The sequence below is a fragment of the Dicentrarchus labrax genome, unplaced genomic scaffold, assembly GCF_905237075.1.
Source record: "Dicentrarchus labrax unplaced genomic scaffold, dlabrax2021, whole genome shotgun sequence".
Classification (NCBI taxonomy): Eukaryota; Metazoa; Chordata; class Actinopteri; family Moronidae; genus Dicentrarchus; species Dicentrarchus labrax.
Window position 1 is genome coordinate 13,312,346 of NW_026136706.1, and position 445,000 is coordinate 13,757,345.

General features: G+C 40.5%; 22 protein-coding genes and 4 long non-coding RNA genes across 48 annotated transcripts in view; 13 read left to right on the plus strand and 13 right to left on the minus strand.

Annotated features, from left to right (window-relative positions):
* Positions 1-5,528: 5,528 nt before the first annotated feature.
* On the minus strand, positions 5,529-18,439 carry sona (SON DNA and RNA binding protein a). Its single transcript, XM_051402724.1, has 10 exons — positions 18,280-18,439; positions 15,572-15,659; positions 14,315-14,522; positions 13,765-13,844; positions 11,793-13,673; positions 11,045-11,444; positions 9,673-10,190; positions 9,035-9,522; positions 8,808-8,900; positions 5,529-7,652 (listed from the first exon to the last, which is right to left on the minus strand). The coding sequence occupies exons 2-9, from the start codon at positions 15,597-15,599 to the stop codon at positions 8,826-8,828; spliced, it is 3,678 nt and encodes a 1,225-aa protein (XP_051258684.1). The 5' UTR covers positions 15,600-15,659; positions 18,280-18,439; the 3' UTR covers positions 5,529-7,652; positions 8,808-8,825.
* A 1,645-nt stretch (positions 18,440-20,084) lies between these two features.
* On the plus strand, positions 20,085-23,994 carry ercc1 (excision repair cross-complementation group 1). Its single transcript, XM_051402727.1, has 9 exons — positions 20,085-20,251; positions 20,464-20,907; positions 21,183-21,286; positions 21,469-21,568; positions 22,497-22,573; positions 22,890-22,989; positions 23,258-23,329; positions 23,508-23,576; positions 23,667-23,994. The coding sequence occupies exons 1-9, from the start codon at positions 20,192-20,194 to the stop codon at positions 23,727-23,729; spliced, it is 1,089 nt and encodes a 362-aa protein (XP_051258687.1). The 5' UTR covers positions 20,085-20,191; the 3' UTR covers positions 23,730-23,994.
* A 797-nt stretch (positions 23,995-24,791) lies between these two features.
* On the plus strand, positions 24,792-31,304 carry prmt2 (protein arginine methyltransferase 2). The gene is made up of 9 exons (XM_051404177.1): positions 24,792-25,079; positions 25,172-25,369; positions 26,672-26,833; positions 27,822-27,986; positions 28,125-28,300; positions 29,722-29,851; positions 29,941-30,077; positions 30,296-30,470; positions 30,631-31,304. Exons 1-9 carry the CDS (start codon positions 24,930-24,932, stop codon positions 30,661-30,663), a joined length of 1,326 nt encoding a protein of 441 aa, XP_051260137.1. The 5' UTR covers positions 24,792-24,929; the 3' UTR covers positions 30,664-31,304.
* Positions 30,926-33,277, minus strand: LOC127365751 (oocyte zinc finger protein XlCOF6.1). The gene is made up of 2 exons (XM_051404178.1): positions 32,917-33,277; positions 30,926-32,569 (listed from the first exon to the last, which is right to left on the minus strand). The coding sequence occupies exon 2, from the start codon at positions 32,520-32,522 to the stop codon at positions 31,491-31,493; it is 1,032 nt and encodes a 343-aa protein (XP_051260138.1). The 5' UTR covers positions 32,523-32,569; positions 32,917-33,277; the 3' UTR covers positions 30,926-31,490.
* Positions 33,278-33,596: 319 nt separating this feature from the next.
* Positions 33,597-47,578, plus strand: si:dkeyp-118h9.7 (sacsin). The gene is made up of 8 exons (XM_051404151.1): positions 33,597-33,668; positions 35,217-35,262; positions 35,694-35,781; positions 38,539-38,650; positions 39,354-39,500; positions 39,616-41,047; positions 41,755-41,843; positions 41,936-47,578. Exons 2-8 carry the CDS (start codon positions 35,234-35,236, stop codon positions 47,437-47,439), a joined length of 7,401 nt encoding a protein of 2,466 aa, XP_051260111.1. The 5' UTR covers positions 33,597-33,668; positions 35,217-35,233; the 3' UTR covers positions 47,440-47,578.
* Positions 47,579-55,845: 8,267 nt separating this feature from the next.
* dip2a (disco-interacting protein 2 homolog A) lies at positions 55,846-135,360 on the minus strand. Of its 8 annotated transcripts, none has more exons than XM_051404161.1 (40): positions 135,140-135,354; positions 134,756-134,911; positions 90,318-90,389; positions 85,354-85,473; positions 85,144-85,263; positions 81,253-81,522; positions 78,698-78,835; positions 75,299-75,418; positions 74,019-74,216; positions 73,696-73,787; positions 73,147-73,257; positions 72,034-72,157; positions 71,839-71,948; positions 71,557-71,659; positions 70,890-70,954; positions 70,291-70,384; positions 69,640-69,759; positions 69,392-69,506; positions 68,802-68,941; positions 68,283-68,419; positions 67,752-67,832; positions 67,069-67,196; positions 66,826-66,940; positions 65,722-65,923; positions 65,442-65,551; positions 64,972-65,052; positions 64,444-64,561; positions 64,152-64,273; positions 63,888-63,999; positions 63,624-63,733; positions 63,115-63,245; positions 62,791-62,959; positions 62,210-62,380; positions 61,437-61,466; positions 59,812-59,873; positions 59,573-59,630; positions 59,382-59,456; positions 58,409-58,583; positions 58,159-58,282; positions 55,846-57,975 (listed from the first exon to the last, which is right to left on the minus strand). In XM_051404161.1, exons 1-40 carry the CDS (start codon positions 135,279-135,281, stop codon positions 57,723-57,725), a joined length of 4,974 nt encoding a protein of 1,657 aa, XP_051260121.1. In that variant the 5' UTR covers positions 135,282-135,354; the 3' UTR covers positions 55,846-57,722. The 8 variants fall into 8 exon arrangements, with proteins under 8 accessions (XP_051260121.1, XP_051260114.1, XP_051260113.1 ...); XM_051404154.1 differs by lacking the exon at positions 61,437-61,466 and adding an exon at positions 77,723-77,764 and having other exon boundaries at positions 65,451-65,551; XM_051404153.1 differs by lacking the exon at positions 61,437-61,466 and adding an exon at positions 77,723-77,764.
* A 1,228-nt stretch (positions 135,361-136,588) lies between these two features.
* LOC127365748 (CASP8 and FADD-like apoptosis regulator) lies at positions 136,589-143,254 on the minus strand. 2 transcript variants are annotated; one of them, XM_051404172.1, is made up of 10 exons: positions 142,471-143,254; positions 142,029-142,368; positions 141,810-141,915; positions 141,490-141,625; positions 140,681-140,730; positions 140,517-140,586; positions 140,275-140,318; positions 140,081-140,159; positions 138,361-138,865; positions 136,589-138,270 (listed from the first exon to the last, which is right to left on the minus strand). In XM_051404172.1, the coding sequence occupies exons 2-10, from the start codon at positions 142,322-142,324 to the stop codon at positions 138,141-138,143; spliced, it is 1,416 nt and encodes a 471-aa protein (XP_051260132.1). In that variant the 5' UTR covers positions 142,325-142,368; positions 142,471-143,254; the 3' UTR covers positions 136,589-138,140. The 2 variants fall into 2 exon arrangements, with proteins under 2 accessions (XP_051260132.1, XP_051260131.1); XM_051404171.1 differs by having other exon boundaries at positions 142,029-142,377.
* Positions 143,255-143,310: 56 nt separating this feature from the next.
* Positions 143,311-182,982, plus strand: LOC127365747 (protein FAM126B). 4 transcript variants are annotated; one of them, XM_051404167.1, is made up of 13 exons: positions 143,311-143,666; positions 157,900-157,984; positions 163,026-163,103; positions 166,052-166,153; positions 167,719-167,898; positions 169,791-169,871; positions 171,690-171,805; positions 173,365-173,460; positions 174,265-174,381; positions 177,431-177,518; positions 177,739-177,895; positions 178,645-178,827; positions 181,957-182,982. In XM_051404167.1, the coding sequence occupies exons 3-13, from the start codon at positions 163,053-163,055 to the stop codon at positions 182,664-182,666; spliced, it is 1,881 nt and encodes a 626-aa protein (XP_051260127.1). In that variant the 5' UTR covers positions 143,311-143,666; positions 157,900-157,984; positions 163,026-163,052; the 3' UTR covers positions 182,667-182,982. The 4 variants fall into 4 exon arrangements, with proteins under 4 accessions (XP_051260127.1, XP_051260130.1, XP_051260129.1 ...); XM_051404169.1 differs by lacking the exon at positions 143,311-143,666 and adding an exon at positions 143,676-144,030; XM_051404168.1 differs by lacking the exon at positions 143,311-143,666 and adding an exon at positions 150,188-151,849.
* Positions 182,983-188,624: 5,642 nt separating this feature from the next.
* trpm2 (transient receptor potential cation channel, subfamily M, member 2) lies at positions 188,625-208,685 on the plus strand. The gene is made up of 34 exons (XM_051404162.1): positions 188,625-188,762; positions 189,469-189,572; positions 190,181-190,254; positions 190,556-190,724; positions 190,816-190,996; positions 192,155-192,318; positions 192,436-192,616; positions 192,736-192,797; positions 192,879-193,079; positions 194,011-194,113; positions 195,083-195,204; positions 195,752-196,120; positions 196,224-196,361; positions 196,475-196,604; positions 196,775-196,920; positions 197,175-197,287; positions 198,622-198,720; positions 199,534-199,759; positions 201,388-201,506; positions 201,595-201,727; positions 202,185-202,356; positions 202,488-202,668; positions 202,774-202,955; positions 203,272-203,404; positions 203,593-203,680; positions 203,909-203,993; positions 204,111-204,256; positions 205,007-205,071; positions 205,330-205,359; positions 205,458-205,544; positions 205,643-205,721; positions 205,822-205,923; positions 207,140-207,256; positions 207,378-208,685. The coding sequence occupies exons 1-34, from the start codon at positions 188,708-188,710 to the stop codon at positions 207,492-207,494; spliced, it is 4,473 nt and encodes a 1,490-aa protein (XP_051260122.1). The 5' UTR covers positions 188,625-188,707; the 3' UTR covers positions 207,495-208,685.
* LOC127365752 (uncharacterized) lies at positions 198,713-209,282 on the minus strand. 4 transcript variants are annotated; one of them, XR_007885254.1, is made up of 4 exons: positions 209,199-209,248; positions 203,284-203,929; positions 202,137-202,341; positions 198,713-199,735 (listed from the first exon to the last, which is right to left on the minus strand). It is a non-coding gene; the product is annotated as an uncharacterized LOC127365752 (long non-coding RNA). The 4 variants fall into 4 exon arrangements; XR_007885252.1 differs by lacking the exon at positions 209,199-209,248 and adding an exon at positions 205,717-205,827; XR_007885251.1 differs by lacking the exon at positions 209,199-209,248 and adding an exon at positions 204,069-204,157.
* Positions 209,283-210,839: 1,557 nt separating this feature from the next.
* si:ch211-45c16.2 (mitogen-activated protein kinase kinase kinase 13) lies at positions 210,840-243,810 on the plus strand. The gene is made up of 15 exons (XM_051404164.1): positions 210,840-210,895; positions 223,071-223,150; positions 233,032-233,741; positions 234,798-234,981; positions 235,145-235,336; positions 236,317-236,475; positions 236,608-236,766; positions 236,883-236,991; positions 237,134-237,243; positions 237,856-237,972; positions 238,188-238,343; positions 238,568-239,318; positions 239,424-239,494; positions 239,704-239,995; positions 240,208-243,810. The coding sequence occupies exons 3-15, from the start codon at positions 233,528-233,530 to the stop codon at positions 240,307-240,309; spliced, it is 2,616 nt and encodes an 871-aa protein (XP_051260124.1). The 5' UTR covers positions 210,840-210,895; positions 223,071-223,150; positions 233,032-233,527; the 3' UTR covers positions 240,310-243,810.
* LOC127365753 (uncharacterized) lies at positions 240,081-244,652 on the minus strand. The gene is made up of 2 exons (XR_007885255.1): positions 244,515-244,652; positions 240,081-240,367 (listed from the first exon to the last, which is right to left on the minus strand). It is a non-coding gene; the product is annotated as an uncharacterized LOC127365753 (long non-coding RNA).
* A 178-nt stretch (positions 244,653-244,830) lies between these two features.
* pfkla (phosphofructokinase, liver a) lies at positions 244,831-254,753 on the plus strand. Of its 2 annotated transcripts, none has more exons than XM_051404165.1 (22): positions 244,831-245,066; positions 245,951-246,024; positions 246,116-246,193; positions 247,125-247,314; positions 247,527-247,692; positions 248,592-248,636; positions 248,716-248,872; positions 249,007-249,102; positions 249,360-249,452; positions 250,048-250,173; positions 250,268-250,332; positions 250,542-250,605; positions 250,756-250,902; positions 251,007-251,077; positions 251,676-251,763; positions 251,887-252,039; positions 252,393-252,557; positions 252,643-252,704; positions 253,212-253,323; positions 253,427-253,526; positions 253,628-253,733; positions 253,828-254,753. In XM_051404165.1, the coding sequence occupies exons 1-22, from the start codon at positions 244,982-244,984 to the stop codon at positions 253,973-253,975; spliced, it is 2,391 nt and encodes a 796-aa protein (XP_051260125.1). In that variant the 5' UTR covers positions 244,831-244,981; the 3' UTR covers positions 253,976-254,753. The 2 variants fall into 2 exon arrangements, with proteins under 2 accessions (XP_051260125.1, XP_051260126.1); XM_051404166.1 differs by having other exon boundaries at positions 248,716-248,824.
* On the minus strand, positions 254,595-258,653 carry LOC127365749 (protein SIX6OS1). Of its 3 annotated transcripts, none has more exons than XM_051404175.1 (14): positions 258,547-258,639; positions 258,201-258,257; positions 257,945-258,071; positions 257,731-257,820; positions 257,461-257,648; positions 257,329-257,371; positions 257,132-257,243; positions 256,886-257,018; positions 256,704-256,768; positions 255,747-255,937; positions 255,512-255,647; positions 255,385-255,426; positions 255,277-255,304; positions 254,595-255,201 (listed from the first exon to the last, which is right to left on the minus strand). In XM_051404175.1, the coding sequence occupies exons 1-14, from the start codon at positions 258,614-258,616 to the stop codon at positions 255,077-255,079; spliced, it is 1,407 nt and encodes a 468-aa protein (XP_051260135.1). In that variant the 5' UTR covers positions 258,617-258,639; the 3' UTR covers positions 254,595-255,076. The 3 variants fall into 3 exon arrangements, with proteins under 3 accessions (XP_051260135.1, XP_051260134.1, XP_051260136.1); XM_051404174.1 differs by having other exon boundaries at positions 256,886-257,027; XM_051404176.1 differs by lacking the exons at positions 257,731-257,820; positions 257,945-258,071 and having other exon boundaries at positions 256,886-257,027; positions 257,461-257,545; positions 258,547-258,653.
* Positions 258,654-259,280: 627 nt separating this feature from the next.
* On the plus strand, positions 259,281-263,322 carry tmem169b (transmembrane protein 169b). The gene is made up of 3 exons (XM_051404710.1): positions 259,281-259,438; positions 260,037-260,427; positions 261,112-263,322. Exons 2-3 carry the CDS (start codon positions 260,154-260,156, stop codon positions 261,744-261,746), a joined length of 909 nt encoding a protein of 302 aa, XP_051260670.1. The 5' UTR covers positions 259,281-259,438; positions 260,037-260,153; the 3' UTR covers positions 261,747-263,322.
* A 1,054-nt stretch (positions 263,323-264,376) lies between these two features.
* On the plus strand, positions 264,377-273,110 carry xrcc5 (X-ray repair complementing defective repair in Chinese hamster cells 5). The gene is made up of 21 exons (XM_051404090.1): positions 264,377-264,470; positions 265,102-265,215; positions 265,322-265,505; positions 266,260-266,308; positions 266,429-266,551; positions 267,010-267,189; positions 267,364-267,478; positions 268,478-268,616; positions 268,711-268,823; positions 268,922-268,984; positions 269,070-269,207; positions 269,307-269,397; positions 270,165-270,298; positions 270,449-270,645; positions 270,997-271,084; positions 271,235-271,304; positions 271,443-271,552; positions 271,830-271,926; positions 272,121-272,188; positions 272,272-272,346; positions 272,523-273,110. The coding sequence occupies exons 1-21, from the start codon at positions 264,456-264,458 to the stop codon at positions 272,535-272,537; spliced, it is 2,178 nt and encodes a 725-aa protein (XP_051260050.1). The 5' UTR covers positions 264,377-264,455; the 3' UTR covers positions 272,538-273,110.
* LOC127365708 (collagen alpha-2(VI) chain) lies at positions 272,920-285,402 on the minus strand. Its single transcript, XM_051404089.1, has 28 exons — positions 285,241-285,402; positions 284,004-284,156; positions 282,863-283,473; positions 282,740-282,760; positions 282,526-282,591; positions 282,364-282,417; positions 282,230-282,274; positions 282,100-282,126; positions 281,985-282,011; positions 281,826-281,870; positions 281,676-281,729; positions 281,035-281,097; positions 279,409-279,471; positions 279,245-279,298; positions 279,117-279,152; positions 278,963-279,025; positions 278,057-278,119; positions 277,679-277,741; positions 277,503-277,565; positions 277,371-277,421; positions 277,195-277,293; positions 276,184-276,246; positions 276,049-276,084; positions 275,903-275,948; positions 275,667-275,819; positions 273,974-274,423; positions 273,853-273,891; positions 272,920-273,766 (listed from the first exon to the last, which is right to left on the minus strand). The coding sequence occupies exons 2-28, from the start codon at positions 284,149-284,151 to the stop codon at positions 273,165-273,167; spliced, it is 3,105 nt and encodes a 1,034-aa protein (XP_051260049.1). The 5' UTR covers positions 284,152-284,156; positions 285,241-285,402; the 3' UTR covers positions 272,920-273,164.
* A 9,465-nt stretch (positions 285,403-294,867) lies between these two features.
* Positions 294,868-309,873, minus strand: marchf4b (membrane associated ring-CH-type finger 4b). 2 transcript variants are annotated; one of them, XM_051403062.1, is made up of 5 exons: positions 309,682-309,873; positions 305,781-306,506; positions 298,307-298,462; positions 297,336-297,528; positions 294,868-295,470 (listed from the first exon to the last, which is right to left on the minus strand). In XM_051403062.1, exons 2-5 carry the CDS (start codon positions 306,264-306,266, stop codon positions 295,049-295,051), a joined length of 1,257 nt encoding a protein of 418 aa, XP_051259022.1. In that variant the 5' UTR covers positions 306,267-306,506; positions 309,682-309,873; the 3' UTR covers positions 294,868-295,048. The 2 variants fall into 2 exon arrangements, with proteins under 2 accessions (XP_051259022.1, XP_051259021.1); XM_051403061.1 differs by lacking the exon at positions 309,682-309,873 and adding an exon at positions 306,894-307,605.
* Positions 309,874-309,887: 14 nt separating this feature from the next.
* Positions 309,888-320,850, plus strand: smarcal1 (SWI/SNF related, matrix associated, actin dependent regulator of chromatin, subfamily a-like 1). The gene is made up of 17 exons (XM_051403057.1): positions 309,888-310,597; positions 310,692-311,043; positions 311,629-311,679; positions 311,788-312,048; positions 312,161-312,211; positions 312,315-312,498; positions 312,752-312,902; positions 314,323-314,484; positions 314,681-314,746; positions 315,608-315,748; positions 316,523-316,741; positions 317,421-317,491; positions 317,639-317,741; positions 318,119-318,301; positions 319,312-319,412; positions 319,601-319,697; positions 319,783-320,850. Exons 1-17 carry the CDS (start codon positions 310,199-310,201, stop codon positions 319,975-319,977), a joined length of 2,787 nt encoding a protein of 928 aa, XP_051259017.1. The 5' UTR covers positions 309,888-310,198; the 3' UTR covers positions 319,978-320,850.
* nme9 (NME/NM23 family member 9) lies at positions 320,438-329,999 on the minus strand. Of its 2 annotated transcripts, XM_051403059.1 has the most exons (17): positions 329,794-329,999; positions 329,638-329,695; positions 329,247-329,350; positions 329,011-329,082; positions 328,487-328,603; positions 327,278-327,359; positions 327,031-327,113; positions 326,837-326,929; positions 326,126-326,280; positions 325,611-325,807; positions 324,937-325,081; positions 324,748-324,855; positions 324,099-324,250; positions 323,847-323,991; positions 322,088-322,350; positions 321,805-321,891; positions 320,438-320,833 (listed from the first exon to the last, which is right to left on the minus strand). In XM_051403059.1, exons 1-17 carry the CDS (start codon positions 329,824-329,826, stop codon positions 320,763-320,765), a joined length of 1,965 nt encoding a protein of 654 aa, XP_051259019.1. In that variant the 5' UTR covers positions 329,827-329,999; the 3' UTR covers positions 320,438-320,762. The 2 variants fall into 2 exon arrangements, with proteins under 2 accessions (XP_051259019.1, XP_051259020.1); XM_051403060.1 differs by lacking the exons at positions 329,638-329,695; positions 329,794-329,999 and having other exon boundaries at positions 329,273-329,352.
* Positions 330,000-350,478: 20,479 nt separating this feature from the next.
* On the plus strand, positions 350,479-356,211 carry LOC127365203 (uncharacterized). The gene is made up of 3 exons (XR_007885153.1): positions 350,479-350,608; positions 354,454-354,535; positions 354,673-356,211. It is a non-coding gene; the product is annotated as an uncharacterized LOC127365203 (long non-coding RNA).
* Positions 356,212-369,545: 13,334 nt separating this feature from the next.
* zgc:162707 (UPF0524 protein C3orf70 homolog B) lies at positions 369,546-382,608 on the minus strand. The gene is made up of 2 exons (XM_051403063.1): positions 382,076-382,608; positions 369,546-372,089 (listed from the first exon to the last, which is right to left on the minus strand). The coding sequence occupies exons 1-2, from the start codon at positions 382,257-382,259 to the stop codon at positions 371,392-371,394; spliced, it is 882 nt and encodes a 293-aa protein (XP_051259023.1). The 5' UTR covers positions 382,260-382,608; the 3' UTR covers positions 369,546-371,391.
* Positions 382,609-383,296: 688 nt separating this feature from the next.
* ehhadh (enoyl-CoA, hydratase/3-hydroxyacyl CoA dehydrogenase) lies at positions 383,297-392,325 on the minus strand. The gene is made up of 7 exons (XM_051403058.1): positions 392,087-392,325; positions 390,868-390,971; positions 390,202-390,371; positions 389,771-389,882; positions 389,208-389,312; positions 385,779-386,120; positions 383,297-385,382 (listed from the first exon to the last, which is right to left on the minus strand). Exons 1-7 carry the CDS (start codon positions 392,158-392,160, stop codon positions 384,130-384,132), a joined length of 2,160 nt encoding a protein of 719 aa, XP_051259018.1. The 5' UTR covers positions 392,161-392,325; the 3' UTR covers positions 383,297-384,129.
* A 2,300-nt stretch (positions 392,326-394,625) lies between these two features.
* tmem41aa (transmembrane protein 41aa) lies at positions 394,626-399,342 on the plus strand. Its single transcript, XM_051402633.1, has 5 exons — positions 394,626-394,917; positions 395,837-395,987; positions 396,604-396,765; positions 397,456-397,594; positions 398,020-399,342. Exons 1-5 carry the CDS (start codon positions 394,745-394,747, stop codon positions 398,238-398,240), a joined length of 846 nt encoding a protein of 281 aa, XP_051258593.1. The 5' UTR covers positions 394,626-394,744; the 3' UTR covers positions 398,241-399,342.
* Positions 399,341-445,000, minus strand: part of igf2bp2a (insulin-like growth factor 2 mRNA binding protein 2a) — a 50,181-nt gene continuing 4,521 nt past the window's right edge. For 2 of the 3 annotated variants that reach the window (XM_051402625.1, XM_051402627.1), the window contains exons 3-16: positions 421,675-421,723; positions 420,710-420,761; positions 417,787-417,850; positions 416,700-416,990; positions 416,146-416,280; positions 412,985-413,107; positions 411,122-411,257; positions 409,032-409,169; positions 408,405-408,473; positions 407,554-407,676; positions 406,945-407,019; positions 406,601-406,732; positions 406,008-406,121; positions 399,341-404,249 (exon numbers count right to left, since the gene is read on the minus strand). In XM_051402625.1, the coding sequence (XP_051258585.1) occupies positions 404,151-404,249; positions 406,008-406,121; positions 406,601-406,732; positions 406,945-407,019; positions 407,554-407,676; positions 408,405-408,473; positions 409,032-409,169; positions 411,122-411,257; positions 412,985-413,107; positions 416,146-416,280; positions 416,700-416,990; positions 417,787-417,850; positions 420,710-420,761; positions 421,675-421,723 (1,600 nt within the window). In that variant the 3' untranslated portion in view covers positions 399,341-404,150. The remainder of the gene's footprint in view (positions 404,250-406,007; positions 406,122-406,600; positions 406,733-406,944; positions 407,020-407,553; positions 407,677-408,404; positions 408,474-409,031; positions 409,170-411,121; positions 411,258-412,984; positions 413,108-416,145; positions 416,281-416,699; positions 416,991-417,786; positions 417,851-420,709; positions 420,762-421,674; positions 421,724-445,000) is intronic. The other variant, XM_051402626.1, reaches the window with a different exon arrangement.
* Positions 409,142-428,921, plus strand: LOC127365002 (uncharacterized). Of its 2 annotated transcripts, XR_007885073.1 has the most exons (4): positions 409,142-409,454; positions 413,371-413,505; positions 424,192-424,322; positions 424,503-428,921. It is a non-coding gene; the product is annotated as an uncharacterized LOC127365002 (long non-coding RNA). The 2 variants fall into 2 exon arrangements; XR_007885074.1 differs by lacking the exon at positions 413,371-413,505.

Consider the following 445,000-nt stretch of genomic DNA (forward strand, 5'->3'; position numbering starts at 1 on the left):
TCATCTCTTGATCTCAGATTCTATCTTCCTTTTCACCCCTGTCTCCCATTAGGTACTAACCCCTGGTTACCTCTCACCGCCCTATCACCTGTCCTCTTGACCCTATGCCCCCTGACCTTTTGCAGTCTATTGCTCCTGACCTCCTTCCTTAACTCGTCCACCTCATCAACACCTCCTACAATCAACCCACCATTTATTTTGGATAAGATAATATAAGATGTTCCTTTACTGATCCCCCTTAGGAGAAATTCAAGATTGACACAGCAGCATAGGACAATGTAGTGCAAAAGAGAGTACAAGAGTGGAGGTACAACAAGATATCACAAAATAAAATATTACAAAATATAATAGAAAATAGACTATAAATGAAAGTATATACACTATGCATATTCAAGTAGGAATGGTGTGCAACTATTTGAGCAGCTTGACCAAAAGTAAATTGTACATGTGGAAATTAAATATAAATAGTGCAAATAGTTTGTGCGTTGTAGGTTGGAGTTTAAACCAGTCTTAGTCTGCAGGGGTTGGAGGTACTGGGTGCTGTAGTGTTGTGGAGTCTGATGGCTGATCGAACGAGCCTCTGAACAGCTTTGAGGCTCAGGGCTGGGTCAGTCTGTGGCTGAAGGTGCTCCTGAGCTGCCTCAGCTCAGTGTAGAGAGGATGAGAGGGGTTGTCCATGATGGCTTTCAGCTTCTCTCTCATCCTTTTCTCAGTCACATAAAAGCTTCAGCTAAATAAATGTAATGTAATGTAATGCAGGTCAGTAAACTAACATATATACTAGGGTCTGCTGCTAAGAGGTTATTTTTTATAATTTTCTCAGAGAAATCTTGTTTATAATAAAGGTCAGACAGGTAACCTTTCCAGCATCTCAGATCAAGATGGCAGCAGCCGTCCTAAATGATCAATGCACTAGTTGAAAATGTAATTCAAGTCTATCTGAAAAATACAAACAGGTTTACTGAAAGGCAGTTATATAGAAACATGCAGTTAATCTGATGAACACATAGGTGTGCAATAGGATAATCATTTTTAAATGTACAAATTGATGTAGTGTGTCTTACTATTGCAACTGTTCAAATACTAAATGCCATCTGAATATTAGCCATAAATTAAGAGATGAGTTTAAAGAATTTCTTTCTAACATTTTAATATTCTTAGCAAATGTGCAAACTTATACATATTTAAATTTTCAATCTGGGATGGAAAATGAAAAGAATATTTTGAAACTGTATTTTTTTATTTCCAGTTTGTATGAATATTTTAAATGGGCTAACTTCACTCATCCATAAATTAAGATCCATAGTTGCTCCTTCCCAGTGCCCTCATGAAATATTCATGAGTGCATGCAACATGTGTGTCTTCAATCAAGTAGACGTACATGACACATACTGGTGTTGTAGACTCTCTAGCTTTCATACAATTTTGGTTTGGTATGATTCTGTCATGTCAAGGACACTGACACACACACTTGAACTGAAATGTGCACACACACACACACACACACACACACACACACACACACACACACACACACACACACACACACACAGAGTTTTGACAGTACAATGAACCGACAAGTACATTCAAAGTCACAACCTTTATTGTACTCTTCTGACCAGTGCAGTTACAGACACAGCTCACTTGGTTCTGTAGGCAGTGCTCCAAATCCTCTCAGTAAAATTAGGCATCTTATTTTCTCTTTTGTTCTCAGTTCTCCCTCTCTTTTGTCTTCGCTCTCGTCAGCTTTTATCTCGTACAGCCTCTCATTTCTCTCAAATCCTCTTTTCTCCTTTTCTCTTCCCTGTCTCTGTTGTCTTCGTTAGTCTGTCTCACATTGTAGTGAAACAAGTTCCACTCTGATCCAGAACTCCACCACGGGCTGAATTCATCGGCTTATCCAGTGTGTATGTGTGTGTGTGTGTGTGTGTGTGTGTGTGTGTGTGTGTGTGTGTGTGTGTGTGTGTGTGTGTGTGTGCATGTGTGTATGAGCGGAGAGAAGCAAATTTGTGAGAGAAAAGTGTGTTGCAAAAATGGAAAGCAGAGGAGGAGTGAGAGGAAATTTGTGTACGTGACCTCCTTTCCTGGCTGCCTGACAGAGTGGGTAGAGTGCTTGGATTGGGTGGTCGTTGCAAAGCACTCAGCCATCCATCGACCGACAGCCATTGATCTGCAAAGTCCAATGACTCACTAGCTTCTCAAAATGCAACCCACACAGGAATACATGCAAACGTGACTGCTGTGTGTAAACAAGTGCACATGCACATACTGACAGGAAGGCCTGTAGCTGTAATTACTGATTAATGTAATTACAGTCTACATATCAAATGAGTATAATTGGTTCAGAATTTTTAAACAGGGTTACTCTTTCAGAGATTACAGTTAATGCTGAATACTAACCCTAACACACACATAATAATTAAGAAAGAAATATTGGAAACTAAAAGAGGAATCAAAATACTGGCTCTGCATTACTGAAGACATTTCTGTTCTCAGGGACTGTATGCACATTAATAGAGGGGAGGAGGGGTCAGAAAAAGTTTATGTGAGGGTTATGCCTGTACTTGTTTTGCTGAAGGGAGGGTAGGCTAACTTATTTAGGGTAGAGAGTAGAAGAAGGTTGTTTGAATCTTTCTCATCCCGGATTTATATCTTATTTCAGCTGTCCCTTGTGAGATTTAATTATATGGAAAAAATCTAATTCTGGTAATATGCAACACAGGTAAGGTGCTCTTTGGCCATATGTATTAGGGCTTTATTTTTCCTGTCCCAATCAGCAGCCTGTTCCCTGTTCTCTCTGGCTGTGATAACTGTTTATTTAGCAGCTCTTTACGGCTCCATTCACCATTTAGTTATGCCAAGGCCAATGCAGTGGTCCAATATTTCTGCACTCAAGCTTCAACTCCTATCACCACCACAATAATGTTCGTACAATGCCTTATTTCTTTCTACAGTATAATACTATATTACACAAGATTTTATTTTAAGATAGTGAACCATCATTCATCATGAATGAAAACGTGCATTCACCTACTAATCTTAAATAATATTAACAAATAAACATGTTGCATGAACAGTTCTTGCCTTACATTTCAACAACAAATATTAAGAATAAAAACAATGTATGTGGTCTCCAAACGTGTTAAATCTTGAACACAAAAGGCACTAAATTGAATCTTATCCAGGTTTCAACAGCATAATAAGCTCAAAATTTGTCAAAACAAGCCAACAAAATAAGGAGTCACTTCCCTCATTAACACACAAACAGGGTTATGGTATTGTTTTTCCTCTTCTTTCCTCTTTCCATAGCACTGTTCAGTCCAAAGCCCTTAATCCAAGACTATGGTAATGACTGTATTTTTCATCTGAGTGTATGCCATGGTGATTTGTATTTTAAACCCCATGATAAAGACTAAAGCGGAAACTCTCACTCTGGGGTTTTTAACCTTTTTATCCAATTCAACGAGCAAATCCACAGATTACAGCCTTTTAAGCTTTCTTCATGAAGACTGCACTGGGTTGCTCCTCTTCGCTCGACATCTGAGTAAATCTGAAAATCTGTCAACTGAAAATAAAGTGTGTAACATGTCAGAGCCCTTATACTTTACTTACTTTACCAATGTTACTAGACAATTTACATTACAGTATTTTAAGGCCCTTTTTGTTGCTGTAGTAGATCCAAAATTGCTCGGTTCAAGGCTCTGACCTCCACAATAAAAGTACAGTGGAAGCAAAGAGAAAGTGCACCACTTGTAGGAGGGTTTCATAACTACAGTTGTTTTCCTAAAACATGTTTTAAAAAGGATATTTTATTCACCCAAGCACCCAGGAAATTACATGGTGGCATCCGTCCACTTAAAACACTCATATAAAAACAAATATTTCACAGCTACCTGCAATATATCGCATAAAACACACAAACTGCCCACACACAAGCGACCAGTCTTGCAAATCAATAAATTGTACAGTCAGGGGGTGCTGAAGGCTTTCATTATAGATCTGAAAGCTGGTAGTTGCTGAGCATTGCACAACTGGGCCAATGGCACTTCACTTAACATTTATTCTGTGACCCCATTCACACCTGGCAGTGCAGTCTAATTTTAAACAAAGGAAACACATGCTCTGTGTCACACAGTACAAAAGCTACTTTACAATCTCATGTGGGTTCCTTGCTAACTTTAATTGTTTACCCCGTTGATAATTAAATGGGATGTGTCAAGGTGATAGTTGAGAGCAGGGAATTAGTGTGTTGTCAGTTTAGCGCTACTAATGTCAAATATAATTTGGTAGTAAAGTAATCAGTGCAGATCAGATAAGGATTATGATATGAAAGCATCAATGGGAGCAAAAAAGTCATCAATAACTGTGGGAATCAGGTATCATAAACCACATTACAAAAAATCTATATATATGCTTTCATATGTATGTTTTCCTGGATTGGTCATTTGAAAAGATCTCCCAGAGTTAGATACACATATCAGTTCAATATGCTAACATATGATTTAAAGCAATAAACCAGCTTATCTGTCATACGTTATAAATAAACTGACTGCTCTAAAATACAATTTATCTGACTCCAGTGGCATTTATGAAACAGCACTCATACACACAAGCTGCCCTCCCCAGAATAATTTCCCACCATCAAATTTACTAACTGTTAAGCTAATCTTAAACTACCAGGTGAAACCAGAAGAAGTTTGATTGAGTATTGAATCATCATTCATTTCTTACTCATTGTTTGGAATATTAAATTAATTAAATGTAATTACCTCATCTCAAAACATTAAAACTCAGCCGTCTCTACAAAAAACAACGTAATCGACATTTTGTTTCCATATAAAATCAGAAAACAGATTACAAGCAGTGCGCAGCGGCTCTTTCTCTACGTTTAAGATTGATCGTGTTATGGAAAGAATGTCACAAGATTAATAAAGCCACTTTAATTACACAAAAGGTGGCCTATATATATGTATCAGCTTAAAATCACTTCGATCAACTGAGTGCTCATAAACACATTAAAGTGCTTTAAAAAAGTCAGAACTTGTTAATAAGGTCAGAGAATAAACATTTTGAGTACCACCTAAACTTGCCTATTTCTAGGAGGTATTTAATATATCTTTGAGTCGTAAATATACAGTAACAGTGAGCCTGACAAAAGTTAATATAACACAGAAGCAAGGTTATTATATTTTAATAAAACTAAACAATAAAAAAAAAAAAAAAATTGTTTTAGTAATTAAAAAACAAAACTAGACTTTGGAACAAAAATCAAAACCAACTGAAACTATATTGTAGTTACAAAACCATCTAAAACAAAATAAAAATACAGGAATGTCTTTAGTTTTCTTTGTCAAATACCTCTATATTATAATAAACAAAAAATTAATACTGAAACTAATAAAAACTAAACTAAGACCACATACCCTCTCTGGAAACTAACTGAAACTGAACTGGAAACCAAAGTTAAAAACTAAAAATTAATAAAGATACAAAACTATAATAACTTTGCACACACGGACAGGAGTATATACAGATCATTGAGGTTTTTAATAATCATCAACACATTTATGTACAAAGCAAGCGATGTCATACTCAAATGACCAAAAAAAAAAAAAAAAAAAAAAAAGGAATCCTAAAATGCATTTTCTTCTTTTTTTTTCTTCTGTCATTAAAATAGCTAAAGATTATCTGAGGGAATCAATTAAACAGTTCAACACTTTTGGTACAGAGTCAGTATAATTACAGTTTGACAAAACCTTCACGGATTACCTTCCACAGTTAAACAGGCCTGGGCATGGGAGGTTGACGATGGATCCAAAATTATTTCCCTCTCCAATGACAATAAATGAGTTATGAGTGCAAGATTCCTTAAAAACCTCATCCCTGCCAGTTTTCCCAAAAGCACCAATTTTGTTTTTGTTCTTCAGTTATCCAATGGAACAAAAGCATTCTGGGAAATACAAATTACCCAGACGCAGCTCACACAGAAGACCTTCAATGGGCCAGGGAAATGTATCAGTGGATTAATTGAAAAGGGTTTGTTGGGTTTCTTGTTATGTTTGCAATTTACTACACAATCTGCTATCCATAACTATTCTTTCCTATTTGCCATCGCTGTGAGATGTGTAAATTTAATGTCGTTTTAGTTCTTTCTTCAAAAAAGCATCTTGAAACAAAGAACCTGATTGTCTAATGCACACAACTTTTAACGATGTCACAGTTTGGGATTTAGTATAAACTTTCTTCATTCACCCCCAGCTCATTAAGTGAATTAGTGAAGCGTTCTCCATGTGTGCCTCTAAAAAGAAAGCCAGCGACAAAAATGACGTTTTAGTAGTATAAACAGCAACAGAAGGGCAAAAGTGTATTTTTTTTTAAATGCCAATTGTTTATCATGTATTCAGTCACACAGTGAAATAGAAATGTAATAATTACTTCTACTTATAGTGTGAAGTTTAAGGGAAGTGGCATGTTCATCCCTCATGTTTTATGAGAAGAACAAAAAAATTATGCATTGATGTTAATTAAGCTTTGTGGTTCAAGGTCCAATTAATTAGATCAGCATTTATCTCAATCTGGGATTATGGTAGGTTCTGTTCTGTTGGCAAGGTCCAATATCTGGGATCTCTAAGACAGCGATCAACCCAATTCGCAAATCCCAGGACGTACTAATGGTACAGTTTTTGTGCATTTTAAATTATATCATATATAAACACACTTTAGGATATTGGTGTTAAAACTGTGGCAGATGAAATGTCCATTTAAATCTACAGCAAAGTGGTTTCCAAGTTGAACAACCCAACAAAGCCCAATGAAAGATTAGTTTGGTGCCATTTAAAATGGAGGGGGGGAAATCACACCCAGGGCAGTTCTAATTGAATTTCACTGTGTTTTGTGAATATAGGTGATAATATTTGTCATAGTCAAAATTCAAACCTTATTTTTGCAGCCATTATATTTAGTTATTCCCTTCCTTCAAAATAATCCAATCTTGCACCCTGTTCCAGGATTCACAACATGTGGTCACTCTGTGAAAGAATCACGTGAGGATCTACCAAAACTTCGTCTGCATTATTAGTTTATAAAACCAGGGACTAGGAATAACTGAGGGAAATACAGCAGAACAAGGAAGCAGTTTCCACTTAACATCCTTTAAGAAAGCATAAAAGTAAAACAAATTTAGAGAAACTAATCTTTTACAAAAACACTTGCGCCACTAGTTAGTTTGGTTTCTTTTCCTCTTCAGTCTTTACAACAGTGACTGCTTAAATGAGCAGCAACACTGAGGAGTTGTTGGTGAAAGTCACTATATACACATACACACACAATTCACACTCACTATACAGTCATACAACTGTGCACACATGTCAGTGTGCCCAGTTTTCTCAGTGGTATCACAGGTGACAGTCTGCCAGTCTCTCTATCTCTCACACAAACAGAAACAAACTGGTGAGCTGAGTTGGGCCGGTGCGCCTATATTGTAACTGTGACAACTAGGGTGGTCTTCTTGGTGGTTTATGAGGCTCAGTCAGGTCATCTGGCTGCCAAAGGGAACTGTGGGAAAGGTAGGTCCTCCTATAAAGCTTTTTTTTTTTCTTTCTTTTTTTCTTTTTTTTTTCTTTACATTTTCCTTAAGTCCTTCCAGGGAGTGGCTGTGTGTAGACAAAGAGAGAGACAAAAGGTCAGCTTCGATCGAACATTTTGTCTCATTTGTTTGTATTTATCAGAGACAAACTCATCAGTTAATGCTTACAGAAAACAACATTAGGCTGCATAACTATGACATAATATGTAGAGGAACAATTCAGTCAGAGCACAATTGAAGCAAGAGCAAATTGAGTGAATCACCATTGATCACCTGTCTCACTAGTAGAGGTCTGTCTGGTTAACATGCTAATACTTTGGAATGCTACGTTTTCAGAAATAGTGAGAGTAATTACCATAAAAATAAAAACGACAAGTTGCAGCCATTGTAATGCTAGTTAAACATGCAGAACTACCATTACATTACATCATCTTCCTCTCAGGTATCAGGTAAATTGGTCAACAGGTCAAAGAGTTGGTGTTGGTCCTTAAAGGACCAGTGTGTAGGATTTAGTGGCATGTAGCATCATCGGTAAAGTTTCAGATTGCAACTAACTGAACACCACTCAGTGTCAGGATTTGACAACCTTGGATTGAGAAGCGCTATGAAGTGTGTAAGGAGAAACTACAGTGGTTGCAAAACTTGAGAAAAACACAAAAGACCCAATCCGCAGGCAATGTTTGGTTGGTCCATTCAAGGCTACTGTAGAAACATGGCGCACTTCATGAAAAGCTACTCACGGCGTCTATAGATTAAAAACAGCTCATTCCAAGGTTACTAAAACACAATTCCTATATTCAGATGATTATAAATTAATCAAAACATACCTCTGAATATTATTCTATTTCTGCCAATAGATGTTACACACTTGACCTTTAAAATAGTGAAAATGTATGTGAAAACTGAACGGGGTAAAGAGAAACCCGTCTCAAACAATGAACTGGTTGATTGTATTTTAATCGGTCACAGATAAATGACTTAATTAATCAAATATAAATGAAGAATGTAGGGAGAGGAATAGATAACTGAAAAGGCGATAACAGTGGGAGTGCTAAGCCAAAGTGAAAGGCTATGACTGAAAGAGAATATTTCAAATCAATAATTAAAATACCCAATGCCCACAATGGAATTAAGTTAAATTAATATAAATGACATAACACTTATATAAGGACAAGGACGCAGACTGACAAAGAAATGGAAGAATAAAGATTGAAAATCTTACCATGAGGGCTTGTTGGTTTTAGCTTTCATCATCTGAGACATGAGGTTTAGCAATGGCCATCTCCTCCTTGCTATTTGCAATCATCTTACACTTCTACAAAAACACACAAAAAACCAAATCAGTTACTATGAGTTGGCACAGTTGCAAAAACAACTACTCACTCTGCGACATTTATCAGGCAAACACGTACACATACTGTACAATCACTCCTCCAACCCCCAATTTACCTCAGTAAGCTCCTTGATGGTGTGTATGTTAGCTTGCTGAGTGACCTTCCGCTTTGCTTCCTCGATGTGGTCCAAGTTAAGGGTTGGCGTTGGTGGGGCGAGGCACGGGGGAGGCTTGTTTGTGATGGTAGGAAGTGGAGCAAGAGGAGGCATGGCAGCCAGAGCACCCATATTGGTCAAGGCAGCTGTCATAGTAGCTGCTGTCATACTGGCCATAGCGGCACTCATGGTGATGTTTGACATGCTGGGCATTCCTGGAATATTGGATAGCCCCATTGGACCCATGTTGGGCATATTCGGCATGTTTGGCATCCCCATGCCCATTGGGAGAGGTAAAGGTAGGGGTAAGGAGAGGGGGGCAGGAGATGGAGTTGGGAGAGGGAGCTGGAGGATGGCTTTTGGCCGAAGACTCTCAGGAATGGGCACCCCCGCCTTAGCACACATGGCAGCAGCATTAGCTTTGGCTATCTCCAGTAACTGGTCCTTATCTGAGGAAAGAGGACAGAGGAGAGACAGAGGGCAGAGAGGGTGTAAAACAAAGAATGAATTTAAGAAAAATCGAAAAACAAAATCATACAAAATGAAACCGTGAGCTGTGTTAAGTATGACTGTTTTTAGTTCCTATCGAAATGTTTTACCCAGTTCAGTGAGCCGTGGAGGAGTCTTGCTGGTGCTGCGTCGTGTTCGGGACCCTGAGCGGCGCTGTTTGCGAAGAATGAGAACTGGAGAGTGGCTAGGTTCCCTTTTCCACCTGTCACGTCTATCGAACGAACGACTGCGAAATGCTGGGCGCCTGCCTCGACCCCTTGACCTAGACCTGCGTCTGCGGTCAGAGGAACGTGACCTCGAGCGCCTGCTTCTGTCTCCTGACCTGGACCTTTTCCTCCGGCCTGTGGAGCGGCTCTTGGATCGCTTGCTTCTGTCTGTGGACTTGGACCTCCTCCTCCCACGGGTGTTAGGTGAACGGGATCGCCTCTTGCGGGTTGGAGAGCGGGACTTGGACCTGCGGACCCTGGTCCGTGACTTGGAGCGTGAACGCTTACGTCGTGCAGCAGAGCGTGACCTCCTCCGCCGGGCAAGACTCCGAGATTTAGACCGCCGCTTCTTCCTTTCTATTGGTGAGACAGATTCTCTTTTCCTCACTGGAGACTTAGACCTGAGGGAAGGTGAATGATAACAAATATATGCACAATGAGGGTGGAGACAATTCCCTGAGTAACTTGATTACAAAAAATTATTTAATCCATATATAATTATACACAGCGCACCAAGTTTTGCCTGGATGAAGACAGAAAATAACAGAGAAAACGATAGAAAGTGTCCAAGTTTGGGATCATTCCAAGTTGAAATAATAAAGAAAAACTCTGTAAGTGTGTTTATTGTAAGACCGAACTAGCCTACTAGAATAGCCCATTGTCAATGCTTCACTGTGAAAACAAGTCATTGTTTTTCCATGGGGAAAAAAAGAAAACGTGATTGCTCTCTTGATCACATGAGGCATCCAGGTCCAAAACAAACCACCTAGACCTTCCTTAAAGGGGACGGCGGCTCAGCCAGTAAGACAAAGGTTCAGTTAGGAATCAGATCCTGTACTCAAAAGTTCTAATACGCTACTTTGAAAATACTCCACTAAGTAGTACAGTAGGAGAAAAACAGAAGCCTGTCCCCCGTTGTTGAAAAAACATCGAAACCTCTACAAAATCTCTTTTGTATATTTGATATTGCTCTTTAATAAAGCAAACATATTTCTTACCCAGTTACTCGATAAATGAATTTAATAATTGATAGAATACTTCTTCTACTAAAATAATCAATAGCTGTAGCCCTATGCACAATACTGCCTTTTACATTACAACTATTAGTGCAGCATAATGTGAGAATTAGGTCTTTAATATTTAATATTTTTCGAGATCTTAATAAACTTTAAAGTATTTAACTCCCACAGAACTCCCCCCCCACACACACACACACACACACACACACACACACAGGAACATACACACAACAAACCTAGACTGCTTCTTTCTGGATGCAGACTTTGACGTGGATCGTCGAGGCGAAGAAGTTGAGCGTGAAAGTTTCCTGCGATCCGGTCCAGGTGAGCGTGACTTGGACAGCTGCTTCTTCTGCTCTCCCGGAGATGCTGGACCTGTAGAGCTGAGGAGCCTGAGAAGGGTTTTAACGGGAGATTCCTCTTCTTCATCTGAGCCTTCTGAACAATCTGACTTTTCTGGGCTTGTGCCAGGCTCTCTGGAACCAGACCTGGAGACATCTTGTTCATTGGATGAGCTGGCACTCTCTCTCTGTTGCTTGTCATTGTTGGGAGCAAGCGTCTGGGGCGGCAACTTATCGGAGGAGCTTGCAGCAGGGGGGCTGGAGGCAACTGCTGAGGTCATGGGTTTCCACACACCTGCATGGTACATATTAAATGATAAAGCATAAAGACACATTAGGCCCTTTCAAGGCAACATTATCACAACTTACTGAAGACTGAATATTATATTTTTGTAGCCCGTACTTTAAGATCTGTATACACTACAATTGAATGACTGAGGGTTAAGGGGTTACTGAAGTGTCATTGCCAATTGACTCGAGTTTTAATATTGCACTTTTACACTTAAAATTGATTTACAATAACATCGACTAGTTTGTGAAGAACAGAAAGTTGAGTTTCACTTTTGTTTTTGTAATGGAATGCTCTTGTTAACAATCTTATCGTAGCTGATGCTTCAAAACATAGCCATGGAAAAGGTCTGACCTGTTGTAGCTGGAACATCTCCACTTTCGCTTGTTGCCTTCCCACCAGCTGTCTGCTCTACCTTAGGAGAGGATGGCTTCTTTTCTTTAACAGGAGAGGAAGATGTGGATCTGGCTGGGGAGGAGCTCTCAGACTCCCCATCACTTGACTCAGACCTGGAACTGGACTTAGATTTATTCAAAACTGCAGAGTCAGATTTAGACTTTGACCTTCTGCCACCCTTCCTAGGAGATTTGGACCTCCTCTTGCCAGGTGGTGGTGAGCGTGACTTTGACCAATGCCTCCGAGACAAGGAGCGGGATTTGGAGCGTTTGCTAGATCTTGGTGGAGAGCGATTTCTCCTGGCAGGGGATCGAGAGCGCTTTCTGATAGGTGATCGGGATGTAGACTTTCGTCGGGAAGGAGGGGTCCTGGATTTGGTCCTTTTGCGGGGACTCTTAGATCTGGAGCGACGGTTGCGCTTAAGGACTACAACGGAACGTGATCGAGTTCGCCTGCTCCTGCGGACAGACCGGGATCGTGAGCGGCGGGATCTTGGGGGTGGTGACCTCCTACGTCTAGACACAGATCGACTCCTGGAGCGCCTGCCTCCTGTGCGCCTTCCCAGTGACCGCGACCTGGAGCGATGAACAGGGCGTCTTGATCTAGAGTGGGAGCGACGGGTTCTATTAATGGAACGTGATCGTGAACGCCTGCCAACTGCACCACCTCGTCTAGGTGAGCGGGTCCTGGAACGCCTATTGCCTCCACGGGGCCGTGACTCTGACCTTCGACTTCTCCTTGGAGACCGAGATAGAGAGGGGGACCTGCGCCCACCACGTTTAGGGGATCGTGACACCTTTCTTTTAGGTGAGTGGGAGCTTCTGCGTCGCTTTGGGGAAACAGACAATGAAGTCCTCCGACGTTTAGGAGACTTGGACTTCTTTGACGCCTTTGGCGCCTTCTTCTTGGGGGTTGGGGAGCGAGAGGTGGACCGGGACCGACAGCTAGCTCTTTTGGGTGACTTTGACTTTGGGGACGGGGAGAGTGACTTCCTCCTAGATTTAGGGGACTGAGAGCCGGACAGAGAGCGGGACAGCTGCCGGCTCTTTAGAGGAGTTTTAGAACGTTCTCCCTTTGAGACTGACCTGGAGAGGCTTCTTGACCGTTCTTTCACTGCTGTTGCAGTTTGACCATCAGACTGCTGCCTACTAGGACTAGGTGAAGGTGACGGACTATGTCTTGACCCAGACCTCTTAATGTCTTGGCCCCTGGAAGGGGAGGGAGACCTAGACCTGGAAGAATCATGTTCCTTGGCCTTTGGCCGCTGAACTGAATTGGCCTGATCTTTAAGGCCTGGGTCATCTCTTGGGGTAGCACCTTCCTGTTTAGGGATAATGTCAGGGAGTTCATGGGCATGACTGAATGTACTACCAGCATGACTACCCTCTGTCTTAACCTTAACTGTTGCTGTCTGTGTTATCTCATCCTGGCCTGCAGAGGGTGACCTAGTGTCCTTTTCTGAGCCATTTGTGTTATTGCCCTTCCCTCCAGATGGGGACACAGCCATATCTGATATTTCTTCTTTCTTCACTCCAAGCACATCAGAATTCTGTGTAAGGATAGGAACCCCCTTCTCCTCCCCTCGTTTGCTTTTTGGAACCAGTTTGGACACTGGTTCTTGCAGGTCAGATGCTGCAGCTGGAGAGTATTTGCCATCACCAGCCCCTTTACCTCCTTCACCTTCAGACTCAGAACCTGAAGCCGAGCTGCTTTCAGATGGGGAGCGAGATGGGGATTTCTTTTCCTGCTTTTCATCCTTCTTCTTCTTCTTTTTCTTCTTCTTAGCAGCATGTCTTTTGTGTTTTTTGGATTTTGCATCACCTTCCGTTTCCGCACGATCTGAGAGGAGAAGTGAGGATTTTTTTCAATAAAATGAATCAATTTCTTTTAAAGAAAATATGAATTGTGTTTGTGTGTAAGAGTCTCCTACCTGTAATTACATCCCTTTTGCCCTCTTCCTTCAGCCCAGCATTGTCTTCAGCCCCTGTAGCTGCTGCAGCCAGTCTGGCACTACAAACACAAAACAAATATAACACAAAGAAAAGTGTTCACAGAAATTGTAGTTTTTCCTTGTTAATGTGTAGTCTCCAATACAAACAAAAAAGTAGGTCACAGTTTGGGTAAGGTACAAAATCTTGTTTAGGCAAGCCTAAAAAGTATTATGATGGGAATGGTGGCTTTTCTCAGACAAATCTGCAGAGATAATACAGGAAATTTGGATAGTGTGTTAAACTCTGGATTGATGTCTATTGCCTTTTACACCTCCAATTCCACATAACAGTAACTTGAAGAAATATAGAAATTTTGACAAAAAAATATAGTACACAGCTTTAATTTTTTTTTAGTATCCAGCTTGAATTTTATAAAAATTTATGTTCACGAGGTTGAAAGAATAAATCTATTAAGTCTCAGACAACAATCAATTTATTTTACACATTTTCACAAAATGTAATTTTAAATAACATTTTAGTTCTACTGACCTGGCTCTGGTTGTCCTGACAGGTCTCGGTGGAGGTGGTGGCTCCACATCCGAATCAGCACCAGACTCTGAACTGCTCTCCTTTTCCCCCTTCCTCCTCTTTTTCTTCTTCTTGCTCTTGTGTTTTCTGTGTTTCTTGTTTTTCTTGTGAGGTGGCTCATTTCCTTCCTTGGCATTTATGTCATCTTTCTCAGGTGCCTCATCCTCACCTGCACAGGGCAGCCAGTATTTTAGATTATGCAAATATATGGCAAATCCATAACATGACAATACAATTTGGATGTGCAGTCATTATCCAATAGGTAAAAGTTTCTCCCTATACACAATCAAACAGCGGTGCAGCACTGTTGCTACATACCACAAATTCTTCCAAAATGTGATCACCGTAAATCCCTGTACAATTAGCTTGTAAGTCAAACTATATATTTTCAATTTTCAAATTGGTTTGGTAAACTGGTTGATAAGGAAAACAAAGAGTGATGATGGTCATGATGAAACTACGGTTGGTTGGATAAAACTAAGGAGGAGGGGACGCGGGTATTTTGCCTCCTGTGTGTAAGATGTTAAGATGCCTTACAGAGTTATTTGACTCTGGAAGCAGCTGGAAATTATTTATTCCGTGTTTAGAACAATACTTAATATATTAAACAAATAAACTCCTTGCTTGTTGCTCTGACACATTCAGAATCAGAAGTGCTTTTTCCTTTATCCTTGAACAGGCGGCTGTTAAAACATATATATTTAAATAATTAAATGAAGATCATAAATGTGCTAGAAATAGTTGACTATATGAAAATCTTTAGTCAGGGGCAGCCATAGGAAACACTGTACCCACTTATCGTTTATCCTGTTCAATTCAGTGTGCACTCTTCACAGGAATCCTGTGTAAACTGTTCGTCATACACAAAGAATAAAGTGATTTATGGATAAGAGGACGTTTGGCAGGCACTAGTTAGCCTTTCACCTTGACAATTCTGTATTCGGTATAATGCAGTTTTTTCAGGACCGATGGAAAAGCCGTAACAAGCCATACCATGAGCGACCATGCTGTTACATTTTTTCTTTATAATTTTGAACATTGCCAGTTCAGCTTTCGTGTGTTTTAAATAGTTTCTGGACAACTATGGACTTTTATGACAAAAAGGGCATTAAACCTCTCAGGCATAAAAAAAATCTGCAGGAAAACAGCAGTAAAAGAAACTAAATCAAAATGGCAAAAAATTGAATGAAACATATTTCTTTGTGTCCAGTCACTCACCTGAGGGAATTTCCACTGCACATTCCATTGACCCTGGTTTTGTAAAGGCCCTCTTAATGCCTCTGGTGTGCTGCTCCCTCACTCAACACTGGTAAGAGAAACAAAGTTATTCTCAGTTCAGCAAAAAAGAACGCATCATTAACACAAAGTAGAGATTTCATAGACATTATATAGCAAAATGTAAGTAACCCTAACCCACAGCCGGCTAGCGAATTGACTCAAGTGCTGTATCATTACAGTCACCGGATTGGTTTAAGAATGTGTCATCATATACAATTGATGAGAGAGAGAGGCATTTAAACCTCGTCTCCTCAATACATCCATTATTTAAGGAGTCACAACATCAATGTGTCATTACAACAAAACTGATACAAAGAACAAAAAGCACCAAGAGCTCAATGATGAACACAGTTCACATGCCGTTGCTGAGCGGCTAAAAACCCCCCTTAGGCGATCAAGGTAAGAAACGCCTTTTACCACACCACCACAGTGTAATGGAAAAACAAGCCAAGTTGTGCCAGTGCAGCTCGCCTGCTTATGGGTCTTTACAGCATATGGTGACTACACTCTCAACGGAAAAACATTATCCTAATGATATGTAAGGATGAGTACAGAGGAACTTTCTAAAATGGATACCCCTCTAGTCAGGAGCCAAATAACTGGGCAGTCATGCTGCTATCAGTATTTATAAATGTGGTGGACAAAATAGACACCTCTCAGTATAACCAAGAGTACCACAAACTATTACATACAAAATTACCATGAAGATGACCCAATACGCACTTCTCTAAAACAGTTTGAACAAAAACTAATTTTAACCTTCATGAAGGTAAGACTTATTGCAAGTCTGTTCTAATGGACTACTATTGTATATAACCCCTCTGTTATTAAACAGTCAAGTCTAGAAAGGTCCCAAGAAGCTCTACAGGTTCAGGACTGGAGCTGAACATTTTCCAATTATATATATGTGTGTAATAAAAAATAAATGTTGAAATAAAATGTTTCCCATGTGTGCCCTAACCAAACCAGGTCTCATTCCCACTCTTTCCCTAAAGGGTATTGTGATAAATATTGATAAAGAACACCTTCTGGCCATGGTCCTATTTAACTTTTTCCACCACATACTATAGCCCAGTCACAAGAACAACTTGAGTATTTAACTGGCAAATTAAGACAGCCTGTCTCTGAACACACAATAACCGCAATGCTTAGATAAACCTACAGTGTGTGTCAGCAAAAGGACCAAAATCTGACTAGATTACTGTGTAACTTTGCTTTTGATTTTACAGTCTGTAAACACTCTTTTTGAAAGATTAAAATAAGTAAAACAAGAGACGCACATGAACATGAGCATGCATCTGCTTACAGATTAGCTATCTTTATTTAAGGAATAAATAGACCGCAAGCATCCTGCCTTAACACCAGTCACTGAGATACGTAACAAACATGGTCTACCAGTACTTAAATATAGGACCACTGATATAATAACTCAGTGGTATAACCCTTCTAACACAACAAAGCTGTTGTGTCTCCCAGACTACAGTGAGGCTGAATAGCTAATGCAAAAGTTCAGAAACATATACTTGTAGATGGTGGTAGCCGTACAATTTAAAATTAACTAAGATCTCGGAAAAACATCTTATTGGCATCTTATTTATGCATTCATCCATTAAAGTTGTCTGATTTCAGCCGATTACCACCGTCTTCTTTGTATACTATATTTGTTTGTATGCAAGAGTTACTGGATACCTACATTTCCTGAGTAGTATCTATCTATCTATCTATCTATCTATCGTAAAGGCATGTTTCATTGTCGACCATGAGCTTATCGTGTAAAGGCAACATTAGCCCTGCCACCATACATACACGAGAAGCACTCCTGCTAACAAACACTGGCAAAGAGCCACGAGTCACAATCTCACAGTTGGCGCAAAACACACACACACACACACACACACACACAGGATTTATTTGCAGAAACAATTAACCAACACTAAACAATAGCTACGTATCCGAAAACAATAACACTTAAATCGTGAAACACCAAGAATCGAGGTTATGTAGCAAACACATGAAACGCCAGGGTTGCTAACGTTATCTAACATTACCGCTTCAATTACTGCTACAGCTAACCATCCAAAGGTATGGTGGCCAACATGTTATTTCAGGACTCAAATAACCGCAGCTAACATTAAGTAAGCCCCATTGTGTGTCCGACGCACTGGTACGCGGTGCTTTGTTACACGAAATGCAATTATTTACACGTCGGTTTGGACAAAGATGTGCGGATAATAGAGGCAAACAAAAGAGAGGAGGAGGAGGAAAGTTGTAAGCAGCAACAGACAGTTCATTCACATGTTAGATAATCAGTGCTGGGCCTGCACTGCCCTCGGTAGCCTTAACATTCATTCACAGAGGACTACGGCTACCTAACATTAGCTTAACTCAATACAACGACCATAATAATAATAATAATAATAATGTTTTTTTATTAAACTGCATATTCATTAAAATGTGCATTATTCTGCACGCCTACCAGTTGGAAAAGCTGACACATGCTGCCTGCACGCCGCGGCCTAAGAGCCAGCCACTCGCTAGCTAACGTTAGCATTGCCGTAGCTAGCGAGCTAGGCGTTTAGCAGCCGCTTGTTTCACCAAAGTGAGTTCATCCGCTCATCGCAGCTGTCGATTCTGTCGCACATACTCACCCAGCTTCTGTTCGGTGGCTGCAGTTCCCGTGGAGAAAACGCCAACTGGCCGCAGTCCTGAGATGTGTGAAGCCGAACAATCGTTGAATATGCTAACCGTTCACGTTAGCCGACTACCTGATCCGCCATGATGGAGAAAGGTTACCCAACATGCCATGCTTCGCGGTTTGAATGGCGGCGTCACTGTTTCCTAGGCAACTCCGTGCTCCATGGTAGCAGCAAACTCACCGTGGTTCAATTATCTCCAACGTTACTTCTTGTTTTTGTCTTTTGTACGTATTATCCTATGTATAATATTATAAATAATGTATGATTTTAAAAAAGAAAAGAAAAGAAAAGAAAAGGCCCCGTTACAATTTATGAGTGTGTATAACTTTATGTAATGATTGGATGTAGTTTGTGTCTCTTTACTCTGCCTTGTTAATTTTGTTGCACTCAATATATTTTTTAATATCTTTACGGTTTCTTGGTTTTTATACCCTGGATCTCAGAGAAACATTACTTCATTCGGGCTATATTTTTCCTTGTTGAAATAGAAACGAAAATAAACAAACACTTGAAGCTGTACAGTGTGACACCCATCTAGATAAGGTAGGAAAAAGCACACCTGAGTGTCTTCATCGTATTACATGTGGTCACTTAATTAAAAATGCTTTTCCCTTTTCAGTGCTCAAACTTCACTACACATTTCCCATGCACGAAAGAAAGAAAACTAAATGATGTGTTCATGGACAATGCATGAGACTTTCTCATATACAAAATGGTTTGAAAGTTGCTGCTTAAAAACCAGACATATAACAACAAAGTGATGCACAATTGCAAGCCTTTCTCTCTCTCTCTCTCTCTCTCTCTTTCTCTCTCTCTGTTTTTACCTTCTTTTTGTCCTTCACAGTTGAAAAGAGTGAATGTCACATTTGGTAATAATGATCACCTCCTAGGGCATGTAGACGATATTGTTTGCTGTTAATATATGTGGCTTTAACATCTGTTTTCAGCAGTAAATGCATTTGTTGTTGTTTTTAAGCAGAGACATGGACCATTTAATGATTTTTAGTATTTTGTGCCAAACCTGATTCGATTATCTGGATAATCTGGATTATAATAGTAATTTTATCTGTCATGTAAAACACATGCAAGTGTTGACTATTGAGTCGTGTGTGTCTGTGTTGAATATGAAGTAGCTTTTATGTGTAAGCAGTATTTAGTGCTTTTATTTAGAAACATCAGGGCAGAAAGTATTACTAGTTTTAACTTTAACTAAGAAATGTGTGCAGGCAGCAACTATAGTTTTAAAGTACTGTAAATGTTGTCTTCAACTGCCAAGGTCCCCTTCAGACACATTTTAAAACATATAAAAATACCCTTCTTTGTATATTAAATTGTGTCTAATACGATTTTTCCATAAAGTACTCCTCCTTCTCCCTCCTTGAAAAATCCAGAATTGGTGAAAAGGTAAAAAGTATTTTAACTAAACACAAGATGTCTCTCTTGTGGTGTCACAAATAATGCTCAGAGCCCAGAGAAAATATGCATTTTCAGCAGATGAATGTGAAAACAGTATTGGTCAACTATTGCACATTCATCCTTCTCCACAGAAGGAAGGGAGGTCAACCATTAAAGTGAAGTAATAATAAGCACATTTTTGAGTGCAAGAGGACTAAAGTCTCAAAATGTTACTCCTTACACAGCAACAGATTGAATGCCAACATCAGAATAAAGTAAAACACCAGAGAGATATATTACTTGTGCCGACTTTTAAGTTTTGTCAGGTAAAAAAAAAAATATATATTTGTGGAGACTGTGCTTTTATTTTGAAGGATTCGGGTCGGAAGTCGTAATGTTGTCGCTGTAGCGGAGGCATTGTTGTCAGTGGCATGTGTTTACTTCTAAAAGTCTTCATCAGTTAAAGAAAATGAAGAAGAGGTTTAACATCAACCTAGACGATTCTGCGTTTACCAAAGAAAGAACACCGGTTTGTTTTTGTTTTTACCAGAATTACGTTAATATCTTTATTTCTACGGCGGCTCGGAAGTAGCTAGCTAGCAAGCTGTCAAGCTGGTGGCTACATTTTGTAAACAGCTTTACCAACCTCGCATCACAGAACTGTAAACGTGAGTGATTGTTCTGCATGATTCATTTCACAATTCTCAACTCTCAGATGTCCATTGTGTGATTATATTCCAGCCAAAGCCGCAGTTTCAGTCATCGTCCAAAGTTGGACAAAACCCCTCATCTTCATCTTCAGCAAAGCCCGCTGCAGAGCCCGAGGACCAGCCCGAGGACCAGCCCTTGTCCTATGCACAGTTCATCGTCCAGAGTAAAAACAATGTGGCTGCTCCTCCTCAGAGAGAGGGTCCCTGCAAACTGCTCAGGACTGAAGGGACTGGGGTTACCAACATGGAGCAAAGTGAGTCACCTTCAGTGTCGTCTGTCCCAGGAGGATGTGAAACAGGTCAGGACTGTGTTAAAGGGTCTGAAGGTGGATCTGAAGGGGTCAAGAACAGTGAGGAGACACCGGTGACTGGCACGGACCAAAAGGAGGGGAATTGGCAAAGGTCAGATCCAAGCCTCAGTCTGGGTCCAAAACCAGCGGGTTCTGGGAGCAGCATTATTGTCAGTCCTCGGCAGGTATGTTAAAATGTACAACATGTATGTGACTTTTGACTCAGGCATCAGGTCTGTGCAGGAAATCCCCAATGCTCTCTATCCAAACATCCTTTCTCTGCAGATGTTTACTCCCACTCAGAGTCACATTACACGGTACATTAGTTTGCTGATGGAGACATCAGGCTTGTTCCAAGTTGTTTCTTTATTAGCTTGGATAAGTTTAACTGTCTTCTGGCTTGTAATTCAGCAGGTGTAACAGGAGGTATGTGTTGTTTTGTTTTTTTTTCCCAATTCAGAGGGGAAATCCCATTCTGAAGTTTGTGAGGAGTGTCCCGTGGGAGTTTGGAGAGGTTGTACCAGACTATGTCTTAGGCCAGACAACTTGTGCTCTCTTTCTCAGGTGGGTTTTGCAGCAAGGACACAGCCTCTGCACGTGGGGTGCCAGCTCCACCAGGCGAGCCACCAGGGCTTTTGTTTTTGATGAGCAATGTTTTTTTGCTATGCACTTCTTTCATGCAAATTTTTTTGTCTCTTTTGTGTGTCGTGTTTTCCTCTGTTGTTGGTTTTGGGCCTGGCTAAAAGTCTGAGGTATCACAATCTCAATCCAAACTATATACATGACCGTCTGAAGCTGCTTGGACAGACTTTCACCCTGCGAGTGTTACTGGTACAAGTCGATGTGGTAAGTAAAGAAAACATTGACCCTGACGTTGGCAAGTTATATTCATTCAGTCAACATTCGCTGAGTCACACGGCTGAAAGTGCAATGTTTTGCAAACCGTTGTGTCTCATAGTTAACTTCAGCAAGGTAATATTCTGGTTGTTTGTACTGTATTTATCAAACTTGGCAGGAAAGGAAATTCAGACCCCGTCTTGGAAACAATTATTATATCCAAAGAAAACATATTTTAATTGATTGATATCTGTGTATCAAATTGTTATTTCTTTGATGTGATTGTGTTTGTGTGTATTTAAGTCTCTGTGCTCCAACTTTGTCAGCTGTTCTAAGGTATCATAAACATACTGTGTTAAAACATAGTATGAATTTCAAGTATACAGAACGTTTTAAAATTAATTAATACATTCTTGCATTTAAAAAAAGCTAATAAATAATTAAACTAATTAAGTAGTATTTAACTAATAAGTTAATACTAACAAATTTAATTTAATAAATAAATTAATTAATAAAGCAAATTGATACAATACAACAAAGAGTCACAAAATGCCTCTACATATCTGTAGGCTAGCTGATTAACTGTAACAGCTGGATTTCATTGTCACTTTCTATTACAGTGTGTTGACAAGGATTAAAACAGTCATCAATGTTGTGTTTAACAAAATGGAACCGCATATAGAAAACACTAAACCGTTAACGGAGAGCTGTAATGTAAGCTATCCATGCAGAACGCTGTATTTGTCAAGTATATCTTGCCGCAATTGAATTTGTTTCTATAACAGTGGTATAATTGAACTGTGAAGTGTGCAGCTGGAGGCAATTTTGGAGAAAAATATAAATGCCACAATTGACAGATACTATATACAATATGAAACAGACTCCATTTATGAATTAAGAATTCATGCATTTCTCACTGACATTGGTTTTTAATCAGAAAGATCCTCATCATGCGTTGAAGGAGCTGGCTCGCATCTGCATCATGGCTGACTGCACTCTCATCTTGGCTTGGAGGTAAGACCTGCAACAGATTGCTAATCAAACTGAACAGGACAACGAGGTTTACTTGGAATCAGTTTTAAATGATTGCTTCTCCATGTTGTGCATATGGTTCCAGCCTTTGCACCTAAAAAGTGAAGTGATAAAATCTGATTTTTCTGTTTTTTCAATGTGATTCATATTTGAGTTTGTAATGGTTAGTTTCATTTAATTGTAATATTAATATGTTGTCTTATTCTGGCCCTGTTGGTCAGGGAACAGTGAGCCTGATAATTAAGTAATGAAATAAATCAATAAAAATACCTAATACCTCTTCATGTGGATTTGACAGTCCAGAGGAGGCAGGCCGTTACCTGGAAACGTACAAGTCATATGAAAAGAAACCAGCAGACGTATTGAAGGAGCAAGTTGAAAAGGACTATCTGTCAAAGGTGTGTGGATGGAGTCACCCTTTTCTATGTAAAGATTATATAGTACATAAAGATTGAGAGGCCCATTCATATTTTTAGTTTTGATAATGTTGACAATTTGAAAAATATGGAACATATATATATGGACATTTTCATGTGATTGACTGAATATGATCCAGTCACAGACAATGTCCAGGACACTTATTTGCAATCAGAGTATTCACAAGTGTCTGGCAGTGTTTTTTAATCTTTGAACAATGCAGTGCTGATCAGATTGGTTTGTTTTAAGGTTACAGATTGCCTGACCACAGTGAAGTCTATAAACAAGACCGATGCCATTACCTTGCTGTCTACTTTCTCAGTGAGTACTTCCACAGGGGAAATTCATCCTCAGATTGATGCTGTACTTTAAGCAGTTTATATGCACAGACAGACAGATTTGAATTGTTTCATTCTACTTAATTTAATTTAGTGGTGTTCTCGGAGGGAGTCATATGGTCAGTGTACTGATATGATGAATTTTGTGTTTTTCTTTACAGTCTGTAGAAGGAATTATCAGTGCCTCTAAGGAAGACTTAGTCCTCTGTCCAGGCCTTGGGCCACAAAAAGTAAGTAAAAATACATGTGCGCCACATGAATATAAAGACAGTTAGAAGGAACATTTATTAAATAACCATGTTGGCATTTTTTGCTTGCAGGCAAGGCGACTTTACGATGTGCTGCATAAGCCCTTCCTCAAGTCAAACACAAAAGACAGCTGAAACCTCTTACCAAGGAGGTGTGACATGCTTCTGAAAAGAACTCCGTAAAGCTGCTCATCATGTTCAACAGCGTGCAAACACACTTCAGAGGGCTGAATTAAATACTTCAAACACTCTTGATTTACTTCGGTCAAGAAAGAATTGTGTATTGTTTACGGTCGGAGCTGCTCACTGATTCTGTGCTTTATTCAGTTATGGTGTTATATAATTTGTCTATTGTTGAATTTCTTTTTTATGAAAATAAATATTTTGTAATATTTTTAAACTGTTGAGTGTGCATTAATTATTTCTTAGTTACTTTGTTCTCAGAAATAAACTAAAATAAATGCGTATTCACAAAAACCTAGAGATAATTAAGAATATATATATTATTGAAGTATACTGTATGAAATTTAAACATAGAAATTAAGCTTTTTTTGATGACAGAAAGGGGGATGATACCGTACTAAACTGCTGAATATGTCGTAAACTACTGTAACTAAAGAAAACATTTGTATTTGAATGACTAATGATGTACCAATTTAAATATGAAGGAAAAAGAGCAGTAAGGTTCCTCTCAGAAAGGAGTAACCCTTCTCTTTTAACTGCCATATATACATTTGTTTGAAAAAGAGGAGACTACCAGAAGTTTTAAAATGAAGTAGTTTCTAATCCCATCTGCTCCACAGCGCGGTGCTGCCTTTAAGTGCTCCTCCGAGATTCCCCTTTTTCTATATTCGGAAATCACAATTTCACTTGAAGTGCTTTTAAATAAGCTCTATATTAGGCTGTACTAACAGAGAGTGGAAACACAGTTGCCTATGTAGAAATGTAGAAAGAAAATATGTGATATGCACGAATTTGGTTTAATAATTAAAACTAAACAAACATGACGAATTTGAATAAAATACAATTACAAAGTTTAGTTAGAAATATTTAATATGAGTTTTTTGGCACCCATACATGATTGCGAACAGAAGCAACAAACACTCATGTTTTTTGTACAGTTGTTTTACGCTGTATATTATATATTTATAATAAGAATATATATTTATGATATTTCCGACGGCCCGTGAAGGCATGGTAACTTAATCTGACGTCAAAACAGGAAGTGTTCGCGATATCCACGGCAGTTTCTGTGTTGTGTTGTTGTTTTTGGCGCTCATTTCACAGCACTACACAGTTTGTTTACTTCTAGAGACACTGTGTTATATTGTGAACATGTTTAACTTGATTTTTCCAGGAAACCAAACAGCAGACGAGTCGAAACGACTGTCGCCCGACACGCAGGCTGAGGAAGAGGAAGAGGACGATGGGTCTCCTGAAGAGTATGTGGCTCGGTCTGGTTTCACTGGAAGTGGCAGCGACCAGGTTAGAGACCCTCACACACTTTCAGCGGGAACTTGAAGGGCGGCTGTCTGGAGCTAACTGAGCTGTTTGGGTTTTTTTTTATTGTCCCACAGATTAGTTTCAGCAGCGGGGACAGACTGCTGGTGCACGCCAAGCCTTCCTCACAGTGGTGGTGGGCAGAGCTGCGTGGGGTCATAGGTTATGTCCCTGCCGGATACCTGCGCAAGGATGCTGCTGAGGGGGAGGAGGAGGAGGAGGAGGAGGAGGACCCATGGCAAGATGATGAATACTTTGGCAGTTATGGGACACTGGTTAGAAACTTTGTAGGAGGATTTCGTTTTGCGTGTCACAGCTGAATTTTCTACATAAATAATTAAATAATTAGAAGATCAGGACAGCTGTTAATACTAGCAAAAATGTAATTTAATTAAAATAAAAAAAAACTGTTATTAGTTTATAAATAGTATTTATTTCAAATAAACAGAACTTTTTTAAAATTAATACATTCTTGAATTTAAAGAAGCTTTTATAAATAAATGATTAAGAAAATTAAGGTCAGGTCAGCTGTTATTAAAAAACCCTAAAATTCAATTTAATTTAATAAAAAGCAATTAAAAGCAAATTGTAAACAGAAATAGAGTCACAAAATGCCTCTGTAACAGCTGGAGTTCAATGTCACTCTCTATTACAGTGTGATGACAAGGATTAAAACGTTCAGCGATGATGTGTTTAACAAAATGGAACAAACACTAAACCGTTAAATGAGAGCTGTAATGTAAGCTTGTTGTCTTTAATTGTCTTTAAATTGTCAGCGTGTGCAACTTATGCTTACAGTTTTTATAACAACCATGCATTACAGCATGGTAGCTATAAATACCAAGGTAAGAGGTTGCTATAAGGCACTGTTCTTTGGTGGTGTGTTTAAGGACAAATTCAGAGAGCCTGGAGAGATGCCTTACATTCACAAGAAATGTTAAAAGAAAACCCAAACCACAATAGATATTTAAATGAAATGTAAAAGGCTGCTGTTCAGCTACTGACTTTCCTTGGATGCACTACCCAGGAAGGCTCTAAACAAGCAGTGCTGTAACAATTGTCAATTGTTATTTGAATTTGAATTTGAATGACTTGAACCACCCTTCCTGGGGCAAGTTTTCAACTCTCTGCATAGTGATTGTCATCCTGTGCTGTAATACATTTAAAACAACGGCTGCCTGGAAGGGAGGTAATTAAACAAAACCTTTAAGGCATGCTTTGAAAAACAATTGTCATTGTTAAGTGTTCAGAATTTTGAGACCACCACCCAAAGTGTTCAATATTTAATAAATATGACATTATTAAATAAATACCCATATAAATAAAAGCAGAAAAATATATAATACAACCATGAAATGTGTTTGTACGTCACACAGTCTGTCAATCAGGAATGAGAGGACAGCCTGTTGCAGTTGAGTATTGGATTATTTCAAAATGTATTTGTAATCTTTATTTCATAATGTAATTTTAATTAATATGTAACACCATTGGTCTCTATAAAAGAACATGACCACCGGATGTGTCATGACTTGTCACATGTTGCACTGACATACTACTCTTTTATTTTTTTGATGCAGAGGCTTCATTTGGAGATGTTGTCAGATAAGAGCCGCACTGAGGCATACCGGCAGGTTATTCTCAGCAACTGTGCTTCTCTGAGGAATAAAGTGGTGATGGACCTCGGCTGTGGGACTGGCATCATCAGCCTGTTCTGCGCTCAGCTGGCACAACCCTCAGTGGTAATGTCAACAAGATGGCCGGTGGGGAAGTTACACAAACACTGAGGCTCTTTTACACAAATACACAGGTTGCTGTTTATGCAGTCTGCAGTGTATGGACTAGTTGAGGGGCTGACACCTCGTAGGACCACGGCTCAGATCCAATCCCATTTGAGGGATTTCTATTTATAAAGAGAAATGAAGCTGCCTACCATTCCTCCAAGTTAATTTTAAGCAAGTCATCTGTCGACCTATTGACGTTTGTTCATTTTAAGGCATATATTAAATAGCAAATAAATTGGAGCAGGGATTTTTTCACCTAACACGTGCATATGCATGTTCACAAATATAAAGGTGTTTGTTGTTGTGAGTTTTATTGTAAGCTTGGAATTGTTCTGTTCTGTCAGGGTATTTAAAGGTCAGTTTAACACTGCACTCCTGTAACATTGTGTTACAAGTATAGTAAAGTGCATCAGGGCATCAGAACCAGGGATATCTTTTTTTATTCCACACCTTTTTCCTTATCAAAATCTGGTGCCTACATTACCCAAAATGCACAATGGTCACTGACAGTTCTGTCTGAAATTTAGGTGTAGTGGCTGATGGATTGGTGGAGTTTTCCTTTGAATATCAACAATTTGTCACCCCACCTGGCAAAAAAAGTAATGTTCAACTTGTTTAACCCCAAAATGTGTTTTTAATTAGACCACATTTGCACAAAGTAACACTCAAATACCATGAAAATATCTGAATTGTTACCCAGAAATGTAAGATACAGTTCAAAGCTCTCAAGTGATAACAAAATTCCCAGGAAAAATAGCCGAGAAATCCAAACAAAATATGGCAGGTCAGATCAACATAATCTCTCTATAATATACTAAACAGTTTACTCATTTGTGTATATCAAACATTTGTTGAGTTATACTCCCATCTGCTGGACAAAGAGTGTTGCTACATGGTATAAACAACATGGTGTACACAGTATGTAAGTTTGTCTGTGGGGTCGTAGGTGTATGCAGTGGAGGCGAGCTCCATGGCAGAGTACACCAGACAGCTGGTGAAGCAGAACGGCTGTGAGGAGGTGGTCACGGTGCTCCAGGGACGAGCGGAGGAGATCGAGTTACCTGAGCAGGTGGACGTCCTGGTGTCTGAGTGGATGGGTAACTGCCTGCTGGTAATAATGACACTACCAAATCTGTTCCTAAGAATATAAGTTATTACGTGGATATTTGCTCTACTTTAGATGCTTCATCTCAGTATTATTACAGCTTCATTGAATCCCATCATGCTCTTCTACTTTCCTCTTTTCTAGTTTGAGTTCATGGTGGAGTCAGTTCTGCTGGCCAGGGACCGCTGGCTTAAGGAAGGCGGCGTGATATGGCCCTCATCTGCGGCCCTCACCCTGGTGCCGTGTCAGGCTGACAGCTATTATGCAGAGAAAATGGCCTTCTGGGAGCGGCCCTATGGCCTGGACTTCACTCCTCTACAGTAAGGGCCATTAGCCAGCTGTTCTCAGTGAATATTGTATTCATACTTTCATACTTACTCATATTTTAACTAACAAGGTCACTAATTAAGCATCATTTTAAAGATCTCAGATGTGAAGTTTCATTATTTAGTATAAAATGTGGGGTCAGGTCGATGGCAGATGCTGACGCAAGTCTTTGTGTGTTATTGACGACAGGCATGGCCGGGCTGCCACATTTAATTTGAAAGTACAATAACACTCAGCTCGTGCATGTGTCATATTGACTGTGAGCATCAAATTCACACAAATCAGTCACACAAGTACTTTTGTATGTAATAACCCTCCATGCCACAATACTTTAATGTATGTATGTACATGGTGATGTGTTGACTCGTTACTGTAAGTACAATTTCTTTTCACACCATGTACATTGCTATAAATACACATACCCACTTCTGTATGTTTAACATTAATCCCTCATTATGCACATAAGTAACTGTGTTTTCAAAATAGATCCAGTGTGACTCATCAACCACATCAGGCAGCAACTAACTGCCGTCTTTGTATTTCTGTAAGTTGCCTTATATTGCCCTGAAACAACTGAAGTTGACCTATACTGCTCGTTGTATTCTGTACCGACTGAGTTACCTCAGCAGTTGAGCGTGAACTGCCTGTCTGAACTGTATTTACCACTCTGTGGAATTTAACCTCTTTACCTGTTCACCGATAATGGAAAACAAGTTCCAAAAAAATTTGGATCTGTATTACTTTGTTTCACTGTGTTAATCATCGTCATCACCATCATTGTTTTTGTTTAGTTGGCTTACAACGATGTAGTTTGGGTTGATGATACACCTGCACACATGACAGAGAATGAAGAGGAACCTGGTTAATGTGTTTATGTGCCACAACATCCTCATTCCTATCAAAGCACTCAAGCTAACATATCCAGGTTCCTCAAAACAGGGAATGTGGTGTTTACATTCCCATCACATATGTGGAATACTGATTATAACCAGGTTACTCACACACAAACACACTCAGTTGTGAAGTTGTTGATGTAAAACATAATAAGACTTAATATTATGATGCATATACCAAATATAGGAAAACTGCTTTAGTGAGGGGCAACAGAGGTCATAAGATATTTGCTACAGCACTACAAACAGTGGCAATTATTATTAAGTAGTCGACTCTGACAGTCTCAGATAACATGAGACCATTTGAGGCTGCTGTTCTGTAAGGTGTTGCAGTTATTTTATCCACTTCTAACACATATTACTTATTTATGAATCCATATTTAGGTAGCCAGTTGTGACGAACTGCATAAACACATTCATAATGTATACTGTTTACCAATATCTCAATAGATAGATATATATAGAATCTATAGTAGCAACTTAATTTCCTCATGGTGTTGAATAACATTTCATCTCTGCAGGCCTTTGGCACAGCAGGAGTTCTTCACCAAGCCCAAGTTCAGCCACCTCATTGAGCCCAATGACTGTCTCACCGCTCCCTGTGATGTCCTAAACCTGGACATGTACACTCTGCAAGTCCAAGACCTGGAGGTACTGCGTGTGTTTGTGTGTTAGAAATTGCTCCGTCATCTACAAGTTAGACATTGTAACTGATAGAAGTGCTCTGTTTCATTTCCCAGGAAATAAAGGGTCAGTTTCATTTTTGTGTGGAAAAGTCTGGTGTTCTCCATGGATTCACCGCCTGGTTCACTGTTCATTTCGAGAGCCTGGAGACAGGAGGCGCAGCAGTGGAGCTAAACACCGGACCTAACTCTGAGTAAAACACTTGTTAGAAGTTAGACACTTTATTCAGCAGTGCTCCTGAGCCCTTACAGCCAATTCATATAATTCAAATAATCCAAATTAGTGCTAAAAAGACAAATACTTTATAATCAATGTCTGAGTACATCTGCGTGTTACAGGCTTATTTTTAGTGTCACAAAAAGGCCAAAACTGGAATGCATGACAATATTAAGTAGACCCTTTTCTCTCCAGGCCAACACACTGGAAGCAGACTCTGTTCATGCTAGACAGGCCGGTTAGTGTATACGCCGGAGACTCCATCAGCGGGACCATTGTCCTGCGCAGGAACCCCATCTGGAGACGCCACATGACCGTTACCCTGCACTGGAACATTAACAGCTGCACAGAGGACACAGACAATTGCCAGGCAAACATCTAACCTTCACCTTATACTTTCCTTATCTGAATGATTTGTTTATAACAGTATAAATTGCATCTGGGACTCACATTAGCCTCCAACGAGTCCTAACTTAACCTTTAACTTGTAAATGTATTATTGTTCACTTGTTTTTTCTCTCCGTCCACAGGTTGGGACAAAGAGTTTCCCCATGTGGAGGTGACACAGCCACAGAAAAACCTGTTGAATTCTGTTGAGTGAGATTACACCTGCAAGCTGCTGCAGACCTGATGAATGAAGTGCGACTGTCATAGCGTACGTGACGGTCAAAGGAGGCTCCTCTGGAAGGACATGCAGTCCTATAGTGATAACAACACACCATAAACCAAGTCATAAGAGCAGATTAACAGAAGTGTCATGATAAGGATGAACTGTGGATCTTTATAGACAAAGAGATGTTGTATTGACAATGATTGACACTATGCTTTATGTTTATTTTATGTTTATTTTGACTCTATGTGCGTATTGTTTTACAATAGGCTTTCCATTTACATTGTTTGTACTTGGTACAAGGGCTACACGCCAGTAGTAGGATTTAATGGATTTAATAAAACAACAGCTTAACCATGAATGATAATGGTTAGTGATATTATACTTTTTTTCCTATTTTCAAATATTAAAGTGAATAATGTACGCCACTGAAATGTTAGCTACAAATATTAATTAGCTTTGTTAGCTAAAATATGCCCCAAAAACAACATTGTAGAACATACAAAGATGATTGTTCACAATAAAATAAAATAACTGTACAATAAGTAAACTCATGTTGATATAAACGACATAACGGAGTCATTCATCTACAAATTTGCTTTTTGTCCCTTATTCTGATTTTTTGTAAACATGTAACTTTTCATTTATTCTGTTGATAGCCGGGGGGGATTTATTTTGCTTTTACTACTGTCCTCCCTTAGTTATTATGTGCTGTGGCAGAACTACTACGACACATCTCTTAGTTAAAGACCATTTTTGTGTGAGTGGACACTCTCTTGGTCATGGCTCTGTTTTAGTCTTTGCTTTTGCTCTGGAGCGCGTGTTGACCTCTGAGGATAAAGTCTGAGTGGACTCAGGAGAAGGAGGCCTGGAGAGCGGGACAAACAAGGGAGGCTTAACAACTTTGTCTTCAACCTGCTTGCTTTTATCCTTTTTCTGCCTCAAGTGTTTATCGCAGTGGTTCACAAACGTATCCAGCTTGACAAAGGTCTTGTTGCACACTTTGCAGTGATAGGGCCGCTGTCCTTTGTTGAGGCGTATGTGCAGCCTGATGTATGATGATCGTACAAAGGTGCGGCAGCAGACGCCACACTTGAGATCCTCTGAGCTACTTTGTGTCGTCTGGGGCTGGTTGGGTGCTGGTGCTGGTGCCGGCGCTGGTTTGGCCTGCCCAGACTCTTGAGCTTTGTGAGAGAGCAGGAGGGACAAAGAGCGAAAACCCTCTCCGCAGTGCTCACACTTGTATGGCCGCTCCCCTGTGTGTAGGCGAACATGTGCCAGGAGACCGGCCTTCTGGGTGAAGGACTTGTCGCAGTAGGTGCACTTGAAGGGCTTCTCGCCTGTGTGGAGCCTACGGTGGGTCTTCAGGTGCGATGCACGGCCGAAGGTCTTGCCACACTCTGGGCATTTAAAAGGCCTGTCCCCGCTGTGGATTATCTTGTGTGCCATCAGGTGGGACGACTGATGGAAGTACTTGCCGCAGGTGCTACATCTGAACTTCCTCTCCTTGTTGTGAGAGGCCAGGTGAAGGGTCAGGTGGGCGGAGGAGATGAAGGTTTTGGTGCACAGACTGCAGCTGTGAGGGTCCAGGCGGATGCGCCGGTGTGGACGTCGGCCATTGGGGAGGCTGCTGCCTGCCTGGCAGGATGGACACTTGGAAGGGCTGTCCGCTTTGTGCACACGCTGCTGTTTAGGGGAGGCTGAAGTGTTGGCAGAATCACGGTCAGAGTCAGGCTGTGGCAGGGTGAGAGTGCATCCACAGTCTGAGCAACGCCCAGTCTGTTGGCCTTTGTCACTGGTTTTATCCAGCATGTCTACAACCAGAGTGGGAGGGGAGGCCGTTTCATACTTTGACACATCTGAAAGTGACACACACATAATGTTTATTATGCTTCATAGTGGTGTGGCTGAGAATTGGCACCACACAAAGCAAGTTCATGTCATCAGCGTTATTACTATAATGTTTTTATTACTCCTAACTAGCCGATTATTACTGTATGTCAGCGCACGATAATAAGTAATTAAAGCTCATCTGATTACGAGCTTTTAATGAATTGGCCAAACACACAACTGACATTCAAATCTGAAAGAACCAGAAATGCAGAACTAGCTTAGCAACCAATGCACTGTACTGTACTGTAGGCCTGGCTTCGAGTTCAACCATGATGGATGCTGTTAACACCACGCAGACAAAGACTTTACGTACCGTTTTCATTCTGCCTGAGAAAAGGCGCACGTACTGACAGTAATTACTCTGCCAGCGCGGTTAAACCCCGCAATAACAGCTGGGGACGGATTGTTGGATCGCATTTCATCTCCTGCCTGCGTTTTCCTGCAAGATGCTGCCCGGCTTTGTCCGATGAAACTGTGCTGCAGCATCATCTAGCGTGTGGCGGAATAACTGTCTCATATTGGATCACGATTGAGAGGAAAAACGAGCAAAACCCGAGGAGGAAAACACATGTGAAGCTGATTATGCCACAATAACACTGCAGATTGAACACAGTGTGTCATAACCACATACAAGTCCCTATTAAATAAGATTTATATCTTGGGAACACCCGCAATTATCTGCAACTAGATGCACCTTCTGCTGTTAAGATTCAGATGAGAGTAATGATTGTGTGTTTTAATGGTTGGGACTTTTTTTGTTTTGATTTGTGGGCCTCTGAGATAGAGATGTGCTCATCCGCTTTGAAAAGTTTCGATTCATTGCGGATGGCTGAAGAAACGCTCTTTAATTGGCTTTACTGTTGCTGCCTCTTAAAGTTTCGTTTCAAACAAAACAGCACTGGAGTTTGGTGTAAAACGAAAGTAACGAGTGTGACTGGTTACGCCGTCCGGTGTAGGGGTTGGACCACTGCCTTTATAAAATGAGGAACCGGTGTTACTTCTCCATTTCTGCGGCGCACCTGGCAGCAGAAGACCTGATGGGACTCCTCAACAAATATGACTGAGGTACATGTGATTTACTATTGTGTAATTATTAGTTTTTATCATTATCAGCGTCTATGAGTTCAACATATTTTATGTTAAGTATATATTATAACATTAAGCATGTGTTTTAATGCCAGAGATGTTTGGAAATTAATCCATGAAATACAAAAAAGTGCATTTGTTCCTTAATTTAATTCCTCAAGAGTTTGTTCTTTGTTGTATTTCTGATACTTTATCTGCATTTCTGTATTGATTCATTGATTCTTTTGCATATGCTCAGATATTTTTTTATTTCCTATTTGTTCATTACCTTCTTTGGTGGTTGGCATGGCCCAATCCTGATGCCAAAATTAGATCTAGAGTGACACATCACATTGCAATAAAAAAAAAACACACATATGAAAATGGACCAAATCAGAATGGAAAGATCAGATTCCATGTTGTTTGTGCTGTTCACACTGTTAAAAATAAAATCAGATCTGAATAACATGTGAGCAAACCAAAACAAAACTCACTTTGGCCTGCAGTTTAAACATGACCTTATACTGCAATCTGAAAGAACTTGTGTCAAACTAGCATAAATGAAGAAAAGGGTACAGTAAATTAGAGTTCTGACTATATTACTTGTGCACCTGAATGCCAGCCTACTAAAATAATTATGCTACTTCCATGAACTAGGTGATTCATAAAACTGGGCAACCCTGCGTACATTAGAACAGCTTTTAGCCTCAGAAATTCCCTATAAGCCGAAGCACTATTAATGCTACTTTTGAAGAGTTCATGCAGGCAGACTCAACAAAATGATCTGGTTACTTTGCTGAATGAAACTAGAAAAACCTGTTAGGTCTTGAACAGCGTTGATGTACAAAGAGATGAATTAGGTTTTCCCAAAAGCTCTATAAAGTTTTGTGAAACAAGCATCAGTTTTACCCGTGTTGACAAATCTTATTCTCCTCTAGTGTCGGTCTGTATAATTAAATACTATGGATCAGTTTTTATTCATGCATCAGTAGTCTGAGGCTGACAATAAATGTCTGAACCATGCTTTTAGTTCTCATATGGTCAAACTCACACAGAGAGAAGTAAATGCAAATTAAAGTAAATAATAAATACTTACGTATATATACAGATCAATACAGGACACAAATTCTGCATTTTTTCCCATTTCTGTTTCAATTTACTCATTTATTTTTTATATATTTTAATTTAATTTAATATAATGTCATACCTATGGCAATGCCAACACAGCATTCGACTTTTTGCTCATGTTTAGAAAATCATTTTAATTTACAGTTACAGTTAGAACAATTTGTATTGTCCAGGACTGCTTAAAATAGTCAGAACTTCATACAGTAGGCAATAATGTCAAAATATGTAGGTTTTTAAACGTTAAAGAACGGAACAAATACTCAGCTCTACTAAGGTATTTATGCAGAGTTACACTAACACCACAGCACTCAAGATTACCTAACCACTTTGACATGCTCAGGCCTTACAGCTTCGTTTTAAGACACAAAGTTTGATGTTCTGCAATGCCTCTTACTTACAACAGTCTTGACTCTCTTACAGTATCCAGATGAGGAAGGATGAGTCAGAGGACAAAGAAAAAGACGCGGTGAGTTGTTTTTCTTTATTTTGGGGGAAATTAAGGAACGTGGTATTTTGACAGTTGTGCCCTGAAGCAATATTTGAGATACTGACACTGATTACTTAACATATGAAATAAGGTCATCCCAGCTAGTGCCTTATAAAAAAAAATCTGATAAAATTCACAACTATCTCTGTAAAAGCTGTTGAATCATAATATTGACAAACATATGCTTGTTATTCATATCATCATCAAATCATCAGATGAAGTTCAGCATGGTGAGAGTAATTGTAAATGACATAAGCATTACTGTTCTTCTGCTCATGTGGAGTGAGCACAAATTCTGTATGTTAGTGTAGAAATATTTGGTAGTTAATGCTTGATTAATGCATTATTTGACTTCATGGGCTCTTGCTTCAGGGGGATTTAATTTTAACTCTAGTTTCTGCTTTGTTTAGGACGTCCTTCGGGGCAACAGCACCGCCCTTCATTGACTACCTGAAAGATATTCTACGTCGATATCCAGATGGTGGACAAATTCTGAAGGTTGGTACAACTCAATAAAGTCAAATACTTATAATAATTACTTTGTGTATCTAATTTTTTTACATAACCCATTAATTGCATTATTCTTATAATCTGTCACAGTACATGCCTGGATTTTGGAAGTCTATTTCTTTTGAACATAATAACTAAATATGTTAATTCTTTTTATTGTTAATCCTTAAAACAGGTGATTTTATTTTATCTACAGACATTTGAATGAACGTATGAAAAACAATATTTATATTGTACGATTTCTTTCTGTGTTGCCAGTAAAACCCATTTATCGCATTATCTTTTGGGATTTTTAATTGGGATTTTTGCAGGAATATACAACATTTATAACAGTGAGAAATACAATTCCCTTTTATGATGTGCCATAGAAGAATAAAAATGTGTATTTTATATAAAAAAAAAACTGATTGTATAAAAACCTTGATGGGTCACCACCATGAGACAGCAGAGAAGAGAATGAGCTTTTGGCAAGATCTGGTTCAACCAATGTATTGTGCATAGTTCCTGCAGAACGAAACAAATTAATAATTTGTTTGCTTATATTGGTTGCATTATATATTACATATTATTTGGGTTGGGTTAATAACTACATCTAACATTTTCATCACATTGTTGTAGGAACCTGTTTAAGACTAGTTGCATGGCTTCATTAGTAAAATGAAATGGCATATGATTAAAATATTTGATCCATATATATCAAGTCTCCTGCTTCAATCGTGAAATCTATGTTTTAATGGCATCTCAGTAGTGAACATCTTGGGATTGTTATATTATTAAATAAAATCAAAACTAAGCGTGTATTATAACCCTTGTTGAATGATAAACTAAATAAACTAATTCTGTGTATGACAGGACAGGAGGCAATCTTGTATGCCAGTAGAGGAAGTGTTATTTTGGTAATTCCCTGTAGTTGATTGTGTTTTTATTTGTATGCTGTTGTTAAATGAACAGCTGACACTGCACACATACTGAGCCAGGATCTCTGGGACAGATGTCTGTCTGCTCTGCTGTATGAAAGGGCAAAACTAATCAAAGTATTCCTGTTGGCTAAAAGCTTTTTGTGTCATGAGTCATTTCCAAAGTCATGAGTCAACCGTGTGCAGCATGGGACAAACTTAATTAACAAAGCAATACACATAATGAATTACTTTACTGTAGTTGTCCAATTTTGTTCTACAGTCCTCTCAAAATGTGAGACTTGACTTGAGGTGCTGAGGTTGAACTTTCTATAGACGCATCAGACACATGGCAGCATTGGATTTCACACTCTCACATGTATTTGTACTTTTTACATCATTCATGCAAACACGTGCAAATACTGCACACTTACCTGACAGAGTGGCATTATCTTGTACATATCAGGCAGGTAGCGCCATGTGTTTTCCATCTGGGTGATATCTGACTCAAGATCTTGTCATCAGTGCGGCCATAGTTGGCACTCTTGATCAGGATGGTACAAAGAAGTTTGATATAATGATAATTGTCCTCCTGGAATACTAGCCTTATTTGTGGTGCTGGCTTTAAAACATGTGCACTGGAGGCCTAAATTGTACGTGCACAGATTGTGTTCAGCTAAAGCTGCATTTGTACCCTTGTCATATAGACTAATTATCCACACTATACAAAAACAATGGCATCACAGAAGATTTTTCATAAGGGTGTGCCCACTGTTGCAAGTGAACCAACTTGGTAATTACTGTTTTGCAGTTTGTGGTTTTAGACATCATTCTAGATAGAGAGTAATTACCTTGCAATTTCAATAGTAATTTAATGCTGCAGCTATTATTCAAAGATGGCAATGCCTAATTGTTCTCAGGAGTTGCAAATTTGATGCATACATCCACTCTCTTAACGTATAGAAGAAAGAAACATGTTGTTAATTCCAATGAGATTGAAAGTACTGAACCCAGATCTTTCTTACTGCTGCAACTTTACTTCCTACTTCCTTGTTGGGTTAATGAATAGAACTGATGAAACCTCTTGGTTGTGGAAGGATCTGCAAAACAGATCAAGTTGCCATTGACTTATAAGTCTTTATGTCCTATAAGCTGAATTTATGACAATTTTCATAAAAATTAACTTAATGTATTGCAGACAGCCATGGGATATGATGGTGCATAAGCTCTTTGTAGTCCCATCAAATTCCAAGGCAACACACTAGAATGAAAAAAAAGTGCTTCAAAAGAATATGTAATTTTTTATCATTTAAACTTTTACTTTTCCTGCTATGACAAGTCAAAATGTCTGATGTGAAAAAGGTCAGGACTATAATGTGACATCGGTCAGCCTGGCTTTTGTTTTACTGTATATAAGTTATGTATGACTATGTAAACGTTTTTGTTGTAATTGGTACTCTTATTTCTTTATTATAATGTTTTCCTAAAACCTTTATCTAATGATATTTTCACTAATTGTATACTATTATGATTTAATTTAATGAACAAATTACAAGAAAGTTTTTTAAAAAGTTTTGCCAGTAGACCTTTCCTAACTGTGGACATTTGATTTGTCAAACATGGGAGTATCACATTTATTGTGTCTGTGTCATTTAGTACATTTACAGTATTTCGCTGAATGAATGAGATTAGCTGGTTAGAGATTAAATGTCATCAAGCTCAACTAACTAGTCTGTGTAGCTTAGATTGGAGCTTGGCACAGTGGAAGTATAAAGGAACATGTGAATCCTTGAGTGTTATCTTTGGTCTGCTATTCTCAATTATGGTTATTGTTTTTATTTGTCAACAGGAGCTAATTCAAAATGCAGATGATGCTCAAGCCACTGAAGTGGTTTTCATCCATGATGAGAGAAGCTATGGGACTGAGAGCCTGTGGACTGATGAACTAGGAGAATACCAAGGTATGCAGGATATCAAGAGAATAGCAGTGTTCTAGGGTGATTATCAACATGAGTTGTAATGTGTTCTTCAAAAAAATATATCATAAAACTTAAAAGCAGGTTCCCAGTTAGAGGCAGGTCACCTTTACTAGCCTGGTGGTTTTACACATTTTGACAAATACACTCAGGTCTCAAGTAGACACATGGTCTGGATTTTTGGATGTATAAAACCTCTTAAAGCCCACAGGGTCGCCTGCTTGTATGAATTTTAAGCTGCTTAGATTTTTCCCATCCTTGCTGAGCAAGAGTTTTGTGCAAAAGGAATTAAATGTCCATCCAATGTGTTGGATGCAGGTTGAGTTCAGTGATTGGAGTCTAATAATAAAAGCCTGGGCTATTAATTAAGTTTACGATATATATTAAAAAAATGATATAGAAATAGAAAAAGGTGGTAGCCCGATGACACAGTTAGCTTATCTCCCTACTTTTTGATGCTCTTCTTTCACGTGGGTTTCCTCCCATAGTCCACTGTGGTTGGCCAAAGAGAACATGTGTAATGTTTTTTCTCATTACCACAAAATTATTATCTTGGTTCTGATCACTTGATAAGATGGCATTAGATTCTTAAATGCTAATTATGTGTATTCAGCAGATGTTATTCATTCTCTGCAATACAGTATATGTCGCTGGTTCTTTGGTATTTATTTTTTTGTTTTTTGCAAAGGTCCTGCTCTCTACGCCTACAACAATGCAGCGTTCACTGATGACGACTGGAAAGGAATTCAGATGGCAGGGAGGAGTGTCAAGCGCGATGATCCAAACAGAGTCGGGAGGTTTGGAATCGGCTTCAACTCTGTTTACCACATAACAGGTAAAACTATGTACATTTACCGCACATATACCCAATAGTCTCAGTTTAAGTTTCAGTCTTTAGAGAACATGCATGGTAAATTAACGGGGCAATGTCTGTTTCTCTATATTCACAGATGTGCCATCCATATTCAGTTCAAGTCATCTTGGCTTCATGGATCCCCAAGAAAAAATATTTGGGGAAAGAGAGGGAGGGTTTTGGTGGTCTTTGAAAGATCCAGAAGACCAAGAAGCTCTGACGACTGTGCATGATCAGTTCCAACCCTTTCGAGATATAGTTTCACTTGTAAGCAGACAAGAATGGTCAAAAGTTGTCATGGAGGATGAGCACTTTGACGGAACAATTTTCAGATTCCCCTTGCGCAACAAGGCTTCAGATATTTCAGATAATCTATATGACTCTGACAAGGTGGTTGATCTTTTTGATAGCTTCATTGCAGATGCAGAGTTGAGCCTCCTGTTCTTGAAAAATGTGACGTCTGTGTCCTTGGTACATATCAATGTACATGGTAGTGTCAACACCAGACTTGAAGTGAAATCCTCAGTCAACACAGATGTCATTTTGGAGTCAGAAGATGAGTCAATCATTAAGGGTTCAACAAAGTACAAATTGATAACCCTCAGCTCAGAAGACCAAAAAGAAACAAAGTGGCTTGTGACAACATGTACCATGAAAGAAGGCAATGTAGATTGTCTTGATTTACTCGCAAAAAAGTTATGCTTTTTCCCACAAGTCGACTTGGCATTCCCTTGTGGTGAGAAGAGAGACTGTAGTCAAAGTAGACTGAGCTGCTTTCTCCCCCTCCCAAACAATGAATCCAACAAGACAGGACTCCCAGTTTATGTCAACGCGTGCTTTGGCCTCACAGACAACAGAAGACACATCAAGTGGCAAGAGGAAGACCAGAAACATGATGAACATGCTGTCTGGAATGAATTACTGATGAAAGAAGTGCTCCCACAGGCATACTTATTGATTATTCAAGATGCTATCAAACTTGCCCAAGAAGTTTCTCTGCCCGTCTCTTCCGTGTACGATCTGTGGCCAGATATTGCCCAGATAAGGCACAAAGACAAATGGCTTGCTTTTGCTCTGGATGTTCTTCAACACTTATTCAGACAGAATGTGGCTGTCCTCTCTCTCGCCAGGGACGAAAGAATGTTTATCACTCCATCAGAAGCTGTGTTCCCCTGTAATGGCCCAACAAGCCCTGACATACTGGCCGCCATCAAAAGGACTTTGGTGTCCTGTGGAGAAAATCTTGTCACTTTACCAAGTAGTGTTGCAAGAGCTATAGAAGAAGCCTATCCACACGTCAACACCCTAAAACATGTGACGCCAGCTTTCTTAAGGGACATTCTTCGCACGTCTGGTGTGGACTTCATCTCTGAAGACGACAAACTCTGTCTTTTGGAGTACATTTTGAGTGATGGAAAATACAGAGAACTCGAGGGTCTTCAACTGCTTCCACTCAGTGATGGCTCTTTCAGATCTTTCACAGACAGACAGGAGGACACTGCTCTAATTGACAGCAACAAATTTCCAAGGTAGGGTTTCTATTTTTGAATCCTACTATTGATAAAAACGTTACTGCTAATGTGTCTACTGTTGGAAAAATTGGCATTTGCTTATATATATTTTTTTTATGATCATTTCGGCCTTACATCCTCACTAATTCCAATTACCATCACTATTATTACACTATTAGTATCATTTACTTTGTTCACATTAACCATAGTAATTTAATCAATTGTTATTATAAAATATAGATGGGTGCAACTTTAACTATGATGCTATAAGAAGGTAAATACGGTAGGTGTGGGCCTACAGTATTTACCTTACAGTCTCATATGCTCTGATTATATAATAATGGCAGTGCATTCATACAGGAACCATAAAAAATTGTTCCAGACCTTAGAAAACACCAAATATGTTGCTCAAATTTTCTTCATGATATGATCAACAGCAATGTTGTACTTTTTACTTTTTGCTCTTAAAAGACTATATTAAATCGATAAACACATGTTATAGTGTTAGAATAATTTACTGTAACTTAAAACAATTATATCATACTAGGTTTGGATGTTTGCAAACACAGCTCAACACAGGTGATCAGCTCACACTTACTTGCTTCAGTACATTATTGCCATTGCCATTATTTTATCTCTCTTGGATTACATTTTAAAATAATGTCTATTTTTATATTAAAATGATTTTGTTACATTCACAGTAAATAAACTTATCCTTTATACAGAGTCTTGCTACCATGCTGCCACCACCTCTTCATCCCAGATGATCTCAGTCCAGCCTGCAATACCCACCTGAAAGAACTGGCCGGAAAAAGTAGGACTGCCATTTTATAGAATACTGTGATGTAAAAGTTATTTGCATATTTTCACGCTATATATATATATTAATCAAAATCTACTTTTCAGATTTATTCAAGGTCATCAACATTGATGCTGACCAGGTGGCTGAATATACAAGGAGGTATTTGCCACAGGACTGGAAGCAGGTGAGGGAAGGGCTTGTAACCTGGAACATCGGCAAAGGTCAACATCCACCTTTGGACTGGCTCCAAGAATTCTGGAAATTTCTCAACACTCACTTCAGAGAGTTAAGTGATTTTATTGGAATGCCATTGATACCAGTCAGTCCCTTGTCTGACAGTCAGTCTGTATCACTAGCAAGACTACAGCAGAACACAACACTAATTTTTCAGAAAAGCAAGCAGATTAACTTGCCAGAACAAATAGCTCAGTTGGTGAACAAAGTTGGTGGCACAGTGGTGAGAGGAAACGAGTGGCTCAAGCATGAAGACCTACACTCTTATGTACTGTGCCCATCTCCTGAAAGTGTCATGAAAGTCTTGGGGAATTTAGATTCTCAAAATCTCATCAGAAAACTTGAGACTGCCTCTCCCAGACAACGAGAAGAACTCAAAGATTATCTCTCTCGTCTGGATTCTGTCTCAGTCAATGAGAAAGATTTACTCTTAAAGTTGCCTCTGTTCCAAACCATGAAAGGATCCTGTGTTCCAGCTCAATCAAAACAGGCTGTGCTCCTAATTTCTGGTCTAACAGTACCAACAGAGTTCCCTATGCCTGATTCAGTTGTGCAGTGTGCAACTGAGGCTGATCGCAGACTGTTACAGCTGCTCAAAGTTAAACTCTTGGACACAGCTGAAGCAGCCAATCTTCTCATTGGCTGTATTGAGAGGGGGGCTTGCAAAAAAGATGACACTGAGAAAATCATGACTTGGATTTTAGAGCATGGTACTATCCTTTTCTCTCAAAATCCGACCTTGAAAAGCAAATGTAAGGACCTGAGATTCATTGAAGTTAATGGAGAGTTGAAAAAGACCTCAAGCTTTTTTGATCCAACAATTAAAACTTTTAAAGTCATTTTTGAGTCAGATTTCTTCCCCCCACCTTTATACACTCAAACATCGCAAATGCTTGAAAGTCTCAGAGATCTTGGATTGCTAAATAAAGAAGTAGATGTATCACCTCAGCACTTGTTGCATGCTGCCACACTGATTGACCAACTGAATGTCGACTCCCAAACTGACGCTGGTAAAAGAGCTCAGGTGCTCTTGAAAATGTTGGATACTAATGATCTACTGTCAAAGTTTTCTCAGGACCAGCTTCGTTCCCTTAAAATGCTGAAATGGGTCCCATGTGCTAAATGGGGTGATGACAAAAAACCCTGCAATGACAAATCTCAGGAAAGTTGTGTCTTCTGTCCAGATGAAATAAGACATTCTATATATGAGGACATTGTTGGGCATGTAATGCCTCTAGTGGGAAAATTCAGTGACAGTGTTACCAACAAACTTGGTCTTAGAAGCCTACCCCCACCTGAAAAAGTGGTAGAGAATTTGTCAGTCTTGGCATCAAAAGCACAAACAATGACTGATCCTGACACTAATGTGGATTTCAAAAGGAAGTTGCGTAGCATTTATGAACACATGCAAAACCACATCTCTGAATTTACAACATTGATGAACAAAGACACACGATGGTTGTGGAACCATAACCAGTTTGTATCACCACAGGATCTGGTTCTAGACTACCCACGCAATCTAGATCTGAGCTCTTACATTGGGAAGGTGCCAAATGAATTTCTGCCATACAAGAGATTGCTCCAGGAGTTTGGTCTGAGAACATCACTTTCAGATGAAGAAATTGTTGGCATTCTTCATTCTATCCAGCAAACCATTGAAGAAAGGCAACAGCCATTGGCAAGTTCCTCTGAGATAAAAGTGTCAATAGAAATTCTTAACTGGCTATGGAGAGAAAAGAAGACAGTTCAGAATGACATCCCAGTGCCAGTCCTCATAGAGGGTGAACAATATACTCTCAAACCACTGTCAACAGCAGTCTTCTGTGATGTAAGCAAAAATGGTTTAAATGAGCTTAATGACAGCCAGGAGGAAATTCATGTCGTACATGAGGAAATCCCTAAAGCAACCGCTGAATGGTTGAACATCCGATTCCTCAGTACATACATCCTTGATCCAGAGTTAGTGGGAATAGAACAGTGTGGGCAATCTGAACCAATAACAATGAGGATTAAAAACATTCTTAAAGAGTATGATGAAGAAAGTGACATCTTCAAAGAGCTCATTCAAAATGCTGAGGATGCTGGGGCAGACGCCTGTAAATTCTTGATGGATTTCAGAGTGCACAAAGATGCTCCTGAAAGTCTCATTGATCCTGACATGGCCCTTTGTCAGGGACCTTGTCTTTGGGCATTTAATAATAAGCTGTTCACAGATGAGGATTGGAAAAATATTGTCAGAGTTGGCTCTGCCTCAAAGGAAAACATGGTGGAGAAAATTGGAAAATTTGGACTTGGATTCAATACGGTGTATCATGTGACGGATGTTCCTTCTATCCTCAGTGGCAACAGTCTACTCATACTTGATCCAAATGTAACTCACCTTAAGAAGCACATCAAACATGGAACAAATCCTGGAATCAAGTTGAATCTCTCTGTACAACGACATTTTCGTTGTTTTCCTGGTCAGTTTGGACCATATGAACGCATATTTGATTGTAATTTCACCAAACAAAGTCCCCCTAAACCCTATCCAGGCACTCTGATCAAACTACCTTTCCGAACCAAAGAAGAAGCTCTCAAGTCAGAAATAAGCACAAAAGTGTATCACAAAGACAATATCATCAACTTTCAACAGCACTTAACTGAGAATTCACAAACTCACCTGCTGTTTCTGAAGAACATCAATACATTATCTCTACAAAGTATCTCAAAAGATGGATCAGTTCCGCCAAGAGATGATGAAATAGAAACTGTCCTTACAGTCTCCAAAACCACTGTGAGTACAATGAGGATTCCTGATGAATCCAATGTGTCAAAGCAACTTCAAGCTGAGAAATCATTGATGAAACTTGATGGAAAATGCAAAGAGGTCATTGACTGCTGCAAAGTCAACATTGTCCAAATAACCAGTCAGCAATCTGGTGTTAATGAAGTCCAGTCCTGGCTCCTATACAACTGCTTTGGGACACATCAGTCTATGAAAATCTCCCTTCAAGAAAACAAGCAAGCCAAATTCTCTTTGCCCATAGGGGGGGTTGCTGTGCCTTTGCAAAATAATCCAGAAACTGGGAAAATGGCCTCATTACAAACAGATCTTGTTGGACAGGCATTTTGCTTCCTCCCCCTTTCCATTCACACAGGTCTTCCAGTCAATGTAAATGGAACATTTGCTGTGACAAGCAACCGAAAAGGTCTGTGGGAGAGTGGAGTGAAACATGACTGGAACAAAGCCCTTCTTCAGGATCCTGTAGTGACGGCATATGTTACTGCACTCTTGGCACTAAAGAAAATGTCTGAAAACGAGCAACTGGAAACTTACAGTTATCACACCTTTTGGCCTGATAGAGAGAAAGTGAGTGAAACATTCAAGCCTTTGGTGGATGCATTTTACTCCATAATTGCCCAGCACTCCACTGGTCCAGAGCTCTTTAGTGATGGAGAACATTGGTGCTCAATGAACAGTGCCATATTTCTACACGAGAGCATTGAAGAGGATGAAGACATCAGTGCACTTGTAGCGCAGGTGTGCAAGAAACATGCAAAAGCACCCAACCAGGTTGTTCCTCTTCCACTGTGGTTAAGAAACAGCTTCAAACAGGCTGGCCTGGAAAAGGTTTTACAGAACAGAACATGGAACTGGAAGAAGTTTTACCAAGAAGCAGTGTTCAACAACCTTACTACCTTGGACCCTCAGAGTAGAGATAATCTTGTGCTGCATGCTATTGACCTTAACATCAAAGAAATTGACAATCTACTGATCTGCTATCCATGCATCCCTACAAAAGGTGGACAACTCCAGTATATCAAAAAACTTGTGAATCCGTCAGGGAAAGTGGCCTGTCTCTTTGAACCAGAAGAGGGACGCTTGCTTGGCGGTACCAAAAATGACTTTTGCTCCCCAAAAAGGATTCAGCGCTTGTTGGAACTTGGAATGGCAAATGACCATCTCCCATTGGAAGATATCACAGACAAAGCAGGCACAATCACCAAAACCTGGAGCACTGACAAAAAGAAAGCATATGGGCATATGAAATGCCTTCTTGAACTTATGAAGAACCACATGAATGACAAAGACTCTCCCCACTGGGAAACACTGAGGATGACTGAATTTCTCCCAGCATATCGCCCCGGTGATACAAGAATGGAAAGAAATGCAACACTTGGAAGGCCCACTGATATTTTTTGTGACAAATGCTCCCTACTTGTTAACATGACAAAACCTGTGCTGGATCACAACAATCTGAAAATACACAACACCGATCCAGTCTTACAGATTTTGGGAGTTCGTGACATTCCAAGCCCTGAGACTGTGCTTCAGCAACTGCAAGTAGCATGTAAGCAATCTCAATCTATTGACAGCACCGTGATTCACAGCATAGCATATGAATGCTATAAGTTTCTGGATGAGTGGCTCATTGATTCTGAGAATTCCAGTTTCATTTCACAGAGGGCAAATTCATTCCCATTTATTCTTGTTGGCAGTGCATTTGTAAATGTGAACCGTGTGGCAGAGAATGAGCAATTTGAAGCAAAACCCTATCTCTATGTACTTCCACCTGCCTTCACTAGTTTCAAGAGGCTCTGGGAAAGTGTAGGTGTTGGAAAATGTTTTACTACCAGTCAGTTTCAAACTGTGCTCCAGGAATTGCACTCTCAACATGGCAACAACCCCCTGCCAAAGAGTGATCTATCAATCTGCCTCACAATTTTGAACATAGGCATATATAGGGCCAAAGAGAAAACAACAGGGGATTGTCTCATACCCAACGAACATGGAGTTTTACAACCTGCAAGTGAGATGTTTTACAATGACAGTGCATGGATACCAGTTTCATCAGGTGTCACATTATGCCACGAGAATATCCCACGTGTTATGGCTCGCCACTTTGGAATTAAAACTACCAGGCATCATACTCTGCAAAATCACATTGTTGAGAACATTTCACCATTTGCTTTTCAGTTTGAACAACAGGAACAACTCCCTGTTCGAATTAAAAACATAATTTCAGCCTATCCATCAAAGAAGGATATCCTAAAAGAGCTTTTACAAAATGCTGATGATGCAGAAGCAACAGAAATCCACTTTGTTTGGGACAAACGACAGCATGGCAAAGAAAAAACATTTGGGAAGAAATGGAACCAACTGCAGGGTCCAGCACTGTGTGTGTTTAACAACAAAGTGTTTTCTGATGCTGACCTGCATGGGATTCAACAACTGGGAGAGGGGGAAAACACAACACAGCAGGGAAGACAGGGAAATACGGAGTGGGATTCAACTCTGTTTATCATCTCACTGACTGCCCCTCAATTCTCACTGGAGATCAATTACTCTGCATTTCTGATCCCAATCAGAAGTACATTGAAAGTCATTTAGACAAACCACCAGTTGGCATTGGCTATACACTAGCCGACACTTTCAAGAACATGTACATAGATGTCTACAATTCCTTTCTTCCTGACAAATTTTCTCTTAAAGAGGGTACCATGTTCAGATTACCTCTAAGGATGGGTAGCATGGCAGACAGCTCTAAAATATCAAAGCAGGAAGTCACTGCCCATGACATAAACGAACTATGTTCTTTCCTCTCTGAGGATCCTGAAGGACTAATTCTGTTTCTGAAAAACATCTGCAAAATAAAAGTACATGAAATCAATGAACAATCAGGGGAACTCAAAACCATCTTTGTGGTTGAAAAAAGTCTACCACAGACAAGCAAAGAAGAAAAAGATGCTTTTGTCAAACTTCAACAAAATGCACTACAATCTGACAAACCAATAACACCACAGCAGGCCATTTATGGAACCATAATTTCAACCTCAGATAAAAGACAAAGTAAATGGATCATTGCAGAACAGTTTGGCTCATCCAAAGACAGTGGTGGAAGAGAAACAACACTATCAGACAAACTACCCCAAGCAGCAATAGCGGGCCTTGTAGGCAGAAAGATGTGCAAGAGTTTAGCACCATCCAGTCAAATGGATTTCATGGGAGAAGCCTTTTGTTCACTTCCTTTGCCAGGGAAAACTGGACTACCAGTGCATGTCAATGCAAACTTTGAGGTGGATTCTGCCAGGAGAGGTCTTTGGAAAGAAGATGGGCAAAGTCAAAAATCTAACTGGAATGAATCTTTGAAACAGAATGTCATTGCTCCACTGTATGCCAATCTCCTTTATTACATCAGCCATAACACTGCAAATAAGAAAGGCCCTTTTGCCCAAATTGAGTCATACTTAAGTAGCTCATACTTACGTTTTTGGCCAGCTGTGTCTGAAAATGTTGGTCAGGATTGGCATGAAATGATACATGAGGTATACAGATCAATCCAAGAAAGAGGCCTCAATGTGATCCCAGTGCTGAGGAGTTCAACACGTCTAATTGCAAGCCGAGAAATTAAAGAGTACTCTTTTGACTGGTGTGATGTCAGAGAAACTGGATCAACTAAGGCACCTTACCTGGCACTATCAGGAGACAGAGAGATTAATTCCATTTTGGAAGATCTTGGAATGACATTGGTTCCTTTTTCCATGGAAATGCAAAAAGTTTGGAATAGTTTCAGAGTTGCTGGTGTCAAAGTGAAAGATGTGAATCCTTCAACTGTGCAGACCTTCCTGAGAGAAAAACCCCTCAATGACCCAGCCCAAACAGACAAGGATTTACCCCTGCCCATAACTGCCACTCTGATCAGAGATGAAAACAGATGTTCAAAACTCTTGAGTTTCTGCTTGTACGAGTTTGAGAGAGTCAAGAAAAAGGTCACAGAAGACTGTTCCACTTTACTCGATGGGCTTCCACTTCTTCTCACAAGAGATAAAGTTTTGAGAGTTTTTAACTCTAAATCTCCCAAGCTGATGTCAGGATATGAAAGTCTGTTCTTTGGCTACGAGGAACAATTTGCAGATTACAGAACCAACCAACACCACTTTCAGGTTCTACAAACTTTCAATCTTGTAAAACATTTAACAGTTCCCTGTGCAGCAAAATATCTTAAGCCAGTAATTCAGCTTCTTCTTCAGAACTGTAAAGTTGACCCACACACTGGTCTTCATGTCCCAGACGAGACAACACTAAAGTGGCTGAAATTATTTTGGATGTTCTTAACAAGTCAAATTCAACCTGCAACATCTAATGGTGATAAACCAGGTCTGACACTAAGTGATGTTAGACAGCTCTTCAATGAGTGCTGCATTTTACCTGTTGTGTGTCCAAGGTTAAACAACACGCACTTCCTGCAAACAATGAAAGACATGCCAAGTGTGATTCAATTCGCTTCAGAAAGGGACATATCAGGCATCCTCTTTAAACTTGGTTTTATGAAGCTTGATTATGTATTCTTCTCGGAGGTACACAGAGACCGACATGTGCCTTCACCTCTACACTCTGAACTTATGGATGTAAATGATAAAATCTATGTGTTGGACCAGGTCTACAAGATTAACCACTCAGAGTTTTCCCAGCTTTCTGTTGATGAGATGAAAGAGCTTCAGCGTTTCCTGCAGGAAGGAGTATCCAAGTCAAAAGACAAACAAGAGTACCAGAGAAAGCTCAAATCCTTACCATTATTTGAAACAATACATGGTAAACGAATAAGGATTGATGGACCTAAAGAGGTATTTATCCTCAGTAGCACACTTGCAGGGACATTTCCAGATTTGTTCATCCTGCCTGACAGCAACAGCATTTTTCTTCAGAACAATCGAGAGAATGGCAGTCTGTCAGAAATATTAAACATCAAAATCCTGACTGATTTGGAGTATTTCATGAAGTTCGTTCTGCCTGTTATACATACATTCACAGAGAGCCAGCTGCTTCAATGCCTCAAACTGTTACTACATCATAATTTCAATTATTTTCAGTATAAAGACAAAATCCTCTCCTCATTGAAGGAAGTGAAACTGATTCGTAATTCTCAAGGCAGATTAGAGACAGTGTCATACTACTTTGATGATAGCGTTGAACTATACAAGAAAATGCTGCCCCAAGAGAGATTTGTGCCGAAGAGATTTTGGTCTGAGTTGTGTGAAGAAAATGTACATACAACCCAACAACTAAAAGGGTTACTCAGAGAACTTGGAATGAAGCATGTTGTATCAAAAGATGACATAATAAAGTTTGCACACCAGTTAGAATCAGAAGCAAAAGGAAACTGTAAATTTGAAGAGCTGGAACAGAAATCATCATTGATTTTCAAAGCAGCCTTGAAAAAAGTGAGTGATGACAAAGAAGAGGAAAGGTTGCTGGAGAACATAGCTGACATCAAGTTCATTTTTCCTGTGAAAATTCGAAAAGAACTGTGCAACTATCACCAACCATTTGCTACTGAGAGAACTGCTGTTAAAATCAGAGGGTCTTTGATTGAAGGTGATTCTAAGCATCAAGAACTGATTTGGTCTTCAATGCCAATTATACATGTACCAGTGTATAAGTCACAGAAGCTGCTGAAAATGCTGAAAAATGCCGGCGCTCATGAACAACCACCTCCACACTGTGTAACCAGCAACATGAGCAACATCTGTCAGTCAGCTTGTAAAACTGACAATTTGAAAAGCCGTGCTAATGTGTTTAGAAGTTCGTATGCCTACCTGCAAGCAAACAAGTTTGAAGGCCAATCACTGGCTGATACTCCTGTTGTGTTGGTTGAAAGAGACACAGAACTCGTGAGGGCTGATGATGCATGTCTTTCACTCCCCCATAAAAGTGAGTTCAGACCATATTTGTACAACATTTCTCCGGAGGATGTCATATATGCAGAGTTCTTCAAGAAAATTGGTGTAAAGGACGAACCTACTGCAGTTCAGTATTGTAATGTTCTGGCAGCAGTTTATGCTGATTCCTGTGATAAACCACAACTAAACCCAAACCAACAGAAAACAGTGAAACGTGCTGTTGAGCAGTTTTTTAAGTTAATCAAAACTAAAGGAAACCAGTTAATTGTTGACGCTCTAAAGACTTTGTATCTTCCTGCTGTAGATGGTAAATTATACCCATCAAGCGAACTCTACTACAATGACACCGTGTTTGAGATCAAAAGATTGGAAAATGCACTGGAGAATAAGTTCCTGTTGCTTGAGAAACTAAGTGAATGTCATTTGGACCTTGACATCTATGAGCATCATCGGTTGCTGCAATTGCTGCCTCCGAAATTTCAGCCTAAAATGCTGTCTGATTTCACTGAGGAGAAAGTAGTGGAATCACACATGGAGCTTTGTGAGCTTGACACTGACTGTCAGTTTAGTCAATGGTTTGACAAACACCTATCCTCAGCAGAGTTCAGACATGGACTAATTTGCCTTATCAGAGAACAGTCTATGGGAGAAATAACACAAGAGGACGCTACTGACATGTGCAAGAAGATTTTTGGCAGTATTCAGATTGTCTGCTGCAGAAACCTTAAAACTGAGCTTTGGGTGGATAAACAGCCACTACACAGAACTGCCACTAAAACTGATGTTTTTGTCAAACGAGGGAAACAAGGTTGCATCTTTTACTTAAAACACAACGATACCATGCATCTCAAGGTGATAAATGACATCAATATGACATTGACAAAGGAGATTAATGCTCTTTTAAGTAACCGAATCGCCGCAATTCACCTCCCAGTCCTCGGACAACTTCTCACATGTAACAGCCTGCAAGACGTTCAGGAAATTCTGGCTAAGAATGGGATCCGTGACAGTGCTGAAATCGAAAGCCTCTTCTTCAATCCACCAGCCCCTGGAACAGATATTCCAGAGGAATGGCATGATTCCTTAGACATGAATGTCCTCAATAACTTTGAAGAGGGGGAATATGTTGGCTACAACACTAGCAACAAGTACATTTATGCAGTTATTGCTGAAGAACTGCCTGGGCACTCTGGACCATATTCACGGCGATACAAAATAGAAATTGGAGAAGATGAGCCAATTGAAGTCAGTTGTCTTGACCTGTATCAGTTTAAACGACAAAAGAAACCAGAAGCCAAAGGGAAGACATGCACATCTGCTGAAGCTTCCAGCATGGAGCTGGAGCTGCTAGCAGGAGCTGTGCCACATTCGTCCCAATCATCATCTACAAGATCCTCACCAGCCTCTCTTGACGAAGCCAAAAGGGAAATTGACAAATGTTTGGAAGAGATCTGGACTCTTCCTGAAGAGGAGCGGCATAAAGCCATCAAACGACTGTACCTGAGATGGCATCCTGACAAAAACCCTGAATGCCAACTTCTCGCCACTGAAGCATTCAAATACTTAAACAATCGAATTGATGAGCTCGTCAAGGGTAAAGGCAAAGGCAAAACTACAGGCCCGTCCTATTCGAGGGGAAACTCCAACTTCAGAAACTTCTATGAGCAATGGAATCAGGAGGCCAGGCAACACAGAGATGGTCGAGAGAGATTCTCTAGAGGCCACCAGTCCTACAACTTTTGGGCCCATAATGAAAATGTCCCAAGGCCGAACAGAGAGGAGGCCCAGCGTTGGTGTAGACAGGCTCGCTGTGATCTCAATGCAGCTTACAAAGACGCTGGTGGGGGGAGCACAGAATGGTGTCTCTTCAAAGTTCATCAAGCAGTGGAAAAGTCTCTTATAGCTGCAGAGTATAAAAGACGTGGGCAATATCAAACCAACAGCTCCATTTCAGCCAGAGCTGCACAAGTTTCCCTGTACAACATCCAACTGAGAGTTCTGCCTCAAATTGTGGAAAATCTAATGACACTGGGAGTGGATGCCAAAAAGACTCAGTATCCTAAATACCATCAATTTCCCCATATTCCAAATGGACAGTTCAAATCAGAGAATGAAATATTAGCAGTGGACACGGCATCTGAGCTTCTCAGTAAAGTAGAGGCATATGTAAATTAGGGATTCAAGACAGACAAGTCATGTTGGCAGTCAGTTTAAGATTTTGACATGTTAACATAACACAACATAGCATGACTTCAAACAAAAGACTGCATAAAGTAAGAATGATATGACTTATGAATATTTTTTTTAGGATTCTTCACTTTAGAATAATCTATACATGACTACATGAATTTGTTATGTAAATGTGAATATCAAAGCATTTTGTGTATTGTTGTAGACATTCATGACTACTTACTGAGGACCAATATAATCAGTGTAGAACTTTTTCATGGAATGAAATTGAAGTTTTTGTTTTTTGTTTATTTTTTTTTTTCAATGTTGTAAAGAATTCAAAATTACTCACTGAGGTCTAGTGACTTTATGAAAATGCCAATAGCAAAGTCTTTTATTTTTTTATGTTGTTAACATTTATATCTTCTCACTGAGGACCAGTATGGTCATTGTACAACTTTGTTATGTAATGAAATTGAAGTTTTTATTTTTTGTTTAGTTTTTTTGCAGTGTTGTAAACAATTAAAAACTACTCACTGAGGACCAGTGACTTTATGATAATGCAAATAGCAAAGAATTAGTTATTCAACGTTGTAAACATTTATATCTACGCACTGAGGACCAATATAATGAGTGTACAACTTTGTTATGGAATGAAATGGAAGTTTTATGTTTAGTTTTTTTTCAATGATGTAAACGATTATATCTACTCACTGAAGACCAATATAATCAGTGTAGAACTTTTTTATGGAATGAAATTGAAGTTATTGTGTTTCGTTTAGTTTTTTGCAATGTTGTAAACAATTAAAACTTACTTAGTGAGGACCAGTGACTTTATGAAGATGCAAATAGCAAATCATTTTTTTTATGTTGTAAACATTTATATCTACTCACTGAGGACCAATATAATCAGTGTAGAACGATGTTATGTAATGAAATTGAAGTTTTTGTATTTTGTTTAGTTTTTTTGCAATGTTGTAAACAATTAAAACCTACTTAGTGAGGACTAGTGACTTTATGAAGATGCAAACAGCAAAGTTTATTTTTAATGTTGTAAACATTTATAACTACTCACTGAGGACCAATATAATCAGTGTAGTTCTTGTTATGGAATGAAATGTCAATGTGTTTTTTGTTTTTTTTCAATGTTATAAACAATTAAAAAAAAAAACTTAGTGAGGACCAGTGACTTTATGAAGATGCAAATAGCAAAGTTTTTTTTCCAATGCTGTAAACATTTATGACTTCTTACTGAAGACCGATATAATCAATGTATAACTTTGTTATGTAATGAAATTGAAGTTGTTTTTTTTTTGGTTTAGTTTTTTTGCAATGTTGTCAACAATTACAACTACTTACTAAATACCTATATAATCAATGTATAACTTTGTTATGGAAATGCAGATGTCAAATAATTTGGAGGAATTTTGTCATCCTAATTCATTTTTGTTTTATTACCATTTACCTTCTGAAATAAAAAATAAATTTTATCAAGAATGAAACTGCAAGTCATGTTTCACATTTTGTGAATAAAACTGGCCTGGGGTGGACACAGTATTACTATAATTAGTGAATTGGGAATGATTACTTCCTCTCCTTTTCCTGATGATAGTATGTATTAAATCCTAAAAGGTAATTTTTTAGAGGAATACTTGATCAGTGAGGCATTTGATAGTGTTGTGTATGAAGTGTCTCTGAAAAAGCATATTTAATTTGGTTTCAAACCACCTGTTGTTTGAGGGAAATTTCCACAATATTAAGAACTGCCAATAATAAAAACATTATATTGAATCTGTAGGCTAGAGTGATGGGACTTTTTGGTATCTGTAAAAGTTGCTTCACTGTACCATAAATCACAAAAACTCAGTCTGAGTATGTTTTCAAATTTAACTTTAAAGCACTCATGCTGACCTGACAAAGGTCTAGCGTGTAGGATTTAGTGGCATCTAGCAGTGAAGTTTCATATTGCAAGTAATTGAACACCTCTTTCTGTATTTGACGACCTGGGAATGAGAACAGGCTGTGAAGTGTCTAAGAGGAACTATGGCAGCCATGTAACTGGAAAAAAACCCAAAGCTCCCCATCTTCAGCCAGTATGTGGTTTGTCCAGTCTGGGCTACTGTAGAAACATGGTGGACTCCATGGAAGGTGACCCATGGTGTCTGTATGTATGTATGCCGTGTACGGCTGTGAAAACATGATAACTATACAATATTCAGGTGACTATACACTAATAAAAACATACCTATGGATATTATATTCCATTTCTGCCAACAGAGCCTCCTAAATGTTACACACATTAAACTATTGAATTTTTATTTAGCAGCTCATTTGAAGAGCATCCATTATTTTAAAAGTTCTCTTTCTCCCTCCATCCATTACATGATTTGGATATATAGCTATGTATATTAATGTGTGTGGTTCTCACTGTGCGGTTATTATATTATCTGTTTATTATTATAGCTAATAACCCAAGCTTCAAGCACTTTCGTAAAGCTTCACTGTTCTTACTGATTCAAAACTGGCGTCTTAATGTAAAACTAAACAAACCAAACAAACGTCATAGGGTCACCTGCCAGCCAATAAGAATCGCAAATTTTCAGTGTCGTCACGTCCAGGCTAGCCTCTGTTCCATTAGCTTCTCATGTAGCATTTCTTTATGAAAAAAGGATGTTCTTGAGATTTACTTCCCATATTCTAAGACAGGACAGCATCCAATACAATCATAACTGAAAGATATTGAAACCTTGGTTTAAACAAAGTAAACATTTACTATGTGAGCACAGACAAATCTACAGCTCAGTGTGGGTGTCCATGGTTTTTACCATAACCTTTAACTGAAACTGAAAGTGTGTGCCCCAGAAAAAAAAAATAACACACTGACCTAACTTAAAATATTCTTATTGGACAGGACACCTGGATGTTCAGTTGCCAGTGAAGACAAACATTTCAAGTTAAAAGCACTTTTTTATTCATTAAGAAATCATGTTATGAAAATAATGACAACTAACCATATATCAGACAAATGTATCTTTCCATATGTTAACAACAAAAGTTTGCTCTGGAGGATGTGACATCTCAGCAGTTACCAGAGCATAACTGTCTCTTCCTTGTGCTCGGAGTGTGCTTCGTCTCACCCTGGAAGTGGCCAGTTCCCACTGTACTTTCATACTATAAAAATGTTCACAAGGCTTTTCATGTCTCATCCCAATGTCCACACATGAGAATACATTTCAAATAATTTTTGTTTGTGGGGGAGAAACTTCACATATATACCAGATTCAGTCTTTGTGTAATGCTTCCTGTCGTCTCCTCAATCTATTAATAATTTACACAAAAACCTGTACATACTTACAACAGGCTGGAGCCTGTTTCTGAAGGGATGTGCACATAGAAAAAAAGAAGCAACATACAGGGAAGTGAATCTTTACAAAGTAATAATAAGGTGGGAGGTTATGGTGTTACGAGCATATTAGACACTTGCCTCATACGGTACATGCAACTAACAACATTTTTCAACTCTCATTCAACCTTATGGCTCTCATAATGAGGCTATAACTTTCTGCATCAAACCCATATCAACTACGATTTATTCCAGTCTTTTGCTATAAAACACATTCAACACAGCTGACAATAGGGACAAACATTATTAAAAATATTTATGGAGAATGTGTGTGTGTTTGTAATGGCTGATGTTAGGATCAAGTATATTCATCTTAGATCAAGACTTTGGGTGCAATAAAAGCAGGATTTACCATACCTAACCTCCCTCTGCATATTCCCTCCCTATCCAACAGCTGATAAACTTCACAAAATTAAGTTAAACAGGAGCTGGGATAGGAACAGGCATCTAAAAAATAACACTTAAGGCTTAATTCATATCATTTGGCACGTTGCTAATAGTAAGCAACGATTACACTCCCCACCATCTCATGACTTCGAATGATCGGCACTTACTGTCTGCTGTCATTCAAAGCAACATCTTTCACATCACTCATATTGCATTTTGTTCAGATAAAACAACAACTATATTACACATTTTAGATAGAGAAAAGAATGAGATTGAGTCAAACCACAACATTATTTCTAAGGTTTCTGTTATTGACACCAAAAACTAAAGCACTACTGCTGGAATGAGCAACAAATAACACCAACTGCCCCCTCGACCAACACTGCTGTGTGCTTCTTTGTTGACACAATAACATGGCTGCAACCATAATTTGAAGAGCTGATGTACGTGGGATAGACTTTTTCTATGAAAAGCATACAACCTGCAATGGCACAGGAGGCTCTGTGAACATGAAACATAGGGTTATGGTACTGCCATCTGTCCCGTTCTATGGCACAAGTGCGTGGCAAACAACATTTCTGGAGACTGACAAAGTAAATTATGTTAATGGCACAGTGTAGTATTATACTATAACCACCTGCTGGGCTGCTATCGGGTGTCCTGGGTTTAGAGAGTCAGACGTTATAAATACAAAACTCACGTCAACAAAACCAGAATGCCCATTGAAACATTATTTGTTGAGGCAAGAAATCACAGGGAGAAACAGACATGAAGTTTCTGTCACTCATTTCTCTTGGAATTTCACTCCATTTTAGATAAGTCAAAAAATGTTTACGTATGTAGTTTTGCATCCACGTTTTCTTTCATATTTCCACTCCGAGAGCTGAAAGAGGAGGTCAGCTTGCTTTCTTTCAACAGAAGCCATACTGACATCGGGCTTGCATCAATTATAAGCCCCATATTTACTGTCCTGCTTTCTCCTGTTGTGTGATAAGCTACATGGAGGTGTAAGCACCCTGCCCGCAGCAGGGCCCTCACATGTTGTAAGCCACATATATTGGGTCCAGCTGATCGGCCAGGAATCCGTCTCTGAGGTGCATGCGTTGTTTCTCCCCTCGGGAGTTGATGGGGATGACGCCGGGGTCGACCACCACCACCACCCCTACGATGAGGTAATGCTCTTCCAGGACAACGTTGGTGACCAGGGCCACCAAGTCCAGGGCCTCTTGCTCTGATCCCTCCAGCTCCACAACCACCACAAGGAGGTTGGTCCATGTGAACACAGCACTGTGGGGAGGATGAGGTTGTCGATGCACGAAGGGAAACAAAAAAGGAAGGGGATGGGGCAGTTAGATGACAGGAGGAGAAAAGGAGGTGAGTGTAAGGTAGGTGGATAAACATCTGACTACATGATGAATAATTCAAACTGAACAGTAATAAAGCATTGATCTATAATTGCTAATTTCTCACCATTCAGCTATGCTCTTGTGAGAACGGATAACAGAGGTCTCGATGTCAATTGGGTGATACCTCATGCCCCTCAGCTCCAGAGTCTCATCAAGAGAGCCCACCACGTAGAGGGCGTCATGGCGCTCTGAGACAAAGACACACACATACAGTCGCAGATTTGTCAGTTTATATCCCAAATTTAAGTATCAGTCCAGCTACACAAAGAGCAGTTCACTGGCTCTAAGTTCGAGCAAGTGCTGATGATTCTCACCTCCACTGGCATCAGTCAGCTCAGTGCGCCGCAGGAAGCCGAGGTAGCCCGTCCTCGCCCAGACAGTCTGAGTGTCGCCGAAGCTGAGCTTGGTGTTGAAGTGGTCAGCATGCAGCGCCTCCTCACCATAAACTGTGTAGTAGCCTGTGGCATTGTGAGGACTGCTCACCCAGACCTATTACACACACACACACACACACACACACACACACACACACACACACACACACACACACACACACACACACACACACACACACACACACACACACACACACACACACACACACACACGATTGGTAACTGTTACACAGATAATCGTACACATCTTTCGCTCTTTTGATCGAAGTTATGGAGTCTAGTGTCATTCAACATTTAAATAAAAAGAGAATATATAAATTGACTTCACTTAAATTATACATTTTAAATAAAGTGTCCATCACCTGTTTGTGGGTTACTGATCAGAAATGAGCCCAATAAATAGAATAATATTACTCAGTAAGTGCTGCTGCATGGCTCCATTTCTCAGACATTATGTTTATAGGCACAAAAGAAACCAGGTTACACTTGCAGCACGTCAGTAATAAACTCTGAAGTGTCTGAATTTTACATATCAAATCAAATGTTCTGTGGTAGACTTTGTGTATGTTTTAATTTTAGCCAGACTTTTAATTAAATAATTTCAATGAAGGTTCTTTCTTTCCTTTAATCCAGTTGCCCTTTGATATTTAAAATCTGATTAGAGACCTGGTTATGTGTACACATAGAAAATAAATCTCTCCAGGAGAAATCTAACTGGGGAAATCAGGTTGTTCTGATCTCTTACCCTGATTGCAGAAATTTGGGGTCTCCTTTATGTGACATTTAAGTGTCAGTTTATTACAGAAAGCAAAATGTAACCTGTAACTTAAGTGCATGTAAACACACTGATTGTGGCTAACCACCAGTTGAAACAAATCTCAGATATCGTTACCTCTCCTAGATGGGAGTCTCCCAATGGTCCTTTAGTCTCTGTGTTGGCAATGATCACCTTCACTCCTGGAAGGATCTACAACAGCAGACAGCCATATCTCAAATAAAGACAGCTTGAGAAAAGAGCAACCCTCTTGCAGCATAATGTCACAGTTGTTTGTAGTATTTTGGTGCATGAGTGTGATGCCGTACCTTCCCAGACTCCATCAGTGGCAAGCTGTGCGGAGACCCTCTCTCTACAAGGCGAACCCTGAAGACAACACAATTAAAAAGGACAAAATGATGAATTTCAAATCTCATTTTCTATTATATCAGCATATGTAGAAAAGAAGTAAGAAAAACTAATCTAAGAAAAATTAAGAGAAAAAAAAGTGAAAAAGAATAATTAAGGCATTCATTAATTCATTCTGCTATATAAGCAATATAATTACCTATCATGTCGAAGAGCTCTCATGTCTACATAAACAGTAGTGGGGTCCGGTCCAGCTGTGCCCTGGAGAAAAATCAGCAGAGTGGAGTCAAAAATGTAACTCTCACAAGCCCTGAAATGAATGCTGAATGTTGCCTGAGTGGACGGGAGGTGGAAGCTGCTTATGATACAACTGTTGACAAAGCAGGAGGCGCAGCCAGAAGCCAACCAGCCAGGCTACGATAGTTAGGACTGAGGCAAAACTCAACCGTGTAGCCACAGACACTAAGTACCGGCAGAGTTAAAAATCACCTCAGTGCTGCCGGTTTGTTTTCACACAAGTGTAAGAAGGCTGAGACAAGCGACAGTGCCAGTTATTAGCAGCCTACAATAAATTATAAATCAACTGCAGTTTATTTCCTTCAAATGTTTATCTTCTGTGACAAAAAAAAGCACACAAATGTCTGAAAAACTCTCACTGGGGACCATTTGTTTTGATTAAACGTCTAAAGCTCTGCCAACTGGATTCTAATTGAACCATTTCTCAAGTACTGATTCTGGTTGTCAGATATTGATTCCTTCAGCTTTGGGGTTTGTCATCATTATCGCTGTAAGACTAGTCACAACACATTATGTTTTCCATCACTCCTTTGCCAGTTTATAGCCAGAGCACAAGCTAGCAATGAGTTGCTGTATGGTCGTCTGTGAGGTCAAAGCCAAACACAGAAGAGAGAGCGGGCTGATTCAGTTAAATGAGCCGGCGCGTCGAGCCAAGCTTTAAGCCGAGGCTTTAGCAACAGAGCGGGAGCATGGAGCATTTCAGACCCAATCCGGAGATTAGTCTTTGCAATAAAACCGAAGCCAGCGGTCTGATTAGCCTAATTAGGAGTTGCTTAAGTACTGTCAAACCTTTGCTTTTATGAACCTGATCCACAGGCTGGTTCATCCAGTACAACCAAAGAGTCAAAACTGTGTGTAGTATTTGTTAATGAGGAGCTTAATTCAGCAATTTGAAGACAAATTTAAGGACAAAATAATTTCTCTCATTAAATGACTGCTGGTGTAAAAGAAAAAGCTATGAATAGAATATTCATTATATAAATAACTAAATAATTCATTATTATGTCGAATACAACAAATGCAAAAACTAAGTGTGGTAAATTGTTGTAAATGAAAGTTATAATATTGGATTTAATCAAAATAAATTGCCCTTTCACTGGTAAAAACACCTAAAAACATACGTAAACGACTCTTCTTCAAATGTTCGTATCACATTGTAGAATAAAGATCATAGGGTAATGGCATGGCCCTCTTGAAATTAGAAGCCCTCCCAAATCAACTGAATCACGGTCATGCTGCTAGCTCATGGTATAATGTAGTAGCACATCACATATAATTCACATATATCTTAAAACAAAGGTTGAGAGCCAGTCGTAAGACTCTGCTAAAATGAACAGCGGTAAAATGAGGCCGAAGCTGGTCAGAGAATAAGAAAACCAAAGAGAAAAAACTGTGAATTAAGGTTAAGCGTCTTAAAAAATCATGCAAGATAAACTACAAACACAGACAGACACACACACACACACACACACAAAAAGTTCCAGCAGCAGCCCATTGAGCAAACAGCAACTCTTATCCTACAGTTACCTGCTCAGCCAGTTTGCCTAACCTGTTGGGCTGACGGGACAGGGCAGGACAGATAAATAAAGATATATATATGTATATATATTTAAATACATAGACACACATGCATGCACACACACACACACGAAAAAATTCACCAGGGATAGGGAGAAACAAATAAACCAGAACATCAAAGGGCCAAAGGAGAAAAGAAAAGATGATGAACAGTCAGACTGAGAAGCAACTCAGAGGATTTTATATTCAGTGCATCATTTAAAAACCTTATTGTGCATCTATGATATATAAAGCTTTATATGTTTATTACTGGCACATTTTTGCCATGACTTCTGTTAGTGGATGTGTACAGTGCCACACTAGCAGAAAAGTAGAGAGCTGAAAAATAAAATGATTCAAATAAATAAAGTTTTCATTTATTTTATCAACTCATTAGAGATAAAAGGGAAAAAAAATGATTTCTTCCTTTTCCTGTAACTGACCGGTATCTTTTCATTTCTACTGTGCACTTCTCTTTTTTTTCACTTCTTCTTTTCAGTGAACTACTTCATACACTAGCTGTCTGAGCTGTATAAAGCAGGAAAATAAGCCACTTGTCATCACCAGCATTCACTCTTTTAAAGTCGTGCCAACAGTATGTTTTTCAAGGATTTCTTGGATGTTGATCCTGAATGTTACACAGATTCATCGCCAGTTTTGCCACTAAAACATTGAACGTCATGACCTCTCCAACCCTCCTCCTCCTTTTATTTCCTCCTCTTTGTCCTTCACCAGCTGCTTACCTGCAAACAGATTGCCACATTCACCCTGCAGCCAAAGGTGGTGCTGACGGCTCGTGGCGAAAGCCCCAAGTCCTTGAAGATCTTTGAGAAGGACTGCGTGAGTGCTATCCGGGGCCTTTCCTCTGCTACCACCATGCATGTACGCACGCAAGACAGGTTCACATTTCGCAACTGGTGGTGGGAAGAGGAAGAGATGGATCAGAAAAATTGCATATTGTGTAAAAACACACTTGAGTTACAGTAATAATGTAATATTCTCTCTCAATTTGCAAAGATGTTTCATATTAACTAGGTGCTGATGAGAGAAATGCAATATTCATATTTTATATTTTCATATTCATAGAACTTTTTATCATATATTTTATTTATACTTATTAAACCACAGATGTGAATGGTAAAAAATCCCAATCTCAAGTGCTGCAGACACACAGATACAGAGCTGAGAAGTGTTTCACCCCTGAGTACCCTGATTGTCTCAATAATGACAGCTCTATGGCAGCAAAGGAAAAAGGAGTAATTGAAGAAAACTCTTTTTGTTGCTTCCCCATAACAACACTCAACACCTAAAGGGACAAACTGACCCGCAGTGCTTCTGTCTGTGAACCCAGGCCCTTGGTGCACATCTCCATGACTGAATACGAGCAGAAGGTGACGCGCACTTTGTACTGGCTGACTGCCGCGAGCCACAGAGACGCATTGCTCTCCAGCTCCAGAGGGGGAACCAGGATCGACTGGTGGCCTGAGTACACACTGAAACCAGAAACACAAGTGCAAACAGAGAGGTTGAGTGGCCTCCACCAGAAGATAACACAATGTTTGTTCCAGTCACTAGAACAGGTTCTTTAACACTGATAATTTGATTTCTTACTTTACTGCCAGTCATTTGTGTTTGTGTGCTGTTTTACCTGCACAGGCACCAGAGAGCGAACCCCAGGCCGCAGTAGGGGTCCAGACAGATGGCGATCTGTCGGGATGGGTAGAGCTCACACTGCAGTTTGATGGAGCGACACAAGGCACTGGTGGCAGCATGAGACATCTGGAGGAGATGATATGATATACAGAGACACAAATTATGAATCAAATCTGGATTCTGGAATAAAATACAATATTTTAGGGATCCATTATTTAACTTTTTTCCCCCCACGTCTGTTGCCTAGTAAAAAACACTCCATAGATAACCTCCGGCCAGAGGCAGTGGACTTTAATATTCTGCCCGTTCTACCCATTTTGTTTTGTTATATTGTGCTGACAGTAACCATATCATTGTTTTATTCATGATCTCTCTCTGCTGACAGCAGACTGTAAAATATTAGCATTTATACAACTTCTGCTAATGAGAACAAAACAACATAACAGTTACACGACAATAACTACTCAGATGACTCGTGTGTGTGTCCTTCAACATTCAACATACTTTGACCCCTGCTAAGATGCCTGTTGTGGACACACTGAAATCCAGGTAAGCTAACATCTCTGGGGTCGGGGGCTTGTACATCTGGGGACTCTTCTTCCTGGGGAGGTCATCTGGAGGATGAACAAAGGCAGAGGAAGAGAGTTTTTAAAGCAGGCATGGAAATCACAGACCATATCCTCTCTTTACTTAAATATTACTCTTTGGTGGCATGATGAGAACATAAATTGAAGACCTCAGTGTGTTGACTGTGCGTAAATAATTCACCTGTGTCCAGCACCATGGGCCAGCTCTTGATGTCCACAGCAGCAGCAGCCTCTTTGGATTTCAGCAGCTTCATTATTGCTTGAGTGGTCAGGATACACACTGACTTACTGACCTTTAACAAAGAGATACTACAGCATTACTACATATATATTACATTTGTGTAATAAAAAAGATTTAGCTATCTTATTTTTATAGGTTTAATAATTGTAAGAACTGTGCAGAGAGGGATTCAATTAGCATTCTGATGCAGGTCTGTGGACTTACCTCAACAATCATCTTGACGGTGGGCAGGGTGGTCGCCAAGTTTTGGGGGTGCGGGGGTCTGACAGTGACTGGCACACAGCCAGCATACAGGCAGCCATAGAAGGTGGCAATCAGGTCGATTCCTGCACATAAATGTTTAAGTTAAATCAGCTTTACAAATATTTTAAGAACTTTACTGAGAGCTTTTGTCTCTTCTGGTGTGTGATTATGATTAATGGATAGATTTAAAGACAAGCGAAGACAGCTGTCAGACACTAAATATAAGTAGCACAGTAGCAGTAGCGCCTCTTACCTGGCGGGTAGACAAGTGCTACATGGTCTCCAGTGTTGAGGCGTCCCATCAGTGCTGCAGCAACTCGCTCTGCCCGCTTGTGCAGCTGCAGACAGGAAGCTGTACTAGCCACCGTGCCCTGAGGAGCAACAGATAGGAAGTTATATTAATCTGCACTGCTCTTTTTATTTAACAGATATAAAAGTTATCAGTTCAACAATAATCTTCATCATCCTTAGAATTTTTCAAGCTGTAGAGATTTCTATCAAGGTAGCTTTCACTTTAATATGTCCTGCTGTATTGGACACTTGCAGGCAATGTTGCAAACCAACAAGCAAGACAGCCGTTTTCAAAAGTTGGATTTTTGCACCAATGTAATGAAGTATGTAGATTTATCAGGTATTTAATTAGCTGAATTAGCCTAAAGTAGTCAATTATTTTACCTATAAACAGTTTCTCCGTCAAGTTTCTGGGTAATTAACTATATCACATTATAAATGTTAGCCATATAAAAACACATTTTTATATACCACGACAAAAAGGCAGTACCTTAGCATTAAGAACAAGGAACAGAGGATGGTCTGGAGTGGCCTGAGCTCTCCATTGCAGCACATCTTGTATGTACAGGAACTATATGGGAGAGAGGCAGTTTAACTACAGAGAAATGAAAGTAAACACAGAGCTCAGTCGGACACAAACTGAGACAAAGCTGAGTCGTTACACAGCACAACAGTGTAGAATGAATGAAGTATGGTAGCACAAGGTGGATTTTTGTAATGAAGGAATGACAGATTTGATGGGGTTCAGTATATGTGAAACTGAGAAGAGTAATGGGTGTAATAACAAGCGGAATCCAAATTACACAACTCCTGTGTTTGTTCGCAGGAAGTCGAAACCATGTCCTCTCAATCAGCTGTACGTTTTTCAGACTCCACTCCCTCCACTATGAGTCCTTTGTCCTTTCGTCTGCAGTATGTGTGTGGAGGTGATGAGTGGGTGAAATGAGGATGACTTTCTACCTTACGTGCCTGGTCATTGTCCTCTAGCTGGGCCACGTCTCTCCCACAGGCCTGTGCTATCCTCTTGCCTGCCACCAGGTTGCCCACTATCATAGAAGCAGGACCGACCTCTGTCCAGCACAACCACATTCATCATCAACGTCATCACACATGTAACAAGTGAATTGAGGGTCAACATTTATATCAACATAAAAAGAATCACAGCAATAAAACAAATGAAGGACTTAAGTAAACGAGTATTCATGCTACATTTGTTTCTAAACCTGATGTGGTGGTCTACCTGGCTGTTTTTGTCTTGGCTTGGGCAGGTTGGTGACACATGTGTGAGGGCACATGAGGACGTTGCAGGGGTGCAAGGCGCCCTCCAGGAAGCGCTGTTTGGTCTCAGATATATGGATGCCGCCCAGGGGAGCCTTAGGTAGCGTGTTGGCAGGCACCAGAGCCAGGCAGTACACACCGACCTGGTGGATGCTGTCTATGGCCTAGAAACAGACGGGTTATACATGCAAGAACAGATGAGAACTGGAGATCAGCAAAACTGTCTGTAAATTAGAGGAGTTTGTTTTAATTTTACAATGTGTAAAAAACAAAACATGCACTTTTTTTGCTGTCCATTGTTTTATCATAATTATTATTCTAATTAAACTACTATTTAAGCAGGTAAATCCCATTGAGATTTAATAAATCTATTTTCTAAGGAAACATTAAAAACACATAAAACAGACATACAACATCAACAGTGCAATCCAAACAACATACACACAAACTCTAAAATGTGTAAAACACACAGTATCAGCTCAAATGCCATAGAAAACAGTTTAGCTTTAATAAGCACCCTAGGGGATCATTTCACACCGAATTATTCTTATTTTCATATGAATCACTTTTACATGCATATGTAGATTAGAAAATAAACCAAATCAAGACAAAAATATTGCTATTTTTTCAGCCTTAAGTGGGACTCAAAGCTGCACCATAACAGTGTATTTTTCTCCCACATTAACTACAAACCATGAATACTTCTAGCATGAAATAAAACTTGACTGATTTTGTATCCTCAAGCAATATCATCGTTGAGCACTTTTCCTAATGCATTCAAGGATGCTCCAATATCCCAGATTTGAGAGTTATTCTCTGTAATAAATTATCTCAAGGAAGTTTGAAGGTTCTGCAAGTTGCTTTTTATATTTAACTGGCATGTCCTGAAACCAACAATGGAAGTAGAAAATCTATCTAAAACCTTGTGACATGCTGTACATACTGTGTAAGGAGTAATATTAACTAAGTTTACCTGATTTGCACTAAAAAATGCAAATCCACAGGTACACTCATTTAATTACATGTGATGTGATGAGCTGCAAAATGTGAAAAAGACAGTAAGCACCTGAAGGACGCGGCTCATCCACTGGAAGCTGTCTTCCTCAGATGCGTCTGGCCTCTGCTCTGCCACAACAACGATCCTCTCATCATGCAGCACGGACACAGAAAACACTGCTATCCTGGGACACACAACATTAAAAAAAAAACACTGTTACAGCTGGAGTGTACTCATTGTTACTGATGTCCTCTAACACTGTCAGTATAGTCTGAAAACTGTGAATGTTTTTCAGGCTGCTTCCTCCTTTACCTCCCCCTGTACACAAACTTCATGGGCTCCACTGCCAGCGCTGTGGCAACAACGTCATCAGCATTGTGTCTCCGCCCACTGACCACCATCAGCCCATCCATCTTCCCCACAACAAACACAAGGCTGTCCTGGTGGGAAACACAAAGCACATACTGTTAGATGGGTACTGTAGATCTTGACATTTATCCAATCTTAAGTAGAGTGTCCATCAGTACAAGTAACACATCGGAAATTGTGGTCTGTGAATTATCCTGAGTAACTGTAATATTGTTTCTGGAAAGACACACCTGCTTTGAACTATCATGGCTTTTTGTGATTTTAGTGAACTGATGCTTTACCTGGGACAGGGGCAAAAGATATGACACTGTATATCACAGATTGATCATTTATGACAAATTAATATTATCTGAAGTAGAGTAGATAGATATGTCTTTACCATGTGCTGTAAAAACTACAACATATCCCAACTGGGAGGTCTCAGAATGCATATGTTTAAAACCGGGCTCTCTTAATGCCATAAGATAGAAATCTAAGTGAAGTATGGTTTAAAGACAAAGTATTTTGTTTATTTGTATAGGGACAAGTATGTAGCATAAATAAATGCCACATACCAAATGTAAAGCCTAAACTAATCTGCAAAGCCCATCCCTCGATGTGCCTTTGATTAATGAAGTGGAACTTACTGGTCCCACAAAGCCCAGCAGTGAGGTCCTGGTAAAGGGTCTGTCACTGATGGGAACCCCAGATGATATTATGGGGATGGTCTGCAACAAGAAACACAGGGTTTAAAACAAACATTCATAGATGAAGTACAAAAACAGTTTGTTGCCTTTACTCAAAACAACTAAAATAAGACATAATATCATCATTCTGAGTATGCTGTGTGAGCTTAAAGATGATAAGATGAGTTGCACTAACGCATTTAAGAGATATTTTAATGTAAACCATTAATTAAATTCACCCCCAATAAAGGTTTAAATTTGCATGTGTTTCTTTGGATTGAAACCTTTCTTTAGTCTTTATAATGTCAAAAAAGCAATATCACCACGCTAAAAATAACTTTTGTTAAGCAGCAGTTAAAATAATAATAAATAATAAACAGGGGTGTGGATGATATACAAAGTTTACTGATATTACACATTTATAAACACAATATTTAAAGAAATCAGCAAGAGAAATCACATGTGAACAGTTCCAGTAATGTAAACACTAACCTCAAAGACGTTCTTGGTCATACCCGGGAGGCCGTAGTAAGCTACACCTGTGCTTCCTGAGCTCACACAGATCTCCCCAACCTCGTCTGTCTGACAGACATATGGTGTCCCCTCCACTCGCACCACACAAACCAGAGCTGGAGAGACACAGTGATGACAGGAGGTTGGGACATGAAATATCATTTAAAGTTAATGTCTAAATTGGAATAAAATATTAAAGCATTATTGCTAAGTATTTGTCAACGTATACATGTTGGCAAGTGTAAAAACAGTTCAATTTACTTTTTATTTTCAGCTATATCCTACAAAATCTGATCTGATCACCTCTGTTCTCGGCTGTATAAAAATAGGTAATTCTAAGATAATGAAAACAAAAATTTCTATATTCAACTGATTATACACTAATAAAAACATAACAGTGAGTATTACATTCCATTTCTGCCAACAGATCCTCTTAAATGTTACACACCGGACCTTAAATAGCAGCAAAAACTTAATAAAAAGCGCAGTGTACTGTACCTCCGGGCATGACCTGTCCCACATCCTGCACTGTAAGGACAGAGAGTTTCTCCTCTGTGTCCACACGGATCACACTGTGGCTCAGCCCACCCATAGACAGCACTGCCTTTCCTGGAGGAGGAACACCCATTTCTGGAGGTCTGCAGGACGTAGACATTATTACTATTACACTCATATGACTGAACACAATGACACACATGTAAATATTTGCATTTAAAGACATTGACAGTTTTCAGAAACCAAAACTATCACTTATTCCTATTCATTTTCTTTGCCTTTCATGGAAAAAACATACAAATGTGCAACTCAGATGTGGTTTTGGTAGAATATACAATCGTGTGAATCTGTGAGATACAGAGTCTGAATCCATTAAATACTTCTCATTGTCCTATCCTGTTTGAAGGATGTGTTTGTGTCTGTCTGTCATCCTAATCCTTCTACATGGCTGATCAGCAGAAAGCTATACAATCCTACAGTTCCTCTTTGTGTTAAAAAAGCTCAAATCTCTCTCCTCTCCCTGCAAGATCACAGTAATACAAAGCAGTGGCAGGCTGCTTTTGCTCCAATAAGGTGCAGTAACAGCAGCTCACCTGCGGATGGCGACAGTCATGGCTTCTGAAGAGCTGGCACATGGACAGATCACCTCAGGTCGCAGCCCACGTGCCTGAAACACGTTGAGGAAGGCATCACAGGAGGATATCGACCCTGTGGTAACACACACACACAAACAAACACACAAACATACACACACAAACAAAACAAATCAATGATAATCTCTTGTGGCTTCAGGGTGTTTATAAGGTTATGTTATTAAATGAGAACCTGCAGGTAGACTCACATGGGTTAGCTCCGTCGGCTACGATGAGCATGCGCAGGGAGCTCAGGCTGATGTCTCTCTGGTCTCTCTGGGCCAGCAGAGACCAGTGCATGTCCCTCGACTTCACCACTGCAACCCGAGCTGTGCAGAGGCACAAAAAGACAAAGAGACAAGCTCAAAATACAATCACCCAATAAACATATCTATCATCCAGCTTGACAGCCAATCACAGCTCACAAAATCTGACATCAAATAGCAACATGGTCTGACTCGGTTGCCAACAGGTGACTCAGCAAAGCTCAGACCAGAGAGGAGATTAATTTTATTCAGTGCAGCAGGACTCCTGTCCTCAACCTCAACCGGACTAATACAATTGAACCAGAAATCAATGAGTCCAACAAACTATTACGATAATCCATCCACCACTGTCAAATGTGTTGTCAAGGGAAACATAATCTTTCTGGAAGCCCAATTTGGTCTTATACATGCTTACAGACACTAAAAACAATAACAAAATGTTGGGTAAACACCAACAAGCGAGCTATTAAAGAATTTTTCTCAAGGTACTTCCTTGTGAAAAACCTATATTGTCCTGAATGTGTGCTTCTTTGTAAGTATGTTACACACTGTAATAATTATTGGAATTTACCATATGAAATGGCAATGTGTCACCTTTGTATGTGTGGACCTTCTGTATCCAGGAGAGGGGGTTGACTTTCATCAGGGAGTAAGGAATGCTGATCACATGCATTCGATTCATGACACTCTGCCATTAGAAGAGACATAAAGCATCACATCAGCACCAAAATATGTCAGAAGTTTATTTTAACTGCACGATGTCACTGTAAACAAGCTGCGAGTCATGACGAGATTTCACTTACTGTTAAGAGCATAAATAAAAGCATGTTTGTGCTACTGCTGTGTGATTTTAAGAAATTTAAACATGCAACAGCAGGTCATAGATTAGCTGTATGTAAATCACACAGGATGACAGGATGTCTGGTACCAGTTAATCAAAGCTGATTTGAGTATATGTTGGAAGAAACAGAATATTTTTAAAGGTTTCAAACTCTTGAGTTAAGAGATGAAATGTTTCTGTCCATCAGGACTTCATTAGTTTGAATGTATTTACATATTGATAGAAAAGGCCCTCATAGGGAAGAAGTCAGTCAGATGAATCAGACTTTTTATCAGCAAACTGAGCATGGATCTCTTCTGATTATATAACTTATATATAGTCTTTTAGCTTCAGAGGGTTGAAGACCACTTACAGTAAGAACACCATGCCATAATCCTGCTTCTCTCTTGAAGTCCAGGACGTTGGTTATGGTCTCAGCTGCAAATCAAAAAGGAGATTTTGCAAAGGTTAGGGGAGAAAAGGGGTTTGAGACCATCATCAGAATCAGAAATACTTAAATCATATTCTTTACAAAAGCAATCACACATCATCCTATTAGAAACAAGTTCTGTAATGATTGTAAATCCTGATTGTTACAGTTTTGGATTGAGTGAAGCACCAAACTAAGTCTTAGACCAGGAACGTCTCTAGGGGCTGCTGGTGCAGATAAAAGTTATTTAGAGGAAAACTGGGACACTGGAGGAGAGGAGGTGCCTCATGTTCGCTTTCTTTTTAAGCAGACCTGATCCAGGTCTGACGGGAAGAAACACAACCAGCTGAGCAGCTGCATTAATCAAACTGTACTGTAATTACACTGATAAGATCTGTGAGCAACATGAAGGGGAAATTCTATAATATCATAGATTATAAAATAGGTCTATATGATGATGATATGCTCATCTTTAACTAACCTACAGTACAAAACAGAAAAGAGCAACACAATTTCATAAAGTCACATTTCTTTTACATATTCTTTCATGTTATCATCTATTTTACTCTATATCACATACTAGAACTAACTGAATGCTTGTCCACCTCACCTTCGGTGTAGCCGCAGGCCTGTGTAAGGGCATGACAGTGAGCCAGCATGGCTGAATGGGACACTGTGATCCCCATAGTGCTTCCTTCCTTGCTGGTTTTATACTGCACGTAAGAAACAAGGAAAAAACATCTGAACAGTCTCATTCAGAAAAATTAGACATGGATTATATGAAAAAGAAGAGTACATAATTATTAAAAAACTTATTAAAAATACATAAAATATGAGTGAAAATATGTTAAATCTATCTTTGTTTTATTTGTAACAATGAAACTGCACCTACCTCTATGTAGGCTATATCATTACTGGCTTCCCGTAGTTGAGGATGCCAGTCTTTCGGAGGCTTCACAACATGTTTTCCATCTGTCACGAACCACAGCAACCGGGGCCAGCCTGCAGAGACAGAAACATGAAGTCAGTTCAAACCAAATTAAACTATACAGACGGGTAGTCAAAATCAAAATAAAACCAGCTGTACCTTTAAAAGTGGCTACCTCCCCCGTTTGTGCTTTAGGCAAGCCTTTCTGACAGGCGTCAGTGGTCAGTGCCAACGTGACGCCACAGCTGCCCAACAGAAAGCCAATCTGTTGACTTCCTGCATCCTGGGGGACCAAAGAGGATGAAAAACAGAAGTTCATGTTGTCAAAAACTTTGGCAAACAGTGCCTGTCACACAACAATCAACTATTAAGAAGAATAAAATTCAGCTTTGAGAAAGTATGCTGAGGGAATGTGGGAATAGTAACAGGGAGAGAAAGAAGGGCAATGACTGAAGAAGAAGACACCTCAGAGCATCGTACATCAAAGCAGCAGCAGGTAAGAAAGCAAAGTGACGGCAAATCACTATTAAAAACTCTACTGCTGAGCATCAAAGCCCAATCGTAGCAGGAACGAAGCCCAAGATCTGACAAACGCTCACTCATATTTGATTGGCTGTGCAAATTAGATTACAGCTGGACTCGTGCTGAGCAAACCATACTGTGCAGGAAAGGAAAAAAAAGGTGGGAGGAAAAAAGATAGAGAGAAAGAAAAAGGGGTTAGAAAAAGAAAGAGGCACAGATAAAGAGACGGAGGAAAAATGTGAGTTGGCAGAGTGAGCGAATGAGTTTCTGACTCCAGAGAACAGTTGGCCTGTGATCTAATATTTTGACTGAAATTACACATCATTTCACCTCACTCAAATCTCATTAATTACAACACAGCGTCTGCAAACAGCATGCTTATAAAAGGCAATCAAGAACAGACATTAATATTCAGCCTGGGTAACTAATGTGGAGGAATTTGGTTCAGTTTGAGCTGATTGATGTGCAGGAAAACTGCACTGCATTATAACACTCTGCAATTAGAACATTTGCCAAAGTTTATTACAAAGATAACGTTGCTGCTGCTGTAATCATGTGACGCGTAACCAAGAAGTTAGAGGTTCTTTGGTAAATATCTACATTAAAACAACAACTGTGCACATCTTGTCCCTCCTTCAATCATTTAGGAATCAAATGTCCAGCAGGGGTCACTATAGCTCTTCAATGATTCTGTAGATATCAGAAATGTCTATACATTCCCAGGAGATTTTAGGTTGCAATTGCCTTTACCTTTCTGGTCAGCGGCACTTCGATAGGCACGGGTACCAGCTCTGCCAGGAGGCAGCCATAGAAGGCTACCATGAACATCACTGGATCGTTGTTGGGGAAAACAAGTGCAACCTGCGGGTGTATCACAGATAATACAATACGTCATGGTAAGATATGTCCATAAAAGTATGGAAGGAAAGGGACAGCAAGTATCATGTTTAAGATCTGAATCCAAACATTGGCTTCCCTTCACAAGTATTGAGTGATATTTTATTTGTGATGACAAAACAAAAACATGAAAAAATATAATACAGATTTGAAGTAGGCTGATTTAATAATAAAATGTTCTTTGTTTAACCATTTAATTTTAAACGACTTCATGTACAGTCTTGGCACTATAGCTCCAGATTTTGCATCTTTAACTGTTGATCATTGCTAATAAGAGTGGTTGAGTAAAATTGAGCTTATTTGTTGCACTTGCTGAATATCCTTTGAGGAGCATGAACCAAGTGCATTAAATACAAAAAGGAATGTAACCACCATTTAAAACATTTTAATATCATGACTTACTCTGTCTCCAGGCATGAGCAAAGGCTCATTTCTGGTGCTCAGCTTGTTAAGAAGAGTGTAGGCCAGTTTCTGACTGCGAGTCCATAGTTTACCTAAGGAGGTGAACACACAGTGTCAAATATTTCACTTGATTTAACAACCCCAGTCATACAAATCAACATTCACACATACAAAATGACTGAGAATAACAGCCGATAATAAGGTATCTAGGGACAGGCACAGACAAAACATTGTCCATTATTTGAACCCCACAAAGAATGGATGACATTGTTTTCCATCTCCACTGTAAATTCTGGGCCAATCATCTACAGGTTGATACCTACCATAGGTGAGTGTGTAGACAGGTTTGCCAACATTGTCGAGTGCTGTCAGACAGGGGCTCTTGGGCTGAGTGGTGCCCCAACGTTGTAAGGCTGCTGGCAAGGATGGTGGCCACTTGTTGACCATCCCCAGATGATCTCCTTCCAGGGGACTCATCTGTTGGCCTTCTGGCTTTGGCTGGTTGGGATCTGGCTCCTGGACTAAATACGTGAGGAAGAGTACAGGGCATCGGCATGAGTCTGGTTCAGTGGGTATTTTGAGCAACAAAGCAGAACTAGCTCCTAGCGTACTGTTGTCACCTGAGCTCCGAACTGTCTTAAAAAAAGGCAGGGCAACAAACGGTGTGTGGGGATTGAAAGACAATGAGATGGGTGAAGCTGGAGGATTAAAGGCGAGCTGTGTTCTGTCCTCATCAGTCTTAGCTGCCTCAGACACAAATTCCTGAGAAACTTGGAGCAACGGATTATTCTTCATCCTTCAACCTACACGCCCTACTCCCTCTTTGATTTGACGTCCATCTCTTCATCATTATTCTCCCCTCACATTCTCCTGAACTCTCTGATAATTCACAGCTGTTTAACTGAGCTGGCAAGATGTCCCTGCCAAATAAAACACCTCTATCAGGAACAGATAGTGTCCGACCTGCTGCCATTTCAGCTCTGTGTGTTTTTCTGCTCACACCAAGCAGACCACAGAGGTTTGCCACGCCACAGTTTCTGTGCCAAAGTCAGGGAGGCTTTACAATTACCTGCTGATGTATTACTATTCCTGCCGCTTATTCATTTTCACATTGTTTATTCAGCCTGGCAGAGTACCACCCAAAACCCACGATGGGCTGGTTGGAATGGAGGAAATGGTCGGACAGGGCTGGTCCTCTGTGTGTTTGAGTGTGTTCCTGCACCCAGTATTCCCTAACCACTTCCTTAGTACACCTGGTGGTCTCAGCTTTATCCGGAGACAAAATAATAACCACTGATCTAAAAGTGTACCTTGACTGTTTATTTGTGAGGCGTAGGGAGGTCAATGTGACATTTTTATCTTGGCAGCAACAATATTTGATAAATAACCAATACTGAAGCTGGAAAACTCCACTGAAAGCTATAAAATAAAAGCTGATGTGGCTGTCACACACTCAAAAGAGCAGGAGTGTTTATAAGAAATACATGCTTTAACTGCTGAAGTCTCGGATCAGTATGCTGATCACACCACAGAAAGAGAGATGCTTTTTTTCATGATTTATTGATTTAACAGAAGCAGTGTAATTACTTTCAGGCCAGCTTACCATCTAAAAGCTCCTCAAAGTCGTCGACAAAGAACTCTCGCAACGGTGGTCGCTTTGGTCTCTTCAGAGTGTTGAGCAGCTGCTGGATTTTGGAGGAGACGCGACTGTTGACTGGAACACCTACACAATGAAATTGGAGGGAATGAAAAGGAAAAGGCAGGGGGGTGTGGAGAGAAATAGAGACATGGAAAGGAATAATATCAGGGTGGAAATGTATGTTATGGAGCAGGTGGGAGGGGGTACAAAGGAGAAGGGGATGGATAAGAGGAGGACAGAAAAGAAGAGAGAGACGGTGGTCAGTGTAGTGCTGTAACGAGACATAGACAACCAGCTGTCACTCACATTGTAGCCAGACAACAAAACAGTGGACCTCGAGGTCCTCTACAGTCACCTGGAGGTCAGAGGTTACAGTCTTTCAGTCACTCCAGAACCACTGACTAAACTCACAGGCTAAATAAATCAGGAAATGAGGAGCCTCCTCGCCTGCTGCCTAGCAACAAAGATGTTCTCGCTGCAATAAGTGATTCACGAGGTGTCTCAAAAGGTGTCTGCTTCACATACGCTCTGCAAAATTCACAATTGTGGGAGGCTTAAACCAACTATACCACAATCAAGCCAAAATAGTCTTTTGACAATTGAGTTAAAATTAATGAACCAGAAGATAAATACGATACATAATCATAATCGCAGAGATGTGAACCTTTGAAAAGACAAAAGAACATAAATAAAGAAGCAGGAGAGAAAGGTAGAAACAATAGTCTAAGAATGAAAGAAGAGGGGAAGTGTCCAGTTTCCCTCACATTTTGGACATGGGTATGTGCCGACTGTAATCATCACTGGACATCTTTTCCTCCACATGAATTCATACTTAGTTTGGGAAGGGTTGTCTGTGTCAGACATTCCCGACAGCCACAGGAGATGAAGGCCACAGCTGCACGCAGCTTGCCTGATCTCTCTTACTATAATAAGCCCGACTCAGACAGACTTTGCCTCCTCGTGTAGGGACAGATGTACTGGGAGTAGACGAGTGGGGGTCAGCACTGCACCTGATGGGCCAATTAGAAAGCCCCTGACACACAGGACAACATCTGAGGGCCCGGAAACCCACCCACTCAAGGGTCTTGATCATTAATATCACAACCAACCAGGAATTGTTTGTGATCAAGACTATAATTAACATATTCATTTCATAAGTCATCCATCCACATCATTCAATTACTGTAGCAATCACTGGCTCTAGTTTCGAAAAAAAACAAACATCACATCTTTGTAGTAATATGTACACAGAATTGCATTTACCAATAACGAAGACGACAACAAAGACAGAGATAAAGAACAAGGCTGTGCTTATTGTATATTTTTCTTATTGTTTACAAATCCCATGGGAAGTTAAAGACCAACAATGCGTCAGTCTGTCTCTTAATATTTTAGACTTCCCTGCCCTTGGCTCTCAGCCCCAAGTTACTGAAGGCACAATTCTCTAGAAACGATTCACAATATATGGTTTCATTTTGAGCAAGTAATTTCCTTAAAAAAAACCAATTACAATTGTAGTTTTTACAGCACCAGGGCAGTACATATGGGATCAGCCCAAAATGAACTAAAGAACCCAAGTTCATCATTATGAAGGTGTCACCCATTGCAACAGCCTTGCATTGTTGTGTTTTTAATAGTTTTTGGAGAACAATGACAACGGTAATGGCACAGAGGATTAAGCTATATCAGGCTTTGCATGCACACTCAATACTTGTTACTCTGATTAATTCATAGTCGGTTTTGGTCTTTTCACGCGATTTGTTGACAAAATGCACCAAAATGTGCGTGCTCTATAAAGTAACCAACACATACAGTGTCAGTATCCAGATGGAAGTCAAGTTCCTGTGTGACAACTATGTGTCGTTATTAAAATGGCAACAGTGCTAGACGGCTGCCATCAAAGAACCCACTGTGTGGCTGCAGGCTCACAGGCTTGTGTTGAAGCAGAATGTAGTGAGAAACATAAACTGACAAGCCTTAGTGTCTCAGTGTGAACGCAGAAACCAGTATGTCAACATGCAAATTATTCACAACCCCCGGATGAATAGTTACACCTGTCACGGAAATGGCCTTTTAGCACAATCTGCTTACGCATGATCAATTTGAAGAGCATTTAGGTTAGACATTGCTTGAAGATGCTATAAATGCCAAAGCCTTTGCAACACACTCAGTTATACAAACACACACACACACACACGCAGAGGAATCTAATGACTGGATTCACCATAGCTTTGCATATATTTTTGGAAAACACACACGGTTTGACAAGTGCTAGACCTGACAGTGGAGGCGAAGGCAGAAACACAAACACACACAAACACAAATGCACACGCAGCAGAGTGCACATATAGCCGACTGCCATAGAGTTGGAGGAACAGTTATAAATACCATCCATTAAACTGAGGGATCCTTCACCTCTCCACTCACAGCCTGGAGGAGAGACATATCAGGATGTCAGTGAAACAGTCCTGTTAACTTTGTGTTTGTGTGTGTGAATGTGTGAGAAATCTACCAGCAGCCAGAAGTAGGTGAGAACCGGATTAAAAACAGACTAATTGTACCATTACAACAAAGATAGGATTTTCTACTGTTTTTGTTATTTTAGGCATATTTTTAATGACCAATGTGGGAAAACTTGCACAGGAAGTGTGGGTTTCAAACATCTTGAACACCAAACAGCAACAGATAATACTGTTTACATATTTTAAAAAATCCATAGATTTCACAAACAAATCCCTTCCCCCTTTATGTGTAAGCCAGGTGGGCTGGTTTAGCATTTAGTAGCAGTGAAAACCAAAACAACGCACACATTAATGACAGAGCCTGGATGGCAGGAAGGTAATACCGATACATTGGACATTTATTCAAAGCAGCATTTCAGCTCGGATGTTGAATGAATGAAGATGGAAGGATGACAGGAACACTCTTGTAATGCTGTTATATGACTGTTAAAATGACTGGTTCATATACTCTAAAATACTGCATATACTGTAAAAATATCTATCTTAAAGCATCTGTTATTTTTCCAAAGGTAGATCCCTGGTAATCTCACGTGATTTTCTTATCCCATTTAGGACTCAAGTGAATCAGTGTTCCCATGTTCAATTGTGTGTTGTGTATGTTATTAGTGTCAATGACATATTATGCATTTAAGAAAACATAATGTTTTTTGATGGAGTTGGAGAGGTACAGTGTTACCATGGCAACACAAGAGGGTCAGTCAGCAGCTTGTGCCAGTCTGACAGGCAGACTGACTACTAAGGAGAGGACAGAGGGACAGACAGCAGGGGAGAAAGGGAAAAGGAGGTGACTGCGTTTCTGTGTGTGTGTGCTTGTGTGTGTGTGTGTGAGCAAGAAACTCACCATCTGCAGTCTCCATGACGCTGGTGTGGTGGTTGTAGCCCCGGGAAACGCTTCGCACCGAGGCCACCTGGGGCCGCTCCGCGTGAAGCGAGGAGCGCTCCGACAGCCCCGTCACATCGGGGGGCGCTGAGTGGTTATCTGTGATGGGTGGGGTGTCGGGGGGTTAAAAGGTCAAACGCGAGGTCTTACTTTGGGCTGTTGTTTACTAAATGAAAGTATACTTTATGTGCTTGCAAACAAACTGATGTGACAGCTTAGGAATTTGATGGAGAGGCAAAAAACCTTTTTGTCATCTGCAAGTGGAGGGTCTTTATGTGCAGAAGAGTATGTTTCAACAAGGATATCACATTTTACCTCCATTTTAACTACTTGCCATGATAATGAGTCAGTGTTTCTATTCAGCAGATACATTCTCCTCAGCATGTAACGTATCCACTGAGAACAAGATGTCTGTGTACTATGATTAACAGGCAAGTCTGAGGACATTGTGACAGCCTCCATTTGTCTGCTGTTTTAGTGCTTTAAAGGATGAAGTTTTTACAGAATGACACAAAGCCAAGCAATCTAGTGTTTGTGTAGATCTGCTACTACATTTTACATTTACAAAGATTACAATGTTCAGTTTTTGTTGACACTGTCAGAGAGGTGTTAATTCAACTATGTAATATTTTCATAATTAATGGTGATGTTGGACTTGACTGTCCAGTTCAACACCACTGCGAACTACAACCTTTTATTTGTTTATTTACAGCTTAGATAATACGTCTCTGACAATGTCAGTCAAAACTAAACTTTATTATCTTTTTAAAAGGGAGAGTTTATGGCTGCGCTGGTTTTCTTTGGATCACATTACATTTTTCAGGTGTAACGAGTATAGGTGCTTTGTGTGGTGGCATGGTGGAAACTGGGTTTAAAATGGGTTTAAAATGTAAACTTCAATGAATCATCATCAATCACTAAAGTGCTATTGTAACGAAGTGTACCGAAACAACCATGGTGAAATCGTAGTGGCTACACCGTGAGAGCTGAAGCTCACATCCAAAGCACGTTATAACTTAAATATAGTATTGTATTAACTACATATAACGTGTATATCAAAATCAAAAATGACCCTAAAATGTTCATGCTCATGCACAATGGCCTACTAATCATCTATTGCTGAATTGAATAACAGACAGAATCAGACTTCAAGTGACCAAGGAAGAGGATAATACGGGTGATTTATTTACAGCTCCTTCAGTCACTGCTGCTATTTTATGACAGCAACCTTGAAGAGAGACAAGCTGGTCAGAAATCAGACAGCTCCATCCTAATAAGATATCGCTCTGCCAGCAACATGTACAGACACACATGAAGACACACACAAATACGTGCAAGACACCATCTCACTTTGCTGCTGCGGAGAGACGGATGGAGATAAATCCCTTGAATCTCATTAACTAGCTTGTGACACTGGCATGGTAACACGGAAAGAGGAGCTTTGACGGGGAAGTGGCTGTGAACCCGTTCACATGACTGAATGATAGTGAGATGACAGACGGAGATGACTAATTAGAGAGACTTGAATTAAAACTCTGTCGCCGGTTCCCTTTGTCTTGCCTCATCAAGTGCTTTTGTGTATCTGGAGGGAGATACGGCCTCGGCTGTAGCAGATGTGTAAGACACCACTGTCTGTCTGCGATTGAGCTACAGTTGTAGAAAAACTGTCTGAGCAAGTGAAGACGTCATATTTGATAAGGAAAAAAATTCTGATGGCTGGCAAAAATAGAAAGCATCAAAATTCTGCTGATATCAGCAAATGGAAGACAATGGAAGAAGTAAAATAGAAAACCATACGGCTTAGTAGGGGGTTTTGCTTATTAGAGGACTGTATGTGATTGCAGTTTTACTCCAATGAAACTTGATTCTTCCACCAGCAAATATATACAGTGATAATACTACATGCAGTTAATAATTTTAAACATCTAATACTGCTTGCTGTCATTCTAGGTCTATAATACCTTCCTACTTCAGCTCACAATCACACTACACACTTTTTTTTAAAATTTCTCCGAATAGGGTGAGGATGACTGATGTTGAGCAAAACTGATTCACCTTTCGACCGACTGGATGAAGTTATTGTTCAACCTCTTGGTCACAAACAATATCTACAATAACCAAGTCTCTTATAATGATTCAACTTTTGTGCAGGAGGTTGATAAGATCGCATCACTGCCATGTTCTAAAGATGTTAACTTTTGAGTCTTAAACTCATCTATAAATGCCTGCATAACCAGGCCCCCAGGTAGTTTTAGTAAAACTGAAACAGTCTTATGTTTCAGTCATATTTTAAAGGCCCATCTAGGGACAGACATTGCAAATTAGCCTAGGCAATAAATGCTGTGCTGGTCTTGCTGTGGCACTGGTTTATGCTACATACTTATCCTTATACATTTCTAAAATTAAATAAATGAATAAATAAATGAGAGCGCTGCATCAATTAAAGATGGGACAAGAACATACAGATCGTCCAGCCGAAATGTGATGGCATGTGATTCTGCGTGTGTGTCACTGACCTAGCTGGGTGTGTGCCATGAGATCGGCCAGTGCGGTAGCTGCGGCGTTGGCGTTGAGGGCTGCGTGGGCAGTGGTGTTGGTGGTGGTTACAGATCTCCCTCCCGGGTGGGATGAGGTGGATGACGCGGAGGATGAGGTGGACGAACCCTGGATGACACGGTTAAACCAGTGCTCAACGGCTGGGTGGCCGTGGCCCTGGTAGGGCGTGGAGGTGGCCAGACGTCCCTGCCGGCGCAGCGAACCCTCGTCTTCCGACGCTGAGGAGGTGTCTGTGTTTGACAGGTCAAGACAGGGCAGCGTCACAACAGTGGACAAAAACCAAGATGGTAAAACTGGCAATGGATTTAGATGATATGCTGATGATACTTTACCCTACTTATACATACTGGATAGAGTACATATAAGCTGGTGGGATGGCCAAATGATTTCAATGCGATGTTGTTAGGCAGAGGGAGGCTTGTTTTTTAAATGTATTATGGCTTTGCTGCTTTTGATATATATATGTATTTGATATTTGATTGCCTATAAAAGTAGCCACACAAACACACATAAGCATAAAGACAACCAATAATAATAATAATAATAATAAATAATCAATAATAAATCTCATGTATGTTGAATTACAGTCCTCACAACAACAAAAATGTTTTTAGTATGTCAGCGCATTTACATATTACCTAACCTGTACTGGTATTCCTACTCACAGGCGTTGCTTAAAAAAAACCAAACAAGTAAAATACATACATACTGTGCTATGAATACAATGCATACAGAAACTGAAATAGCCTAATTAAATTCCCCATCTAATATTGGCATAACAAAATAAAGCTTTGCTAAATGGAGTGTATGCTTAAGTTATTATGGCTTGGACTCAAACCCAGTCACTGATGATTTTACTGCCTCTCCCTTGAGGCAACTGTGAGCAGTTGGTCTCAGTAAAAATATCCAAAACAGGAACAACTTCAAAGCAAGGTAAAGATCATTCAAAATGAACACATTCCACTTCATCTGCCAAGCTCCCAGAAATGCATGTTCTTTTGACAGGATCACTGAAGTTACACAAGAGCAGGCCAATCTGAGAATTGCATTCTACAGAGAACTGAGTGCAACCAAAGGGCTAAACTGGCTTAGGCATCATCCACTTGAGAAAATGAAAATGCTCAAGTTATAAACAATTGTTTTTCCAAATACCAAGAAAGGTCACACATTCCCCCATTATTCATCATTGATGAAGTAAACAGCAGTGCCTGCTCTTCAGGCCCTGTATAAAGTGTTAAACTCATTCACACGTCTCAGAATATTACACTGAAGCATATTTTACAAAATAAACCCTTAATAATATGGAAAACCTATCCCAAGTCCACTGAGAGGATGAGAGCGAGACAGAAAACAGAGATTAAGCCTGTGTGTGTGATCAGCACGTGCCTGATTATGTTATCTAAACTAATGAGCCTTCATTTGATTAATCTGCCTTCTAATCACTCACAGTAAGAAGTTACGAGTAAATTCCATCAATTGAGAAACTATTAAAATTACTGTTACTTTCCTTAAGCTTTTCTCATGGCCTTGCAGAGGCTGTCAGAGGAAGGCTGGAGGAGGTTTGATTATAACAAGCTAAAATGTAACATCTCTACATCCAGCAGACTCATGGGGGTTATCTCGCATTTATGATTCTGTTTGTTATTCCTCTGCCTCTCTCCAATCTCTCTCCCTATCTCAGTAACCTTGACACAGTTACACAGAGGGAGAGGCAAAGAGTGGGTCAGAGGAAAAAAGGCAAAGAAGAAATAGAGAGGTAGAACGAATGGGAAGGAAACTTAAACAGCAAAGGAGGGATTAGTCACAGATAAACAGACAAAAACAAGAATAGATAGTTGAGCGTGAGTCAGAGAAAGACAGACAGTGATGGAGGGTTTGGACGTAAGGAGAGATATAAAAGAGATAAAACCTCAGCAGAGACACTAACAGATCTCAGTTATTCTTGTGTAGCAGTTGAATATTCTGTTCAAGCAAACCAAGACATTTACATTAAAGCTTCAGCCCAGCAATCAAAAGCTTTAGCTGGTTTTCACTGACCTCTTTTGATTGAAAATCGATGCAATGATACTGGCTGAAGCAACAATGGTTGGTGCCTATAGTGGCAATTACTACACTGACAAGGGTTCAATCTATCCTTAATCTATGTTTTATAAATGGTAAATCACGTTTAAGTACTATACTAGGACTGAAACAAGACAAAGAGGCTATACAGCGGAGCTTTGAGCTAAATGCCAATGTCAGCAACATGCTCACAATGACAATGTTAACATGCTTACATTTAGCAGTATAATATTGACCATTAACATGTTCATGCTGACATTTGCACACTAAACACAAAGTAAAGCTGAGGCTGATGGGAATGTCTCTAATTTTGCAGGTATTTAGTTCTAAACCAAAGTGCTGGACATTTAATCATGAACCTGATGATGTAGAGGACAAGTCAGGGTATCACCAACGTGATTATAAGTCATGCTAAGAGGAACATGAACGTCTGAACCAAATGTCATGATAATCAATCAATGTGAAACTCGTCCTCCTATGGGGGTCAAGAATATCTGTATCATATTTCATGGCAGTCCATCTGGTAAGTCCGGTATCAATGTGGATTTTGCATGTTATCTGTGAATGAGTTCTAATATTGTGTGTATATCTTCATAGATTGTTGGTCTGTATATTGGCATTAACTATATATTATTTGTAAAAGGCTTATTCCATTCCATCAGGTCACATTGTACTGAATGACGGGTCCGGCAGTATGAAAATAATTTTGCTCACATCACTACTGGTTCTTCACAATCAGTCAGTAGTCAGACACGTAGTGTGACCAGATGTAAACCAGCCACTGCAGATTAGCAAGATAAGAGATGGAAAAGGAGAAAGTTAATCAGTATAAAACGTGCGCTAAATACAGACTCCAACAATACTGGGACCTCAAAATATTACTCTACAGCTGCATTATCTCCACTAATGGCCTTAGTCCTTTCTGTCCCCAGACCTTCGCTAATGTAATCTCATGAATTCTGCCATTCAAAATCAAATCACAGACAACATGTTGAAATACGTAACACGACCACGCCACTGTGTGCACACCTGCCTATGTACCTTGTCCCAGTAGATTACAGTAGATCACTCAGAGTGACTGAAAACAACCATGAAGTGGCCCCCTCCTTCTCCTGTTCAAACCCCAATGTCTGAGCTCTTAATCCGGTTACTCGCTCCACCGCTGTGTCCTCTCTCTTTACCCAACACATGAGGCTCTAAGGCCCCCCACCAATTAACTCTTATACACCAATGATAAAGCCACTGCAGGGTTTGAGATACTGGCAGGTTTTCTGCCATCAAATCTTACACAGATATCTTACTGACTGACCTGAAGATGAAAGCTATTTGGGTAAAACTAACAACACAAAAAGAGCTTTTTGGGCCGTGAAAATCTCATCATTAAAGAAGCTTCAGAATGCAGTAAAATGACAAATATTCAAATGAAGTGGCCCACACAATACAAACAGTTATAAAAGCAGGCGAAAGGTCAACATTTTGAGACTATGTTAAAAATCTGATTATGCACCCATTATGCAACTCATGTGGGAAGGTCTGCCTGGGAACAAAACGGTGAGAACTGAGTCCTTTATAGTCACAAAGAATGGACACATTCATCAAACTGCACATTTCTTTCCAGTAGCAAATGCGTGGCAACATAATCTTGGATTACTGGACGCAACAGAGTGTCATCTTCCTACACCCCGATGCTCATGGGAACACATGTAAACAACTCAGCGTGAGCATAAACCAAGGCTGTGTGCACAGGATAAACCTCGCCTTTGGCCAACAGTGGGTTTAAAAGGTCTCACCTGGCGGGGTGCATGCCTCAACAGAAGACTGAACTAACACAGATCGTCTCTTGGAGGGCATTGGCATCTTCCTCTCTTTGTACTTTGCCAAAGCTGCTTGGACGGCTTCTGTGTGCAAATCTAAGAGAACACATCAACACAGTTTACCATCAGCATAAAAGATAAGCACAAGGCATTTAAAACTCTCAGGCAGCATAGACACATGATTACCAGATCTGAAGCGTTCATCCCGGGTATTGGCGGCCCGGGACTTGTTGTGTTTGGAACCGGGGAGAACAGCTTGGGAGGATGCCTGGATCCTGTTGTCAATTTGCAGAGAAGGATCTACACCTGCAGAGAGACAACACCAAAGCAGGGAGAGGACAGTTCATTATAGGATACAAACAAAAGTTATATTTTCCTCTAATGCTCAAATGCAGAAATATCAATATCAGAAATATGAGCACATTGTTGCGTTGCAGAATGTGCCCTGGACATAGAGAAACGTTGCTGAATATTGCTTGACCAGATCAAGTATCCGCAAGCTTAATGGTAATCCCCTACTTAGACTGCTTTCTTCTAATACAGTAGCTTGGAGTTGAGAAAGTATTCACTTTAATTAATCCTGTCTCTCTTGCAGCTTTCCAGCTGCCTCCCAGCTTTCCAAGGGAAGCAAATGCAAATTACACACATAACAGAAAGGAGGTGATTAAGCACCATGAATGTCAAAAAAGACAACATCTTTTAACTAGAGCGTTCTAAAATTATCAAACTCTCAAACCTGTCAACCGCTCAGCGCTGTGGATGACGCAGCCAGTGAGTCATCCTTTAGCTTATGCTTAGCTAATTCTGATTTGAGCTTCATTAAGAAACTAGTGGTTAGTATAAGAGGGGGAAACCCAAGACTGCTGCCTAAAATAAAGTCACGTTCAAGCTTAATTAGTAGTCTTCCACTACTGGCTTCACTTCTTCTCGTGCACTCATACTGATGTATTTGAAATATGTATGAAGGATAAATGTAAAGGAGAAACTGATGAGCTTTTATACCAATAACATAAAATGTGACTAAATGAGATGAATATAATTTTATTGTACATCAAATTAATTACATTAAAGAAATGCACATTAGAGAATCTCCCATTACTTGCTTGTATTTCCATGTTGAGTAATGAAAGGCCTTAGCAGTTATTTTAGGCAAAGTTGAAGGACAACTGAAAGACAGCATCCGTACTATAACTCAGAAATACAGCCGACCGTTTTATAAGGTATATTTTCCTGGGACGAAGAGGAGAACAAAGTTTAGAAGGATGCTTCTGTAGTTCTGTGGCTCAGTAAACAATAGCAACTAGAGTCTACAATACCAACACAGCCTCCTGCCAGTTTCCACCTGCACTTGAAAGATTTGTTCCAACTACTGTCTAGTTTCTTATCCATGAACACTGAATGGTGTGTACTTACAGAAATACACTAGAGCACAACAAAACAAAATACATTGCATGTTTGTGTTGTAGCCCCAAAGCCTCTGTAGAGGAGACAATGAGGGATGAGAACTAACTCGAAACACCATAGGCTCAGGTGATGCTATACAGGGAACTAAATTAAACAGAAAATTATTTTAATTTACATAAAAATATATTTTGTATTCCATTTAATTCAATGAAACTAAACTTGCTAACTGGATGCATATGCTCAAATATGCATTAACGGAGACATTAACCCCTGCAAAGTGCCACAAATCTGTGACGGTAGGCAAGAACCTCCACTGCCCATGTTCCCTGCATGAGTATGATGAGATGCTTTTATGCAGTTTTTCTTTTGTTGGATGCCTACCACTTTTGGACGCTTCCTTCCCCAAGAGAAGCGTTTTGAACAGCTACAAAGATGAGTCATTTATACAAAAAAAGTACAACTTAAGAGTCTCAGCTGTGATTTTCCAAAACATTCAACCTAATGACACAGAATGACTGAGTGCGAGGGACAGTCCGGTTGTATTCATGCACTTCAGCCAAACGTTTAGGAGGTCAAAGCTGCTCTTCTATCATTGGCTACCAATAGAGACTAGGGCTGCACGATATGGTAAAAAAAGAAGCATATTGAAATTATTTTGACAGATGTTGTGATTGCTGACTGATGATTCACAATTAGTGGGAATGATAATTTTTGCAATCACAGTTTTAATTTTCAACAACAAACTGTTAAGATTGTGATGATGTGACATTTGCGGGGGTTTGTACCAAACAAACATGTTTTCTTACATCTGGGGAACAAGATTTGTAGGCCAGGAAATCTCTGCAGCACTACAGTACTTCATTATAATGTTGTTTTGTCACAAATTTACCTTCATCAAACAATTGCAGCTTCATTGATATTGTAGAGACTTGATTAAAATAAAATAAAAAAAATAGCACCCTTTGCATTGGTCAAATGTAACTGGATTTACAGTCACACACAACAGAGGGTTTATAAATCCACAAGTGGGTGCCAAAATTAACAATGTAGCTAAAAAGCCTCTATGACCAGACTGTGGACAGCTTTGAGGTTGCTGTCATGTTGCAACTTTTACTGACCTGTGACCAAATTAAGCACACAGAGTGGCTGCCTTTTGCAAATATACACATTAGAAAACAGCTTTTTCTACCACGCCACATTCAGCCAGCCAGCTAGATCCAACAGCTAGCTGGCTGGCCGGTCAGACACCCAGCCAGCCATCAGCTCGTCCGGCTTTTCAGCGGCAGCTTATTGGGGATCAGTGAGCTCCACACAGTCAGCAACTCTCAGACAGCAACAGCACACACACACTGAAATGCTGAGCAACATTCACACACCCTTCAACTAAATCTACTCAATAACAAGTTTCAAATATTACACAAGCTTCAATAAGGCCTGAGGACATTTAGGGACATAATGTATTGGAGTCACGCACGCACGCATGCACGTGCACGCGCACACGCACACACACACACACACACACACACACACACACACACACACACACCACACAACACACACACACACACACACACACACACACACACACACACACACACAGCATCCTGTGAGCATAGGCCCATCAATATATGCTGGTCCCTTATATCGCTCAGACAGCCCAGTCACACAACAGCCTTTCCCCAGCTCCCAGAGGAGACAGGTCTATAAAACAAGCCAGGACACCAGACCCGGTTGCTGGGCAGAACACTCATCAGAGACACACCATGCTGAGCCAATCAGAGGTGGGCTCCGTCACAGCAGATGTTGTTATTGGTTCATGGCAAACCCAGATGAATTTTTAGCACCTGTCTGATGCCAACATTTACCCGTGTGGCGGCTGATGACACGTGTGCCGTGTCTCACTTCCTACAGAGCAAATACGCTTCACTAATGACTTAAATCAAGTTCGTTTAGAAACTGCATCCATAGTCAGAACCATCATTCAAGATCAGATTGGGTACACCTGTAAGGTACAGAAATCCCTCTACAGAGGCTCTGATAAACAGTTTGGCTTTGATAAACTTACATTCATATGCCAACTCTTCCTAAAAGTTTGACCTCTCAGCATGATCAACAACTCAAGCAATTATTTACTCTCCAAGCTCACAGTGAAACCCAAACTCAATATAAACAAAGGAAATGAATCCACACTCTCAAGATCTTAACTTGGCTTTGTGCAACTACTTTATTGCACTTGGCACATTTACAGTCCTATGACAATAATGAAATATAAGGCAGTAAAAAAGCATATGAAATTATGTATGCAGTTCAGAAGAATACAGTCTCTCGGTTTACTATTTTAACCCTGCAGCTGTTAAACCCTAACCCACTGATTCATTGTGCTGGATGGATGTGTCATTAATTCCCAGCACAGCCATGTGTTGTATATGAAGCATCTGACCCACTCCAAAGCCCATCCATTTGTGCCCTATAGCTATCATTTCCCTTCTTTAGTTGAACTGAACGGAACTAACAATGAACGACAGATAACAAGGAGGGAGAGGGAGCAAGAGAAAGGCAGAGAATGAAGGAGATGATCCGCCCAAGTTAAATAACAGGCCTGCTAACTTCAGTGGAAAGCCTTGAACGAGCGGCCCACACCAGACTGGTTTCCACTGAGGCTTGGTGCTCTGATAGCAGGCCAAACCAAAGACTGCCATAGTCCCTGGATAGAGGACGGAGAGACATGAAGCATACAGACAGCAACTCCTCTCTGGGATTTACCACAAACCACCTCAACCTTATAGTCTGCCCGAGGCTGCCGGGACTGACTGACTGCACGACTGAGCTTAAAATATCTTGAAATGATAGATAAATGCATGTAGCCCCCCTACAGATAGATAATAAGTAGTAACAAACAGCTGGGAAACCTTACACTCACAGCCTAACACAGAATAGCAGACTCAAATACACACAAACTAGCAATTCAAAAAGAAAAACATGCATCTGAATAATCAGCCTTCTGTAAGACAAGGTTACCTACCTAAAAAGTATAATCACATCGTATCAAGAGCTTAGCATTGAGAGTATGAGAGCAGCACAAAAACATATAATAAAGACTGAATCAACAAGACATCATATTTACAGTTCCATTACAGTACGTCTTCCTTGCCTTGGTTGGTGAGCACCTATTTTCATTTGGCCCCTACATATACTGTGTGACATATGGCTGACGCACAGATATGGCATTAATAACAGACCCAGGGGTCACAGGACAACAGTTGAAGTCCTGACCTGGAGAACCAAGGACACACCAGCAGAGACATATCTTACCACATGAGTAAAGTATGGACGTGTCAAAAGCCTCCACAGTATCCTTCATGATCATGTGATGTTCCATCTGCTATCTCTGATATCAAGAATTTACTCCATTTAAAATATGCAACTTCTGCAGGCAACCTCTGAATTGGTTTTGGCTTTGCTTTTATACTTTTTTTATGTTTTGGGATTTTATTTTTTGGATTTCTCGTTTCTCACCCTTTTGTCTCTGCAGGCTATAAAGAAGGTTTGTTTTTATCTAAAAGAATAAAATGTGTATACAAAGCTACTCCCATAATCATCCTTATTCACATCATAAGATTTTTTTCTTTTTCTTATTCTGTTTGTTCTTGCAAGGACACTATGCCAACCTCTATGCTAACAAGCAGCCAGAGTATAGATAAAACCTGTTCTGGACAGTACATTTCCTGCAGGCCTGTGTGTCTTACCTTGTATCTGTGGGATGTACGGTGCCAACAGCTTGCCTCTTTTCTTCTCATAGCCCTTCTGAGTGATGTCTCCTGTACAGACAGAGACAGAGAAATACAGAGGAACAGACAGACAGAGAGAGAAGAGAGGGGGGCAGAGAGATGAGTCATTAGCTCAGCCGTGCCCTGGTGGTGTGTGTGTGTGTGTGTGTGTGTGTGTGTGCGCACAAGTGCCTCAGGATCACACTGTCGGGCTGGTTACACTGGCACCAAGGGGCACCAAAAGAGGGTTGTGGTAGCAGATGACCAGCTCTCACCCACTGGATGTCTATCTCTTACACACACACACACACACACACACACACACACACACACACACACACACACACACACACACACACACACACACACACACACACACACACACACACACACACACACACACACACACACACACACACACAGGAAGTGACCTATAGTAGTCGTTAGATATGTTACGTCGATAGATACGGGAGCGAGCTGAAGTTCATTCTGAATACCTGAATGATAACATCGACAAGGCAAGGAGCATTTAAAAGATCATTTGTCTGGTGCGCCTGGAACATTTTCTCTCCAAGCATTTTTACCAGAAGTAAAAAATACTGCTGATGTCAGCATGAACTGAATTCGCCACAGTTGTCTACCCACACATAATTAAAAGGCGGTCTGTTAAATAAGATCTAGCTGCATGTTATTTTAATAGCCCTATTTGTAAGGAAGTACAAGCTTTTCCAAGCCTGGAATTTATCTACAATAAATGAAGAAAGATGAAAATTAGGGCAGAGGGAGATACATGTTATCTTAGTAGTACTTTCGCTCTGTGGAAGCAGCAAGGTCTATAAGCTTAACTCTGCTAATTGTCACTAGATTTCACATTAAATACACTTTACTTGATTGATTTATACGATGAGTTGAAATAAAAAGTTGGATTGGTCCATTCCCAGCCACAGGGTGGATTGCTTCAGTAACTGCACAGAGTATATAAATGGCTTTTTATTGCCTTTTTCCAAGAAGAAAGAAACCAGCAAAATACAGTATCTTTGCAATGTGGCATAAAAGCTTATAAGAACTGAGCTCATCACTAAATGACAGCACCACCAAAATACCAAAAACGTTAAAACACATCCTTATCCACATGGGACCTGCTCAAAAGACAGAGAAGTAGGTCACTGACTAGACTGTTTTGGCTGCTTGTGGTTGATCTGGGGATGTAAAATATCGCTGTGTTTTTGCATATCAGCTGTGGGCTGAGGCTGATGGGGTGAAGGCTCGCTCTTTGCAGACAAAAGATGTATTGATTAAATCAGAAGTTCTGTCAGTCAGCTCTCTCTAACACAAAAAACGAGTATGTACATAACTATGCTCCCATGTGACCTTTAAACATGGACGTAAAGAGAAGTACCGGCAACAAAGCTATGAAAGACAAAAAGAAATGTGGGAAATATGCCAGTCAAACAGCCAGGGCTGCAACGAGTGTCATAGTCAAACAGCCACTTGACATGACATATATATTGTTTAGGCCCGGAAGCTAGAAGTCCAATGAATAGAGATCACACTGTGTCCTTTACATTAATCTCTACAAGCTCTCAGTGGGGGTCATCAGGGATGAGGTCAAGTGAAAAAGCAATAAGTTCAATAGGGCTACAGAACAAATGGATTAAAATCCTCCCCATGTGACCCCATTTCTTCATCTCACCATGGGGAATACTTATTTTGTTTGCTCCTTATAGATGTGTTTAACCTATATTATTTCATAAAAAGCAATATTGTGTAAACACCGTCGTACAGTTCATCGTGATATTGATACATCTTTTATTTAGTTGTGTTTTTTTATGTATTTTTCCAAAATTTATAACAGAATATTCTTGATTTATTTTTGGTCCTGAGCCTCTTGAAAACAACAGTGTTGTAGTGTGAAGGCAGGTGTTGTTGGTCACACTGGTTGCCATGCTGCCCGCTGGTCCTGAGTCACCAGTAACAGCTGAATGCCCGCACTGTTAAATGTCCAGGAGAGCTGGAGGCTAACAACAATACAGCGCTGTCCACAGGCCGAGCCGGCTGACCTGACACTGAGTCTTTCTGGTGATAAGTGCCTCTGTTTATATGTGTGCACAACAGTATATGTCTGCGTGCATGCCAGCGTGTCTGAGTGTGCGCACCACAGCAGCCAACCAGCCTGACAACCACACAATAGAGGGTTATTCTCCGTGGCAGCTCTGAATTCTGGCTAGCAGCCTCGGTGGCCAAGCGGGCCCTAGCCCACACTGATCCATCACGTTATGTCTCAGTGAAGCTAATCTTTTGATCTGAGAACAAACAGCTTCGTCATTAAATATGGAGGAATGAACTCAAGCATTCAATGGTAAACAATGACCCTTACCAAAACCAAAAAATGTGAGGCACCGAAGGATCGGAATATCTCCCTGTGTGTATAAACAAATGTGTTTGCATATGCTTGCACATACATTTGTCTGTGCATGTTTGTAGTTTTTTTTATTCACAGACAGATACTCCATTCCCCCTCTCTGTTTGAGCTTTGAGTGCCTCCATAAAGGAAAAATGGGAGGATCCAAAGGTCAATATCTGGCCTGCCGCCTGGGGAATAACACAGGGGTTAGTGGTATGCAGGGAAAGAGAGTAATGGAAGGATGTATGCCAAATTGCACAGTCACATGGGACAAGCTGTAGCTTATAGTATATTTACAGCTGAGTGCGAAACACTTCATATGCCCCCCCAGCGCTGACTACAGGCTTTACCATGTAATTGAGCTGTAAAGAAAAGGGAAAGGGGTATATCTCCAAACAAGCACCTGAGGGAAGAGGGTGCGATGGGGTGGAGTAAATAAAAACTGAGAACGAATGTGTCAAAGAGGGAGATGAACCAAAGCAGAAGAGGGAGGGGTGAATCAAAGAAGAGGCATTTCTCATCTCATGATGGTTAAAACATCATCAGGGGCTCAGCTGGAGGACTTTTTCTTCCCTTAGCCAGCATTCACCTTCATCAAAACCCACCGCCTTTGTTGCTTCCCATCCCTCCACTCTAACCTCTTCACCTTCGTCTCAACCCTCACATGGCTCTGTCCACACATGCTAAACATTCTGGTCATCTCTTGACCTCTCTTTTTAATTACCTGCAGCAGTTCTTGCTGAAGGGAAAAACACAGAAAGAATGATATCATGTCTAATGACCACACTTTTAGGGGTACGCTGGTCTTGTGACACTAGTCTCCTTCCATCTGAAGTGACACGATTTCATTTCCCAGAGACCAGAAGCATTTTTATCTGGCACAACATCCAATGTTGTTACCGTAAACATTCCTCTCACCCGGCACCAAATCCAATTTTCGAAAGAGAGACGGTCAATCTCGTGACACTCTGAGGAGTGACAGCAAGAGAGCCTGCTATCCTCTGCTTTGTCTTATTGACTTTAACTGACTGATGGCTATTGAATATAATTGACTGATGGCAATTGAGTGGAGCTGTTCCTCCAATGAGGCCCATTAGAGAATTACCTAGCATATGCCCAGACGGAGCTCTTCAATCAGGAGGGAAATACTGAAACACAGCACATTCCTCTACAAGCTAGCACAAACACATTAAGGATAGATAATGAAGCTCTGAGTGAGGATGCTGACATTAGCTTTACTTAGGGTGTGAGGCTTACTTTAATAAGACTAGTAAAAAATTCACATTTATACATATACACCGTCACACACACACACACACACACAATTTCTCAAGCAGAAAGCCAGACAGGGTTGTCAAGTCTTGCTCTCAACTATCTCTCTGGGTATCATGCGTACACACACACACACACACACACACACACACACACACACACACACACACACACACACACACACACACACACACACACACACACACACACACACACACACACACACAAACACAGACACAGACACACAGGCACAGACACACACTCCCACACACAGTAGTAGCAGAAACAACAGCAGCGAGGGCTTGACAATCACACAGTGATAGTTTCAGTGTCTAGAGCCCTGCATCAGTGTGTGTTTTCCTCTCCTGCTGGCTGCCTATTAAAAAACAGAACCCACAGGCAGAGTCTGTGTGTGTGTGTGTGTGTGTGTGTGTGTGTGTGTGTGTGTGTGTGTGTGTGTGTGTGTGTGTATGTAGCTCTGAGGGCAGACCGTCTATGTGCCTGCATGGTTATGAGTCTCCCACAGTAAGCAGCACTAAGGATAGGTGAAAATTTAATATTATAATATATCATCCCTATATCATTAGATAGTTTCAAATTATATTAACGATATTGAGACATCATGTTATTTTCATTATTGGTTAATCTGACAGTTACACTCTCCATTAATGGATTAATTGTTTTTTTATATATAAAACGTAAAAAAAAAAAAAAAAAAAGTAAATAACTCATAATCTCCTACAGCCCAAAGTGAAGAATTCAAATTGCTTGTTATGTACGACGAAAACTCAGAGATATTTAACTTATTATCATAGAGGAAAACCAGCAAATCTGCACACCTGGGAAGGTGGAAACAAATAATTTGGGGCATTTATGTTTAAAAAATTACTTCAAGAATTAATTGACTGTCAAAATACACTGATTTACATACATACATCAATAAACATGAATATTGAGAGAATACTGCGATGATTAGTGAAATGTTAATCCTGTCCACATTGGCCACAGCTAATAAAAAAAAAATCTTCTTTACCCTGAAATAAAACCCCTCATGTCTTTGCCACATGGCCATCCTCTCCTCTTAAGTGACAAACAGCCAGAGAGGTAGGCCCCACCCACCCTTAATGTCAGTTCCTGTGCCAGACTGACCCACAACGTGCCAACACTGCTACCAAGCCAGCAACCAAGCCGTCTGCCCTTCAGCCACAGCTAAATATTTAGGCAGGGCAGCATTTTCTCTCTTGGCTTGTGTGCTGAATCCAACAAAAGCAGATGTAGCCAGCTGTCACTTAGCATTAGCTCTCCGGCATACAACTGCTGGTTTTACACATTTGAATTAAGCTGAAATCTTTTCCAGTGCAAATTTGCAGAGAGCTATTTCAGGTGTGCAAGGTCAGCTGCGTGCATTATTTCACTCATTCTTACAGAGGAAAAGGACATATACCTGTACTACTCACAGCTTTTCCTCACTTGTTTTCTGACAGATGCAGGAAATAAAAAAGGAGCAGATGTATGAATTAAGGGCAGAGAGAGGGATAGATGGAGAAAAAGCAGATCCACACCACAGAGTCAACCACATGTCTAGCTTATTAGTCAGTCTACATGACAAAAAACACACTAACCAAGCTGCAGTAAAAAGTATGAAAGTATAGTGTGCAATGACCACAGCTGACCCCTATTAAACTGCTTTAACAAACACAGACAGAATAACTCACATGCAGGAGCAAGCAGAGCTGCGATGAGACGTCTTCAGCAGGGTGAGAGATGCACAGGCGGATGGAGGGGGGAAGCAGGGGCCGGTGGCAGAATATAGGCAGTCAGGTCAGCAGAGGCTAACCAGCTAACAGGCTAACAGGCAAACTCTAAGAAGTCCTGCTGTCATAAGTCAGGGCTGTCCGCATCCTTTGTTTCCATTCCTAGTGAGAGCAGGAGAATGAACAAACCCCATCTCCCTCATTCTCCCTTCCCATCACTCCCCTCCCTCTCGCCTTCTCTAAAAACCCCACGCTCTAGAACCCCCCACCCCCACCCCCCTTCAATCGACTGCCCCTGACACCCCCCTCCTTCTCCCGCTCCCCTCTCTCTCTCTCTCTCTATCACTCGTTCCATCCCTCTCTCCTCCCAGCTAAGGTCTCCACACAAAGCCAAACTAGGCTGCAGGATTAGGGTGTCAAAGCAGACCCCTGCCCCCCACCTTCCCACATACCAATCTCACCCACACTCACACACTGTACAAGAACTATGGAAGAGGCTTTGTTAGCCTGTTACAACACGTTTATACAGGTCAAGTTACAAAGCAAGCAAACCCTTCGTTTCACTGTCGAGAAGAAGCCTCCATACCGATGCGGGCAAACACGGCATTAGAGTTAATGCTTGCTACAACATTACAACAGAAAATACAGAAGCAGAGAAACACTGCTGGATGGTGGACGTAACCACACAACCACCTGGACAGCCAGATCAAACCTGTCTGACAATATGCTGGTACACCCTCTCTAACCTCTAATGGCTGTAATTCTACTGTAATTTCCACCTTCGACATCGCTGTGAAAAAATATGACTCTCTCTGAGAGTGGAGGAGAAGCTACACTGCGGTAAGATAGGCTTATTGTGATGAGGAGCCCTTTGATGTGGGAGGAAAACACTGCCCTGTGTTTAAACTGGTTGGAGATGGAGTACTACAGCAGTCCCAGCAGGCTTATCATCCGCGCGCATTACTATTTCATTTTAGAAATTAGAGACCTATTCACCCTATGGCAATAAGTTTCAATGAGCAGCTGCGTATAATTAGGCTCAATTACGCCTTGCTAGCACACACACACTAATAGACCTGCACAATTACTCCAGTAAACGCCCACACGCGATAGATCGTCTCCTCTGTTGTTAAAGACGGAGATTTCACCTTGAACAAGTAGGTTAGACACTTTCTGTATTTTGGCTAAAGCTCCCATGATCAGAGGCTATTCACATGTTAAACATCATAAACATGTACAATGTAATGAAGTCCAATAGAAAAGCCTTGTAAAAGGTACTACCTTTGTAAAATGTATAACTTACAATGTAACGATTGGTTGGACAACATACAAACAACAAATATTTGGCAACTAGTTTGATAATGTATTGTTTGTTTGCTGTTTTTCTTTGTTATATGGTCGTAACCATTAAACCATTCATCAATTAATCAAGAAAATCAGCAGCAGATCACTCAATTTATTAAAATAATTGTTACATCTCTACCTATTCTTTTTCTTTTGTTAAATAGCATTTTGATCTTAACCTCAAACATCAGGGATAGATCGACAGGTACAGTTCATTACACTGGGAGTATGTAATAAATCAACTGAGATCAGCTGAGACTGAGATGGTGTTGGACTGCAATACTTAGTTTTATTTATTCGCATCACACTGCTCACAGGTCTCTAGTTTTCTAGTCTTATCAGAGTACAGTATGCATTCACACAGCCATTAATGTAGTAAAGAGCAGACAGCATGGCAGCGGTCCTGGACCAGTTTCTGTCAGTTTGTTTAGTCACATACTGAATGTAGCTCTCTGCCCAGCAGTACAGGACCTTTCAATAAGGCCAAGAGATGTCATGTCACCTAAAGGCTGTAACAAATATAAGACAACAGATTTATTATCATTTTGTAGAGCTCAGGTCATAGTGAATGACATGAATGCACTGTGTAGGATCATTTATGTGACACACATCCTGCTGGAAGGTTAAAGGCAGTCAGGGACGGGAGGAAAAAGGGTAAGTGTTGCAGAAAAGAGGGGTTGATTGAAGATGACAAGGAGCTTGACACTGAGAGCCAGCTGGAGAAATGGAGGGGGGCAGGGCCAACTGGAGGAGGCTTTAGGGAGAATTTAGAGACAGAAGGGGGGGGGAAGAAAAGAGAGAGGAGGAAAAAAGGATAAAGAATAAAGGAGGATATGATTAAAAGGTAATGACTTCCTCTTCCTTTCACTAGACCCACAGACACATGCTGATACACACACACACATTGATATCCCTGATCCTAAAGCGCCTGGGCGTCTCTGAGTCTCCATCCATCAACTCCTCCAATCACTCTGTGGCATCGCTTTTAATTAAGTAGTGCCAACGAATTAGGAGACTGAACGAACCCTCCATTATCACTTTGCTAATACATAACCCCCTCATCATATATGTGTGCGAGCACACACACACACACAGCCAGCCCAAAATCCCCCATCCATCCCCCAGGCTCTGTATGGCTGGTGAGCAGACAGACAGCGTGAATAATAAGACATTAGATGCAGCGCTGCCTAACTCAGGGGGCCCTGCAGCTGTGCACTGATTTGGGGAGCAGACAAGAGGGGGGCCATAATTAACAGTCACAAACAAACATTGATACTGTACGCACACACATCAAAGGAACACACACACACACACACACACACACACACACACACACACACACACACACACACACACACACACACACACACACACACACACACACACACACACACACACACACACACACACACACACACACACACACACACACACACACACAATGCTTGTACCAGTTCTCACAAAGAGACAGATGCAGATCAACTCAAGCAGAGGGATCAGATGAGGGATCATATCAATGTGTCAAATGTGAAAGCATGGCACCCTATGCAAGAGCGAAACTGGTCGCCTGTGTGTGTGTGCACGGTCTTGTATGTCTTTATTTGTGAAGACTAATTTGAGGCTGGAGTGATAACAGTTTGGAAAAGTGGGGGACATTTTGGCTCAGTTCATCTTTTAAGGTAACATAGTAGACATGTTCATTATGATGGTTAAGGTTAGGATAACAGGCCAGAGAATGCACTGTGTCAATGAGTGTCCTCACAAATATCTAATAATGTGTGTGTGTGTGTGTGTGTGTGTGTGTGTGTGTGTGTGTGTGTGTGTGTGTGTGTGTGTGTGTGTGTGTGTGTGTGTGTGTGTGGCTGGCTCCAGTCCAAACATATTCATCTCAGCTCCATTCATACCCAGGCTGGACTGAGCTTCACAGTAACTGAGCGATGTGCTGCTATTCTGGCTCTCAGCCAGTTTCATGATGTCTAAACATGTGTCTCACCAACATGGACAGCAGCAGCAGAGACTATCCTAGCCCAACATCACACGGTATATGGCTCAATGTAACTGCCCTGACCAATGACAATGAAGAACGCTAGCGCAGGAAACAATAAGCCTAATCGGCAATACTCTTGACCTCATCAGATATACAGCCCCACTATGTGAGTGTAATGTCTTTTTACTATTTAAACCTGTGTGAGAGTTGAGTGACAAAGAGAGCCTCTCTCATTGTTAAAGTCCTTTCATGTTGCTTATGTGTCAGTGTGTGTGTCTCCACAGTGCATGTGTGTGTGTGTGTGATTTGTGGAGCAAGACATCTGTGTGACAGGCGTGACCAGTGTGGGAGCCGCAGAATAACATGAAACACAAGAATCTGTTCACAGCCAACAAGCACAACTCTGCCCTCCAGCTACACTGGGATGAACTAGCTACTGTATTTTTACATGTTTAGCCTACGAGTGCCAACCTTCCTCTACTACTGTACTGGTTCAGTTATGCGATGGTATGCGAATAAATCCGATTTGCTGGTGGTGACAGCTTCCACCTCTCTCTTGAGCAGCAGAACACCATGTGTGCTAGTGTCGTTTGGCCAACACATCTGCGCTAATGGTGAAGTTACACAGTGAATAGAGTGGCAGTGGTCAGCATAAAAAAGTAAGACTAGTGCCTAACTAGCTGCTCAGTCTAAAACTGGAGCTCCATCCAACTTTTCCTCATTCAAAAACTGCCTCTGCCTCTCTCACTGAAACTAAATGAAATATCCAGCAATCATCACCGGAGCTAAAAGCAGCCTTCACACACCGATTGACTCACTGTTATGTGAAACGATGAGGGGCTGACACCAGACTGTGCAGGGTTGTAATGATCCTTATTGTGAGCAGTTTTGAGAAGTAAGAAATCAAGTTAAGCAAAAAAAGTCAAACTAAAGTTTCACTAATGCCCTCCATTCAGGGCATCACGGCTCTATTCTCAAACTCAACAATCTAATTTGTCTCAATTCAAAAATAGCGTAAAACACAGAATGGCCTACCCTGATGGGAAATCTTGTGCTATTGTACAAATGCTATTCAACGTGCTCAGTCACACGTGCTGCATGCAGTCCGACTGTTTTTCATTCCTCAGGGGACCTGTTAAATAACCGGAGCAGGCAACTAAGCTCTGATTGATACAGGACTGAAAATTACAGTTGTTTGCTAAATGTAGCCTTTTTTGTTATAAAATGCAGCGTGATTAGACAAATATGAACCAATAACCTGCAAAATCATCATCACTTCCATACACCATACAGCCACAATGACAACACATGAAAACAAACTGCCATAATGAAGAGCTAATGCTACTGACTATAGCTACCACCTACTTGGCAGAGGCAGCTTACAGCATCTACAGCATGCACCTTTGTGGAGAGATACCCTGCGTCCCTGGTGTGTGAGATACGAGTGGGACAGTGCCAGTCCTGAAGCTCCCAGCACTGTGGGATCTGCTCACTTCTCTGTACAGACTCAGAGGATGTGGAAAGATTTATTGTCTTCTTCTTTGCCTGGTTATTACCATATGAATGACCGTATTTTCACCGGCCTGACACAGGCTTAGCCATTAAGCCTCTTGCATATACACACACACACATAAACACCTTTGCTATAGTGAGGGGTGGTGGGGTGGGAGCGAGCCGGGTGTCTTTGCATGAACACACAAAACAGCTAAACGTATACACATGGACACCGTGGCAATCCAATTAAAGAGCGCACACACAGATACTCTTACTGGGCCCCAACTGAGCGCATGTGTGTGTGAGTGTGTTTGTGTATATATATCTATATGTCAGGGGCCAGGGCTAACTAGCTCTGCTCCAAGTCTAACAAGCCATACGGCAAAGTCTTTTGTTCCTCGCCTGTGATTCATGACCGGGTTTTGGAGGGGAGCCCAGCATCAGTGTGTGATTACATGAAAGCATGCGTGTGTGTGTTCCTGTGTTTACCCTTTTCAACACAAACCGTACCATAGGCCTATTATTTCTTGTCATCACTGCTAATGTGAAATTCTGTGTTTTTACAAACACACACAGCTACATAGAAGAAAGCAGGACTATCCAGGTGAGAGAGGATCAACAGAGCAGGCAGGTGGACACACAATGCAGAACAAATATGCTCAAACACAACTATACTATAACTACATCTGCAGTAGAGTCTGAGAATGATGATAGCAGTGTTGGAAAACAGCAGTCACTTTTTCTTGAAAGGAAGGCTTGTGTTGATTCATCTTATCTACTTACAAAAATGTAATTTGAAAGGGTTTTATCAACTATACTGCATAATATTTTCAGCACATTGGGGACCTGATTGTTCTTAAGATCCACATTGCACATGATAGCTGTACCGAGTGATTTTCATTACCAAATAATATCTTTATTATTGTTTGATTACACTATTAAACGTTTAGTTTATAAAATGTCTGAAAATAATGAACAATTACCGTCACAACTGCTTATCTTGTCTGACTAGCAGTACAAATCTCAAATGTATTAAATTTAGTGACATAAAACATCAAGGAAAGCAGCAAGTTCTCACATTTAACAAGCTTGAACCAGCAATTGTTTTAATTGATGAATGACTTTAATGATTAATAAACTAAGGTACAACATTTTTACTCAATGATATCGCTTATATTTAGACAGCGAGTTTGCTGTGTCTTACTGTCTTTTGGTCACACATTGGTCCCACTTGCAATAACTCACTGGCCCACTACGATTCTCTCTCTCTTTCTAACATACAGTGAACATGCCAAGCTCACCAGGCTCTGGACAGGATGATCACAAGTCTCACCTCCTCTCAAACACCATCTGTTCTTCTCTTTCGATCTCCCTGCCTCTCTGCATCACAAACCCACCGTTCCAACACCCAGAAATACCCAGTCAAGTAAGCAACCATGTAAGCACAAGTCTCCATAGATTAATAGTAAATCAAACCAGAGCATTAACCTAGTTCCTGGTTTCCTACAAACATGGAATTTTACAAATTTTTCAAAAATGTGCGCCTATACAAACATATCTACAGTGTAAACATCCCATCATTTTACAGCAAAACACTGTCTTAATAAACCTTTGTTTTCCTTGCCCTTTCCTCCTCTTCCTTACATGTCTCACTTTCCTTCAGCCCTTGTCCTTCCCCTCTAGCCCTGTTTTTACATTCACCATCAACGCAATAGTGACCCTCCTCCATATATCACACACTAATGTAGAAAGTTTCCAAGAGGAAGTAGAGACATAAGGTTGGAGTGCTAAATGTCAAACTTACAAGGGAATTTTAAATTGAAATAGCTGCCACTATCCTTGAGAACCAAGCTAAAGTGCCCTTAAAAAAGGCCTCTGTCAACCACATATGCAAATACTTACACACTTTCTATCTTATGTGTGCATGTGATTGTTCATCTATAATTCAGTAGTGTGGCACTTTAACTTTCTCCGCCACACAACCGACTGAACTGTGCTCCTCTGGTTGCACCTGAGCAATTAAGTGCAGCAGTGATAGCGCTCTCAAGGCCGGACATAAGCCTTTAAAATTTTAACACCACAGCTCAACACTGCCCCAGTTCTTGTTAACAAGACCAGGGCTAGCTGGAACATCTGGTTGCCCTTGGACAAGATATTTATTACTGGAGGAGAGGAACAAAAATTGCTGTATACTGTCAGACAGCAGAGTTAAAACAGTAGATGGGCACGGTTTTTGCGTCTTTTTTCCCCCCAACAATTTGACATTGTAATGCTTTGTTCAGACATTGTTTTTCTAATTTATTTGGATTATCACTTGGGGTACCTTTGTAAGGAAGGGAAGTGTGTGTGTCTGTGTGTGTGTGTGTGTGTGTGTGTGTGTGTGTGTGTGTGCACATGTGAGAGAGAGAGAGAAAGAGAGAGAAAGAGAGAGCTCATTAAAGTCAGTCTCATCTGAGATCAACCCCCTCACACATTACTATAGTAGTAACCCTGCTGTGATAAACCCACTAAAACGGCACAAACACACACACAGAGTATAAATGCCACACACGTACATCAATGGCAAAACTTGTACATATATACAGACACATGCCCACTCACCTAAACTCACAATTACACACACACACACACACACACACACACACACACACACACACACACACACACACACACACACACACACACACACACACACACACACACACACACACACACACACACACACACACACACACACACACAGTGAGCAGTACATTAACAAGAGCAGAGGTAGAATGAGGAGACAGTCCAGCTGGAGCACATGTGCAGAGCTCCTGTTCTAATGAGTCCATTAGTCAGTGGCACAGCAACCACAACTGCTACCACATACACACACACACACACACACACACAGAAACACACACACACACAGACACAAACACACACATATACACGTGTAAAAATGCACACAAAGCACACACTTTTAAACATATTCATGTTTTACACATTCACAAAATAAGGTGTCCTCTGACCCTGAGCTACAATCAGGCCCACATCAACATGACACATTCGTTTTGCTGTGATAAATTGATACTCACACAACTGGATAACAGTGGGAAAAGCGCTCCTGTCAAACAGGCTTATCGTGTTACACGATAGCATCTCGCCCAACCCCAGCGGAGTGCATGCTGACAGTGAAATAGTGGTGGGCTTTTGTCCAATCTGTCCAATAGAGGGTGCTAGAGCAATGTGCAGCTTGGAGGCTCCCACACCAACACTTCTCTGGTGTCCTCTTCTCACCCATCATCTCATCTAGTTTTGTCTCTTCTGTCCTGGTCCTCCTCTTCTTCCTCCTATCAGTCTTGCATACAGTTACACCAGCAGCACAGGACTGTTATAGATATAGCTATAGATCCATCTGAGTTTCTTTATGTTAATGTCTGTGTAAATGTCTCAATGTTGTCATCCTGAGCTACCCAGTTGCAAAATGTGAAGCCTGTCCAGTCACTTGCATGAAAAAATAAGAATCATTTTTCAATTACTGGAGTATAACCATGACAACTCTCATGGATAACACCCCATTACACCAGTATATCAGACTATTAACAGTATAATTCCACTATGGCCTGGGGCGGCTCGGGGCTCTGTAACGAGTGTTTGAGACATACTGTATCTGAGCACCAGCAGCTTGCAGACAGAGCCCACAGAAACTGTGTCATATACAGACTGACAGACTGAGCTACAGCATGGAGGTAAACCCTGGCTTCAAAATGTATGCGTTGTGCAGGACTGGCAGCACTTAGCCTGTGCTCATCTATCACAGTGGTGTGGTGTGTGTGTGTGTGTGTGTGTGTGTGTGTGTGTGTGTGTGTGTGTGTGTGTGTGTGTGTGCTAATAAGCATGCTCTTAATGAGTCTGAGCTCTGTGTGATCAACTCTCTTCAACAAAAGGCCAAGCTATAAAAAAGAAATCACTTTTTCTTAGCAGCACAAGCAAAGAGCTGCTCTTACACAAAGTATCAAGCTCTTGACCCGTTCGGGGAAGTAACACCTATCATCTTTCCATATGGCGCTTTGTTTACACCAGTATGTTTACAGCTGGGCTGCACTATGAGTAATGATATGATGATTATTATTTTAATAGATATCAAACAGATCAATTTGTTACTGTAGATACTGTAGATTTTTTCATTCAAATTACTGTAGTAGTAAAAACTATGGTAATTAGTTATTATTAAAAAAAATAACTACTAATGCAATGAGGAGAAATCACTACTCCTGGATCTGCACCTGCATAACAAACTAATCAAACTAATTGTTTATTGGATTATGGCCAAATATGCCAATATTCTATGATTGTTATAGCAATTGTGCGCTGTTTATTTAGATCACTGACTCAATATATGCTCCATATAGTTTTTGCTTTGATTGACAGTGACAGAATGAGCCCAGCATTGATTTTAACACTAATACGAAACACCTTTGAACACAGGAGCAGCTACTGATCTCAGAAGCAGTTAAGCACCTTACTAGAAATGAGCCATGTCCCTTTATGCGTGATGAGAGTGCTGAGAATGCAGATGTGGGCCATTGCAGACAGACGAGAGAGAGAGAGAGAGGGAGGGAGGAGGCTGGGAGAATGAGGTAGAGAGGGATGCAAAGGGTGAATGACAGATGTCTGCTCTTTACTGTACCTATGAGAGAGCGATGCCAGCCTGTGACCTACCCTCAGAGGGATTTGCAATGCTAATGCAAGTGCGCAGCTCCTTTCAGGCTGAACTAATCCGTGCACACTGGACATTTACCTTCTCCCCACTGATTGAAGGTCAACACCGACTGAACAGAAACAAGAGCATAGGTCTTACGTCTGTTAATGTGCATGTGTTGGTATGGCTCCGCATATTTGTGTGTTTGCTATGTGTGTGTGTCTTTTGGTCGTGTAGCATTGCCTCTGTTGACTGTATTGTCTTAGTGAAGCAGAGTAAAGAGCTCTGACCTGATAGGAGCAAAGGGGCCCATCACTGTTGAGTCATCAACAAGCCGACTACGGAACACGGGATAAAAAAAAAAAAAGGTACTAACTTCAATGTATCGGTATACAACTATTTTTAAAAAGTACAGCTATCAGATGAGCTAGTTTACGTGCTGCTCTCTATTTTAAGCTTTACTTTGAAGGAATTTAATTCAAAAGAGCACATCTGTAAAAGCATTGTCCCTTTCTTACACTCATGCAGAGTAGCAGTATTCAATCCCAACTGAAGGGAGATGTTATGTGGTACAAAGTTCAGCAGCTATTAAAATAGATGCTGCCTGTCTTGTATATATTTTGTGCTTTGACAACTGGCTTCATGGCGTTTCCTGGAAAAATAGGAAGCGCCTCTAAAAATAGTTGTATGTAAGAAGGAAAACTAAAAAAACAAAAAAAGAAATGTTAGTCATTCTAGATTATAGCCTTGTTGTTTGTTCTCAGACGGAGCTTTCTTCATCCCTTGCACAGCCTAACAATGCCTAGTATACATTTCACCACCATTTGTCTATACATTCCACCAAGTATGACATAATTCCTTATAAGGGATTTTACTTTTTCCACACTCTCTTTGTCAGATAAGGTGCAGTGTGTTTCCACGCTGTTTTGGATCCTCCCCTGAGGGTACCTGGCCTTGGCATGAAACCCACCTGCCTGAGTAAATGACTGCTACAGTACAAGAGGGGGGGTTGCCTTTGATGTCTTTGGGCTGGTGGGATTCACTCGAAGAGAGATGGAGGGTGAGAAAAAAAAAAAGAAGGGAATGAGCAGGAAAGGGAAGAGGTGCCCGAGAGACAGGAGGACGACAGAGAGAGATAAAAAGCAGAAAAGGGGAAAGATATTGATTGAACAATGGAGAGAAGAGAGAATACAAATAAAGGAAGAGAGGGATTGAGTAGGTAGACAGGAAAAAGAGGAGGGGGCATGGACTTTGAAGTTACGAGCCGAGCAAAGACCTGCCTCCCTAGAGTAACGCCAGGGGAGGGTTGGAGCCTGCAATCGTAAAGAGTGGACGGTTGGAGGAAAGGGAAAGGTGATGAATCATGATGAGCTGCATAAGAGCTATAGTGGACTTCTTTCAGTCGCCATTTTTCTGTTTGTCCCTGTGTTACGTGTTTTATCTGTCACACAAAACAGGGGAGAAGAGCAGAGCTTGAAGCACTGTTGCAAAAGCTTCAACAACTTTCTACTTTGATGTCTTTACTACCATTCAGTTGCTTGACTTGTCTGCATAAAGGCTGGTTTCCCCTTTTCTTTTCCAGACCTTGGCAGCATGTGAGTCTCTCTGTTTGATTCAGCCAGGCCAGCAGTGGTGATTTAAAGCAAGGCTTTCAGCATCTGCAGCACTAGTCCAGAGTCCCCTGCTGTCCAAGATTGTCCATCCCAAGCAAAGGTCACCATGGTGACAGCAGGGAGTGAATGTGCTGAAAAAGATTGATTGTTGGACGTTCACTGACAAGAATAACCAGATTAACAGGAACTAGACCACACAAACGTGGTTTCTCCTTCGCACACTGTAAATTTACTCCACCGTACAACTCCAAAACAAACAAATATATCCCAAAAAGGAAAGGAAAGCAGCCTGTTAAAAACATGAAAAATCGGACTGTAGGAGAAATAGGATGTGCTTTATCCTTTTAGAAAAGGACACAAAGAGAAAATAAGCAGACGCAGGTCGAGCCCTGACAGATAGGATGATGGAAAATGACAGACATGAGAGGGGGAGCAGGGAAAGAAAGAGCAGTTTATAGGATGGAGAAAGCACTTTATCTTTCCTTCACACTACGTGGCCTCCTCTTACAGTTGCCAGGCACTTCCTGTTCCATTGTGCAGAATGCTGGCTGTACGTACAGGAAGTGGGCTCTTTGTTTCCTTTCTCCTTCCTGTTGGTGTCGAGCGCAGCGAAGAGAGGAATGTGTGTGGATCTGGGAGGGAGGGACAACACACGCTGTTGTTTGCAAGTAACCAGGAAGGAACCCCTGGAGACCTTTGCACTTGGACACACACACACACACACACACACACACACACACACACACACACACACACACACACACACACACACACACACACACACACACACACACACACACACACACACACACACACACACACACACACACACACACACACACACACACACACACACACACAGAGTAGGGTATGTGGCTGTACTTCAAACATAAAGAGACCACAGATGGGGCGATACCAAATACTTAATATACAGACATTTAACACAGCCACACGCCGCACATTAAAGCTCAGCTGATTAGACACCTGATCCTTGCTGATTAATTGATCAGTTTCATGACGCATCAGGGACTGGAATAAATCATCAATGGCAGGCTCTCAGCAACAACATATGTCACGTCAGCCAGCTCTATTTACCACTCTTTATTGATTCACGCCTCCACAATAGCCTCTGGAAATGTGGAGCTCTTTTTGGCCTGAAATATCCCATCCATCCTCCACTTAATCTACCCTGCATGGCTGATAGCCAAAAAAAGAGGGAATTTATCACGACGCTCCATCAAAAAGATTAAAAGCTAAGTATATGGCCCCAAATCTTTCACCATGTTATTGCAGACACGGTAACAACACGCTGCGATGCTCAGCTCAAAGAAGAGCCCTAAGTTTTTCTTCACTGAGGGTAAATGAGGTTAAAAGTAGATCATGTTAATAAGCCACAGACATCACTCAGTAATCTGTCAAATATCAGTAACAGGATTTCAAATTTCCTTCTCACATCACATTTAAAGGATGTTTTAAATGGAAAAGCTCAGAGTCTGGAATCTACTGTGTGGTTTTTAAAGAACCAGTTCGATTTCAGTGCAATTTAACACATTTTTGTTGGTAAATCTGTCAACAATCAGCAAACTGGTAACTTGCCAACAAGCTGGAAGGCAAATATATCATACCTGTATTGACAATATGCTCTATTTGCTGTGTTCTGCTCATTAACTGCAGCTGTGCTATTTGTTGTGTTCTTCTACATACTGTTCTTCACCACTGCAATGACCCACTTTCATTTTAATTCTTTAAAATATGATTTTCACAGAGAGTGCACCTCAGAGATCTGTTGCAGTTTCAGTTTTGCAAGTCAAATTTGAATTTGCATCACGTTTTTTATGACATAATCACTACAGTCCCTTTTGAAAAATGAAAGGAAGTAGAGAGAAAGGTCAACATGCTGCCACCCACACCCAGAGAAACTAGTTCCACTGGACAGACAGGTCAGAGGAGAAGGAAACAAGAGAGATGAGGACAGAGGAGGGAAAGGAGCAAGGAGGCAGGCGCAAGAGCAGCTGTCGGAAAGATTGATTTAAGGAGAGCAGAGTAATGACAGCCCAGCATCATCCAATCAGACCCTTGTTTCACAAGGCTGGCAGAGCGGGGCAAGAGTGTGTGTTTGTCGGGATGGTAAAATCTCTGAGGAAAGAACCCAAAGAGAAAGGAGGAGCTAAGAGACAGTGAGAGGAAACCTGCGGTGTTGTGTTGTGCTGTCAGATGTCATTGTGAGTTTGAGGATCCATCACATCTCCAAGTAGCAATAAGAATAATGGAAGATGCAGAGGGAAAAGCAAGAAGTTTTAAATTCTAGGAAGTTTTAGACCAGAGGGGAGTTCTCTGTCAGTTTCCTCTGTCTTTCTGTTTCCTCAAGCACAATGGGCCTAAAGCTGTAGTCCTGGGAAACAATGGTTTAGTTCTGATGCGATTTAATTCAGTCCAGAATTTATATATGTGAAATAAGAAATATATTGCAGATTTCATTCTCACTAATATAATCTCCCACTGTACTGTTAAGTGAGTCACTTCACATTAGCAGTTCTATGAAGCTTTACTTTAGCACACTGGTGCTTTGACCTTAATGCTACAGTAACATGCTGATGTGTACAAGGTATTCAGCTTCTTTTTTTAGCATGTTAGCATGATAACCCTTTTTAATTACCGTAAAAACACAAAAGGATGATGGGAATGTCATAACCAAAGTTATGCAAATTATCCTGAGGGGAACATGTATTTCAAGGTTTGTTGCAAGTCACCTAATAATTGTCAAAATATTTCACCCTGAACCACACATTTAAAATTTCCCCCGAGAAAAAAAAGGTGTGTACAAAAAAGGCCCCTCATGGTGGCACGGTGATACAACAAATTTTTTAATAGCTTGGCCAATAAAAACATTACGATATTCAGCAACTAAAAGCCATGTCTTATTTTTTTCTCACATTAAATGACACACGCCAGCCTATTTGTCTCCCCTGACGCAAGAGGGGGGGTAATAACAGTTGAGCTGACCACCACCCATCAGCCCTCCACCCCGAAACCTGATGGTGTGACACACATCCAGTACGGTTATGTCCTCCCTTAAAGCAAATAGTTTGAGAAAGAAAAACAAATAAGATGAACCCCCCCACCCACTGACAGGATTTAGCTCAATGCTGTAGTTACTTCAAGCCCTCTTATCCCCATTGTGTCCACTTGAGCGATAATGTGTGTACTCACGTCTACATGGGTGTGTGTGTGTGTGTGTGTGTGTGTGTGTGTGTGTGTGTGTGTGTGTGTGTGTGTGTGTGTGTGTGTGTGTGTGTTACTATCCAGATCAAACACTGATCTGGAGGCGGGATGACCCTGTGCTTGTCTGTCTATACGTATGTGTGTGTGTGCGTGTGTGCCTGTATCGTGACCTGAGGCACTCACTAGGATGATGAGGATCTGTAGATTAGACTACAGAGGAGACAGCTGGGCTCTTGACTTCTGGCCGTCTCAGCCGTTCATGGAAGTTTAATGGAGTGTGATAATAACGGCAACTAATCTGAGGGAGGTGATGGGAGGTCAAGAGACCCTGATTGACTCGAGGTCAACGCAAGAAGAGAAGAAAGGGAAAGAGCGTGTGTGTGTGTGTGTGTGTGTGTGTGTGTGTGTGTGTGTGTGTGTGTGTGCGGGGGGGGCGCGACCTGAAAAACATCAAACATAAAAGAAAGATAAATAGTCTAATGGCAAGCTTTTTGGACAAACAATAGAACACTAGGAGATGAAATTGATCTGCAACTGAATCCGATCAAATTAGCAACTGACTTGGTAACTCCTGCAGCAGCAGTCACACAATTAGTGGCCAAGAAAGAGGGAGATAATGGAGGTGGAGATACAACACGATAGAGACAGAGTGGCAGTTGTACAGTATCTGTCAGCTCTTTGATGATAGGGAGTCTTTTCCCACAGGGGCAATCCCTTCCGACGGGACTGACGTGGAAAACAAACAACTGCTTTGCCTCGCCTCCCTCCTCCCGGGAGCTTATTTTAACCCTCCATTACCCCTTTTCCTTCTCTCTTTCATTGTCTGTCTCTCTCCCTTCCTCTTCTTGCCACATGACCTCAGTGTCTAAAATGGTGAGCAACAACAAGGATATCTTAAACACAATTTTAAATTATCGTCTGAAATTAAATAAAATTAAAAAATTAAAAGAAAATTAAATATTTGATTAAAAGAAGATTCATATTTCTACACAAACTTGAACATCTGGTGACTTGTAATGGGTACTGGTCATTATTCTTTAGATTTTACAATGACAGTTTGATTATCTGAAAAAATAATCAATAGATTAATCAATAGTGAAAATATAAGCTAGAGATCTGAGCTCAAAGCTTTACAAAGACATTATTATCACCTCCAGCAGTCATTCTTAATGTAAACCTTCCTAACTAACCAATATATTTTACTATTATTGATAACTGTAGAAACTAAAATCAAAGCACACACTGTTCAGCCCTGGTTGGAAATCTACAGTCTCTATGAATGGACGGTGCAGGGAGTGGGAGTTAATCAGCCGTTGCTTAAAAGAGGAAATCCTCCAATTTCCCAGCTGCCACCTGTCAGTCCAACTGACACCTGCCCCACTGGCTATGTCTCACACACACACATACACACACACACACAGACAGACAGACAGACAGACAGCAGAGAATCCTTGTCATATGTCTACATGTATGCTTGCACACTTAACACATGGTGGGAAACGTAAACCAACCGGTTAATACACGCGTACACACCGGTAACCCCACATGCCTGTTTGCACATGCTGTTTACTAGGCGACACCTTAATATAACAGGCAGACAAAGAAGACTGGAAAGGAGCCTTGGCACTGATAGGTTTAGGGACTGCAGGACCACACACACGGTGCACAGACACACAAACAACAGTAATTATACACATCCATGTACTGAATCATTCCCTCCAAAATAAACCTTATTGTTACTGAAACACAGCTTTTGTTGTGAAGTACTCCACAAAAGAGTGATGCGTTCATCATACAGAAGCAACATTTTAATTCACTACAGATGAGAGCTAATGCTTACAGATGAGGAATTAAAGGACACAATTAGGACAAATATAGCAGAATTTTGTTCATTCTTAGAGAACATAATTTGTAATGCTTCATAAATAGCTCATGTCTCAGCTCGTAGCTCAGAAGGTAAACCAATAATTTTTTTTAACTTTGATCCCTAAAAAGATACCAATGCACATCATCAACTCTTTCAACTAAGAGGACAATCCCCTTTCACCCCCTGGCCACATCTGCACAGAACTCCACACTAATGGCAGACTGCATTAACACATGCACTCTCTCACTAACACACACACACACACACACACACACACACACACACACACACACACACACACACACACACACACACACACACACACACACACACACACACACACACACACACACACACACACACACACACACGAGGCCCTAATCCTTTGTTTCATGCTTGGATTCCCTTCCAAAACACATCCTGAACTGATCCTAATGTAGACCTATGACTTACAAACCATTTCCCCCTTTTCTATTAGCAGTCATACATCTGTGTGTCCGTGTTTTTGTGTTTGTGTATGTAGTGCTTGAATGCTGCGTGCTGTTTCTATAAACCCCCACCTTATAGCCATCCATTGACTCCAGGTATCAATTTGGGTTGTGTTTGTTTTTGTGAACTTGTGAACCCAGCTGTGTGTTTGTCCTGACGACCAGGTAAGTGAGTTCACAGCAAACTGCTGTTGAATCAGTTCTCACTTCATTACGTGGCCTTCACAAGGCGTTCCAACATCATTAATTTATGCGCCGGTGGGCAAAAATCTACACATACATGCAAACATGCTTTGCTCTCACACGCTTTGCAACAGATCTATATAGTCACACGCAGATACATGTGTGCACTGATGTGCCAAAACATGAGCACGCACAGATTCATTGTGTCTGCTCCAACAACACATGTGCACAATAAATACCATAACACAGACCTGAGTGCATACACCCACAATATAAAAGACAAGTTTGACATACAATAGCTTAATCCTTGCTCCTAATCCACCCAGATTCTCATGATATGCAGCCATAACCTAAATAGCGTGCAGCTTACCTCGCAGATCCCTATTAAAACCTAGGTTGTTGCCACTCAGCTGGTATTATCTCCTCTCCAGCACACTGTCCAGGTCTAATGAGTGACATGGATAACACTGATCCATTGTGCTGGAAGGATTACTAATGTAAACATGTGCTCTCTGACTCAGGACACGGTCTAGCAGCTTCACTGACAGACTTGATTATTTCATCTGTCTATCCCGAACTCCAACTGTCCGGGTTGGTTAATAAGGTGTGTTATTATAGAAAAAAGAAAGGGGACCTACATTTCCCACAAAGAAACCAATTGTTTGATAAGTACTTAATGGTAAATCTGGAGCCCAGATCTCTCGCACAACTCCAGAGCAGTCTGTAAACACAAATGCTGACTCAGTTCATAGAGACGTGCTCTATGCTAGTCAAATGAAATCCCAGAAATAAGACAGAGGAGGAGGCTTTACAATAAATCGTCAGCCTGATTTCTTTGGATCATTTCCTTAGGAGGACCAATGGACTGGTAATGCAGCCATACACTAGGTCTGCTGTAGGTAAAGAAAAACTGCACTGCCTTTCATCGAGTACAAAAGGAAGTTTGACTTGAATGGGACTGGAAAAAGAAAGCAGGGAGGACAGGAGGCAGGAAGAATGGGGGGAGATGTAAGAGGGCGGAAGGAAAAGAGACAGTAAGTGTAACACACAAAATGAACTATGAAAAGAAGGGAAAACATAAGGTTGACAGAAAGATGATGGAAAATGGAAGATGAGAGAAAAGAGGAATGACAAAGGATGAGAGCGCAGCTACAAGATAAACACACACTGACAGGAGACACAACAAAGGCGAGTGAAGTAAGAGTTTGCGTGCATGTGTGTGTTTGTAGGCCTCCAACAGGAAACAACGAACACAAGTCCAGTCTACCACTATCTGCTCAGACAACACGCACTAAAAGCCGGCCCACCCACATTAAAAACAGACACAGAGACAAAGGACAGACACTTGACTGCACGTGCATACCAGACACACACAAAACAAAGTAACTGCCACTGACGACACTCTTGTTTACACCACAAAACACAAGCGGTGCTGTGCCATGTTCTCCACCAGACATTTGAATTTCAGAGTAAAGGCACCTGCATGATCATAAAAGTAAGTGGAGCAGAAACACACACAACCGTTTATTCACCTCTCGTGCATGAGTATCGAGCTGTTCAAAGTTCATCCCTGACCTTGAATACAGCAATTAAGGAAACATTCTTACCAAAATAAGGTCAATTTTGTCACCGTTGGGGAGTATTTGATCATAACATGTTATCTTAATCAGCAGATGGGTTTTTTTTGTATTGCTGGAACCAAATAAACTTTGAAACACATATTTTAAATGTGGACAAGAAGTCATAAAAGTGCTCTACTACAATTCCATAATTAGTGGATAAACTCCATCTGGAGATCACGCGAAAGCTCCAAAACGGCAACTAAATCTACCTTGTAATTTCTCAAATGAGCACTGTGGTTAGTCTGGCCGTCACAAGGCCAGCTGCAACCCACTAAATCCTTTGATTCATTAGATCTCTATCAAAACACGTTTGTTGGATCCGTGCGAGTTGCCTATCCAAAAATATGCAACTATTGAGCTTAATGCAACGCTGTATGTGGTCAACTTCTTTTCTTTTTAAGGTCGAGTTGCTAATCAACTATGTGCTGTGTGGTGGTAAAGTTGTTCATCTGTGTAAGCATATAACATTGTCTGCTGTTTTACACTGGCCTTGTAAACTGAATTTTCCTCAGGATGAACAACTGAATAATATTTTCTGAGCTCAGATGGTCTGACACGAACCAGAAGATTTTTTTTGTTCCTTCCTTCCTTCATTATCTGTAGGCAAGAAATAATTCACTTGTATGACCATGTATGGTGAGAAAGGTTGCACACACAAAAAAAGCACTACATCATTGGATAGTTTTGTAAATCAGTCATCTGGTTGCCATACCATTTGGTGCTACGCTGCTAGGCAAGATGCTAGCTGAGGTCAGAGATATGTTAGATGACATCAGGGTAAAAGCAGGCTGGAGATCTGCCACGTATAACTTCACACAATAGAGGAGGAACGCTGAGCTTTATTTCTTGTCTTTCTCCCTCTTTCCCTGTGTCTCAGCCTGTCTTCTTGTATTTCTTTGTCTTTCCATCTGTCTTCGTGTCAATCCTTTCTTTTTCAGATGAGCGCTAAAAAACGAGGGTCTGTGTTCATGTTGTCCTGAAGGGAGTTTCATAGCTTTGTCTCATCTTTCAGAAGTCCAACCTCCATCCCAACGTCCTCAAGCTAGAAGTGAGCAAATGGAAACTGTCTTTTGTTTGGTCTACGCTAAATGACTCATGAAAAAACTATGGGAAAGATATAAGGGAAGGGACTTTAGGAGGCTATAATACAACCACTGTAGTCCTCTCTCGCTCTCTCAAGTAGTAATACAATGCTATGCTCTCGATCCAAATGAAACCACTGTTCCATTAATCTCTCCCACCAGAATTCAATAACATTAATCCTGAGCAGCTTCTCTCCCTCTCTCTGTTTCAGCCTCATGCACACACTGATACACCACGCACAACACAACTGATGTCATGAAGCCAGGCTGCCTGCCAGGTGTGACCTCATTGACCTTTGGTTAATTTGGTGGCGCTGCAAAGCTGCAACAGCTCATCTGTGGCCTTTAGTTTAGCGGCTACGAGGGAACTAATGCAGCTTCCAGCTTGGAGGTATAATCGTGTAGGGGAGACATAAAAAGGTCAACCTCCGGCCACAGCCTCTTTTGAAGCTGATGGCCCCTGACTGAGGCTAAAAAGGCCCGCAGCTCTGAATGTGTCACGTATGACCTTGGCATGTGGCCAGAGCCAGTGAGTATTTGAATCCAACCTTGCCAGCTAACTTAAAAGTTTACAAGGTAAAGAAACAAGTGGCTGCAAGTACATAGGTGTAAATGATCAACAAAACTTAATTTCAGTTTGATTTGATGCATTTCTTTGGCATCAGGATTCAATATTTTTGTTTATTAAAACACAAGGAGAGCACCACTAAAATGCCTCTTACTGTAAATGCCACACACAATAGATTTTCAAGATAAATTCAAAACCAAAAATAAAGAAAAACAACAACTTGTAAAGTAGACTGTAGCAGAAGCTTTCTCAGTTCTTTTCTCAGCCCTGCACTAGAGGCAATTCAATTATTTAAGGGTGTGTGTAGAAACACACATGCTCATCAGCGCGTGACCTCTTTAATATTCGACTTTCACAAACAGGGTCCAGTATCCAGTAATCGGAAATACCAGCGTGACGGAGAGCTGAGGTTTGATCGCTCAGCTGATGACGGACACTTCCTCCTGCAGTCCGCCTGATAACACTGTTTACACTGGTTACCTCACAGCAAACTCCTCAACCAAAAAGACTTTACCGCACGACCAACCAACAGGCAAAAAAACCCCCAATACTTCCTATGACAGATTCAGTCGCAGCACAGCCTGGGTTCATTTCAGTGCAATACCTCAAAGGTGAGTAGCACTGAATTGCAGTGGGTTTAACACTGTTTTATTTACATGCCCAAAGACAACAAGCATTTCAAAGAGATTGAATTTCATTTGGGAATGAAACTTGTGTTTTGTTTAGGCCTCAGGACTGTTCCTTTGGTTGACTGAACACTATATGACAACCAGCAGATAATTTTTCAGCCCAGAGTCCTGTGCTGTAGCAGATGATTACTCCTGAAGCACTGTGAAGGAGGTGAATGTCTTCCAATACCATAATACTGATTTTTATTGGTGTAGAAGTGCCAGGTAAGTCCACAAACCTAGACTCCATTGTTACAGTATTTATGGTATTAGATATTTTATGAAAGATTCATCTATGAGTTGTTTCAGCAAACTTACAAAAGGTCTGTACGTTAACTCCTGTGTGAATTTCTCACCCTGCCATCAGCCTTAAGACCAGCCACTGTGCAAATAAGTATCTTTTTTGATAATAATAATGTACATCTGTTCAGTACATCTGTCATTTATGCCTCAGTTGTAACGATATACCCAACATGGATTCTTACATTAAAACTTAAAGAAGTAGGCTTGAGGGATACAGAAAGATTCTTGAGTGAGAGTCAACGGAAAATATTCTTTAAAGCCTCAACCTTTGCTTGACACTTCAGTGACAACAACGAAAGAACACCATCATTATAAAGGAGATCCATGCACTGACTCATCAGTTAATCAGAAGGAGCTTGCTACATGCTGAAGGACAATGAGGACAGGAGAGCAGGGATTCTTTGGAGGATGGTGTTAACCTCACCACTCCCCCTCAGCAGGCAAGCTGCCCAGTTCCTGGAGAGAGAGAGAGAGGGAGGGAGGGAGGAAGTGTGTGACTGACTGAGGCACTTGCTGACCCGTGACTGAGCTTTGCTTGCAGACGCTAACGCAACACACATTCCAATCTGCAATCACAGGACACACATCATCCACTTTCACATTCGCCTGAGCAGGCACATATAAATATGTTCACACACACATGTATAAACTCCAAATAGCTCACTAGCAGCAGTAAGCTGGTTGAGGTAAGCAGGGGAAGAAGAATGGCTTCTTACAAGAAAAATGCTTATCCCAGCTAGGGATGCTTGGCTGCTCAGTCACACATCCTAGCGCTGGGATAAAGCCACTTCTGAAGGTCTTATCTGGAAACAGGAAGCACACAAATGGCATGAATGGCCGGAGAATCAGAGTGAAAGTGGAGAGTTTTAGAGGTCCCCTGTGACTCCGAGGCTCATTATGTTTAGTGGTCAACAAGTGCTGTGGGACTAAAACTGCTGCAATGGGAAACTTTCTTTATTTTACTGTAACTAGAGTGTTAACTAGAAGGTGAATCCACTTTTCTCTGGTGCACTGACCATACATCCATCTATTATTATTAAATCTATTAAATCATCTATTATCTAAACCCACTTATCCAGGGGAGGGTCGTGGGGGGCTGGAACCTATCCAGGCACGCTTGAGTGAAAAGCCAAAAGTTGGAAAGTCTGAAAATTGGTTAGTGGAGCTAGCAAGCGCTCCCCCTCACCCCCCGCTGGTCACAGCCATTGATGACCAGCTGGTCCATACGAATTGATTCCCCTCAATGCAGAGTCTGTAGGGATAAAACATGTTCCAACTGGTGATTATAAAACTGACTTCAGCCTGGTGTCTAACCTGTTTTTTTCCCCTCACACATCAGCACCTGATTGTGACAGATTGCTTTGTAAAAGCTCAGAAGTCTGTATTTTTTTCCCCTGACATTGCAATGTGCTGCTCAGATTAATTACCGTGAAAGGAACATACGATGTGATCGATCAATTAATCCCCTGCTGAGCTGAAGACAGATCCGGGCACATCCCATCTTATAATTGCTGTAGTTACTAGATGATGATTTAAACAACACATTCACTTATTAAATATGTGGCCGTTTCTGTGTGATGTAGCACTGCTACTCTTTTTCCCTGAAGCTTAATAGGGATAATAATATATTTCATTAAAATGTAAGAGTGAAATCCACCATAAAATGCTGCAGGAAACCTCATGACTGACTGAATTCAAGCTAACCACAGAAACGTTAATACAACACTGAGACTCAAAAGGACAGTTTAGCATCTTAGTCTTCTAATGATGTCAGCCTGTTGGATTGTCTCATCTGTGCAAACTAACACTATCACAAACACCTGCTGGCTGAGGTAATTTAACCATCCAGCAGAGACGTTTTACAGCCAGATCATGTTACAGTGAGGTGATTTTGTGATTCTCAGCATTGCTTCGAGACCATCTTTCTCATCTTCTTTCATTAGGACAAACTGTACCTGAGCTGAAAGTGAGACATTTACAGCCCTATCCTATAGCTAACATAGCCCAAAGGCTTGGACTGTGACACATAAACCTGTACGTTGATACACAATGTATGTACAGTAATTGATGAGTCTTCCAGTCACGTGAGACACCGGTTCTGTAGGATATTAGTGCTGCCTATAGAAACCTTTTTCCGTGTCATTTGCTTCATTTTCATTTTAGATAACGATCAAAATAGGCACTTTCTTTCGGTTAGTTCTGGCGCGTGTGAATGAATCAATCCCATTCAAATGCTTCTGCTAAAAACACAAACACACAGTAAGCGATTCAGAGGTAAGTTGCTGTTTGTTTTGTTTTTATCTGTTGACAGTCACAGCATATGAAAATATGAATGACGGTTCCCAACCAGGAAGACATTATAACCCTTAAGTCACACTTTTGCTAAAGTAATTTTCAATGATAACATAGCTACCACTTTGGGACGCTTTGAAAACGGCAATCATAATCTCTATTTTCCGTCCCGCAGGAGGCAAAAATTGTAATTTGAGGGGAATTTTTTCTATTCAACTTATTGACACATAAAAGCTGAGCCTACAAGTTACAGTTGTGACAGTGTTGTCAGTGCTAAAGCGATATATTGTGTATCTAAAATGTTTGCTTAATTCAGCAAATTGAATACTGTACCTGGCAATTCAAGGTACTTCATCACATTGATACAACAATTGTATAAAAATACAATATTGCCATGAAATAGTATTGGTTATTAATTAGCAATTTCGGCCCCAATGGTCTAAACAACCAGTATGCCAAACAGTATGGCAAAATCTCAGAAGAAAGACACATTTATATTGTCTCGTGGTAGAAATATTGACCTCCTGCAGCATGTCGGGTTTTTGTTTTACCATGTTGAAGATATATTCTCTTGTACTTTAACTCTCAGTCATTCAGTAGCTCTTGTTATCTTCCTTCTATCCTTTTCTTTCACACATCTATGCTTCATGCTCCTTGCCATTACTACCTTTTTTACCGTCTCCCTCATTGGGTCTCTTGCTTCTCTTCTCCATCCTCCAACTCCTCAATCAATATCCACCCCACTGAAACCTCAAGTGTTATTGTCAGTGGTCAAACTCCCAAGTGAGCCTCTCAGCGAGGGATCTGACTGGCAGACAGAAAGAAATGAAACCAGAAAACGATAGAGTAGATTCCAGCCTAAGGTGAGCTGAGGTTAGCCTCGTGCTCTTTAAACTGTGTGTGAGGGAGAGAAGAAACAAAGGGATCGACAGCAGACAGCTCCAGAACATCTTGTCCTGCAATAAAATGCGGTAATGTGCCCCAGAGAAACGCAACATGTCCTGAAGCTAAACTGTATTTAAACCTTTATTCTGACGAAGACATGATACAAAGCCTCTGGGGTATACCTTCAGAGAACTAACTCATTTACATCTGGTAAACAATCCCATAGATGTACGGTAGATTATGTGTGCTAGATCATGCAAATAAACAAACTGAATAGCAGCAACCACACGGGCTTGTTTGCTCATGTCTGTCAAACAGACAACAGCCTGAGGTCCATTTCACCAACTTCCTGAGGTATTTTGCCAGCTCTCACTGCGTCCCCATACATGGGGAAAACAACCGAATAACATGCTCGTTCTAAAATTTCTCAAAGCCATCCCGGGCCTTTTTCCAGCCCCACATTCCACATACGCCCACAATTCAAAGTCAGGCAGCCTTCGGACCAGGCAGCGGCAGGGCTGTTCACTGTTCTTCCAGGACATGTGGAAGATAAGGCAGAGAGAGAGTCAGCTGTGGTGATATTGTTTCGCAGGGCTCTTGTACAGTAACACTAGCCAGCTGATACTGTCTGCCAACTCCACTGCAGGCTAATCGGCCTCTATTAGCAAATGTGGTGAAGCTTCTGCCTCGCTAGGGAAATTAAAGAGTTTCGAGTTTGTCCCTTGGGAATTCATTATGTGAAGTTGAATGCAAACAGAGCTGAGTCAAATATTTGCAAATAATTCTTAGCATTGGTTTCAACCTGCTTGGAGCAAGAGATAGTTGAAAATTACTTAATGAGTGCCAAAAATGGCTATATAAGTAACACTTTAGGATGGTTGACACTGTGTGTGCTGCAGCAAACAACATGCAAGTGGTGAACTATTAGGTTAGATTCAAACCTCAGGAATTATTGGCCATTCTTGAGGATATAGCCGAGGGTTTCTAGAACTCACCGCAGGAATGCATGAACTTCTGTAACGTATTGTTTTAAAATAAACATCTCCAAAAATGCAATTAATAAATACCAGTCCATTACACCAGACAAAATATCCCTTATTTATGGAACCAGTGTTAGATTGCTGAGGGTGTGGTTGAACTTGTTAGCTGATACTTCAAAAACAAGTGGAGCTGATCCCAAGACAAAAACAACTCTTGTCCTGACTAAGTCTTGTAATAGCATTTTTCGCTGAGCAAGGCATTCAGTGCTTCAGACCCTCCACCACTCCCTCCAGAAAAAGAACAAGAATAAATGGTCAGTTCCAGAGAGAGACAGACGGGGCGGCCAGCACCAGGTCTGCTTTTGCACTTATCCTCACACACACACGTAAGCCAGGGGCCAAGCCCGCAGCCTAACTCAACAAACAGGCAGCGACACGAGGGAACGAGAGTATCCGTGTGTGTGTGTGTGTGTGTGTGTGTGTGTGTGTGTATTTACGTGCACACACATACATGTGCAAAGCCTGCCGACAGTGAAAAAAAAAAAAAAACACGGAGCAGAGTCAGGGGTCTCAGATGATCGTCTAGGCAGACAGAGGCAGTAGCACATGGTCTCCAGCCAGAGGCCAATTCCTTTTGCCCTGAAGAGAAAGTGCAGATTGATGGCAGCACTGCTGAAGCTCTGCATTAGCATATCATTCGTCTTCTGTGACCTGAAGGGGATACAGCTACTCATCCTGATGCAGCATCAGTAACAGTGGGTCAGAGGTCAAGGCCTTGAGGACGACCCCGCTGAGGCCTGTATACGGTTCATCTCCGCAGCTCTTCAAAAAGACACGAAGCTAGTGATGTGACACCTAATGCGTGAAATACATGCAGATGTCATTGTTAATGATTTTTATTTGCACAGCTCTTTGAAAATCTCTTCAGGAGTTCAATAATAAATCTAATCAACACACTTTTTTTTTTTTTTTTGTGCTGTATGAACCGCCACAAAAAGGCTGAACATTGCGAGTGCTTTTGATAAAACATAATATTCCCAGTAGTCTGACTGAGGGAATAAGGTGTGTCAACTCTATTGTTGCTGTAACGACCCAGAAAGAATGTATTTTTACTACTCTGCAGGGCTAGATCAATATGCATCTACAGAAAGCACAGTGATTGCAAACTCATTTTCCAAAAAAAAATGTTACATAGGCTGCACACACACACACACACACACACACACACACACACACACACACACACACACACACACACACACACACACACACACACACACACACATATTTTACTGCAGACGCTGTGACTGTTTCACCCAAGTGAACACACCATATAAGGATCCAGTGTTCATGAATACATAGCCTTAATTCTTAGCATTTGTTTCAACATGGTATTTACTGCATCAGTATAACTATAATCAGAGGGAAGTCATCCCTAAAAATATAGACTTGAAATAGTTTCCTGTGATTGTTTCTAGTATTCCCTGTGTTATTCTATGTGGCACAGCACATAAATCTGGTACAAACACGTTGAAAATCTAGCAATATGAAAAGTTTGCAAATGTTGATTTCCCTGGGGTCTGACCTACTCCAGCTGTTTCGGTGTAAGGGAAAATTTAAATCCAGGCCTCATTATTCCTCCCACTCCTCCTTCCTTCCTCCCCCCTTTTCTTCTGCTTCAGCTGACCCTCTGGACAGACATGTAAATACAACTCTCTTTATAGATTTGACTTGGAAGGACTGACTTTAACCTCAAAAAACCAAACCAAATTGCAAGACTGAAGTGGACTTGAAAGGCATGCCATCTTTAAATAGAAACAGACTAGTTACCCCCACTGATTTGTTTTCATTTTTCATCACATTTTCAACAGCTCCTGCTTATGCTCTCACAAATGGGAGTTAACTACTCGTTTTAAAAGTACTCAAAAGGCAGAATACAGAAAAATGAGAACGAGCAGGAATTTCAAGATTCAGCTCTAATATAGGTGACGTGTTCTCTGCTTTGACAGCAAGACTTTGCTATGAAAATTCTTCCCATTTTAGTCTTATGGATCTTCTCCAGACGTGGCATTTTTGCAAGAACTCATCCTCCACTTATTATTCACCTCTCCCCACAATAAGTTAAGTCCCTCGGTCATCATCGGAGTACTATGATTTAATGTCTCAATGGCTAAATATAGGCCAGGTCTGACCTCGACAACAGTAAAATTAAATTCAGTTTGTCTCATCAAATTAGATAACAAGGAAGGGACAAGCAAGCAGCAACTCTGTCATGGGTTAGCTTTCTGATTTTCAGGTCATATGGCTTACTCACTCACACACACACACACACACACACACAATTGCCAATTACACGAAGAATTGGAGGCTGCGGTAGTAAGCCTCAGGAGAAAGTTGCACTCAAGTGTGTGTGTGTCATCAGGGGCATGACACAGAAGGAGAGGCTGCCAGCAGCTATCCGCCACTTGTTGGCATTTCAGACGTGACTGTTTCTCCCTCCTAATGACAGACAGGGTGGAGACAGCATGTACAGTATATTTGGGTTAACTGCAATTATTAGAGGAATGGAAAACAGACTGCTGAGATTCAACAACTGAGCTCCAACTGTCATCGTGAGGCCAGTCGCACACACATTATGGGCCCACAGCAATGAGCATCAACCACAGGCTGCGGAGGCCTGTGACCTCTATGTCAAGAATGTTGTGAGTAAGAGCACTAAGACGTGACGTGTGCATGTGTGTGTGTTATATTAGATTACGGGTCAGCTTAAAGTTGTGTCCGTGTCATTGTTCCTTCCCAAGCGCCTGGGATTCCACAAGTGACACTGTGTGAAAAGGTTATTCAAAATCTCCAGGGTGTGTTTAATGCAGTGACAATACGATGCATTTCATCAAAGTGTTCAGATGCCACATATTGTACACAGATACGTATGGACTGTCAAGAATTACTGGTGGGTCATCTTCGCATCACCCATGCCTTAACATGGACAATGAGTATAAGAACTGGTTCCTCTCATCTGTACGCTAATTTTACAGTTAAATAAAAATAAGTTTACAGTAAGAAGTTTGGTCCGTCAGCTACAGAGGTAAAAGCACTACGCTCCTCTCTGAACTCCTTATCAGTAAACACATCTGGTGTGTTCGTGGTAGTGCCAGAAAAAACATCACAGTGATTACTTTAGACTTTGAACATACATAGTATGAGAGGTCATGTTCATACATCATTACTCAGGAATGGAGATTGGATGCAATCTCCTTAGATAGTAAGTCCAATCTGCCTATAAAAAGGCCACTGAAAGCATGTCAAATTTACAGAATAGGGATATGTTTTAGCTTTTTCTTTTCATAGGTAGAGAAGAATACAAAGAATATAAGGGAAGGAAGCCTCGTGGAATAACATTTAACTTGCACAGTAAATCCTTTAACTGTGCTTTGATCAAGAAACCGTTTCAAATCTTCAGAACGGAGACAAAATGGCCACATTCTTTATACGTTTTCCTGGCAGTATTTTTATTGTGTTGTTATTTCATGGCTGAAGTGCTTTTTGAGTTCAGCAATGGCGACCGATAATCAAGAATGTTTAATCACAATTTATTGAACATGCACTTATACAGTTCAGTGACAACTCTTTCTCTATCTCTCGGTCTCTTTCAGATGTGTAGGTTATCAGCAGATGGTTGTGTTTTACAATTGAAAAAGCACCATCACTTATTACACTTGGTTATTACACCATCATTTCAACTGGCCACAGCGACACATGCACAGTCAGACAATCAGACGAGTTGTGAACAAATTTGAGGCGGATACTTAGTGTATACTTATTTGGAGGTAAAATGTGAGTAATAGTCCCTTACTGCATAGGGAAACTGTGCACAGGCACAACCACAGCAAGTGTGGTCAATGTCTTAGACTTTGTTGGCAGTTTGGGTAATAATGTTAGGGTTTGCCCCTTTATTCTCTGCGAGTTTCTTTAAACCTCTATTACAGTCTGATTGCTTATGTTTCTTGCCTCATCTGTCTTCATTTTAGTGATTTCATCGTGTTGTCAGGTCTCAGAAATTGGCAGGTAAGAAGTTAATATTAGAATCAGAAATGATGGCCACAGTTGCAAAATAATTATAATAAACCAAAAGGCATACTTTGACTGTTTTAATGGCATCATCAGCAAGCTTGTTTTTTCATATTTAAATATTAATAACTAGTCACTTCAGTCTTCATATCCTACATGTTTGCTACTGACTCTGCCTGTTTGGAAAGAGTATCACTTCTTTCACCCAGGGTGCTAAAAATGTGAATTTGCTAGCTCTTAAATGCAGCACTACTAGGTACTGACTTAAAAGAAACAGTCTCATAACAAAATAACTTGGATGTTTTATCCAGATGATTTACAACATCGTCTTACAGACATTCAGTAAGTAATTGTTAAATACTGAAAGAGGCAGTTCATCAGTTATGCCTTAGGATATTTAAATGCAGTCGTGACTTGCCCGCGCTATCTGTCCCTCTTTTTTTCTGGCTTTACGGGTTCACATTGAATAACACACTGGGGGAAATCTCTGGGGATAAACAGCAGCAGAGCTCACCTAAAACTGTCTGCTTTGTTAGAGCAAACAAGCTGAAAACACGTTTTTCTGGTATGAGTTAAGTTTTATGTCTAAAAAAAGCCTGGCTTCAGCCCCATAATAAAAAACTCACTCAGATGTATTTTATTCCTTTCCTCCCATATTCTACTGGGACACCAAAGGGAGTGAGGTAAAGCTTGGGGGGGGGCAACTCGGCCTTGTTCTCTTGAAAGGCTGGGACAACCTGCTATGCTATGTGCCTGTTGTGTGTAGTCTTGCCCTCCAGCAGTGGTGGGGATTTGGAAAACCCTCTCCTCATGGTGAAGTTGATAGGTCACGGCACATTCCAGACATTTTCTGTCTGTTTGTTTTCCACCAGGAAGGCTCACAATGCAGCCTGCTGCTGCTACAAAGCGCCCTGTTTGTCTTTGATCTGCGCATCACACCTGAGTAGGCCTAGACATTGATTGAACCGACAAAAAAAAATTCAACTTAAAAAAGAAAATAAATAAATAAAAAGGCCATACTTTTTCTACAGATGTTACGCTATAGTTAGAACAATGAGACTCGGCATCACTCTTGGTATCAAAGAGAAGCATCAAAACTGCTTTTTCAGCACTGTTAACTATCTGGGTTTCTCAAAAACTTGCCCCTTAGTGCTTCTTCCATATTTTCACTGAGCACTGCTTTTTGGCCAGCTGCTGACAGAGCTGAGTTCATAGACTCCACATGGTCCTGTCATGCTGTGCAGACTGACCTCTGGTAGCTCCTGCCCAGAGAAGGTCAAGAAAGGCTAATAGGTGCTGATGGCACTGACCAGTGCATCATTACACCACCTCTCTGGAATGAATAATCATCTTATCATTTACTCATTTCAGTTTAAAACTGCCAACTCCAGTCATTGGCAGCTTATTTAACTGGGATTTCAAATAGCAATATAATCAGCACTCTGACAAGATACAGCAGATGATTGGGTAGATAATCAGATGCTTCTGTGAAGCCTCTTGAGGTTTTTTTGTCATATTTGCAGCCTTTATTATCAACAGGACAGGTTTTAACCATTAAGGGCTCACTTGCAAATAGGGAGCCAACACAGATAAAAGAAGAAACAGAGCAGACACAATGTTTTTCATTAATGGTACAGAATGAATGTGAGAAAGGGCATATTGGTATCTTGTATGTATGGCTCGACTGTCGATGTAATATCTATGTAGGTTTCAGATAAAAGCAGTTAGTTTAAGATCGAATAATTATGACAGCAAAGCGAGATATTTGCCATGAAGAACTATTCATGATTTTTTTTTACCTTGGGCTCTATATAAAGGATCCCTGCACAGCTCTGTGACCTCAGCCCTGCACCCCCCTTTTATCTTCTGCAAGCTATTCAGTCAGTACACAGCAGTACAAATGTTATGAACATACTGTACTTATGCAGGAAAAATGACTAATAGAAAATATACTCTTAGAGCCAATTCTTTATCTTTCGGAGGCAACTTGGCTATCTGAGGAGGACTCTGTATGTTTTACTGCGAGTGTGATTGGCCCAGAGAGAGGCCAGATTGAGCTGTGGTGTTGCGGTGGGGTGATGGTCCTTAGCTGCCATCCAACTGTCATGCTAAGCCTGTCTCCACCAGATGGGCACATAGAGGGTGAGGGATCAAAGATACAGACATCACACACACACACACACACACACACACACACACACACACACACACACACACGCACACACACAACACACACACACACACACACACACACACACACACACACACACACACACACACACACACACACACACACACACACACACACACACACACACACACACACACACACACACACACACACACACACACACACACACACACACACACACACACGTAGGTGAATGGAGAGCAAAGAATTCACACCAGAAAGCTGATAGTGGCAGAACAAAAGACTTGCTGGCCAGAAGAATGCGGTGCACAGAGCAGAGTGAATTTTACAATGTGTCCTTGAAGTGGGGCATGCGGCTTGTTTGGTCAGCAGATCTCCCTGGCGCCAGTGCCCGCTGTTCTGCCCTGCTCTCCACTGTACATGCCATCTCTCTCGCAGCAAGGACACATACAGTGCCATCACTAGCGCTAAAGGCAGAGTACCTGGCACCCAGTGCAACAAAGAAAATGTTCAGAATCTGAGGAAATATTTTAAGTTGTGCAAAATGGTGCGCACACCTTTATTCATTTAAAAAATGTCCCTGGTTGAGTGATACCAAACGCTCCTTCTGGCCAACCACAGAGCTCACTGGTCTCAGGATGGACAGGATGGTGGCCCAGCTAGAGGCTGGCACCATCTTTCTATGGTTGTCTTAGCAAAGAGCCAAGTCTCTGGTGGGCTTGAAAAAGATACATATACAGTAATTCAAATGGTTAAAGGAACTCAACTGCAGGAGACTTCAGAAAAATGCATGACACATACAGTTCATACAGTAGGAGCCAGTTTAGCTGCCAGTAGCTCTCAATATAAGGATAAACAGTCCACAGCCCTTGTTTATGATTTTAATTCGCCTCAGTTATAGCAAACTATGTTACCTTATACACAATAAATGAAGTGTACGGCTAGCTGTCTTAGTTAATAAGAGTCCATGTCTGACCAGAGTAATGAAATGCACAACTGTCAATCAAGCTCCACCGATACGAAGTGTAAGATACTCATTCACTGGCACATTTAGCTTTTGTTCTTACTTGCACAGTATATTGGAAAAGGCTGCTGTCTGTCACAAGCTGTGACTGTAGGAGTGTGGCGGTGTAATCAAATTGTGCAGCGATTTGTGCCATCAGTTGAAACCATAGCAATAAAGCACTATATGCGATAAAACCCTGCTGAAGTAGCAGCAGTAAGTCAGTGAAACTTTGTGGTTCAATCAGTTAAGACAGAATGAAATGTCATTTTTTTGGCATTCATGCAGAGTGTATCTCAAGTTTAGGGAAAAAAAATATTTCCACAGGGACATAAGAAGTAGCTGGGAAACAATATTTGCTGAAACAACAAAAATGTTACTAGAGCAAAAATGATAGGTTGATGGAGCATTAAGTGGATTGAAAACAACTTAATTAATTACTATTTTGCTAACCAACTAATCCTTAAAGTCACCTGTCACATACAAATATGTTAACACATATTTACTGCTTCTAAAATTAGATGCATTATTTTCTCCATTTCACATAACTGTTGCATGAATACCTTCGGGTAGACCACATTGTTAATTAGTTAATGGGTTAAAATAATAGATCAGTTGATAATGATAATGATAACCAACACTGGAGACCTAAGCGGGCAGTTCCAACACAGGAAACCACAGGGACACCAAACTCACTGTGCTGTGGAGAAATCTTGCTCTGTAGACTCAAACAAAGAAAATACATATTTCTACATATTATATTCCCATGGTGCCCTCCATTAAATATTCATGGCCCCTATAAAGACAGAGACAGGATGTTGAAGAGTACTGTAAAGAAAACAAACAGGCAGGATCTACAGTAGTGGATTATTGTTGGGCTACAATGACACACAGCTCTGTTGTTTACACTTAATAAATGGAAAGGAGCACCTTGATAATCCACCCAGAGACACAAGCAAAAAGTAAATGGACCAAACATGTGCACAGTCTTGCATATACAGGCAGAAGCATATGAGAGCAGCACAAGAATCTGAAGCTCTACTCTGCTCTGAGGCACACCCTTGAAATATTTATGACCCACCACGTTCTATCCTCCACTATGGCAGGGGCACAGCAAAGCTGCCTCTTTATCTCCGAGCTGGACTTTACAGAAGCTACAGCAGCCAGCCAGCTCGCTCCAAGGCTCAACATTCTTCTCTTTTGGATCCTATTACAGAGCAAACCAGCAGCCATGTACAAAGGTCCTTCAGTAATCACCCTAAATCCTACATGTTCTCAAAGCTCTTACTGTAGAATGTGATTTGACATTCGTCAAATGTTTGGTTTGGTTTTGCTTAACAATAGACTGAACTCAGTGGGCGAGCCCAGTGGACGTTATTTCTTCGTGAGTTGGTGGTGGGAGTAAGTGACCACAGAGAGGAGTGAGTCAGGACCAGTACGTGGTCATTCCCTGCACGGAGTGGTCTATCCTTCACAAAGTCTGTAGGCCAACTCACTGGGGTTTTCCTGTACACTCATTCTTTCCAAAAAGAGGTTTTATGAAACTTCTGACCTCAAAAGCTATCCACTAACCCCACCTAGTATGCAGGCCTATGACCTTGATTGTATAATAGGCCTATATAACGCGTTATTGTAGGGTTCTTCGGTTGGATTAAAATAATAGCTTGCAAAAGATATTTTAAGGCTTTTTATGCATCTGGGGAAAATATGTCATTAATAGCCACATATTTTAAAGACTGGGTTATAAAATTATTGTTATGACAGTAGATGTTATATGGATATTAAAATGTGTTTTATACATTGTGGGATTGTAGCCAGATAAGTCTAGGACAGCTGCTAACTTGCAAAAATGTTCAGCAGCAAACTGGGTGAAGCTTGTAGCCTCAGGTTATAACTGTGGATGTAAACCAATGAGAAACTCAAACTAGCTTGTATGGAAAAATCCAAACTACTGCTTTAAGGTATGGCTGCAGTAGTGGATATAATAAGACAAATTTCTTGCTCAGAACTAAAGTAGGATATTTCCTTTTTATTGTGATGCACTGCAGAGGGGCAGTGATATGGATGTCTTTGTGGTCACACTTCAGATATTTCCTCATGCACTTGATAGCTTCATTTTATAGCTATTTCTTTATTTGAGGCTGTTCTCTCTCACACATTAACTTTATTTTTGTTTCTATCCTGTCTGCCTACTTTATCACATTGTGTAATACAGTCTTTCCATTACAGTTGAGGGAGAAATTAAGAGCGCTTGTTCCGATGTGAGGGATCTCCCGGCTAATCAAAGCCCAAAGGTTTAAGGCCCTTGTGAACTTTCAAACGAGGTGAAAAAAGGATTTACTGCGGTCCATAAAATACACACCACTGATCATTACACCATCAAGCCTCTATCTATCAGTACCACAGGTTGACAAGCATGTGTAAGTTTAATCATCACCATCTCATTACAGCTACTTGACAGCACTGGTTGCCTACCTATAGGTCTATGGTGAATAAAGTCTCACCTTATCTATGTGATTAGATAAGGGGAGACTTTAATGATCTCCAGGGGGAAATTGGGTCATTGCAGCAGCAGGCACAAGGAAATAGGTAAGAGTAAGAACAAATCAAAACAGCATCTATCATTACAAAGACTGGATAATCTGTTATGCAATTATCATGAACATTTTCATTATGCATTTGCAGAACATCTGCAAAGCATTTATGTCACATTTATGCAGTTGGATCTTCTTCCAAACATCTAAAACCTGGTACAAACCTACAACCACTTTCAAATTACCATAAACAAGACAGGGACCACTTAAACCCAAACTTACAATTCTCCTCTGTAAACGTTTGCTGAATATGGGGGGGAGGCTGGGGCAGGCAAAACAAGCGCAATGACCAACCAGGGGTTTGGCAGTTTACCAGCAAACACCAGCAATGGACTAAAAATGACTTCGTAATCAGAGGGTTTACAGAGCAAACAAAGGAGGAGGGAAGAAAAGCAGGGAATGATAGAGTGAGCCTATGAATTACTCAGCAGACACGTCTCCCCCTCTTTTCTCCCTGCAGGAGATAATGGGGATCATTCATCTTCTTGCCCTCCTTTACGCCCCATCTTCTGGCCACTCATCTGCATCCAGGTCAGCTGAGAAATACCACAGGTCCTTTCCAATAACTATGATGTGTAGAATTCTGTGGGCAGCGATTTCTGTCTGCAAGCATTGTTGGGAAAAGCCACAGAGACCTGTCTCACAAAGCAGAATTACCAATTTAACTGGACTGCGCTGATAAAAAAGGCCCTACAAACACTCCCTGCCAGCTTCTTACTACGAGAGGCAGAGTCCTATATTAAAAGGACCAGGATTTAGGACTTGTAGGTACCATTTAGTGGCATCTAGCAGTGTAGAGTCCGCCATGTTTCTACAGACCAGAATGGAAAAAAAATTTTTTACGACCACCATAGTTTCCTGTACACACTTGGAACTGGAGGGTGAGGTGAGGACGTTGCAATCATGAACTACACAACTAGATGCCACTAAATCCTACACACTGGTCCTTTAAAAAGGAACAAAGGTAACAAAATTCAACTAACAGCACCTCTAAAGCACACCAATTAATTACAATTTTGTTTGTTTAAACTAAAATGTAAACAAAATGTCAAATAATAAAAATAAAAATTGCCTAAAGATGTGTTTCTTAATCTGATTGTTGCTTATTTAGTTATATATTTTTTTTGTTATGCAGGAATTATAAAGGTTTAAAAACAAAGGTTCATGGGCTGTAACCTAAAAAATCTCTTTTACTTACTTTCCTTTTTCCCCACATTTAAAGCGATTCTAGGTTTACCTCAGTGAAGGTATCCAGATTATTTAGTAATCCTGCTTTACAAGCTTTCCAATTATTTAAGTACATAGACATAGAGCAGCATTGTGACAAGTTATAAACAAAAAGAACAAAGGCACATTCAGAGTAATGTAGAAAGAATACAGTGACCTACTTGTAGCCTACAGGTTATCAAAATGACTGAGTGGTTGGGCTACAAGTTCTCATTAACGACAGAAAAAACGTATCTGAGAACAGTAGAGTGAAGCAACGGAAACATTTTAGGATACATACTTCCTAAGAAATTAAAACAGAGCAAGATAAATTGAAAATGAATGCATCTCTAGAGGAAACCCTATTTATTATAACCACAATAAGAGGGCACAGATTGTTTATTTCACACATCAGCAGGCCAAAGCTGCTGACGCTTGGATATTATCTAGCTGAGCTGCTGGGTTGTCTCAAACTAATGTTATTCCAATGGCTGCTGCTACTATACTGCTTAAGAAAACATACATGACACGATATCTATTCAACTTCATGAATAATACAGCGTTCCTGCACACTCACACACACATGCATACTAAAAACCGACATGCGTCTCCCAATGGAACATGCCTGACTTTAAATCCCTATAAGAAGAGCGCATTGAGAAGGATCGAGAAAAAACCCGCAGGATTCTCAGGCTCTCATCTCCTTCCAATAAAACAAGTCGTCTATTCTATCCTGAGACAGGATGCAACGCGGAGGCAACCGAAGGGCATCACCGTGAGGTGAAGAGTTCACAGCAGCATACAGGAATAGTATTTGAGAGTGGAAAAAGAGGGTGACTTCTCTTTACCCAAAGGAGAACAACATTCTCTTCTTTGATCGGGGAGAAAATAGAGGAAAAAGAGAAAGGGAGGCAGAAGGCAGATAGATAGAGTTCAGGGAGATACTGCTATCAGAGCTCCAACATGGCAGGATGTGACATGTGGAGAGCAGGAAGAGGAAACTGGACAGATATAGATTAATTTGGTAGCCGCTCCTGAAAACATGTCTATCCCATTAGGGGGCCTCAGTGGCAGTTAATGTGCTTATCAAAGCGTACACCTTTGGTCTATTCCTGACCCTAGTATGGTGCTACCACACGCAGCTAACATGGAGAAATAAAAGACTATTAATTCAAAAACAGGTTAGTGGGTTTTCTATTATTTCAAGTTCTGGGACTACACTTAAGAGCTTCTAGAGTTTCTCCAGAGTTGGAAAGAAATAGGGTCACACCCCGGGGTCAAATCCCTAATCTAATCAGACTTAATGTAGGTCATTAATTAGTATGACTTTACCACAACTCAATTAATTACCACGTGAGAACCACTCAAATAAATGGAGCACACTTAAAACAATGAGTCTCATTGAACTAACAAAAAAAACAAAAGAAAAGCTTTTGGGAAAAACATGCACCTTCTTATTTAAGGATTTCAAGTCAACAGGGGGATGAGTCCAGCTTTATTTACTCTGTACAGTGCTGAGGGAGTACAGTTAAATGTTAAGTCCTTCTAGCACCAAATATGAAGAAAACAAGAGTCATTTTTAGGACGCATCATGTGAGCAATTATGAGAAATTTCATATTTAGTTGTGACTCTCTGTTGAGATGGTTTTAGTGCAATCAGCTACATAAACTGTGTCACCAGTATAATAAACCCTATCAGTAAACAGTGCTTACTCATCGTACAAGACTTTGCACAGGTACGTGATGTCGTCGTATTTCCGTCTGTCTTGTTTTATTCTTATGACAAAAGGAAAACTAAATAAAATCAGATGAAACTTTAAAGAATTAGGTGACTTCACTTGGACCAATGATGTTTAAATGAAAGGAAATTGAAATGTTTTAATACTTTTTATAGATCTGAAGATGCAACATCTCCATGTTCAAAGGCCTCTCTTTGCTCTTTTGCACCAACGTTCATCAAACTAAGAGGTAAAAGAGAGGATCTAACGAAGCAAGGAGCACACACACTTACACACATGCACTAATATCAAACTAAAACTTTCATAAGGATCCTGATATTTGCTAACATTGCCTTTGTTTCAACTTCTCTGATGATCTTCTAATTTCATGGTTCACAGTCAGAAACCATTACAGAGCTGGCTTCTGGTCAGAGATTGGTATTGGTTCTCAGCTCTGAACTTTCCTTTTACATAAACTTCAACAGGGACCTCTGGTTGTGTGAAACACTGAGCCAGAAAACAGCAGCATGGGTGTGTCAGCTCAGCTGTTAACATTGAGGCAGATAGCCATCTGATCAAATATGGTATCTGGAGAGTGGTGATATCGGAAATTTCAAAGAACAGCTTGTCTTTAACAGAAATAAAACCCAATCAATGCAACCCATTAACCTTGTGTGGTTGAGTTTACCAACTGCCTGTGTTGCAGTAATTGTCCTTCAGGATGAGAAAACTACAGCAGAAGTTCAGTTTTGGGAATGATTTCAGTGATGCTGGTATGTTTTTTAAACATGTTCCACAAAGGCGAGATAAAGGGCGGTGGTTTCTGATAGCTGTCATGTCCATGAACAATGTTTTAAGCACCTCTCCGTGGGGAGGAGAAAACAAACAAACAAACAAACAAACAAACAGCATGCTTTGGCCTCACTGTGCGGTAGTTCGGGTAGGCTGCATGTTGTCAACTTACCTTCGGAGAGCTCCAGCTCCAGCTCCGCCAGCTTCTCCCGGACCTCCGCCGGCAGGGTCATAGCGACAGCCGGCGTGGGCTCCAACATCATCGTTAGCAACCCGGTGGAGGTTCTCTCAGCCATAGCGGTCCAGTACCGAGCACGAATAAGGTCCACTGGGTCGCAGGTGAGGAGGACAATTGCAAGCAGAAATTACCACCAAAAAAAAAAAAAAAAAAAAAGAATTAAAAACAACAACAACAACCCCTCCTCACTTGGTTTCGGCTAGGGAGGGCAAATAGGGTGTTGGTGCTTCTCCAGTCTCGCTGCAACGTCGTACAGATGTGTGAGAAATGTCTCCAAAGCGTCATGACACGGCTATCTGAGAGGCTAGCAAGACACACCTGGCTGTGTGTGCTTCCATGTAGTGTGTGGGAGAAAAAGACAACGGTCCCGCCGGTGTCTCCGTGTCTGTTTCCCCACCTCCTCTTCACCTTCCTGACTGTCGGCGGCTGCTTTCACTTCAGCTGTGTGGGGAGAACTCATTCAACTCCTCACTCGCTTCCCACGGCGCAGTCGCCATTGCATCATAGCAACAGCAGCCCTGACCGTGCGCGTTCACGAGGCCCTGCTCCTGGTTGTCTGTGTGCGTGCCCGTGTGCTGCACGCTTGTGTCCTTTCCTGATGTTCCTCATAAAACTTGCCTGCCTCCTGCTGTCTCAATCGCGGTGCTGCGTGGCAGTGATGTAGGCTGAAGGTTTTAGGTGTTTGGTAATTGTTTTGGATGTCACACAAAAAAAAAAAAAAAAAAAACTTTTCTTGATTTCCTGGCTGATAAAAAAAATGTGTGATTTGTATAGTGAGGATATTTTGAATTACCACAAAATATCTGTGGCTGGATAGTATACCAGATTTAATTCAAAACTTTCTATAAAAAAAATTATATTTACGACTAGAAATTTCTAAAAAAAAAAAAAAAAAAAAGACTGAAAGACGTAGAGGTAGACATAAAAAACATGTTACTGTGGTTAATGTGCAATAAATACATTAACGTGCAATCCCCTCGTCAATGTGCAATACAATGTGCAACACACTGATTTATTCTGTCATTCTTTGTAATAATCTTTAACTTATGCAGCACCACAATCTTAAAAACTCATTACTATTTAATTTCTGTCAGCACATATTGTGGAATACATTTACATTTATTTTCTATATATTAGCATATATTGTGTATATATTTTACTACTATAAGGTACATAGGCTCTTATTATATTTCTATTTCTATTTCCATTTTTATTTTTACTTATATGTATATATACCTATATATACATTTCTACTCTATATATTGTATTAGATATTGCAATATAAGTTTAATTTCTATTCTTTAACATTGTAGAACAACTGTAACAAACAAATTTCCCCCCGGGGATCAATAAAGTATTTCTGATTCTGAAAGGAGAAGTGGTGAAAGGAGTTGTTGAAGTTTAAGTATAAGCACTGGGCAATGGTGGAAGTGAAGTCATTGATGTTTTGTATGAAGAAATCTCCATTTTTAAATGAACTCATGCTGTCAAATAAATGTAGTGAAAAAAGTACAATATTTCCCTCTGAAATGTTGTGGAGAAGAAGTAGCTTACAAAGTGTCATGAGAAGAAAAAGTACCTGAAATGTCTACTAAGGTACATTCCACCAGCAGCGCTGGGTGAAGCTGAGGTATCAGGGGGAATTAAATTGCAGAAAAGAGTTGAAATGTCAAAAAATTGTGTAGCCTAAGTGATGCATTGAACAATAAGTGTGGAAGTCCTGAAAGAAATTAGTGCAAGCTCAAGTGCAATGACTGAAAGACACTGTAAACTGAAGGCGAGTTTATTGCACAAGTCACACAAGTGCTTTACACATACTTTCACTTTTAAAGGAATTCATATTTCTATAGTGACAGTGTCAAAGCGCTTGGCATGAAAGGGGATTGACTTTACTCATCCATATTGGGGAAATGCTTTTTTCACTGTAATCTTTACACACATAGTCCCAAAATACAAACACATGCACAATACCTATGGACATAGAAATGTGGAGAGTGATAACCTGCCTTGTAGCAGTACCACAGGAGCAGTTGGGTTCAGTGGCTTGCTCCAGGGCACCTCAGCAGTGCCCAGAAAGTGAACTGGCTCCAGTCAACATCTGATACCATGTTCAAGCTAGACTAAAACCACCCACCCTCTGGTTTACAAGACAAGTCCCTACTGACTGACTGACTATAGTGTAATATGTAAAGTCACCACTCAATCTATAAACTACTTAATGTAATAATAAGGCTCTCTTATTTAAAAAATAATAATTCAATTCAGGTTTCTGGTAGGAGAGCAGGACAGATAAAGGTCAGCAGTAGTTTGGTTGGTTAGGGACTGGGCTGACACCCAACCTGAAAGTAATTAGGATTTATTAAGAGAAACAAAGTGGAACAAACATTTATTGTAACGTAGGAAACATAAATATTATTACAATAAACAAATGATTTAAAGGAAAGAAAAAAGTAAAATCATAAATTAACAATTGTGTTGAATAAGATGAAGTAAGTGAAGTCTTATTGTAAAAACATATTGAGTGTATTAAGCATTCAAGCATTCATACAAATTTCTTTACAACTATAAAATAGCTTATCTGTATTTAAATTAGACTTCATGAAATTATGCCAGTAGCCTACAAAGTTACATGCACTATTTGTTAGTGCCTAGAATGTCTTCAGAGATACATGTTAATATTAAATAACATATATATTTATATGGCACTAAAACAAGTTACAGAATACCTTATTGTCATTATACAAGCTGCACAACTCAGAACAAATAAACAAAATTAAATTAAACATTTAAATGCAATAATGTATTGATGTATATATATATTTATATTTATATAGGTATATTTAGCTGCACTGTATTAGGCAAGAAGGAGGCTATTCACATTTATGTTTTAAAAAACAAAAGTTATGTATGATGTACATGAACAGTAAGTCTTGAGTTTGTTGTGCTTTATATGACTCTAAAATGTTTTTTTTCTCTCTTGCATGACTTGACATGTTGCTATTGTGAAGCTCTTACTGGGTGTGTGTTTTATGTAAACCCTACATCTGAATGTCTGTTGTGTAAAAAAACAAAAACAAAAACATACTGAGTGAAGATTAAATAAATACATATTAAAATACAAAAACTTTTGATTAATCTGTAAAAAAATAAGAGTGTTTTGAGTTACTATAAGCAGTAGGTGTCACCCTACTCACACTAACAACAACAACAAAAAAAGATTCCTACATGGCAGTGAATATATAACATTAATATGTGGATATGTTGGATTTAAACAGTAATGAGGGATTTCATGAGCGATGATGACAAATCCTCTAGAGGACTACTGCAGGTAAAGCTCTTTCCGTAGTGTGTGTTTCAGGTCGATCTGGTACGTTGCTCCAGGATTCCTTTTGTTATATTCAAAGATGGCTCCATTTACTTCTGTATGAACATCTACAAGATGTGTTTTTCTGTCAAAACAAAAACAACAGTTTAGTCTATAGCTTCTCCTGTCTATCATATGGAAACTGTCTGATACTGAACAGAAGTTTTGTCTGTACCTCCTTTGGCCTTTGTGTAAGGCATCTGTCAGAGCCTTCAGGTAAATGGAGCGATGGTTTCCCTGCTCCAGTTGATGTTCATCTGTCCAGGAGTGACTCCAGAACACATCTGCGTCTATAGGGATCAAATCACATCTGGGCAACCTATCGCACCCATCTGTCTCCAGATCTTCATCCCGGTGGTGCATCCTGGCGTACGGCTGAAACTCTGGGACGCTGTACCTTTGGATGAAGAAGGCTTTGGGCTTGCCAGCCAGCTTGGGGCAGGAGTCGGCAGTGAAAAGACGTCTGATGTTGTCCAAGTGCAGACCTACGTTGTACGAGTCTGTACCCAGGATGTGATTTGTCGTACCACGGCTAATGATACAACAGACCAAGCCATCACCTTCAAGGTTTTCTCTCTGACTGATTATACCTCTGAGAGTTGAAAGAATGTGTTCCACACTCAGCCACTTGTGGAGGATTACCTTGAAGTGAAGGGCCTTAAATGTTTGTTCCAACATGTCTGAGTGAGTTAGGAAAGATGAAACCAGAATTTAAGTTTAAGTTCTAAAACACAAATATATTCAGTTTACAACGACATGAGACAAAGAACAGCAACAGAATTTCCCTTTATAAACAACTTAAACAATTAATTGACTATCAAAGTAGTTGCAGACTAATTTTCTGTTAGTTGACCAGTAATAGTCCAGTGGTTCCCAACCTTTTTCCTCAAGGGAGCCCTTTTCTATCATTGACTAAACTGCTGGATATTTCACATTATAGCAATACAGAACAACTGATAAACTGTAAGCAGTGAATGCAAAGTTTGTGTAAAGGCCTTGCGACCCTGCATTAAGCTTTGGCGACCCCTAGTGGGGGTCCCGACCCCCAGGTTGAGAACCATTGGACTAGTCGATTAATTGACTAATTGTTGCAGCGCTAATTCAAATCAAACATTATTTTCCAGTAGTACATGTAACTAAGTACATGTACTCAAATGCTGTACAATGTTGACTCATTTGTACATTTTCTGCTACATTTTACTCCACTACATCTGTGTGGCAGCTATAGTTACAAGTTACTTTTCAGATTAATATTTTACCTAAAAATATAAGATAAACTTAAAAAATACATTGTTAAAAATGAATTCAATGGTTCCCAACATTGTTGGCTTGTGACCCTTACAAAAAAAAATACATTTCCCATCTAAACTTCTCACATGGTTTCATTCAACTGTTCAAAAAAAGGTCAAAGTATTGATTATTTCACAAAAAAGCAAAGATAAGAGAAAAGTAACAGCAATGAAAACAAATTTGTGGAGCAGGACTTTGTTTTCTGTCGTTCCTCATTTATTATCTCACAACTCCTCAGCTTTATCTTGTGACCCTTTGAACTCCGACCCTGAGGCTGGAAACCAATGAATTAAACTAGCTATCTGTGAGTTAAAGCTAGCCCCGTCTTGACCAGATACAACAGTAAAATTCTGCTTACATATTGATGTATCAGTATTAACCATCCACTTTGTAATATATAATAATAATATACCAGTCAAGGAAAATTTTTCTGCTTTCTTCCTTAAGTGATAATACTGTATGTCTGTACTTACACTTAAATGTGATTTTAAATGCAGAACTGTAACTTCTAATGGAGTACTTTACACTGGTACTGGTATTTAAGTAAAATAACTGAATACTTCTTCCACCACTGGACTGTAGATACAAAGAGTTTTGTGCCTCACCTCCGTCATTACCCACGCAGTCTATGATAACACAAACTCCTCTGGGATTACTGTTAAATTTGTACAACTCTAGTTGACTCTGTAATACAAAAGAACAAGTAAAGCAGTTTCATAAATGCACTTTATTAATTAAACACAACTTAATTAATTAAATATTGACATAAAATTGCAACAATAGTGAGTGAAGATCTTACCTGACAGCTCTGCGCTCTGTATACAGACACTGGTATGTTTTCTGCTGTAATGACAAAGAGTAATACGGCAACATGAATATCAAAGTGAAAGACAATGAGGGACCTGGGGCTTTCCAGCTGATATTACCAGGTAGCTGGGTGGTGTAACATTTGCTTATTCTTGTTCCATATATCACTTACAGTATCTAGCAAACACAAATTGACTTTGAAGTTGGTATTTGCTAATATGAAGCCTGTCTTACCAGTGTGACAGGACTGTTCTTGTCTTGTTTGCTGTAGAAGATGAGAACTATTCGGAGCCAGAAATGGGCGCTGAGGAGAAGATGTATTAGTTATTAGTAGAGGTATTAGTTTCATGAGCGAGTGAATTAATACAGTCAGTGTTAACCTCTGTGCTCATACTTACAGGAACTCTGCACCATTGCTGTTGAGGTGAATGTTGTTCAGACGTCACAACTGGGAAAGGTGAACACAGACAGACGTAAATTAAAGTAATAAAGGATCATTAAGTTACTTGGTCAGGATTTAATTCCATATGTTTTTGTGCGCTAAATACATCTATAGACGTTAGTATCTCCACATTACACTCAATTCCTCATGTGGTATATGTGGTCCTTGCACACTTGGTACGGTATATTGGTTTGATTAAGGTTTGTTTTGTTTTATTTGTTTAAAGTAAAATGGAATAATGACAACAATATAACATATTGTTGAATAAATATAGAGTTTAGTATAGTATTAATATCTGCATGCAACTGAGGTATGGTATCTTAGCACTACATTTGTACTGGATGCTGGTATCAATGAACATTGAACAGTTAAATTAAACCAGAATGAAATACATTTTGTTTTATACCATGATTTATTTCATAATCTGGGAAATAAAGAACAATTACTTTTTTGTTTGAACACAATAAAATGAATTTTTGCTTCATATTAAAGTACTTGAACAATGCATGGCTTTTTCATATGAGGGGTCTATTCTTATGTTTCACTTTCTTTTATGTGGTTGAAGAACAATGTACAACATGTGGTGTGCTCTGTGTTGTACTAGCATGTATAGTGTATATAGGGAATTCATTTTCAGTTCCCATTTCTTAATAAACCAGTCTAAAGAATATGTAATAATTTCATACGTCACTTCTGCTTCTGTCACATTTTTTCCACAATCTGAGCCATTTATTATTAAATGGTAAAAAGCAAATAGAGTCTCACCTGACACCTTGTACGTGGCCACTTTTTTGGCTAGATCAACCCTGTCGACGTTCATTAAACATTCCTGTACAAAGTCGACTCTTTCAGGGGAAACTTTATCCAACTTCTCAAGTTCAATTATCACATCCAGGAAACTCTGTCATGGAAGAGAGAGAGACAGAAGGCAAGTTGAGAAAGTACATTGTTGACATTTTTGCCTCCAGTGAGACCAAAACTCCCCACCCACACACACACACACACCCACACACTCACACACACGCACGCACACCCACAAAGAATTCAGTAAGTGAAAATAAAACCAACTTCTCACTGTATTTCACCTTAGCTTTTTCCATTTTCTCACGAGGTAAAGTGCTGCTTAACAAGAACTTTATACTGTTGAGATCTTCATTGCCCAAATCTTCACTTATATTAGCCATCAATACTCTGCAGTAAGGGGGGAAAAAAACACAATTACTTCAAGAGCCACAAGTATGTTTTTAACTTGGACTGTTTAAAATATGTATGACCGATTTGACTTCTTTAAAAACAGATCTTACCTGAATCTTGGCAGGACCTGGCTGTATGTCATAGCCCTCTCCACCTCATCCCTGCTGGTCTTACACACCTTCCTGAGGATGTCAAAACGTCTGAGGTGCAACAGCAGCTCCCTCAGATAAAGATCTCCCGTCTCATTGCGCATCACTTTACCTTGCAACATCTCCTTCATACAAGCCACACTGCTGTCCGTGTCCAGGCTCCCACACAGGTAGAGGAGCCTCCTGCGCTCATTGCCGTTCAGAGACTCTAGTATCTGGTTAATCGCCTGCAGCTGATGTTGGTTTACGAGAGCCATGGAGTTTGGTAGACGAGGAGTGAACGGTGGTGGTAGCTGACAAACTAGTATGGCTACAAACGAAACGAGATGAAATCCTAATTAACTATCGTGAGAGCATAACAAGGAATGCATTAGTTATTGAGAGGATTAGTCAAAAAACCCACCTTGCTGCGCCGAAGTCACAAGATGAAGGGGAATTAAATACCACGCTGGAAAGATGACGCACCACTAAGGGGTGTCTCGGAAAGTACCACATAAACCTCTAGCGTGTTTAAAAAACCGCAAAAGGCCTTAAACCTTTAGTTCCCTTTCCTTAAGAGAGAGATGTGCTAATTCCGTTTTGTTTGCGTGGTAATGAACAAATTAGTGTGAGTTTTAGACAAAAACTACGCAGAGGCTCTGATAGCTAAAGTGAAAGTGAAAGCATAAGGGCGGCAACGCTTTGATAACAAAAAACTTAAAGGCACATATGTGGCAGCAGATGATCTGAACTAAAATCCATTTATTTACAATTTATTAGCGCTTAAAACTGCAGACTTGGTGGATTTAAAGACTTTATTAATGAGCCTTAACATTTGTAACTCCAGATGTGATGGCTTAATGGAAACCCATCAGCGTGCATTGATTAATTGTATAGTAAAAAGTTCCTAAAAATATCAGGAAAACTCGTCTCTGATGCTCTGAACAGGAAACAATCTGCTCGAAATTCATCCAAAATCACTTGTTTTACACAAACGTCCTGCAGTTATTGTTTCGATTTTTTTGGTTCATTGTATAGTTGTTCTGTTATCGTTATGCACTGAATGTAGTATGAAATAACCATAAATTATATAACATTTTTGGGGTTCATTATACAGTTTATCCGGTTGCTCTGTAGTTATTATTGTGCATTAAATATGCTATAATAAAACAATTATCAATGAATTAAATCCACTTAACCACGGGTCGTCAGTGCACTCAGTGGTATAAAAACGAGCCTCTTGAGGAGCCACTGGGTTAACGCTGAAGGTTGGTGGTGAGTTTTCCCACAGCCGTGAAGGCACCAGTGCTGCTCCCCCTGCAGGCCGCCGGAGTGTTTCTCTTCCCAAAGAGCTCCGAGTTCCGCTCAGGCTGACCAATCGTGTCCCGCTGTGGTTCAGCACCATTGCAGTGTGGAGAGATCGTACGGAGGTGCTGTGCTCACACAGGCACACTCAGAGAGAGAGAGAGAGAGAGAGAGAGGGATCGTTTGGAGGAAAAGATACTCGACCTGGGTGACCGTTCCGGGGCAAAAAAACCCAAAAACCCACCACCTACCCCCCTACACTTCCCCCCTGTTACAGTCCCCGCTTGACATTGCCGTCACCAGCTTCAGTCGGGGGTGAGTACTTCAATGTTAGCTGGCAAAACATTCAGAATTTTTTGTAGGTAGTCGCAGTCAAGGGCTGCTGGTGGTGACTTGGAAACCTCCTCAGCACTGTGGATGTAAACCGAGGAGGCTTTCAGCGGTAGCGAAGGGATTGAAGGAGGAGGAGGAGGAGGAGGGAGAGAGAGAGAGAGAGCTGGCCAGTGTCTTTAGCTTTTTGGGGGTGACCAACACAGCAGATGCTTCGGCTTCGGCGTCGGAGCCAGGCATTTCGTTTCGGCCTGGTCACGACTGGTGGGGGGGAAACAACAAGGATGAGGATGCCCGCCGGCTGCTGGCTGTAACGGGGCACGCTAGCGGCATTGTACGCGGAGCTAAGGTGGCTAACGTTGACGGTACAGGTTCAAGCTGTCGTGGCAGCGGCGGCGGTGTTAGCTGGTTAGCTTAGTTAACTTAACTGGTTAACATAATCAGCTGCGTAGAAACGTGTAGGTTACACGTTAGATAGCTTAATGTGGCTGTCACTTAATGTATGGATATTTACTCTATATTCATTTGAAGTTGAACTCGCTATTAAAACGCTGCAGCTTGTTTGTTCAAGCGTTTTATTTTGAAAGTTGTAAGCGGAAGTGTCCGTTTTGCACCCTTTGTAGGCTTTGTGTTTAACTTTATTTAATGCTAAAAGCAGCACTAACACATGAGGGTTGGGTCTGTTCAGTAAAGCTTGCCTCAGAGGAGCTGCTGTGGAGTTAAAAGCACTGTAATGTAAAGGGAGTTCACTCTCTGAATAGCCTCTGCTGTATGGTGAGTTATGTATAGCCAGTTAGTGACTTCTTATTTCTCTCTGGTGTGTAGTTGTAGTCATCCTACCATCATGTCTGAGTTTGCATCATCACATATGTGTCCATGTTTCAGTTGTGTTGGATTTGGTAAAAATAACAGGAGAGGTTTTAATTCACAGTCGTGTCGGTAAACAGAGGTGAGAGTGCAGACAGTGTTTGGCGATGAAGCTTTTCACCCAGAAACTTTTCATCTTGGTAGCTGTTTTCAACCACAGTGCAGAATTCGGCTGAGACAAGATCTGTATTTTATGTCAGACCAGTCAAGTGCTCAAAGTTACCAGCAACCAACACTTGTCACGACACCAACATCACTAATTCATTCCTCTCTGCTCTGCCAAGCCAAGCTTATTTCTGCCAAGTTGCTTTCTAGTTGATGTTTCAATGTTGACGCGCCGCTGTTTATCTGTACGTTAAATGAAATGCTGCTTGGAGTGATATTGGACATGCTAAGTCAACTACCCCTCAAATAATGGCGCTGTGGGCAAAGATGTAGAGCTGAAGATCCAGATAATTCCATGCCATCTGCTACTTATCCTCACATCATCATCATCATCCTCCTCTTCTTGCCTCCTTTCCGTGCTCTATCTCTGCCACCATGTGTTTTGGGACTAGGCTATCATCAGAGCTGCGGCCTATTTTTGACCGAAACTCCATTTACCCACTTAATCTGTGTCTCTGTCTGCTGGAGTCGAGTTTCTTCTATTGCTCAGTGTTACAAATGGCAGCTTGTGCAGTCTCCGTGTCTTTGATGAGCAGAAGGCAGTAAAAAAAGTATCAGATCATATTGTGCAGTTGGTGAATTCACTTATCAAAGAGTATACTGTAGTTGCGGGGCATTTGCAGCAGATGTGAGCTTATTGAAGACAGATCTAAACCAAAACAAATCTAACCGTAACTGTATCTAGCCCCAGAGTGTGTTGCCTCCCTCCCACCTATGGTGATGCACATGCCTAGGGGATCAAAGCTGTAATTAGCCTGCCATGGATTAACAGTGGGGACTATTTTCCACTGTACTCGCTCCCACAGAGCCTGAGGATCACACAGGCAGCCAGCCCCCCCTTGCCCTTCCTCTTCTTCCAGTTCCAAACATCCAGCATTTCTTAAATTGATTATAGTATTTTCCTTTGTTTGTTGTCATTCGGCATCCAAATCGGTTGTTGATGTGCATACAAGTCGGCAGTGGAGTCAGTCTTGGGAGTCAGCTGGATATGTAGTTGGCATGCAGAGAGTGGTGCTGCTGACTCACCGCACTGCCAGGTATGAGGTCTGTCTGTGTGCTGGTTGTCTCCATGATGTACAGTACGTCTTCCACCCCCCCGCGCGCTCAGAGCCTTGTCTCTCTGTCAGCCAAACATGAGTTCATACTGTTCCTCTGGGGGCTCTAAAGAGGTGGAGCAGCATAATGTGTGTACTCTCTTATTTGTAAACGAATCAGTGCTTTCAAAATGGATTGCAACAATGTTTAGGATTCACAAGATGTATTGCCTAAGCTATTACCGTACAGGCAATTTGGCAAAATGCAATGCACATCAGGAGGGTGACTGATGTTTGTTGACAAACAATAAACTATATGATTAATCAACAATTCACTACAGTTGTAGTTGTGTTACTGAAGTTGTAGGATTTAGCCGCTGTATTCTGAGTCAGTCTTACAGAAAGTGTGTAACAAACTGTAGAATTCACATTTTAAAACAGATACATGCACGTGTGTGCTATCCTATCGGAACATTCAAAAGTAACCAAAAGTAGCCATAACTTGATAAAAAGCCAGAAGCAAAACATTTTCAGGATTACTGTGTGGAAAAGGATGGATGCACCACTGCCACAACTTACTGTATTTAAGATCGTCTCAATATTGGCTACTGAAGTTTTAGTTAAAATTAGCGAATTACAATGGGGAATCCAATCCTTTTAGAAACCACCCCTGTTTGTTGCCAGTGTATTAATAACTTCTCTAAGGAGAACACATTGTGGTAGATTGTACGAAGTCTTTGTCAAACGATTTTAAAACAATCTCAGATTATGTTTGGAAAGTGGCTTATGCTGCTGAACTCTCCGGCCGTTATCAGAGCGCTGGTTCGCTGGACGTGTGTGAATGTTTTGATTGGGTTAGATTAACTGTATTATCCCTACGGGGAAAATTGCTGGTTCCCATAGAAGTGTTGAAAGGCTTTGTCATTTTTCTGCTGTGCAGTGTGACCGGTTGATTTCAAGCGTGCCACAGACTTTCACCTCCTTCAGTTCATTTCAGCAAGTGCAATGTTTGCAATCCTCTATTATTAATACAGTGCTGTGTTGGCAGATCAGGTGGTTAACCTTATGCACCATTCTGCTTTGGACACGGTGAATAGCTAACTTGCAGCATGTATTTTAGCCTGGTTTAAATCTGATACACTGTTGATAATAAACAGAGAAAAGCAATTATTGCTATTGATACATACATCAAGCTACAATTGTTCAATTTTGAATATGATGATATTGATATTGTATGGTAAATTACAGATGTTAATATATCAGGATGTACAGTGAGGGCAGTTTTGAAATGGAGGGTAGGGCTGAAACTAATCATCATTTTATCCATCCATCATCATGGTTTCTGTAAATTATTTCCCCAATTCTTTGATTAGTTGTTTAGACTATAAATTGTCAGACAATTGTGAAAAATGTCTATCAGAATTATGGCCAAAAAAAGAAAATCTTGGAGGCTAAAATATGTTATGAAACATAGAGCTTAATGTGCAAGATGGTTGAGCAATAATGATTTTTTAAAAACATCCCCACTTGCAAGGCTGTCATGATTTAAAAATACCAATCTCACAGTCTTTGGCTATCATTATTAGCTTCAATTATTTACAGAGCAGAAATGTCTAGTTTCATAATCGGTTTCCAAAAATAGAGAGCAAAACTGAGACTCAGACAGCTAGCTTGCTAGCATTAGCTACCCGACAGGGACAGACTGAATCCAACAAACACAACGTTAAATTCACGATGAGACAACCAGCGCCAGCCAACCACCTGGAGTCACGACAGTACCGTAAACTGCAACAGCCAGGTGTACAAATGGTACAAATAGTGTGTAGTGACTATAAGTAAGTTTGTGCATTATGTAACAACTAATTTCACTCAACAGTTTACACATAGTGCAAAAGCAAAAATTCTCTGACCAGCCCTTTTTCTGACCAGGAGTATGAACCCCCAAAGTATTCAGTAATAGAAAAGCAGCAGATTCTCACTTGAGAAGCTGGAGCCTGTGAATGTGTGACTGCTGCTGTGTAGTAGTGACCCAGAGGTCAAATAGAGAGATAGTTGCACACTGGGACCAAACTCAACTGAAAGACTGTGTGGAAGAAATAGATTTAAGAGCCTCTTGACATTTTTAAAACAATTTTAGAAAGAAATTACCACATAAAGTACGTTGAAAAAGTCTAACACCATTCATGTTCTTCTTTAAGACCGTTCCCCACCAAAAGCCACACCTGCATCGAGCAGTTTGACCACAAAGCTCATTCAACATGCGAATGGCAGCTCTTTAACAAAACATGATATATCCTGCCGTTGACCTGAGCATAATTTGCATGAGACTGAACTGCACCTGAACTCTCCCACTGTTGCACTGGGTGTCAAAGTGTAATGCGTGTTTGAAGGGGGAAAAGCTCTGTATCATTAATAGTGGCAGTATGCACGGTTTATTTAAGCCAAGATAATAGGTCATCATCCTCTCAGAGCCACTGTTCTCTGCTGGGCTTTACCTCCCCGTAGATCAGCTCTCTGCTCAGCTTGCTGGTCACGACTCAGCGCCTGTCTGAAGTTGAACCGATGCCAAAGCCTGGTTGATTCCAGGAGCCTTTGAATTATTGCCAGTTATTTGTTGTTGCAATATGATAGAAAAGACTTGGAAGGAAAGTGGGGGCTTTTTGCTGAAGCAAGCTGTGAGAGATGTTTACTGGAGGATAAGGCACCTGTTAACAAACGTGTTCCCTTACAGTTAGTGAGCCCGAGTTAACTAATGCTGCCAGTGTACGTAGCATTGTTTGGGAGTAACAGGATGAAGGATTTCTGATATTATGCAATCCAATTGATCAAATATAGACAGTCAAAATCCTTCAAGGAACAGTTTGTATTGCAATTAAATTTTTTTAGGTGTCTAGGTCCTGAAAATACTTAAAGGGACTGAATGTTTCATTGGCAAGCCAAAGTCTGGCCATGGTTCAAAGGATAATTCTTATTAACTTGGCTACAGTTGCTAGCAGAGCTCAGTCATTTCTTTGCATCTGCTGCAGTGGGAAAGATGGGGCCAAAATGTAGCCCACAATATTGTTGTTTTTCATACTGTATGAAACAATTCGATTTAACAACTATTATGAGTCTCTGGGGTGGGAGGAAGTTGAGAGGCCAGTAGATTTTCTTGGTATTCAGCACTTCAGCAGGTCCCCTAGCTTCTGAGATGATAGTGTAGTGATGCGCCCACTCTCCTCTGTTTTCCCCCTTGTTTATCCTTTGGTCATGCAGGCTGTGATCTTAGGCCTGTGGGCTGTGCGGTGCTCTTGGCATGTCACGAAAGCTCAAGGTGGCCTATTGTTTGAGGACTACTGAGCAGCTTATGTGGCGGTGCAGCATTTTCCTCAGTTTCTCTGGAGTAAAGTTAAATGCTTTAGCTGCTCCGCCACACACCATGCTCACAATGCCAGCAGCTGTGCTAAATACTGTGGAATTAGTGGTCATGTGTCTGTAGCTTGAACTGTCAGTGAACTTGCGACTGCCCAAGCTGTCATAAAAAACAGTCCCCTCCGCCTCAAGGCTCTTGTTTTACATGCTTTATTTGGTACACCTGTACAATCTAATCCGGTACCGTACAGTTACCCTGCTGTACATTGGTGGAGCTTGGTAACAGACGAGTATGACGAGAACAGAAGTGTTGCTTAAAGGACCAGCGTGTAGCGGTGTAGTTGCAGCAACCCCCTCGCTTCACCCTCACCTTCCAAGTGCGAAGGCTGCGAAATGCAACACCTGGTGGACTTCATGGAGGCGACCCGTGGCTCGTTGGTAACAAAAACACAACAATTCTTATTTTCAGATAAGATATGTATTATTTTTCCATTTCTACCAATAGATCCTCCTAAATGTTACACACTGGACCTTTAACTCCTGTGTTATTCTTTGAGGGTGTTGCTACTGATGGTGTTACATTGGACAGAATAAAGGTGTTTGTAATGTTGGTTTTACCATTTGGTATATACACAAGGGGAACAGAATAATAGACAATACCTTTCAGTATAATGCAAAAATGCACGAAAACACTCGACCTGCTACTTTGGAAATGGGACCACAGTAGATAGATAGTGTTATTTTTCCTTTTGTAAGTAAAACCAAGGCTTGTCAGGACACTACAACCATCCCACTTGCAGTCTATAGAAGAACTGGCTTATTATGATACTGTTGTTTGAAAATGATAAGTCATTCTTCTCAAACTAAATGCTTGAAGTGTAGCAAATGCCTTCGGCTTTTAGTCAAGTTGTTCCTCCTCGATCTCAGTGCTGCTAATATGTGTAGGTGAGGTTAATGTGGGACACTCTGGAGGGCCTCGTGTGTGTGTGTGTGTGTGTGTGTGTGTGTGTGTGTGTGTGTGTGTGTGTGTGTGTGTGTGTGTGTGTGTGTGTGTGTGTGTGTGTGTGTGTCCTATATGTAGTGAACATTTGCATCGAAAGCATTTGTATGCCACAGTTTGTGGAACAGAGAGGGAGGAGGCAGGATGCTGTTGGCATTCACCTGTGCTGTTGTGTGTTGTGGCTCACCCTGTCTAATTGGTGGAACTGTGTGTGTGTGTGTGTGTGTGTGTGTGTGTGTGTGTGTGTGTGTGTGTGTGTGTACTTAGTTGCAACACGGGCCCATCCCAACACGTCTGGCCCTGCAGCTGCAGCAGAGCTAATTTTAGCCCAGGATGTGCGTACGCCTCAGTTCCCCTAGCCTGGCCTATGAGAGCTGAGGAGAGGATGGGGGAGAAAGAATAGCCAATCTTTCACTCTCTCTTTTCTCTCCTCTCCTCTGTGCACCCATCTTTCTTTCCTTTTTTTTCTTCTTTCTGTATTATTGCCTGTAGTATGTATTTTTACCCAAATAAGTTTTTTGTGTGTCCTCGGGGCAGCACTATTGATTTACACAGGAACATATTGACCGTAGTCACTGTTGCCTGGCTGTTTGTGACCTTTACTCACCAAAAGTCCTTGTCTCTGCCAATTGGCGTCTCACTGAGGTGTGTACCCGTTTGCCTCCCTATCTTCAAAACTATAAATAGACATCATGTTGTATAAAAAGCCAGAACAATACGGGGTAATTTTCCAGTGCTGTATTTGCTATTAATAAACCCTATTCTATTCTGGTGCAGACAGCCTACTCCACTGGTGAGTGGCTGGTTCTTGTTACGATTGAGAGAGGCACGGGATGAAGATTACAGCCGACTGGTTCACTGTGGTCAGGTATTAGAGTTAATCCCTCTACCTAGGGAAAGTGTCTGGATAAAGAGCGTGCGTGTGTGTGTCTAGTGCATGTGTGTGTATGTTTAATGAAGAATGGCCACCTGCAAACATAGATGCACTCAAGAGGATGAGCAAAATTCCCTCGTGACTGTTAAATCAAATGTGCTAGAGGAATATTTTGGCAGAGAGGAGACAAAATTAGTGCATGCACATGTGTGCTTTTGTGCTCATTGGGATTATTCAATGTGTTTTTGTGCAAATCAGCAGACTGAAACAAAACATGGCCATGAACCTGCCCCAAATTCTTGTAAACCTGATTTTTAAGCTTCTGTAGACTCACCTTAGTTCAATCATTAACTTATATTTTCTGATTAAATTGACCTAATTTAGACAGTAAAATGTCAGATCTCACAATATTTGCATGTGCTGTATGAGAACCATATTACAGTATTAAAAAAGCAAGAAAAATCTTTTAAGTCTTGTAATGGCATGCATCATCCACCCTGCTTAAGTGTCTTTACCTTCTGGCCAGTATGTGACCCTGTGACCTTCCTGTTGAAGAGGTTAAACACAAAGAAAATTTCCCAACAGGAATTGGGCCTGAATACATTGTCACGCCGTCATTGTTGGATATTTAGTTTGTCATGTGTCACAGTGAGCAAACTTGAGGGAAGAAGGACCACGTCAGAAGTGGCACAAACAGAACAGAGCTTGCTCAAGCTCAATAATTCATGGCTGACTGAGCTAAGCTGACCTTGAAAAATCCCCTGTGTTGGACTGTTGAAACCTGGCACTGCTCATTTAGGACAGAGAGGAGAAGTTGAGACAGACAGATACAAACCAACATAAGCAGTACATTTGCACATTTGCTGTCTCCCTTTTGGTAAGGTGTTTTTTTTTTTTCTTCACTTCATTTGTTTATCTGCCAACATTGGCATTTTTCATTATTGCTGTACTTCACAGGTACTCTTTATTTGACTTTGGTTATATTTTGAACCTTTTACCAGGTTTGAGGTCACATGTGAGAGAGAGACACATGTACCGCTACTGTGACTTGCTGTTTCACAGTAAGAAAAGGGAAGCAGCCTGATTTTATTGTGAAAAAAAACTTCCCAGACATAATTGACGAAACTATGGAAAAAAACCCTAACACATTCCCACCTACTATCTTCTGTCTTGTGCTGTTTTATGGCTATAAAGAAGTGGATCTTGACTAACCAACACTGTTATAGCCTGGACTGATTTTCATTCAGCTTTACATTTATTGTTAGTTGGTATGTCAGAAAATGTGAATAACGGCAACAAGCACAGGCCTGGCTGAAGTGACAGTGGCTGATATCAGATTAGTTTTGACTTCTCTCATTTCATCTTATCTCATGCGTGACACTTTGTCAAAATTCAGTCTGATCATTTAAATAATGGTGTGTGTATATCAGTTTTGATTACAAAGTGTTGTGGAGTTGGCGGTTGCAGTTGAACCTTAGAAACCAAAATCTAAAAACACGAAACCTTTCAGCTGTAGTGCAGATTAGATGAACTGTAGACGCGATCATACGACCATCTTTTGCATAAGTGTTAAGGACATTTCTTTACCTTACATGCTGAGAAGTGTTGCATCCAGTAATCACACCCTGGCTAATGCTGCTGCAGCATTTGCATTTGTTACAACAATGCCACACCATAGTTATTTGTCTTACAAATACGTTTTGCCCTGCTTTGATGGATGTTGTCGACACACACTGGCAGACTCGACGCATGTGGGTAAAGTTGTTAAGTTTCCCATACACTTGTAAGTGACTTTGCAGGGAAATAAAATGACTGTTTCCTTTACATCACGTAGCAGCTGCAGCAGTATTCACTAGAAAACCCCTTTGTAATGTGATACCCAAATGAGTGTTGACTAATACAAGCTCAGTGTTGATTGATTCGTCTTCGATGACACAAGTAAGGGTAGTTTCCATTGTAGCTCATAACTAGGACAGACCAGCAACGTAAATGTCTCCTCTTGTCTGGCTTGTGGTTCCCTTTACTTTTGCAGGGCTGTAACCTTGTGTTTGTTTACACTGGTTTAATGAGTCACTTAGTCACGGATACTCGTATGATTCATCTGTCTGCAATGACTGATGGGTATCGTTAGGCGCTTGAGGGAGGACACCATTTAGTACTCACTTGAAATAAGACTCCAGCTACTAAGAGGATATGGTTTTATGTCGTGTATTGTTGCCAATGTGTCACCTGTTTGAAAAATGTTCTTTTATTGGCTTAATCATCGTCATACTTGAGCCTGCCACCTAATTTATTGTTCAGTCAGGCCCCCCAACTAAAGAGGTTTGTTTATGCTCGACGGTAAGGTAAACACATAGAGCACACACACAGAACAGCAGTGTGGGATTAGCATACAAGCTGTCTGTCAAAGAACTGACTTGATTAGCATGCTTGTAGTGTTTGTTTATAAAATTGCACAGCATGCCGATTAGCATGCTGCAGCTGTGGTTAGTCCTATATGTCCTGGGAGCCGGCAGAGGACTGGCTAGGTTGAAAGTGGAGTCGTGGCAAACAGACACACACGGTCTTGCCCCCAACACTCAAGATGTTAATCTTCTGTTGTTGTTGTTTTGGATTTTAGCACTGACTTGACCAATTGTGTGAAGGGGTTTTCATTTACCAGCTTAGCTAACAAACACTGTACTTGTTGAGTCATGAGACCGTAGAGGTTCCAGGCTCTAATATGAAAACAGTCTCAGTCAGAGTGTGAATAGTGAGCAGTTCCTTCCCCTCCGTCATAAGTGCAGTTAGAACAACACGTAGCACTCCATATCCGCCTGACTGCGCTGCTCAATGGGCCCCTTTCCAGTTATGTATTAAGCAATGGCAGTGTGAAATGTTCCACCAGTTTAGCCCCACAAGATACGAATAAACCTATGTTGTGTAGAGACCGAGAGAGGAAAACTTGTGCGCTGTGATGGATTCAATATCTGTTGTGAATCTTTTGTTTAATTTTGTGCCCTGTTTATTAAAAAAATTCAAACCCCGTCCTTGCTGCAGAAAGACATTCATGGTCCTCAGACGGTGACTCCTACTGAGTTTGGTAATCCCCTGACTTATCCTCTAGCTCGACCATGAGGTTGACATGTTTGGGTTTTAGTGAGATATTTTAACATTTAGATGGATTTTCAATTAAATTTGATGGGTAGGCTGATAGGCTGGATCATCTGCTGGCAGGCTGGTCAGTGTGGCTGCTGTGGAACAATGTTAGCGTTCCTCCTTGTGAGATTTGAGGTCAAAAAGTATCATGCTTAACCGTAAACCTACATTTCCTCAGTCACCATTATCTTTTCTTAATGTTAACACACATTTTTTTCCATCCTGAATGACAGCTAATCTAATCTAAAACCGTTGCTGGTTGGTGTTAAACATATATTAAGTTATAATGTATAGAATAATGCAGTTAAATGACCTCTCTTCTGACATGCTGTACCCTTCATCACATTCTGAAATCTGCAACATAACCCAAAGTATTTTCTGTTTTATTTATTCATCGAAAGTTCTTCTAAAACATGATACTGTCTCAGATAACTAAGTATATTAGATTGTCATGTGCCTGGAATAATGGAAATATATCTTTCTTTTGTTTTGATATCAGCGTTATATATCGGCCGCCCTGCTCTCTAAATATTGGCATCGGCATGTTAAAAAAAAACCATATTGCTTGACCACTAACAAATACACTCAGTTGCCAGTTTATTAGGTCCACCTAGCTGAAACAAATGCAGTCTTAATACAGCAGCAATACATCTTACATTCATGAAGGGTTTTGTTGAAATTGTTTTAAGGGGGTGATGATTCTGCGGTTTGCTGTGTTTTACTGAGTGAAGTTTAAGGATTACTTCTAGCTTTAGATTCTATTTTTCACAGAAGAACATATTGCGTGTCAACTGCTCTGTCTTGAAACTAAACTTGTTGGCTTTGTGTTAACCTTGTGCAGCACTGAGCGGTGTGTTTAGCAATGTCATTGTGATTTGGGGTTTGAAGTGCCGTAAACAGGATGGGTTGGCACTCTCCTATTCCCTTGTGAGCTCCGCCACAGGACAATGAGCAGGTCCTGCATAGAGGAAGAGCGCTTGAAGGAAAGTTTGCTTGTTGTGATTTGCCAGGCCTCGTTAGGTGTATGACATATTTAGCTAACAGTGACGGCTGGCTGGAGAGCACTGTGGTTACGAGACATGCAAACACTGGGATGAGAAGGTTGAAGTGGGGAGGAATTGCCCCGTTGTCCCAATGTACAGTTCCAGTTAATTATGCATCGTTGTAACCACAAGGGAGAACTGAATTGTCATTTTTTGTTATTCCTTTTCTTATTACTGTTATCCAGCCTTAGCCTTAAAGTATTTATTCTCATTTGTTCAGTAGTTTTATATTGATACTGTGGCTTCTGGGTTTAATCTGTATGATTGGGATTACTCTACCTAATATCCCAGGTTTAAGGCAGAAACCCTGTTGGTCGGACTGAAATGGTTGGATTGAGGAAAATGAATGTTCTTTTGTTACAGTGCAATTATTTTATCTCTGTGCCATATAATTTGAGGCACCGACAATTCAGACCAATCCAGAGCAATTCAAATGATGTTGGTCTCGTTCACTTGCCTGGTATTTTCTGAAATGTCCTCAGACAGACTTCATTTCTCTTTCTCTGTTATTTCTGGTAACAGTCCTGTGTTTTTGAAAGAGTCATGAACAATGGGGACAGACTTTTAAAGATATCAAATTTATTGTAAAGGGTATGTGAAATAAAGAAAATTTAACAAATAATTACCAGTGACTGAGATCTGTTTTTCTGAATTAACGAGATACCTCCAGCAAGCTCTCCATGCTCAGGGCCAGCTCTCAGACCCCCCTGAGCATAACTCAAATCCAAAAAACCTCCAGCATGTTCCAGTGGGCCCTCTAAGTCTGTCCCAAAGCTCCTCACACTGGGGCACTAGCCCTGACACAGCCTTCAGCAGGCCCATGTAGGGCCCTGTATCCTCTAGCCTTCACCCACTGGTACTCCACTGGAGAACCAGAGGGAGAGAGATAGGTCGGTGTGGTCCGTGCACACAGCTCAGTGCCTGTTCTCAGCCTTTGTTAACTCAGTAAAAAGGGAGCAGATTTCCATGAGAACTTATGTCAGAACTATGAGGTAATATGTAATTATTTCAGAAATGCGAATGCACTGCTGTAGGCTATAGTATCTATAGTAATTGGCATTATGGATTTAATACTCTATCCAGTATATGTAATTATATATTGCAACACTGATATATATATATATATATATATATATATATATATATATATATATATATATATATATGTCATGATATAATACATTTCCTGGCAAATCAGTTGAAGAATTGTGAATGAAATAGTCAAATGGGGAATATCTGTTTTGAGCCAGTTGAATGCCTGACAAATGAAAGTACTGCATTACACTGATGCAAAAATCATATGAGAATCCAATACAGCCATCAGGAAATAGCCCAGCTCATTGATCTACAGCATTGCTCCCAATGGCTTTATACAGCCAGAGATATTAAGGGAATAGATACCTCAATAAAAACAGTATGTATGAGCTCATTGCTAGCTTGCTATTGCTAAACCAAGCTACTATTTGATAAAGTTATGAGATCTAATTTCCACCATATAAAAGGAGTGAGATAAATACCTCAAATTAGGTTGATCACATTTAATGGGTACTCGTGGTTTTCCCATCAAACCTTTAACTTAAGCATGATTCTGTCATCCAATATCTAATGTGCAGATTTTGTGTTTGTGTCGTATTATTCATTCCTTGTCCCACCCTTTTGCTGTATTCGCTCACAGCCTGGAGCCACTGTTACCCTGGGCTTTGATGAGTCATACAGAACGAGTACGCTTTATCTGGCAAAGGAAAATAAATGCCTCCTTTACAGCCTTCAATAGATAGAGAGGCTATACACATCATTCTAGACAGATGAGACTTGTGCATGGTAATTTTCTTGACTCTTTGTGATAAATTGCTAATTTAAGAGTCCTTCAGATAAACACAAGCCTGTGCTGGAAATGCTTGACATGAGATGAAGTGCTCAGTGATGTGGCACTGTCTGCTTCTCAGGGACATGCAGCAGTGCAGAGCGGGCTCTCCACGGCGTCTTCTTGTGTGTCACTGAAGCCTCGATTCATTCTGCCAAATACAGTAAATACTATGGGTGTGGATCCTCAAGATGCAATTTTAGCAGGCGAGGACAACAAGTTGGCCAGCTGACTGTTGCTATGCAACAATAGGAAACTTGCCATGCCTCAAAATAACCTTCAAAATGTAGTGTTTCTTGAGCAAATGTATAGTATTTATTATGAAACAAAAATGCATATCATTGGTTTGTACTGAATGCATGTAGGAAGGCTTCTCTACCTTAAATGTTAAAAGTGTGCATCTTTTAGAGGAGACAGTTCTGTTGTAGTAACCATCTGTTGGTTTACGTGTCTCCATGTTGTCAACTACTTTGTACACTGTCTTGACTGATTATTTGTCAGGTATGTTGTCAACAGAATTTTCCTTTGCAACATAATAAGATTCAGCAATTCAAAGCCGTTCTTTGAGACACTGTTAAAAGTTTATTTGTAATTCCTTTCAAAGTCATCTTCTATCTTTTTAATCCAGTCTGGAAAGAAACACATTTAGTGGGAACTCACTAAATGATACAGAATATTTGAGATGCTACTAATGATTCTTTTCATTGTCTGTTAATCTGCTGATGATCTTCTTGATTAATTGTTTCTAGAAAACCGTCAACAATGGCCATCACAATTCCCTAGAGCCCTAGAAGATGTCATCAAATGCTTTGTGTTGTCCGACCAAAAGTTCTTCCTGTGATGATCTAATCTGATTGATCTTTTTCTTTCTTGTTGTTGCAGGTGACCCTCAGTGATTGACAGATGTGTGACACTGTGGGGAAACATTTGCCTCTCCCAGTGGAGGTCTGAGTTCTCGGACACTGAGGTAAGCACAAGAGTTTGCCTCTCAAACTGCCTCATATTTAGTATTTTATTGATATTCATGATCACCTGAATTAGGATTCTTTTGAAACCATCAGTTTCATATTTACAGTGCTATGCATATATTCTTCCTACCTTCTGTCATCCCTTTCCTTATTTAACCTGTTTTCAGCAACACTGATTCTCCAGGAAAGTTATAATAATACTGTTTGTCCAGTTTAATACAGATTTTAATCAGTATTGGACAGTTTTACATGTCAAAGACTATCACTACTATCACTAATAAAACTATTGAGGCAAACACCACCGATGGCAGATTATTTTACCTGCAAACATTAATGATGCAGACTTATTCCTCTTTATATGCACACGTTATTTCAGCTGTTAAAAATTCTTCCCCTGATGATCTGATTGATCATCATTTGTTCCTTGATGTTGCAGATTTTTTTTCTTATCAAGGTTAAGCAACGTGTTGTTTTTCTTCTGGTTTTATGTTTTTCACTTTTATGTGTCTTCTTTTTGCAATTAAATCAAAAATCAGCTCTCAGTCTAAGCGTTATGACTGACATATGGAGCATAACAACAACAACAACAACATATTTTGACATCTTTTCATGTTTCACATCTTACATTTTAATTGTGGTCAGTTCATCCCTTACCTACCACTTGTTTTGCATACATTGTAAAGGGAAATACGATTGAAGTTGTTTTTACAAAACGGACAATTCTTTTCGGTGAATATTTGCCATTGCCTGAAAGTCACTCGACTACAGTTCCCATGGTAACTGATAAGCCTGCCCTGCCGATGGAGAATTGCACTTCACTGAATCTTTGACAGTTTGACAAGCTGGAGTAAATGAATGAGTCAGCCTTTTATGAAGAGCTGAACAAGCTTACTAAGTGGAGCTTTTTCAATTCACACACACTCAGATGTAAGGAGTGCGCTCACACAAAAAGATTTGACTCGTTCAGATCGTCATCTGCTCTGAGCAGCGAACATGAGCTCCGTCTCCGTCCGCCCCACAGCAAACCAGATATCTTGCTCCTCTAAGCCTGTTTTGTAACATTTTCAGGCTCATCTGCACTATTCAGGGATTTGTATAAGACGGTAACCTTTATACTGCTGTGAAATACTATATTCCCTTTAAACTTTTACAGTAGGTAGTCCAAAATCTTTCCCTCTGAATCAAGCTGACATGTTGAATTTACAGTCAGTCTTACCTTGATTTAAGGGCCCATCAAGCTGTCAATTAAGCATTAAAGTAAGTAAAACTCTAAGGCTGTTTAAGGTCCTGTATGTAGGATTTAGTGGCATCTAGCAGTGAATTTGCAGATTGCAGCCATTTGAATACAGCTCAGCCTTCCAACCCTGTAGAAGAAACTATGGTGGCCATAAAACTGCATTATCTAGAGCCAGTGTTTGGTTTGTTTGTTTCTGGGCTACTGTAAGAAACATGGCGGTTCAACATGGTGGACTCCATGAAAGAGGACCCACTCGCTCTGTAGATAAAAACAGGTCATTCTAAGGTAATGAACACAAAACAGTTTCTATATTAAGTGGTTATACACTAATGAGAACATACCTATGGATATCATATTCCATTTATACTAGTAGATGCTTCTAAATGATACACACTGGACCTTTTCAACTTAGGTGAAAATATAGATTTGTATAGAAAGTAGGGTGAGAAGTTACACTATATCAAACCAATTTAAAAAACAGAAGTCAGATAACTTGTTTTACTTTTATAGCAATAGTAAGAAAGTTTACATTTCTTGTCTTTGGAATATAAAAACTGTGTGAACGATAAAGAAATCCAGAGAGGCATTAGAGCTTGTGCAAATTTCTGTGCCTGTAATGATTTGGGTGTACCAAATGAGATTAACCAAGGGTGTGTCAACCTTATGGCTTACTGTAGGAGTGAGCATTAAGACTGTGCACATCCACACAGTTTTACATTGTTTGGGACTTACAAAAAGGGACACTGTGTGAACATCTTATAAGCAAGGGTTGCTAAATCTGGCAAATTCTCTGTATGCATATGCACAATTTTGTGCCTACGCAGCTTTTTACTCTTGAATCTAAACAGTTTCATACGTCCTAACTCTTAACTATCTGAGCTGTCTGCATAATCCCTGTGGCCTGAGTTTATTCAGTTCTGTTAACTTGCACGTGTCAGAAAGTTAACCAAGGACACTGACCCAGATACAGCTGCAATGGGTTTATTTACAACACTCTTCTGTCACATGTTGCTTGCTGTGGGAGCAAATTTTTGTGCCAAAGGGGGAGTGCAGGGCAGGGAGAGAAGTGAACTGGTCAGATCTTAGGTTGTGACATAAATGTGATCTCTGTTTATAGTTGCAGTGTGAAGGCATATAACATCTGATGACATAGCTCATTGTATTGAGTGTCTAGTTATCTTTTATCCAGACTGTGGCATCTGTGCAATAACTACAAATAACATAACCCATAATCATACATATATTCTTGTAGAGATGCTACTTTCTATTTGATACAATTCACAGTATGATTTTCATTTTAACAAGATAGAAGACAAATTATGACTGAAAAATATCCTTTTTTATTCTGAGTTAGGCTATTAAATGTGCGAAACAATGCATATTTCCTTCTCTTTGTAAAAGTTAACCTGATTTATATTATACATATGTGTATCATATCTTAACTGATTCATGATATATTGTTACATGTCTATATTTTAGTTAATATTGTCGATTGAACGCCGCCAACACATCCGCAGAATTTATTAAAAGGCAAAGACTGAAGGAATTGTGTGCAGATAACAAAGTCGATGTGCTGACTGCAGAATAACACCTTACTATCAGGCTGCAGAGGCTGTCGCCTGAAATGTTAAGTGGGATCTTCCCACTTTGAAATGAGAATATATTGAGTTAGTCCTAATCCCTAATCCCATCAACTCAAAACCACAACAAGTTTTTGAGCCACACAGTCTTTTTCTAAGGGCAAAAGCTCTTGGGCCGTCACAGCTGAACGTAAGTGACAGAAGCAAGAAATCAAACTTGTGTCTAAAAACGGTCTTTAACAGGGTTTTTACGGCAGCCTTTAAATGGCAAGGTCAATGACAATGACACAAACAGTAATAAACTGTAGGCTTCTGTTGTCAGAAAGGCTGCAGTGTGACTCTGTCAGCACATTTTGGTTTTTGTTATTGAGGTTAGAGTCAGGAAAAGTCTGAAAAGGATTTAGAGCTGTAATATTTTACCAGCTGTGTGTAATTGCTGTTGCTGCAGTTTTATTGCAAAAAAGCAGGTTGTTTTTGAGCTTACATTGTGTGTCGTTGGCTCTCTTAAAGGCCAAAAATAATGGCTCAATAATGACAGTCTGAAGTAGAGGCTGTCAAACGAATTTTGATATTTCTGGTAAGCTATAACTCTAAAATTAGTTGAGCATTATTGTCATTTTGGTATTTTGGTACAGTGTGTCAGTCCGGCAACATCCCCTACAGTCTGTATTCAGACTGTCACTGCTGTGTGTGGCTGTTCAACCTCTCACTTGGCGGCTGTGGCCCAGGAAGTAGAGCGGGTCGTCCATTAACCGCATGGTTGGTGGTTTCGACGCCCTCCTGTCTCCTGTCCATGTGTCGAAGTGTTCTTAAGCACTGAAACACTGAACCCCAAGGTGCGCCTAACGGGCAGGCCAGTGCTTTGCATGGCCGCTCTCTATGTATGTGTGTGTTAGAATGGCAGAAATTAGATCCAAAATTGTAAAGCACTTTGTCTGTTAAGGTAGAACAGTGCTACATAGATGCTGTCCATTTACCATGCAGTCCATCCACTCGACTCACGCACACACGCCTCCTTCATAGCTAGCCTTTTTATGAGATGATTAATATTTTCCATGGTATGATGTCTGAAGGAGAAATGGCTTTTTATTTTGGGCAGTTTGCTGAAGTTAATTTTAGCTTCTGGATACAGAGAGAGCGACCAGGGATAACAGTGTGACTTTAGCCCAAGATCAGATTATATTTGAAGAAGTGAGAGACTAACTGTCTTTTGTTATCTCAAATCTCATCTCTCTTAATGTATTGTGAATAAAACGTTCATTAACATGTAGGAAATTCCGATGTTGAGCTTTCTGTCATGAGTTGATTTTTGGATTAATATATAATTAGGTTGCTGGGGTTTTGGAAGTTTTTAACATCATCACATCACGTTAGATGAGTGTTTAGCTGCCCTGTGAGGTTTTGCACCAGAAAAGACTTGAGCTTGGCCGCATAAGATTTGCATTGTCTACGGAAAGCCCATATGGTTGTCTATTGTGGTTCATGTTCATGTCATCTCTTATCCATGGTGACAGGTGAGGTCACTGAGGTGAGGCTCCTTGTGTAATAGCATGGCCAGCATCATAGCTTTCACCCTCGGAGGCATTAAAGGACCGTGCTGGTGTTTTGCTAAAATGTATGTACAATGAACATTACCATTGACCACTTTCTAATTACTATTACTACATGCAGGAAAGATCCATCTCAGTGAAAATAAACATTTAGTTTCCTTTATTTTCAAAAATGGCTCCCAATTTAGCACAGAGAATGCATTAAAACCATTTTTTAAATGTATTCTGATGACAGTGGTTGGCAGTAATGTGAAGTATAAGACACTGGTGTTTCCCTTCATCATGTCATTGTTAACACACATGGTTTGAATAAGTATTCACCAGGGTGCCCCGTAGCTCACCTGGTAGAGTTTGCACCCCTTGTACCATGGCTGAGTCCTTGCTGCAGTGGCCATAGGTTCAAATCTGACCATTGGCCCTTTGCTCCATTTCATCCCCTCTCTCTCCCCCTTTCCAGTCTATCTTCAGCTGTCCTATCCAATAAAGGCAAAAAGCCCACAGAAATACATAAACAAAAAACAAAAAAAAACAAAAAAGAAAAAGAACTCACTGTTCTCTCGTTTTCTACTCGTTCTCTTCCTCTGACTAACTGTTTGCTTTGCTTTTCCTCAACTCTGCCCCCTCCCCTCCATCTCCCCCCTCCCTCTGCTCTCTGTGTTTCTCTGTCCACTAGGCAGCCGAGGGGGGGTCTCTGGAGAAGATGCTGGGTTCAGAGCGCGGTGTTGTCGAAGAATGGCTCTCAGAATTCAAGGTAAAGGCCCTCCTCTGTTCTCCATCATGACTAATGGCAATGAAATGTACTCCTGGAGGTCATCTTTGGAGGCATATTTTCCAGTAGGAAACACACATGCTCACACACAGGCACATGCTGTGGGTGTAACAACTGTGATGAAAGAGTGTTGAGTGTGCAAGTTTGTGCATGTCACTTCTTCAACATTTGAGTTCTTTTTAAATGCTTATAAAATTTTATAGATTCAAGCAAACTGTGGCCATTTAAGGAAAATTAATACACTCAGCTCTGCTTTTACCACTGTGTTTTGTACTTTGTCCGGTTTAAGCTCAACACATAAACTGTACCTGAAGCATTTTCTTGCTCTTCCATCTCACAGAACAGACAAGTTGATTTAATCTGTCTGATGTGTCTTACATTCATCAGTATTATCATACTTTCACTGAAACTTGTTTGTGCTTGCATGCATGTAAAGTATGAACAGGCTTTACACAAACACGTAGTCATTCAGATCGCTATAATCAGTTATTTTCTCTACTCTGTGAACTTGCTTAAACAGTCTTGCTATAACTGCTGTGTAACGTTCTCTAAGTGCCAAAATCTGATTAAAGTGACTCAAAAGCAGTAAATAGAGTCAGTGTCACTTACCCATGCCTAAAACTCAAACATGGTGAAAATATAAGTTTTCCTGCTGTTGTTTAAGATAGTTTGTTAATTCTAGTATAGATTAAAGGTCTGCCACAGTCAAGCTCAGCTGTACTTTCATCTTACTGCAATTAGTGGCAGCATGTAGATATAAGCATTACCAGTCTACTGATATGTTCCTTTGATTGGGATGCACATTTTCATAACTCAAAGCCTTCAGTGAGTGAGCTGAGCTTTGTCTAAAGACATGTGAAACAGTCACGTTTAAAGAATGATTGCTGCAGCAGTTAATATATAACTTGTGCTCAGTTTTGTTCTTAAAACTATAGGATGTGCAAATATTTACAGTTCGTCTAAAAAGAATAGCTTATTTAAGGTGACTCCCAGGTGTAATTTAAGAACACAATCTGCTCACTGGGCATATTTTTGATGGACTACCTTGTGTCTCTGAAGCACATTCCCTTGTGAATGTATATAAATGCTGATATTACTTGTAAACTGACACAGAAGTTAAAATGTTATGACATGTTTCATTGCTTATTGACTTTGTCTTAAGTCACGTAACTATTTGTTTTCTTGTTTGTTTGCTCGTGTCACGTTTACTGTGAAATAGGAGAAGGAATGCTGTTGTTTTCCTTCGAGGCAGCGTGCTGCATACATGAAATAAAGCGACTAAAGTATAGCAGCAAAGTATCTGTTACCTTACCAATCATAAATCAGCTGCAAATGCAATATTATGGATGTTTTTAAAACGAAAAGCTGGAGCTGGAGAAGCTCTGTTTCTGAAACATGGTGATAGGACGCAGCTGTATCCAGTGGACATCAGGTTAATCATGACAACATACAAGTCAGACTAGCGAAAGCTAATCTTGTCCTGTTGAGTCAGAGATGTCCTAAAATGACCACTGTACATTAAGTATTTAAAATGATCTGTGTGAGATCTCGGGACTGCAAAGAGAAGACGAGCCAAAAATAAGGAATTAGTGGGTAGTGCATTAAGAGGGATGGCAGAGGATAGCAAGAAATTGTGAAAGAGAGAAAAGAGGGAGTCTGATGAACTAGTGAGGGAAATAGATTGGTATGACTCATTGGGTGAGTTGTGCAGACCAGGCACATTGTGTTCTGTCCTGAAAATGACCATACTTAGTCTGTGCTGAGAGGATATCTCTGCCTTCTGTCATCTGCAGCAAACACACAGTTTTGACCATTTAAAGAATTCCACCTCAGGATATTCTGAGCCTGTCAGATATCATCACCCTGTGATGTTCAGAGTTACGTAGTGGATCCTTTTCATGAGTGTATCCACTTTCACGTGCCTCATTAATGTGCCTTTTTCATCAGGACAGTTTGATGTCACAGTAGGAAAAGCAAAGATGTGAATATTACAAATAATGATGACTGAATTCCCTTTACCTGGGTCCTGGTTTTATGCATGCTGGCTCCCTGTCATGTCTTACTGGGGCACTTGAATAGAACAGAGCCATCATGAATCTTCGCAGGAAGTATCACCTGTGATTTTCCTGCTGTGAAAAATGCATATGGATGTGAATTTAAGCCATTCAGGTGTGGGTCATACATCTAGGTGGATGTAGCGATAGTAACAACACAGCTTGAGGTTTCTAATAAACGTCCACTAGACCAGAAAAATTGTCGATTTGAGAAGCTACTGGTGGAAAATAGGTGTGTCTGCCTCTTGTATGTTGGATTTCTTTCCAAATTATTGTTGATTGCACACCTGCTCAGGAGTTTTCTTTCAATCACTCTGGCTGTTTAGACCTTTTGTCAGGTTGAAACTGGGTTGCCAGTGTCTGAAATCACTTCCTGTTTAATATATAGTGCACTATTACATTCATGGGGCCCTTCACCCGTCAGCGTTGACGCACAATGATGATGATTAATAGGTAAGTAAATCTCAATTTACGGCTTACTGAATGTAAATCCAGTGTTTCTTATACAGGGAGAGGTGAATGTGTGAAGTGATTTCAGACACAGGTAATCATAACGGTGTATAACAGGTGCAATAACAGGAACAAAGTTATCAGAGAGATGTCAGTTTGTACACGCCCACACAGTCCTGAGAAGTGTCGTCCACACGCATAGTAAAAGGTCATGACATTGTTGTCTACTGACATAAAACCCTAGTAGCTTTTTGTACTTCTAAAAGTTTGTTTTTTTTTGTTTTGAAAATGCTTTTTCCAATGCATATATTACTGCTGACTATTTGGAAGGGAAAATGATGCATAGCATTATGTGTCATACCTCCATTCTTGTGAAGAAATGTGAAAATTGTGCTCAATTACTTAACAATCTTTTCCTCTTTCCAGTCCTTACCAGAAACCCACATCCCCAGCTACGCCGGCAGCCTTCATCTAAAGAAGTCCCTGGTGCCAGCACTCTACAGAGTCATCCAAGACCCCAACAATGAGGTTATATACAGAGGACACGCAGACATACAGAGTCCCAATAAGGGCTGTTTTTAGCTCAGGGAAATGTGTTGTTTGTGGGTCACATGAAGTAGTCTCAGTTGACAGTGAGCAAGAAACTGACGCACAACTGTGTCTGCAGGCTACACACACTAAACACTAAACACTAAACACTAAAACATAAGCACACTGTACTCTGTATTGTGAGAGTGTGAGATGGACGGGCACAGTGGCAGTGCCAGCCACACTACCTGTGAGATGGCACACAGTGATCCCTGTACACACACACACACACACACACACACACACACAACACAACTCTCTGGAACATCTGCTGCCCACACTGGAAAAGCTACATGCATATTCAAAGATGCAAATGCAGATGCTGTATATACTTAGACTAGGTTTATTGTTAGGTGTGCTGCAGCACCTCACTGTTTTTAATGCACAGGTGTTTCCTGTATCAGCACGTCTGAAACCAGCATTTTCTCTTTAAAGGACCTAATGACACAATTTCTGAGCAAAGGCCTGAGGCACTCAATGACACGGGACTTTAATTTTACTCTAATTATACAGCCAGTGCCTCTAATTCTCTTCCCCCTCCCCCAACTCTTTGATGGTCAAACTCGGGTGTCAAGCAACCACGGATGGATCTAAATTCCATTAGTGTTGTCAATTTGGCGGCACAGTCTCATTAATGATCGGACAAGCGATCCAGGAGAGCGACAGAGAGAGTGTGTGTGTGTGTGTGTGTGTGTGTGTGTGTGTGTGTGTGTGTGTGTGTGTGTGTGTGTGTGTGTGTGTGTGTGTGTGTGTGTGTCTGTGTCTGTGTCTGTGTCTGTGTCTGTGTCTGTGTCTGTGTCTGTGTCTGTGTGTGTGTGTGGCTGATGACATGAAGGGCCAAATGCCTTGCCAAGTTCATTAAGGAGTTGCTTCTTATTTCAGGGTCAGCCACAGACCACCACACACATGCATACTTACACAGTAATGCTGTGTGGGCACTCACTTCACTGACCCCTGGACAGTATAAACACATTGGCTCAGCTGGCCCCCTTGAGACTACATCTGACCAGACTTCCATTGTAATGATTTACCCCATCTGCTCTTACACACCTCCCACTATTGACCGGCCAGAGAACTTTCCCTCCATGTGTCTGTCCCTCCGTGTTATAGTCAGGATGACATTCATTCATGTTGCTGAGATGGAGAGTCATACCTCCTCCTCCTCCACCTCCACCTCATCCTATACTTCTATCACCACAGACCATGTTAATCTGATGAATTTGAAATAAGGCAGACCATTTCATTTAACATGACCTTACAAATTTCTTTATGACATTATATCATTATATTGATGTTTTTACTTGTTCAAAAATAATGATAATCACAGCTTGAAGAAGGTGGTAATTATTTTTCTGGACTGTCAGTCTAATAATGGCAGAGATGCCTTTTTCTTTTTTCCATATCCAGTTTTCATTATAAGCCTGTCAGTCATATTGTCATATTTCCACTGGGGTCTCAGACTTGTACTTATTAGCATTTATTAATGCCCCCACTCTCCATTACAGTTACTGGAGCCTGTGTGCCACCAACTGTTCGAGCTGTACCGGAGCTCTGAAGACCGTCTGCGCCGCTTCACCCTGCAGTTCTTGCCTGAGCTGGTGTGGGTATATCTGCGCGTCACGGCCAGCAGGGATCGCCAGAGCAATGGGTGCATCGAGGCCCTCCTCCTGGGCATCTATAACCTGGTAGGTGTTGGTCCTCGTGGGTATAGCGGGTTGTGAAGGGGTAAAGGCAAACCTTATACACGATAGACATTTGGGTCAAAAAACATTCTAGCTGTGAATATATATATATATATATATATAATTTGTGTGCCATTTTGCATCTTCAGTATCGTTCCTTAGAGAGATGCAAAATAGCTACCCCAAAGTGGCTGCAGAAGAGAAGCTGTGACGTAAAACAGAGGAAAGGATTAGAGTGCAAATGTGTGCCAGGGTGACTCAAGAAACAGTGGCTGCAAACATCAACTAGGCGAAGTATCTTTTAGAGAATCCCTACAGCTTGAGGGATGTTGCCCTGTCACTGACCCTGACATTGTTATCATCATCACCATCATCATGGTCATAAATGGCCAGCAGGGATGGGAAATTCTTGCAGTTGAACTTAACTCTTCAAACCCATAATGTGATAATTGGCGCTGTAGTTGACAAAGAAAGGCCTTGTTTTGTCTCCAACTCTTAACTCTCTCTACAGTTCATTCTACTTATAAGTGATTCATAGCCTCAGTATCATACTTAAACGTGTTACTGGTCAACATGGATGAATATAGGTAGATAAAAACAGTGTGACGATCGCTATGAATGGCTCTTTGTTTCAAACTGTTAATGTGTAAAGACGTTGATATGCAAATAATTGGTTATCTTTTAGGTATAATACAGATGGTACGTTAGTGAGGCTGTAAGTCTGTTGACATTAAAGATCTGCAGGGAAAACCCCAGTTAATGGATAGACCCTGGATAGATTGCATCACCAGGAAACACCCTTGGGGAAATGGACTAAGAGCTAGAGACATCAATAGAAAGAGCTCCATGTCAGCCCTGCACGGCTGAAGGTATAGCCATGCATAATTTAATCCTCTTGCTATACCACTACATACACCAGCACACGTACTGTACATGCTCATAGACCTCACGCCTATGGTCCCTGACGACTGAGCTCTGATTAACAGCTTTGCTCTCAGCAGTCCCATCAGATATTCAGAGATATACTGCTAGCCAGTAAAGGGCAGGACGAGGCCTGAACCCACAGTACACTCGGGCAGAACGAGAGATAAAAGGGATAAAAGCCCTTTTGGTACCACATTCCAAAATTTAGATTATAGATGCTTGGATGATTGTTTGTTTGGTTTTGCATTGGTTGACTTGCAGTGGCTCCACACAACCAGAAAATCTGACCACTTTGATCTGCACATGTGGGGGAACAATCAATTGCAAAGCACATTCGTCTATATTATATGATTTGAAAAAAGTTCTTCCACATCAGCCATAAAGTATACCGAGGAACACAGAGGAATGCTATGCACTCGATGAAAACACATCTCCCAATCAATTAACAATGCCTGCTATGCTCACATGTAGTAAAAACAATTGCTTTGATAACTCTTACACACCACTTGAATCCTCCTCAGCTGCACATAATTGGTTTATAGAGTAAAGTAAGAATAACAAGTGCTTTCTGCCAAATGAAGAAATGCTCAGCTCTCCGTCTGTGTGCGAGTACTTCATTATCATTTCGACTGCGATTCTGACTAGTGCAGATAATCAGGCATTACTTTTAAAGATGGCATCATTTTCAGGGACGCATTAATCTTTGTGTTATGTATCACAGTGTGAAATTGGAATTGAGTGGTGAGGTTGCTGGCAGCGACATTTAATCTGTCAGAGTCAATAACATGTACCAGTAGAATGGTCTTACACCAGCTCAACAGCGTGAGGGACAGTTGTTAACCGTACACTGCTAAATGCTTTCCCCCAGTCAGCAGAGAAAAGGCTCAACTGGGTTAAGTTCTGCAGGTAAAAGTATGATTTCTAATCAGTTTAATGACATAGCTTTTTCTGTCTCTTCTTTGGTTTTGCAGGAGATCGTGGACAAAGACGGCAACAGCAAGCTCCTCTCCTTCACAATCCCCTCTCTGTCCAAACCATCAATATATCATGAGGTGGGGCTCCTGTCTGTTCTGTTAATCAGTGTTTCTCATTCTCATTGTATGCTACCTTTCCCCTATTTTTTTTTTAATCTCTTTTACTGCTTCTGTCTCCTCCTCTTTGTCTTTGCCTCTTAGTTATTTAAGTGGCTATTTGGAAGATGACACCTCCTCAGTGTCCATTTTCATTTATGTCACCTCCAGGGCTTATCAATCTATATGTGTTAGGGTCGCCGCATGCTTCTGAAGTCAGAACTGGGGGCTTTTCACACAGTTACTTCTGTCACTATGTCAAAAGCTTCACTATGAACGAGGAAAGATTTTCTGATGTATTGCGCCCTTCTCTATGAAGGTCGGCTTTTCACTGTGCCTGCAAGTGTTGCCATTTTGTTTTGAGCATACTAACACCTTAATTCCCTCTCTGCAATAGCCACCTCTCTTATTCTGTGTTTTCTACAAGTCAAAATTTTATAACATTTGAAAAGTTTGGGTGAGAGGAAGACAATTTGCACCTGTCTGTTGGTGTTTTGTTCTTTTTAAAAGAGATAACTTAACTTTGGTTTTCAATCCTTTTACTTACTACTTTACTCATTCTCTCTGTCTTGTTGTGTTTGTGCAACCCCTCAACGTCTGACCTGCTAAAACAGCACAGTATTGACTATTGTGTTGAGCTGGAATTCATTAGAAAGGTGTTTAACAGGACATGCTGACCCAGGACCATTTAAGGAGGGCATAAAAAAATGCTGCTGGCCAGTTCTTTTAGACTTTATATCTGCTACCAAAAGCAGAGCGAAAGCAAGTGCCGTATATTTTCATACAATATGATGGCCCTCAGTGAGTGCTAGTGTGTGTGTCAGTGAATGTTGATGAGACTACAGTGTGTGGCGTGTGCTGAGGGCGATTTATCGCTGTAATTACAAGCTTGAGAGGCTCTTTCCTTCATGCTGTGCGAATGAAGAAAGCATGGAGGCGGGGTGGAGGGGGGTTGTGTGTGTGAGTGTGTGAATGTGTGCGTGAATCACAACAAGCTTCGTAGGCTATAGTACTGCTCTGCACATCACATGGCCTTATCCCCAGGCCTCCAGCATTAGCATACACTCCAGTCTCTCTTTTTGAATTAATCTGTCCTCTCCTCTGCTTCTACTCAGAATCGCCTAAGATACTTAGGACAGAATATCAATTCAATTTAGGGGTGACTTTTGCTCTGCACACCATCATGATGAAGTGGCCTTGTGATATATTCTCACTTACATATATTTTAATTCCACTCAGTCATTGGTTCTCTTTTCTAGTCATCACCTGTGCCACTTAATCTATGTCTATTTTACTCATGAAATAAAGAGATGTAAGATTAATTTGCTTGTTGTTAAGAAAATGTCTGTTCTGGATTGACTGTCCTTCAGAGAGACATACAGACCTTTCTTACAGTGAGTGGGTCGCTTACATACAGTTGTTGGGATGTCTGCAGGTTTCCCCAGGAAATTCTTTAGCAGAGGAAGTAAGCCCCTGAGATCTTGACAAATCTCGTTTCACGATCGGTTTATCATTTTCTCATTAAAGGTATGTCATTTAATGTGTGAAATAACACCTTGACTTACAGTTAACTGAGAGTTTGGCAGAGGTCCAGTTGAAATATCATTCCGCTCTAATAAAATATGAACACTAATCACAGCAGTTTTCCATCAGAGCACAGCAAATGCCTCAGTTTGTCAATCAACAATTTGAAGGGCATTGCAGCTTGTTGGTAATATCCTCACTGCCAGTTTACTCGCATGTAGCAAAAGCCAACATGGGGTGGGTGTTTAATTGACCGTTTTTCTTTTGTGTGTGCAGCCTTCTAGCCTGGGATCCATGGCATTGACAGAGGGGGCTCTTTGTCAGCATGACCTGATCAGAGTGGTGTACAGTGGCCTCCATCCTCAGAGAGAGACCTTCACAGCTCAGAACAGGTACAGCCTTGACTCCACCAGCTGTCGACAAAGAGGGAATAATTCGAGACGCGGCAATCACAAAAGAGATTCAATTGCAGCAGTTTAGAGACATTGTGCTAAGGGTCTAGCGTACTGAATGAGTTATCAGAGGGGTGAAACATTTTTGTCGCTCAGTGAAATGGCAGCGCTGGAGGCCGTTCAACTTCAGTAAACACAGGTGGCATCACCCTATGGATGTCATGCTCTCTTATTTATTTATCTTTTCTTTTCTTTCTTCTTCTTTTTTTTTACGACAAAACAATTTCTTCTACCTCCCGTCTCGCCTTTCACCATAAGATGAAAAAGACCTTTTAAGATGATCAGAGCGTAACCCCTTGTCTCTCATTCAGCCTCCTCTGGACAGACTCAGCAGGCCTGAAAGCTTTTTTGGCTCTCACATTTTCTCTGCTGCTGTGGATGAATGATAATTTTAGCATAGTAATGAAGCGTGCTGGAATCCTGCCAGAAAATGGTCCCTAGCCGCACTGAAATGAGCAGAGTTGCGCTTTGTGCGTGTGTTTGTCTGCAGTGACACATGCACAGAGATGGACACACATCTGAGGTATCAGAACTGATAATGTAAGGGCATGCAGAGATAACACTGGTCAACCTGCGTGTTGTGTCCCGAGTAGCGTGGGCTATGATGAACACAGCGTCATAAATACACTCAATGGATTTCAGCAGGGCCAGGCCTCGTAGCTTATCTGGAAATCCATTTGCGTGGCCGGGCCTGAGATAGTGTTTATGAGAAGAAAGCCCAAAGCTCCTGAGAGGTGCCAGCTCACTCTGACTGATGATATACAGCAAGGCCATTTACCTCCCCCTGCGCACAGAGTCAATTATGGCCTTTACACCCGAGGTCCTCCTCCTGGTTGTCTTCCATCAACACACACTCCAAAACACAAATGCAGCAAATAGGGATGCACAATATTGAGATTTTTACTGATATCTAAAAAAAATCATTTCAAAAGGATAGTTCTTCTTTCATTTAAATACCGCTGTTTATCCTTTCATCAGACTGTAACTGTAATGTGCAAATGGAACATTAAAATAAAATTCACTGTTCTCAAGCCTCTGCAATCTGTCAAAGAGATGATTACAAATCACTTCAACTCAAATGTAATATGTTCTTTTGCCTTTTAAACATTTGTTCTTGTTTCAGTTCAGTTTTTCTGCTGCAAGTGGATTATTGATGACTCTATACAATCTGTTGACTGTTACACTGCTGTGTTAAGTGAAAATTAGATATGGGCCAGTAATTCACATCACATTCAAACAGAAATTGCCTCTCATGGATTTAAAAAAAGGCACATTGTTGCACTACATTTCAGTGTTAATAAATTGCTTGAGCAAATCGGCATAATTGTCTACAGTGAAAGTGTCACAGAAAAATAGACAAAGTGGGATTTAGCTGAAATCAGATTAAAACTGATATTTATTAAGAGTTTTTATATTGTATCATTCTTGGTGTATTGACTGAGTTAATAGGGCCTTAATAAGAGTCTGTATTACAGTACTTGACTGTTTTGTGGTTGCAGGTTTGAAGTGCTGTGTTTCCTCATGCTCTGCTACAACTCTGCTGTGGTCTACATGCCCCTGTCGTCCTATCAGTCAGTCTGCAGGATGAGCTCACGGTGAGGAAAACATGTGTAAAGCATGTGTGTTGTCAGTTCTGTCCTGTCTGTGTCCAATTAGTGATCTCCCCTTTCCTCTTCTACCTCCATTTCTTGCATTAAATCACCTCTTCTGCCCTGTAGCCATACGCTGACCCCGATACTGACTGTCCTCGTTGCAGGAGGATTTGATAAGTACAATTTCATTAGGGCTCAGTTGTCAATGATTGGCCAAATGAAAGCATCACTGATGATTACCTTTCTGAGTCCGTCTGTCTTGGAAACACTTAGATGCCCCGGAGTTAGGACAAAGGATCAATGTGGAATTCACAGTATGAAGCTCTGTAGTGGAGCCGCCGCCCAGTGATTGTTCCACCACAGTGTGCAGACGATTCAGGATATTAAGACTTCCCTACTGTGAGTGAGCAGACAGACCAACGCCCGAAGCAAACTCAGTCTAGACAGACGGTAAACTGTGACTGTGAAGATTCCAGAACCCGAGGGCGATGCTCACTGTGTAGACCCCAAACAACCCGTCCTCTAACCTTGCCTGACCCCTACAGGTGTAAAATCATTAAAGTTTCTTCTCTCTTTGCTCACCGTTTGATGTGTTTCCTCTTTGAGTAGTTTACTTAGTAAGCGACTGAAGTTCCCTTATAGTTGTTCTCATCTGATCTATGCTACTTCCTGCAGCAGTTAGAGGAAACTTCTCATTTAAAAATCTTGGTGTTCCTTCCTAAACTACCTCTCTTTGTTGTTGCATGATGCAGTATGACTTAAGTCACCTTACTTATGGGACTGTGTATGCGTGTTTTCCCTCCTCAGGTTGTGCGTATGTGGCTTCCCCCGGCAGCAGCAGAAGCTTTGGAGGGAACCTTGCAACCGTGTGCTGCTGGATCCCGAGTTCATGGTGCAGATGCTGACTGCTGTTTATCACGCCATGTATGTATCTTTAAAGCAGTTTGTGGCCACCTGGCAAATATAAGTCCAATATTCACACTCTGGGTTTTATCTCTATCAATCTTTATCAGGGAAATATCTGTCTCTTTAGCTGCTAAATGCTACACTGTGTTCACCAGCTATTTGCTAACTGTGTCTGCCTGTTTTTTTTTTTTTTAAAGCTGAGCAGGTAGTGTACAGGGGGTTTTTAGAGCTTTTACTCAGAAAACAGCTGCCTGCTGCGGCCAAAAATAAAGCTATTAGAATGAACCAAAGCAGTAACGTTGCTAAACAATGTGCTGAAACTCTCTATAAAGCTGAGTGGAGCTGCAGATTCTGGTGATGATTTGACTGTAACGCATTGTAATTTTATACATTGTTATAAAACAGGGTTCATATGTGTCCTACAAAATCTGGAAATTTAGAGACTTGTTTTCCAATTGATTAAAGGTCCAGTGAGTAACATTTAGAAGGATCTGTTGGCATATAATATTCACAGGTATGTTTTCATTAGTGTATAATCACCTGAATATAGGAAGTATTGTGTTTTTATTACCTTAGAATGAGCCGTTTCTATCTACAAGCGCTGTTGGTCGCTTTCTATAAAGTCAACACCAGGTTGAACTGCCATGTTTCTACAGTAGCACAGAATGGACAAACCAAACACTGGCTGTAGATAAGGACTTTTGCGAGTTTCACAGCCACCGTAGTTTCTCCTACACACTTCACAGCCTGTTCTCATTCTCAGTTGTATTTTAGCCGCTCACTCAGATCATATGCAGAAAGCAGAATGGACTTTCAGCGATCTTTTCAGTGTTGAGTCTATTTTTTTTCCGGATCTGTGAGCATACTGTCAGTCATATTTACATCTGACAGCCTATTAATGATCAAATTTAGATTTGTTGTTGTGGTTGATAAATACATTCACTGGAAAAGTCCTGGAAAGGGACTTCCTAAAAAAAAAAAAAAGAGTACAAACCCTGATTATTGATAATAGCAGCTTTAAGTGGCTTTTCCTCCAGGCTACTTCACATCACCACTCTTTATTGGAAGATCATTGAGGAAATTTGAGTAATAGATATCAGGTAATTGGGAGGAAGATAATCTAATGCTTGTTCCTCAACTTAACTGATATCATCATGTACAGAGTTCTTTTTATGAGCCACATAACTCAATGTTTCTCATTTTTGTTGTCGTGCCTCTGCGGGACATCGCTAATGAGGGCAGTCTCTCTTCTAGTTCGCTGTGAGCTACTGCAGAAAATCTCAGAACGGCATATGCTCACACTCCACCAAGGACAGAAGCTCCCAACTGTACAGACTGATTACATCGGCAGTGCATTGTGGGAGCAGGTGATTTCATCCCCTACGAGCACAGTCGTTGCAAAGCTGATTACGTCTCCTCGATGATAGCTCCTCCTCAGAGATGGATCCCCTGATATGGTAGTGACTGAAAAAATCACCGCTGTTGTGGAGGCTGTGTGGCGAGGAGAGAACGAGTATGCATTCTACCTCATCACCCCACGAGGGTGCACAGCAGCAAGTCAGACGTTTGGAGCAGTCGGTGCCGCTGGGAAAAAACCCAGACTGTTAGTCATCCCTACCATAGGTCACGTCTATACCAGCCTGAGCACTCACATTCACCCTTGGCCCGAGCGAGCGCACGTGAAGGGCAGATAAACATGAATACACAGCTCCACGCATGCAGAGAGACCTTGGCACTCGCATGAGGGCACTCTGGGATTTAGGTTAATATGTCTGCTAATGCTACAGCACTGTAATACCACATGAAGAGAGAGAGAGAGAGAGAGAGAGGGGGGGAGAGACATACAGAGATATCAGAGCAAATAGACACATGCCTGTCTTTGTCTCAAATGTATTCTGGACTGATTTTCCAGCCTTCAAAACATCAGAGGGTCTGTTTTTACCTGCCCATTCAATCCATTCTTTTCATCTCAAGTCTAAAGGGAACCCCACAAATTTGTCCCTGGCTGTTGTTGCATGTGTGCGACCGGATCAAAGAGAGTTCAGCTGTACACCTCTTCTTCTTCATCTTCTTTGTTTTTTAATGTATTTATGTATTGCTGCTGTTCCTTTAATCCCTCTTGATTGAATACGGGGGTTGTGGCATTACCTTATGCAGAGATAAAGGCAGTCCCTCATCTTTAGTAAAGGGCCAGGTGATTAACCCAAAAATGTTTCCTATACCAGCACTTACATTCCTCCTGTTTGTGTGTTCAGTGGTTGCTCATCTTCTCCAGGTGCTTTTGGAAGCAGTCCCATAAATCACTACACCAGTGGTCTCCCAGTGTTCACTTCAGCCCTGTCTCACTTTTGTTCTACATCTAACTCACTAATGAAGCAGCATGCTGCGTGTTGAGTGCTAATGCTTTATAATTTTAGCTTTTAAGACTTAATCTTACAATGCAGACTTGTCAGAGAGCTCCAATAGTAGTTAAAAATTATATTTTAACTTTTTAAATCTTTTTATCAGTACTTGAAATTATTGTGTATTATTTTGTGGTCATATCACCCAGACCTTTTCTTATCATGTGTTGACTATATCGGTTAACTGTCATTTTTTTTTTTTTTTTTTTTATTTTTCTTTTTTTTTATTTTTTTATAATATTTTTTTTTTGGGGGTGATGACTTATTGTAGGCCCATTTGCATATAATGTTAACAGTTTCATTATTACCAGAATACATGAAGGATGTGACAAAGTTTTTTCTAATGTATTTTTAAACTGTTATTTTTGTGATTTCACTTCACAGAATTCCCAAATGTATGTGTTCACTTTTTTTGTAGTTTCAAGAAAAAAGGTTAATCAAAAGGTCAATCAGACAATAGTGTGATAGTGAGGTATAATCACTCTGTATTTCTCCTCCCCTCCCTCGCTGTAGCTGCAGGCATTACTAAATAACTAATAATAGTTCAGGAGGATGTGACTCAGACATCAAGGCATACCAAGGTCAGACACTCCTATTTACTCAAATAGGTTCACAACATGACTCTGTTAAATGCTGGTGTTTGTGTTTTGTGTTGTGATGTGTAGATACAATGGAGAGTGGGAGATGGGGCGGGAAGCTCTGGAAGACATTCTGTACAGAGCCCAGCTGGAGCTTTACTCCCAGCCTCTCCTGGTAAGACCAACGGCACTGTGTGCAAGGCATAAATCATATACAGTTCAACTGAAGTCAAATAAAAAACACTGTATTCAAATAATGCTCTTAATATGCCATGATTCACAGAAATCACCACAAGCTTTAAAAGCATCAATGATTGCCAAATCGGGCTTATAATAATTTTTTTTTTATCATTTAACTGCTTATTGATCTGCATCTGTGTATGTGTCATCTCCAGCTGGGGAACGCTATGAAGAACTCTCTGCCAGATAGCGCTCCCGATGAGCCGCGGGGGCGCAAGGTGCTCCAGGTGGAGGTGACACCCACAATTAGCCGCATCTCCATCTCAGCCATCACCACTGCTTCCATACGACGCCACCGCTGGAAGAGAGAGGGTAAGACTGCAGTCGGAAGACAGGAAACAGGAAAACATGCCATCAAGGCTTCAACACACAGAGAAGTGAATCAGGCCTCAGTACAGGAGAGATCTCAGTAGATCCATTACAATACTGTTTGTTGTTTTTTTTTTTTTTAAATCATCCTTGTTATTAACTTAGCACCCTAGCATAGGTTGGACAAGGGGCCGTCTTCACATGATTTAAACTTATGAGATGTTACTTTCTTTTTCGATCAGTGAAAGGCCACAAGAAGGAACTCTTTGGTGAGAGAATAACTTTTCTGGAAGGAAATCCGTTTCTGTGTAACCAGTCACACCATTAGCATCATCCAAATGGTGTTTCCTGTCAGTTATTGTATGTAACTTTGGTCATATAGTCTCTGTGTTTCAGTTCTTGTGCCACTCGCTGCTCCTTATCGCTCTTTTTTTTTTGCTCGTCTTGTCTGTTTGTGTAAGTGTGTGCCGTGCTTTGTATCACCAGTCAGATTTAAGGTTTGTAAGAAAAACTCACGACAAAATGGTGCCTGTAGATTCTACTGACTCCATTTTACCCAGTAGATGGGCGATTAACGGGGTAGTTCATTTTTAAAATATTGCATTTCCTTTTTGTTCAATATTTTGTAATCTACGAATGACTGAACAGACAGCTGTTAGGCCTGCTGTGCCCATGATGGATGAGGCCCGGATCGATTGGGGCTTGTTGCCACTAAAGAAACACGTTTCCCCGTCTGTGTTGTTGACTCCCAGATTGTTTTGACTACTCAACTGATGCAGAGTTGAGCCTCATCGTCAATCCTCCTAGCCTCGCCCAGCACCACCAACACAACCACATTCCCTGGGACCCCACAGCCAATGAGGAGAGAGGAAGGCGGCCTCACAGCCACCACAGCAGCAGCAGCAGCAGCATCATTCCCCCCATCACATTTGAGGGTAGGGGACAGGGGCGGACACTCAGAGCAGAGAGGGTCTCAGGAGGAGGTGCCTCTTCGATCTGTACCTTCCCAACCCTCCTCCTCCTCCTCTTCCTCCTCCTCCTCCTCCTACCCATCCTCAGCTTGAGGGGGGTAACTCTGCCGTTCCCATTTTGGCTGCCTCTTCACTTCCCCAGAGTATACTAACTCATCCAATCTATAAGACTCTCAGCCAACAAACCCCTCTACTACCAGACCACTGCTATTTTTCGTTTCATTCAAGAGTGGAAGAGTCGCCTATTCTGGGTTTGAAGGAAGTGCGGCTAGTGGCCATTTTGCATGGGCCATGTCATCATGTCATATCCTCTCTTTTTTTCCTCATCATGCCTCCAACGTACGTTAGACTGCCGCCCTTGTCACTCACTGAGCATGTTCAGTGCCCAGCCTGCAGCTTGACCTTTTACTCTGGGCTTTCTCAACTCTCCATGTCTGATAATTGGTTTCATTTTTTCTGTAGTTTTAACAGGAAACAGACATCAGTTTTAACAAAACTGGCACAGGAGTACCCGACATCTTGTTTCTCTACTGCCACTCGCAGTGTTTGACAGCTCCACAAGTTTAGGGTCACTCAGGCCAGCAGCACCCATCTGCTGCCGCCATTCTGCAGGAAGAAGCCTTCCATTTTGTTTTTTCAGTCCAGCAGCTTTATTGTATGCTAATGTTGTGTTCTGCCCTGTTGCGTTTCTTTTCCTGAGCTCAGTGAGTGGGAACGAGCCCTTCATCATGCATGCGCACGCTACGGCAAGCTTCTGCTAAAACATGAAACCCTGGAACACTTAACATTTCAAATGACAAGGCCAAGTGAGCAGACCGAATGTTGTCAAGGTTAACAAATCCAACACTTTGAACAGCAAAGGCTATTCTACTGCCAGGACCTATCATACGGCCCATTTTGTCTTGTTGAATGTGTGTCCATTTCCATGTGTGGTTGCTACCATACTGTCAATGGTTGCTACATGTTTTGAAATCTTGAAACATCACTCAGAGCTTTTGACTTGACTGAACGGTCAGTGTTTGTGCCATCCCGTCTTCTTCCCATGATCGTTCATTAAACTCGGTGCAGCTGTGGCGAAAGAAATCCTTAAAGTTGCTAATTATTTACAAGATTGATCGCTCGAGGTCTCTGTGCAATTACTGGACATTCTGTCCTTTTATTTTGGAGCTGCATTGCAGTGATATTGGAAATTACCATACTGGTGGTTTTTGCATTTTTAAGCCGGTTAACTACAAATTGCATTTACTTTCGACACAAGCGTTTTCCACAGTATGCCACACATTTTTGATTTCCCTCATTTCACTTAAATAAACGTAACGCAAACCTTGCTTGAGCTAGCTACTCTTTCATAGCTTATTTCATAGCTTAATTTTTTTGTTCTGCCATTACGAATAGAGACAGTTTGAGCAACTCGCTGTTGCTGTGTTTAAGGATGCTTGGATCTTTTGATTTGGTTAATTCGGCTTCCAGTGTTAATGCCAGTGAATGGCTGAGGCCAACGCACACTCTTAAAAGTTTCTTGTTTGTAATAATGTAGCCACAATAACAGACATTTTAACTCTTGATACTGCCAGATCCAAGTAGCACTTCCTCCCTTGGTTTCTTATTACAATACTCACATTATCCTTTCACATGGACCATATATGTTCATATGTTCAATGTTTAATTTCTTAGAAACACACCTTACATGTGCAATAATTTTTCACAGTCAGCTCTAAACATTTGCATGTCACAGTGTCCTTGAATGCACCATCAAGGAAGAGTTTGTTGTTTTTTTTTTTTAATGGTCCACAGCTGAAATGGCATACTGAAAGGACTGGAAACTGATATATTAGAAAGCACATAAATGTATTGCACAAACAAACATAAGCAAATTGTACTCAAAAGGCTGAAACATGTAAGAACACTGGTATGATCCGTTAATTGCATCCATGTTTGAAGAGTTTTAGCTCTTCATTTGGGATTGGGTTGGCTGCAATGGCTTGCAGACTTGCCCATTTAGACTTGAGGGCTATCAGCTCTAACTGGAGTGCTATTGATCTGATGAGGTGTATGGACTCGCCTCAGTGCTCTACACAGATTGGCGGGCTCGTCTAGGCCAGCCAACTATGTGACCGGTGGGCCGGCACTGCGGGAGAAACGAGGGATGGGGCAGGAGAGCATGTGTCTTCTCCTCATGTTATGTGCATGTCAGTCCAGACCTTTTGTCTTCTCTGTTTCTCCATTTCTTTTCTGGTGCTGCCTGTGGTTCCCTGTCGTCCAATTTTGCTTGTCCCAACGATGCATGACAGAGACAGATGGCTGATCCTCTGTCTCTTCTCTAACAGGCTTTACCCTGCATATTGTATTTCAATAACATGCTTTTTTTCTAACTTAATTTATCATATTTTTCCCTTTCAGCTGTCCAACAAAGAGGTCATAGATGGATTATTAAATGTTTAATTGTTTAGTTTTATTCATGTCATTGTTGTGTTAGAATTCTACCAATTTACTCACCAGGTATTAATTGTTAACATTCAGTTATATTTTTGATTATTATATTCTGAATATGACTTATTTTGCAATACAAGCTCTGCTCCCTTATCAGGCAGGTTATTGAACTCGCACTTTTCCTAAACAAACTAGCTAGTCAGATTTTAGTCGATCTGAATTACATCAGATGATCAAAGCTCAAGGTCATTGTGTACTGTATTGGATTGTCCCTCTGGTTTGGGTTTAATGAGTGAGCTAATGAAGCAGCATGAGTGCGAGTGTTGCTGCTGGCCTGTTTGAAGGCTACTAATTTAGGCTTCTAATTTATTCTGCACAACACTCGAAACATTTAAAATCTCATTGCTCGGATTTATCACTATCAACAATCAATCAGATTCATAATTTTGGTACTTTACTATGAATAGTGATTGGCTTTTTAGTATTTTGGAAGTTGTTTACAGCTTCTGCATGTCAAAATTTTCTCCAACAGACATTCGGGATAAAAGTTTTGTTCAGTCAGATTTTACTTTAACAGATCCTCAGTCAATGTCTGACCTCGCTCACTTTTCTGTTTGTCTATTATGCTTCTTTCTGTGTATGTTCGTGCATGTTTATGTTCAGACGCTGATGGTATGAGCGGCGGGGAAGATTCCTTCAACATCAACGACCCTGACGAGGGTTTCTCTTCCGGGGCATCTAACAGCAGCCAGCCCAGCGGCACCAAGGCGGGTGGCGGCGTTGGGCCGAGGGGCGGCAGCCTTAACAGCAGCAGCAGCAGCATCAAGAAAGCCATCACAGCCAGGCTGTCTCGGGACAAGGAGAGAGACCGGGAGAAGGAGCGAGAGAAGGAACGGGAGAAGGAGAAGGAACGGGAGAGGGAACGGGAGCGAGAGAGGGAGAGGGAGGTGGAAAAACAGGCAGAATTGTCGGCAGATCACCAGGCTGCAATGAGGAGGCATCACCAGAGGCAGCAGTCGCCTCCTGCCAGCATCAACTTGGATGCCATCCAGCTGAGCCCCATAAAGAAGCACCTGAGCTTCCCTGCAGGGCCCACGCTGGTGCGGACTGGCAGCACCTCCTCCAGCAAGTCCTTTGACTGCATGAATTTCAACCTGAACGGAGGCGACGAGGAGCGAGAGGAGGCAGCGGGGGGTTCAGACAAGGAAGGAGGGCTTCCAGCAGGTGGCTCCCACCGCCACTCCACCATTAGCCTGAAGGAGGAGCACCTCATCAGGCCAGAGGACAGCCAGGACCTCCTGTCTCCTGGAGCTCCTCTCACCAAGCAGTCCCGCTCCCCCAGCTTCAACATGCAGATCATATCACAGGTCTAATGTGCAGTGCAGGGCATGGTAGACAAACACACACACTCTCTCTCTCACACACACACACACACACACAAAATACCTGGTCATAACACACATCCTCATGCAGTTTTTCTCTGCAGGTCTTTACAGCCCTAATATGACTTCTGTCTACCTATCTCTGTGTGTGTGTGTGTGTGTGTGTGTGTGTGTGTGTGTGTGTGTGTGTGTGTGTGTGTGTGTGTGTGTGTGTGTGTGTGTGTGTGTGTGTGTGTGTGTGTGTGTGTGTGTGTGTGTGTGTGTGTGTGTGTGTGTCAGCAGACCTCAAGAGTTGTGTCTTCACCCTTTTAACATCTATTAAACTAACAATCGTGACCTGCAGTCATGTACGAAAACAACAAAGAAAAAGTAAAATGCCCCCTCAGTGCAAAAGACATTTCACTGCATCCTCCCTATGACCGAGGTGACATTCCACACAGAAACTCCTCAAAAGGAGGAACGTCGACAGACCACGCTAGTTGTTTGGGGAGGGGGGGAACATATGACATTTCAGATTTTTTTTTGTTTTAGTTCTTGACTGAATCAGTCAAAAATGAATCAGCAATAACACTTACCGTCGCTCATGTGGAGAAGAGTGGGTTCTCTTCATTCCTTCCCTTTCATTCCCCGGGCTCACGTGCAATCGTTCTTGCTGATTATCTTCCTTGTTAATTGCTGTTTTTAATTAGGCATAAATGGGTTTTTTTGAATAAAATTTCTTTAAATGTGTTTTTTTTTTTTTAAATCACAATCCAAAGAAGGTAGCATTTGTTTTTGTTCACTTTTCTGACAATGATTTTCCAGAAATCTGTCATAGCCAAGTGATTCTCTAGGTTTTCAGCCCATGACCTTCATTTTATTCTCTAATTAGAATATTTTCATTTGATCTGTAAAATCAGACTTTTTAAGATTGTTGTAAAAACCAAACTGGAATGTGGTAAGGGTTTTTGTCTTGCCCCGAACTTTCAACTGGACAAATCTGAAGAAAAAAAAAATCACTAATGTGCAGCTACAAGAAGAATGAATTCATCATGTGACGTGATATAAAATTTGAATCTTGTGGCAGAACTGGATTAAAACATTGTACAGTGCAGGTTTGGGTCTGAAGCTAAGAGGCAATGACTGTATTTTATATTGGATTGTTATTATGATTCAAACCATCTAATGGTCCTTCCATTTGAAAGCACTTGTCAGTGTTTGTTTGGCCTGTGTGTGTGGTGTGGTGTGGTGTCATGTCTGAGCCAGTGAATTACTGCCCTCTGGTGGCGTGTACTAGTCACTGCGCATCAGCTGTCATCATGACGATTGTCTCTGTGTTTTGTGCTCTGATTGGATGCTCATGAAACATTTTGTTCTACCTCATTGTGTCGTCACCTGCCACTCAGACACCTGTCTCCCAATCAGACGCAGCATTTAAGAACCCCCCTTTAGGTTTGAAACTGAAGCGCTTGACCAGTTCAAGGGGGGGGTTAAATAGTGCGGACCAAAATGGTTTCACAATGTAACTGTAATGACACAGTAAAATCTGTGTGTGTGTGTGTGTGTGTTCATGTGAGGAGTTATGACTGAATATCTCGGCCTTGCATTTCAGTTCAATCGCATCATGCACAAAACCTAGCTGCAAAACAAGAACACGACTCTGTCTTCAGGTTTTCGTATTTTCTGTTGTATATCAAACAACCACATTGGGATTAACCTGATTATTTGAATTCCCTAAAAATGTCCTGCTTATCTTTTTTTTTTTTTTATGTAATGATTTTTATGAAGTGCAATTCTTTTTTTTTTTTTTTTTTTTTTATCCGTATGTGCATGGAGTTGGATCTTCTCTGCTGTTAAATGCCTGCATCTGCGCACAGTGCTAGCTAGCCTTCTGTAGTGCTACCTGCCCAGGCTGACTGATTTGAACATGGCGTGCTTGTTTGCATGTTTAGTGCCCCACAAAGTACTGCTGTTTCAGATGCGTGAAACAGCCAGCGAGCCAAACCCAAGTCTCATCCTTGTCCTTGCCAGATGTGCCAATACACATCCTCTCCTTAAGGAATTTGTTTTGTTTTGTTTTGTTTTTGCTTGGGTGTCTTAAGTTAAAATGCCTATTTTTTCTGTTTACTGGTCTTATTTTAAAGTTAAAGGACAAAAAAAAGGGATGTTTGGACGTATGGCTCAACGTGCCCTTAGATGCAGCTTCACCTTTTTTGCCATGAGTTTTCTTTTCACTCATCACAGGTGTGTGCGACACACCGAACTTTCACACTCATTACTTAGCTTTGTTGTTCACGTGTAAAAGCAGTATATTATGCGTCTGTGTACTATAGATGTCAGCTGTTGTATCGCATTCTCCATGTCTTGCTCACGTGCTTGTTTAAAACAAGGATGAATGATAAATGTATATAAACGTCAGTTCAGTCTGCAGTGAAAATCCCCACACACTCATGCTCCCGCTGTGCTGGATACCTCCACAGCTGCTGCTCCTGGTCCCAGAGTGAGTCCTGTGTGCGCTTTAGCCTTAAAGATTTCAGGCCAAAAAAGCCTCAATCGTCGGCTCTTTGGCCTCACATGCTCCTCCTCCTCCTCCTTTTCCTGCTGGACTGGACTGTAGAAGAAGAGGAGAGGAGTGCAGCTACAGTTCACACTCTCACCTGGTCTGTCTGCTGTCCTCCCTGTGCTGTGTGGCTCACAACGGGCCAGGTTCCCATTTGCTGTATTTTGCTGTGAGTTGAGTGGCACCTTTTTTTGCTGTTTTTAAAAACTGGTGACGTGTTCATGTCATTAATATGAGTGCCCCTGACCAAGGTTACCGGCAGCCATGTTGGTACTGTATGTTGACTTAGAGTAACCAATAGACAAGTATCCCTCAGTGTCTGGTGTTATTTGCATGTGATCAGGGCGGGAAATGAACACCAGCCAGTGAGTGTTGATAAAAACTTGACTGTGGCTGGAATTTGTCTCTGCCATCCAAGGTCCAATTACATTTCAAAAAATAAGTCTCATTTAAGTGGTAAGAAACGTCTGTGTTCAGTTTATACTTAGTCAACCACTGTTGCTGGTGGACATTCATTTCCTGTCCTGCATGTGATAACTGTGGGCTTTGTTTTCATACAGTATAATGCACTTTAAATCCATCCACCTCTCTCCTCAAGATAGTTATTGAAATGATATATAATAGATGTGCAAATGTGTATACACTCAATGCAGGGTTTTAGTCTCTTTAAAGTAGTACTTCTATGTGATGTCACATTCAACACAATGCTATTTTTGTTAAAGTCTAAGGGTACAGCTATTTATTATATTTTATTTTCAAAACCAAAAAATAAATAAAAAGTTATGGGGTCTGGAAGGTCTCAGGAGTTTATCAAAAAGCCACATTTTAAAAATGGCAGCACCAAAATTTCTGTTCTTGAAGTCAGAATTGATTCTATGCAACATTTTTTCCCCTTTTTTGTTTTTCTTTTTCGTTGTTGGTGTACCGGCTTTCATTGATCCTTGTCGGGTGGGACGGGGCAGATACAGTTAAGCAGATTCTTAAGGTGCAAGCCCTCAACAGTGTCCCCATTAAGTGATTCTCTTTATACACCCTGTTGTGGTGCTGCAGAGCGAAGGACCTCTCTCTTGTGGGTGAAACAAGAGGACCATCCATTTTGTCATCCGCCTGCCCTCACAGAGAGAAAAGCCACACCTGGACATTTTGGTGCATGTTGAGCCCTTCTGTCAGTTTGCTGCTCTGTGGCTCAAAGACAGTCAGTTGGTGTATGAAATGTAAACAGATTATCAATTGATGAATCTCATCTAGATGCTTCGAGAGAAGCTGCTGGACCATGTGATAACACTGTACTATTGATGTTATATAAATGGAGAGAAAGACTTATTTTAAATCTTGTAAATACAAAATGTACAAAGGTGAAAGCAAGATAAATATAAAAAACTGAAAATCAGTCTGAGATGTAGAGAGAAATTAATCTGTATATTGTTGAATAAATATTGTGCCGTAAGGGATACGAGTGTCTGTCTGCTTTGTATGAAGAAATGGTTCAATATGGTTCTATATCACCATAGAAGTCTTACTACTACTACATATTTAACTAGGTGACTGATCCATGGTGGAATATTGGTTCAAAGAAGACAAAAGATCAATAATTGCATAACTGCAGAGCCAAAGTTTTCTCAATGTTCGTATGTTGGATTCAACAAATGTTAATTGACATATGATACAGTTATTGAACTCTTCTTGGTATGATTTTATTAGGAGTGTGTATTTGATTTTATTTCTTTTATGGTATAATTTGAGCAAAATGCAGAATATTTTCTGCTTCTAGCTTCTCAAATGTGAGGATTTGCTTCTTTGTCTACTGAGATAATAAACTGAATATCTTTTTTACTGTTGATCTGAAAACACAATTGGCAGCGTGTTATGATTGGTATTTTTCCATAGACATCACCGACCAATAAATCAGAAGAATAACTGATTAATTCATAATAAAATAGTTGCAACCCCGGAAATAGTATTGGCATTTGTGATAAATAACAGAATCAGTTAAATGTGTACGTTAGGGTTACGTAAACTTAGTAGTAACAACTAAGTCAAAGTCCGAACTTGTTGCAGTAAGATATAAAATCTGAGGAAAGTATATTTAAATACCTGATTGCAGGAACAGCTCTAATCAGTTGTGATATGCTGACATCTAGTGGTGGTAATTCAGAACAGTCAATACTCAGCAGGCCAATCAATTAAACCTGAAAATGACATAAAGATTCCTAGTAACATAAATAACTAATATCCCATATACAGTGATTCATTACTTTATCCACAATCTCATTTAACTGTGGTCTACTGAATGTTAGTTTCTTCTATCAACATTTATTTGAATAACTTCATGATTACAGAAACTGAGATTTAAATTTCCTTTCCATCCTGTCTGTTGATTGTTGTTTTTCCAGATTAATTAGAGCTGAAAAACCTGTAAGCTGAACTTTGCCTCAAACATCCCATAAACAAACTCACTCACTTACTGCTCACCTCTGACCCCCACAGCACCTTTGTGGGGCCCACACCCTTTAACTAGTCAGCTTATACAGCAGGGAGTTAACTTAATGGAGTCAAACATTACAATTATTAAAATCAATGAGCTACAGAATTGGTTTTACAGAGGACATTATTTTGTCATTATTATATCATATAGCCGAGAAATTAGATTTTTGTTTTTACTTTTAAAGCCAACTCATGAACTCTGCATATGCAGATTTCTCTGTAATTACATCTTCAGAATAGCTAACAAAATGGTATTTGGTAGCTGTTTTTGAGCTTTGAGCAGACGGAATTGCCCAAAAAATTGCCATGAAATTGTAGAATTTAATTTTCAGGAGCCCTTTAAGAGCTTTTTCACTCACATTGGCTTAAACAATTAGATTGAAACTGAGATTGAACACTAGAATGAACTCTCAGTCTCAGCTTCTCAGCCAACAAAGACAAGAAGTCCTAAAAGTGCTCAGAAAAATGGAAATTTTAACATTTAAAATTCCATGACAACTTGCCCTACGCCTAATCTGTAGTAACCCCTTTACCACCATTCCCCATCACCTGAACTTTCACCTGTTCCTACTTCCCCTCATCAGCCCTGCAGTATATATAGTATACCAGACCATTTCCACTCATTCCCTGCTAGCTTACTGATTTCCAGCCTTTTGTTCAAGCCCTGGTTGGACGTTTTTCCTGTTTCTGGCCAAATTAGGTGAACTTTTACCCAAGCTGCTCATCTCCAAGTCTGCATCTAAACCTGGTCAAACCTGGTTACCTGCTGAGCCATTACACTTTGTGCTAAATAAAGACAACTATTATGTGAATGAATGAACTATAAACACAAGTATGTAATATCTGAGAGCCAACCAGAGCTCAATCCAGTAACACGATCCCTATAGTTAAATACTCTGGAGGTATCACCTGGCAACCAAGTGCTGTAACGCTGGGCGAAGGACATGAAACATTGCACTTACACGCAACTGAAAGTGTGTTTTTCAAGCCAGATGCCAGAAAAGACTTCATGTTGTTGCTGTCGTTCAACCAAGTGAAAGGAGGATCTGAAAGCAACAAGATGGGTAACGTGAACTACAACAGATCATACCTTAAATGTTGATTTCTTAATGTTTGCCAAATGACTGAGCTTTCTTGTCTTCCACCTGTGGTCTGAAAACACTCAGTGAAAATGAACTACGTGTATGAAACCCTCTCAGTTTAAGGAATTAAACTCATGAGATCGCTCCTCAAGCTCACATTTTTAAACATATATCACAATGCTTTGGTTTGGTGAAATGTGAGACCCTGACTGGACGGCAGATTATCTTTTATGGCAGTAGCAATGAATGTGTTGGAGTGTTTAGGGGAGGAGTTTAATATGGTTTTGAGAAGGTGGAAGTATTTAACAGTGCAACATAACTAGGGCTGTTACGACCTTTCGGTCCAGTTGAGATCATGAAGGATTAATTGCCATGACTGAATCAACGGGTTAGTGTGGACTTGAAATATGTGGTAATGTGGGCAGGGTCTTAATTGATTGGAGTTGCAGGTTTCCTAAATGGATGAAGTTAGAGATAATGCAGGTCACATGACAGCAAGATAAAGGCATATGTCAGAATATGTCCATGGCTCTGAAGGCTTTATAGATTAGGAACCTGTAACTGACAAGATAGACAGTCAGCCTCGTCTCCTCAGACTTAGTCTACTTAAGAAGCTCCAGTTACTTCTTCCAAGCAATGGTTTTTAGCTGATATTCCTCTTTTTTCTTTTCTTTTTTTGTCCCCTCAGAAATGCTGCCTAAAATTCCGAATAAGGTTCAACCGCAGAACATTATGGAGCAGCTGGAGAAACATACATTTCAATTAAATCAACTGATTTCTAGTTGTAAAAAGGTGAGTCACTTCACTGATGTGCTGCATGTTGGAAAAAAGATTTTACCTGCATTTAATTTCAACATTTTTACTTAATTAAAAGTACTGTAGGTATTACTGAGAATGCCCCCTATCAGTGTTATGTTATTATATAAATATATCATCATTATTTGTTTTGCCCCATGTTTTGTATGTAAAATACAAAATAAAAATCTGAATATCTTTGCCTAGGAGTACAATATGGATCAATCATTTACAAACCCTATCAGTCATTTTGTTTATGATGCTTTGCTCATATTCCAGTGTATTTACTCTCCACGCAGCGTAATCTTTTGATCCAGACATGCTACCGGGTTTCTTTCTGTCACGTAGTGTATTCGGGTTTCAGGATCTGCTCAGCTCTGACATCACTGATGCAGTGCTGAGTGTGCACACAGCACCGACTGCAGAGGCTCCTCTCGCCTAGCACGCTGTCAGCTCTCAGCCTGAGGCAGATCTGTGCACCGTAATCGCCCCCCCATGTAGCCTCCAGGATGGGGGAAGCTGATGTGGAGTCACGTCTGGTTCATTCTCTGGCAATCAGCACAGCCAAACCCTCTCAGCACTTTCCTCTCTCCCTTTCTTTCCAGCGCAGTGCCTTTGCCTCATGGATCAAGGAGAACATCAACAAGAGGGAGTGTTGCTTCTTTGAAAAAGGTGTCAGGTAGGATAAACTGCTCTGTGCTGTGTTGATTTGGTGTTGAAAGTATGAACTGACCTTGTAGTTGGTGCTGCTGCTCAGTAATACAGAGGTACTGTAGCATCATCCCGCTGTTGTATTGATGCGAGAGGAGGCGTTGCCGTATCATTTGCTATGGGGGAAGTTATACATGTTAACTGAATCTGTTAGTTGTTTCCGGGGAGTTCTCACTTTCCTCAAACTGGCTATTTTCTCTTGATGTCTCTGTGCCTCTTTGGTATATGGAAACATTACAAGTATTAGCTTTTTTTTGTTTCCACACTAGAGAGGATGTATGTAAGTGTGGCTATGCAAAGACCGATCATGTGGATGAAGCCATCAAGCCAGAAGACTTCACAGGCGAGTCGTGGGACAGACACAGACATATCCACAAAGTGCCCACTGATGCTTTTGGAGAAATCAGCTTTGGTGGTTTGGGACAGAAGACTGGCAAGGTGAACCATCCTTTCTCTCCACTGTAATAATATTACTTGAGTGCATGTAAATGTGTGTCTGCATGTCTTCAACCTCGTTTTCCATTCTCAGTATGCACGAGTGTCCACAGACACCAGCCCTGAAACCCTGTACGAGTTATTGACCGAACAGTGGAAACTTTCTCCTCCCAACCTGCTAATCTCAGTGACCGGAGGAGCTAAGAACTTCTATCTGAAGGCTCGTCTCAAGAATATGTTCCACAGAGGTCTTATCAAAGTGGCCCAGACAACAGGTCAGCCTGCGAGAAAGAAAGAGAGAGAGAGAGTGTGTGTGTGTGTCATCAATGATTAGCCAGAGAGGCTGTGGATGTTTGTGTTTTATGAGTATCGATGTAGTTACGGAGTGTGTTGCTCCACCTCTATTCAGATTGCAGTCAAATATTTTGAGGTTAAATACACTACTGCATGCCTCAAAGGTCTCTGCCTTCTGAGCTTGTGCTATTTAAAGTGCAGTGTGCCTCATTTATTGTTTACAAATCTCACTGTGTCCCATTTTATACTACTTTTGGAATGCCATCCCTTGAAGAGTGGGGGCTGTTATAGCAGCATATGAAAGGTTATATATATATAATAGTTTGATATTTTGGAACTTTTTTGGTTTCCTGCTGAAGATTCATACTTCTCTCACATCTGTTAAATACAACCAGAAGCCAGTTAGCTTAGCTTAGCATAAAGAGTGGAAACAGGGGGAAACCACTAGCCTGATGACACCTCTAAAGCTCACTGATTATTAACATGTTATATATCATTTGTGTAATTTGTACAAAAAACAAAAGTGTAAGATAGACAAGATAAGGTTTAATGTGGGGTTGTGTGTGGAAATATATATTGGCCAGGAGACGTGACTTCTTGTAGTCCTCACTGTCAGATTGACAGAATTAAGAAAATCAGAAAATATATTTTAATGACATACTTAAGATTTAGTGTCACATGGTGGTGCTGTTGCTCATTGCAACACTCTTGCCTCACCCTCTCTGTTCCAAAGTGTCAGAGAAACTGTGGTTGGAAAAATGGGAAAGGGCCTGTCTAGAGCCAGTGTTTGGTTTGTCATTTCAGGGCTACTGGAGAAATGGTTCAACATGGCTTCAACTATGAATTTTATATTACATTTCCGCCAATAGATCCTCCTTAATGTTACACACTGGACCTTAAACCTTAAAGTGCTTGCTCATGGTGGTACTGTTGGGTCTCTGTAAAAAATGTTATAAGGAGTTCGGTCTAGACCTGCTCTATTTGAAAAGTGTCCTGATATGACTTCTGTTATGAATTGGCGCTAGACAAATAAAATTGAATTGAATTGAACTGAATTAAACAATCATATGTGTGGGTGTCCATATATTTTTGGCCCTCTGTACAGTATTGAATTGGGACATGTGCCATGATGTACACAGGTGCGTGGATCCTCACTGGTGGTACACATGCTGGTGTGATGAAGCATGTCGGTCAGGCTGTGAGGGACTATGCCCTGAGCAGCTCCATGCAGGGCCAGATCGTAGCTATTGGAGTAGCAACTTGGGGAGTAATTCACAACAGGGATGCTCTGGTGAACTCAGAGGTAAACACATTTACACACGTGGCCTGTCTCTTTCTTGTGGATTAAGATTAATCACCTGCATACCATACAGTCGTCATCTGCCTTCCTTCCTCTCCTCCTCCTCCTCTTTGTCTGCAGGGTTGTTTCTCAGCCCATTATTTGATGGACATCAAGAGCCAGGGCCGACTCTCCTGCCTCGATAACAACCACACCCACTTCCTGCTGGTGGACGATGGGACCCAAGGACGCTATGGTGTGGAGATTGAACTGCGTAGCCGTCTGGAGAAATACATCTCTGGAAAGCATCTTGGAAACAAAGGTTAAAAATAGCCGATGCAGCATCCACAAAAGCAGCATTCCATTACAGATAACATCTTAAATCTGATTCTTCCTGTCTTTCCTGCTTTTAATATTGATTTGTTGCTGTGTAACCTCTAGATAGTGGCTTGACCATCCCAGTGGTGTGTGTGGTTTTGGATGGAGGACCAGGCACTCTAAATGTGAGTCATCAGCGTTGTGTCTGTCTCTCTCTCTCTGTGCCTCTGTCTTACTGTCTGATTGTCCTGTGTTTCTTCCCTCAGACCATCTATAATGCCATGCTGAATGGTACACCATGTGTGATCTTGGAGGGCTCTGGGAGAATAGCAGACGTGATCGCCCAGGTGGCAGAACTGCCAGTGAGCCGGGTCACTATCGTCCTCATCCACCAGTTATTGAAAAAGTTCTTTGGCCAAGAGTATGAAATGTTCCCCGACCTCAAGATCATAAAATGGACCAAGATGGTATGTGGACAGACTGATGAGCCATGCTAGCATCCTCACAACCACAATACTAACTAACTGGTGTTTAGCAGCTATATTTACCACCTTCACCATCTTATTTAGCATATTAGCATGTTAACATTTGCTAATTAGCATTAACACACAGCTGTGACCGATGGGAACATCATTAGTGTTGCAGGTATTTAATCATAAACCCAAAGTATTGGATAAATCCAAAGTTTGACCTGATGATGGCACTAAATGAAAGCTCAAGTGATCAGAGGTCATTACAGGTCATCATCTGGGGACCAAAGATGTCAACCTCATTGTGGTAAAAGTCAGGAGATCACCAAAGTCAGTGGGCCTTATCCTCTGGGAATCAGCATTATAGTAATACCAATCAATCAGTATTTAGATCACATCATAGCACAGAAACTGACTTTTTGAGAGTTATTAACAATCTGCTGGTTGTGCGTTGATGACTCCATTCTGGTATTTCTGGATTGTAGGGCCAATAGTACCCGAACCACAGGATGCTCTCTGTTACTAATTTACTAATTTAAATGCTTCATCCTCTACTTCCCATCCCACTCATGGTGTGCCGCAGGGCTCAGTTTTAGTTCCACTTCTGTTTTCTGTTTAAGCTTCCTTTTAGGGGCATTTATGTTTTTATTTCATCCCGTTTTTACTGGTGTTACTCCATTTAGAGTACTCTCTAGACAAGGATCTAAACAAATTTAAAGAGACATGATAACATTGTCCCTATTTTAGCCTCCCTTCTCAGTCTACCAGATAATTACAGAATAGATTTTGCTGATTATTTCAAGGCTAAATGTCTAAGCCTAAACTGTACCTGTGAACTTTTATTTTTGTCTTCTATATGTTCATACTTTTGTTCCGTTCTTTGTCAATTTTTGTCGCCTGATTTGATCGTGTCTGCTTTCTGTGCCAGATTCAAGACATCATCAGGATGTCTCACTTGCTGACCATCTTTACAGTAAGCGAGGACCATCACGGGGACGTGGATGTGGCCATTCTTCAAGCACTACTCAAAAGTAGGGATTTGGTTTTCACACAGATGTGCAGTACTTGATTGGACTGACTGTAGATGCCATTAAGTGTGAAGACATGAAGGCTTAGTGCCAAACTAGCTCTTAGCAAGTATAATGTTGCTTCTCAGAAAACGAAGCAGTTAGATTGTGGTATCAAATGTGCAGCGATCGAAAACCAAGAGACATTCTTGGAGATATTTTCGATTGCTTAAAACTCATTTAGAGAAAGCTTAATACATTATGTTACAAAAGTACACTGAGCCATTAAGTGCTTCAAGCGACTCCACCACATCAGACATTTATTTACAGTTTTGGTCATGATGATCCATCATTGGAGCTAAACTGCTTTGCCCTCAGTTTCCATTACTGAGGTCCGTTAGAGTAATCAAAACTAATTTCCAGGCAGTCATCCTGCTCACTCAGCGAGGGCCTATAGGACATAGAACAATCTTGATTATTGAGTAAAGCCTTGCTGCTTGACCATGCAGTGAAACTATTCAGACTACATTTTATGGTGCACATCATTATCAAAACCGCCGACCACAGGTTATGTCATGTTATAGCATCAAAGTGCTGAAATGTATTAATAATTTAAGTCATTTATTAAGCAAATATGCTAAACACTCTCTTGGTCCAGCTTTTCAAATGTGAGGATTTGCTGCTTTGCTCAATTTTACATCACTGTAAATTGAAGACGGAGTGCCTAATACCGCATTAGCTTTTAAAAAATGACTGTTTACCACATCCTCTTGCTTTAAGATCTAATGTGTAATATTTAGGCGGATCTATTGGCAGAAATTGAATATAATATTCATGGGTATGTTTTCATTAGTGTATAATCACTGCCACTAGATGCCACTAAATCTTACCCACTGGCCCTTCAAAATCTTTGTAATCTCCAGTATTTAATTTGTCTACTCACTCAACAGTGTCACATACATAAATGTTGTCACTACACATTTTCCATTTTAGCTTCGAGGACCAGCGAGTCATTGGGAATGGATAGCTGGAAGAGGCAGCTGGAGCTGGCTATAGCCTGGAACCGAGTGGACATAGCTGAGACTGAGATCTTCACTGAGGAGAGCCAGTGGAGGGTGGGTCTACACAATGTATAAAACACCAGAAGGAAGTGTCAGGGGGTGTTAATGTGCCTTTTACTGTTATTTCCATGTATTTTTATTTGCTATAGATATGCCATGCACTTTAATTTGTACAGCACTTTGGTCTTTAAACTTGATTTAATTTGATTTATTAACATTAACAAGTGTAATAAACTAAAGTCACAGAAGTCTTTTAAAACATAAAAACTTGTATTATAAACATTTTATGATGGGGCAGAGGGCAGTTGTATCATAAAAGACTGCTTTAGTTTCAGTTTACGTCATATCTCGTGATTTTGTGATTTAACAAGTCCAGCTTCTTTGCAAGGTTGATGATAACCTCAACGTCCAAATTTTCTACATCAAATCAGAGAAAAACTCTTCTTTCATTATGACTTTATAGAAAATATCAGACAAAGTGTTGTTTAATATGTATAAACGAAAGAATGCCTAACATAAATAAGCCTTCACATTTCTCCAAACATCTGGCAACAGTCAAATTGTGCTCATTGTGTCTTGTTTCTTACTAATTCCCACCCAGTCTAGTGACCTCCACTGGGCCATGTTCTCAGCCCTGGTTGGCCACAAGCCTCAGTTTGTGAGTCTGCTGCTGGAGAACGGTGTGAGCCTGAGGGATTTCCTGCAGGACGAGGACACTCTGTGTGAGCTCTACAAAAAGATGCCCAGTTGCTTCTTTCTCCGCAAGCTGGCCAAGCGGGTCAACAGTTCTACTCGCAGCAGGAGGCCAGCTATCGGCATCAGGCCTCGAGCTTATTCAGGCGAAATGATTTCCATGACTCATGTGTCTGACGAGGTGCGCCACCTGCTCGGCAGTTTCACCCAACCCCTCTACCCTCCCTCCAGCACGACAACCCACCTCAATATGTCTGTAGAGGATTTATCTCTATCAGTGAGTCTATTTATACACCAGAGTGGAGTATTTTCTGTCAGTTTTCAGAAAGAATTTGGATTTATGACATCAGTGTTTCTGTAATCCTTCACTTCTCCTCTAGCTGTCTAAAAGTGAGGCGCGTTCCCAGGCTCCACTCAGGGAGGACAATGCTGAAGCACAGAGGGATCTGGGCAGGGACCTTTTCCTTTGGGCTGTCGTCCAGAACAATAAGGAGCTGGCTGAAATTGCCTGGGAGCAGGTGATCAAGACACTTCCCCTATATATACATATATATATACAGACCAAGTGTGAAAATATTTGTTTGTTTGTGTATATATGACCTTGCCTCTGTGTTTGTTTGTATGTGCACAGTGTAGAGACTGCATATCCGCTGCCCTGGCCGCCAGCAAGATCCTGAAAAAAATGGCAGAGGAAGGAGGTGATGCAGACGAGGCAGAGGACATGCAAGAGCTTGCTAATCACTATGAGAAACACGCCATTGGTATAACACCACAGACATAATGAGTGGCTTTTTCTAATGTAAAATATATGGATTTTACAAGGTTAGTATTTGTCTTCATTGTGTGTGTTTGTGTGTGTTTGTGTGTGTTTGTGTGTGTGTGTGTGTGTGTGTGTGTGTGTGTGTGTGTGTGTGTGTGTGTGGTGTCCCAGGTGTGTTCAGTGAGTGCTACAACAATGATGAAGAGCGGGCTCAGAAGTTGTTGGTTCGTGTGTCACCATACTGGGGGAAGACAACGTGCCTGAGGCTGGCGCTGGAGGCTGATGATAAAAGTTTTGTAGCTCAGTCAGGTGTTCAGGTAGAGCAAACTTTCAGATTTATCTTCAGGGGCTTTTCGTTTAACAATTTTAGAACTTGGGACCTGAAACATTTGCCATCTGCATGCTCTGTAATGTAGAACCTCCACTGCGCACACAAAAACTGTGTTGAATACATTTTGGTGGAGAAAAAGTAGAGAAACTGTGATTGGTGAAGTTAACTTGATGAATGAGGCTATTTGATACCCAGATAAGAGTATATGAGATTCAAGTATGACTTGTGTCTGTCTTTAAGACTCTTCTGACACAGATCTGGTGTGGTGAGCTTTCAGTGGACAACCCTGTGTGGAGAGTATTGATCTGCATGGTTTTCTTCCCACTTATCTACACTGCCTTTCTGATTTTCAGGTGAGTTTCATCACCCGTTAAAACTGTCCCAGATTTAAGGGCCTTGCACAAAGTGTCACTGTGTTTAAAAATCTCTTATATCATTAGAGGCAAGATACTGTGTTGAAATTGGTACAGCAAGACTACTCTGGGCATAGAGATGTGAATAAAATAAGAAATTAATTACTAGTACAGCTCTTAATAATATGAAATGTTTTTTTATTTTAATTTTATTTATTTATTTTAACATAACATAAAACACAGGCCCCACCATATATACATATGCACACAAATACACCTGGGGACCATGCATCATGGTCTAACCCCGACACACCATAAGATCAACATCCCAACCAAAAAGCTGACTCATCAGTCACCAAATACCCCAACAGATCCAAACAAAAAGTCCTACATGTACAATACACACACCTATGTACATCTACCCAGACAATGAGGACATTAAATGTTAATTTGTATTATGGGGCAGGTTAGACAAACACATGGCAACAAAAGGCACAAAACTGTAGAAAATATTGAATGCGGCAACGAGTCATTACAATTAATGCCAAATTGGGACAAACCTATTAAGTGGAGCCAATAAAGTGGGACCGCAGTCAGAAGTTGGTGCTGGGGGGACAGAAGTTGCTCGCCACAGCTCAATATAACCACACTGATTAGCACACATGTTACACAATCTCAGTAAAGTCAGAATAAGGTGACTTGGTGTGACAAAACTGAAGGTGCTGTCATTTGTACAACTTGTTTCTCAAGCCAGTGCACAAGGATGAAAACTTGGTGTCAGACACACAAACCCCTGGAACCCTGAGAAAAATAAAAAGCTGTCATTCACCGTTTTTCAGATCGAGTTCAGATCTATTAAGCACAGCCATCTTATTAAAGTCCGTCAGGCTAATGATTGATGATTTACTGTGGCTTTAATCACAAGAATAAAAATAATATCAGTGTCATAAAGCTGATTTGGGTCGATGTCCACCTCCTAAATTTTCCGAAAAAAACCTGGTGACATTTACCTATGCTGAATGAAATGTGAGGTGTTTCTGTTACTTGCCTTTGCTATAATATAGTATGAGTATAATATAGTAGTATATTCTGACCTGACACAGAAACACACCACTTGGTGGCAGCAGGACTGCTGTTTTCTTTCCTAACCACAACTGATTCATGTTCTTTGCCGCACTTATGACACATTATTATAAGCAGAGGGTTTTATTGGTTAAAACATCTGAATTTAACAGATACATTTAATTTAACATATTTGTGCTACTCCTTGTACTACATCTATAGTGATGTTCAGAAATGTTACCCTTTTTTTAATGAATTATAATTCTTCCTAGACGTGATGAAGTCATTCAGAGAGAAACCGAGAAGAACGAGGAGATCAAGACAGTGGAGAAAGTGACAGGAAGCACACTTCACACGAATATGCTTAGCTAGTAAGTATCCAATCCAATCCACTTTATTTACATAGCACAATTTTAACAATTTTAAACACAAGGTTTCCAAAGTGCTGCGCAAAAAGATTCAATGTTCAATTCACTGTTATTTGTAAAGCGCCAATTCATAACAGCTTTTCAAATAGAGCAGGTCTAGACCGAACTCCTTATAACATAATTTACAGAGACCCAACAGTACCACCATGAGCAAGCACTTGGCAACAAGGGCAAGGAAAAACTGCCTGTTAAAAGGCAGAAACCTAGGACAGATCCTCCGGCTCTAGGTGGGTGGTCGTCTGTCTCGACCAGTTGGGGTGAGAGAGAGAGAGAGACAGAGAGAGAGAGAGAGAGAGAGAGAGAGAGAGAGAGAGAGAGAGACAGACAGACAGACAGACAGACAGACAGACAGACAGACAGACAGGTGTACAGTCAAACAGGACCATGGCAGGAGGCTCCACCAGGATCAATGAGAACCTGCAAGATGAGAAAAGCACAAGAACTCCGGGGAAGAAGTGAAGTTAGTAACATGCAGTAATGGGACATGAATGAGTGCAGAAAGAGAGAGGAAGAGATTAACAGAGTAAATAGATAACACAATAGAAGCAAAATAGAAAGATGAAGTACACATTAAAGTAAACAGTTGCCTCTTAATACACAGAAAACAAATGACAGTTTATAGACACCTTCAACATTTTTGTTACTCTCTAGTGATTTCAATTTGGTGGTCACTTGCAGGTCAGAAAGAAATTAAGAAAGAAAAGTAACCAGTGAAGCATGAAAACATCAAGTCACCTCTGACCTTTCTGTCCACAGTAATCGCCCCAGCATGAGGCGCCTGAACCCTCTGGGTAACTGGTCCAGACTGGTCTACCTGTACAGCTCCCCGCAGGTGAAGTTCTACTGGAATATTGTGTCTTACTTCGCCTTCCTCTTCCTGTTTGCTGTGGTGCTGATGGTCGACTTCCAGGTCACACCCTCTCCTGCAGAGGTGCTGCTTTACATCTGGCTGTTCTCTCTGGTGTGTGAGGAGGTCAGACAGGTGAGAGAGCGCAGCTTGGAGACACACACTAAATCAACATATACTGAGGTCGGAAACTGCTGCCGTGTTTTTGTCTGTGGGCCGACATCTGATTTGATGTTATTTGACAAGTAGTGCTGCTCTGAAGATGAAAATTATTATTAGTTGAGTAAAACCTCAGTGGGTAGAGGAAGTTTCACAAAAATGGAAATCTTGAACAGATCTTTTTCAACATAAACAGTGGCTGACTGTTCACACTTACAGACGAAACATAAGTGGTGGACGAAACAAACAAATTCAATAATTACAAATCAGAAAAAGATATGATACTATACATTTACACAGCAATACATTAACATGAAAACTGGAGTCACAAAAGATTAGACTAACATTTAAATTAGTAACATTGGAAGAAAAGTATCACCAGTGAAAGAAGCTACATTAAGTCTACATACTAAGTACTACACACTAATAAATTGAATAAACACTCCACAAGAATAAAAGTTCACTGTATTTTTTAGGTGGTTTCACAGTATATCACTTCTTCCTCCTCCTTTATTGTGACTTACTCTACTGTCAGGAGTACACAGAATTAAAAACAAATGTAATGTATGTCTTATATACTTAGACTGTGATTACTATTGGGGATTTCTTTGTCTCATAAAATGATGCAATATATGAAGGAATCAGAATGTAAACCATATATATTATATATTATTGTGAAAACTGCAGTGTAGTAAAAACAGAACTTAAAAATAAAGATTTACTTTAACAGTTCTTCCTTTTCTGCTACCCACCAGAAAACTGGTAATTGTGTCCTTTCTCCCCAGAATTCACACTTGTGACGATTAAAATCCAGTTTTGTTCATTAAAACCAAAGTAATGAAAACAAAGAAATCACCAAATAATCCAAACAAATCCACAATTACAAAAATGAATTCAGTGATGTTATTGGATTGTTTGGTTTCAAATTAGTAGAGGGTAACCACAAAAGTAATGTTGTAACTAATTATTTTTTGGGGGGTAACTGTAATATTATTACTGAAATGTATTAGTAATTAGTTACACTACTAGTTACTGAGGAAAATGATATTATTACTGTAATATTATTAATAGTAATGAGTTATTGCCCAACACTGCATAAAATACTCAAAGTATTTAAGTATTGAAAGTATTCTAATCTTCTATTGCACAAGTAAGAATTGTAATAAATTGTTTTCCCCTGTGCCATTGACTTCCATGGTTGCACACAAACTTTTCAACTTTAATTTAAAACAGATCAGTGAACCAGTGTTCATTCCCATGTTCATGGGACTGTAGTTTATTTTTCAGTCAATCCCAGATACATCTTCCATCTTCTGTAAATCAAGCTCCAAATGCATATTAATCAACCACTGGAAATAGTCCACGAGAAATGCACTTTTTACTCCTGTTTGAGTAATACTCTGTTTGAGTAATTGCTTTAAACTGCAGTTGCATTTGAATTTAAAGATTTACGTCTTCAGCAGGCACCAATGGATTGAGTGTCACAGACAGAGTAGGAAAGTCGTAACGTATGAGGAGACAAACAACAACCAACACAGTTTTTTTATTTATTTATATCACTATTACTAAAAACTGCCAGTTTTAATTTGTCTTTTCTATCTCAGCTGTTTCATGATCCCGATGGTTTTGGGTTTCGTAAGAAAGCCAGGATGTATATCAACGACCTGTGGAACATTTTAGATGTTCTTTCCATCCTCCTCTTTATCATCGGCCTCATATTTAGGTACGTTTCCTTGCTCCCTGATGATCCCTTTAGGCCATGGAAGTGGCCACCACTTTATCTATGAATCACCAAGTCTTTTCTATTTCAGGCTGACGACTGAGCTGTTCTATGCGGGTAAAATCCTCCTCTGCATCGACTTTGTGGTCTTCTGCCTCCGCCTCATGGCCATATTCACTATCAGTAGAACCCTGGGACCCAAAATCATCATAGTCAGGAAGATGGTGAGAGGGCTACATACAAATACAATGAACGCCGTCCTGATGTAATGTGGGAGCAACCGTAGAGCACAAAATGCTACGCTCCAAAACACCTTTTATCTAATACAAAAAGAGGCTTCTGCCTCACTGGGCCTCCATCTGGTGTCTGCAGATGATGTACACTTTGTGTTAAATAAAAGGTGGTGAGTGTTACAGCTGGTCTGTTTGTTACCGCACTGGATATCAGTCAGTCAAACCCTTTAAGATGGGATGTGTTTTCAAGAAAAGCCATTATTGTTTGTGCAGAAATTATATCTGGAGAAACATGGCAACATTTCAGAAACTTGCCACTGCAAAATATATCAATTGTTAAAAATGTAGCCTAATAAAAGTCAACCACTAGAAAATAAACTCTCTGCTGTACATACATTACCTGTCAGTGGTTGCAGTATTCAGATTAATTTACATTTTTGTCCTCCAGATGATGGATATGTTCTTCTTCATGTTCCTGCTGAGTATCTGGGTGGTGGCGTACGGTGTGGCCAAACAAGGCATCCTCATCCACAATGACAATCGGCTGGACTGGATCCTCCGAGGGGCAGTGTATGAGCCGTACCTCATCATATTTGGGAATTTTCCTGCAAATATTGATTGTGAGAGGAGATAAAACATTATATTCATTTGTTTTTTTACTTGAAACACTGTAGTTTGTGAAGTTAAAGTGACTAAATATGTTAAGTATACATATTATCATCAGGAAAACACTTTCTTTGCTTTTTTGCAGATGCTGAATTTCAAATAGACTCGTGCAGCATGAATGGCACCGATCCTCTGAAGCCCAAGTGTCCGGTGCTAAATGAAAACCAAACACCAGCCTTCCCTGAGTGGCTCACCATCATCATGCTTTGTGTTTATTTGCTCTTTGCCAACATACTTCTGCTCAACCTGCTCATAGCTATCTTCAAGTAAGTTCTTTGAGGCTAAATTCAGTCCTAGTTTTAGTAGTGTGAGTTTCTCTGCAACATGCTGTCACTGCACGTCATCCTCTGTCTCTCTGTGTTGCTGCACAGCTTTACGTTCCAGGAAGTTCAGGACAACACTGACAGAATATGGAAGTTTCAGAGATATGAGCTAATTAAGGAGTACCACAGCCGCCCTGCTGCACCCCCTCCTTTAATCATCCTCAGCCATCTTTACCTCTTCATCAGGAACATGGTGCTGTGCAGGCCTCCCATTGTGAGCAAAGAGTTTAGTAAGTATTATAGCCTAATAATGAAAGTAGACTAAAAACCAAAATAATAAATAAAAATCTAAGCACAGCATTCAACCCTTTAGCCCTTTTGCAGTTGATGCTGTGACTGATTTTGGTCTCGCAGACAGCTAAGGATTTTGTTTTTGGCGTTCCTACATCACTCCAGTTTTCTTTAGGGCGTACCTGTAGAGATTTTAATGTGGTTAAATGTCCCCTTTCTGGTGTAACTCAGTCCCAATTTGTCAGTAATGGAAGTTCTTGTGTCCATGTGCATAAACAGTAAGGCGGTGAAAAAGCATGTGACACTGTTTTTCAGAGAACAAGCTACCTGTGAATGAGGAAGAGGAGCTGTTGTCCTGGGAGGCCTTGATGAAGGACAGATACCTGCTGTCCACGCAGCAGGAGCAGAGCCAGAGCATGGAGCGGCGCATCCTGGACACGGCCCAAAAGTAAAATCCTGCAGGAATTAAGCCTAATGTAGCTGTGTAACAATCCATGTTACCGCTGTATATATATATATATATATATAAGATCACACTTTAAATAGGCCTGTGTGTTTTACTCGTAATGCTGAAACATACAGTCAATGTTTTCAAAGTTAACCAGACACCAACACTGTTCTTGTTTGTTTCCTGAGGGTTACCACCATACACGATCGGCTGGAGAGGGAAGAGGAGACAGGCACTGATGCTGTGGAGAAAAGACTGGCCCGACTAGAGGAGCAGGTTGTGACCTGATTTTTTTTTGTTATCACCAATGTTGCACCTGTGTCTGTAACATTTCACATTATGCTGCGGGAGCGGAGCATGATGCAGAAAAAAGATGACACATTTCTCGATGCACCCATGTGTGTTTGTTGAATGTTGAATGTTGAATGTCCCCGGTGGAAAATCTCCAACGTTGTATAAGCAGTCATCAGAAGTATCTGACCCACTTTTATTTTGTCTCATCAGGTCATCCAGTCAGCCAGAGCCCTGCAGTGGATTATGGACAGTCTGAAATCTCAGGGTTTTGGATCAAAAGAAGTACAATCACTGAGTCAGCACCTAACCTCATTATTCTTTTTGATTTACATGTTTGTTTTTAATATATGTAATTCTGCAAATATCTTACACGTCAGATCTGCTCTTGTTGGCACTTCATTCTTCCCTGCAGCATTAAGCACAACAGACGAGTCCCCTGACACCTACGTTAATACGTCAGAGAAGGAGGATGGGTTCCACGTGAACGCCCGTCAGTTTAACTACCCAGGCAGCAAACTCACACGCTTCCCCGTGCCTGAGGAGAAGGTGCCATGGGAGGTATTTCAGACATACCACATTCCACCATAAAATCACAGGCTGCTGGTCCTCAGAACGTCACTGCTAGAGTACTGTATTCACTGATGGTTTTCATTAGGAATGTCATAACAGCAACACGGATTTATGTTTTATAAAAGACCTTTAGCACAGATTTGTGTAATTATTTCACAAGGCTGCTGCTGGAGGTTGTTTTACTTTCCCAAAAACCCAAACTGTACAGTTCAGCGAACATAACATACAGAGAAATAGTGGAATGGAATTCACTCACAAATCATATTATACAACAAAATTATATATGTATGGTTTTAAAGAAATGCCAAGAGAGTATTACTTAAGTGGAAACAAGTAAGTTACTTGTAGCTACTCTTGTGTGTGTAAGGGTTCCACAAGCAATACAATTAAATTATGATATATATCTGTTAGACTATGATATTCAGTTGGAGTCTGCCTTTTTTATTTTTTATATTTTATATTTATTATTCTTTTTATTAATTGTTGTGTGTTTGTCTTTAAATTGTGTCAAAATTGTTATTTTTACAGTAAAACGTAGGTATGATGTGTTGGATGAGTAATGTGAATGTTTATATGTGTATGGTATTGTCACCATGTAAAGTATGTGGACCCCAAGAAGAAAAACTTCTGTTATGCAGAACGCAGTAATGATCTTGATAAACAGACAAACATTAATGAATTAATAATATGGTTTGGGTTTGTTGGATCTAAGTGGTTTTAATGTCCTCTTTGTTTTAGGTCAGCTTCAGCTCATACATGCCGACTTCATACGCCACTGAAGACGGTGGGGACCACGTGGATGGGTGTGTATTTACCACGTAATGTACCATACATAATGTTTGGTTGCTGTTAGTTCCTGGTGTGTGGATACATTTGCAGTCTTAAAGGGTGCTTTTGTCAAGATAACAAAAGATGTTCAAATTGAAACAAAGAATGTCAGTGTCATCTCGAATCAAATATAAAAATATATTTGAAATATATTTATTTAAATACTACAGTTACAACACAGCCTCCTCTGAGCTCTTCATCTCTTACATTTAATTTATTCTTTCTCTTTGCAGATCAGAATCAGATGCCTTAGATAATTACAGGTATGATACTAGATAAGATACACAATGTATCAAATAGCACTTTCAGTAACCGTACAAGCATGTCTTTGATGTCTGATGTGTATCTTATCTGTCATTAGAAACCCAGGAGGGAGGACGGGCATCACGGGACGAGGTGCACTAACCCGCCTTGGTGCAAATCTGAACGTAGACCTTGTGATTACACGGTAGGTCGTCTCATATCCTTTTACTGCTTTTAAAATGGTTGTTTTTGCCATCATTGGATTGCACAGCATGATTTAAGACCTCGAGAATTGATTTTTAGCTGGCGAGACAGCGAGCGATCTGTTTTGGAGTACCTCGGGGTTTGGGGTGAGAGCCAAGGAACCTTACTTTTACCTGGGGTGAGTCCAACTGTTTGTCCACTTCAGCTGTTTTTTTGTTTTGTTTTTACTTTTTGAGCTGTTCACATAAATGTACGGTTGTGATTTTGAAAACCTTCAGGGACCAGTCCAATCTGCTGACCAGCTGCCAGCGAGTCTTAAGAAAACCATGGGAAAGAGTCTGTATGAAAAAATAAATGAAAAAGTATCAGAGGGAATAAAGGTAAGACACTTTGCTTTATAGAGTAGAGCTTGAATGTTCCTAGAGGGAGTCAAATAATAAATACAAGTACATTTTGTGTTAAAAAAGACCTTAACGGCCCAGTGTGTCACATTTAGGAGGATCTATTGGCAGAAATTGAATATAATATTTATAGATATGTTTTCATTAGTGTGTAATCACCTGAATATAAGAATTGTTATCCTTTTGACTTTAAAGCTTTACTTTAGAATGAGCCGTTTCTATCTACAGTACAGGCAAGTCCATCATGTTGAACCGCCATGTTTCTACAGGCACCCAGAATGGACAAACCAAACACTGGCTATAGATTGGGTCTAGTTTAGGGGCCACTATAGTTTCTACACACTCTTCAAAGACGCTTTTCATTCCCAGGTCGTAAAATACTGACGTAAAGAGGTGTTCAGTTAGTTGCAGTTTGCAACTTCACCACTAGATGTCCCTAAATCCTGCACACTGTTCCTTTAAATACTTTTATTTGTATAATAATAAAAACAACAATAAAACACATGTGATGCAATATTTAAAAGACAAGCAAGAATTGTTAAAGAATAAGAACAGATTTGGTCAAAGAAGCTTTTGACGATGATTAGGTCTTGAGTTGAGCATTTAAAACACATTAACAAGTACTTATGACAATAAAAGCTCTATCACCATTAGCGATGAACCCTGAGTGAGGCACAACCAGAGCCCTTTGTCTGATGATCTTAAATTCTTTATGGAAATCTGGGTAACCTACACTTATTAGTAGCTTCCAGTTTATTAGGTACACCTAGCTAAAACTAATGCAGTCTAATACAACAGCCCTGCAATAAATCCTCAGTTTTTATATAAAAGTGTTTTAGTGAGGTGTTGAACTTTATTTTGCAGGATATAGTTTGTGGTTTGAACTGTATTGTATTCTACTGACAGGTGTTTCTATTATTTATCTTCTCAAAAGATCTTCTACCACTAAAAGTGCTGCATTTAGTTGAGGCTCTTATCAGCTCATATTAGTCAGTGCCTTGCTCAAGGACCCTTTTACAGGACACACTGGCTGTCGTGAGGGATAAAACCTGTAATCCACTGTTATTAATTGAATAACTGTTTAATTAATTAAATAAATTGGATGAATAATAATGAATTCAAAGTGCTTTTCTTGACTCTGACATTGAGGAACTTGTTGATTCTGACGTGCAGTTTCTGTGTCACTGTGTTTTAGGTGTTTGAGGGTTACGTGGACGACTGCAGGAACACAGATAACGCCTGGGTGGAGACCACCGTCCTTAATATTCACCTGGACAGAACAAGCCAGGTGATGGTAGACATCAACAACCTGGTGAGAACGAAGAATTATTTGATTTTTTTTGGCCGATATTTGTGGACAGAATTCAGGTCATGATTCCTCCTACAGTGAATATATATTTATACTCATTGTTTTGTGACGATCTCTCTCTCAGTTGGTGAGCAAACACGGGTGTTTTCAGTGGCAGGAGGTGAGCGGCAAAACCAACCTTGGCGCAAACCAAAGAGAATTTCTGCGGCAGGTTGCTGAGCTGCACAACAGGAAGTTCTGATGTTCACAACGCTGTAGCTGTAGCTGTAAACGTGCCTCTCCATTCACAGGTTTTCTTGAGCCTGTTCACGTGGCCTTTTGTTTAGGCTGACGTGGATTCATTACATTGCACTGAAATCACTAAATAAACTATATAAAGCCATATAATGTTATGCTGCTGTGAATAACAATTTGCACCGTCATACGACACTGAATGTGCTATGTGTTAGCATTTTAATGTTCACTGAGAATAAATACTCCAGGACTGCAGAGTAACTAAGTACACTCACTCAAATATGATCCAGTTTCCAGGTAATTGTACATCACACAAGTATTTCCATTTTATGCTGCTTAATACTTTATTCATCAGTACATTTCAGATACATATTCAAATATTGTTTTACTTCACTACATTAATCTGACAGTATAGCTTACTGTGTATAAAATGAGGCATTGTTACAGATGAAAATGCCCAACACGTAGATAATATAGTTGATCTATAGAAATAAATGAGACTTTTAGACTTTTTTTTATAATAAATATCTATATAATTGTGACAAAAATGTAGATCTGCAGATTCAAAAGACCGTCTTGGAACATCTCAAGTGTTCCAGAGAAGCCTTAATCCAGTTTGGAAGCTGTATGAGGTCCTTTAATTAATTATCTCAAACACACAGACCTGGACATCGTACTGGGTCAGTGGGGTGAATCTGGAGATGACTGATATGCTCCTCTGTTGCCTCGATTGTGACTGTATGATGTTATGAAGTTGGACATTGGTGATAGATAGAAGAAACATTTTTATCTTTTATACATTTGGAATGTTTTTAATTTCTATTTATTTCATCTTATAATGTATTTTTATCTTTATTTTTCTTGTGTATGATTGTATATGGATTTCCAGTTGTCATTTATGTTTCTTGAATTCAACCAGCTGCAATATTAAAATATTTACAAGGCGATGCATCAATAATAAAATAATTCACAGTTTATAATAATATCTGAAAGGGACCGTGTATATACTGTATAATGTGGACTACTAATACTTCTGTATCACTTCTGCTCTAATTTAACTTCCACCACCAACACATTTACTTTTTCTGTTCAACTTCCCTGTACTTGTTTGTGTTTATTTCACGTGTCACCTGACATAAACAAGCACTCTTGGCCTTAATAATTATTTAAAAAATAAAATAAAACTACCTAAACTGAATTGTCTTTTCTGCTTTTTGGGGGTTTAATAGAAACAAACCTGTGTTCTCTCACATTGCTCTGCAGAGAAATTAAACTCAAACTGAACACTTTTGGGGATTATCTCAGTGCAGTGAACTCATGCATATTCAGTTTGTGATCTCTTCTACAGTCGTCAGTGTCTTTGTCCACCTGCCAAGCATTTGCAGTCTAGCAGCAGTTTCGGAGCAGCCTCTGGGCGCTCATTGGCTCAGGCAGAGGTGGCCAGACAGCGCAGTATCGGTTTCACACCCTCCTCATTCCGCTGATGTTTATCCTCATTCAGATAATATAGATAATTCATCTGCCATGAAATGAGGAAAGATCATTAATTTCTCTAAATACACACACAGATTGGGGACTTTTAATGTGAAGTCGACATGTGTGATTGTAAAGTTCCTGCAGGCTCTTAAATGAAGACGTTTAATTGTGAAGATTAAACTCTGTAAACTCTGTATTCAGTCCTTCTCAGTAATAAATATGTATAATTTCTTACCCTCCCCCGGCCCCTTTATTATTGTGGTTTGTCCGGTAAGTCCCCGGCAGCGCAGCGCCATTGAAAACATACAGAAGCTATTTTTAACCACAGCTTCAGAGAGGGTAAAAACACTAAGAGCTCCCACTCTGATCGTATTTCATGATACCACAAAGCACACTGAGAGAGTCACTGCTGGGGTCTGTTATTGTGGACCACATTTAATTCAGTAAAAATATTTTGTTAACATCCAGTGCTGTTAAATTATTATTATTAATATTATATATTGTTAATATTATTATATTGTACCTATATATTATATTGTATTATAAATGTTGTACTTTTTAGTCCAGCTACCAAGCAGTAGGCTATATAAAATAAACATTAGCCCCTTTACCAGCTGTAACATTAATATGTTAACATGTACACATGGATGCATCAATAATTATAACCCAGTAATAGAATATATTGGCCTACTATAATGAAATGGTCCATACTGCATGATGAGTTTTATTTTTGGTACGAGAAAATAAGAATTTGTTTGGATATATGAACTATACATATACAACTGCCTGTATAGTAGAGGCCAACGGTAGTCTGTGTTTTATGCATTAGGGAAATCCCTTTATTCTTATATCCTCAATTCACATAAGAAAAACAAAACAGAACAAACAAAACTATTTACTTGGAAACAATAGGTGAAACCTCAGAAGGCCTTGTTCTTTGGTAGTTTGTTATAGAGTTTGCACAACTAAAGTATTTCACATAATGTTTAGTCCTACATTATTACCTCGTATTAAAGGGGCTTGAGGTTTTAATAAATCCATGATAGGGTGTTTAAAGACAGTTAAAGGAGTTGAGTAGCCTACTCATTCTGGTCTCTTTTTTAAATGATGTGATACTATGATTTTACAAGCAAGTGCATCTACCTGATGGCACTGGAGGAGGAACTATTAAGATAATTTACTCAAGTAAAATTTATTAAAATCATATTATTTACATTATTTCAAAGGTGTTTATTATTAGTACTATTTAAAAAAATGTGACTTATTGTGATTGTAATACTGTGATGTCACCTGTTACGTTTTTTCCAAACCTTTATGTTAATTATTTCTTGTGGTAAAATAGTGAGTACAAAAACACATCTCAGATAAAAACTTTAAACCATTTTCTGCAATTACTATTTTTTATTACAAGCAAGTGCATCTACCTAGGAAGTATTAAGATAATTTTGTAAAATTAATTAAAATTAATAACTGATATGGACGCCTCATTGGGATTTACCCCTTACATATTATTCACATTATTTCAAAGGTATTTATTATTAGTATCATTAAAGAAAAAAAAAAATTGTTACAAATACTGTGATTTCACCTGAATTTAAGTTTTTCCAAAAGTTCACTTTAATTATTTCTTGTGGTACACAATCTTTAAACCATAGTCTGCAGTTACTGCTTTTTATTTAAATATGTTTACCGACCCCAGTTTTCAGGTGTTGCTGAACTCATCTCTCCAATAAACGATCTTCGACGACGTGCACGCCGGGGTTTACAGGTGTCCGGAAGTGACGTAGCACGCTCACAAGACTACACCATTGGATTGGACAATAAATATATGGACCGAGAGAGAGAGAGAGAGAGAGAGAGAGAGAGAGAGAGAGAGAGGAGGGGGAGAGAGAGCAGTTTGGACATCTCCGAGGGATCCCGCGGAGCTACACGGTAATATTCTCCGTTTATTTAATGACTTTTATCCTTTATAGTGACAATAAAACCTCCACAGCTCTCACAGTTTGACTGGATCGGGTCTGATTGTTGGGATGAGTGCGCTGAGACTGTGTGTGTGTGTGTGTGTGTGTGTGTGTGTGTGTGTGTATCTGTCAGTGGAGCTGCGGTGTGTTGTGTGTGCATTAACATCGACGACGGTGTAACTGCATAACGCTGTAAACTGTTCATACTGTTTATGAATGAATGTTTCAGCCCATAATAAACACCTATAGTGGCACCCCGAGTAAAGACTGTACCACCAGGTTTAATCAGCCAAACAGATATACATATATATATTTATATATATAAAGTGGTTATTGCATACAAGTATTTAAAAAAAAAAGCTTCTCTCTCTCTCTCTCTCTCTCTCTCTCTCTCTCTTTTTTTTTTTGGTCTTCATTATGTAATCAAGTGGACAATCTTTGTTGAACAGTTTGGGTCTAGAAAAAGACCTTGTCTGTTTGAAGCAGGAGGAAATTATAGACCTCTGTGCGCTGCTGTTGCAGGAGGGGAGGGTAAATTATAGTGGGTGGTGAAGAAATGTTTGTTTTTGAGTAAGATGTTACTCAGAAAGTACTTTTTGTGTAGTATTTTTTTGACTACGTGGCTAAAACAAAAGCCCCTGGCTGGGAGAGGTTTGGCTCTGGTTTTAATATTTAGTTTTCCTCTCAGTTAGACTGCACTGTTGTTATTGAGGTTGTTATATGGTGTTTACACTTGTTTGTAAGGATTAGGGTTATAGCTAGATGTGACTTAAACTAATGCCACAACCCTGCAATAAGTCTCCATTAAGTGAACTGTTTTAGATTCAACTTGCGTTTTTGAGGCTGTAGTGGTCCAAAAACAATGCAACAATATTTTATTTTGTGATATTGTAATTTGATTTTTGTGTTTAAACCTCCAACTACACGTTAGCAGTGTTATAAATGTAAACTGTGGGCTATGACGTTGGATGTTACTGCGACTGTGGTGAATACAAATGCAGATCCCACCGTTCTGATTGCATAGAAACATTGTTTTTACTCAGATTTTATGCATATAGTCTGATGTTGTTCTTTTAAATCACTATATATATATATATATACCACCTCACTTACAGTATCACAGTGTATTGAACCATAACCCCTGTATTGTGATATGTATTCAATCACCAGACTCCTAGTAGTGCTGCAGCATCATAATGAGAGATGTTTCTAATATTTTGCCAACCCCATTTATAACAATGAGTTGAGACACCTCTCAGTCTTATGTAATACGATTCAACTACATTATAAAGCTTAACAAAGTCATAGTTTAGTCTCAAGTAAGCCCCATGTCTTGATAATAATGTCCTGAGTCAAATCCATGTCCTAAACAAGTCATAATACACCCAAATGTAATGCTATTAAAATGTTGATTGAACTGTAAAATAAGGATTGCCCTTTAAAATGTGTACTTATCTGTGACACAGTTACACTTATTTGCAACTTGTGAACCACATGTTTTTTGCATGTTGCCATCCATTTTTTCTTTGTTGACCACAGCACACACATCAGCCTCCATGCTCTCTGTGAGCAGCTCTCAGTCGGCCATCTGACACAAATCAGAGGTGATCATTCGTACGTCGTTCACAAAGACTTAATGTCACAACTGTTTTATGGTTCGTCCGCCTTTTCACTTTGGTATACTTGACAGTCAGTCAGCGGTGGAAAGCATTACACGTGTGAGCGGTGGATGCTGTGTGCTGTCACGACAGCAGCATTGTGTTCCACTCTCATTGTGCTGAGTGGGACATTTCCAGTAAGTGTCCACGTGTGTCACTAATGGCTTTGCTTCTCTTGTAACGGCTTGCCCGTCTGTGGTGCAGTCACAGGTCACACTTGGCACCAATCAGCCAAATGCAGTCCCCCACTAACAGAGTGTTGAAGGCTACACCTCTCAGGTGTTCTTTGTGTTTCTTAACTATGGCACAAAGACACCCAACACCACGTTTACGGCAAATGTGAGCAACTGTAACTGTGGGCCAGAGTTTTTTAACTCTTTTTTTTTTACAAGGACATTTTCATACATTGACATTGAACCCAAACTCTGCCACCAACAGAGAATGAGCAGATTGTTTTTCCTTTCAACAATATACAGTACGTCAGTGAGGGCGTGACTTCCGTTTCATTTCCCGAGAGATTACAGAGAGAGGGACAAGTCCAGGAATTCCCCACATTTCATTAGCAGCAATCATAGTAAGAGTGTTTCTTAAAGGACGAGGCTGGTTATATTCTACTCAGAGTCGAAACTTTTGTTTTAGTCGATCAACAGAAAATAATTTGGCAAATTTAAATTTTGTCTGTGATCAGCTGCTTTTCTGCATTTCTTTTGCATTCTTTTGAATAATATATATATATAATATTATATTTTAACTAATTGTTAGTTGCAGCTTTAATTTAATAATCTTCTTATTGTCAACAAATTGCATGAAAAGACCCAAACGACCAACCTATTGCAGTGACAATATATAATGTAGTGTATCGTTCTGTGCCGCAGAGCTTAAAGACACATCAGTGAGCCACACTGTTACACTGGGTGACATGTTCCCCTACCACCACAAATATGGGCACTGTAGTTTATTTTGGCTCAGCCCCATATATACCATCCTAGTGCCAGATATACTCACTAGCATACCGAATGTGTATTAATCCGCAACTGAAAATAGTCCCCAGCAAATGTGCTACTGGTCGTGTTTGAGTAACGTTTCCTAAACTCTACAAAGCCCAGCTGTTTCAGAAAACGGTCGAGCCTTTGTTTTTTTCAGAAATGAACATATATATTGATGTTGAGAGAGTTAATTCTTGACCTTGGAAACAGTAGTCGACAAAACAACATCATCGCAAAGTCTATTTCTGTTCTTGAGCTTGCAATCTTATCACGCGACCTTCATCAGCAGATGAGGTTTGCCCAGTTGTCATGATATTCAGATTTCAACACTTTAAACTCCTCCATGTTGGCCTTAAATACTTTGAACCCAAAGATTTAAGAGTTCAGTAGAAATTAGTAGAGTGTCACAGACAGGATAGAGAAGTGGACTGAAAGACATACTAACAACATTTGAGAGGATTTTCATGGGATTTGTTGACAATAAGAAAAATAAGAATGCCACTAGCCTTATCCTATAAGTGGTTCAACGCTCAAAATCCCCTCTTCTAGAAGAAGTGGGTCACTCTGGTGCTGCTGTTGCGTGGCATGTTTGTCCAGTTGTCAAGAGTACCTGCACATCTGAGCGGTTGAGTGCCACGTCGAGCAGAGCGTCAGCAGAGACATAGGAAGGGCAGGCCGGTCCTGATGCTGGCGTACAGACAGGAAGCTGTATTTTATGTAATTGACATGTGTAGCAGCAGCAGCAGCAGTGTGGCCCTGCAGCTGGTCTTATCTCTCTAATCCCAGCCCCGGAGACTCGGCTTGTTTACTTTTGGTCACATTTATATAGCGTCAGTGTCGCGTTCAATCGGGCTTAATAAATAAGCTCATTGCTGTATTTCATAAGATGAAACCACATTTAAGAAAATAGTATAAAGGTTTTATGTTTTATCTGTCATTAGTGGTTTGCTGCCATCGATCCATCACAGCCATGAGAAAAAGGACTACATTAGTTACTCCCCACACTCTTGATTCACCCCCAGAGGTGTTTTCACTCCATCATTCGGATGTTAGCTTTGATGCCATTTTAGACCTTTTTCACGGCATCCATTTTGATATGAAACAGTAGGGTAAACACAGTTGTTACCAATGATACTGGTTAAAGCTTCTGTTCATGTTAAACAAAGTCTGGGTGCTGCATTTGTGTATGTTGGCTCACTGGAAAGGTCTTGCTACACTAAATTGAACAGAAACTTAATTAAATCATTGCTAACACCTTTGTTTACCCTACTGTTTCATGTCAAAATGGCTGCTGGGAAAAAGGTCTACAGGCTTAAAAACAATTGACATTGTCCAAAATGTTTGAGTGCCCAGTTTGGAATCAGTGTTGTTTGATGTCATGGCACCAAATTAGAGAAAATATACAGGGACAATATCTTTTACACCCAGCTAGTACTGAAACAGTAGATTGTTAATCATTTTTGATAATAAACTATTTGTCAATTATCAAGCAAAGACCCTCAAAATTCTCTGGTTTCAGCTTCTCAAATGTGATAATTTCTTTCTCTTTCTCTGTTTTGTGTCACTGTTTATTGAAAACCTGCTGGGTTTTGGACTGTTGGTCGGACAAAACAAGAAATTTCAAGACATTACCTTGCTCTGTGGGAAATTTTATGTTATTATTGTAATATTATTCACAAACTTTTGACTTTTTATAGACTAAAGGATTATTTAAATAGTTGAAAAATGCTAATTATCGTAACAGTCCTACACCCAACACAGCAAATCACAACAAATGGACAATAATATAAAGCTGTATATTAAATAAATGTGGAGCTGAACAGTGATTAATAATAATCACATGTGCTGAATGTTCATATTGCGTGCACGTACGGCTATTGAGGGGCATTTGAGTGGAAAAAGCCAAACAACTAACGTAAAGGAGGGATGTGAACATGAATGCATTGCCCCCTTTCCTCCCGTATCCCTCTTTATCTCTCTTCTTCTCCCCCCCCCCCAGGCCCTCTCTTCCTCTCCTTCCTCCTGACTGACATTTCTGTAATGACATTGTCTGTGCTCCACAGGCCCTGCCTCCATCCCATCCTTAGCTTACTGTGCGCCACACGCAGGGCCAGCTTGTCACACCGAGAGCCATCCTGGCACTCCTCACATCTATATCAGACCACTAAATGCCAATAACGACAACTCAGCTTGATTAAGAAAGTAAGCATCTTCCATCTTCCGGGCCCCTCTGCTCTGTTGGCATCCGCCGGAGGTAGAGTTGCCGTTTGCCAAAAGGGTTTATTGGACACACTCGCAGACGCTCTGCTGGTCAGCCTGTTTTAGGATTGGGTTGAGAAGTGGGTTAAGCCGCTCGTCTCTTTATATTTGGGCAGGGGTATTACAGTAGTGACTGTGAAGGGTTTAGATTAACTCAGCATTGTTGAACCCTAAGTGTGGCTGGGCTTTGCGGCTAATATTATGCAGGCTTTACGTCCTGGAGCAATGTTGGGTTACTTATGAGTGCCCAGTCATATGTAGTAAAACGATGCGTTTATCTGTACCTTTTTTAAGTTTTGAATGCGGCCAAAGACCATGAAAAATCTTCACAGGAGACCCATTTTACATGTTAGGTGAAAATGTGGATGATTATTTTCTTACAAGCTACAATGTTTTAGTAGTGTGTGTGCTTTGGTTTGTGTGTATGTACTGTATTCACGCAACTGCACATGCCTTTAAATGTACTTCTCTCTGGTGATGTGTCTGCTAGCTGAGCTTCTATAATTACCACAGCCTGCGGCGCCTCATGGGGAGCATATTAACACACACGAGTGGAGGAGCAAGAACCAGAGCACATGCACAAGTCATACAGACTATATATTTGTATGTGTGTGTGTGTGTGTGTGTGTGTGTGTGTGTGTGGTTGTTTGAATGTTGAATGTGTTTGCAGTATCTCTGACCTCTGATGTTGTGCATCTGTAGAATAATATGTGATTAGAAAAGGATGCATTGTTACTCATAGATCAATGGTATAATGCGGCCTTACGTATTCATGAGTGACGCTCGTCTAATGCAACAGGGACTAGACACAACTAGAGCAAATAGTTGATCATCAGAGAAATTATTGGCAACAATATTGATTGAATTGAATTAGTTTAGAAAATTCATCAACATTCTCCAGTTCAATCTTAAAAACTTTTAAATTTCTGTTCTTTTATAGATTTTTAAATTGAATCTGATTGTTGCAAGAACAAAATGAGTACTTTGAAGATGTGGGAACTTTAGAAGGGTATTTTCTGCTTTTTTAATATTTTATAGACTAAACAATTTAACACCTAATCAGTTCATTAATAGAATAATTGGTCAGTTAATTGACACTGAAAGTAAGTATTACTTGCAGCTCTAAACACAGGTGGAAAACATACTAAAAATCTGTGATAAAGGAACATTTATCTGCCCTCTTAATAATTAAAAGTGGGTTGTTTTGTGAGTTGGTAATTTAGTTCTTTCTAATATTTATGCCACTGTATTACAGTGCACACTTTACATACAGCGTGTGCTCTGCCCTGCAGTCTCCTCTACAGTTGTAACCTCACATATTCGTCTAACAGCACCATACACCCCCAGCTACACAGCAGTAATCTCAGGCAGACCACAACTGCCTGCCACCCACTGCAGCCCCACACTCCTCCTCATATCCTCCATCCAGGGATGTAAGGAGGAGGTGAAGTGTATGCGAACACGACATCCCAGTGTGTGTTCATTTCCTCCCACTTCGATAATTCTCTTTAGTGAAATAATTAGGAGCAAGAAAAGCTGTTGAGCCTTCATAACATTTTATGTTATCTAAGACTTGCTGCTGTGTTCTGTATTATAGCTCTGCACGCAATCCCATAAATCACGCTCGGGATTACCAGGTGCATACAGTTGGGGGGGGGGGTGGCGACGGCACAGGCTTTCTGTCTGCTGCTTCTCATCTGTTTACCCGTGCAGTCTACTCTGAACTCACAATAAAGAGAGGGAACAAGGATGGATGGATTGTTGTGGTGCGGGCAGAATCCTCCGGGAGTGTTGAACAGTCATTGTTATGTAATTTCCTTTCAGCGCGGATTGGTCAGGCCGAGGTTGTTGGTGGGCTCAGCACGGTAATCTCACAAGCATTATCTGTCTCTCAGAATCAGTGGTTGTTGTGTGCAGGACTCTCATCCATGTCTGCCTTTGTAAATCCAATCCACCAGACAGGCCGGCCTGTTTCTATCATCCATCTTAGGCAAACAGGGTTGTCCTTGTGCATGAAGTCAACATACTCGGGGACCAGTCTGTTCTCATTAGTTTAGGTATTTCCTGAACTCATCTGACTTTCTCTCTCCTATTCTTTTATCCAGTGGCCGACCAGTTAGCTCTGGTCTAGGGGTGCAGACGGTACCAAAAAAGCATTTGGCCATACAACCTTTATTACAAGGGTTTTTGTACAGTAAAAATTAAGATAAGTGTTAATAATTTCAGATTTGGCAAGTCGGGGAGATATCTTGTAGGGAAAACTGACCCCTAAGAATAAATAAATTAAATAAAGCTCTTCTCTACAGAGGCAAAGATGAAGTACTTTAATAATTACTTTGAAATCAATCTAATAAAATAAATTATTTAAGTTGTGTGATTCAAAAGCATCTTAATCCCTCAAAATCATGTGAATTCCACTATAAAGCCATAAGCTGAGATGGCGTTTAACATTACTGTTACTGTGCTAACCTAACGCTACCTTAGCTGTTTTTACTGACTGTTTTTACATTTTACTGCCGGTCCTTATTTATGTGGGCTGACAAATTAAATGACCAAGATGGCCGTTCCTCAGAACTACAGGAAATGGCAAACATTAGTTAGATTAGCTTTGACCAAGGATAGCCGTGGCTATCTCTTGCCAGCTAGCTTCAGCTAATGTTAACTTGAGTTAGCTTTCTAGTTTAGTTGGCTTTTTGGTTTCTTCTTTAGATGTGTTTTGACAATTTTATATGTTGCCTTATTTTTAAATAATGTATTTTGACCTGAGATTAATTTACTGTAAGCTTCAGATTTTTTTAAATAGCTTTTTTTAGGACAATAAAGTCCTGTAATGTACTACTATTACATAATAAGTCTTTCTCTCCATTACCAGCTCACTGCCGTACAGGTGAACAGACATTAAAGTGAACATAGACTGAGAAATGAGATAGATTGATTGATTCAGTTTACTCTAACAGAGTATCTGGTCTGTCTATGTCCGACCGTTGCTGTGCCAACAGTAGACCTTGAGCCGATCACAGTGACAGAAAAAGGCTTTTATTGACAGTTTAATTGCTTTGCACACTGTTTTCAAGTTTACCTCATTGATTGTCTTAGAGGTTGCATTCTGCAGTCACACAACTTAGAACTACCATGTACTTTTAATGGAGTACAGAGAGTGTACTCGAGTACAGTTTTAGATACGGGTGGTTTGTATGAGAATTGCCTTTTTTTTCCTGCTCTTATTTTACTTTTAAATTGTATTTTCAACTTTTAATTTCACTATGTTTTTTGTTTGCTGTAGTTATTTTACAGATTCATTAAGCTCTCAAGTGCTAATAGTACGTTTTCTATACTAATGTTGAGTTTCAGTACCATACCAAAACAGTACCTGCTCTGATAAATGCAAATATACAAAATCCGTTTTTCATTTCATAAACGACAACCTAATTGCACAAGGACTTTACCTACATAAAATAGTCTAAAAGTGGCAAATTTTAGATATACATTTTGGTATTTAGCTAATTTTTATAAGCGGCACGAAGGAAACGTGCCTAGTGGCTCATAATATAAAGAGATATCTCCAAAATCTGAACTTTTCAAAAACTTACTTACTAGAACATTATTTTCAATCAATAACACAATGCATTTTGGACTATAAATCTACCAACGTTTTCTTATCTTTAATTAAAATGAGCAAAAAGAGCCCCAAAAGTTAAAATGAAAGATTAAAAAAGTTGCCTAAACATTTAACATTTAATTTTGTTTTACATGTAAAGCAAAAACTATTTGAAACTAATAAAAACTAATATATGAAAAAGAAGAACATATAATCATTCATCTGTACAATGTCTATCTTTGATACTGGCTGTACTTATGTGACGCTTTCAATCACTTGTATTGGAGAGAGGGTTTTTGTGTTGACGTTGCCAGATTTGATTACTTCTTCCACCTGTACTTACTCATAATTTAATGTGACCCAGTATGACATGTCAACATACTGTAAGACTGAGCAAATCTCCATGGAGGTCTTATTTATTAGTCTGTAATCATAGATGTGTGTGTGTGTGTGTGTGTGTGTGTGTGTGTGGGCCAGCGTGTCTGTACCTGGCCACTGCATGCGATGGCAGATTGTAAAGGTAAACCACTGTAAGCTGCGATGGTGCTTTTTCTCTTATTAATGCGGGGGACACAGGAGCTGTCAGTGCTGTTGTTCCGCTGCTGGTGAAATAGTAATGAGTGTGTATAACGGTGCTGAGCCAGTGTGGTTTACAGCTCTGTTGCACTTGGAGGCGAGGCCAGGGCACATGGAGCACTAACTGGCTGTACATCATGTCTGTGTGGCCGGTGATGAAGACAGAACAAGAGGCTTCGGCCATCGCTGTGATAAAGCTAATTTAGAGACTTGAGGTCAGACTCTTTTTATATCTTTGGTTCGGACATGTTTAAGAAGTGGTCTGGAATTTTTCTTGACCATCTAATACATCTGAGTAAGGATTAATATCTGGTTGTGGCTATTGTTTAGATTAGACAACCTATATAAAGGCTTGTAGTAAGTTAGATTAGGTTATGATTCATGGGCAATTTGTGGATGTAATTAATTTTTTTAAACTAGATCTTATATTAAGAGATGAGACGATGATGGAAAGATGATGGATTTTGACACTGACCTGTGAAACACTGTGTGGAGGCTGAAGTTGCCAACTATTTTGATAATTGATAAATTGGTAATTTTTCAAGCAAAAATACCAAACTTTCTCTGGATTCAGCTTCTTAAATCAGCATATTGTTCTATTTTATGTTTTCTATTTTTGTAGATTAAATAGTTTTTGGCTTTTTGACTGTTGGTCAGACGAGACATTTGGAGATGGCACACTGTGCTCCAGTTTTTTTTAACCTTTTTCACTGGCTAAATGATTGTCAGATTATTATTAAAGTAGTTGCATCCTTAGTGTGAATTTCAGATTCAGTTCATATTTTGAGACAATCGTTTCCCTACATAGGAATATATATAAAATGTTACCCTCCACTGATACTGTGTTCTTAACTTCACTTTGCTTGGAATAGTTTCTGATTTATTTGACAAAAATGTCCTTTATGATCGATGTACTTTAGTTACATTACATATAAATCTTAAATGAGGATTGTTAGTTTGATTCTACAGACTTTCTAATAAGAATAAAACCATAACACAATGTTAATCACTCATTATGTTGCAGCTGTAAACAATCTAGTGATTGGTGATTGTTAAAGACTTCAATCACTTCTGTGGCATAACAAGCAGTGGTATGCTACAGAGTATAGCATTGACCAGCACACCGCATATTAACACAGTCGGAAGCAAACCAAGGCACAGAACAGCATCACCTCAAGTAGTCAGGCAGGTGGCTTGTCCATGTAATTGCGGCAAAAATAAATATGGCAGATGTTTGGCTCAGCAGAGGTGAGTTAGGAGGGCCCGAGAGGCCATGATGATCACAAAATAACTGTTTTATAGTCTTATTATAATGAGCTTTGCTTTTACTTTGTGATTTATCTCGTGATCAAAAGAAAAAGGGTTTTTTTTTTCATCTCAAGCGATGACTGATAGGAACATAATGAATGTTTCACATACTGTACTGAAAGGCATTTTCTACCTGAGAAAGCTGTCATCAAAGTAGAAAATGAATACACTCAGATTTCAGCTGCCCTGCTTGTTATTTGAAACTTTTAATTAAAGCTGAATTAATTCAAATATTTTTAGCGAAATTGAAGGATGGAAGACATATGATGAGAGAAAATTTAAAGCCAGCTCTCACAAACGTAGCCCTGGCTCACTAAAACATCTGTGGGTTTTTGATATGGAACCTGTGATTCATATTCATGCATTATTTGTTAGATAGATAGTCCTCACAAATCAACACTGCTTTGATGAGTTTAAAGTAAATGCAATCAATATTTGTTAAAAGCACTACCCCTAGGATAGCCTTTTAAAAAATTAACTGCATATTTAAAACACTGGAAAGCCTCTTCAGCTTCCTTCTAAGTCACTGATTCTGACTAATTTTGGTTTTACAGGATCCTTTGGCTATGTCTGATAATATCCTTAAATTGTATCACGACTATGTATCACATTTAGTTCAGGGTTTCATTAAAAATACTTAGTTGGAGTGAGTTGCTCACTAGTTTTCATAGTACAATGTGCCTTTGCTTGTTTCCATATAAGCTCAGAGGCTTGTGATCTGCTGACCTTTGGAATTTCAGCTATAGAGCGGAGCTAGATGTCCTCGCTAAGCAAACAGCTCAGGTATTTGAATTCCTTGCTCCTATGGATACCTAATGTCTCACTCTATCTCTCTTCGCCAATATTTAACTAGAGCTGTATATTTGGGAATGCCCCGGCTGTGTTTTTGTGCGTGTACTGTGTACATGTTTACAGGAGTGTGTCTTCAGCGGCATGGCAAGAATAACAATTCCGGTCTATACCCACTCCTGTTCTTTTCAGATCCAGAAGAATGCTTGACATTGTGTCCATTTTGGACTTTGCATCACAAAGGTGTAGTTTAAAGAGATCCAACAATCCGCCAACTACACTCACCATTCCCCAATGTCAGTCCCATTAGAGCCAGCATCCTCGGCCATCTGCACCGTGACTCATTTGACTGTCATTTCACGCCATTTATAGGCTGTGTTTGGAAGTCTCCCCCTCAGCCTCGCCCCGGGATACCAGTCCTCCTCCTCTGGTGTCCCCTGCTGGGGTGTGGCTTGAGGATGGAGAGTGGACAATGCTGCTCCAATATCCCAACCCCCGACCCTCCATGCATCATTACATTCAGCACTACTCCCCCCCTGCCGACATCATCATCTTCCCCAGAGGTTTAGGCTTTTAACAAGAGGATGGGGTGGAGCATCTGTTCCCCAAGCCTTTCCTTTCACCCGCAGGCCCTCCCTCTCAATCAATCACTTTTGATATACCCCCCTCTGGTTGCGGTCAGTATCAATCTCTGCCATTAACACTCACAAACACACATACATACAGACAGACACAGCAGAGTTGCACCCCCCTTTTCTCTCCAGTCCCAGTCTCCAGATTAACTGGTGACTCAGCCGTTCAGTCAATTTTCTTTAATGTCACCCTGAAAATGATGCAGATGGCATTACCTATGTTGGTGCTCCAAATGTGCATTTTAGACACAATGCAGCATCTTCCTTCATGCCATTTTTCAGTCTCCACAAAGTTTAACTTGTCACTCACTTTATCCCTGCTCTGTGTGTGTATATGCAGGTGAGAAGCAAAAAGGAGCCAAACCTGAGCCCAGATCGCAGTCTGCAAAACCTGTGAGATGCTCAGAAACCACCTGACAGGTCAGTACGTGTATGCACACGCATACAAAAGCCTGCACACAAATGCAAAAATGTGTAGAGAAGTTGAACGGCTGAATGAAATGGTTTTACTTCAGCTCATTCTGGAGTGTGAGAGATTGTGAGAGACATTAAATGACCTTTTGAGGAGAGTAAAGAATGGTTCTTCTGACATTCTGTCTCTGACCTTTTTGATTTTTCTCCGACTGTCATAGTCCTTCAACTCTGAACAGCTTAAACTTTCTTATTCCCCCTTGAGTATGGACTCCTGTCAGGTGGTTTGATTTGAGATTCGAGTGCTCATCATCATGAAAAGCTTGGCAAAATAGTCAAATTCAGTCGTACAACAGTATATGACCAATGGTTTTCATGCGTATTTCATCAAATACTAAAGTCTGACAGTTTACAGTAGACTAGTTATTAGCTTATGAAGAGAAAGAACAGCTGCGCAGATAATTTACACCCTGTGGTGAAAATCACAAGGTTAATCATACTAATTTAATTTTTATTTAACTACAGAAGCAGGTCTGAACTGTGTGTGCATGTGTGTGTGAGCCGGATGTGACCTTGGCCAAATTATAAACTACATTAAAGAGAATTTTCACAAAGAAGGGATTGGGTTATTTGGTTTTATGTATGGATTAATTAGTGACTAATGGCTTTATTAATAGGTAATATGTAATTTATGCTAATAATTTATGAGTCATAAGTCAAAAGTGTCGTCCTAGAGGAGGGTTCATTGGAACCAAAGGGATTTTACACAACCTTACCTTGTTGTAATGGATGCCTTATATCTATAAAGCATTCCTAAATGTATTTACCATTAATAAAGTTATTTGTTACAACATGTCATCATCAATCATTGTTCTACCTGTAATTACCTGCTACATAGAAACAGTTCACCTGAAAATAAAATTTGACATTGTTGTTATAGAGGATTCCCTCTGTGGTGCCACACTGGACTACAAATTAAGATCCTTAATATGGTTTGTACAGTGTTTTTTGTTGTATTTAGAGCTGAAACGATTAGTCGAGTATTTGATTTGATTTGACAATCAATTAAGTTATTTTTCAGACAGAAAATACCAATCTCTTCTCTCTCCTTCCAGCTTCTCAGTTGTTAGGATTAGCTGCTTTTCTCTGTTGTGTGTGTGATAGCAAAGAAGAAATTGAACCTTTGGGTTTTAAACTGTTGGTTGGAGAAGAGATGTGGCTTTAGGAAATTGTAAGGACATTTTTCATGTTATTTTTAGTCACAAATGGATAGCCCATTCTGGAATACTTGTTACAGTGTGTAGTCATATGTGGGATGTTGATACAACTGGCTTGGAGAGAACTGATTACTGATTTGGCACAAAGGGATTTCTCTTGTGCAGAAACGGCCTGTCCTACTTACAGAGACGCCACCGCAGCCTAACCTGCTGTTCCCAGCTGGTTCTGCTTTGAAATACATCCCCCCTCTCCTCCTCCCTTCTCCTCTTCATCTCTCTTTGCTCCTCCTCTCAGAGTCTGTGCAGAAGGCTCCACCTCTCCTGCTACCCCCCAGCCCCCCCTGCCGTCCCCTCCTCCTCTGCTCTTTGAGCCGCGTCCTCTCTGCGTCAGACAGCTCCATTCATGAAAAGTGTGACGTGAGCAGGTCTTCAGCGACCCGGTGACGCTCCCGGCCACCCACTCACAGCCCAGGTGCTGCGGGAGTTAGAGGAATGCCTGTCATTCTCCAGCCTCTGTCTCCCCCTCTCCCTGCTTTTCATGTTGTTTTTCTCCATCCTGACTGTCAGCTCAGTCTTTCTTCCCCTGGCTTTTTTTTTTTCTATCCGTCCCTGCCTCTGAGCTGAGAGAGGACCATGAATCTGAGCTCTGTCTGCTGTGAGTAATCTGCTGAAGCTGTGTCTTTGCCGAGTGGAAGCTGGTGTGATGTGGAGGTACTTCTCCCGCTTGTATGTTTGTCTCTGGTGTTTTTCTTTGATTTTTCATGTGTGTATGTCTGCAAGGAGACATTCAAATGTGTGCATAATGTGTGTGTTGTTTGTATGTGGATCAGCTGTCAGTGTTTGTTCAGTAGCAGTGCTGCAGGAGTGTGTTGAGTGGTCATGCGTCGGTGCGTGCAGGAGCTATTTTAGGCTCAGCGGTGATGCTGCTGCTGCTTTTTGATGCAGTACTTCTCGGTGCCCTCTGAAGGACAGGTTGAGATGTAGGTAAAGGTATAGACCAACAGAACTAACCCTCAACCTTGTGATGTAGCAGCCAAATGATACTCTGAGGCATTATAATGCTGGTGGTTCACAGATGATGAGACTTTTTTGGGGACACACGCACAGCCACGGTTATTTTACTATGTTCATACACACAAATCACATTCACTTTCCTTTTGCAGTGTTTTATTTGGCCTTATTTAACTCTACCTCCGTCTTTGTCCATGTTCCCCCCCTGCCTGCTTTACCATCTGACTTTTCTCCCCCACTTTGCACCTTCATCCATCTCTTTATTCACTCAGATTGGCAGCAGGAAAGCTCTGTGTGTGCCCACCTCTGTCCTCTGCTACTAAGCATGTTTATGTAACTGCACTGGATGAGTAGCCGGCAGCCGGGCTTTAAAAGAGAGGAGGAGGAGGAGGAGGAGGAGGGGAGAGCTCCATCCATCCATCCATTCTCCACAGAGCATTTAAAATAATGGCTGCATATTCATATCCATGAGGAGTTTGCCATTTGGATTTTTTTCCCTAAAGTGTCACACTTCAGCTGCTTGGGGTAAATAATTTAATACTAAAACATAGCTGAGGTACATGTTGAGTTTTTTTTAAGGGCAAGCAGTTGTAGTATGAACCCAGGAGGTAATCGAAGCACTAATGTGTATTGATTTCTTGGCTTTCTGCTGTGGCAGACTCTGTCTTTAGGCAGAAGAAAAAACATGTAGGACAACATTTCGTCTTGTTAGACTCACATGCTCCATTTTTTATTTATTTTTTGCTCCATAGTTCTGTGTATTTTCATGTTGCAGACATTAAAATGGTGTCAGTCACAGCCAGTCTCCTGCAATATGCGTGTTTGTCTGTTGTGTCACTTTTTGTGTGTCTGTCTCTCTCCCCGGCCCTTGTTGTTGGCGGGCCAGGCAGGCCGTCCCTATTAAAAGAGCACAAGGGGGATTGTTGTGGCAGCAGCTGCTCTGGTGTGCAGTGTTGAGTGTGTTTTTCTGTGTGTGTGTGCTGTCTCCTGGCCGTGTAGGGCAGACAGGCCCAGTTCACATGGAGCCGGCTCCTCTTGTGTCCTTTGTTGTCGCTCTGGGAGTCTTTCCCATTGGAGCGTGGTCGGTACAGTATCACGCCGCAAGCAGCCACAGCAGTGGCAGAAAAGCAGTTTCTCCTTCTCCTTTTTTGTCTGTCCCTCATTCATTTTTCTCCCCTCTCCCTCTTTTCTGTTTCCAGCCGCGAAATGTTCTCCCTTGTTCATAACCCTCCGTATCCTTTTCTGTCTCCCTAATCTGCTTTTCTTCCTCTACTTTTCTCTGAGCTATTCTTTCACTCCACTGTCTCCTTGGCCCCACTGTCCCTTTCTGTCTGTTTGCATTCATCATCTATCTGGATGGATCTGGTTAGCATTCATAAATAGAGCTCTGTAAAGCTTTATCGTTAAGCATCGCTGGGAACAAAGACTCTGCTTGACTGAAAAGGCCAATATTGAAGCTTTTCAGAGCAGAGTATGTGTGATAGTTGCAGGCTTTAGGAGACTGTGTGTCCTGGTTGCAGTTCTGGCTGCAGCCTCACTGAGAGGCTGGGAGAATGAAGCTGGAGGGAGTGTGTGACGCGTCGATGGCGCACACTCTTTTCTTCAGTTATTTATTTTCTCCAGTTCTGGCTGGTACCGGCTGAGGCTATTTGAGGAGCAAGTTATGTGTGTGTGTTTGGAGTGCTAATTATCCACAGCCATGTCAACCCTGTGTTTGAGTGTATACCTCTAGAACGCGTCGGTCAGCTGGACTCTGCAAGTATGAATTTGGTTTGTTGAACCACACAGTCACACGTTGATATTTTGGACTTCAGGAGGAGAAGCCGAGGTGTAGCTGTTTTTGTTTCTTTACACACTCTTTCATCATTTTATCAGTCAACTCTCTCTCTGGCAGTTTCATTCATCCACCTGACTGCCCTCCTCCTCCTCCTCCTCTTCCTGAGAAATCCAGACTTCATAACAAAATCAAGCATATTTCAGATGATCCTACCTGGCACTTTCCCTGTGGCTTCGGCAGGAGCAGCTTTGACCTTGTTTCTATTTGCCCGGCAACACCAGTCAAACCCCTGGCAGGCAGGTAGGCAGGCAGGGATTATTGTTCTATGGCCTGCTTTCCCCTCCAGCCACCACCAGGTATTTAAGTCAGCCCAGGTGAGTCACCAGAGGGAATCAGAATATGAAGAAGGAGGGATTATAGGGAAATGTCAGCCATGTGATGGCAGATGCCTGAACGCTGTGCCAGAATTTGTTTATTTTCCCTTCCACCGCTGTTCCCACACCAGCAGATTATTACTTTCATCCACCTACAGCAGGCTGTCCAATCCCCTCTGGCAGGACTCATGGCCATGGAAGTGAGGGAAAGCTGATTTGACATCAGCCCACATCCCGACAATCAAATCAGGACTTGGGCGGCTCTGTTGGCAGAGTCATATTTCCGAGGTCTCTGTATGTGATGTTCATATTGCTGAATATGTAAGAATTTTGTCTGGCTCAGTGACCAGAGAGAAATCTATGAGCAGTATGTTTCCAGATTTCTGTTTCATAACATTGTTTACTCACATGATGAACATTGGCCATGAAAGTCCATAGTCTGCACTGACAAGGAAACAAGTACAGATACCAGAGTTCAGCTGTTCAACTGTGACCCAGAATAACAGACGGTCACATGTGTAGTTCAGACCACAGAGCCTTCTGAGCTACTGATGATAAGAGGCTCTTGTATTTGTCCAGTCTGCTTTCTTTTTATACTCTAAACTTTTCCTTTATTGGTTACTTTTGGTGCTCAGCGGAGAAGAGTACAGCTCTTATAATCTTGTTTGTTTCAAGAGAAGAGGTCAGTTGGGATAGGAACGGGCTGGAGCAGGACATCTTTACTTCCAGCAATAAGCTCTCAGGTTGGGGCGATGGTGCAAACCAGACTGCTGGATCTGGACAGTATCTGTGAAAAGGTTTGACCCTGGCTCACTGTGTTGTAGTCATAAGACTCTGAAGCTGTTTAATCATATGAATTTCAGATATTTGTATAAATCTGTTATTATTAGGTTTTTAGTATCTGATATGTGGAGAGTTGTACCCATCTACTTTTGAGGTAAAGAGCTATAACATGTACTTTGTTCTTTAAAAAAAGCCCAGTATATTCTGATGAATGCGCTTAATTCCTCACTTTAAAGAAAGCAAAGACCACTACTGTATGTTGTCAAGCAACTTTCCCTATGTGACAGGCTTGGTGGATATAAAAGCATCCTCCAGGCTTTTTGGCCTCTCCAAACCTGAGTGTTGGATGAGAGTGAGTGTGACTGGAAGCAGAAGGTCACGATGGATGCTGTGTTGACATGGTAACGTGTGAATGACGAGGTGGGATAGGGACTAAATTGGTTCTTTGTTGGTAGCGCAGCTGTCACCTAAAGGGAGGTTCCCCCTATGGGGCCCAGCAGGGCTTCCCTTAATGAGGAGCAGAGTGATGGAGACACAAATGACGTTGCGGCTGCTGCTGCTACTGATGCTGCTGTGTGTGTGTGTGTGTGTGTGTGTGTGTGTGTGTGTGTGTGTGTGTGAGCATAAATGAGCACTTCCTGTATATGTTAAAGGTCTCTCTGTTGCTACATTAATATGTTGTGGAAGGTCCAGCTGCTTTTGTGTGGGTAAAGCACGTTGAAACACAATCTAAACAACTGTAATGGCGTTTGCTGAGTGGCACAGAAAAACTCCCCTCCCCAGTGGATTGCTGGGAGTAGTGGGATTATTGGATCCTGCCAGACACGCCCCGGGCATGTGTGTATAGTGTGTGTGTGTGTGTGTGTGTGTGTGTGTGTGTGTGTGTGTGTGTGTGTGTGTGTGTGTGAGCACGTGTTTGCGCTGAACCTGATCTCCCTGCACCACCAGCTGCCATGTACACACACACATGCACACACTGATATAAAGTGTAAACTATACTAGTGAGCGATATTCATCGTCTATAAGTATGTTCATATATTAAAGATGTACCTACCATGATGCATTGTGCTGTTGACCGTAAACATTAGGTTGTCTTTAGAGAGGCAAGAAATAAAAGGAAGTGTGTAGAGGATATATGGAGGGGGGAGGGCTGAATAAGGTCTCTGTTTGTAGAGGGATTAAAGGATCAGCCCGTGATAATTTCTCTAGCCCCCCCCCTTTCTTAATTTCATCCATTCTGCTGAGCATCTGCATTGTTTCTTTCTCTGAAGCGATATCTACTTTATGCAAACATTTTTTCAACGTCAGAGTGTCTTTTGCCAAGTCACGGTCACTTTCGGAAAGTCCTGTAAATAAATGACTGTAAATGAAACCCTGGGCCCTTCTTGATGAGGCGCAGACATTATTCATGGGATTCTATGCCCATAGAGATCTTCCATTAGAGATTAATGGGAAAGAGCGAGAGGTCTGTTTCCTTTTCTTTGTGTCTGATATAGACGCATAGACTCAGTCCTGATTCAGCTTATTAGAAACAAGGAAAGAGACTGGGCAGGGAACACAAATGGGTGAAAATTATAAGAAGTTGAAAGGCATCAGATTTTCTGTCTGACTGTGCTCTGTAGTCATTATTTATGCGAGATAATAGTGCAGTTTTAACTTGGTTATAGGTGGTACTGTGCGTGCAGGCTTGTGTCTCCTTGCGCGTGTTTCTGTCCAGCCGACCACATCAACCCACCATGGCCCACGTCAGAAACCCAGCTCTGAGAATCGTCCACGGGGTGGAATTACAGCACGGGCCTCTACTCGAACAGCTCGATTGTCTCGGCTGTGGAAGGGACGGATTTATTGGATACCTGAGAGAGCATTCTCTCCTTCCCCTGCACTCTCAGCAACCTGCTTAGAGACAGGCCTGCATTATAGATGAGCTTCTGGCAGCCACTACACTCTCACAGCGCTCAGGTTACCCCCCCAGTAGATACACATGGATACAGTACATGCATTCGCACAAACATATAAGAGGCATCTGTGTGGAGCAGCGAACTGGCACGCATACCATGTAACTGTGAGCATCTGCACTTTCTGAGTCCTGTCAGGAACTTTTAATGTGTGCCCTTTCTCGTTCCCCATCTTTTCTTTTCTTCATACTATTGTCAAGTATCCAAAAAGGCAAAATTCTAAATAACAAAGACATGATTAAACACACCCATGCTGGGGTCTGGAATAGGTTTTGCAGCATTTCAGCAGCAGACGTGTCTGCGTCCGAGGGATCAAAGCTTTATTGTGCTTCGACCTATGTTGAGAGGAGGAGCTGTGCATTCATGCCAGTGTTCCTCACAGAGGGCAACATAAACTAAGTGTGTTTTGATTGGACTTCAGGACTGCCCTCTACCCTTCAGAAAACTTCCACGTAACACAGCGCCAGCTCGCTGCTCTGCCACTCTGTCTCCTCCCTCCTGGACTTTGATCTTCTGTTCCCAACTGTACACTCTGTACAGCCTCTCACTATCTCCCACTCGCTGTGTCCCTCACTCTATATTTTCTCCTGCCCCCTAAACTTTGATTGACTTACTAAGGCCTTGTCTTCAGGGGTTGGAGTGTCATTTAAGAAGAAATTGATACACTTCGCTTTGTGCTGCTTTTTTTGTTGTTGCCAAGATTGGTAAACAAGCACAGTCAGACTGGATAAATTGCCATCTGTTTGTATGAAAACACTGTGTATTTTTACAGTTGCAACAAATTACAGACTTTGGCAACCCCCAGTGATAGTGTTGAAAAAGACACTGGCAGAGAGCATTGCACACCAATACACCCCTACGCAGTCTTGTCTGACCCAGGGACAGTGAGATGAAGAGAAAGAAAGAAACACATACTTTAAAGTCCAGTCCAAAATCTTTTGCCATCAGAATAATTTGACGAAAGACGTTCAAATCATGCAAAAATGCTACATATTGTAGTGAGTTTGGTAGATGGACAGGAAAAGGTTTGCATAGTTCGGTAGTTTTTTTAACAACAACTGTAATATAAAACATATTTGGTTCACATTAGACTGGAGATATTCTATATTTGTCTTAACATCCATATATCACATAATAAAACAAAAAACAATACTAATTTGATTCTAACTAGTTGCTACAACTAGTGTTATAATGTTGTCTAAAATATGGCACATAGACTGAATGAGTCACACTGTTGCACTGGGTGACGTGTTTTTTGTAGTTTATTTTGATTAGGTCCCATATACAGCGTCCTGGTGCATTAAAAACCCACTAGAGCACAAAATATGTATTAATTCATGTCACCAACAAATGCATTATTTAATCCTGCTAATGTTTGCTATAAATCTACAGCGGATTTAGGAAATTACTGAGCCTTTTAAAAAATATGTATTTGTGACATGCTGTTAGCTTTTTATCTTTTTAGATTTAGATTTGTACGAAAAATAATAAATACAGAATAATCACTTTAAATATTGATACATTTGTTGTATTATTCAGTTCTACATATTTTAATCTACTAATAGTATTACACAGTTACTGCCAATATTATCATTACGTATAAAAGTGGAAGGTTCTTGACCTTGAGATCAGTATGCATGACAAAATGACTTCCACTCATTCACTGGCTTTGGCTTTGGATTCATTTTATTCTCTACATGTGTGCATATGTGCTAAGCTCATTTGCCATGTTTGAGAAATCAGTGGTGACAACTAGTTTGGAGCAATATGACAACATGTACTTTAAGTTAGGTTTAAATTTGTCAGAGATTTTGCCATGTCATGGAAGCTACGGCCTCAATATCTCTGGATGTATTTGGCCTTTATGAGTGAAGTTGCAAATCTAAGAACAGATCTGGTGTAGGGGCCATTTATAGATTAACTTTTCAAGAAGATTTCTGTATCACAATATCTATAAATGTTGTGGTATACAATGACATCTGTTGTGATAGAGGATTTTCCCCATATGACCCAATCCAAGTAACAACATGTTGCATAATGACCTCTGTGTTTAGGAAAGTTGTGTCCCTTCCCTGACCCTGGTTCAGCAGCGTCTTGTGTAACACTAATAGGCAGATTGAGATAGTATAAATTTTCTCCCAGTTATTCAGTGACTGAAGAAAACTAGTAAGTCTGCTGGGCAGCTGGCTACGGGTCCTTAGTGGCCAATGCCGGCCCTGCTGGTTAAGCAATGAGAATGGGTTGTGTGTGCCAGATGTTTTGCTCTCAGCAGTCCTAATACACACAGCAAGACTTTTAATCCCCGCTATACAGTTACTGCCTCACAGGGAACATACTAAAGCCCCAGTTGTGTATGTGCGATCGGTGTAGTCCAACTGTTTCCCAGAAATTTCACAGAATTGTATTATTTGTATCTAGTCTCTTTCATTCAGCAACCCTGTCTCCTGTGCACTGATTTAAAGCCCATCTGATATTTGTGACCTCCTCCACCCAGCTGTGTTTGCACTTCATAGTTAAAAATAATCATCATTAATGTAAGCCCTCTCAATCCCAGATCTATGAGAGGAAATGAGAGGATTGCATGTCTCTTTGTGGAAGTAAGAGAGCCCCATGGCAACAGTTACAATTGTGTTTATGCCATATAAAAAGTGTCTATAAGCATCCAAATGGATTTAACTCAACTCAATTTAATCTGCATTTCATTTTCTATGTACTTTATAATTTAACTAACCTGCCTCTCTTTTCTTGTTCTTGTTCTCTCCCAATTCTGCAGGTGATTTACAGCATTTAGACAAACCAGTGTGTTAGGACGTGCCCAACTCATCATCACTGGGTAGCCCATGCACATGCATGACACCATGGGTAGCTCCCCCGAGGTGCTATCGTGGACTTCATGCCCCAGTCTGCTGGTGGGCAAGCTAAAGGAGGAGCTCAAACTCACTGTGGTTGGGGACGCCATGAAGAAATCAAACTCGCCCAACTCCCAACCTCAGCCTCCTCAGGCGCCTCCGTCCAATTTACCTCCTCAGATTATCACAGACCTGGCCCCGCCGACACACCTGCCTGTTCCCCTGCAGACACTGCAGACGCCCGGCCAGGACGAGGACTCAGTGCTGGGGGTATAAGTCCCCCCTAACACAGCCTTGAGTGTGGACTCGACACGGAGCGAGGGTGGGCACTTTGACAACAGCGTGCTCCAGCTGCAGGAGCACGACCACGAGGAAGCCGTATCTCCGGCCTCCTGTGAGCACGTTGGGTGTGGCAGTGGGATGGAGGAGCAGACAGGAGAAGGAGAGTGTCCCATTGACCACAGTGGAGAGGGGAGGCAGAGCCACCCCCATCACCCTGATGACATCAAGCTGCACTTCCACAGAGCCGGGCCTGGGTCGGGTGGCTTCTTAGAGGGTCTTTTTGGCTGTCTTCGGCCTGTCTGGAACATCATAGGGAAGACATACTCGACAGAATACAAGCTACAACAGCAAGGTTAGTTCTGGGTTTTTTATTTCTGCATGGCATCAGTTTAGGAAACCAAATACTCTGTTTAATTCAAATATCCTGTAACCATAATTGAACAGCCACCCCTAGCTTCATCATATTGTTGTTGTGGGTGAAGCTGTACAGCTGTCAGTTTGAATTGAGGTCATGGTAAAGGTAGACTCACCTTGCTGCAGGCCTGCCTGTACAGGCTGGACACAGAGGCTACAGGATACGAGTTGAGGTCAGACAGAACTGGGCTGGGTCTTGTGGTTGGTCAGCTAATGTTCAAATGTAGTGGGCTGAAGATTTTCAGCAGCATAGCTTCTCCTGTACGCTGGTTTCAAAACCACATAACGAGGATGGAACAGCATATGACTCACAGTTTGAACGACATTTATAGCAGTTGTGCACATGGCTTTAGATTTATTTTTTGCTCAGTATGGCATATATGAAATATGATATTTAGTTTGAACCATGTTTTGTTTAATTTTATCTGCTGTGCCACAAATCTGTACATTAGAAAGTACGACATTCTGATGAGGATGACTGAAACTGCAGGACATTTATTTTGAAAGTGTTGTGACTGTATTTTTCCCCAAGATAATTTCAATTTTCAGTGGAATAGTTTGACATTTCTATTTTCATTTTCACTTCCTGGAGTCTTGTTGTCCCAGTGAGGTTGCCAGACAGCCAGTGGTGACTCCAGAAAATGTCCAGTCTAGAAATAGTTCAGCACATAAATAGCCGGTTAGCGAGCTTTAAAGGTGCAGGTAAGCAGATTTTGTTATCTTTGGAAAGAGCTAGGCTACCTGTTTCCCTCTCTTTTCCAGTATTTGTGCTAAGCTAAGCTAACCAGCTGCTTGCCATAGTTTTATATTTACCGTACAGACAAGTGTTATCAATCTACTCCTCCAATTCTCAGCAAGAAAGTGAATTAGCAAATTCTCCAAAATGACAGTACAAGAGTATGGGTAAATAAAAACAACACTAAAGACTAAAAACACTTAGTAAGTAACAATATATAGATTTTATTGTGATAAAATATAATTTACTTGTTTCCAGACATGTGGGAGGTTCCATTTGAAGAGATTTCGGAGCTGCAGTGGCTGGGCAGCGGAGCACAGGGAGCCGTCTTCTTGGGCAAGTTCCGCTCTGAAGAGGTGGCCATCAAGAAGGTGCGTGAGCAGAAGGAGACGGACATTAAACACCTGCGAAAACTCAAGCATCCAAATATCATCAGCTTCAAGTAAGTCTACAACCATATGACCTTGTATGTCACTTGATGTAGTCTTTTCAGCTGGTGGAGCGCTGATGGTGTCCAAATGTGAACGGTTTACCAGCATTGGGTTTGTCATTGTCAGTATCCGTTGGTCTGTAAATGTGTTTTTTCTGTGTTTCGTCCAACTTAGGGGTGTGTGCACCCAGGCACCTTGTTACTGCATCATCATGGAGTACTGTGCCCAGGGCCAGCTGTATGAGGTGCTGAGAGCGGGGAGGAAAGTGACCCCCAGGATGCTGGTGGACTGGGCCTCCGGCATCGCCAGCGGCATGAACTACCTACACCTACACAAGATCATCCACCGAGATCTCAAGTCTCCCAAGTGAGTTTCCTCATTTCCTCGTTTAGTAAGATGAGAGTATACTTTTCGGAGACCTAGAAACTGTTTAGTTCTCACCACTGTGTATTCTAAGAAAATGATCAATCTTTACTAAACCTCAAAAAACCACTGAGCAGGAGCCCAATTTACAGTTGTGTTGAGTTACAACTAAAATACAGTTAAATTGAATGAAAATGCATCAGTGTGTAAAGCAGCAAAATTGATGTTTCCTCCTGATCTAGAGGGAGAGTACAGTATATTTCCTTGTTTTGTCACTGTTATGCAGCAACTGATCTGTAAATCTCAGGCAAACAGCTCAGCAGCCTTGTTCAAGATTTCTTAGCCCACAGCAGCAACAACAATTCATCCTTTCATCCCTGAATGGTCTGACATTAACTCAAATACCATTCTCAGAATTAAATGTAGCTACTTGCCTTAATATAAGAGTAAGACACAGTGTCCTGTCTCATCCTGCTCATCCTGTCTCATCCTCTGCACACTGTAGCCCTGTTTCTCTAATCAATATCATCATGCCGCAGCAGTGCCAAACACTGTATTAGTCAGCAGAATGATAGCAGGCTGAATGTGCTGGAAAGGTCAGCCTCATTCGGCTAATGGGGTGATTCAGATGCAGAAATGTGCTTCTGTAACAGTCTTTTAGGCTTTAAAGATTGAAATGCTATAAAAGAAACTCATACCGCTTTAAAACCAGTGGAATGTCACTGGAAAAACTTGGCATCAGTCTGAATGGTTTAACCCGGGTCATTTGACCTGGATAAATGTTGGTCTGACATTGCTTGGCTTTGACATGAGAGGCTGAACATGAGTTTTTATAGTAACACCAGAATTTGCAATACAGCTGTTAGAGATTATTATAGGACTGCTGTAAACTTTTAGGAGATATTTTCTGTTTTGGTCCGCCTAATCAAACAGTCAAACCTTGCTAAAAAAGTCTATATGTCTTCTGTTTGTGTTTGTTTTAGTGTTTTGGTCACCCACAACGACACTGTGAAAATCTCTGACTTTGGAACGTCCAAAGAGCTCAGTGACAAAAGTACAAAGATGTCATTTGCGGGTACGGTGGCCTGGATGGCCCCAGAAGTGATAAGAAACGAGCCTGTGTCTGAAAAAGTAGACATCTGGTGAGTATTAAAATGATGCAAATTACAAATAATATATATTTTTAAGAAATATAGTAAATAAAATGAAAAAGGCCGGTAATGTACAGTTAAAGTCTGAATTTGAAACAGACTGTCTTTACTTCTGTGTCGCAGGTCATTTGGAGTTGTCTTATGGGAACTGCTGACTGGAGAGATTCCCTACAAAGACGTGGACTCCTCTGCCATCATTTGGGGTGTTGGCAGCAACAGTCTTCACCTTCCCGTCCCCTCCACCTGCCCAGATGGCTTCAAAATCCTCATGAAACAAACATGGTGAGTGTGGATCATGTATTATGTCGATATTATGTGAAATATTGTGGTTAAAAAGGTTTAGTGGCAGGTGTATCTCATTTAATCACTCCTCTTCCTCGTTTTTTTGCTGATTCCAGGCAAGGCAAGCCCAGGAACAGGCCTTCGTTTCGTCAGATCCTCCTACACCTCGACATTGCCTCTGCTGATGTCCTAGGAGCTCCTCAGGAGACCTACTTCAAGTCTCAGGTCTGCACTGTAGCCGAGCCTTAGACTATATGTATTTGCCTGCTCTGGATGATATTGTTCTCTTAGTGCTGAGTTTAAATCGTCTGATGCCGTTTGTGTGAGTGAATTGTCAGCACTTTGACCGTGTCCATCCATATTACAGTCAGAATGGAGAGAGGAAGTGAAGAAACATTTTGAGAAGATCAAAAGCGAAGGCACCTGCATCCACAGGCTGGATGAAGAGCTGATCCGACGCAGGCGGGATGAACTCAGGTGTGTAAGAAAGGAAAACCAGAGAGATGTGACCTAATTTCATAAAAATGTTGCCTGTTGATGGCGTGGATTATTTCTGCCTGTCAACAACAAGTAAACAAATGCTGCAGCACAGGGATACTCGATTCGCTTTTGCCCGGGGTCCGCCAGTTAATAAACAAACATTAATAATAATTATCAGATAAAATGAATAAACATTAGGATTGTTGATGTAGCAGTATAAGACAACCTCGCTTTTCTTGTAGTGCTACCAGACAACTTCCCATTTAACAGCTCTGGGACATTATTGAACATTTACTAACTGGTATAAACAAACAAATTATCTATATGAATGAATTTATTTTCATTATGAAATAGAAAATGGTTGTAGGGCCACCCTATCCCAGGCAAGATTTGACTAAAGTTGCTTATCACTGCTGTAGCACCTCCATTACCATACAGATAAATTATTACCTTAGAATGTATCAGAAAGATATTGTATGATAGACAATCGTGTATTTTAATGGCAATTTAATTATTTTTGCATGGATTTGTTCCTTTAGAGTGAGTGATGTGGTTTTGAAAGTGGTTGTTGGAAGTAAACATTTGTTTGCATTTCCTGTGCTCTTCCAGGCACGCTCTGGACATCCGGGAGCACTATGAGAGGAAACTGGAGAGAGCCAACAACCTCTACATGGAGCTCAGTGCCATCATGCTACAGCTGGAGGTCCGAGAAAAGGAGCTAATGAAGTAAGTAAATATACTATTTATTACAGTAATCATCAGCTAACTTCTTAGACCTAGCTTTTTGTTCATTTGTTCCTTAAACTGTCACTTTAAGACCTGAATTCACAGACATGTAACTAGATTTGTAAATTTTACTTGAATTCTGTCTTGTGTGTATAACTCTCTATAGAACTGAATGTGAATATGTTTCACTGTCATATAACTTCAAACTAATTCAGCAATCCCTGCAGGAGAGAGCAGGCAGTGGAGAAGAAATATCCCGGGACCTACAAGCGCCACCTGGTCCGACCAATCGTCAGGTCCAACGCTGTAGAGAAGCTCATCAAGAAGAAAGGAAGCATTTCCCACAAACCTGGGATGCCCCCTACCAAAAGGTAGGAAGCTTAGCTGATGGAACAGCTTTGTTGTAAAAGAAACTATTATTAGCATTTAAGTTCATTTAGATGGGATTTACATTAATTTCTCTGTTAAAGTGACAATTCTCAGATTATTTACTGTACTGTTGAAGCCAGTCTCATTAGCAGACATTGGCCATACATTGTTAGAATAAATGAATTAAGATATATTAGGTTAACGCTGCTAAATGCTTTTCTCACAGGCCAGACTTGCTTCGTTCTGATGGGATCCCCAGCGTTGACTCTCTCCCCTCCCCCTCGCCACTATCAGCCAGCCCGAAGGTCTCCACACCTCCTGGTAAAGCCCGCTACAGAAGCAAGCCTCGTCACCGCCGCGCTAACAGTAAAGGAAGCCACAACGAGTTCCCCGGGCTGCTGAAGCCTATCGCTGGGGCACTAGAAGATACCCAGTGTCTTCAGGAGCAGCATTTCCACCATCACCACCACCACCCACCAACCGTGGGGCCCTTCCTCCCCTTGAAGGGCCGCGAAGAGGCCGTTGTTAATTGTGCCAATAACCTGCGCTACTTCGGCCCCGCCGCTGCCCTCCGTAGCCCTCAGACAGACCACCTGCAGCGCCGCGTTTCCGGCTCCAACCCTGACCTCATATCCACCGCCGTGGATGCAGACACGCGGCAGCGGACTTCATCCATCAGCTCCAATCCTGTCCCCGGTGCTGGTGCTGGTTCTTTATGTCCCTGCTGCCAGGCTCACCCCTTCCCTGGCTGCCTACACTGTCAGGAGACCCCTCCTCCATCAAACCACCCAGAGTTGTCCCACTACTCACTGCTCAACACCCAAGAAGGTACCCCCTCTTCTTTAGGGGCTCCCAGCAAAGATCAAGCCTCAGACGGAGAGGCCATAAAAAAGGCCGAGCCACAGGAACAAGAGGCATGCCAACACACTCACGCCCTGCCCACTGCACTGCCCCGCACTCTCAGACCTCTCAGGAAGGTGAGCACAGCTTGTAGCCTTAAACCAGTGAGTCTGTAGTAGGTGTTTGTGTCAAAGAAACTATGAAAGATGATGGATTAACAGCTGTAACTGCTTCGTTTACAGGGTGGCGATGAGTCATCTGAAGAGGAAGAGGGGGAGGTTGATAGTGAAGTGGAGTTTCCAAGGAGACAGAGGTAAAAATACAGTTTGCCACCTTGATCTTCACTTCACTGTGTTGTAACACTGTTACATCATGTGGTGCAATACAAGAAATTAACAAACCATTCACCAAACCAACCAAAATAATCATTATAATTTGAAATATTGACGTCTCCCAAATACAGTGAACCAGTCCCAAAGGTAACTACTGGATGTAATTTTGTATTCCTCTGCTCCCTCACAGACCTCACCGCTGTATGAGCAGCTTCCAGTCCTACTCCACCTTCAGCTCAGAGAACCTGTCAGTGTCTGATGGAGAAGAGGGAAACACCAGCGACCACTCCCACAGCGGGCCCCTGGAGAGGCTGAGCGCCAGCCAGGAGGAGCACCTGGATGAGCTGCTGTCGCACACACCAGACATCCCCATCGACATCTCCACCCAGTCGGACGGCCTCTCTGACAAGGAGTGCGCCGTCCGCAGGGTGAAGACCCAGATCTCTCTGGGAAAACTGTGCTCTGACGAACACAGCTACGAGGTCAGTACTGCGGATGTGTGTGCCCCCACCAAGTTTTGTTCAGTCTTTCCACCACTTCAGTAAAACAAAGCATCAACAAATCAAATTTGCTAAATATGTTAGGCTTTATTTTCCACCCCAAAAGTCCACGCTCAGATTATAAAATCAATATAGTAAAGATGTTGCCCTTATCCTGGATATGTGCTGATGTTTCTGTCTCATTTTTCTCCTAGAATCCGCTACAGTTTGGCGACTCAGACTGCGATACATCAGAAGCAGAGTGCTCCGATGCCACCATTAGAAACAACAAAGTCGGGGCTCCTTCCTCATGGTGAAACCTCCCCCAGGGCTTGGTTCTGTTTTTGCCTGGAGGCCATCGTGTCCCACTCTGCCCTGCAGAAAATACAGCAATAAGAGGACGACATTGTAAACAAAGCTCCCTATAGCAAAGCCCCATGCAGTCTCTCCCAGAACCCCCCTCCACCCTTACCCTTCCCTTTCACAAAACCCAATCTTCCCTCATCTCTAGCACAGCATCCGGGCAACCCATGGCAGGGATTCCCTTTTGAATGATAATGTACAGTCGATAGTGTAACATTCATAATTTATTTTTGTCTGAGTTTTGAAGGAAAAATTCAGGACTTCTTTATGTTCTCTGATCCAAACAGAGGAAGAAAAAAAAACCCAGACATTTTGATACTGAGCATGGGCTTAACTGTGTGTTGGGGAGAGGCTGAGATTGGATGAAGATGCAGATGGTGATGATAATGATGATGATGATGATGAGAAGGAGGATGTGTTCGAGTGCTGATGTACACCGAGGTTGACAACTAGCAGCGTGGAGTTGCATCACTGCTGTTGTCGGTCTCTCAGGTGACTGACGCAGACTGGGAGCGTCGCTACAAGCCTTTTGATCTGGCTACGGTTGCTTTTCAGCATCTTACCGTTTTAGACTGAAGTCCCCAACCAACCATACAAGGACTCCCTCTTACTAAAAGTAAACCCAACCTGCTTTATCATGAGTTTACAGTGCAGAGCCCCAGTTGCCCCACGCCTCCCTCCACATCGACCCTGCCCTCTATCATAGTGAGTGGGGAACAGGGAGCTCATGAAAACAGTGTGAACACCAGCATGAACCACCTGCCTCGCAACCGGACCGCCCTCACCCTCTCCCTCTCGCTAGAGCCACCACATGTGTCTAGTCATCAGGATCCCACGCTGAACTGTCCTAGCATGCCTGTGCAGCTCGCAGAAAATGCAAAAAGCTGCCGGAAGACTGCATGAAGTGGACAAGCCAGCAGACCAAAAGAGATGAAGACTCGGCTGATGGCTAAGGAAAAGAATTAAAACAAAAACAAAAAAATGAGACTCTTCCTCTGTGTCCCAGCTCATCCTTTCCTCCAAGACACGCCAATGTCATTGTCATCATCAATCAGATGTCATGACCAGAGTTGTTGAGGGAGTTATCAGAGTGTTTGTGTGTGTGTTTGTGTGTGTGTGTGTGTGTGTGTGTGTGTGTGTGTGTGTGTGTGTGTGTGTGTGTGTGTGTGTGAACACAAAAAAGCCCTTTTTCCTCTCCATTAGACATTACAGTTTCAAGTCTCATCTCAGGATTGTTCGAGGACTGTAAGAAACTGGACTGGACCAATTATTGTATGTAGGAGTCTTCTTTGAGCGGCACATATTACAGACCACGCAGGAACATTAAAGAAGGTCTTGCAGATAGCCTTGATGTTCAACCCATTATTGCTGTAACGGACATTAAAGTTATGTAGACATGTAGAGCGTTTTTTTAGTTGCAATCCAGGTGCAGTATCCCATTTCTTGAAATCACTAGGTGCAGCGTCTCCAATGTACCATTTTCTAGCAGGGTAATTTATACTGTCTAATAAGCAATGTCCAAGAATGCTCATTGTTCTTCTGTGCTGTAGTGAATAAAACAGCAATAATGTACTGTAGGTCGACCCTCAGGTGAGAAATGGGAGTTGCTTGCTCAGGATCCGGGGCGTCTAGCTGGCTAGACACAATATTGTGACTGGTGGCTAGAGGAGAGCAGCAAGTGTCCAAACAGCTTATTATAGATGCTATATTTTTAAATTGTCCCATTTTTTGTGAACTTGCCTTTCCAGAGATTGATGCTCAGGTTTTTATGTTGCCGATTGACAGCAGGAGCAATATATCAACAGCCACTAGATGGCGACAGTTACAATGACTTACTTCTCCTTGTGTTATGTAAATGTCCTGGTTCGATTCCTTCTTTTCAACACATGGTAATTTATGTCTCCTATGACCATCCAAATCCAAGAATCCCAGCAATATTACTTATTTTTTTTGTGTGTCTTGTTGTCTTTTGAAAATGGATACTGCATCTGTGAGAGCTTTATTTCCCCCCCTGCCACCTGTAGAGTGTGTGTCGTCCACCTTTTAATGACTTAACGGTTGAAAATTAGCCAGCCAGGATTGAAATTTAAAGATAATGATGTCAAGACGTCAGCTGAAGTGTACACAGACGGCTGAGTTTCTAAGTTAGGAATATAAGCCAGAGACCACAAAAGGCCACAGAGCAAATTTAGCTGCTCTTGGTTTTTCAAACAACCTCATTTCAGTGTTAGTTACTCCTGTATATAAACACCTGTAAATGTAATGTAACCCCGTTTTTTGTCCTCTCTCTTTTAACGTATCGCACAGCAGGGCGAGCTGCTGTCACTGATGAGCAGCCGGCTGGTTGAAAATGAGCAGAATATATCTGTATTACATCAGTATTGATCACCGCAGGAGAGGGTGTGAGTCATAAGAACAGAGTAGCACAAGGTGAATCTAAAACTGTACTGATGGATCAATTATCTTTTTGTGCTTGAAAAAGGCTTACACCTGGTACTGAAAGCAGCTGCTGCCTCTCCTCGACCTTTTCTTCACTCATGTTTACGTACGTGTGAAATAACCTAGTGTATTGTAACGACTGGGTAATCCGATCAAGCTGTTAATAACATTGTCTATCTGGCATATATCCTGTGAAGTATGATTGTTGTAAAGTTTTAATTTAATTTTGATTCTTTTTTTTTTGTAGCTGGCCTACATGATTATTGAATTAATTTATTATGAATGACTGGTAAAGGTGCGTTGTTCTTTTTAATTTCAGGCAGCTTTAGAAAAAAATGTCATGACCTATGATTTCTCCTGGAAAGTATTATTTAAAAGGAAGCACAATGAATTGGTATGGGAAGAGGACAGTATTTGTATGATAGAACAAAAAAAGCATTGTCATATCACATTAATCTGGATTTCTTTTTTTTTGTTACCTTTTGTGACCCTGCAGAGGGGGACCATTCGTTATTTAGATCAGCATTGTGGATGAAGCATTGATTTTAACAGACTTTTCATCAGTAATTAGCAAACAGGTGTTTCCTAAAAAGCTTTTTTATCTCGACATAGGCTATAGGGAATCACTTGTAGTACAAACCAAAAGCCAGTCAGTAGACTGTCAAAGCAGGGTAAAATGAGACGTTATGTCTGGAGGCACGTGTCATGCCAATTTCTGTACTTCTGCAGAAATCCCTTCCTCTCATTTTTAATCATAAAACACACCAGTTACTTACATTTGAATTTCTGTGAAATTGTCTAAAACTGTGGACATCATGTTGCCTCATCCCACGTATCAAACATCTGTTTCTTTGTTACTCTCATTTCCATCTCCCTTTCCTGTTGAATGGCATTATGATCAACCAATCCTGTCAGTTTCCTGTATTATCCAGTGTACAGTGCAATGGGTATCTGGGAGAATAAAATCTGAGCAAACAACTGTGCATGGAATAAATGCTGATGTACTGTACCCAAAACACAGCTGTCCGTCTCTTCTGTGACACAATAGAGTCGAGTGTTGGTTTTCATCTCATTAACTACGCCCATAATTTATATTAATTTATGGATTTAATGAGTTTTAGTGAAGTATGTAAGTTTTGTAGATCCTACAGTACCTGTTGTCCAATGGTTTTATTTAACATACCAACATAATATGAAACACAGGAGGATTTTAGAAGTAATGAGGTTGTAAAAATATATTTTTCACATCATATTTATCTTTTTAACAGTTACTGCAAATTGTATCTCCCTACATAAAGATTTGTATCAAATGCTTCTCCAAACTTTCAGGAATTTGGTGTGAGATCAAATTAACACCAGTCACATTTAAAGATATTGATTCAAAATAATAAATATAAATTAAAAAAACCCCACCATGTAAGTTAGCTACATGATGTCTGTAATTGTTTGTGTAAACTCCTCAAATTGCTTAAACACACAAATACCCCAAAGCAATATGGAGGAGATGACTGACAGCTACTAGTAGCTCTGATATGAAATTAAAAATTAAAATCTTAATAGTTTTTAAAACCTGTTGTCAGTGTTGTTGACTTTGCACTGACTGATATAACGTTAGAACTTAAAATGTAGGAAATTACTGAATTAGGCTATGATGATGATAATAATAAGGTAAAAAAAAAAAGTATACTATTTTAAAGTTATGCCTTATTTAGAAACTTACTTTATGTAGCTTTTGTTCTACATTTCCAAATAGGTCTTCTGGTTGTTACGTAAATGTTTCTATAACTTAACGTTAAGTAATTTCAACCTGTTGAAATACGTGCTGAGCTTTTCCTGCTGTTATATGAACCCTCGGCGCTCGGCGAGCGGGCGGAGTTAACGTTGTAAGACGTGCTGACGCTGGAGCGGACTTCTAACCGGACGGTGCGGGTAGATAAAATCAACGCTCGCTGTACTCCACCCTGCGAGCGCCTATCCGTTGGACCAGAGGGGGGCGGAGTCAAACTCTGAAGGAGCGTCACAGCGGTTACGTATCACTGAGGTCTTTACCTGCTGTGTGAACGAGGAAGCGACATCTGGAGAGGAGGGGTGTGAACACGGAGTTAGCCAACAGTTCAACCACTTTCTGCTCGTTAACCGACATTTCTTCACGTTTTTCGGCCCAGTTTGTAAACCGAGCGGGTCAAAATGTCTTCGATGGACTTGGAGAAGCTGAAGATGACGGGAGCCGGGCGGGCCATAGCGGTGCTGACCAGCGGTGGAGATGCACAAGGTGACTTTAAAGTCAGCCAGACTGTCAGTAAAGTGCAGTGAGGGGCTTTAAATGCACGTTAATATTAAGATATATAGTGTAAGAAGTGTTGGCTTAAGAAGGAAGTAATGGTAGTTTGTTTATGAAGAGTTGAGTGAACTAATTTATAGTCAGCAGGGGTCAAAGGTCGTGAATAGGCTGCATACAGTAATTTCTCTTATACACCCAAAACTTTATGGATGTATAAGGTATGTATGAAGTAACTAAATACACTCACTCAAGTACTGCATTTAAGTATAATTTAAGGTAGTTGACAGGGGACTGCGTATAACAAACATACATTTCAGTACTGGAGATATATCTAATGTGGGCAGGTGGAACAATAATACAAACAGCATATACATTACATTCAACATGTAACATGAAATTACATGCACAGTGCATTTCCTATGCATTTTTATATGTAATTGAAAGTAGCTCCACCTTTACCAGCTGCAGTAAAGTGAAGGGCACATTAATGTGTCCGTAATCATAATCCAATAATTAAGTACAATACATTATTCTGAAATGGGTCATTATGCATATTTTTCGGTACTTTATTTTGATACTTTGATACTTTTACTTGAATGCATGGCTTTTACTCACAATGGAGTACTTCTATGCTGTTACTGAGTGCTTCTTCCACCATTGGTAGCTCATGCAGTGTCATGTAACGCCTATAAAGGACTGTGATTACTGCCTCCACAGAGCAGGTGGCACCTTTGCCCAACGAGAGATAATGAAGTAATATATCCACCATAGTGTGTTTGATTTCCTCATGCAGAGTTATGGTGCAACAACTTGTGTGTAACGACTTGAGAAGCAGAGGTGATGCTAATATGTTTGTGCAACTGTTCTTGATCAAGGGATGAATGCTGCCGTCCGAGCTGTGACCAGAATGGGCATCTATGTGGGGGCCAAGGTCTATCTTATTTATGAGGTAAATAGGCTGTTTTGTATTAATATGACCCCACTAAACACGCACATTCTTCTTGTCATTGACGTACAATTTGGAAATGACCACTTTTCAGGGATACCAAGGCCTGGTGGATGGGGGAGACAACATCAAACTGGCCCACTGGCACAGTGTGACCAACATCATCCAACAGGTAGGTTAATATATTGTTGTCAGCAGGGGTAAAGGTAGCTATAAGAGGCCTTTTTCACAGCAGACATTGTCACACTAGTAAAAGCACAGGTGTTACTAATAACATTGTTGTTCTATTCAGGTGTCCCAGTAACAGGCTATGTTATAAACACAATAGCAGAACCATCACAGCTTTTATTATTTACACCTGTCACAATCTCCTCTGTGAAAAGGCTTATTGTACCTTAATTATACAATTATATTATGATTGAGGATTTTTGTCTTTTCTCTCTGGTATTAAATCTCTCTCTCTATTTCTCTTTCTTTTTATGGTTTTAATAGGGATTTTTATTATTTCGTCCATCTCCTCTCATGTCTTCTCTCCCTGCCTGTCTAATGCAGGTTTTAACCCGGTAAGGGGCCTTGCTGCATGTGATTTAAACCTTATCAGTTGAAGAAGCAGCAAGTTGCACTGTTCAAAAGAAAATTACAAGCAATCCCACTGACCTTTTTGCATTAGTAATCTTGAATTTATGCAACAAATGTGTCGAAGGGCATGTGCTCCTTTTTCTAAAGCAAATCTGTTATTGTTGTGTTTAAACTATATTATAGTATCCTGTACCAAGATGTCCAGATTTTGTTTGATGCTGGTTCCTGACTTTTTTTTTGCTCTTGGCTAATTGATACAAAGCAATGTCTACTTGCCAGCTCCTGTCTCAGGGTTCATGTTTATTCAATTTCAGTAGTCACATGTTTTGACTACTTGTGATCTGGTTCTGTTTTAATTCCCTTTTCACATTTAATCTAATCTGAAACGTCCATCTCAGATATTTGACATATCAAACAATGAGCCAGAGCAAAGAGAAACGTCATTCAACGTGATGGTTTCTCTGTGACAGATTACAACGTCCTGTTTCTCTTGATCTGGTTTATGACTTGTTATATGACTGCAGGGTGGAACTGTGATAGGTAGCGCCAGATGCAAGGCCTTCACAACTCGTGAGGGCAGACTTGCCGCCGCCTTCAATCTGGTAAAGAAAGGCATCACCAACCTGTGTGTGTGCGGCGGAGACGGCAGCCTCACCGGAGCCAACCTCTTTCGCACCGAGTGGAGCAGTCTGCTGGAGGAGCTCGTACAGAAAGGTTAAAAGCTTTTAAGAAACCACTGTCGAACTGTCACTGAGCCTTAAAAAAAAATGTACCCTTGTTTCATGTCAAGCCTCCTGATTTATGAATCATTCTCTAGCTCGTTCTGTATTAATATGAATATTATTTCCTTTAGCTTTGGCGTATTAATAGTAAACTAATAGCATAACTACAACAGTGTCTCTGTATGTGCACGTGTGCCACTTCAGGAAGGATCACAGACACTATGGCCAAGCAGCACAACCACCTGAACATCGTGGGGCTTGTTGGCTCCATCGACAACGACTTCTGCGGCACTGACATGACCATTGGAGCTGACTCGGCACTGCACCGCATCATGGAGATAATTGATGCTATCATGACGACGGCACAAAGGTCAGACGCTGTGTGAGACTGAACAGTGGCAGCACTGAAGCAGCTGGTGTTTCATCAAAGCAATTATTATGAGGAATGAATTTTAATTCCCTCAGTTAAAAAGTGCTGTGTGTAACATTTATGGGGATCTATTAGCAGAAATGGAATATAATATTCATAGGTATATTTTCATTAGTGTATATTCACCTGAAAATAGGAATTTATCTACAGAGGGAGTGGGTCTTCTTTTACGGAGGCTGCTATGTTGAACTGCCAGATTTCAACAGTAACCCAGAATGGACAAACCAAACACACCTTTCGCGTTTTTTTGCCAGTGTCACTGTCACTGTAGTTTTTCCTGCACGCTGAAGGCTGAGCTGTACTCAGCTGGTTGCAATCTGCAACTTCACAGCTAGATATAACTAAACTGATTTGATTCTATTCTTTGTATAAGACTGCCGCTGAAGCAATACAGTTGATTAATTGATTAGTCAAAGTAATTGGCAACTATTTGGTAATCAGAAAATGCAAAACATTCTCAAACTCCATCTTCTTAAAGTGTGGATTTTCTGCTGTTATTTGTCCGATACAGTATTATATCTGGGGTCGGACTGTTTGGACCAAACATGGAATTTAAAGTAGTCACCTTGGACAGAGCTATAGAAAATGATTAATGATGAATTGTAATTGAAATTGATTTGATTTATTGTTAATGGAATGCAATCATCTAAGCCAATTTTTTTTATTACCCCACTCCCCCATTCAAGCCTGTCTGGCGTGATTTCTATGATCTTGTCCAGACTTGCTCCCTTGGATCTCAGCATGCTGCAGCAATCCAAAAATTCTCCATTTGTGTGCTCACACAGTTGCTGCAAATGTTTATTAGCTTGTTTCACTATAAATGTTGTGTCTTCCTACAGCCACCAGCGCACTTTTGTTCTGGAAGTCATGGGGCGACACTGCGGGTGAGTAACACTCTGGCCCAGTTTGCTATCCTCATTCCACTGCCACTGAATAAAACAAATTACTGTGCTATTACTCCAGATATCTGGCCTTGGTGTCAGCATTGGCATCTGGGGCAGACTGGCTCTTCATTCCAGAGGCTCCTCCTCAGGAGGGCTGGGAGGACCGTATGTGTGCCCGCCTAGAAGGGGTAAGACACAAAAACTACTGTATGTATTCACAGGAGATCGGTTTTGAAGTAAGAGAAATATAGACATACTCTTTGGTCTACAAGTATTTCAGAAATAGAGGAGGCTGAATTGTCTCTCCTAAAATACAGTGCAAGACAGCGCGTACTGACTTGCTGGCTAATATGTATCTGTTTACCTCCAGAGCCGCATAAAGGGGTCAAGACTCAACATTATAATCGTTGCAGAAGGAGCCGTCGACATACATGGAAAGCCCATCCCCTCAACTTATGTAAAAGATGTAAGTAAAAAAATGTAAGGACTAGGGATAAGCAGTGTGGTTCAAATGAAGGATAGACCTTTGTGCTCTGTATCAACAGAGAATGCATTGTGATATTTGTGCCAGTTTTATCGATTTCTTGGTTGACAAGCCTGAAAGAGATTTCCTCTCAGATGTTTGTAAAGGACTTTTCTCTCATAGTCTCTCTCTGTTGTGTGTGTCTGCCAAATGACAAACCCAGAATACACTGAAATGCTGTCATGTCTTTATGTTTGAAGCTGGTGGTAAAGAGGCTGGGTTACGATACCAGAGTGACAGTACTCGGCCATGTTCAGCGAGGAGGCACTCCCTCGGCGTTTGACAGGATACTGGTGAGTTGAAAAAATTGCAGCTATGAGACATGAACAACATGTTGAGGCCATACAGATTGTCTATTACACCACTTCAATTGCTTACCATGGCCAGGGGAAATACTTGTTTCTGATTGGCTGGTTGGTGTTATATATATAATTATATTTTTATATATATATTCTGGTCAACACTACTGGTATCAATTCTTGACATCATTTATTGTGCCAGTAGATTTTAATCTAGTTAATTGGACCAGCACACAGAATACAAATAGATACATTGTCTTGGGAGAAATGTATCACTATGAATTAAATTATTACGCTTATATGTCATGGAATATATATCATTTTAATAGTTGAAAACAAAGTGTGAGGTGGGAGGAATGGTTGACCTTCTCTCTTACTCTTTCTCTCCAGATCTCTGGATTAGGGCGTTCCCATAGCTTGTAAACATGTAGTTAGTTTGAGCTTGTAAATATTTAAACAGTTCACTGGATCTTCTTCTTCCCTTTTTTCTAGATAAAAAAAAACTTCCTTTCGAGTAGGAGGAGATTCTCTCCAACATTCATCATGTATATATTTAAATGCACATGTATGGCCTCCCTTGTGTTTTCAGAGCAGTAAGTTGGGTGTGGAGGCAGTGATCGCCCTGATGGAGGCCTCTCCCACCACTCCAGCCTGTGCTATCGGCCTGTCAGGTAACCACCCTGTTCGTCTGCCTCTGATGGAGTGTGTGGAGATGGTGAGTCCCCTCGAATGTAATTTATTTTAATTGACATTCTCACAAACAGCGGGAGGTTGCTATAATTATCTTTCGACTGTACTATCATTGGCAGACTAAGCTGGTGCAGACGGCCATGAACGAGAAGAGGTTTGATGAGGCTATTAAACTGCGTGGAGGGTGAGAGCATTTTTTCTTGTATATTATTTATGATATACTATTATATTATAATGCAAAATTGCCTTAATGTGTGTCAACAAAGTTTTGTAGGTCTCTTGTAAAGGTATCATCCATTCATATTATTTTTAATCAGGCACATGATTTAATGATCTTGTTTTTTTCTGTGCAAATAATAAAAAAAGAAGCTAAAAGTAAAGATTTTCCTGCAGGAGTTTTGAGAACAACTGGAACATCTACAAGCTTCTTGCCATCCAGAAACCTTCCCAGTCTAAGGTGAACACACATACATACACACACACAACACCACACACACACACACACACACACACACACACACACCATTTTAGCCTTAACACAGGTAAAACTGTTACAAAAGTTAAACTCAGATGAGCTTATAAATATCTGACTCATGTTCTCCCTCAGAGCAATTTCTCTTTGGCTATCCTGAACGTGGGCGCTCCGGCTGCAGGGATGAACGCAGCAGCGAGGTCTGCAGTGAGGTTAGCGCTCGCACATGGACACAAAGTCTACGCTGTCCAAGATGGCTTTCAAGGACTTGCCAAAGGAGAGGTGAGGGCTTCTACCTCTACATGTTTACCTCACTGGGGTAGATTTTAGCAACCCATGTGAGACTGAGAGAAAACTGTTCAAAGCTGACACCTGTCTGTCTGCAGGTTTTTGAGATGGAATGGCACAGTGTGGCGGGGTGGACGGGCCAAGGGGGCTCACTGCTGGGGACAAAACGGTGAGCGACAGGACACTTTGATTTCTATGATATGAACATATTTAAGTTATCATAAGAGTACTCCAACAGACAGATAAATGTAACTACAATTAGACAATATGACAACATGTACTATGAGACACCATTTACACTGTGTTAAGGATCCCGGTCATATTCCAGAGTGTATTAGCCATCGAAGGAAATGTAGAAAATCAATATGCAATTATCATTTCTGGGTCAATGTGATAATGTGCCAGCTATTTAGTTTGCTAGATTAGAGAAAACAGACATTTCTGTCCAATTATAACATCCATTATAATATTTTCTCAATTGATTTTTCATAAAATTGATTATATTATATCACATATGATGTTGTTTCGATATCCCAATTTTTTTATATACCTAATTATCTATACTGTGATTTTACAGGATTTTATCAACACGACCCAAACTGCATCTTACAGTTCTCATAATTCAACTCAATTTCTTCTTTTCATAGACCTTCCCACCCACATATTTCAAATTCAAGGGCCCGTGTGTAATACAGATGGTACAGAGGATGAGTAATTTCTCAGAGTGCCTTTTTAATTGACTTTTAATTTCTGTTTCATGTCCTCAGAACTCTTCCAAACAAGCACATGGAGAAGATTGTGGAAACCATCGCCAAATTCAACATCTCAGCTCTGCTTGTCATTGGAGGGTTTGAGGTATAGAACAAGACACAACCCTTCAAAGATCCAGAGCAGAGCAGATACCTGCTTGTATATTAATTTACAGTGTCAATGTTACATCAAAGAGGTCTTCAGTCTTCCTCTTGGTGACTTTCAAAGGGGTACGAAGGTGTGCTGCAGCTGTTTGAAGCCCGGAGTCGCTATGATGAGCTCTGCATCCCCATGTGTGTAATCCCTGCTACCATCAGCAACAACGTCCCTGGAACTGACTTCAGCCTGGGAGCAGACACCGCTGTCAATGCTGCCATGGAGGTAACGCTGAGCAGATGGAAAATTAACAGTGTCACTTTGATGTTTCAGGATTAACATGAATACAGACTGAACCGAGCCTAAGATAGACTTTGAACTCTGCATATTTAGAACAGGAGTGACAGCGAGTATTCAGGGATTTAGTTTTTATATTAAGCTCCTCACCTGGAAAAAACACATCAACAACACACCAGCCGTGTATTTGTCTGTCTAAAGTACTGTACAGGTGAGGGTTAATTCGGAGTAAGTTAAAGTTGACTCTCTCCACTTCCAGATGCACTTTTGATCTTTACCCACCCATCTTCAATTACCACTGTCCCCTTTCACTCTGCCATTTCGATTTTTTTATTCTCCAGGGCTGCGACAAGATCAAGCAGTCTGCCACTGGGACCAAAAGACGAGTGTTTGTGGTGGAGACTATGGGTGGATTCTGCGGCTATCTGGCAACCTGCACTGGAATAGCCGTGGGTGCTGACGCAGCATACATCTTTGAAGACCCTTTCAACATCCACGACCTCAAGGTACGACCAAAAAACAAACCTCTGCTGTTTCTTGTCTATGATGTTTACAGCTTTCTGTTTCTTTAATAATCTGGCCTTTTGACAGACCAATGTGGACCATCTAACTGAGAAGATGAAGAAGGACATCCAGCGGGGGCTTGTATTGAGGTACGTAACGCTAATGTAGCCTTACAGTGATTCTCATGCAATGCTAGTTGCAGAGGCTAATGAAATCATCTACTTTCCGGCTATGCTTTTTCTAAGATCATGTTAACTATTGTTATATGGCAGTATGCTATCTGTAGTAGGCATATAATTCAATTTCAAGACCGAAAGTCAACAGTCAAGCTAGCGACTCTATGAAGCTGTACTTACTTAGGCAAGGGGTATTGGGCTAATGCTTAGATCAGCGTGCTCAATATTACAGTACAGTTTTGTACTAGACACCGCTGAGTATGATGGGAATGTTTTTAGTTTGCAGTCATATATCAAACAATTGGACAAACTGGGCATTTTGACTAGATTATGGAGCTTTAGGACTTGGGTTGGATGATTTAAGCAGTAGGACTTTGCTGAACAAAAAAAATACTAAAAATCGTAACTATTTGATGTCAGCAAAATATTCAAAGGACATACTACACATATTCCCTTGTTGGTTGTTTTCTGTCATAACAGGAATGAAAAATGCCATGAAAACTACACTACAGATTTCATCCATAAACTGTATTCATCAGAGGGGAAGGGCGTCTTTGACTGCAGAGTCAATGTGTTGGGACACCTTCAGCAGGTACAGAGCCACCATACAAGGTCCATCGAATCTACAGTGACACTCAAACACTGTGAAGAGACAGTCTTGCATTATATACTAAGCTTGTGTGTTTGTGCTTCAGGGAGGGGCACCTTCTCCCTTTGATAGAAACTTTGGCACCAAGTTGGGCGTGCGGGCTGTCCAGTGGATTTCAGAGCGACTGACTGAAAACTTCCGACAAGGTAGACTCACTGTGAAAACCCACAGTGAACGGAAATAAATTGCTTAGAAATCCAAAGTCAAACCAGACCGATGTTGCGATTACACATTTTTTCCCCACCAGATCGCGTGTTTGCCAACTCACCAGAAACAGCATGTGTGCTCGGCCTCAACAGGAAGGTCATCGCTTTCAGCCCAGTCACTGACCTGAAGGCTGAGACTGATTTTGAGTAAGAAAATGTATTTTTTTTGTTAAATAACAAGTGTTCATTATTATTAACATTAACGTCTCAATAACACGTGAATGACGTCTTTGTTTTTCAGACACCGGATGCCCAAGGTCCAGTGGTGGTTTAAACTTCGGCCGATGTTAAAAATGTTGGCCAAGTACCAAACGAGCTTCTGTGAATACGTCCCAGGAGAGATTGAACATGTGACTCGACGCTCCATCAGCATCGACTCTGGGTTCTAGGCTCTCTGAAACTGCAGTATATTCTCTGCACTTTTTAACCCTTATCTGCCCCTCCTTTGTTTCTACAGACTATACTCTAAGAATGATTTTCAATCTGTTGCTATGTGTGTTTACACGACTGAAGTCTTTTTAAAGCCAGCATTGATCTCAGTCTGTTGTAAGCGTCATAGTTGCTATAGTATGTTAAGAATGTAAAAATGTACTTCAAGTATTCATTTATTGAACGAGGCATTCAGTACAGATCAAGTTTTCCTATTCCTTGTGCCAGCTTTTGTATAGTCAAATCAGTCATAAAAAGACAATCAGAATTTGAATGTACTACTGAATATGTTATATAAAACAGATTTTATGCCGTGTGATTAGTTTCCTTCCAAAATTACACAGGTGAAATGCTCTAAGACAAATACTGAGCCAGAAATAATCTGATCAGGAGCATTAAGTAAAAGAGGTGTGTATATCCATGTTTTAACATGCTTCATTAGCTAAAAATAAGAGCTACTACAATTTGGAGCTCCTCTATAATTTGCACAAAAATTTAACTTTGAATGCTCCAGTGGTTGATTTGACTTCTGGTTCATATTTAACTCGCTTAATGTCAGAATGTGACTCATGGGACCAGTGAGATGGTAGTTTTCTTTTATTTAAACACTGTGTATGACTGAAACACTGCATCTGTCATTAATTAATGCAAACTCAAGGAATCACAAAACATTAGTGCAGTTTGTAACACTGTGTAATAAAGTTTGCAGCTACTGTTCTTACAACAGAGAAATATGAACGTATGTTGTGTTATTATTTTCATACTAATGTTATATCTCCAATAAAATGTTATACATATGTTAACTGTAGTGTGAATAGCTATTGAAATAAGATAAATAAATACCAACCATTTAACAACATAAACTGACAAATGTATTAGAAAAGTCTTACATGACAAACATTAGCTTTTTAACTGCTGAAGTTTTATAATGGTGTTGAACTATGACCCCTTTCCTAAGATATTTATCATGAACCCACTTTATGAGAAAATTACAGATGAAAATGGGTCACAAACTGGTCTTACAAACAATTATTCAGCATTTCAGATGTTTTTCTTATACCTCAAAAGTTGAATGAAAATGGAAAATCATCCCTGGTGTTATCTTTGTCAGTTTTCGGAGGGCTCTTGGCATTGAAGGCAAACTCAAAGTCTTCACTTTGCTCTGGTTGGCCAAACAGGAACTCGGCTGCAAAATCATAAACAAGCCTGTAGTTCAAAGCCGGTGACACACAAATATAAAGAGATCTGATGTGATACTTACAGGTTGAAGACTTTGATTCCGTGTTTTTCTGAAAAGAGATGAATATAGTTTGGTATTTTTATACTAGTTAAACTATATAAAATATAGGTGTAGTAAAAAATATAGTACCTTCTCGCTAAAAAAAGAGCCACTGAAAGCAAAAGATGAGTCCTGTAAAAAAAGAATTGGAGGTAATTCCTTGACTAAGAAACCATGATTGATGTTAAATCACTTATTTCTTTTGGTCACTCCTTGCCTCGTCCTGTGACGAGCCCACGTCAAATCCAAATCCAGGGAAGCCTGGGGTGCTAGGATCGGCGTTCAGGGAGAACAGGAAAGCTGGAGATTTGGTATCAGAGGTCCCTTGATGTGGGGAGCTGCCAGGGCTAAGGCTGAAACGGTAACATCAAAACATAAAGCCCAAAACATAGTTCTCAGAAGCTGTCAGTGACAGTGATTCCAAGTGTTGGACAACTCAGACAAGGCCTTACTTAAATGGGAATGTTGCAGTTGAAGGCACAGCTTTCACTGTTTCTGGGGAGGACTCAGGGTTAATCTCTTGAGATGATGACTGAGGAAAAGCAGCAAGTTCCTCGTTGTCCTCTTTGCTTGGTAGCTGCTCTTCTATAGTTATTCTTTCCTCCACTGTCTCCTCAATGTCTGAGACAATAGACTGCTGTTCCTATACAGAAAACACCTTGAGTGTGAGAGCATTTTCAAGAGTGAAAGCCTCTGACACTGCATTTAATGTAGGGCACCGTGTCATTATTAATATGATTCATATGAAAAACCCTGCAATATCTCTTCTGTAAATACTCTCCAAATATTCAAACAACCTTGCAGTGAAGCATTTGTATTGCCTGTCCAGTTAAAACTTCAGATCTGTGGATTATTATCAATAACCTGATATTCATTCTAGAAAGAGATGCTGCTGAGTTCTACAGATGTAATACATTCATACTGTGAGAACCATAAAAGAGTACTCCAGTGAATTAATATTTCAGCTCCATAAAGTTGGAAAACTTGTGATAGACAAATTCTAAAAAAAGAGGCAAAAACGTCCTGACTTTTAATCCCTAGTATGGGTCAAACTCCAAAAACACTCTATCCTACATTTCCCAGACTCCAACTAAACTGTATTTTTCATTGGACCATCCAAGTCTGGTAAATGTTCAGGTATTTCAAACCCCATGGTTTAACTAGGTTTAGTTTTGAACCTAGTTGGGAGTATGCTCCTTGTAGCGTAAAAGTGTCCCATATTTAAAATGCCTTTCATCTCCACTGTTTTGGGGTGAATACATTAGTCTCAGTGGTGGAGATCTCACAACCAGTACCTGAAAGATAAAGTACACTACACAATATACCAGCAGGTGTAAGGCTTTTGGTAAACTGGAATTGAGAAGTGTCCATTTTAGGGTCAGTCTAGGTATAGTAGACAAACATAAGACCTGGTCCTCTGGTCCAGTTTCCTGGTCCTGCTCCTCAGTGTGCATCACATCTGGCTGTGTTTGTTCTGAAGAAATTTGAAGGATTTGATGTAACAGAAACATCCAAACATGAAAAACCGTGCCACGTGGTGTGTAAAGTGTTCACATTCACTGAAACACATATCAGACTTTCTTTTTCTTACCATCCAACGGTTGACATGACCACAGCCCATTGCTTGCTTCTTCTGCGAAAGGGCTGCAGCCTTTAGTATCCTGGACATTGTTTTCCTCACAAATCTCTTCAGTATTTGCCTCGACAGAAGTATTATGACCATTCTGCAAGATCTGTGGTGGTTAGTGGTTAGGACCGAACAGCTTCTACATCTCATTATTGCTAGAATTTTGTTAGCTTTACAATGCCAGTAGCACTGATGAGTGTATCCTACTACCTTTGTCTGGTTGAGATGAAGAGAGGAGATGTCAATGGAGGAATCCATTTCCTCCTCTGTCTGAGGATCTAATTGTTTCTCTGGTTCTGTTAGAAGCTGCTGGTCAAAAAAACTAGGAAGACAAGTTGACTCAATCAGAGAAAAACTGTGCTGGAAGTTATTATTCTATGTTATCTATAAGATTCAGTGAAAGATACCTGTCTGGTAGTTTCTCAGTGGAGGAAGAATTGACTGCTGGACCTGGTGAGACAGAAATTTAATTAACTGTATATAGAGCTGTAAATAATTCAGATTTACCTGAACAAGTTAGTTTATAAAAAGTGTATTACCAGTGAGATGGTCCACCTCCTTCTGTTTCACTGTTATTTGATCATCACAAGCCTTGATCCTAGACTCAATCTCCTCTTTTTCAGCCTGCAGCGCGAGAAGCTTTTGAGCGAGAGGATTTTGACAATAATACTCTTTATGAGAACTGAATATCTTGCGGTAGCTTGCAATTCTCTCTTCGTAGACTTCCCTTGTAACAGATGAAGAACAATTAAACTTTGTTTATGATTGCCCACAAAAATGTATTAAACGCAACAGCTAACTGAACCCACATGTCATGGTTGTAGCTGGCTTTTCTGCTCTCCAGTTCCTCTTTCAGTGTCTGCTCATACTGAAGAAGCAGGCTGTTAGTCGCCTTCATCCTAAAGTTACATAGACGGTAATATGAATATCCATACTACACTGCACTGCTGTTACATGTAAAATCTGATTATGTATCACATTGATCCATCGTGGTTTGGCCCATGTATTACCTAGTCATCATACCTTTTAGCATTTGCTTTATTATGTATCACAGTGTTCTGCTTCATCCTAATTTCTTCCTCAAGTTTCTTGGTGTTTCTGTGGATTGTTTCAATGTAAGACCTCCTCTCAGCAATGTCAACTCTCACAACTGTTGACAAAAACACTTGATGGACACCATTTCATGACATAAAATCTATGGCACACTATTTTATTCTTAGCCTTTCCAATTTTAAATAACTATTAAGGTTAGATTATTAGTATAAATTGTTAGACTTACCTTTAATTTGCTGGTTGATCTCATTCTTCCTTTGGGAAAGCTCTCGAGTTTGGAGAGCTATAAAATACAAAGGGCATTTATTTTATTTGAAAATAATTGTTATCTATATTTTAATTATTACTATTATTAGTATTACTAGTAGTAGTAGTAGTATGAAAGTAATAAGTAAAGTAATTATAACCTGAATTATTTTAAGTTAACTAACACCAAAACTAACTTCACTTAACATCCGTCAACGCTAACATTAGCTAAAACTTTACATAGTAAGCCAACACAGACAAAAAAAACATCCAAATATAGCTAAACAACAACAAACAACCTTTAATAAAACAATAACTGAACTCACCAAGCTGAAAGAGGAGGCTGTCGAGATTATTAAATGAGATCTGGTCGCCCATTTTAACCGCTAGCGTCATTAACGTTAACTAGCGAGCTACTGCCGTTGTCAAGGAGACGTTAGCAGACACACGTTCGTCCTTTCAACATAAAATAACGGAAATGTTTTATTTTTATTTATTATTAGCTTTTATTTACTTATTATTTTAATTAGAGAATTTAAGTGAAAATTAAATGGGAATGTTCCCTGAAGGTGACCTATATACTGGATCGTTAATCAATAACAGCAGGTGATATGATCAAAAGTTAGTAAAAAATTAATGAATAAATTATTTTTTTTTAATCTAGCACTTTATTACTTTATTTGTTTATTAATTCATGTATATGCTTACATAACATAATGCGACATATGGTCCATATAAATTGTGAAATGCTGTGTAACATTTTAAGTCATTAAACTAAGGGAATAATATTACATGCTTATACTACTACTTATAATAGTAATCACTAATAACATTTAATAAAAATACGCATATGTTATTTTAATTGTTTATTTTTTATGTATATATTTTATTTGTAGTTGACATATTGTATTAATTCCCAGATGTGCTTTTAATAAACATTGGTGGATTTTATTTTCTTTTTTCTCCCCCCCAACATTTTTTCCTGTTCACATGACTGCAGACAGTCAGGATCATGGATGGCTCAGGATTGGTGTGACAGAGGTTAGAGGGGCGGGTTTAGTGCTATTCTGGAAATCATTTTGCGTAGCGCATCTGTATCGGCAAAAAACAACAAAAAAAAAACCCAGCGCTGTGATGTGTGGGCTCAGCCAAATGAAGTGATTCATCCTCTCTCGGTACATGTTATATACCCCGCTGCTCGTCCAACCTATTTGAAAGGTAAGGTTTTAATTACAAGCGCAGTTCTAAGTCAGAGTACATGTTGTTCGCCGGCTGGCGTCTGCAGACAAAAGAGCGGACATGGGTGGGATTTAAATGGGAGGGGATCAGCTGTGTGAAGAATGGGTTGCATTGTCGACCCCCTCTTTTATTCAAAATTATGCATTTTTTAAGAAAATCCACTACAATTTATGTATGGATTTAGTAGTTTGTATTTGTCTGTAAAGGGGATGGGATTATCCACTGAGGGTACCGCTGCGCTGTCATGCAAAAGAGAGACAGCCCCCCTCCTCCCCTTTTTTTTGTACAAATCTATCACGCTTTGTTTGTCATCTATATAGAGCGATTTGTGTCTGTGCCTGTTCAGATGTCCAATGCTATTAGATCAATGATAAATGTGACATTTGATGGATTTTTTATTAGTCATCATCACAGGAAAAAAAAGGCGAGTGTGCAGAATCTAGGCCAGGATCACTGTAAATAGAGGATTACATTATTGTGACTGTGAAAAGAAAACATGCTTTTTAATGTCTCTCTCTCTCTCTCTCTCTCTCTCTGTCTCTGTTTGCTTTTACCACTTTGCATTCATCGCCCTTAGATAAAAGTAAACACAATGGGTGGACCTAGTTCTGGACTTTCCCATTAGTCTCTATATATAGACCATCAAAGAGGAGTCTACACAGTCAAAGGGGGTTTTACTGGATCCAGTGAGAGCATGGCACAGGTAGAGGAGACCCAGACTGAAGGAGAGGGCAGCCCCCAGATGATCTCCTTAAGATCAGACGTATCAGGGAACCATGTGGACGATGGAGAAGTGGGGCCCTCAATAAGGAGGAAGAGGAGGAAGAAGAAAGACCCCCGTCCAGAGTCCATTATTGTCTACCGGTCTGATATGGAGAGGGCGCCTGGAGAGGACCAAGGCGGTGAGGAGGGAGCGGAGAGGAGCGCAGAGGAGGGAGCTAAATTCCTCTGCACACCTACAGGCGAAGGTGAGACGGGTGTCAGAGTCTGTTAAAATCATGAAGGCACATGCCTGTTAGCAGTCTATGTGTTCAGCATATGTAATGCAGATTATAACATGCAGACTGACTACTCACAAGTAGATTCATTAGGATTGTAAATAATGAAATAGAGATTTAAAGTCAAATCTTTTTGAGCTGTTCTGTCTCATAAGTATTTCAGTTCTTCCAGTGGTGTAATCCAGGCTACCCACATATTTTTCTGCATTTGGTACACCCACTTCTAAACCACCTCTAAACCACCTCGTATGTGCATCCTTCAGTAGTGTTCTACGAGCTACATTTGTTTCTCTAGGATGGCAAAGGTATGACATACTCCAATTTTAGGAATCAAGAGTGCTTCACTCAAAATGCATATTTATGTAGTTGTCTCATGCGTCTGTGAGCCAGTATTGAATGCAAAATCTGCACCTCTTCTGTTGCTATTGTTGATTTCATAATGATCCTTTCTCCCTGATGTCAAGCAGCACGTTAAATGACAATTAACAATTACTACTGGCTCCTTGGAGGAGATAAATATGCAAACATTAGCGCAGAATATACCCACTTCTCCAGGTACTTCCTCGCACCCAAACAAGACGTTCAGGAAGGGAACCTTACTTGTTGTTGTTTTTCAGATAAGTATCTGTCTTCTGTTGTATTATCTCTGAACAGGAAGCGGCTGGAGCCTTCCTCCAGACAGCCGCTATGTGACTCTGACAGGCACCATCACCCGTGGCAAGAAGAAGGGTCAGGTGGTTGACATTCACCTCACTTTGACAGAGAAGGAACTCAGGGATCTGGCTAAGTCAAGGGAACGTCTGGATGCAGAGTGTGAGGCAGGGGAGGGCGCTAAACGCAACTGCAGCTTGGGTGTGTGCCAGGGACCCCACGTTGTCCTCTGGAGCGTCTCCTGTGCCCCCGTGGTTTTCCTCCTCTCCTTCATCACCTCCTTCTACTACGGCACTCTCACCTGGTACAACGTCTTCCTGGTGTACAATGAGGAGCGGACGTTCTGGCACAAGATTACGATATGCCCCTTCCTTATCATCTTCTACCCCATGCTCATCATGCCCATGGCGCTGTCTTTGGCTCTGTACTCTGCTGTGGTGCAGGTGTCCTGGGCCTTCAGTGAGTGGTGGCAGGTTGTGAGAGACCTGGAGAAAGGCTTCTGCGGTTGGGCCTGTGGGAAGCTGGGACTGGAGGACTGTTCCCCCTATAGCATAGTAGAGCTGCTTGACTCTGATACAGTTTGTGGCACTCTGCAGAGCAAGGCCCCAAGTGAACTTGCTCAGACGTCATCAGTGTGAAGTGGAGGGATGCTGAGGTCTGAGGCACATGTTGATGCAGGCTGAAGTCAAGTTATGTGACCAGGAAGTTCAAATCGGTCACAGGAAAGTATATGAAAGCTATTTCACTTTACTCTTCTGCAAATGAGAACTTATCAAACACTGCCTGAATTGTGTTACTCCCCTTAAATTTTGTAAAGCATCATTGGATCCAGATATCTATAAATGATTCCTCTGAGCATGTTGGGTCATTTTTTTTTTACTTTTAATTATTCTCAGATCACTGAATCCTACTCAAGGACCTTTTGATACACGTAGGCCTTGATGCCTCCTGTAGTAAAGTTTAGATAAGCTGACTGTGGACTCGCACATTGTTGGAGGCCTGAAAGTTTCACTTCACCTGTAAATATCTGTACTTAAAATGTTTGTGATCACTGTGCTGTGCACTGACATCCGAAACAGGCAATGCTGTCTTGTATGTGACGTCATCATTATCTCTCATTGAAGTTGTATTTGAAGCAAGGCTGGATTACCAACTGGGAAAAAAAAGGCTGTTGATTGGGAATATGCACCATTGAGCACATTAAGATGGGCGATATCTTGTTAAGGAGTTCTGTGTCAGCATCTAGTTTTTAAAGGCTGGCGTGACTTTATATTCTTCTTGTTGTCAACAAATCACTAATGTGGTAGTGCTTCTGGCTCCTCATTTCCTGTCTGTGGCACTCAACCCCACTGGTTCCTACTGAAGATATACATTTTTAATAATGGGCCATAAATATAACAATGCATTACTGTCCTAAAACAGCTGGGTACTGTAGTTTTAAGCACATTTTAAGTAAAACAGAAGCAAATAGTACATTTGTGTGGACTTTTTTAAGTTGCAGTTTAATACACACTTAATGTCTAGTGGGTATTTTCAGCAGCAGGATGGTGACGATGTGGGACTGACTCAAGATAAACCACAGTGTGTGATCATGATAATGAGGGAATGTGTCACCCAGTGCAACAGTGCGGCTCATTCATGTGTTAAATCAGCCACGATTTGAAGCCATAGTCAGGACAAGCTGACAAATCTGACATTACTTTGGTGAATTTATGTTTTTTCATTGTCATGTTTTTGTTTAAAGCGCCATCAACACGGATGTTTGTGATCTTAAACTACTTGTGTTGTCTTCACAGTTGTGGTCCATACACGAGTAAAATTAAGTTCTCTGTAATTTTCCACTGAAGAATTCCTGTTACATTTCCAAACAGTCATATTTCTAATGCTGATTTAACTTATTTTAAATATTTAAGTCTTGTACACTTCCTGACATTGTTGTAGCTAGGTGTTTTATACTCTGGCACTTTGAAGTAAATGTATTGCAAACAGCCATCAGTAACTGATTGAAATACATAGTGGAAGGTGTTGGTTTAAGTAGATCGGATGGTTTAAATATTTGGTGATTCAAATGTTTATGATTAGACCTGGCCGGGTAAAGTAATTTAATTTGAACTTCACACAGGTAAAGATGTGTTTATGGATTGAGTCTGTATGCCATATTACATGTTGTGAAACCACAGAATGCAAAGTAAAGAATTACACAAATTAAACAAAGTGTTACTGTATGTTATTACATATGTGCTAATTTTCAAATATGCTCTTGTTTCAATGCACAGCAGATCACTGTTTTCTGTCTGGTTTATAATGTCTCTTAGAAAAACAAGTCAGTACATATCCCTGCATGGTGCACACAGATGGCTCTCTGGATGCTTCGAGATCTGATTATTGGCACCCTGGTGTTACATTGGGGTTCTTACTGCAGAAAATCCATATGCCCCAGTGCCGTATACAGTACAATCGAGCAAAAAACTCACAACATGACAATGCATGCATGATGTAAATCTAATTATATATATATATATATATATATATATATATATATGGGAGAACAGAGAGTGTTCCAGAGACTAGGATTTATCTGCAACTTGTACAGGCTTAGTTTATCTGATTTAATTAAGCTAATGTTAAAACAAACGCAGTATATGATTAAAAACCACACAAACGAGCCAGGACAACTTTTTGATTGGGGACAGTAAGGTCATTGCTGTAGTAATTCTTCAGGACATGTGAGGCGTTTGTGGTGTATTTTATTAAAATAATTTAATTCCTCACAGCATAGAGAGCATACACACCTTTATGTAATGAAATAAAAAGTATACAGTTAAATTTACACAATTAAAATGATTAAATGGAATCAGAAATATCAAATCAAGGATTTTACATTTTAGTTTTAGTGCTCGGGATGACTTTGAGTATTTTGTATTTATATTAAATACTTATTTACACATTAATTCATCAGTTTTATTGCTCCTAAGTATTCATTTATTCATTTTGTTCATTGTGTATTTATTTATTTATGATTTTATTTGACCTAAATAGACACACACACACACATACACAGGGGCTATGAAACGCTGGAGGGCGTTTGTCCTACATTTGATTATTGCATTGACACTGACTCGTCTTAAGTTCAATAACACCACAAGTGACATTATCATAGATGGATACAAGTCCAGCATGTTTCGTTAAACAGTTTTATTGTAACTTCCGGTGAGCAACCAGCACTAACACACCGTGAGAAGCTCGCCAAGAGAACCGCGGAACATTTGTTTCTTCCTGTCGTTCACAGTTCCTCTCCGGAACCATAACAGAGCGACACCCACTTGTCGGGAGAGGGAAAAAAGAAGATGGCAGGAACTAAAGTGAGTGACTTTCTGTTACATTTCTCAAATAAATGAATAACTCCTGTGTGCAGGGTTGTCAGATAGTGTTAGTTGTTTTAAATGCGCAGTTTTTAAACGTTAGAAACCAACTGTTTCCTTTCATTGAGCTTCAGACGTTAACCGTTAACCGTTAAACGTTAGTGACATGTTGGGACTTGTTGTTGGGACCGTTGAGGCTAACTGACGTTCCGCCCCCTGTTGAATGTATACAAAGCTCAATCTGGTTTGTTTGTTGTTGTTAACAGCGTGAGAACAACTAAAACTACAACTTTTAGTGTGTTTCTATGTGGAAAGTGTGAATGAGTAGTTAAAAAAATAAAAATAAAAATTAATTAAAAACAAACAAACAAAAAAAAAAAAAAAAAAAAAAACTGGGAGTTGTCCATAAGGAATGAATGAGCGAAAAATTGACGGGAAACGCGGAATAAATCGAAAATTATGAAAGGTATCAATGAGAAAAATCGGGACTAGACGCGGAAAAAACATAATAATAATAATATGTTTGGATTTTTTAAAGGCTTGCTTATCTGTGTCTGTGCTCAAAGCATCTCTAATGTGTTGACCAAAACAAATGTTTTTATTAGATCCTGAAATGTTTTGTTCTCTGTAGTCAGCGCTGGTCTTGTGCATGGATGTTGGATTCTCCATGTCCAACTCTGCCCCGGGTGAAGAGCCTCCCTTTGAACTTGCAAAAAAAGTCATCCAGAAGTTTGTCCAGCGCCAGGTGAACTTCTACTACACATTTACAACAACAAAAAACCAAGAAACAAACAAACAAACAGTATCTACCTGGAGGATCTACAGTGACGAGGCCTTTTGTCTTGTGACAGGTTTTTGCAGAGAACAAGGACGAGCTGGCGTTAGTTCTGTTTGGCACAGACTCCACCAAGAACCCCCTGGACCGGGATGGCCAGTACCAGAACATCACGGTGCATCGTCACCTTATGATACCTGATTTTGAGCTTCTGGAGGAAATAGAGAATCAGGTCCATCCAGAGAGTCAGCAGGCTGATTGTATCCTTTTGATTGGTAAATAAATCAGGGTATCAGGTTGCAGGTATAAAGGTATTGAGGCTTTATCTAATAATACTTTTAATTTTACAGTGGAAGAATTGATGGTTTAGCAGGTAGTGTACATGGGTATTACAATGCAAATGATAATGGTGATTTTAATTCTCAGGTTAACATTGATTCAAATGTCCCTGTTAGGTTATTGTATCATTACCATTTCTTAATTTCTTTTCACAGAAATATATATGTATGTAAATATAGAGATAGATAGATATAAATTACATTAACCACCACACGCTGGAATGACTGTACTCTGATTTTATTCAGAGTGAACAATGTGTTTTGGCTGTAGCTTCTTCAGGTTTGCGATACAGGATTTTCATTGTCAGTGTCATTCACCCACCTCAGACTATGCTACATAAATCCCAGCGCTCTCCTTTCACACTAATTTCTAAGAGGAAAATTAACTTCTTGTTTGTAAACACATTTTTCAAAATCAGGTTGATTAATTTAATTGTTTAATTATTTCATAACAAATAGGTATAACTTAACGACTTGTGTGATTAGATCCACTCAAATATCTATTGTATTGGATTTAATTGTCAGTTTCACTATGTGTTTTTAATGTGTAACGAAGCAGACAATTACGTGAGAGAGAGACAGACTCTTTGAAGTTATTCACCCATTCAGCGTCAGATCCTCTTTGTGTACAGATGACGTGTGAGAGTCTGTTCGCTCCTTAACTTCTGTTCATCAGGGATGGACGCTCTTGTTGTCTGCATGGATCTCCTTCAGACAGAAACAAAGTAAGAAGCTGCTTGTAGCTCGTATGTAATAACTGTTGTCCATGCACTTCAGTTTCAGAGATCATTGGTTTTTCAGTGGTGTGATAGATTGATTGATGTATTTGGTGTTTTCTTTTTCAGGGGGAAGAAGTTTGATCGTCTCAACGTTGCCCTCCTGACTGACCTCAGCACTCAGGCCAACCAAGATCACCTGGACGTTATTATTGAAAACCTGAAACAAGCTGGCATCACCCTGCAGTTTTTGTAAGCTTTAAACACATTCACCAAATGTATTTGACCGCGCACAGGCTCAAATGTTTTTTTAGAACACATCTCGGATAGCGCTGGTTCCTCGAGCTGTGCTTCTTGTTGCCTTGTGGCTGCTTAACTGCTGGAGTTTCATTATGATGTGCCAAATACTGTTTTTATACACACTTAAGGCAAACGGGTCACACCTGCAGACATAGGAACCCCACAAATTTGCATAGTGCAGTTGTAGGATAATGATGATGATGATAAGTACAATATGTGTGTCAATTATTATTATAAGTAATAGCAGCAATTTAATTATTATAATGTAAATTATTACCGAGCTGTGAATGAGAGACATATTTTATTTTGCTAATAATTATGTTATTACAGATCAAGTAAGTTAAATTAACTGTGTAGTTTCAGGGCATTTACTCATACCTATGCATCCTTCCTTACTTCTGCGTTTTAAGTTTGCCTTTCCCTGCGGAGGACGATGAAGAGGGTGGAGGAGATTCAGACAGAAGAGGCCCCGGTCACCCGGGCACGGGCAAAGGTCTGTCCAGGGAACAGAAGGAAAGTCTGGACCTGGTGAAACACGTCATGCTGAGCCTGGATGAGGAGGATGGCCTAGATCAAGTTTACACCTTCAGGTTTGAACGGTCTTTTAAAACGCTGGATACTTGTCTCATATCTCACTTCTTTCTTCTTTACATCCATTTTTGTCTCTGACTCACAGGGTTCGCGATACATTTAAAAGTAGTTGATGCTCTTACTGGATGATGTCGTATGACTTGGCTTTTTCATGTGCTTCACTCTTGCTGTAGGGATGCAATTGAGCAGCTATGTATGTTCAAGCGTATCGAGAGGAGACCCATGGCCTGGCCCTGTCAGCTGACAATTGGCAGCTGTCTGTCCATCCGTATTGTTGGATACAAAGCAGTAAGTTTACTGAGAACTCCACTGGAGGAGTAAGCACTGCATGCTTTTTAGAGATATTTTCTCAGGTCTGAATAATGGCAGAGCTGCAATGATAAGTCAATTAATCGATTCATCACCGATTATTGTTAGAATCCATGAATTGTTTCTAGTATTTTAAAATTCTCTAATTTCAGCTGCTCAAATGTGATTTTTTTTCTGGTTTCTGGTTTTCTGATATTTTATGGACCAAACAACAAATTGAACTATTGAGAAAATTATAGACAGGTTAGTTGCAGCCCTAAATATGCTGTTACACATGTAATCATGTCACTCTGCAGTTACTACTGTAAAGTCTGGCTGCTTCTTCCTGTTTGTTAATTTGATCATTTAGTGACACCTTGTGGCAAAAATGAATTCCACACATTGCTTAATGCAAAAGGTTATGGTCAGATGTTTGTCATGTTTTATTTGTTTACTAAGAATAAAATGACTGACAACTGTTTTTATTTACTATATCCAATATATACCAGTATGTACATTTTTAACGGAAGTTATATTGTATAATAGTGTTACTGCCTGAGTATATATTGTACGTATGCTTTGTTCAGTGAAAGAACTCAAATACACAGCTCATCAATAATAGTCACAGTGAAGCCAAAGGTTTACTCATCCACAAATACTACTCACCATCAGGGACCAAAATTCACACCTGTCAGTTAATTTTGAGTTTTGCCAGATAATAAATTGAGGGCCATTGTTGTGTTTTTCATGTGTCCTGGGTGAGACTAATGTGACCCTCACTGTCCACCATACCTGTCGTGAGGTCAGCAAATCAAATCAAAGCAGCTTACTACTATTTGGCACTTTCTACACACTGTCTGTCTATGGGTTTGCCGTAAGAAACGTATGTGTTACATGTTAGTGTCTTTGTGGCTGATCGATGCAGTTTTATGGCCGGTAAAAAACTTTGGTAGATGAGCCAGAAGGTTAATTTTGGACCCTCCTCACCGTGTATTTCAGGTGACAGAGGAGAGACTGAAGAAAATGTGGGTCACGGTTGACGCTCAAAGCAACCAGAAAGAGGACGTGAAGAGAGAGACGGTCTACTGCCTGGATGATGACAATGAGACAGAGGTGAAGAAGGACGATACCATCCAAGGTAAGAAAGTTGTTGTAAAATCAGATTGCTTACTGTTGTTCTACTTACTACTTCACTACTACTGCTACTTAAAAAACGTATTCTTTGTTAACAGGTTTTCGTTATGGAAGCGATATTGTTCCGTTCTCCAAAGTAGATCAAGATCAGATGAAATACAAACACGATGGGAAGTGCTTTGCTGTTCTCGGCTTCACCAAACAGAACCTGGTATTGTACTTTATATGCTAGTGTGAAATATTCAAGTAAAACAAATGATCTCAGATGACGTAAACCTAAAACATTTAAACTTTATTTGCCTATTGCAGGTACGACGCCATCAGTTCATGGGGAGTCAAGTCGTCAAGATGTTTGCTCCCAAAGATGATGAGGTGAGAACTGAAAGAACTACTGCATTGAGGAAGACTACATGTTGATACTGACCTTTCTCCTGTTTCTACTCTTCTGTCTGAGCAGCACGCAGGAGTTGCGCTGTCCGCCCTCATCCGAGCGCTGGATGAACTCCAAATGGTTGCCATTGTGCGTTACGCCTATGACCGGCGCAGCAACCCTCAAGTAGGAGCGGCTTTCCCGTGCGTAAAACAGGACTATGAGGTGAGATCGCAGACTCTTAAAACATGCTGGTTTCAAGAATATTTACTGAATCTGCATCAAATATCACAGAGCTAACGGTGTGTATCGCACCCTTATTAGTGTCTGATGTACGTCCAGCTGCCCTTCATGGAAGACCTCAGACAGTTTACATTTCCTTCTCTGGAAAACAACAAAAAGCTCTCTCCATCAGGTACTGTCTCTGCTTGTCAAGTTTTTTTTTAGATAACAAAACACCTCAAGGTACTGACTTTGTTTAACTAACTGCAGATTCTCTGCAAGAGGTGTGATTATTATCACAGCAGCAATTATTTAGACCTGCAGGTGTAAACATGTCACTGTTGCCTCTTCAAGTGCAAAAAGTAAAAAGCTGTTGCCATTTCAACACTATTTCACCAAGTTCCATACACACAGTGAGCACACACACACACACATGCATCTTCACTGTCGCTGCTCTTATTTAACCAGAGTTGATACCAGTCATCAGAAATTTCTCTATTACTGGGCACCCTGGTTGCTCACCTGGTAGAGCTGGTGCCCCCATGTGCGAAGGCTGAGTCCTTGCTGCACCAGCCATGGGTTTGAATCCAACATGTGGCTCTCTCCCCTTTGTCTGTCTATTGTGTTTTGTCCTGTCCAAAAAAATGCAAAAAGACCCCAAAAAATCTCCATGAATAATTCTTCCAGAATCAGGTATCGCCAATTATGTGTGTCTGTGCACTGATCTGGTACTACGTATTTTATTAGACCTGAATTGGTACACTGCTACTTCCCAGCAGTGTCCTTTTCACCATCTTTTTTCCCAGGATAGTGAAGTCATGACCCGCCCTACTGCAGCACTACAGTTAGTTATTGTCACTAACACTGTGTGTATCCTTTTAAAAGAGAAGTTGGAAGACTTCAGTGAGAGATGTCAGAATAGACTTCAATGGGCTTTTGTGTGTTGTGTGATTCCTCTAGACACCCAGCTGTCTGCGGTGGACTCTCTTATTGACTCCATGATGTTGGTACAGAAGGATGATGATGATGCAGATCAAAAGGACATTTTCAAGGTCCACCACATTCCCAACCCTGCCTTCCAGAGGCACTTCCAGGTACTGCGGTCTATTTAAGAGATACAGCAATCCTATAACTTATTCTGAATTGTGTCATCTTCAGCTCGGTAACATTAGATGAGAGCTTCACCAGCGAGTGGCTGTTGATATTCAACCAGGATTTCTTCCTCAATCCAACCTTTCTTTCAGTGTCTGCATCATCGGGCTGTAAACCCCGGCACCCCTCTTCCCCCCATGGAGCCATGGCTGAAGGCCGCTCTTGAGCGCCCTGATGTCATTAGCGAACGTTGCCAGGCTCCACTAGAGGAGATAAAGAGGAAGTTTCCTCTCATAGAAGTGGAGAAGAAAAAGAAGCTGAAGACTAGTGCTCAGATTTTTGGCAAAGAGTAAGTTTTGCTTTAGTGTGCTAGTGAGTCTTTGACCATTACAGCAAGGGATGTTAGTCATGTAGTGAAAAGTAGTTTGTGTTGTCCAAAATATTCATGCAGATGGTTGAATGAAATTCAGACTGACTTTGGGATGTCATTTATTTATTTTCTTTTTTTTAATCGTACACTAGTGTTTTGAGAGTATCTGTGGTGTGTGTGTGTGTGTGTGTGTGTGTGTGTGTGTGTGTGTGTGTGTGTGTGTGTGTGTGTGTGTGTGTGTGTGTGTGTGTGTGTGTGTGTGTGTGTGTGAAGGTTTTACTGAAATGAACTATTTTCCGTATTCTTACTGACCCCCTTTGCCATTTACAGCGCCGAAGAACCAGATGCCAAGAAAGCAAAAGGAGACGAAGAAGAGGATTATAACCTGGCTGACATCGCCGAAGGCTCTGTTACTTCGGTGAGAATCAGGGGAGCTGGATGGCGTAATAATCCTAGATAGATAACCACTTTCTGTAAAAAATCAGCTAGTCCAAATAAAGTACTTCACCACTTGTTCGAACAGCCTTTAAAATTTCCATTTCACCTTTTTTTTTAAACTCTTCACCAGGTGGGAAGCGTGGATCCAGCCCGAGACTTCCGTACTCTGATTAAGTTGAAGAGTCTTCCATTCGGAGAGGGTGAGGTCCAGATTTTTTTCTTTTCTTTCTTCTAAACATTTTGTCTGGACGTATTATAAACCGTTGTGACTCATGTTCAGCTCTGGTAATTGTATTTATCTCTTTGTTTGGTTGCGGTGACCCCCGTGTCCTTCTCAGTCTGCCAGCAGCTGACTCACAGGATAGAGCAGTTGCTTAGCAACAAGAACACACACTACTACATGAAAAGCATCACCTGTATCCAGGCTTTTAGAGAGCAGTCCGTTAAGGTAAATAAACATTCACTATCTTCCTTTTGGGAAAAATTAATGATGACGTGGGAGTTTCTGTTTTAAGAGTCTGAAACAATGTCGAGATATCAGAACGCATAGTTCTTGCTTTACCATGGAGATCATGAGTCAACCTGAGGAGTCTGTTTCATTCCTCGAGACTTGAACTAAGGCCAGTTCTTGTGCGAGTGTGTACTTCTGTGTCTGTAGGTAGAAGTGAGGTTTTAAAGCAGACTGATAATTGGATTTTGGATGTTTCTTATCTTTCATTTTTCAGCTGGGTAATGCTGATCTGTACAATAGCTACCTCCAGTCCCTGAAAAGAAGCATCCCAAACAGACGGCTGGAGGTTTTCTGGGACTTGCTTGTTCAGGGTATGTTAAGCCGTATTACTGCAGGATTTCTCTCAAATCGTCCCTTCCTTGAGAGGAGATTACATTTCCACATAATTGTGAGCAAAATATGTAAATAACACCAAAATGGGGGAGCTCATTGACGCTCAATAAAGCGCTGAGGCCTGAATCACAAGTCTGTGTTTGTGAACCTTTTTTTGCTTTTTAATTGACAGATGCCATAACTCTTATCAGCAAGGACGAGGTTGAAGGAAGCACTGTATCCAAAAACGAAGCTAATCAGGTGACGTAATGAAAACTCCCCTCCTGAAACCACTGTGATCTTGAGTCTGTACTAATACTGACTGGAACCAATGTTGTCCACAGTTTCTGGTTGTTGAGGAGAAGAAAGAGGAGGCGGCTGTGCCGTCAGCTGAAGACACTGGAGATGTTGATGACTTGGTATGTGTTTGTGACTTTTTAGCTTTTAAATATTTAACTGATGTACCCTAAACTCATGTTAAAGCCATTTCCTGTGTATTTTGCAGAATGGGCCTCAGTCTGATGATGTGCTTAGCCTGTTGAGACCTTTTATATAAACTCTCTAGTCTTACATCTTTTTTTCTCTTCCTGTGCAGCTGGACATGATGTAAGAAGGGAGGCAATGGGAGCGTCTGCAGTGTGGACATGCAGAGAAATGAGAAAAATGCAATCATTCAGCCAGCCTGAACAAACTAATTCAGCCGTCCATTGTTCTGCCTCCCACTTAGAAACCGCTGATACTTGTAATAGGTGATTCTGAGTTAACTGCATGCAATGTTGGACTTAACTGACGTTTACACCAGTACTGTGTCAAAGATTACTCTTGTGTGTAGAATTCACACAAACTATTGCAAGTTCTGTATGTGGAGGGCTTTAAATGTGTTTTGTCTCAAATGTCTTAGTTAAAATTATGTATTTTCTATGAATCCATAGTAATTTAAGTGCTTTCAATCTTAAGTTTTCTGTGACTTTACAGAAGACAGCACTGCGGTGTCCGACAAGCTGCAGGTTTATTATCTGTAATACGTAAAGCTTAATGGTGGATGAAGAATGTTTTTGCGTAACAATATGGAAGATGAATACAGTTTTTCCTGACAGACGTAATAAATCACAGTTCTGTGATGTCAATTGCAAAATGTACAGTGCATAGAAGAATTATATTAAACCAGTATCACATGTTTAAATGCTTGAATAACAGCAGTAGCACCAGTATGACATTCACGTCCATGTGGTCTCTCTTAACATACCCACTGGATGAAACGATCAAACAAACTAGACTGGGACAGATCAGAGACGTCTTTAACTTTAAAGATGGCGTCCTGGTCACTCATGGCCAGCTTCGTTAAGACTTCTTGGTCAACGTCACTTCCCGTGGCTATAACTGTGGAGACGACCTGTGCCCCGCGCATGGCGCTAACCGCCTCTTCCAGGTTCTTGCTGTCAGTGACACCGTCTGTGATGATGATAAATGAAACCTCTGCGTAGCGTCTCGTCTGCCGAGCATTTCCTTTACCCAGTACGTTGTCGATGGTGTAGATGATGCCAGGCCCCACGCTCGAAGAAGTATCCAGATAAGTCAAGGCGGCTATTCCTGCAGCGATGACATCGGAGTCGTGTGTGAGAGGGAAGGCCACAGCGTTCTCGTTCTCTTTGCCGAACTGGACCAGTGCCAAGCGGGCTCGCATACGATCAGTCTTGCTCCGGGCCAGTCCCAGTCTGTTTGCCACTTTCTCTACAAATTCACGCACCTGCTGGAAGTTGTTAGGCCCGAGGCGCTCTGAGCCATCTAGTAGAAATACCAGATCCACCGGCCGCTGGACGCATGGAGCTACGTCAGGTTCTGTGATGAAAGAAAACAAATCACACACTGAGCTACACTCTTTGTTTTGACAACAAACAAATAATCAAGCCATGAATAACACTTACCACTCTTACAGGGGAGATCAGGACACACGATCACCGGGTCTGGAAGGAAAATCAAATGGTTACACAAATGGTCTGAAGGACCAGTATGGTCATCCTGCTGTGTGTACTGGTGCAGGCTTACCGGGACAGAGCACAGTCTCCATCTGTTCTATGAAGTTGTCAGCCACCAAGTCAACGTAACTATTCATCTCAATGATACGATCCTTTTTGCCGCACGCTATCGACCCCAGGGTCTCATCATTTTGTTTCCTTTTAAACATGTCACCAACCCCAATGGCATTCACCACCACATTGTTGTCATTGCAAAGGTAATCAAGCAGATTATCGTCGTCGTGTGGGTCGTAGCGGCCATCTGTGATTACCACCACAGATATTTTGGCCCGGGATCTCTTGCTGCCCCTGATGAGGTTATCATAAGTGTACTTGAGGGCTGAGGGAGTGAAGGTGCCCCCAGCAATCCACTGCAGTCTCTTCACAGCGTCTTTGAAGGCAGACAGGGAGTTTATGGTTGGGTCATCGAGACGAATGGCCTCAAACGTGTGACTGAACTGTACAACTCCGACTCTTGTTCCTAGAAGAGGCAGACATGTTAGGTAGTGCATTTTCAGTTTTAAAGGATACATGTGGCATTATTGTAAATTTTTCCCATGAAAAGGCCAAAACCAAGTATGTGTTTACTTGAAGAATTCCTTTTCCTGTTTGTAAACCTTTAAAAATGGGATACAAATATATGTTTTTTTTTAAATGTGACATATTCATACACACACTGTGTTTTTGTGAGTATTAGCTGCACCAGGATGTGATTTAAGGAGGGATGTCATTGCACTTGTTAACCTGCGATCCTCCCTTTTTATCCCCTAGTAGCGAGAGAGCACAGGGGCAGAGGGGTTGTTTAATCAAACACGTTATTCTAGTCTTGCCTGACACAGATCTTTCATCTGATTGAGGTTTGTACTAGTTTGAATCTATGGCCCCGACCATGGCTCTGAAATATCAGTAGGCAAACAGTGCTGCTTATTGATAAATCCATGCTGCTGTCCGTGGTACTGAAGCAGCAGACAGATTTGCAATTGTGCTTTTTTTTTTTCGAGTCCCGCCCTTCTTTCGCCTGTGTCTCGGATCTATAACTGCATACTATTAATATTAATTACTACATCATATTTTTACCTATATACTCTAGATGAGTATATAGAACGTATAGACACAGGCAGCAGGCCTGTAGTATTCCTATAATATTTTAATGATCAATCCGGAGTGTCAGTGCTGCTGAAAATATACACCCCGAGACCAAGTCACCTCTGAAACCTGACCATAGATCAGTAAGAGACATCCCCCCTGTTAAAAATTAACAAATCACACACTGACTACAGTCCATGTTTCTTTGTAATGAATGACATATCAGGCTTGGGCTACACAAGTGGTTTTGGTCTTTTCAGTTAATTTGTTTAAAATAAGAAAAACATATTGAATATTGGCAACCTTATTCTTTACATTTGTGATGTTTTGGCTTTGTGTTCACATCAGTGTGAATGTGAATTGACACCATAGTTTACCGTATGAAGTTTGAAACTTAAAATATGTCACAGTGACAATCTACTTAGTGGTTACTGTCACTGTTAATGAAGAGAGCAGTGTGTAAATAGGGGCCCTGCTCAAATATTTCTGGCTGTAACTGTATATCCAATGGTGGATTAAGTGATTCACTCTTTGGACATAGTTAATCTTTTATGGCAACCTCTCCTTCTTGTCACTTGAAACTGTGTCTGCAAAAGGATTTGCAGGGACGTCTGTGCTGTGTTTTTGCTCGACCGTACCACTTGTTGACGTAGGGTCGTTGGCCATAGATCCCATTCTGTTGATGGTGTTGATAACAAAGTTCTTCTCCAGGGTAAAGTTTGTCTGCCCAACACTTTCAGAGCTATCAATTACAAATATGATGTCCAGAGCTCCACAGCGTTTCTCACAGTCTGAGACAAAAGACAAAAACAGGATCAGTATGTTTAAATATGCCGAGGAACGGACCTGTGTTTGATCGGGTATGTTTGCTCACCACAACAACCACACGTCTCCCTGATGTAAGTCATTACATCACAGTCCTGCAGTGACAGGTATGCAGGTTAGTAGTAAAACAACCAAGGAAATATAATTATTATAGTATTTTACTGTAGCTGTAAAGATTTTTAAAAGGCAACTCACAGTGAGGCCAGGATCGCCCTCTGGTCCTGGGCCCCCCTGCACACACACACACACATGCGCAGAGAGCAATGCAATTGGATCTCAAATATGCATGCATGATCAAGTCATTATTTGAGTGGTTGTGCTGTTGCTTACATCAGGTCCAGGTTTCCCTCTGCCTCCTCTGTCTCCTGGCTCACCCGCCTGGCCTGGGTCCGCCTAAGCAGAAATTTTTTTTTTCAGTGGAAGTCATTTTTATTATTGTGTTAATATTGTGTTTTTACTACTTCTTTTGAAGTCATATTCTTATTGGTTTCTGCCTCTGTTTAACCTCATATTGTGGTTATTCTGCAGAAGACTGTAGAGAATGTTCCAAAATGTGTGTTGGATTTCTTAAGAACTAATTACTCACCGGATGCTATGCATGAATCAACAAAATTGTGCAATCACAATGTTAACTGTTGATGATGGTTCACATATCCGACATCAAGAAATATCACTCCTCATAAGCCCAGCTGGTGTAACATGATCTCTTGGGAATGTTGGTATGTGTCCAGATGAGGAACTCCACCGGCTACAATATCTAGGGACTTTGTTCTTCATCTGAATTCACACATATGCATATTCTCATTGTCACTCACTGCAGAATAAGTCAAAGTGACAAAGGGGCATTTTTGCACTTAACTTCTAATAGTAGCCTAAAGAGGAAGCGTTTTCTTTGGAACTACTTTCTACTACAATCCCAATGGAAAGTGGTCTGGGCATTATCTACTGAGTACCAGGGACATTGTTTTTGTAAAGTTGTGTTTCTTTTAAGATTTAAAAACTAATTATTAAATGCTATGACGACCAAAGTCCATTCAGTTTACTTATATTAGATATTTAAGGGGTTGGGCAAATACAATGAAGGCTATTTGCATGGCTAGATACCATAAGTGGTAAGTGATAAAATATGTTTTTTTACACTTTGAGGTGACCATGCCGTTTAAATTCTTTGAGTAAGATGTACGGCATACATTTTAAGGTGTTCAGAGGAATCCTCTGCACCGCAACTATATGAATACAAATTCTTGTTTTTATTGATCTCCAGGTTCCTGGTCAAAACACAAGTTACTCCGATTGAAACCAAAATTACACTCGAGTCCAACATTTTGTTATTAATCTTACAGGCCTTCCTATGGGTCCTTTATTTCCAGGATCTCCTTTGGCGCCACATTCTCCTCTGGCCCCCCTGGGTCCTCTTTTACCTGGATCACCTCTGTCCCCCTGGAAAGAGCAGAGTCACTTTAGACTCAAGTATGCAAGATATGTTAGAATTTTGTGAATTAAATGGAAAACCGTACAGTGGGTCCTCTCGATCCAGCATAGTTGAATCCTTGTCTTCCTTTGTCACCCTTTGGAAGAAAGAAAGATAGCATCAATCACCAAATGTTTTAATGTTTTACATGATGAAAGTGAAGAAAAGTTTGACCCACCTTTGGTCCAGGGAGCCCAGAGTCTCCCCTAGGTCCAGGATCTCCAGGATTTCCCGTAGTGCCCTACAACCACAGAAGAAACTTTGAATGAAAATTGTATAATCTAGCATGTATTTCAGACACATATTTCTATTTTTGAGAAGTTAGTGATGATTATGATGTTATAAACAACACACATTTGCTCCGAGGGCCCCTGGTTCTCCTGGCTGGCCCCTTGGGCCCGGTAGTCCTTGATCACCCTGGAGGAGACAGAAAGTAACAGAGAAAACATCATTACTGGACATCACATTCACTCCAGCCCACACAGAGTTATCATGCTGATGTGAATTTGGCAATGTATGGTACTGGACACATTTTTAGAAAGAAAAAAAAGCAATTTCCCTGGAAAAAAGTGTTTTTATGATAAAAGGCTCAGCTTCGGCTATTTTGGCTGGACTCCCAGTACATAAGGGCAAAACTCCAGTATTGGAGGTCTAAAGGAAGACTTGCTGAGTGCTTAGGAAGCTGCTGAGTCATCCCACTGCCAGAATACACCCACAGTATAATCCCCTCACCTTTGCGCCCTTGAGTCCGTCTTCCCCGGGCCGACCTCTGCCTCCCAGTGGCCCCCGTTCTCCCTGGAAAAATAAATGAATGTGTCAGGATTCACACAACAGCATTAATCATTTTCCTGAGAAGCAGGTTGTGAAATGCCCTATAGAAACACAGAGCCAAAATTATACTGAGCAAGGAAGTGTTTACGATGTTTCTCTGGAAAAGTAAATGCCTAGAGAGAGACTTAAACACATGGGACTGCATCTCTCACACTGTTTAAATCTCTTGTTAGGTCAACAGAATCCGCTGCAATTTATCAGGATTTCACAAGAACTTGTTCTTTGGCTTTCAGATCACCGCCTCTGCTTCCCTCCATGTTTGTCTACATATGGTTTGGGTGTTTTTGGGTTACACTAAGTTGAGTCAGATTTCAAATGAAATTCTGGAGAATTGCATATTCTGCAACTATGCCAGGCTGGTCTTTGGAATGAGAAAGTCAACGATTAAAGCAGAGATTTGACAAAGACCAGACCTCAACCCTCTTAGTTTACTCGCTCAGTTTCGAATCCCGAATGCCTATGGTACCATGATTATGTTCTTTTATCCCATTGATACCGAACAACTGAGCCAAAGCAGCTCTTATACTGCTGTTTGACATAACTTCAGACTACAGCAAATACATTAAACATTAAAGAAACATTTATTATTTTCTAACTCAGAACTCAAAATAGTCAAAACTAACTAAATCACACACGTTTAAGCTACTCTAAGTGATGAACTGGTGAACTAGTGTAATGTGTTTTTACTCCCATTAACTAAGCCTACCCTGGAACTGTTTGTAGTCGCCCCCAGGGAGGCCCGACTCCTACTTTGAAAACATCTGGATTAAAGTACCGTAGACAACTTTCTCTGAGCGCTGAACTTACCTTCTCTCCTTTTGGCCCATCAGGACCTTGTCCTCCCTTTGTTCCAGCGTCTCCTCTCCTTCCCTGTTAATATTTATTTAATGATAATTAATCATCTATGGCAAATTCTCAAAATGTATGTGTAATATTGTTTTTTAATGTTTGTTTGAAATACCGGTTCGCCCCTTAGTCCAGGTATGCCAGGAACCCCCTGCAACAGTTAAAAGTTTAATTTCAGAGTCATCATTGTAACATTAGAAGTATATAACAAGAGTAATTACATTGAAAATAAATGTTGTGTACCGGAGGTCCTTTTTCTCCTGGTACCCCTGGATTTCCAGGATTTCCTGGTTCACCCTAAAAAACAGAGATTTAGTCTTGTGATTTTGTTTTTAAGTAAATGAGTTTTAATAATGTAATGAAAATATAATATTGTAATAATGATAATGTTTTAATTTAAAGTTTACCTTTGGTCCGTCATTACCAGGGGGGCCATTACGACCCGACTTTCCAGGGAGGCCTGGGTCACCCTAAACAAACAGACAAACATACAGACATTAAATAATGCACATTTGAAATGTCTAAAAATCTACGGGCCCCGTAGAACAACGATCTATCCTGTTATGAACTGTGTGAGCCAGTGAAAATTTTGACCTATTGTTTATACAAGAGGAAAACCAAAACCACAAAGCACGCTGGGAACAAATTTCATGGGAATACGTCCAAATGTTGGCTTATTTTAGAATAAGGGATATAAACAATGATGCTGTTTAAAAGCTGTGCATACTGTTTAATATCTTTAGCCACAGTGTTGGTTCAGTCAGTCCACCATATTGTTCCAGACTGAAACGTCTCAACAACTACGAAATGATTTGCTGTAAAGGTTCGTGCAGACGTTCATGATCCCAAGAAGATGAATCTTAATGACTTTGGTGACTTTTCCTTGTTTGAACTTTAAGGTTGGAGCTTCACAACACAAAGTCTAGAGGAAATGTAACGTGGATAACAGAAGCTTTGGGTTTACACGAAAATGAATAATCATGGATGGATATTGAAAAAACAAAAAGTCTCTTGATGGTTTCTTATTTTGTCAGTAAGAAAACACAAGGTTGATATTATTCCATCCTGCACAAACTTGAAAATGGCTGTTTTGTTTCTAGTAACAGTAATATAAGTACTTAGAACAGTTTAGTTTAGGTGTCAAACCTTAAAAGAAAGAAAGGAAACATGTTGGGTGCCATTACTTTCAAACATCTGCTCTTATTTAGGATACCTTGAAATATATATATATTTTTTACAGTATATCCATTTATTTAGGCCGATACTTTTTATAAAACAAACCCTTAGTGCTCTAAATTGATGTTCTGCATTATGTGCTTAAACAATAGTACACACATTGCTTATAACCAAGGTAAGTCAACTCATAACAGAACATCAATACCACATACTACATGAACTTAAATCACTACTATAGCAGTCATTTCCAGCATCAACAGGCCTACCAACACCAACCTTGTCCTAACCCCGAGCTGAAGCATCCCGTCTCATCTGTGTCTTTGTTTTCTCTGCTGAGTGTCCACACAGTTGTTCTGACTTTACCTAATAATCCGCTGCTCTCTTCAACTGTGTGCCGAATTAATAACTTATTTCTTGTTTATAGTTTTAATTTATATTTGAGTTTTAACTCAACAGGGCACTTTGTTTAATAAATAAAGAAGTAAACCATTGCATGAATCCCCACATGGCCTAATTTATGGCCACTAGCGGGTTCAGTGAACCCCCTGAACCAACGCAAGCTGAGCCTGGGTCATCAGGTCAACATTTTAAAATGTTTAATATTTTGCTTTGTGGCTTGAATACCTGTAAATCTTTCCCGACACCCTCTTCTTTGCTTTCTGCTTGGTGCTCATTAGCAATTTTAGCTGTATTAAGATGGTGTACATATTAAACATTGTGAGCATGCTGATATTAGGATTCAGCTGAAAGAACTGCTGAGCCTACAGCCACAGAGCTGCTACAGTAGCATGGCTGCAGACGCTGATACGTTATACTATATATAACTAAATATATCTTAGTTTTGATTTAATACAAACCTTTTCTCCGTTGTCACCAGGTGGCCCAGTCTCACCAACATCTCCAGGGTAGCCATCTGGTCCCTTTCAGAGACGAAAACAAAATGATTCAGTGGTTCAGTAACCTAATTATCACATCTATATGGCAGATTGTAAATTTAACCACCCATGTGCATTATTTCATCTAAATATGACTGAATAAGATAATAGAATTGGATATATTGGGGTAGACTGATTATCTATTTATTCTGATGTGAAATGTTTGTGTTCTATCAATATCCAGACTTTTTTTTAATTGTTGTGGCCTAAAATGCCTGATTTTTTCTAATTTTCAGTGCATGTTGCAATGTTTTAAGGCATTTGTTTCAATTAAATTTTAGGAGAAGGTGAAAATTGTATAATTATTTTAAGAAATTGAAGGCAACTTGTTCCACTGAGAATAAATAGTTAGTGTTTTGGTGACATATTAAACATATATTAAATAATTGATTTATCTTATCCGTATCGGCCTTGAGAAGCAGGTTCTTGGTATCGGCTAACAATATATCCATGTAATGTCATTTAATGGCAAGCTTTCTCACATAATATTAGCAGCTAATCTGCATGACAGTGAATACCAGCGCCTTGGGAGCAACATGTGAAAGATAATGAACTAGACTTACCTTGACGCCTGGATCACCTTTGCAACCAGGAGTTCCAATTCTGCCAATTTTACCCTGAAGATTTCCCAGAGACAATCACATCAGTATACTGAACATATTAGAGTCATTGCATACTGTTCATTTTACTTTTATTTCTACATTTTTACTCACCTTTTGACCGTCAGTTCCATTCCTGCCAGATACTCCTTCCACACCCTGAGTATTTGGACGTCAGTGAAGACAGAAAATTAACTAGAGTATGCAAATAGTGTTGGATGAACTATAATATAATAACATGAAAGCTAGCACGACATTAAAAACATTATTTACCTTTGCTCCAGATGTTCCGATCTCACCCTGTCGAGGTAAAGCAGAGCAATTAATCCCGACAACATTTCACTCGACTGATGAGCAGAAAAGCAAGAATATAAGATTTATCTCTCACCTTGTCACCTTTCAAACCAGTCTCTCCCTATATCAGAGCACAGAAGGACATGTTAGTGTTAGTAAATAAAATGACAACTTAATTAACTATGTAGCACGCAAAATCTCTAAATCAGCGAGCCTCAACAAACCTTTGAACCGGGTCGTCCGATTGGACCTTCAATGCCAGGATCACCCTGTAATATAATAAATAATATTCAACATTAAAATTATACAATATTGTTTTTACAGAATTTCAAGTTTAATAATGTTATTTTCCACCTACCGGTCTACCTTTAGCACCTTTTGGCCCAAAACCACCTCTGTCTCCTTTTAGACCCTAGAAATAAGCAGAAATATTAACATTTCAACAAAATAATCTTTGGTGTAATCAGCAATTTATAGCATTTATATATTTTCATATACTTTATATACTTTCAATACTCACTTTTGGACCTCGATGCCCTCCTGGTCCAGGGGGCCCTGGACTCTCAAAGCATTGATGTTTATAACACTACAAGGAGCAACAACAATGTAAATGTATTGATAAATAAAAAAACACAGAAAACAGGAAACATCTGGCGCAATTCTTAAAAGCATAAACATAACCAAAACCCCTTTTTATTTGCTAGTCTGGTTAATTACATACACATAATATTTACCTGTAAATATGCTTGATATTTCTGCAAAGAAAAACACAACAATCAGTGAAAAATGCCTGATAGTTTTTACTGTAATTTATATCTGAATTCAAACATAAGAACAGGACGCAGATTTCCGATCACCATGGCTTTTATGATTCGATCGATGTCATCAGTCTTTATTTTTGGTCTCCCGTCAACAATCTCCACAGCCATGTAGTCGTCTCTGTACAGTTCATAGGGAGAGCTGGCTATCTCCCTCATCCCTAATTCATCGATGGACCTGGACGCTGCCACTGAGAAAATATGGATCCCTTGCTCTCGGGCCTTCTCCGCCGTCGCCTTTATCCCTCCACACGGACTTCCTGTCACATGCCCGTCGGTGATGACCACAGAGAAGAGGACGGGCTTCGTCCCTGAGTAGTGGTGGGTCAGTTGGTAGGTCATGTTTCTGAGTGCACAGTCGGTGAAGGTGCCTTTGCCTTTATATATAATCCCACCGAGGTTCCTGATGAAGTTCTCCTTGGTTGTGAACTGACTGAAGACATAGTTTGTCTGGGAGAAGTTCAGGCCTCCTATAGACCAGCTGATCTGGACCTGCCCCTTGTATTCCTCATCAGCAAGCTTCTGGACAAAGATCTTGGTGAACTCCTTGATGTTTTTCACCATGATCCCAGGTGGGGACTCCTGTAAGGCGATGGTCTCTGAGGTGTCGATGGTGAAAAACAGCTTGATGGGACATTCAATTATTCCGGCTAGAGGAGAGAACGTCGAAACATCTTTACTGCTTGTGTTTCACTAGAAATTACAAATAGAATATATACAGCGGTCGAAATAAACTACATCTACTCAAATACTGTACTTAAAGGACCAGTGTGTAGGATTTAGTGACATCTAGCGGTGAAGTTTCAGATTGCAACAAACTGAACACATCTGCCATCTTGATGCAAAGAAGTCCCTATCTAGAGCCAGTGTTTGGTTTGTCCATTCTTGGCTACTGTAGAAAAATGGTGGTTAAACATGGCAGCCTCCACAGAAGGCAGCGTAAAAAAAACATTTCCTGTTTTCAGGTGATTATACACTAATGAAAACATACCTATGGATGTTATATTCTGCCAATAGACCCTCCTAAACGATACACAAGGACCTTTAAGTACACTTTTGAGGTATTTTGCTCAATTCATCAAATCAAAATATTGTGCTATTTCTACTATCTGAATATTTTGTCCCCCACTGGATAACAAATAAATAAAAAAGGATATATAAATTAATAAAAGGAACCCACCCTTACAACTTTGAGGAGGGCCTGGAGGTGGAGTTGGTTCTGGACTGTCACCTCGCCCCGGTACCGGCCTGGGTCCACGGGGGCTCAGATCTTGAGGGACTGCAGCTTGGAGCAAGCACAGCAAGATGAACCCTGAAATCAGTGCCATTTCGGCTGCAAAGACAAAACAACAACAAGACGAGAGATGAGAGAACAGGACAGTTGTTGAAGGCTTACTTTTAACTCCAACGCTCCTTTCAAATGCAGGAAATAGCTGTCACACAAGTGAGTCTTCACAGGAGGCGTCTCCACAGAGCTTAGGAATGTTTATCGTTGTTTTAAACACTGTCAGTGAATTATTGCACCGTGTGGAAAACGAGGACAATATTTAAATTGTAGCTAAAATGGAAATTCAGGTTTAATCCATGGCAGGGGAGATAGAGAGCGGGGGGGGGGCAAACATGTAAGAAACGATGAAACATATGAATAAATACCAATAAAAAAGACACCAGATAGAGATAAACAAGATAAGATTTGTGTAAGCAAATGACATCAACAGGAAAGATACACTGTTAGGACAGCGATGGGCTCTAAGTGAGGATTACTGTTACTAAAAGCATACAATCCCTATAACCCAGCATCAACAAATTAATAAAACACATTTAAACTGCTGGTTTAACCCAATACACAGGAGCAGATGCATTAGATTTTGACATTTGTGCTGTTGTACAGTGGAGGAATGTAACATTTGCTCTGCTTAAAGTACTATTTTGAGGTACTTTACTTGACTATTTCGTCTCTTTATACGTCTATTCTACTAGATTCTAGGGAGAAATTTACCATTTACGCCATAATTTAAGAGCTATACTTCTCAGATGAGCATTTTACACCCAAAACATACAATTATTTTATAAAATAAAATAGTTATGGTATAAAGTATAATACTAAACCTCAACATTTATGGTCCTTTAGCTGTTTATACAACTATAAAACTCTGAACATGGCCATTTGGGATGAATACTTTTGATTCAAGTACATTTAGCTGCATCTTCTAAAGTAAACGTACAGTACTTTCACTTTTAACAGAGTATTCACATTAATTCATGTCACTACTTTAACTTCAAGTTATTTTCTTCAACAAAACACAAAAACACAAAGCCATGTCAAAAGACTTATTGCTCGCTATGAGCTGCTTATCTTTCGCTACTTTTATTTAAAAAAAGGTTAAAATAAAGTAATAAAGTGAATAAAGACTCACCCACTCAACAGTTCGGAGAATGTAAAACTCCAAGCTGCAGTTTTATTCTGCCAGGAAATTCAACCAATCTCCAGAGACTGTAAACTACAGATAATCATCTCACTCGGAAAGCTCCATATCAGCGGACTCAGTCAGGGTCAGCCCTTGGTCGAGGAGCCGCCCGCTTTATTTTCAACTGAAGCACAAGCGCACACATACACACACACACACACACACACACACACACACGTACGCACACAGACGCACGCACCCTTGCGCGCACTCTTTGCAAAGAGGGGGGGGTTCATTGGAAAGTTGAGGTTTTTATCATTGGCTGCTGTTAGACATAGCAGCTGTAAGTCTCCAAAGCAAAGATGTTATTCTGTAAAACAAAGTGTCTTTAAATAAATAGAAACAGGCTCAACAAGGATAAAGTAATTTATCTGAAAAAAATGTGAGAGTCACAGACTGATTCCGTCCAAAGAGCAGCTTTACAAACACTTCAACTCCACAACCCTACATGGAGAGAGCTGCACACGCTCACGGTCTGTTTATGTTTCGAGGCTATACAGCATGAGAGATGTCATGTTGGAATTTAACTGCTGCAACTATCTAAAAATTACAGTTTATGCAACGAGTATTTGATTAATTGATGATTAGTTGATCAACCGGGTTTATTTCTGCTCTTATTTCGATGACTGGTGGATCAATTTAGTCATTTTAAAAAGCAAAAATGCTCCAAAATGTTGATGGTTCCAGTCTCTCAAAAGTGAAGGTTATAACTTTTTTTCTGTTTTATATCAATGCAAATTCATTATGTTTGGGGTTTGGACCGTTGGTGAAGCTATCTTACTTTTCCCTGGGCGGTGGGAAATTGTATAAACTATGTAAAGTAACTTCAAGTATATTTACCAGGGGTAGAGGAGGCAATTCAGATCCTATACTCCAGACATGTACACTCATATACAAATAGTCTAACAACGATGTGTGTCCACTAAAAAAATAAAATTTCCACATCAAACCCCTTAAAAAGGCATCTACTCCATCTACCTAAATAAAAATATGCACATTTTGTTAATTTTCATTTGACACAATATGTCTCCTACTTCTCTGTAAAGTCCATTCTCAGTGTTTGCGCACTGGCTGCCTCAAGCTTCTAAATCACACTTGTGTAAGTTGCTTCAAGTAAGTGAAAGTACATAGTTTCCATTTACACTTAGTCTCACAAATACACATTGTTTGTATCTTTGAGCTCAAACAAACATGATGAATGTTCATGATTACATTCTTGCAGACTTCATCTTCTTCACATTGTTTCCTCTCTTGGCGCAATACGTCCAGCTGTGGGCTCAGTGGAATAATGTGAAACTGTGTGTTCAAGAACTCAAAGTAACTCAAACGGAGGCTCACTCAGTGCACTGTTTTACTTAGATGCAACTTTAATTTTTATTGTCTACTTACTATTAACTAACCCAAATTTAATGTGTGTTTCACTCTTACTAAATCTGAATCTTTGTTGAAAGAGCACACACGTAAGTCCTCTGATTTTGAGGTCACTACAGGCGCTGCAGTGTAAGCTTAGTTCTCACAGCCAGGAGACATAAAATCAATTTTTCATTGTCTCTTGAAGGACGTTTTTCCTCTCCGATGCTGTGGATAGATTATTACAGATGACCTGCCTGTCTTTTCATGGCGCCATGATTTTATTCATTTTTTAAATAATAATCAAGGTCGTGTCCTTGCTCGCAGTAACTGTGTCGAGGTCACTCGTGGCCTTGATGATTGAAACTTTATGCTCCATTAAACGTTAGTATTTAAAAGCAGGTGCAGATATGCTTAGGTGAAAATGTTATGTGAGGCACTTAACAGACTCTGGAGGAAGAAATTCCACTGTATGTTTTCCCGTAGCTGACCTAGGACTCATTGAAATGGATCAATTGGGTTTTCATACTGGGAGGCATTAAGTGCTGAGACAGAGCTTGTTTCTGTAATTCATTATTTTATTTTTATGAATAATTTCCTTAAGATCATAACATATCAAATCACAAGTTGTGTGACCACCACCCACTGTAAATGTATGGTTCTGTAGAAACAAACATTTTTAAATCTGATCTCAGCAAGTTATAATACTCAGGTCTCGTAACGTAAAAAAATATTGCTAACATTTTCAAAATTAAAGCTAAAGAAGACATCTTGTGTCCAACAGGAAAAATATAGCAAAGAACAAAACTTTCATATTCGTAGATTCATAGAATTTTTAATGACGTAGAAAAAGTTTATGTCTTTTAAAGGTTTTAATCAAACACACATTATGGTTCCAAGCAGGCTATTTTTCATATATTTTAATACATGTCTAGAGGGGATTTTGTAATGTAATTACATTTAGCAGCTCACCTTTAAGTCCATGATGTTTGACCTTTGCACCTGCACATAAATGCACCAATATAGTAATATATAAGGAGCGATGAAGCTGCAAGCTCAGAGTCAAGGTTATGTAAGGATTGCAGAGAATAGATGAACAAACCTGACCCCCACATAAACCATTTGATGTTTATCTAGTTCCTTGAGCGAGCACTTTGCTCTGTGGCTGAAGCTACCCATACTTGGAAATACCAATCGCCACTAAAATATGATCCTCAAGGATAATATCACAGTCAAAAACAAAACAACAAAGGAAAAACATGAAGGTGTGGGGAAAACAGACCTTTTTCAGCAAGTAGGATTACTGAGTAGACCCTTGTAAAATCTGTAAATGATATGATATAATATAATGGTTTAATCATATAGCAGATCCATATTTTACTTAATCGAAGACCTGAAAGCAAGTGATATGCATTCATCATTATAAGTGTGTAGTTAAAACTACTAAAGAGCCAATAGAACAATGACCAGTAATCAGGGAGAAGAAATGTAATTTAAAATAATAATTTAAAAAAGCCTATTAGGTACGTATGATGAGAATTGTATTTAAAGTTTCTACAAATATCAGGAAAACTAATTTGCAACATTCACAAAAAATAATCTGCTCAGAATGAATCCAAATAGCTTTTTTTACACAAACTTCATGCAGTTAATGTGTCCACCATCACTGTACAGTTTATCTGTTCTGTACTGTTTTTGTCATGCATTGATTACAATATGAAATATCTAAACAATATGTCAATTAGTCAGGGATTGTCAGTTTACTCAGTGATAGAGAAGAGGGGAAAAGGTTGGTTACAACTGCCTTAAAGTCACAATACAAGCAAAACAAGGCAGTCATATTCAACACATGGAAATTCGGGAATACTGCACTTGCACTGATTGGACATTTAGAGGCATGTGCCCCAGTTTGAGATGTATATTTTAATCAGGTCGCACACTGAACTCTGACACCGCATGACAACCAGCAGCAACGCATTCGTGTACAAGAATTGCTGTTTATCTATGTTCAAAGGCAGGGAGGAAGTCCCTCATCAGGGACTCAATTAGGAAAATGCAGCCATTCTGCTATTGACCTGGTGAGAGAGTGCTGCTGCTGTTTGTAGAGCAGTGTATGTGTGTGTGTGTGTGTGTGTGTGTGTGTGTGTGTGTGTGTGTGTGTGTGTGAGGGTGGGGGTGCATTTCTGAAGAGATGCTGAGTGAGCAAGTGAGCGATTAAGAGAGAGGCAGGCACTCTGAGATTGTTTCTCCTGGGCAACACCCGCTTTAAATGCCTGCAGCATCCAAATGAACATTTACAGCCATAGAGCAGCTGTACACCACGAGCAGACTAAACAGGAACAATGATTATAGTGTCCTCCAAGTATCATACACATTAGCTGTTTATATATATGTATGCTGAACACAGGATTTGTTTCTGGCAGCACATATTTAAGTTGTGACTAAGGGAGCCAGGATCTCATACAGTTTATGAGACAAACCTATTTTACTTAAGATTTTTTTTACTTAACTTAAAGCGCCAATACCACTAAACATAACAATGGATATAAATCCAATATTTTATTGTTTTATCCTTGACACAGTGTGATATGTTGGATTTTTAGAATTAATTATAATATTGTCAATAAACCAAAATCAAACCACAGTGTAAAGATACTCTGCAACCATTCAGATGGTTCTTCAAACTACCACTGGATGACGCCAAAGTAAAGAATCTTCAATCTCTTCACACAGTGGCTTTAAAAAGAAATACTGAAGCATTGGCAAAAATTATAATTAAGGATCTAGGTAGTAAAAATAGTCATTAGGCATATTATTATATCACAACATCTACATATTATAATGTTGGATTATTGGATTATTATTATAAAATAGAGTGTTAGAGAGTTTCTTTTATACTTTGATCAGTATAAAATCCTGACTACAGCCCCGAACAACTGTCACATGTAGTGAAGCAATACGTCCGGCGTTTGGCTGTGAAATATAGTTGAGTAAAGGAAAAGAATTTTATGAAAGTACAAAAAAAATGTCAAAATTGTATTCAAAGACTGCTTGAGTAGATGTACTTTCCACCACTAGTGATGCCTATTACTGCACATCATCATGGTTTCACACAGACAGTTTTCCCGCAGCAAATCGCAGAAAGTTTTCATCTCTTTAACTGCTGTGTGTCAGGCAGAATTACCCTTGAGCAAGACATTAAACCCCAGACTTGTAGCAATTGCTGCACCTATACATCAGAGTATACAGCAATGTTGAAAGCGCACACTTAGAGCTGACCTTTAAACTGCTGCCCACATTAGTGTGAATATAACGCTGGTTGTCGTCGGAGGAGCCACTGTTCTCAGGAGCAGTACATCAATAGGCCACCAGGAGGAGAACCCAAGCCGCAAAAACATGCTACTGAGAATCATTTCTACTGCTGATGATCATTTCTGACAAGTGAAGTACAGTTTGCCTTTCATCTTTCCAATTGGTTCCGCACTTGTAAAAGACCATTTCTACATGATGGAAGACTCCCAGATACAGCGATGATTAGAAGTAATGGGTGGTTTCTGAACTGTGTGGCGTGGCGGTAGCTCAGTGGTGGTGCAGAAAGAAAGTCCTGGGTATGAATCTCAGCTCTGGACTTCCTGTTTAGAGTTTCTCCCTCTGTGTGTGTGTGTGTGTGTGTGTGTGTGTGTGTGTGTGTGTGTGTGCAGGTTTTCTCCCACAGTCCAAAATCCTAAATATCAGTTGACTGGAACATCTAAATTGTTTGTTTTTCTGTGATGATTCACCCAAAGAATTCTGCTGCTGACCCTGACCATGTATAAGTGGGTGTAGAGCAGTTGTTCTCAAACTGTGGGGCGGGTCCCACTGGTAGGGCGTAGAGCCGCTGTAGGTGTGGAACAAGATTGAAGGATGATTTAGTATGTAGAGAAAATAAATAAACAAGAGTTGTGTGGTTGATACCGTTGTGCACTCATATCATTGTTAATGGTGGTTAAACATTTTGGGGAGTGGTGGGGTCATACTGGAAAAAGTATAAGAACCACTGGTGTAGGGAAGGGATAAGATTAAAGGAAACTTCAACATAAAGTGTCTTATTAAGGTGTTGGGTGAACAGCTTCAGTGCATTGATTTTAGAAGTCTCTGGAACTCTACTTCCAGAGACTTCTCACTGAACACCATTCTTCCAAAGGATATTCCCTCATTTGGTTTATTTTGATGAGCGCTGTCTTATATGTCCCATAGGTATTCAACTATTCAGTGTTGTGACCTCTCATGGGGACGTTGTCTTTCTGGATGAGACCGCTCCCATAAGGATATAGGATAAAGGAGATCACTTAATAGCACTGTATTGATTTACAGCTATTGAGGTTTGGCAAAATATAGAAGAACGTAACATGACAATGATAAATTAAAATAATAAATAATAAAGAATAACAGTTATTCACTTCTATTAAATCTTGTGTCAAAACCAGGGAGTCCCGCAGGTTGCCTACTCTACTCTGCCTACCAGGGGTTGTCTACTCTAAGTGGACTTGCACCATGTCAGTAAAATGCCCCCCCACTGCACAACAGAGCCACTGGATCCCCTCACTGCAGGGGTCAAAGATTCAGGCCTGTTCTCTTCTCTTCACGTACAGCACACATGCACTCGCCCACCTGTTCGAGAATATCATGACTCATCTGCCCATATCCCTTACCCCTTGAAGCTCCCATCATCCATGCCCCAACAATGAATCCCTCGTTCAAAGTCACTTCCTCTTTCCATCTTGATACAGAATCAGAATCAACTGGGCCTGCTCTGTATTGTTTAACACACGCCACAGAGCATGATTGGATGTTAATTGCTTAACTGTACCATGAACTGCACCTGCCCCCACTCATTTATTCAAGTTTTTCCTTTAATTTGTCACCCGTCTGTGTCTCTGCATTCAAAAAGAGGAAGAATACGACCAAGGCCGCCTCTCCTGCAATTTCTCTGAGCATTGTCACTGACCATGGATGCTTTTAGCTTCTCTGTAATACCTGTCATTTCATCTCGGCTCTTCAAAATGCTCCTTTTCAGTTTTAAAGGTAGGAGAAGTTGCAGGGAATGAATGCAGTGCTTTCTGCCAGTGTGATTCAGACTTCAGATGACCTGCTTGAATAACACATTAGCTGTATGCAATTTACCCAGTTTCAAAGGTTCAGTGTTCTATATAGTCTGAAAAATATCCTTTCTGGGTCAATTTTCTGCAGATGAAAGCAATGTGTACAATGGTTTTATTACATTGTACACCAACCAGGAGAAAGATAACCCTTTCTGAAATCACTAGTTTGTATGAATTTAACACGTTCAGGCATTGCAAAGTGCCTCAATTATTTGCCTGCGCGGAAATATTAAAAGCTTTAAATATCAAAAGCTTTCAAATTTGATAGAAAATCTGATTGATGAAATGTACAAACCGCCATAGTTCTGCTTTTTTTTTTTTTTGACTCATTTTATGCTAAAAATATGATAATTTATTTTGTTGAGTTTATCCAGTGATTCATATTACTTGAAACCCCTGCAAGGTGGGCTTGCAGGGGTGTTTATTCATTGGTGTATTGTATGAAAAAAAGATGGACTTAAGAACAGAGATAACTTTAAACTGAAAACACAGCACCAAAAGTAAAAGCGGATTCAAACTCTCTGCTCCAACAAACGTCTGTAGAACCTGAATTTAAACATGCAGTGAGTGATTTCCTTAGCATGAAACAGATATGATCTCAAGATGTGCTCCAAAGAACAGTTAAATATTTAAACTGCTGGAGACGTGTACCATATTAATCAATTCAGGTAATAAATTCCTATGTGTTTGGTTGTTTTGTGAGTTGAGTTCTTATCAGAGCTAAGGTGTGTGCATCTGTGAATTCAAAGAGACAAGGTGTGAAGGGAAATGAGGCAAGCAGATTCATGAACTCTCTGCAACCTCCCAGCTCCTTGCAAGTTGGTTCTATACAGCAGCTCCCACCCATTGATATCAGCACCTCATGTCTTAAATAATTCAGCAGAAAATCACGGCGCTACCTGATTCTCTGCAGATACTGTACTCCCAGCATTTGATTATGATGAGGAATAGCAGAGTTGTAAGGCAGCTCATCCACCAGGTAACATGGAGATGAATTAAACAGAAGGATAAACAGAAAGAATGAAATGCGCTTCATGATTATTACGAGTGAATTACTACACTTTATCCTTCAATACAGGCATGAAATTCTTAAAGTTGTTGTCAGAAACTGTGTGCTATTGACACCATAAGGTTTCAGTGCACTGCTGCATTGCAAAAACCTACAGGAATAAAAAATAAATTGCATGGCGCTAAGCTCCAGCATCACTTAAATGAATGCAGATCATTCATATCAGATGTATTTTTAAGCTAATGATGTGTTTTAATGTAATGCATGTTGGAAAAGGCTCAAAGGCATCTGAGGCAGAGCTCCTGAAAAATGTTTCACACTATGATCAGCTTTGGCTTTTTGCTTGTAATGGATAATATTAGCATCAAAATGTTTTTTTTTTTTTTTTTTTTTTAGGAGACTGCATCCAAATGACAAACTGCAGTGTATTTTCTGCACAGCTTCACAGTGTGGAAATAAATGGGTAACATCATCTCTGCCACAGCTATGAGCTTGTTTTTTAACAGTGTTCCTTCCTTCCCACAACATACTTTAGAGTGTCCCCTGGGATAAAACTGATCTTTCAAACATGAAACAAGAGCCGTGAAGAAATATCAAAGGGCATATCTGAATCTGAGAGCTGAGAGACGGAGAGAGATCACTGACTTTATGAGCCAAATGTGAACATGAATATGTCCCTAATGGACTACAAGAGACACCACTGCTTTGGAGCAGAATCATGTTTTCATATGTGGAGATACTGGCAGAAGCAATTAAGCTAACTAGATGATTCTCCATTGTTCAGATGTAGTGTTAGAAATACTGTAAAAAGGCCCCATTTTCTGTTCCAAAAAAGAAAAAAGTCTTCATACAATCAACAAAATCACATAATGGTGTCTGAAAAGAAACCGCCCAAAAAAAAATCATCAAAGACAAAGTACAAAGAAAAACAACCCTCTCTCTCTTAAAACAGTGCGTCAAGCCTGCATTGATTTGGTGTAAGTAAAACACTAAGTAAGGTTTACAAATGATTTTAGGCTGCCTGTTTACTGCTCCATTTCTTGCTTGTTATTTAGATCAGGTCATAGATTTAATACACATCACGTGTACTGTTATTTTCTTTTTGATTAGACACCTTTCATGGAAAATCTTTAAATTCACTTTAAAAACAATTTGCAGTCACAAAGTCTGTGATTTTAATGTGTGAGACCCCGCCCCCCCCCAAAAAAACAAGAACTTCATCACTTTAATGACTGTTAAGTATGGTGGAAGACAGACATCTGATATTCTTGCATGCAATTAAGAGCATCACCCAAACTGCTGCACTACAATGTACAATGTGCGTGATGGAGCCTCACAAAGGTCAACAACTCTCAACCTTTGCAAGTCCTACTTCCTCTGCTTCTATTGTTTGACATACAGCAGACGTATCCTCTTACAGGTGACTGATTATCAGTCAGAAGATTTGTACCTTTCCATATTCTCAGACAGAAATAATTTTTATTCATTAGTAAACTGTGATTTCAGTTTGAAATCATTAAAAGTGAATGTTATTGATCACTTCTCATTTGCTGCTCTAAAACCACAATGTATGCAATGTGTCTGAACGATAGAGAAAAGTTACCGCACATCATTTTAACATGCAGAGATATGAACTACTGCACTTACTTAAGTTAGGAAAATGGTAAATATATCCCATAATTGTCACTAGTTAGCACTGCTTCAATGTTGATCCAATTCATGCCAATTAAGAAAATCTGAAGGTTCTCTATTGTAAGAATAGATTTACTGTCAAAAGTCTTTCAACTGGTTTCAACATCATTGTTCTGTAATACAGACAGATGCCAAAATAAACATGGTGAGTAATGTTTGGTGATGGTATGGTTAAATAGTCTAAGCTCAAAAATCCTCTCACAGTCTTCATTCATTGAAGCTGGCTGAGGTGTCACCTGAGATATTGTTGAAAGCACACCTTCAATAGTAAGGGGACCTTTGAGCTTCATCGTATATTGTTTCAAAAAGGTCAGGAACAAACACATATCCAGATGTTAGCAAACGCTCTTTACCCCAAACATCCAAAATAACTATTCCAATCAATTCTGCAAATCAAACAACTTTGACTTTTATTCAATCCATGTATGGACATCAGAGATGCATTTTGAAACAAACAACAACATGGTATTAATCCAGTGCAGTTACGATAAGACTTTTTTTTGTCAACTGTCAGCTGGTCCATAAATCTTTCACCTCCATGTGAGATAAGGCCTCAACTGACTCCTCAGACTGTAGTGACTCTCATGACCAGCTCTCGTGTGCTATTGCTGGGTTGGCTGCGAGCCTCCGGCTGCCTCAGCTGGCTGAGGAGGTGGAGGATGTTGTAGGGACAGTGTTGGTCCGGCACTGTGCTGCCGCTACTGGGGTCCACATGGGTTCCCAGTCCTCCTGCGGCCGTCACCACGGTTGTAGAAGTGGAGCCGGCGGCTGTGGAGGCTACCACCATCAGCGAAGAGGTGGAGGTGGACACTCCTACCCCAGTCTGATAGCCCGGGCTGGGCTGAGACACAGTCCTGTCCACAGTGGAGTTCTTCAGGTCATCGCTGTCCATAGACTTATCGTAGTTGAGGACCTTCCACTGCTGGTTCACAGCCTGCCAGCGGTGGAAGATACGAAACACAGAAGGTCCCTCATGGACAATTAGCGCTGTGGAGATCAGAACATCAATTAGACAATGTAACTGTCTGGCAGCAGTCTTCATGACACCACAAAGTGATATAAATATATATCTGCAGTGGTAGATTCACTGTGTTCGAGTCTGCAGTAAAGTATTAGCTGAGGGAGCAGCAGAACAAAACCACTCATCTTTAAAGCATCGCAACATGACCCCGAGATAAGGTCTTTATTTCTTAGAAAAACTGTAGACAGGGCACAACTTCTAACACAGCGATACTCACTACTTCTGGATTTAGGTTTGCAAAAATGATGCATCTGTTCTCTGGGGTTGTTCAATAACACCTTATCACGGTTTAAAATTGCTTATTGATTCGTGTTCATTGAACTCAGTATCTGGAAAATTGAAATCAATCTGTAACAAGAGATGCTTGGACCCCGAGATTTCACTGCATTTTCTTCCATATTAAAGTAATGTAGAGGGAAATACTGTTTGAATGGGGATGTTTTCTAGTCTGCTTAACCTGATAATGTTCTGTACCTTCATCACCACTACAATGCTGGCTGTAGTGAACTGTATATAGAAGCTGTACTCATCAAACACCTACTTACAGTACAATATTGTCCTTTAAGAAGTAACATACGGCTCAAATATTGCAACAACTACAGTGAAAGAAGTCTGCCAAATTTGGACATTTAATAATTCTCAATCTCTTCTATGTTTACGGAGTTGATTCATAATATCCCCTCCTCTTTAGCTCTGTTTCTCTCCCACTCTAACTTTGTGGATAAGTGAAAGTCAGGTCTTTGCTCTTTAATGTCTGCCAGGTGACAAGTTAATCTCTGTAAAGTGCAGAGTTAATGACTCCGCACTCAATCCTCGCTACCAAACCGGAGACAATCAATCTCTTCCTCTGCTCATCCTGCTGTCTGCTGCAGTGGCAGTTAGAGTTTTCTTAATGTGAGATGCCATCACACAGTCATCCAAAACACACGGGCCCCCCGGGCTTCAGAGAGGACAGCAGGCTTAAAGCGAGTGCTACAAGATTCAATTTGAACACCCACACAAATCCAGAAGATGGTTAAAATGCTTCAATGCACCTGTTTTTCCTGTAATATCAACACACGGAGGTCTTGAAAGTTTGATCTGAACTTGATGCTGCAGCTGTTATTATAGTTTTTATTGTATGCAATGAAAACCTTCGGTTGCTGCAAAGATTTAATGTTTTGGACGTTTGATGTTGTTAATGCTTTATTATTGTTTGCTTGGCAACGGCTGGACTGAAGGCTACTCCTTTCTAATGTCTGGTCTGGACTAAATGGGACTGGCCAAACAACAGGAAATCAGAGACTGTTGTGCCCACATCTTTACAGAGACCTACTCTATCAACGACAAGTGGACCAAGTACCGAGCCGACAGAGTGTATAACGAGATAATGTAAAAGTTTATTTTTCTATGTGTGTAGCACGAAGGGAATGCAAACTTTCATCTTGCTGTGCAATGATACATACATTTCCTCGATCCTTTATTACTCAAGTAAGCGTTGAACATATTAACAGTAATATAGAGATGACAATGATGGGTCCAATACAAATTAAAGCCAGTGTATCGAGACTCAACACACTCAATATCAATATTAAGTGGATGACTGTGTGTTACAGATTTGTTGTATTGATTATCAATAGTTCAAACTGATCTGTGGCATTCACGGTCATTTGTGCACATCCGGAGAGTATGTTTGCTTTGCCTGTTGAATGCATAATGTACCTGGAATAATGTGACCAGACTGGAAACACTCAGTATCATTCTCAGTCTTAAAATGCACACACTTTATTCAAGAGGAATTATAAGAATCATATCAAAAGTAATGTAACCAATGTTAAATATAGCACCTCACCGATGCAGACGACATCCATGAAGCCGTACATGCCGTAGCAGATCTGGAAAAGCAGATCTTGGCGCTGCCAGCGGGCTGATGGGCTGAAGGACGACCACACCAGCCAGGAGATACTGGCCATCAGGAACAGGGAGCCCAAGATGGCCGCTGCTATCTGCACTTTCTCTATCACTGTCAGAGAGATGGCCTGCCACTGCAGGTAGACACAGACCACAGCACAGCTTAGCTCTTTGTATTTCTTTCTCATTACTCCTTTAACTTTACTGAATACTTAAAGAGAGATACCAACAAGAGAAAGTTAAAATCACTCATCAAAGAATATTAATGAAAACATCAATATTAAAAGTTAATCAAGCTGATAAACTCCTCCACCAAAACAAAAGCATTAAACTTCAGGGAACGCTGCCATGGGAAGGGAGGACAGGGCGTGTGGCAGGTAATCTGTACTACTGAATTAAAGTGAATTATTTATACATGCAAATAAAAAATGTGTTCACAAAAAACACTAGGTATATGAAGCATGAAATCAAACACATCAGTGCTGCTTCTTCTCACAAGTGACCCTATCATATCACCAAAATCCAAAACTTGAGAGAATAGTTGCTTTTGCAATCTTTTTGTTCTACAGATCAGAGGGAAATAAAGTTGTGCTTAATACAAAAACCTTTATTTTTAGTTGAATTCCTCAGTTTATGGTAAGAGCATAACTACAGCTGCAGTACAGAAAATCGTGTTTTTAGGTGTTTTTGTCCTAATACATTTGGATATGAAAGCCAAAAATGCATCCAAATGAGTCCCAGAGGAGAACAGCCTGGGGCTATCTACTCCTCTGCCCATAAAACACAACAATTCTCCTAATGACATGGAACAACAGTCAGTTTAGTACTCAGTGTGTTCAACCATTTTCACACGGCGATGAAGTCTTTTCCTTTTAAATTTCTAAAATGCTGCCTTTTACACCTGTAGCTCACCTGTAGTGGGTTCTTGGTGCTGATGGCAATGACCTGATATTTGTAGTAGCAGAGTTCACAGGCCCAGGAACCTCTCTCGCTGATCCATTTGATGAGGCAGGGCTGGTGGGTGCAGCGTACTGACCCACAGCACCGACACGGGCTCAGGAGCTCCCCCTGTAGGGAAAGAGGCAGAGTTGGTCAATACCAGCAACCCACAACAAGAGTTTTTCCATACTTCAGCTCATTTAAATGCATAAATATATGGGTTTTTGGTTACATATTTTTACTTTCAGTGGAGAACAATCTGTGCCACTGCTGGTGAAACATGAACCGTGCAACCTGTGCAGCGCTGTGATGTAAATAAAGAAAAGTCCTGCACTGATGCATATTGGGTTTAATTTTTCAGCAGAACCACACGACATGCAACAGAAAGACTACAACAGGAAGGCAATGGCAAAAATTGTATGATTCAAAATACTCGATTCAACCTTAAGAGCAGCCGAAGTAGTGAGTTGGATTCAGAAGAAACATCTCCTTATAGAAATAATTGACCGGCTGACAATCCTTTGTTTTCTCATCTTACTTACCTCCTGCAGATAACCCCTTTTTCATGCAATAAACGGCAGGTTACACTATTTATACGTTTATATTTCCTTGCAGTGCTGGCTTATTGATTTTTTGTGCTTTGCATGCACAACCAGTCACACACACACACACACAACACACACACACACACACACACACACACACACACACACACAGTCACACTCACACAGCACTGCACAGTCATATTACAGCAGGTGTGAAATGAAAGCTTTGCCTCACACCTAGTTGACAGGCAAAATGCTTGATTACTAGTACTGTTGAAAAGTGGAGGATTAGTCACTGAAGCTTCTGTCAAAGAGCAAACCCCAACAAAGCAACAAAATACTGCGCTAAAGGTTTACTGTTACTGCAGCTCTTAGACTGAATGCAGCTGTCATATATACATAACTGATTTTGCACAGTTGCAAATGTGGTTTCTTCAGACCAAATACAAATAAATATCGAAGGAACACTTCATTTTCGCCTTTACTCTTCCTTCCTCTTCTTTCTGCTCTCGCTGCGTGCCTTTTCTGCTTGCACTTGATCTTTGTTAGAGGCAAAGCAGGTTTATTTGTATAATACCTCTCAAGTGCTTTACATGAGACATAAAAAGGCATTGAGAGAGCATAAAAAAGAAACACAAGGCAATAAAAAAATACACTTAAATATGATTTAAAAGGGTAACATAAAATTCAAGATAAAAACAAGCTAAAACAGAATAAAACAGCAGGAGAACTTAGAAATCAATTGTTTGACAAACAGGAAGCCAGTGTAAAGATCTGAGAACTGGAGTGATGTGATCCACTCTCCTGGTCTTATTGAGGAATCTAGAAGCAGCGTTCTGAATCGGTTGCAGCTGTCTGGTTGACTTTTTAGAGAGACCTGTAAAGTCAGCTTTACACCCAACATATGGACAGATGGAAGTTTTTCTAAATCCTACTGAGACACAAGTTCCCCAATTCTTGATACATTTTGAATATGATAGCAGGATGATTTTGTAATTGTTTTAAAGGCTCTATTGGCAAAAATGGAATTCATAGGTCTGTTCACATTACTGAATAATCACCTGAAAATCGTTTTGTTAATTTAAAATGAGCCCCGAATTGCCTTCCGTGGAGTTTGTCCTGTTAAACCACCATGTTTCTACAGCAGCCCAGAACGGACAAACCAAACACTGGCTCTAGATAGGGGTGTTATTGTTAGCAACTGAAGCAAAATTTACTGGAAAACATCAAAACAATTTTTTAGGGGCAAGAAGGTGTTCAATTGTTGAAAATATCCTTGTTTAATGATTTTACTTTACTTGGTAGGTTTTATATAAGCCTATAGTTATTCATTAGTGTGATGTCTATAGTGGCTTAATAACTGCAGTTTCTCAGGGGTGGAGTCGCTTTAGAGTAGAGAAGTGATTTTCAGATTTGATGCCATGCAGTTAGAAACACTTTTGAAAAAGCCAGTAGGGAGAATATGAAGGCAGACGGAAGAGTTGTTGCACAATTTCTTCCCAGATGGATAGAATTAAATTATGTCAAGCTAACTAAATTCATTTTAAATTGAAGCAATACAGAACCGATACCTGATATGGAGCTACTGACGGCTTGTCTAGTTTTCTGAATTTTGTCAGTGAAGACGGAGACAAATTTATTGCATGACTTAGTTCAGGGGCTACTGACACTGGAGGGTTTGTCAGCCTGCCAACAGCAGCCAATAAGGCATGTGCATTATTATTGTTTTTGACAAAGATGTCACATAAAGGAACATTTTAAAATTACATTTCTGAACTTACTGTCAGTCAGGATAGGATTATAATTAAAGTCAGGGTAGATAACATTGGAGAAACTAGCAAGACACAGCTAGTTTTTGAATCCAATCCCCCACTCACCTTAAATACACATGAAAAGACAGAGCGGACCACAGCACATCGTTGTCATCACTAACCGTACTCAACTACCTGGTGTCTTATTCATACATAGTGCTACATACTACAGCAGAGCAGACTTGTGGAAGACTCTGGTCAAGCGCAATGAGGGGCAGAGAGCGTGTAGGTAGGCAGGCAGGAAGACAGGTAGGTCTGCCAGCCAATCATTTAATTTAGTCCAAATGAAATTATTAGCTGGGTTTACTACGGGCCTGTGGCGGCTACATATACTGCGTCTTTTCCCAGAGGATTTGATATATGATTGCTGGAAGGATGTAAAGAGAATTTCATGTAACAAAAAATGCTTCTGAAATACTTTACATACCCTGACTTTAAGGGCATTTCCCCTACGTTGGCCTGGTGACAGCTACATATGATTGATTTCAATAAAAAGCCTATAGAAGACTCTGAAACCCATCAGCCAAAGTGAAAATATGATAATCACCAAATTTGGCATCACAAGCTTTTCACTTAACAGCAGCATGTGTTCAGCCATATTCTTAACCAGCCATTATTCTTAAGCCGTATTCAGCCCGAGGAACAAATGAGAGATTTATAATCTCTCGCCCTGGGTCCCAAGCTCATTAAAATATATTACTAGTCTTGTCATATTGGATATAGATGATGACCCCAAAGATGTAGGCCTGCCACCCTTTTTAAGCCCTGACCTGCAGTTAAGGAAACTTGGCTCTATAAAATTCAAAGCAGGACCTTCTTGTATGGATGTGTTTTAATCTTAATGGGACTGAACAAATGTAGTGTATAAAAAAATAAATTAGCCTCTGCTGCAACAGAGCTCCCCACCTCTCTAAGGTGAGGCATTCATTTTCTAAGCCAAGGTAGGTTAATTCAGCATAAAACATCCCCTGTCCGTCTCTACCATGAACATGGCATAGAGATTGTAGGAATAAATTCAAAATGCTGTGAGTTTCCAAATTATTTCTCCATGCCACCATTGTGCTGACATCTCTGACAGACGGAGCAGCACCCTGGTCGAGGAGATGGGAGGAAAACGCAGGGAGTTAGAGGAGAAAAGGCCCATCTACAGATGGCCAGGGTGGGAGTGTATTGGCAGGAGCACCAGAACACTTCTGCCGTGTCCAGTGGGACTTAGACCGCTCACTGTGACCGGCCTGATTGCAGCCAAGAGCTGAACCTAGATCACTCCAGTACAACTGAGGCTGGAGAGAGAGCAAGAGAGACTGGTAAAAAAAATGTGGCATTACAGCCCACGCACACAGAAAGTGATAACTAAATGTCCTTTTGTTGATCAAACAGCAAGGATCATTGAAAAAAAAACCCACAATAGAACAATGTAATAAAAGTCTGAAAGCTTTGGCTGTGTTATTTTCTTGTGTCCATTTCTTTGTGCTGCATTATCCTAAAAACACCTCAGTGCACCTAATTTTCTCCTTATAAAATTGGATCTATTCCCAATGTATAGGACGACACGAAACTAAATTAGAGATGGCTATTCATATTTCTTAAGGGTCTGGAATCAATGCAAGTGAACTCCATTAACTCTGGGCGAAGGGAATTTGTGGTATAATAAACTAGCTCCCACAGAAACTGAATGAAAGCGATCTTTACAATAGCCAATGACATTCAGGCCACAAGCACTTCTTTAATATGAACCTGCAATACTGCAGTCATCTAAGAAACGGCTTCATATCAGCATTTTAACCATATTCAACAAGTTAGAGGGACAGCATAATCCCTTAAAAAATGAAGGTCGTATAATTTAAATTGTATTTATCTGTAATGACTGCTCATAAAACATATGCTGGGTGACGTTCCAGTCATTGCTTATTTTACAGGAACCATTAGCCCTACAGTGACAGTTAATGGTCCTTTAAAAGAAATTGAATAAAAGAACAACTAGGGTTTATAATTCAAGTTTATGAATTCACAGCTCCTGTCTGTAGACTTCAGCTAGGCCAAAAAATGTAATGTGTGTGCTTGTGTAACTTGTTTATATCCCATTCCCAACAAATGGCAGAGGAGGCATGCCATGATGGAAAACAGACAGCATAGTGCGTCTGCACTGTGGGGCCATATAGAAAGAATGATGCTAACTTGACCCCTCGAGGTTTTCTCATTGTGCCTCAGACAAACACACTGTGCAAGTGCATTATCGGTGTTATGATTTAGGAGGGAAAGCCGACATTTTTTTCTAAGCAGCAGGGACTCACATATTCTCAACATGCAGCTGAAGTGAGGACAGGACACAAGAAGCATCAGCCCCAAAGGGCACTTCAATGTAATAGTGCATGACACTTAGGAAAAGGATCCTACACACACAGAAATATTCTGACCTTACTTTTTAAGACATCCTTTTTTACAAACGTGTGCACTATGTGACTATTTCCTGTACATGATCTGAGGCAGTAACTCCTTTAGAGAAATTGGTTATTCTTCGAGGGACGAGGTCAAGATCGAGTCTGAAAGCACAAGCTTGAATAAAGCAAACGCTCCATGCAAGCAAGCCAGGCCCCCCTGTAAAGCTTCTCCCTGACCTTTAGCTGAATGGAACCAATAATACATTGAAGTTTCTGTCAAGTTAGCTGTATATGAAAAAAAAATACATAAATAACCTAAAGTATTGAGGTAGAGTCGCATGAATTTATGTCATTTCTCATTTGACATTGGCTCAGCTGTACCGTACTCTGTGTGTGTCTGTGGATGTAACTCCAACAAAAGTCGTCTGGGTAAAAGAATTGTTTTTTTCTACTATAATAAGTTAACCTTAATACAAAACTCTCATGTCCATACACTGAAAGAGACATTGGTCTCTGTAATGAGTCCTTCTGTCCACGCTGGCCCTGAAGAGATCGCTTCGTTGTCTAAATCTAATGTGAGCAATGGTGGAAAAAAATCCAGTCTTTGTTCTGTGCAATCAAGTGTGTATTATCCAAAGTCTTTTAGTATGAAACCCTATATTTGTGTTTGCTTGTGAAGCGTTCCCTTGGTGAGCTGTCGGAAGGGGTAATAACACAAAGAGGGAATTTCGTACAAAAAAAAAAAACAAAAACATTTGGAAGATATCCACTTGATTTGGCTAAAGACTTGAAGATGTGAACCTATCCTGAAAACACAACAGGACGTGGAGGAGGTTGTGAATCACTAAGGGCACCTCAAAGAAAACGGCATCAAAAAACGTCGACATGAATTCGATTACACAGACTTATTACGTCGTTTTGGTGTCATATTAAATCAGAGTACAATCATTTTTCAATGGTTGCCTCTGTCAGACACTCAAGGCCCATTTCTAGTGGGATGCTTGAGGAAAGCAATGTCTCTTGCTCCCTTCTTTACTCTGTCTTGAGTATCTCAGCCTTGGGGATGGAAGTGTTTTGGAGGTGGATTGTCAGATCAGATACTGGCTGCCTTGGTCTATGTGACATCCTGGAGGCTATGGGAGAAAAGAGGATAACTAATGTCCCCACTGCCTATATCACACAGTGACACGCAGACAGTCCACTCATCTCTCCTTTCAAACGGAGCCTCATTCTCCTTGCACCCATTTACACCTCGGCAGATCCATATCTGGACTTCACCCAAACCAACAGCAGAGATTGAGTGAGCAAGCAAAACTTTATTTATGACAGCGAAAGGAAGGCCGGTGATAGATAAGGACTTGCATAATGATAAGACGGCATGAAATCAAGTGCTATTGACTAGCTGCAATGTCTCAAGGAAGCATCGATGAAATGAGTTTGGAGGAGGCCATGGGAAATACAGCAAACTTTGAAGGCAGTGCTTTGTATGCACTGCAGAGTGCGCTGGCTATCTGTGGAGTTCTCGAATAAAAACAGGGATGAGGCCTTGTCTGCCAATCTCATAACTAGACCCCATGTCAGTAATAATTACAAAGTCTGTACTCAGAGGTGGAATGATGCACAGAATTGCTGTTGGGGTAATTAGTTGATGAAACATAGAGAGATTATGGCCCATACACAGTGCAATGACCATGAAATGATACAGTAAATCTGCTGCCTGGGTAAAGCAAAAGCGACCATGAGTACAGACTGCCAGATAAAAAAGTTATGTTCTACACCTCAGTTATCTTGCTCCACATTTTTTACAGTCTCCCTACCTCCATTACTAATTGGTGAGGTGTGACATATTCGTCAATGTGGTCTCAAAGGCTCTGTCAAACAGTGTAACTAATGTGTCTGAAAATTGCTAAGTGCCAGGTTCTGTGTTATAATTTAATATTATTTATTGCGGCACACCTTCGCCGTCTTCTTTCAGATTTTTCCTCTCCTGATTGATGTAGTGTGACATTATCATCAATATGGCTCCAAAGACGGAGGCACGCAGTGTGATTAACTTGAAGGCTCTTCTCTTCTCCTCTGTGCACATTATTATTATTATTATTTTATTTATTTTTTTGCTGTTTCCAGGTGGTGTGCCTGAGCAGCAAAGTGAGAGGTATTATTAGATTTTTCATGCATGTAATGCTTCAATATGAATTCATAGTGTTTGGCTATAATGAGTTGTTACTGCATCCCTGTGTATCCTCCACACTTGTCAACCAGGGGGACAGGGTCTTTCATTATCCTCCCACTGCTAGCTATAGCTGTCTTTTCAAGCCACACAGAAGGGATGAACGCAGGATGCAGTGGGATCCCTGCTCAGAGGGCTCTCCAGCTGCATGGGTGCCCTAATAAGACACTTGGAGTGGGTTTTTCACACTGGAAAAGAAACTTGCATCCTCCTGTACCATAAAGGACAGAGGCTCTGCTAGGAAGGAATTATTTCTTGATCTAAATGTGCAACATTTCCATCACCTGGTCTGGTAGTTAATGTACGCTCCTTGGAGAGCAGACAGTTAGGAGATTTCATTCCCACTCATTTTGACAAATTTTGATCCTTCAAGGAGCAGGTGTGTGAGAGTAATGGATGAATGGATTAGATAGTAACTTCTTCCATTAAATAAATATATTATTTTAACATTTATGGGGGGGAAGAAATTCCTTGACTTACGTGTTCTGGTCCCTGGAAGCAGATCCTGCACACAGGCGTCCTGAAGCCACTTTCCGTGTAGCTGGTGAGGGAGAACCTCTCCTCCAGTTTGCCCTTTGAGCAGTCATCAGAGGAGCTGCTGCAGCCGCGCAGGGCAGCCGACAGCTCTGCAGCATCAACCCAGCCCGCTCGCTCTCCGCTCGGTGGCCCGGTGGCTCCTGCTGCAGATGGGGCGACCCGGTCCCCTGCGTGCTGGTGGCTCCGCGTTAACGTGTTGTTGTTGTCGGGGACGACGACGGCAGTCTCATGGCTTTCCGTAGTTTGGCCGCTCATGGGGGTCAGCGGAGGCAGCGGTGTCGGCGGTGCCGGTGGCCCGAGCAGGAGCACCCTCAGGTCACCGAGCAGGACGCAACAGCGGCTCTTCAGCATGCCCTGGCTGCGCAGCATCAGACTGTCTCCGGCCAGAAACTCACAGCACCATGCAAAGGTGCTGGAAGAAAACAGCATGTACTGTGTGTGTCCCCGTCATGAGCAAACACTTCTTCATATGTCGTGAGATGGGATAGTGGGGGTAGAGGGTGCGTTTTACAGCGTTTGGTGGGGTTTAAAGCAGCCTTTTAGTGATATTCGTATATTTTAATTTAAAGTCTTTTATTGTCCTCCCACGAGAATGTAAATCCAAAAGGCAAATATATCCCATCGATGCAAACAAGTGTCTGAAGCCATTAAGTTCAATAAATGGAACAGCTAAAAGAGGAAAGTCAAATGTTAGATTGATAGGAATATGCATTCAAGTAATAAGGCTATGGCCCGTTCACTCAGTGTCCACTGTCATTTCATGGCCTTAATAGTCTGCCTGATCCGTACAACATAAACTATCTCGACAGGCTTCTCCCTCCAGATTCACGACGAGTGCAGAAACCAAGAATCAAATCTGCCTTTGGTACAATGAACCGATAATACAAAACAAAATGTCAGCGCTCAATCTTAAAATTCAAATACTCTTAACAAAAACCAAAAGACACATTTTTAAAATGAGGAGAGCTCAGATTACTGTCGACGTCTTGTAAGGCTCTCAAAGCAAATCAAGTCAATCGATGGCGTGCCATGTTAGGGAAGCGAAATCTGTCTTACCTGGCGAGCTACCCCCGATTTCTATACGACTCACAGTTTCAGGGTTTTTTTTCTCTCTCATACATCTCCAGCCAGACTGCAGGTCGCTGACAAGTCTGTGTGAAGCTTACATCCACAATTAACGAATCTCCATGTCCGAGGAACAAGCCGATGGGTTTAAATCCCCCCCCAAACCCTCCTCCTCCTCCACCGTTAAAATCCAACAAGACTGTCGGACTGTCCTGCTCTGGGTGAAAGCCTCTGTAGCCCCGGATTCTCCTGTGATCATTGGCTGCTGAATCGGTGCTGCAGCTTCAGCACCATGATTCCTGGGACAGCTCCCAGACGCCACACGTCACCACCGCACGGTGATGCAGGCAGCCAACTCATTACTACAAACGTGGACTGAGACAAATACACAGGAAACGGGTTGTAGAGGGAGACATTAAGTTAAATGTGACATTAGTGTTTCTTTTCCCCCCTTTTTCTTTCTTCTCCGACGTTTAGTGCCTTTTAATTATGCACACGGAGAGCAGAAAATTAAGTTGCACCCGTTGATGATCAATAATTAAACAATTCAATTATCAGGCAACACAAGGCGAACACGAATTATTCATAACAGCTCAGCTAAATAGTGTCATTTTGCTCAACACGAATATCAATTAGGTTGGAAGTGGCTTTGAAAATGACTGCGTCCAGATGAGTGAAAGGTAGAAGTTACAGGCTGGATTCAAATAAGGCAGCCCCCCCCCTCCCAAAAAAAAAGCCCTTCATTCACAACATTTTTGTCAATGTAAAACAAAGAACGTGAAATTAAAGCACTGATCAAAGTAAAAGTAGCAGAGGTTCAATTAATGATCTTTACTGATTCATCTGCACCATCTTAATCTGATCAATTTCCTGATCAAGCCATCAATCGTATGATCTCTAAATGGCAATAAATACTCAATAATACTCATCACAATTTCCCCAAGCCCAGGTTTGGCTTAAATGGCTTGTTTTTGCCAGACCAAGACTCCAAAAACCAATATTATATATTCAGTTACCATCATAAAATACACAAAAACCAGAAAATAATCTGCTGTAACCAAAGAATCTGTGGCAGTTTTTCATACATAATAACATAATGACAAATGATTAATGGTTAATCAAAATTGTTGCTGTGGAGGTGGGCATGGTTAACATTCAGCTGCAGGAGGGAGAGAGGTGGAGGGAGATGGCTTATGAGAGCAGCACCAGGTGAGTTGATGGTCTCAGCTGGTGCTTGTTAAGTAATCACTCTCTCTATTTAAATGCAGTAGTGTGCTGGACCTTGGGTAGCTGCTGCACACACATCAGCATGTTTGGCATTTGGTGCTGTGATTATAGTTTGTTGGACTGCAAGGACGTGGTAGAGAAGTCGGGCAAAGAAAAAGGAAGAGTTGAATATTTTATGTTAAGTGTGTGTGTGTGTGAAATAAAGAGACTTTTTCTTTGTGACCGGTCTGTGTGTGATTGTGTGCTGGGGGAAACCCACAGTGGCAGTGAGACTTGCAGATTAATTCTGTTTTTAGGAGATTTATCATCTCGGCACTAAAAAGTTGCAATACCTCACCAAAGCCTTGTATTCAAACTCTTACTGGAGTCAAAGTACAGAAGTATTATAAAAGATGTACCAGGCTGTACATTGTCTAAAACTTGAATCTGGAGAAAAGTAACTGTCAGAAAATATGTATCAAAGTAAAAATTACTACATTTTTGGACTTAGAAGTACATAGTAGCATACAAAATACTCAAGTAAAATACAAGTAACTCAAAATTGTGAAGTACTTGAGTAAATGTACTTGGTTAACTTTCACCACAGATGAATAATGTTCACTTTGCAGACATTTGATGAATAAAAAAAAGGGGAGAGCAATTGAGTGGCTAGTCAGGGAAGCTGTGTGACTTGATTGAATAATTGAAATGAACACACCTGTGGCTTGACTGACTCAAGCAGCAGAAATGTGTTTCTATTTTTTTGTTCTTGTCAGAATTTATGTAAGACTGCGGTCAGGCTAGTGGCCATGGGGTGAGCATTTATTGGATCAACAGTGAACTGACACATTAAACTTGTAGCTCTCTCTCACTCCCTGCTGGCTTTCTATTCAGTCGATTGCTATTACATCGCATCTCAGGTATAAAGCAGTGCCGGATTTAATAGATATTGAAAAGTAAGCGAACCAAGACAGCTGATCATTGTAGGATTAACTTACAGGAAACAAACCAGAGTTAGATTATCTTAAATATTCAGATTCTTAAATGAAATGATCATTTCCACAATGTAGGAATACAAGTAAAAGTCCTTGATTCCCTGCTTAAGTCAAAGTACACAAGTATTTTCAGCAAACTCAAACTTCTTGAAAGAAATTGCCCCTTATGCTATCCCATTGATAATACTGATGCATCAATCTGTAAATAGCTAACTTTAACAACTTTATCACATTGTATTGGTTGATCATCAGGTTTAGTTAGCGTGTACATTTGTCATGTGCAAAGTCACTACAGCTGTCAGATAACTGTAACTAAATAGTGGTGTAAAAAAAAATACAACATTAACTCCTAAGTAAGTTCCCAGCCAGTGATAAGGTTGGCACAAAATGGAAATTAATACAAAAACAGTACAATTAGGTTAGCTCCAAATCTAAATTAATCTAAGTAATTTAGGTTAAATATATTTTTGTTATTTTCCACCACAGCTAAAAGTGCATCTTGTCTTGTTTGTACAGTCAGCTATAAATTAAATAACTTCAGATTATCTTAGACTTTATCAGGAAGAGGGTTCACTTACCTTCTTCTTTTGTAAAACAGTTTTTCAAAGCAAACACATCAAAGATATCTGCACAACAAAGTAAACTGTAACAGTAAACTGACGGTTGTTGTTGTTGTTGTTGTTGTTGTTGTTGTTGTTGTTTTTTGCCGTCTCTCTACATCACCAGGCAACCGCCACCTCCACGTGCCTGCTTGTTATTATACGTCACTTCCTGCGCGGCAGTCCGCGAACTAGCCGGAACTAGCCAGATATTTGTCAACTAACGTTAAGTTAGCGTTTCGAGATGTTTCGACCTGCTCCGCTCGTACAAACTTCCCAATCTTCTGCCGTCTTTAGATCAAACTAGTTTGTCATCTGACCTCACATTATGTGTAACACCGCGTCGCTGTAAGTTTTACTGTTGCCGCCCACGTTAGCAACGTTAGCTTCCACCGTTAGCAGTGCAAGTTCACAAACTTGTGAGATTACGGTCACAACTGTAATGCTTAGCCCAGGTGGGCACGCTTGGATCACTTGTTTGTAGGTGAATCTGTGAATGTTAGCGTTAGTCGGTGCAGAGTCGATCATCATGTCTAACCAGCTGACTGCAGAGCAGCAGCGGAAGATTGAGGAAAACAGACGGAGGGCTCTGGAGAGAAGAGCTCAAAGACTTGGACAGAGCACCAGCAGCAGTAAGCAGACCCCAGGAGGCTTCAGCAGTACTTCAGTGCAGGTACAGCCATCGAAACAGAGTTTTACCGCGGATCCTGCTACTCTTGGTCACCACAGAGAGACACCCAGCTCAGCTTCTGCACCAAAACTATTTGTTCCACCCTTTAAAAAAGACTCTCAGAGCTTCTACAACCTAAAACAAGGTCCAAAGCATCAGCAATTATCTGGCATTGGTAACCAAATCAACCAGAGTACTCTGTGTAACACTGCTTCTTCGAGACAGGTGAGATTTTGTGCTGTAATGGTCAACAATTTATTGTTTGGAGTAATAAAGACTTGCAGTATTTTCTAATTCCTTGCCTTGCCTTTCCGTGTAGATACAAGTCATTGACCCACTACCTCAGACAAAAAGTCAACATGTGAGCAGCCCGGTCTTGTCCAGCGGAGGAAGCGCTGGTGTGAAGCCAACTCATCCCAGACCTAACATCACCTCCAGCAGCTCTGGTGGTGCAGTCGGTTCGTTCTACAAGCACACTAATAAACCCGCCCAAAGTCCTGTGGCACAGCAACCCTCAAACTCATCAACCTCGAGTGCTTTACCTGCAAAAAAGCCTGCCATCTCTGTGAGAGGGAAATGTGTACCTCACGCAGAGGACCGCTTCAGAGTAGAAGTGGGCTACCATGCAGAGCTTATTGCAGTTTTCAAATCCATTCCCTCGAAGAACTATGGTAAGTATCTGCCAGTGCAGATATTTTTGATTCTTGATTCATTGCAGCCCGACACCTTTCTCCACCCTCGGAGAACACATACATTTTCAACCTGTGTGGAAACACTGGTATACATGTTAAATTATAACCATATATAAACAGATTAGCCCTGTCATATCACTGCATTTTCAGAAGTAGTACAGGATTGTAAAAACACACTCATACGTTCAAAACTGAGCTGGGATTTTCAACACAGTATTCTAGACATACAGTACATTGTTTTGCACTCAGTTTTTGAGTTTCTGATTAATTGTATTGTGCTCTGTAGCAGCAGTGTGTTGTCATTTTCAAATAATACCCTGCCTTAGTGTCACAATGCATCTGTCATCAGGATAATTTGCAAAGCCAAACAAGTAACAAATGACTCAACTCACCACAATAAAAGCAATATAAACTCATATCCTCCGCCAAAGCTTCAGTACTCTCCTTTGTAGAAGAGGCCAAGTACACAAATCCTTTACAAACCCTGTACCATATGTGAAGTTTTGTTTTTTCTAAATGTATGTGCTCTCTTTTGTAATAATAAACTATTCTGTTCTGCCTTAGACCCTGCCACAAAGACGTGGAACTTCAGTCTGGAGGACTATCAACAGCTAAGTATGAACCTTTATTCCTCAGGACTAATCTAAATTTAAAAGGCATTACGGAATATTAATCTTCTTTGAGCTGCTGCTGCATCTCCTTTGTCTTTACCCTGTGTTGCAGTGGAGGAAGCAGCTGCTATTGCCTCCGTGTCTTTGAGGCCTCTGGAGGGAATGGACGCAGTGGACGTCGCAGCGGCCACCAGTCGAGCTCGTGACGGCGCGGCACTGGGGGCGCTGCTGAGGCTGTGCAACGGCTGGCAAAAACCTGGAGCCATTCTGCAGGGCCAGTGCATCCTGGTGTCTCAGACAAAGTTTGAGGTTGACATCGGTTACCATGTCGACGTCATTGCGGCGTTCAAGCAGATGCCGACAAAGAGCTACGGTAACATTGAAATGATGCAGTTAATATCCCCTTTCTGACTTCTTGACAATCTGTTGCATTTGCATTTTACTGCTTCTGATATAGGATTTATTTTTTTGGTTGTGTGCGGCAGACATGAAAACACGAAAGTGGAGCTTTTCACTTGAGGATTACAAGAGACTCAGTGAGTAACAACATTTGCTTTATTTAGCTGGTTTATCGCTGTGCTCCTGTTTGTCTTTCTTACATTTGCCATCTTGTCTGACCGTGCTGTGTTCCATACCCAGTGGATCTCCTCAGTGGGATAGCAGCAGTGGAGGTGGAGCCTCTGCCCAGGGCAATAGTCCAGGCTTTCTCTGCCAGGTTTGATGGGACGGAGGCCAGGTCTTTAGACGTCCCTGAGGCAGACCTCTCCAGCATCGACCCCTCGCTCACACGCAGCCTCATGCCCTTCCAGAAGGAGGGAGTCAAGTAGGTGCCTTTGGACAGCCATTAGTGCTCTCTCTGCATGGTGTAGCCAGTAACTTAATACCAGGAGACAGCTATTCATCTATAATTTGCTCAGTCTTGTGCAGATGAACAGATACTTAACATAATGAGCCAATATTTCTGTGCCATTCTTCTGTGATTTTAAGTTTGTAGATTTACAGGGTTAGATCAGTGTGACTTCCACTCACTGTCCTGCTGTAGCTTTTTTTATTTTAGTATTTGTGTGTCCCTGTAGTTTTGCAGTGTCTACACAAGGCCGCCTCCTCCTGGCTGATGACATGGGCCTGGGAAAGACTGTGCAGGCCATCTGTATCGCAGCCTACTACAGGAATGAGTGGCCCTTGCTAGTGGTGGCTCCCTCCTCTGTACGATTCACCTGGGCTGAGGTAAAAACATCCAACGGAGTGCTTTTTTGTTCATTAAAGTTTTGTGCCTGGAAGAAAAATTGCTCTTTACTTTATTAGGTGTTAGAGTTTATCACTTTGTTTCTGTTTAATGGTGTCATTATCAGTCTGCATTAAGTCAGCAGGCACCCTCTTTAGAATATCCTTCCAGTCTCCTGTGACAAAAGTTCTGCCCTACACATTATAATGCTGGTTTCTGCTTAAAGCTCTCTGCATTTGAAGAATGTTAATACTGTTCCCCAAGGACTGCTTGCACTCTGTTAGGTACTTTATCTTCAGTAGGGGAGATGGCAGTATTAAATGCCATGCTTCCATTTCTTTCTCTCATGGGGGCAAATGATAATTTGAATTGTGAAGCAATGATTTATGATGGAGATGGTTCTAAAGTTTATTTATTTGGCTACTTTGGTGAATTCTGTTTTTCATAAAGGTCTGCTTCCCCTGAACTATGTGTTTTCTTTACTCATATTATTGTATTATTTATTATTATTATTATTATTATTATTATTATTATTTTTGCCTTCTATTTGAATAATACTGTAGAAAGGTAGAATAGACTTGTGTGAGAAAGAGAGGGTGACCTGCAACAAAGGTCTCTAGCTGATATTGAAGTTATTCAGTACACGTCTGAGACCACAAGGCCACTATGTTGTCCCCACTCTTGCCAAATCATTGTAAATGGTAGTGACTCTCTGTCCCCGTTTTCCTTCTACAGTTTCAGTCCAATTTGAGAGTTCATCTCAGGTGTTCCTTTTTTTTTCTGAGTGTGTGTCTCATGTTTTGTAGAATCTCTATTCTCTGTTAAACTCGCAGCAGCATTACCAGGCTGCACCAGCAGACACATTTTCGGGGGAGCTTTACTCTGCCTTCTGTCTATTGACAAGACAAGACAGTCTGTTCTCTAAATAGATATCTTGGATCAAACGCAGTGCCCCAATCAGGAGTTGGAATCGCAGAGGAGAGTTTAGTCGCAGGATGGCGTCCCCATTAAAGGACACTTGCTCTGTCTGGCTTTGCTGTTATCTACACTGTTAGCCTTGTGCATTTAGCCAGATCTACTGCAAAACATGGGAGGGGAGCTGTAACTTAGTGAGGTTAAGGCAGTTTGACAGGCGAATGGAGAGCAAGTAAGTGAATTGTCAGAAACATTTGGGTCAAAGTGGACATTTTTCTAAACCACATGATTAGTTCTGAAATGGAAACACTGAATAGCAGAATTAATTAGTAGTGATTAGCATTCAAATCAGCTCTCACAAAATTACTATTGAACGTTTTTATGATGTTCATTACAACTTTCAGAGAACTTTACTTATTCCCAGCGGTAGGGGGAAAAGTGCAGCCTGAAAACAGCACTGTTATTCTGAGGAGTTTTGTTTGACTCTGAAAGTATCTATGCCTGCAGGCGTTCAGACGCTGGCTCCCCTCCGTGAGTCCTGACAGCATCAATGTGGTGGTGAAGGCCAAAGACAACCTGCGGTCTGGTTTGGTCAACATCATCAGCTACGACCTCCTGAGCAGGATGGACAAGCAGCAGCCAGGAAACTCCTTTAATGTTCTCATCATGGTTAGTTGTGTGGTTGAACTATGCATTGTTTAGAAAGGGCTGTTTCCAGTTTGAAATATATGCTTTTGATTCCTAAACCCTTGTTAGCATCAGTCAGTTCAGTCATTTAATTATGTTTTAATTTATGTTTTAATTTATGTGAAAGGCTATTACTGCATGTTATAAACAAAATATATGATTTTGCCATTCTGTGCAGGATGAGTCTCACTTTCTGAAGAACATGAAAACTGCTCGTTGTAAAGCAGCCATGCCTCTGCTGAAGGTGCGTATTCCTCTGCTCTCTTCTTTAGTTTTATTATTTATTAATCATTTTTGCAACATGTGTCAAAGAGGTTATGTTTTCACTTTGTGGCGTAACCTGTTTCTCAGCATCCTGCTGCACTGTAAATGTTTTCTCTACAGTCATTCAGGTCACAAAATCAGATTTGAGGGGGTTCCACATTTTGCAAGTAAAATGATCTTAATAATTAATTAAAATGTCTGGAACACGGCCAAGATTTACATAAAATTAGCCATCAGTTGAACAATTGATTAGATTGCCACAGCAAACCAGATCTGGGATTTCTGCCATTGTTATGTCTTAATAAACAAAGGCTGAGTCTTGTGCAGTAGATTTCTTTTCACAGCAGAGATTTTTACTTGTCATAACAGAAAAATAGCCCAGGTGAGAGATTTGTTTAACAGTGGCTCAGTTCCATTAATTGTTCCAATGAATCATGCCAATGAGCCAGCATACACAGTACCAGGAATGTGGCTGTGGAAACAGCAAGTTGGAGAATAGATCAGCATTGGCAGTGATCTGTGAATTCAAACACTGCACGTGAAATCAAAGAGTTACACAAGTTTCCAAAAATGCCAACAACCATTTCATACCTTCCAGATCTGTTTTTTTTTTGTTTGTTTGTTTGTTTTTGTACACCTGTCACAGGTTCTGATAGGATCCCAGTATAATGCAGTGTTCTCTGTGGTACTGTATTAGAAAAACATCATTGTTTTGTACACATATACTACATGAATATTGGCTTGTAAGATAGATTGACTGCAGCATTTGGCTCATGGTTCTTGCTCTGTCACCTCGACTCCCTCAGCAGGGCTCTGATCAGAGTTGTTTCTCTATCCTTAGGCAGCAAAAAGAGTGATTCTTCTGTCCGGGACCCCTGCCATGTCCAGACCTGCTGAGCTCTACACCCAGATTCTGGCTGTCAGACCTACGCTCTTCCCTCGCTTCCATGAGTTTGGGATGCGCTACTGCGATGCCAAACAGGTTAAGCCTTAAGAACCCTTGTCTGTCTGAGTGCGATACTTAATACTGTTGAGCTGTAATTCCAGGACACCTCAGAGAACAAAGAAGACTTAAGGTGGTGGGATTAGCAAATAGTTATTTATCTGCCTCACTTACATTGTATAGTCTGAAGGGGATGTCCAGTATGTGCACAGGAGTGGGAATACAACAACAATAGGATTATAAAGGTGAGATTAGTGCACTTTAAAGTCAGTCTGTAAACAGTGAATACATTAAAACTGAGTGAGTTTTCAGGTGTTAGTTTCTCTACTGTAATTTATTTCATCTCCTTTTGTTGCTTTACTCTTTCCACAAAATCTCTCTGATTAATTGTAGCGGGTTCAAGTAAGGAACACGCTCCATGATTTAAAGGCCAATTACGTCCTTAATTTGGTCATGATGACTTATTTTGAAGGTTGTTGAGATTCTGCTCTGTAGAGTTTGGGTTTTATCACCATGGAATTTGCATAAGATGGCTTTTGCATTCGGAGAGAGACTCAGACCAGCTGGAGCTGTCTCAGTTGTGACAGATGTTTTAGTCCTATGCCTGAAAGTGAGATTTTAAGTCTCCCGGTTAGTCTCTGGCTTGACTTGCATTAAAAATAATCCCAGTGTATAATTAAAAAGCACCTTGCTGTTGGACGCTCTGCTACCTGCTCTCGAGGTTTTTCTGTCAAATGTATTTAATTTCTTTTGTCTCTCCATACCTCCTTCCCACAATCCACAATTATCTTTCTCTACCCCCCTCCTTTATAGATGACTTGGGGGTGGGACTACTCTGGCTCATCTAACCTCGGGGAGTTAAAGCTGTTGCTGGAGGAATCTTTGATGTTGCGCCGCCTGAAGTCCGACGTCCTCTCCCAGCTTCCTGCTAAACAACGCAAGGTCGTCACAGTGACCATAGATGGTATCAACACCCGTATAAAAGCCGCTCTGTCAGCTGCTGCAAAGCAGTTGGCCACGAGAAACCGCAATGTAAGTCGCAAATGCCCCGGAAAAATACAAGAGTCAAAGAATTTGAAGTGTTGAACATTTTTTTTATTCACAAACCCTAAACTTGCCATTTTAGGAGTTAAGGGGAAATTAATCCATCTGTGCATTATTTACCAAAGAGTGCCTGATTTCTTAAATATTTATCCAAAAAAGAAAAGACATTTTAAAAAGAAAATAGAAAATTTGAGTTATTAAATACCCAAATGTACTTAAGGGGTAGGGATTGTAACCCTCAAGTCAAATCAAGATTTCAAAGACCGATGCTTCATATTTCATATCAATTATATAAAATCTGATATAGAGGATTCCACTGGGTAATCTGATATAGAGGATTTAAAATGAAATAAATAGGCTTGATCCTCTTATATGTTATACATTGGACCTTTTAAGAAAACAGAGAAAATCTTGTTTAACCCCAAAAGTCAGATGTATTAGTTCTGTCCTCTTCACATGGAGGAGCTCTTTCAGGCCTCAAACACACACAAGTGCTTTTAAACTGACCCCGAATTCTCCAGTGAGCCTTATTTCATGAGTTCTTATGCACTCCGATGGGAGTGAGTTGCTGAGCTTGATTGTTCATAATCACACTGCTCCTCAGAGTAATGGCAGTCTTATCAAAGCATCAAACAGAATCTGGTGTCAGTTCTTATCTCTTTTTCAGAAAAAGGAAGAGAAGGAAGCCCTCCTCGTCTTTTATAACCACACAGCTGAAGCCAAGCTGCAAGCCATTATGTAAGTACGGACCCTCTAATGGTGGGGATCAGTAAGTCGAATCAGCTTAAATTTGATGGCTACTGAGATTAAAATGTAAAATGGATCTTTTGTTAGACCATTCTGATTGCACTGGATTTGAGATAACTTTGTTTCTGTCACTTCCAGGGAGTACATCACAGACATGCTGGAGGGTGGGAGGGAGAAGTTTTTAGTGTTCGCCCATCACAAGTTAGTCCTGGATCATATCACCACCGAACTGGGAAAAAAGGTGAGTAAGATGTACAGATACCACACTGCACACGAGCCTTAAATGCAATGACATATCATTTTGACATAAAAGAGTACATTTTGACTTTTTCAACAAAGACCGACTCTTCCGTGGGAGTTAAAGTCAACTCTTAGGTCAACTCAGTGCCTGCAGGGAACAAGTGTAGGCAGCGCTGAGCACATTTGAGCTCAGTACTACTACTGTATGACTTGTCTTTATTTTAGAGTTTATATGGAAGGGTTGTTAAATTAGTTCGCTGATTTGTTTTGGCCCCGCTACTTACAGCCATTCTTTTTTGATAGGTGTTGTTTTAAGGGATAGTTGGTGGTTAGTTGTGTTGAAAAATGCACAGAAATTGAGATTAATTTCCTCTGCAGAATATCAGTTACATCCGTATTGATGGGGCCACTCCGTCCGCTGAACGGCAGCAGCTGTGTGACAAGTTCCAGTACACGACAAAGACCTGCGTGGCTGTACTGTCCATCACTGCAGCTAATATGGGTCTCACCCTGCACTCTGCTGACCTGGTGGTCTTCGCTGAGCTCTTCTGGAACCCCGGGGTAAGCCATGGAAAGTTATCGCTGTAGAGTAGTATTTTGATTAATATTTTGGACTCCAGTTTGGTTCCAGCCCAAGCTATGCTTGTAATTCTTAGTAAAACCTTGTAAGCAGATGTTTCCAGCATAAAAGCTCTGATAAACCATTTTTAAGCTGCCTGCTAATACAAAATGATGGACAGAAGACTACAGAGTGACTGGTGAAGAGAAAGTATAAAGTCTAGCAGCTAAAGAGTTTTTTTAATGAGTTGGAAGAGACCCAAAGAGAGAGCTAAAATAAGAGTGAAGAGAACTAGAAAAATGACTCCAAATTAATGCAAAGTTTGCTCTTAGTCTTCTACGTTAACCATTACATATTTTTAAAAACCAGTAATATGGTGTATTTTTGTATCTGTCAGTATGTTTTGATGGTTATCTGCCCTCTAGTGGCCAACATCAAGGCTGCGCACCTTCAGCAGCTACCCTGCATGACATTTGGTAGTGAAATGTTGAAAACTTTGTATCCCTTCAAAAATGGCTGGATGGAACTTTTGGCAGCCTTTTTTTCATCCAGGCCTCATGAGGGTTTGTTCCTCCATTTGAGTGGACACATTGCCCAGCAACACCCATTTTATGTGTGAAATAAGTCCACCCTATGTATGTCAGAGGGGGCTGTCCACACTCCCACTCCCTCTTCATGCCAGCAGTGAAATTAACAGTGACAAAGATGTGACACGGATCACAGTGCAGGCAAATGGGGCAGTCTAAAACTGGGGAGTAGGGAGGTATCTGTGAAAAAGCTAAATTCATTATAAACCGATTCCTGTATTCAACACGATCGCTTAATCTTAATAGTGCTTTCAGCTGGTAGAAGCTGAATTATAAGCCTGAATAATGACTTTTATTGATATTGTTCTCAGGCAGTTGCCGACCTTTAGGGGTCACTACAGCTGAATGAAGGCAGGAAACATTTGGTGATAGAAAGAAAACTCAAATGCTCTTTTTTTTGTGTGTTGTGTTTTTTTTTCCTGCAGGTTCTCATTCAGGCAGAGGACAGGGTGCACCGTATTGGACAAACCAGCAATGTGAATATTCACTACCTGGTTGCCAAGGGATCTGCTGATGATCACCTGTGGTATGTGTCAATCAGTGGGCAGTATGACCCCAATTACACTCATAATGTAACAGTGTTTTAAAGTCTTTTTTCTTATCATCAGTCTTAACTGAAACAGTAGGGGGGTTGTGCGATATGATTAATGTGACAGGCAGTGAATTTAATTATATTTGACCTATTGTATTTACTTTATCTGTGAATTGATCCAGGCCGATGATCCAGGAAAAAATGAACGTTTTGGAGCAAGTGGGTCTGTCTGAGTCAAATCTCTCAGACAAAGCAGTGTCCGCCAGCTTCCACTCTAAGGTATTTAAATTAATTATGTATAATCCTGTTCAGTTTTTAAAACAGCATTCACACCTTTACAACCTGTTTGTTTGGACTTATTCAGGACCCTAACCAGAGGAGCATCATGGAGATGTTCCAGAGGTCTTTCTCTGCGGATGACAGCATGGACGAAGCCCTCTTACTGGAGGTTGCAAATGACTGGGAGGACACGCCACCTGAAAATAGTTCTGGTCAACACCACGGCATGGTCGGACAAAGCCCCAGCAAAAGGAGCATCAAAGACTATTTCAGCAGATGATTTGGAAACCTAATTCCATTTTGACAAATTATATTAACGTCACTTTGTTTTCCTTTATTAGGGGAAAAAGACTCAGTTCCTTGTTTTTATCCTATCATGGCGGATGTGAATTTAGTTTCAAATTCTTCAGTTATTTTAAAAGACGTAAAATAATAAACCAATATTTTTGTTTGCTAATAAGAGAAAATAAGTGTCTGACTCAAGACTGGTTACTATGTTTACGGGACGTCCCAACTGATCCACCAGCAATAATAACGCCAATAACTTTGGTGTTATTATTGTGTGTAGTTATTTTCAACAGTTTGAAAGCCTAATCACTTATTCATATTGTTACAACATAATAGAGGTTAAAATAGATCTAAATAGACAATTCAAGATGGACTGAACTACTAATCATTATTATAGGTGCAATATGCAAATTGCAGAAGGTGTAATTGTTTGATAAAAGAAAAATGTGACAGAAGTGCCTACAAACCTTTAATTTAAGAAAACGTGTGTTTGGTACAGACCCCAATAAATGTCACATCATCATGTGTTTAATGGGCAAAAATGTTCGTTCACACAATTGTAAATATATAGTAAAAATTTGTCAAAATAATTTTTTCCCCCCATATACAGCCATATCTTCTGGTTTCAGCAAAAATCTTCTGTGAACCATGTAGGGTGTGTAAACATCAGATATCCCATTTTTATTTCATGATTTCATTGGTTTACTGGAAACGTGTTTTACCCATAACATCACAGAATGAGCCTACAATACAAGAGAAACTTGTGTGGTGATTGATTCAGTTCGAGTGCTCGGGATCCTCACTTCCTCCCGTCTGCGGACTGCAGGAATTCAAATTAAGTGTGTCACCTGTGAAGTAAAAGAGAAAAATTACCAAAAGTCCTCTGACAACCACAGATTGATGAATTCCTTATACAGTAAGATTATGCAACCAATAAGAGTATTTGATAATGAAGTCGCATTGTCACAATGTATTGCAGATTTGAATTGAAATTGTCCTCCACAGCAAACATGCAGCTGGTCAAGATTTACTTCCCTCTCTAGACAGAGACTGAGAGCAGTTTACATTTCTATTCAAAATGGTGTCTGTGACATTAAGAAGATTAATGGCATCATTTGTCTCTGAATCAGAAGAGATACTTCAATTCAGACAGCTCATAGAAACTATCTGAATTGTCAGCTTTAAGAGACAAATCTCGCTTGCTACTCTCAATTCCCAGGACACAGTGCAGTCATTACTGTGTCCTAATTCAGGAGATGGATCCTCTGAAAGATGCATCTGCACTTGCCTCTCCTCCTAAAATGAGATTTTAGCCTCACAAAGACCGAAAGTAGTTTTGATTTAAAATCTTATCACAAGAAATATCAGCATTAAGCTGTGAAAGGAAAAATGGAAAATAGTGGAGCAGGTTAACAGTACATGTATTCATATGAGAAACATCTACTCTGTAAAGTCCTGTGATAACATACCCAGTTGTTTATGCCTGGGTCCATTATTTACTATTTGCCAGTTGGAAAAAAATTATTACAAGATAATTTAGTTTTGTTTGTTCTGTTGTTAAATTGGCATTACATCTGGCAAAGAGTGCATTATGACTTTTTTAAGGACTCAAAACTCATTTAGGACTTGGATTTGACTTGGGACTTCAGTGCGAAGACTTGAGACTTGTAACTTGTGAAACAATGACGTCCCTTCTCTGCTGATGACCAAGGCCAGAAAACGTATGTCTGTGCTCATATTCAGTCTAGAAATTCAGACTTTAAAGGATTGACCCCTTGAATAGGGGCAGCTAAACCCTTCCTTCTTACTCGCTGTATACCTTCAAGTTGTTGGTGATGGTTATTGGACATTTCTTCAGAGCTTGACATTCCTGCGTTGTCATCTGCAGAACAGTCTTGTTCTTTTGCTGAAAGAAATCGATCTTTATTTAAAGCTGGAGTTTACAGTGATTCTCATTTCGCCCATATAAAATATAGCTGAAGAAATATAGTTTATATAAGGAATAAGATATAAAAAAATAAAAACATCCGAACAAAATTGTGACTTTTATGAAACCAGATGGTGTGACAGATGGAAATGACTGTCAGCCACATCATGATTACCTAAAGTGGTTGTGTCAGTCTCTCCGTCTCCGGTGGGCTCAGCATCTGAGCAGATGTCACCGAAGATAAAACTGATCTTCTCCTCTGCATGCTGCTCACTGGACGAGCCGTGGACCGAGTTGTGGAGGATGTTGGAGGCAAAGCGGGCCCTCAGAGAATTTGGGCATGTCGCCTTAGCTTGGTCAGGGTCTGTGGGGCCCATCATGGCCCTCCACTCCTCCACTGCATTTTCCTTAGTCAGGATGAGCATCATACAGGGCCCGCTGAAACAAACAATGACAGGATGAATTTTGTGTAATGTAAGTCACACAGTACAATGCACCTTCCTAGTAAGCATTAATGCAAAGATGTATAGATGTCTGTACGTTTTAATTACTGTGTTTCAAGATGTAGCTTGGACCTACTTTACATTAAAATGTAATTTTTACCTTTTGTGTTTAAACAATATATCAATCATACACACCATCTGGTGGTAACAATGTTATGCAGCCCCATATGCAACAAACCGTGATGCACCGTGTGTTCTGACACCTTTCCATCAGAACCAGCATTAACCTTTCCAGCAATGTGAGCTACAGTAGCTCGTCTGTTTGATCGGACCACAGGGGCCAGCCTTCGAGCCTGTCGCTAGTTCACTGCTTTTCCTTCCTTGGACCACTTTTGATAGGTACTGACCTCTGCAGAACAGCAGGGACACCTCACAATAGCTGCAGTTCTGGAGATGTTCTGACCCAGTCGTCTAGCCATCACAATTTGGCCCTTTGTCAAAGTCGCTCAAATCCTCATGCTGCCCATTTTTCCTGCTTCTACCACATCAACTTTGAGGACAAAATGTTTACTTGCTGCCTCATATAACCCACCCACTGACAGATGCTTTGATAACAAGATAATCAGTGTTATTCACTTCACCTGTCAGTGCTCATAATGTTATGGCTGATCGGTGTATTTAATCTAGACTGCTTTGATTGGAGTTTATAGGCTTGTGTTCACATGGAACAATAAACACAAAATCTATTGTAAAATGGCTGAGAATGAGCCACAATTGTGAGTTACTATTGTGAGTTCATAGGTTCCTCTGTATTGAGTCCTATAAATACAAAATGGGACACAAGCCTAAGGGGGCAAGATGCATATTTAAATGACATAAAAAAACAAAAAACTAGGCTCAGTCAGGGGTTTAACTTTTAACCCTGCTGCAGTGATTTATAGGCGCACTCATGACATTACTGTTGTAATGTACAGGTAAAAAAAAACACACTTGTTCTGACCACACCCAACAGGCTTGAAACTTTCAACCAGAGAGGGCAGTAAAACACTTTATCCTGGTCTTAAGTTACTGCCAGAGATAAGGTATTACCTTATAAAAACAAACTTTACAAAACATTCTTCAGTAGTTAGAATATACAACTACAATTAAGGCTAAACCTGAGCTGATATTGAGGGATAGCAACAGTAAAGGTAGTTTCTGAAGTGCCCAGCTGCGCCCATCTCTCTGCTCATTGTGTCCGAGCAGTTGTGTAACAACCAAGTGAAGGGACTAATCGGAGCGGAAGATAACTCTAAAATCTAGATGTGCAGTGGAACAAAGAATGAAATTGAGATGGACTTTCTAGCCACTTGCCCGAGGCTGCCTTGATTCTAAGATGCTTAAATTACTGTTTAAAGTGCTGTTAAAACTTGCAGCGGCAACAGGAATTAGGACAGGTCTGCTGTGGTCACTTTGCCCCTCTCCTTTTGTAGCATCCAGGGATAAACTGACCGACACATGAATTCCACCAGCTGGCCGAAGAAAGGTTTCTCTCTGTGCTCCTTGTAAAACTCCTCAGCCATCTCCCTCGAAAGCACCGTCTCCTTCAGCTGCGTTACAGAGAAACCACTGCCACGGATCTCCTCCAAAATCTTCTCTGTTAGAGTGAATAGAAAATAAATTCTAAGGATGATATTATCTGTGCAGACATATACAAACACAAGTAAATAACAATTTAAATTGTTCTAAATAACCATAAAGGACCTCTGTGTTCCTCCATAGCATCAGGCTTGATCACCGCCAGTGTTTGTTGTTTAGGGAAGAAGAAGTTGATTTCCTGTTCTGCCTCTTCATGGCTTGCGCTGCCATGTAGCTGGTTGATAGGTTCGTTCTCCACAGCAAACTGGGCCCTTAGACTGAGTGATGAAGAATACAGCATTACAGTTATGATTAGACTGTTAGGTACCATCTACAATAGCTAATATTTGATGCTTTCGAGGAATTCTTGTAAGGATGAAGCGGTGAAATGTATTATATTGTGTCTCTTCACTTTGTCTCACCCTGCCTTGTTTGCTTCTACTAAGATTGCCTTTCAAGAAACCCCAGAAACTGCAGTGAATGTGGCGCACTGCAGGTGAAGAGAGACGACAACAGAACTTTGTCTCTAAACTTCATCTTTGTCTAGCAACTTTACTACCGTCAGAAAGGAAAATGCTATCTGATTTTTTTCTTCCAGTGAGATTGTAGATTGTCAGGGCAAAATGGTAAGCCTTTCCTCTCTTTAATTACACATTTGTGTATAATAGCCTGAAAAACCTGACAAGGTTAAAGAGAGTTCTTTCTAACAAGCTACCGCAGTGACTTCTCTGGACTCATTTAATTGTATAAATTAATACAACCGCACATCACTCACCACTCAGGACTCTCCTCTCTGGCTTTATTAACATCAGAAGGGCCGAGGATGTTCTTCCAGTGATGGACAGCCCCCGATCTTGCTAGAGCCAAAGCTAGCACTGGCCCACTGTAAATACACACACGTTAAAGGCATCTCTGCAGTAACATATTGCTCTGTAGATTTTCTTTAGAGCGTTGTGTCAGTCACCTTGTCATGCTCCTGAGCAGTGCAGGAAAGTAGTCCTCCTCGACATGTTGAAAGTAAAACTGTCTGACCTGCTCCCCCGTCAACATCACCTCTCTTTGGAGAGCCACGGTGAAGCCTGACTTGTGGATTTGAGCCAAGATCTCGTCTGCAGAACATAAAACATACACTCAATTGCCAGTTTATTAGCTAATGCAGTCAAATACAACAGTCCTGCAATAAATTCTGTGTTGATTTACCTGCATGATCATTTTGCAGGAAGCTGTTTGTGGAGCTGTTGAATTGTAATGCATTATACAGAGACGTGTTTCTGTGATTTACGCTTCCCTCAGAATAAATGAGGTGGACAAAATCATAGAAACACCGCTCAGTATAACGCACTACAACAACCTTCCAATGAAACATTTTAACTTTCACAAAGGTAGGATTTACAGTGTTTATTTGTTGCATTGTATTAGTTTAGTTAGGTGTACCTAATAAACTGGAAGTGTATATTCTAGTTTGAACATGTGACCTGTTTTTCTGCAGTGATCAGTTACCAAAAAAAATGGACCTGCATCATTCAACACCTTTACTGAGGGAATCAAGAAGCAGCCCCACTATATCAAAATGAACCACCGTTGTGTGTGTATCTGCACTTGCACACTTGCTGCTTGTGTATTTGGCACGGGCCCTACCTCTCTTCTCTCTGGCAATGTCAGGCCGGATAAGAGCCAGTGTCCTCTCCACATGCTCTTCCTCCCCATCCTGCTCCGTTACCGAGGCCGTCCTAAAGTTGGGGAAGAAGAAGGCGAGCTCCCTGCTGGCCTGGTCGATGTCCTCACTACCGTGCACTGCGTTGAACAGTGTCTGTGTGCCGTATTGTGCCCGCAAGCTGCAGGAAGCCAGGGGGGGAGAAAGGAGAGGAGAGCAGATGGTTGCTCGGCTGGTGCTCAACCAGAGAGAGGCATAATGTTTGGGTGTGTCTGACAGAGCAGGCGAGAATGTGCTGTTCATTCGTTTCCCCAGACTTTACCCTGAGATTGTTTCACACTGCTGCAATCAACAGTGCATGAATAAGTGTCTATGCTGTAAACAAATGCTCTTATTTACAAAGACGCAGGAATTACTATTGTATGTACAGTAGTTAATGCCATTTGTTTCTAAATATATTTTTCTGAATGCAGCATATGCATAATTGCCAACCACCAACCTTTCTGGCTTTTCTCTCCTGGCTTCCTCTATGTCTGCTGGGCCAATGAACTCACGCCATGAGGGCACGACGTTGGCTGAGCCCTCAGCCTGAGAGAGTACCAGAATATGGGACGGACCACTGGACATAAACTGCACCAAGTCCTCAAAGCAAGCCTAGAAACCACCATAACATAACACACAAGCACATACAGAGACAAGGGCGTACACATATATTAATGTAATGAATATTACAAATGAGCAATCTGGGTTTAATGCAATAAAGTTGTCCAGATAACTCAGTAAACCTGCTTCTTGAATCAGGCCTTACATTTATAAAGTGTGAAAGATAGAGGTAAATTATGAGTAAATGAGTATGAATTCATTTTAAAAAAGCAGATAAAATAAATATATACTATATTACATCATGAATATTATTGCTTTGCCTGGCCACCTTTTCTCACACATTTGGTATTTCTCAATCTCTAATCATTTAGTCTCATCACAAACAGCGTGATAAGCACAAAAAAAAAGCTGCTTACACAGCAGATCTATTTTGAGCCCTGAGCAGAAATGCAGATGGAAGTGTGATGTATTGCAAACTAATTGAAATGATTTTTACACTAGTCGTGACTACTCTCCCATTAGGATGTTGACTGAATTTTAATTGTCCAGACCAACCTCACAAACACACAGCACACAGTACACTGAACCGATCAGCAGATCACCATACCTCTGCTGCTTTGTGCTGGTAAAAGTCTCGGGCCTCAATCTCAGTCAGCGTGCGTTCTTCATGGGCCAGGATCTCAAACCCAGCATCTTGAATCTAGCCAGGGGAGTAATGTCAGGATAATGAGCTGCTGTCAGGAGGAAGGCTTGAGACAATCTTGTCTTATCAGACGGTGAGCGGCGTTAGTCTCTGTGTACCTTCATAATGATCTCATTTGCTTTGCCGTGAGCAACAGCATCTGGTTTGATGATGGCAACTGTGTAGGATTTACTGGCAGGAACTACAGGAGAAAAGACCGAGCGATGATCAGTAATGCAGATTAAATGGTAAACAGAAACATGATGACTGGTAAACAACAATAATTACAGTTACATTACCACCAATAAAGCCATGGATGATAAAAAAAAATTGACAACTAATATGATTATATTGTTTTCACGGTACCAATTATGCTTTCTTCATTTTCTGACTGCTGAGGTGTCTCCTCCTCTTTCTTCTCATCATCCACCAGACCGTCATCTTTAACCTGGCAGACACAACAAAACCAAATGAAAACACAGAGTCCATAAACATGGGAGTCTATAAACACTTACACACACATACTTTTTGTATGCTTGCATGAATGAACTATGTAATCTGTTATTTTCTAGATGAATCTACATTTGTTTGGTATATAAATTGTCAGAAAACTGAAAAATGGCCATCCTGGACACACATTTCTACAAATTGCTTGTTTTTTCCGACTTTCCGAGTTTATAACCCAGAGATATTCAGTTTACTATCAAATAAGATAAAGAAAAGCAGTAAATGTTCACATTTGAGATGCCAGAACCTCAGAATGTTTGGCATTTTTTCTTGAAAATGTCATTAAATAAGCGGTTTTAAATGTCAGCCTGTGCCTGAGATGCAGCAAATCTTGGCACGCATGGACACCTATTTGCTACTCAGGCAACCTTTCTCCCCCCTTTTCTTTGTCTCACTGGATGTCAGTGGGTGTGTGTAGATGGAGGTGTAGGGGTTTTTTACCTGTGTTTGTTGTCTTTTGGTTGTGTTTTCGTGTATATTTGTTTTCAAAGTTCAAAATAAACTAATCAATGTCAGAATTTGTTGCTGATTCATTTTCTGTTGATTGGCTAATTGGCCTTTTTCACGCGAGACATTTTGACATGTCACAGTAGGAAAAACGCAAGTGTAAATAATAAAATTAGTTCAACGTCACACTGTCATGGCTTACTGGGACACTTGAAAACAACAGAGCCATTGTTAATGCTATAAGTAGATGAACTGCACTTATAAAGCACCTTTGTAGTCTGCGCTACATGTCACATTCACCCATTCACACACATTCATAAGCATGGTGCCAAATGCTCATCAGAAACAAATACCGATGGTGCAGCATCTGGAGCAATTTGTTGTTTAGTGTCTTACCCAAAGACACTTTGACATGCAGAGGGAGGAGCCGGGGATCGAACTGCAAACATTCTGATTAGTGGACGACCTGCTCTACCTCCTGAACCACGAGTAACACTAGAGACACTTTGCAGCAGCCAATAATGTAGGTAATAATGTATGAAAAATGAACATATGTGTGACTGGACAACTGTACTGTGTATCATTATGTGTATGTGGACGTGTGTGTATTGTATCGCTCACCGCTTTGCGTTCGCCACCTTGCTCCAGGACCAACTTCTCCTTGCCCAGTTCTTCTACAATCATCCTCTGAAGGAGAGGAGCGTTGGCCCCTCGCAGCACACCCACCAGCTCCCCACCCTGTTCATTCAACATTCATTCATTGTTTTTTTTAAACAAATTTTAATTACATTTAACTTAATAAGTGACGTACAGAGATGCTTTAGGCCCGTGTAAGTAAGCCACAGAAGATACAACAACAAAAAAAACTCAGTCAGCAACAACAAAAAAATGATGAAATAATGACAATAAATAATAAGCAGGGAAAGGTCACGACTCCAGGTGGCCCTATTTCCTGGCCTCTGAGAAATGTACAGTCAGGATAAAAGGGAAGAAGAAATATAGACAGGAAGTAACCAAATAGGAATAACTAGAGATTGAAAATATTAAGACAAACAATGTAATACAAAGGTCAAAAAGGTAAAACACACAGAGCTGATTGCTCATTATGCTGAATCTACATCTACTGTACACACACACACACTCACCCCATAAAAGAGGAAGGTGGGCTCACATTTCCCCCGATATTTCTCTAGAGCATCAATACTGTCTGCCTCAGCCTGCACCACACACACACACACACACACACACACACAGAGAGAGAGAGAGAGAGAGAGAGAGAGAGAGACACACACACACACACACAAACAAGTTTAGGGCTGCTCCCTCAAAAATTCTGGTTTCAATTTAAATTCTTCTCATTTTGAATTTGCTCAGGGCTTACTGTGGCAAAATGTAATAGATCATCACCCAGTTCATTCTTTATTTTTCGTAGGAGGCTAACCACGGCTCGGCAGGGACCACACCACTGTTGGTACACGTCCACAACTAGAGGAAGGGAGATGGTGTGTGTGAATGAGAGAGAGCAGAGAGAGACAGAGAGAAAGAAGAAGGTAGATTGGTGCAAGCATTCAATCTGCAGTTATCCCAGTGAACACAGTGGGGCAGCAGCATACAATAAATTAACCGACAATCACAATGACAGAGCTCATTCACAGACTGTTTCACACAGACTTGAACAGTGCTGTGGTGCTAAATATTATTAATATTATTTAACTTATATTATTAAAATTATTTAAATTTATTATTAACTATTTTACCTCTGATGTTCTTACCTGTTAAACCTTTGGTTGAAAGCATCTCCTCCCACTGCTCTTGGTTTGTGACAGACGCCTTGACAAGAAACAAAAAAAACCCCAAATAATATGAAAATAAGTAGTTTATAAAAGACTCTTGTCCACATTACAGAAGCCATGCTGTGTTTGTCCAACCTGCAGACTTGCTTCTTTCTTCTTGCCTGCCATTTAAATAGTACGTCAAATTAAACAGATAGATATATAAATATACCTAAGAGGGGTTACAAGCACAAAGATTAAGAAGTTAACTTTAATTTCTTTAAAGTAGGCGACCTGAAATGCTTATGTGGAGTTGCTTATAGGCTATCAAACTCCTCGGATGCTTCTCGCGTTTGTTTGGCCGCTCGGTTGCTAGGCAACGGCGCCTTCCGGTGACATCCCAGGGACCCGCCGTCTGATCGCTTAGCAACAGTAATAAGGTATTAAGTTTGTTAACCTGTGTTGTCTTTTAATTAATGCCAAGACATGTCAGTATCTTCTTATTGCTACTCAGTTGGATTATCTGAAGTAGCTCAGAGTGGGAGCTATAGGAGCTACTGTGGCATGGAGATTTTAAAGGGCCACTGTGTAACATTTGGGAGGATATATTATTAGTTTTATAAAGAGTATTATAAGAGTATAATATTCATAGGTAGGTTATAGTGTAACTTCTAATCACGTGAATATAGGAATCTTTGTGTTTTCCTTGACTACCTTTGATTGAGATGTTTTTTTATCTATTCTTATCGGCTGTATATTAGGGCCTTTTTTTTTAGCACTATAGTTTCTCCTATACACTTACACAGCTCATTCTCATTCCCTATTGTCAAATAGAGATGTGAGCGGTGTTGCAGTCTGAAACTTCATTGCTAGATTCCACTAAATCCAAAACAATGGTCCTTAAAGTAAAAATAAATGTAATAAATAAATGCTAGTTTAATTACAAACAATCAGATATTAGGCTCAATCAATATTTGCATGGAAAAGCCCCTAAATGACATTAGAAAACATTATTCAATAATTCAATAAATTGTTTTTCAAACTACATGTCTTTTTGCATTGATTCTGATCACTGAGTCTTAAATGTGGCTGTAACAGATCATTAACTTCATTTCCGTTTGACATTTCCAGTGTTTGACACCAAGCTGGGCTGGCACCTGGCGTGACCAAGCATTTGTTATACCACCCCTCTCTCTGTTTTACCCAGTCTGATATTTTTGCATTTATTTATTTTTAATTTTTTTTTTAATGAATAAAGTAATTTATTTTGCCACCGTGAGCTAGCTACCTCTATAAATCCTGGGGGCTTTTATACATCATCCAAAGATTATTCTGTCAAGACCGTGCAGTGTTATTATCACAATAGAGGGTGCAGAAAACTCTGATTGTACTTGAATTAAAGTGCATTATTTCACATTTTAATTTGAGGCTAAACACCATGAGATGCACCATCTTGTTTTCAAAGGGGTCCTCGCAGGCACATGAAAACTAAAACATTTAAACATTTAAAGAAAATTAATACATAAATGCTAGCTGATGATAAATTAAACAATCCAAATGACACCAAACAATCAACAATAGTAAGAATAGACACATAAGGGCTCTCCAACCATCCCAAACAACACACACACTACATCTCCGTTTCAAGTGTCATCTTCACAAAATTAATGAGAAATAAAATAGACACTGCCAGAAAAAATATGTAATATTAATACTGAGTCTGCTCGTGAACTAAAAATTAAGGTAAATACATTCAAAAACAAGAATATTTTGTACATTTGAGGTAAGCAACCAATGAAGTATTGAAGTCATGGAAAGTAATCAATCTGTCTGTTTTAAGTTTAAAGGAGAGATAAAATAAATGCATTTGAAAACAAAAAGCAACCAGTGAAGCTTTGAATTTATTAGACACAGTGTAGTATGGGCAGAAAGTAAATAAGTACATTACAAATACTTTGTTTAAGTATAGTTTTGTGGTAGGCATTACTTACTTTACTTGAGTATTTCATAGGGATTTTATAGGGATGTATTGCACTTTTAACTCCACTACCTCCAGCATGAGCAGACAACCCACAGCTGTCAAGTGTTGTTAAATCCTGATTGTTGTATGGAAGTCATCAATCACCTTTTTCTAACTGAGCCCTGCACATAAAGGAATCTGCCTCGTGAAATAACTAAAATTGTTTAAGCTTTGGCAGAAAAATTGTGTGTTCAGGTTGGATCCTGTGGCTCATAGTAAGAGACTAACTGAGCAAATAGAGAGATCAGTGAACCACCACTGAGTACAGCTTACCTCCATGAACTAAGTGTGTAGTCAACAGATATTTACTGCAATGTGTGGTGGATTAAGATGAGCTTTATCCCGGAAATATAGCCAGTGGAAAATACAAAACAAAAACCCCTTCTTGATCATAGCCCGGGGGCAAACATAGGTCTCCTTTGTGTATGTGTTATGTCACCTTCAAGTACCCATCCAGTACAGTACATTGTACAGACTGCACAATGTGGTTTATATTTTGCTTAAAAACCCAGAAACCAATGTATTGCTATGGTAAGATTCTCTGTGTACAGTCTATTGTATCAATGGCAACTGTTTCGATAATCAAAAGATTATTTTTCAGGTAACTTTTGCTTGTTTCAGCTTTTCCTGATGATTTCTTTTTTGATTTTCTTTGTCTTCTGTATTAGTGAACTGCATATTTTTCAGTAGTGGGACAAAACAGTTCATTTGAATACATTACCTTGGAATTTAAGGCATTTTTCATACTAATCAGCAGATTAATCAACACTGAGAATCATCATGCTCATTGGTCACAATCCTATAACTGATAAAAAAAACCCTGATTACTATTTTTTTTATCAGAAATGTTGAGTTTCAAACCATAACAAGAGATGTGGACCATTAACAGGCAGAGAGGGACAAGCAGTTGAATTATTAGAACTGTAGGATCCAATGTTTTTGGAGGTTTCACCCATATTAGGGACTAAAGGTCAGGTTCTACCGTGCTGCATCAATTTTGACTATTTGACTTTTCTCCTGCAAGTCCCTCGTCTGCAATTATAAATCCCTTGCCTTTATGCACAAGATTCATTTAGGAATGTTAACTTTTTGGGCACGCTATGCAAGTGACATAATGAACGTATCAAAATGAGGTTTTGAAACAACCAATGCCACAAAGACGGGGCCTTGCTCTCTTCATGAGGCTATCCAACCATTTTGTGTCTGTGTTGACGGAGGATGTATTTTCCTGATTGTATGTGTTTTTGAGAACTAAAAGAGCAAAGCAACCGGGTCATTAGCTTCGCTCAAGGCCACAACAAATTACCATTACAATCTTGCACTTCTTGACCTTCTAAAAAAAGCATTATTTGTGTGTGATGTATGCTAGTTTGTGTCAGGTGTTACATACATTTAGTTATATAGGTCATTTCCTCCAACAACACACTATAGGAGTAGCCTATATCTTACGCTCGGTGTTGAAACTCTCATCCTTCCATACTCGGTGCTATCCTGGCACCTCAGAGAGGTTTCCCTGCAACTGTAACATTTTTATTTAATAGTGAAATAGGTCCTCTAAAGAGATCAGACCACTTTTGCATGCTCTTCTCACATGAATTTCAATGAACTGCGGCACTTCAGTGGTGGAAACAGCCTCCTCCCTCATAAGTGGGCTCCAGAAAAAACAAGTTAGAGAACAATTAGAGTAATTCTGTAAAAGGACTAATAAGAGCGCGTTGTGACCCGTGAGAGAGAACAAGAATTATAAAGTGAGACACTCAAAAAGAAATGGCAGGATCCTTTATTCATTTGTTTTGCTCCCACTTTGCTGTGTTCACGTATGAAATGTTTCTATTAGTAACCCTGTGTCACACTCCAAGCTCATTATGCGGCCAGATGGGAACAGCGATCACATCCTCTCCATCATGGCGGCGGTGACAAGGTCCTTACACAGTGCTTGCCCACAGAAATAAGATTCATACAGTGTGTAATATGCAGGGCCGTGTGTTTGTGCTACTTTTCATCAGAGAGATGCAAGGAAGTGATTGCTTTTGTTCTATCAAGTCAATGAGAAACATTGATTTGACACTTTTGTCCCATGTGCCCAATACAGATATTGGCCTTTTGTGTCATCAAATGTCATCAGTAGTGCGTGCTGCTGCCTGCTGTTGACCGTACACTGAACAGATACGCTCCTGCAAGCTGAAATGTGATTGTTCTATCCTAGGGGAAGGCACTGGGAGAAGATTGTTAGAGGATATTTAAATGAGACGTCAGTATCTCATTGAGAGCTGTGTAGCTGAACAGGAAGCAGAAGGAATGTGATGTACACGCTTTAAATTAATATGTGGTTTTACTTTTACATTTCTTTCTTGGTGAGTCATCATGCCCTCGGAGTTCGCCTTTATGTTGCGAATTTTCCTCAAAATCTGGATGCATCAACAAAAGTAAGAAGCAAATTGGTTATGCTCTTATATTAAAATATCCTCTGACTCATTTAAGTTTATCATGCAGTTACTGACAAAAGTCAGAGCACCTGTCTGTTTAAATTATGTCTCGAAGCAAAGGATTTTTTTTATTTTATGTTTTAGCCTCAAAACATTGTGTTTCATAACCATCAAACAAAAAACTTCAAATAAAAGAAGTGTAAATCCGACAGTACTTCACCACTGACCCCTGACTGAATTCAGAGAAACTCATTCTGCCGGATGTCAGAGTCTTTGCCACAGGCCATTTGTTTGACAGACTTTGAAGGTCTTTGTGAGAAGTTGGTTACCATGCTAATGTTAGAGGTTTCCATGGTTCATTGCAGGTCTTTCCCCAGTCTCTCAGTGGGCCGTCACTACCCATGTGGAGTTGAAGAAACCACTTATCATGTTCCCCGGTGGATTGCTGTTAAGCTCCCCTCAATGATGAAAGACAGAGGATTTGTAGGCCATGACAGTACTGAAGATTAATCTCCATTAGCACATCTTAAGCACAGAAGTCATTTTTAAGCCTCATTAAAAGAATAACTCCATTTGTATTTATTTTTGGAAGAGGCTTCCTCCTACCATCCTCAAAGCGTAGGCCCAAAGGGCTTTAGTCTAATTGTTCAGAAACAAATGTTCTAGTAATCCCAATTGGTCTACATCATCCTGCCTGTAAGGGATTGTTCAAAACAAACAAAATATCATAATTTGTTTTCTTGTCATTGTCTTCTTTTTTTCTCTACAGTGACATATAGTATTTCACAAACAAAAGACTAAAGGGATTGTTGTCATTATAGATTTATCTGCAGAATCATTGTTTGATTCATTGATTAGTTTACTACGGACAAACTCAAACTTTGCAGAACTGCAGGCGATGTCTTAACATGCCTTGTTTTGTTCAACCAAAAGTCCACAAACCAAGACAGCAAAGAAAGGTTCCATTGACTGATTGTTTTGTGAATATTTGTCAAAATAATTGCTATTGATTACCGCTTTTCTGTTGATTGATTTCAGCTCTAGATTTCTGCAGAGTGAAGCAAAATGCTCAAAAGGCAGACATCTAAATGTATGATAGCTGTTGAAAGTGATGTGGCACCATTTTGTGCCAATGTCACAGATTTGTGTTTGACACATTTGTAAATGCTAAAATGTTTACGCACAAATTGTGCATAAACAGACCACTGGTGCATTAAACTACAGAATTATGTGACGAGACAGATTATATCCAACATCCAAACAGCAGAGGCCTTTTTTTTCCAAGAGGGCACTGTTGCCTCAACATTGAACCACCCCTCCTCCCCATCTCACTCCTCTCAACACACACACACTCACACACATACTGCTGTAAGAGTTTTTTAACAGCGAGAAAGCCCTGTGCTTTCAGTATGCTGGTTGCATTCTTATCAGCTCTTCCAGGCCTAAAACTTATCCCGTAAGCAATACAGCAATTGAATACAGAATAGCTTAATTTTTTGCTGGCATATTTGTTAAAAGTCATGGTGTATAATGTTGAATACTGTCAGACTGAAAGAATTAGAAATACTATTTCATCTCACTATTTCACCAGGCTGTGTTTAGGAGTGACAGCTATGCTTTCGAGTGATATGTAATGAAACATTGACACAGTTTTAGGCCTGTTTCCTCAGCCAACTTCCCATTTTTCTTTAACATTTGACACGCGACAACCATGACCATGTGCGGCTCTGTGCCTTCATACACATGGAGCAGTCCAACTGAGAGATGGTTTGTTCTCTTTTTGCTGCATTAATGGAGAATTTATACAGAGTGAAGGGAAATAGTGTGAGCCAAAGGGGGTTGAGAGGGAGTGTAGACAGGCAGTCAGTCAGTCTCAGACAGACAGCAATAGTGATTGACTGTCAGTCTGTAGAAACAGGAGGGAGCTTTCTTCTCTTTTCCCTGACAGGCGGCTCTACCAGTGACAGAGGAAGTCAGTACGGAGGAAGTCATCTGCATCTAAATAAAGACCGCCAATGGCTTTGTCAGAGTCCATTAAGTAAATTGCCATATTTGATAAATGCATCTAACATCTTTTTTTTCCACCCATTCGTACAAATCAGCCCGAAGCAAAAATGGCTTTTGTTTGCTTTCCTAAACAGGGAGAACATGCAGTGAGACGTGAGGAAAGATTCCATTGAAGCATCATTTTGATGCAAATTTTGACTGATTTGTGCATTGTATGATGCATGAGATGGGTTGCCTCATATCAGGTGCACAATAAAAGAAAAATCACTCAGGGCTATATAAACCTGTTTTGATTAAAATGGAGAAATTCATGATTACTTTTGCATTGATGTCGCTGTATTTCTTATCATTTATTGAACTATTTATCGATTTGTTTTTGTTTGCACAAGCAGCAAAGTTGCAGCTAATATCTCCACAACAGAGTTCGAATGTTGGTCTTTATTTAAACAAGGCACTTAATTTTCACAGTTTCTCCTCGCAATTAAAGTGCTAGATTGTTGCCGTGACTTTGTGGCATCATTAGAGGCAGGTCTCTCTTATCTGTCGAAGCTAAAACGGCTCCAGGTTAATAGCTGCAGTCACTCAGTCTACTTATTCAGCTCTGCTGCTTCCAGGAAGCCTCATTTTCCAGATCTGCAGCTCACTTGCTCTCTTTCATCAGCATACAGTGTTGGTTAGACTGAAAAGCAGCGAAAACAATCCTTTACATCTATAAGGCTTTTTTTTTTTCTTTTTTTTCTTTCCATGTGTTTTACCAACAATCTCTGATATTGAGAAATTAATAATAAATACAAAACAAAGTGTTTTGCAATGATGTATATATATATATATATATATATATATATATATAGAGAGAGAGAGAGAGAGAGAGAGAGAGATAAACCAGTGACAAAGCTGAAACAATTTGCAGTTATTTTTCAAGCAAAAATGTCAAACATTTGACGGTTTTAGTCTTGTATTTTCTTTGTTTTACATATAGTAAACACATCTGCCTGTCAGACAAAACAAGACATTTAAACATCAGCTTCAGTTCTGGAAAATTGAGTTGGCCATTTTTCATATTTTTTTCATTTATTTTTTTCAACATTAAATCACTAAGGAAAATAATAGTTAGTTGTAGCCCTAAAAAGAAGATTTTAAAATGACATTCTGTGTAAAATCTCACAAAGAAATGACACAGAAATAAGCTGAATTTTATTCTTGATTAAGGTTCAAACTAATTAACAACATTATCTAAGAAAAACTCAAGGACCACAGAAGCTATCAAAGCTGTGATGCTGAACTGTGAATCTGTGAATGAAGTGTTAGCACCTGAAGCCAGAGAGATGAAACCTTAGCTTGGCTCGTCTCACCTCCAAAGCTTTCATCAACACCGCCTACACAGACGTAAAAAACATTATCAGGACCTCCAGGAGATTGGCCAGCCTGCTATCGCATTATGTGCCCTTAATACTGATAATTCAAAGTGATACCTCGTCCTGGTTAGAGAACAAAAAGCCTTCGGGCAACAGTGGTGGAAGGGGAGAAGAAAAAAGAAGAAGTCAAATCAGACCTATTAAGTGGATTACGAGTTATCTGCAGCACAGCGTGTAATTGGTTTTGTGTTATCGTTGTAACGTCAGATAGGTGCTAATTGAAAAGCCAGTTTATTAGTGGCTAGACAGTCTTCAGAGGGTTGGCTTGTGGTTTAAGGGTCTTGTTTCAGATAGCCTCCCAAATGATTATAGATAATAGACGGCTTCTACTGAAGCTTGCAGTTCTCTCAGATGTAATTCCCCCGCCTGATTTCATCCTCCTTTGCCTACAAGTCTTATGAGAATAGAACTCAATGTGGTTATAATAATATGTATCATTCTGAAGTTAAGATTTTATTTGTAATGCCTTACTCTTCAGCTTCTTTTATTGCTCTGCAGGGCTCTTACAAAAGCGTCGGTGTTATGTCCTTGACAAAAGCAATCTGTCTGAGGCCACTGTGAGTCATGAAGCAAAACAAGCAAACACTGCAGTCCCTCCAATCTATTTTGTGGCTTTATTTCTAGTGGTCCATACAAAGCACTGTCACAGAGATGCTTCTTTTATTACTTTCAGTTGTTCTGTCTATTGTTTGAAAGGTGTCTTGACGTGGCTATGGTGTTTGGAAAATAACCGTGAATATTTATACAGAGAGCACAGACTCCAGACAGTTTAATGTGGCTGCCAAGTTCTTTGATTTTTGGCATACAGGTTTTACATGGCAGCAGCTGATTTACGGCTGCCAGACCTATTTGGCCATGACCAGTGCAAAAGAACAGAAGATGAAAAATGCCTCTGTCTAAAACTCAAAGCACATAATCCTAAAATCTCAGACAAAGCTGCAACAATTGTGACTTGTGAAACAAACAGAACATCTGTGGAGGCTGCAAGAGGTTCTGCATCTCACATCTTGTCAAACCACAGAAACCGCAGCTCCCTGATCCTTTTGAAAATGACTGACAGTATGCAGTTGGAGACACGCATCCTATAGGGGATTTCTCAGAGGTCATGTAACCCTCATGGTAAAGCCCATCTCATATGAGCTATGTCCTCAGAGTGCTGCAGATGGCACAAAATGAGCTGTGAAAATAGAGCACGGTGCTGTGATCTTTGGCATCCAAATGCAGAGACAACCCAGGTACTCATCTACCAGATCCGCCTCAGTCTTTCATCTCCAGCATCTCTGTTTACTGCTCATCCTTTAACTGTGAGGGAGTGATGTACAGCGGCAGGAGAAATCTCTACCCTGCCATGACATCCACCGCTGACAAAATCTTCCAAAAACAGAACTGTTTGGAAGGCAGTCTTCACTTTATGCAAGTGGGCTATTCAAGGCTCAACTTTTTTGGGGACACTGAAGCACTACTGCTACTGCTGGCAGCTTTTCTCAGTGTTGATGGGTGCAGATGCAGTGTCTACAACCTGGCTATGAGGAGAAATGCCATAGAGACTTGTGTGTCTGCTGATGCATGCGGCTAGCTAGCATGCATTATTCAAAGATTGAATGCAGTAAAGATGATGTGCCTGCCTCACACTGGAGGATGGACTGCCACCACAAGCTCTCACAGTTAGTTCCCTCAACACTGCTCAGGTGCTTTCCCTAATCAGCAATGGGAAAGCTCTCATTTAAGGCTTCAGTAATATTGGTCTAACTAAATCCCAGCAGCCCCTGTATTGAAAATGCTTCAATAAAAACCAGACAAACATGCAGTAAAACCGTCTTCGTGATCTTGCTATAGATACTGGGGTAGGGATGCAGCTGGTTTTCTGTTTACCTCGCAACAGAGAGGATCTATTCACACTCTCAGCAGGAGATGTCAGCTACCATTTACGGTGTGTATGTGGAAAATGAAGGTTAATTCAATTAGCCTTGTCTGTAAAGTGAATTGGAATTGTCACAGTCACTTTCCTTCTGCTGGGTGTGCTTTTATCACCAAATAGCGTTAGCAGAACATCAAGCACCTGTAGGCTGAGCTAATCTTCTTTGCTTCAGAGCTGAAAAGGTATCCTCCACTCCGCAGTATCACATTCACAATGCATGATCATTTAAATGGTGACATCCCAAAATGGAGGAATCGGCTTGGTGTATAAAATGTGGCTGTATGCATTTAAAAACCCTGATTGTTCTCTGATTCACCTTTAAAGAAACTTGCAGACAAACAGCTAAGGGCTGTCTCTAACTGTAGATTTTATCTGGATTGATTCATAAAGCGAGATACTCCTCTGAAGCTATTTACACTTTGTGTAAACAAGCTGCCTGGCAGGTGATGCTAATCCTACTGTAAGAACAAAATGCGTTGAGTGCCTGCCAGCCTGCTGCTATGTGTTGTTTCATTGTGTATACCTGTTGACTGAGAGATGAAACACTACAGGCAGATGAGGAGACAAAGCAAATAATCATACCCATTTAGGTGAAACTGAATGCTCACTAGGTACAGTTGGTCCTAAACCTCACATGGTGGATTATATACTGTTGATACTGACACACAGATCCCGTCAAATCCACCTAAAGAGAATAAATATATTAAGAGTTCTAACCAAGAACTGATGTCGACTCACTCCTCTGTCCCTCCCATTATATCCAAGAGGGGACACAACAACATAGGCTTATATAACATAATACGACACACAATGCAGTAGCCATGTTATCATTAGGGCCTTTGTGAAGCTTGCGTTCTATTTTGGTGACACGAAACGAGTCCAGCTGAGAGAGACACAGTCAAGACTGAGACCAGAAAAAAAATTATGTTTTTGCCAAGCCAGTCGTACAATTGCAAGTAACATTGATATTGATGGTAACCATACTTACTAGGCGGTCAAAGTTTTAACATGGCACAGAGTTTTTATTTTTTCATTATTTTTTATCTATTTTATATATATTTATTTTATTCTAAGTGTTTATTTATCTTGTTTTTTTTTCTAATGATCTCTTTCTGTAAGTCCTGATTCTTAGAGCCTGGAGCACTTTTACTTTTATCCTTTATCATGTTTTTGTATTATGTTTGTCTTTTGTCTGAGTCGTTTGTTGTTTTTATAGTTTTGTCAAGAGGAATGCTTTGTCTTTTACTGCAAACCAAATCCTCCCTTGGGTACAAACAAAGTAATCTTGATGTCAGTGCCCATTCTGTATGGATTTTAAATTCAACTAATACCCGTTTTCTGAACAAGTGCGCTTCATCAATAGTTTTGTTTTGAAGGAGAAAATTACTTCAAAACAAAAAAACAACTGGCCAAGTCTGAAACAAATCCAAGTGCAAATATCAACGAGTGCAAGACAATTTCTAGACAACAAAAAATCTTAAGACCGGACTACAGCACTGATTATTACCACATTTACACATCCAGAAGACGCAGAAAAACATTTTTATTAATGTGGAGTATGTTTCTGTGATAATATTCACTCTTATCTTAGCTTTGTTTTGGTCTCCATCAATTCCTGAGCAACTCTTCAGCAGCTAAATGCTCCACTATGTTCACCAGTTAGTTGCTCACTTTGTTCGAGTGCTGTTTAGTGCTGGGCGGATAGTGTGCGTCAAGCTGACATTTCACTGCTGTTGCCTGTGGGTAAGGCAAAGGTTTTTTGTTATTTTGTCCACAAGCTGCATAATATTAGAATTTATATGGTGTTACCAAACACAACATCACTACTAAACACTACACAAAACATTGACAAGCTGCACAGTAAAAATGAAGAATGTCTTTTTTGTATGTTTTATTTGGGCTTTTATCAGCCTGCATACTGTATAATAGACAGGCTGCAGAGCTCATTCAGTCTCCAAACTATTAAACTGTTAAACAACACAATGGGCTCATAATAAGCAAAGGGCAATGTGCTGTTAAGTCCACATGAAACGGAAATCTAAGTGTTTGTTTCTCTATATTTACTTAATTCCTGTAAAAATAGGAAGCTGAGGAAAGACATGTCAATGTAGCCAATAGCGCTGTTTGTTTGGAGGTCATTTTATTTCCCCAGTACAACGGATGGCAGCATTAACTTTGAAGGAAGAATGGATGGAGCAAAATACAGGGAGATACTGAAAGAAAACTGGCCAAAACAGAAAGAGAGAAAGTTTGCCTTTCAGCAGGACAATAACCCCAAGCACAAGGCCAAAGCAACATAAGAGTGGTTAAACAAGGAAAAAGGTGAATGCTCTACAATAACCAAGTAAAAGTCTAGATGTCAGTCTGAGAATCTGTGGCACATTTTGAAAATTGCGGGTCACAAGCTGCATCAAACCAACATTGAACTACCTGGAGCAAATCTGCCAGGAAGAACGGAGGGAAAAAATATCAAAGAGTGCACAAAGCTGGTAGATACCTACCCCAAAAGACTTACTATTATTATTGTTATTGTAGCAAAATGTGGCTCTACCAAATACTAATATGTAGGGGTTGAAGACGTGTGCAACCAGCATTTTTCATTTTTAAATTTTCTTGAAGAGGTCGGCTGATGAATAATTGATTTTGGCTTTGAAAAATGTATGTTAGAGCATTATGGGTTTGCAGTAAAAATACTGATTGGAAAAATACATGTAGGTATCATTTGTAATCCAAACAAATCTGAAAACCTTTTTTGTGAGACTCTGTATATGGGCTGAGTGGGTAGAGTGGTAATAACTAATCTCCGAGTTCATCAAAGTGTTCTTGGGCAAGACACTGAACCCTAAGACGCTGATGGACAGGCCAGCGCTTTGCATGGCAGCTCCGTCGTCATCAGTGTGTTTGTGTGTGTCAGTGGGTGCATTACAGGCCAATTGTAAAGCCTGTTAGGTAGAAAAACACCATATAAGTGCAGTCCATTTGCCATAAATGTAATTTCCAGCTTTGTAAAATTGGCCCCTCGCTCCCCTTAACAATTCCCCCACGCATAACAGCAATCTCTATGTGTATATTACTTCACATCCTGCTCCAGCAGAACATATGTCAAATTATGCAAGATGCTCTCAAAGTGCTGCTTCACTGTGAATTTCTTGTTAATGTATCTGTTTTGTGCCCATGGAGTGATAGCTAAAAGCCCTATTATGAAGATTACTTTATTTACTATCATAGAGGACTACAATCAAGCCTTTCTTAAAAGACATCTCTGGCTGATTGTCTGATTTTCTATGAACATCAACTGACTGAAGAGCTTGTCCTCCATGAGCCCACCCTGCTTCCTGCCTGCCCTCCTTCCCCTCCTCCTCCTCCTCCTCCTCCTGCACCCTCACCATCACACCAGCCCTGAGCGCTCTGAACTCTACAGCCCTGAAAGTTCAAGGGAAAATCAGCTGCCATCAATCACTAATGCAGATGAGAGGAGCAAGCTCGCTGGAGCAGCTTAGCCTGTTGAACATCACACAGCACAATTAAAACCCCTGAATGCAAATCATCTTCAGTAGACCACTAAATGAAAAGAGCCTTCCTTTCAAGAGTGCTCAATAGAGGCAGGCTTTTCAAAGGCTCTTGCCCATGTGTACAGTTTAATGATGAAAGTCAGGAAGGAGGCTGTGTCAGAGGGAGACTGCACCCTGCTTGGCAAGGTTGTTACGATGACATTTAGTAACAATATCAGACTCATGAGGATGCTGTAACATGCTATTTAAATGAGTTTAAAGTGCTGTGGAGAATTAAACCACGTCATTATTATGTAGATATTCATATTTACCCCTGCGCTGCATCCTCCCTAACTGTTTCAAAGTGGAACACATTAGGTACAACTTTGCTAATTAAGAGAAACACCTGTAGGGACTATTTGATTTTGATGTTTTTAAGTCTGTTAATTTCTTTAAGTGTTTGACCTTACTGCCTCTGCACGGAAGTTCGGAGCGAGGTAAAACGCTTCTCGCAGGACTCTGGCCATGACTAAGTAATTAAAAAGTGCTCCACCAGGCCCTGACTTTATTATTATAGCCTTGGAGAAATACCTTCAGATGTTCTTAAGCGCTGCTCAATGGGCCTGGGTAAGAAGTCTTATTTTAGGCCGAGGGGTCTGAATAAATTCTACTTCAGTGTACACTATGACATTTTAAAAAGCTAAAAGTCATTCTTATTAGGAGTAGCTTTGCTATAGCTACTTTGTTCTCTTTAGCTCCGGGGTGCAGCCTGTTTTTCATGGTGACATGCATTCAGTGAACCTCACATGATGCTGACAAAGTTACTGTTCAAAACGTGGTGGCTGTGTTGTCCAGGGGGCAAGGCTGCTGTTATCCATATTCTCTGGTCCTGGGTTTCATCATTTATATGGCAACAGCGATTTCAACAAGTCTCATAACACTCTGGTGGTCTAAATGGTCAGTTTCTTAAAGAAATAGGTAAACATTTTGGAAATTATACTAATTCTGTTTTGTGGAGTGATAGCTAAAAGCCCTATTATGAAGATTACTTTGTTTACTATCATAGAGGACTACAATCAAGCCTTTCTTAAAAGGTATCTATGGCTGATTGTCTGATTATCTATGAACACGGACCAACTGAAGAGCTTGTCCTCCATGAGCCCACCCTGCTTGGTGCCTTTACCATCACACCAGCACTGAGTGCTCTGAACTCTACAGCCAAGAGGTAAGAAAGTGATGGCAGCTTTTCCCTTGAACCTTCAGCTGCCATCACTTTCTTACCGAGAGTTAGATGAGAACTTTGATATCACTCTCATGTCCTTCAAGTCAATAACAGCCGGCAGGCGGTTAGCTTAGCTTAGCATAAGGACTGAATAAAGGGGGGGAATCCACCTTGTACAGACCTTATCAACCAGATCAGGTATTGGCCAGATGTGACCAATCCACATTAAACACAGTTATACTAAAAGTGACCATTACAGTTTCCACTTTCTTTATCATGGCCTCTGGTGAAAAAAATACTGTCACTGGGTGGAAATTTACTTTGTCTTTAGCAGAACATAGAACAAAATCACAGAACAATTAATGAAAAGCAAGTTTTTCTTTAAAAATACACTGAGCAGAAGATACATTTCTAATTAAAAAAATATTGGTTTCCATTTTCTTTTCTATTGTTACATTGTTATGTTGTCTTACAGAAAATATCATCTTATTGATATTTATTTTCTCTTTGGTGCTGAGGGAATCCAAGAGTAATGGTAAGTAATCAAGTTACATTACTTTAATATTGAGATACTTGGATTATTTTACTGACTACATGTTTTGACAGGTAATTAGTAATTGTATCAGATTACACTTTAAAGTAACCCTCCCAACCCTGGTTATACAGTTTCTTCAATAATGTCATTATAAAAAAAATAATAAATGTCACTATTTACATTCAGTCATGGTGGGTTATAATCTCAATATTTAGTGTTACAATGTATATGACAGGGATCAGATCGGATAGGCAGCTATCTCTTTGGTGTAATTCTATATATTTTAAGTGAGATCTCTATGGCTATAGTAAAGTGTGTACGTAAGGCATTTTGGTGATGGCGATGTGAGGTTGATCCACACAAATGCTTCAACTGATTGATTAGACGTCCTCGTTTTTGGCAGTCCCTTTCTGGATGTAATTAAAAAACTAAAAAGTACTGTGGGCCACGTGTCTATTAATTATTAATCAGAATATGAAAGATAATGTAAATCCTAGTAGACACTCTGAGAGGCCGAGTAATGAGGCCACCCAGTGTAATCATGGTTTTGATGAGGTTTAAGGAAGAAAGTCTCTCACACAGCTTAGGACTGTTGGAAACAGAACACCTGTAAAGTCACTTTAGTATCATTTATCCATCAGGAAGTACAGTGTGACTAATTGGTGTGCGTTTGTGCGTGTATGTGTGGGCATGTGTGTATTTGTCATGTGCCCTGACATTAATTAAACTTGTTACCTGGTTTCAAGGCAATTAGTTTTCTGTATTTAGCATGCCTTGCAGCATCGATACCATCATACCTTTCCTACATTAAAGAGTGAAAGTAGTTGCTGAAGCTTTTGGTTTCATTAATGTCCTCAGTGCTATTCAAGAATTCCCAAATATGCGTCCTCCCTGTGTTCTTGCTTTCTACCACAGTGCCCCAGATGCCTCAGCTTGGCTATTTAGAGATCAGTGCCACCTGTAATCAATACGTTTACTGCCCGAGAGGCAGCTGTTGATGGGCAGAGACAGGCCACAGATGAGAAGATAGCAGCCAATCTAAAGGCACTGATCCAACTCACCATCTGCTCACAGAGACAGAGGGAAAGGCTGCACGGTGAATCAGAGGCTCTCCTCTCATCACCTTCACAATGTCCTTAGCCTCTTGCAGTCTGGAGGTGAAGAGGTTTGAACCAGTGGCCTGACAACTGTGACAGACAGAGCAGCCGCAGAGGTGATTATCTTCTCCTTTCATCGGTTTTGGGCAATGATTATGAAATTTGAAGTGCTGGGAGAGACAAGAGGAAATGAATTATTTTTATCCAAGCGCAATGAGTTTTGAAAACACGCTCTCCAGTTTTTCTGTAAACCTGCTGCAATTGATTTTTTTCCCCATGTGGTATATTAAGTAGCAATGATGTGAAGATGTATTGAAGAGAAGTCCGCTGACACCATCTTGATTGTATATAAAGGTTTATTACAAAAAGGTACAGCATCATTTCAAGCCCCGGGAGCTTGGAGAGCATCCTGCCAAATGAATAGCTCTGTCTATATTGCATTGAACATAGGTTTTTATAGGTCTGTTGTTTATTCAAGAAAATAGAAAGAAACATCTGGTTCTAGTACAGATATGTGTGGTAAAACAGGGTGATGGGGGATTTATTAAGCTAAAGGTCAGAGGCCATTGAGAGGCCCCTAGCCTAAACATTTCATAGTAAGAATTACGACGTTGAACCTCATGTCCTACTAACACTGCATATGTTGACAAGAATATCACTTGAACTTATAATAACATGTAACTTAAATTTATAGGCCTTCAGATACCACACCCACTTTGGGGCCTATCATGGTGTCATGAAGCCAATGTGGTGAACATGACAGCAAACAGTTGCCTATTTACACGGCCAGCAGACATGGATCGACATTATTATTGTTTTGGAGTTGTGATTCTGGCCACCTGGTGAATGTAAGAGCAATATTCGGCCACTTTTTAGCTCTGTTTTTGTCTCCACTAAATCCTGGAGGAAAGATGTTAAGTGCTCTGCTATGTTCACAAGCTAGTTGCTTACTTTGTTTGTCTGTTGTTTGGTGGTGGGCAGGTAGCGTGTAGTAGGTTGTAGCTACCTTCTGCTGCTGGAAATGATGTAGATGAGAACCAAATGATTAGTTGTGGTCTGTAAAACTAAAACTATGAGCTGAAAGACATTAAAATTACAATTATCTATGGGTTTATCACTACAAGGGACATATTTCACATTACATATAGTCATTTAAACAATAGTTTGTATTAAAATGATGATTAGTGCAGCTGCTAATGTACCAGGTATTCAATATCAAATCCATGCCTTCCATATCCAAGAATTCAATCACATCCACAGATGTTTAAGGAAATTTCACTGCACTGATGCATATTTCACAGAACATGTCAATCTTGTTTCCATGCTCAAAGAAAAGTGTTTTCTCTGCCCTGTTGTTTCTTCTTCCAGATTGTCCCTGAGGCTTTCATTCTGTTTCATATGGCCAGTTACTCCCACCTGAGACAGCAGCAACACTTGGCTTTGTGTGAGGTGCTGATAAATGTTATATCCACTCAAACTGTCAAGGGACACAGCGTGATTCAAACAAGTACAATAATGTGACTGTTCACCTTTTTATTACATCTGGGCTCAGGGACTGGCTCGTGTTGAAGGCTGCTGCAATGACATTTATATAACACTTGATGAAACTGGATTATAATTGAAACCTGTTGAGCATTTCAGCTTTGCGCACAAATTACCTAAAGAGGGTCTTTGTAGGAACCGGCCTCAGAAAGCTTTGTACTGTATGTTAAATACCCCCATATGTTTGCTCATATAATAAGCTTTCCATTTCTCTGAATTTATTTACTCTTCTACTAATGCTGCACCATCTCACAATGGACTGGCTTGTTAAAGAACAATTTAAAACACCCCACAGTTTATACGTTTCTTCTTGTCAGTGCATAAAAGTGAAATATCCAGAAGTTTGCATCATCTAATGATGAAGCTCCTCAGATATAACACTTACGACATTCTTTACATTAACTGGCATAAAAAGATTCACCAATGCAAGTAATAATTTTACTGGATTAGCAAGCTCTAACATTCTCTCTAACAAAGGAAATCAATCTTGCCACAATTTATTCAGACTGAATAATTGGACTGAATAAATGAGAAACTTGTCTTGTCAAATTCCTTGGTAATTAACGAAAATGTTATAGATGGGCAAAAATGTGGTGCTGTAAAATGTCTCATTTTAGCTTGTTGATACTCTCAACTGAATCTTATTTGGCAAGTTTACTTTTATACTTAACATTAATTTTACATTTCCTTAAACAACTTTCTTGAAAAAGGATCGTGGAGAAACTTATACCAAGAATATACCACATTGCTGAGGCCACCAGAGTTAATGTTGTTGCTCAGTCCCCACTCTGCATGTTTCTGTGCATTTCTTCCTGTCTCTTTGTTTCTTGCATGCATATTCATCCGAGGTTCATTAAGTTTTCCTGCAAGAAGCTGTCGAATACATGCATTTAGTAACAGCACGACCGCTGTGACTAATCTCAATTTAGAAAGGCATCCTGTGAAAATAGGAGGTAGGGATCTTGTGCAGCCTCTAATAGCCGTTACTCTTGCCGTGGAAGAAAATTTACTCTGGAAAATGACTCTCCCTCCAACCCGAGATCAGATATGTTGATTTTTCTGAGGGAAATAAACAGTCTGGCAGCTCCCTCTCACTCCCACGTAGGCAAATTAGCTGTCACAGAGGACATTAAGCTGTCATCTTCTGAGGTTCCTCTCAAACATGTTTCCAGCATATAGATGTTGTGTGAATGTCGCTGCCCAAATGCCATTTTGGAAATGGATAGACAGATAAAAACACAAAGAAGACGTTGTGTGATGCTTACAGCCCTACTGTCTCTAGCTGACTGTGCAACCAGCTGCAGAAAAACAACATCAACCCTCATAGTCCACCATTACACAACACCACTACAGTGCCAGTGCTTGAAGTTAATTTGCTCCCTGTGTGCGAAGATGAAGTGCACCTCATTGTGCATACTAATGGCCCACATAAGGCTTTCAAAATGATAGAATGGCTCTGTTTTGGAGATGACAATTGAAAGTTAAAATTGGTTTCAGCTTATAGACACCTCTCTTCCATCATAGTGCTGATAATTATGTTGATGTATTAGTGCAAAACAGTAAACAAAGCTAATTTGCTCTCAGATCTCTCCGGTGTAGGGAAATTATGCTTTTCTTTTTTCTTTGGTTGCAGAGCTGGTAGTGGATGTTTACGTTTTACTGCACAGGTTTTTTGCACTGAAACTGCTGAAAAATGCTGCTATTTCATTCTTCATAATCTAAATCACACCGAGATGTTTATCGTCTTCTCAGGACTAAAGGTAAAAACAGATGGCTCACTGCTGTTGCTCAGTCCTCATCTGTTGTAACTTTGTCCTGTCAAGCAAATGTTCAGCAGTGCATACACAGCAATCACAGCAAGGTTTTACACTTGGTTTGCGCCCCCTTGAAGTTCACAGACTTCTAAAGGCAACAACAGTGTTTTCAGCTTTAAAGCATTGTGTGAAGATGGGTGTATGACAGTGTGATAGCTGGTTGCTGTTCTCCATGCAGCTGGTGCATGGTTTTCCATTCAGCAGAGTGATGGAGCCACGCATACACAAACACACCAATTACCCATCGCCAAAGAGGCGTATTGAGGGCAGTGCCTAAGTGGCTCTGTCACTGATTGAGAGCATTTTTTAAAATAACAGCAGCACTTGTTTAATCACTTCACGCTCTGTGTCATATTAACACTTTTTAATTAAAGAAAGAGTTCACAAATGTGCAAATCTGACAAAGCCTTAATCTCTAAAATGAATGAAAAAAACAACTTTTGTTCAATGTCTCAAACACTGGATTGCCATGAAATATGATACAGATATTCATTCCCTCTTGGGATGTTCGCCTATCATCAGGTCAACATAATTAGTTGTTTTTTGGTTTATGATCAAATACCTGCGTCCCTTTGCTGCGTGTCTTCTCCCTTTTCTCTCTCCTCCCCCTTTCCTGTTTGTCTTCATAAAGTCCATTTCTGAATGATCAATCATTTGATGTAGTGATTTTGACCATCCAATATTCAGTAGGTCAACTAAAATGAAAACTATAACCCACATACTTTTGAAATTGAATTGTGTCACATAAATCACATTCCCTTCTCTTATTCATCTCGGAAGTTATTCAAGAATAATATACAATATCCGTGTCCTCTGTCTTCCTGTGTCTATATTGTGTGAATCTCCTCGTCGTTTATCTTGAGAGCAGGTGGGAAAAGGTCAAATCAGTTCTGCTGGAGGCTAAGCTTGTGTCAGGCTGAAGATGCTGATCTGATAACGGCCTCATTAGCCGGCCTCGGCCCAACGGAAACCACAGCTGGAGGCAGGAAGTCTGCTCTGCTGGTGACAGCAACCCCCTCAGGCTCGTCATGGGCCAGATGAGCCCTGGATGACAGCTCACACACCTCTGGGCTCCATCAGTCATGACTTGTATCTGTAAACCAGAGAAAGGGACAAAGGGGCTGCTGATGCAGACTTGCCTTTGATTTTTCTTATGCGGTAGGTCAATTTTATCATGTGGCAGACAAATATAGCACTCAATATGCTGTACAGGAACATACTGTATGAAGTACTACTTGTATTGATACTGTGTTAGAAGATTGTGATATAATTCTCACATATCCTCCTTCTTTTAACATGAAAATCATTTTCTTCTCTCTTTCTCTGTCTTATGAAGCATCAGATGGATTCGAAACCCAACAGGAAATCAGACTAGCACATCTGGTGCTTCAGCTTCAAGTACAGATGGGATAATACCCAAATAGAAAGCTCCACTGTGGCAATAATGCTGCTCCTGTATGCTGCAGCTGCATGTGTACTGTCTGGTAAGGCTGCTTTGTTCCTCCTGTGACAGAGATCAGTTTATAGCCTCAGTGTGAAAGTGTGGAGGAAGAAAGATCACTCCCACCTCTCTGACTGACAGGCCCTCTGAATTTATTTCTGCTATCAGCAAAGTCAGCATGAAGTGATGCCCCCTGAGTGTGTACACAAACATGTTTGATGCTGCAGGATAATGCTGCCACTCTTCAGATGAATAAAAAAAGGCAAGAGAAGAAACTTTTTTTTTAGAAATAAACAAAACTGTGTGGTGGAGAATAAATATTTTATTGAGCTCTGTTTTAACATTCAGAAAGGAATAGGGCTATAATAGTTTATCAACGTGAAATCAATCAACAGATAATTTATTATCATTTCAATTATTTATCAAGGAAATATAATTTTCTGGTTCCAGCCTCTCAGCTTCTCTTGGTTTATAATCAGCATATATTTAAAATGTTTGTTGATCATCTTGTGATGGTTTCCACTATTTTCTGTAATTTCATAGACTAAACAATTAACAAAATATTCATAAAAGATTAGCAACAGATCAACTGATGAAGAAGATAAGAATTAATGCAAGCCGATTCAGAAATTGGGAATATGGGAACTTAATTGAAAATCATTGTTTGGTTGGTTAACCATACATATTTGATTATTTCATTAGTGTTTGGAAAGTATTTTTTTTTACTTTAAAAAGAAGTTCACAGTAAAATACATGCATGGTCTCACAAAAGTGAGGAGGTGAAAATAATAAAACAGGTGCCTGTATGTGAATTTATACATTTTATTTGTGATATTTTATATTTCACATGTGCAATATCTGAAAATCACTTGCCTCATATGTGAAAACAAATTAAATGTCTGTAAACTGATTGTGCCTGTATGTAACAGTGAAATGTGTTTCAGGTCAATATAGTAGTAGTAATAGTAGTTCTGGAGCTTTTGATCACATCACATGATCTTCATCACCGAATGGAATTGTAGAAGTTAAAATTTTCATTTTCCGGAGCATTTTTATTAACTTCTTGTCAAAAAAAAGAAATTCTGTGTTGTTGAATGAAATGCTAATTCGAATCAATAGGTGAAGACCATTATTTTCCACTGGGTGAAAACAGTGTGAAAGGATGTTTTTTTAGTTTGCCGGTAAATACTGTTATTGAGAGACAAAATAGTCCTTACTGACAGAGTGAAATAAGAGGTGAAGAGGGGTTAACTACTGCTGTCAGAGTCATCTGAATGACTGCTATTGAATGTGTGACACCTCATGTGACCTCTCTCCTCTCCTTGATGTTGCCAGTGCCGAGGTTATTCATTTCCTTGTCACCCACAACTGATGCAATCTGACTATCCCTCACTGTCGTGCCACTGTTGTTTCTCTTTTGGTCGATTTGAGCATATTGCTGGGATTAGTAGCAATGAGCCTATACATCTGCTGATCAGCGATCCTGATCGTTTTTTTTTTTCATTCGTCTGCTCTCAAAGATTCCCACGTACAGCAAAGCCTTGAGAAAAGATAGATAGCCAGTTCGTGATCGCCCATCTGTTATTTCCGGCTCCCTTCGGCGCTTTACACTGAGCTCATCGCGCCTACAGAAGCTACTTCACATGGATTTTAGTGATTCTAACTGTCATAATGTTTTTAGGCAAACACTAAGAAAGGCCAAACAGCCTTTGTGGTATCTTGTTCACTCTCAAGTGTTATTTTGGTTAAGAAAGCAGCAAGGCTGAGAGGAAAACCATGTAGTGAGTCACACTGTAGGCAATGAAGCTCCCAGTGGGACTTGCCTAGCCAGCTGTTTTTTAAAGGCAGGTGTTTCTAAGACATCTCAAGTCCTTTCATCCATGCTTTATTTCCTGCCTTGTTTTCAAGCCAGCAGCGACGAAATGTGTTGCTAATTTAAACATAATATTTTGGTCTATTTTGGTCTTGGCACTAGTTTCAGGGCATGAAATACTGTATGTCAGTGAGTCAGTAGTGTGTGGCAGTCATGTAGCCTAATCCTGATGAGGTGTTGTTGCCTAGTAATTTGACCAGTTTTTTTTTAAAGTCTGTATTTGCAAGTAAAGAGCTTGAGAGTGACTTTTGATTGCAAAAGAATAACCAGCCATTGAGACAAAACAACAGAAAGCTGAAAGTCCTGTTTCTTCTCCATTGTTGTTATGAGGTGACATATCCCCTGTATGTGGACACTGTAGTTTTTGATTCACTCCCACATCCACTGTCCTGCTGCTGTACTCACTAGAGTGTCAAATATGTATTAATGCACGCCTGAAAATAGTCCCCCAAACAAACACACAATTTATTCTTGATTGAGTAAGTTTACTACAACTACAAAATATTATTTCTCAACAACTAAAACTTCAGTCCCGAGCTGTTTTAGGAAAGTAAACTATGTATTTTTTGAGATGTTTGAACCTTTTTGACATCTTCAGTAGGAACAAACAGGCTTGGGGGTCTGAGGAAAATCAGACTAATGCAATGCTGGTTTTGGTCTTTTGTGGGAATTGTTGACAAATGAATAACCGCCTTTACTAATGACAAAAATTCTCATTGATCTGCTGTCTAGCTGACAATGGTGGACATCAAAACTCCACACAGAAAAACAAATAATGTATGTGAAAAACAAATAAACAAAGCTGAACATGTGTGTCATATTCTATACGAGTTTAGTGGTTAATTAAATAGTTGCGTGCCCTGGGCTTAAGTTCTATAATACTGTGTTTGCTTTGAACAAAACTGTGGCTCGGAAACTCTCTCAGGAGCAATAAACAACTAAATATGAACATAAAATCCACAAAGCCATAAATTCGATCTTCATTATTTTTGCAAAACTGTATGTGAAACCTTCTCCCAGTGGAGGAGTGAACTGCACAGCTCACCACGTTATTTCTGCCCTTTAGCGTATCTCTTAACTGTCACAAAAATGTCATCACCGGTATCTCACTCTGTAACCTTTTTTTGTAATACTGAAAAAGGTGACCAACACCACTATCTGCGGGTGTTTCTGATACACTTCTGTCAAATATCTGATGCAGATTTATCTTTATCCTACACAGCTTTTCCTATAATGGAAACGGTTTCATATACAAGATAGAAAATAGCTGAGGAAAACACAGTTTTATCAGCCACTGGTTTCTCAATTAGGCTGAGGCGTATTCCTCCCAGTCAAACAGTATGGTAGACACGTCTTTTGCATTGTAAACATTCACATGAGAGTGTGAGGGCTTCGCCAGAGAAACCGTGGTACTGTGCACTTCTTTGTTTCCCTCGGGTTACCCGGCACAGTCTGGACATGGCTCATAGTTATTCCTGCTCGCTCATTCATGCAAACTCTCTCCTCCTCCTCCTCCTCCTCCTCCTCCTCCTCCTCCTCCTCCTCACTCTCTTGCCTTACATATCTCTCTCAATATTCCCTTTCTCTGCCTCCCTCGCTTGCTCTCTCTCCTGCTTTCCATCTCCTTCTCTTGCAGACCCATTCATCCATAGCTGGTACATCGGTGGCTATCCTGTGTGCCATGCCTGACGCTTATGGGCTGCTCTCAGATCTCTGTCTCTCCCCTAAGCAACAGCACAGATTAAATACTTAACTTTATTCATTTTTTTTCTCTCACTCTCTCTCTCTGTCTCTCCCTCTCTCTTGTCTGGCATTAAAAATTCATCCACTCTGTGTTGTGTTAAAAGCACATTACGCAAGACTCTAAATATACCCCCTCCTGGGCAGGAAGCATTTGTCCCCTCACTGCCTTTACGTCTGTGCTCAGTCTGTGTGTACGCATGCATTGTGTACAGTGTGCGTGAGAGCTGAGGGCTTTTCCTTTGCTCTGACGCTGCATTTGTTATATCTGTCAGATCCCAGGAGGAGGAAGCGAGCTACAGTGCTCAGGAACGTCCCTCGGGTGGCAACGGGGTTATACAGCAGACTGACAAACAGGTAGGGTTAAGTAAGGACCTCTCAGATCAACAAACATGCCTGTTCCCTTCAAAATGCAGCACATGCTCACTTTTTTGTCTCTCATGATGATGGAAATGGTTTCTCACACTGAAATTGAGCTTCTGTGTCTTATTTAGTGTGGCGGCATCACCTCTTTTTACCTCCAAGACACCATTATTGCTGCAGAGTTTGACCGATTGCTCTGAAAGGCCAGTTATCGCATTGAGATGGCCGTTCAGAGAAGAAGAAAGTGTTGGTGTGTGCATCCGGCTTCAGTCTCTCCCCAGGCTGATCTGTCTGTCTGCCTCCTGCAACAAAAGCTGACAGTCAAACTGTTTGATGCTGCCTCCTGGATGAAAAGCCTCTGTAATTGGCTGCCATTACGAACTGTATGCCATCCTCGACACTGGCAGCCGAAAGAAAGAAAAACACATGTTCCCTCGTCCGATTTTCTTTAAAAATCATGTATCTGCCAAAGAGCAAAAGAATGAGTTCATTGTTGTTTAAATGGGAACTATGTTTCTCATGCGGTGTTCAATTTCTCCTCTGTGATGTTCAAATGCAAAAATCCCTGCTAGAGTCTAATTACTTGAATATAGATCTGCCGCTCTGTTTTCATTTGCACTCAATTGTTCAGTAAAAATGTCTTCTTCTGAAATCTTCAAAAACCCCTTTTTGTTTCTTTTTTTTTATGTTGACGATTCATGTACTTTAAGGTCCATGATGTTAGGCATTATTGCTCAAGTATTAAGCATGTTTAATTCCCTCTATTGGATAAAATACAATGTGTGACTAATAAGTGTGGAGAATCCAGTTTAAGCAGTGACAAACTGAAGCACTATACTACACACACACACACACACACACACTTAAACACTTAAACACACAGTCCTCTGGTGCTCTGCGCTGCTTTTTCTGTAGGTTTTGGGGTGCTTGAATCTAGCAGATCTAAACCATGATGTAAATCACAAGGCTGGCTTTGACAGAATAAGGGTTTTTGTTCTGTTTCTCCAATCGACTCCACATTTGACACCTCGTGCTTGCCAGTGCATCTCTCCGCAGACAACACCTGCCAGCTCCTCCTGCCAGCTCCTCCTGCCAGCTCCACGCTGATGTGTGGCATTCCTAACTCGATCACGATTGTGAAGATAACACCTGCAATCTGCAAAAAAGTTGAGGAAGCTGCCAGGCTCCTCCCATGATGAGACTTGTTTCTCTCTCTCTCTTTGTCTTTCTCCCTCTACTCCCGTGTCTCACCTCTCGTCATCATCAGGTGTGTGTGTGTGCAAAGACAATGAAAACAACTGTGTGACCCTCTTTAGAGGATACGAGGAGCAGAAACCATCTCGTGTACACCCTTACATGCGTCCTCTGCTCCACATTAGACAAAGACCATCAAGCCTTGAGACTGATAAAGTTGCAAAGACAAGTGGATGTAGGTGTACGTACAGTGTATGCTGCAGTGCAATGCCAAGAACATACATTAGTGAGAAGAGGCTACACTGTGGAGGAACATCTGGTCCCTCGTGGCCAATTCGTGTCTACTTGAGCACGCTGCGTATCCAATGTCCCCTTCCTCTCTCTCTCTCTCTCTCTCTCTCTCTCTCTCTCTCTCTCGGCAGAAGGCTGTCTGAGTGACAGTAGTTTGCTGCACGTTGGTCTGTTCTCTCTTCCCATGGGTCTAATTTGTGCGAGCTGCTTTTGAATTGTTGCAAAGAAGATGCAGGAACAAAGCCAGCTGAGGAGGGGGCTGGTTGGGGGGGTTAGGGGGAGGGCGTGTGGGACCTGCTGTTCCTCTGTGCCTTTAGTTCTGATGCCAATTCATCTATATTCCTCTGTTCTTCACTGCACCCCTTCCTCTTTCACCCCAAAGTGTCTCGTGTTTGCACTGTTTTCGGTGATATATAACGAAGGTGCGAGGTGAAGAGGTTAGAGGGTTAAACCTCAGTGCGGGACTTTTGTGCTCTCTGTTGCTGCTCACTTGTAGTTTGATTATTTTAACAACAATATACAGCTCTGTATACTCTAATTAGTATTTACACAGCTTGCATTTACTGGTGCAACTCTTCCCCCCCTCCCATTCTTTTCTCACAATGTCAATTTTCACCTGGCATTTGCAGCAGCAGCTAATGATATCCTTCAAAGAGTTTGACTAAGCCATGACTCAGAGACTCTGTTCCTTAAGGGAAGAGTCCTGATTTTTTAAAGTACGAGCATGGTGCTGTAGTTATTTTCTCTGCAGGAGTCAGGATGAATCAGCAACATCTGAACTCTGCAGGAAAAAAAAAGTCAAGGGAATGAGCTGAGACCTTCAAAGTGTCAGTTTTTGAAAGAAAAAAAAAGACAAACCTGTCTGTTTGACAAGTGAAGATTAGTCACCTGCAACTTTAAAAGAGGCAGGGTGCAGAGCTTCAGCAGAAAAAAAAATGTGTGTCATTCCTCTGCCCAAGGACAGCTCAGTTTCCCTTTGTACATAGCCTTTTACACCTGGATCCCCTATAGCAAGAGAGAGGAACTCCTGTCCTGACGCCTAAGCTATAATGACATGCCAATTTACAACTCCCCAAGAGAGGAATTAGGGTTACAGCATGCAAACTGCAGCTGTGACAGTGCTCATCATCTTCAAACCATGAATATGGGCACATCAGACTGTTCCCAAGTATTGCTTTTTTCAAGAATTTGAGATCCCAAATACTGAACGAATGGTGACAGACCATGTTTGAAGTTCGAAAGTTGTGTCATAGTCTTCAACTATTTGGTATTCATTGCGGATTGTGTACGGTATCATTGTTTATACGCCATAGTAGATTTACAAATACAAAAAAGTCCAGGTGAAATGAGTAAAAGATTGCATCCTGGGTTATATTGTACCCCCTATTTGACTATGTTTTGTCTTCCTGTAAAACAAAATGTGAAGCGTGCTTCTGTAAGCATGAACTAATCGATAATTAGACATTAATATTATGTCATTCCCCGATCAATCAATCTTTTACTTTCTAGCAGCACAGTACGCAAAGATTCATTTGTTAACTAGCAACAGCATGGCTAGCTGGGGGCCGGGCCTTACTGAGTACTTTATAAAACTTTATCACTTGTAAAAAAGCACAACTTTATCAGTGATTTGGGTGAAACTGGATCTTATTTTTAGTGGAGAATATTGTTTGGTTTTTCATCTGACGTAACTGCTAATGTAGCTGCTGTTAGCTAATTGCTGTTTACAGGAAATACGTAATTATACGGAAGCAAATAGCACTCTTATTTCAGTTTCATGTGGACTTTAAAGGATAATTTAGTTTTATTACAGCATGGGTCTTGTTTTTGTAGTTTATAGTTTTGTAAACTTTTTCCATCATGTCCCACTTCAGACTCTGAAAAAAGGCAATCATTATCAATGACAGGGGAACCAGAACTAATAAATAAAGAGTTGAATTTTCTGTGAACTGAAAGGTCAACACAATAGCATAAGCAAACTCATGTTTGTTTAGTTTCCGTTCATAAATCATATTGATTTAGTTTTGTTCCACTCCATATTCGCCCCCCGGTCACCCACTCTCCACCTGCAGTGACTCTGTGCCCCACCACAGGGCCTGCACCACAGTTTGAGAACCACTGGGTTAGGACAACATGGTACTTGCTAATTATTTGCTAATTACTGAGATCTATGAGCATGTCAACAAGGGTGAACAAACTTATTTGAAAGCAACCCTCCCAAAAATAAACTTAAACCTTTGAGACCACAATCTTTCCCTAACCTTAACCTTAAAATGTTAAATGTGATCAGATATTGTACAGAAAATAAATTAGACATGTTGTAAGTGCAGATATTGATTTTGCAGATATAATCAATGTTAACATTTTGCAACATGTTTCCTCATTGTGTTGATAGAAAACATACGTGCTGTTACAGATTAGTAGTATATAAACATAATTCAGGGTTGTCGGAGAAGGAGAAACGAAAGCAAACAGTAAAATTATTTCCAAAACTGCCCATAAACCTGTTTATAGACTGACCAGCTGGTTTAACCTTAACCTACTGTATTTACAGTAGCTGTGCACTGACTGATTACTACTGACATTATGTGTGTGTTCACTTTCAGTTTTACTTCCAAATACAGTGGTTTAGATAATCTGGCTAAAGTGTACGTCTGACTGCTTATTGTCAAACTTTGTTGATATCTTGGTGAATCCAGTATTATCATAACAAGAATATAGTTTTAGGTCAGTTTTTATAAGAGTAAAAGCGTCGAGTGAGAGACGCTGGGAGGTTTATTACCACATCTGTAATGATCCATGTTGGAGGAGAATGGAACATAAATCAAAGAGATCTCTTTTGAAAGACAAAGGGAAATTAAATTGGGTAATGGAGTGTGGTAATAAACTGGGGAAAAAGCTTGCATCAGATTTCACCATGCAGGCAGAAGAAGTATTGACAGTAAAAAAAAGTCCTGCTGTGAGGCTGAAATGTTCCTCTCTTTGAGTCTTTTGATTAAAAAGGAAGGGCATCGTGTTACAGGATATAACGTGAACTACTTTGTTTTTTTTAGACATTTGTGACACATGATTTATCTTCTAATTTCCGTCAACAGCCTCTGAAATGAAGACGCCTCACTTGTCAAATCTCATAAAGCCGCATCTTATTTTCTCCCTCTGCAGTTAATATGATGTTTTTTAAAGCGGCCTGTTTTCTCCCAAAGAGTTCCAGGTTTCACACATTCGACACTTGGTTCACGGCTTTCCCCTGTCCTGGTTGTGTTTTTATTTGCTTGCACATTCGCAGCTCCAGCCTTTCCCTCTCTCTCTAATGATTTCAAGAGACAAAATGAGACAGCCTGCTAACAATGGTCCCATGAGTCTGTTCTCCACCACGAGCAGAGGCGATGCATGATGTCATCTGCAAAACAAAACAAGCCTGACATCGGAAAAGAAACAATAGCCTCGCCGCCGCTGCCGCCGTCTCTGGGAAATAGGATGAGATTTTAGAGTGTGAAAGAAAAAAACCAGGCCTTAATTTGAAGAATTTACATAATACTGAGGTTTTAATTAAAGAGACAGAAACAGGAGGAAGGTGTTTCTTGTCTGACAGGTTTCTTTCCCAGGGCAGCTGTGTCGTGGGCCAAATGCGAGGAAGCAAAACACAGTCTTTTTTTTCTCTGCTGTTTAACATTATTGATGCTCCGCACAGCAACCTTTAAAACGTGCATTCATTCAAATACAGACGGGAGGTTTGACAGGATTGGATCCGAACCGAGAGGGAGATGATGGGTGATGATTATCTGGAGTGAGAAGGATGACAGCAGGCCCCAGACGGTCACCAGACATCTCCTGACTTGGCGTTTTTTCAGTTTTGAAAGGACACACTGCCAACACTTGTGTGTCTGTGTGTGTCTGTGTGTGTGTGTGTGTGTGTGTGTGTGTGAGGTGTGATGTTGAGTAAAACTTTGCGTCCTGTCGTTTTGAATTTAAATCTAATTACACCATATTAATTCAAGTGATATGCTCGCCTGTCTGCCTTTATCAGAGACACAACTGAGCATGCAAGCATAGACACACCTCTGAAAGCAGAAGTTTTCCAACTTTGACAGACTGTGAAACAGAGTCTGATGTGCTGATAGACACAGAGTATCGTGCAGGTTTTTGTACCTGGCAGGGTAAAGAAAGTAGAATCAAGAGCTTTCCTTTCTAGACATTTCTGCACTGGAGCTATAAGCTAGTGTTCTCCCTGAATCTATTGATCACTCTGCAGAAGTGTGACTTTGTTTGTTTGCTTGTGTAGGGGCGAGTGTTTCACAATTTAAAGTGCAAATAGGCTATATGTGCAGCTTTATTTCCTCAAGTTTAAAAGATTAAAAAAGAAAAGGATTTTAGTGTTCCAGAGTAAAAGGTGGGTAACAAAAGATTGAACTGGCGAGATGCTGGAAGCAGGAGTGAGAGAGGACTCCAGCGAACATCCATCACTCTGCTCAGGGTTGATTGGTCATGCCTGAGGATGAAGAAAGATGGACTGTCACTTTCCACTGAGGAGAGGCGTCTCTGTGTGGGGAAGTGTGGGGGGGGGGTGCTTGGCAGTGAGCCAAAAGGCAGCAGAGGTTGAGACGACTACTGAGCCTCTTTTGTTTGGACCTGGCTGTCCCCACCGCTCTGAAATGCTCTTTAGACACAGAGCCGTCCTCTTCGCTGTGATCCTGCACCATCCGAGAGAAGAGGCCTTTGTTCCTGCCTGGCATCGGCACATCTGCTTGGAAACCTTCACTCTACTCGGCTGCTATCACCAAGCTTCGGGAGTCTCTGAACCAGATAGCAGCCGTGTGCTAAAGCCACCACAGCCAAAATTTCTCTGCCATGTTATTTCCGGCGGCGGTGCCCCAGCTACCCGTCTGCTTCTTCTTGGTCTCATGGGACACAGTGGAAAGTCTGTTGGGTTTCCTCAGAGATGACTGCTTTCCCTTAAATAATTTAGTGCAGCCACAGAAAGCTCAGACCAATGAAGGACAGGGGCACTCACTGAGCAAAAAAACGTATGGTACTCTTTTTACCGGCTAACTGAACACACTGACCGTCACTTGAACGTCACAGTTCTGTGTGGTTACTGAGGAGGTATTTTCTGTGTGCGCAGTTGCTAAAGAAACTACCCTGAAAGTTGCAGACATCAATGACAGTGCAGTGAAGGTTCTCTCAGATGAGATGTATACTTCTAGTTAACTTCACATCAATACCTGCAGCATCATATAGAACAGACTGTAAAAACACTCTGAGCAGGATGCCAAGAAATGAAAAACAGGGTTTGAGTTTAATTGATGTAAACACAAACCAAATAATTCAGGGTTCATCTCAGAAGAAGTACAAGGAATTTTAACATTTTGCACTCTTGTAAAGTGGGGAAATTAAAGGTGTGTTCATCATCTAACCTGATGATTAAACACAGTGAGTATTGCACATGCAGGCATCGGGGTGGAAACAGTTGGGTGCATCAACTACACTCCTGCAGTAGTCAGGACAAGCGTAAAAGATGAGTTTGATCAAAGGAAGATGAATGAAGATGTAAGATTAGATTTGAAAAAATGTTTAAATACACATTTTGGCTTTAATATAAAAAAAAATAGCTTAGATAATGCAGCTTAACTAATCTTCAGCTCTAAATACTTTGTGTTTGTGAGTGTTTTGGATGGGGTTGGGTTGGTGCAGAATGTGATGTTCATTAAGTTTTTGTGTGTGCCTGTTTTTTGTATTTGTATATGCCTCAGCAGTCCCATGCCTGTTAGTTTGGTTAAAAGAGCATTGTAGCCTTAGGCTGAAAATGCTGGCCCAGGCAGCAATTAATTGAATTGATTGTAATTGTGCTCAAAAGGCTAAATGTGCTGCACAAAAAAATGAAGAACGAACACAGAGAAACAGAGCCAGGAAATGGAGCGGGAAATAAAGACAAACTAGCAGCACTGAAGGCGGAGGAATCAACAATCGCTGCATGCACAACAACACGCTGTTGTTTCCAGGTGAAGATGTACTACTGGAGACTGGAATGACATGTGTTCCCACCATAAACCTACTCATTGACCTTGCTATTATATATTGGGAGTTTATGTAAAACAACTTGTCAAGATTTAGGGTCCTTTTACTGATTATATCAGAAAGCAAATGGGCCAGTAGTTGATTTATGTGCCCCTCAGAGCGTGGCATAAGACGTCTATTTATTTGAATTGCTTAAAGAAGTAGTTTCACATTTTGGGAAATACACTTATTTGCTTTCTTGCCAAGAGTTAGATGAGAGGATTGATCCCATTCCACATTTGTAAAGTGATATCCAATGTAGCCACCAGCTAAACCCACCAGCTGCAAGAAATACTTCACATAACCCCTCATAAATGTCATTTTTCACATTTCTATTTATGTACAAGACGAAGTGTTAACTAGTGAGCTTTAGAAAGCAGTTACCTTTAGATGGAGCCAGGCAAGTTGTTTTCCCCCGGTTTCCAGTCTTGATGCTAAGCTAAGCTATCCAGCTGCTGGGTGTTTAGTGCAGAGACATCAGAGTGGTATCAGTCTTCCCATCTAACTCTGGTCAGTAAACCAAATAATCCTATTTCACAAAATATGAAACTATTTCTGTGGCTGTGTATGAAAACCTTCAGTCTGTTACATCTACTGTGTACAAGAGAATATCTTTCCACCTCCTACAAATACTGAAGTGAACTGAAGAATTTCCTGTAGATTCTGTTTGAAAAATGTGTAATTTTATAAGCTCCCTAATGACCTCGAAGAAGTAAGAAAAATTAAAAAATAGAGCAGGAAACGAGTTAACTCTGTCTTCCAATGACATTAAATGCAGGTATCATTAATGTCGCAGTCTCTCTCCTGTGAGGTGTTGCACTGCATAAACAGTCTCCACAACCTAGAAAAGTTGTCCTTGAGGGAGCAGCTCCTACTTCACTGCTGCCTCTTTATGCAATAGAAGTGGTGTGAATCTCTACAACACAACAACCTTTGATATTCATACCAAGAATCAAGCCAACCTGACCTCTCCACAACCAGCATCCACCCCCACATAATCCCACAACAATGAAGAAAATTATGTTAATGCACCAGGAAACCGGAGGTCTGGTGCAGCCTATCAGCACCCACAGGCAAAGGGGCTCAGCTGTCATTTACATGCTAATGGTGTTAGTGGAGGCGATGAGAACGGGGCCGGGGCAGGGGGGCCATGCTATGTCGCTAGTTGAGGAGGTTTTTTAGGGGCCACAGCGCAGCACATACAACCCCTCGGTGTGGAAAAACCATCTGCTGGTCCTCATCTGGTCCAGCCAGCAGGTCCATTTACACACTGCTTAATCTGTTGTGTCTGCTGGATGCTCCTCCTCCTCCTCCTCTTCGTCTCTGGCACACAGACACTGCCCAGTTTCTTTTCAAACACAAATGAGTCTGTGGCTGTTGGTGCTGCTGTGTGCCTGGTTTTGGTCGCCATTAAAAGTCTCGCCTTCGGGAGATTCTGCTTGTCTGTTTTCATTGTCAGCATTAGGCTGAGCTGCATTTTGTGGACATGTGAGTGAGTTTAAATATCTGGATATTCTGTGTGGTACACAAACAGATTACAATGTATTCAGGTCTTTATTGACAAGTGTTACTGTGAGCATGATTTTGAGGCTGGAACATAAGAAACCTTTATTTTTCACCCACACTCTTACTGTGTGGTGTAGGTGTGATGTCCTCTATTTAGATGCAATTCAAAGGTTGGCGTGGGTGTACTGTAACTTCAGCCATCCAGAGATAAAAAAGAAAGAGCCCAAGAATATCCTCATAGAGTCATGATTGAAGTATACTAACAACCCCACCAATTACCTCTCGTGCCTGTACACTAAACATGAAGCCACAGCCAGCAGCCAGCAGTTTAGCATAGCAAAAAATGGCTCAGCTAAAACCTAGGGGGGTCCTGGGGATACTCCTCTGGGGGGATTTTTTTCCCCCACGTACAGCAGCTAAGTGCCGTATTTTAAAGCCATCTGAGACAATATAATTCTTAAAAATCTGTAAATCACGATGAATGAAAAACATGATAGTTGTTTTTGAATTGTTATCCAACTGTCTTCATCATTATGATCCCACAGTAAATGTTGAGGATGACTCATTTTCACTCCTGCAACCCAAAAGGAGGTTTAAAAAATGTCAGAAAATTTGGTGTAAACAGCATAGTTAATATTGAAAGCTATTTTTGTTCAACTATGCTGGAGTGGAGGTCCCAGAATGAATGTTTAGCTGACAAAATGTATTATGTATGTGTATGTATTATGTGAATAATACTGTAATAGATGGTGATATTTCCCTGTAATTAAACATTTGCCACAATCCAATGGCATAAGAGTCAAATCAATCTCATCTCGTCATGAAAGAAAACAGTTTCAGCCAATTTAAAAATGTATTTTACTGCTTTTCTTTTTTGTATTGTTCAAAAAAGTAGAAAATAAAGTGGACAGTTGTTGGGGATTAATTATCTGAAAGAAGGATATGAAATTATATCAAGGACAGATTGGGAAAAAGTCTGTGTGCCAGATTTTGGGTGTAATATAAAAAAATAATAAGGGAAAAAAAAATCCAAGAATAGCTTCACAGAGCCATGAAGTATAATGGTAACAGCGGCAATCACCTGTGAAACAAACGATTACGGGTGCAGTTAGATAGAAAGTTACCCACTGTGACATTTTAGAAACTCTGAATGAGGAAAGTATAAAGAGCTTTTACAAGTTTATAAAACTTTTTCATTCTTGAGTTAAAAGAAGTAGTGTTTTTGAGGACATTTTTCCTTCAAGACCTCAACACACATTAATGGAGCCACAAAGCTCATCCTGGGGCACCATAATGGCTAAGATCTCATAATGCAATAATTCCCCTGAAACCAGTGTTTTTTTATGGTTGACAGACAGCAGGCATTTAGATTTAGAAAGCTTACGTCCCATATTTTTTATCTCATATCTGCTGAAGGCAATCTGGGTCCAGCACTGGCCTAGTTCTCTCTCCCTCTATTTTGGGCAACCCTTTAGAAAGTATTAAATAGAGGGGAACAATGCAACTTTTGAGTGGCAGCATTATGAAATACTCTCACAGATGAGAGTCACATCTGTCCAAAGTGTTTTTGGGGGAGAGGACTGGACCGTGTGAACATAGACTGCGATACTAATCAAACCTCGACCAGTGCATACAGAGAGGAAACAGACTTTTATGATGTTACAGCCTCTTAGTGTCACATCTGTAATAGCTCTGTAATTCCATCATTTCCTGAATGTAGAGTTTTTGTGCGTGCGTGAGGGTTGGGTACTGGTATTGACATGATTTAAAACTGCAGTTTGTGTGTCCTCAGAGTTCGAGTGATCGTAAGGCCCCTCCTGGACACTCTTTTGATGAATTCCTGAAGTGGTTTTAGCTGTACTGACCTTTGAATTGTGGACATAATTATTTTTTTTCATTGCCAAGAACAAAAACCAGGCTCTTTTCATCATGTTAAGAGATTATAATATGCTCAGTAAAGTGGGAAATACAAGAACAATGAATGTCAAATTAAATTCTCTGTCATTCTGTTATGTACAGCTAAAAAAAAGACTCAGATAAGAGAAGTAAAAAAAGTGAATAAATGAATCTCGTTTTCCTACAAACCTCAGAGAGAGGAAACATCTGCCCACTCCTAACGACAGTAGCTACTGTTCCCTTTGTCCTGTTTCTGAAAATCAAAAGAGCAAAAAGAATAAAAGTTGTGGGAGAAAGAAACTGAAAAGCAGACACTAGAGAAGGCGGCCATATTGACTTCCTTGGCTTTCAACTTGAAAGCCAGCGCAGGCATCCCCGACATCCTCTCACTCTTTGATGTGATTAAGATGGATTCAAACTTTCCCTCAGTGCTCAAAAACCACACATTTGCTCTGCTAATGGCCACTATCAAAACCATGAAAGCTGCTGAAAAGTAATAATACAATAGCTTCATTTTAACTGAGAAATATTATACGTAAATGTGAACCAATTTAATTCAGGATGATTGTGAATGATCTTCTTCATCAGGTTCTTGAGTGAGAAATGTAATGTAATGCAAATTGTATGTTAAAATGTGATCATCCATCCAACACATTCCCCAACTACAGAATCATCGACTAATTCACAGCAACAAAGCCTAAACTAATCACATTAAGGTACACCACTGTGACTCATTCGGCCATTGCAACAAAAGCACTCACAGGCTTTTCAGCAGAGGTAGTGAAAGGATGAATCACCATGTAGCTTTAAGCAATAGAAAGGGAATACTTTTAAACACAGCCCTGTCTATCGACGTTAAAGCTTGAAGCTGTTGTCTGGAGTTTTTCGGGGGAGAAAGTCACGGTCTGTGTCTAAAAGGAAAAAGTGCTCTAAATCCATTTCAAAGACGAGGGCAGACAGTGACGGAAAAAAGTAATGAATATTTTACAGGCAGGGAGTGCAGAGCTGCACTCCAGGTGACACTCGCGTTTATAGAGCTTATCAGAAACCCATCACCCATTGAGCATGGCCGAGGCAAAGCCATGTGTCTGATTGTTTATCAGCAGCCTGCTGGTGGGTTCCCCTGTTACCTGCACGCCGCCTGCATCAGGCCAATCACCGGGACATTATGCTGTAAATTGGACATATAAATGGCCCTTTTTGAAATGGAGTGCTGCTGTTGAAGTTTGGCTCTGAATGTTTCAGATTAGAGGGGGACTATAGGAGGAAGCTGTATGCCTGCAATATAGTGCTGGTTCCCTGTAGGAAGCTGATATGGATTTCCATGATGTGCACTGTCAAATTATAAATTATATTAACCCTTTAACGTCCGGTTAAGAGCAGTGTCTGGCAGTATCACATACTGTCTATATTCTGTGTCAGCTTGTTCCAACTCTTGATGTAAAGGTCCAGTGTGTAACATTTAAGGGGATCTATCAGCAGAAAGGAATATAACATTCATAGGTATGTTTTCATTAGTGTATAATCACCTGATTACAGGATTCATTGTGTTTTCATTATCTGTTAGAATGAACTGTTCACCATGAGTCCACCATGTTGAACCGCCATGTTTCTACAAACCACTGAATCTTCTAGGAATTGAGTGCAGTTTTGCATGAAGATAATTGACTGAGCTGAGGGATTTTTTTTGTTCATGTACAACACCATTGTTTTCAATACTTCTGTCCTCTGGTGACTACCTGAACGCTGTGTATGGCATCCTGGACCAATAATGCAAAAACTCTGTATATACTGAGTGGTCGTTTTATTGTTTTGAAAAACCAAATCAATAAAAAAGAGTGTTAAAAAAACGTATTGTATATGTTTTACACAACACTTCCGTCACTACTCAATCTGCCACTAACACAATTAGTCAGTAATCCAAAATCATGGTGACTGTCTCTTGGTATTTGCAACATGGTTGAGAGGCCATATTGAGGCGAAACAGGATTACACAACATTACCTGCTACCTGCAGACCATATCATACTCTTACTTACCTCCAGTGTCTGAAACCCAATAAACCTTTCAGAGATTTGTTCAGATTTTGACACCATTAGATTGTTAAAAACAAATAGTTTGAGCAAGACCTGAGGCACGCATTTAAGGGTTTAAGACTGCAAAACGGGGGTGTCTGGATAGCTCAACTGGTAGCGCTGGCGCCCCACATACGAAGGCTGAGTCCTTGCCACAGCGGCCATGGGTTCGACTCCGCCCTGTAGTTCTTGTCACACTAAAGCTGTCACTATCACCTAAAGGCAATAAAAGCCAAAAAGACTAGATAAGAGATAAGTCTGTGAATGATGCTCATCACAATCTTTCACATATATGGTAAACATTTGTAATGAGTTATTTTCGTGAGTATTAAACTGTCTGCATCTATTCAATCTACCTGCATTACATTTAGACACAATCGATGTCAGTCAGAGCAAATGTATTACAGTGAGTTGTTTCCTCCTTTTGCTTCTCCTCTTACTCAGTCCCTACTGGTACTTCATATTTTCATTTTGTCACTTAAAATCTCCTCAGAGTATTTGGGTTTTGCTCGTGTAATAACAGGCCTCTGGAGAGAAAATGCAATTGTATGAAATTAAAAGGAAACCTCCTTGGGAAGGTAATGTGTTTGAACGCACATCAAAAGGGAAAAAAAAACTGACAACATCTCTTTAAAGCTTGTGTGACTCGTGCTGTGCCAACCCTGCTTGTGAAGCAGTCCTTGAACAAGGGCGTTTTTTGATTTGGTGTGTATCTTCCTCTGTGTGTGTGTGTGTGTGTGTGTGTGTGTGTGTGTGTGTGTGTGTGTGTTTGTGAGCCCTCCACTGCTCAAGGTGCCTGCCAGTTGAATGACTTTGCTGCGAGGGATTAACAGTAACAGCAATCTATCTCTTCATGAAATCTGTCTGTAGCTTTTTTTTTTTAAAGCTGAAATTGTTTGAAAGTGTTGAACTACACGCAACCATGTGAGCCTGCACACGCACACATGCAGTCTGTCCGAAGACTTTACATCTGCTTGCATCATCATCCTTTTAATTGAGCTTCTTCTTCTCCGCTTGTCGCTGCACTCCCCCCGATGCACTCCCACTTTTCTCTTTTCATCTTTCTTCTTCCCTTTTCTCCTCCCCTTCTCTTCTGTCTTCCTCTCTTCTCCTCTCCTATTTTCTCACATCTCTTCTCTTCTCTTCTCTTATCTTCTCTTCTCTTCTCTTCTCAATGGACAATGGGAGAGAAGAGAGGAGTGCTTCTCTTCTCTCATCTTCTTCTTTCTTCCCTCCTCTTCTCTTCTCCCACTCTGCACTGTCATCCAGACTCTCCAGCAGTCAGTTGCACACTCCTCCTCTTCACCACCGAGCAGAACAATGAATGTACATTTATATAAACTGATTAGCATTTCATCCCGGCCTTGGTTTTGTCTCCAGCACTTCGCGGAGTACAAATAATCGATAGGCACAATGCAGGGGGAAAAAGAAGCATGGAGAAATCAATCTGGGTTTGAAGTCAAGGTGAGGAAGGCACTCGCATGGTCTCTCATAAAATCAGCTGGTAGACGAAGTGTGGAGAAAGAAGACGACTGTCTGGGACCCAGAGGACATAAGAGGACTCTGCATCTATTGCTGATGTGGATCAATAAAAGGAAGCATAGGGGTCAGAGGTTGAGGGGCTTGAGTCTAACCTGTATTGTATGCAATGCTTCCACTCACCTGATTTTTACTTTTCTCTAGCTTTACGGTAATGTACTTTTTATATGCCAGTGCAGTGTATGAAAGGAGGGAATGTGAGAAACAAAACATTTCTCAAGACATTTCAGAGGAGACAAACAACCACAGCTGAGGTAATGACTGAATGTTAGTGTGTCTCCCACTTTGCTTTGCTATTCCGCCCAATCTCTGGAGAGCATTAGTCATCTGTGTGTCAGGTGGAGGAAGTTTGAGTGCTTTTCAAAGAAGATTTCCACTTTCTTTTTGCAGAAAATGCTCACAGGCTTCAAACCACTGGCTAAAGAGGACAAACCAAGGGAGAACAAAAAGTGAGTTTCATTAAGATTTATTCATATGAAAATAATATAACAATAATAAAACAAAAAGACATGTTTTTAAACTGCATTAAGGGGGGGGACTGTGTTCAGTGTAATGTAAAGGGCTGTCCCTGAATAAAAAATATTTTATTTGAATAACAGATACAGGATTTGTCCGCTCTTTGAACACTTCGAATTACAAATATGTCAAATTGGTTTTTGACATGAGGGACGCAGTCATGCAAAATGACTTCTTTTTTTTTTTTTTACATCGAGTGTAGCATTGTAGCAATACATATTTGTGAATATCTTAGTGATTCTTTGCAGATAACTCTCCAGAAAATAAAAAAAACAATTAAATTAAAAAGACCCAGCCCATCTTCATTTTACTAACTGACTAATAAGGGGCTGTCTCACTAATTTTATATTTGAGTGTATTTCTTATAATATCATGTCCATCACAACATCACAACACCTATTCAGCAACCTATCCCACACTGTAATCTCCTTTTAAAGGTGCATTAAGTGACATTTTTCTGCCCCCTAACACAAAATAACTATGACCTATTAGTCTAGCCTAGCCTGCACACCTTTGCCAGACTCCCCTTTCAGCCGGCATCACAAGCAATTTCATCATCAAGCCCAAAAAACAAATAACAATGCAGTTTTATTATTATATAAGTTATATGTATAGATATATTGGATATATTCCCTCTTCACTAGGTGTTTTAGAAGTTTCTGCTGTGACAACGTGACTCCTACTTCTGTCAATGTAGCTCTGCCAGGGAAACATCCATTCTATTTAATTTCTTGGCTGCTAATGGAGGTCAACACAAGTCATGTTTTGCTTAATGTCCCATTTAATCCTTGAAGAGCACTGCAGGTCAGTGCAGCTTGACCAGAAAAAGGTGGTCAGAACAATGTGTTGACGTCTGATAAATGGTTTTAGAAGCTATAAGACTATCATTGGTTCGTGCTGGCAGGTACAGTAGAGGAATGTGCTTCTGTGTAATTCTTGATTGTCGAACACTGAACTACCTACCTGCCTACCGCTTGTGTTGGTGTCAGTAAAGTGCAGACAAACTGTGTTATTAATGTGACAAAAGCAGGTGTCTCCCTGCAGCTTGGAGCTGAGTAATTAAGGGGTTAAAAGGCTGATGTGCTTTAGGCCCATGAGAGGTAGCTGGCCTTGTACTTATTATGCTGAAGTGTCAGAATTACTAATATGTGTGGGTGGAGCCACTGACCGGAGAACAAGAAATGGCAGGCTTATCTGCCACTTAAATGTTGAATTAGTATTAAGTCTGACTGCCAGATTGACGACTGGAGAACACTAAGAATTACCTAACTGCTCATTATCATCAAAAAACCTACTTATACCACCTTTGTTCATCCATAATTTAGCTCTAGTAGCATATACCTAAAGAGAAGTCTCAGAAAAAAAAGTATTTCCTCTGATGGAAGTGCACCTACAATAGATTCCTTTTGTATTTCAGACTTTTCACTGTATAATTACCATGTAGAGGTAACCGGTCCATTTGGTCTTTTGTGCATGTGCTTGGTATTCCTGTGCTTCCTATTTCTCCTGTATCGTAATAAGTTCTAGAAATTCACTCCATGCAGGGGATGTGGACAGAGGAGAGGCTGTGTGTGAGTGCAGATGTACAGTCCTCGGCCACCTGCAGGAAAAACAAATTCAACTCCAAACAGCTCAGCAAAACCCTGCTGAAGCGTTAGAGACGGGTTTGTGTCCTCTTGGTCCATGTAGAATAAATCCTTGAATGTTATTCTCTGTAATATGATGCTGCTCTGTAGATCATGCTCCCTCACAGCTGGCGTCCGTGTTGACATTGTGTCAGTTACACAGTTGTTTCGATCTTTTCAATGATCTCTATCATAGACTTGGAGGGGGAGAGCAGAGAACAGTCATCCTGATCCCAGAGGCTGCCGGGGCTGGAGTTCCCATCTGTGCTCAATTCGTCGTCCTCCTCCTCCTCCTCACTCTCCTCCTCGCAGGACTCCAAGTAGTGCAGACCCAGTGCGTTGATGCCGGAGTCCTCGGAGCTGGACGGAGAGGAGCAGTGGTCCATTTTGGGGCCTTTTATCTTATCCACGGGGGAGGGGTGTTTGTGTTCACTGTACACCTGCTGAACTGGCTGCACAGGTGTGGGTGCAGGTGTGTGTTGGGTTGGTGGCGTGGGCTTCACTGGTTGCCGAGGCTGATTGGAAATTTGGGGCATCTGAGGTGCAGAGAGAGCAGGTGGGGGAGGGGTAGGAGGATGAGGTGGTTCTGGTATGGGAGGCGGGGGGCGCTGCACGTAACACATCTTTCCGTTAATGCGTTTGACAATGTAGTCGTCCACAAATAGATCTGCGATGACGCAGTACTTGGGTGACTCCAGGTGAGGCGGGGACTGGAAGCAGGGGGCGAGCTTCAGGAAGCGCTCGGCCAGAGAGAGGGACAGGTCCATGGTGTTACTGTACTCTGTCCCAGCATGTGGCACAGCTGTGCTGGGCAGCTGGCACACATTGGTCATGGGCTGGTAAACATACTTGCCTGAAGGGGGAGAAAAGAAAAAACATAGGAATTATCATTATCACAAAGTAGCAGACTGGGAAGAATCACAAATTAAATTTTTGATTGTAAAACTCCTATAACCAATATTTTTGTATTACCAGTGGATCACATGATTGCGTATGCAATACGTGTTGCTCATAATGATGAACACACACACAATTATCACCGGACTCAGTTTTAAAGGAAATTAAAGGCCTGTGTTTTTAATCTTGATTTTAAACCTTAGTTTTTATTATTTCTCTCCCTGGTGTTTATTTTATTTTTTCTGTTGACTTGATGATTTTATTGATTCTATTGTAATAATTTATTATTTTTTTTCTTATGTGTTGTTTCAGTTTTGCTATGTGAACCACATGCTTGTATGAAAGGTGCTCTATAAATAAAGCTGAGTTGAGTTGAGTTGAGTTCCCCTCAGCTCTAAAGAGCATCACTTGTATTTGGAAAGATCAAAAGGTTATGGATCTGTATCCAGATCTGTATATCATATCATACCGTACTGTCTGTATCTGTGACAAATACAAATGTATCAGGCCAAAAACAAAGTTATAGGAACGTGAGGTTGCAAGACACAAAACTCCCAAAAAATATCAACTTAATCAACTTAAAAGGTGATAATATGTCAATGTTGTGTTTATAGCTTGTTTCCACTGTACCAAAGTGGCAATAAAAAACACTAAATGCAGGTTTAAATAAATAGAATTGTTGAAAGATCTGGCAGGAGTCGCAACAGCAGCATGACTCTGAATAATGTTAGTGTAATGGAAATTGTATAATTGTTTTGTTTTCTGTAGGTATATACCAAACATGTGTCCATATACTGTACATATCAAAATCCCTCTCTTTTACCTTATTTTCCCCATATTTTATGACACTTGGGGTGTATACATGTGAAAATACGTAAATCTGCACTTGATCCTTGGATCATGACGTAAGACTTAATTTAAAAATGATGAAATAACACACAGGATACAAAAATGTTTACAGCTCCAAATAGAGGTGGTTCTGATTTACATCTGAATTACAAACACAATGGATAATGGTGTGATATACTGTATACTGTCACATAAATCCTCTATTAGATAAAGCCCATACATTTGTTCTGGAAAATGGCCATATTCATATACAAATTTTCCGACGCCTTCCATGTGAGTTATGCCTCCCATTTTGGCAACTCGTGTACTGGTGGTGATTGTGCAAAATGACTGCTCCCAAATGTTACTCATTGTTTGCAGCCCACTGCCTCCAACTCTGAGCCGTGCTGCCTGAATAGTGTGGCTCAGATGTGTGTTTAACTGGCTCCCTGGAGAGAGAGAAACTACAGAAGATGACAGGCCTACGCATCACTTCCTCTCACTCTGTGTCCTTGTCTTTTGTTTCACTGGCTGGGGTACCCATTCAATCAAAATCTTTCCCCAGGTTACATCGAAAAACATCAACCAACTTCAAAGTAGGGAAGAGGCTTTGTTTTGCATTGCTGAATGGACAAAGAGAGTCCCCAAAGAACAGTTAACTAAATTCATGTGACCAGCTCCTTATTAAAAGGACACAAAACGACATCATCCACCCACGTGAAGTGACTTAAAGAGGAAAGCTTGTAGTCTGTATAGTTGGTAAACATTATTAACACAAAACACAGGAGCTACTGTCGATACAGACAAAAGGGGAAATAGTAGCCGTCCTCTGTTTAATGAGAGAAACTCAATGGTCCATGTTCACACTGAGATGAGCCCATTCAGGCAGACAAGATAGCGGCAACAAATGAGAGCTAACGCCGTAGAAGGCAATGTGTTGACATTTAGTTTTTAGCATATTACATCTAATTGCATTCATCCATCTGGGGTTTCAAATACCAAGAGCAATAGCAGGAGACAGACAGATGCATAGGCAGACAACAAAACAGACAGACATATGGAGCTAACACTGCACCGACGCTGGTTGTCTTCAACAGCCTCTCAGAAGGAACATAGACTCTGTCGATTTACAAGGTGTCTGCAGAATGCAGAATTATTTTGGACTAAGTTAGAAATATCACTGTTTCCTTCGACCCCAGAGGACAGTGTGTTAAGAGAGATTAATCTCACTTAGAGAATATTATGGAAAACACAACTTTCTGTTCTCTAATAGTTCAACTGCATGCTCTAAGATAATCTTAGTTTGATTATTACCAATACTGTAGTTGGTGGTAGTCGCTTTAAGATACTTCAGTTACTTTAAGTCTTTATGTAGAACTGCAACAATTAGTCGATCAATCACGTAAATGTAAACATTTGCTGAATTTACCTTCTCAGATATGAGGATCTGAAGTTTTTCTGTGTAACACATGAAAGTAAAGTGAACACAAACTGAGTCTGTTAATCGGACAAAATAAGACATTTGAAGAAGTCACTTCAGAAATGGGCATTTTTCACAGTTTTATGACATTTTCTAGACAAAATGATTAATAGATGTACTGAGAGATTAATCTATAATGCAAACAGTTGCATTTCCTTTCACATACTTTGACTATGATCATTTAAAGGTATATTTCTAACAAGTGGGTTCCATAAAAATAAGAAAAAATTATGATTACATGCACACTAACAGTAGAAATACACCTGCAACAGCAGAGAAGACTATCAGCTAGAAAACGTGTGACGTTAATGGTGCACAATTTCAAATATTTTGAGTTTATCTTAAAGTGACTTTGCAAATGTTGTATGTGTGAGGAAATGCACTCAGTCAGTTTTTTTCAGGCAGTAAAATACACACACTGTTTTTTGGTGAGTAATGATGTTTACAAGAAAACTCGACAGGGAACCTTTAATTTAAAATTCCTGTCAAAATGCTAGAAAAATACTGATTGACTGACAGCCAGTGAACAACTCTATCCTTCAGTGTTGCCCAGTGCGGGAGCCCTCGCATGACAATGTCAGTTGTTACGCGGCCTCTGCACCCTCTCCCTCTGCCCCGTGTGTGTGTTTGTATTTCATTACTAACAAAGACCAGATGTCCTCACAAAGAAAAAAAAATTTCCATACAGAGGACATCCCTCATCCCTCAGGCTTATGACAAGAGCTGTTTTTTGAAAAGATGTGCTTGGCATTATTCTATATTCTTCTTATTGCCAACAAATCCCCCCCAAAAAACAACAATTTATTAGTTCATATAAATAACCCTGAATTGCCCTGTCTGTGGCACCCAATGGGTCACAAATATATAGCTCAATTAAAAAAATCATTTCCCAAAACAATTTGGTTTAAAGAGAATGTTAACAAGAGCAAATGGTGCATTTGTGGGGGACTACATTGCATGGATTAACACACATTTAGTAGACTGAGTATTTAGGCACAGTAGGACGGGATTGACATGCCCATGTTCATGTTACACAGTGCAGGAATGTCTATTTAATCATTTCTGAACTGCAACAGAGGTCTATGGCAAAGAGGAAGCTGTAACAGGCTCTGACTGCACAGAAAATACTTGCTCTTCAGATGAATTCATTGTTGGATATAGTCTTTTAATGAAAGTGCAAATATCACCAGACTTATCCTTCATTAACGAGGGTTAAAAAGCAAATCTTCTTAAAGATCAATGGACAAACACAGACAACACGGCGTCACGAGACATGGGAGTTTCTATCCCTGATATGATGAAGACTGACAGAATAAAAAGAAGTGTCAGTAAATGTAAGAGGTTTTGAGTCAGTACTTCAGAATCAAAAATAGGAGCTTCTCTGCAGACCCACCACTTTACACCTACAATCATACTGAGAAATATCAACTGCAGAGGAAACACGAGCACAGTGTTTTCTACTGACAGCTGCCTCAATAGACCAGAATAATATTCAGTCACAGGACATGTTGCACTTTGAGTAAGGCGAATGACTCTGTGCTCTTTTTTTTAAGCTGGAAAGCCTTTCATCACGTTATCATTAAATGCTGCTGAAAGCAACAAGTTCACTGGGGACTGATGAAAGGCATTCTGGGGGATGTAGGAGATGTAAATTAGGCCGCTGGGTACATCAAAAGCAGAAGTAAAATATCTTCATTACAACAATTTTATAAGGATATCTGCAGCTTAAAAGCAGAGGAGGTGACTTACTTACAGTTGAGGAATGGACTTTATCCGTGGAAATACAAAGAAAGTGTCAAATGATCCCAAAATATCTACAACATATGCTAAGGAAACTTGGGATTAATAATTTTAGTCAGTGTGAGAATAAACTAATTAAATTTAAGTGTTGGACCGAGGAGATAGAGCCTGTTATATACAGCCGGATGTAAAATACATTTATAGGGAAAATCAAAAGTTCAAGAGGTTAATGAGACAGCGGGAGAGCAGCTCGTTCCTGGACATGACAGACTGCTCTCCAGAGGATGGAGTAGATTGGAGGAGGCACGAGGAGCTCCAACTCCTCTACTCCCACCTGTCTCCATATTGCATGCCTTCTCTGCTCTCTCCTGGGCCTGTGGCTGGCCGACGGCTACACAGTGATAGAGGATATAGTCTCTCTGAATAATGCCGCATGTAGCCCCTCAGTCTCTCACTCTGTCTCACAGAGCTTCGACATCACTTCTTTCAAATTTCAGCTCTGCTGTCACTGCAGCTAGAAGGAATAGTTGGAGACTGAGGTTTATTGTCGACAAACTCAACACGTAGTCAAGATGAATGGGCACAACTGTCTCTCGCAGATTATGCCATTTTAATATCGGCTTATATCAAAGCCTCAGTAGGGACTGAGTCATTAACAACCCCCTCAGTTTGATTTTTTTTGTATGTTTGAGCTGAAGCCAGCAGTCTTAATGTGCAGACAGAGCAGATATTCTACTGTAAATGCAACACACCAGTTCAAAGCAGCATGTTGGCAAAGCCAGGTGAACAAAAACAATTATTTTAGCAGATTGCGATCATTTATCAACAGCTGCTGCACCCATTTGGCTGGTGGATACTTTCCGCTCACACATCCGCAGCTCTTTGTGTTTAAATCTGTCCAACAAAGGGGCTGCAGTCGGGGCAACAACATAAGTTTCAGGTTTCAGCGAAGGGGACGATCTGACCCGACATCATGTGAAACTCCCTTCCTGTTTCCTGTTTTATCCCTCCAGAGGCCAAAGGCTGTTCTTGACTCACAGCCAGTTTGAAATCCACTGTTTAGTCTGTCACCATAGTGAAAATATGCAACCCCTGGAGTGTTTTTTCCTCTGCACAGTGAACATTTAGCTTGAACTTAAGCTTTAGGATAGGTTCAGATTTTTTCAAGTCTGTCTTATACAATAGTCACATGCCCAAAGGTAATCATTTCTCCTGTCAATACTGGCTGTGAAGTGATCTCTTCCTAATACAACTACGGTGTAAGAGATGGCAGACAATCTCCACAGTCCCCATTCTAGGGTTGCCAGTTTTTATTCAAACAATCATTTGACTGCAAGTGAAATATTCAATCTGGATCTAGCAAATTCAAAATTCACAACAGGCTGTGCTGTGGAGGGTATGTTTGTAAAATACACCATTACAGTGATTTACTGATACTCATTGATGCATTAGGTAACTAGGTGATAGGCCTTTTCAACAGCAGACATCTGGACTTGTCATAGTAGGAATATCACAGGTGTTGCTAATAACATTAATGGCTCTGTTCACTTGTCAGTGTGACGGAGAGCTAGCATGCACAATACCATCATTCATTTTATTATTTACACCTGTTTTTTTTCCTACTGTGACTTGTTAAAATTGTTGGTTTCATCATTAATTCATAACGGGGAGAGCTATGACGTTAAATCGTCTGAGACTTCATTGGATTCAACACCATGAATGGAAAAATCGTGATAAAGGTGAAGCTGTTCGCCGCCTTTTCAGAAGGCATTATACCACAACAACAAAACTTAAGTCAGTTGTTAGCTTGTCACTACAATGAGATAGCAGAGGCACCAGGGAGGAACAAAACAACAATTAGGCAGCTTCATTTTGCATTCAGTTCGAATTAATGACAAGATAGCTCTCATTTGTTCTAACTTGATTTTTTTCTGCAAAACTGACCTTGTTGCATGCTAAAATAAGTAAATATAGCAGTCTAACTTTGCCGAATCACATAGATATCTTTCAGGACACAGCTTCCTTTGTGTTTTTTTAATGCAATGACTTGACGGTAACACAGACAGGCAACGTAGTATTGTGTTAAAACAGACTTGAAGCTGCAACAGTCCTTTAAAACTTGTTGAACTTTTGTTTGGTGCTGCATGGTTTCCAACATTGAGAGACCAGCAGTTAAAGTGGTTGAAGCACTGTGGTTCCCAAACACGAACAATCAATCAAAAAACATCCCCTCAGGCCTGTGCTGACAATGTATTGATCCTTTAATAATAGGTGAAGCTTTTTCTGATTCAGCGCTGCGGTAAATTTTGAATTGGTCACCAAATCAATCAATACAGGGCACAGCTTTATCTAATAAGCCTCCATATTTCCCTTTAGAAATGGTTGCGAGCTACAGCTGCGTGGTGTGACAGATGAGATGAGGAAGTCTGACAGAAAAAGATCCCACTTTCTTGTATCTACAAGAGAGGTACAAGATCTAATGTACAAAACCGGAGCTGACAGACTACGAGCAGACTGACAAGACTGTTCAGAACTCATTAGACTCTTATAGACTTTCTTAATGAGTAATTCATTGCTCTGCCTGGTAATTGTAATCAGTTAGTAGAGGATAAAGAGAGAGAAAAAACATTCAGACCAGGTGGTTCCAGTGTTGCTGTGGGCAAAAGCTCTCATCAGACATGACATATTGGCGGTGACACTAAACACAGCTAATTACCACTAATGAGAGGCTTGGACTGATGTTGTCACCAGCTGGGAACACTGCCTCCACCTACATCCAATTCCAGTTTTACCCAGTTTTCTTAGCCAAAGGTTTAACAAAGCTACTACTGAGTGGAAACTCCTGGAAGGTCGTCAAAGAAAAACATATTGTTCTTGCTGTAGCCTGGAAAGATGATTTGTGTCGTCTAAGAGCAGAAACCGAGAGGAAGACAACCTGAGAACGTTCTGTCTGCATAGAAAATAGGAGAAGCCAGGAATTAAGTCACAGGTAATCACCCAATACTGCTCCACAGGTAAGATAATGGAAATAATTTGTGTTAGAATTTAAATGCGAAGCCAAGTCTCACTACACATTGACCTTTTGTATTTGTTTGCCTGGAAACCTATTAAAGATGTAATTAAAAAGGCAGTCTAGCAATGCTCCCTGTGGTGAATGCACAATTATCAGCTTCAGAACAAGTTTATACTCCAGGCGAGAGTCATGGGCACGTTCTAAATGAAAACGTGACGAGATAAGGGTGTTACAGCATTTCACTCTTTTGCATCCGGTGTTATTATGTGTCGCTAGAAAAAACGGGTGTGAGCCAAGCAGAACAGGCGGGCATTGCATGCAGAAGCACACTGCAATACTTTTCTCACTGGGTGCCCTGGATCTGCCTGATTCAGCAGTCTAAGCTGGTTTATTCTCACTGTGGTGCATTGACTGTCCTGTGAGGGGAACCTGTGAATTACAGTGGAAAGTGATGTGAAGGTGAGAAGCTCCATTATGATGTGGCTGGCTCTTTCTTCTATACCATAACAAGCCTGTATTAACAAGAATAATGGGGACATATCCATTGTGCAGCACATTTCAACAAGAGTGATAAATATTACAAAGCAGAAAGCAAATCTAAATGTTTACAAATGACGTAACACAGAACAGGAACAAAAATCCCGGACGTGGCTCATAATAAACAGTGGAAATAGTTCAGCATTTTTCTGCCACATCAGATATTTCAAATCACTTGCCCCATTCTGGACAGAAGCAAGCATCTAAATCCAATGATTACATGGCAAAGATTACAATGTGACTTGTGCAGTTGCACACTACGTATAAGCCCCGACTGCCTGGTGCAGAGTGGATGGCTGATTGTGTTTTACACTGATCTGAGGATTTTCAGGGCGTCCAATGGGATGGGATAAATTAGGGCAGCACAAAGGGACGGACATCCTGTCAGGTTCATACACAGCTACAATGATTCTGTGGTGGTGTCAAAGTGTTGGGTTCAAATGGGGAGAAAGTGTCTGAGGTAGATAGGTGGTGAAAATGCCACTTGACACTTCTCAAAGTGAAATGAAAATTGTCCGTGTCTGAGTGGAGCTGCTGGCCTGCACTGTGCTCCATTACCCATAGAGTCAACTGAACAGTATTACAGTATAAATTACATTCATATTGATTATACTGGGGTAATACTATTGAGTTCAGTTAATATGATCAAATATTTGGCAGATAACTGAAGAATAGCAGCTTTACTGGCAGCTTGATTTAGTCTGAACATGTGAGGATTTTCACAGAATAATGCTAATGATATTGTAAATGTTTCCCATTCAACAAACATGATATGTTAGTCGATCTCTCAGTACCTTATACCCATTCCTTCCTAAAGGAGATGTAAATCTTCAAATCTGGGTCACAAATATATAAATTCATCTTTAAAAAAAGCCTAAATAATTTCCTAAAACAGCTGTGAACTGTAGTTTTTTAGCAAATGTTAACCAAACAGGAGTATATAGTGCATTTGTGGGGGGACTATTTTCAGCTGTGGATTAATACACATTTGGTGCACTAGAGAGTATTAACTTCACTTGGATTGAGTACGTGGGATTGACTAAAAATAAACCACAGTGCCCATGTTCATCATGATGAAGAAACAATGTGTTTAAAATGGACAGTGAGGAATAAGCTTCTGTTTCAGGCTCTGGCTACAAAGGCAACACTCGTTAGGAGGATCACTGCTGTTCATTCGTGGGTTTTGCTGACAGTAAGGAAAATATAGAATATCACAAGACCTATAATTTAAAGCAGAAGTGAAAGTGAGGACTTGTGACGTCCCCCTAGCATTATCTCCACAGACAGTGGAATAAAGTTAGGTTGATGGTGGATTTAATCAAATTTATTTTATCTTTTTTTTTTTTTTTTGTGCATTTCTTTTGATACTTTACATAACGTACATGTGTGCTCTCTTATTTAGGATGGATGCGGTGTGTATACTCTCTCATTGAAGGACATAATCTGGATAAGACAAACTGATGCATTCATAACCAGACATGCATATTCTATAAACCCTCTGCCTCCTTGGAGTTAAATACAATGTAAACTGGAACACAGGAAGTAGAAAAATGTATTATTAATGAATTTATTACATTATATTTTTGTTATTCTATTGTTTTCCAAATGCCCTTACCCTAAATGCTTTAAATTTGAGTTAAATATCATGTAGATACATACATTAACAGGGAAATAGACATTATAATTATAATAATCTGTGGTTTTTAACTTTAACGTAACATTACGACTGACAGCTAATGATAATGGAGGACTGAAATGATGGGATCTGTTTTGATAACACATTTTCATGGCTTGCATTGAGCTGCAGTATATTGTATACTGGCAGTTTGGGCTGGATATCAAAATATTAACACAAATTTTAAACAAGTAAAAACACAGTTTACCATAAATATATGACCCTGACACACCCCTGCTTTTTATTGCAGCCATCACTCCTTACACTACATCAACTATTCATAAAAGGGGCCTCTATGTGAAGGTTTGACTGATCAAGGGGAGGAAATGTGAAGCAAGACTCTTCTTATCTATTTGTAAGTTTTATCTAAAATAACACCACTGGGGCAGCAAATGTTCCCTCTGAGCGAGTCAGAGAAGCCGGTTTTATATCCAACCTTTACATGACCTCTCACAGTGCGTTACATTATACATTTCGTGATAGCTTATCAATATCTAGTTGCATTTCGTCCCTTTTTTTAGTCGATAAACACAGTCAGAGCACAGAGTGAACTGGAGCTTGTGCATTCACAACCATGACTACAGAGCATATTTTGGCACATTAAAGTGACAGTAAGACGGATCTCTGGGTTAACACTAAGAGCTCTTAAACCGTGTAAAACAAACTTACAGTGACACCAGCCCAAGTGGCAGCACCAGTGCAGCTTGAAGCACTTCCCGTGGCTGTGTGTAGCGCAGATGGAGAGTCCATCACAAGGCAGGAAGTCTGGTCTCCCCGCACAGCTCTTGGCCAAAGCCTGCGCCTCGTCCAACTTCTCATTCTTCGGACACTTCTGTGCTCCCGAGGCGGCCATGCCAACATTTCCTGGATCAAAACGAGTAAACTACAACATAACCGTGAGAAAACCGAGCCGAGGTTTTTTTTTTACGGTCCACGTAGCCCTGGAAGCTTCTCAACTGGGAGACGCACGCGAAAAAAAGAGGCGAATTTCTGGATCTCAGAAAGCAGAGCAGCCGGGTTAGCGCTCATACAGAGGCTGCAAACATATCCTGTAAAAGTATAATTAAGCGAGGTGTAATGTCACATTAAGAGCCTCCTATGGTCGTGATCCACACATCTCTCCATCCTCCCCTCGCGTCGGGAAAGCTCCTCTGTGCGCTGGTGACGCGCGTACGGAACAACGGCGCGCATCTGAACTTCATCACACAACGGGAGGAGTCCACAAACACAAAGCCAGCTGCTCTGCGCACTTCAAACACACACCCAGGCTTTCATCGACCCCTTTAAAAAAACTTCAAAACACCAGGGTCTGGATCTGAAACAAATAAAACCTCCAACACCCCCCCCAAAAAAAAAAAATAAATATTCACAAATAGGCTACAATTTTCTGAATATGTGGTAAATGATATAACCCTTAGTAACATTTCATAATCACATATTGTTAAATTTGGATTTTGCATAAACCTGCCATTAACCAATGAAAGGTTCAGAAATAGTGTAGTTGCAGACAAAATGGAGCATCGTGCTGTATAATCCAGCTGCTCAGTCCGGAGCCTTCAGCCGCTAGATGGCGACCCCAAAACATCTGCTGCTCATTGCTGGGCGTGAGATTTCTTAGGGAATGAGCCATTGATTTATATAGAAGCATTCAGTGCTGTGTGTGTGTGTCTCCCCTTTCAGTTCTCCTGTGTCACACCTGCAGCTGTGTCAGCAGAAAATCAGTTTTCAATCTTCTCCGGAGGAGGAGAGTGTTTGCCTGGTGAAACAAAGTAAATAAAATGCTACTAGCAGAATATAATGAGGGTTAGAATAACAACTCAAACAATAGCTGAAGGTAATACTGCAAATAGTGTACTAGCTGTAAGTATAAATCACTAAACAATCAATGCATGAGTATATAACAGGTCTTTATTGGCACATCAGTTGATAGATGTAGATTACATTTGTATTATATATTGTACATACAGTAAAAAAGTACTATTTATTATACATAAACCTAATTTATAATAACCAAGAAATCCTAATATAGGAAAATCAGGAAAATTATCTCTTTGAATGCAAAAGTTCATGATTTAACAGCAGTGTGTGTTTTGGTTGCGTTTATATAAATGTGTTATTGCAGAGTTAGACAATATATCCAAATCATTGTATTTCTTTTTTTTTTTTTAAACACAGAATTACCAGTTTACTATAAACATACATACATTATAATGAATTCCAATATAACAGCCCTGCAACACATCTAATCTCTTATAAAGCTTTTCATGTTCAGTTTTGTCAACAGTGTTAGAGAGGTGATCCATTCAGCTTTGTTACAGTAGTTATACTAGTTGCAACTCATTTACATACATGAGGGAAATATTTAAAATGATTATACAATTAATATACTTCAGGTTCAATCAGTATCTCTGATACAGTGTAAACAAAACCTCTAAGCTCCATAGAGATATGATTTATTGCAGGATTGTAAAGAATTGCATTATTTTCCCAAGTTATACGTGAACTGGTAACTAAGTGAAGGCTCACAGTCTAGAGATATTATGACTGATAATGACAGAAAGCACAACAGGCTCCCACAATATCATCCACAATCACAGTTAAAGCGCAATATAGCTGCAGTTCATTGGCTGTTTATCATTAATAAGATCCTCGTTGTTAAAGTAAATTAAGAAATTAAAGACGTTCATGGTGTTGATTTAAAGCTTGTTGTGGGTATTTGAGATTTAAAGCTGGCTGTGGAGTTTCTTGATGACTTCTCTCCATCTTTGGATGGGTGGGCTGCCACTGGCCACCAGCCTCCTGAGGAGGTTGCAGGGCTGCATGTAAGGCACATCAGGGTGAGCCTGGTGGTAGTGCTCCAGCCTCTCCAAGACCTTTGCCAGCCCCACCATACTGGCGTAGAACATGGGACCGCCACGGTGCCTTGGCCAGCCGTAGCCAAAGACATAGATGACATCGATGTCTTCAGGTCCTGCAGCTATACCATCCTCCAGGATGTGGAAGCCCTCGTTGATCAGGACGTAGAGGCAGCGCTCAAGCACTTCCTGCTGGTCTATGCGGCGTGCCACCAGGCCATGCCGGGCTCTGTACTCCTCCAGAAAGCTGTGCAGCCAAGGGTCAGACCTGGCAACGCGACCACCGGGTTTGTCATACTGGTACCATCCCTGGCCTGTTTTCTGGCCATACCGTCCCTGCTCACAGAGCAGGTCTCCCAGGGGGCTGTACCTGCGGCCTTGTCGGATCCTAGCTGATTGCCCTGTTGCCATCTCAGGCTCCGCCAGTCCGTCTCCCTTCCTGACTTTCCAGCCCACGTCGAGCCCAGAGAGATCGGACACCCTGAACACACCCATGGCAAATCCAAACTCCTCCAGCGCTCGATCTACCAGCTCAGGTGTAGCACCCTCCTCCAACAGGAAGAAAGCTTGCTCGAGGTATGGCTTCAGCATGCGGTTCCCCACAAAGCCACGGCAGTTGCCAACAGCCACACTGACTTTTCCCATCTTCTTTCCCAGTTGCATGGCGGTGGCCACGGCTTGAGGAGAGGACCGTGTCCCATACACCACCTCCAGCAGCTTCATGACGTGGGCTGGGGCAAAGAAGTGCATCCCGACCACCAGCTCTGGGTTGCGGGTTTGCGAGGCCAGGTGGTCCACGTCCAGTGCAGAAGTGTTGGTGCACAGGAAAGTGCCTGGTTTACAAACAGCGGACAGCTGCTGGAAGATTTTCTCCTTCAAGGTCATGTCCTCAAACACAGCCTCGATGACCAGGTCGGCATCTGCTACGGCCTGGATGTTTCCGCTGTAACTGATCCCATCAAGCGCAGGAGCCACCCCGCGTCTCTTCGCCCCCCGCTCCAACATGCCGGATACTGCCTGCTTTGCCTCCATCAACTGCTTCTCCTGGGTCTCCACGGCAACCACAGACAACCCTGTCTGAGCCAGGGCCACTGCTATGCCTCTCCCCATGGTGCCGAGACCTTAGAGGACAAAAACGATTGGTGACTCCGGAAAAAAAAATGTAGAAACCCATAATCACACAAAAATCAGACATTTCTGACCAAGAATTCTTTTTTGTGAAGTATACACAATACTAGACTGTAAATAGTTTTAGCCTGGCAGCACCAAGTTTTTCCAAAGCTTGCAATTTTAATGCACAAGCTGCTGAGCTTCACATATCCAGATTGTCATACATCCAATCATCCCTGCAGGGAAGAGAGGGTTCATCCATTTACACTCAGCCGAACTGTAAATGAGGGCTTAGTTACCACAGGCAACATGATTTTGGAGATGCCACACAGATAGCTTGATGAGTCAACGTTCCTTTGCTCATTGAAAGCTCAGACAAACAGAAATTAAAAGCCCAAAGCTCTTACCAATGACAGCTGCTTTATGTACAGGCCTGGGCTTGCTTGTGTCCCAGCGGGCTCCACTGGGCATGCTCCACCTGCCAACGGCTCTCTGAGCAAAGAAACAGTACTGCAGGGCGCGGGCCTGGCCTGAGGTGAAGAGAGTGGCCATCAGCTCTTTCTCCCGCTCCATGCCCTGAGTGTAAGGCAGGGTGGCAGCTGCCCGCACCGCCTGGACGCATGCAACTGGTGCTATAGCTCCGCGGGCACTCTGACGCACCTTCTGCATCACCCCATCAAACAGAGCGTCCAAATCAGACGGGCGTGGACAAGGATAAGTGCTTATACGACGGGCGTCCAGCGACTGACCTGAAACAAAAAACACAGAAGAAAAAGGACTCCAGAGGACTGACCTTTTCACTCACAGTTCTCTGACTTTTGCTACCAGTTAAAAGTTCTGGAATGACGTTTCTGTACAAATAAGCATGCATAATTTTATTTTCTAAAAGGAAAAGTGCTTCCTAGTTTCCATTAGTGCAGCTTTTTTCCCACTTTCTCCAATTTGTCAGCCAGCACTCAGTCTCGGTGTAATTGGCCACTCGATCACCAGATACCTCACAAGCTTTTAAGAGCAGAGTGATTTGACAGACCCTTTCCAAGATAATTGGAGGGACTCTGCCAGTGCAGTTCACCTTGAGTAACACAGATCTAAAATGAAATGAAAAGCAACTATTTGGTTCTGGGCAAAATACTTGGTAAATTTCCAATCCTCAGAGCAAAGGGGGGGAAATTGAATTTTTGTGAGTCTCAAGCCTGTGAGCAACCGTACAATACCGGAGCAATTTTCCAGGTGAAACTACATGAGAAGATTTAATATTAGCGCCTTAAAACTTTACAAGACAAGACTTCCTGTTTGCGGTGAGTTAAGCCTGTGAACAATGAGAGTGAAGAAGGCGGCCACTAGGCTACAGCCTTGTTAAAAGCATCTTAATTCCCATTCCTGTCTCCTCTGACATGATTACATGAGACAGTAGTCAGAATCCTCAACAGCTCCACTGAATTACACTCAGCCGTGGGTTTGGGCCAGAAACTGGGTCACCATGGCAAAGCTTAAAGGGACAGCAACCGCATCTGATCATTTATCTCCACTTACTTCAACAACTTACAATTTTGTCTAACACAAGTTAAGTCTGTATTAATATACCACAGAAGAATGAAGGAATGGCGTGGGTCATTTCAGGTCAGTCAAATGTACATCCTGTCCACACTGAAATGTCAATGAGATGTTGTGTGGCAGTGCAATGTGATTCCAATGTACTCTGGGAGGGAATTATTGCAGCGGTTAATCTGTAAATGGTTGGGCTGTGTCGATGGATTTGTTGTGACGCGTGTGGAAAGCCTGGTCGTCCTGACAGATGTAGCGGGCAGATGTTGCAACTACTGGGGTAAAAAAAGTTAATCTCGTCACCAGCCGAGACTTGAAGCTGTGCATGTGCGCGGCTTGTGTGTGTGTGTGTGTGTGTGTGTGTGTGTGTGTGTGTGTGTGTGGTATGCATTAGCCGACAAGTGCATCAATTTAAGAGCACAAACTGGTTTTTTTTCCTAAATATACACCCATGTATTTGTATGTATTTATGTTGTGTATTTTTTTATGTTTGCATCTATGGATGTAGCAGATGAAATCTATTCTAGTTGACTCAACAGCCTCGCATCTCAATGTCACAAACATTCACTCTCAGTTAGTAAATTTAGACACACATTCCCTGTCTCCATTTAACACCCCTGCTAATCAACACAAGACTGGAGTATCCGTCCACAGATTTCAGTCCTATCTCCTGAAATCTCCCACCTTGTATGCTGTTGGCTTCTCTGTCTGACTCACTCTAAGCATCAGCTTTACTAACAACACTCACTTTCTCACCCACTCAAGTCATCTTGGCAGTGTTGTGTGGAAAAAGGCATTAGTATAAAGCATAACACTGCTATCATCTTTTGATTGTAAAATGCTGTTTCGCATGCATTCCTGGAGACCTACTGTTGACATCTTGCACAAATGTAGTGAGATTGTTTGCTAAAGGTGCAATATTAGGCCATCTAAAAGGTTTCACAGCAACTTCAATTTCTTAGAAATGAGCTGTCATAGGCAAGCAAGTCAGCAATAGTTGAAGATGACGTCTCGGTAATAAGTAACTCACAACCTACAGTATAGTATGAAAACATCCTCTCAGGATCTATCTTATCTCAAATACACTTGCAAAAGAATCAAAGGTTCTTTTACAACCGGGGCTCTGCTCAGACAAGGCACCTTAAAAGATTCTTAAAGGCTTAAAGGAATCGTTTGATTGTGAAATACGCTTACTCACTTTCTTGCAGATAGTTAGATGAGATGTTTGATACTACTCATATCTGTGTGTTAAATATGAAGCTATAGTTAGCTTAGCTTAGCTTAGCATAAAGACTGGCATCAGGATCAAACAGCTAGCCTGTCTCTGTGTGCTCGGCCAAGAAGTAGACCAGCACATAACAGCAAAACCACACATACGCACTGATTTTACACTTTGGTTTTTCTGAGTATTGCACAAACAAGACATCATGTGTTAATTACTGAGCTGTAGAAGTGCTGGTAGGTGTTTTTTTTTTACCTGTGTGCAAAGATAGGCTAGCTGTTTCCCTCAGTTTAAGTTAAGATAAGCTCAGCTAAGCAACTGATCCGGGTTGTGTGATTTTTAGCATGACAGTGGTTTCAATCTTTTCATCTAACTCAGTGTCAAGAAAGCACATAAGCATATTTCAGAAATGTAAGTATTCCTTTAAAATAGAAATAAAAACGACAGAAATCTGACAGCTCTTGAATTGCGCTGAAGAATAAAATCATCCTTTATACAAGAGCAGCAGTGGAAAAATGAAAGCATGTCAGTTATTTTATGTTGAGCCTACTAGTGTTGTCTGTCAGTATTATCACAATGTAGCAAATCTGAATGGGTTACCCTTTACACAGACTGAGAAATCATTCCTCATAGACTGCAGGGACATGGCATACTTTAACAATCCATTCACTGGGTAAATGAGTCTGATTCACATGCACAGGGAAATCCTCATCCCTTCTAAATGACTGACGAGGGGCCCATTATTAATATTCTAAGAAAGTTTGTCCCTTTTCGCCCTTCTGAATAATACAGCAAAAGCAGTGAAGACATCAGAGCACATCTGACAGAGCCATGAAACATTCATGGCTTCTGTGGTGGAGGATCTGCCTGCCGTGTTTTCTGCTTCCTTTGACTTCCACAACCTGCGTGTCGGCACTTCTTGATGTCGGACTTGCCTAAAATAACTGCTCTGGGAGGAATTTCTCTTCCTTCCACCAAGTAAATTTTTAAACCAGTGAAGAGTGAGTTGATTTTATACCAGTGGGTACCTTGTGCTACCTTGTTTTGGTTTTTTTTGTGTGTGTCTCACCTGCAACACTGAGGGCAAACTTCACAGCTGCGTCCACAGTGTTCTGATCAGTAACCTGATCCACTACTCCAAGTTGCAGTGCCTCAGCAGCAGTCACATGACGGCCTGTGGGAGACATGAAGGGCGTCAAAAATCTATATGGATGACATGTGACATTTCACATTTATTAAATCAGAATATATATAGTACATATAGTACAACTGCAAACTCTTAGATTATGACGTTTAACGAATAGAGGCAAAAAAAATTACAGTTTGATTCACAGAGAAGGCTTGTCTGGCAGTGAGGATGGTTACACTAAATACATGCTGACCTCTGCTGGTCAGGATGGTGAACTACGAATCTCAAAGTGACAGCAGCGGCTCTCTTGTACACAAGGTTTATGTGCAATCAACGACTCTGTCAAGGCAGGGACATTCGCATGTTGCACATTTGCCAAGACATACGCTGACTTCTTTATATTTATGGATACTTCCCTGTATCTGGTTTGGTATTTTAAAGAGCTTTTAAACTACTATTATCAACTCTGTAACAGTCAGGCAAGGTTAACCTGTCTTTGCTACCTGTGGTGATGAGGTTTAATGCGGCAGGGACTCCGATGAGCCTTGGCAGTCGCTGTGTTCCCCCTGCAGCTGGCAACAGACCCAGAGTCACCTCTGGAAGCCCCAGTTTGGCCTGAAAAGGACACAAAGGCATACAGTTTGATAAATTGAAGATGCTGAACAGCGTCGGGTTTGCTTTACATTCACAGAGACAGCTTTCTCTGGACAGTAAATACATTACACAGATTATTACATGGCCTAGAAGGGTGAAAAACATTCTCTCTGTGTTTTTCTAAATCGACCAAACAAAAATGAACAATAACAATTCGATGAACAGTCACTCTGTAAGATGTGAGATAACGCTGTCAGTTAAGACATTGATGCAGCTCGACACTGACATTAGAGAGACGCTGACAGAGAGAGACAGAAAGAGATCCAAAGCATGAACTAACTTTAGAGTGAGCAATTCGATAATGACAGCCAAGTGCTAACTCAAGGCCTCCGCCTAAAGCGCTTCCCTCTATGGCTGCCACCACCGGCTTGTTCGCAGCCTCGATGGCGTGGATCATCGGTACCAGCGGAGGTCCGGACATGTCTGACGCAAACTCCCTGATGTCGGCCCCTGTTACACAAAAAGAAATGAATGATGTGAACAGGAAATTCAAACAGAAAGACAGAAACACGCATCTGCTTACACATCGACACACACCAGGAGGAAGAAATAAAACTTATTAAGTTTATCAAATAACACAGTTGTAGATGTTATTTAATACAGATAAACTATTGAAGAATATTAATACAAGGCTCCTGGTTTACTTTTGATTCTGTCCTAATATGGTTCCTGCTCTCATCAGCACTTGAGGTGCTATTTTTGTGAACGCTGAGCGTGCAGCTTTTCTATGTGTTCTTGATAAAATCCAGCTCCAGTTTATATGAAACAATAACAGTAATATCCTCTTATATTTATTCTCTCCATGGTTGCTTCCAGGCTAAAGTTGATCAAATCAACACAAAACAAATTATAACTTTAAAATCTATGAAATATGCTTTTCATTCACAATGCGTTGCTTTTACACATTTATATACTTTTATACAGAAAAGAATAAACATGTCCTCACCTCCACAGAATATTCCATTCTGGCCACAGATGACCACAGACTTCACCTTTGGCTCACTGAGTGCTCTCTTCACCGTGTCAACAATGCCATGCCTCACCGCTGCACTGTATAAAATAAACACAAACATTTTTACATCATACTGGATGTACAAAAGATACAATACAAAAAGTCTATCCTTTAAATTATTATTAGCAAGGCTTAAGGGACAGTACAGACTTTTCTGCTACAGCCTACATACATTTTAAATGTTACCCCAAAAATAAATGTACCCAATATAAACAAGCCTTACAATATATTTTATTGCATCATTTCTATGTGACGCTCTGAACATGGCAAATAATTACCATTTACTTATTTTCTATGCTTCCACCCTTCACTGTCACAACCAATTTCGATGAATTCATCTTAAATAAAAGGCAGTGAAAAGTGCCCGGTGGCATGTTAAATTCAGCAGATGTGCATTATTTAGAATATGACATACATTATATATGGAACAGGTTTCTGTCAAATGTGGCAGCGGTGGCCTAAATAGCGCAGCAAGCAGGATGAATCTTTGTGAGAAAAATGCCTCTGCCTCATTACCACAACTGAGGTGCCCATGAGCAAGGCTTTCTAACCATTAACTGCTCCAGTAGTGCTGCTCATTCACCAGCAGATCAGGCTTTGTTTGTAAAAATCCTGCATTCAAAATGTTACTTAAATAAAAGATACAGAAGTATTACCAGCTAAATATACCTAAAGTATTAAAAGTATTCATTGTGCAGCACAATGGCCCCCGGGGAAGTCATAATAACAGTAGGAGACTTTATTATTATTCATTTCTGGGTAAGCAACAACATTAAGTGGTTGTAGATCAAGGTTGAGCTTATTTTAACTACTTTATGTACTATTAATCTACAACAATGCATCATATTTTAGAATCTCTTTTAATGTAAAATATTAACCTGCAAAGTACAATATTCTTCTCTTAAGTACAATGCTTGAATAAACCTGCTAGTTATCTTCCACCATTGATTTAACTCTTTTTATATCTTGTGCTGACAGTGAAGTAATTTCTCTTTAGCACACAAACTTGTCATGTGCACCTTTACTTGTGCAAGTTTGTCCTTGGACCTCTAACGCTTCTATAAAAGACCAATCTTGCATTAAACCGTCTTCCCTCAAGATAAACAAACACTTGAGTGAACATCATGGACCTTGTTTTTCCACTTCAGCTCACCTGAGTGCGTTGACAGGCGGATTCTTGAGAGTAATCAAGCCAACAGAGCCCGAAACGCAAGAATACTGAGCCATGGAGCCTGCCGAGCAAACACTGCAAGCTATCACACTTGTTGTTCGTGTGAAGAGTGAACTTTGTAACGTCCCTCCTGCTGGCAGGACTTAACGCTACCCTTTAACACACTTTTTTTTTTTTACTCCATGAAGCCACGCGTAGTTCCTCAAACGGTCTTCCTCGTCGTCTTGGTGATTGTGTTCCAGTGTCGGTTGGTTAGCAACCACCGTTAGCAACCACCAGCGCACCCGTCTGGCCTGGAGCCGATCAGAAAACTACATTCTCTCTCTTTATCTTTCTGTTGTGTCTCTTTTAATACGCCGTTACATACATTATGTAAAAGTAGCACGTAAATAACTATCTACTAATATATATATATATGTTTTATCTTTAATATAACAATAGCCACAAATCTGTGCGGTTGTGACGTCACTGCAGCCGTTGCCATGGATCCGCATTAAAAAACGGATACGATTCCTTTCCTATTTATATTTGTTTACAATCTACAGAAACACTTGATTTGTATGAATATATATATATATATATATATATATATCACTGATATAAACATTGTATGTTGTTGGACATTGTTGCTTTTTATATATTTATATATAGTATATATTGGAAAAGCGTTCATGTCACATTCATCAGTTTACACATTATCTGACTTTTCAAACAGTTGGAAAATTACTATGTAAAAGAAAAAAATAAGTTATTTATATAAATACTTTATGTGTAAGTTCTTTACCTTGTGTTTCATTAAAAACTTGTTATTTTATATACAATTTTATTTCTTTATATTTATTCCTTTTCTTTTATTATGTGTGTTTATTGTTGTTGATATTGGTGGTTCAAAATGATCATTTTTCACTGTATCGACATATTTGTACAATGTATTGCGATATTTGTACTTCTGAAATTTGATCAATAAAAAAAAGTATAAATACCACTGCAGGGAGATTCACACAGTGCTAAAGCTCTTCCAGAGATTTCCTTACACAACATTATTTACAGTTGAACATGAAAAGAAATACATGAATAAAGAGCGAGCTGTTAAATGTGATAAAAAAATAATATAAGTCACATTATAATTTCACTCATTTATCATTAAGTTGAAGTCTTGGTCCAAATCCAGAAAACATGTTTTTGGACTTTCAGGGATTTTCATTTTATTGTTATGTACCTGTATCCATTAATGGTGGGTGGCTCTGATTTCAGCACTTCATTATGACATCCTTTTTACTTGCTGCCAGAAGTATTTCTACTAATTTCTTATCATTGCTATTCCATCCTTCAAATGAGATGTCACCCATGCACTCCCACACATACAAACACATTACTAATGTTTATTAATTGTATGCCAATAGGACGTATTTACCCAGTATATGTTTATTTTTATCTATGTTTGTTCAGCTTTGTTGTCCTAGTTTTAGCTGTATGTGAGTCTAATTGTTTGTGTACTTTTTGGCTGACAAAGCTTGTTAGTGATTCTAATTTAGTTAACAGACTACATTATTGCTGTTAACTCAAGGCAGTAATGTGACACTAAAGATGCCAGCTGTCGTTAAACTTCAAAGAAATCAGTAAAGCAGGTTTAACATGTAATCAAAAAAAAAACAAAAAAACAATTGGGGCAAGAAAGATGGGTCAGCGAGGGGAAAGGGATTAAATTAAAATGAGTGTTAAAGTTATGGTAGGCAGTGGAGACAGGAGAGAGTGGACAGGCAAGGTTAAGAATGGGGTACTGAAAATGCCCCAAAACTTTGAAAATGGTAGGAAAACACTAAACAGGCTTACGTGAGGAAGAAGAGTCAGTGGGGCCTGTGGTTTTGTACTGTAGGTTTGGGACAGATAGGGATGATGGGGAAACTGAGGGAATTAGGGGTGCAGGAATTCACATTGTAAACATTACTAAGTACGGGTGAGAGAGCACAGGTTAGGGCAATGGTTCCCAACCTGGTGGTAAGGAGGTTGCCAAAGCTTCATGGGGGGGTCGTGAGACCTTCTTGACTTTAACGCATTTAGAAAAACTTAAAAAATATACCCAGTAGGTCTATATTTCATTGTCCTGCATTAACAAAGAGTATGCAGTTATAACATGAATTGGTCAAAAAAAAAAGTAAGTTAAGTATTTATGATTGTTAAAAATGTTTATAAAAACATAATACAGACACAAAATTGTATAAAAAGCTCCTAAAAATGTCACTATTATATATTAAATATTCACATGAAATAATCTGCTTAAAATGAATTGAAACTTGCAGCATTTGTTGTATTATTATCATTGTACAGCTCATCAGTTGTTCTCTATTATTATTGTTATGTATTGAATATAACATGAAATATGTAATTTAGTAATTTACCTCAATAGAAAATTGGTCCCTTAAGGAAAAAAGCTTGGGACTGACTTACACTCCGGAGCAGAAGGTGGTGATAATGCACCAATAAGCTGGATGTAAACGTCTACCGCCATTAAACAACAAGAAGAAGAACCTTAAACCAGAAGGAGAAGAAGAACCAGCTGTTGCCATTGTTTCCTGCTGCGTTTACTGACAACCAGGTGGAGGTGAAACCGGGGTTTGTGGCGCACAATAAGTGAGGAATATGCGCTCACTTGTCGGACTAATCTGTGTTATCACTGCAGCCAGCTTGTACCTGTACTCACTGTCCCTCTACCTTCCCGCGGGACCCCGACGACGTCCTCGTCCGACCGCCGACGGGAAACATGTGGAGACATCAGAGTCCGAGCAGCCTGACAGCTCTGAAGAAGACAGCAGGTGACTGACGATATTAGCTTTTAGTCAGAGTAAATAAAGTCTATATGTTGTTATAGCCGTATAAATATATCTACTGTAGGTTAGTATTGCTCACCCAGTGTCTCCTTCATACACAGACACACAGATAACACCACAACAAGAGTAGATAGATAACAATAATGCTTTATGTTAATGGTGTGGCGTTAAATGTTCACATTGAGTCTGTGTAATAGCTACGTTACACAATTGTCTGACAGAGTAATGGATGAATGAATGAATGAATGAATATTATTTTAGCTACTCTATAAACAGAACTCTTTCTGCTCAGGCTAGACGAATTAAATTATTGGTCAACAAAGCTGTAATTAATCTTTATTTATGCATGTGACTATAGCAATGTTTTATATATGAAATAAGATAGGGCTGCAACTGTTTCATTATTAATTAATAATTTCGTTATTAATTAATAATTATTAGTTAATTCGCCATTAATTTATCTGTTAAATGAAGTGATTAAGTGATTGTTAAGGTCTCTAAATTGTGAAAATGTCCATCATAATTTCATAAAGCTTCAAACCTAAAGTTGAACAGTTTACAATAACACAGAACAAGGGAGAGATTTTGTTTGTTGCGCTAGAAAAAATACTCATTGATTATCAGAAACATTTTCTGATTATTTTTCTTCCATTTACTAATTTATTAATCAACTAGTTTTATTTCTAGTAAACACCGATGAACAAATATGAACAAACGTTTAAGTATCAACCTCCTCAAAATGCTGACTATTAGATGTATGATTTTATATTTGTTAGCAGATATACTGTGTCAATATTGACATATATGTGATTACAGTATCTTCAGTTAGTTTATTTCCCAACCCTGTGTATTCATAAAAGAAGAGCAGATGATGTAACTAACTTGAGTGCGGTTGTTCTCGCAGGTTAAAGTTCCCTTCAGACTTGGAGGAGCTGAGGGAACTGGCCGAGCTCCTGCAGTTTTACAAGACAGAGCACACTGGATATGTCCTGCTACTCTTCTGTAGTGCATATCTCTACAAGCAGTCCTTTGCCATTCCTGGATCCTCGTTCCTGGTAGGGTAAAAAAATAAATGAAAAAAGTTTTAGATGTTCTCTGTACTGATGCTGCATAACAAGGCAGAAACTGTGGACGTTGATATTTATTTTGTTGGATGTTTTAAAACATGATTAAAGCATTTTTTTATTAATTTGTCACAGCCTTTTTACACATTTGACAGGAAAACATGACAAATTGGTTTAAATTTGTCAAACAACTGTCATACCTGGTATGTAAAAAAGGCTTGCATGCTAAAAATAAAAAAAAAGGCACTTGACCTGTATGTGGCGTGCGGCTTGGATCTCTTCTTTAAAGACGCACTGTGGAGGATAAAAATATTCAGCTTGCTCAAGCAACAAAAGGATTGTCAGCCATGCTGGACTTCCCCACTTACTTTAGTTTAATCTGCACAACTGAGTGTTCAGTACAGAGAAACAGCCTCAGCCACATACACCACATGCTGGTTACAGTTATTGTCACCCAACGTCTCGCCCTTAAAACCACTGTAAGACCACAGAGTATTTCTCTCTTTTACAAGAAGAGACACAGTAGATCTGTATGTTCAGAGCTGATCGTTACACAGATGTTATTGATGTCTAATAACCGAGGCCTTCTCCACTTGTCGTTGTGCAGAACATTCTCGCAGGAGCTATATTTGGACCATATGAAGGACTGCTTCTTGCCTGTGTTCTCACCACCGTGGGCTCCACCATGTGCTACCTCCTGTCCCGGGCCTTCGGAAAACACTACATTGTTAACCTCTTCCCTGATAAAGTGTCCATGCTGCAGAGGAAGGTAGGAATTTGTGACACATGGCAAAAAAAAAATTAAGACTGTTGACTTTATCCACAAAATAAATATGCAAAATATATCTTAATACATAAAAACATAACCCCCTGTCTCAACAGCCACAACTATCAGTTACATAGAAAATGATTGTACACATACACTCAATGAAAACCACGTATCCTTGCGATTCTTCTTGTAAAATCTTTAAGGATATGTGATGTAAACCTTCACAGATTTTACCACCTCTCCTAGGATTTGTTATGGACTAATATCTCTGATTTAGTATGAAATATGACACCTATGTGAACGGAAAGTGATGCTACATACTGAGAATGAGTCAGAGACTTAATTGAATGCCTCCATTGAGATATAAAGTTATATTTTCCTGATGCGAGAGCTCTACTTTCACATGAAATTGTGTGGGTTTTTTTAAAATCTGATTCTATAACAAGATCAAATGTGATGATTCGTGTCACATTCCTGCCAGACCTGTTTTATAGCTGCCAAAGTTATCAACGTTCAACCTAATGCAACACCTCTTTGTAACTTTATTGTTGTTACTGTCATTTGACACTTTTATTACAGTATCAGAAACCAGTGTGGCAAACATTGACACAAATTACAGAAAGAAAAGTACATCTACTGTCCTTTCATAGACCATAACGTCTCATTCAACATCTCATCTTTATCTCCCAGGTCGAGGAGAACCAGGACTGTTTGTTCTTCTTTCTGCTCTTCCTGAGATTCTTTCCCATGACTCCCAACTGGTTTCTGAACATGTCTGCCCCGATTGTCAACATCCCCATCACCTTCTTCTTCTGCTCAGTCTTCATTGGTAAGTGTGTGTAGATCACCTCATTTGTGGCTTTCTGGAGTTTTCAGTAAATTATATAATGACACACACACACACACACACACACACACACAGACCATTTTCCATTTTTAGTTCCCCCAGATAAATAATGTAAACACTAAACACTGTAAACAAAGCAACAGGTGGCAATTAACAAAGCTTCAAAGTGCAGATTGCCAGACCTGTTTTTAGTTATCATTCAACCTAATGCAGCTCCTCTTTGTACCAGCATTTGTTATTCTGTGTCTCCAGATTTAAAGTATCTATTACTTTGTCCGATTTTTTACAAATTGACCCAAAAAAATGCATAAATTCAAACAAAAATACCAGAGCATTTCTCTCAATACTGCAAATAAACCCTCTTATAATGCTCTAGCTTGTTCTTGACCTTCTGTCTGCTTTTGTAGGCCTCCTGCCATACAACTTCATCTGTGTCCAGACAGGCGCCATGCTGTCTGAGGTGTCTTCGCTGGATGACTTGTTCTCCTGGGAGCGGCTGCTGCAGCTGCTGGCCATCGCCTGCATGGCTCTGCTGCCCGGCGCCCTCATCCGCCACTTCAGTCAGCGGCGTCTCAAACTGGACGTGCAGCCACAGAACGGGCTCATCCCAGATAAGAAGGTCCAGTGATTTGTTCTGGGAGTGAGTTTGTTCCCTGGTGCTTTGATGCCCCCTGTGTGGCGACTCTACAGAAAACCTTTTGTGAAAAAAAGGTTTATTTTTATCTGGAGTGCTCTACATTTCTGCAGCCACCTGGCGATGGAATTGCAGCTTTTAGAAAAATAAGGCTGGCAGTTCAGTATGGCACAGTGAGATTTGAAGCCAAGTATTTTGTGTTACCAAACACTGGTGTTTCTGTGCCATAGCATGCACAGGATATGTATATAGATGTATGAATGTACAGTAATCATACGGATTGAGTGAAGGGTTTTAAGGTAATGTTGCTCTTGCACTCGTGGCACAGTAATAGTCCTGCTTCAGTGTAAACAGCTGGTGTTTTAAGTGCCTGTCATGCAGTCAAACGTCTACCTCCAACATGGAAATGTAAATATAACAGCCTACCGCTGTTTGTAGTGGCTGGGTGGTTTAGATGATTAGGGATTGTTTGTGTTTGTGAAACACTAACTGTTTGCAGCATATATTGTACAACCTGAAGTTGTATTTTTGTTGTTTGACAATCACATTTTGCAGTTTGGAGGACAATTTGTACTATTTTTCAACGTGTTTAAATTGTGTAATTTAGAGACCAGAGTTTGACCTCAAGAGTGCTGTGTTTGGGAGTAATTTTAGGTAATGTATTAAATTACATTAGGACTTTTGTGACTAAGTGTCCATGTCTCTTTTACCTTGTCAGGATCTCTAATCAGCTGGACTTTTATCTGAAAGGGAATTTCCCGTTAATTCAGTCAGTGTGAGGCCTCTGTTAAATTGAGCCTTAATATTGATTTGAAATCTTTCTCTTTGCTGCCTCTTTTTACGGTCCATGTGTCTTTTGTACAGTAATGGTCCAACAGCATGTACCTGGCACAAAGTGTTATTTTAAAACTCTTTCTTTATGTTGGTTAATATTTAAAATGATATGTCAGCTTTCTGTTTACTTAAAGATGTAAACTCTGTAATTCCCAGTTTGGCTGGTATATTTGTGTTATGTCAGGTCACAAATGATGTGGCACCTTTTTATTTCAGAGATGAAAAAAACGTTGAAATAATAAAACAACGGTGAAGTACTGTTTTATTTTTTTCAAATATTCTTTATTGCTCAGATCCAGGTTGCTCAGCAATACAGTTCACTCACAACTCAAAACAACAGCATGGCTGTTACCAGAAAGGCATGGATCCATGAGATGTACTAAAAATGGATCAAAGTCTGTCCAGCGCACAGTCACCGATTACCTTGAGGTGTTTGGGACCTTTTGGCCCGTGGGAAATGTAGGACTTGAGGGTTTTTACCTACTGAGGAAACAAAAGGAATCTCCCAAATGGTGAAATGCAGTTAAGAAATGGATCCATGTAAAACCACTACTGAAAGTCTAGTGCTATATGAAGTGTAGTACATACTGGATCGCCTACAACAGTCTCATGCAATGCTTTGTGTTTTCTCATTTAATAACAAGACAGGACAAAAAACACTGCTGTGGTTCTGCATACATCTGACCAGACTTTACTAAATCCTTCCTCAGCTAATCCATAACCATTTATTTTGTTTTGGATGGTTGTTGAATGCCCTCTTTTCTGTTCAGTCCCAAAGGCAGAACAAGTTTGATCAGCTTTTGTTTAATCAGACCTGGATACTCTTGTCAAACCTCCTTCTTTTGCATGTCACAGATTCTTTTATTTTGCCTTTCCGATTCCCAAATCTGTTCAAAATCCTAGCTCGGATATTTGTCAACCACAATTTAACATGTAGTATTATTGGTAGTGATCTAAAAGGAATGAATATTAAAGCAAAGAATGCCAGCTAATGCTCCAGACTACATTATTAAATCAGTGTAAATGACGAGAAAACCAGATCAACAGAAAACAAGAAAGAGGAAAAAAAAGCCTAAACTATCCAACCACCATGTGATATGACTAGCAACACAGTACACCCTCAGTGATGTGTGTAATTGTGGTTTTTCTGGTACTGAATATTAATGTCTAGCAACACCCCACAAAACCTAGAAACACCAATCCTTGGAAGTAAAATTAAAAAGGTTACTATCATCTGGACAAGTTTCAACCTCAGATTGCGGTTGGCTTACAGATGTCTCGACAACACCACAGTGAAACCGAACCAGCTGGAGGGAAACCTGCACTTAACTGTATAAAGAGCCAAAAACACAAGAGAGACAGAGGTCTGAAGAGTCCTCTGCAATGCAAGAAAAGAGCCTCAACTTCACAACTGTTCTAAAAAAAAAAGCTACTTCTGACAGTCAAACAAAACCATGACCAAACTACGATTTCCAGTGCTACTGTGAAAAGCCGTTTTCTCCACGACATACCCTACTACAGTGAAGAAGACCACCACAGGAGTCATGCGTTCGAGTAGAAGCACCGTACTGCATTTGTGTGGGTGAGGTCAGGGCATTTGAATCAGGTCTGGTAAGCTATCATCATCATCATCATCATCATCATCATAATCATCATCATCATCAGTATGAGGTACTGTACCGGCTGTGGGGAGGCTTGCTGAAACAGCCTCAGGCATTGTGTGAGTTTGATAGACCTTTTATGTTTTAATTTAGCACTGCTAGTCTGTGTTCACTGGGACAAAAAAAAAAGTATCTGCCTCATCTGATGACAAGTCTGCCCTCCAAAAAGTAAAAAAAAAAAAACAATCAGCTCTCAACAGTTAAAATAATTCCAAAGACAAACACTAACTTTCACTATCATCATACATTTATTTAATTCTTTTTTTCCCTACATCGGTTTTAGTTACTAAAGTCAGCCTTGGATTCTGAGAGGTAATTCTGAAATGTACAGCACAAAAAAAATTTAAAATAAATTCGGTAGATTTGATGAGAAAACCATTTAGAGGTCAGTTTTGAGGGAAGCTGTGACACTCTAAACATCTCCCACCATCTCTCACAACGCAGGTGCAGACTGGTAAGTGTTATAGAGAGACAGAAAACGATGCATTCATGTGTGACTCTATTGTACATGTTTACAGATATACAGTTATCTTGTCGTACACAGTGACATTTCAACGACTAGACTAGAGTTGTTCTACATTCTACACAGAAGACTAGGATTTTACACCATGTTCAAGAGTCCTGTCAGTGTATTTTTGCAGCTTCGTGTTTTTCTTCAAATCAACCCCAGAGTATGCTGTTATCAAACAGAGCTGGTAAGATTGAATTGGGTTGTTAAAAATGTTTTTGTTTTTTTTTCACAAGTGAATAAACTTCATTTTTTGTTTGTTTTTTTAAAAGTCTAAAAAAAACCAAAAAAAACCTGGAGGTACAGTTGGGAAAAACAGGAGGTACAGTTGGTTCATTTCTGTTTTCTATCAACTGACTTGTATCCTTTTCTTTCTTTTGATGGTGAAATCAGTACACAACATCCACATTCAGAACCACTTCGGGCAGGTATGTACCCCCTAGATCCTGCTCTTCATTCCTTTCTAGCAGAAAAATGGACTTGGAAATCCTTTGACGTGTATCATTAAGAGGTTGTATGGCGTCCAGGCAAAGACAGTCCAACAGAGTTGACTACGGTTTACAAAGTTTCACTAGTCGGCTGGACCTGAAGAGTTTAGAGATTTACTGTAGATCTTTTCTCTTGTTCTTTTTTTTTATTAAAAAAGAAAATTAAAAACGCTCAAAATGATCTGTTAACAAGGCATACAAAATGTGGAAAAAGGGGAAATGAAAGATTGGACTGAGGTACCCTGAAGCCTGAGGTAGATCACAATACTGACATGCGCACTGTTCACATCCTGACCAAAGTTAACGCGGTGGTTCACTTTACTGTTCTCCTATTTTTTCAGGTTTTTATTTATATTATTATTCATAGTCTAGTTTTCAAGAAAATAAACACTTCCCTTCAAAACAATATGGCAGTGTCCCACTGAGGAAAAAAAGAAAAGGACTTTGTTTTCTTTTTGTTTCTTATCAATAGCTCTCATCACAAAATAGGAAAAAAATAGATTCATAAATATTACTCTCTCTTTTTATATATATATACACACACACATGCACACACGCACACACACACACACACACGGAAGGAAGCTTTGCGTATTGGCAATAACCTTGCGTCTGGAAGATGAAGCTGATGGGTGATGTCTGAAAGGTGACAAATTAAGGCAACAAGCTTCCACGGTCTCCAAAGTAAAGCACAAAGGGGACACCGGGGACCTGCGTGTCCAGCGTGCTCGCAGGCCGGCCGGCCAGCTCGCCAAAATGTTAAACAGAAAAAAGGAAAAGTTGAAAGAAAAAGAGCGAGAGTGAGAATGACAATCTGTGTGTCTGTGCCTCTGGCCCGGCCTGCTGGACACGGCAGGGGTGATATTTCTAAAAAGGCTGCATATCGTACATTCACAGCTGTCATGCCATTTTAGAAAGCTCCCTGACAAGAGAGGGTTAAAGCCAAACGCGGCTGCGGTCACGTTTGCGGTTGTGTGTGTACCACAGGTCATACAGTGCCTCCCCCATAACCCCAAAAACCACCCCCACCCTCTAACCCCCAAAAAAACATTGCCTCATTGCCACTCCACACACCATGAGTCTGCACCCACCCACACACCCACCCCACCTTTCCCCTTTCTGGGCCCTCAGCTCACAGGTTGTGTGGGGCCTCGTGATGTCCTCATAAGGTAGAGCGTGTGTGGTGGTGCACATTCAAAATGATTGGTGCACCTTTGTTTTTTTTTTAAGACGTCAATTTTTTTGCTCTGGTCGTGAAGGAAAATGCCTCTAGAGACATCCCTTTTGATTTTTTTTAATATGTCAGGATAACAAGCATGACTGTAGATATAGTCTACGCTACAGCATGGGTGAGTGATACCAGTTTACTGGTAACATAAAATAAAATAAATCCCTCTGTGGCATTTAACCTCTGTTGAGCGAAAGTGGCAGTCAGTTCAATGTTATCAAAAGGCTACAGAAAAAAAAAGTGTTTCTCGACAACAAATATTTTTATCCTATTAAAAAAACGAAATGCCAGATGAGAGAGAGTGATGAGAAAGTGAAGCAGAAATTAGCAGAAAAGAAAGAAGAAGAAAAAAGGAAAAGTGTAGCATCAGCTATGAATGGTGAGAGACATTTCAAAGGGAAGTTATCTTTTGCGTTGGCACACACACAGGCTCATTACAAAGACTCAGAACCATTCACCATATTTACTTATAGGGGTTTTCTTTTTGATTTCAGTGGCCTATAATGTGAACAAACAAAGGAAACCGCTTTATGTGGCTGCCACAGCCCAATCAATCTCTGGAACAAGCGAAATATTAAAAACTACACCGAGCCGCACTGTCATTTTGATAGGAAAAAAAACAGTGCGTGCTCTCAGTGTGTATCAATATACTTTTCTACTCTGTATTAATACTGCTAAGGATAATCTCGCAATCTGAATATCATCTCAAACTCTGGTGAGAGAAGGTGTCCATTGTCACTCGCTCTCGTTTCTAACTCAAAATATCAATCACGATGCCTCGTATACTCTCGTGTTAATACAGTTGCTTTATCCATTTGTTAGGCCTATGTTAGTCCAACTTAAGAGATAACATTATGCAGGGCGACATACTATTTCCTGTTTGCCTTTTTAACTGCGAAGACAACAGTTTCCACCTTTCTTAAAGATTTTTTTTTGGTCTTTTTATTATATTATATCAGTACGGTTTCTCCCACTCTATCTGCTCTCACAGGGCTGGCAGTGCACACAATGCCCTCAGCCTTTGGCTCTCACTTGTTTCCCCCATAGTGAAGTTCTTTGGTTTAGATCGGTGCTGCTGGTCTGCCCTGCATGTCCCCCTTGGCCTTGGCCTTTGTCTGGGTAGGTCTCTGTCCGTTTGGGAGGGCTACATTCATTGGCTGGCGCCCGCTGAAGCCACCCCACTGGTCACTTGGAGTGGTGTGGTGACACGGCGGCGCCATGCTGGTGTTTCTGTTCCTGCTGTTTGACCTGCTGAATGATCTCCCGGATCTTCCTTTGTGCAGTCTGTTGGAGAGACACCACATGCAGCACAAGGTGTTAATTGATACATGAAAAGGTGTCCATATGAAAGTAAGTAGAATCACAATACACAAGTTTGTCTCTCCTCCCTCTTCTTACTAATGTGTTGCTTTGTTAAATGTAGCATGTTGATTGGTTAGGGAAACATTACGAGTATAGTCAGAGTTTATTTAGGTTGAACGGTGCTCACATCCGGTGCACAATTTCCTTCACTGCCGTAAACGACTGTATGATCTGTACTCACCTGCTGAAGTTAAGTAAAGTTCAAAAAGATCCCTTGTTGTGTGAAGTGTTTTCTATCCACGTACATCCAGACGTGAGCTAGGCTCTTAGCTTCTAACTTACTTCAAAAAGGTCCAAACAGGACAATATAAAGGGAAGGACCACCCAAACAAAACAAAAAAAGAAAAATCAAAAATTATTTAAGTAAACCTAAAATATGTCAAATGTATTTGAAAGATAGAAACTTGCATTTCTATGAATTGCAAAGCATCCAGAGGAGCAGGTTGGACTGTGTGGGTGGATGAACGTATGTATGCTTGTTTGTTTGTTTTTCTTTCTTTTTTCATTTATCTTCCTGTAATTAACTGTCTGTAAATAGTAGAGTTCACTCTTGGCTTTGGAAATAGAATCATGACAAAATAATCCTAACTCAAGGTCCACTTACTAACATTTGGGAGATTTCAACTCTATCACATTGTCTTCATCATCGAATGGAGCAAACCATGATATAGGCAAAAACTCCAGAAAAATATAGTGCAGTAAGTGAGCCTTGAGTTTAGTAAAAAAACTGAATCATAATACAAAAGTTTGTGTATGAGCATAGCGTCAAGATAAAACAACAAAGACTGATTAAAGAAGCAATGTTTGGAACTGCCTGGCAATCAGAAATGAATATGTTCTCATAAAAGTAAACATTAACATCGTTTTACTACAAAAACAGAACGAAAACAATTAATTTTGTCTCGTTGTTTCCTTTCAGTTAATGTACACCCATAGTTGACTCCCACAGGTGTTTTAACTTATGTTGCCTGATTAGACTGGGATGATTGACATCTTCCTCACTCCCGTTAGTGTCGTTGTGTCTGTTGGGGCGGGGCGGTTTTACACCTTAGTCAGTCTTATTAGTGACTGGAGTCCTGTGACATTTTCCACAACATAGATCAACTCACCTTAAACCTGAGCAGAGGTCCAAAATAACAACACCTGTGGCTTTTTGCCGGCCATTTAACTACATTATATTGTAAGTTTTACTTTACTTATATTGGTTGTTGTTGCACATAAACAGTTAGATAGTTATATAAAGTTAGGTCATTGGTGATAGTTTTCACATATTAAACCCCATACAGACAGTTGACTAGCCCTCTGAACTGTGTGGCTGCATACGGACAGTGCATACATTAGCTGACTGTTCATTTTCCTGTTACAGTGCGTTACAGTGAGAACAGAAATTAAAACTTGGTGATCCAGAGTGTGCAGAGCCATGACACAATGACAGGTGAGGAAGAAGATTTTCAAATGAATCAAATGAGGATTGTTGTTGTGAAATGTTCAAGTTAACCTCAGATTACTGAGCAGCATCAATATTGACATATGTTTTATTAGCACATGCGTGACTTCTCATCTACAGTTACAATTATTTGCAACTCTCTCTGCATACGCTGCCTACATCATACCCCGCTGCGTTAATAATAATAACAACAGCATCTCTTTGCAGGCCCTTAAACCTTGTTTTTTGCGTACCTGGCTGGCAAAGAAATGCCCACTGATTTTCACAAAGACCTCGTCGTTCTCGTCTGGAGTTTGGTCCCGCGGTACGATGACCTCAGCACTCGTAAGGTTCTGCAGCTCGTTTACCTGGAAAAAAAGACTCCAGAGATCATCATCTGGCTTTGAATTTCACCTCCAGCCGCTCTCACAAAACTCACTGACAGACAAAGGATCAAATTATGGTAAACTGAAACACTCACACTGATGAAACCAAGCAAACCAGGAGCTATTTGATGTACAGCAATCATGGGTGTGAAGCGTGTTTACTGATCTTTTAACTGTGTAAAAATGTTCTTATGTAGATTTACATAATAGCTGGGTAGCTTTTTAGTAAGGAGATTGTTGTTAAAGCTGTTTTTTTAGCAAGCAAATACCAAAGTCTAGGTGTGAAGTCGAAATGAAAAAATGAAAAGTCAAACAGCATTGTCTTCTTTGCTGTGACTTTTACATTTGGCCAAATTGTCTAATAAATATGGAGAAGAAAACAGTAAAAATGCTAAATTATTCAAAAAGGACAGTATAATTCACACAGTTAATGTAACATTAGTAAATCAGCATCCGCTCACCGTCTTGCCGCCTTTACCGATGACCCTGCCGGCTGCAGTTGAGGGAACCTTGATGTGTGTCTCCAGTTTGACCTCCTCCTTCGCTGTGAAGAAGTTCTCCTCTTTCAGCTTCCCAAATATCCGACCTTGGGCCTGGAATAAAGAGGAGGGAATGAGGCAAGGAGAGACTGGGGAAAATGGGGACACACAGTGATGCACTGCTGTTTACTATAACACATGACATATTAAATAATCATGATCTTTTAAAATACATTTGTGAATTTTAAATTGCAGTTTTATCCCCACAATGGTTGCATATGCACAATTTTACTGCATATTAATACACATTTTCATAGAGTTTTTACCTTAAACTGAGCCTCTGGGGTTCCAGTAATGATAACCATCCTCTCTGTAACATCTGGGTTCTCAGCTGGGGCAATCTGACACACACACACACACACACACACACACACACACACACACACACAGACAGACAGACAGACAGACAGACAGACAGACAGACAGGTAGGTTATGGAGACAAATAAGGTGAAAACATGCCAAAAAAACTGTGGTCATTCAATGCATGTGACCCCTGAATCATCTGAGAAGTCTGCAAATTCTTACAAATGAATGATTCGCCTTAGATCACGTTGGAGAATTCACTGACCAGCTGTCCCACCTCTCCAGACGCAGGGCTTGAGGGGCTTTCTGAAATGCTCAGCTCACTAGTCATCTCCTTTTTTGTTTGTTTTTGACCATAAATAACTAACATCCTCAGCGGTGGTCAATGAAGTGGGGCTGACTCAGACAGCACTTACTGCCAACCTGATGCCAACTCGCTCAATGTGAAGCTTTAAAAAAAAATAGTGATGCAGGTTTAGCTCTGTTGTGGATTCAACTGATCAGAGACGGTTTGACCACCTTTCTGCCCCTCCTGATTGAAGCGCTCTGTTGACACGCTCTATAAACTCACCTTGATGGAAGCTCCAGCGAAGTGGGCGAGTTGTTTGATGTGCTGGCCCTTCTTGCCGATCAGGGCCCCGACTGCCTGAGTTGGAATAAAGAGGTAGACAACCTCCTGCTCTTGAGCCTGTTGCTGAGGGAAGAAAAGACCACACAGAAAATATATTTCACTACACATTTAATAAACTCTACTACTGCTGGTGGCAGAGAAAAAAAAACATGCAAAACTTTTTTTAAATAGAAATTTTGATTGAACTCGTCACATACTTGAAGAGCAGCCGAAAACGATGACACCACATGCAAGGAAAGCTAAATTGAGCTCTCTTTGAGGGTTTTCTCTTTGGGTAAACATCCCGCGCTGGCTGGGTCTGAACGGAATATTTCCTATTAAGGCCGATGGTTGCCCTATGTTTTTGTTTTTCTTAGCATGGTAACACTCGTGTACTCGAGGTTTATAAAGTGAATCTTTACGAGCCACAGGACAACGCTGGGCTGAAAAGTCCCCTTCCAGAAATATTTGTGGTGTTCTGGTGACTGGGTGATGGTACGCAGGAATGCCAGACTCACTGTTTCAGCATAGACGCTGACTGAGAGGTTGTCATGGTCTGTTATTTATGTCTCCCTCTCGATTAGTCTTATATCTTCTTCTTTTTCTCTAGTACCTCCCATTCAAACCATAAGTCACTTGCAAAGAGAGACAAACGGTAACATCCAAAGCTTGAGTCCTAAGCTTCTTGTGTGCTTGAAATGCCCTCAACTATTTAAATAATTATCTAGAACCACACAAAAAACAAGAAATTAGTGGTTAAGTCTGATCACCAAGGCAACATTGGCTATAGTGCAGATTTTTAGGGAACATACTGAGTGCTGGTGGGGGATGGCACTTGCTGGAGGAACCCCGTACAGGCCACTGAGATGTGAAGAGTGACTCTGAAAGTGAAGTGACAAGCAGGCCGATCAGATGGCACACAAACACACACATTCACAGACACATGCACGTACACAACTCAAGCTCTTATTAGGGGGAATTTCAGGGCATAAACTTGCAGTGAATCACACACTAACTTTCTTGACTATGAAGCACGCAAATACATTCTCACACACTGTCTCACACCACTTTGGCTCAACCTCTTCAGGCAATGAGTGGAGACTTTGTTTTACAGACAAACTGACTCATCTCTGGAGAAGACAGGGGAATTCTGGTTGTTTCAAACTGTGTACAACACCATGCAGGAAGACCTGAGTCAACACGGTATTGTTTTTTCAAAAAGCACTTCAGGGGGAACCTGGTTTACCATGTGTTGGAAACAAATTGCTTTATCAAGTCAAAACTAATCCCTGCTGGAGATGTGCATCACTGCGCTGGGCGGGTAAAACCAACAGTGATACAGTCCTTCCAAAAGAAGCTTTTTCTAAAGTCTTTTTTCCCACCTTTTATGGTTGTGTGTGTGCAGAGGTAGTGTGTTTAAGAAAAAAGAGCGTACTCACTAAGAATGGGTTGTATCCTGCTGGTGCCACAGGGGGCACTGCCCCGCGTGGTCCAGCAGCAGGGGGCAGCACCGGCAGACCAGAGGAGAAGATGCCCAGAGCGTTCAGGTTCAAGCCTGGGATCAGGTTAGCTTGTTGCTGTGCAAAAGAAGGGAAGCAGGTTTTAGTCACAAGTTCAAAATTAGAATTAGAATTTAATTGACGCTCATCATTTTTGTTCTTAAACAATTTTCAGAATATGCTGATTTGTTTTTAAAGGAGCAAATCAGTTTAAACTGATTTAAACTTGGATTTTACGTCCTTCAGGCATCCAAAAGTTATGTCTCCTGCTGCAAGAGGACGCTGACTACTACAATTTACAGTAAATCTACTGCTAATCAGAGTGAGAAGAAGAAGAATGAAAATGACTCCTAGTAAGTACAAGTAAGTAATAGTTTTACTTGTTTTTTTTATCATAAATAAACAGCAATAATTTCCAAAGTTGTTGTAATAAAATCAGGACAAAGATCAATCTGACTGTGAATGTGGTCACAGAAATAAACCTAAATGAAATATGTCCTGCAAAATGTAAAGTGATCAAGGAATCTTTTAAATCATTAACCAAGCAAAAATACTTAACTTTTCTGGTTCCAGTTTCTCAGATATATGGTTATTCTGGTTTCTCAGATATAATATATACAAATATAAGTATTTGCGTTTTTTCTGTCTTTTCTATTATACTTAATTGAATAATCTTGTTTTGATTGTTTGAACAAAAGCAATTTGAAAATATCAACTTGCGCTCTGGGAATAGTAACAGGCATTTTTTACAACTTCATGTCAAATTATGGATTTATTTATTAAGAAAATAATCAATAGCTACAATAATAGCTGTTGCAGCCCTTGTTGTGTGAACTGTTCCTTTACTGCCACTAACTCCATTACATAAAAGTGTTACTTTTAGCTAAATAAACCATTTATAAACCACTGGACTATCTGAAAAATGCATTGTCACAATGCTGAAAACAGGGCTGTTTTTCTTAGCTCATGAAAACTTGAGGTTTTTGGAGGTCAGTTTGCTGTTGTAACGGCACGACAAAAATATTTCTCCCTCAAAGTCAAGTCAGCTATTCTGGTTTCATGGCCGTGAAGAGACACGCGGTCTCCTTTCACTTCCTTGTTCCCAGAGGGCTTTTTGTGTAATATCCACAGTGTCACGCTAGATGGCCCTCACCGCTTGCTGTAGAGGCAGCGCTCAACCCGACAGGTGCCAGAACTGCTCTGCTCTCACCAGCCAGTACAGTTTAACCGCATGCTGCGTGATACTTCTCCGTGACTATACCTGAGCCAATATTTGGACAATCAAAAATGAGAAGGAAAAAATTGGCTGCTTGTGTGAAAGTAGTAAAAAAAAAAAAGCAAACGGGAGGCTGATTGGGAATCTCCCCACGAGTGATCATCAAGAAGAGCATCATCACAGTGAATGCAGTCACTTTATCAGCTTTCATCTGCATTACTGGAATGCAATAGGGAGCATGCAGTGTGTGATGTATCACCACTATCTCTCTTCCTCTGAGGCTGACCTCTCTGCGCTGCAGAACTTGTGATGTCATCGGGGCAGTGTGAAAGAGGAGCTGGGTGAGAGAGCGCAGCCTACAGATATCAGATGGATGCTGGGAAACGCAGTGTGTTACAGCAGGAACACAGACACACAGTGGGGAAGTGAGCGTGAGTCAGAGGCTCTGTGGAACAGGCCCACGCGCACGCACGCGCACGCGCACGCACGCGCGCACACACACACACACACACACACACACACACACACACACACACACACACACACACACACACACACACGTACGCATACATGCTGTGCTCAACCAACCGACTCACTGATGAGCTATTCAGTGATGGTTTACTGTTATCCATTTACCAAGCAGACAACACACGTATTACTAATGCTGCAGGTAACGTGTACTGAATGGGGAGGCAATGTTATCCCGCCGTATATCATCACCCCTCTTCGTTGTTCACCTGTCAGTCTATGTGAGTCAACCTGAGATCACACACACAAGTTCAAGAGACCTGCAGATGGTAACCTTTAAGCTTACGTTTATAGCAGCAATATCATTCTCGTAGGCTTCCCGCAGTTTCTTCATGATCTCCGCCTCGGCTTTACAACACGCCTCCAAGCTGCCCTTCACCGTGATGGTCCTCTCAGGGTTGTAAATGGTTAAATCTTGTAACCTGCAAGGGAGATCACACACACACACACACACACACACACACACACACACACACACACACACACACACGCACACACACACGCACGCAACACACACAAAAATGAGTATATGCATATGCTACTACAAATACAGAGAAGAGGCACACTCATATTCTGCTCACATATTTTCTCAGAAAGTGGAGGTGACTGACCTAATTTTAATTGCATTTCCTGTCTTTGTGTTTATCCAACTTAAGTGTTATTAAAGGCTGCATTGTCAACATAAATAACATTAAAATGTATTGCTTAGCTAACAGGCCATTTAGTACCGCATTTCCATAAAGTTGGAGGAGACAGATTAAAAAAGCAGAATGGTTAAAAATGAAGCAGCAGAGGACGAGATAGTCTTACTTTGTTCCTTAGTTTGGGTCAAGCTCCAAAAACACTTCCCATAATGCAACTCAATAGGGTTTCACATCATATGGGATGGTTGGCAGAGATGGGAAAGATTCCCATGTTGACTTGCGTGCATTTGCGCCATGTTTGATTACAGAGCTGGTTGTGTACGAGTTAAAAATATATTATATCCATTAAATTTGGGTTTAATTACATTGAGCGACGGACTTTGGCTGACGTGAGACGTCTTTGTTTGGATTTTTGGATACTTACATGTAATTAAGTCAGATATATCAAAAAAACCTGACTTTCCCAATCATGATTAACGAGCTGGTTGACATGAAAACTGTTTAAACGTCAGACACTTATAATTACCAGCAATTACTGCTGGTGTGCCCCCTTTGAACACGTAGTTTGTATCTCTCAAGGTCAGGATGTGAATATCAGCACGTGCAAACAGCTGAAATTGATTCCTTTCTTATTATTATTTTAAGAGAAAAACTGCTGTACAAGAAGCATAAGTGTAAAACACTGCAGCAAGATATTGAGCTTGAGCTTATCATTTTGTGCAACAGCCAAATCACCACTCAAGTCTGTCTGAAATTAAAACCACAGTTACGCAAAAAGGTAAAAAACAAAAACAAAAAGTAGTTCTCTCACTGATTTTTCAGCTATAATGCTAACTTACTGCAGATTTGGTAACATGAATTTTTTTATCACCTTCACAAGACACTGATACAGCAGGTGTATAAGTGTTATTACACAAATCAAATAAGCCATCGCTCCATAAAGCAGCCTGGAAGTTGTAAAAACGATAACAACTTTGAGCCTTTGAAGAGGAATCAATCTATGCTCTCCTGAGCGTCGGTGGACGTGGGGGTCACGCTGAAAGAAGATTTCACAGAACCATCAATATTGAATGTACTGTTTGCCTCCTCTCAAAAGGACCATCTCCCATCTCTCTCTCCGTCTCTGCCTCAAGCCTCATTACGTCCTCAGAGCTCACAGAGACAGAGCAATTCATTAGCCCTCAATGAACGAAGGTTGGTGAGCACGGGCCGTTAAATGGGGTGTAACCACCACCTCTCTAATATCATGTTCTGGAGTGAAGGAGCTGTAATCACCTCTTCACATTTGTTCTCTAACAACTCAGTTAAGTGAAACCACAACCTGAGAGGCTAATGAGCACGGGTGTGGGAAGGTGTGGCAGCAGGACGTTGAAATCACTGCCTGTTATTTGTGCTTTGGTTTCAATTTGGTAATAGTCAAAACTGTCTTTTGGAAGTATAGTCGTACGAGCGCTCAAGTCAAAGGGTTTTCGAAAAAGAAGAAGAAGGTGGAAGAGGCGACTTACGAGGAGATGGTAATCTTGGTCCCTGTCTCCTCCTCAATCTTCTTCAGGTTGCGACCCTCCTTCCCAATCAGCCGGCCCACGAGGCTGTTGTGGGCGAGGATTTTCAGAGGGATGTCCTCCGTCCTACACACACACACACACACACACACACACACACACACACACACAGGTTAAGCGAGAAGATAGAAAATACGTTGTGTGAGAGTCACTGATGTAGCGTGAGGAATGTCATGGTGTGATGGGGATGAACAAGAATGTGGATAGCTGCCCAGATGGAAGTGCTGCTGTAAGCATGTGGCACAATGTTAAGACATAAGCCTTTTATTTTCTTTTAGTATGCAATGGCTCCTTTTAATTTTTTTTATTTTTTTTATTTTTTTTTACAGATCTTCATAGAATCTTTACAAGAAAAAGTTCAATTTCACACTAGTTTGGAGCAGAGTTTTTTGTCCTGGGGAACCCAAAAGTTTTTGCGTTGCCTGCTGCAAGAAGACTGTTCACTGAAGTTTACAATAAACAAGGTACTGTTGCAACAAACAGCTCAGAAAATGCTTCTGGTAATACGGGATGAAGATAAAGGGGAATGTTGAATGTTGTGCTTGAGTCCCTCTGAGCAAGTCAAAACAGTAAAACTGTAATGTTCTTCCTGGGAAGAACCATATAATTTTACAGTAATTAAAGGTCAAATAGTGACATCTGACATTTCCAGTTAATTGATTCGAATTAACTGCTAAACTAGCATAATCAGCTCAACTGAACATGCACATAAAATATGTCTACAGGCAGGCATGCAATTTAACATATATGAAGAATAAAGCTCTTAATACTAATGTTGCTTTGTCAAAGCCAATCATAAGTTGAAAAAATTTAATTAAATGTTACATCCAGTTTAACCAGAAGATGTTTAGTGTCACAGCTGAGAACTGGCAGTATTCCTCTTGCTACTGAGGGCTGATAGATTTAAAAATATAGATTGTGCAAGCTGTGTTATTTGGGTGAAGTGCAAAGTGAGTCCCATTTTCTTTTGTACTTCACAAATTATAATGATTTAAGAGAGTTAATTTCCCATGAAATGGCTCAAAACCCTGAAATGTTCTGGTGTACAGATGGGCACAAATTGAAATGGCTGTTCAATTTTGATGTTTATGTCTTTAACTTTGTCTGAAAAGCCTGGAAAAGGAGGCAAGATTAACTATTTAACTAATATTTATTCTGATTTCTCCAGTATTATATAGTGAATGGGTTTTTTCTGCCACTGAATTAGGTTTTTTTTGTAGACAATTAAGGCTTAAAGATCTGGTAGGGAGGGTTAAACGTAGTTGTATGCAATAAAAGCTTTATTTATTTATTCATTCAATCAATAATAATAATGATAAATAAATATTTAATAGGGACAAATGGAGCCCTTCTTTCTAAGAAATTTCTCTGGAAATCATTGACTGCTTTTGAACTCAAAACAAGTAAACAACTACTTTAAAATAACAGCATTAGAACAACAAATAACATAGTTCTTTCAGGACATTATTAGAATAAAAAAAAAAAGACTATTTTTTTATAATAAAAACAAAAAACAATGCAGTGTATGTGTGTATGTTTGTAGGTGGGTATTGGTACAGAAGGTCAGGGACAATTGTGGGGTATGTAAGTAAGTGTGAATTAAGGTTGGGGTGGGGTGGAGGGTAACCAGATGCTGGGGGTTTCTTTTGGGTGTGGTCACAGACTGGTGGTGGTGGTGTATGTGTGTGTGTGTGTGTGTGTGTGTGTTCGGGAGGGGCACTTTATAATCTGCAATTGTTGATCTTGAGCTGTAAAGTGAAATTAGTTTGGGGTAAAATGTGAGGCTAGGGGAGATGACAGTGTTATGGGTTTAAAGTTGGTTGGAGTGTCACTGGGCGTCATTAGAGAGATAACAGGGTGTGGGGTTCCCGTGGTGACAGGTTCATTTCTTCGGGTGTTGCACCCAGGCAGGGCAGCGTGGTGTTATTGAGTCGACATGCAGCAGAGGTGTGGACGTTATTGTGACTACTGTTTTGACAGATTAAGGTGGATCAGACCTGCCAACTGATTTCTTGTCCTTACATTACATAACATCCATTTGTCAAATGCTTTTGAATAAAGTGACTTTGCATTCAACCTCAACAGGAAGTCGAGCTAGATGACGTGAAAAATTGGAGGCACATCCTTCTGCTTTGAGCTATCTTGAGCGGTTCTTGGCTGCCATCCAGTGGTTTTTATAAATTAGAGGAAAATTTTGGTGGGATTTGGAGCGTCTGCCCACTTACTACTTGTTGTGTGGTTTATGTTTATCTCTGACTTGGGAAAAACTGGATGGAATCAAATGCAAAACCGTATATACAGCAGGATTTCTTCAGAGATTTCATGAAAATGGCTTACACGAAGATGCAGCTTGGCAGGGGGGATAAATGGATATAAATCCGTGAAAAGCTAACAAATCCAACAGAGGAAAACAGGAAGACAGGAAGTAAAGCAACACAAGACACAAGAGGAGGAAAACTACAAAATAAAACAGGAAATGAAGTCAAAGACACAGGAGGAGGACAATTACCAAAATAAAACAGGAAATAACTACAGAAAACTGACGCACAGTGCATGCTGGTGCAATTTGATTAGACTTTTACTCATTTTTTATCTATTTAAATGGAAGCAAATCTCTTTTTTTTAAATACTGCAATGGATTCAATCGAGCCCTTATATCTCCATCAACACTGACTGGGCAGCCGCACCGTCAAACAACACACTTAAAAATAAATACAGACAAATTCTGATATTATGTGTTAATGGCGGATGCTGATGCTCAGATCCAGCTGAAGCTCAAAGAGTTTAAAAGGTGCAGTGTCTCGTTAAAAGTGTCAAGCCCAATTAGACATGTTGGCCTGGTTTCTTAAATGCTAAGCTGCGATCACGTGTTAGCCTATGTGAGTGTGTCGTGTGCACTGTGTTTACTGTGTTAGTGGTCCAAGCGAGAGAATGCACAGTGAGATTAAAAGGTGTGCAGGCAGGTTAAAGGATAAGATTATAGGCCTGTGGACATTATGGCTAATCTCCCCAGTGGGAGTGTATACATGCTCTGGACAAGCACACCTGAGCGTATTTACATGCATGTTTGTGAATGTTTTGAGTATGTTGAAGCGCAGACTCACGTCTTGGTCTCATTGGCCTCCTTCTGCATGATGTCCAGGATCATGCGACAGGCGGAGGAGCAGCCCTCTGGAGTTGAGTGGATAGTGATGGGCTTTTCTGCTGCACCTGCATTTTCCTTCCGATGAATGTCCACCCTGAGAGAGGGAGGGACAGACAGAGAAATGAACACACAACACAGAGACGACAGTAGAAAGTAAAATCTATTTTTACTGCGTATTCATTCATAATAAAGTTTGAAACTGAAAAGAGAAGAAACTATTTAAGAATTGAATGTTGTTTTTCCCCAAATTAAAATATAAAGCAACAGTAAACATGTCATGAATAATTTGGGCCACTCATGTCCAAAATTTGACAATGTAAAGCTTCTATTGTGTGCTACCTTGCTTCATATCTCAGACAATTGGTCTCCAAATGCAAGCCTTGGTACAGTGCCAAAATACATAATTAATTCAAGCTTCAAAACAATTAGAGCAGAGCCGTCTGAGGAGTTAATAAAACCATGAACAAAACAAAAACTAATGTGTGAATCATCATCTTCGTCAGACTAACTTACTTGGACTGTGTCTGTTTGGTGACATTCTTGATGGTGAGGCCCTCCTTGCCGATGATGGCTCCCACAAACTGAGTAGGCACGAGCATGCGCAGGGGGAAGTCGTGTTGTCTCGCGCGTGAAGCCCCAAATTCTCCCGAGGGCCCAGGCTGAGAGGCGTCCTGGTCCCTGGACGACCGAGCCCCGCGCCGCGAGCGGGGAGCCTGGTCGGGCGGAGCAGCATCCATGTCCACAATATATGACACTTTGAAGGAGTAGTCGTCAAACTGGTGTCCTGTTAACTTCTCAATGGCTCTGTGGGGGGAAAGAGGAGGTATGAGGCATTAATAATAAATATTTGTCAATATAATAAATTGTAATTGTCAGTAAAAGGAAATAATATCTCAATATGCAGGACAACGGATGTCTCTGGTATACTTGCTTTATACCTTGTGTATCCTGCATTCCCTCTCCGCACTGGTTGTGTATGTTATAAGAAATCAACGATAAGCACGCTGCAAGCTGCATTTAAGCACATGAACATTCATGAGAGCACTTTATTAGTGAGGTAACATCAGCATCACACTCTGACTGAGCTGGCTAATTTTTAATGTTTAAAAGCCGCAGTGCGAACACACTGTTGTTTTCAGGTGATTCTTGAAAAGATTTCCATCTACACTGAAATGTCCTAACAACAGGAGGAAACTAAGAGATCATAGAGAATGTTAGAGGAGACACAAAGTTGTGAAAAACCCTGATAGTGGCTGGACAGGCTTATGCCCTTCATCACTCTTTGACGATTTGATGGAATCCCTCGTTAATTTAAGTTGATTTTATGAAGGTACATTTTTACATTTAGCCACCTTAATGTGGATTTATACTTTAATAGAATGTGTTGCCTCCTTTTCTGCCTCCTTGAGTGTCACCGTGTTTATACTGGATATTCCTGTTTTGACAATGACCCTGCTATGACCCTTGTGGATGTACTTTTTAATCCTCCAGTATGTGAACAACGCTGCTGGTGTTGTAGGAGCTTGTCTGTGAATGCACACAGGTAAAAAGCAAGTATATCACAAGTCTCGCTGTTGGCTGCATTATTGGTGCTGCTTACACTTTAGCTTCCTCCTTGGTTGCGTACGTAACATTCACCACTGCTGTTTCTGTATCAGTGTTCACTGTAAGGCAAGAGAGAGAGATAGAGAGAGAGAAACAAAACCATGAGATAAGGTAAAATAGATAAATAAATAAAAAGGTTCGTGTCACATTCACACATGCAGGTCTTTGTTGTTGCCGCAGGTGAGTCAGACACGCGTCCAGGTTCCCGTGGTGACCCAGAGAGCCACTTGTCTGTGTGAATCCATTACAGCCATCAACACACTGGCTTCCCTCCAGACCCCGCTGCTGCCTCCACAGACAGAAGCTGCTAAACACAATAGCCTCTCCGCCACTTGCACAATAACGGATTTAAGTTTGACATGACAGCCTAAAAAGAGCAAGTAATCCTTGATAAAGTGCAATGCAGTGCACAACAGAGACACACCTTGGGAAGACTTGTGGTCCTGTACTTATTATGGGTTATGGGTTGGAGGGCTGCTGGGCTTTAAAGGACTGAACTGTTGGGTGACTCTGATTCAGCATGTGCAATGGTGAAACAAACTCACAAATCTATTCATTAATTAGTTCATTGATTATTAATTTGTAACTTTTTTGTAGGAGAAGTAACTTATTGTATTTAGGCATTTTGTTGTTTTAACTCAGATCGTATAGTAAAAACAAGTTTGTGAAAACAACAATGCAAGACAGTGATAAATTATTACATTTTTGTAGGTATATGTTAAAAACCTAAGAGCTCTGTGCTGTATATGTTGACATGTTAATGCATTTAATTTTATACATTTTAAATGTTTAACTATTTCACCTATTTTTTACTTTAAGTAAAGTTTTACACCAGTAACATTACTTGTACTTGAGTGCATTCAAAGTAACTTTTAGTACAGTAATCAGTTCCCAGTTTCAGTTTCTCAGTTATGAGAATTTCTGCTTTTTCTTTTCTGCGGTGTAGTAAACAGAATATATGTGTGTGGACAAAACAAGAAATTTAATGACATTTTATAGACCAAATAATCAGTTAATTGAGAACATAATCTCCAGATTAATTGAAAATGAAAGTAATTAGTTTCAGCCCTAAAGTGAAAGACAAATACTAAAAGACAAAAAACAAACTATATAACCTGCTCATCTTATTTGTTTAAAGTCATTTTGTATGTACATAGTGTTACTGCTGTGGTGTATATAGTACACATATCCTTAACTTGTTTTATCTCATTCTACTATTTTGCTTCATTTGACAGAATAATCTTTTTCATCTCGTGGAGAGTATAACTTTCAGTGCCTGTGGAGAGCGCAACAGTGACAGTAATAGCAAGAGAGAAAGAGACACAGCACGTCTCATTGATGAAACTCCCTCTGGTCCACAAAGGCTTATGTCAGAAGAGACAACGGCATCTCTACTTTGTCAACGGCGGATCTCTGTTTGTGTAACCGCTAAATGTCAAAATGATGAGTCAACAAAGAAGCCATTGCTCTTTGATTGTGAGGACTGATGCCAAAGCCTGCTGAAAAAAACATTCAATGCAAAAAGATCTTTACAAAATTGCAAATAAACTCCCTTAGATTGTTTGGCAAGTTAACCACATGAACAAATCACCAAAATAATTGAGACAAGACAAGCGAGGTAATTGCCAATATCTTTTTTTTTTCCCAGAAGAATCTGAAAAAGTCTCTGTCAGTGAAAACAAAAACTTTCAAACCTGAGAAGGCGCAGCAGACAGCAGGTTTAGAAGGGTTAAAACCAGTGAGAGCGCCCAGCTGGCTTAGAGAGAGGGTGAGTGGGCAGAGCCTGGCATGGTGCCCGGCCCCAGCGCTCACAGCCAGCTCTGCCCCGCCTCGCCTGTCCTGCCCCGCCACCGGCAGCCTTCACCATGCCACACAAGAACATGGGACTCCTCCAAAACCTCACCCCCGTAACCAGAGCGCATGGACGGAGGCAGCGAAAAAAGTGACAGGAAGTTGGACACGGAAAGCGATTAAGACAGGGGGGGACGGATACACGAGCGGGATGTGCTCTCTGGAAGCTTTGATCATATGCTGTGCGGCTCTCATGTGATGATCGGAGAGCTGGACTGAGGGACAAAGAAGAAGAAGAAGAAGGAAGAAGAAGGAAGTGCTACTCTGGTCTCTCAGTACGGATGAAGTAGGCTGTTTTATAGCAGCTTCTGGGAAACTCTGAGTGGAGTAATTTCTCTGCTGGGTTCTCTTTTAGCACCTGTCATGACTACAGTGGGTGGTAGTTTGTCTTGGCTGGTTTTGACGCACAGAGAGACACCGTGCGTACGTGTCCGTGCGCGTGTGCGTTTGTTTCTTCCTACGTCTACTACTCCTGCATATGTGTGTGTGTGCACAGCGAAAAGTTCCTAGGGATAGCTCTAGTGCTGACTACACACAAACGTATAAACAGACACACACACACACACACACACTCCATCAGACAGTGCAAAAGCCTCACCACAGGCGCCTACAGTGTCCTCCCTCATTACCACGGTGCACCTCCCCAAAACAGATGCACACGCAAAAACACGGACAGGCATAAACACACATGGACACATTACTATTGGACGTCTGCCATGTCTGCTCACTTTAATCCATACGCTGAGGCCAAGGGGACCTGTGGCAATGCACAGTGCTTATTATAGAGGCTGCATGTAATTCGAATGCCGCTCTTCCTCGGTCAAACTTATAAGACACACATGCAGACAGACAAGATGATAAAGGCTGATTTATATGCAGAGATGGGTTATGTTTAGATAATGGGTGTGTGGGATGATGGTAACGAGGAAGTCAAGTCACACAGGGAGACTTGACTCACTGGGAGGTCTCTGTGCGTGTGTTGCTAAAGAGACACATGTGCATTGAACAGTTGGAGCCAGATGATGATGAGATGTGCAGCAAAGGGGGAGAGGAGAAGAGTTCTGTACCTTGTTCCACGTTTTCTACAGTACCATACTGAGCTAGAAGGCCGTCCAAAACCTGGGGGAGAAATGAGAGAGTGTGAGGTTATAGACCCAAACTACACGAAACACTGATGCAAAACACACACACACACACACACACACACACACACACACACACACACACACACACACACACACACACACAGAGGTCTGGTATGTTCAAGTAACAATGCGGCAAATGGACATAAACTGCTTTTATCTTTGTTATTCACTGATAAAGACCAAAAAAGGAAATTGGTAGCTGTTTAAAATTAAAAAAATTTAAAAAGTAGAGCATCAGTGTACTAGTTACTTTCAACCAGTGCAAAGATTATTATTAAATTATTATTAATTAATGGTTACTAGAGGACGACACTAAAAAATATGTAAATAGGTAGATGACCACTTGATCAATAAATTAGCAACCTTTGTTTTGGTTTGGACCTTTGTTTGCCAGGCCGTGTTGAAAAACTGAAGGAAAAATTATCTAGCAAAGTTTTGTATCTGTCAAACAAAGAGATATTCTCCATTAATGTAAATATTTTCAATAGTCTGAGAGGTTTTGTGAGTTTTCACGGGGCATGCAGACAACCTATTGATCAGGCAAATTGAGTTGGCAGGCATATGACACACACACACACAGAAAAACAACCTGGACCCCAGCAAGTTTACAGATGTTGACTCACAGACACAGTGTCATTCACACATTAACAAACACTCACATAGATAAAAGCACAAAAACAGACATAAACACATGCACACAAATACTTAAGTCGACAGAGAACAGCAGTATAAAAGCTGGTGACTCATTGTCGGGAGACTGGTTTATGTGCTACCTGGTGCTTCAACTGGGCATCACGCACACGCACACACACACACACACACACACACACACACACACACACATAGACACACACATAGACACACACGTACACAGACAAACAACTGACCTCCCACTGTAGATGAGGGGGAATGTTCCGGATCTGGATCTTCCGACTCCTGCAGAGATGAGAGACACAGACGGAGTGGATTTAACAGACCTGAACCACACACTCACATACATACAAACTCACACAAACACACACACACTTGAGAGTTACAGTCATCTGTTGCTGTTTACAGAAACTTCTACGCATTGGGCGCATCAACAGCTGAGAAGCGAAGGCGTTTTGGTGACGAGGGTAAAAATGCAGAGTCAGAGCTGTATTGTGTGTAATATTAGCGTCATCTTAACTTTCAATAACTCCCACAGCTCATTAGACAGTATCACAAACTAAAGACTGTCGTAAATGTAGGTGTGTAGGTGAGGACATTTATTAGACAGCAGCTACTGACTCTCAGTCACACCCTCCTACGAGTGCTATTCTTACCACTCACACTGTGAGATGTGGAAGCGACACAAAGGACATAGAAAGATATATTTTTTTATGAAAACAAGAATAGTGACACATATATTTGATAAATCCAAACCAGTGTGATTAGAAATGATCAGAAAAAAAACAGAGCAATTTGTATCATTCATAATTTAACAATAAACACGCCCTCCAGGCTTTTGTGGGCTTTTTTTGGGATTGTTGAGGCCTAAAATGCCTGCAGCCTTTTTAAAACACTGCAATATAGTTTACAGGGTTTTTGCAACTCCAAAAATAGTTGCATTTCTTTTGTGTAATTCATTAAAAATCAACTTGTTCCAGTGACAATAAAATCGCTAGTAGTTTTGTGATGTATGGTTCAGCGTCTTGTGTGAGAGATTGCTGTGATTGGTGATTGTTTAAAAGTTTAGAACAAAGGAAAGAAAGAAAAAAAATGTATTCATTTATTCCCTCACAATGTATTAGAGTCACATTAATTAAAATTTGTATCTGTATTTTTTTGTTGCTTGTCCACCCGGCAGCTGTTTGCACCTGTTTGATTTGTAATTAACAACAAAGATGATAAAACCCCGAGACTTTGAACAAGCTTTGTACAACCACATCTTTTAGGTTTTTTTTAATCAGAATATTTCAGTCAGAGAGGACAGAAAGATAGACGTAAAAATGTACAAATGTCCAGAGCTTCCACACAGCCATCTACTCTCCAGCAAGGGTGTCAGCTGAAACAGCAAAGCCACACAAACCACCCGGTGACCACAAGCTGTTAACAACTACATTAACGTGAGAGAGTCCAGCTCCGCAATGAGAGCAGCTGATCTCAAAAGCAGAGAGGAAGACGCATTTTTAGCACACAATTAGGAGGCATTACAGGAGTGGGAGTGGAGGACAGAAGCATGGACGTGAAGTGGAGGAGGAAAGGTAACAAGAAGAGATAATGAGAGGTGGATCTGAGTTCAGGAGGACTCTCCACAGGGGAAACACAGTTCCCCGTGTAGGTTTTTGCATCTTTCTCTCCCAAAGCGTTTGGGTGCAAAACACCGCAGGTCAGAATTTCCTGTCAGCAGAGAGGAGAGGACGAGAGGACTGAGCTGGCAGCTGGACATGAATGAATGACTCTTTCTGATTGTGCTGCTCGAAAAAAAAAGAAGAGGAGAAACACAGCGTCACACCAGTTTGGGACAGCCCTCTCCTCTCCTCTCCTCTCCTCTCTATATCCATGTGAACTCCAAGAAATAATGTTAAAATATTGAGGTTTTACAGTCACATGTAAATGACATTCATATTATTCTACAAACTTAAACGATTCTGTGAACGTATGTTCCTAAATAAAACAGGAAAAATGAGTTGAGTCTGGTTTATCCTCTGTCATGAACGTCCTCCTACAGAAACAAACAGCGGACAAGAACCAGAAAAAAACAAAAAACTGACAATCCCCAGCGTGTCCTACCACACAGTGGCCTTCGAGCTTTCTGTCACTGTCGGTGGTTTAAAGCGAGTGTCTCGATGAAAGATCTCTCTTGGCAACCGGTATCCAAACGAGGGTAAACCGATAAAAAAATCAGTCTGTACCACTAAAACACATCACCTTTTTCAACGTAGTAAACAACCTCCTGCCATCCGAAAGCAGCCAATAGCAGAAAAGTGTTTTAGGCCAACTCCAAAACCTCAAAACAGCCCCAAACGCTGGCATCCCTGAGCTGCCGAATATGGAAACTAAAAGCTCCTTTCATTCGGCGTCATCTGCTTAAATAGCCTGTGAATTCTGAGGGCCTGGTTCTCTATTGTGTTTGTGCTAATTGATTTGTCAACTGTAACCTCGATGCAATGTTAGACTGTATGGCGCTGACCTGCACCACAGTCACACCATCCTCTGCACTGTTTAAAGTAAATAAGCACAATAGTGGATCCGCTGTCAGGGTGAACAGAGTTTGGTGTAAACTGTTGGCTTTCTTTATCAATATTGTTCCACTGTCTTTACGTCGCCTCAACACAAGGCTCCCTTTCAAGCAAGACTCCTGTTTATTCATTTTCTTGTCTTGTAGCTTGCACATGTTTTAAAGGCCACTTGCTTGTCTATCATTCTGAAATATGCAGGGGAAGCTCCCCGAATGGACATCTCTCGGAAAAAGTGACAGCGCCTCCCGACAGTTCTTCAAGGTCTCATTTTCAGCATGCCTGTGGCCACTAGCTAACCATAAGATCACTGCTTTCTGTCTGTCTCCAGGGTAGGGAGAGGCCCACGATACATATCACCCTGCAACATATACTATTGTCTGTTTACAGCATTTATGTCTTGCTACAAACATCCGCTGTATGACCCTTTAGGTCATAAGTGTGCTTTAAAATCAGGGAATGAGCCAGTGGTGTCGTATATATCGTCTAATATCTGTTTGTTTGCATTCAAGGTGAACCCAGCGCCCTTCCAGAGCTCCTCCTTTCCCAAAGTCCAAACTGAACTGAAGTAGAAGAAACAGACTGAAGTCAATGGTTACTTAATGTTTGTTGAATGTAACCATGCTGTCTGCTGTTGGTTTGGAGCGGCCTGCCAGGAGAAAAAAAGAAAGCCTCTCAATTTCGGACTTTAAATATCTGAGGGTGGCCATGTTCATTTGAAAAGCTAATATTTACTGCACCCACCTGCACGAGGTAAGAAACCGTATCTGTGCACATGCGTGCAAACTAATACACACATGCATGCGGAGCAGTCAGAGGAATTTTAACCTCTGAGAGGGCGGGCGGACAGCGGGGTGAGAAAGAGGGTATTCACCCTTCGCCAGGAGTTTGCAGTGTTCCTAAAGATGAACATCTGATCATCAAAGTCAAATGCTACGTTGTGTTAAAAAACTGTTTTTTCTAACCTTCTGAGATCACTTGGTTGTAACCAAGTTTAAGGAACACAAGTACAAGAATTAGTTATTAATTCTATTAGTTGATCAACAGAATATTAATCAGTAACTATTGTGATAACTAAGTAATTGCTGATGTCATTTTGCAGGCAAAATGGGCATGTGATAGTGTCAGTTTCTCAAATGTGAGAATTTGTTGCTTTTCTTGGTTTTTAAATTATAAAGCAAACTGGAATTGAAAGTTCAAATTGGTGGTCAAACAAAACAAGTCACATTTGCTGACGTTACGTAACTTCTCACTATTTTCTAATGTTTTACAGATAAAACAATTCATCAATTAATTAAGAAAATTAACAGCAGATTGATCGTTATTTGCAGCCTTAATAAGGACCAATTCCCTCCCCATGTGCACTTCTGGAGCAACATTTTATTTTTGTTTCTTTGAATATTTTCTTATGACGTAAAACAGAGAAAAAAAGACTTTTGAATAATTTCCACATCAGCTCCAACTGGACTCCACAAAACATGAGTCACAGGGCTGCATGTGGACAGAGCTGACTGAATAAAGAGCATGTGTCTGTCAGTACAGAGGCGGAGAAGTCTTTGAAATGAAACTCTCTATGGTGGAGGCAAAAGAAAAGTGGTGGGACAAGATGTCAACAACTGGAGCAGCCTGGGTAAAAATTCCACCACAAATGATAGACATAAAATTAACACAAAACATCAACACAGTCTGAAATATAGGATGCATTTGAGAAATACTGTGAGGTTTTGTGATTTATTACTGATTAAATCTAGAGATATGAATACAAACTACCACATATTATATATATATTATAATAGAAATGTCCAGCAGCATAAGATGTATTGTATTTTTTACTAAAATAAAAGTATGCAACTAAAAGTCCTCTATTCAAAACTTATGAAGTAAAAGTGCAGAATTATTGGGAACAAAATGTACTTTAAGTATCAAAGTAAAAGTATGCAAAATGGCCCCATTCAGAGTCTTAATATTATATAACTGAAATATTATTATTGGTGCATACATACACATGTAAACAGCCTTTTAATCTAAAACAATTACATAGTTTATTATAGCTGCAATCTGATCTAGCTCGTCTGTTGGATCGGATTTCTAGCCATCGTTCCCCATGCCTTGATGACCCTGTCCACTTTTGATAGATACTGACCACTGCAGACCGGGAACACCCCACAAGAGCTGCAGTCGTCTAGCCATCACAATTTGACCCCTTGTCAAAATCCTCACGCTGCCTATTTTTCCTGCTTCTAACACATCAACTTTGAGGACAAAATGTTCTCTGCTGCCCGATATAACCCACCCATTGACAGGTGCAATGATAACATATACATAAAACATGCATGTATGTATATATATATACTTAGTTACTTTCCACCACAACTTAAGCCGTGTGATGACACCTGAGCCAGTTCCATTTATGAAGAAGACCATGGCCTAAAAGGTCCGGAAGGCATTGATAATTCTGATTTTGTTACATATATGGTTCCCAAATGTCAAGAATTACTTTCCATGCTCAAACATGAGTGTTTTTAAAGGTTTTCTATTTCATATAATGTAAGAGATTTGCTGTTAAATGAAATAGAGCAATACAAGGTGTGTGTGCAGATTAATAACATATAAGTTACGTATGCAGATAAAATACAGTATAAAGTGTAGGAGAGAAGAAACTGAAATTAATTTTTCTATCTATGTTCCTAGACAACACACATGTGACACTGACAAATCTCTCACATGTTCAGTCAGTATGAGCAAGACATAATGGTTATTTAGTTTGTCATGAAGCTGATGTACTTTGTCATTTAAAAGCCCTCTGAAAAATCAGAGTCACCCATGTCATTAAGAACAGTAACACAATAAAGTCACAGTTTCTCTTTAGAGTTCCTTGAATGGGCGAAAAAAAAAACCCTTTTTTTCTTTTTTTAAAAAGAAACTCACAGAAGTGAATGATTAAACATTTCCTTCTCAGTTCAAGGATTCTGTCTAATGAGGCCTTTTAAAAGCCTTGTTTACCTTTCTCTCCCTGCTCTGTGCGGATGCCCGTGCTGTCAGAGACGGCTCACAAGGAACGCTGCTCTGTGCCCAGCGGGAGGCTCTCTCCGGACAAATAAAAAGACATCCCAAATAGCCTTTCAGTCCACCGGGCCTGTCTGGAGCAAACTGCCTCACACAACTCCCACAAACACAGTCACCTCTACTATAAAACCTCACACTTAATTTTTTTCTACATGAAAAATTCACCTGACTGATAAAGTTTTTTTTTCCTCTCCTGTCATTTCCCTCCCTGCTGTGTCCATTTAGCTGTCAGCGCCTTCACCCACTGATTCTTAGCATAAACTGTATGTACTGCCTTGCCATTGTTTCACACCAGCACACGCACATATTTGCTGCTTAATGCTGAAGATTATTGGTTCCATTTTATAAAATAGTGAGAAATATTACTGGATCAGTCTTATGCCAAAAAAAACAGGAATCTTTATTTCTCTGCCTGACAAAACTCTTTGTTCCCGCCGAAAACCTGACGACACAATAGACGCAGGAAGTTCAGAAACAGTCCAATTAAAGACTTCATATTGCGCTGAAGGTAATTGATGACTTTCAAAATGAAAGATGATCTGGCCTTCGTCACAGCCATACCATGCAGATAAAATAGGAAATGAAAACCTCTGTGGTCATAAATCACACTGGAGGCGTGTGTGATTATGCACCTATTACATGATCATATTACAAATCCAGTGATATATACTGTCTTAGCCACACTAATGTGTCTGTGTCTTTTATGTGTAGTACCCAGACATTTCAGTGCTGAGTGCAGCATAATGTGATCATCAGATAATCGGCTACATTTACAGCTACATGTGCATGTATGTGAGCTCCTGTTTCTCTCACATCATCAGTATTGTAAAGACTGTAAAGCTCTAAGCTGACAAATACGTCAGCACTGCTCTTATTACTTTACATTTATTACCGCTGATAAGCGGCCTAATTTATGCCCAGTCTAGAAGTGAAACAGCACCGTATTATATGGGTCAGTTTGGGTGGGTTGGTTGAATAGTCTGGTGGTCCTTACACACCAACCACAGATTCATCTAATCTGAATTAACCCAATTTCTAGCTTTGACCCTTAAGCTCTTAAGCGCCTAAAGGTCCTGAAATCTCAGAGAGGAAGCAACAAGTCAACAATATCCAAGAGACCCTACTGTGTGGAAGATGTCCCTCTGCTCCTCTTTTCAAACTGTGGCGGTGCTCCCACTGTGTCCCACTCTCTGTTGCTGGATTAAGACGGTGCTCAGGCCATTTCTGTGTAGTGCTCCTAAGCACTACTCTAAGGCCCATCCAATTGTTGTGGAGCAGAGATAACAGGATTTGTATGAGAGAAGTGTCTATGCATTGTTATTGTCCTTCAGCCACAAAGATTTGTTACCATTTGTCCTCCAGAAGGACAAACAAACCCTGAAGCAGTTCTTCAGCTCACATTTTACCATAAACTGTATGTAAAGGCAAGTTACATATTTCCAATAATTTCCTATAACGTTCCCAGAAAGACCTGCATCTTTATCATGGAGGAGAAATAAAGGCAGTGTTCAATATCTGATTAGTTGACTTTTGAATGAATTAAATGAATTGCAAGCATAACATATATAATTTCTTACTCAGTGCAGTCAAAGCCGGTCTGTGAAATGTGTCCAGGCTAGCAAACACTTCAACACAAAGCAACATTTCCAATAATAAATGGATAATGAATGGACATTTACTTGGGTTTCATTCGAGATCTTCTTTCAAGGACATCCCTATTCTCCCTCTAATTAATACTGTTGAGGGCAGATGCTTCAGATGGGCAATGAGAGTGAGAGCGAAACAAAGGAACAAGGTTATGTGCCGTAAATCCAAAAGGATGAACTGAAAGACACTCTGTAGAGAACGGCATGATAATTCTTCACTACAAGCGACACCTTTCACGTGCATGTAGTCATTTGATCCACTGCTGAATGTTAAAAATACTGATTATAGCAGCTTTAACTAAATTAATCATAATCTTCCTAATCACTGTAACAATGGGTGTCACAACCTAGAAACAGTGATCGTCTGTTCCAGAGGGCAAAGCAAAAGCTTCAGAGACAGTTTGTGGTTAAATAGCTCAGCTCTTGCCTGATCAGTTGTAGAGATAAAAGAGAGAAAAAAAAGCAGACAGTCCTTGGTTCATCTAAAAGAATATACTGTATTTAAATGGCCAAAGTAATAATAATTGTTAATGGTGACAGTTTGCGTCACATTCAGTTTCATTAAATCCTTTTTATTCCTCCAGGCATTAATTTGCATTCATCAGAAAAAGTAAGAAAACAAGCATTGTATCTGCCCCCCCTCCATTGTTCCCTAACCACATATTTTTCACACTGATACTGCGGAGTGAACAAAGCTGCTGCTCCACGGTGCTGCTAACCATCTCATCTCAGTGTGCAGCGCTCAGGTGCCTGCTTCTGCTTTCCCTCCCAGCCCTCGCTGGGTGAGAGCTCATCAGAATTCAGCAGGCTTACCTGCCTGCCTGTTTTTCCTCACGCATTAGTTTTCGCTGTGGCACCAAGGCAGGGGAGGCACAGGCCAAGAGGCAGGCAGGTAGACACACGCAGCTCTAAGGGAAGCCACAGCGTTTCCTGTTGACGTCTGCCTGCTCCTCGCTGTCGACACTCGCGCAGCTGCTTAATAGAAAGATGTAAATAAGGAAAGACTGCATGTTGTCTCCTCATCCATTACATGTGGCACAAAGTTCACTGGCAAAGTCTATTGGCACACAGGTAAATTTCAAGTAGATTAATATCTTCTATAGGGGAATGATTCAGTGTCACATGATGAGGATAATTACAAATGACTCAATAGATTTTCAGTGACTCAGGTGAAGCAAGTCATTCATGTTTGAGAACCATGCAGCGGGAGAGACGGCCTACAGCAGCATAATGTTAACTCAGACTATCACCTGCGTGTTTCATTTTCACTACCCGCTCAAAGCATGCATGTGTGCAGATTGCGTAATAAAAAATGAGGAAACACAATTGCGTGTAACTATTTTCAATAAGATAAGGCACATGCAGACGTTGGCTCGGAGTGTCCAAATCTATTTGCATACTGTCGCAGATATAAAATGATTTTCAGTTCTCAGGTGTAATCACCACAAATTAATTTTCAGTCAGTGCTAAAATGCCACCGGGTGCCCAGCTGACACAAAACAAATTTTCTCTCGTCATGCACACTAAGCCAAAGAAATTAGTATTTTGAAATGTTCTGCTGTTATCGCTGTGGCACAATGTATTTCTATTTAAATAAAAAACAGTTTGCTCCAACACAGCATCTGAGACCCTCATACGGCTCTGAACACGCATTCACATATTTAAAATCAAATCTGGACATTTATGTTTGGTGTAAAACACATTCTTACAGAGGCAGGAAGGGAGCTCTGAATAACAAGTCAGAACTTTACTGGAGAAGAGTCTGATGCTACTACCTGGACAATGAAGCATTACTTCTGACCAGAGGAAAAAATCTTTTCAAGATTATATGTCACTTAAACATCTAAGGAACTTCTGAATGGGGACCCTCCAAAGAACCATCAGCAGATAGAATAACACTTGTACACTGACTCGTCCCATATATTCAGGATATTTCGATCCCAGTCAGATGTTTGTCAAGTTAAAATATTTTTAAAAAGATCTGTTTTGAAATATATAAAGATACTCTAAGTTAAACATTATTAAAAATTACATTCACACCAGTCTAACTACTGGACACCAGAGTGTGTGTGTGAGTGCGCTGAAGGTTTCAAGTTTCCATATCAAACTTGTGAAAGTTGCATATTGGATTGTGATTAGTTTCCAAACTAGTTATGAAGTCACAAAATCATTCTCATATGTTAACTCAGAGTTAAGGTGAGAACAGAGAAACTTTCCCCCAGATGAAGAGATGAATGTGAAAAAGCGTTCTAGTGCCAAACTCATCCTGCACAGCGAAGCTCAAACATGGAAATGACGCCACAAATTTACATTTTGACTGGAGGGTGACTTAAAAATCAGTTACAACACACACCTACACATACACCAATAAGACCATTCAAGAGCCCTCAACCAAACACCCACAACCTCAACACATAACCGTACACAGGTTAACTCATTTGATGGACAGGGGATATTATGTGCAGTTGTGTACAGAAGTAACTTCTGCTAAACATGCAAAAGGCAGCAAGCATTCAATCAGCTGCAATTACAACATTTACATTTTAATTTATTGCTGCTAGAACCACTTCCCTAGCCACTGAGCCACAAGCGTCAGACAAATAAACACAGAGATGATTCAAGAGGACTTGCAGAGTCATGTGCCACGCTGTTCTGTCCTGTCCTGCGCACATCAAACGCCTGCCTGGCTCCTCCACAGTGCTGCTTCAGTAACTGAGGACTCCTCTGAGTCCCCGCCACAAAGCACGTAGTCAGCACTGTCACTGACAGGCACACAGCGAGCTTACAGGGACACAACTGACACGCAATCACACACACGAACACACACACAGACATAGACACACATGCATCTAACACAAGCTAATGTATAGCCAACTGGTGTGCCCACTCTTCTCTACATGCACACGCTAATGTACTTTCAGTGTCTGTCTCTCTCTCTCTCTCTCTCTCTCGCACACACACACCTCAGCGCTAAGAGCTACTGACAGGTGGATATCAGCTCATACTGCGGTGGTGCAGTGTGGATCCGCTGTTAGCTGCTCCTCATGGCTGCTTCTGTTGCTTTATGTTGAGTTGTGCAGCTTGTTCCTTAGGTCTCATCCTTTAATCTGCCGACCATAAGGTATTATACTGTGGCTGGAAGGCTGAGCCCGCCTGCCATAGGTGGAGGTCCCGGCAGAGTTAACCTGGATCAATACCGCATGCACACCACTCAACATTACGCAAGCCCTCAAACCGTTTGCCTTGTTTTCCTCTCTGTCTCGTCTACAGCCTGTCTCTCATCGCCCCTCTCTCTACCCGTCTAACTACTCCCTCCAGCTCCCTCTGGAGAGCGAGCTTTACTTGTTCACACACACACACACACACACACACACACACACACACACACACACACACACACACACACACACACACACACACACACACACACACACACACACACACACACACACTACCTCTTCTCTCTCCCCTCCCCCTGTCTGTAGGGAAGTTCCTAACAGAGAGCGAGAACATGTACAGTAACTAGCAGGAGGCAAGTGAAGATTCATCCTCTGAGAAACAGAAACACTGATGAGTCTGGTCAATAAGCAGCGTATTTCAAAAAAACACCCCTGCCAGTCACAGCTGCTATCACTGAGGAGTCCTCGCTCTCCAAACAGCGGCAGAACAAAGCTTTGGGAAACAGCGAAACACACGCTGCGTTTCTCAAGCGCAGGGTCGAGACCCAGTGCCGGGCCGGGGGACGCTGCCTGACACACGCACGTGTTTAATTAAAGCCTGTGTGTTTGCTCTGTATGTTTTTGATCACAGTGCCTCTTACAAAAGGATTCAGTTAATTTTAAAGGATATGAAAAATGTCACTTTCTTCTTTTATGTGTGTGCTTTTAAATTGATTGTTGCCTGTCTATGTTTATGTGTATTTATTTATATATTTATTTTAATCTCAACCAGACTTTTATTTGGTTAAATAAAGGGAAGATTTAATGGAAATGATGGTTGCAACGCCTGAATTTTAATCAAACTTTATCAGTTTAAGTATTTATTTAAATGGCATGAATATTAAGTAAGTATTTGGTATCCTATAGTGAAAACTAGTTCATTAATTGATTAATCAATTGGCAGAAAATGTATTGCCAACCATTTTGATAATTAAATAATTTTTCAAGCAAATAAATTGGTGGTTCCAGTTTCTCAACTATGAAGATCCGCTATTTTTGTTTTTATGTTACTGTAAATTTAATATTTTAGTTTTCTTTTGTTGATAGTCAAACAAAAGAATCTGAAGACCTCCGCTTGGGCTCTGGGAACTTGAGATCGTAATTATTCAGTTTAATTATTATTATTCACCAAATAATTCATCAATTATTCAAGAAAATAATCAGCAGCAGATAAATTGATCATTAAAATATGTATTTAAATGCCTCAGCACTCTACTTTTAATAAAGAGTCCTGATGGTTAAGATTAACGACTATGAAAAGCAATAAAAAATAACCCCAAATTACCAGTGATATATCTATCTATAAATATTTTAATTGCACTATATTGAGCTTTACATAAAATAACTTAAACATCACAAAGAATTAAAAATAAACATGCATGTAAAGGAAAAAAGAACCAGGGATGGATAAGAACAGATAAAGAGATTAAATGATTTGCAGACTAGCAATTTTACACAAGTGAGTGAAGTGTAGTAAAGTAAATAAAGTGCGGTAACCCTGATAAGCCATCAAGAGATTAACAAGGCGGTGGGATTATCTATATAGGACGCACTTGTGCGGGTTGGGGGGACAGTACAAACAGGTTTAAGGTTAAAACTGCATCAATAGGCAGTTCTGGGCAGTAGAAAGGCGGTATTATATTTACTGTCAGAGGGGGAGAGTGGAGGGAAAACAGCTCATCGCCATCACTGTTCTCCTCACCGTCGCCTGTAAAGGAGCAGTTTCTAACATTTACGGGCATCTGGCTCTATAATGGGTGGAGTCAAATGAATAAGGACCTCCAATACATTAATTAAATAGTGCTCCTTCCAAAACCTTAGATCATCTTGTATCACGTGACTCACAAGTGGCTGAAGTGGCATTATCCCTGTCAGACTTTAATCCTGCAGCTAAAATGGCTCCAAATCCTGACCTACTCTCTGAAATGAGGCAGGGGGCTTGAAAGGAAGAGATGGTTTGGATTCAGAGCTACGTGTGTGTGTGTGCGTGTGTTTCAAAAAGGAGAGGGAATGGGAAACGGTTGATTTGGATAAGGAGGGTGGTGGAGCTGGAGTTTGGAGGATGCCTGTATGCAGTGTGGGAATGTAATATGTAGACTAATTCAATTATCGGAGACGCTCACAGGGTGTCAGCCCTGATCAATATGCGATAAATACTTGAGTAAATATCCTGAGTTGACATCGATATCTCAAGTTAGGAAGCCTGAGTTCCACAGCAGAGAGGAGCGGGTGGGAATGCCGCTTGTGTGGGCAGCATTTAAAGTGAGACCAAGAAGGCGAGAGAGAATTATTGGTGATTGTGAAAAAAAGCCTTAGGGAACGGTTTGTTGTTGGTACCTCTTATATATGTGACTATAAGGCACTCAGTAGTACCAAGACGTCTGCCAAGCCGGGGCAATTCTTCAGCTCGCAAAAGCTGCAGCCTCCGTAACGGTTCATGTTTGTTTATTGTTTGATTTTCTGAAAAAATCCTACAGTATGTGAATGCAACAACAGACAAACAAAGTAGTTAAAAGAAAATCTCAAGAAATCTCAAATTCTAGAGGACAATTTTCTGAAGGATAAACAGATATGATAAAATAACCAACTGAGGCTCAGTATCAACGTATTAATAACAACGAATCACTGATTTGCTAGACAGGATGTTCAAGGGTGCAGTCCACTAATTTAACAACTATTTCCAGCCCTACTCAGGCTTACGACTCTCCTCCACACAGAAACACCAAAACAAATCTGCAAGCATTTACAGGCTTTCATCATTCCTGGCAGAAAACATACGAGGCTGAAAATCTGGCTGCTCATTCTTTAAGACAGCCACAACAACTGCTCTGAAAAGCACTGAGTCAGTGTGAAGGCCTGGCAGACCTGAGCAATTCCCAAACACAAAACGGTAATAAGATCGTTCGTCACCATTGGACCGCATCGTAGAAAAGGTTAGCATCTGCAGTGGACTGCGTTTAAAAAAAAAAAAAACCAGTGTCACGAAAAGCAAATCAGAGCTGGGTTTTGTCTGGTGGCATTTCTGTTATTTGCACTGATGTTTGATCAAATCAGAGCCCATCTGTGTACGTGTGTGGGATACGGCAGCTTTGATGATGTGCGGTGATGGGGAGGAAGAAGCGATACTGTAAATGCTCTACAAATGCCCGAGGTGGCCGTGCATCCATCAAAGGCTGCAACAACTACACTTGATGAAAGAAAGAACAAACACAAGTCCTGTTGAATTAGACTTTTCTTTAAGTGCAAACATATTTGATGCATCATCTTCGGCAGCTCCACATCTACACCACTGTCTCTTCGACATCAAACTCGCCTTTGAAGCCTGTCATTCTATATCTCTGTAATTTATTCTCCCGCAACGTCAAGCGACCGGAAACTGGGCTGCCTGGAGTCACTCCTCACACCACTTAAAACAAAACCATCTTAGCAACCATCTCTGAAATGAACTGTTGCCTCCCGCTCGGGGAATGGCAGGAACACAGAGAGACTGTACAAACACACACACACGCAATGACATGGACACATGCACACACAGACGTCTACTGTTGTCGAAGAATTCCACTAGCGGTAACCACAACTCTACTAAGAATAAACTGCCTGTTTCTGTTACACTATCTGATAGGGCGGCTCACATTCAGCTTACAGTACATAACATAGAGTTGTACACTATTTACACCCGCTCATGCTAACACATAGCCCGGTTTCGTTCTGCACTGAGACCGCTGTGCCAGGGGGAGCAGTGACATTGTGAGCTGGAGGGAGGCAGTGAGAGACAATGCACGCAATCTAGGTGGTACGCATGACATGGTACGCTGACACAAAACATGCACAAAGGGAAGTAAGAGGAGGAGGAGGAGGGTGGAGGGAAGGAAGACAAGCAGCAAATGGTGCAGTGGAAAGAGAGTGTGACTCTGTGGTGAACAGCTGCGTCTTGTGGAATTCACTACTAATGAAAATGAAAATCACCTGAACGTGAGGGTGCCGGCGTTCAGTAAACGTGGGGGGGGGGTCTGGTTGGTCTTACTATGCGTAAACACAAAACGCAAACACCCCATTAACTTTTGTAACACTCCAACAAGAATTCATGCATGGCTGCTTCAGCATCAAATATTTACTATCCTGGTGAGCTGAAGATGCCCGTGTTTTAGCCGTGAGGGTTTTTTTTTTTTTTAACAAGATCGTGCTCTGCTACAGGGGCACTCTTCAATTTTAATTGGATTTGTGTCAGCTTGTGCTTCATTTAACCTGACAGGGACTGACAATTCATCAATCAGTGTCATAATGTTGTTTGCATGTGTGAAACAGAGGTGCTGCATTGCTGGCTGGGCAAGAAGCATGTTGGCAACTGCTGACAAGACAAGATACACGTTAAAGACATATGCCCTATGAATCAATCGGCTGGTATCGTAGCAAGTTGCATGGTGGTTTTCCTCATAAAAAGAGTGTGTTGAAAATGGGAACATAATAGCTTTTAAAACCTCAGGACTGTGATAGAACATCTCATGTACAGTAGAGCAGTGCTACCGCAGCAGCTACTGCACCCGTGGGAAACCCTGACTGTTTAGTGAGACACACAGATTGAACACTTCATGATAAAATATTCAGGTCCTCTGGGGAAATATTAAACCAAGGGTCACCAAGACAACAACTATTTACAAACAGTTTTTTTTTTTTTTCATTCTGCTCATAGCCCCTGCGTGCGCAACTCTCTGCAGCGACCGCATGAATAAATGCAACCTGACGTTCGGTGTGATCAAATCAAAAGGACCCTGCAACTCTCTTCTTCTCTTTCTGTCTTTCTATTGCACTCTCACACATACATGCTCTGTCTTTCTCTCACACTGCGACTGACTGGGTATTGGCATGTGCTGGGTCACTTGGCAGGGAGGCAGATGGAGCCGTCCTACTCTCTAGCACCTGCCTGGCCCACATTACCCTACTCATCTCTGAGCTCAGCAAATGATAGTCAGGATCAAGCACAGCTGCGTAAAACAACAGGCTTCATGGCATATGACAATTGCCAAATACTAAACGCTACTTCTGATGAAACTAAAGACAAGAAGGGTTGCCACCAGTGAATTAAAACACATTTTAAAAAAGATCAATTTTCCAATTCACAAGATGAACTAAAATCATTAAAGGAATAGTTCAAAAGTTATACACTTATTTGCTTTCTTGCCAAGAGTTAGATGAGAAGATCGATACCACTTTCATGTCTGTGCACTAAATACGAAGCTACAGCCAGCAGCCGGTTCAGCTAGGAGACTAGAAAAGAGATACCCTGTCTGTATCTAAAGGTATCATGTTATTTTAGATTTACGCTAAGCTAAACTAACCAGTTACCGGTTGTAGCTCATATTTAATAGACACACAATTAGCCCTGGGGCCAGATCATACCCAAAAGACCAATTTCATATTATATAATTTAAGGTTACATCCAGTCTGGAAGTAAATGTTTAAATTTATTGCATGTTGATTTTCTACCAGTCTTCTTTTTTTAGATTTAGATTTAATGAGATTTATTTAATTGCTCAAAAAAAACACAAAGGCAGAACCACAAACAAGAGAAAGAAGCAAATTGAGATTAAAAAAAAACCTGTAGAGGCTTTTTAGAAGGAATCTCACCTCAATAAACATTATAAGCAAAACAAGGTTGCAATCATTAACACTTTAAAATATGACCAACAGACGTCTGATATATTTCTGTGCCTGAGACCTAACATCAACATCTCTTTTTAAAACTAAAAGAGAAGTTGTTGAGGAGGACAGACAGTTTTAAGACAGAAAGGAGTTTAATGTGCCTGCTTTCTGTCTCCAGCAACACAATCTCAACCAACATCACCCTACTGTGCTTAAGTGTCCCCCGTTGGACCTGGCCAGGGCCCCCAGTTGGGTCTGAGACCCCTGCTTTAGATGATTTAAACTGTGTCTGTCACATTAAAGCCATCGTCTGTAGCTGAAGAAATTCATCCTGCTCAATGTGTGTGGGGATGATCTCTTAATAACTTTTATTTTAACATTAAACTACTCGTCAGGAGGCTTGATATAAGTGGGGTAAAAACTCATTGAGGGAGTAAAATCAGATCAGTCAAGAGAAGGTTGAGGCTTGATGTGAGAATATACACAACCATTCAAACGTTTGAAATTGCCTGGCACAAAAACTCGACTGGGTACAGTCAGGTGGCTAGAGGACTATTCTGTATTTTTGAATGGACTTTCATGCTTTTAGGTGGCAGACGGTCCTCTTTACAAATAGATATTTTTTGTATGAAGGGTCTGCAGAAAAGCAGTGCAATAGTTCAACCAGAGCAACTGAAAGTCACAGTTAAATATATGGATAAGAAATCAGCAGTCATTGATAAAAGAAACTAGAAGCTTAACATAAAAATCTGTGCAGATTTAAATAAAAGCAGGTTCTTGTTTCAGTGTCAATGAAACAATAATGCCTGTAACAAGCTGTAATTAACAAGTGTGTTATGAAAACTTCTAAATTAAAATACAAGGTTAGTCTACGGTTAGAACTACTGAAAATGGATCACAGAATATCAGCTGAACGTACTACGGGCTGACAAATCACAGTATTCAATCCATCCACCGAGTACACTGCAAAGAGCGCAAAGAAAAACAAGTTGCTAAAATATTGAGAGCCCAATTGTATTGTTGTGCTTTAATAATGTTCTCAGGTCATGTACACTTTTCTGGGCTGGAAAACAAATTCAAAATGAAGGGTGCTTGGAGGAAATGGTTACAACATTCTCCCATCATGCAACACTGTGGGGAAATAAAATGGAAGTTTTAATCATTTAATTATTCTTTTTTTAGGGCCAAAACTATTTCAAATAAGTAAGTAATACATTTGGTGAATGAATAATACTGTTTCTATCTATGTTAAAATAGCCATTACTGATTGAAAGAATGAAAACCATCAATAAAACAGGTGATTCGAAACTTTCGAACGGTAGTGTACATGATTTCTGTTTCTGTGAGTCTCAAATGCACAGCCAGATATCCACCTATTTGTGAGCAGACCCATCGCAGTCTGCTGAGAGAGGAATAAAGCCACTTCAAGACACCGGCAGCCTCACACAGCAGACCAGCGAGCCTCACTGACAAGGGGAGGAAATGCTGCCCTCTATCAGAATGCTTACTCTTGCCCACACAGGAGCACACACACACACACAGAGAGAGAGAGAGAGAGAGAGAGAGAGAGAGAGAGAGAGAGAGAGAGAGAGAGAGAGAGGAAAGCATGCGTGTGGGACTTGCACATGTCTTTGACTCGGAAGTCCTTTCCATGTCTTCCTCTTCCGTCAGAGACAGTGTAAAATAGAGGAAACACAATGATAAGACTGTACTCCAGGTTGTGTTGGAGGCTCAGCTGTGCGCAGACCTTACTGTAGATGACTTGTTCTGTTTGGGGGCTTGGGGGAGGGTTTCCCAGCTTCTGTTGCATACATATGGAAAAGTATGGAAATGGCGGCTCAGAGTGGGTTTATGAATAAGAAAGGTCACAAAAGGGGCTGCGGCTGTGACATAGATGGACAGCCCACTCTGCAGTTTTCTCTGCCGCACTTGTGGAAAGAAAATGAGCACTTGAGGGTTTCAATAAAGCGATAGCTTTACACAGGCATTTTTATTGAGGCACCTTACTAGGCTATGTATTTGCTGTCATATAAAGTCAGCACTCTGACCACTGCACCGCCCATAGCGTGAGCCACCAACACACGGCTGGACTGCCGACCGGGGCTTGCAGCTATAACCGGTAGGCAGTCTCCACTCTCCTGGGAAATGGGTGGAAATTACAGGGTCCCCAAACTGACAGCAGTTCATAACAAATTTAAGCTGTAATCATAGGATTGTGACAGTAATATCGAAAGATATTATAATGATCACTTGTAGGCAGAATCTCAGGGTGTCTCGTGCAGTAAACCCAACTTTTTTGTTATTTAGTTTTTCTTGCAGCTTGCGCGGTGTTCTGTACACTGGAGGACTTTGGGTTCATTTTCTGAAAGCCTCCATCATTCGAGCTCTCTTCCTATAACTAAGCAAAACACTCAAAACTGGTTCCCATGGCAACGTAGAGAACCTAACCTGGAACAGTTGGAAGTGAACACAGCACAACCTGTAAACACACATGGACACACATATTCACAAGCACAATGGCACTGTTTTCTCTCCTACATCAAGATGCTGTAATTGTCAGAAGACTGTATCTTTGCTGCTTCACAGAGAGCTGACATAAAAAAACAAAACATATATCAAAAGAAATTCCCACTATTTGGAAGAGGTGGTGTATACAAGGCAATCCATGTATATTATTTCACTATTAAACCCTATCTGGATGTTCCTAGAACCACATGCACTGTATACATAATTACACAGACTCATGTTGGCATATGATGCTAAAACAGGTGATTTTTTTAATTAAATTTTATTTTGTGTGGGGAAAAAACAGCTTTTTTTCCAAAAAGAAAATAGTGTCTGCTTGGAATTGAAAGCTTGGTTCAACCAAATTATCTTGCTGCTCCCTACCTGTGACTTACCAGGCAAGATTCCCCTGACTGACACTCCCCTTCACACACGGTAACTCTCACAAAGGGCTAGTGGAGAAACGGAGTCTGACGGTAGCTGCTCATGGCTGGTTAGCTCCATCTCTGCATAGCTGTGCACACTGAGCTGTCAGTCTCCCCCCGTGTCCCCTGACCCTCCACGTCACACCCTACGTAGCCACGAGGTAATGCCTCCTACCGCTGTTGCCCCCTAACTCCTCTGCTGCAGTTTTAAATATGCTGGAAGAGAGGGCTCTAGCAGAAATTGAGGATGTAGTTACCCTTTAGGCTTACTTTGGACAAGGTTACATTACGGAAGTTCAGTAAAACACCAACATTTCAAGTTACTGCAACTGAAAACAGTTTCATTACAAACATGAGGTCAAGCAGGGCCCTGCCTTAATCGCACTGTGTCTGCCCATTGGAGCACTGAGTCACAGTTAAAGCCCTGGTTCTCGGCAATAATAAAATGTACATTATTAATAGTAACATTGTTTGTTTAGTGTAATAAATTAATACCAAATAAAAGTCCTAATGTGAAACAATAGCAGTAAATTACTGCTACTCGACAGATAATGAGAAAAAGGGTCCATTGACTCAGACACAAATTGTTTGGTCATTTTGCATCTTTTTGTAGTCATTTTGTGTCTTTGTGGTCGTTACTGACTGAAACTGTCTGTGGTTGTTTTTTGTCTCTGTCATTGTTGTCTCTTTATGGTTGTTTTGTGTCTGTGGCTGTTTTGCATTTCTGAGCAGTGATTTTGTGTTGCCTTGTTGTGACTTTATGCTTTGTTGCAGGCATTTGATTGGCTTTCCAACAAGAACTAGCCCGTTCAGTAATCCATCCATGATACTACTAAGCCAACTACCTATCACCTTCTGACTCTGGTAGGTGGGCCCCAAGGGGAGGGGGGCAATAAGGTTTGAGGGGTGGCCAGTGCCACCTCCGGCTACCCCCAAGGCCCCACCTCTGGCTGTAACATTAAAAGTAAGATAAGGGACTGAGAAATGCACGAGGGGCAAAGGTCCGACAGAAGGGATTAAGAAGACCATTTGACCTGGGTGAAGCTTCAGGCCAACAGCATTCCCAGCTCAAGGCTTAGTCACAGAGCCTCTTCGTGAGCCTCGATCCCTACCACTCGACCCACTTGCATAGGATTGGCTGCATGTCAGTGTTATGGCCCCTGGCTCACTCTGATTGGCTGTTGGGAGTTTTCGCCATATTCATTTCACCTGTTCAAGACCCATCAGAGCTTTAAAAGTTCCAGCAGGGGCAGTGGGGTTATATGGTGTTGAAATGGGACAAGGACGGGGTCTGCCTGTGTGAGAAATGCCACCTGCTATGCGCCTCAGCTGCCGAACCTTCCATGGAGACCACACCCTGGGGTGCCCACTGGGAGCACTGGCACACGGAGGGGTGAGAAACACTTAAGTTTACATCCAGCATGTAGCTTTCATCAGGGATTCACCACAGCTTTTCTGTTTCTCCAGTGTCTGTCTCGAGCTGTGTATGAACATAAATATATATATATGTATGTCCATAAACCCCACCACTTTAAACATGCTGCAAACACATAAAAGGGGACAGACTGAGCAACAGAGGGACATATAAAATGAAGGAGAGACAGAGCAGCTGTTACATCTTCAAATTACTTGCCCCAAAAAGGAACTGTACAAACTGCACTACTCATAATCAAGGTTTACAATTCATTAAATATTCACACGCAGCACATTTAAGATTCCAGAAATTCATCAAACCCTGCTTAGCAAAACAGCATCCTCAAACATCTGCTCAAAACAACTGTTTTTGGTTGGTCTATACCGGTAGAGGATTGTTATGGTTGTCACACTTTAATTTTGTACAAACAGCAAACTAAGAGTTGTCTAATACACACCTGGTAGACAGGTGTGTGAGGAAAGGAAATCAGGCAAATGAAAACGCTGCTGTTGAAATATATTTTGGTCTATATATGAAACAATGTTTTTAACAAGCTATTCTTAACTATAAAATCAACTTTTTCTTACATTTTTAACCAACAGAAGCCAATGAGAAAACATCATCAGTGACACATTCTCTTGCAGACAGAAGACTCAGCGACTCAGTTCAAGGAGACTTTATGCCTCTCATCTCTAATCAATGAGGGTTTATTTTACTTCTACCACAGCCCGTCTCTCCGTTACTCTCATTATTCAATAATAAGAACTAGTGAGAGATAATGTGTAATGGTGAGGTCACAAATAATAACAGGCAGAAGAAGAAGGCGCCCCATTCATCTCCCGCTGGATGAATGGTGGTTCTCAAGTCAGACTCCTATGTGTCACTGACTAAACACAACGCTACTCCAGTCACTTTCCCTCACGTGAAACCATCCACTCCTGTTTTACTTTTCTCATCTCCAGTATATTTCAGTGGTTTCGTATTTACAGAAAAATGCAGTCCTCCCCATCCCGGCCACACCTTCCACACCTCCTCATTGCTGCTCCTGAGAGTCATCTGTCTGGTTACTTAACTCCTGGTTGTAATGAGTGTAACGCTGCAGCAACATATTAGTCATACAACAGGTTGGAGAGGAATGTGAATGACAGCTTACCACGAAGTGAATATCTACAGTTGCTGCTGCTGTGATACACATGCAAGTGTCTGTTTAAAAAAAAAGAAAAGAAAAAGAAGATTCCAACTCTCGGGGAGCTTTAACAGCGATCCCACAGCTCTGATACACACACACAATGAATTTACAATGCTCTCACATCTTATCTCGCCGCTCCCTTAAGCTATATACTCTGTTGCACTAGCAAGTCTGTTATCACTTCAGGAGTAAAATACACTACTCCACTTTCATGAAAAAGTTAATAATTGCTATACAAATTTAGCAGCGTTAGGAGAGGGGCTGAAATATAAATGCAGTGGCTTGAACACACTCGAATTAAAAGCCTTTAGCTAATACATGACAAGTTTATAGTAATTATTTCTGGAAGTGCTAATGAAGAACTATGTCATTTGGCATTATTTTTTCACACCTCATGAGCAGGGGCCCAGTCAAAGCTAAATTGTTCTACAACATGAAGAATAATCGCTTCTTCACCCTTCATGCATAAAAAGCCCAAGACAGACCAACCGTAGGTTAAAAAGACACCAAAGAAATGGTCTTTAAGGCAGAAAATGAGCATAGTGGAGGGACAACCTGGACATCAACTCCCAGAACAGATCACACTGTGCAATCCCTCCTCACAGACAGGTGAGGGGAGACATGAGGTGCCAGGAGGAGGGTGCAGTGGATGTGGCTTTAGAGGGGAGCAGTGCATCACCTCCTGCTATCACTCCGGACAAAACCGGAGACTGAATTGGAGAGCTTCCCCTGCACCCAGGATCAACTGGGGAGTATTAATGGATTCAGAGTGGATCAACTGATGGCTATAGTATTTCACTGTTGTGACTCAGTGTGCACTGACAACCCAACACACACATCTGCATGTGCACCACTGTGGTGCAATGCAGATGTTTACACCCAAGTCCTGGTTTGTATGCTTTTTGCACAGAAAAAAGGTCTTGTGATCAATGTAGTTTTTATCAAACAACATTAAGCTGCAAATTTAGATTTATACAAAGAGGCACTCAAACAGTTCAACCTGAGTTTATTGTGACACAGCCTAATGAAGTGTAACACAAGAGTTAGCACTCAATCACAAATTCATCGCCTGTTTATTTGAGCACATTTTCACTCAAGGTTAAGTCAAAGGTGTAGAGAGATAATTAGCAGGAGGAAAGTCAGGGTTTCTCACTATACAGGCAAGTAAACAAACCCCTATACCTCTTTTTTTCAGGAAGACAGCTTTAAATGTGTTTATCTCACAACAACAAGCAAGAGATCACGTTAGTCGCTCTGTCCACACCTTCACCATCTATTTGATAGTCAAACAACACTGCATACTATTCATGTAGCACCAATATCAATTATCACCAAGGCACACTCTGTTTGCTCGTGTGTTGCACGAGCGGAGAGTGAAGCCACATGCTTTATCTAACAAAGAAACTTAACAAGGATGAGAAAAATAGTTTTCTGATTTCTGCTAGCAAAATAAGACACCATTAAAAAAATACATTAACAAATTGCAAGAAAGATATTTAGGTTTGAGTGAACAAACTTAATTCTCTTATCAAACTAATTCCTGTTCTTCCAATCAAATTTAGACAATATAAATTAAAGAATTATTAATAATCATTCTACATAAATCTATTTATTTTCTCTGATCTTTCATAAGTTTTGTTTGTTTTGATTATTTCACCATCAAATGATTTAACGGTTTCTATTTTAAAACTACAATTACATAACAAGCTCAGGTGATATTAATAATTAAATAACATGTGTCAGAAAAATGTGTTGCTCGCTAATTGAAAAATAGTTAATTAATTTAAAATGACAGTTGTCTCAGCACTTAAATCCAGGATAAATTAATTTCAAGTAACTTACATTATTATAACACTGATCAAATCTATCATTTTAATAAAAATAACCTTAATAATTACTAAAACTCT

Excerpts from the sequence above, each read along its gene's own strand:
- sona (XM_051402724.1), bottom strand. The coding sequence starts at position 15,599 with ATGGAATGTGCAGTGGAAATTCCCTCAG. Across the intron at positions 14,523-15,571 it reads TGCAGTGGAAATTCCCTCAG|GTGAGGATGAGGCACCTGAG; the intron begins GTGAGTGACTGG and ends TGCCCTGTGCAG. Across the intron at positions 8,901-9,034 it reads CCATCAAGGAGCTTACTGAG|AAGTGTAAGATGATTGCAAA; the intron begins GTAAATTGGGGG and ends GTGTTTTTGTAG.
- ercc1 (XM_051402727.1), top strand. The coding sequence starts at position 20,192 with ATGAAGAAGAGGTTTAACATCAACCTAGACGATTCTGCGTTTACCAAA. Across the intron at positions 20,908-21,182 it reads TTATTGTCAGTCCTCGGCAG|AGGGGAAATCCCATTCTGAA; the intron begins GTATGTTAAAAT and ends TTCCCAATTCAG. Across the intron at positions 23,577-23,666 it reads CAGGCCTTGGGCCACAAAAA|GCAAGGCGACTTTACGATGT; the intron begins GTAAGTAAAAAT and ends TTTTGCTTGCAG.
- prmt2 (XM_051404177.1), top strand. The coding sequence starts at position 24,930 with ATGTTTAACTTGATTTTTCCAGGAAACCAAACAGCAGACGAGTCGAAA. Across the intron at positions 27,987-28,124 it reads GGATGGGTAACTGCCTGCTG|TTTGAGTTCATGGTGGAGTC; the intron begins GTAATAATGACA and ends CCTCTTTTCTAG. Across the intron at positions 28,301-29,721 it reads CTGGACTTCACTCCTCTACA|GCCTTTGGCACAGCAGGAGT; the intron begins GTAAGGGCCATT and ends TCATCTCTGCAG.
- LOC127365751 (XM_051404178.1), bottom strand. The coding sequence starts at position 32,522 with ATGCTGGATAAAACCAGTGACAAAGGCCAACAGACTGGGCGTTGCTCA.
- si:dkeyp-118h9.7 (XM_051404151.1), top strand. The coding sequence starts at position 35,234 with ATGAGTCAGAGGACAAAGAAAAAGACGCG. Across the intron at positions 39,501-39,615 it reads CTCTGTTTACCACATAACAG|ATGTGCCATCCATATTCAGT; the intron begins GTAAAACTATGT and ends CTATATTCACAG. Across the intron at positions 41,048-41,754 it reads GACAGCAACAAATTTCCAAG|AGTCTTGCTACCATGCTGCC; the intron begins GTAGGGTTTCTA and ends TCCTTTATACAG.
- dip2a (XM_051404153.1), bottom strand. The coding sequence starts at position 135,281 with ATGAGTTCTCCCCACACAGCTGAAGTGAAAGCAGCCGCCGACAGTCAG. Across the intron at positions 68,942-69,391 it reads ATGACTGTCGCCATCCGCAG|ACCTCCAGAAATGGGTGTTC; the intron begins GTGAGCTGCTGT and ends TACGTCCTGCAG. Across the intron at positions 64,562-64,971 it reads TCCTTGTTCTTAATGCTAAG|GGCACGGTGGCTAGTACAGC; the intron begins GTACTGCCTTTT and ends GTTGCTCCTCAG.
- LOC127365748 (XM_051404172.1), bottom strand. The coding sequence starts at position 142,324 with ATGGCTCTCGTAAACCAACATCAGCTGCAGGCGATTAACCAGATACTA. Across the intron at positions 141,916-142,028 it reads CAGGTCCTGCCAAGATTCAG|AGTATTGATGGCTAATATAA; the intron begins GTAAGATCTGTT and ends CCCTTACTGCAG. Across the intron at positions 140,587-140,680 it reads AGCAATGGTGCAGAGTTCCT|CGCCCATTTCTGGCTCCGAA; the intron begins GTAAGTATGAGC and ends TCTTCTCCTCAG.
- LOC127365747 (XM_051404167.1), top strand. The coding sequence starts at position 163,053 with ATGCTGGGTTCAGAGCGCGGTGTTGTCGAAGAATGGCTCTCAGAATTC. Across the intron at positions 166,154-167,718 it reads TCCAAGACCCCAACAATGAG|TTACTGGAGCCTGTGTGCCA; the intron begins GTTATATACAGA and ends TCTCCATTACAG. Across the intron at positions 171,806-173,364 it reads ACCTTCACAGCTCAGAACAG|GTTTGAAGTGCTGTGTTTCC; the intron begins GTACAGCCTTGA and ends TTGTGGTTGCAG.
- trpm2 (XM_051404162.1), top strand. The coding sequence starts at position 188,708 with ATGTTGTTGCTGTCGTTCAACCAAGTGAAAGGAGGATCTGAAAGCAAC. Across the intron at positions 201,507-201,594 it reads ATCATCGGCCTCATATTTAG|GCTGACGACTGAGCTGTTCT; the intron begins GTACGTTTCCTT and ends TTTCTATTTCAG. Across the intron at positions 205,072-205,329 it reads GGTGGGGACCACGTGGATGG|ATCAGAATCAGATGCCTTAG; the intron begins GTGTGTATTTAC and ends TTCTCTTTGCAG.
- si:ch211-45c16.2 (XM_051404164.1), top strand. The coding sequence starts at position 233,528 with ATGGAGGAGCAGACAGGAGAAGGAGAGTGTCCCATTGACCACAGTGGA. Across the intron at positions 237,244-237,855 it reads CGCAGGCGGGATGAACTCAG|GCACGCTCTGGACATCCGGG; the intron begins GTGTGTAAGAAA and ends GTGCTCTTCCAG. Across the intron at positions 239,996-240,207 it reads CTGACGAACACAGCTACGAG|AATCCGCTACAGTTTGGCGA; the intron begins GTCAGTACTGCG and ends TTTTTCTCCTAG.
- pfkla (XM_051404165.1), top strand. The coding sequence starts at position 244,982 with ATGTCTTCGATGGACTTGGAGAAGCTGAAGATGACGGGAGCCGGGCGG. Across the intron at positions 246,025-246,115 it reads AGGTCTATCTTATTTATGAG|GGATACCAAGGCCTGGTGGA; the intron begins GTAAATAGGCTG and ends ACCACTTTTCAG. Across the intron at positions 251,764-251,886 it reads TTGTCATTGGAGGGTTTGAG|GGGTACGAAGGTGTGCTGCA; the intron begins GTATAGAACAAG and ends TGACTTTCAAAG.
- LOC127365749 (XM_051404174.1), bottom strand. The coding sequence starts at position 258,616 with ATGACGCTAGCGGTTAAAATGGGCGACCAGATCTCATTTAATAATCTC. Across the intron at positions 257,244-257,328 it reads ACTGAGAAACTACCAGACAG|TTTTTTTGACCAGCAGCTTC; the intron begins GTATCTTTCACT and ends TTGTCTTCCTAG. Across the intron at positions 256,769-256,885 it reads GTCATGTCAACCGTTGGATG|AACAAACACAGCCAGATGTG; the intron begins GTAAGAAAAAGA and ends AAATTTCTTCAG.
- tmem169b (XM_051404710.1), top strand. The coding sequence starts at position 260,154 with ATGGCACAGGTAGAGGAGACCCAGACTGAAGGAGAGGGCAGCCCCCAG. Across the intron at positions 260,428-261,111 it reads CTGCACACCTACAGGCGAAG|GAAGCGGCTGGAGCCTTCCT; the intron begins GTGAGACGGGTG and ends ATCTCTGAACAG.
- xrcc5 (XM_051404090.1), top strand. Across the intron at positions 267,479-268,477 it reads GTATTGTTGGATACAAAGCA|GTGACAGAGGAGAGACTGAA; the intron begins GTAAGTTTACTG and ends CGTGTATTTCAG. Across the intron at positions 269,398-270,164 it reads CAAAAAGCTCTCTCCATCAG|ACACCCAGCTGTCTGCGGTG; the intron begins GTACTGTCTCTG and ends TGATTCCTCTAG.
- LOC127365708 (XM_051404089.1), bottom strand. The coding sequence starts at position 284,151 with ATGGCACTGATTTCAGGGTTCATCTTGCTGTGCTTGCTCCAAGCTGCA. Across the intron at positions 283,474-284,003 it reads CCCTCCTCAAAGTTGTAAGG|CCGGAATAATTGAATGTCCC; the intron begins GTGGGTTCCTTT and ends TCTCTCCTCTAG. Across the intron at positions 277,422-277,502 it reads CTGGGCTCCCTGGACCAAAG|GGTGACAAAGGAAGACAAGG; the intron begins GTGGGTCAAACT and ends TTTCTTCCAAAG.
- marchf4b (XM_051403062.1), bottom strand. The coding sequence starts at position 306,266 with ATGCTGTTTTCTTCCAGCACCTTTGCATGGTGCTGTGAGTTTCTGGCC. Across the intron at positions 298,463-305,780 it reads GCTTCCAGGGACCAGAACAC|GGGGAGCTCCTGAGCCCGTG; the intron begins GTAAGTCAAGGA and ends CTTTCCCTACAG. Across the intron at positions 295,471-297,335 it reads CATGGATGTCGTCTGCATCG|CGCTAATTGTCCATGAGGGA; the intron begins GTGAGGTGCTAT and ends TGATCTCCACAG.
- smarcal1 (XM_051403057.1), top strand. The coding sequence starts at position 310,199 with ATGTTAGCGTTAGTCGGTGCAGAGTCGATCATCATGTCTAACCAGCTG. Across the intron at positions 314,747-315,607 it reads CAGCCATGCCTCTGCTGAAG|GCAGCAAAAAGAGTGATTCT; the intron begins GTGCGTATTCCT and ends CTCTATCCTTAG. Across the intron at positions 319,698-319,782 it reads CCGCCAGCTTCCACTCTAAG|GACCCTAACCAGAGGAGCAT; the intron begins GTATTTAAATTA and ends GGACTTATTCAG.
- nme9 (XM_051403059.1), bottom strand. The coding sequence starts at position 329,826 with ATGGCAGGCAAGAAGAAAGAAGCAAGTCTGCAG. Across the intron at positions 329,696-329,793 it reads AGAAAGAAGCAAGTCTGCAG|GCGTCTGTCACAAACCAAGA; the intron begins GTTGGACAAACA and ends TTTCTTGTCAAG. Across the intron at positions 327,360-328,486 it reads AAGGTGGCGAACGCAAAGCG|GTTAAAGATGACGGTCTGGT; the intron begins GTGAGCGATACA and ends TGTGTCTGCCAG.
- zgc:162707 (XM_051403063.1), bottom strand. The coding sequence starts at position 382,259 with ATGGCCGCCTCGGGAGCACAGAAGTGTCCGAAGAATGAGAAGTTGGAC. Across the intron at positions 372,090-382,075 it reads CCACTTGGGCTGGTGTCACT|GCAAGTATGTTTACCAGCCC; the intron begins GTAAGTTTGTTT and ends CTCCCCCTTCAG.
- ehhadh (XM_051403058.1), bottom strand. The coding sequence starts at position 392,160 with ATGGCTCAGTATTCTTGCGTTTCGGGCTCTGTTGGCTTGATTACTCTC. Across the intron at positions 390,972-392,086 it reads CCGCCTGTCAACGCACTCAG|TGCAGCGGTGAGGCATGGCA; the intron begins GTGAGCTGAAGT and ends TATTTTATACAG. Across the intron at positions 386,121-389,207 it reads GTTTGCCCTCAGTGTTGCAG|GTCAGTCGCTGGACGCCCGT; the intron begins GTGAGACACACA and ends TTTTTGTTTCAG.
- tmem41aa (XM_051402633.1), top strand. The coding sequence starts at position 394,745 with ATGCGCTCACTTGTCGGACTAATCTGTGTTATCACTGCAGCCAGCTTG. Across the intron at positions 394,918-395,836 it reads AGCTCTGAAGAAGACAGCAG|GTTAAAGTTCCCTTCAGACT; the intron begins GTGACTGACGAT and ends TTGTTCTCGCAG. Across the intron at positions 397,595-398,019 it reads CTTCTGCTCAGTCTTCATTG|GCCTCCTGCCATACAACTTC; the intron begins GTAAGTGTGTGT and ends CTGCTTTTGTAG.